This window comes from Condylostylus longicornis, unplaced genomic scaffold (genome assembly GCF_029603195.1).
Source record: "Condylostylus longicornis isolate FDR11 unplaced genomic scaffold, ASM2960319v2 ptg000038l, whole genome shotgun sequence".
Classification (NCBI taxonomy): Eukaryota; Metazoa; Arthropoda; class Insecta; order Diptera; family Dolichopodidae; genus Condylostylus; species Condylostylus longicornis.
The window spans coordinates 577,630-1,082,104 of record NW_026578007.1 but is presented as its reverse complement, the minus strand read 5'-3'; the positions used below and the strand labels follow the sequence as shown (position 1 = coordinate 1,082,104).

General features: G+C 26.5%; 20 protein-coding genes across 30 annotated transcripts; 7 read left to right on the top strand and 13 right to left on the bottom strand.

The window, feature by feature from the left end:
- Window positions 1-163,565: 163,565 nt before the first annotated feature.
- LOC129608997 (protein kinase 4-like) lies at window positions 163,566-276,689 on the bottom strand. 2 transcript variants are annotated; one of them, XM_055520818.1, is made up of 6 exons: window positions 276,081-276,689; window positions 275,620-276,014; window positions 211,230-212,889; window positions 208,584-208,826; window positions 206,999-207,157; window positions 163,566-163,590 (listed from the first exon to the last, which is right to left on the bottom strand). In XM_055520818.1, the coding sequence occupies exons 3-6, from the start codon at window positions 212,100-212,102 to the stop codon at window positions 163,588-163,590; spliced, it is 1,278 nt and encodes a 425-aa protein (XP_055376793.1). In that variant the 5' UTR covers window positions 212,103-212,889; window positions 275,620-276,014; window positions 276,081-276,689; the 3' UTR covers window positions 163,566-163,587. The 2 variants fall into 2 exon arrangements, with proteins under 2 accessions (XP_055376793.1, XP_055376794.1); XM_055520819.1 differs by having other exon boundaries at window positions 276,446-276,689.
- A 3,756-nt stretch (window positions 276,690-280,445) lies between these two features.
- On the bottom strand, window positions 280,446-283,847 carry LOC129609144 (uncharacterized). Of its 2 annotated transcripts, XR_008696931.1 has the most exons (8): window positions 283,711-283,847; window positions 283,369-283,643; window positions 283,107-283,289; window positions 281,798-281,930; window positions 281,410-281,738; window positions 281,157-281,357; window positions 280,821-281,057; window positions 280,446-280,738 (listed from the first exon to the last, which is right to left on the bottom strand). XR_008696931.1 is itself a non-coding variant. In XM_055521039.1 (7 exons), the coding sequence occupies exons 1-7, from the start codon at window positions 283,781-283,783 to the stop codon at window positions 280,911-280,913; spliced, it is 1,341 nt and encodes a 446-aa protein (XP_055377014.1). In that variant the 5' UTR covers window positions 283,784-283,847; the 3' UTR covers window positions 280,446-280,910. The 2 variants fall into 2 exon arrangements, 1 of the variants encoding a protein (XP_055377014.1); XM_055521039.1 differs by having other exon boundaries at window positions 280,446-281,057.
- Window positions 283,848-285,260: 1,413 nt separating this feature from the next.
- LOC129609145 (uncharacterized) lies at window positions 285,261-288,348 on the bottom strand. The gene is made up of 7 exons (XM_055521040.1): window positions 288,192-288,348; window positions 287,850-288,121; window positions 287,604-287,789; window positions 286,853-286,985; window positions 285,804-286,132; window positions 285,517-285,717; window positions 285,261-285,451 (listed from the first exon to the last, which is right to left on the bottom strand). Exons 1-7 carry the CDS (start codon window positions 288,256-288,258, stop codon window positions 285,305-285,307), a joined length of 1,335 nt encoding a protein of 444 aa, XP_055377015.1. The 5' UTR covers window positions 288,259-288,348; the 3' UTR covers window positions 285,261-285,304.
- A 2,292-nt stretch (window positions 288,349-290,640) lies between these two features.
- Window positions 290,641-305,021, bottom strand: LOC129609219 (spectrin alpha chain). Of its 5 annotated transcripts, none has more exons than XM_055521146.1 (9): window positions 304,897-305,021; window positions 302,107-302,177; window positions 298,011-302,048; window positions 297,650-297,703; window positions 293,588-295,511; window positions 292,926-293,529; window positions 292,821-292,850; window positions 291,351-291,951; window positions 290,641-291,261 (listed from the first exon to the last, which is right to left on the bottom strand). In XM_055521146.1, exons 3-9 carry the CDS (start codon window positions 301,995-301,997, stop codon window positions 291,133-291,135), a joined length of 7,329 nt encoding a protein of 2,442 aa, XP_055377121.1. In that variant the 5' UTR covers window positions 301,998-302,048; window positions 302,107-302,177; window positions 304,897-305,021; the 3' UTR covers window positions 290,641-291,132. The 5 variants fall into 5 exon arrangements, with proteins under 5 accessions (XP_055377121.1, XP_055377122.1, XP_055377123.1 ...); XM_055521147.1 differs by lacking the exon at window positions 304,897-305,021 and adding an exon at window positions 304,521-304,756; XM_055521148.1 differs by lacking the exon at window positions 292,821-292,850.
- A 4,790-nt stretch (window positions 305,022-309,811) lies between these two features.
- LOC129608920 (vacuolar fusion protein CCZ1 homolog) lies at window positions 309,812-312,378 on the top strand. The gene is made up of 7 exons (XM_055520722.1): window positions 309,812-310,365; window positions 310,425-310,519; window positions 310,578-310,665; window positions 310,940-311,158; window positions 311,220-311,395; window positions 311,457-311,731; window positions 311,810-312,378. Exons 1-7 carry the CDS (start codon window positions 310,288-310,290, stop codon window positions 312,277-312,279), a joined length of 1,401 nt encoding a protein of 466 aa, XP_055376697.1. The 5' UTR covers window positions 309,812-310,287; the 3' UTR covers window positions 312,280-312,378.
- On the bottom strand, window positions 312,342-314,933 carry LOC129608922 (ragulator complex protein LAMTOR4 homolog). Its single transcript, XM_055520724.1, has 2 exons — window positions 314,703-314,933; window positions 312,342-312,646 (listed from the first exon to the last, which is right to left on the bottom strand). The coding sequence occupies exons 1-2, from the start codon at window positions 314,846-314,848 to the stop codon at window positions 312,478-312,480; spliced, it is 315 nt and encodes a 104-aa protein (XP_055376699.1). The 5' UTR covers window positions 314,849-314,933; the 3' UTR covers window positions 312,342-312,477.
- On the bottom strand, window positions 312,728-314,696 carry LOC129608921 (heat shock protein 27-like). The gene has a single exon (XM_055520723.1). The coding sequence runs from the start codon at window positions 313,541-313,543 to the stop codon at window positions 313,031-313,033; it is 513 nt and encodes a 170-aa protein (XP_055376698.1). The 5' UTR covers window positions 313,544-314,696; the 3' UTR covers window positions 312,728-313,030.
- A 1,331-nt stretch (window positions 314,934-316,264) lies between the features above and the next one.
- LOC129609331 (spliceosome-associated protein CWC27 homolog) lies at window positions 316,265-318,479 on the top strand. Its single transcript, XM_055521300.1, has 8 exons — window positions 316,265-316,387; window positions 316,447-316,597; window positions 316,673-316,870; window positions 316,923-317,071; window positions 317,133-317,179; window positions 317,234-317,385; window positions 317,438-317,678; window positions 317,735-318,479. Exons 1-8 carry the CDS (start codon window positions 316,346-316,348, stop codon window positions 318,225-318,227), a joined length of 1,473 nt encoding a protein of 490 aa, XP_055377275.1. The 5' UTR covers window positions 316,265-316,345; the 3' UTR covers window positions 318,228-318,479.
- Window positions 318,247-319,671, bottom strand: LOC129609332 (peroxiredoxin). The gene is made up of 4 exons (XM_055521301.1): window positions 319,229-319,671; window positions 318,998-319,148; window positions 318,532-318,937; window positions 318,247-318,440 (listed from the first exon to the last, which is right to left on the bottom strand). Exons 1-4 carry the CDS (start codon window positions 319,365-319,367, stop codon window positions 318,390-318,392), a joined length of 747 nt encoding a protein of 248 aa, XP_055377276.1. The 5' UTR covers window positions 319,368-319,671; the 3' UTR covers window positions 318,247-318,389.
- A 1,751-nt stretch (window positions 319,672-321,422) lies between these two features.
- LOC129609000 (neurexin-4) lies at window positions 321,423-359,089 on the top strand. Of its 3 annotated transcripts, none has more exons than XM_055520824.1 (15): window positions 321,423-321,658; window positions 328,357-328,470; window positions 345,435-345,631; window positions 349,052-349,193; window positions 349,408-349,778; window positions 350,362-351,193; window positions 351,251-351,376; window positions 351,438-351,641; window positions 351,704-352,143; window positions 352,237-352,388; window positions 352,446-352,783; window positions 352,862-353,041; window positions 353,098-353,442; window positions 353,510-353,647; window positions 356,766-359,089. In XM_055520824.1, the coding sequence occupies exons 1-15, from the start codon at window positions 321,595-321,597 to the stop codon at window positions 356,954-356,956; spliced, it is 3,834 nt and encodes a 1,277-aa protein (XP_055376799.1). In that variant the 5' UTR covers window positions 321,423-321,594; the 3' UTR covers window positions 356,957-359,089. The 3 variants fall into 3 exon arrangements, with proteins under 3 accessions (XP_055376799.1, XP_055376798.1, XP_055376800.1); XM_055520823.1 differs by lacking the exon at window positions 345,435-345,631 and adding an exon at window positions 344,086-344,282; XM_055520825.1 differs by lacking the exons at window positions 321,423-321,658; window positions 328,357-328,470 and adding an exon at window positions 344,187-344,282.
- Window positions 331,741-332,731, top strand: LOC129609001 (L-aminoadipate-semialdehyde dehydrogenase-phosphopantetheinyl transferase). The gene has a single exon (XM_055520826.1). It carries the CDS (start codon window positions 331,816-331,818, stop codon window positions 332,707-332,709), a length of 894 nt encoding a protein of 297 aa, XP_055376801.1. The 5' UTR covers window positions 331,741-331,815; the 3' UTR covers window positions 332,710-332,731.
- A 1,749-nt stretch (window positions 359,090-360,838) lies between the features above and the next one.
- LOC129609323 (uncharacterized) lies at window positions 360,839-381,033 on the bottom strand. Its single transcript, XM_055521288.1, has 4 exons — window positions 380,614-381,033; window positions 372,746-373,194; window positions 365,169-365,467; window positions 360,839-364,639 (listed from the first exon to the last, which is right to left on the bottom strand). Exons 2-4 carry the CDS (start codon window positions 373,178-373,180, stop codon window positions 364,579-364,581), a joined length of 795 nt encoding a protein of 264 aa, XP_055377263.1. The 5' UTR covers window positions 373,181-373,194; window positions 380,614-381,033; the 3' UTR covers window positions 360,839-364,578.
- A 9,012-nt stretch (window positions 381,034-390,045) lies between these two features.
- On the bottom strand, window positions 390,046-405,617 carry LOC129609321 (opsin, ultraviolet-sensitive). Of its 2 annotated transcripts, none has more exons than XM_055521286.1 (6): window positions 405,504-405,617; window positions 395,671-396,150; window positions 394,055-394,240; window positions 392,600-392,730; window positions 391,707-392,068; window positions 390,046-391,610 (listed from the first exon to the last, which is right to left on the bottom strand). In XM_055521286.1, exons 2-6 carry the CDS (start codon window positions 395,868-395,870, stop codon window positions 391,044-391,046), a joined length of 1,446 nt encoding a protein of 481 aa, XP_055377261.1. In that variant the 5' UTR covers window positions 395,871-396,150; window positions 405,504-405,617; the 3' UTR covers window positions 390,046-391,043. The 2 variants fall into 2 exon arrangements, with proteins under 2 accessions (XP_055377261.1, XP_055377260.1); XM_055521285.1 differs by lacking the exon at window positions 405,504-405,617 and adding an exon at window positions 405,153-405,375.
- Window positions 405,618-422,470: 16,853 nt separating this feature from the next.
- On the top strand, window positions 422,471-438,714 carry LOC129609322 (carbonic anhydrase 2). Its single transcript, XM_055521287.1, has 7 exons — window positions 422,471-422,595; window positions 432,056-432,103; window positions 432,244-432,408; window positions 432,683-432,759; window positions 432,884-433,051; window positions 437,912-438,139; window positions 438,199-438,714. Exons 1-7 carry the CDS (start codon window positions 422,547-422,549, stop codon window positions 438,454-438,456), a joined length of 993 nt encoding a protein of 330 aa, XP_055377262.1. The 5' UTR covers window positions 422,471-422,546; the 3' UTR covers window positions 438,457-438,714.
- A 1,981-nt stretch (window positions 438,715-440,695) lies between these two features.
- LOC129609124 (SAC3 domain-containing protein 1) lies at window positions 440,696-443,364 on the bottom strand. 2 transcript variants are annotated; one of them, XM_055521004.1, is made up of 6 exons: window positions 443,192-443,364; window positions 442,962-443,126; window positions 442,721-442,894; window positions 441,303-441,533; window positions 441,059-441,199; window positions 440,696-441,004 (listed from the first exon to the last, which is right to left on the bottom strand). In XM_055521004.1, exons 1-6 carry the CDS (start codon window positions 443,248-443,250, stop codon window positions 440,716-440,718), a joined length of 1,059 nt encoding a protein of 352 aa, XP_055376979.1. In that variant the 5' UTR covers window positions 443,251-443,364; the 3' UTR covers window positions 440,696-440,715. The 2 variants fall into 2 exon arrangements, with proteins under 2 accessions (XP_055376979.1, XP_055376980.1); XM_055521005.1 differs by having other exon boundaries at window positions 442,721-442,882.
- Window positions 443,365-446,315: 2,951 nt separating this feature from the next.
- On the top strand, window positions 446,316-448,637 carry LOC129609011 (F-box only protein 28). The gene is made up of 5 exons (XM_055520843.1): window positions 446,316-446,646; window positions 446,706-446,833; window positions 446,888-446,968; window positions 447,595-448,045; window positions 448,105-448,637. The coding sequence occupies exons 1-5, from the start codon at window positions 446,563-446,565 to the stop codon at window positions 448,444-448,446; spliced, it is 1,086 nt and encodes a 361-aa protein (XP_055376818.1). The 5' UTR covers window positions 446,316-446,562; the 3' UTR covers window positions 448,447-448,637.
- Window positions 448,638-450,402: 1,765 nt separating this feature from the next.
- On the bottom strand, window positions 450,403-452,218 carry LOC129609010 (uncharacterized). The gene is made up of 2 exons (XM_055520842.1): window positions 451,910-452,218; window positions 450,403-451,855 (listed from the first exon to the last, which is right to left on the bottom strand). Exons 1-2 carry the CDS (start codon window positions 452,007-452,009, stop codon window positions 451,755-451,757), a joined length of 201 nt encoding a protein of 66 aa, XP_055376817.1. The 5' UTR covers window positions 452,010-452,218; the 3' UTR covers window positions 450,403-451,754.
- A 10,460-nt stretch (window positions 452,219-462,678) lies between these two features.
- On the top strand, window positions 462,679-465,545 carry LOC129609136 (type 2 phosphatidylinositol 4,5-bisphosphate 4-phosphatase). The gene is made up of 6 exons (XM_055521026.1): window positions 462,679-462,810; window positions 462,906-463,128; window positions 464,159-464,304; window positions 464,391-464,600; window positions 464,914-465,078; window positions 465,230-465,545. Exons 2-6 carry the CDS (start codon window positions 463,041-463,043, stop codon window positions 465,344-465,346), a joined length of 726 nt encoding a protein of 241 aa, XP_055377001.1. The 5' UTR covers window positions 462,679-462,810; window positions 462,906-463,040; the 3' UTR covers window positions 465,347-465,545.
- A 1,107-nt stretch (window positions 465,546-466,652) lies between these two features.
- On the bottom strand, window positions 466,653-471,412 carry LOC129608936 (transcription initiation factor TFIID subunit 2). Its single transcript, XM_055520744.1, has 10 exons — window positions 471,273-471,412; window positions 471,125-471,177; window positions 470,907-471,070; window positions 469,704-470,850; window positions 469,202-469,650; window positions 468,904-469,153; window positions 468,478-468,851; window positions 468,027-468,419; window positions 467,358-467,964; window positions 466,653-467,265 (listed from the first exon to the last, which is right to left on the bottom strand). Exons 1-10 carry the CDS (start codon window positions 471,316-471,318, stop codon window positions 467,014-467,016), a joined length of 3,735 nt encoding a protein of 1,244 aa, XP_055376719.1. The 5' UTR covers window positions 471,319-471,412; the 3' UTR covers window positions 466,653-467,013.
- Window positions 471,413-484,301: 12,889 nt separating this feature from the next.
- LOC129609070 (uncharacterized) lies at window positions 484,302-498,461 on the bottom strand. Its single transcript, XM_055520931.1, has 3 exons — window positions 498,030-498,461; window positions 487,106-487,491; window positions 484,302-486,621 (listed from the first exon to the last, which is right to left on the bottom strand). The coding sequence occupies exons 1-3, from the start codon at window positions 498,061-498,063 to the stop codon at window positions 484,879-484,881; spliced, it is 2,163 nt and encodes a 720-aa protein (XP_055376906.1). The 5' UTR covers window positions 498,064-498,461; the 3' UTR covers window positions 484,302-484,878.
- Window positions 498,462-504,475: the final 6,014 nt, after the last annotated feature.

Genomic DNA, 504,475 nt, shown 5'->3' with positions numbered 1-504,475 from the left:
CATTGAATGAAATTCAAAAAATGAATCTATAGTCTGTACACTAAATGTTAAATTAGCCAGAAAAGATATTATACAAAAAAAAAATGACATCTGAAACTTTGACAATCGTATCATTATTGTAGAATCGCTGATTTTACTGTTTTATGAACTAGATACAAATTTCAACTTCAATTTTAAGTATTCGTGGTTTTTTTCTATGCAGTAAGTTTTGAGTAGCACTTACATATTAAATCTACATAATAGGACTTTTTATTTTATCTGATTTGATGATGGTATAAGAATATTTTATTAAATAGAAATAATTTTTTACTTTTGTGTGCACGGCTTTAAGTTTTTGTTTTTCATATCTTAATGTTTTGATCAAAATAGCTGAAATATTTTTTTTCTTTTGCCTTCTGAAAACATGTATAAAAATTGTATAGAAGAACAAATAATAAGGATTTTTTTTTTTTGTTCAAATTTCTGAAATGTATTAAGTAACCATCATTATAAGTCGTTTACATTTAATATCGTACATAAAATGTAAAGCGTTATAACAGTGTTATTTACTTACTATTTATAATAAACGATGGAAAACAATAGATTCATTAATGTTTTTACCATTGTTTTCTTTGATTCAACAAAAAAAAACAAAAGTAAATCGAAAAATATTAAAGTAAAGTGAAATTCAATTTGGGGGAAAATGATTTTTTTTTATGTTTTTCGCAACAACCAACGGTGACAAGAAATGAAATGTTAAAAAACAATAAGTTATGCAAGAATCAAACTTAAAAAGTTTTACAATAATGGTCATAATGTGCACATATATACTTATATGCATATTAATATAGATTAGTATGTACGAGTATATAGAAGTGTGTTGAATATCTTTAAAGATTTTGGTTTATTATAAAACCACTAATATTATTCTCATTTTATGTTAACAGTTAATCAACAAATTCACATATACTTATACATATATTTGCTTATTATATACATATAATTTTAACATACATTTTCATAATTCAGATTTTGTAAGGACAGTAACGAAACCGCCGTGTAACTCCTCTGCGACTGACATTTTTAACTGCCCGGTGTCGCAATTGTTTTGAACGAGATTTTCTGAGTGTTCAAAAACTGCCGTCCGATTCCCTTGAGGGTATATTCAGCTTTATACATGAAACAGGGATATTAAAAACTGGGGCGTCGAGAAGCTCCAATAAGTCGCGAATAACTGCGGTGGTACAAGGGAGATGTCCTCTGCCCCAATTCGGTTTCCTTAATAATCTGAAATCTACATTCTTAAAAATATACTTTGTATGAACACATACATGTGTACTTAGGCATAAAATTCTGAGCCAATAAATGTCAAAACACTTTTTATGTCAAAACTAATTAACAAAATAAGATTTTAACCGAAAAAATTTTTAGAAATTCCAATTGAAATTCGAATAAGTATACAAAAACTAAGTTATCTTTAGGTACTTTTCTTGATACAATAATACATTGCCGAAAATTTTTCAAACTCTAACAGTGATTTTTTTATTAATGAAGATGTCAGGGTCAAATTTCGATAGTTTTTTATGTATTTTTCAAATCCGTGTGGTGTAATTTTGAAAATTTTTATAATAATAAAAAAAAAAACATTACCATATACTTAGATTTTGATATTTCTAGAAATATTCCAAACATTTGAAAATTAGATATTCGAGATAAAGTGATAACCATATTTTTCTTATTTGGAATTTTATAATGAAATAGCATTTTAATGTGATCAGACACTGAATGTATTTATGACACTATCATGTTTAACATGGTGACATAAATTTCAAATAAGGTATAGTAATTTTCAACATTAACATATGCACAAAATTTTGCATTGAAATTACAGGAATCTTCTTATATTTAATTGTAAATGTATCAGTTGATATAATCATATTCTCATAATAATCTCAATTGAGGTGATGAGAAATAATTGAAAATAGAACAATTAAACTTTCTTAAAATCATTAAAATATCCATAGTAATTATTTTTTATGCATGTTAAGCAAATTATAACATAAATTATTTATCTTTTTTTTGTTCTTGTTAAACCCGCCAACATCTTTTCTCTTCTCAGTGAACTAGTCATGATATTTTTTAAAAACAATGCAAAACATACGGGCCTATTATTTCTTTTTAAAGTATAGAGTGCACGCGCAATGTACACATATAATTTATGATAATTTTGAAATTTACAGATGTTCTTTATATGTACATATACACGGACACAATAAGTTTGTACCATAAGTAGTTCCATAACTCTCTACCTAAGTGTATATGGATTTGAAAAAAACAGAAACTCGAAATTTTTGAATTATAATTTTAAAACAGTAAAAAATATAATATTGAGTGTGGGTAGATCTTCAATTTTAATTTTTTTGTTTTTTGCTTATTGTATAGCGAAAAAAACATTGAGAATACTTTTTGTTTTTTATTGTTCTAAAAATTCAAAAGAATAAAAATTGAGAAGTTATTGAACTTTTAAAGTGAATTTAATTAATTTTTCCATATGCTACAATTTTCTTTATGAGAAAAGCACAAGTTCTAATACTCTGCATAATCGACATTATAGAGAAACTTGAATGTATGAATTATTTCTTGGACATCTCTTTCACTTTTATTATATTTCCAAAAAAAATTTTAGTAGGAATTATACTTATGACGTTAACTTTGTACATACACCAATATGTTCGTTTTATTTTCCTAAATAAATATTTGTGCCCGAGTTCTTGACTTTGTGTAATCTATAAGAATATCATACTTTCAATCAGTTATTTTTTCAAAATCAATTACTTAATCGAAATTCTAATTAAGTAAGAAGTTAAGAAACTATACCCATTATATCACACTGTTTACTGTTTTTGGAAACAAATGTACATTAAATCATCAGAAAACTCAAGAAAATTCTAAGTCTTTAACAATAAAGATGTTTCTCATTTTCCATTCGGAACACAGAATTATCGTAAAATTTTTATGATACCATCTTACAATACATATACCTCTAAAATATGTATATTCATAAACGAGTATTAATTGCTTAATATTTAATACCCCGAATTTAAAATTTTCACGAATTAAAATTATAAAATAACAATAATTATATCTAAGTGTCAAAAAATGAAAACGGTTTAATGTAAAACTAGTAAATTTTGAATAAATTAATTTAAAAAATTTGCAGCCATATTTTTGACACTGTTTGAAGGACTTTCTGGTTTAAGGGATTTAAATCAACATTGTTTTTAATTATTTTATTTTTTTTTAGCTTCTTTAACTCGGTTATCAGTCTGTATAAAATTTTTTTTTAAATTCAACTAGATTTTGTTAGAAATACAGTTAGAATTCTCAGAAATGGAAAAAAAAATTAGTATTGTTTTTATACCTTCGTGAAGGGTATATTAAGTTTGGCATGAATTTTGTAACTAATATGATACTCAGATTGTCAAGGTACAGGTCATTATTCAGTCGGTTTATAAAATGCAGGGTTCTTTTTTATTGCTCTCAAATATGATTTGGCCAGCTAAGAACGTTCCGAAATAAATAAAATTTCTTTGGTTATAAATTTGAACATTTCTTATTAAAAAATACGTATAATCCTTTTATAAATTTCCGAGTATGATACTCGTAATTTCCGAATATTAGATGCAACATTTTCAAATCTGAATTACTAAAATTCTATTCCGAATATTGGTAATAGATTTATCATAAGCACCGTTCGTAGTAAAACAAAACCTCAAAAGTCTACAAAAGAAAAAATCATACGTAACAAGCAATTTAAAGAGAAAGGCAGTTTTAAATTTTTCTTTTAAAAAATATCCTTTGGTATGAAAGTTGTTTACTTAAATAGCCACAAAAATAAACATTTAACAGTTTAAGTAAAATAATATACTGATTTTGACACTCCGAAAAATGGTTATGCCATTCATATATTCCCTACAAGTGCAATTAGTGATCGTTCAAAAGTTGATGTCGTAGGCAAGTTCGTAGTTCCTAGAATTATACGAGTGGAATTCCTTTTGCCAGAAAATTTTCATTTGAACAAATTATACTATACTAATAAGAAAAGATAAAATTTCAAAATTGATTTTTATTGGATAATTAATTATAACCAAACAAACTTTTATTAAAAAAAATTGGAAATATTTTTTTTTCTTGAATAAATTTTATTAATTCAATATTCTATTATAATCTTAAAACTATTTTCCCTGCCTCTTTTACAAAATTCCCTAATTTTTGCATCGTTTTTATTATCCAAAATATATTTATGCTTGTTAAGGCATCGAAAAAGGGTAATTATCTAAAATTACCAACCATAAATAACAGATAACGTAAAATAAAAATAAAATTTTTATTTATATAAATTTTTTCAAAAATATTTATTTACAAAAACAAAAAGGTGTTATTAAAAATAAAAATTTTCTACACAAAAAATACTTTATATGTAAATAAGAATGTATTTTCAATAAAAAAAATTTCTTATTTTGCCCGTTGGGCATCCTATTGTTAAATTTAATTATAAATTATTGTGAAAATTTGTATTATTTTGAATAATTTTCGAAAAAAAATATTTTTAAAGGCTTGGTGAATAATTTTTCACTTTTGCGCAAATCTAATACTTAAAAATAGTTGCAAAAAAAATAATTTAAATACGTAAGTAAATACGAATGAAAACCCCACACTGATGAAAAAAAATATTAAATATTGCAAGTTACCATCTTCAATTTAAAAAAAAAAGAAGTTGATCATACCAACTCTGTGATATGCGTTAGAACTTGTATATTCTATGGGTAAACAAATATACCACGCCTGACTATATGGAACAGGCTTTGACTTCAATTTCGCTGGTTTTGTTTCGTTAACTGTTAATGGTGTTAAATCTTTCAATCAAGATATTTCAATGATTTTTATTAACATAGCAAACTCAATAATATATTTGCTTGTGCAAGATTTCAGTATTATAGCTATAATTTTTAGATAACGCCAAATAACTTTTGAAATTGTAGGGCAGTTACTCGAATTACTTTTTTTATTATTAAGATTATTATTTTTAACGAATTAATCTGTCATATGCCCTTAAAAAAGGTAATGGGAAGAACTTCATATCAAATTTTGAACCCTTTCACCCACAAGAAACAGAGCTAGATCACAATAATTTTCGCTAGTGTTAGTTGGTTCAGCCTCATTTTATACATTTACATCAACATCAGATTTACTTGAGTTTTTACCGTTAGTAATTTTCCCTGTAAGCTGTTGAATCGAAATCACCTCTTGTATCTTGAAATACATTGTAGTCTTCTTAATCTTCACTAAATCCTCGCTTCCTTTTAAGACATGTTAATATTTAAAAGGTCAATAGACATTATATTTGATGATTCAATAACAAAATACAAATTTTATTTAGACATCAAATATTGTCATCATCATAAAACTTTCTCAAACTGTTCTTTTAAAAACTCTATACAATTCTTCGCGACCATAAAACCAACAAAATTTCTCACTTTTTACGTTAATAATACACAAAAGTATATTATTTTCTTATTTTTTTTATCTAGAAGGAAATATATTCTAACGAGCTATAATTAACTAATTTCCAAAATTGCATACGTAGTAGATTTTTCCTTGAAAAGAAAAAGTTTTTTGTCTTTTTTAAAGATGAAAGTTTTTTCAATACTTTACCCACAACGTTCATTTTGTTAGGGCAAACCTAAATAATTTACCAGTCATTTTTATCTTTCAAAGATGAATGTATATTTTTTTTTTGTAGTATTCGTTTCACTCTTTCTAACGACTTAATGAGTATTTATAATCTAAATGATTTCAAAGTCGAATTAATAATTTTAAATTCGAAAAAAAATTTCGAGAACTTTTTTAGATGCATTTTTTGAATTGAAATAAATGGCAAACATTATTACATTCGGACACAAACAAACATTCTACTAATTAGTGCCTAAAAGAGCGTTAGAGGTATTGAAATATGGAAATTATATATTATGTATGTAGGTACTTATTCATTATAATATCAGTACATTATCGTAAATTTAATTCTAGTTCGATGTCTTCATTTTCATAAAAACTTCTTTTTATCTGTACTCAAAATAAACGCTTAAAATTGAAAAAAAAAATTTTTAACCATATAAGAATAAACTTTTGAGCTTTTCCTCTCGTAACGAGCATGTTACAACTAAAAGTATGGCGGTATCAAATTAAGTATATTAAATAAAGAAATTTTCCTTCAATTTTTCGATCACATTTTTATTTTTAGATATAGAGCCTCTTACTTAAAGTATAATACAGAAATAAAATTCATAACAATAACATAAAAAAGTGAAATTTCTGAATTTCCTTTCTATATACTATATGCACTTTGTATCTACTTATTGTTACAATGTTGGAACATTAGGAATTTATTTTTAGAAATATGAACTTATACTAAAATGTACATAATATACAAGTATGTTTAGTAAAATAGTTTGTTGAAATTATTTCCTGATTTCCTTAGTTGACATATTAAAAATAGTGTATACATACTTATACACATATATATACAGATGTAAGCTTATTGTACTGTGTACAAGTAAAAGTACTTCACGAAGGTTTTAATATGAACTCAAATATAAATTTTTATTTCCCAAAATAATGATATGCTATAGGTAATAGGGTTTAATTAAGGAGCAATAAAATACAAAAAAACATAATCAACGTTTTGGGGAAAAAAAAACAAAAGCCAATAAATTACAAGCGATTTGTAACTGTTTGTTTTCCCCCATTTTGAGAAAAGAAAAACTTTTAATAATTATTTTTCTGCAAATGGTAGAGAGTATACAAGTACTGTTAAAAAATGGTAATCATAAATAGTCAAATTGGTATACCACAAATGTGGTGAAATGTAATATCAAATATTTTTATTAACTATACAGATTTAAATTCGGCTTCTGCATAAATTTGAAAAAATTCGCTTTTTAGTTTTATTGTAACTGTTCATTAATTTAAAACAGTAAGCGAATATATAAAATACAAAAATTATTCTTTAAAAGAAACTCATTTCTTCATATAAAGAATATTTTTACCTACCTTCCTCCCCTTTTAAAGTTTACATTTCATTTTTCGACTATTTATTGAATGAAAACTATTTCATACATTTTGTATTCAAATTTTTTATAGTTTCTCTTACTGTAAGCGACAAGCTGTAAAGGTTTGAAAGTTTAGCAAGTTCTATAGACATTAACAAATACACCTGCCTTCGAAATTTAAAAAAACGATAAACTTTTTGGATTTCTATACTTAATTGGAATTATCTAACCTAAAAACCTAATTAGTCGCTGAATTCAACCGTCATCAACTTAAAGCCTCTTTTAATTTTTGTTCAAATCCGTACGGTATGCAAAGTGTTTTTTTTTTATTGTATACATAATATAATATTGATCGAAGGAAATGTGCTACTTTTCAAACCATTGACATAATCCGAAGTTTTTAAATGACTATTTTGTCTGTAGTCCTATAAGGTCGCTCCATAATGAAGGTCATAAAATCTATATTGCCGTATAAAATTGCATAAATTTTAAAGTTGTATGGAATTCATAAGACGATAACATGGCACAAAATTAAAACTCTTTATGTAATATTAAACCTTATTTTTAACAATTTCAATTCATACTCTTTTCACTTTACAATTAACTACGACGATGATTTATTTTTGCAACATAGAAAATTTGAATATCGTTTTCCTTTCAAAAAATTTATTTATGCATTTATAACTTTTATTTTTCTCCTTTTTTTTTCCTTGTTAATTTAATAGTTTGGGTGGATCATTTTGAAAGTACAAGTACTACTATCAAATTATTATTGTTATTATTATACTAGCATAATTTATAAAAGATTTGTTTATAACGATCTATAATTTATTATAAACTTTACAACTTGTTTTTTTTTTTTCAATTTTTCTATTTGACTCTACAACTTAAATTTATACTTAATAACATCTTTCTATAATAATACTAGACATTTCTGTTTTTTTTTTTGTCTTAGCATTTTGCAAAAGTATAATTTTTAAAATATTTTTTATTAATATACATAAAATATGTACAAATAATATTGCAACAGGAAGAAAGAGTTATGATCGATCTTAGGTTGATATATTAAATATTAAAATGGGCAAGAAAATGAAAAAATTTTTTTATATACGGAAATTTAGATTGAAAATTCAAACAAAAAATGTTAGTATTTAAAAATATTTTGGGTATTTTAATTCATAAATTAAATATGATATAATTAAATATTATGTTAAAAGAACTCACTCTTACTTGAAAAATCTAAAACCTCAATAATATATAATTGATATATGAGACGTAAAAATTAATACAACAAATAAAACTTTTCTTAGGCTATGTTTTAATTAGTGTAAATAAATACATGATTACTGTAATCTCAAATACATTAATATTTATGCCAAATTTACTGTAAGGGTGATTATGTTAACGTAATTAGAAACATCAAATTCATAATCATTAGGAGGCATTCTCATTAAGTTCATAAACATTGTAATTGCTATAGGCATTCACAAATCCGGATTTTCACCAGCAGTGAACCATTTTAAATGAATTAAAACCATATAAAATGTGAAGCACAAAACGGGGCACTGTAAAATTATAATAAAATTGTAAATCAAAATGGATAACGTAGGCACATTTGAGAATGTGAAAATCAATTAATAAGTATGAACATAATAATAATGAACACATCAGTTCAGTTAAAAAATTCATTTAAAAAAGATACTGATATAGTTGAATACTAAAGAATAAATGAGCAAAATACTTTTACACTAATAGATATTATAGAAGAATTTCACAAAAAAAATCACTTTAAAATCTTCATATTGATAACTACTGATATCTAACTATTTTATTACTATCCTTGACTTAAAATCGCAGCAATACAGCATTAATACAAAATTAAAATTAATAGTTGAAATTGTTGAATTGTGTAGCAATACAGTACATATTGTTGAAACTCTTTATTGTTGAAGTCATACTTTTGTTATTTCTTTGTAAAAGTTTTGATATTACGAAAAATTGAGAAATCAAAACAACTCTTATTGGCACGAGGCTGTTCTTTTGTGTCAAAAAAAACTTAAAGAGATCAAAATTAAAATTACTAAGAAAAGCTGGTAAACATTATTAACATAGCTTCAATTGTTTATAAAAAACAGTGTTTATACCTGCTAATTTACACTAGAATGTGATAAATTGGTTATTATTGTGCTAAGTATTTTTGATTTCGTATAATTAAATAGTTACAAAAGAAATTTAACAAAACAACAAAATACAACAAAAGAAATACAACAAAAGAAATTTAATCTGTAAAAAAAGGGTAATTGCCGAAATGGAAACTTTAATTTTAATTATATAGAATTTTGCAAATTTTTCCCAAAAAAATTTTAAATCTTGCATTTGTAATTTGCACGCAACCAATATTTCTGATTCAAGCAGTTTTGCCTGATTGTATAGATATACATTTAACCATTTTATTTATAATCAGAACTTTCATTTGTAATTTGAAACGAACAGAAAAAAGAAAAAGAAAATTTCAAACAATGTGAAAGAGAAAAACTATCGTACTCCAAAATTACAAGAATGGTAAACCCAAATCACGTTCATTTTTTTTTTTTTGGTTTTTGTACATTTTTAATAACTGTATAGAATTTTCCAAAATATTTCAATCAAAAAGAAAATAAACACAAAACCACAAATCATTGACCACCGTCGTCAAGGTAAAAAGAAAAATTTTATGATTTTTCTCTCTTAAAAATTTTTAATATCAGATTACAAAGGCATATCTATGTATGTATGCAAATACAGTGTCGTATGTACTTATAAGTAGCAACATTTCATGTCAAAATTGAAGAAATTTCAGTTTCACTCTTTTGTTTACATTCTTTTTTACTTTGCATCTGAAAGCACGTACATACGAGTATGCTTCTTAAATGAATACACTTATGCAATATAATTCGATCTTGACAATTATTTTGTGAAAGCTTCACAACTTTGACAGAAAAATTCCTATAAAATAATGCCCATATGCATACACGAAATAATATTTATACAAAATCTAATCAAGTGTAGGTATGTTTACAGTTGGTGCAACAAAGTATTTACACAGACAGAAATACATAGATATATAAACTTAAGCCAATAAAATATCGTATATAATACGTGACGATTTTATCTTTTTATTTCAATTTATTTCAAACTTCCATAGCTCTGGTTGTGGTTAGGTTTTAAAAATTAATTTCTTGTTTTTTTCTCTTTTTATCTCTTTTTTACAGATATGGAGGAGAGAAAAGAATGTGCAGTATAGAGATTGGATGAAGGGAGTTTTAGTTTTTTTTTTTTTTGGAAAATTATCTGAGCTTAATGATTATTGAAGCGTTAAATTATTAATTTGTTGATTACATTTTTTGTTGTTTTCTTTTTATAAACAACAAGCCGTAACAAAATCACAAATTATACTGGTAGATGAAAGAATTAAATAAAATCAGGTAAGTATTAAAAAAATTTACACAAGTCCTTGGTTCACTGTGTAGAGTTTTTAAGCTCAATTTTGTATGTTTTATTTTAATAAAATTTTTAAGGTTTTTCTTGGTCTTTTTTCTTTCATGTTCAACTTTTAACATGATATTTAACTTTATAAAATCTTTTTTTTTTTAAAAACTTGAATCAAAATATAAAAAAAAAGCTAAAATAAAATAATATAAAAGACGATGCCTGCTACTGATGAAACGCAATACTCACACCTCAAAATTATTTCATGTAAAAATTATTTACTTGCATATTTACATCAAAAAAATAAAAAAAAAATATTCGTTCAAACCAGTGTTGTAAAATTGCACATTTCATTCTCAGAGATTATATTTATGTATAAGCTTTAGATCCAAGTAATGAAAGCAATCTATTGAAATAATTCCCATAATAATTAAAATCTTAAGAGAAATAATCTTTAAAAAATTTTATTAATACAAAGCTTCCTGCTTTCATAGAAGTTCGACAGAGCTTATATAAAATATAATTTACCGATAAAGTGTCATTTCAAAATCAGTTGCCGTGTTGCTTCGAAAATTATCGAAAAATCACTTTCAAATAATTATTAAATTGAGGGGTCAATTTCACAAATTTACATTTAAATGTACAGTAAAACTATTACAGTAATCTATTATTGTCGGAAAATCTTCAAAAGCAAAAGCCGAAAAAATTTGTAAATATTTAAATCAGTTCAAACATTTCTAAACATTTTGGAGCTTGGCTATGCTCTAACAGATTTTGTTTTTTTTTTTGGTTTAAAATGTTGTAGTTTCGTTTGGGAAAATGGAAAAAAACTTGTTTCCAAAATATTTTAAAATTGGCAAGAAATTGTCATTATTCTCTTATTAACTGAAAGAGATAGTTATGAATACTGTGGAGGTCGGAAAATTTAGGAAATTTTTGTTTTAGTTGTTGAATTTTTAGTTTACTTAAGTAATTAGTTCAGCTTAAGTGTTTTTAGTGATACTTCGGTTCTTTGAGATTCCACCTCTGAAAGGTTTTACCGTAATTATAATATAGTATATAAAAACTTGTCAAAAACTTACATTTTTACGACTTTTAAGAGATATACATAAGTATGTAATTAACGCAAAGTAATGGTTATCATAACATTTATTTGCGTACACAATTTCATTTTTTTCAATTTTGAACGTATCAAAATTTCGTAAACAGATGAACGTAGAGAGTGAAGTAAATAAGCGCATATATTTTTTTAATTTTTTTGAATTTTACAAAAAAAAAAAAATCTCAGTTATTGTTTTTGAGTACCTGTTGTATTTTTGTACTCTATGTCGAAAAGTAATCAGTTATGAAAATTATTTTTTTGATTATGCTACTACGTAATGAAGGTGAATCTGTTGGAAAAATAAAACACAATAAACAGCTAACCATGCAGCAAGATTGTAAACAAAAAGAAAAACAAGAAAACAGAAACGAAACTAAAAGAAAAAAAAACGCAATGATTTTCTCTTGTATAGCAAGACTTTAAGAGCATATTCGCTAAAAGCATTTTCAAAAGGAGCTGTTTCGGTTTTTTTTTCATGGGAAAAAGGTTAATAGAAATTGACTTCTGGGCTGGAAATTTTGTTTTTGTTTTTGTTTTCGTTTTTCAATTTTCATTTTACTTTTGATTTCTAATTGGTTTCTTTTCTATTTTTTCTCCTTTACATATTATTGAAAACGGTTAAACACATTAGCTGTTAAGTGTTTTAATAGAAACTCTTAATTAAAAGTATAGAAAGAAATTTTTTTTTTAATTAAGTTACCATAGTAATTTTTCGTTGCACTTTAAAAACTTCTTGATTTTTTATAATTATTATAAATAGTTACTTTCCAACTAATTCCAGATTTATTGAATTTGATTAAAATAAAATTGCAATTTATTTTTATATTATATTTCCATTGAAAATTTTGTTTGTAATCAAAGTATAATGGCGATCATTAAAACTGAATAGGAAAATTTTTCATCTTTCCCGATTTTTTTTTTAGTTTTCTTTGATAATCATGATTTAATTTATATAGGGTAGCGCTACACTCATTCACGCGTACCTTTCTGGTGAAATGGCCGAAAAAAAAACAAAATATGAAAGCGTAGATTTTTCGCCTATCAAATTAAGTGCAAGAATGTTTGTTTTACTCTTTTGTATATGTTTGCGTTAACATTTTTTAGGTTTTCAACTGTAAAACAGTTTTTAATTGTGAGCTCTTATATAAATTGGAATGTTTAGCCCCAAGTTGCAAAATTTAAAACATAAATTAGGATTGAAAGAATCTTAAGTAAGTGAATTAAGGTAAATATTTTTTTTTGGTGGAATCAAATTTATATTTACCTTTAAATTTAGAGAAGCTTGAAAAAGTTAAAAAAAGGTTTCTTTTCACAAAATAAATTATTCATTAATGTGTCAAAGTTATAAAATTCAAAGTTCTACGACTTATCGTTAATTAGAAATTTATATCAATGACCATTTTTTCATTTTACAGCATCACCACTTTTTCGCAAAAGCAGGACAATAAATTTTTACTTTATTAAAGAATTTAAGGGTCTGTCACTATTGTAAAGGATGGGAACGTTTTCCAAAGAGTTATATATTTAAAAGCTCATATATCTGAAGTCTTATTACATTCATGTTACTGAAAATCAGAGTTATCTACTCTCGAGGTGAATTCAAATAATGGTTTTCCATAAGCTAAATCGTATAATCTATACGAGTATTGTAATCCGAACTAAACTTACAGCACATAGTTATAAAATTTTTATTATAATTTTAATTTTGGCTCTCAATTTTTCTATTTAAGTAATTTGAATTCGTTCAAAGCGAAAAAACAAAAAAAAAATTCCACATATAATTTCGTCATAATTCAGAAAGTACAATAGTCAAATTCTTATATAACAATGAGTTTGGTGACAGTATAACAGAGTTCTAATAAATCATTCGTTCGTATTATTCTGAAAAACAGTGCAGTAAAATTTCCTTTCTTTTCTATTTTATGCATATATTTTGTTGTAGTGAAATATCAATTTACATTTTAGTAAATTCCACTTTAAATTAGCCCTTTTTTAATCAGAAAAAACTGCTATACTTACTACTTAAGAAATTTGAACCTTAAATAAAGTAAAGAAAACTCATTCCGCTTATATTCTCTTATATAAATTTACATAAAAACTGACCCCTTTTTCTATACAAGTTGCAAGTAATTAGTTTTTAAACATTATTATAATATTTTTATGAATGATAGGTTGTTTATTATCAAACAAATATGAGTAAATAATAAATGTACTTTCCCTTTCGCCAAGGAAGCCATTTCAAAGCATAAGATTAGCAAAACATGCAACAACTATTTCTGTTTGTTTTTTCTTTATTCCGCTTGTATTTTATAAACACATATTATTATGTACACACTACTTATACATTTTAATCATTTTATGTATTTATTAAACAGGTACTTGGTACTTGTAGGTCTAAAATACAATAATCTACTTTTCCAAAATCAAGTAATTTTACGGGTCGTTTACCTCATAAATAAATCGTTAACGTTTTTTTATAATTCTTTAATTACCTATGTTTTGTTTTATTTTAAAAAATAATGCCGGAGTAATGTTTCAATTTTGAAATTCAACAAAATCATCAATTTTATGAAATAAAAATCAAATATATATATATGTAAATCGCGTTGAATCGGAAGCTTGCGCCTATACCATAATAATAATTATATTTGTAGTTTAACTGTAATTTAATGTTTGATAAAATTACCCATAAGTATATTGAAGCGAAAATAAATAACATTTCTGATACTAAATCTTAAAAGTCGAATAAAAATATGTCAATTAAATTGAGGTACAACATTTAGCTTCATGGTATTCAGGCAAATTAATTGTTGTCAAAAAATTTTTGAGGTCTGGTCATATAAAAGTTATGTAATTTATTTTTGTAAAATTGCAGTTTTCCCTTATATTTTCAAAAGATGGCAATTAATTGAAATATGAAAAATATTTAATTTTTTGGTCAAAATAAATGATCAGAACCTAAATTACATAATTACAAATAATATAATTTACGATAATGAAATATAATTTGTCATACAGTGGAATCCGCTTATAGTCACTACTGTTTATAGTCATAATTCGGTTACAGTCAACAATTTCTTTGTCAACATCTTTTTTATTATATTTTCATGTATTTTCATTTGTTTATAGTCACAAACGTTTAAAGTCACATACGGTTATTGGATCGTATTTTTTGTGAACCATATTGCTTAATTCATATATTTGACGTCGCTTATAGTCACATACTCTGAACGGCTTTTTTTTTTAAAGCGGTAAGTAGTTTTACTACCTACTTTACGGCAAATAGTTTAATTACAATATTTGTTGTCGAATTTGTAGCGGCAAATTTTGTAACTTAAATATTTTTTTCTGTCACATTTGTGTACTTAATTTAAAATTAAATAAAAAAAAAATAAAGTTTTGAGTTTTATTTATAATTTTTTTTTCTACTGACGCTTATAGGCATATGATGCTTATAGTCACACATTTTTATGAAATTTTTTGTGTGACTATAAGCGGACTCCACTGTATTTATAACGATTTTATAGTCAATTCTTATGTTACATTCTAAGTCATTTTTAAATTGCAATACTCGTAATTTCATTCGCTTAAAATGAAATTTTAATTTTCGTCACCTTCAAAAACAAAATTACTGTACGGTGATTAAATTTCGTCTGGTCATGAGCAAAACTTTTCTCACTTGAAAATTATATTACACGAAAAAATAAACGCACGTAATTAGGCCCTTAGCTCTATCAATTTTTCGTATAACAGTTCGAAAATAAATAAAATTCTAGTTCTACATAGTTGATTCGTTTCATTTAAGTAATTTAAACTTAAAAAATTGTAAATTAAACTTTAATTGAATTTTTGGAAGCAATTTAAATGAAAAACTTTCAAATAAGTATACATCATAACCTAGTTATATAATTTATGTTAACAATACATCCATGGCAAAGTGCGCGTACATATGATAAGTAACAATATAATAATTCTTAAATACCCTTTGTATAGCAATACTAATTTCAAACGGGACCCTTTGTGTGGTATAGATTTCAGTGTCGGTGTGATTGAAATAGGTTAAATGCAAGATCGAAGTAGCAAAAAAAGGATTAGCGCTTTGTTAGAATGTTTCTATTACAAAAACCGATATAGTGATATGCTAAGTACACATATGTAAGTGCAAAAGCTCAAATTTTATTAAAAAAAATTATTTTAACTCAAAAACTAATTTGAGTTTTTTAATTAGAAATAAACGAAAAATAAATTACCTATATTCAGATATTTTAATTAACTGGATTCGAAAATTTTCAAAAAATACAATATATAAACTTTCAAAACGCTGCCCTATAATTTAGAATTTCTTTTACTGAGAATATTTTTGCACTTCACTATCTGCATCTTCTACAAATTCATAAATTTTAATTTAATATTATAAACGAGCTTCTGGAGAACGTTAATTTTAATTTTCACATAATAATTTTGAAACATTTTATTTATTAAAAATTTTTGTTATTGACATCTGGTAAGCTATAGAAATGTTAACATTAAAAGTAATATGTACAATGTACGTTTCACAAGTCAAAGAAGAAAAAAAGAAATAAAAACCGTTATGGAACAAAAAAGAAACCGAGAATAATAGGCATAGATTAGCTAAGATGTCAGTTGTAATGCCGTCTTTTTCATCATATAGAAATTGACATTTCGCGTGACATAAAACTTACAAATTTTTTCTCAAGCTGATTTTATGTTGTTTCCATTTAACAGTTTTAAGTATGCAGTTGATTTAACTTTTTTTTTTCTTTTAAAACAGCGAATAGTAAGAAACGTATGTACCTACATATATTACTTGTGGTTGGGCTTAAAATTTCTCATTCACTTCCCAATTGTTTTATGTTTGTATGTATGTAATTAGAGTGTATGGTTTCATTCCTTTTACATATGTATATAAAAATTTTTGTTTGATTTTTTTTCCTTTTGTTTTTATATAGTAAAAACCACGTAAATTCAATGAGGGTGGTAATAAATTACAGTTATTTAAAGGTAATTTAAGAATGATTTTTTTGAGTTTTTATATAATTTTAACAAGAATATGAAAACGTTGTTTGTTGCATACAAATCACATGCGTCTTTTTCCGGCGACGTAAATATGTTACTTTTTTATTTTTTGTGTTTTTTTTTTAAACTGCAGGATATTTTCTTATTTAATTGTATATGTATGTACTTATAAGTATATATATTTATCATAACACGTAATTAATCATTCTTTTTCTCTTTAACCTGGTTTGTGATTTGCAGGAGGACGTCATACATAGTAGTTTTTCACGGCATATAAAATGAACTATTATGTGATATGAGTACAAGGAAATTAAGAATTTTGGGTAATTTATTACTTGTAATGGCGTTAATTATAAAAAAAATTACCGCCAATAACTCGCAGCATGCAAATATATAATATAAAAAAAATTGATTGAATAACATTAAAAATTTGAAACAATTTGAAATAATTTTAGAAATGGAAAAACAAAACCTACATAGGTGTCATACTCGTATAATGAAAGTTATAACATTTGTTAAAAATTAACCAATTATATGTGTTTATAGAACTTTATTAGACATAATTCAAATTTTTTTTTCGAAACTTTGATTTCAAACTTTTTATGCCTATTTATCATAACTTCTAAATTAAAATATATTGTCTTCAAGAATTTATCAACAGTTCTATTCAAAAATTCTGATTGTTAAAATATTATAAATATGCAAGTTTCAGTCAAATTTCAGCAATAATGTAGAATTTTGCATAAAAATTGAATATTGATTTTAAATTTAAATTTTTTATAATTTTTAAATAAGCCTAAAACTAAATTTTAAATTTAAAAAATTACATAAATAAAAATTTGTTCTCACAATTTACTAGAAAATCCCGTGTCGCGTATCTTATTTTTTCTAAACTGTGTACAAAATTCATTTTTTATTCACTTATTTTATAAGGTGACAGGAGCCTATCACCTTAAGGAGTCGATAATTTGAGAAAAAATCCGAATGAAAAAATTTATAATCTAATTGGAAAAACGAAATATCCATTTAGAAAAGAGGAGAATTTTAGTAATTTATTGAAAGTAAATAAAAAGTGAGATGAAAAATCGTGATAAATGATTAGGCTGTCAATTTCGTTACTGTACAGGTTTCCTTAAACTAATATGGAACTTATTAAAATATTCTCACTTCGCACACTTTCAGTAGTTTTTCAATTTTGTAAATTAGTCACAATGAAAAATATTGACTCAATAATTTTAACTATCGTTCTTGTAAAATATACCAAAAAGTTAAGCTCCAAAAAAGTTTTTCTTTTTTCAATAGGACATAATCATTAAAATTGTCGATTAAACTTGACAAAGAATTCAAAAATAAATCCAATTAATGAGGAGGAAAAAACAATATAATAATAAATTTCTTTCGGAAAATAAATATCAATAAATCTATTTAAGTAAAAAAAATAAATTAAATAAATGAAATACTAATATAAATACGATCACATCCGATGGATTACAACCAAGTTGTTTTGAAATAATATTGAAAAAATCCAGTTATTTTACTCTAATTTAAATGTAGTTATTTTTTTTTTTGTTTCTTCTTCTTTTTGTTATAATACGTCCGTTACTAATAATATAAAACTGTTAAAGCATGAACAAAAGTTACTGATATTACAAGAAAATTAATAGGCCTTTGAACTAAGATGAGATTCAAACTTGAAACCATGAATGTTGTTGATATTATGAGACAAATTATATTTTTGGTTTATTGTAACTTTAAAAGATGCCAAATGTTCACTTTTATTTAAAAATTTAATGAATTTTCTGTTTAAAATATAATTTTTGAATTAGAAATTTTTTTTCAATATACTTAGGTAGTGACATACACAAAAATGTTAAAAAATTATTTTAAATACATTTATAATTATTTCTCAAAAAAAATATATATAAGATTAAAATTAAGTATCCCTTCCTTTCATATTGCAAAACAGCACAAAGTTTAATAATATAATATTCAACATTGTCTCGTTGTTTTAATTTCAAAATGTGAACAATTTTCTTTTATCAAGTGAACTTCAGTGAACTTTCTGAGTGTGAATTAGATGTTAAATGAGACCTTGTAAATGTAAAACGCGCACGAACACTGTGAAAATCGTGTACACTAAATTTTCAGTTTGTCTGTAATAAGTAAAAAATGTAATAAATTAAGTAATTATTTGATATTTTATGGTATATTTGGTATATTTTAAAAATCCACAAAAAAAAGTGTTGACGAAATCTGACATTTACGAATAGATATTCAAGTAAACGTACTACTTAGCAGTTCAAGTTTACTTCCGTAAATGCATATTCGTCAAATTTTCAGCACATTTTGAATGTATGGAACGGGTTTAAAAAAATAACTATGCAAAGCTTTTTTTTGTTTAAAAACTACTTTAAATGTGATGGAAAAAGCAGAAAGCGTAAATGTTTTTTATAAACTTACAGGATTCAGTGTTGTGCAACTTGCTTATTCATTTGACTTATATTTTTATCTGTAAATTCTTTCTTTTTGAATTTTTTTATTACTTTTTGCCTATGAATTGTATAATAAATTTGGTATATTTTCATATTTAAATGTGTTAAATTGTCAATTGATGTGCGAATATCAAAACATATAATTTTGACAACTTGAATTTAATACCCATTTCATAATGTTAGCAGTATATTTTGCAAACTTTTTATATTGCAACATTTAAGTAAAAAATTTATAAAATTTAAAAATACATTTTTCAAGGGTTTTCAAAAACTCGTCTTTCGAAGGTTTTTAAAAACTAAGATTTAAGAATCTACAGTCAGGGAATATTTAAAAAATTTTATAAAATTTGCAATCAAAAATTTTGATAATTCAATTCTAATTTAATTTAATTTGCAATTTTTGTTTTGAATATATCTAACATTTTATTCGTTAGATTATGTGATACTTTTTTTCAAAATTCCCAAAATCCGGTAACTCTAACAATGATTGTAATCTTTATAGTTAAATCAATACCGGCATTAACAATTATATATTGCCGTGCAATGCAGCCACAAGACAAGTTTGAGCAAATTTCTTTTTTTTTATTTTTTGATTACTTTTTTCTATTATCTTAAAATTTATAAATATAAAAGAGAATTATTACTCTTAAAATGTCATGTTTGAGTGATTAAATATCACTCATCAGATCATGAAAATAAATTGAATGAAAAGAAAAATAAAAATTTATTATATTTAGAGAGAAAAAAAAAAGGAAAAATTTCCGCCACCTGGTTGCGTTTTATTTAACATTTCTTTTAAAATTTCATCTATGTACGTACGAGTGAGTACATTGTAGCATTTTTATACTAGTAAGTATTTTTAAATTTCATTATTTTTTTTTCTAATGTACTCATATGAATAATGTAAAGCTTAATTAAGAAAAATGTAAATATGTTAGACTGAAATAGAACTAAAATAGTATAAAAATGATTTCCTGAAATGTTATTATTTATAGATTAAGAAAAAAAATTATTATAATAAAATTGATTTTTTATTACAGTTACAGATACAATACACAACGGTAAACATACATACATATAAACATGTTATTCATATGCCACTATGAATAATATTTTAAACAGTATTGTTTTATAGCTTGAAATTGCTTTCTTGCATAATGAAATTCATAAAAAAAAATATTTTTTTGTTATTTCTATCAATAGTTTTTTTGCTTGCACACAGGGTTTCTATGTCGCGAATAATAAAAATTATTAATTTAATTTACAGGGTGATTGCATTAAATAAAAGTTGATTTTTAGAGTACTTTAAAAAGGAGCCTATAAAGCAATTGAGAACACTTGATTAAATTGTGAAAAAAGAAATCTTCGCTAAACAACCATCATTATTTTTAATTCAACACTGCAATGTCAAATGTTTGAAAATTGTTGTGTTTGTGTTACGAACGTATTTAAAATTTAGTTTGTCTGATTAAAAATTATATTTTTTTGACACCTGCTTTAAATTTATTCTTCTGCAATAAATTAACGATTTTTCAATTTACAACAACGAGATTCGGAAAATCAAAAATATTAGAAATGTTTAACATAAATTGAATTAAACATTTAACTTATTTATTATACATTTTTTATAATTATAATATCTGTAAATGTGTGACACTGACTGTACATATAACTATAACTTGTTTCTTTGCCTTGTACCTCATGGGATTGTATGAGTTGTGATTGTTCTTGCGGATTATTGTAGCCGGTATTAAGGTATGTAGCCCGAATTGGTATCCCTTGTAAAAAGATTTGCAGAAACTGCAAGTAGGAAGCAGACCAACTGTGTAAAAATCAATCATCTAACCAACTACATAAACATGAAAATCACCCAAAAAAGAAAATTAAAGTTAAACTGAAATTAAAGTATGAAACTAAACTGTATCTAAGAGTAAGCATATGTACGGATACCTAATTCCTAGCAGATATGTAACAGTTGCTTTTAAGCAATAAATATGATGTTTTTCAACTTAAATTTTAAAATCAATTTTCTCTATACGCACTCTGTATTTAAAGCCCATTTAAAGGAAAATTTTTTATAAAATATTCAATTAATGTCCAAGTTGTAGTTTTATATATTTTTGTCCATTGACTTACTAATATTTTAATCGATATTATTTTCTATATCAAGTAAGAAAGTTAAATTTCAAAATAAAAGAAAAATTAAATATAAAATTTACAGAGCGCAGTTAAGAAACAAATTACAAAAGTAGACATTTTTGCTATTTTATTATGAATTTTTTTATTTTCATTGTAACTAAAACTGGATTTATTGCAACATAAATACATTATATATATACAGATTATGTATATATGTATATATATGTATGTACGTATGTCTAACTATGAGTATTACAATTTAAATTCGAGTTTCGAATTAAAATTTAACTTTTTTTTTATTGTTATATTAGAATTATTTTTTATTTTATTTTAAAAAACGGTAGCAAAACGACAAGACAAAAATTTCTATTTCCTAGTTTTTTTTGTTTTATTTTTCTATAGTTACTCGTAATAAATGTAATTTTGCTATGCTCCTTGTATAGAAAATTAAGAAAATAAAACAAAAAACAAAATAAATAAATTAAGGAAAAATGTAAAACTTTTTTTTTTACTTTTTGTTTTTCTGTTTTGAGATAAAAAGGAACAGGGAATAAATTGTTTTTATAAATTTTAGAAAGGTGGGTAGAAAAATTTTATAAAACATTATTTTGTGCTGAAGATGCAGGAATTTCTTTTCCTTTTTTTTTTTAAATTAATTTTGTAGTTTCTATATGCAATCTATCCATTTTATTATCAAAATGTAGTTCTTGTTACATTGTCCAAGCATTTTAATGTATAAATTACAAGAACACTTAAAGTTGTTCTTAATCTTAAAATAAACATCGCATCATATGCTTTGAATTTTCCTATATAACCTACGTAACAAGACGAAGCCATAAATATCGTATAATCAGAAATTATAGTAATAGGTGGACCTTTATCGTTCTTTCTTTTTATTTGTTTTTTTTTCTTAAAAAAATATTGATAAAAAAAAAAATGGTTTACCATGATGGATTTAACAATCTTTCAATTGAAATTGCAAATTAAATTACTTTTTTACAGAATTAATTATTTTTGTTTTATTTTTTGCATATTCTTAGCCTTCGTAATATCAAATTACCTCTGTTCATCCACTGTGTTTAAATTTTCGATACTATTTTAAATTTAAAAATTTTAAAGCTGTGATTTTTTAAAGGACAAATAATGGGATGAGATCAAAATTTGCCTAAACTAATTGATCTAAGGAAAATTAATTTAAATATGGCAGTAAGTATTCATTATTTATAATTAATTCTCCAAAATACATATACGTTTATACAAAATAATCTGACGGAACAAATGAGTGCAATTACCAGGCAAGATCAACGATATGATTTCGATTCAAAAATTTGCATTCACAAATGTGATATACCATATGATATACAAAATGTGTTGGATAATGTTTTTAAGGAAAACTAAATATTTGTTTGGAAAGCTTTCAGAACGTGAATTCTATTTTCCGTTCAGAATTTTATGAACGCTTCTCTTTATAAACAAATTTTCTAAACTAGTATGATTTTATGTATTAATCATTAAGTTCAGTAACTATATATATAAATATATATTTAATAAACTCGCATAAAACGAACGCAACTCTTATTGCATTCTTTAAGGGTCACATTTCTTATTTTGAACTTCATTTCATCATTTGTTACAAAGAATGCCTTACAAATATGCAGCTACATATGTATGTAAAAAGTAAACAGAATTGTTTTTATTATTCAATTTTTAAAATGAATATTATACCTTTATGACTGCGAAAACGAAAAATATCTTCTTTATTAAATCTTTTATATAAATATTCGGAAATTACACAGAAGTTACCAATCAAGTGAAGCTATAATATTGTCAACCAATTTCTTTAATTGAATGTGCCCAACCTTTAAAGATCAAAACGACAAAAACTACTATGTATTTTCTTCCACTATGTATTTTGAACAAATGTGACTATCTAGAGTATAGGGCTCTCAAAACAACAAATACTTTTTAATATACACATATCAATACGAAATACCGAAAATCATATTTTTATATCAAAAGTTCAATCTAGTAAATTTTGTCAGTAAAGTTCTTTTTCGCCGCACGTCTTTAATTACTCGTATAAGAAAATATGAAAACAAAGACAAATAAATAAAGGCAATTCTTTTTTATATTTAATTATAGTTGTGTTTGTGTGTCAATGTGTGTAAATAAATAGTAAAATGTAATTGTATATACACAAATTCTTTTGTTTATTACTGTTATTACATAACACACGATTCAAGAATTAAGTTTTTTTTATAAAGTATAAGGGATGACCACTCAATCAAGGTTACAATCCTTATTTATTTCGTTTCTATTTTTATTTCTAATTACACTTTTCTCTCGCTTTACGGAACTAATATGGTACGAAAATGTTGTCCGTAAATTTTACAACCACATAATTTACAACCACATAATTTTTTACTTGAATTTATACATATATGTAGGTACATATACATATTTCTTGTTAATTTGCAAAAAATATAGTAAGATTTTATTATTATTACAACATTAGGCAACAAGAATCAACAAGAAATTTTAATTCTTGAAAAAAAAAGGCAATTACTTACACAAATTCTTTACATTATTTTGCTCTGATCTCTGTTTCATATAAAACCTTAGAGTACATATACATACATACATAATCACAATGGTTTTTATGTATCTACATAATTTTTAACATATTATGTACATGTATGTTTAAACTATTCTAATGTTTTACCCTACTTTTTATTTTTTTTGGATTTTAAAAATTTTCCGTAAATCGAATTTTTTTTTCTATAAAAAGAGACTTTGGTTTAATTTTTCAATTCCATAGAACTGAAATTCTGTATAACTAGCCTTCCGTTAAGCGAGCGCCGAGTGTATTACTATTTTATAGGGTTACCCTTATGAAAATTACATATTGCAATTACAATTAACATACATAAGACAATTTAAATTTTTATAATGTCTTATTTAATTTACCATTATACCAGTCTTTTAATTTTTAACTACATTTTATTCATATTATGAAATTATTGCATCAGTCCTAATATTTCAAAATGAAAAAACAAAAAAAGACTTATCGCGCTTTCCAAATGAATAAATTTTGGTTTAATTGGCTCTATTTATGTTGACCATAACGACATGCACAAATACTCGTACACATGTGTGTCATGCAGTACAACACCTCGATAAAAGACATAAAATACTTATTTACTTGTTTTAACATTAAATTTTATAAAAAGTTAAAATATTCATATTGTTTTCTTGGAAAAAAAAAAAATTTAAAAAACAAATGAAGTAAAACAAAAAAAGTTTTAAATTCTAGTTTTCTGGAACATCTTTTGACTCTTATGAAATACTTTAACATTTACCATTGCTTATAAAAGAAACATTAAAATAAAAACTCAATTCATACATCGGAATCAAATAGGTAATTGTGCAAAACAGAGTAAAAAATTTTTTAAATTTACAACATAACAATTTAAAATATACGACTTTTTTTATTTCGGTTTAAGCTATATGACATAGCTTTTGACAACTGCTTCATATTTTTTTAAAATGCTATCACTATTAAAAGTAAAGGCACTTAGAATTGTAATGCGTCCGTATTAATTTCGTTTCATATTGTTGTTTTTTTTTTTTTTGCAATGTTAAAGTAAAATATTACATTAAAATAAATATTAATAGTAGCATTCCTAATAAAGCAGGTACAAATCACTGAAGCTGAAAGCAGCAGCAACAGCTGTCATCGTTGTAATATTTTCTTTTTTAATTGAAAAACAAACGAATCAAAGAATAATAGCTGGGGAAAGTCTATATGATAAAGAGAGTAAAAGAAAAATGTACATATGCCTTTATTATTTCTGTTTTGTATTTACATAAAAAGTGTACACACATATGAGTTGGTCAATAAAGTGTTTCAATATTTTGAAGGCTTATTGATAAGCTTAAATCAGAGAATGAAATGGATATGTTTTTTTAAAATATAACGTTTCAACAACATTTAGTTATAAACCGCTACTCTAAATATAATTTTGAGTATACGAATCTCAATCATACGACGGCATCAATGAGTGGTTTCATAAAAACCTCATATTTCTCCTCTATAAGTGAAAAGTTTCCAGTATTTTAAGAAAATATTAAAAATAATAATACGAATATTCCTGAACTGTCACCAAAATTAATAAAATTTATAAAAGTAGTACCTATTTCATAAAAATCGTCTATTTATGAAAGAATCGTCAAAAGTGCTATAGAGAACTTTTAACTTTTAAACTATAGAGAATTTTTGACTTATAATAACAATATAGTTATCTATTAATTGCGGTCTAAAAATCTACAAAATTAGTGAAAACTCAACATATTTTGCAGTACCATTTGGGAAGAACACATTTTAGTTGATTTAAACAGCTTGACATAATTAATGAAATTTGAATATCGGTAAAAACCGCACCTTCACAAACGATTTTCTTTGTATATGTAACTTTTAACCGAATATAGCCAAATATAGTCGAATTTCAGTAAAAAAAATCATTTTGAATGCCTTGAATAATATCAATATTTGTTTTTAATTTGTTTAGGATCTTTTTAAGAGAATACAACACATTGAAAACTAACAGCTATAGCAGCCTTGACAAAGAGATAGTTGGCGGATTGCTACATTAGAAAGTTCTCTTTGTTGGCATGAAATATTTTTATGAAAAATCAACTTCAATCCCCTATATTTAAATTAATAAGTAAAATTTTTCTCCTAAACAGAACGATTTTTAAAAAACAATGCCCGTTTGACTAATTACTCCCAACTATACTACAGTAAATTTAGAGTGTTAAACGAGTGTGAAATTAGTAATGTGTTCGTATATAAAAATGTAAGGAAATATTTGATAGTTAAAATTGAAAGTATTAAACTGGAATACTCTTTATAAAAATATGCATACCATTCATTTGTGTACATTCACATATGAATACAGGAGGAATAGTATATGAAAAAGAGGTAAATTGTACAAAAAAACATATTGCGGTGTAGATGTTTCTGCGATTGATGATATCATTTTTTTTCCATTATGAAAACCCGGAAAACAATCGTTCCTATACTAAAAGAGTATTTTCTTATTATTATAATTTTAAATAGAATTTCAAGTTGAGGAAAAATTGTAAGAAGTCGAATGCATGTATATGAATGTATGGATGCGACTGGAAACATTGAAGTTTTCATTTTATAGAAAATATAAGAAAGCTAATAATTTTTTTAAGTGATTAATTTTATTTAAAATTTGGAAAAAATTCTTGAAAATTTTAGATACAATATGATGCTATTGTGGTATTAATATTGACAATACCATGTTTTATTTAAATTTTATAAGAAATATTATATTAAACATTAAGCAAAAAAATAAGAAAATAATCTAGAATATAGTCGGTAAAACATTGAATAAATATGGAATAATAACCAAATAAAAACAACCGAAGTGAACCTTATTAATTCTAGGAATAGTAGCACGACCAGCAAGAATAATTCTTAAATTGTAATTTTCATACATTCTGAATCAAAAGATCCAGGATCCCTAGAGAACTGTTTTAAAGCTTTATAAAAATATAAGAAAAGTAGGCCAATATACTGTTTCGCAGTATATTGGTCTAATTTTCGGAATATTGGGAGATGGTACAATACACAATCACCAAAAGGAAAATATTGAATTATTCAATATAAAAAAAAAATTTAATAAATTGTTAATTGTTCTTCACGTTCCTAAGCACACACATTTTTGAGGGCACATAGATTGAGGATAATTGAGAAAATTTTTTTAAATTTAAACTCTACATATTCAGAAACATAAATACAAAATAGGAACACTTATACAAACAACGATCCACTAAATAAAACTAATTCTACAATACGTAAATAAAGATTTTAACCTAAAAATAAAACAGCATGCAAATTCATTAAATTAAGTAAAACAAACTTAATTTTCTCTGTACAGAAAAGAGCAAAAAAACTAAAGAAAACACGCAATCTAAAAAAGTTTTAAAGAAAATTCCTAATAATTCAGTGGTTATTTATGGAAGAATTTTCATTCTTCGGTGAATCATAAATAGCATTTTGTCTTTTTTAAATATTCAAAACAATTTTCGATTTGGATTTGGTCTAGTATACGCTCAATATCTACACAATTTTTTAAATTTTCTTTTATTTAAATACATTTATAGATCGTCGTATAAGAAATAAAAAAATTTGGTGATTTAAAATTAAAACTTATTCCATATCAAAAAAACTGATGTGATCAGCACATAACCGACCGCAATGTGTATTGTCTAGTTAAGTGAAAGCGTTACAGAATATTATAAAAATGTCTGTTAAATACTTCTTTCAAATTTTTAGGACATTAGTAAGCTTATAGTTAACATACCTAGAAAAATGTAAATTGGGCCCTTAGTAGAGTAGAGTTCCAAAAAATATACATGTTCATTATTTTAATACGGAGAATTTAAATATAAATTTCAATTAAATCGGTTAATTATTTCTCTTTATATACGCAAAAATGTATATTTGGCCCGTAGTAAACGTCCAGTTGCCAATGCCTGATTTCTTCCAAAAGTGAGGAGGTTCAACGGACGGTCGAGCGAAGCTTACATATGAAATTTCAAGTAAATCGGTTGAATATTTTTTTCATAATGATCAAAAATGTAAAACAGGCCCACTAAAAAATGAAGTTAGCGGGACCTAATATATCCCAAAAGTTGATCAATTCGTGCCATAGACGAAATAAACTTACATATAAAATTTCATCAAAATCGATTGAGCCGAACTTGAGATACCTACGTGTACAACCATACCGACAGACCGATAGATTGCTAGAATTAGTTTATTTACACTTCCCTACCATGGAGAAGTGCATTCCCACCGAAAACTCGATTTGCAAAATTTGTTGCCATCACATAACTTACCTATTGTTTACACAATACGGTCGCTAACAAATTCAAAAGCAATTATCTCGATGACTTGAAATAAATTTTTCTTCCGTGGAATCTTATGAATTTTTCTATAGTAATGATGTAAAACTATGCTTTCAATGTCAAAATTAATGATATCGAATAAATCAAGTTTAAAGACTTGAAATCAATAATTCCGGAAAAGGACACTAGAATAAAAACTGAGTTAATTCATTTTTTATTTTTAACTCTTCTATGTTTTATTTGACTAAATTTTTGATCGATGCTCTTTAATTTATTTTAATTAGTATGTCATGGAGCCGGCACGAGATATTAAAATTTCAATCCGGATATTTAGATATACTCCATAAAAGTAGCGGTACAAGAAGTTATGCGACAAATAGTTTCCCTTTCAAATTTTCTATTCAACTAAAACATTCTTGTAAACCACATAATTATATTCAAATTCTTGATATAACTTTTAAAAAATTATTCACTGTCATGCTTAATTGAATTTAACTTGTTTAAAAAAAGAGAATTCCTTCCCAACCAAAATTATCTTCACATAATTAAAAAAATTTTTACGTTGTTATTATTCATAAAAAATATTTAAAGCACTCGAAGAAAACTCAACTTATTTACACATTTTATTTGTAAATTTAAATAAAATTTATTTTTGATTAAAGTGAACGGAAAGATTGATTGTAAACTTCTCATTTTGTAATATTTAAAACTTATACTTGAAATAAATTAGAAAAAATAAGTATACAAAATATAGTGAAGCTAAATGAATAAGGAATATTCTGATCTTTTTATACCCTACATATAGTTTATAAACGTCATTGGCAACAAAATTTTTGAGATCGCAATGCAAACTATAACCAGAAGTAATATAAAAACATTGGCATGAGAACTCGCACACAAACTGTTTTTCAAGAAATTTTAAAAAATCTTTTTAAAAAATTTTAATATGGACCTAAAATTACAATGGATTTTCGATAATTTAATATTTCCGAAACCACCTACATCGAAGATTCTCAACATTTCTCGTATAGAAATGAACATATACACAGTTGTTTAATTACAAATTTTATGTTTAGTCTGAGCAAATATAATATGCTGTGACAAAAAAAATAAATGTCATAAAAATTTTGAAGTTCTAATGTGTCAATTAATCATAAGCACAATCTTTTTGTTTTATATTAAATTCTATTTCAATTAAACCAGTTAATGTAAAATGATTGTTCGCGTCTATGTTAAAAAATTGGTAATTAAAATTATCCATTACCCAGACAACTTTATATAAGATATATAAAAATTAAATGAAAGCTTGGAAACGTTATCTAGATTACGAGGCATAAAACTTATAATTAAATAAATTCCAAATTATTGTCAAATTTAGCTTTGCTTTTTTAAAAATATTTTTGTTTACGTCAAAACTTAACTTTAAAATCATTGCACATTGCGCGTCTTATTTATTTGTAGGGTGTTGAATATACAAAGATTATATCATGCAATTGATCATGATGGATGATTATTATTATTATTATATTGCTATCGTGATGCTAATAATGAACATCTAATCATCATAAAAGATATATAAATGAATAATAGCAACGAAGACACATCTATAATATTTATTACAAATGCCTTTAGGAAATTGGGTCAATAATTATCTCGATCGTATACGTATACCTACATACATATATTACAATATAATACATTTTTATGTCTTTAGCTTTCGGTTATAGATAGATGTACTCCTATATTATACACTATGTTTATTGTTATACATATTTCTTACACGCTTGTTATATGTTATGCGGTTATTATGTTATTATGCTACCATAATATGTCTAAACATTAGATTTTTTCTATGAGGTTCAAATACAAAAAATCCACCTATTGAAAATTTGAACAATTCTAGTCAGCAATTCGCCTTTCGTTCAATTTTCGTTTCCAAGGAACAACTAAGTTAGAGGTAGCAAATCGAATAATATGGGAAAAATAATTATAAGTAAATAACTTTTGATTAATGGTAAATTATTTTTTTCTAACTTATTTTATTTGAAATCGAAAGTATCGGACCGCTGTTTATTTACATTTTAAAAATACTTCGCAAACAATTATCACACGGATTGCCCATTATGGAATTTAACACATAAATTATCATTCTAAATAAAAATTTCACGATTTGGTTAGGATCATCATATGCTCGCGTTATATCATGCAAAATCCAAAAAATTGGTTGCCCATTAAAATGACCCAAGGAAAGTTATGAAGCAATAAATTTTCTAAACAAAAAAACTAGCAACCAAACAGTGAACACAGAAAAAAAAAATAATTACAAAAATTTATAGCTAAAATGTAAGTATAAAATACGTACATAAATACAAACTTATATGTATGTTGGTGTATGATGTGAGTATAGGTACAGTAAATTTTATTCCCTATAATAATAACTATTAAAATATGCCAATCTTGAGGAGAGCATAAAATATAAAATAGGTAAATAATATATATTTTAATAAAATTAGGTTAATCATGATAGATGATTGAAATTAATTTTAAATTATGAAAAATGGAAAGCAAATATAAGTGAAATTTAAACAAATAAATCAAAAATTTTATGGCAGTACAGTGATATTATTGAGCGAAACGAAAATTTATCGTAAAAATATTTTGTGCGATGAAAGTCAATAGAAAATCTATGAATGTACACGTTACTATAAAGGGTAATGCACGATATTTAAATTAAAGGAAATTATAATTTAAATATTTATGAGACATTAATAGTTTCATAAAATTTAAGGATGTTATGAAAATTATAAAAAAAATTTTTAAAGAAAATATTTTGTTTGTTAATGGTAAATCTTAATTTTAGGTGCAAAAGCCAAAATTATGTCGATGTATTTTAAGCATATATTATAAACTAATATACGAAATGGTCGCTAAATTATCTAATTCCGTTTAAAATTTCCCATATGTACTCGTACTATATGGCACATTTTATGGATTTCGTAAAAGAAACGGTTGAGCTTTAAAGTTATTCAAACTGCATAATACTGATTAGTTAAACTAAACTCGTATACTGGGGTATATATACGCTAGAATATTTTGATTCATTTAAATAAATTGAATAAGATTTTTTTCAATTTTCTGATCTTAAATTTTCGATCTGTTTATTATAGGGGAATAATTAAATTTAAAGCAACAAACTTCCAAGTGACTACAGAACCAGTTCAAATTGTATGTATATTATACATACATACACACATTGTATGTATGTATATTGTAATATTAAAATTTATAGTAAGGTAGTTAAAATTTATAGTATAAAAAAGATTTTTTTTTATTGTTCAAGGAAATTTTTTCCTGTTAAAAAAAAAACTTCTTATATAATTGTTAACAAGTAAATTATGTTTTCTAAAGCAAATATGTGATTATGTATGTATATAAGGAAAAGCGTAAAAATGTAACACATTAAATTAACTCCCTTTTTTAAATAATATCACGTTTCATAAACTTTATATTTAAGCCACAAATACCACACAGTATTAAATTAACTTTAAAGTTAATATAAATTTTAACTTAATAATAAGGGTCAGCGTCCTTCATGGTATTCTCCACTTATGATGACTTATACTGCATAATATTTAAAAAGAAAATATACATATGTATATGCCTGTATGAATTACGTATATAAAATTTGATATGCCTATACTCATTAAGTGATTACTTGACTTTACATATTTTTACTTACAACAAATAATATGCATAGTAGTGACACGCACATACATACCTACAGATAATATTTTTTTTTAATGAATACATTAACAAAGGAAAGTGTAGTTTTAACAAAAAAAAATTTACTGACCGCTCAAAATTTAAAAAGAGAAAAAATTAAAGACTTTCTTTAATATTCTTAATAAATTTTAGTAATAATTTTTATATATAAAAACCATGTTTATTTTATTTTCCATAAGATCCAAACTGCATATAAAATAATTTTATGCATCAATTTTATGACATGGATGCTTCATTATACATGAAGCCATATATAAAAAAAAACAAACTTGAAAAATAAAATTTTGTCTTTTTTTTATTTTTACATTTTTTAACTTAAAACCAGTCTTTTATAAATAAAAATTTATAAAAGATTGACATACCAATGCACATAATGACAAGATGAGAATGTTTTCATAGTATAAAAACAACGGTATTATTAAATCAACACATGTACATATGTGAATACATTTTTAATTGTGACGTAACATGGAACCAGTAATATTAACATAGAAATGAGGTAATATTTAAAATTACATATTAATTTTCTTAGAATAAAATGGAGATGTAGGTAATAGAGAAAACGTAACGAAAATAAAAATATTGCTAGAATAAAACTAGAATTAGAATAATTACATAAATAATATGTATACATATAGGTATACATATTTGTTTAATAATGACATAGTCACCTGGATATATACTTAACACGATAATAATAAGATTTGTGAGTTGTATACGTCAAATTATTTGTAATAAATTATGGTACGATGTGCTGATTAACTATATAAGTATTATTAAATAGTATATTGCAATTAAATGCTTATAATATCACTATAATAACATTACGAGTATTAATTTAAATTTGAATTTTATTAGTTAACATTATCCTGTCATCTGAACTATACATAATTATATCATCACTGCTCCTAATCATACATCTAAATCATACAAAGAAATATTCAAATTTTTTCGCATGATTGCATATTTTTGTTTACAATTTTTTGTTTACAATATTTTTTAATCTGTATTGTTGTTAAAATACGATATATTTGAATCCAAGAATAAGACTCAAAGCTTAATTACCGACCGTATTGTGTAAACAATAGGTAGGTTATGTGATGGCAACCAATTTTGCATATCGAGTTTTCGGTGGGAACGTACTTCTCCATAGTAGGGAAGTGCAAATAAACAATTTTTAGCAACCTGTCGGTCTGTCGGTTTGTGTGTGCATGCGTGTATCTCAAGTTCTGCTGAACCGATTTTGATGAAATTTTATATGTAAGTTTATTTCCAGCATGGCACGGATTGATCAACTTTTGGGATATATCAGGCCTCGGGAGCTGCACTTTTTAGCGGGCCTGTTTTACATTTTTGAACATTTCGAAGAAAGTATTCAACCGATTTACTTGAAATTTCATATATAAGCTTTGCTCGATCGTCCGAGAAAATTCCTATGTTTTGGAAGAAATCAGGCATCGGCAACTAGGCGTTTACTACGGGCCAAATATACATTTTTGCGTATATAAAGAGAAATAATTGACCGATTTCATTAAAATTTAATATATGAATTCCTCATATTAAAGCAATGAACATATAACTTTTTTGGAAAGATCAGGGCTTGAGAACTGATTTGCGGGCCGATTTTACATTTTTCACCATATCCACAGAACAAATTGATGGAATTTCTTGAAATTTGATATTTGAGATTTGGTTGTTACCGAAACTAACTGGCGAGCATTTCAGGGAATTCGGGTAGCACAAAGCGAAACTCTACTAAGAGCCAAATTTACATTTTTCTAAGTATGTTAACTATAAGCTTACTAATGTCCTAAAAATTGGAAAGAAGTATTTAACAGACATTTTCATAATATTCTGTAATACTTTCATTTAACTAGACAATACACAGATCAGATCAGATTTTTTTGTTTAAAATTGGAAAAAACGAAATTGAAATAAAATTTAAAGATAATACTCGTATCATAAAAACTCAATTAAAAATCTTTAAACATTTCAGTTTTTTTATAATTTTTAAAGAAGTTGCTCTTAAAATCTTTCACTTTTAAATTTATCAGTACGAAATTTCCTTTTATTATTTAAATTATTACGTGTATAAAATTTTTATAATTTTATACACGTAATAATTTAAATAGACTGAACATTTCGGCCGATCACAATAATGTTAAAATATTCTCAAAATTTTACACTTCCATTGATCGCTCCTACATGAATATTGTTACTAATTTTAAATTTATTAATTGGAAATTCTCTTTCCAGTTCAATTTACAATCAAAATTACCAAAATGCATTCTTAATGTTTTGATTTTATATATTACATTTTATTTAAATGTGCTTCAAGATCGAAGTGAAGTAAATGTTTGTACGTTTTTATATAATAAGTGCCAATTAAGTTTTATTCATCTATATTATAGCTACATACATATGTATATATATAAAAATGTTTATTGTAATTTATGTATAAAATGTTTTTTATAAATAATTGAATTACGCTATTAATTTTTTAAACCGAAAACGAACTTATAGCTGCTAAAAAAAAATTTTCATTAGAATTTTAAATAAATTTTAATTTTACGTTAAAACAAAATATACAATATTGCATACGGAATCACTAATATGAACCATAGAAAAATAAAAACAGCAGGAAATCAATTTATTGAGGAAGTTTTCGACTTTGCATTTGAGTTCGTTTTCTTATTTGCCTTCGATAATATTTTAAAAAAAAATATTTCCTTATATATACGTTAATATTAAAATAAAATTTAAAAGTAAATAAAAAAAACATTGTTTTATTTTTAGAACATTGAGTCAGACTCCCATACTGAAGTTGAGTGTTTCGATTTTTTATTGTATAAAAATCAAACAAAATAATAAAAATGAAAAAGTTCTTAAAACAAAATTCATTTAATTTTCATTTCCAACTACCCAATCATAAATCACAACAGTGTAGAACCAAAAAAAAAAAAAATAATAATTGTTTCGAAAATTTTAATAAAAAAACTTATAAACAAAATTTCCATATTATGAAGAACTTTCTACTAAAGGATACTGCCCAAACGAAGAACCATAGTGTTTTGATAATTAAAGGAGTTAAAGAATGCACATATTACGTCTCAGGTTAGAACTGGATTACGATTCTAGGTAAGGAAGGTATCTTCTGCATTCTTAAAATTCAAAATTTTTTGATGCTCAATTTATGTTTTTGACACTTCAGCAAAAATTACTTACTAAATATTCATGAAAACTCTTAAATCTTGATATAAAAATCTTATGATTCTTATTTTTACCTTTTGAAAACCACTATTTAAGCAACAAAAAACTCACTTTACCTCATTATTAAACTTCTTCATATTGTACAACAATACAAAATTGGCAAGTATAACTCTTTAAAAAAAAATATTACCATTTGGACAAAAAAAGCACATTATACACTCACTTTCAATTCTCTAATATACTAATAGCCCAAATAAAGTTAAAAAATTGAAATTTTTTCCTTGATAAGTACTATTTTTTAAACAGAAAAGCGGGCATACTCTTTCATCTTTCTTTATTAATAGTTTTGGCAGCCAAAATTATGAGAAAAAATCAGTGTGCGTACAATTGAACATTTTTATATTTTCTATATGTATATTTTATTATATCGGCTGTAATACCTGAAACGTGTTACTAATTTACAATATTCTTGAAAAATGATTTTTTTTGAAGAAATTGTAATATGAATAAAATTTAAAATAATTCTCACTTCAAAATATTCAAAACGAGAGAAAGAATATTTCAATGACCAAAAATATATTATTTTGTGCGTTTAAATTACGATCTGATCTTATTGATATGTGATCTTTGTTATACACATAAAATGATATTATGGGATATGATGTCGAAGCTAAACACTATGATGTAATGTTATATGAAAAACATAACGTGTATGGCAGAAATTAAAAAATATAAGGAAATCTATAAACAGTAACATTTGGTATTATGATTTGTAGTTTTTAAGATCTAAATATTTTTCCTGTTTTGCCTCTAATTGAACCTATATAACTATATTGACATTGAAAGAATTAAAACCGTTATTGTAAATTAAAAAACTACAAATCAAAATTTATTGAGAAAAAAAATTGCAAAATATACAATTTTAGATTAAGTTCGTTCATTTCGTTGTAAGATAATGAAAACAAAATATAAAAAATTTGATAACAAAAAATTTTTCTTTTTTCAAAAATGATTCTGATTGAACTGATTAGTTGTCCTCATTTATATTGGAAAAATAGCAATATGTTGTTAATTTTTTTGTTATTTGTGACGATCTGCAACGACTTTGCAAAAAATAAAGTTTATATTTTTATTTTAAGCTGAAATAAAATAGATAACAAATGCATGTGAATATGCATATGCGCTTCAAATCCCTACACTTAAAGAAAAACAAAGAATGTGTTTTGAATTTTAAAATAATTAGATTTTTTTTGTTCTTTAATTTTTGTTATTGTTATGGCATTCTTGCTTGAGAAGCAAAATTTCTATATTATTGTTTTAGCGCACTATATATTAAAAAAGAATCGTAATGCACATGAACCCTAATCTCAAGATTATTTTGTTTCGACGTTGTTATGTACGTTTTGTTAATGAAGGGCCAAAAAAAAAACAAACAAAATAATTTCCTCTTTCTTTTTTTTTTATATTTCTAATCAAGAGATAAATTTAATTAAACTTGAAATATGTATATACACAATATGTAGATAAACAAGTAAAAACGTTTCAGTTGGTATAAACCGATTGAATAATACCCTGCACCTTTCGTTATTGTGTAGCAATTACTCGAACCTGTGAAGTCATTCTATAGAAACTTCACGGATATGTCTGACCTATAATTGGACATCCGACTGCCAAGTTTCATAAATCTGACTTTATAATTTTTCCAAATATTTAAAATTAGCTTTTGGATTTGTATGGCAAGTACCTGAACCTGTCAAACAATTCCATCAAAACTTCACAAATATATCCGATCTACAATCGGACACACAACTGCCAAGTATCATGAATCTGACTTTATTATTTTTCCAAATATTTAAAATATGCTTTTGGAGTTGTTTGGCAAGTCCCCGAACCTGTCAAGCAATTCCACTAAAACTTCACAAATATATATGATCTATAATCGGACACACAACTGCCAAGTTTCATGGATCTGACTTTATTATTTTTCCAAATATTAAGAATAAGCTTTAAGACTTGTATGGGAGCTACTCGAACCTGTCAAGCAATCCCATTAAAACTTTAGAAATATGTCTGACCTATAATTGGACACACAACTGCCAAGTTTCATCAATCTGACTTTATTATTTCTCCAAATATTTAAAATTAGCTTCTGGAGTTGTATGGCAGGTACCCGAACCTGTCAAGCAATTCCTCTAAAACTTCACAAATATATCTGATCTATAATCGGACATCCAACTGCCAAGTTTCATGAATCTGACTTTATTATTTTTCCAAATATTTAAAATTAGCTTCTGGAGTTGTATGGCAGGTACCCGAACCTGTAAAGCAATTCCTCTAAAACTTCAGAAGTATATTTGACCTATAATTGGACACATGACTGCCAAGTTTCATGAATCTGACTTTATTATTTTGCCGAATATAAAAAATTTGCTGTTGGAGTTGTATGGCAGCCACCCGAACCGGTGCAGCTATCCCATTATAATTTTTAGAGCATGTGTAGAATATAATTGGACACATGTGTACAAAGTTTTATATTTACAGCTTTATTAGTTTTTGAAATATTCAAAATAAACTCTTTGAGTTGTATGGCAGCTACCCGAACCCGTTGTCCGAATTAGTCCAATAACAATAGGGCTCGTCCTTGGCACAAAAGAAAAAACTTGTGAAAGTTTGGTGTCGATTGCATTATTCGTTTTTGAGTTATCGTGCGAACGGACGGACGGACGGACGGACGGACGGACGGACGGACAGACGGACATGTCTAAATCGACGCAGAATTTTACGCTGAGCAAGAATATATATATATGTCCATACCGCAGATGACTCCTTCAAGTAGTTACAAACTCCATACCAAAGTTAATATACCCTTCACGAAGTGCAGGGTATAAAAAAAGAGCAAAATTTAAATAAACTTAAGAAAATATCAAATTTATTTAAAGAAAGCATAGAAAAACACCAGTACATGCCATGAAATTCATATAAGTAGATCTAAACGATGGGGATCAAAATATTTTATAGAAGAACAGAAAGAAATTGGGATCACGTTACGGTGTGATTAATGTTGTGGACCATTTCCATCGGTCATATTAGAAAAATCTTTTTTCTTATTTTTTATTCTCAAATATTTTTGAAAAACAAAAAAAGTTGTAAATTAAAAAAAAAAACAAGAAAAGCTTGTGGAACCAAAATAAAAAATGTTTTCCTTTTGTTTTTGTCATGTTCATGGCATTTAAATACTTTTTTTCTTTTATAAAGAGTTCTAAATAATTTTAGAAAAAAAAATTTTTTTTTTATATTTTCACTAATAAACACATTTCTTTTTTATATTTTTGGAAGTATATTTTTAGGACTTTTCCAAAATAAATTTGAAAAAAGTGTTTATTACTTTCACTCTGTTTGTCTGTCAATCCCTTTGTTGTTTTGTTTCTAGTCGGTCTGTCTGTTTGTTGAGTTGTTTATAAGACTTCATACCCTTTGAAATAGAAAGCTCAAATTTTCTACACAAATAAATCTTTGTTCTAGACTTTATACACAACAAATGGATTTAGATCTAAAAAGTTATTTCTGTGGAAGAAAATTTTTACCTTTCTTTCTCTAAAATTTCGATGAAATTTAAAAGTCTGAAAATGCCATTTTTTGTCTATTAATTGTAACGAAAACAAATATTTTTTTTAAATTCAGCAAACATAGAATTTTAGAAAGACAAAATGGCCGTTAAAATTAACATATACCCGTTTTTGTTTTCAAATTTCTAATATAAGTAGTTTTTCTTCTAGACGGCAACTTGTAGGAGCCTAAAATTTTAGCAAATTTTAACAAATAATTTATTTCTTTACCCGCTACCAAGTTATCGCCCCACGAATTTCGTAAAATTTGAATTTTCGGTGACTAATTTTTCTGAAACTGGAATATTTTCCAAATATTTATAAAAGCGAAAAGCCAGTAAATGCCATGCCATCAAAAAATATAATTATGATTCTTAATTCACTAGCTTTAAGATCAAATTTAACTATTTAGTGAACACTATAAAGTTTTTTCTTCTACTTATTCTAAATGTATGCAATAAATTGATACATTTTTGTATATAAATGAAAGTAATTTAAATAATGTAGTTTCCTTTTTTTTAAAACAGTTTATCAATTGTTCACTGTAAAAGTGCTACTTTAGAAACCATTGGTTTAATTCAACTTTATTTAAAACGATATTAAATTTATTAAAGAAATATAAAAAACATTTTTATTTTACTACATATGTTTTAGTAGATCTTCAAAGATCTTCTTTCAAAATACTGATTAATCAAAACTTATAAACTTGCCCATAACTACATATATGAAAATTGGCCTCAATTTTATGATTGGGATTTCTTTGAAAGTTCTATGCTGTAAATTATAGAATATCTTTATTTTGATTTATTGATATAATAAACGTATGTGTAACATTTGCCATGATCATTGCTGGTTTTTTATATAAAACAATACAAACTCCAAAAAAAAAATATTAAAAAAATATCAAAGAATATCCAAGTATTCTAAACCATTTATGATACAAAAAAGAAGCATAATAAATTTTACATATTAAAAATTGTGATATATTTAGCTAAAATTTTTATTCTTTTACTTTAATTACCAATTAGTCCCTCACTCTTAATTTAATAATCAAAATTTTTTGATTTACAATGATTAACAAATTAATTTTTTGAAAATCAAGCTGAGTAGCAATTTCAGAGTAGAAATTTAAAAGCAATTTCAAGCCAAAAAAATTTCTTTCATTTTAAAAATTTAAGTAAATACTTAGAGTTCATTAATCAAATTCATTAGTATCGGGAAACTATTCTCTTCTTTGTTCTTAAAAAAAATATATACTTATACTTATATGATGTGATCAATTTTTTTTCTTGTTCTTTTAAAATTTATGATATATGTATATGTATATACGATGAGAAGTTCCAACAATTATTTATAACAATTGATTTTTCACTTTTTAAACTAATTCCTAACCAATTCTAATTTATAATGGACAACATCTATAGAATCTTTTTATTATTAATAAAATGATCTTATCTTGAAAGCTCCTGTGGTTAATTACTACTTGAATTCCAAATAAGTTCAAAAAACTTTGTAAGCTTCGTATTTTAAAATCTTTTATTGATATTTTAGCAATCTCATCTATGATCTCATTAATCAAAAATTGTATTTTTGTTTCAAACACAAAAGAAAAAGAAAAACACTAAAAATAAGTGAATCAAATTTTAATAACCTTGAATAGGAAGTTTTTGAAATATAAAGTAACAAAATTTTGTTAAAATTGTAAGAAAAACAAAATTTTTTTTAATAAAAGTTAAAAAAAAAAGAGTTACCATATAAAAAATGTTCTTGTGTTTTGCTTTGTTCAGAATATCAACAAATAATAATAAAAAACTTATCAAGTATGACTTTACTCTGATGTGATCAACATATAACCGACCATAAGGAGTATTGTCCAGTTCCGTGATAAAAATATTGCACAAGTTTATGAAAACATGTCTTAAATACCCAACTTAAAAAACTAAGTTACCCTTAGTTCTTACGCAAGTGCATTATAAACATATTCCAACCATAGCGAATTCGCATTTTAAGTTAAACTTCAGTAAAAATTCTATTATATGATACTTTCACAAATTTCAAATTTCGCCAAAAGTAATTAAGAAGTGTTCTGTATATATTTCTTAAACTGAACATGGCACCAAACAAGTAAACAGGATCTTGGTATAAAATTACATTTCTCCAATAATTCAATCGTAATCGAGAATATAGGCTTTAAGATTTCAAAGAATTTTTTAAATTAAAGATTCCTTGTGTAAAATTAGTATTCAATTAAATATAAAATTTGTCGAAAAAAAACTATGGTGTTCAGTTTTCTGAAGTTGGTTCTGGTAACCTTAGTTTATTAGCAAAATATTTAAGCAAAACAAAGAAAAAAAAACAACATTTACAAAATTTGTAAAAATATAATTTTCTTATGAGGTTTTGTAAGTTTTCATAATAATTCAAATAATCTGCCTAAGTATACACATTAAAAGTCAAGCAAAAAACAAAAATAATTCTCTTAATTTCATGTAATACCACCAGAGGCGTTCAAGGTTAAAAGTTTCATTTTATCTATTTTTTCTAATATTTTTTTTTTCTCATTTTAAGAACTGACAAACCGTAACACTATTAAAAAAATATTTTTATTTTATTTTATTTTTTTTTCATTTTTCATTATTCGCTGTAACTTTTAAGTTCGACTGAAGTAATTTTGCTAAAAAAAACAAAGAAATACCCAGAACAATAAAAACAATTTTTTTAACAATTTTTAACCATTTTTTTTTCCTATCGCTTTTTTCACTTTTCTTCTACTAGTATTTCAGTCAAATTTTTTTTTTATATTGTTTTTTAAGGTTTGTCCTTCTAAAATTAATTATACAAAAAACGAATTTAAAATTTTGTGTTTTATTTTATTTTTTTTTGGTGTTTATCAAATTGCAACAACAAAACTTCATTTTTATACCCTGCACTTCGTGAAGGGTATATGCACTTTGGTATGGATTTTGTAACCAATTGAAGGAGTCGCTTCCAGTGTGGACATGTATATATATTTTTGCTCAGCGTAAAATTCTTCGTTTTTTCGTCCGTCCGTCCATCCGATCGCACGATAGCTCAAAAACGAATAATGAAATCGACACAAAATTTCACAAGCATTTTCTTTTGTGTTAACGACGGCTGCTATTGTAATTGAACCAATTCGGACAACGGATTCGGGTAGCTGCCATAAACCTTAAAGAGGTTTTTTTTAAATATTTCAAAAAACTAATAAAGATATTACTATTAAATTTTGGAAAGATGTATTGTGGTTTGACAGGTTCAAGTAACTGCCATTTAGCAATCAAGGTTATTTCTAAATATTTCAAAAACAAATTTTTAAACTCATATTCTCAAAGCGCAGGGTATTATACCGACTGAAACGTTTTTACTTGTTTTTTTTATTAATTCGGCGAAAATTCACAACGAAAAAAATAGAAAACCAATAATAATAAGCGAAGTAAATGTATTCTACGTCTTATATACTATAGTACTATACAATAAAAATAAAAGTTTTTTGATTTCGCGAGAAAATTATAATCACGATTGAAAACCAACAGCGAAAAATGTTTATGAGCAAAAAAATAAATAAAAAACGAAACGTCACGATTTCTAAATACTATGATAAATCTAATAAAAATTGAGTTCTCAAACTTAATATTGTGAAAAAAAGTAAAAATAATATGGAGAAAATGTTTATTGGTTTCCATTATAAGAGAAAAATATCTGATGTGGTCAGCACATAACTAGTTTTACAGAAAATTATGAAAATGCATTTTGAACACTTCCTTTCAATTTTAAGAAAGTTAGCAAGCTTTAAGCTAATATACCTAGAAAAGTGCAAATTTGGCTTTTAGTAAAATTTCATTTTATGCCACCTGAATCGCCTAAAAAACTCACCAGTTAATTTTGTTAATAACCAGAACTCAAGTATCAAATTTCAAGAAATTCCATCAAACCGTTCCGTAAATATAGTAAAAAATGTAAAATAGACTCTCATTTAGTTTTCCGTGCCCTGGAATTTCTTAAAAATTTATAGATTCCTTGTTTTAACACCCCGAATTTAAATATTAAATTTCAAGGAAATTATGATTAATATTTCTTTTTATATACGCAAAAAATTAAAAACGGTTTAGTCGAGCTTGAGATACACGCTTGCACACACAGACCGACAGACCGACATTTCTCTAAAAGTAATTTGTTTACGCTTCTCCACTACGGAAAACCGCGTACCCACCGAAAACACGACATCACAGTCGGCAAATATAAAAATTTATTTAAAATTTATAATTAAGATTGAACAATTGCTATAGGTAAAAATTCAAATATATTACAGTAAATTTATACATATTACAAAAATTTTTTTCAAATACATATGCATACAACAATATATATGTACATATTTAGTAGTTTCTATATACATATGTATACATTGTAGCGGAAATAAAAACATTTTTAAAGGGTTTTTGGATAAAATATTGTGTCCCAAAGCTTTTTGTTCTATGTAAGCATTGCACTTTTTCTTTTAAAGTAAATAGAACGAATTCACACTTTTTTTTGATCTCATCCACGTTGCAAATTAAAATTACTGCAAAACTACTAATTTAAACAAAAGAAAACAATATCCAGTTACTTTCTACCTCAATTCTTCTCCGTTTTCCTTTCTTTTTGCGTAACATTGTTATATTATTATATTATGTACCATATTTATTTTTGCAAAATTAAAGAACCTGCTGTACCTTCAACAGTTTCTAAGTTATCACCAAGTAGCTTTTGAAGTTGTATGACATAAATTTTATACTTACATTCTGTTTATAGTTTAAGAAATATACACTTAATTTAAATTAGATATTTTAGATAATTTTGCATTATTCATTTTACTTGAAAATGCAATTTTAACTTTTTTTACCAAACCTTTTGTTTGCGAGAAATTTCAAGATTTTGACATTATATTAAACCATATGTGAATATTTAGTGAACTTTACTTAGTTAGTTCTTGACTTATCGCTGGGACGGACGGGCAGACATACGGACAGTCATAGTTAAATTAACTCACAATTTGATGATTATAACAAAATGCATACTTCGGTTGATATGTTAGACCGTAATTTTTAAGCATTACAAACAGAGCTGCAAATTTCTTCGAACATACGTTCGTACGGGTACAAAAAAAAACGCAAACTTAAGACTGAGTTTATACTCAAAATTATAAATTTGAAAGAAATGTTGTGTTATTTTTCTAATGCTACTGTACATATATAAAATTTAAGTACTTACATATGTATCTCCATATATTGGTTAGCCAGGGCTCAATTCACATTCTGAAACTTTGGGCGACGCACTTATTATCAAATATGCCCGTTGCATATTGCTATTACTTGAATTACTGTAATTGTATTCGTTTTCTAAAACAATCAGTTCTATTAGTTTGTACAGTCACCAGAACAATATTTTTCGTTTAATTTTATTTTTTTTTATATTTTTTCAATATCATGTTCAATGTTATGTCATAACATACTATAGAAATAATATACTGAGGCGAGTATATTAATTATATAATACTGGCAGTACAATAAAATATATTTTGTTCTTTTCGTTCGCTTAAAATATGAAGTCCGTTAAATGAACACAAATTTTAAAAAAAACTTCACAATTGTTGCTTTTAATTGAATTTTCACTTTATTCAGTTGAATACTAAAATATTTTTTAACAAAATCATAAATATTTCAACTGCTTGAATATAATTTTATTACATCATTCCTTTTCAAACCTACTTAAGGTTTACGTACATAAGTACATGTAATTAAACATAATATTTTATTTGAAAGTTATTAAGTATAAAGCTTATTTAAATACATTGTAATTTTTATCAAGGTCAAAACGTGATTAGTGATTGCAAGCTGTAATATGGTTAATATTACTTCACGTGTAAAACATTTTCTTTCAACAAACTTAAAAATTAATTTATAATTATTTTATGAATCAAAGGAATAATGGTTGTTTTTTAAAAAATTAAAAAAACTAAATATGTATATACCAATTATGTAATTTTACTATTTCAATTAAATGTTTCATTATTTTTAAATCTTTGTACATGTTTGCTTATAAGAAACGTTACAGAAAATTTATTATTTACAAAATTTTAAACAAAAACACATTGTTTAAACATTCGGTAACTTTATAAGTCATAAATGGAATTAGTCAACGTGCTCTTTTTATCTGAGTTTAAAAAACACGAGATGTAAGTTTTTGACTAAAAAAATCTTATGAAGTAAAATGAGATAATTTTAAAAAATTTTATTTTTAATTTTAATAAAATTTGGTGTGACAGCACATAATCGGCCATAAAATGTTCTGGGCAACTTTAAACATTTAGTTAACATACCTAGAAAAATAGAATTTTGGTTCTTAGAAGATACTCATTTTATGCTACTCCAATTCTCCAAAAAAAATCACTTAGTTACTTCAGATAACAAACAGAACACAAGTATTAAATTTCAACTACCGTTTATTTCTAGATATGGTAAACAATGTGAAATTTGCCTCTGCGGAAACACCAGTTTCCGAGTTCTAACATTTCCAAAAATTTTACTAGTTCATTATTTGTAATATTTAATTTCAACATCCTTATTTGTAATATTTAATTTCAAGGGAATTGGCTGATTATTTCTAGCTATATGTGCAAAATGAAAATTCAGTCCCTTGTAAAAGTCCATTGCCTGACACCTAATTTCCCAAAAGCAAGTCAAATGTATCTTGCGTAAAATCTGTTAGAAATTATTCTAATCTAATTAAATACTCTTCTTTCTTATTTTCTTCAATATTTTCTTAAAAATAATAAATTTCAATATAAAATTCACTTGTTCATTCGAAATTAAGATACGGATCTGCACAGACAAACATAAAGGGAGAATTGTATTTCCTTCAAAATCTCAACATGCGAAATTTTTTGCCATCACAGAACCTCTCTTATTGTATGCAATGTGGTCGGCAAAAAAATATGCCGATTTCTAGAAAAGGCATAACACCCAAATATTGATAATATTTTGGCGATCATTCTCTTTTTCTTAAAAATATCCATTCAATTTATTCGATAAAAAAAAGAGATTTATTCCTTTGTCAAATTTCATGAACAATAATTATTGAAACACTGGGATAAATAAAATAGACCTTGCCAATAAACGAAAGAGAAACACTTTTGCTCCACTTCAATTTATATGGAAAAAAATGTTTTTCTTTTGCAATTGGTTTCTTTTTGCGTTTCTATCTGCCATAATCGCAGATTGATCAAAAAAATATTAAATGACACATGCTAATACGTAATTTACAAGACACACCTTCGCACAGGTTATTTTATATCAATCAATATTTTAATATACGTGATAACGATTTTAATTAAATTATGGAAAACTCCCAATAATCGGTTTCTTAATATACCTTGAGTAACTCTCATTGAGATTGAAAGTTACATTACAACCCACACGTAACCATTTTCCTTTTCTCTTGTTGTTATCTACCAACCAATACAAATAATCAAACAAAATTTGTGATAACAATGGCGCTCTTATCAAATTTTAATAAAGATAATAATGATTTACAATTTAACATTTGAATTTAATTTACTTTTTTTATTTTGAAGTTATACATTAGCACATTTTTAGATTGCTATTTTATCTGCTTGTGCAAATATTAATATAATGTGCATCTAGAAATGATAATGCCCCTTTTACGGAATATTTAATTTTCTAATACGTAATAATGTAATATAAAAATTTATAGTCAGTCGAATTGTTATAAAATTAAAGTATTTAGCCAATAATATGCTTTTAGACTTTTCATGTTGTATTTTAAACCATATTCAAATAGAAAGCGAAAACATTCGTTAGCCCTTACCAAAATTGATATATCCGCCTGTTATAAATTAATTCCTTGAGGAACGGAAGTTACAAGCAAAAAACTTAAATATGTTAAAATTTTACCAAATTTTCCTAAGATCCGTACTTAAACCGTCTTGTACTTCGTATAAAACGGTTCCGATGTGACATTATGCTCCGAACAAAACTTTTGTTTTTGTTTTGAGTATATGACGGCTACCCTAAATATGCACAGCCGGTCTATTAAATATCTTTACTAGTTTTTAAAATATTTAAAAAACCTCTCGTTCCATAACAGCTACCCAAATCCGTTGTCCGAATTCATCTACTTACAACCGGAGCCGTTTTTGGCAAAAAAGAAGCAAATTATTTAAGTTTGATGATAAATTAAAGCAGAATTTAACGCGGAGCTAAAAAAATACATATATAAATGGGCCATACCGCGGAAAACTCGTTCAAGTGATTACAAACTCCATATCAAAATTAATATACCCATCACAAAGGCGGTTCAAGAAAATGATATTTCAATTCGTAAAATTTTTTGAGTGACTCGGCAGCTTTTATTTCAGCTTCATGCGACACATGAAGCCTTAATTTTGTTTACTTTTTGGACCAAAAGAATACAACCTTGTTCTTTCAAAATAAATTTCTTTATTGCAATAAATATCATTTTTGAAAAACGCAATAGATTATGCGATGAAACATTGTCGTACAAATTTTTCATTAAAAATGTTTGATATTTCAAATTCAAAATCTTATAATAGTCTTTTTTTTGTTATACTTAAAACAAAAAAATCAATTTTAATGTCAAGCAAAATAATTGAATGTTAAAATGTAAGAATGTTAAGGCAAAGAACTCGAATTTTATTTAAAATGCATAGGAATATGAATTCTTAATTTTATTGTTTGCACTTTCGCAGATATTATTGTTTTTAAAAAGCGATCACAATTCAAGTTACGAATTTTGTGTCAAAATTCGTTTAAAAAAAATAATTTTATTTCGATTTTAAAATTACTTTTATAATACGTTTTATTTCTTTAAGATTACTTTTACAATACGTTTTATTTCACAACACTAGGTTAAAATTTAATATAACTTTACAATTAAATTTTAAGACTTTAATGCTTAGTTCAATTAATGTCTAAGACTATCTAAGACTAAATTCTTAATCTAAATGTTACCTAATTTATAGTATAAAATTTGCTTATTTAGCAAATTTAATTTTATGTTATTTTCCTAACTAAAAATTTCTCACAGTACAGCGTAGACATGTCGTCAGCACTTTTTGTGGGAACATATTTTTGCGTTAAGAAATTCTCATGCTGAAATATGATGTTTGCTGGAAACGTATTTGAACATGTTTTAATATTAATATTCAGCGTAGAAGAATTCTCACGATGAAATATGTCTGATGAAACATGTTTGAACTTGTTTTAACATGCCCGCTATTTGATCCCTCGTTAACTCTTCCCCCTCTAAAGATCTACGTCCCGTAGATCAACGTTGAGTTTGGTAAGATTAGTAGCTAAGTCCTTAGGGGTGATCTCTGCTACGAATGTCCTTTCTGTTTGTGTCTTTTTCTTCTTGAAAATTATTATCGCTATTATAATTAGAACTACCGCAATGGTGATAACTGAGTTGATTGATGTTGTGATATTGTTTGACGTGGCTAGTTGCTGCACCTTTCTTATATTGTTCTGTTGTAAATCATGAAGATACTCCAAATTGAGTTTCCTATTTGCCTGGGTTAGATTTGTTTGAAGGAACGCTGGTAGTACCTCTGGAGATCTTACTTCGTTGTTGGTGAACGTAAGTCCCTTAATGCGTATAGTATCGTTGGAATATTGTAGGAGAAAACTTCCTGAGAGCTTCCTTGCAGTAGAGGTGGTTATAACATCTCCATGGAAATTGGATAAGAAGATCATATTCTTGGTAATTTCCTCTATTATTTCTTTCCCATTGTATTGAAAATCACATCTTGCATTAAATCCCCTGATGAGTTGCGTTACGCAATGTCCGGGTTGCAACGCTGTCAGTCTGTTTTTCTTGCAAATGGTAACATCATTAAAGTTTTCACACTTGCCTATTACGCCATAGATTTCCTCGTTAACGAGCAGTTCTTCGTACTCTAGATATACCTGACTCTCGTTTCTAATAGTTGGTTTGATCAAAATATGGTCGTATAAACGCTCGTCTGCTTTTGGTAGTGAAATTACGTAAAGGATTGTAAGACCATTAGTTATTACTTTTGGTTCAGCGTATTCGATTGCTTCAATGTCGTTAGAATATGGTAGAGTGTTAACCTCCTTCAGTATGTTAAGAATTTCATCACTACTCAGCAAGTTTGTATTGACGATTTTTTGCTTCGCGAGTTCAATTGCAAGGATGATTTCGTTAATAGCTTCCTTGATGATTACAAGCTTGTTAAATACCATCTGTTCGAATCTATGATCATTGGTATTGCCCAGTTGTTTTAGTATCTTATTGTACCGTTCCATGAGTTTGTTTGTCACTGACATTATTTCACTGTTTATTCTGTACTGTTGGTTGCTATTATAGGTCAGCTGATTCTGGTTTTGGAGTATAGTTTCCCAGTCAGTGGCGTCTGGTGTGCCTGCTAACCATTTCCAGGCTGTTCCAATCCAATTGATGGATCTCCGAGATCTTTTAGTTCCTCGAATTCTGGCTATAGATTCCATTATCTGGTCAACTTGATATTGCAGCTGTGGCTTGATGGTGCTAGAATCATTGACGTTATTCACCAATGGTATTAATTCTCGCAATATTTCATCGTAATTTTTGAGGTTTATTGTGTGGATCAGGTTAAAACTTCCATTTAGTATGCGGGCTTCTCCCAATTTAAGTGTGGCTATTGTGTCTGTAACCTCGAAAATTTTGAGTGAGGCTGCCGTCATATAACATCTGAAATAAAAAAGGTTTTAGTTAGGGGTGTTTTTGATGTGGGATTTATGAATCCGTTTTCCCGATATTGTAGTGATGGTAGCTTTGTTGTTTTTCAACACTGTTTCTTTTCTGTATATAGGTTTATGCTTAGATTTTATCTGTTTATCTTTTACATAGATCATTTGACCCTTTTTGTAGTCAGTGGGTTCATTTCTTTTTTTGTTCTCCCGATTGAGCTTTATTTGCTGCGAGCGTTGGATTTGCTGCGTAAGATCGCTATGTATTTTTTCTCTGATATTGAGTAAATTCTGATAGTTGACGCGAGAAGTTCTTCCGTAGAATATATCGGCAGGTTTCTTCTTTGTTACTGAGTGGTATGTGTTGTTGTATCGATCTACTGCAATTGTAATTAGCTCCTTATGTGACAGTTGGGGATGCTCTTTTCGTAGACACCTAATGATTTCCAAAATCGTTGAGTGAGCTCTTTCAATAGTTCCATTTACTTCACTCTTCTGAGATGGAGTATTGTACATTTTTATTCCTAGTGCCTTGATGTAAGTTGACACAATAGGACTGATTATTCCGCCTTCATTATCTGTGACAATTATTTCCGGTACGGTGAAATAATGAAGTACCTTTGTGAGTTTGTCTCTGAGATGTAATGCTGATTTATCTTTAATTCCAAAGAATTTGACAAACTTGGAGAATTTGTCTATACAAGTGATATACTTTTCACCCTGTATTTCCATTATGTCTAAATGAAGTATCTGCGTAGGATACTCAGGAATGGGCGTGGGTTGAAGCTGTGGGCGGAGTGGATGTCTATCATATTTATTACAGTTGCATATTTCACACACCTTGATATACTCCCTGATGAGTCTGTTCATGGAAGGGAAGTAATATTTTTCCATTATCTGTTCCCGGTTTTCTACAGAACTCCTATGTGCTCTTTTGTGTTCTTTTTCAATTATGTTGAGCTGTCTTTCTTCGTTCGCGACATCTTCTACCATTCTTTGTGTAATTCTAATCTTAAAATTACTGAAGCATTCCTTGTAAATTTCATTAAGCATACTTAGATATTCTTCGGGTATCTTGATCCCATTAATAATGGTAGGATTGAGCCTTTGTTTCAGCGCAGTTATGAGTTCCTGGCGTGTTATGTTTGGCATTCCAATGGTGAATCTTCGATATCCTGGATGAGGTTCCTCATAGGCTGTGATATCTTTGCTGCGTTTGATGATTATTTGAGTTTTAAAGACGTTAATCGGAGCTTCGCAATGTGGAATAAGATCACTACTGTCTTCGTCACAACTATGGGCTGTCTCTGTGGAGCTAGTTGATAGTGAATTGATTTCAGTCGGCAGCCTTGATAGAGCGTCGGCCACTACATTGGTCTTACCAGGCCGGTAGACTAGCTCGTGATTATATTCTTCAATTCGAGCTTTCCATCTTTTGAGCTTCGCATTGTAATTGCGGTTGCCTAGAGCAAATGTGAGAGGCTGATGGTCTGTCAGTATTTTGATTTTTCTTGCCCCATACAGATAGTTGCGCAGGTTATCAAGTGCCCATACGATGGCTAGCATCTCCTTCTCATTAGTAGCGTAGCCTTCTTCTGTCTTGTTTAACGATCTAGAGATGTACGTAATAGGCCTATCCTTTCCTATCTCGCCTTGAGATAAGACAGCACCAATCGCTTGATTCGACGCATCTGTGGTCAGTATAAATGTGCTCTCGAAATCCGGAAAGATGAGAACTTCAGATGACATTAGTAGCTTTTTCAAATTATCAAATGCTTTTAGTTCTGCTTGGTTTAGTTTTACTATCACCCGTTTGGACTGATTGGCTTTTATTTGCGCATTGTTACCTCTTGTCAAGTTCGTTAGAGGTTTTGCAATTTTGGCAAAATCTTTGATGAATCGCCTGTAGTAAGATGTTAGTCCTAGGAATGACTTGAGTTCTTTAAGATTTGTTGGTGGTTTAATTTGTCTGATGGCTTCGACCTTTTTGGGATCCGGTTTTATTCCTTCGTGAGTAATCAGGTGTCCCAAAAATTCCACTTCTGTCTTGAAAAAATGGGTTTTTTCCAGGTTAACCCTTAGATTTGCCTTTTCCAATGTAGAGAACACTTCCTCGATATTTGTTAGATGTTGTTCTTCGGTTTCTCCAAAAATGATGACATCGTCTATATAGACGTAGCAGCGCTTTCCTATGTGTTGCTTTAGCACGTCGTCTATCATTCGCTGGAATATGGCCGGTGCATTCCTCAAGCCAAAGGGTAGTCGAGTAAACTCGTACTTCCCATTCATAGTGGAGAATGCTGTTTTGGGTATATCTTTTTCCGACATTTTGATTTGGTGGAACCCGGATGTGAGGTCAATAGTTGTAAAAAACCTAGCTTTTCCCAAACTTGAAAGCGTGTTGGTGATGTCGGGAATCGGGTACGTGTCTGGAATGGTTACAGCATTTAATCTTTTGAAGTCGATCACCATTCGGTATTTCTTAGTTCCTGAGGCATCTGGTTTCTTGGAAACTATCCAAATTGGAGAGTTGTAAGGACTCTTTGATGGTCGGATGATACCATCTTTTAGTAAATTCCCTATTTGCTCTTCGACCTCTCCTCTCATGTTGCTGGGATACGGGTATTGTTTGGTGTAAATTGGTTCTTCATTCGATGTTTTGATCTCTGCCCTTACTTCCGTGTCTATAATTTCGCTATCATTAATTGGCCCAAAAATCTTGCTATACTTGCTGATAATTTCTGAGATTCGTCCCTTTAGTTCTTCAGACAAATGGTCTGCCTTGATTTCAATGTTATTGACTTGAACTGATGTTTTTTCCTTAAGAGGTATAGTAATACCAGGTTTTATCGTAATTAGGTTGTTCTTTCTGTCTATGACGGCTTCCAAGGCTTTCAATGTATCGTCGCCCAAAATACCGTCGAACGATTTTAATCCTGGCAGGACGAAAAATTCCAAGGTACTATTATTACCGATGCATTTGAAGAATTTGGCGTTCATTTTTTCTGTAATTTGAACATCACCACCCGCAGAACGAATTTTAAATGGTTTGTTGGTTGGTTTTGTGTCGACAGCAAGCTCGGGTCTGATGAAGTTTTTATTGGCTCCCGTATCAACTAGGAACTTTAGGATATCATTGTTCCTGGTATGGTACTCTAGGTAAGGAACGCTAGAGAGGCTCCGCTCGTAAAATTTATCTCTTGCGGATCATCTTCTTTTTCTTCATCAAATTCATATTCCTGATATTCATCTACTTCTGGTGTTTCTTGATTAGAATCGTCATTTTCTTCCTGCTCCAGGTTGAATAGCCGTTGCTTGGATTCAGGCTCGTTGTTTCTTGGCCGGTTTATATAGTTGACTCTCTTGCTATGTAGCGATGGATCAACATCCATCGGTGTAGGTGGTTTCGGATATGTTGGTCTTGGAGGTGCGTAGCGATTATTTTGTTGGTAATTTTGTTGTTGGGGTTGGTTACCACCTATTGGGTGACGTTGTGGGAAACTTTGCTGATACGGATTACGTAAACCATCTTGGTATGGTCTGAACGGCATAGGGATTCTTGGTTTGCTGCTTATGTTATTGATAGGTACCGAAACTCGATTATTGTTATTTTTTTGGTGCACTGTTATGTTCCTAAGATTTAAATTCTGCATCTCCAGGCAAAACGCATACGCCTCTGGCAGTGTTTGAGGCCTCTGAATCATTAACATTTTTGCTAATTCACCATTTAAACCTCGTATAAAGACGTCCAATGTTTTATTTCTGTATGTCTCGACAAGCACAGCAATTGTTTCAGCATTGTAGGTTTCCGTTTTTAATTTATTCACGATGAGTGAAAATTGATGATTGACGGTAGCGTAAAATGAATCTATGCTAGAGTTGCCTTGTTTAAGCATGAACAGTTGGTGCTCGAGGGTACGCACATCTCTTTTATCGGCGTAATGCATCGACAAGCATTCCTTGATTGTTAACCAGTCTTCGTCATAGATGTTATACGATATCAAGGCCAGATCAGCCTTGCCTCTGATTTTCTGCCTGATGCTTTGTAAAATAGTCCGGTATATGGGTCTTTCTTTAACGATTTCATAATCTTTTAGTATGCTTTCTACGGCGTGCACCCAAGAGATATATTGTACTGGATCACCATCGAAATATTGGAGCTCCTTCACTCTGTCTGGGAGTCTGCTTATTTCTTTGAGTTCGTCAACGGTTTTTGGCGTTGCTAGAATTTGTTGGCTTTGTGTTTGATTACCACTAGATCCAGAAAATTCTAAATGTTGAATCCGTTGCTCCAGCCTTTTCATAAAACCTTCTTGCTCTTGTGTTAAGTCACTACCCGTTGCAGAATGTTCCAGATTTACGATACGTTGTTCTAAACTTTTGATTTGTTCTATTTGCCGGTTCACTATTCCCGTTAAATTATTGATTGCTGTGGTTAGAGCTTCCATTTTATACTCTTATATTTTTTATTTTTAAGCCTTTGAATTTGTAAAAAATTTTTTTATTGAACAATAGTTCGATTTTGATTATTCGTATCAACTCTCGTTCTCCAGTAATAGGGTTTCTATGTTTTACGTGTATTGGTGGTATTGCTACCTTTACTTTTTTCGTTTATTAGTTTTCGTTTTAAATTTTAGTAGTCAAATTAATTTTGATTTCTTAATTTATTTAATTCACCGTTATTTATATTAATTTAATTTTAGTTTAATTTTTGGTTAAGTTTTTTTTAATTTAATTTAAATTTTTTTTTTTTACTTTTATTTAAGTTTTTAATTTTTAATTATTAAGTTTATTTCAATTTTTTATTGGTTTTTATATTTAATTAATTTTTATTTAAATTAGAATTGTTAATCGTTTTTCTTTTAAATTGTTTAATTTTCCTTTTTTTAAAAAAATTTTCTTACTTTAGTATTATGAGGACTATTAAAGCGCGGGTTCGCATGTCCTATTGTTCCCGTGTTACTGAAGGTTACTTCAGGAGTCTCAGATGATTGTGTTGTGCTTTGTTCGCAGGTCGCAGATTTCTACTGGAGGCACCGTATTGTTCCTTTTTGGCTGTTAGTGTTCGAGATTTACTATCGGCCTACTGCGGTACGAGTTACGCTCACTTATGACGGGTTATTTAACCTTGTCTTCACTTGTAGAACCTTATTGTTACGACCTGTCCCTGCTGCTCGGGCGCCAGTTACGAATTTTGTGTCAAAATTCGTTTAAAAAAAATAATTTTATTTCGATTTTAAAATTACTTTTATAATACGTTTTATTTCTTTAAGATTACTTTTACAATACGTTTTATTTCACAACACTAGGTTAAAATTTAATATAACTTTACAATTAAATTTTAAGACTTTAATGCTTAGTTCAATTAATGTCTAAGACTATCTAAGACTAAATTCTTAATCTAAATGTTACCTAATTTATAGTATAAAATTTGCTTATTTAGCAAATTTAATTTTATGTTATTTTCCTAACTAAAAATTTCTCACAGTACAGCGTAGACATGTCGTCAGCACTTTTTGTGGGAACATATTTTTGCGTTAAGAAATTCTCATGCTGAAATATGATGTTTGCTGGAAACGTATTTGAACATGTTTTAATATTAATATTCAGCGTAGAAGAATTCTCACGATGAAATATGTCTGATGAAACATGTTTGAACTTGTTTTAACATGCCCGCTATTTGATCCCTCGTTAACTTTCATATGGGCGTAACAATAATATTTAGATGTATACATATGTTCCTACACACACTTAAATTAAACTAAAATTTAGGGAAAAACGAGATAAAATAGAGTTGACCGTGTCAACTCCTTGATACATGTACGAATTTGTTATCCTATGTGCGAGTTATGAATACCTCATAACTAACACTATGGGACAGACTATGACTATAAGTTGAAAAAATTGCCATATTAATTTATGCAAAATTTCGGTACTGTGTACTTTTTGTGTACAAAATTTCAGTACCAATATTTCCAAAGATATGGACAAACTACTATTAAAGTTATACCACAAGGGGTCAAGAAATTTTAATGATTTTTACCACACATAACAGCCCTAAAATACACTTGTTTTCACGAGATTTCTATATTATAATTCCAAAAATTTCTGAGATAATGCCAAATAACTTTTGGGGTTGTATGGCAGCTACCAGAAGGAGCCAAGCAATTTCAACGACTTCTATCAAACACATTAGTCCTACTAATATGTTCGTTTGTGTGAAATTTCAATACAAAAGCTTTTATAGTTTCTGAGATATAGCCAAATAAATTTATAAGTTGTATGGCACGTACCAAAACCAGTACCGCGATCATAACCAATTTAAATAGGGTTCTGAAATTTACTATAATAAATCATTTGTGAAAATTTGATGAACGATAACTCAATTAGTTTTTGAGTTAAAGTTGGAATGGACGGAAGGGCAGACAAAGCTGAATCGAGTCAGAATTTGACGCTGATCAAAAACATATACTTGAGTCTAGCATTATTTCTTAGCGTTACAAACGGTAAGGCAAATTTTCTATACCCTTCGAACAAATACATATACGTTCGTGCGAGAATAAAAATTGATATTATTACAATACCTTATTTATACACTGAGAGAAAAACCACAATGTAAAATTTACATTGTTCAATGTAAATTTTTTGCATAGTAAAATTAGTCGTTTTTTTTGAAATTTTTTTGAAAAAATTCAAAATCATTGAAAAATCAAATATGTTAGTTATGAATTTATATCGTTTTGCTAACACTTCAATTATTTACATTTTTCACTGTGCATTTATATATATTCGCTATAATTTTACAATGCAAAAATGTAAGACTTTGAGAACCCCAAAATAAATGCCATGTAAATTGATACACAATCTATATAATTTTTCTACTACTTTTGTTTTAAATTCAGCTGTATAAATTTATAGAAACCAACTATTATTTTACAATCCACAAAGTAAAAACCCAGTGCTTCCATTGTGAAATTACAATGAACGCATATATATTGACATCGCACACATGTAAAATCATATGGCATAATGACGTTTTTATCAGTAAGTACCTTTAAATTTACAATGTTTTGTTAAAAAATTTAAAATTTTCTAAACGCGTTTAAGCACGTTCATTTGTAAAGTGAAGTTTGTAAAACGAAAGTGTCGTTGAGTAAAAAAAAATAGTTTGAAAAAAAAAAAATCATAAAAGCTATAAATTATAATTTACAAACGGTTTATTATTTATCATATTTTAGACAAATACAAAATAAAATTTAATATATATAAAAGTGTATATGTATATTTAATACCATACAAAAAATTTTTAAAACGTCATAAAAAAGTGCACAGTTAAATCAAGTAAAAACCTATTAATAAATTTTTAAATCGAAGTGTACTTATAAAATTTCAGTCCTAAAATTAAATGGATAATAATGTAATATTAAAATAACATATGTACAAGTGATATATGTACATTACATATAGAATATTACAAGTTTATTTTTATTATTTAATAAATTAGGTATAAGAAGTAAGAATGGAGAACGAAAATGTTGAAGAAAATGGGAACGCGACTCAAGAAATTTTCATTCTGCAATCGGACGAAACAAATGACTTTGACCAAGAACTCTATAGTTTACTACTGGAATGGAACTTAACAGAATTATACTGTATTTTAAAAGGTGAGTTCAAACTACATGTTTACTACATTATGTTTATACATCATTATCTTATTTAATTATGTTTATAAATTGTAAAATATTCATTCGATATAGTACAAATTTTAATTATAGAACCATTAGCTAGTACACATTTAACAACTTTGCAAAACCGACATTCCATTTTCCTTTAACTGCTATATCGTTCAATTCTTTTTGTTATGTTTTTCCAAAGTAAAAATATATAACGGCTTCTATAAATAAAGTTTTAGCTACATTGGATAAATATTTTGTATATACATATATTGCAGTTTTAGTATAAAAAAGTTTATTGTTTGACATCTGATTATGTAGTATTTACATATTTACAATTTTTTTCAGAAAATGACATTACATTTGAGAATTTAAAATATTTGTCGTCAGAAGACATCAGGGATGCTGTTAAAAGTATTGGACTGAGAGCAAAATTTCGTTAAAATTTATTTTTGTGGCGGAAGGAAAATGTAGTATATATATATATATATATATGATTTATGAAAAGAAATCATTTTATAATAATATTTAGTACGGTATTGAAGATGAAACTCTAAACCTTCATACAAAAGTTATTTCTTGGCTAACATCGACTTCCAATAAAGAATCAGGAGCATCTCAACCAACTGACAGTTCGTCTACAATAATGGTAAATTCAAATAAATTATTTTAGCTGAATTTATTCTTTTTTAATTTGCATCTTCTTTGCAGGATTTAGCAACGATTTTAAAAAAGTCAAATAGGGGGCAAGCGATTCTTACATTCTACCAGAAAAATTCATTTATGTTAGACCATCACAGAAAAGATCTGGTTTCAATTATTCTAGAGGAAAATATAAATGCTAATTTAACACCGAATAATTTGGAGCAAATAGCTGGAAATATTCTAAACATATTCCCAAATGAATGTAAGGTAAGTAAAAATATATTTTTTACTTCATTAAAACTTTTGAAACTATTAATATTGTATTTCCAGGATTACTACTTCACTCCGCGACAGGGAAAGAAAAACCCAGGAGGTAAATTGTATGACAAATACATTTACGCAAGGAGAAAACGAAAAATTTATGAACCACTTACCCAAACAAATCAAAGCGATTTATTAAGCGAAGACAGTCATGATTGCGATCTAGATGATACCACACTGCAGTCGTGGAAAACATCACTGAGCAGAGATTCTTCTGATTGGAATGACGTGAAAATCAAATGGGAAAAAACTTTTTACTTGAGGCAAAAGGAAATTAAACATGCAAAAAACAATCTTAATTTTTTTAACGAGTGGCCGAAATATAAAGATGCAAGAGGCCCAGATCTGGTAAGAAAATGCAAGAAACATTATTTTAATAATTTTTGAATAGTTTCTAACTTTATACAAACACGTAAAAATTTTTAATAGATTCGAAGCGATTTTAAAAGGCTTTATCCAGGAAAAGAGCATAGTTTTTTAGGGAATTGGGAAGACTTTAAAAAAAAGATAGCACCGTACTATGAAAGGCAAATACATGACAAAGGAAGCAAAGAACTTTTTCAAGCAACAAAAAAAATTACTAATATCAGTAAGTATTTTAACAAAAATTTTCTACTATGAATTTACAATGAAATTTGCTGTTCTGACTTGTAGATTCTATTGACTACATATATACAATTTTACTAAATGCTGTCATACAACCTTCAGCAAGATTCAAGGATGAATCGAGGCCATCCGGAAGGCGCAAAACTTCAATTTCGGATGCTCAACAAGCTCTTGTGTTGCATTTAACAACCATAAGCGACTACCATTTAAAAGTTAATGAGCTTGTAAAAAAATATTATGAGAATGGAATAACCATTCAACCAATGATCATTGTTGTAGGATCCGACATTTTTGAGTTAAGCAATTTTTATGTTTATTTAGATAAGATATTGTATAAATTTGATTCATTTGTTGAAAGTGTTGATATTTGCTTCAACTGCTTTCAAGCTTTGTCTTTAGAATACCCTCGTTCTTGTATAGGTTCTTGGTTATTCATACAAAAATACTTTTATAATATTAATACTAAGTTTGACATAAATATTTCATCTGTTTCAACATTAATTAATTTTTTAAAAACAAATTTGCCTAAATAGTTTATAATTTACTTTAAATTATGTATAATTGTTTTGTATGTGAAAAGGAGTTTTCTTTAACCTCCGACTTAATTTATCATTTAAAGTATCTTCATTTTATACGTGCAACTCAAACTATTAAATGTGCACAGCAAAAGTGCAATCAATTATTTCCTAATATAAGATCATTTCATTCACATCTTGAGTGTGTTCATAGCAATGTGCATAATAAGCAATATCAAAAGTATAATATTTCGCCTCAGCCAAACGATATGATTAAGTCTCACAATATCACCGAAAATAGTTCTAACTTCTCCAAGAAGCCTAAAGAAATAAATAATTTAGATACTCTGAAGTTTAATGAAAATGTTAATTCAGCGGAAGCTATTGAAATTCTTAAAAAGAAATTTATTAGTTTTTCTCTGAAATTGTACTCCCAACGCTTTATGCCACGGCAAGAAGTAATTAAAATTCAAGATGATATTACTGAGCTATTTTCTTCATTGGAAATGGCTCTAAGGCCTGTTTTTAATTTGAGTGATAGAGGAAATTATGTTAAAGAAATACTAGATTTTTGTAACAATCCTTTCCAAGAAATCAAGTCTGAGTATAAGTTTTTCAAAGCATTGCAGACAAATAATCTTTATGAGCCAGTACAAAAATTTTTAATTGATAGTAATATTGCTCAAAAAACGATTAAAAGTAATCCTGTTTTAGCTCCACTTACATCTCATTTACATTTAATGCCATTGAAATTTCAATTTCAAAAATTTTTTGAACTCCCCGGAATTTTAAAATTATCAATTGAAAATATGAAAAATTTTAAAAAATGTAATGTAATTTCAAATTTTACAACTGGCGAAATATTCAAGAAAAAAATTAAAAATATTGATAAAGCATTAGTAATACCATACTTTTTATATAGTGATGAATTTGAAATTAATAATCCTTTAGGAAGCCATACAGAAACGATATTGGGTTGTTATTATACTTTTCCTATTATACCTCAACATATTTTATCTAAATTAGATTTTCACTTTTCGGCTGCATATGTATGTGGAAAAGATTTAAAAACTTTTGGAAATGAGGTTGTTTTCTTCCATTTAGTACAACAATTAAAAGCTTTAGAAGAAGTAGGAATAGAAGTAAATACACTTGAGGGAACATTTAGAGTTTACTTCGTTTTAGGTTTAGTTCTTGGAGATAATTTAGGACTTAATAGTTTATTAGGTTTTACAAAGTCGTTTAATTGTAAAAGATTTTGTCGTTGTTGCACAAAAGCAAAATTTGATATCAAAGGAGAGCATTGCGAAGACAGACATCTATTCAGAAATATTGAAAATTACAACAAAGATCTTAAATTGTACGATTCGAAAGAAACGGGAATTAAAGAAAATTGTTTTCTACATGAATTACCAAGTTTCCACGTTACAGATAATTTCGCTTTCGATATCATGCATGATATATTCGAAGGCGTTTGTGTTTATGATCTTTGTAGGATTTTAATGTCGCTAATTAATGATAATATTATATCTCTTGAAATTCTCAACAACAGAAAAAAACTTTTTCAGTATGGTGAAACTGAAATAGGAAATGTTTCACCAGATATAGATATAAAGCGATTAAAAAACAATAATCTCAAAATGACAGCGAGAGAAATTTGGACTTTCACACACTTGTTATGCTTAATGATTGGTGATTTAGTTCCAAAAGATTATCGTCCTTGGAAACTTTTATGTATTTTGGTTGAGATAGTTGATATTATTTTAAAAAGTCCTCTTGAACCTCAAGATATAGATAGACTCGAAGGATTAATAACATCTCACCATATACTTTTTATTTCGTTATATGGACAAACATTAAAACCAAAGCATCATTTTTTAACCCATTATCCAACCGCAATTAAAAAATGTGGTTGTTTAAAATACATATGGTCGATGAGATTAGAAGCGAAACATAAAGATTCTAAAATGTATTGTCGCAGTATATCTTCAAGAATGAACATACCATATTCATTATGTTTAAAAGAGGGAATAAGATTTGCTAACTTTTTGCAAAAATATTCTAATGGATTTGGTAATGATTTTAGCTACGAAAAATATGAAACATGCGAATTTTCAGTGATCACTAAAACTCTTAAAATTGATAATAATGGACTTTTTTTCAACTTAGTTAAGCTTGTGTCTTGTATAACTTATAAAGGGAACTTATATAAACCAAATTTCTACCTAACTATTTATGTAAAATATAGAACTATAGATATATTTAAAATTAAACATATTTTTATTGACAAAAATGATATATTTGTAATATGTAACACAGTAAATGTTACAACGTTTGACGAGCATTTTCAGTCATACGAAATTGTTGAAAACTCCGACATTTATCAAACAAAAAAACTTAAGGACTTTACAAGTCCTCCTTTAAATTCATATTTAATTAATAATGGTAAAAAATATATAAGAAATAAAATAATTTGAAATTACTTAGTAATATTTATGATTAATAATTGTTAAAAAAAAGTCTAATTTTTAACTTACTTTTACCACATACTTAATATGATTTAAGATATAAAAGAAAAAAAAAACTTATTTTGTTATTTATTGTTAAGAGATAAGATTTCAATACATACTTATATAATATATTATATAGGTATACATATATTTTTGTGTTATATAAAAATGAATTTGTTTTTCTTTAAAATTATGTTAATGAAAAAAAAGAAACTTGTGAAATAATAAAAGTTTTAAATAAAAATGGTATGTTAATTTAAAAAATTATGTTTTCTTATTTGTCTACATTACAGGTACAAGAATCATATACATACATATATATTTCTAGTAAATATATTCATATACATACATATATATTTCTAGTAAATATATACGTATGTATAGGTAAAAAAAGCATGCATCAATGTAGTTTTCACTATTTTGGGCATGTAAATTCATATTTGTTACAGGGTAAATTCACATCGCAATGATGTAATATTTGCATGTTTTCAATGTAAAAGTGTACAGCACAAATTCATTATTTACAATTTTTATGTATGATTTTATATTTATCATGGGGTAAATGTATATAGAAGAAGAGTAAAATTTACATGTTATATATTTGAATTCATACATTTGAGCTTGTAAATTTATATATACATCATAGAAAAAAACGCAATATGTCATTGCAATTTTTACTATTTTATCATGTAAAATCACAGCGAAAAGTTATAACTTTACAGCTTTATCAATTTTTACAATTTTCCATTGTAAAAATTACCAAAAACGCGAATGGCGCATTTTTATAGTGAAAATTTATGAAATGATATATGTTTTTGATCATTTCGCAATGGTTTTTTGCTCAGTGTAATGAACATTTTGGTTTAGAAGAATTTTTTTTTTAATTTTATTTCAAAATCATTACAACAAGAAAAATGTAATCTTGCAACATGCCTTCACAAGCATGAGCATAAACCAAATTATACACATGTTTAATTACATGTACGATAACATTTTTGAAAAACAATATTCAATCCCTGTATACTATGAGATATCAAGAATAAAGTACCAAATTGACATAAAATTTTTGAACCTATATATTAATAAATGTATAATTAGTTATTCATATTCGTTTTTGTTCTGTTGTTAAAGATACTTGCATGTCACACTTATGTGGATTGTTTAAAATATTAGTACTACAATAATGTAATTTTAAATTTTATAAAATGGCAAATAAATTTTATCAATATTAAAAAATGCATAACATTTCAACATTCAACGTTAAACTTTTTTATGCCTTTAATCTGAGAAACAAATGAGTAATACCTAAAAAATTTAAGCATATAATTTGTACTAGCATAAATAAATTTTTAATAGAATAATTCTGATATTTTTTCACCTTTTCAAATATGTTGTGCTTATTAATCTCACCCTGTTTGTTTGTCTGTTTATACTTTTCAATAAAAAAAGACGAAATTTTTGTACTCAAGTATGTGTAGTATATTAGTGAATTTCTTTGAAATTAGAAATGAACTGTGATTTCACAACCTATAATTTTTGTACAGTGTAAAAAGGGCAATCGTAGGTTGTTCATAAAAAATGGAAAGAGCAGTGATTGCCCTTTTGCCAGAAAAAACAATTAAATTTCTGTCATCGAAGAACAGCACTATAATTTTTTTTTTCTTTCTCGTGTGAAATCATTAAAAGTAAAAAAGAACAATCTGTTTTTTTCTGTGAATCGTATTTTCATTAGGTATTCCAAAAAAAAAGAGCCTACCACTGTACGTTTTTCAAATTAAGTCAATATGAGTTTTTATTTGTTTTATCATAATTATAACAATACAAATAGAGCATGCACAGCCAAAGCATAAACCGGATTTTTTCCCATCCCTGTTTGGGATGAAATTGTATCGTATCCTTTTTTTTTCTACAACTATTTCTCAAAATGCAAATTCTTATCTAAATATCCAATTTTGATTCGACCAAATCAAAAGTAATACATAATTATGTAAATTCTGTAAACGTAGAAAGTGCGCGAATTATTTCTTTTATCATAAAAAACTATATCGAAACTTTGGGTTTATCCTTCAAATTAACCGTTAGCGTAAACCAGTTTTTCAACAATTTTCGCAAAAAATTTTTTAGCGCCAAACGACTTAAATTAAAGCTTAAGCAGTTGGGCAAAATTCTGTAAAGAGAATTTTGGAAGTTTAAAAAAAATTCGTGGAAAATTGTCGGGACAAAAAAAGTAAAAAAATAAAAGATGAGTAAAATTTGGCTTTTCCTAAAGTTGTGAATGCTTGTATTTCCGCAAAAACATGCAGAACCAATTAACCCTTTGTTCTTTATTTATAAAGTCTTCGTAAAGCTCTTTCAAAAACTTTTTGTTGGAAACTTCTATCTTTTTTGGAACGGAAGTTATAACCAAAAAAACTTAAATATGCTAAAATTTCGTCAAATTTTTTTAAAATCCCTATAACTCGGAAACCGTACCGATTTAACACTATGTTCCGAACAAAAATTTGACGCATTTTCGACCCTCTATTTCTGTATATTTACTAATTATTCTGTATATTTACTGTATAATTATACTATTAATTGTAAAATTTAGATAAATACAAGTTTAAATTGTTAAAGGGAAACGTGCTATTTTAAAAAACATGATTTGATCGACTACATTTTTATTGTTAAAATAACTTCGTAGTCATTGAGTTAATTATGTAAATTATGCAAAAAAAAAGATCAAAATTAAATTAAATTTCAATTATCATTAAATATGAATTTTTTAAAATTTTTATGATGGGAAATTTCATTAAAAAAAACGCTATAACACAAAGACTCTTTTATAATTTATTATTGTTTTCAAAAAGAAAGATTAAAATGATCTGAGCAAGTCATTAAAAATTATTTTCTTCTATTGAACTCTCATAAATGTTAATATTCGCATTCATAATAATGTTTCGGAACTAAAATAAAAAAAAATTGGAATAGATGATAACTTCAAGATCATACGAAATTTTATTAGAACATGATTATTATTATTGAAAAGGGCTTGAAAATAAGAAAACCAAGCAACAACATATTTTAAGGTTTGGCAAATTTAAATTATAAAAAATAAAAAGCGTAATAGCACAAGAATAGAAAATTTGACATATAAATAAATAGGAAATATATGTACATACATATGGATGTATGTGTTATATTTGTATGTAAAAGAAATGAGTTAAAGAAGATGATATTAAAGAAGGCGGATTCATTTCTTTAATAATAGTTATTATGTATTTGATTTACAGAAAAACTTACACGTTTTTAAGGATTGGTGTTTTTTTTCCAAGTGTTCTGCTCCTAAATAAATTTCAAAATGATGTGATAGTTTTATTGATTTTTTCTTTTCAACTTTTTGTACAATAACATTGTTTAATTTAAATTTTGATTTAAACTTTGAGTACATATATTATAATATTGTTTTGTATATATATATATATAGGAAGCAAGTATAAGCTCCTCCGGTTCTTTGTGCTTATAATGTACTAAATTTTAGTATTTTATGTATTCGAATTTAGATAAATGTCAGAAACTTATTTAACGTTTAATAAGTAAAAAAGAATTAATTAAAAAAAATTTAAAAAGCTATCAAAGATCAATTAATTTATTTCTTAATAAAATTATCTTCTATATTATCCAGTATAGAAGAAACTTCGAAGAAAAACTGAATTCGAATAGTGAAATAATCAAATCAAGAAACTCAAAAATCACAATTATGCTATAGAATTTTATATTTGTAAATTTTCAATTTTAAGAAAAATTAATACGCTTCAAATGTATAGCCTAAAACTTAATCATTACGAGAAATTATATTAAATTATTCGTACTTAGTAACTGAATGGCAATGATTGATTAATCGATTCAAACAAAAATAATAACAAATTTTATTATTTTAAATTAAAAATTAAATGCTTAAAAAATCATCCTGTAGTTAATAAAATGATTTATTTCGTGTAACCAACAATTGAATAACAAAGCAATTAAAAAATTCCTATCTTAAAATTAATCTTTCTTTTATTCCCAAAAACAAATGTTGTATTTTCTTTTTTGGAATGAATATTATTATATGCTTTTTTAAACTTTTTCCGCTCAATCAAAATTTCATTAGCATTCTTCGAATTTATTATCCATATACTACCATCACAATCTTATTCCAAATTGCAGAATATTTAAATTTTTGCCCTATCACCTTCTCTATAACAAAAATACCACAAATCAAACTTACATTTTAATACTTTGAAAAACACTACAAAAATATTTGTTAAACCACATTTTTAATATATCGCAAATTTTAAATCTCACGATTATTGCTGTAAAAAACATAATTTAATAAAATTAACATTATAAAAGAAAAATAAGAAAAAAAAAAATTTCAACAAGTAAAACTCCATGTCATATAAGAAAATAAAAAAAATAATGAACATGTTGACACAGTTGACAAACTAAAAACAAAATGGAAGCTACTAATCAAGTTAAATTTAAATTGACATGACAAAACTTATCTTTCTATTTATTTCACATATTTTTTATATACATACATATATACATATGCACATACTAATGTAAATTTAATACCTAAATATGCTTCAGATTTACTTTAAATTTAAACGCATAGAAGCACATGCTTGTATGTATGTATGCACATGTACATGTGCTGTAAAATTCTAAACATACTGCTTTTTTTCCCTCATGTGGTAGCTATTCATGTTCTAAATATTTTCGTCATTTGATCGAACTATACAAATAAAAGCATAAATAAAGGGGGAATCATAAACGAATTGTTTTGCATTTTAACATAGCAACCATTTTTTTATTCACTCTACTATATGTACTCGTATGTACATATAAATATTTTGAAGAAAAAAATTGAACAAGCTCATATACTCGTACATGTGGTGTAGGTACATATATACAAAACTAAGTGCAGTATATAATTTTATTATTATTTTACTGGCAATTTCCGAATCATAACATTTCATATTCTATTTTTAATTCAAAAATATTATACGTATGGTTGATTGCCGCCTTATTCGCCGAACAACAATCTTTTAATTTCAAAAATGAAAGTTAAATAAAATTAGTTACGCTTACGTATTTATGATTGTCTATTGTGAATATGCAAAATCTTTTAAGGATTTTCAGTTCATTTGGATAGGAAAGAAAACTAATGAAACAACACAGAGTAAAGTAGAAAGTGTTCTAAAGTGCTAACTAAAATTAATATACATATATACATTTATGTTAAGAAAAGAAAACGTTCAAATTTATCGAAGACGTAAGTGTTGACATTATATATGCAATTTTGCGATACTGACTAAAATACACGCATAGAATGAAATCGTTTGACGTCTCTCTTGACATTTAGTATAAAATTACAATTCAGCACTAAACGAACTTATATCTAATATCCTGACGCATCATTTTGGTCCCGACTTATTTATTTTGCTTCATTTAAGTGAAAGGAGCAAATGAAATTCAAAGTACTACTAGATTTTTTTTTCGTTTTATAGGGAAAGCGGAACCAATTATAAAGTCAATACTACGTGTAATACCATAAATATATGGAGACCACACTTTGCTGCCATCAATACCATATAGCAAAGAAAATTCTTCGAAAATGTTTTAACATACTACTTAAGCATATTTTCTAAATTAAATTTATATTAGAAGAAAAAAACAGCAAATTTTTTTATTGAATCGATCGTTGTTTTCACATTTTGTTTTCATTTGAAATTTTTCAAAAGAATAATAAAATAAGAAACTGACGGTTCTCTTTGTACCAGAAATTAAATTGAATTTTATTAGTATTTTTATCTAATTGACTGATTAACAATGGTATGTTTACAACAACAAAAATGTGTATGAATTTATTCTCGAGTGCTTTAAATTAATTTTTTTTTCATATATGTACATATAAATTGATGAGCATTTGATTAAAATCGCAGTCTAATAGTCGGCGTTGAATTTAGAGATAGAGAAACAAAAAAAGTTAAAAATATATTAACGTATGCACTTAGTGTTAAGCAAGTTTTTCAGCATTAATTTCTATTAAACTACAAACTATTTTGTTACAAGTGCGATATTCACAACAAGTGTATAAAAAGGCAATTTTTTGAAACTAAAAAAAAAACTCATTAAGTGCTTTCATTCTATTGAAATTGCAAAATTTCCATTGAATGACATCCTGCGCAGCTTAATATTTTTTACTTCATTTATAAAAAACCAATGGGATCAATGTTTATAAAACCCAAAGAAATTGTAAAAGTTTGTATATTTGGAATGTTTCGCATTAAAAATTTAAAAAAAAAAAAAAACTAGTCTGAAACAATAATTTTGAAAACCCTGATGATTGTAATTTTAAATTAATTTCGATATTATCTTACAACTTTCAATTTTACAATTTTCAATAAATTTATATAAATAATTAAATTCTCAAACAAATTTTCTAAATAGCTAAAGTGTTCATTTAGATATAGGCGTATTTTGTATACAGAGATAGCTAAAAAAAAAGCCGAAAATGTCATATTCAAGTTGGAACAGTGGCTTCGTGTGATAGTAAACAATAGTATAGTGTCAGTACACTTACAGAAATGAGCACTCTGTAATATATATAACTCATTTAATAAATGTGATTCAAATGCAATAAATTTGTACTCACATGCTAATTGTTTTGTCTCAATATTGCAAAATTTTCGTATATCTTACCTGAAAGAAAAAAAAAAATAAATTAATTAACATACGAGTATCATCAAAATAATTACACATTTTATAATAAAAATTTATTTTTAATTACTTCAGACTCAAGTATTTGAGTTACTTACACAACTCTGTCAAAAACTTGACATTGGCTTTTTATATAGATTCATAGATAGAAAAACAAATGAAATTTTTCAAATATTTTTGAAACTTTAACCATTTCTCCAACACAATAAATATCTTTAAATTTCTTAGATTTTCATTGTTAAAAAATTAATAGTTTAATATTATTGATTTAATAATTTTTTAAAATAGTAACCTTATAGATCGTGACACAAATGACAAGGAAAATTTATAGAGAAAAAATAATTTTTAGCCTATTACTGGCAACATTCTTTACAAAAATTTTCTGCACGTTTTCAAAACCAATAAGTAAAATAAAAGCTCAATTATGATTTTATCATTTCCTTTATCTATACGAAATCAATTGTTTTTACGATAGCATAGTTGATTTCTCAAGGTCGTGATGAAAATAAGTGATTTTCTTGCTTTTTAAATATTTGTTAAGCAAATAATAAAGCATGTAAGATTCAAACACATCTATCAAACAAAAAAATATCCTAACTTTTTAAATTGAAACAAAATTTTAATTTTTTGAAATAAATTTAAACTTCAAATTGTCAAACAAAGCAAAAATTATTCTTCAATGAAATAAAAATTTTATTAATATTTTATATTTCAATCTGTTCCGATCAACGATTAGATACATCCAATTAAAAATTGGACTCTATAATTCAGTATCTGTCCATATTAGAAATAACAGGAAATTAAGCTTCTAAATGTCCTTTTCAAACTTATTCCCTAAATACGAGTAATACATATGTATGTATGTACGTATTTTACAATTTCAGTCAAACAAATAATTTCTTTTCCATTAAACTTATGCATATGTATGCATTATATAGAAATTTGTAAATTATTTTTAAGTTTCCCTCCAAATATTGTTGCCTAAGTGAAAATCCTCGTAGTTTGTCATTATTAGAATTTTTAATATACATATGTATGTATGTAACATATTAGTCACAAAAATTGTCAGTTACTTTAGAGCGCTATTTGCATTTTAAGTTTAAAAATTTTCTGTTCTATTTGAGTAATAATACGCAAGAAAGTATTATTAACTGTCTGGAGCCACAAGTAGTTATTTGATTTATTCAACCATATTCTCCTCAACAAAATTAATTTTTTTTGTGTGTACATACATACTGTATATTTTCTATAAATATGTATGGTTGCATTTATCATTTAGAAATTATCAATTTATTACGAGTATAAGAAAAATGATGTGATGTGGTGGTATAAAAATTCTCTTTGGGTGATCATACCAGCAAGAGAATAAGAGAAGTTTTACTTTTATGCTCTACAACTTTTAAGTTCAATCTTTTTGTGTAATTGTTTTTTTTTTTTTGTAATTTAATACTTCTGAGAAGTACATAGGGTTTCTTTATGCATGCCATAAGTATAAGTATGTATGTACGTAAATATTATTAAAATATTAACATATCTAGGCTGTTTGTAAATTTTATTTAAAATAATATGCAATGTACGTATATGTATGTACCTAATTATTTCCTTCTATTGTTTATGAAAATAATTTTTGCTTTTTTAATCAAAGAAAGTTTTCAGGTGAATATAATACAATGTACATATATTATAATCATTCATACATATTTTTTATAAGTATGTACATATGTATGTATAAAAAATTCTACATTAAAATTCCTTTACACTTCAATTGAATTTCAATTGCAAAACATAATGTGGAGTTCTAGGGTAATTTTTTTTTTTAATATTTATGAAATTGAATATTATACATAAATGTATACATAAGTATGTTTGTACAAGTATTATTACATATAAATTTATCTGCTTATAATGTTCATATTTTAGAATTGGTATCATGGATTGCTTTAAGAAAAAAAGTTTTACAAAATATTTTAAATTCTCCCTTATGTAGCGAAACGAGTTTTTTATATGTATGTAATGAGTAATTACTATAAAACTTAATCTTTTTTGTTTTCATTCTAGAAAAAATACCAATTATTATAAAATACCACAATCGTTATCTTACACAAATTGTTCAAGGATTGTATTATTAACCCGGTTTTAGCTTTTGAAGACTTTTACTAAAAAAGTTATGTGTTATTTTTTTATTTAATCAATGATCTTATTAATAATATTTTGGATTCCTGAATATTAATATAATGTCGTTCCTTTAGTTAAAAAAATAAATATAACTGAAAATATTTAATTTAAAATTTGAGAAGTTTTAGAGTTCTCTATAGTTTAATTGTTGATATTTAGCCATCAAGGTAGAAATAATTATTACATAATTATTTTTCCTAATTTCTTCCAGTTTTGGAACTATCTTTCACTACTTTTATGAGTTTAGCTCAAAAAAGTATAGGATTTTATTAATGAATATTTTTCATTCTATTTGCGGCTCTTTTGAACTCATAACTAGTAATTTGTATATTATATAAATATATACACACATACGTTGAATATTACAAATATTAAGCAATACTAATATAGTCAAAAATGAATAAACGCCAAAAACAAATTATTATTTTATTGGTTAGGATCAACATGTATACATCAATTCACCAGATAGCTAACATCGAACACACCTGTTGTATCTACTACAGTATAATTTTCAAATTTACAATATTGGGTTGAACGACTGCCATCACGTTAAATAGCTATGAATATTCTAAAAGTAAAAATAAAATCAATATAAGAGAATAAATTTATTAATTTTTAAAAGTATTTAATCATAAAATTTTTACAAGATTTTAAAGTGCATGAACTTCACATGTAAACATAATATACACATACAAACATATTGTTTATGTACTTCTGCCTTAAAAATTCAAAATCGGTAAAAATAGAAAAAGAAAACTATTTTTTTTTTTTAAATTTTCTTTTCCCGAAAAATTTCAATTTTAACCTTTATCACCTTAAATACATCAATTTATTATTTTACCTTTTCGAACGAAACTTCCAATTTTTCATTAAAATTCACTTTCTATGTTGATAGAAAAGGCCAAAATAAGAAAATATTTTTGCAACATTTTTTTTTTTATAAAAAACATAAAACAATGTTTTTTTTTTCTATTTTTTTTATTTTTTAAGCATCAATGCATCTTCATCGTGATATTGTTGAATTATACGGGAGCTACTAAAAGTCACAAAGTTAAAATTTGTACTTTTTTAATTTTTTTTTTTCTGCTTATATTTTTTAATGTTTTTTTGGCCATTTACACTAATAACTATCAATTAGATACATTGATCATATATGAAGTGCAAATTAAGAAATCGTATTGAATACAAAAATGTCTAAATAAATACTACAGGATGGTAGAAAAACAATTAATGCTTATATAAATTTCATTTGACTCTTATTTGACACCTGCAAATATAATTTTTTATTTATGTAAGTGTAATAATTATAATCATAATTTTCTGATAAAAATCGCGACCTCACATGTGATTTTGTCATTAAATATGAGCACATACATATTAAAAACTCGATGTATTAACACATTTGAATTCTTATTAGTTAAATTTATAATTCTGAAAAAAATTGATTCAATCCGCCTTATTCTAAGTTGCTCTAACCCAATAAAGGAAACGAGTACTCAAAAATTTAAATACAAGATCAGAAAATGTCAATACAGATAACACGAATTTCATAGAATGAAATTATTAATTACTTATCCCCACAAAACTTCATCAAATATAACTTCTGAATAATATTCTATTACTTCAAATGATACGGCTAATAAAATAGAAGTATGAATATTTTAATCTAAGAAACCTTGAACCAATTTGAATATTTTCTTTTTCAATTCTATAACATGGTGATGATGAAAATTTATCTAACGAAATAAGTTCCTATTCTCATTCACTTATTGCTTTTAGTCAATTTTTTAATTTTACACTCTGTATTTTCTTATAAGTATGCATTTGTATATCAAAATCGAATAAAGTTTTTAATGATTTTATGAAGATTTTCTTTAAAAATAATGTAGTTTGTCAAAACAAGCTTAATAGTATTGTAGAACCAACCCTCAACATAACTAATATATTTTTAATAGCATGCCGTAACTAACATTTACTTGATAAATTTTTAAGCTTTTTTGTGAAAAATAGTATATGAAGAAACGTGACAACTATATACAGAGTGATTCAGCAACAAGTTAGGAACCATACACCATCAAGTAAACAGTTGATAATGAGTAAAATTTTTTGTTGCGAACATAGTGTCAAATCGGAACCGTTTCCGAGGTACAGAGGTTTTAAGAAACTTTGGCCAAATTTTAACACACACCTACATTTTTTTGAATATGACTTCCGTTCCAAAAAATATATAAGCTTAAAACACACAGTTTTTCAAAGGGCTACTAAAGGAAGGACCTTTAGTCAATAAAAGCAAATAGTGGCCTTTTATGAGAAACTTCCGGGATAAAACAAAGTAAAAAATTTAAAAAAACGAGAAAAATTGGAAGTTCAAACTCTTGTATTTTCACAAAAAAACACGTAAAACCAAATAATGCTCTTTTCATTATTTGAAGCCGTCTAAAAACTGTTTCGAAAAATTTTTGAAACTTTTGCCTCTTTCGGCAGAACAAAACGGAAATTATAAGCAAGATAATTTGTGTATATTAAAATTTCGTTAAATTTTCCTAAAACCCCTATAATCGGAAACGGTTTTGATTGGACATGATGTTCCAAACAGAAATTTTACTAATTTTCGACCCTATGCTATATGGCTCCTAACTTGTTGCTTAATCACTCTGTATACGTGTATAGAAAATTTTATAAATTATTCATTTGAAAAACAAGAAACCGTGAAATTTTATTGACATTTTTAGCGAATTTTTTAGTGAATCGCCGGGTCGCCATTTTCATACTGAAATTTTTTCTTATTAGATTTGCTTCTTCTTTTCTTTTTTGGTTTTTCTTACTTCAATTTATTGCTATTTTGTTGAAGGTGTTGTAAATTGTAAATAATTTGCACTTTTTAGGAAAACAAATTTGAATTGTTTTCTCTTTATTTATACAATTTGAATTAAATATTCGCGGTATAAAAAACTCTTAAAGATAATTTCTGAATTGATGATGCATAAAAATAAAATAAGTAGTGAAGTATTTTCAATGCATAAGCTTAGATTTTGTGTATTTAAATGTATTGATTTCACATTGAAAAGAAAAATTATTTTTCTTATTTTTTTTGTAAGGTTTACATCATTCGAATACAATCGATATTTTCTTTTTTTTTTTGAAATTAATTTCTTGAAATTTCCTAAAATCGCTCTAATCTTAACTCTTCCGTCATGATTTTCTGGTACGAAAAATGTTTTTCATTTCTCATTCGAAGATAAATTTTTTGAAAATTTCATTTTATTAATTTTTTCTTCTTTTCATATTGGAAAATGTTAATTCAATGTTTGACAAATAGAAAAAATTAGCTTTTAAAGGACCTTTAAACGTTCAAAAACTTAACTTTTGTAATTTTCTTCTTCTTCTTCTTCTTTGCTAGGCCCTACAGACCATGAAGGTCCTGCGCCTGACTCAGCATTTTCTTCCACTCGCCTCGGTCCTGGGCGACTCTCCTCCAGTTGGAGACACGAAGCCTTTTTAAATCCGCCGATGTTTCGTCTCCCCAGCGAAGATGCGGTCTACCTCGACCTCTTGTTCCCTCGGGTCTAGAGTCGAATACTCTCCTTACTGGTGCGCTTTCAGACATTCGCGCCACATGACCTAGCCAGTGTAGCCGTTTGATTTTAATTTTGCTAACCACGTCTATGTCGTTGTACAGCTCGTAGAGTTCGGCGTTATATCTTCTCCTCCAGACCCCCCCCTCATTCACAGGACCAAGAATGCGACGAAGAATCTTTCGCTCAAAAACACTAAGGCATTGCTCACTTGTCCCAGACAATGTCCAAGCTTCCGAGCCATAGAGCAGAACCGGAAGAATAAGCGTTTTGTACTGCTGCAACTTAGTGTTTCTGGACAGGAGTTTTGAACCCAGCTGTTTTTGCAAACCGAAGTAGCAGCGGTTTGCCAGGGTAATCCTGCGTCTCACTTCCACACTGATGTCGTTCGTGGAATTTACGTTTGTGCCCAGGTAGATGAACTCCTTAACTACCTCAAAGTTATATGAGCCAATGGTGATGTTTTGGCCAATATGATGGGCCGCCGCCGGCCTGTTTGTCGACAGCATATATTTTGTTTTGTCCTCGTTCACATTTAGACCCACCTTTTTTGCTTCTTGATCAATCTGTGTAAAGGCTTCGATGACCGCTCGCCGCGAACGAGCGATAATGTCGATGTCGTCAGCGAAACCCAACAGCTGAACGGATTTAAAGAAAATAGTGCCTTCTGTGTTAACACCCGCGCGGCGCACTACTTGCTCCAGAACAAGATTGAAAAAGTCGCATGACAGCGCGTCCCCCTGCCGAAACCCGGTACGCGTTCGAAAAACCTCAGACGCATTTTTTCCAACTACCACCGCACATCTGGTGTCTTCTAGCGTCATCCGTGATAATCGAATAAGTTTGCTCGGGAACCCATAATCTATCATCGCCTCATATAATGCGGTGCGATGTATGCTGTCATAGGCAGATTTAAAATCGATGAATAAATGGTGTGTGTCGATTTGAAATTCGTGGGTCTTCTCCAGGATCTGGCGGAGTGCGAAAATCTGGTCCGTGGTAGATTTCCCTGGTCTAAAACCACACTGGTAGTTTCCTATGATGTTATTGCAGAGTGGTTTCAGCCGTTCGCACAATATGCTGGATAGGATCTTATAAGCAACATTTATTAAGGATATTCCACGATAATTGTTGCAGGACGTGGTATCACCTTTCTTATGGATGGGCTGTATGATGCTAACACTCCATTCATCGGGCATACATTCCTCCATCCAAATGCGGCCGATGATCTGGTGCATGCTCCCTACCAATATCTCACCTCCAGCCTTGAACAACTCCGCTGGCAGACCATCAGAGCCAGCCGCCTTGTTGTTCTTCAGCTTTTGAATGGCGTTGTTAACTTCTTCGAGGCTAGGTGGTAATACCTCTTCGTTGTTAACCGGAGTGTTCGATGTTGTTGCATCGTCTTCGGTGATATCCCTATTTAACAGCTGCTCGAAGTGCTGTTTCCACGTCTGTAATATCCCTTCTGCATCGGTCACCATATTTCCGTCACCATCGTTCAGCGCATATGTGTAAGGCTTAAATCCAGCCGAAAGCTGCTTAACTTTTCTGTAAAAGCTTCTTACTTCGCCTCTGTCTCGATGTTTCTCGATATCCAAGAGCTGGGATTTAGCATGGTCACGTTTTTTCCTCCTCAGGACCTTTTTCTCTTCCCTCCTCTTTGCCTTGTACTCCTCTTGCGCTGCCCTAGTTTTCCGTTGCAGCGCTTTCCTGTATGCCTCATTTTTTTCATCCGTCCTCCTCGAACATTCAGCATCATACCAAGGGTTCCTTAGAGGCGGCGGTTTATAACCCAAGATGGTCTCTGCCACATCTCTAATGATGCTTGCGCAATGTTTCCATTGTTCGTCCACGGACCTAAAAGCAGGAGGTGCGGAAAGAAGTTTCTGGCAAAGTTGCTCCCTGAAGGCGTCGGCTAGCTCGCTGGATTGCAAATTTCCAATGTTGACTTTCCTTTTTGAATTGCCGCGCAGCTTTCTAACATTGGATATTCGTGCTCTGAATCTTGCCGCAACTAAAAAGTGGTCAGAGTCGATATTTGCTCCCCTATACGTACGCACATCCAAAACGCTTGAACAATGTCGAGCGTCCGTCAAAAAATGGTCTATTTGGTTGGTAGTGCGACCATCCGGGGCTAGCCAAGTTGCCTTGTGGATATCTCGATGCGGGAAATATGTGCTACTTATAACCATATTGCACGACGCTGCCAAATCGATCAAACGGAACCCATTGTCGTTGGTCGTGTGGTGAAGACTATGGGCGCCAATAGTTTTTCCAAAAATTTCTTCCTGACCGATCTTCGCGTTAAAGTCTCCTAACAAAATTTTAGCATCATATCGTGGGCAGTCTCCATATGTTTTGTAAAGAAGGTCGTGGAAATCCTCCTTGACGGAGTCGTCTGCCTCATTGGTAGGAGAATGAGCGCATATTAGGCTGATGTTGTAAAATTTAGCTCTAATGCGGATAACGGCCAGACGCTCATTAATTGGGCTAAATCCAATCACGTTCCGTCTAAGCCCGTCACCAACCACGAATCCGCATCCCAATATGTGATGCTTTTTATGGCAGCTATAGTAAATGTCGCATTTCTTTTTCCTTACAACTCCAGATCCTATCCAACGTATTTCCTGAATTGCAGTAATGTCTGCCTTATACTGCACGAGAACATTTTCCAATTTGTTAGATGCACCTGGGCTGTAGAGTGTTCTTACATTCCAGGTACAAATCCGTAAATCATAGTCCTTAAAACATTTCTTACGTCTGTTACCAATTTTGTAATTTTCTAATTTTTTTAATTATGTATTTTTTTTATATATGTATGCATTTATTATTTGTTTAGCTTTTAGTTATCATCAGACCTTTTGTTTTCAATTTTTTTGTAAGTAGTAAAAATATTTTAATATTTGTATAAAGAGCTTTCATTATTACATATCATATTTCTATATCTCAGACCATAATTTTTAAGCGGTTAAATTTCTAAAAAAATTTCTAAGTTTTTTATAATTACTTCAAAAATATTATAAATAAGAACTTGAGTAATTGAAGAACTACTTGAGTATGCTAGAAATCTGCAAAAGTAAAATTTTACTGTTACATAATATGTATGTGTGATAAGAATTTTAAAATTTAATTTAGAACTTTCAGTACTGTTCGAATTATTAAAAATCCATATCCATTTCATGAAATTTTTTAATTTGGGTTAACATGAGACATTTATAATTATAAAGTAGTATATAGCACATTATATAATGAGCATTGCAGTAGATCTAATCCATCCATTACGTAACCATGACGTAATTAAACAATAAAACCATAACTATAACCCACTTGATTTCAAACTGTATATCAGAATATTCTTACTAAAAAATTGATACTAAAAAAAAAGAAAGGAAAAGAACTCTGGATGGATTTACAACTATGTAAAGTTTTTATGTTTTAAAAAGTAATTTATACGAGTAAACATAATGTCTTGTCAAGGAAGAAATTGTATTATTTAATACAAAGTAAATTTTCTGTGGAAGAGCAAGACATAATCTTTAATTTTTCAAGTTCTCTGCACAATCCTTAAATGGAATATTGACAAATTACAAGCATTCTCAAAAACATTTCATTAATTTTTACGACCTTCTTGTTTATTATCCATACTAAAATGAGAGATTTTAATTCAAACACATTAGACATAAGCAGACCTGCATTGGACCGGATTTCTAAAGTAGTTCACTCTGCTTTGGCCCGATACTTTTGACGCAAAACAGAAGTATAGGTGCTAACGCTGCCAATATTACATTATTTACTTAAAAATGTAAAAAAAAAAAATCACAATAGTGTTTATACAATGCCCATATATCTATAAATCTATAAATACCTAAATAAATTAAAATATTTTTAAAATTTCCTCTAATGCTTATAACAATATGGGGTTTTGACATGCAGAAAATAATATTGATTTTATGTTTTTAAAAGTATTTTAATAACAACTTACTATATACACATAAATAATTTGTATATGTATTGTTAATTAAAAGTAAACTTTACCGCTGTTTAATTATAATGAAATAAGAGAAAAAAATTTAACTGACCTAAAAAAAAAAAACTAAAGTTAGATAGATAATTAAGGCTAGAATAATTTTTAATTTTTCTTTTATACATACTTTACATTAATATTGAATATATTGTACATAAACTAAGTATGTTTATGTGTAAACCAGTTAAAATATAGAAAAGTAATTTATTTTTTAATAAAACATTTCTATTAAACTTCATTTTTACACGATTAACCCACTTTAAAATCAAATTAGGATGTAGTTATGACAACAACAACAACTACAACAACAACATTTTTAATAATATGAATGTTATTAACAAAAACGATAACAGTAAACTATAAAAAAAAATAGTAAAATAGTAAAATAGTAATCATATATTGCAGGTAAGAATAACAATATCAAAACCATTTATGATTTTGTTATTTTGCGGTCCCACAATATTAAAAATACTAGGTTATAGAGATATCTACATAATTTTTTTTTCGCTTTTAACAAAATTTATTGCAACATTATCCATTCCAACTAATCAATCATTTCTTTTTTCTTCATATAGAAGAAAAACATTTTAAAACTAAATCAACCTATATGTGTTTTTAATATCATTAAGCTCTAAACGCGCTATCATCAAATCTTATTTACCCAATTAGGTAGAAGAAAATTACTTGTATGCTTATACTAGTTGTATCTTTATTGTATGGTAAATTGGTCATCTTTTCATAGCAATGTTATTAGTGTAACATACATCCATATGTACATAATGTATGTGATATTTGTATTTATATTCTCGATTATTGTATCAAAACTTTATTTTCAAAATATCGTATAATCATCGTCGATATAACAACAGAAAATTTCAATCATTTCTAAATAGATGAAGAAAAATTGAAATTTGTACCCACTCAATTTTTGACATATACTTAGAAAAGTTAAATAATAACTAAAATGCAGGTTTAATTTATTTTAAATATGCCTAAAAATCAATTTGCCTGCTACTTATACTTATACAAGTTTCTTTTGCTAAACTTTCAAATATGTATGTAATGAGTAATGACTATTATATATAATATATTTCGCGTTATAAACTCAACTGATTGAAATTACACTTATCTTATGTTTTAAATATTAATTATTATCTAAAAAAAAATATTAAATTAACTCAATAGTACGATAATAACAATTCAACACATAGCTCTGCACACAATTAATCTAAAACGCTTATTTCTTCGCAGAATTGAAAAATTATTTCTCTATACTAAAAGCTGACAATAAATTTTATTCAAAAACAAAATTGTTGTTAAAAAACTCCAAAATCTCTAGCCTAGAAAAAAGTTCTTAAAGAAATTCTGAAAGCCTTAGACTCTATATTCGACTTAGAATTTATGAACAGGTCGATTATAATGCCAGTTAAGTAGTTAATTAAAACTGAAACACCTGCTTCTGCACAAAATATAAAGATTTTGCCATAGTCATCGTATTTTCCTGATTTTAATATTTTGAGAAATCTCCAGATCGAGGCATCCCGAAAAGTATGCATAAAAATTTTTGACAATTTAATGTTAAACGAAATTTAATTCTTGCAAATAGTGTAAGTTTTTCAGGCGATTTCATTTAATTACTTATCATTTCTACATAAGTATGTCTGGAAATTATTCACTACGATGAAAAAAGTAAAATTGGTTCCGAGTAAAAAACTAGTTTCCGAGACTTGACATCCTTTCGAAAATTAATCAATTTTTTACTTAAAGAATCAGAAAGGAAATACAGAATTTTTGTTACATAAACAGAAATTTATTGCATTTTGGAAGAATTAGGTATTATAAGAAATGAAAGCCAAGATGGTGGAATCTTATATGCTCTAAAAGTTTATCAATTTATTGCAACTCAAATATACAATTTAATAGTCAGATACGACATATACGTTTGTCAGTCCAAAAAATAATTTATTTACGTTATTGTATCACAAAAAAAATTGCATTTTATTCAAAATGAATCTACGATTTTCAAAACACTTTGTTTAAAAATGGGAATATCTGCATTTTCAAACAAATACAAAATATTCGATACTGCTTTCAATAATACGAAATTTAATTGAATTAGTTGAGTAGCAATTAAAACACCGTTTTTTAATAATGAAAGAAATTAATTTCAATTTATTAGCACATTTTATTTTTTCTTTATTAATTTCTTTTTTTAATTTTCCAATAACATTATATTATTATAGTTTATTTATCTAAAAAATAAATTAACTAAGTACTAACTACTGGTTTGTGGTTACAAAATTTTAGGATGTTTTTTTTTTAAATGAGTCCCACTTACAAAATCATTTAATTTAATTTGATTTCCATTTTAAAACTTCAATAAACTCACAACATCATACATCAAGAACATGTAATAAATTTTTAGTAAAGATTAGCTGTGATATCCATCAATTCAAACGATTATAAAATGTTAGATCTTATAAGAACGTACATATATATATCACGTACATTGTATTCATATACTAGTATGTAAGCCAAATTAATTGTGATTGCAATCATTACCAATCATCTTTTGTATTAGATATTTGTAATGTATTAATCCTACGTAAAAAGATATGGAAAAAAAAAATTATGGAGAAATTAATTTTTGAAGAATTTAACAAGCGACTTATAGTATATATGTACATAATGTATGTGAATGAGTAAATGAATACTATACGAAAAAGAAGAAAAGAAAAAGTAAAGCTTTCATAGTTTGAAGATTGTTGTAAAGGAACAAGAAGATAATATTGAAAAAAAAAAAACAGAATTGAAAAATGATTACAAAGCGTCCCACTAGTTGTGGTTATTGAATGCATTCATCTATGATCGTATTAAATTTTATTTTTCTTTACGTCAATTAGAATTGAAAGATATTTTTTGATTTTTCTAACAATATACGTACATATTTACCTCCTAATGTGTACATACATATTATGTATACATATATTTTGAATATATTTTATATGTACCTACGTGTTATTATCATAATGATATAATTTTATTATTTAAAATAAATAAATGGGTCTAAAATATACATATGTATGAAACAATTGACTTTTACTTGCAAATTACTTTATATTTAAACGGTTGATGAACGGTTAAGAAAGAAAATTTAGCTGATTATTTTATTTAGTGCCGGCCATTATGGCGCCGTTAAGTTTTCACAGTTTTTTCTTTTTATTTTTTTTCGCTTTTCCTTATATATACAGGTTGTATGTTAATAGAGAGGTATGCTTATCTAACCGCTTTCCTATATCTATGCACAATAATATGTACATACATACTTTCATTTTCCATAATTTAGCAAGTATAATCACATAATCGTAAGTATCTACTGCTACTACATAGAAAAATAACAGCTACTAATTTTTTTATGATTCAAAAATGATTTTAAACTAGATTATAAAATAAGCCTATATCTACCTATATACCCATTGTTTATATGGTATCCGCATAGTAAAATATCAATGAATAACTAATAAATGTGTACGTACATCGATATTTCTACAAAACGATGATCGATTATTGTCTTTATCTCTATGATATATGACTTTTGTGTTAAAACATACTGGTATTACAAATTTTATGCTTTTTCTTTCTGTTTTTTTTTTTCTTTTTGTTTTTCATTTAATGATGATGAACTTAATTTGTAATCATTGTATTCACCACACTATAATAATAATTCATATAGTGCAAAAGAGAAAGAAAGGGTTGATTATTTATGAAATTTATAACTATAAGAATAACAAGAGTTTCACATGAATATATGCATATACATACTGTACGTACATAAACATTGATTGATTCATAAATATTATGTGTATATGTTCATGACAGGGTTATCGATCCATATGGACGATAATATTAGACGGTATCTATACTTTAAATTTAATTTGATAAATATACTAAATATAGTGAAAACTCATTATTCTTTCTACCAGTTTAACCAAGTGATTTGTACAATATTGAAAAACATTTTGATTATTAGTAATTTTCATTAAAAAAATTTTAAAGTAGAAAATTTCGCTATACATGTATACATATGTATATACAGGTGTACGTAAAATATTAAAAAAACATAATTTTATATTACGAGTATTTAAATAATATGAGTTTCCGGTAAGAGAAGAAATTCGAACGAAAAATAAAAAAAATTAAATCATTAATAAATTATGTTTTATGCATATATACAAATATACTTTTTATACATACATATACAAATGTATATATGCACACAATTTTGAAAATTTTAAAAATAGAAGGTTGGATAGTTCTAAGGATTATTCAAAATTGCCATTTAATTTCATTCGGCAATACTTATGAGAATTTATGAATGCGTCAGATATTAGAACTAAGATATTTTACTATATTAAATAAAAAATGAAAATTTGTTAAAATTATATTTCAATTTTTAGCACTTTTTCCAAAAAAAAAATTTGAAAAAAAGTGCTCATTAGTTTTATTCTGTCCATCTATCATTGTGTCTACTTACAAAACTTCTACACCATTCAAGACAGGAAGGTGAAATTTATATACGAGTAGATCTTTACTAGAAACTTATAAAATTTTTTTCCACCTTGATCCCCTCTCATGTTATTACCCCTCGAAATCTGTAATATTTAAATTTTTAGCACCTTATATTTCCAAAAATGCAAGCGTCTTCAAATTTCTGAGTGCACAAACCTAACGGTAAATACCATTTTACCAAAAACTATTACAATTAAATAAACTGAAACACTCTATACATAAAATATTTTTAAAAGAACATACATATTATATATGTATATACGCTTCTTATATACCGACATATTTCCAATAAATTAAATAATTGAAAACCGCAACCTAAAAATAAAGAATAAAAAAATGTGAACAAGTAAAAAAAAAAACTGATTAGATGTGAAAATAATCGATTTAAAAAAAAATAATCTATTGTTGGATATTTTCTCCAGAAGAGAGATATGAGAATTAAGAAATTTCTAAAAGTGAATATTGCATATGCACACGTATACTAGCCATATATTTAGAACGCTTAAAAAGTATTTACTTGATTTAGTTTTTTTTTTCTTTCTTCTATTTTTGTGGGCAGTATTGATAACTTTCTATTATGGTAGCTATTGGTTAATAATTTCCAAATCTAGGTTATAAATTTCAAATTAAATGATTTAGATTTTTTCATGTAAGTATAGGAGGGTATACTTACATATGCCCTGGTATTCAATTTTATGGTGATCATTAATTATATTGATGTTTAAAGAAATAAAAAGATTAATGATTAAAGATTTGAAATATTAATTTTATAAATAATTAAAAAATGATTTTTTTATAATATGCAATATGAAATACTTTTATGCAATATGAAAGTATAGACAATTTTAACAATTTTTAATTTATTTTTATATTTTGAGAAGTAGCCATTTGTCTGGAAAGCCTGTCCGTCCAAAGAGATAAGATATTTTTTATTTTTATCGAAATTTTTGTTTACCTATAGCTCGACTAATTTTATTGCTCGTTTGTTATTCGTGTTAAAAATAAGACTAATATACAAATTAATTTTACAAGATTTTAGTATTGGTTTATGCAGGTCTTAGACGTAATCACAATCGCTCTTTTTTTTTGTTCGAAAACGTTGATAGTGTCTAATTCGATAAGAAAAATTAAAAATTACATTTTAGGTTACATTTTTATATTTTAAAATCTGAGATTTTTCATTTCTTTATTTCCCAATTTACAATTTTTTGAATTATAACAAATTAAAAATTTTGATAACATGTAGATTTTGGAATACTTAAGTGTTTCCTTTAGTTTTTTAAAGAGGAAATTTTTAATAACAAGTTAAGAAATAAGAATTTAATAGTTTTCATTTGATTTTCTATTATTAACTTCAACTTTCGACAAGAACATTTTGAGGAGACCATCAGAGATATGAATCTCAGTATAATAAGTATAATAAAATTAAAAGGATAATTTGAGAAAAATAAATTTTACAATTTTAAAAAATATTTAATAATCCATATTTAACAATTCCTTTTTACAGTCACCAAAACAAAATTGCCATTACCAATTATTATCACTTGGTATTAAATTTAGCTTGAATAGTATATATGAATAATGTAATATAACATACTAGTATATTTATAGTTCTACCTTTCATGTATATATGCGTACTCTTTATATTAAAAAATCCAATGTAGAAATGATTTCAATTTGAAATATAAAAATTATTTTCGATAACAAATTACAAAATATCATTAGTAAAGCTTATGAAACAAAATATTATTACAATAATTGGCAGCACAAAAAATATCTCTATTGTATATTATTGCATAATTAAATTTAAATCTAAGTATATACCATAAATATTCAGGAATTATCAATAATTTTAAATAAATTTCAATAAATTTATCGAAAAAAAAATAAGTACAAAATAATATAATTGTTTTATTTGCATGTATGGAGAAATTTTTAAAAAATGGATTTATTATACCATCATTATCTTTACATTTGAATAATAAAAGTCATAAGTTTGTCATAAATTTTACTAATATTTTTGCAAAACAAAAAAAAAAAGGAGTTATCATTGCATACAAGTTATAGGAATCATTCAAATTTATACATTAGTAGAGCTGTACAAGGAAATAAAGAAAATTTTATACGTAAATAATTTAGTTATCCATTTTCCATTCATTTAGAAAAATTGTTATTCGCCTTCTCTTTTTTTTTTTTTTAAATTTTCATATTGAAATTTTCATCAAAAATAATATTTTTATTTTCGCTTTTCTTTTACTATTTTATTTTTGCTTTTTTGATTTGGTGATAAAATTTCCCGCAGACTTATTATTATAATGCTAATAATATTACTTTTTATTTTTGTCTTTTATTTTTTCCCCGAAATGATTTAATCAGCAAGCGTTATATGAAAACCTGAATATATTAATAATGAGAATATAATATTATATGAGTAGTCGGATATGTGCCGATTTAACCAGCATTATTATTATTACATATACATAGGAATATAAAATGTACACATTATAGTCAAGTCCACATATAACTAATTTGTGGACTTAGAAAAAAATTTTATTTAAAGAAATAGTCTTCTTATTTCTAAATCTTTATTTTATAAGATGTTTTAAAAGAATTTAATAAACTGGATCTGAAAAGTAAAAATACTTGCAGATTCTGTGTGTGGAAGAAGAGATAATCTCAGTACATCTTCTGGGTGAATGTGATGCTGTCGTTCGCAGAAATAAGGGCGAATATGCAAGTCGTTCAGGGAGTCAACAGAAAATTATTGCTCTATGTGCTTTTCAAGTCACACATACATATATGACAAGACAACAAGAGTTCAAATTAGAGTAGCATTAGTTTCTTAAATTAAAATAAAAAATATTCTAAAATGCAAAAATTTATATGTTTAAGCTATAACTCGAATTTGCAACTCATTCTAACAATTCCACTAATTTTCTTTTTTTTGCTTTTCATTTCATAATAATTTTCATAAAAAAAGTCACAAAGTGGAGGAATAAGTACAAAAATTTTGTGAACATGGCGATTCCAGTTTTTTTTAAACTTCAATTTTGAAAATTAAATATTTGAGTTGTTGCATAAGAAATTCAAATTGTGTAGCTTGCAGATTTTTTGTTTTAGTTGTGTTTTAATTTCATAAGTGTTTTGGTTATAATCACATTTAATTGTAACTATTGCACTTAAGATGACGTTTTAACGTCAGCCGAAGTCATTTACTAATTGACCAGTGAACAGTAAAAACATACATAGATAAAACAAAAAGTTTTCTTTTATACATGGATTTGTTTATATTTTTAGTACCTCTAAATTTTACATTACTTGCGGCAGAACTTGTATGGCGATTGTCATCATAGATCAGAAGAGCGTACTCTTTAAGGGTCCTAGTGCGTTAACCACTACCTTTTTTTTCCTTAAGTTTTTTAGTCTTTTGATTTTTACTGCAATAGAAATTTTTACTGCAAATTTTTTGTTAGGCAAAGGGCACCTGGTTTTCCTATTTTAGCTAGGGGAAAAAAAAATTTTGCTTCTCACATGTTTACACCAGGTTGCTTCTTACATGTTTATTGCCTAAAAATATTTGCCATATTAAAATTTTATTTCTTACGATAATTTCGGCATTTATCTATCTTTTCTCATAAGCAAAGACCCGACTGTAACGAAAATAATGATGTTATACAAAAAAAAATAAAAAAAAACTTAATATGTCATGTCACAGATTTTAGCAATTTTTCTTCATTGTAACTTCCCAAAAGTCGTTGCAAATCAGATGAGGTTATCATTTGATTACTTCGTTTCGTAGTCAGAGTAAAAAATATTTCTGTTTACGCAAAATAACTTCAAAAATGAAATTTCAATTATCTTTTTTTTTTTAATAAATTTACTATACAATATTTTTCTTCTTTTCATGCATGTTTATGGTTAAGTTCGCATACACAGTGCTCATACTGTAATATTTCAAAAATAATATTATGAACTCTTAATATGCGACGCTACTATTGTCTTAAATATTAAAAAGAAAAAAACATTATTCCCGCATTTTCATATTAATTTCCTTTTTTTTTCGTTTTTTTCATTTGCTTTATTTCAAAATAATTTTTATTTTATATATTTTAAAAAATTATAAACTTTTTTAATTTAAGAGAAGAAATGAAGAAGTGAAAAAAGTGCGATCAAAATGTCAAATAGGTAAATTTGCGCTTAGCACGAAATTTATTCCAAAAAAAAATTTGAAGAGCATAAATACATAACAATATATGTATATTTGTTTCTGGAAACGAAATTGAGAAGTAATAAGAAGGGCGATCCGTTTATTAGATCTTTGAGTATACAATGTGTTTAGAATTATTGTACGTTAGATTGCAGGATTTGAATATCACCTTTTAACATTTGACAATATATATATTTCTTTTTATAATTTGGGGGAATGAATATGTTTCCTGTTGGACAATTAAAAATAGTTCTCCAATATTTTCTAGTTTCAAATTATATGCAGTTATACATTTCAAATTTATCAATATTTTAGAGAAAAATGAATATTGAAAGCTCAATTCATTTTAAAACAATACTTTAAAAGTTTTACTATCTATTAATAATTTTTTTAATTAAATTGTTCGAAGAATCAATTTAAGGAATTATATGAGGCGAAATGTAAAAAATGATTGAAATTATACTTTAACAAACAAAACTTTAATTCAAGTATTCAAAAATTATTTTATTGAACAAAAAATTTGAATAATTGGTTTTTATTTAAAGAAAAGAGAACAAATCAAGACAAGAAGCTCACAGCCCTATAAAAAAAATTGTAATAAATTAAAAACTGATAAATACATAAAAAAGCAATCTGTATGCAAGCCAAATTCAATATAACCAAACTATGAAATTTCTGATTTCTAACAATGATTATAGGAATTCATTCCAGATTCTGATCTTTAGACTGAAATCAATTATTTTAAAAGAAAAGCAAGCAAATTTAAAAATGATGTTCACATTGACACATAAATAAATTTTTTAAATATCGAAAATGGAACACAAACAATAAAAAATTTAATTGGATTGTTCTTGTATTACAAAATTAAAAATATAATATACATACTGTAATGTATGTACATATGTACATACTTGAACATTATGGGCAACAATGAAAATTGCAACTGAATTTCGCAAAGCATTTTCATTACTTTCACTGGAAATTCATTTGTTCCGTTATAACAATTTTTTTTTTTTTAATTTTAAAAATTTTGTTTTTCCTTTGCTTACGATTCGTTAAGAAAAATTTTTTTTAGATTGAAATCTTTAATGGATTAAAAAAAATAATAATTTCGTTATGAAAAATTTTTTTTAATTTAAGAAATAGTGAAATATAATTATTTAAAGGAGAAAAAGAAAAATACTCAAAACAAAATTTATGATCTATGAAAATTGATTGAAATTGAAAGCAAAAATAAAAAAATAAAACAGGTAAAAACGTTTCAGTCGGTATGAAACGTCCAAATAATACCCTGTAATTTCACAATCTGAGTTAAAAAATTTGTTTTTGAAATATCTAATTTCTACTTTCATTGAAAAATTGCAATTAAGTACCCGAACCTCTCTATAAAAACTTCACGGATATATTTAATCTATTATTTGGTCACACAACTGCCAAGTTTCTTGAATCTCACTTTAATTTTAAACTAAATATTTTCCAAATATTTAAAATTAACTTTTGAAATAATGTGGCAGCTACTTGAATCAATGCAGTCATTCTTCTAAAATTGGACGCAGAACGTTATTGGACAACCCTTTACAAAATTGGTTATTAATATCTCTGTGCAGTTAAAACATACTAACACTCTTTGAATTGAATGCAGCTACCCAAAACTCGTTGTTCAAACTTGTGACAGTTTGGTATCGATTGCATTATTCGTTTTTGAGTTATCGTGCGATTAGACGGGCAAGAGTATACATATATACACGTCCATACCATAGACGATTCCTTCAAGTGGCTAAAAACTCCATAACAAAATTAATATTTCCTTCACGAAGGTGCAGGGTATAAATAATATTATTTTTGTTTTGTATATTGCGACATTTACTTAGGTTTGTATAAGCTATAAACACATACTTACCTACATATGCAAGTGAATTTACAAAAAAAAAATTATTATGTTGATAAGAGTGTATTTGTTATCACGATTTTTTTTTTCTTATTTTTTTTACTTTTATTTATAATTATAACAATTTTCTTTCAATTTGTTATTTTGATTAATTTTTAATATTAATGCTATTAAGAAATAATCTGATTTTTAATAAAAATATTTTAAATTAAAATAATTAATTTTTAACAACAAAATATCAATTACAAGTGAAAAATATTTTATTAAAAAAAAAATAATATTAAAAATGATTTGACATTATAGCCACGATTTTAAAGGAACTGCGACAGCATTGCTGTTCTCTTTATAAAACTCTATTTTTTTTATAACTATATCCTTACTAAAAAATAACTTAATATTTCGGAAAGTTGTACTTTTTCGCTCTTTGTTAATCATGTTTTGAATAAGCGTTTTTATATCAATTTTTTAAATTGCAACATTGTAAAAAACATTTTTACTTCATATGTATTTGGTCTGTAAAATTAGTGGCAACTACTTTGTCTCTATCTCTATACTTTCTACAAAATTAGATACTTATATCCTTCATTTCACTTTCAAGATATTGACTCACTCTTAAAATATGTTAAAAATAATAAGCGCAAATATGTATATATTTATTTATTTATTCTTGCTGACTTTTAAACGATAAACAAAAATTCTTTAAACTGTGTCATTAGAAAAATTGTTATACATACATAATTATAGAATGAATGATTAGCACTATTAAAATTCAGAGCTCGACATTACTAATATAAAATATTAACCACTTTAGAATAATCAAATAATTTGCAGCAACAGCTCCTAGATATAAGAGAAGTTCTAATGAATCAATTATTAATTTTAAAGCTTAAAATTAAAATAAAGATCTCCCCTAAACATTATACCATATATGTATGTATATGTAAGTTCAAATTGAGTTTGTGAATTGAATTCAACTTTAATATTTAATTTTTAAAAATAAATATGATGTACATATATTGCAAAAGTCATATTTTTTACGATTACTTAAACATAAGTACATATGTGATTTTTAAAAAATTGCGTATAAACTCTTCAACCCTAACAACTATAGAAATATTTAAACATTCTCGATCACCCATAAATTGCGATAATAAACTGATTTCTTCTATCCAAACTGCTAAAGTAAAACTATTATTTTTTTTTATATTTCGCTAGCTCAATAAACAAATTTATTTCTCCAATCCAAGATTTTATATTAGATATCTCTATTTAAAATTAAAGTTTGGCTGTACAACGCTCCACAATGATTTACTATTACAATACAGTTTGATAGAAACGCGTTATAGAAGACAATAAATTTATTTTTAGAAAATAAATTCTAACAATAAAAATCACATCTTTTTTTAAAGAAAAAAATTATAGGCAAGTATGTACAGTTTTAATATTGTATTTTTAAATTTTCCTCAAAATAAACAAAACTAATATGCGGGTATTCACATCAATTTATATAACTTGCAACACCAACTAAATATACACGTACCAGCGCATGGCAACCAGTCGTTCATTGCATAATTTGCGCATCACGGAATAATTTTAACATATTGATTTGTAAAATTTAACAATTTAATGTTGACCCAAGTATATCACCATTTCTATTTTGCAAATTCAATTAATTCATTTCTGTTGGATGTTAAAGTACGATGATTGGATGTTTTATTGCAATTGAAAATGCAAAATAATCAAATTAAAGTAGTTTACTAAATTGTACTCTTCAAATCTTTTCCTCAAAACTGATGTTACCAAAAACTAGTATCGTGCTCTCCAAGAAAATGTAGAAAAAAAATTTCTCATGGATTTTAAAAAAATTTTAATTAATTACAAATAATAATACAATATTAATGGGTTATGTACATAGAAAAATTGTAAAGTATATATAGATTCTTTTGCGGATCACGGAATTTCTGACTTTTAGCTCATTATTTAATTTCGCTTGACTAGACCTGATATATGTATACAGTAAACATATAACAAGCAACTTTATCCATATACATATATATTAATGCTATTGTTTATTTGTACTGTTTTTTCAAATCCAGGAAATTGATATAAAAAAAAATCTTAAATAAGTAAATTGAAATTGAATTTAAATTTTACAGAAATTTGTATTTTGAAATTGTTAATAATAACAAAACAATTTGAAATATATAAATCAGTACAAGTGGTATTTTATGAATATTGGGGCAGCAATTCAAATACAAAATTCATTTAAATTTTATCAGACAACCCTCATTATTTGACTGTTTATTCGTCAAACACAAATTACATTTAAAATAAAAATAAGAAAGAAAAAAATCAAAAAAATTTTTACTTAAGGTTGATATGAAATTTTTAAATACATACATATAGATTTTATATTCTTAGTTGAAACTATAAACAAATACCTACAAATACAATGGTGGCCATATAATTTGTCGACTTAGGTACATTTAATTTTCTATATTGCAAAGAGAATGAATCCATTTGTCTTAAAATCCATTTGTAACAGATGTTACAAATGGATTTTAAGACACTCATTCGATGTGTTAATGTGTTTGCGTTTTTTTGCTGATTTTTTTTATCCTTGTTTGGAAAAATTCTCAAAAGGACAGTGATTTTAATAATGTTTCAGTGCATTGTACGTCTTTTTAATCAGAACATGTAGAAAATTTTGCTATTTATCACACATTCTGACATTTTTCGTAAATTTAAACTTTCAATTTTTTTTTGGAAAATTATTTCTTTTTTTTTTTGCCAATTTCCGCTTTTAAATAAATATATTAATTGCAGAAACCACTAAAATTCAAATAATTTTGAAATTACGTTCAAGAGTTACAATTTTGAGCCTTAAAATATTAATAATCGAACAAAACTTCAAATCAACTAATAATATGGCCACCAGTGTAGAGTGAAACACATTCACAATTAATAGGAAACATTTTTTCGAATAATTCAATTGTGTATTGACAAAATTTGAATGTTTTCTCTATCAAAAGCTAATTTAAAAAAATTAATAGATAAATTTTATTTGTGTAAAAGGATTTTTAAATTGAAATTTAAAGCTTAGCATTATGAATTTCTCATGGGAATGGAAATTTATTTTATGAAACAAATATTAGTGAATAACTTTGTTCAAAAGTTTATTTGCGTTGAAAATTATAGATTTTTCTGCTGTGCCTATATTTAAAAGAAACTTAACTATGTTCTCTATTTTAGTAGTTCTTTATTTTATTTCAAAAGTAAGAAAGAGGTTTAAATACAAACTCATATATGAAAGAAAAATAATTTAAATAAAAATTATTATAATTATATTCAAAAGGAAAGGAAAAGGTTTTCTAAAGAAAAAATTCTAATTAAGTAACTAAATAAAAATTGTATAACTGTTTGCTAACTTAAAATTTTGTAAATCAAAAATTGGGGCGATGATACACCGCGACCTAAAAAATTTATTGTTCCCCCTTAACATAAAGTCTTAGTTTTAAGAATTTGATATTCCATGAAGTCTTCTTCAAAAATCAATAAGTTTTAACTAATTCAGGACGGAACAGGACGGAAATGACAATTTCAGTCATTTTCGGATAACAATATTTTTAAAACAATAGCAATTCCTAAGGGATTTTTTCACTAATATTTGTTAATTATTTCTCTTTATGAATTACCGACAATGAATTTTTCTACATTTTCTTTTTATTTGCAAGAGCATAATATTACAAAGTTTTACAAAAGGCAAATACAACAATTTATTTGGAGATATCTTTATTTTTCATTCATTTTGCAATGAATAAGAACTGCACGTTATAATTTAAATAATATGCCTTTGATGTATTATTATAGATTTGAAATATATTTCTGTGAAAAAAAAATTTGCACAAATTTATACAAATGTTATGTATTTTCAAATTCCTATATAATTAAGACACACCACAGTAAAATAACCTTCAATTTATTGTAATTTTATATAAAACTAAAACTATAGATATGTTTTATATTAATAGCTCAAATGCACTACGCTACAAAATATGTGTACTAATGTAATATTTAAATATACTTAATAATTAAGTTAATTGCGGCGGTACTATTTCTTTAAAAATATTTTAAAAAATTACATATTAATAGCTCTAAATTATACTTGTAGAGTGAAACTACCGATAGTATAAAATATTCCAGGGTTTTCAAATTAAGGGCCCGCTGGTTAAGTACCAACCGAATTTTCATTTTTATTCCGTTCGATATTATATTACCCAAAAAAGGGAGAAAAACAGTAGGTAACGAAAAACCAGATATGAAATCCGTTTGAATTATTTTTCAGAAAGGAAGTGCATTTATCTCGCTAAAATTGAATAGTTTTAAAATTTACTTAACTCTGTTTAAATTCCTCTACATCTCACAGTATTTACCGATCATTATAGGGAAGCGTATATAAACTATTTCTGGAGAGACGTCGATCTGCACCCATATATCCCAAGTTGTGCTGACCGGGTTTTGATGAAATTTTGTATGTGAGTTTATTTTGATTTCGAGATGGGAACTGATAAATCGTTGAAAAATATCAGACTTCCAAAACTGAGCCTTTTTGCAGGTTAATTTTACTTTTTCACAAATATAAAGAGAAATCAGCCCAATTTCTTGAAATTTAATAGTTAAATTCACGGTGTTAAAAAAATGAACCTAAAATTTTTTGGAAAGATATATACGGAACTAATTGATGGAAATTTAATATTTAAGTTTTGGTTGTTAGTGAAACTACTTTGCGAACTTTTCAGGGGATTCGTACGGCAAAAAGCGAAACTCTACTAACAGCTAAATTTAAATTTTTTTTCTAGTTAGGTTGAATAAAAGCTTATAAACGCCATTAAAATTTGAAAAACTTTCGTAAGAAGCGAGTACTTTCATTTTTTTTTTGTAAAGCTTTCGCAAAACTAGACAATACACAATGCGGACGGTCATAATATTTGATGCTAATCACATAAAATTTTGTATTATATAATCACATAAGTGCGAATATACTTTTCTTAGGATTTAAATTTTACATATTGTTTTGACCACCCAGAATAATTTTTATAAATGTTTGATCCTAATCGCCAAAATATTTGAACAGAGATTTGTGTCAAATCAAGGACAAAAGTTAAGAAATTAAAAATTTTGTATGTGCGGACTTAGTTTTTTACGTATGTGATATTTAGTTTTACGTATGTGGTGAATATATTTCACAAATCAGCGTTCATCGCAGTATTGATGAAAATATTAGAATAAATAATGCTATTTTATACACATGTACTTGGCACTTATCACATACATCCATAAAATCTCAACGATTTATACAGAAAATCATGGCCATATAAGCGAATTCGTTTCGGCAAAATTTCAGTACTGTAGTTTCAATAGTTCCTATAATATATGACAAAATAACTTTTAAAGTCGTATGGCAGATAAGCAGATATGGTAAATTCATTTCTTTTAGTTTTTGAATTATCACTGCGACAGAAAAACAGACAGACAGCTAAATTGACTCAAAATTCGATGTTAACTAAAATCATATAATAATGTACATTAGTGTTACAAACGCAACGACAAATTTTGTAAATAATCTTCGAACATTCGCTCATTTGGCTATAAAAAATATGTATAAAAAATTAAATTCTTTTCATTTTTCTGAAAAATGAAAATGTAAGGCAAATATTCTAATTAAAAATTAAAAATACAATAAATGGAACGCTCATTCATAAATCAAAATATCTGTTGAAAATTTTAAATGGTAACTAACGTCGAGAACGTTTTTTTATGTTCGTTTTACTTCAAAAGCTTTTTTAAGAGTCTTTAGTGTTTTAATTATTAAAGTTTTAAATAACCAAAAAAACAGATTTTCTTATACGACCAATAAAAATTCTATAATAAAGTGTTTTGTTTCTTAAAGTATTAACAAACATTGATTTTTAAATAAATTCTCAAATTGTTCTAAAAAAGTTATAATAAAAAACAAATAAATTTTATGTAATAAACCCACACTTGACTTGTTAGATGACTTTTTAAAATAAGTTGCAAGAATAAAATGTAAATGCAGAGGGCGAAACTAGTATTCTTTTTATAAATAAGGGCTGTGTAACTGAATTTAACTTGAACTAATACAAAAATTTTAAAGCTCAAATCGTAACAGCTTCAATTGTGTGAAATTTGAATGCTAAAATTGAGCATTCTAGCTAAAAATATTTTACGAGCAAAACGAATATTATAGCAAATACATATGTACTATATGTATATCATACGGTTTACTTTACTTATAGTAAGCAATATAACGCGAGTATTATTGAAAATAAAGTGATAAACTTTTTTTTATCTACAAACTTATTTTATCTAATATTATTTATGATCAAATAAAATTTCAATAAATTAAATAGGGGCATTGTTTTTCTAAGTGTTAAAATAAAACGTTTCAATTTTTTTATTGAGTAACACAACTAAAATAATTTTTTTTTACAAGAGATTGAAATTTTTGTGCTTGAAAAAATGTCGCAATTTTTTCAACATCTCCAGCATGCTGTGTTTATTGTACCTCTGAAAATATAAAACTTTATTTTGTACACACAGTTATTCTGTCAAAAAATTAAATATAATTCAATCATTCCCAGCTGGAAGAAGTCATTTCATAAAATGAAATAAATTTAATTTTGTATTTAAATTTGTTCTTCTTCTTTCTCAGCCTTCTCGTTTGTGATATTTTAAATCTAATTATGCATACATACCCTTACATACGATATAGGTATAAAATTATGAGGATAAACGCTATTTGCTGGTCATTCTCGAGCTACAAAAAAAAATAGAATCCAGACTTTTCCTTTGTATAAATACCGTAATAATAAATTTAAAGCCATTGAACTTAAAATAATCATTGGGCACATTTAATAGATGTTTTCTTATAATTAATTAGATTCAACATTCATAAGAAAATTGAATTTTCTTATTTATTACTATCATCCAATATTGAGTACAAATAAGCATAAAAGAAAAAATGGGATTTGGTTGCTAGCACTCCAATTGAAATGAATTATAATATAATTTTCATATTTTACCTCCTACCTTAATCATCTTTTACAAATGTCTGGTTGTGTCGTCGGTTTTTCTTAATCAATTTAAGAATAAACTCCAAGTAAACATTCTTGAAGTCTTTCTTCTTCCGGTGCACTATACAGCTTTGGCAAAAATGTAAATGTTAGGAATTTTAGTCAATTTTTGAGGAGTTCGGGCTGGTTCAAATAAGCGGCGGAAAGGAAAAAAACTGCGTACCCTTCAGGGAGCTGCATCAACCCAATCTAACTATTCGTATTATAAATCTAGCTCAGTTGACGCTGCAGCCTCTTGTAACACGTTTTTATTTTAATGTATATAAAAACTTCAAAATAACTTCAGTTAACATATCAATCACATTCTTTCAGCATAGTAAATCTAACTTTGTTTGATGTTATTATAACATTGACGCTGCAATTGCTATACGTTTAAAATATTTTAATTAAATTTATAAACATTTTCCATTTTTTTATTGTTGTCACCTCATCAACTACCACTACAAACATATTTTTTCCCATAATATCACGGAAAAGTATAACGGCAACAGGAAATAAATACAATAAATCGATTTTCACTTTCATTTTTACGATAGTAAAATAGAATAGGAAAAAAAATGTCCTGAATACTATTTGGAAAACAAAAATCAACCTGTTATTTTTTAAAAACAAAAAAAATTTACCATAACGTTTAATACAACTATGCTTCAAATTATTATGATTTTATTAACAAATATGACTATAATAAACCCTCATTTTAATATAACCTTAATGTATTCAACGTCAACCTCATCAAAACACAAAAAATGTAAACGGCAGTTCTTTGAACTTTACCGCATTATATATTATGGTGCTTTAACATTTTAGTAACAAATATTTTTATTCGTTCATAAAATATATTTGTAGCAAGATTAGTATTATATCGCAGGGACACTGTTGTTATTTTTTGTATAAAATAAACATTTTCTAAATTTTTTTAATAAATGCACTTTATTTATAACATGTCACGCTTACATACATACACATGAACATAAATAGCTTCCTACGTTCTGAAAATATATATTATGTCGCATGTTATTTAATTTATTCATTTATTTATCTAGCAATTTTAACGTACTGTGAAACAATATAATAGTACAGCGATAGTGTTACCAAATTTTTTATTAATTTGCTTAAAAACTTGACTATCAATCACAATTATTACTTCCTTAATTGCATTACTGGAGTGTAATGAAATAATATTCAAAAGTAGGTTTTCAGTTTAAAATTTTGAGATTTATTTTGTTCAGAAAAAAAGGAAAATTTTTCAATACGAGTAATACAATTCGCACCTCAAAAAGCGCGTTAAATAGGATATGGGTTTATAAATTTCTTTTAATATTTTATTTTTATATGTGTATAAGTAAATTATAATGTGTGTAATCTAGAAATTTTAAGTGAAATTATTTATTAATTGCCGTTGAAATAATTTTTGAGAACACCTTGACTGATTGGATAATGAAAATAGCTTAGAAATCTTTCTTTTACCTAAAATTATTCAATTATCAAAAAGTCAGTAAATTTCACATTGTGAAAGTTGAACATTCAGAAAGTAATGAATTATAAGTTTGCTAATTGAACAAGAAGATGCCATTTTCTTTATGTATTTTCAAAAATAAAGTTATAAATATAAAAATATTTCTAAAATTTTTGCAACATGTTAACGCTGTATATGCACCACCCTCTTAATATTTTAAACAAACATTAAGGATAACACTTTTCCGAAACTTTAAAAGTTGATTTTCCCTTCTATAATGAAAATAATCAAACTATAAAAACATTAAAACTTAACAAAAAAAAAATTACTTTTAAAAAGAAAACGTAAATAATTTTTTAGAATTATTTCTTATGGATGATTGAACAAAGAAATATTAAGAGAAAAAAACTGAAAAGCATACGTGACAAGAAGAACTCAGTCAAAGTATATACAACAACGGATTCGACCTAATTTCAGTTCCGTTTTCTATACTTTATTTCTTTTTTTTTATGGAAAGAACGGAATAACAGAAAATATTTCACCTGGAATGTATTCGATTAGTAAAGTAATCAAAACGTTTATAGATAAGAAAATAAAAAAGAAATATATTTGTATGTATGTATATGATTCCACTTATATATAGTTTACTGTAATAAAAGTAAAATAAAATTTTTATCTATTTTCCATCAGGAAGGAATCTATAGCAATCTATAAAATACCTGTGTATATAAATTGATTTATAAAATATAGACGCTGTGAAATTTAATAAATATAAGGGGAAAAAAGAAAAGTAAGAAGAAGAAGAACAAAAAAATTGAATAAAGGGGGCTTATAAACAACACCAAAGAAATTAATCAAATGAGAAAAGTATTAAAATACAGGAGATAGGCATATATTGAATTAGAATAATTAGAATACAGTAAAGTTAAGATAAATTCGACAATATGGAAATTAAAAATCAATTTAAATTTAATTTAATCTTTTAATATATAAATTCCTAGTTCAGATGCTGAAGTTGTAAATTATAAATGTAAGAAACGATTAAAAATTTTTAAAAAGCAATAATCTATACAAGTATTAGAATTTCGATATACTCGTATTACAGTCATCTTTTCTTTCAAAATAGATAATTCAAAATGGGCAAAAATTTTTTGATTAATCACATTGAAAATATGATTCTTATTCTAATTCACATTACTCTATTGATAAATTGAACGTCATTATTCCAATTTAATGTGTCAGCATTGCTAAAACGCGTACTTCATATAAATAACGAAAAGTACTTCAATCGCTTTTTATTCATTTACAAAACTGCTCGTTCAGAGTTTTATTTTGTATTTTAAAAAATTAAAAAACAAAATGAAAAAATTCAGCACTTTTTTGGTGATTCTTAAATTGAGGTAATATAGACCAACAGGCAAGCAAAAAAGTTCGAAGGCAATAGAAATTTTTTAATATGTTTGAATTTTTATATTAAATGGGTTTAATTTTTTAGTTTTTTGAGAGATTTTTGTTTTTCACTCTCTTTTGATTTTTAAAATGAAAAAAATGAAGTCTTCTCTATACGTAGTTTAATGAAAACGTAACAAATGCCAATATTTGTTTTTACTAAAGATATTTATTTTTCTTTATATTATGATTTGATTGTAAAATCTTCATAATGCATTTTTGGAGCGAAATAAAAGAAGGGCGATAGCGAAATTTCAAATAATGGTTTTTTGTTTGTTACAACGGTTAACAGAAAAAATAAAAACTATTATTTCGACTGAGCTTCTGATAGAGCTGCAAGGAAATTCCACTTTAATCAGCACACTTTCTTTACCACTTAAAATGTAATTATTTTTCCTTCAAATTGCTGATGTAACTCCACTTAGAACCAGATTTTCATAAACAGGAATCGACAGTATTGTAGCCAATTTTTTACAAGAATCCGAGTATTTTCCATATTCTTCTTTATTTTGAAATTTAATATTTTATTTTCAATAAAATATATAGCGTTTACGAAATGATTAAGACTAAACTAGGCACAACTTTTATAAACTTTAAGTTCTTATTCTTAATATTAATTAAAAAAAAATGATTATAATGAATTCGAGCGCTAAATTATAGTCTTTTTCAATATTCTACTGTAATTTTGATGTTTTAATGAAAGGTAAATTCTTTTTAATAATTTTAGAAGATTTATCGTGATATAGCATGTGGCGTTATTCATTAAAAAAAAAAGTAAAAAAAAAACTTATTCCATTCTTCTGCACTCTGACATGATAGAGCGCGCAAATGTAATGAAAAGAAAATCTTCTAATCATCATTACCATTCATTTTTTTATATTTTGTGCTTTTGTTTGGTTAATTTCTACTCATTTTTTTATGTAACTGCAATTATCTCTACTTGAAAATTATCTGTTCAATTTAATCGTAAATGTTAAAATAACGGTTCTGAAAAAACTTTTTAGTTATAACAAAAAAAAAAACAAATTTACAATGTAGGGCAGCATATAAAAGAATTTTCTTCTTTTTTCTTATTATAATTATCGTTACATTTTCTTTTTTAACTGGTGTTGCGCTAACTAAATACGGTGAGTAAAGAGTGGGAGAAAAAATTTAATTGAATTGCATTTTCCTATGTATATGAATGAAAAAGTTACTGATTTTTGTTATTTCTACTTTATTTTACAATTTTACTTTAGTGTTTGTTTCTGTTAATGTGTTAGGTAAATGAAAATTTCTACAGCCAGAATGAAAAGCCAATTATAATTGAATGGTATTAAAACTCTTTTGAATTCGTAATCGAATTCATAAATTATATACATTTAAACATATTAGAAAAGTAAATTTAAATGAGTTATATAATTGAGTGTAATTTTTTAAAACGAAAGAAATATGTTAAAAATAATAGAATTTACGTTACGGCCCGGTTTTTTAATATAAAATGTTGTCGTTCACATATTACAATAAAATGGGACAAAATTTGCATTTTTTAAGTTATGTTACATATTTTTTTTTTGTTACTTTTATAACTGACAAAAGCCAAGACTTCAAAGCAACAAAATCAAAAACACTTTTATGAATCTTTCACATTTTAAAAATTTACCATTCTGGAAAAGAGAAAAGAAAGTTTCTTAAAATTCATTGATCACAGGAAACTTACAAAAATTATTTTTATTCTCCAAAATTTACAATAAAAAAAAATGTGTGATGGACTCCATAAATTTTCATAAAAATTTGGTATAATTCGACGTTGATGGTTAGTCAAAGTCTCTAATTTTAGGTCATATACGTACCTACTTAAAGAATACTGCTTGTCAACATTAGGAGTGAGGAGAATATAACAATGATTTTAATAAATGAACTTAAACAGAGCTTCTGAGAAACTTTTTAATAATGTAGCGCAAGATCGTACTTGGTTATTTTTGAGGCACTTTTCAAGACCTTTTTTAAAATCTGGGACTCCGCGAGATATTCAATATTCCAACCTATGTTAAAAAGAAATAGCAAAAAAAATTGCAGAAACTAACGAAATCTTTATGACAGTATGCTGTTTAACCATATTGGTTGGAATCCTGCAACACCAATTTTCAAGAAGTTATTGAATAATTATTAAAGATAATTTTCACCAATAGAGCAAATAAACATATCTTTGACTTTATGTTCATGTGCGATCTTTTATGCCAACCTTCAATTATGCAACTCGCTATGAAAATTAAATCAATTATAATTAAAAAAGTTAAATAAGTAGTTGTAGATTTGTAGATTTGTATAACGGGGGCAACAGTGCACCGCGACCACGTATAAGAATCTATTGTACGCCCCCATCCGAGTGCGGGCATGCCCTACAACACACGCTCAAGACCAACCCTCCTGATAAACTCAAGCAACTTGTGAGGACCAGAAGATCGTAACTCCCCCTCCTACCACCTTAAATAAGTAGTTAATTTCGTTATTTATTCTGAATAATTAAAAATACTTAATTCTGAATTTTATTACTTAAAATATTTTGCTAAAATATTTCAAAATCAAATATTTGCACACAACTGGGGAAGACATGGGTTATATAAAATTTTCAATAAGAGAAACTAAAAAAAAGATGATTTATCACTAGTTCATCAAATTATTTATTAAGTATACACTTTGTTTCACTAAATTTACAAATTAACATTTAACAAAGGAAAGCTTCTTCTTTAACTTTCTTTGACAGTTCTTGTTGTTTATTTAACGTTTATTGTTGGCAAAGTTTAATAAAAAATTTCTCTAATTTTCATTTCAAATCGAAACAGAAATTCTTAGATCCTCAAAGTCACGTTTAAAAATATATTACATTGAATTGAAAAATAAATATACAAAAAAAATTATTTTTAATGTTAAAACGTGAGCTTTTCTTTTTCTCGCTTAAAATTTTCTATTGTAGACGTAGCGATACATAGAGACACTTTAAAACCAGACCCATTTTCTTTTCATCCACCGGTTATTTTCTATCACTCATAATATGAATATGAATTTCCTTTAGAAAAGCGATTATAAAAACTAAAAATTTAAATTCAAAAATCCATCACAAGTCTTCTTCATTTTCAAAACTTACAAAAAAAAAAAACAATGTCGTATATCAAATCTATGGTTTGTAAAATAACACATTTCCTCTAATTGAAATGTGGAAAAATTACATAAAATTTTCTAAAACGTTGGAGCATATTTGCAATATAGTTGCAATATAATAAACTTAGAATTTCACGATTTTGAAAATCTATTGCTTAGAAAGTAGGGAGATACGAAAAAGTTTTAATTTAGAGAAAATATCTAATGCCTTCAACTAAGATTTATTTGTCTAAAAAAATTTCATCTAGCAAACGGACAAACAAAGTAAACTTAATATGCACATTTTTCTAAAATTTTTTGTTTTGATTTCGAAATGTGCCAAAATACAGTTTTAATTATTTCAATTCAAAAAGAAAGGAAACAAAATCACGAAATATTAGTTAACCTAAAATGAAACCTTTCTAAATTAATATTAAAAATTTGGATCCCTATTTTCATATTCAATCATATTTCATAGTCAGCCATTGAAAAATTAAACCAAGATATTAAGATAAGAGAAAATGATAAAAAATACCTAAGGTGTTCCATTTTTTATTAATGGAAAATTTTCAAAAAAATTAAAACAAGAATGAACAAAAAAAAAAATTAATTTTCATTTTTTGCAAGAAATGCCGACAATACAATATAATCAAGGAAATTTGAACAGTATTTTTGCTAAGAACGTTTTTGAGTTAAAACGTTCTCATGAATTCCTGTGAAATGCTGAATTGAATTCAGAAATTTTGATTTCCACAGACACTTAAACTTTTTTTGTCCGGAACAAAGCTGTGGAATCATATGGAACCTATGTTATCATAGGACTTGTCATTTAAAATTCATGCAATAAAAATAATCAATAGGTACATACTTCTTTAAAATTCAGATAAAAGTAGGATTTGATTCAATTGAAGTAGAAAAATGTCTTTCGAAAAATTTTGTGCAATAATTCGAAATAATCACTGAATACGATTTAAATTAAAAATTTATGACATAAAACTTTAATACGAAAAATAAATTACATATAATATGATAAAAAAATTTACCTCCACTGCTACTAAAATTATGGTTTCAAATATTAAGTGCTATGAAATATAATTTTAATTTTATGTAAAGGCAAGCGACTTTCACAAAACTTGAGGTTCAGGAAAAAAACACTATATCGAACCTTGTAAAATTCTTGATTCGGAACTTAACATATTTTATTTTGATTCTTTCGGCTTAACTTTGCTAAAACAATCTGATTCGGAAATTTAGATGTTTTGTCAAAATTTTATGAATACTAGATGTAAGAGAAAATCTTGAAATTTACTCACACATTTATATATTACTGGGAAACGTGCCGACAGCTGACAGCTGATTTGCGTGATTTCAGAAAAAACAAGCGGATTTATCTCATAATTACTCATAATTACTTAAAAGATTTTCGTCATTGTCAAAAGATTTACTTCAAATTAAAACGTATCCAAAAATGTTATTAAAAGATTGAAAAGCCGTGATATATTCTAGATATATTTATTATTTCATTATTTAAATTTCAGGAGCTTATACTAACATAAAAAATTCTTAATAACTAACTTTAAAATTACTTAATGATTTATTGGTTGCAGTGTATTTTTTCGAAATATAAAAACGCTAATACGATCTGATTCAAGTCAAAAACTAATTTTAATTTCATTTGAAAATGTCGAATTTATATTAAAATATATTTTACCTTAACACTATCACTCTCAACTAATATTGCTATCTCCAACAAAAAAAAATCTGATGTGGTCAGCACATAACCGACCGCATTGTGTATTGTCTAGTTAAATGAAAGTGTTACAGAATATTATAAAAATGTCTCGAGCCCTGATCTTTCCAAAAAAGTTATATGTTCATTGCTTTAATATGAGGAATTCATATATTAAATTTCAATGAAATCGGTTGATTATTTCTCTTTATATACACAAAAGTGTATGTTTGGCCCGTAGTAAACGTCTAGTTGCCGATGCCTGATCTTTCCAAAAAATTTACATGTTCATTGTTTTAATACGGGGAATTCATGTATTAAATTTCAATGAAATCGGTTGATTATTTCTCTTTATATACACAAAAGTGTATGTTTGGCCCGTAGTAAACGCCCAGTTGCTGATGCCTGATTTCTTCCAAAAGTTAGGAATTTTTGCGTATGATCGAGCAAAGCTTACATATGAAATTTCAAGTAAATCGGTTGAATACTTTCTTCAAAATGATGAAAAATGTAAAATCGGCCCGCAAATCCGTTTTCGAGCCCTGATCTTTCCAAAAAATTTATATGTTCATTGTTTTAATACGAGGAGTTCATATATTGAATTTCAATGAAATCGGTTAATTATTTCTCTTTATATACACAAAAATGTATATTTGGCCCGTAGTAAACGTCTAGTTGCCGATGCCTGATTTCTTCCAAAACATACGAATTTTTGCGGATGGTCGAGCTGAACTTATATATAAAATTTCAAGTAAATCGTTTGAATACTTTCTTCAATATGCTCAAAAATGTAAAACAGGCCCGCTAAAAAGTGCAGTTCCCGAGGCCTGATATATACCAAAAGTTGATCGATCCGTGCCATGGTGAAAATAAACTTACATATAAAATTTCATCAAAATCGGTTCAGCCGAACTTGAGATACACGCGTGCACACACAGACCGACAGACCGACAGACCGACAGACCGACAGACCGACAGACCGACAGGTTGCTAAAAATAGTTTATTTACACTTCCCTACTATGGAGAAGTACGTTCCCACCGAAAACTCGATATGCAAAATTTGTTGCCATCACATAACCTACCTATTGTTTACACAATACGGTCGGTAAAAAAGAAATATTGAAATCAAAACACTGTCAATTTGAACCAAATTAGAAAATTCCTTAAAATAAATGCAACTTTTAAAGTTTTTCCTTGTTTTTTTTATTTTAATTATTCTTCTCTCTTATTCTCACAATAAATCCCTCCAATAATCTTCTTTATTCTGTTTTCTCTTTGAAATATTTTTAATCTTTTAATTATGTCTTAATAATAATCTGCTCAGTATTTTTAAATAGCTTGTTTTCAAAAATGACATTTATTACTTTCGCATTATTACTTTTGTATTTTTATTTTGTTTATGTGAATGTATTTGTTAAATTTTAAATGCAAAAAAGGTTAAATGAGTGTTAAAAATTAATTTGAGCTTTCACTTTGAACTCACCTATATTTGTATGTTTTTGTCTAAATATTTTAATATAAAATGCACTTGCACAATTGTACTTAAAAAAAAAATAAATACAAATAAAGAAAACAAAATATTAAATGACGAAAATTCACCTGAGAAACCTTTTTTAATCTGCTTAATAATATCATATTACTTTAATTTCACATTAATTTTAATGAAAACGACACAAAACATAACAATTGTCCCGTATATGTACAGGAAATTTAAATTTTACAAATATTTTTATTTGCAAAATCGTGAGATTTTCGCGATTAAAATTTAAAAAATTGCTATTTAGAATTTATACTTAAGTATGTGCATATGTACATACTAAATACTTAAATAAAAATTCTAATTTTCAATAGAATTAACAAATACGAGTATGTGATTATTAGTTTTATTGCTAACGTCTGTCCGTATACGTTTACTCACAAAATTTCTAAGGTAGAAATATAAATTGTCATAATATATTTGCAAATGAATGTTTCAAAGAAAATTTTTATCTACCTCTCTCCTAATGATTTTTGTTTTGCCGAAAACAAAATTTTTTCCACCTTCTTTTCTTCCTAATCAATCCCCTCATAAAATTAGCAGAATTTTTAACATCTTATTTTTCCGAAACTGTCCGAACTTTTCCGAATTTGTATAGAAACAAGAGATCAATGGTAGAGTATTTTTCCATCAAAAAAAATATAATTATTTCTTTTAAATACCGCCATTAGTCTCGAATTCAATCATTATATAAAAACTATATTAACAGTTTTTTAACTTTTGCTCTCATCCCCAATTTATGCAATAGTTATTTAGTGTAATATAATTCTGGTGATAATGAAAGCCATCAATAAGTAGAATATTTAAAAAAAAAAACACGCGCAAGTGCAAAAGGTGCTCCTTTACAAACCATTGATTTGATTCAAATTAATTTCAATTTTTGCGATTATTGAAAATTAGATGTGATTTTTTTTGTGAAAAGAGGTAAGAAAAGGTAAATTAAAATTACCTATTTGGAAAAAATGTAGAACATATAAAAATATTTTTGTAATAACATTCTTTTACTGTTAAAATTTAAAATTTTCTTTTTTTCTTGTGATTAAATTTTGATGAAAAGTTGAATGTAAAGTCTTTCTTTTGTGTTTGTAAAAAATTGTGAATTCATCGAACTAATAAATTAAGTAATATTAGTAAATTATTTAAATTATTACAATTATATAAGACACCTAAGAGAGTAAATTCCTAAATATAATATATGTATAATTTTAATATAGTGATCCACGTTAAAGGGATAAAATATTGAAGAGTTTTAATAATCAAATTAAAAAAGTTCAAATAGTCGATCTTTAAGTTTTTATATAGTCTAGTATTAATATGCGATGCAGTTTTGGACAAATCACTGAGTATACACTAAATTTTTTACTCTTATGGTATAGGTCAGGTTAGATTATTTATTAGGTTGAGCAAGTTGCTTGTAAATTATTTTCTTCACTGCACTACGAAATAGGAAATTACTTAGTACCTTGTTTTTTCGATAATTTTTTAATATTTTCTAATTATTTTAAAATGTTGCATAGATGGTATTCGCATTAAACCTCATGGTATAAAATGAGGTTTAATGTCAAATATTCGATGTTATGTTTTTTTTCATTTTGATTTTTTATTGAAATCAAACACCAAGTTTACATTATTTTCACATTCGTGATCAATTAAAAAAAAACAAAAACCAAAAATAATTGGGATATTTAACCTCAATTTATTTTATATTTTTTAACACAAGAATTTAACTTCCAATTGCTTTTTTTTTTTTGCTTTACTTTCTATTAAGAGTAAAATGTCAACAATTTTAAAAATCATACCGTTATGCAAATTACAGTGGCATTGAAAAATAAACTCCAAGTATTTTTATGATTTTTGTAACTTTTACGCTTCAAGAAAAATAATTGATCAACATCAAATTAATGAATTTTTTAAGCAATTTGACATAGAAGTTGAAAAATAAATTACGTAAAAATAAATTAAAAATCATTAAATAATATGAGAAAATTCACTTTGCTAATAAAGAAACAAATTATGAACAGTAATTATATTGAAATAAATTTTTTATTAACATTTTATTTTTCAAGTAACTTTTTCTAATACAATTGAACACTTATAATTAAGCTTGTTTTACTCGAAAATCCTTCTGCTTGTAACTTTCTACATAAACTTCTATATATTATAACTTTCTAAATTTGTATGTAATTTCATCATTTTGTTGCTTTCTATATCAATCCGAGAACTAAGTCATCTGTATTTTGTATATACAAAAAATAATATTTATGGCATTAATCGAATTGACTGATTGACAAATAGAACTATAAAACAAATCCATATAAACTGAAAGAATTATCCCACACAAAATTAAAAAAAAAACTTTTGAAAATATTAAAATATTCTGGTAAAACAATATAATATAACAATAAAAATTACAATTCTTTATCGCCGAAAAATGCAAGGATTTTTTGAATAACAATGATATTTCAAAAATTTCTTATTATTCGATTATGAAATTAACACAAATCATTTAAATCAAATAAATTTAAACAACCAAAAAGTAATAGCTGAATTGTAGAATGTACATCTACAGTTTTTATCTCTAACTTCTTCGCTTTGCTACTCATTTTCAATTGTATATCTACATTCTACTTGTATTTAAGTGGTAACTAAAAAGAACACGTGGAACAACCAAAATGAAAAAGTCAGAAGAACAGATAAGTTCGTTTAGTTTTGAATTGTTCTAAAATATGTTCTAAAACAATAATTTAAATCATATGGACGCATCTCTTTTGGTCAGTATATAATATGACAAAGTTACACACACAAATTTATGTCTTCGACAAGTTTGGATGTGCTTCTGAAGTGTTTATTTTGGTTAAAACCTAGATAATTTTGGTATTGGGGAAAAGATTTTACTGTCATGTGTATGAATGACACATGACTTTTAAAATAACTTGCACATATTCTGAAAAATTTTCTTAAATTTCTTGAAAAATATCCCAACATTTATGTAACGTATAAGAGAAATTAAACATTTTCTACAAAATTAATAACGTAAGTGTTTGATTTAAACAGAAATAAATAAAGTTGTTGTATAAATTTGCTAGAAATAAAAAAAAAAACTTTGAAATAATATTTTACTAAATGTATTTCTTCTTTGTATTTATAGGTAAAATTGAAATAAAATATTTTAAATATTTCAAAATAGCAAAGCGTTTTTATAAATTTTTTCTAAAACTTCAAGTCGTTCTGCAATTATTTTTTCTCTATTATACATTCTTTTTCTATATTAGTTCTAAAGATAATTATCAAGTTGCCTTAAACATTATTTAATTGTATATTTCTGCAAATGGAAGAACACACATATGTACGAGTACATAAAAACATTAAAAAGGAAGAAATATTTATTTTATACTGAAAAGAAAAATTTTTCTTTATTTTTTTTCTATTTTAACCTAAATTCTTTTTAAACAAAAGCAGTTAAGGTCAACTTTATAATAGAACATTTTAAGAAAAAAATAGTATTTAATATCCTATTTAATTTAAAAGTATATTTTAAAATTATTTTAATGTAACATTGATGTAAGCATGATTTCTTCCATTTTTAGAAATGTTTACCTCCAGAAGAACAAAAATTCTTAACATAAATATAAAATTTATTTAGTACTCGTATGTTATAAAATTATGCTATGAACTTGCCTTTATTTTATTTTTTTTTTATATTTCATTAAATATTTTAAGTTAATGAATAAGTAAGTATAGTGAACATCTTTTAAATAAATCAGAGTCAACTACTCATTTTTTTTTTATCTTTAACTTTCAATAATAAATAGTAATGTGGTCAAATAAAGTGAAAAATAAAATTTTCTAAATTTTACGTATTTCTTATAACAATCAGTTATACTTTAATTAGTATTATACTAATAATAATAATTAACTGGCCACGTTGGGTCGTTTACATGAAGTTATTCGTGGGTGTACTTGACACTGTCACTCGATGGACCACTTGACGAGAACGGGCAAAACGGAGAGTAAGATCTACCGTTTTTGCCTAGAAGAGAACGATGGAGTACCTATTGTGTGAGTGCGATGGTAATGATATCTTGCTTGCGGATAAGGTACTTGAGAAGGAACTTAGCTGTATAGGTCTGATGTAGAGGAGGACAAAATATCATTTAGAACCCTATGTAAAAAATATATAAGATTTAAATTTAATTTTTAAAAAAAGAAACAATGAAATAATTTTTGATATATAACTCTTCCTTTATCCGTACATTCCAAATACTGTACTTTTTTGGACAACACCTCATGAATTGAAAATTTATATAATGATTGCAAAAATTTCATTGTACTTTGTTCGCCTGGCAACATTTTAATTTTCTACAACAATAAACTAAAATAATGATTAGTGTTTATACTTCATCTAATAGTAAAAAATAAATTACATGCAATTGGGGTGTTTTTAATTGTAAATAAATTTAATTACTTTGGCAATTAATAGAACAACTGAATTTTAGGATATTTAAATATAATTATATTTAAATACAAAAAGAAATTGCTTAAAAACTTTTCATTTAAACCGGTTAACAACACATGAATAACGATAGCCCCAAAAAATATCTAATAAGGAAACGAAACAGTTAAACAATACATTCAAGGACACTTTTATATTTATTTGTCTGCACTATACTCATAGTCTAATATTCTACTTATATGTTCGTACTAATACGAAAAGCGACATCTGAGGAAATCTTTAATTGAAATTATATAAGTTAATCGAAAACAAACTATACTCCTCTTTATTATATCAAATTGGGTCGTTAAAATGGAAATGTATGCAAAATAAATTAAAAAAACTACAACAAGAAGCACAAATAAAATATTTAAGTCGTGATCAAAATCTTGTACAATGACCTTAATCAAATGACGAATGTTTCATTCTTATATGCTTCTTTTACTTATTAATTTCTTAGATCATCTTATATTCTGGTATATTGAAAATATTCTTCCTTTTGCGATTTAAAAAATTATATAGAAAAAAATGATCTTTACATATGGGCATGTGCATATACTCCACTATCCACTCAAATAGTATCGTCATTTTTAATTCATTTCAAATAATAAATAAACAAAAACTATGAAAGATAAAAAACTCTTTAAATGTACAATAAATCTGTATTGGAGATTGTTGGCTACACTAAACACACTTTTCGTTTAAATCTATATTTAAACGAGATGTTTGTATAGTTCTGTTTTTAAACTACAATAAAATTATTTTATAGTTTTCTTTAATTAGAGCTCCGTTAAATTCATTGGAAAAAAAATTATGTTAAAGAGAATTAAAATACACAAGTACGTTATAACACTGGTACACTGAATATCACCAGAATTGTATTAAACGTTAGAAGCATAGAACAAAATTTATCAGAAAAAGTGCAGAATATTTAAAAAAAAGACCAAGTGCAATACGATCTTACAAAGATAATATTAAAGTCATATACGTTTCAACAGCTCCTGTAGTTAATTTTTTTGTTTTGTTGAAAATGAAAATTTTATTAAATACCTATGATGCACATATTTCTTTTACTTTTCTTGTTTTAAGGGTCAGATTTATTTTTCATATACTAAACACATACTGTATAGTATTTTTTGAAAAAATTGTGCAATAATATATTAAAAATTTATAGTTAACAATCATCTATATAACAAAAATACTAAAAATGTCAAAAATGTTTTTTAACAAAAGAAATAACGCAATAAAACGAGGTAACGTAAGAGTTACCATCTTTCTTTTATCTTAAAAGTTCAAAATGTCATCATAATCATATTAAATAATTTAAAAGGAAACCATAGAAGCCAAAATCTGTGGTAATGTGTGACATCACAAGAAGCTTTATGTTGTTTCTTACTATTACATATGTCATATATATATATTTGAATGTGCATTTTGCAACAATTGCAACCAAAGTATTAACCTGAATTTTGTTATTTTCTTTCTTTATAAGTTTGAGTTTAATAGAATTATGTTTAGTCAATAGATCAAGACTCTTTTATTACGAAGCACATAGAAAGAATTCAATCGAAATATTTTTCTATATAATATGTATGTACATATGTATACAAACATGCAAAGATGAAAGATACAAGTTCTATTTAATTTTTTTCAAAATACAAATCAAATAATATGGTCATAATATAATTTTATTTGTACTCGTACATATTTCTAAAATAATATAAAGTTTTATTTTTTATTAAAATTGTAATTTAAGATTCTATATATTGTTTTGCAGATCTACTATATACTTCGACATGTTCTTTATGCGATACACAAGTATACTTATGTATATATACATTTACAACTTCGATGTATATGATCCTTGTAATAGTAACACTATCTTTATACATAAAAATTTTATACATATTTTAAATTTTCAATTAGTATTATGAAAATTTCATTAATGATTTAACCATTAGAATTTTAATAAAATAATCTAGCTACCATAAAAGAAACATCTTACAAAATCCTGTGTCTCGAAGAAGAATTGCCGGGGTACCTAGCGAAAGGAGCACTAAATTCATGTTAATTGTGATGTATTGATACCACAATCCATTAATTTCGAAACATCTCAGTTTCTCTTTATTTGTAACTAATATTTTATCTTTAAAATTTATATCAGCATTGTCTAATCAAATCGACCTCCCGTTCTTTTTAATTTTGATGTTTTAAAAATGTTATAACAGCAAATACTATTGTTCTTTTTTCAAAAATATTTTACCATTCATTTTTACCGATCGCATTGAATAAAATCAGGGAGATTATATGATGGTATCAAATTTTGCATTTCGAGCTTTCGGTAGAAATTCACTTCTTCCATCTGTCTGTCGCTCTATTGGTCTGTGTGACCACACGTGTTTCTCAATTTCGGCGAAACCGATTTTGGTGAACATTTATAAATCAGTTCATTTTGGTTATGTTACAGATATATTAGTTTTTTTTATCTGTCAAACATGGTTAACTGGTCCTATTTACAAAACCTGTTATACATTTTTGATCATTTTTAAGAAAATTCATTTGACAATCCGAGTAAACATGTGCTGACCATATCAGATTTTTCAGTATAAACGTATAAAAATTAAAACAAAATAGAATACTCCCCTTAACCTAACATTTATTTAATTGTTGTCCTTTTATATTTAAGATCCTTAGAAGCTTTAAAATTTACGAAGTACAAGTTTTGAAAAATTATTCAAAATCATATCTCTTATCCTTATTATTGACCTAACTTATCGCTCATACTCTTAAATAAAATTTTTTTTGTTGTCCCATCAATCAGCTTTTGCCGTAAAAAGTGTCCGTTTTTTTTGTATTTAAAAATTAATTTCTTATTTCACATTCACTTGTTTCGAAATTTCAGTTATATTCTTTATTTACATGAGTTAAACAATGTTTTTAGTGTACCTAATGTAATATTGTTTTTGGTTATGGTGCCTCAACATAAAAAATAAAATAATTATTAATCTTATATTGCAAAATATAAAAATTTTAAAGTAATAATTAAAATTTTTTTTAATAAAATAATAGATTAGTAAAATTTTAAGAAAAAAAATATAATGCAAAATAAAAAAAATGTCCGCCTATTCATTATCTATACACATAGGAAGAAAAAAAAAATCTTATAATAAACATCAAATAAAAGTTTACGATTTAAAATTGATTTTTCAAAAACGAAAAGAAAAAATGACCAATTTATCTGATTGCAATTTTTATTTTAAAATTTAAAGTGTTAAAAATTCATCCATATTCACTCTCTATATGAAAATTAAAAACATAATTTTCATTTATATTTCCCGAATTTTTTATACACATATTATGATTCTCTCTTTAATGTTGTTATATTGATAAAGTGTATGATAAAAAATTGCATGCCATGAAGTTATTACATATGGTATTAAGATACTGTAGACATACATACATATATCTACACTAACTGTTAATGGCCATACATTTATTTTATCTTTTTTAACATTTTATTGACTAGAAAATAAAAATTTTTATATAGGCACTGATAGATCTTACTGTGAATCAGGATATAACAAATTTTTAATAGTACTTTTTGTTTTTTATCTCTTCTTGATTTTTTTTCTATTTTATACATTTTTCTATTTAACTTTGAAATTATATCTACTTCTAGTCTTTGAAAAATTGTAATTTATGTTGAATTTATTAAATTTATTTTTGAGTTTAATTTAACAAAAAAAGAAAAATCTGATGTGATCAGCAAATAACTGACCGCAAGAATTATTGTGTAGTTTGAGTAAAATGCCTCACATGATTATTAAAATGTATTTTAAAAATTTGCTTCAATGTTTAAAAACGTTAGCGAGCTTTTAGGTAACATACTTAGAAAAATGTAAATGTGTCTCTTAGTACAGTTTCGGGTTTTCTGAAAAGTTTGGCAGTTAATTTTGGTAGCAATCAAATATTAAATTTCAAGAAATTTCATCAATTTGCTCCTTAGATATGGTACGAAATGTAAAATCGACCCCAAAGTTCCCACACCTGATATTGCCATAAAAAATTTATATATAAATAAAATTTATTTATATTAAATGTGAGGAAAATTTATCCATTATTTCATCTTATATGCCCAAAAACATAAAACCGGCCCCTAAAAAACTAAAGTTCCTGAAGTCTTACATATCTCAAAAGTTGATTAATCAAAATAAACTCATACATAAAATTTCATTAAAATTAGTTCAACGAAACTTGAAATACATCGCAAACACTAAGATCGACAATCTTTCTTTATTTACACTTTTCTATGATGAGGATGTGCGTTTCTATCAAAATCTCGATATGTGAAATTTAGTTGATAACATATCCTACCTTATTGTATGCCATGCGGTCACTAAAAAAACAGATTTTATAGTTCATGTTGGAGTTCGAAATTGTTTACGGTCTCAAAAGATTTCCAAATATTTTGCAAATTATTTGCTTTTAGTTGCTACATATATTTATTTTTTTTGGTAATAAAGATAAATATTTATTAATCTATATTTAAAATACGGTAAATTTTATTCCTATATTTTTTTAATATTTTTCAATATGATTAAATGACAAGCGTGAAATAATTAAAATCAACAATAATTTTGTTGTATAAAAAAATTCGAACTTTTAAAACTTTGAAAATATATTTGTAAATCAGAAACAAGTAATTAGTTTCGGGCAAATTAAAAATATGGAAATCGAGTTTTTCTTTTCCGATTTTTTAAATTTTTTTTATATTTTGTAATTTAATAAGACTACCTTAATATAAAATTATAGAATATTTATTGAAAACAGAAGATTGTCAAATTTCATAGGAAAAGATTTGAACTGAACCAAAATTGTTAAAATTAACGCATATATTTGAATATATGGGGAATTCAAATATAGCTACGGAGAATTGAAAATTTGTTAAATTGTAACGTATTAAACGCAAATCGAAAAAATAATATTCTCTTATTGTGAATTTTACGCAAGATTTAATTCTTCAAATGAGTGCATCTATAGAAAAATACGCAATCACTTACCGATTAATACGAGATCAAAACCAAGTTTGGAAATACAAGAACTTACCTGCAATAAAGAAAAAAAAAATTTGTTTTGTTAAAAATAATTATTTTATACTTGTTAATATTGTCAATTTTTTTTTTTTAAATCTTATATTTTACTAAAAATTTGGAAAGTATTTAAAATTCTTTCCAGGGTTAATATTAAATTTACAGTGTTTCACTAGAAAATAATGTACTATTAAGTAACTACATCTATTAAATATTTCAAAATTAGTATTACTACATCTATATGGTAAATACTAATATATGAAAGAAAAAAATTCGAAAACGATTTAGTAATAGATCACTTCGATTTTTATTTCTATTAAAATCTCAACCTTATCATAATCTTATAAATATTAGTAAATCTCATCACATCAAATTTTACAGTAGATGCACAGGATTTTTTGCTGAGGCCGTACATGTATGCATATAACATATTAAGCTATCCGTTCCCGATGATACATTAAAAGTAGCCTCAAATATACCAAAGTGCAGGTATACAAAACTAAAAATAGTGTACTAATTAAAAATTAAAAAATAGTGTGATGCAACAATAATTATTGAATAAAATTTTAATTTATGTTTAAAATCAATATTAAAACATAAATTGTAAGAAAGAGGTATGATTTGTAAATAAGTGGCAATCAATAGTCCACTTTACTTAAATTTTTTTCTATACCTCTTCAGCCTTCAAAAGTTAATATAAAATATCGCACTCATAAGCTTTCCTCGATAAAATTTGAACTGAATGAAGTTTTTTCATACCATTTTATAAAGTTATGACCGATTTTTCCCATATTTCGTATTTTGAACATCCTTGCGAAACATGCAAAATATGAATCCTCGGAAGGGTAATTTATTAAAATGATCCCTTAAATTATACTAATCTCTTAATATCTCTTACATTTAACGGCTTGTTATGAGTGAAGTATTAAAAGTATTCTCTAAAATTTTAAATAAATAAAGTTGGGTCAAACCAATGGTTTGTATTGTAGCACTTTTCCCTTCAACAAGTGAAAATACTGCTGTTAAATACAGTCTATATATACCAACCAGACTATTAAAATTATTTTCATTCATATAAGAAACTATTTCTAGAATTGCATATATTTAGGATGGACTATTTGAGCAGTGTTTGCAATAAAGCAAAAATTAATTAAAAGACAGGTTAGCATAATACTCGATTTTAAGGGTTAATTGCATGAGTTAAGAAAAATAATTATATCTTTTAATGTCATGGTATTTACTGTTAGCTTTCTATGTTTATAGAAATTTGAAAAAGCTTGCGGTTTCGGAAATATGAGGCGCCAAAAATTCAAATTTTACAAATTTCAAGAGGCGATAATTTGAGAGGGGGTGGAGATGGAAAAAAATTTTCTTGTAACGAAATGAACTATTTGTTTATGTCTAAAAGGTGCTAAAATTTCAGGCGTCCACAACCTGTTATCTAGAAGAAAAACGACATCAAAAATTTGGCAAAAACGGATTTTAGATAACGGTAAATTTCAACGGCCATTTTGTTTTTTTTAAAGTTTGACTATAGTATGCCACGATAGGAGAAGCTAGCCATGCAATATGGCAATGCTTATGATTCCACTGCAATAAATAGTTAAAAAATGGCATTTTTAGGATTTTAGAGTGGCATAACTTGTAAAGGGGAGGGAGATACGTAAAAGTTTTGTTCTACGGAAATAAGTTTTTAGTAAAGATCTATGTACAAATAAAATTTCAGCTTTCTATCTTCAAGGGTGTAGAATTTTGTAAACATGTCCACGGACGGACGGACAGACAGAGTGAAACTAATAAGCACTTTTTTTCAAAAAATTTTTGAAAAAGTTTTAAAAAGAAAGCAATATGTTAAACTACAATGTTTGTTGCTTTTTTGTGATGAAAAGAAAATATTTGTATGCATACTTTGTACTTTGAGGCTGCCTGTGAAATGGAGTCCAAAAGACTGCTTGATCCTGGTTTATTGTAGTAATAAATTGGTAAAAAAGTTTTTTGCTCAAATTGAATATTCAGTTTTTTATTTTTTGTAACTCCCTCTTTTTTATTCTTGCGTTATTTTTCATAACTCATGCAGATTTTAATTTTAGATATTCTCTTTCAGACAAACTCCTTAAAACCTAACATATGTACATGTACAATATTCTAATAGGAACAAGTTCATAACAAAATTCAAACTATAAAAAGTGTAACAAAATTTTCAAAACAAGTAAAAAAAATTTTGTTTTTAATAACAAAAATTATGTTTCATCACAACTGTATTAAGAAAATAACTGATAATTATACGTTAGTAAGTACGACTGTACGTACACATATAGGAAAAAAAATTCCTATCTTTAATTTTACTTTTTAAATCTATAACTGCTGCGAAAGTTTTCTCCGTTTTCCATAAAGTTTTACAATTTGATCTAAAATACACATTTGAAATTAAAATGTTTATTTCTCTCAAAAAAAAAATCAACTCAATTTAACACAAAAACAAATGTAGTTCTCGATTAAACTCATAGTTTGTAAAATATAGCACATTTCCTTTTAACAATTTCATTCTAAAATTTGTACTTATACGAGTATTTCTATAGCTTTATTTCTCATATGCTATATAGTTTGCAATGAATTTAGAAGAAATGCTAAAGTAATGATTTTTAAAAGTTTCACACTAACAAGCTTGGGTTTATTTAGTAATTAACTTAGTTAAAGCATGAATGTACTTGCATACAATAACTCTAACATTTTTGCAACCGAAAACTGACATTTTATAAACTTTGATGAACTATGATTCGAGAAGGGGGAGTTACAAAAACACTTAATTTAAGGGAAACAAAGTATTTATCGATACATACAAACTATTTGAATGTGGGACTCGGTTTACCGCATAAAAGAAGAACCGTAAAGATTTCTTCAAAACTAAAGGAGAATTCGTTTGAGGTCACGGTTATTTTGAAGAAACCAAACGGAAATAGACGTTTATTTGAATTTTTATTGAGACATAAAAGTAATTCCTGATCTTTCAGCGTTAAGGTCTTTCAATTCAATTTTCAAAAATTTATGAAATATGCTAAAAATAATAACGTTTTCCTGAAAGATATAAATTAAACACAAGTTTAATGAATTGTTAAATTAGAAAATTTGTAATTTTCTCATATTTTCGAAAGTTTTACTTAAAATGTTAAAAAAAGTTTCTTATCAAATTTTTTATACAATTGCAAAATTATTGGAAACGTTTATTACAGTTGTACATTTTACACCTTACACATTATATCTTTTACAGTTAAAATGAAAAGCATTTTTAAATAGCTAAAAAATTTTTTGGGGGAGTTTCCTTAAATTGCTTTTCTTATAGATGATAACATTGTAAATGAGTATTAATTTTTATTATTTTATGAAATTGTACAAAAAAAAAACTCAATTTTCAAATTGTGAATGTTTCTCATAACAAAAAAAATTATGCTATGTTACTCACTAAATATAGATATTCAGAAATAAACCATTAACTTGTAGATTTGTAAAATTCATTTTTGCAAAACTTTAACATTTTAGGTTATTGTATGTTATTATAGGTTTAAATTTGTAAGAAGGTTGGAAAAATTCAATGAAATTAGACTCAATTCAGCTTTTGAGTCCTGATGAGTATCAAAAATAGTTAAATCTATAAAAATCTGGTACCTCGATGATAATAAGTTTTTAATATTTTTAGAAATCATACAAAAATACTCCAGCTTTTTCAGACTTTAGTAAATTTTTTTATCCTGAATTAAAAAAAAATTTTCAAAAATCATATTAGAAATTAAAATTTTCCGTCAATTTTATTTTTTCAAGACGAACAAATATCAAACCGATAATTAGAAATCATTTGTTTTATAGTTTCTCCAATTTTCCTGAAAATGTTTTTAATTTTTTAAGATTTCAATGATATTTTGGAAAATAATTTTATTTCCTCAGTCACAGGTGTAAAGAAAATAAAATAATCAAAATTTAAATGTTACAATGAACATACATATAATATTGGATTAAAAAATCTTATTTTTAAGATTGTTGAATAAAAATTAATTTGATTTTGTTAAAATTTTAATAAAGATTTTTATTTTCAATAAAATTAATATGGAAAAATACACAAATCAAATATAATATTAAAAGTTATTTATAAAAAATAAAATTAAGGAAATATATTCAAATTGTGCTTTTTAATTTTATTCTCTAAAACTATAGGGTGCTTGAAACTAAGTTTGTATATATACATACATATGACACAGAATAACAGGAAATTGAAAAACAAATTGTTGAATCACAGTTTTTTTTTAAATTGTTAAACTATTATACCACATTCACTGCGATTTATCCAGATTCGACTACTCTTCCCTGCTACGAAAATTTCTTTCTAAAAGCATTTTAGACTTAATCTAAGGATTGAAAATTTTCAATACTAATTATCATCACTAATCTTTATTTTACTTACTAATCTTTAAAACAAATATAATATTCAAAAATGAAAGTGTAAATAAGAATGATAATTTTACTAAACAATTTTTAAAAAAGAAATAGTTTTTAATTCTCTTTTAAAACCATTTTTTTATATCCGTGCGAATGTATGTTTGAAGGTATACTAAATTTCCCTTACAGTTATTAATAACGGTCTGAGATAAAGACTCAAGTGTATATTTTTGATCAGCGTCGAATTCTGAGTCGATTTAGCTTTGTTTGTTCGTCCGCCCGTCCGTCCGTCCAAACGATAGTTAATTGAGCTAAGTTCACCAAATTTTCACAAATGATTTATTATAGTAAGTTCTAGAACCCTATTTAAATTGAGTATGATCAGACAACTTTAAAAGTTATTTGGCTATATATCAGAAATTGTAAAAGCTTTGGTATTGAAATTTCACACAAGTAATTTAATAAAACCTGTGACGTAACAACTTAATAAAAGACTTAAACAAAAAATTGAACAGAAAAAATTAAAGAAATGCATAATTTATAATAATAATGTCACAATTTTTCAGACATTCAAAAAAAACTTCAATAATTTTCTTTTAAGATAAAAAATAACCTAGACAATTTAAAAAATTGGAATAATTGATTCAACAATTAATCGTTTAAATGTTTAATATCACTTGCGATAGCAACCACTTACAATAATTTGAAACATAGTTTTCAACAACATTTTGTCAAAAATCAAAACTCTTTGCAAGCAATAATTTGTTCACCTTCATTCCCTCTTAAGTTATAGCTTTTCGCAATTTGTAAAATTTGAATTTTTGGTACCTCATATGTCCGAAACTGTAAGTTTCTCCAAATTTCTATAAATACAGGACTGAATACATGAAAGAAATTTTAATAACGCAGTAGTTCATCTTTAGATTGTTTTTAAAAGCAATATTTTCACTTGTTGAAAGGAAAAATACTACATGACAAATTATTGCTTTGACCCAACCTTATTTATCATAATGTGACATTTTGAAGCAGTTGAATTTAAAAATTTCACGATTATTTTGCATTATCATTTGTTCTTTATAAATATTTAAATATTTGTATATAATATTATATATTTATTAAATTACATATGTACATATAAGCCTAATATTTTTGCACCATTGTTGGTTTATTTTTTATTAAAGAAAAATGAAAAATTTACATAGTTTTATTACAACGCTGTTGGTCTTCTTTTCTTGTTTGAAGAACAGGGTTCATAGCTCGTCTGTTGAAGAAAATTTCAGAAAATTTTTGTTTCCCACGAATGAATTTTATAACGTTTTTAATCATGTTCTAACAAAGCATGTTAATCACATAAGATACTAATAATAAATAATATGCTATTATACATCCATCTATTATACATCCATCCAAATAAATAAAGCATTCTGAATATTGCTAATAGATACATATATTCCAAAATTACTAGTTTTTTTTACCTAAAATATTATAAAAATTATTTTTATAATAGAATCTTAAACAAAAATATATTTACAAATAAAAATGTAAGAATAAAATAATATGCTGATAATTTATTAAATCATGATGCATTTAAGCAAGAAATTCGTTAAAGTATGGAAGCATTGACGAAGCTCATAGATTTGAATAAGTAAATAATTTCGGTTAACAGATTTGTGATACATGCAAACTTCATTCTTAATATTGTTTTCGAAAGCAAAAATTAAATTTTGATTTTCCTAAAATTAATTTAACAAATTTAATTGCTAACAGTTCTAGCAGAATGCATCACTCAACTAATATAAAGAAAACATAATTACGAGTACTAAAGTTGAATAAAAATTGACTTTCTTTTGCAGAATTACGCAAGAATTTAAAAAAAAAGGTAAATTTACAGTGCCCGATATTTTCTCTTCATTTTTCATTTATGATTTTATCCCAGAACTTAATTGTTTCATTTCAATTAAAAAAATTTTTTATAATTGATTATAAAAAAATTTATTAAAATTGGGTATAAACTGAGATTTTAATTTTTCTCTCAGGATAGTAGAAAATATTCCAATGAATGTTTTATTCGTCTAACGCGCCAATTTAATAAACTGGCAATTTGAGTTGAAATTATCCTGATTTTTTATATTCAAAAATTTATTATATTTAATAGAAACTATAAATTTAAAACATTATGAATTTAAACTGTATAAAAGTTGGTATTGTTACTGGTAAATAGCACTGATTTATTTAGTAAGCATTTAAAATTTTGCATACTATATGAGCAAGAAGCAATAATTTTTTCAAGCAAGTAACCATTAATTATTGAAAAATTCACATTTAAAATATTTTTATTTAATACTTTTTTTTTATGCAGAATTTGGAACTCACTTTTCTTTTATTCAAACATAATACAATCAATTAAAACTTTTTTTTCCACCATTCAATTCATAAATTTTATTCTTGCAATAAAAAACAAAATTTCGACTAAAAAACGATTAAAGTTGGAAACAACTTAGTTACCAAAATCAGTTAGTTTTACTATTTGTGTAAAAGATTCAATTACCAAAAACCATTATAAAAGAGTAATAAATTTTTCAATCAGTCTAATGCTTTAAATTAATGTTTTAAATCAAACTCATAAATACTTAATAATCCGCATTTAAAAAATTCAAATGCAAGTTTAATGGCGCATTAAAAAAACTTTTTATTAAATTTTTAAGTTTCTAAGTAAAATAAAAGAGCAATAAACGCAGAATTAAAATTGCATAAATAATATAATATTAAGACTGAGTTATTCAAGAAAATTTTAAAGAAATTTCAACGTAATTGAAATTGAAAAAACCAACAATGTTACCAAAAAGAAAGTAGTTTTGAATTCACTATAGTTAATAAAATATTGGATTTAATTGAAAAAGTTAACTATTATGTGAGATAAATATATTTTTCAAAACTTTTCACTTATACTGGAAATCGGTATAAGCATATAAAAACATAAACGCCAAGCATTTTATTTTGACTTTACCAGTGTCAACCATAATATTGCATATACTCTAGCTTCACAATCCTACCAAGGCACACAAAATCTTTAGTTTGATACAAAAATATTTCTTTCTAAAAAATAAATTCCTCTGCTTTAAGGGTTTCCTATCTATCTATTACATTAACAAAATTTTAATCAGAGTAACTGGAAAATCTAAAGGAGAATACATTCAAGTCGTAAACAAGAAAAGTCCTGTTTCTTACGGGAAAATTAGGCCATTACATTTTTAAGTCGAATTAAAATAGAAATTATTTTTCAATAAATTCTAATCCTTTCTTTATTTTTCAAAATTTTTTAAAATTTCTTTATTTTAATGCGCTCTAAGAGTTAGAATATAAATTAAAAATTTTTAATATCCGATACTTCAGTCCTGGAACAGTATGAATATAAGTATACGAGTTATCAAAGAAATTCGGTATTATTTTGCTTACGAAAACTACAAATTTTGAGTTTTTCAGGGCAACGAGCAAAAATTTTTAAGTCCCGAGTTTCTCAGCGGCACTTAGTAGAATGTTTAGTTTATTATGTATTATTTTAGCTTAATGGATTTTAAATTAAAAAAAATTACATTACATTTGTTATGTTAATTATAATTACAAAATTTATTTTTTGAAGGACAATAATAAAAACGATATTTTTTAATTTTTTGAACTATAATTCTGAATCTTACTAAATTTAATCTTAAAATGACCTTAACATTTGGTTTTGCCACCTATATATATATATATATATATATATATATACATATATATATATTTATTTATTCTTCTTAAAATTAATATGGAGTAAAACCGTTATTTGGTAGTTATCAAAACATAACTGCGATACACAATTTTTCTTTAACAGAAAAAGAAAACATTAATTACCAAATATATAAGGCCGAACAGACAAAGAAAATATAATAAAACTTCTTTACACAAACTTTAATAATAAAAACGTTTGGAAAATTTTGCTTTTATAAACTGATAAAAAAAAAAAAAAAAACTTAAATTAATATAAAAATTTTTCATTCCATTTATGGGAAAAATACAGTAAAAATATTAACACTGAAAAGAATAATGAAAAACTAAAAAAAAATCAGAAGCTAAATAAAAGCTATGGAACATAAATTTTGAATTCACCTGCATTTTTCTGTGATTTATTTGCCACCTTTATTTTATTTACAAAAACAAAAACGAAAATACATACAATTTTTTGAATTCAAAGAAGAGACCTCCGAAATACCAAATAAATTGTAAACATATTTTTTAATTGTAATTTCCTCTAAATTATGTTGTAGATTGAGCACCGATAGCAAATACAGTTGAACCTAGACAAGAAGTTCCCTCCTGGACAAGACAAAGAATCTTTCCCCTTCTTATTTTCTTAAACGCTCTCTCAGTATTACCACCTAGAAGCACGTTTTTCTTAGTCCTTTTTGGTTCACCCTCTTATTTAGGGCCTTTGAATCTATAGAATTTAATTTTTTTATTTGGACAAACTTTTTCTGTTTTATTAAAAGTAAAAATATCTAACTATAAGTTTAATTTCAGTTGGAAATAAACAATTAAGTAAATTAAAATAAGACCAAAACCCAACCAATGTTATACTCGACGATGAAAGTGGAATAAAAATTTTGCTCTTTCAACACTCTTTTTTATCCAGGTTCAACTGTACTATAAGCACAACAATCAGGCTATCGATCAAAATTGATGATGATGGATAATGATGATTGTGATTACAATGAATGATTGTTAGTTATAAAAAATTATTGTAATAAGCAAATCTTTACATATTTTTTAATTCAGTAATCGGAATTTTAATGTTGTAACTACCGATGATCATGTGAATGCGTGATATTCGATGTGCATCACGATTTTTTTCTTCGTTTGTTTTTTTAAAGCGATAACCGATTAAATAAATAACTTCTAAAACACATTATTTCTTGCAAAATATGCCGGTATTGAATTGAAAAGTTGCCAAAAATAAAATTGCTCGACAGTAATTAATTGCTTAAAAATGACAAAGTGGTTTATTATTTAAGGATGGCTAATCGTATGTTTTTTAGATTATTTTGCATCGATGGAAAGTAAAAAAAAAAGATTGTTCAAAATTTGTTAGTCAAAATTAAAATAGTTCATCCTTATAAAAGTTGACCAATAATAAAAAATTCCAATAATAATTAATTTAAAAACTATAAAAAATTTTTTTGTTTTTAAGTAATTTTGTAAATTCATAAAAACTATTCACTTGAATTATGTTCTTACAAACTATCACCCATATTCTGTCACTCATATCACTTGAGGTAGTAGAATGTTATTGAAAAAAATTTTGTTTTTCAGCATAGAATTCCGAATTTACAACTGATTTTATTCAGAAATTTATAAGATTTTTTTAAATAACAACCCATGCCATATGCTGTCAAATGATACGAGTTACAGAATATGGGCGGATGTATATTAATTTGAAATATTTTAGTGGCATCTACTGCACACCATCCTTATGTGTTATTACATACCTTAAAGCGTATAATATATCAAACGTTAATATAAAAGGGATATTTTTAAATACAAAAGAAATGCGAAATTAATTTGGAGTAACTTTTGAAAGTGATGGAACAATCACAATATCTAGATAAAATATTACCCCAGAAATGGAATACTTGTAAAGAAAATATTATGTAGCAAACTGGAAAACAAAATAAAATTTATCTTGAAATTTCCCAAAAACTCAGCTCTTTCGTTGCATTACTATTCTACATTTTTTGTTCGAAAATGTATTGCCTTTAAATTAATTACTGTAGATTAAAGGAATTTTTTAGAAGTCAATGAATTAAATATTTTCATATTTTCAAATTAATTTTAAATTAAATGTCATACACGTAGAAAATTTTAATGTCGAATACAGTTTAAAAATTTTTAAATGTACCTTATTTAGAGAAATTTAGAAATAATTAGCAAATAATTAAACGCTTCCAATTTTACATGAGTGACATATTCTGACCATTTTTGAAACTAATAACGGGGATAGAACCATTCAATGTAGCCTTTTTTTGATAATAATAACTATCAAATCTATCTCTACAAAAAATATGTTATATTGATAGCGAATCAACTACATTTGAAATGAAATTAGGGACGGTATATATCACAAACTGAATTCAAGTATATTATCTCCCAAGTTTTTAAAAATTATACAAGACAATGAAAACGACATTAACGCGATTATTTTGTCTACTCATTGCGTATAAAATTATCAAATTGTCAATTATTTTTATTTAAGTACAATATAGAACTTTTTTAGTTGGAAGAGTTGTAGGACTTTAATTAAAATCTCATTTCCTTCCGAATTTTTTTTTTTGTTTTTATAATAGAAATTTAACGTTATTTGATTCATTTCCCTATTAAATATACATAACGACCGGAAAAAATATTATACATACATACATATACAAAAATACATGCATATAAACGAAGTACATACACAAAAACCAAGCAAATTAACTATGAGATAAATATGTTAAGAAGCTCAAAAAATTGTATTCTGAAAATTTTACGAAAAAACAAAATTTTATTTAATTTTTATAGTATAATTTCAACCATGTGTTAAAATTGCGTGAATTTTGCCTTTGTATTTTTATTCAACAATCAAAATCGTAAATTTTGAATACAAAATTATTCAGCAAAATTTTAAGTTTTTTTCCCCCTGTAATTACCATCATCATTGCTTTTGATTGCTAAAGAAAGGGAGTTGAAATGTGAGGTTGTAAATTTGAAAAGAACTAAACAATATATTAGAATAAAATATTTAAATTTAATAAATTGTAAATTTTTCATAAACGTAATAATCAGGTTTATGAACTTTCTTATAATGTTCCCCTTGAATATCAAATAAAAAAATACACTAAAAAATTTCACTTGCTTGAAATTGATAAAACATTAAATAATAATAAGTCACTAATACATGTACAATTATTATTTTACATTATAATCACTTCATAATGTAAAGTAAGAGCAACGACAATAGAATTACGCCCTAAAATAAAAAAAAAATTCTCTTCATTGACAACATGATATCAAGCGATCAAAAGCATATCACCTCATGAATTTACCGTTATAACAATTCATATTTTTATTATAAGCGCAAAAAATGTAAAGCACTATTATGCTATACCTTCAAATATATACGAAAACAAAAAATTATGGTAATAATATGTAAGTGTTCCACTAGAAAAATTACACGACAGAAAAAACAAAAAAACACGATCAACAATTATTTCAACTTTTTTGTATATAGAAAAATAATCACCACTATTTATAATAAAAATACCATACGATACGGTTGAGTTAAAAATTATGATATATGAAAGTATGCGTGTATAATATTTTCAACATAGATTTTTTGATTAAAATTTACAAATAAATTTAAAAAAAAATTCTTAAGCAAATTGTTTTATGATTTTCTAACTTTCTAATAAGTAAGTATAGCAGATTTTTGAATTGTTCAGTTTGTATGTACATATGTTATGAGTTGATAAATGTGGTATATAGCCTATAAATTAACTATTATTGTAACGTAGAAGTACTTATAAGTATCTTTTAATTCAAAGTTTGTGATGAAAAAATTAAGAAAAAATTTATACGTACTACTTAAGCATGAGTTTTATGAAAATAAGCAATGATAATTCCTTCATACGATCGCAGAACAAATTGATGACGTAAATTATCAGCAAATTTTTCCCTGCATTGCGCGTTTTTAGTCATCTTCACGATTTTGTATACTTCACTTATATTATTTCGATGCGATCAATTCGATCGTCTTTAAAAAAAACAATCACGAGAACATCATACTAACAGGATACTTGTGTTATTATTTTAGTTGTACCTATGTATTATGTAATGAAAAAAAATATACCCACTAAATGAAAAAAAAAGTAAAATAGATTTAAATGTGTCAACGAATTTTTGCAAATGTTTTTTGAAAAAGTTGTGTGAAAGTTGACAAATCACTCCTAAAACTTCAATATTCTTTGTAAGTTTTGCATTTGTCATTTATATCAGTTTATATGACAAATCATTTTTGAATATGTATGGCAGCTATTGCAAGAACTTATAAAACCACACCCAAATTTTAATGGAGTAACGGTCCTGTTACTTTAATTCAATATTAAATTAACTTTATAGATTTCGAAATACAAACAAATCATTATTAGAGCTGTTGTGTAGCTGTTACTCAAACCGCTGTTTCCCAAATTAGATAAGGCTCTTGCAGAAGTTTTTGAGTTATGACTGGCACGGAAATCAGAATAATGAGACATAGCTGAATTGAATTAAAATTTGACACTGATTAAGAACATATACATGCTTATGTCTATATCTCAGACTTTAATTTATAACAAACGATTAGCGGAGTGATAAAGTTATAATTACCGATCAAAATTCATTCGTACGAGTATGAAAAAAAATCTCAAGTATTAAAATTCCATTTACATTAACATGTTGACATGTAAAATACGGATTTAGAAATTCCAAGTATTGATTGATTTCAATTTAAAAGCTATATACATATATACATATACATATACAATGTAACAAAATATTAGGTGGATTAAAACGAAAGTGGAATGTAGATACGCGAAAGTGAATAAATTTAATTATTAAAAATAATTAAAATTATTAATGTTTCCAAAATTTCCGTTTTTCTTTTTAATTACCATGAGGATCTTTTTAATCTCTCTTAGAAACAAGCTGACAAAAGCTTTATGATAATAACGAATGCACATTCGTAATAAAATAATCATTATGAGGAAATATGAAACTTCGTAATAAGGAATTTATTACCACTCAGTGTTGCGGTATTGAGACATTTTTTCCATATCACTTGGATACAATTGTATAGATTTCCATATCACTTGGATACAATTGTATAGATACATTTTTTCTTTAAATTTAGCTTGAATACGAAGATACTCAAATCTGCTAAAATGCTGAAATTGACAAAAAGAATTTAACAAAGATATACGGGAATTTTTATTCACCGCTCATACTAGTAACTGGTCACATATCGAATTACTAGAATCACACAAACTACAAAACAAAATTTATGAGATCTCCACATTATCTATTTTATTTGCAAATGTTTATGGAAAATTTCTACAGTAATAACATTGTATGGAAATAAGTTTCATCGCTCATAATTATCAACTGTATGTCAAATCATAGGTGTCAATTTATATTGACAGACAAATTTCGATGGGTGTTATTGACGTTATTGGAAAATTTGTAGGAATTTTTGAATTGTTTCGTGGAAAAAACTTAATTGAGGTTTTTGTCACATTGTATTTTGTGGTAAATTTTGAAATCCTAATGCAGCAACACTGGTATCACTTTTGATATTTGGAATTTGCATTACTGAACAAATTCACATTTTTGTAAATCAGCAAACATTTGATCATAATCAGTAATTCAGCAACTTCATTTAATAAATTTGAAGGAATATATAAATTAAATTTGTTTTATATAACAATGTGAAAGTAAATTTAATGAATTTACATTTTTTATTTTATTAAATTTCAAAATTGGATAACATAAAACGCAGGACAACTATATTACCTAAGCGAAGAAAATCAAATTCTACTTTAATGTTATAAAATGAAGAGTTTCGAGCGACAAAGCTAACTTGTGAATTCTATGTCGTTAGTTACGTATAAATATACAGGAACATATGTTAATATGGATCTGCTGTAATACAAATGAAAAAATTTTCAAAATATTTATGTTAAGTTCAATAATGCGTGCGCTTATCTGTTTACGCTGTGTGAATTTGTTATTACGTACGTACATTTATGTAACAACATTAATTATTTTTTTTAGTGCAGATTTTTTTATTTCACAATTTCTATATATATATATATATATATATATGTAAGATTTTCATAATAATTACGTTTGTTAGTTTTACATTTTTCTATATTATTAATTTTTTTTTTTTAAGTTTCTCGTCGAAGTCTTTTGTTTTTATACAATTTAATGTTAAACTTTATTTTTTCATTTTTAATAAACGCATGAACAAATTTAACCTATTTTTTTTTAAATAAAATAACATAGAAATAAATTTTTTATTTTAGTAAAAAAAATTTAATAATCGTTTACGGTTTTCATTTTGTTGCATAAAAGAAAATTTTATTTAGAGTTTTAAATTTATTTTGTATCTTATGCCGTTAATTTATGTGTGAACAGTTAATTTTCATTTAAAAAATTAATTAAATTATGATCAACACAATATACACATGTGTACATGTTAATATTACACTTAGTTATATATATATATATATATATAGGAAACATAGAAGCAAAATATTTTTATTTGAAATTATTTCTTATTACAATTATTTTGAAATAATGATCGCTTTTTGAGCAAAATTTATCATCAATTTATAGGCATACAAATATTTAGTGTTCCCCTACATTTCTTAACTTTGAATTTATAATTCCAAATATTAACCAGTGTGGGAAAGAAAGTTGACTATAGTTTTGTAGAATTTTTTTAAAAATTATGAAAGAGTTAAGATTTTCTCCGTTGTTATATTAATTTTTAATAGGAATTAAAAATTAATATAACAACTTAAATTAGAGGAAATTTTATTTAAATAACATATGAAATGTTAGGACCTTTCAATATCAACCTATAATTTATTAAGATAATAAAGTGAAAGGGGATTATGATGACGCTAGTATCGTTTATTACAGAAGATTAAATGGGTTTAAAAAACAACAAACATATTAAATTAATTTTTTAAAGTGTAACTATCTTTTATTTCTTACGTCGAATAGTGTTTTGACTCATTTCCTTCTCGTCTTGCATAGTGTTTCATAGCAATCAATTTTAATTTATAATTTATTTATCTATTATAAATTAATTTAAGAACTATAGTAGATGAAAAATAATTTGACATCTTACCAAATACATTCTAATTCTCCTAAGCCTTTTTTTGTTATGGAAATTACCAATAAAAAAAAATAAAAATACTTCAATTTAGAACAAAATGTATTTTTTCAAATTAAATTTTTTATCTTATAAATTCACACACTAAAAAATTTCTACTTTCTCAATAATTATTAATTATAGGAAGTAAAAAAATTTTTGAAAATGCTTAATAAAGACGTTTGTTATCTTAAGAATAATTACATTTCTTTTTGTGTAAAATCATGTAAATCACATTTATAATTCGATCACGTTTAAACATCTCTTAATGAATTTTTATATTTCAAGTGATTCGAATTTAAAGTTCGATTATATACTTCTTACTATTCTTGGCACTTCATTTTTCAAATTAAAAATTTGTCCATATACAAATAATTAATGAAAAAAAAAATCAATAATTTAAAAACTTGTTCCTAAGTTAACTTAGAAAAGTGATATGGAACGAAAACATAACAATTATTAGCACAAAAACAAGAGTTCCGATACTATTTAATTATTAGTATAATTTGTTATTGTTATATAAAACATTTCAACATAGTTTGAAAAATAAATTCGTATTTTTTTTATATATGCAATTATTAATTTAATCTTAATGTTTGAAAATAATATTTTAAGGTGATTTTGTAGAAAGTGAAACACAATAATTCGGATTATTGATTACATCTTAATTTTGTGTATCATAAAAAAAGAACAAAAATAAAAATCAATAATACGGCTTATAATTTTCAAGTAACGATTTTCTACTTATCGTTCAAATTGGAAACATTTGAATTTTTGTGTAAATTGAATTATTGTACATAATACTAATAAAGGTTATACCCTCTTAAGTCCAATTTTAAAAGCATAATTTTGAATCATGAATACCATGCATCAAACCAATGATTTTACCATTCCGAGAAACCAAAAGCTATTGAAATATTTTGTTCCGTTTTGGAACAAAAACGTATTCTGCATGTATTTTGGGAAACGAAGTTGCTATATTACTCAAATATAAGTGAACAAACTGGAATAAATTTCGGTTTGTAATTTTTAATTTAACGCTAAATCGATCTTGATTTTTACAAAAATATTGTAATTATAATTGATAATACATAATTTTTGTTTAGTTAATAAAATGATTTTATTAAGAATGTAATTACTTAATTCTTCTTTTTCATTATATTTCGTAGAATTTTATTTCAAACTCTTTTAAAAAATTTAGAAAAACATAAACGCAGTTCCTAAACCAAATCGCAAACGTGGAAATTTTGATTTCTTGGATTTCGTGGGGCATGAAACTGTGAATAAAATAATCGTAAAATAACAAATCATTTCGATTAGTTTAAGTAAATCCGATTTTAAGAGCCTATTGATTTGGTGATTTTTAATTTAGATTCAATTGAGAACAAATAATTCTTAGTCAGCTATTAAACAAGATTTAAGGGGTTAAATATGAGAATGATATTTTTTTTTACACACTAATGGTGCATGTATATGTCAGGAAAATAAGGAATTATCATTTACAGTTTAAATATAATTATAATATAAATGTACAGATTGTAAACAAAACTTAAAATGCAGTGTATTTGCATTAATAACAGAAAATGATACAAAAAAAATACGAATTTATTTATTTATGTAAATTATTTGTTTATACATGACTATGTATTTATATTTGATTGCACAGCATTAAAAACAAAAAAAAAGTAATTGAATTTTTCGTGTAAGTCATTGTTGTTTTGTGCAAACAATTTCTATTTCAATTTCGATAGATTTTTATTGATGAAAATAAGACAAATACAATGCCATAATAATAAAAATTAAATTTTATTGAGGCGTAAATCGAATTACTGAAAGCTGAAACTATAAAACTTGAAATTAACTTGAATCAATTTAAGGTGGTTAAAATTTATATCTAGACTTTTAAATTGGATCAATTTTACATTATTGATATTATTATTGAATAAAATATTTTAGTGACCGAGTATTTTTTACTAAAACTATAAATTTTAGTGAAAAATTCACAATTCATATGCCGAATACCATAATGAATTTCATTGTAAAAAGAGTGTAATTATATATATATATATATAAATATATTGAAATTAAAATCGAAATTTAAAGCGCTTTCGAAGAATGACAATGATTTTGAATTTTTTTATAGTTACTTGTATAATTTCTTAGTGGCTATTCTCATAAGTTGATGAAAATTGAATGGAAACGAAAATTAGTTTCTAAATGAAAAAGGAATTTTGTACATTGTAGATTATTAAGTCCCCCTACTAGGTGATGGACACGCCCCTAAAACGTCTTCTCTTGCCCAACCTCGCTGATAAATTCGAGTAACTGAAAAATTCGCAGACCTAAGTGCATACACGCACCTTTAATTAATACGAGTAATAAAAAGAAATAGCTAAAACGGAATAAAAAAATTTCAAACACTCTATATCTAGATGAAGATCTTTGAACACTCTATGTTCCAAATAAGATCAAATATGAATAAGTTGATATTTATATCAACTTAACTTATACCATTAAGTTTTAACGCCATGTTGTAATATCTCCTGTTATAATTTAGGAGATATCCTGTTATTCATTTATTTTTCAACTTTGACCTTTAGTGTTGTTGCCGCCATATAATAAGATCAATGAAAATTCACACTTCTTTCATCAAATCAAATAGTTGAATATAATTTGAATCTAGATTAAAATTTTAATTATCAATCCTAAAAATTGTTTTTTTGCAATGAGTGTAAGTTAATGGTCTCTCAAAAATTTTTTTTGCATCAAAGAGAATCCGAGCATCTATATTTATATACACGTTATTGTAAAATAATAATAGCTTACTGTATATAGAATTTAAGTTACAAATATGTTAATATTAATAATTCCACAAAATTAATTCTGCAGTTTTATTTTCTCTACATACTGTTCAAGAGCTAACAATTAGTAAACGCTTTGAAATTACATATAAGTATATATTTTCTATAAATATATCAGACAATAAAATTGTTCATAAACAGGCTTTCGCAACACCAAAAAAAAAAATTTTTCTCCATTAAAAAATTACGTAATCCCTTTAAGGAGTGCCTTAATTTTATTTCATATAGCCTTCCGAATTTTATATGAACTAATTAAAATATGCATTTAAAATTTATAGCAACAAAAAATTAAATTAAATATAAATAAAAAATTTTAAACTTATTTATTTTATATTTAATTAACTACCCTCTGGATTTGTTTTTTTTTTTTTAAAGACAATAATTAATGTTACATTTTATCAATTGTTTAGTAATTTAATTTTATATGGTAAAGAAGACAAATTAACAATAATTACAAGTTTTAATCATATAGGGCATTTGTTAAGCGTCATACTTTACATTAAACACATTGCAACGAAACAAGCTTAAGAAAACTTTGGAAAGTGATATGTTATATAAAACCAAAATTATAAGAGAACGTATAAACAAAAAAATTTTAAATGTCACAAATAAGTGCATACATACATATGCAAACATATGAACTTATATAGTTATGGATATACATACATGTAAATGAAAATAATAATGTTTTGCATAAGGTTCTGCATACATGTTGTACTTGCCACAGGGGCCAAAACTAACGAATACAAAAACTTATTCAATTGGGCGAACAGGTAAATTGCTCACAAAAATAAAGTTGAGTTAAACCAATGGTTTGTAAAGTAGCACTTTTTCTTTCAACAGATGAAAATAATGCTTTTAAAAACAATCAATTACATTATTTAAATTACTTTCATTTATATACCAAAATACTCGTATTTTAAAGACTGCATACATTTAGGATGAGCAACCTTTGGAAAAAAAAAGAAAATGAAAATTTTAAAGAGGCATTAGCATAACACTCGAATTTAAGCGTTAATTGCGTCTTTGAAAATTTTGGAATTAGATATTTGAAAAAGCTTGAAATTTCGAAAGTGTATGGTGCCGAAAATTTATATCTTACAAATTTTGAAAGGCGATAATTTGGAAGCGGATGAAGATTAAACAACAATTTCCATCTAGCGAAATGAACTATTTATTAATGTCCAAAAGCTTCTATAATATTATACTTCTACAACTTGCAGTCCAGAAGAAAAATGACATATGAAATTTAAAAAAAAAACACAATAAATTTCAAAGGCCATTTTGTTTTTTTTAAGGTTCATGTGTGGTATGCTGCGGTAGGAGAAGCTAGTCAATTCATTTTTGCATTTATAGAATTTAAAAAATATTTGTGGTTTGGTTACAATAAATAGTTACATTTTAAGTTAAGATCTTTATTAGTTTTCGAAATATTTAAAATAACCGCTTTGAGTTGTATTGCAGCTACCCAAATACGTTTTACGAATTGATTTAATTACAATTGCAACCGTCCTAGGCCGAAGAGAAACAACTTGAGAAAAGTTTGGTGTCGATTGCACTCTGCGTTTTTCAGTTATCGTGTGATCGGATGGACTGACATGTCTAAATCAACACAGAATTTTACGCTTAACAAAAATGTATATATAAATGTTCATATCGCAGATGATTCCTTCAACTGGTTACAAACTACACACCAAAGTAAATATACAATCCACGAAGGTGCAGGGTATAAAAAATTGTATTTTTAGGGTTTTAGGTGGCTTTAATTTTTAAAGGAGGGAGGATAGGTAAAAAATTTAGTTTCCAGTAAAGATTTATGTTCATCTGAAATTTCAGTTTTTTTTTTGCAAGGGTGTTTGTTAAAGTTTTGTAAACGGGTACACAGACAAACGGACGAATAAGCACTTTTTTCAATTTTTTTTGTAAAAATGCTAAAAAAGCTTAATAACTTGTTTTTGTTATTTTTTATTATTTTATTTTATTATTGCATTGTACAACAAATATACACGAATACATAAATATGTTATAAATCGTGCTACGATCTATTGTCACGAATCCTTTAGGTTTTTTTTTTTTATATTTGCTTTATCTTTAAAAAAAACTGTTGTTTTTGTTTTTTACTCCAAAACTTTCAATGAGGAATTTTACAAATTTGCTTAAAAATTTTTTATAATATTCGCTTTTCCGCCATATGGGCATTTAATAATCATTATTCATTCATTTTTTTATATTTTATTGAGATAAAAATAAAAATCATATCTACTTGTTTTATTTAATGTTTAACATAACTTTTAAATTATGATGAATAAATTATATTTAAACAAATTCATTACTTGCCTGTATGATTTTTGGGTATGTATTAATAAACTTAAGAGATTTTGAAATTTAAGCAAAGTTTAAAAAAAATATTATATCTTTTTTATAAAAAGAGCTACTTAAAGTTAAAAATCCTGCAATAAGGAAAAACAATCTAAGTGGATTTAATACGAAATTGAGATATTTCAAAGTTAAATTAGCTTCATTTTGCAAATTCGTACATTACAACAAAATTTTATTCGGAAAACCAATTAATAAAATCGAATTTAGAAAAAAACCACCATTCAAAAACTTTCCTCAAACATTTTTCCTTAAAGAACATGGTTAAAAAAATATTAATGCAGACTGTTAGCACACTTTGAAAATTAAACAAAACATTGAAATCTTTAAATGAAAATGGTCAAACTTAAACCCTAGAAATTCCAATTTATAATTTAAACTAGATGCTGAATCTCTTTTTTATCTCATATTAATACCTTAACTCTGAAATCGTTTGAAATAATTATATCTTCAATTTTCCATTAACATCTTGCGCAAAATTTTATAGAAAGCACATTTTATTTTCAGCTTAAGGAAGAATTTTCAAAAAATTTTCTTCGTAGTTGTCTTTTATGCACGTGCACCGGCAATCTTAAACTTTCTTAGCAATAAAAAAAAAATTTAAATCTTGTACAAGATTTGGTTTTTCTTTTTTCCATTCAACTTTTTAATTTTTTTTTTGTTTTTTATTTTATGGCAAATAACATCGTGACAATTTATGAAATATTTGAATTTATTGTAAAATATCATTTAGTTTTTATTTTAATTGAAAAATTAAGCTTACGATTTTTACTTCAAGGTGGTTAATAGTTAAATTTATGAACGAATAACGAATATGTGTTTTAAATCAAAAAATTGAAATATTTTATTGTTTTATAGCATAACATAAATGTCATTTTCAAAAAATATGGACAATAAAAATTTGTAATACATAAAATAACTAAACATTGGCTGTAATCTCTTTTTATAAATTGAAATTTTGTATGACAAACTCTAAATAGAAAGCTTCATTACACAAATGAACTAGAAATTAAACTCCCCTTAAAAAAATTATTGTACAATTATTGAACTTAAAAACAATCTATTATAATCTTAATAATATTTATCTTATCATAACGAAAACAAGAATCTAAAACGAACGATTATTGAAATTAGAAAACGTATTAAGAAAACGAGTGTTTCTGCGGGAAGCTTATTAAGAGTATGTTGAAAAAATGCCAAATCAAAAGAGTGCAAAGATAAGGTTAATGGTTATTTAGTATTTTAAGACTGCATCTGTTTATTATAAGAACAACATAAGAGCTGCGTTGACAGGCAAAAATGGCTCGCTATTTCAAATCTTTTTGTGAATTATTTATAGCTTAAATATTTGCAAACATTACATGATGTGAAATTAGTATTTTACTTTTAACTAAGCATTTCGATAAACAAAACTTTGAATATTTATTTCGTTAACATACTGAGAAAAGTGGAAATTTAACTCTTGGCAGAGCTTATCATTTAACCTAACATTTGCTGAAAAGTTCGTCAGTTAATTCTGATGAGATGAAATATTAGATTTCAAAAAATTCCCTCAATTATTTTCTGCGATATTTGTAATAAATGTAAAATTTAATTAATGAAAGTTCGGATTCCAAACACTCTTAGTTGAATTATTATAAATTTCAAGAAAACTATAGAGATTATTTCTCTATATAGTAGATGTAAATTCGCCCCGTAGCGAGATTTCCGTTTCTGAATAAGTTGATCAATTCGTGAAATTCGTGACAAAGTAAACTCCGATATAATTTTCATTAAAATTGATTCTGCAAAAATTGAACTACACGAATGCAAACGCTGGCCAAAATCTCTCTAAAAATAGTTTATCTAAAAATAGTTTATATTATACGCGTCTCTGCCATAAAAATCGAATTTCCACCTAAAATTCGACTTAAGAAATTTGATGCTATCATGTAACCTACTATTGCACACCGTGCGGTTGATAAAAATAAAAGTTGTTACTGTTTGTACATCATGGAGAAAAGAAAACAAAAACGATACATTTAATACATTTTTGTTCGTTAGTTAAAGACTGAACAATAAAAATTCAAGAGGAAATATATCAACACTGAAATGAAAATCAAAATACGTTTAGATCACATCGTTCTAAAATAATGCAAAAATAGTTCTTGATGAGCTAGATTAATTTAAAACCCAATTAAACTGGTTGCTTTCTGAACTAAAAATAGTTGAAATTCTATTTCTATAATTCCCTCTCTTAATTCATTATCAAACATAAAACAATGAAAAATCAGACTGGGATCTTTAGAGACCTTATATATTAGCAGTTGATCACTTCAGGAGACTATTTAATAATTTTATGATAAAGAAAGAAAAAAAGAAAGCTCTTTAAATTAGAGCAAAATCAAATTTAAAATTTAGAAAAGTAGTTTAATTCAAAAAAAAAAGAAATAGAATATGAAACCTAATGTCGCTCGAATGACTAAAATTTTCATATTGTCATATAGTTGCAGTCCAATTATTAAAAATAAAATGCAGATTTTGTGTCAAAAAAAAACTTTTTTTTAATTTTAAACAAAATTTTTTTTCTTCCTGGTTATTGTTTGCTTAAAAAAAATTAAATTATGAAAAACAAAATTAAATTATAAAATGACGAAAATCGAAATCAAATCAAAAAATAAAATAAAAAAGTCCTTTCATAAATTAAGCTGTGTACCTTAAATATTATACTGTTACTAACTTATTAACTTTCTCAGCACCTGTTCAAATTTTTTATATAGCCAATATATACTTAAATTTAAGCATAAATAGTATTTTTTCATTATTTTATACCAAAAAAAATGTATCAACAAAATTTTCTTATATTTTTCACTCATTCTTCACCTTTATAACATTATTACCCCATATTTTAAGTGCCTTTAAGACAAAAGTGTACAGAAACTACGAAGAATTTGAAAATTTCAAATATTCATATACAAAGGAAATACGAAGTACAAAAATAAAATCAGTAAACAATCTAAATCACCATTTTTACCTAACAAACCGTTAACTGTACAAGATTTCGTTTTACTTTTTATTAAGAAACTTAAAATATATATTCGAGTATTGTAACTTTTACTAGAATACAAATGTTTCCCGGTTTAAGATGTCAAAGTATCTTGTATGAAAGCTCTAAAAATAAAAATCAAGCAAACAAACCCAAAATGTTACACTTTGTTTCCCCATCCCTCTCCCCAAAAATCTTGGTTAAATCAAATCAAAAATAAGAAAAAAGGCATAACTAAAAAAGCAGAATGAATGTAAAAAAAATAATAAATTTGCACAAAGAAAACAAAAAAAAGATTTTTTTCTAACAATTGAACTAAAAAAAACCCATTCACTTACTGTTCCTCCAAAAACTGCAAAGTTCACAATAAAATAAGTAAAAACATGGAAAAAAAGAATTTAAAAGTTAAAAGAAACCTAACTGTGTAATTGCAGTTGCAAAATTTGTTATAATTTTTCATATTCTTAAACAACTTTACCAAATATACGGTTTTCGAACGGTTATTATCACCATTTTTTAACATACTAAAAAAATTTTTACTGACCCCTTAGCGTATAACAACACAGGCAGGTGATGTGATGGCATCAAATTTCATATGTATGTCGTGTTAAATTTAAATAAATTTTTTTTTATAAATACGTCTGTCAATCTGCCCGTCTGTGTGTATGTTTGTCTGTTAGTCAGTCAGTTTCTCTGTGCAAATCAGTATTTCAAGTTCGGTTGAAACTATTTTCACGAAATATCTGTATTTACTTTAAAGATGATACTGTTCTAGGGTATGCCAGATTTCTTGAACTTAATCTTTACTACTTATCGGCCAATTTTCCGTTTTTGACTATTTCAAAGAAAATATTAAGTAGATTTTCCTAAAATTTTATTTATTTGCTCCGCCAATACAAGAAGTTACCTAACTTTTTGAAGAAATCAAGAGTCAACTAGTGCACTTTTATATAAGGCGAATTCATATATTTGCGTATATAGAGAAAAATAATTTTTGAAATTTTATAAGAATTTAAAATATATGGTTATATTTTGGTTTGGTTAAATAATGAACCAGTATTTTTTTTCGCAAAAATCAGAGCTTGGAAGCAGACCAATATCTCAGAAACTGATTTTCGGAATTTTTAGTGATATTTTCTACTAAGAACACAAAAGAAAAAATGCTTTCGATAAAGTGTTTTTCACATCAGATTTTTTTTTGTTTTAGCGAAAACGATAAAAACTTTTGCTCATTTTCATTTATTTCATTCATTTCAATCGATTTGTGTATTAAGGTTGAATATGCACTACAACATGTACTCTATTATACCCACATACATTGTTTCTGTTTTCTTTATTGCTTTATATGAAATCATTTTGGAAATATTTAAAAAAAGTATACAATTACATTATAGAGAAATATTTAAAAAAAAAATACGCCCCAAATATTTGCGCTAATGATAAATTTACTTTATGCAGATTTCATGCCTTCATAACAATTGTAAATATCATTTTTAAAAAACCGGAATCATGTTAATATTTTTGATTTAGCTTCACTTAATTAAGAAAAAAATTAAAAGTTGTTTATTTTCTTTTATATTTTCATTCATCACATTTTCCCGACCTTGAATTATTTCTTCAAATATCATATAAAATTCCCAGTCGAATAAAAAGTGTAATAAACTTGAATTAGACAACAAGAACATTTTTGAGTGACCAAGAAATTTGAGTGAAAATTGCATATTATTCAGTTTGAGTTTTTCAAATTAAAAAATTTTATCTATTATAAATTATGCAAGAATTAAATTATAAATTATGCAAAAAATAAAGCTGAAATAAAACAGAAAGCCGTGGTTTAATTAGTTTCGCTAATTTATACTGCTCAATTATCTTATTAATTAAAACGCCAAAAATTTTTCATGATTTTTGTAAAAATTTCCACTGACGACCTAAATATAATTTACTATAATAAATTTTTAAATAAAAATTTTAAGAAAAATTTGAAAATGTACTAAGAAGGTCTATACCACTATTAATATGATTCAAAAAAAAAATTTGTTCGACTTTAACTCAATTTATCGATTATTGAAACTCTTTATCTACCACTTTGATTTTCAACATGTAAAAAAATTCCACTCGGTATAAAATAAACCAACTGAATTCTACCCTACACTTTGACAATCTATGTATAAAGAATTGGTTTTGAAATATTTTTGAATTAGCCTCTAGGGTTATGTCTGACTTATAACTGAGCCCAAGGCTGCTAAGTGTCATGAATCTAATCCTGACTGTTACTTTTTTGAATTAAGAGGTTGTATGGCAGCTATCTGAATTTCTCAAGCCATTCTAAAAAAAGCTTCATGGATTTGTGTAACCTATAATTAGATACATGACTGCCGAATCTCATGAACCTAATTTATATTATATACATACAAACTCCGTAACAGAGTTATTTCCTGTATATTTCACAAAGGTACAGGGCAAAAAAACCTATGCAAAAGTCTGATTTAAAAAAAAGTTCCTATTATGTTGTTTAAAAGTCTGATTTAAAAAAAAGTTCCTATTATGTCATTTTGTAAATTATTAATTAACCATGTTAAAAAAAGACATTAAATTTTAAAGCATCGGCTTTTGAATGGAACTATTGTTTTATAATATATACATATACATATATGATTAAATATATACTCAAACAACATTAAATTAATTTTTATAATTTACTCTTTTTTTAAATAAAGTCAAATTTTAATGTTTTTTATTTAATTATACCTTAATTTACCTTAACAAATTAATAATATCAAGTAATGCAGAGACTTACCTGAAAATAAAAAAAAATTAAAAAAATTAATTATTTAATTCATCAAGAAATTTACTACATTTGATTTATAAAATAGCAAAGAATTGAATAACAATAATTGTACACGGTATTCAATGTTCAGCACCGAAATGTTGTTGAACATAACAAAAATTCTATTAATTTTCATTGCATTTACTTGCATCGTACATATGCAAAGTATAAGAAACCACAAACATACATTTGAATTGAATTTTAATAACACCTGTGAAAAAACACAATATCAACAACAATTATTTGAAATTAATTTTTAAATTTTCTATATTAACTGTAGACCATGCGTGTAATAAGCCTCGTAATATCTTTGTTATATCTTTCTAATTAATGTATGAATATATTCTCTAGCTTCCTTCCATAAATCATTCCATAAAAAAATCATAAAATTGTGTTTACGTTATAGGGTGACATTAAAATTTAAATGGTCAAACCTTATTACAGTTTAAGCAAAAATTAGCAAAAAAAAGACAACAATACGTAGTTTATGAAAAAATATAAAGTGAGTCAAATGGCTACCAACTTATAACACTAAATTCAAAAAGTGAAAAAAAAGTGAGTCGAGACAAAATAACATTTTTTTAGCACGTTCAAAACGGTTTTTTAACAATATGAAATAGAATGGTTCGTCAAAACTTTAACCATTATGTAAATTGAAGCCTTAAATGAGTCAATTTTTATAATAAGGAATAAAAGAAAATACATTTCATAAGAATTGATTGATTTTCAATCAAATAACTTATGAAGTTGTAGGGCAGCTACCATAACTACCTCAATCAGATCCAATTTAAATAGAGTTTCAGCAACTTTTGCGAAACTTTGGTGTACTTAGCTCAATTAGTCTTGCAATTATTGCTGAAATGGACAAGCGAATAGATGGATAGGCGCGGTTAAATATAGTTAGAATTCGGCGCTGATCAGAAACATATATTTATCTCTGATTAATATTTCCTAATGTTACAAACGGTAAAGCAAAGTTAGTATACCTTCGAACATACCTTTGTACAACCGTAAGAACCAAATTATAAAAAAAACCAAATCTATAATTTTAAATTAATTTATCCGAAAAAGAACCGATTCACAAAGGGAATGTTTAATAAATTTATTAAAATAATTATTAAATTTTCAAACCCAATTTTGGATATTCTAAATAAAAAACTAAAGTAGTTAGTTTAAAAAATTGTTTAAAAAATTTTAAAAAATTAAAAAAAAATCTTTTAAAATCTTTTGTTTTATATTTAGAAAAAAAAAATTATACAATATGGTTGTCACTTTTTTTTTTATTAAATGCGATGGCGGAATCAATAGGAACTATGTATTAAAAAATAAAGTTGGGTCAAACCAATGGTTTGTAAAGTAGCACTTTTCCCTTAACCAAGTGAAAATACAATCTCGCATGGGTTAATTGCATGAATGAAGAAAAATAATTATATTTATTGATAGTATGACATTTACCGTTAGCTTTCTGCATTTATAAAAATTTGGAAAAGATTGCAGTTTCGGAAACTTCAGGAATCAAATTTTTCAAACAAACAACAAGCAACAACGTGAGAAGGAATGGATAGGGAAAAAATTTTCTTCTAACGAAACTATTTACTAGTATCAAAAAGCTGCTAAAATTTCTAACTCCTACAACCCATGATGTAAAAGAAAAATAATATCAAAATTCGAAAAATACGTGTTTTATGTAATGGTTAACTTTTGCAGCCATTTTGCTTTTTAAATATTTAATTATGCTGTGCCGCGGCGGAAAAAGCCCGACACTACTTTTCTGCGTTAAGAAAATTTGAAAAATGCTTATGATTTCGCTTGGATAAATAGTTTTAAAAAAAGAGTACTTTTAGCGTTTTGAGATGGATAAAAAATTTTTTCTACGGAAATAGGTTTCTAGTAAAGGTTAACTCATATATAAAATTGCAGTTTTATATCTTCAGGAGAGCAAAAGTTTTGTAAACAGACACAAGGACAAACGAACGGACAACAAAAAACATGAAACTAAAAAGCATTTTTTTCAAAATGTTTTTGGAAAAGTGCTAAAAACAAAATGATACTTCATATATTCGCACTATACTCATTTTGTATTTATGACTACACATATGTACATGTATGTATGTAAAAAAGTTCATATTAAATGTTAAATTTGTAAGCGAGATTTTCAATAAAACTTTATTCAAAATGGGTTTCTTAAAATAATTTCAGATTCAATAGCTAAGTAGGAAAAAATCTAAACAATTTAACAAAACTTTATCTACTATAAGTCTTACATTTTTTTAGTCTACACAAGAGCCTATATTTTCTTTTGTTTCTAAAAACAAAGAAATACTAAAATCTAATTAATTTTAAGTAATAATTAATCGCTTTATTTGTTATTTCCTTAAAATGTTTCAATAGAATTTTTTATAATAATAGGATAAAGTAGCAAAAAATAATTGTATAACAAAAATATTTTAATAAAAGATGTTTGACACCTGAACTTTTGCCGCGATAATTTTTTATGACTTAGAATAAGTTTTTTTTTATCTAGGCATATTTTTTGTTCAATTGTTATTTATAAAATTATCCAAATTAATATTGTTAAAGTTAGAACAATAAATAAGTACATGTACTTCAAACATTCAACCATTTCAAAATTTGTATAAAAATTCAAACGCTCTATGAAAATTTAATCAATATATTATTTGAGTTCGTTTTCAAGAAATTACAATTTGGAATATTTTGGAATAAATTTTAACAAACTGTACAACAACATACATGAAAACATAACCATGTACCATAAATTTCACAATGTTATACAGATATGGCAATCAAAATTCATAATCCAATTCAAACATGTACTATGTAATTCCACACACAAAATAATATGTTCAAGAAGCAATCACAATCAATAACTTTGAATATTTATGCACAAATATAAAAACAAACTTTTGATTTGCGTAATACGAACGAATGCAATGCGTAAATTATAAAACAACACAAACATTCTCTTCTCGAGAAGTTCCAATTTTGTTTTTAAAAAGTTTTATAAGCTTTTGTTTTAAAAAAAAGGCGTATATTAATGAAAACTGTGCAATGCAAATAATTTTTTTTTTCATCGAAGAATTCATAAACACTCAATATCATCACTAAAATGTCTACACTTTAAATTTAAATACATAAATAATACATTAAATTTTAATAACAAAATTATCTTTGTACTCTACTCATTAAAAAAAATGACAAACATTATTTAACTAATATAATTAAAAAGCTTATTTTGTATATATACGAGTACTCATTTATTGGCTATATAATTTCCCCATTAGCCAATTCTAATTTAAGTTTAGACTAAAAAAAAAAGAAGTTGTAATTAAGAATAAAAATCATTAGCAAAATATTAATTGAACATCTATTATAGATCGCCGATAGTATTTTTTTCCAACACTTTTTTTACTCATAAAATAAACTCTGATATTGGCCTTGAGTTAGCATGGGTCACAAACCAATTATGTCTTAAACATAAGCACGTTTTACTTCTTTTATGTTTTTATTTAATAATTTGAGGGCTTTTTGAAAACAATTTTCCATAGACAGTAAAATTTAAAAAAAAACAAAGAAATAACAATTTTAAAACAATCAATCACGCAAAATGAGTTACCAAATGATTTGGAAAAAAAATATGTTCGGTTTGGTGCACATTCTTGTATTAATTTTATTTGATTTTACTCGTACTTATTTTTTTTCAGTGATATTGTTTTTAAATTTCATTTAGAGAGATTTCTCTTTGACACAATCTTAAAATACGAGTATAATATGTTTGTATCAGTACACTGAGAAAAATGTTTAATTGTAAAACCGTGTCTAACTGTAATTCGATCTGCTATCAAGCGAGGTACAATTAAGAGAAGCTGCTCTCTGCTCTAGGCGAAAATAATTCGAGAGTTAAAGATTATATTTGTATATCATTAGAATTATATTATAATTTTTAAATTTGATGAAATGAAAATTCTCATAAAAAAACACATCAAAGAACCAATTTTTAATCTAAACCGGTTCTTTTTTTACTTAATAACAAAAATTTTTTGAAAAACTCCTGTTAAATTGTCAAAAATGTCATAGAAATGATGTAATCATTTTAAAATTGATGCAATCCAATAAAAACAAATTTTAAAATCTAATGAAAATAATAATAGCAAGAAATATTTAAAAACGAGAAAAAATAAAGTTGACCGTGTCAACTTTATGATACCCGTACGAATTTGCTATCCTATTTGCGAATAAATATGTCATAGCTGACTATACGACAGATTATAACTTTAAGTTACCATATTAATTTATGCAACATTTCAGTACTGTCATGATTTTCAATATTTTCTTAGATATGGTCAAACTACTATCGGACGGACGGACGGACAGACAAAGTCAAATCGACACAAAATTCTACGCTGATCAAAAACATACACTTGAGTCTATATCTAATATTTCATAGCGTTACAAACGGTAAGGCAAATTTAGTATACCCTTCGAACATACGTTCGTACGGGTATAAAAACAATTATTTATTATGAGCAGGTGATTCAAACGAAGCACTGACTTTTCTAAGATTATTATAATAAATTATATAAAATTATGTATTTTATCTCCTCCACCAAATTGTCTGTTTATTGTCAGATTGAATGAATGAATTAAACAATATTTAGCGTATACAATATTTCCATCTCAACTAGCAAGTACGACTATTTGTATCTTACAAAATGGATTCGTATATGTGGTTGAACATGCGTTTAATTGAAAACAAGTGATTAAATTTTTGACACCATAAAATATGGAATGTTTTCGAAAGAAAGAAACAAAAATTTTATAATTTAAAGTGACATTTTCAATCAATTTTTTTTTTAGTTGAGGTCACTTATCTGTTAAACCAAACATAGCCATCGTACACCAAATAAACATCAGTCCATTAAATTATATTTACTGTGTGTAAACGTAAAACATAACGTGCCCTTGTTTAACATGAATTTTTATTTTTTAAAATTAAGTGTACTTCATTGAAACTCAATGTCAAAACTAAAGCAATTTTTTACTTTTGATATTTTAACATTTCATTTTTCAATAAAGCACCCACAAATTTAATATCTGCTGTACAGATGAGTTAAGTATTGACAAATAAGTTTGACTACTTCAGAAAAATCAGAAATAAAAAGATTTCTTGATTTCGTAGTTTTCAAATAAATTTTGAAAACTCTTTGTTATTTATGATTTGTTTTTGAAACCATGATTTTGAATTCAAAATTTTTAAACTCAATTACTTTGAGTTAAAAACTAAATATGTATATGTATAAGAATATAAAAAATTTGGATACTTCTTGTTATTTTAAAACAAACATAAACTTAAGTTATATGAGATAAACTATATTTTTATATATTCTATGTCACATTTATTTTTATGTATGGTTAAATAAGGTGACACAAAATTAAAACATGATTCGTAAGTTTTTTTAAGATACTCTTCAATCCTAAATAAAAGGAAGCGCTTAGATAGCAATTGTTGAATTATTAAGAGTAATTTACAAAAGAGATGTCGGCAACTAAACTTTTACTAAGAACCTTTCTGCGCATATAAAAAATAAAGTTGGGTCAAACCAATTGTTTGCATTGTAGCACTTTTCCCTTCAACAAGTGAAAATTCTGCTTTTAAATACAGTCTATGTATACCTATCACACTATTAAAATTATTTTCATTCATATACAAAACTATTTCTAGGATTGCATATATTTAGGATGAACGATTTATGCAGTATTTCAAATAAAGCAAAAATTAATATAAAGTGGGGTTAACATAATGCTCGATTTTAAAGGTTAATTGTGTGACTTAAGAAAAATAATTATATTTTTTAATGTTATGGAATTTTTAAGTTAGCTTTTATGTGTTTATATAAATTTGAAAACCCTTGCGGTTTCGGAAATATAAGGTGTCAAAAATTCAAATTTTACAAATTTCAAGAAGCGATAATTTGAGAGGGGGTTGAGATGAAAAAAAAAAATTCTTCTAACGAAATGAATTATTTGTTAATGTCTAGAAGCTCCTAAAATTTTAAGCTTCTACAGGTTGGGGTCTAGAAGAAAAACGACATCAAAAATTTGGAAAAAAAGGACTTTAGATAACGGTAAATTTAAACGGCCATTTTGTTTTCCTAAAGTTTAACTATAGTATACCGCGCTAGGGGAAGCAAGCCGCTGCCTTTCTGCGTTTGCAAAATTTCCAAAATGCTTATGGTTATGGTGGGTGATAGATAAAAATTTTGTTCTACGAAAATAAGTTTCTAGTAAAGATTTATGTACATATAAAATTTCAGCTTTTTATCTTCAAAGGTGTAGAAGTTTTGTAAACAGACACACGGACAGACGGACGGACGGACGGACGGACGGCACGGACAGAGTGAAACTAATAAGCACTTTTTTTCAAAAATTGGAAAAGTGCTAAAAATAATCAACCAATTTCCTTGAAATTTAATATTTAAATTTAGAGTGTTAAAACAAAAAAAAAATCTATAATTTTTTTTGATTTTACATTTTTGGCCATATCTATGGAACTAATTGATGAAATTTCTTGAAATTTAATATTTGAGTTTTGCTATCCGAAGTAACTGACGAACTTTTTAAGTAATTTGGATAGCCTAAACTGAACCTTTGCTAAGAGCCAGAATTACATTTTTCTGGGTATATTAGTTAAAAGCTTCCTAGCGTTCTTAAAATTGGAGGGAAGTTTTTAGAAGATATTTTCATAATCTTTTGACAAACTTTCGCTAAACTAGACAATACACCTTGCCGTCGGTTATATGTTGATCACATCTGATTTTTTTTTCATGCAATGCTGTAACAGTTTTTAAAATTTATTTTAGAATTAAATTTTTTATATTTATCTTTTTTAAATCACTTTTTTTCTCAATATTAAGACTATTTAATTTTTTCGTTGATATTTTGAATTAAAAATTCCGTCAACATAAAATGTGTATGAAAAAAGCAAATTGAAATCCCATTTATCTTAATACATATTGCTTATTAGAGCAAAGACACAACCATATACCTAGAAAATTTTTTCATAGTTACAATTTTGATTTAATTTCAATAGAAATCTAGCCAATCAAGTTTTCAATTTCTACAAGCATCTAGCAACTTACCTTAGAAAAAAATGTTCCAATCATAGACCTCAAATATTAAATATTATTTTTCATAAAATACCTTAGTTATGTTTTTCTTATATTATATATAAGAAATATTAATATAATAAAAGTGTTAATCATTCCTTCTTTCCTAATGACTGATTATTACCGTAACCATCAATTCTCGTAACATTTAAAAATTTATTTTTTTTAAACACCATAGCAAACATGCTAAACTTTCGATAAAATTTTTCAAAATAGGAAAACGTACAATTTGCGTATAAAAAAGTTATATGAAAAATTTTTGTATTATCATTTTGCGTGCGTTTAAAATCAAATGTAAAAGCGTTTTATTGATTTTTAAGCATTAATGTAATCAATAAATGCTTATATTAAAAAAAAGATCTAAGTTAATTTAAGGTTTTAAAATTTAAGGCGCTTCTTAAATTTAACTTTCGGTTTCGCAAATATAAGGCGCCAAATATTCATATTTAACAAATTAGAGATGTGATAACTAGAGAGAGGTTGGAGATGGAAAAAAATTTTCTTCTAGCGAGATAAACCATTTGTTAGTGTCTAACAGCAGCTGTTAAAATTTCAGACTCCTACCACGTAAGTGTTAAAGAAAAACTGTATCCAAAATTTGAAAAAAATGAACTTTAGATAACGGTAAATTTTAACAGCCATTTTGTTTTCTTAAAGTTCAGATATGGTATGCCTTGGTAGAAGAAGCTAACTGTTATATTTCTGCATTTGCAAAATGCGAAAAATAATCATGGTTGAAAAATGGTATTTTTAGGGTTTATTCTTTAATATTTCTTTCACATTTTGTTGGAAATGTTCTAAGATGCAAATCAGACTCTACTCTATAAAAGTGAATTACTAATAGAAATTTGGAAAATCAACGTTAAATTTTTTTCAAAAATATTGCGGTAATATAAAACGACAATCTCATTTTACGCCAAATCCAAATTATTGAAAATTCAGTTTGAACATAAGAAAAAATAAAAAAAAAACGAAAGTTTCTCTTATTTCTTTTTATCAATCCGACATTATAGTACAACCATCTTTTCATAATATTAATAAAGATAAGCACAAAATTTCAAATTAAAAATACTTTTGAACTAAAAACAATGAGGGAAGAACTCATTAAGTTTATATGAATTATTTTTAAACTATATGCAATAACCTAAAGAAACTAAAAGTTTCTTAATCATGCGAGACAAATTTAATGCAAAAATTCCAATTATTTAGTTATAATCTTTCTTTTTTTTTAATTTGAACTGTGTTTAAATGTATAGGTCTCCACATTTTCAAGGGCTTTCATATTTGTTCGTATATTATATTCATACGTAAATGTACAATCATATGTGAATGTACTCCTATCTCAGTTTTTATATTATATACTAAAAACTTTCTCGTGAAAATCGTGATCTTAGTGGGTGGTTATGGCTGATTAATAATGATTTATAGTTATTTTTATGATGAACAAAATAATTTTCTTCTTCTCATTGTAAGTTCGTTGCAAACTTGTGAAATATTTTTGACAATGAAAAAAATTACAAATTTAAATTGTGGGAGAGATTTAAAATATTTATCAATTTATGTCAAATTATTTCACAGCTCAACAAATTTTTTTTTTCTTTGAAAGTTTTAATTAAATCAAAATATCAGAAGAGGTTACTTATCTACATTTAGGTAAAAAATTAGACAATATAAATTATTTACATTAAAATTTTAGATTGAAATAAAAAAACATAATTTTTTAAAAAAAAATATTTGGTTCAAAAAAATGTTCACTAAAAATAATTTGAAGATTTTATGATGGTTCTGCATCAAACAAAAATCATGAATTTTTAAACATGAAAGATAAGTTATACAAAAACAATCAAACAAAATTCGTGAACAATGTTATATTGTGTAGGCTAAATGTCTAAAACATAAATGAACGACTTTGCTCCTTTAGGACTCTGAAAGACATACAATTTTTAATTTTGCAATTACAGTTGAATTGCAGTTTGTAGAAAGTTATAACCTGTTAGCTTGCTTAATTGTGAGCGATTATACCTATGACGAAAAGTAATCAAACAGTTGCAAAACCAAAAAAATGCAGGTTTGCCAGAGCAGAGCCCTTAAAAAACTAAAGAAGGTTTCATAGTTTTTAATCAAAATTAAATTTAAACTAAAAAATAAGACTGTCTCCACTGCAAAGTAAGACTCCAAATAAATGTGACGTTCTTTATGTCAGCTGATAAAATTAATTTAAATTTAAACATGCAAAAATTTTATTAATTTCGTTTTACAATTTTCAATACATATAATTTGTTATTAATTTGTTCTTTTAAAATTCAGAGAGCAGTTACAAATTTTTTACAGTGTAAAACTTTTTTTTTTATTTTATTTTTTTCGAATGACCTCAAAAACTATGTAACACAATGTCTTTAATTTCAATCAAATATAACTATTATTTGATTAATACTACTATTTTTTATACATATGAAACCTTGGATTAAAAAAAAAATTAAAATATAAGCACTTGTATGTACAACGGAAAGAAAAAAATCATATTATACAGTAAAATCTTTTTTTATGCGGATAATTATTATGCGATTTTAAAGTTGTGCTGTTTAAATGTACTTGTTACGTGAAACAGTTGTATATGTTTATAGAACAGCAAGGTTTATCTTAATTCTTCATAACCACATGTGAGTAATTTTTTTTTTAAAGGAGTTTTTTGCGATTCGAGGACCCATTCGTATTACTTCATGAAACAGCTATTACTTACATCTCCTATTAACTATTACTACATCATTCTTGAGCTTCACATTCAAAGGTATAAATCAGAATTATTTTAAAATTAAGTTTTGTTTGAGTCAGGTTTTTTTATTTTTATAAGTGGTGAATTCAAATTTTACTGATTTCAAACTGCAGTAATAAGAAGCACATTTTGATTTCCTTTTAATAAAATAAAATGAATCAAATTTGAATACAAGTTTATTTTAAACTTTTACATATAAATTTCTTTCTGTGTCCGAAATAATTTATTTTAATGACTTAATAATAAATTAAGTTAAATTTTGAGTTGACCTTGTTGTTTCGGTTTTATAAGATTTTAGACAAATATAGATCGTATAGCTGCTTTTTCAAAGCAAATAAAGTCTTTTTTAATGCGAACTTTTTATATTCGCTTTCCTGTAGAACGTATCTGCCGTATAAAATGAGACCTTGCTGTATATATATATATATAGTATATACATATATCTTTATAGGGCATAACAAGTGTATAAATGTAATTTATGTAAAAATGAAAAATTTCTCACAGTAAAGTTTTTTTGATAACACTACTAGTATTTATATATTTTAATCTCTAAAATAAAAAAAAAGCTCGAAAATGTTTGTTTTTCGGTCCATAAAATTAGTTATAAATTACTGATAAAAAATAAAAAGAAATTCATTTTAAATTTTTTTTGTTGTAAGTCTGTGAAAAATTTTTATTATTGTTTATTCACTATTGTAATACAAAATAAAAAAAAAATGTTTTATGAATTGAAAATTTGCTTGATTTGCTTCAATAGTTATTAATATATGTATGTACACTCACATATACATATGTAAATTGGTACGATTTAATGACAACAATAGCGATAGGTCTAAAAAAAAAGGTTATTCCACTAAGTGATTTTTTATTATGGTATTTTATATACTGTGCTCATGGTCACTTCTTTTAATTGTCTAATAATTTTTATATTATAAAACTTGTAACATAACAACAATGAATTTTATGTTTGCTACTGCAATAAAAAAAATTTAAATAATAATAGCTACCAAGTTTTTTTGAGAAATTGGTTTGAGTTAAATTTAATTGTTGGAAAAGACTATAGATCTTAAAATACAACTATTTAATTGTAAACTTTAAATATACAAGTGTATACCAAATTGTTCGAAAATTGGCTTTTAATTTTTACTTACTTAAGATATAATTAAAAAATTGGAAAAGTAGGATAAAAAGAATTTTCCCCATCTAATTAACAGTTAGGATTAAAAAAATTTTGAACCGAACCAAAACTAAATTGTGGAAAGCAAAATAAATGTATGTTTTTTTTTGAAGTATTTCCAGAAGTGGAACTTAAGCGACATAAAACCGAATTAAATTTTAGTGTTTAGCCACCACTAAATTTTAGTGTATCAGCCAAAATCCGGCCTGATTTCGCACCAAAAACTTTCAAAATTTAAAATATTGTATTATATTTATTTTAATTATAAGAATTGATTCTACCCATATCAGGAGGTGGCGTATTAATTGCTAGATATCATAAAGCAAGCTTGAAAATTAATTAAATAGTTGTAATTGATAATGTAAAATACGCGTTAAATTCATTCAAATCTTAATCGATATTACAGTTAACGTTTTTTAATGTTGGCCGACAGGATATCTGCAATTGTAGTGTAACCAATTAATTTTCTGTCATTTGTAAAATTTTTGAATTTTAAATTGACGAATATCAATTTTTAAATATGTATAGCCACATTAAAAAAAAAAATTCAATGGTGAAAGTAAGTAAAATGGCAAATTCAAACTATTAAAAATTATTTGTTGTTAAAGCGGTTGTCTATCGGTTGCATACAAGAATTGTATATGAAATTTGATTTACAAAAGTTTTTTTTTGCATAAATTGTGGATTGTTGGTCAGTGACTATACGATGCAAATGTTGCTGATTGGCATTTGACATTATGAATTATACCTAATGTGAAAACTAAGACGATTTGTAACAAAACGTATTTTACATTCTAAGAATTATTTACATAAAAACCAGCAAAAATAATAGAAATATTTAAGATAGAATTGGAATCAGCAATAATTTAATAACTTGACATTTCCGTTTTACTCCAAATATAACACTCTTTTTGATTTAAGTATTGTAATTTGCTTACTATCGAAAATTATATTTTAAAATTATTAAGAGCTACTCAAAACCAAAACTTTCATAACATCAAAAAAAAAATTCCATACTTAATATAAATTTAGCAAAACAGTTGGCAGTTTTATTAATTCATTTTTATTTTCTAAAAAATTAATTGAAGCAATTATAAATTTTGATGATTATACTATGATATTTTTTATCCTTCTAATTTTTTTTACCTATAGAATATTTTTTTAATCTCAATTAAAGTTTCCAAATAATATTAAAACAAAAAAAAATTTTATTCATGTCATTTTTTAATTGGCATATACACATGAGAAAGATGGCGTGCAACACGAAATTATTTTTAATTTTTTTTTATTACTTATTTGTTAATTTAAGTTTAGTTTCTTTTATTTTTTTACATTTTCTTATTAAAATATAATTAATTTTCCTGAGAAGTTGAAAACTCCATTTGGGTATACAATTTAGGAGTTTTCATTATGCATTTTGGAGTTGTTATTATTACATCACAGTAAAATATTCAACTGGAGGTATACACATACCGAAAATTAACTGAAAGCAGTAAACGGAGCAGAAAAAAAAAATAAAATTAAAATTACAATTAAAATGGAAATGCGGAAAAAAATATTCCAAATATGAACGAAATGATCGAGAAAATTTCTTTATATTTATATTTTGTACTAACTAAATTTTATACAGTATGTAAGTACATAATATGTATGTACATTCATTAAACTTAGAAAAGCAAAAATATATTATTAAACAATGTAATCGGGAATGCTTTGACAATTTTCCGTTTAAACTGATATTTAATTAAAAAGGCATATACATACATCTTTATTTATTATAAACTTATTATAAAATATAAATTTGCATATTCTATGGGAATTAAAGGAAGATTTTATTTGGCCATTTTTCTCAAAATTCATTGTAGAACAATATAGATTCTAATAATACTAATAGAGTTATTAGCGATCAGAAGTAAAAAATTGCTCGTATACGAGCATATATGCATATAAATTCATTTTCTCTTATAACACTTTCAAGTAACTATTACTTATACAAAAATAATTTTTGTTAGCACTTTTCGAAAAAAAATTTTTGAAAAAAGTTATTATTAGTTTCACTCTGTCCATTAGTCCGTCTTTCCGTTTGTCTGCTTACAAAACTTTCACGCCCTTGAAGATGGAAAGCTGAAAATTCAATTTGAAAACATTTTTCAAATTTTATTAATGCAGGAAAGTAATGTAGGGCTTATTCTACCGCGGCATAGCATAATTGAATATTATAAAAACAAAATGGCTGATAAAACTAACTGTTATGTTAAACCCATTTTTTTTTGTGAATTTTTGATATTGTTTTTCTTCTAAACCGGACGTTTTAGGAATCTGAAATTTAAGAAGCTTTTAAATATTGATTCTAGTGATTATTTCACTAGAATAATTTTTTTGCGACCTTTCTCAAATTATCTATTGTTGAAATTTTGAAAATTTGAATTTTTGGCAACTTATATTTCAGAAACTGCAAGCTTTATGTTAACGCCTTTTTCGGTTTTTTTTATTTTGTTTTATTTCAAAGATTGCTTACATGTACATCCTAAAGGTAAGAAATTTTTGAAAATTTTTCGTATAAAAGTAATTTTGATAATGTAGTGCATAGCTAGATTGTTTTAAAAGTAGTATTTTCGCTTGTTCAAGGGAAAAGTTTTACATTACAAACCATTACTCCTCTAAACCTAGATCTTAAATTTTATACGCTCAATGAATTGAAATAATGTCATTTATGAGTTATAAATTTGAAATAAAAAAGGAAATTGTGTCCAAAAACCTCAATGTTTTTCCAACAATATTTAACATACTAGTTAGAGAAAAATTTAAAACAATAAGTATAGTAAAAAAAATTTAATTGAATAAAAAAAGGCATAAAACTTACAGTTCAAAGTTGTCTTACATTTTGTCATTGTGTAAAGTGATCCGGTAAAAATACATGCTTACAGATCGCATTTTTCATTAAAAACGTGAATTAATAGTGCATACGCAGCACATTACTTGTGAATATGGCAAACTGCTATAATAATTATAACTACGGCTTTCAACTGTATTATTTTAAATATTTTTACAACTCCTTTTTCTTCTTTTTTATAGTGCTTTATTGTTATTATTTGTCATTTCTTCATTTTAATTATAAAAATGTTTTTAAGACAAGAAATAAATTAACGCGCTTTTTATTATTTTTCTTATACATACTTATATAAAATTACTTTTGATAGTTTCCGCCTAATTGGTTTATTATAAGTTTATAAAAAAAATTTACCAAGTGGAAACAAGATTTTTTTCTTTGTTTTAATCAAATAGTTAATAAAATTAATAAGTATATTTGAAATGTCATTTTAAAATTTATTCAAAAATGGAAAATTTTTCAATATTTTGTCCCATATTTTGAACAACATAAACGAATGTAACACGATCGCAACTGAAGGAACCTGTTAACTGAGTAATTTAATTGTCGATTATTAAATGGTTCAATACGCTCTGCCCTTCAGCTTATTGAATGTGTGAATAATCCAGCAGACCAACCTCGGGTCGGAGTTATAAAGTTTATTGAATCAATAGCTGAAAAATATGGTAAATAACCAAATAAACAGCACTTATTTTTCCTTTCTTGAAATTCATCCGGTTTTTATCACAGTTAAAGCTTTTAAAATTTTTCAGAATTATTATTAACTACCATTACTGTCGTTCAGTAATAAAAAAGTTCAATAATTTTACAAACTTTTGAAGAAATAAAATTTCTAAAAATAATCAAAAAATTATTGTTAAATGAAAATTTTAATATCCTCAATATTCAAACTACATAAAAACAAGTGTATAATTTTTGCAGTTTCCAGCGGTTGTTCCGTCACACTACTACGAGCAACTCAAAAAACAGAGTACATTAAATATCCAACATTATCATAACCGTATTGGCATGGTTTCATATTTCCCATATCCCTAAACTGTGGTGATTCAAATATAAAATTTAAAACAAACTCATAAACAACAAGTAATCAAATTTCTTTCCACTTGGTAAACAGAATGTAACCCCATTCTTTGTTTTTATTTTAAATAAAATATTCAAGTTTTTTTCCTAGAAGTTTTTGTTATGAACTTTAACATTTGTATAACCCTTCCCAAGTTAATTGTTTTAAATTATTTCAGAAGACTTGTTGATTTTTCGCCCTTTTTTTCATTGCTCAACAGTAAATTTAATGCATATGCCAAAACTCAATTTACAATTAATCATCAGAAAAATTTTTCTATTTTGAATTAATTTTTCTTAATATTTTATTAAAATGACAATAATATTTGGGAATTTATTAACTGAGGGTTTATTAACCGCAGCAGTTTTTTTATTTTAGCGGACAAAAAATTATAATTGAGATGGCAAAAAAGGCGGTATGAGTGTGAAAAACCATAAAAATTTCTTTAATTAAAAAAAAATGTAAACCTCTAAAAATCTATCGGGCTACTCAATATACAAAATCGTTACTGAAAGTATACAAGAACTAAAAGCGTACGTAAACACTCTTTATTAAAAGCAAGCAATACTAAGTTTTCTCAATAAGTACGATAATTATGATTTGATATGCATCAATTTACTCGAATGGAAGAAGGTGATACTCGTACGTTCCATATTAAAAGAATTATACGTTTTTTATTATAATATAAATCGACATATTGGAATTCACCATTTTCAATGCAAAAAACGCGATTTATAATCAGCGAAACCTAAAATTTACGTGCATAACACTCTGAGAAATGGATTTGAAACATCAGAAGTATTTTAAACACTTTAATTTGATTTAAACTGAAAAAATTTTCTTAAACTAAATGAAATTTGTAACTAAAGCAGCTTGACAAACTACAAAATTATTGCCTAGAAATGGTAGAAATTTCACATAATTAAAATAGAAATTATAAAACCATTATTTATTAAAAGTTTAAAAATTTTAAGTTTTTTATTAAAGTTAACCAAAATTAAAAATAATAATGAATGATTTTGTAAAGTAGCACAATTCCTTTTAGAATTCTCAATTCTGATTTTTTACTATAAATAATGGAATCATACATAAATAATGAAAATTTTAGATGTACCAATTAAGTACCAAGTTAAAACAATTTTTAAGTTAGCGCTGTATTTATGGTTCTACTTAATTAAATCTAAAATTGCTTATTTATATTACTATTATTCTTAGTACTCCGAATTTATTTTTCTATTCTAATACTGGGCAACTACGTGTTTACTACGCGAATTACGGCAGAGCTTTTGTTAGTCAAATCGTTCAAGTTACTCGGATTCTGCAGGGAGGTGTTGAAGCGGCGTGTTCCAGATCTAATGGTGCGAAAAATATATCTTCATATGCTGGTCGCGATGCACTGTTACCTAATCTGTACAATCTACTAATTCTCTTAATTCATCGCAATAATACGAGTAAAAAAAAAAATCCAAACTTTATAAAATACATTGAGATCAGGCGATTAAAAGGACTGTGATTCGTTATTCAACTAAAATTAAATACTAAGAATAATTTTTAATACAAATAATATAAAGAGTATGAAAAAATGTTCCAAGTCGAAAAGAAACATTTTTCAATAGTTTGAAATTTTATTTTCTTAATTTGTATATATTGACAAAAATTCAAAATTTTTACAAACAGACAACTAATGTAAAGCTATCAAGCTAAAATTTTCTCCCAGTCTTTTTCAAAATATACTAAAAATGAACAAAAACTACAATTACAACTACTGATCTTATAAAATATAATAACATTATTTCGATTTAAATAAAACTTAAATTAAATGTATAATAAAAAAAAGCATGATAACAGTTTCCTCCTTAGAGACCAAATGAAATTAATATAAATATTGGTAATTAAAATAGAATTGGTAATTCGAACAAAATGTTAGTAATAACAAAAATGTTGGTAATTTCGAACGTATTTGTACTTCAAAAAAACATACAATCAAAAACATTCAAAAGAAACCGAAAACGATTAAAAGAAAGTTGGATTCCATAAAGTAACATTTTTATTACAAAAAAAAGTGAAAAAAATAGAGTTGATAATGTCAACTCTGTGATACCCGTAATTTCTTATCCTGCTGCGAGGAAATATGCCATAACTGAATATGGGACAGAATATGACCTTAATTTTTCGTATTACCATATTAATTCATGCAAGATTTCAATATTTTCTGTCACGTGGTCAAACTTCTATTGAAGCTGTATGGCAGCTAGTCAAGGAATTCCAACGATTTCACCACACATAACAGCCCTAATAACACACTTGTTTCAATGAAATTTCTATATAATAGCTCCAATAATTTTCAAGATAAAGCCAAATAACTTTTGCAGTTGTATGGCAGCTATCACAAGTGCTCATGAAATTTCAACAACTTTCAATGAACATAGCTACCATTTTACCACATTTAGTTTTGCATAATTTCAGTACTGTAGGTTACACGGTTTGTAAGATATAGCCATATAACTTTTCAAGTTGTATGACAGCTACCAAATGGAGCTAAGCAATTTTAATCACAATTGGCCTAATAATATATCAAACACAATGGGCCTAATAATATATTTGCTTGCGCGAAAATTCAATACTATAAGCTTCTGAAATTTCTTACTTCAATAATATAGCTTCTGAAGTTGTGTGACAGGTAGCCAAACCAGTACCTTGATCATACCCAATTTAGATAGCGTTCTGGCATCTACTATTATAAAACATATGTGAAAATTTGGTGAGCTTAGATCAATTAATTTTTGAGTTATCATTGGAATGAACGGACGAACGGGTGAACAGACGTTGGCATACTTAAATCGACTGAGAATTCAACGCTGATTAAAAACATAACATTAATCTGTATCTCAGAACTCAGGTCATTATTTCTTAGTGTTACAAACGGTAAGGCAAATTTAGTATGCCCTTCGAACATACGTACCGGTATAAAAACAGATAAAGTATAAGTGAACAAAAACAAGTAAAAACGTTTCAGTCGGTTTTAACCATGGCAATCTGAGTTTAAGGATTTGTTTTTGAAGCATTTAAAATTAGCTTTTATGGTTGTATGGCAGTTACCCGAACCTGTCAAGCCATTCCATAAAAAGTTTGAAAATATATGAGGGTTGTAATTGGACACGTGACTGTCAAATTTCATGCAGCTAACTTTATTATTTTACGAATGTTTAAAATAAACTATTTGAGTCGTAAAGCAGTTACCCGAACCCGTTGGCTGAATTGGCCCAATAAAAATAGGAAAGTTTGGCCGTATTTGATTTGTTCATTTTTGAGTTATCATGATCGTACGGACGGACATGTCTAAATCAACGCGAATTTTACGCTGAACAAGAATGTACATGTCCATACCGCAGGTGATTGTTAATTTTTATTGTTGCACACAACAATAAAAATTAACAATCAGCAAAATATCGCTGTAAAAATAGTAAAGAAAACGGAAATATCGCGCAATTTTAAAATTTAACAGTTATAACATTTTCATATGAAAACATGTATGTATTAAATATCCACGCACTTGAAGAATAAGTACGCATAAGAAACTTCGAAAAATATTACCAATTTGCCAAAAAAATTTATAGCAGCAAATAGAAACGAGATTTATATTTAAGTTCTTGCGAAAACAAATTTCTCTAAAAAACAATAAAATGCAAAATTATAGCAAAAGCGGCCTTGCGTATGGAATCAATTATAGCTTCCTCCGAAAGAAAAAACAAACTTATTATTATCAATAAATAAAGTCAATACAGTTTATGTAAATAATTTAAAGCAGTTATTTAAAATCATATAATACATGGATATTAAGTATGTTCTTGGAAAATCGTTTAATAAATAACAATTTTTCAAAACATTTTACAAATGACATTTGTTTAAAAAATTTTCTGGCTTTGCATACTTACAAGAAACTCTGAGATTTTTTGCTTTGCAAATCTGCAAATTTCTGAATTCTCAGGCATTTTGTAAAAATGCGTTATTGTAGACTAAATACCAAGTCCCATATAGTAGAATAGATAAGCACTTTTTTTAAAAATTTTTTTTGGAAAAGTGCTAAAAGTTTTCAAAAGTGAGTTCTTAAAAGACTTTAATTATAATAATCTTGTGCAACTTTTTAATTAATTTAAGGAAAATAGATTTATAAAAATTTTGAAAATAACACCGCCTTATCGGTAAGGTGTTGAACATAGGAGATTTTTTTTTATGATATCCAATGCTACTGATCATATAACATAATAAACTAAATTAATCTAAATATGCTACAGTTCATGTGATATACGTACATAAATACGCATACACATACTTATTAGAAACTTGTAAAGTTAATTTACAGTTATATAAATTTTGAATGCAATTAAAATTCAACCAAAAATTAATTTGAATATTTTGTATTAAAATTTAAATATAATTTTAATACAATTATTTACATTTTAAATTGGCAGGTCATTTTCAAATATTTTATATAATATGTAAGTTCATTAGCATATCTTGTAAACTCAAGATATTATGCTAATGAACTTACTCATAATATCTTGTAATTTTTTTTTTGTATATTTCGCGGAAAGTAAAGTAGCAACAACACTTAATTTCCCATTGAATAAGACTTTGGACATTACCTCTCATTAAAATATGGTACATGTTAGTATGGCATCATTAGATTGATATAAACATAGTAACTTCCAAAAGTTTTATACTACGAAAAACTGAACAAAAAAACTGGTTCGAATTTAAACTTTAATGAATGAGATAAGTTGAAGTAGAAATGTGTAGGAAGAAGATGTAAACAAATGACGAAGCTAAGCGACGTTTTGGAAATTTTTTCTAAAAATACTAATTCTAATTTCCATTCAAAAAATTTAAAACCGAATATTGTTTAAAACATTAAAAATTTGGCAAAATATTTTCTTAAAAATATATATTCTTAAAATAAAAATTATTTATACAGAATACAGAACAAATGTTACGGTATAAAAATATAATAAAGAAAATATAGCTGAATTTCCAAACACAAACAATAATGTAGCTAATGGAGTTTGTTTATAAACAATGCTAAATTTTAGCAACATAACAAAATTAGTACGTGTAGTGCATACTTAAATCATATGAACTGCTTTTATTTTATAGAATAATTAAAATTACGTGTAGTTTTAACTATTCTAGTTGGTATAGTTTGCAGTGTTACGTTTCGCATGTTGAAAACCCTTGAAAATACTTAATTGATATTTTATTAGGATTTCATTTACCTTTTCAGAATTTTTTGATGTTATAATTTTATTTAATTTACATAAAGTAATTCTTTTTAATTATTTCATACGACATCTACTTTTCTAAAATTTTGAAAACGGAATATATTGCGAAAAAAACAAACTGCTTATAGATTTTTTTATGATTAGCATAATTCAAGCGATTCGAATTGAATTCTTATTTCAGTAATTCATTTTATAAAGACATGCTCTGTTTCAAATTCAATTTCAAATATGATTTTTTTTTAAGTTAGATATGTATGTATATACTGATGTTTTTAATGTATTTGTAGGAAACAAAGGTACAAACGAATATAATACCAAAAAAAAAATGTTATAATTATAAAAAAAACTATGCAGCTCTAATTTTAATGTTAAAAAATTAATTTTGAACGCAAGCATAAAAAATATTATGTCACAATTATTATTGGTAAACTTTCAAGCGCTTAGAGATAGGAATTTTAACATTTTAGCTTTACTTCTAATTAAACTTCACTATAAAATAAATGTATTATGTACATACATACAAATATGTATAAATGAGATATAAATGTCGATATATACATAGTTCAGTTGTACATTCAAAAGGGCTTGCATATTTGTAATTTAGTTGTTTTTTTTTCTCTTTTTAAGTGAGTTTGGAATAAATTAAATGATTTTTTCTTTTAATTGAATATTTTGCAAATATAACTATTAAATTATATAAAACGGAAATATAACATTTTTTATTCGAATTGCGGTAAAGAAACTTTCAAAAAGTATTTTTTTTAAATAAATTTTCTTTTTGTTTTTATTTTTTGTTAAAATATACATATAAGTTTTAGCACGATATTTTGCAATTACCTAATTAATATTTTGAAAAAGGGAGGACTTTTTTACAAAGTACACATGCAAACCCGGATTTATATTGGCGAAAATTTTTACTTACAAAACTTTATAGAAAAATTGCTTTATACATGACTGTTTTCTTTAGGGTATTACGCCAGAATTAGACAAAGAAAATTCCAAATGCAAAATTATTTTATCATTTGCATGCAAAAATTTTAGTTAAAATATTGTCTCAATATTTTTGTCTCAATATATGTATGCTTAAGGTAATTTATATAGGTATTAATTTCTTTTCTTTTATTTGTAATTTATATAGGTTTCATTAATTAAAGGCAGATAAATAAGTTATTTTCAGTGAAAATAATTTAAAAGGTGTTTTACCTGTTTTTTAAGAATAGAATTTTCGCTTTTTCAAGGATTTCAATAGTTTATCAAAAGTAAGAAATGTTCTTTTTGATAAACTATTGGTTTGACCCTATCCTTTGTTGCTTAATATACTGTACCGCCAATGCTGTGATAATACGAAAAATATTTTGTGAACATGAAATAAGTTTTATATCTCTATTCACGGAATTTCTATATATTTATTCACTTCTATTTATCATTTTAAATAACGGAACCACATTAATTCAATAGTGATCTTTTATGATGATGTATATTCATTAAAATATAAAAGTATTAATATAAGTCGCAAAATAAATTATGACTTTAGATCCTTAAGTATAGCTATCTTTTTTGCATTTGCTTCCAAAGTGCTCACTAAAAAACAAAAACCTCACTTTATCGATCACTTTATTTTTATAATAATGACGATTGAATTTGAAAGTTTATATTTTAAACATAAAACTAATAACGATTTTAAATAAATGTATGTATATATATCATAAGTAAAATATTTAAATATACAAAAGCAAAATATAAAAAAAAACATTGTTTACTAAAATAAAGCTAAGGTAGCAACATAGAATTATATATTATGTTTTCAATTTAAATAATAAAGAATGAAATCATAGATTTTATGAAAAAACTTAACCACTCCCAAAAAGCAACTTTTTCTATATATTTTTTTTAAATCCATTTTAATTTAAAACCATGAACTATTGCACTAAACTGATAATATTTGCAAATATGATTGTATTTATTAGCAGTTATGATTTAATGTTAACATCGTGAATAGCATACAATTATTTGTTAAAACAAAAACAATTATTCCGTTATATTTATGTATGAATATGCCATTTAGATTTGAATGCATTTTAATGTACATTAATCTCTGATAAGTTCAATGTCTAAAGTTCAATTAATGCCAAACATTTTTGTTACTTCTATGTATAAATTTCCAAAAATAAAATGATAAAAAAGTTCACATTGAATTCTGTATTCAATTCATATTGACACTTCTGTCACAGTGATTTTTTTAATAAGTTCGTAACGGGTAGTTGTATATAATGGGTGATTAAGTTTTATTTGAATCGGGCCCATTTTACTTTTTTAGTTGGATGTAAGTTAATCATATATATTACGTAGTAATCTGTTGCAAGCGGTTAAATTTGAGTAAGTCCTTTTTTCTTACATTTCGACTAGATTTTAAGGAAAGGCAATGGGCAATATAACATTTAATACTTACTAACCTATCCAAGAAGAAATTATTTTTGTTTTTGAACAAAAATTTTCAGTAAAACAGTGAACTTTTCGTAAGGCACACTGCACTAAAGCCCACTCACCCAAACTTTGATTTAATGGTAAATCTATCGAATTGAGTTCTTGTATTTATAACGCCATGGAGTTAAAACCCTGGTGTAAATTCTGCACACAACGAAGTAGCCGAACCGAAATTTCGTAAATACGAGCAGCCACGTATGAACAAATCGTAATCTTTATTGAAACTGGCAAGTATAACTGCAATATTTTATTTGTCTTCGCAATAGCAATAATTGGCCATTGTTCGTCCGTGAAAAACTGCGTAGTAATATCAGAATAGTAAAACATTAAAATAAAAAAAAAGATAAACCAAGCAGCACGATCTTCATAAAATAATTCAATAGTTTATTTTTACATTTGAATCACTTCAACTGTGCTGTACACAGGTTAATTTACCATCAACAAATTTTTTGAATATCTATTGATATCAAATTTATATCTAATTGAATTCAACACACCATTTATCTTTTTTTTTTGTACTTTTCAAAAAAATTTTTGAAAAAAGTGCTTATTAGTTTAACTCTGTCCGTTCGTCCGTCCGCCGACATGTTTACAAAACTTCTACACCCTTTAAGATAGAAAGCTGAAATTTAATATGTACATAGATCTTTATTAGAAATTTACTTCCGTAGAAGAAAATTTTTACGCATTTTTCCCCGTTTGCAAATTATACCCACCCAAAACCCAAAAAAATTACATTTTTTAACTATTTGTTGCATTGAACCCCGAACTTTTTTGCAAATTTTCCAAACGACGAAAGACAGTGACTTGCTTCTGCTATCGCGGCATATTACAGTTACACTTTAAAAAAGCAAAAGGGCCGTTCAAATTTACCGTTATCTACAATTCGTTCTTTCCAAATTTTGGATGTCGTTTTTTTTCTGGACCCTCGATTGTAGGAGCCTAAAATTAGCAGCTGTTAGACACTAATAAATAGTTTATTTTGTTAAAAAAAAGTTTTTTTCCATCTTCACCCCCTCTCAAGTTATCGCCTCTTGAAATTTGTAAAATTTGAATTTGCGACACCTTATATTTCCGAAACGGCAACCTTTTTTAAATTTTTATAAGAGCAAGAAGCTAACGGTAAATTCCATGACATTAGAAAGTTGAATTTTAAAGATCCCCTCTTTATATTAATTTTCTTTATTTCAAAGACTGCATAAATCGTTGATCCTAAATATATGCAATCCTAGAAATAGTTTTGTATATGAATGAAAATAATTTTAATAGTGTGGTAGGTATACATAAACTGTATTTAAAAGCAGTACTTTCACTTGTTGAAGGGAAAATTTTGTATATGAAAAACAATACAAACCATCGGTTTGACCCAACTTTATTTAATTTAACATTTGAAACAAAAAGTATTATGAATTGACCACTCAATTTGTAATGCCTAAAAATAGAAATTTGTTATATAAATTTGCTACACATATGTAAGCATGTTTTTTTGATTATTATTGGTATAATTGTGCTTTGATGTCAACTGTTCTTGTAATAAATACTAAATATCTCTCTGTAGACGATGCAATACAACAGACGATTCAAAACACTCCAAACTGCAATCACATAACTACCAATATAACATGTGAGTAGTTATGTGATTGCAGTTTTTTTTTTTATTTTAAGATCAAAACATTATTCACTATCACTCTTACATTTTTCACCAACTATAATAATTGTAGATTAAGTATAAATCAGCTTAAATGTCATAAAAAATCGTCTCTGATTTCAGAGTTGCAGTAGAACAGTATTGATACACAATTCAGCATACCATTGTTTTATTTACTGAATTGTGTGGCAATGTAGTATTGATGCAATTTAGAAGCCACATTTTATATATAATATTTAAACATAACGATTTTGATTAAATATTTTTGAGACTAATGGGAAATTTTCTAAAGAAAAATTATAAATATCTATGGATAAACCATGTTAAATTAAGAATATTATTCTTTTTTGTAAGGATATGTTTTTGTTTAGACAAAAACTTTAGGAATATTATAAACTGAAAAATCTTATACAAAATGTTTGTTCAATGTCGTGGACAGAACTTAGCAGTCACAGAATTTAATAATTCATGTATGTATATTATGTTTAACAAACCAGATCATGTATCAAGAAAATATTGTAAAACGCTTGTTGTAGAACGTAAAATAATAAAATTTTAAAAGAGCATATAAAATTTATTACTTAATGTGCAAATAATAAACTTTAATGGTTCAATTTTTTTCTCAATGCAAAAATCTTACAAAAATACCCATATTTTTTTTGTATTATTTCTTTAAAAATTAAAAATTATTTAGCAGTTATTAAATATGTATCTGTATTATATTTACATATATATTTTAAGTAATTTAATTTTACTATAATTAAAATGCAACATTTTAAAAATATTTAAAAAAACATTCGATCAAGAGCCATAAAGTGAGAAACAAACAATAATGACAATGTTATTGTAAAAAAAAAAGTTTCAATTAAAAAAAGAACATAATAAATATAAGCCAAACACCAAATACGTTAGATTTTTTATACTTTTTAAAATAAAGCATTTCTGAGCATTTTTAAGCTTGATATAATTAAGTTTTATGTTCCTTTTAATTCAGTCCCTTTCACTTCTTATAAATATAAAAACTCTAAGCAAATAAAATTTAAGCATAACATAAAAAATAATAATACAAGTATCATGCTGGTTTAAATAAAAAAAAAAATGAAGTTGGGTCTAACCAATGGTTTGTAATGTAGCACTTTTCCTTTCAACAAGTGAAAATACTGCTTTTAAAAACAATCTTGCTATGTACTACATTATTAAAATTACTTTCATTCATATACGAATATATATATGTATTTCGAAGATTGCATACATTTGGAAAAGCCAATAGTTTCGAAAATATAAAATGCCAAAAAGGATAGGTAAACATGTTTTTTCAAGTTGTATTTCTAAAAATCTATGTACGTTTTAACATTTCAATTTTCTATCTTCAAAAGTGTGAAAATTTTGTAAACATGTCCACGAACGGACGGACAGAGTGAAACTAATAAGCACATTTTTTCACGTTTTTTCTTCGAAAAGTGCTAAAAATAATAGTCAGGAGTTAAGCGGCAAGTAAAAAAAAATAAAGATATATAAAAAATTCAAAAATACTGTCAAATTTTTACATTAAACCCCAATGTCTGTTATACTGTATAATAGTTTTCATACTATGGAAATTACTTAGTTTTTTTTTAAATTGTTAACTAATATTATACTACATAACATTATTGTAAAAAAAATATAAAAGACATCTATTACATATACTTATTCATATATAACGTTACTGTTAACATAATTCAAAGAGTTGACAATTTCTAAAATACATATAGAAAACCAGGAAGTCAACAAAAAAAAAAAATACAAAAAACAAAATGGATATTGTTATGGTTAACAATATTTAAGTACAATATCTAGTCTAACTAAATCATTAGTAATTGAAAAACACAACAAAAACAAATAAAGAAAATACAAGGAAATTTCAATTGTAATTTAAAGAAAATTAAAATGAAAATTATATAGTGGAAACGCTCACTTTTTAAAACCAAAAAAAAAAAAACAATAATAAAATCATAATTTAATTATAATAATTTAAAATTTTGCAATGGCAAAATAATTGTACTTAATAACACAAAAACATATAACACAGTCATCTCACTCAATTATTATAATTAAGTATGGTTAAGATTAAACTTAATATTACTGAGTTACTAGTAATATTAAGTTTAATCTTAAAATTTGCCTTACAATTCAAACATAGTTTCAAATTACAATTGTGTTAACTGTGTTTAATTTATGCAGGTTTTTGCATTTTCGGACTTAATTCTTCAAAAAGTAAGTATACATTATTATGTAAAATCACTCGAAAAACTGTAAAATTTCAATATCTCAGAGTTTGATAATTTTCACAAGTCCATTTCAATGTATTTTGTTTTATAAAAAAAAGGATATATCAAAACTCTGAAAGAATAATCCCAAAAAAATATCAAAGGTAGTTGCGCATAAGTTCATAAATGCGTTTACATGTATGTATACAAATGAGGAGAATATATAGGAGGGAAATCGCACGGAACCAATAGAAGAACCCATACATTGCATTATTAAGAAAGAAGAATAAAATATTCAATAAGGTCCAATAAACCTAATAGAGAGACAGTCAATATAAGGCATATTTAATTTAATATAAAAAAAATATAAATAAATGAATATAAAACAAGTAAAAACGTTTCAGTCGGTATAAACCGATTGAATTATACCCTGCACCTTTCGTTATTGTGTAGCAATTACTTGAACCTCTAAAATCATTCTATAGAAACTTCACGGACATGTCTGACCTATAATTGGACATCCGACTGCCAAGTTTCGTGAATCTGACCTTATAATTTTTCCAAATATTTAAAATTAGCTTTTGGAGTTGTATGGTAAGTACCTGAACCTGCTAAGCAATTCCACCAAAACTTCACAAATATATCTGATCTATAATCGGACATACAACTGCAAAGTTTCATGAATCTAACTTTATTATTTTGCCAAATATTAAGAATAAGCTTTTAGACTTGTATGGGATCTACTCGAACCTGATAAGCAATTCCACCAAAACTTCAGAAATATATTTGACCTATAATTGGACACATGACTGCCAAGTTTCATGAATCTGACTTTATTATTTTTCCAAATATTACGAATAAGCTTTTAGACTTGCATGGGAGCTACTCGAACCTGTCAAGCAATCGTACCAAAACTTTAGAAATATGTCGGACCTATAAGTGGACACATGATTGCCAAGTTTCATCAATCTGACTTTATTATTTTTCCAAATATTTAAAATTAGCTTCTGGAGTTGTATGGCAGGTACCCGAACCTGTCAAGCGATTCCTCTAAAACTTCAGAAATACATTTGACCTATAATTGGACACATGACTGCCAAGTTTCATGAATCTGACTTTATTATTTTTCCAAATATTAAGAATAAGCTTTTAGACTTGCATGGGAGCTACTCGAACCTGTCAAGCAATCGCACCAACACTTTAGAAATATGTCGGACCTATAATTGGACACATGACTGCCAAGTTTCATCAATCTGACTTTATTATTTTTCCAAATATTTAAAATTAGCTTCTGGAGTTGTATGGCAGGTACCCGAACCTGTCAAGCGATTCCTCTAAAACTTCAGAAATATATTTGACCTATAATTGGACACATGACTGCCAAGTTTCATGAATCTGGCTTTATTATTTTGCCGAATATAAAAAATTTGCTGTTGAAGTTGTATGGCAGCCACCCGAACCGGTGCAGCTATCCCATTAAAATTTTTAGAGCATGTGTAGAATATAATTGGACACATGTATACAAAATTTTATATTTATACGTTTATTAGTTTTTGAAATATTTAAAATAAACTCTTTGAGTTGTATGGCAGCTACCCGAACCCGTTGTCCGAATTGGTCCAATAACAATAGGGCTCGTCCTTGGCACAAAAGAAAAAACTTGTGAAAGTTTGGTGTCGATTGCATTATTCGTTTTTGAGTTATCGTGCGATCGGACGGACGGACGGACATGTCTAAATCGACTCAGAATTTTACGCTGAGCAAGAATATATATATATGTCCATACCGCAGATGACTCCTTCAAGTAGTTACAAACTCCATACCAAAGTTAATATACCCTTCACGAAGTGCAGGGTATAAAAAAAGGTAAAAAAAAATGTAGTTTATAGCTGAAAAATATAAAATTAGTTAAAGGCACTACCAGCTTGTAACAACTGCATTCTGAAAGTTTACATAAAAAATGGTATCGTTTTTTTTCATAGAGCTCTGTCTTTTCCTGCACATTCAAAAATATTCAACCGAATATTCAAATTTTAATTATATTATAAACAAACACATAACATTACACAATTTATTACTTGAAACCAAACGTTGTAAATAACTAAATATGTAAAATTTTAAAATTTGTTTGTACCAATAATTGCAGCGACTATTGAGTACATTTGTAAATTTAAATAAATTATTTAGCAAATAAAAACCAAAAATAGTAAACAAAACATTATAAACATTCGGGTAATTATTTTCATGTCGAACAAATATGAAACCTTACAGGTATATTATTTTTTGGGTGGCATTAAAAAAGTTTTACGTTTATTATATTTCACTTTTAAAGGAAAAGTGCTTTCCAATTTTCGAATATTACGCGTTTCTCCAAAAAAAAAAAAAAACGATAAATTGTATGCATATTATATAAAATAGTTTTCTGTTTCATTTAAACATTCTTACGCATTATACTTAGTTCTTATTATAGCCTTCTATTAGATAGAAGATTTGGTGATTTGCAGCATGGAAGTATTTTCACAAGAACAATATTAAAGTATGAGTTCAAATAAAAACATGAAATGATTCTAAATATAAATGGAACTGCCCTCGCAAAAAAGTGAACCCTTATGCGCGGTAAGTATTTTATAACTCAATTGCAAATTAAATTTTATCTAAGCAATCAAAACTCAATTGCTACAAGCATATGTAAGTTGTTTAATTTTCGTTTAACTTTTTACAATGAGCCAATACTTTTACAGATTTTAAGTCCGAAATTAATGGCGAGTTTTTTTGAAAAAGGAACTTGTTCCAATAAACGGACTCTGTAAAACAATAAATCAAATCGTTTACGCAAGTCTGGATTTTTGTTAAATACGAAATAGTTTAGCATTCAATAAAATTAATAATAAAACATTTTTCTTAAATCTGTAAATTAATATCCCATCTCCAATCACGTAAAATTTTTCAGGGATTTTCAAAACAAAAAGTTTTTTTAAGCATTATAAAAATATTTGTTTTTATTTTTAACTTTAAAAGTGCGATACGCTCTTTGCTTTTGCTTTTGCTTTTTTGCAAACTAAATATAAAACCAACATTACATCGCCATTTTGTTTGTTTTTAATTTTTACCTAGAAATGTCAATCAATTTTACAACTAAGTAATCTCTTTATACAAAAAGGCATAACTTTTTTGTATACAGTTTTAAACTGAGACAGCCAAAGAGTTTTTTTTTCAATGATTTCGATTTTATTTTGGATTATTAAACCAATAAAAAATAGTATTAAAACTAAAAACAATAAAACGTCAATCAAAAATTACACTTCTCTTGATTTTTTATTTTTTCATAGAAAATTTATAATTTTTCATTTTTTTCAAAGCAATTGATTGCAAAAAAAGAAAACAAAAGTCAGATTAAAAGATTTATGCATATTTAGTGTAGAAACTTACGTCTTTTTGATTATAATGAAGTAAACGTAGAATTGGGATCAGTTATTTAACATACCATTTGATTTTTTATATAATGTGATATTTAACACTTTATTGTAAATGACATTTTCATTAATTTTGTAATTGAACGTTCGTGCAGTGTTATACAACTATGAATACCTTTAAACTTTGATAGCTTTCAGGGTAAAATTTTTATAATGGTCATTTGATTGTAAGAACAATATAATGTACATAGGTATGTATATACATGTATACATTTATTCTGTCTTGAAAATCACAAACATATATACATACATTTGTAAGCTGAAGACGTATTATTGTTTAGAATTTGCTTAGTGCCTTAGTATTACGTCAATTTTCTTAATAGCTATAGCATTACCGCACTTCAAACCGATTGCGTTAATTAAAAATTGAAGTCAGTTTACAAAAAAATTACAAACTTTTTGATCGCTTAACTGAATGCAAAAAAAATTATTTATTATTTGGAATTTATAATCTTTAACTCCCAAATTGCAGTATAGAGCATAGTAATAATACACAATTCAGTTTATAATTGAAACCCAACGATGTTGTCATTTTGGCAATGTTCTTTTTCCTCTTTTTTTTTTAAATACATACGAATGTAATCTTAATAATCTTTAATCTCAATAATAAAATTATTTCTAGATTATATTTTTAAACTCTATATTATAACACATTCTGGTGTCGATATTCGAAAATAATTATGAATGCTTTTTATTCAATTTAAAACAAGCAAATTTAAATCACAAGCCCCAAAACTTTAGAAAGCTTTTGCATGGTTCCCACATATTAACTTTTTTAAAAACTATATCTTTACATATGTACATATATTCTGCTTAAAAAAATTTCAGATGCTTGATTAAAAGAGGTAAATTTTAAATGGCGGAAATGGATAGGAAGATTTTACTTAAAAATTTAAAGAAGAATTTTTAAAATTTTGGTTTTAAAAAAACTTTATTCTTTACAAAATCAATTTATGCAACAAATTCAGATGCAGAATTTCTTAGAAAACAAACGAAACCAACAAAACTAAAGCACTAACAAAGTTTACGAAAATTAACTAAAAAAAAAAAATTAATAAACCATTTTGATTATAAATTTTTCCCTCTTTATATTGGTGGAAACGTTTAACACATATATCATGTACATAACACACATATGATGTACAAATATGAGTTCATTTCAAAAGTTGCGCGGAAACATAAACAATATTTCAGCATGATAGATGATACAGAAATTGGTACGTTTTCAATCTACTAAGAAAACAAAACACTTATACAGACCTATACATATACAAATATGGGAATGAGTTCATCAATACGTTACTCAATATAAAATATTAAATATGCTATATAAAGTTAAAATATTAATTTTAAATAGTAACACACACTTTGAACACAATGTATTATTGAGTACTCCTATATTTGAATTTTTATTATATATAAGAGTGTTGTACCTCTCCCCAGGGAAAATTAAATAAACTCCAGTACAAATTTGCCCTTATACATACGAGTACTTTTTTTACAGAATTTTTTTAGAAATTTTATTATTGTACAAATTTTAAATTTTGTTTCCCTGCTTGTGAAACTGAAATATTGAATTTTTCTTTCTTATATAATTTTCTTAAGAATATAATTCTATTTTTTAATTGAATTCCATTGTTTCCTTTGTTTCTCTCTCAATGTCCAGACCTTGATATTAAATATTTTGCTTCTTTTAGCATTAAACAACATAACAAATTAAATTGAAAGATTACATCAGCAATTTTTTATCTCCTGTCATCCTAGTATTTTTAATTTGCACAAGCATAGATACATCAATTTATAATATAATAAATACATAAGTACATGTAATACATGAGAACATTATACATATTAAAATACTTATACGAGTACACTTACATTTCTCAATTGAAATTCACATATGAAAACATTCAATTTATACGAATTAATAATTTGAAGTGATTACGCTTATTTTATAGAAGTCAATAAACTCCCCAAAATGTTTATTATATTTTATTCCGAAAATACAAGTAAATTAAGTATATGTTTGTTCTTATATTATGCGAGTTGTATAGTTACAAGTGTGTTAAAAAAGATATATAACATATATATGTATGTAACTATGAGTACATAGGTTTATATATAAATATGAGCAAGCGGGTGCTGCCTAATACAAAGATTCGTTTATATAAATGTAGTTCAATAATTGAGAGAGAAATTAAGATAGAGGTCTTATCCTTTATGTTATCGTTAATAAAATATTCTATAGAAAATTTTAAAAATTCTACAATATTCTGTTATTTGTATACACGTAAACACATGTTTTATTACAAATTTAACTTTTTATGGCGGATATAAATGCGAATATGTGAGCCTAATGCTGTCATAAAATTTAATAATAAGAGGCAGTTTGTTTTACAAGTTAACATTTTGAGATACTGAATCGCGATCTACATTAGTAAATTTTTAGAACAATCAGATTGTTCAACAATTTGCATTTAAAATTTTTCGGGATTGTTTTCAGTATATATTTTAATAATTTATTTCCCTCTTATATTAATGTCATGTCTCTGAAAAAACCTGGTCATTTGTCCGTTGACTTTTTGAAATCTTCATAAATTTTTTAAAAACTTACGTTTATGTAAAGTATTTTTAGGAAAAATGTGTCAAAATATTACACGGTTTTATTTTTCGAATAACGTTATGTGGTCTTTAGTTCTTTAATATTTAATCCTCTTTAAGAAAGTGGAATAGTTCACGGAACTAATCTACTTGTTATACACTTTATTAGTTCTTTTATATTTTTATACTTATTTTATCTGCACGTTGGAAAAATATATATGATTTATTTCTGTAATCATGATCAAATTTAATTAAATTACAACAGCAATAAAGGTATTACCGCGATCACAATCTGTTATGCTTTCAACGTACTGGTCGCTAGTACGTTTTTATTGCTTAGAATATTATTCATAGCATTTTTTAGTTTAATGAAACCAGTATTCCGAGTATAATTCTTCAGCTGAAATGAAATTAAATTTTATTGGATGGGAACTATACATTTTACCCGATTGAAACGAATTTTTTTTTTAAATGAAACTTTTTTTTTTCAGATGAAACCTCTGTTTTTTCCCCAAATATTTTATTGACAAATATTTCTAATTTTAGTGAACTAATGAGACAACTACTAAAATATTTCCTAAAAGCTTTTGACATTTTTTTTCGTACATCATGCGTAATTTTTTTTTTCTTCCTTGTTATATCGAGTTTAATGAAATCATAAAAATTTATTATCACCTCATTTTAAACTTCGACTTTTCAATGAATTTCTTACTATTTTTCCAAAAAAAAAAATTTATATCAATTTTAATTTAAAAGTAGTGGTTGTTGAAAAAAGTGGTTGCCTTTCAAATTTATAAGTAAGGCCAATTAATAAAATCAATAATCTTGCAAAAAAATTATTTGTACCCTCATTTGGTTAGACGTATCTAAAATTTTAAACAATATGGACGCGTTTATTCTGGTCAGTATGACAAAATTAAAACTTACGTGTTGGCTAATCTTGAACGTGTTCTTGCTATATTCATTTTTGATAGCACGTAATACCTCTCTATCTGTTAGTCGAAGACGTGATTGGAACTTTGTAGAAAATGTCAAATTCACTACGTGCCCTAAAAAGAATTGCAAATATAAGAAAGTCAATACTCTATTTTAATATATCTTGCGAACCATCTTAAATTCATCGCTGTATATACTTATATTACTACCTAATCTAATTCTAAATGTTCAAAGCATCATTTTATAAATTTATTTAAAAATAACCAATTATGAATCATATTTTTTATGAGTACGCACGCATATAATTAGAGCATTTATATGGGTTGAAGAAAAAAAAATAAAAAATTTTTCTTATACCACTTGGATCAAATTTTTATGATTTCCTGGAATATTATTAAAAAACAAAAACGAGAATGAGTAGAGTTGGCCGTGTGAACTCTGTGATAATCACACGAATAAATGATTTAAACATTTGTATGACAATTCCCGGACCTCATAATACCTCTTGTTTATTTAAATGTATGTCGCTATTTTATATATATATATATATATATATATATATATATATAGGGCGTCCGAGACTCAATGGTATTTCTGAAGCAGGGTAAATGAATGCTTTCAGACGAACAAAATACACCCAGTCACATAAGAATTTCTATGGGATGTGTAAATACATCGAAATAGATTTGAAGTTGTATGACAACAACCTGAACTACTGCTTCTATCACATCCAATTTAAATAAAGTTTTGGAGTTTGATATAATAATTTATTATACTTAATAATATTATTTATTTAAATTATTAATAAAACGTAACTTATTTAGTTATCGCTATGACCGACGTACAAATGGACAGATATGGTTAAATCGACACAGAATTCGACGCTGATCAAAAAAAAACATATAATTGGGTCTATACCTCAGACTGTCGTTTCTTCTCGTAACAAACTGAGTGCAAATTTATGATATACAATTAGAGTATCATGGGCGTACAATATACGCATATATGTATATACATATACACATAATTGTATAATTCAAAGACATTTTTAAAAAATCACAAAATTGGTACTTAAAAAACATTTTCAATTTAAAGTTTAATTTTTGCAATTTTATTGCTGATGAATTTTTGTTTAACATAATGTTTATAAAACAACGAAGCCTATTATTTTATAATAAAAACGCTTTATTGTAAGATTAAATGAAATATTTTACTTAAATACACATCCACTCATCTGGTAAAATGCATCTGCAGTTCAAAGACATCAACCAGCTGCCGAACACCGTCTGTTTGTCTTATTTATTTATATTATATAAGATGAATTAATTGAAAACAACATGAAATTCATACATACATATGTATATATATATCAATATATGCTTGTAAAAACTTAAGTAATGCAAAATTTCATTGCACATCCAAAATTTCATAAAATACTGACATTAAATTTTTATTCAATTTTCTCATCTCATTCAAATAAATCTATAGTATTTTTATGTATGTGTATATACAATTCTATATTTTATATATGTATATTTTATATTGACAATACAATTTTGTGAACACTTATTTTTTCAAAAATTTTTTATTTATTCCGTAATTACTAGGGTTGCAATTTTTAGGTCCTAAAAAATAAGGTTTGGGCACCTAAAATATTCCCCAAAAAACTCATTTTCGGCAATAAAAATAGGTTCTACAAATATTTATTAAATGACTTTATTTTATTATTCCAAAAAAAAAAAAAATACAAAAATAAAAAAAAATAAAACAAAACAAAAATCAAAATAAATGCAGGAACTGAGTTAGACTTATTCCAAAAACTTTGTAAGTTTCTGCAATAAAAACTACAAAATTTTTTGAAGAATAACTTGTCACTTTATATGTCTAGTGGCGCATCTAGTGGCCGAATAATTCATACTTTATTTGGACGCCCTGCCTCGTTGCTAAAATTGAAAAAGTGTGATCTAATAAAATTTTTTAAATGAAGTCAAACGTTCGTTTAAACTCAACTGTAACTAATGGTAGAAAAATTTGCAGTCTGGAGTTTATCCCCTTGGCGCTGGTGTTGCCAAATATCGATTTGAGATCGGAAATTATTTTCACGAATTGAATATTTATTTGTTACATATCGTGTTACAAATATGTTAAAAGAGGTCGAAATATGTTGAAGAGGTAAAATAAGTTCATATACCTAAAAGAAGGCTAAAAAAGCAAAATGAAATCAATGCCTAATAAACAGAATTTTAATGAAATAAATTTGTATTACTATAAATACTCCAAGCTAAATATGAAGGACAACAAATAGGTATTTACCTAAAAGTCCCATCGCTGGTAATTACACACATAATGTATCTATATATTTGTTCAAGCGTATACCATAAATTGTGTATATATACAACATATGTATGTACGCAGGTATATTTAAAAACACGAATATTTAGTGCAAAGTAAAGATACGGCGAGAAAAATTTTACATTTTTTGTTTTAAAAATTTAGTTCGTGCCATTTTCAGCAATAATGTGGTGCACAACAACTAAAAAAATCTGTAAAGCCAGAATGTTCACAATGTCTTTTTTGTTCAAATCCTTTAAAAGCATCTTCTATATAACGAAAATAAAGAACGGCTATGCTTACATAATGGGATAACCAAAAAGCAAACAATTCAACCACATAAAACAGAAAGAGGACTGGTGTATTTAACCACATATATATATGAATGTATGTACATATATGTGCACATTTATTATTATGTTCAAGTACGTATGTATGTACAATATATGTACATACATACATAAACATACCAATTTTTTTGAGGTTTTTTTTTACTACTTTTATGAGGAGAAATGTAAGTGTATATAAAATAAGTACAATAAAGTTAATTTTCAAGGTACCTACACTTGCCAAATCAACAATTCTTAAAGTCCATTGAACTAAAAACTTTTTTCCAGTTTTCCTCTTTTTTTAGCAATTCTTCAAAAAAGAAATTTGAAAAAAGTGGTTATTTGTTTCACTTTGTCCGCACGTCCGTTCGTCTGTCCGTGCGTGTTCTTACAAAACGTCTACACCTTTGAAGATTTAAGCTGAAATTTTAAATATAAATTGATCTTTACTAGAAACTTATTTCCATAGAAGAAAATTATTACATATATCCCCCTTAAAAAGTTAAAGTCATAGGAATGACATTTTTTGATTACTTATTGTAACGAAACCACAAACATCTTTAAAGTTCTGCAAACGCAAAAAGGCTGTGGTAAACTTATTTAAACATAAATTTATTGACCCTTAAAAAAACAAAATGATCATTAAAAATAACTGTTATCAAAAATCGGTGTTTTCAAATTTTTGATACCGCTTTTCTTCTAGATGATAAGTTGGAGGAATCTGAAATTCAGGAATCTGAATGACAGCTTTTAGGTACTAATAAACGGTTCATTTTGCTAGAAGAAAAAAAATTTTTCTAACTCGATCCCCTCTCAAGTTATTGCTTCTCTAAATTTGTAAAATTTGAATATTTCCCACCTTATAATTTCGAAACTGTATGCTTTCCCAAATTTAAGAAAATGCAGAATGTTAACGACCATGAAAAAATGAGTATAATTATTTTTCTTAACTTACTTGTTTAATCGTTCATTATGTTAATGCTTATAATCGTTAATTATAATAATGCTTATGTTAATGTAAATTTTCTTTTTGTTCGTTCAAAATATATGCAACCGTAAATCATTAAAAGTAATTTAAATAATGTAGTAGATTGCTTTTAAAAGCAGTATTTTTATCTGTATTTTTAGCAGCTGTTTTATCTGTATTTTTATCTGGGAAAATTGCTTCCTTACTAACCACGGGCTTGACCCAACTTTATTACCGACCGTATTGTGTAAACAATAGGTAGGTTATGTTATGGCAACAAATTTTGCATATCAAGTTTTCGGTGGGAACGTGCTTCTCCATAGTATAGGGAAGTGTAAATAAACTATTTTTAGCAACCTGTCGGTCTGTGTGTGGACGCGTGTATCTCAAGTTCGGCTGAACCGATTTTGATGAAATTTTATATGTAAGTTTTTTTCGACCATGGCACGGATTGATCAACTTTTGGTATATATCAGGCCTCGGGAACTGCATTTTTTAGCGGGCCTGTTTTACATTTTTGAACATTTTGAAGATATATTCAACCGATTTACTTGAAATTTTATATATAAGTTCAGCTCGACCGTCCGCGAAAATTCCTATGTTTTGGAAGAAATCAGGCATCGGCAACTAGACGTTCACTACGGGCCAAATATACATTTTTGTGTATATAAAGAGAAATAATCAACCGATTTCATTGAAATTTAATATATGAATTCCTCATATTAAAGCAATGAACATATAACTTTTTTGGAAAGATCAGGGCTCGAGAACTGATTTGCGGGCCGATTTTACATTTTTCACCATATCCACAGAACAAATTGATGGAATTTCTTGAAATTTGATATTTGAGTTCTGGTTGTTACCGAAACTAACTGGCGAGCATTTGAGGGAATTCGGGTAGCACAAAGCGAAACTCTACTAAGAGCCAAATTTACATTTTTCTAGGTATGTTAACTATAAGCTTACTAATGTCCTAAAAATTGGAAAAAAGTATTTAACAGACATTTTTATAATATTCTGTAACACTTTCATTTAACTAGACAATACACAATGCGGTCGGTTATGTGCTGACCATATCAGATTTTTTTTTTTAGTTTCATATCTTTCGTATGCAAAATCGAAACTACTTTACTTTTAAAGTATTGTTTCCCTCTTTATTGCTTTTCCTTTTTCGTCTTTAAAACATGACACACAGTGATGCCAAATTAACTAACCCAATTTTATTAATATCATTATAATTTAATGTAATAAATAAAATTTTGCGCTTTTTAGAGAAAATGTTTGAAGCATGAATAACATTCAATAGTTTCCTAACTTAAACCAATCTAAACTTAGAAAAAATTTAAAGTAAAGAAAATTCAAATATAAGAAATACAGGAACACTAGTTTAATTAAAATAAGCTTAATTTGAAGTTTGTGTTACATGGAGTAAAATTGAAAATTAGAATATATTATATCTGCAAGACCAATAATGCTGATAAGTTTAAGAAATCTTCACAAGCATGTTTTACGTTAATTTAAGAAGAATAAATTTTTTTTTAACTTTTAGAGATAGAAAAAAATTTATAACGTTTTGGAGCTCATCAGAATATCTACTACCAGCGATAACTACTTAATAATTATTTGGTAACCCTATAACACAAAGTCACTTCATTTAATTCTTCTTTTTTTTTTTGTTAACCTTGGAGCAGCAAAACTAAAAAGTAGAAATAAACAAGAAACATAGTGAATTGATTGTTAATTGATCTAAAAGAAGAAACGAAACGAATTTCTTTAAAAAAAATTAAGTTCTATTAAGTAAGAAAAGCAAATTCAAAAAGAAGAGATGGAAAATTTTTGAAGATTTCGTGGAGAAGATAATTTTTATTTTTTAGCATATAAATTTCACTCTGTCCATCCGTACTTCCGTGGAACTTCTACACCATTAAAGATAAAAAGCCGCAATTTTATTGCACAGCCGCCTTGAAGTCCTAGAAATACCCTTTTTTGGTTGTTTATTGTAATGAAACCACAAACTTTTTTTGAATTTTGCAAACGCAAAAGAGTATTGATAAGTTTTTTCTATCTGCGCATAGCTTTGTTCGCGCTCCCTCGAAATCTGTAAATTTTGAATATTCGGTATCTTATGAGTATTTCTGAAACTGCAAGCTTTTCCAAATTTGTATAAATGCAGAACGCTCACGGTAAATATCGTGCTAAAAATATAATTACTTTTCATAACTCATTTGCTTAAACGTCCAATTCGACTAGTATGTTAACGCTTCCTTTAATTTTTTTTTTTACTCATCCTAGATATATGCAATAGTTTTATATACAATTTGGTATATAAAAAAACTAATTTAAATAGTGCAGTAGGTTGCCTTTAAAGGCAGTATGTTCACTTTTTGAAGGGAATAGTGCTTTTTTATAAACCATTGGTTTGACTCAGTTTTATACGTCTCAGTTTTTTATTTTGCAAAACTCAATTTTTCTTCTTTCTTTGATTTTTAAAACAAAATTAATGAGTCATTTTCATATTAAATTTTGCTTGCTTTGCCTTTACTTTCCGAACATAAAATTAAGCAATTTACATACATATGTACATATGTAGTTCCAAATATTTCTTTAAGTATTCACACTGCAATATGTGTAAGTATGTACATACATAAATATATGGTTCACGAAAAAAAGCCTTGACCATAATTCATTTTTCTTTTTGTACTCTGGTGTTAATTCTTGTGGAAGGTTATTCTACAGTAATTAATATTTATTGCGATATAAAAATGTTTCATTACTGCAGTAACACTTAATAATCGTTCTACATACATATACATACATATATGTAATACATATTTATATGAGTGATTTTTGTGAATTGATTCTTTACTGTTATTTACATTCATACTTATAATTTTGTTCATTTAATTTGTTTAATTAAACGACAATAATATGAAAAATATGAACAATTTTAAATTATGCACTTGTTAATGAAATCAATTCTTAGAAAAAATTTAAATATGGCTTAACTATAAAATTTACTTTTAGTACAATGCTCATAATGGTATAGCTCTTGTAACTTTTGTCTCGTCTCACAGCTAAAATGCGGTTCAGTATTCGCGATAGTATTTTTTTAGTTCACTCATTTGTAATTTAGTGCAAAGGCTGAACGCTGTAGTAAACTTTTTGAGAATAGTTTCAGAATTAACGTATCTGACTCAAGTTTTGAAGCTTTGGCGAAAAAATGACAAAGAGCATCGTATGTATGTGCCAGTTGCAAGAAACCAGTTTGATGTTCTAATACTGTTTTCAAAAATTGCTGTAAATTTTATCTTGTCAATTTTTACGTATTTTGTAAAACTTGTTATACCCGTAAGACCAAATGATTGAAGGGTATCCTACATTAGCCTTACCGTTTTTAACGCTAAGAAATAATGATCTCATATATTGACTCAAGTATATGTTTTGATCAACGTCGTCGAATTATGAGTTGATCTAACTTTGCCTGTCCGTCCGTTCGTCTCAGCGATAACTCAAAAACTAATTGAGCTAAGTTCACCAAAATTCAGAAGTGATTTATTATGGTAAAACCCAGAACCCTATTTAAATTGAATATGATTGAGTATTGGTTTGGGTTGCTGCCATACAGCATCAAAATTTATTTGCCTATATCTCAGAAATTATAGAAACTACAATATTGAAATTTCGCTTAAGTCAATATATTATTAAGGTCAATGTGTTTGATGAAAATCATTGAAATTGCTTGACTCCTTCTGGTAGCTGCCATACAACTTGAAAAGTTATTTGCCCATATTTAAAGAACTGTTCAACCCATAATACTGAAATTTTGCCAATTAACATAATGTAAATGGCAGCTAACTCTAAAAGGTATTTGGCATTATCTCAGAAATTATTGGAACTATATAATATAGAGATTTCGTGGAAACAATTGTATTATCAGGGCTGTCCAATAGTCAGATATGGTATATTCACTCGCATATAGGATAACAAATTCGTACGTGTATCACGGAGTTGACATGATCAACTCAATTTTTTCTGGTTTTTTTTTATTTTATTTTGATTTTCTATTTGAATTTCATTAAGTTAATAAAAATACTGATGAATTACAAAAAAACAATTTTATTTAAAAATAGCCTAAATAGTATTTAATTTATAATAGTATAAATGTGAATACTCGTATTTTACTTAAAAATTTGTTTGACATTAGTTTGATTGAAGTTAAAAAAATATAGTCGTGATCGACGACTATAAATAGAACTATTCTAAGTAAACTTAAAATAAAAATTTTTCCTGCTTCAGTGAATGTTTTATAACCATGCGCATGTACCTACAAATTTTTGTACACCTAACTTAGATAAAAATTCCACAAATATGAAGAAAACTTTTATTATAAGTTGCTTTCAACTTTGAAACTTTTTAACTTTTATTGTTTGAAACTTGAAAACTTTTATTATAAGAGGCTTTCAAATATTGTATTTTTACTTGCAAAAGTTGAATTTTCGGAACATTATTTTAAAGTGAGTTACAATATTTTGGTATTTGTTAACTGACATCATTATGATGCGTGGGAAAATATAAGTTTTAACTAAAGTTGCAATAATAATCTCAAAACCCTGAGTTTTTGTAAAAAGAGTTTTACAATACTTTCATGAAAAATGCATTTGTTCTATCCCTTCTTATATTTGAAAACTCTGCATTTCATAGTATGGTATTTTTTCATAAAATATAAAGCATACTGTAATATTTTACAATAAATTTTGCACATCGACATAAACTAATATCGCACACAGTTTGTGAAATGTTTTGTATTTTAATTATAAATAAACTAAAAATGTTATATAGTTCACGGTTGCATGTCCACTTACAGTGTATATTGCCATTTTTTTAGTTATTAAAACGAGAAAAAATACATTTTTAGCAGGACATACATATTTAGAAAATTATTTCTAATATTTACGTTTTAAATAATTATTTCTAATATTTTCTAATAATCATTACGAAAATTTTATAACAAAATGAGAAGTTTTTTTGCTTTGCTGAAAATCTATGTTTTTGAGATACAATAGTTCTATCTGGAACCGTCGACATATGGAAATACATGGATATATTTTGACTTTAATAAAATATGAAAATAAATTTATAAGGCAAACACTTTTAATGAAAGAATTTTGCTTAACAGTAAAGCGGACCATAACTTGTTGAAACATAGAGGTCTTGAACTTTTTGATATGCTACAGATTTTTTAAACATTTCTGATGATTTTGAATTGTAATTCGCATATTTGATTTAAATAATAAAGAAACTTCAGTTTATAAAAAAACAGTTTATATTATGAATAATAATCTACAAATAAAAATGTGATAAGAATGACTTGTAGAAATATTTTTTCTTTAAAATACTCTTTTTCTCTCCAATTTTTGTTATTCAATTTGCTTACATATACAATATTATTTTTTTATAAAAAAAAAATTTTATGGTGTGTAATTCAACACAACGCAATGATAATAATCTTTTATTGAAATTATTTTTATTATATCAGGAATTCTTTTGTCTGCATATCCTTTTTAAAGTGTTGTACAAAAAGAAGTACTAAGTATTGAACATGGTACACACACAAACGCACACATTCGCAAGTTTGTGTATTTTTTAATCAACTTCATAAAATATAGAAAGAACGTAAGTATATGCACTAGATTTGAACTTGTTGTAAATACATACTTTATTTGCCAAGAGCAATATTAACAGAAAATTTAAATTAGATTTTTTCAAGTAAAATCAAGTATGATCTCAAAATTATTTTTGAAGATATTTTTTTTTGAATTTTTTTTCTTTTTATAAGCTAATTTATCTACATAACGCATATTGTAAATTGCTCACATTTTGTGAAAGAATAAAAAAAAAATATGTATTTGAAAATGATAAAATAGATGACACAAAGACGGCTCTAACCAGGATGCTACGGAAACCACGAAAGAAAAATTTACCTGAACTAATATGGCGAATTTCACAAACACATAATCAAAACCCTCTTTCAAAATTATTTTACATAATATATTAGCATTTAAATAGCATTTTTTTCTTGTAAGAACAAACTCATACATATACGAAAATATCATAATGTACATAAAAAAGCTTGGGTATTTAGGTACATCCTTTTATATATATATATATATATAAAATCGTTCAAATATCAAAAGTGAAAATACTTGTGCACGGAACTACACATATGTATGTGTGTTACATATTAATTATGATATTGCTATAGTAACTATACTAAACCGAAATTTTAAATGTTTTCATCTCTATATAAAAAATAATTTCATTTTATCCTTAAATGTTCAACGTATTTTCTCAAGTATAGATGATGTGAAATACTGCTTTCGCAGTAGTAGTAGCAATTTGCAATTAACCTGATACAAAAATACCATAAAATATAAGTGCGGCGAATTTCATTTAGTAAAGATGAAATAAATTACTAGTTAGAATTGTTAGTTAAAAATAATTTTTAATATAACAGTATTATTTTATAAATGTCTTACGATTTACGAAAAGCGGAAACAAATATTTATGGAATTGGACTAATTCTTATACTGATTCTTATTCTTCAGATATTATTTATGGATTATAGATTAGATATTATAGCATTTTATGATAAAAATAATCCAAAATTTTTGAAGTATAAAGAGATTCTTAGCAAAATAGTGCCAATTTTTCAGTAGAGTAGCTAAGAATAAAATATTCTTCTGCGAATCTTCTGATTTTGAAAAAACAAACAAAATGATAATTGCAGTTTAAATAAGTAAATCAATTGAGCAACTGGATTCTCGTCAAATCTAATACGATCTTTTAGTATACATAATATAATACTTTATAAAATGAAAACCAAATTGGATGATATTGGTGTCGTGTAATACGTTTATATCCAAAAAAAAAAAACTTATTATTAAAAACTGCAGAACTTATTGCCTCTGTCCGAGAAGGTTACAAAATTAAGACTTTATTCAAAAATTTGCCTATTACTATATTTGCCAAATGTAAAAAAACAAGAAACCGAATTAACAAAATGGGAAATCCAATTGGAGAAATTACAAATCTAATTGAAAATTCTATATTTTTTTTCTATTGACTTGAAAAATCAATGTACGAATTTATGCTGTCAAATTAATCAGTTAAAAATTTATGAGATTTTTTCTATGAAATAATAAATTTAAAAGAAAGTATAGATTTGTTGACCTTGTTATTTAGCCCTTTATAAATTATTTGAGTTAAATATGAAATACTAACTAGGAATACTTTTAGTACTTCAAACAAAAAAAATTCTTGCAAAACCCATATTTTTTTATAATTTTAACTTAAAATGACCAAAATAACTTTTTTCAACCAAAATTAAATTCCAAATATTTTTAGACCTTATAAAACAAATCACATGTTTTAGATTTGTCTTTTGTAAATTTGTAATTAAAGTTGACTTACATAAATACATACATATACACATACATAAATAATATCTTCATACAAAAATTCATATTTTAGAATTATACATCTTCAAATTATTTATAAATACAAACAAAAATATTATTTACACATGCACGCTATTCACATTTTATGAATTCAGTAATTTTTTTTTCTTTTTTATTCTTTATTTTGAAAACCATTAATGCTGACAAACAGGATTCACATTTCAAAAGTGAAAACATCTGCTTGAAAAAATGTAAACAACAAGATGTTTAACCGAGAAACTAACAAAAGATAGTAAAAAACAAACAAACAAAATGGCTTTAAATGCTAAAATATTGTAGGAACGCACGTGAAAAAGAATACAAACCCTTAGTAAAATTGAAAAAGAACGCATATTGGTATTTGTAAATTTGTAAATGTGTTGGATAAAATTATAGCATGCGTCTATGGTATCTAAACTATACAAACATATATTATAAAAATACACTCACTCATAATTTATAAATATTTTATCATGCTGATGCAAATAAATTTTTACGAATCGCATTGTGAAGCGAAAAAGGTATCAGCAAAAAAAGGTATCGAAACAGAAACTTAGTTTTATATGTCGTCGAGATTTCGACAAAAAAGTCGCTTGTTATAGTAGTGAAGAATTACCAAAAAAACAATATTTTTTACAAAATAACCGTTTGTCAACCTTTATCTGTACTCGAGTATCTTGATTTTGGCTCAACCGTTTTGGATGAATATTTATGTATATATGAGTTTATTTAATTGATGTTAAATGAGTTTATTTAAAGATTTTATGCTTTTAAACCTTTAGAAAACATATTTAACATTTAAGATTGTATTTTAAAGAAATTTTATATAGATATGTCTTTTGTCGGACAATATGGCCGAACCAGTAAAATTTTCAGAAGAATCACATTCAATATTTCACCTTTTATTTAGGGTTAAATTTACATTTTTGCTCACACCTGTGTTATCTATAAGGAATGTTAAGTTCTATTTAACAACTAAAATAACAACGAAAATTTTTGGGAAAATAAGAAATAGAGTCTGCGTAATGAACTAAATTTACTTTTCGTGATACATTATTACCTTAACAGTTATTAATATTCTCAAAATTTGAAATAAGTGTACAATTGATATTTTCAAAATTTTGTGAAATCCTTGCTCAAAAAATTTTATTAATATAGCTTTAGTTAGATTTAGTTTTGAATAGTCAGTCAAAGCATTATTCAGAAAGTACGCAACGGGGTATAAGTACTATAAGGGCTGATTGCATGAAAGTTTTTAACATTTTATCAGTTCTTTTATTATACATAGATCTCCATAAGGACATTATCAACAGTATTCTATAAGTTGCATTACTTGAGGTGAGGAAATATTATTGAAAACTCCAAACTTTTGAATAACATCCCAACAAGCGACAAACGTAATGTGGGTGTAAACTTAAGCACTCTTTCACTAAAACAATTTTACTAATAGAACCATAACTTTACAAAAATACAACAACCTGAAAATTCAGGCATAAATCTTAAATATATAATATGTATGTATTTAAATAAAAACAATGCTATATATTTATGTGAACACTTACTTTACCTCTTATTTGTAATTAATAAATGTAATTTTATTCCAAAATCATTTAGGGTGTTTGATTAATTATTGCACAACTGAGAATTTTCAAGAGACGTTATAAGAAAGTTATTGCTTTTAACGCTTATAATATATAGGAAACACACAGTTATAATTTTATATTATAGAAAATATTTAATACGAAATAAGGTTTATTTTCATTGAACGTTAATGGTAGGCAATTAATTCGTTTTTAGCATTTTATTTTTATCTTTTATTTTAATCAATTCTGGTACATTTAATAAAATTTATTAAAACCTTGAAAAGAAAAACTTTATTAACTTTAAAAAATTTTTATAAATTAAAATTATTAATTATCACCATTTTTAAAAATTTTAAAATAAACATTTAAGCAGAAGTTGTACATATATATATAAATATTTTAAAAGAAAAAATAAAAGAGGGCGAAACTTTTTATTTTAATAATAACAGTGCCATATTATTAATGAATGCATATGTATGTGTGTATGTATGCACATATAACTTGATTGATTCTTGTTTTTAATAAAATTTAATCAAAAGTAATAGAAGAGAAGATTTTTATTAACATTTTATCTTAAATTTTTTTATTTCGCTATGTTTAGTTTTTTTCAAAGCTAAATCAAGTTCTGTTTTTGGTGTGCATTTATAATAAACTTGCTTATGGTGTATTTATAATGTTTATTGTTGTAGATGTTTATATATTTGCACATAAATCGGACAAGAATTAAATGAAACAACAAAAAAGTTAAAAAAAAATAAAAACAAAATATTTGGCGCCCATATTTAGCTTTCACAAACAATAATTAAAAAGTTTTTTGAGTGAAAATATATGTATGTGTAAATGTTTAAAATATTTGAGTTAAATTCTGAAATGCATAGCTGCACAGATTTTACTATTCTGCTTGAAAATGTTGATTATACCTAAATGTTTTTAAATTTATTTATTTATTTTGTTTTTCTTGCAATAAAATTAGTTTGATTTTTAACTTTTGATATAAGTGAGTATATTTAATTTAATTGTATACAAAGATAAAGTTTCATTAAATGTTAAATTGGGCACCCTTGTTCACAAATACGATCATACATATATTTAGTAAGTACCTATACTGTAATTTATATTTTTTCAAATTTTAAATTTTACAACGGCAAAACTGTTGTTTATAGATAAAATGAATAGAACGTTTTTAATTCAAATTTTCAATGAAATTTCAGAAACAGTTCACCTTATATACGTTAAATTTAATCTAATTTTTTATTCATATTATCAACATCAGAAAAAAAAACCAAATTCGCGAAATCATTAATAACTCGAACATTTCAAACATGCCGATTCATTAACAACTCAAACATTTCAATCTATAATGATTAACATAATATGTAACAATATTTTATTCGTATCCTATAGGTACATTTAAATTCATAAAATTTGAAATAAAATAAAAAATAATATAAAACGATTCCCATATATCTTAAAAATTCATAAAGGCTTAAATACGAATATTTCATATAGCAAAATAAAAATACATAAATTTTAGAAAGGCATAGTTAAGTATACAAGAAAAAAATAGGATAAACAATACTGTCAAAAAGAGGATAAATAATTTTAAGTTAAAAATACATTTAAGAAATTGAATTAAATAAAAAAAAATGTTTGATTGAATGACTCTGTCCAATTATTTAAGGTATAATAAATATGATTGGAGATTTATTCGAAATACGTATAATGTCTCAACTATAGGTATACATTAAATAGCAACTTAACAGCAAACTTTATGTGATAGCAAGCTCAAATTTTTATTAAAACCAAAATGAAATATAAGGAAGACAAAATTTTGTTTATAAGCTCTTTTTTTTCTTTTTTTTTTTTTTAATTGCGTTCAACTTCTGCAGCTGCAATGTTTATTCAATTTATTTAATTCAAGTAAATTTTTTTATTATAATATTACACTGAATTTTTTCTTCAAACACAGAAATCGTATATGTATGTGCATTAATTTTCATAAATCTATACCTATATTTTAATAAATATTTAAAATTAATTCTTTTTTCTTTAAATTGGAAAAGATTTTTAAATTGATTTAATTTTTTTTTAATATTTCATTAATTTAATTTATTTTTTTAATAATTTTCTTGTTAGGTACATTCACAATAACTAATTTTTTTTCATGTTATTTTAAAATTTTCCAAAAAAAAATTTATTTTAATTTAAGTACACAAAAAAGAGAAACGAATCACTTTGAAAATTTTTACAAGAAAACGCACTAAAATCTCAAAATATTTATATACTTACATATTATATATATATATATTTATATTTGAGTGTATAATAAATGTTGAAAATTAAAAAGAAAATTCAAATTTTTTTTACTTTTTTTTTTTGTTTATTTTTAGATCCAAAACGAAAAGCGGAAATTTCTTTTCGAGGTTAAAAATAATTTTTTTTTTATTATTGTACTTTATTTCTCTTTAAAATTTTAAAATTTCTTATAATATTTCTTCTGGATAATTTACATACATATATATAAAGTTTCAGGATGATTATTATTATTATTTCACAAAATTTTTATTTTTCAAATAAAAAAAATTATTAATTTTGTTTTTAAATTTTAAAAATATTCAATACATATAGTGAGTAAAATTTTTGGAACACATACTATGTGGAAGAGTTGAATGAAACTTCTCATATGCTGCACGATATATAAAGTGAGAATATTTTTACTTTACATATATTACAAAATAATAATATTGCCGTTATTATGGATGTATATATACCTATATACACATACAAATATACATAAGTATAAATCGAATACAATATTAAAAATTCAGACTTATATTTTGTTGCAAAATATTTTTTATATACTTTATTTAAAATGCAATTAATTTTTTAATAAAACTTTTTGTTTTTTCTTTTTTTTTTTTGTACACATTCAATTTTTAAATTTACACACTTCTTTTGTAATTATAATTTTGTTATAAATTTTTTTCTTATTTATTGTATTTTTATGACTACTATTGCACTTATTAGGATTTTTTGTATAATATGTATTAAAAAGTGTTATTCAAATAAGGACACTTATTCTTATATCCAATAAATTTTATATACCTATGATTTTGAAATGTTTTTATAAATTGAATTTTATTACTTTTAATGTAGGTAAGCATTCCCTTTAAATAATAATTCACAAAAGTTTTTTTTTAAACCGATATTTTAAACTATGCGGTTCCAAATATTTTTGTGATACCGGTAGTGATTAATTTTTGTACAACTTTGTTCACAAAAGGAGGGAAATTTTTTAAATTTTTTCTTATTTTTTTCTAGTTGAAAATTTTTATATATTGTTTGACACAAAATACTTCTTATAGTTTATTTTTTATATCAAAACTACACATTCAAATTCTAAAATTTTTATACTTAATCTTTTTTTAACTAATTTGTTTGATTTTATAAATTAAAATTGTGCGAATTTCAAGTATTATTTAATTTCAAATATTTTTTTTCAAATGGAATTAAGCAAAAAAAATAAATTTGTCAATTAAACAATAAATAATTAAAATTTTAAAACGGGAACGTAAGAAAACACGGTATTTTTTTTTTTTTAAAGAAAAAATAAAAAAAAAACAATACAATCCGAGTAAACCTTCACTCGTTTAAGAAGTTCACGAGTAACTAAACTACGGTCTACGGATAAAATCTAAAAAAAAATATCTTAAAGTATAAAAGTAAAAAAACAACAACAATAAAAAAATTAAATAAACCAAATTTATCTCAAATATTTTTTTAATGATATTTTCACTCAAAATTTAAAGAGCATTGCATTGTTTGTTGAATTGTTTTTATGTATAAGCATTTTATTCAGATAAGCTTGTTTGAAATTGTTTGAATCTGAAAAATAAACTATACAACATGGATTCAAGAAGAGAGAGTATTAATTTTGGTTGAATATACATAATTGGAAATTGAAATTTGAAATATGAAAATTTGGGTTACTTTTTGAAGGCAATGTATTTAACATTAAAAGTAAATGATTTAATAATAATATAATTTATTTATTTATTGCATTATTAAATAAATAAACATTATTAAATTTTCCACAATTTCGTTTTTAATTGCAATGGCATTGTTTGGAATTTACAGAACACTATTCGCAATAATTCACAATATAATTCAACTAATGCAAAAATTCCGATAAGAAAATTGTAAAAGCAAGAAACAAGAGGAGAAGTTTCGATCTTCTTGATTCTTAAATGAGAAATAAAGAGAATTTTTTATTTTCGAAAAAGTACAATTTTCTCTTCGAAATTACTATTTTTCCTTTTTGTTGTTTGATTTGAGTGACTATAATATTCGTAATTAATGGTAATATCTGCATACTTTTACTTTATAAAACCATCATTTTTTTTAGAGCAAAAATAATCATTTTATTTTAAAAATTTAATAACTAAATATAAAAAATTTTTTCATTTAAAAAATTTTTCTCCATTTAAAAAACAAAATGTAATTTATATTAGCCGAGCTAACAAAAAATTCTTTGATAAATATTGAGTGAAATTTTCCACTTGCGCAAATTTAAAATGGAATCACAAGCACATCACAATCATTGATTAAAACGAGTCAGATTTATATAATCAGTCAGAAATTTTGCACAACTGTACATAAAAATATAATTCCTCTCTACATAGCTATTTTAATCATAATATGTATAGTTCATACTACATCCATAAACGATATTATTATCTATTAGGTATATAAGTATAAGTATGAGTAGTATTTAAAAAAAATAGCTCACTTCAATGTGGAATATAAATTCAGCGTGAGTGAATTTTATAACAGGAATAAAGTACATGATATGAGTGTAGTTATATTATATATACTCATTTACATAATGTAAACCATTCGACTATAAGAAGTTTACATTGAAATTCCACAATAATGTTAAAATAAAATTTATATAATTACATGTATTGCTGTTATATGTTATGAAAATTTTTCTTGTTAATAATAAAGTGTTCGAAAATTAAAAATAACTTAAAAATAAAACTTAAGATTTTATACTAATGCCATAAAAATATGTTGCAAGTGTAACAGAAGTTTATAAAAAAAGTTGATTTTTTTCAAATTTGTATGTACATTTCAACGACTTTAACATTTTGTTACCTATAGTAATATTTTCTTTTAAAAATAATGCTGCAGTAAACACAAGCTTGACACTTATACAATTTCTACAAGAATTCTACAAAAATGTCTACTGTCTGCAATAATGTATTTGTGTGATTTTGCCAAAATAACTCAATACTGGTATGTTTCTTTCGTACTTTTTATACCCTGCACTTCGTGAAGGGTATATTCACTTTGGTATGGAGTTTGTAACAACTTGAAGGAGTCATCTCCGGTATGGACACATATATAATCTTGCTATGCGTAAAATTGTGCGTCGATTTAGAAATTTCCGCCCGTCCGTAAGTCCGCGTGCATCCGTCCGATCCCACGATAACTCAAAAAAGAATAATGCAATCGACACCAAACTTTTACAAGTTTTTTCTTTTGTGCCAACGACGGCTGCTATTGTAATTGGACCAATTCAGACAACGGGTTCTAGTAGCTGCCATACAACTCAAAGAGGTTTATTTAAATATTTCAAAAACTAATAGAGATATTAATATCACATAGGTTCTGAAAATTTTAATGGAATGGCTACACTGGCTCGGATAGCTGCCATACAACTCCGAAAGTTAATATGTAAAATATTTGGAAAAATATTAAAGCTAGGTTTTTGAAACTCCGCAGTCATGTGACCACTTACATGTCAGACATAATATCATAAATATTTCAAAAACAAATTTTTTGACTCAGATTGTCAAAGTGCAGAGTATTATTCAGTCGGTTTATACCGACCGGAACGTTTTTACTTGTTATTGTTTATTTGGGCCCATTCTATCACCTTTTGTGAAAATATCGTTCAAATATATAATGTTCAAGTAAACAAAACACGATCATATAAAGTTTGATCTCTACTATAGGAAACAAGTTTTTTATAATATTAGTGACAACAAAATTGATTAACAATTCGTTTGGATTTTTTAGGTTGAGCAAATAGTTTTGAAAAATTATAAAATGGGCGAATGTATACCGAAACGAAATTTGAAAGTGAAATTTGAAGCAAAAAAATTTAAGAATCAACTTAACTTCAAAATATTAACTTTACACATAGAAGAACCCTATGCAAAAATTAAAATATTGTAGTAATTTTTTCCAACTTTTTAGAATTTTTTACTTCAAAATTCATAATTTATCATATTTAATATTATCATTTTTTTGTTGCCTATAATCAGAAAATTAGTTTCTTGGATATTTTCCATGATAATGTCAAAACAACCTCGCAGAAACTATTTTTGAGAAATTTTCTCCTAGTTTATTATTTCAATTTGATGACACATTTTGTCATCATCATTTTGAACCTATAAATTTCGAGGATGTTATAAAAATAATTTTCATTCCTTTCCATTTCACACAATGTCTATAATTTTATTTACCTTATAAAATTCTTAAGTTTAATAGAAAAACACAAATTTTGTAAATAAACTGACGTGATTCCGTGAATATGGACAATATTAAAATAACAAATGAAAAATATTTGAAAACTCCATCAATCGAGATTTCAAAAAAATCCAAGAATATTTTAATCATTGTTGATGCTTCAAAATACAAAAGAAAAATATTAAACGAGCAGGTTTTTATTTATTCTCTTTCATTTATTTTTTTGTTGTAATGCAATAGAATGCTGTTTATGACCATAAATTTAAAAGTATTGAAGAGAAAAGAAGAAAAAGTGATTTAGGCAAAGAACGGATTGAATGAATATACAATAATACCTTGACAAAGTTGAGAATAACAAGCAAATTGAAGTTAAAAAGAAATTATGGTAAGTGAAATTCTAATTCCAATTTCCTTTGCATATCTCTATCCTTCTCTTTCTATTTTTATCTCTTTCTTTACTTTTGTTTTAAAAAAAAAAAAACTTTCTTTACCTTTGTTTGCGTTCGAAGTAAAAAAAAGTTTGCAGCATAACTTAAAGTAATTTGAAAGGATTTTTTTTCAAGTTTGGCAGTCAAGTTGCAATTGAAATAAAATAAAATCTTTTTATAATAAATTTCATAAAACAGTTTGTCATTTCACAAGATAACGTTTATACACTTTCAGTTTTCAATCAAATTCTTCCGTTCATATTTTTTGCATTAAAATTTTTAATTTTAGACAAAAATTAACCTACGATTATAGCATTAGAAAAATTAAGTTAAAGCTCGTTTCCTTGGAAATGCTTTTATATCATTCAAAAATAAACGAAAATTTTTTCGATCATTTCATTCAATTTTAATGTATGTATATGTTCAGACTTCGGGTTGCATAACGCCTAAAGTATCTGTTACATCTAAATCTACAATTAAATCTGAAACTGATTAAAATTTGTACTCAAAGTCTGACGTTAGATAAAATCATCAGATCTTCGGTCAAATTTTTAAAAATCACATATTATGTAGCAGAAAATAAATTTTTTAAAAGGTTTTGCCACAATCAACTCATTTTTTCATTAATTTAGTTTGATACGTAATTGCCACCTAAAGTAGAAATTTTATTGTTACAATAACAGAACGTCTGTGCAAAATAGTGCAGATATTTCCTTGACTTTATTTTTCCTTGTATTTATAATGACAACTTTTATATTAGCTGCTGTTGGTACAATTGTTTATGCAGATAAATTATGATCATACATTAAGATTTAAAAAAATCTGCTATTAAGATTGTTACCAAAACAAACCAGGCTAGAGAATTTTTTTATTTTGTGTTTTCATAATAATACCTATGTAGATTGTAGATGGTACTGATGGGCATCGCAACCAGTATTTAAGGATCTTTTATTCTTATGAAAATACTGTTAACCGCCCATACTTGATCAAATACCAAATATAGTGCTATAATTGCAAAGGTTATAATAATTAGTATTCTGTTTTAGATTCTGTTTCATTCTGTTCTGATTTAGGGTCAGTTAATAAATATATTACCATATGATCGGCGAAGCGTCTGACGTTGTTGGCGAGTATGAAATTTTTAGTATTGAAGACACGAATAAATGAACGTCTCAACGGCAGTTTTACTACAGTTGAAGTTTCAAGCAAATTAACCTTCTTTGAAAGCAAAATAATTCATAAGTGTGACATAACACCTTATCTATATCTTAAACTAAGTCGTTTTTTGAAAAACAAGTTTTTGCATATGAAAAACAAACATACAAAGCTTCTATTTATACATTAAACTCAATTTCGTAAAAATTGTAGCTAACACCTTTTAGTTTTAAGCGAATGAACTTGCAAAACTCTTGAATGAAAATTCTTTTGAAAACAAACTTGGCGACTGAAATTAAAAATCAAAATAAACAATTTTTTTTATCTATTTTTCTGGGTCTATGATAATTTCATTTTGACTTGAACTAGCAATGTTTTGGGCCTAGAGAACGCAACCATTCGCAAATTATTATTTGAAATGCCACCCAATTCGCCTAGTTCATTGGATTCGTCAAGCTTCGTTTACCATAATAAGGGTATATGTCTTAATTGCTTCTATTTGAAATTTTAAAATGTGCTTATAAAACTGTCAGAATATAACTATTAACCACAGTTTGTAAAATTATTTTTCTTTATTCTATTGAAAAAAAAATTCAGACATACTGAACAAAAAATTTTCTTTATAAAATAAAGAATTTCAATTTTCATTTTATTCATTTTAGTTTTTAATTTATTTTCTTTCTCCATAATTCATCATAACACGCTCTGTGATATATATATATAGAAAATAGAACTGTTGGGATACTTATTGCATTGCATCAATAGATTTACAATAATTAAAAAAACAATTCTTGTCACAAACATGTTATAATTTTATTTTCAAAAAAAAAATTTGTAATGAAAAGTGACAACTATAAATGATATTTCGAAATTATTTAAATAGATATTTTGGTTATACTTGAAAAAATTCAAACCTAATTTTATTAGTTAGCTCTTATTGAAAACGTGCCATTAAAGAGTGGTAATATTTCAACATAAAAAAATAATAAAATAATTTTTAAAGTACTAGATGTTAAAAAAAATTATATAAGTTTTTTCATTATATTATAGGAAAATTTTAACTAGTATCAAATTCCATACAATAAAAAAAACAGTGTTATAGAACTATCGATACATTTTACCATTGATATTTCCAATATATTATCACAAAACAATCGCAAAATATCGACTGTTCTCTAATACGCAAAATGCATAACATAATGCATATTATATGCCTTGTATAAGTGTAAATTTTTAAGCGCAATATCACTATAACTGTACTAAATCATAAATTTAATTACTTTAACATTTAAACTTAAACCAAAGATTTTATAATTACAAAAAAATTTTTTCCAATTTTTATAATTAGGGACCAAACATTGGCAGAACATAAAGTATTACATGTAAAAACACTAACAAAAATAATTTACTCTCTGTGAGTAATGGAGTTATAATACATAAAATCTTTATTTTTTTTTTGCTTTGTACTAAGATTTTTATACTCAAAATTTAATGTTTCAGAACTCGTATAATAAATTCAGAATTCATTTTATACCTTGAATACAGTTTTCATATTATCAAATTTCAAGGCTGTAAAATATAACAAAAACATTTTACACACATAATATATAATTTAATTCGTCCCTACAAACATACATATTAGACTATACCGCACATAATGTGCACATGCATAATAGAGTAAAATTGAAACAATTAATAAACTATTATAAAATTTAACATAATTAAATGCTTTATTTAGATAAAATAAAAAATAATAATTTTTTTGAAAAAACAAAATGAAAATTAATTGTATAACAATAAATTTGAACACTATGGTAAATAATTATAGAAAACAAATGGTATTCAAAAATTAAATATGCAATTCTTATAAATAAAAACTAAAAATTTGTGATAAAGACGGAAAATCGTGATTTTTAAATATTTTATCATGATTTCTTCCTGAAGAATTTTTGTTTTCCATTTTTCTTTCATTTTCCTTATATACATATATTTATGGAAAAGTATGGAAAATTTGAAAACGAAAATATTAAAAAGTTCACGATTTTTAAATTGAAAATTTTAACCAAAAAAAAAAAAGGAAACCATATTTTATATGATAAAAAAAAGTAAAGGTAATTTTATAATCAGTAGCTTTCATAGTTCAAGCAATATTATCTTATAGAGCCACTTAAAAATTAAAAAATATTGTATTTATATTTTTAAAAGCTTTACAGTGAATTTTCCATATTGTAATTGTATGAACATTATAGTCTCGAAAAAAGCTATAATTATTTAATCATTCACAAAGTAATAAATTTAATAATATCAAAATTATTAGGCTAAAAAATTAATAACGATTATGATGAGATTTAAAAAACAAAATCAAGTAAATAAAATTTCTAATAGAGAAAATCAATTTATAACGATTTTTTAAAATTTATAAATTTTTACAAAAAATAATAACGATCCCATTTACACTTTTTGAAATTAAAATTTTTGAAATTAATTTGAATTCACATTTGTTATTTTATTATGCATAAATATTGTAATATTGGAGCTGTATAGCTTATTATAAATTTGTAAAAATCTTACAATTTATCATAATATTGCTTATTCTGACAAACTAGTAACTAACTGGTATTGATTTTGTCATAAAAATTTTAGAATCTTTAATTTTGTAAATAATCTTTAATTTATTTATCGTAGAATTTTAGAAAGTAGAATTTAGAAAAGTTAATATAACTAATAATAATATATCTAACATTTTAAGATAAATATACTGATATCAATATTGGTGATTCTTCTTCCAGAGTAACTCGTATATACTACTTCATTTTAAACATATTTATAGAAATTGGGAAAAAAAATTTTAATAATTATCTGTTCGTTTGTTAATAAAATGTTTATATACCCTTTAACTTATAGTTTTTATTTATTGTTAGCACTTTTCCAAAAATTTTTTGAAAAAAAGTGCTTATTAGTTTCACTCTGTCTGTCCGTCCCGTCCGCCCGTCCGTCCATCCGTCCGTCCGTCCGTGGACACTTTTTTGTTTACAAAACTTCTACACCCTTGAAGATAGAAAGCTGAAATTTTGTACGTACATAGGTCTTTACTAGAAACTTACTTCCGTAGAACAAAATTTTTACCTACCTCCCCCCTCTAGAAGTTATACCCCCCCAAAACCTTCAATGGCCTTTTTTAACTATTTGTTGCAATGAAACCATAAGTTCATAACCCCAGTCTGTAGAAGCTTGAAATTTTAGGAGCCTTTAGACATTAAACAAATAGTTCATTTTGTTAGAAGAAAATTTTTTTCCAACTCCACCCCCTCTCAAGTTATAGCCTCTTGAAGTTTGTAAAATTTGAATTTTTGACACCTTATATTTCCGAAACCGCAAGTTTTTTCAAATTTCTATAAACGCAAAAAGCTAACGGTAAATTCCATGACATATAATTATTTTTCTTAACTCGCACAATTAAACCTTAAAATCGAGCATTATGTTAACCCCTCTTTATATTAATTTTTGCTTTATTACAAAGACTACATACATGCATCATCCTAAATATATGCAATCCTAGAAATAGTTTTGTATATGAATGAAAATAATTTTAATAGTGTGATAGGTATACATAGACTGTATTTAAAACCAGAATTTTCATCTGTTGAAGGGAAAACTGCTAAAATACAAACCATTTGTTTGACCCAACTTTATTTATCAATATTTTTGATCATATTATTTTAATAATTTAAAATTTTTTATGTCCCATATCTTAAATATCTGCAGTTTGATAACTGGAAAGGATACTATAGAGATGGGACCGTAGGGGATATGACAAGTCACGAATGACTGCGGTGACCAAGGAGAGAATGCCCCTATTCAATTCCCTTAATCTCATGAGTATACACATCTCATGAACAGTAAAGTATATTAGTTATAAGTACATTTCACATTTTCCGCTTATTTCTACAAAAAATTGCAACAAAACTTTTTTACCCTTTGTTTTCGCAAACTACAAATCGCCTTGGGAAAATAAGCCTTCTAACACAAAACTTGAAAGAAACATCTCTTTTAACAACAAGAAAAAAAATAACTTTTTTAATAACATAACAGTCCTTTTTGTTAAATCTGTTCATTGAGGAAAAACTTTTAAAGTCTTTTGTGAATTTTACAGGAAAAAGTTAATTTAAATTCAAGCTACAAAATTACACGATAAAACTTATTGAATTTATAATAAGCGCATTATCCATATTATGAACGCACTAACGTGTCGAACATCTATATTAAAACATAAAAACTATTGAATATGACCTTTTAAATCAGAAATTGATCAAATTGTCGCTTTATAACTAAGTATTAGGGTTAAAACCATATATGTCCAACATTTTTATAAATTAATTGATTGCTACACAAATATAACGCATTGCTAAACAAAACTAAATTAAACGTTAATTATCTATTAATTATACGTGCGATTAAAAGGATAAAAATAATGTAATCAGCACATAATCGAACGCAATGTGTGTTGTCTAGTTAAGTGAAAGTGTTACAGAATATTATACAAATGCTTGTTAAATACTCCTTTTCAATATTTAGGGCGTTAGTAAGCTTTTGGTTAATATGCAATGTAGAAAAATGTAAATTTGGCTCTTAGTAGAGTTTCGCTTTGTGCCATCCGAATTCCCTGAAATGTTCGTCAGGCTTGCAAGAGTCCAATTTCCGTTGTTCTAGGTATGTTAACTAAAAGTTCAGTAGTGTTCTTAAAATCTGAAATGAGATGTTCAAAGAACATTTTCATAATCTTGTTCAGAAGTTTCACCTAACTAGAAAATACACTTTGCGATCGCTCATGTGCTGATCACATCAGATTTCTTTTTAGTTTCACTTTCAATTCAACTTGTTTGAATTTTATACTGTGGAACTCTCTTTTAGTTGAGTCGAATAGTTTTGGCATTAGTTTCATTTATATTCGATTTAAAACGATAATTTTATTAAGTTTAATTATGGTAATTATTTTTATGTATTGCATTTATTTTTTATATAGTTTCATTATAATTTGACTAAAATAAAAACATTAAATGTAAAAGAAAATGCTTTACATATTTTTTTAAAGAGTTGGAGTGAAATTATAATAAAAAAAAGTGTAGAAATTGCATAGTATTAATTTTGCTTGCGCTTATATATGGTACGATTAGGAATAAAATATTTTTATATATGGAGTCAATTTCAATTTTATATAAAAGAAAAAATTACAACGATATTGACAGCTTTAAAAATGGAAACCATTTATACAAATTTGGTTAGAGGAGGTGATACAAGATCACGAATATGTGTGAACTATGAATTAAACTACCATTTTTTTTTTTAAGTTTGTATATGGATTCAATTTGTTCCGGAATCTGATTTGTTAATGTTATTTGACATATACAGTTTTTCTTTCGAAAATGAATTTCTTTTAGAAAAATGAAAAAATTACACGAACAAAATACTTGTAAGTCATTATTTTCCAATAAAAATAAATCAAAAATGCTAGAGTAATAAATGAAGTCATCACGCAATGAAAATCAGTTTTCCAATTTATAAATTAAATTTTTATTGAAAAATATAACGTTTCGTTGCAATTTTATATAAAAACTTTATTTTATTTACCGTCCTTAAAAAATTTTTATCTTTAAAAATACGAGTAACAGGAAAGTTAGATAGAGCGATTAAAGATAAAAAGTATAAATTTTCGGTAGAATTACTTAGCTACTTACTTAGCTTGTCACATGTTTTTTTAGCACATTTAACACATTTTACTTTCAAAACTATGATAGAGAGAGGAAAATGTTATATGGGTTAACTTTTAGATGTCATTGAAAAAAAAAAAATAATTAACATAAATTCTCGAGAAATTTCGAGTATTTTAAAAATCATTGAAAAAAAAATTGTAACTTTGACGAGCTTTATCTCGAAAACTATGGCTCAAATCTGTATTTGATTGTAATTGATTGTAAGACCGAAAATAAGGAGTAATCAGTCCCCTGTGAAACTAGCTTCGATGGTTACTTTACATGGTTCCGAAGTTTAATCGCCTGTTTAAGCATTTAATTATATGCAGGAAAAATTTGGTACCATTTTTTTTAACAACCTGTAGCTCAAAAACGGGTATAAATGCACCCCCAAACAATTTTTTGCTGGAATTCGATCAAAGAATCATCTATGAAATTATTTAGTACCATATTTACTAAAATAAAAAATATACCATACTGCGGAATTCATGAAAAAAAAACAAAGCGTTTCTAAAACAAATATTCAAACACTGGAAAAAAGTAAAATGCTAATGTTAAACGAGCGGTTCAAACATGCAACACAAAATACAATTGCTCACTTACGTAATCGTCGAATTTACCAATTGTTTAAGGTTTCTTTCAATTTTCGCATAAAATAATTTTTTTTTCTTCTTTACTCCTAGGAGGAGCATATAGCTAGTGCATGATATCATACCTTAGTTTCATAGCGTCATAGAGTTAAGTAGGTAGATGACTAGCCTGCCGCAGTTTTTTTTATTCTATAATATTTAAGTTTATTAATATTCACTGTTTATTTTTCTTAGTTTTTAATATCGAATGTTATGAATATTTGAAAATTACTTGTGTAATATTTATTAATGTTGTATATTAAGTTATATAATATTGAATATAATTTTTATAGTGACCTGACCTGGGTTTGAATTCGAAACCCTTCGGTTAAAGGACCGAAATATAATAAATAAGGTACAAATAATATAAAATAATAATTTGTACATATATTAATGTGTCTTTTGCATATTAATTTAAGCAGAATGATTCAATGTTTTTTCAAAAAATCGGATTTTTAACATTAGTCTAATCCAAATTTATTTAAAAAGTGTTCACTGGTTCAAGGGAAATATATTACTATAATAATCAATTATAGGGAAATATATTACTATAATAATCTCACATTAACTATAATGCTCTTTGCTTTAAAGTTATAGACATTTAAACAATAACTGAAAAGCAGTGTATTTTCAATTTTTTACCGATCGCATTATATAATGTACAATAAGGTAGCTTATGTGATAGCAGCAAATTTTGCATATCGAGTTTTCGATGGAAACGCACTTCTCTATGGTAGGAAAGTGTAAATCAACTATTTTAGCAGCCTGTCGGTCTGTCTGTTTGTGTGTCCACGCGTGTAACTCAAGTTCGGCTGAACTTATTTTCATGAAATTTTATATATGAGTTTGTTTTGGCTATGTCACGAATTGACCACCATATCAGGGCTTGGGAACTGGACTTTTTGCGGGCCAATTTTAGATTTTGGTTCATATATAAAGAGAAATAATCAACCAATTTCCTTGAAATTAATTATTTAAATTTAAAGTGTTAAAGCAATGCACATATAAATTTTTTTGGAACGATCAGGGGGTCGAAAACCGAACTAGGGGCCGAATTTACATTTTTTATCATATCTATCGAGTAATTGATGGAATTTATTTAAATTTGATATTTGAGTTTTGGTTGTTACCAAAACTAACTGACGAACATTTATGGGAATACGGATGGCAAAACACGAAACTGTACTAAGAGCCAAATATACATTTTTCTAGATATGTTAACAAAAAACTTACTGACGCGCTAAAAATTGGAAAAAGTGTTTAAAAGGCATTTTTATAATATTCTGCAACACTTTCACTTGACTAGAAAATACACATTGCAGTCGGTTATGTGATGATCACATCAGATTTTTTTATATTACAGCAAATTATTTGTTATTTACAGCAAATAATTTTTTATTTACTGTTTAAATCATAATTCCCACTGTTTTTCTCTGTAATGATAAAAAATCATTATAAATTTTATTTGTAATAAAAAATCATGTAATGTATTACCCCATCTATGTAATATATTAAGAAAACTCACGACCTGCATGTACATGGGTAAACAGATTCATATTTTGCTTTTAACATGTGATCAATTGTCATATACATATGTATTGTAATTTTTCTAATTTGTTATGGCAGACATTTTTTGCCAACTTACGCAAGATGCGTAAACGTGCATGTTGAACTCGTTAACAGCTATTTTTTCATAAATAAACAGCTTGGGCGGTGTGCCAGCGCAACACTCTCATATACAAAGATATAGAAGTATATTTTACTAAAATATTATCAATCTTAGTAAAGTTTAAATTTCTTAACAATTAATTAATCCAATTGCAAGTAAAAAATTTAAGTGCCTAATCTACAGTTTAACCAGCAAATAAAGCAATTGATCAACGCCAATTAATTGCAATTCAAATATAATTAATTGCAAATAAACTGTAATTTGAACATTGAAATTTATTTTTTAAGATTTATTTATAAAACGAATCTTATTTGGATATGCTAGTCAGATTTTATCTTAGATTAAACCATAGATTTAGTCTAATGTGTAAGTGGAAAACTTATAAAGGGAAAAAATTGTATTGATTACGACAAAATACCGGAATATATTTTCGAACGGGCCATAATGAAAAATTTAAATCGTATAAAAAAACAAGCGTTTCATTTCGTAACATTTTCAAGGTAGCATTTTGTGCATGAAAACTTTACGTTCTTGAAATAAAATTAAAAATTTCTAGTTTATATTTTTCGAAAACTATTTATTTGAAATTTCTACCTTTTAACAAAAAGGGAAAATAATATTAGTAGTATTAGTTTAATAAAAAAATGTGATATGTTATAAATTTAAAACTAAAACAACCAAAACCAAAGGTATACAACTACTGCACGGCGGGTTAATAGTATGAATAAAGCGTCAAGTAAACTAAAAAGATAATTAAACAAAATCAATGATACCGTAGATTTTGGTAAAAGCACCCTTTTGGACAAAAAACTGACAAATACAAGTTATTAGCAAATGCATTTCCTGGTCCGTATTATGACGCGAAATATTAAAAAACTCCACCGACCTTAAGTTACTGTGATTCTCACTGAGAGAAAGTCAGCCCAATAAAACTGGGTCAAGCACGTTACCTGCAACAAGCTGATGAATGAACACTATTTCAGAAACAACCCTAGGATGACAAAGCAACATTAGTTCCAAAAGATACTTCTTAAAGCTATAAAGCGAGCTTCAAGCCTTCGCACAGTTCGATCTATTCCCTAACCCGCTTTATGAAAAAATTCAGAGATCTAGATAGTAGAACTCACCCTATTATTTATCAAATTAAGGTGGTCCCTAAAATCGAGTAAAACCTGTCCCCTAAGTCTATAATCAAAATTTACAAGCGAAGAATTACGCCTGCAAAAAGGACTCCAAAAAGCGAACCTATCAAAATCATTTTTCAAGATCATTTTGCAGACCAAACTTTGTCTTTTAAAGCACCCTATAAATATTTTTTTGGTCGATAGGATCCCTTTTGTGTATTGTTAATAGTAACGTTAATAACATAGTAAAACTCATAAACACATATGCGTTTTATGTTTATGTGCAATTATAAATGTACATATATCTATACCTTGAGTAGATCAATAAATATGTTGTATGTACGTAATACAATAATATTTTTGTTACACTGTTATGCGAATTACATTATAATTTGTTGAATGCGGTTAATACTCTTTATATAATCGATTATTAATTTCATTAATAAATTTAAAGCTGAAATTTAAATTATACTACGAATTCGATCATTAATTTAATTGACATTTAAATAATGATGAATTATTTATACCTCATACCTTTTTGTTTCCATTTTTTTATACTTTGGAACAAAATTGAGCAATAAAAGAAAAAAAAATACATATTTTTTTAACAAATTTAATTGAAATAAATTATTACGTACCTTGAAGGTAAAAAGTCTAATATTAAATTTCACTTTCAATTTAAAAATAATTTACAATGAGTATATCATGATTAAATTTTTGGGAATTATAAATCAAAAGTATAAAGCAAATTGACAAAAAAGATAATTTTTATAATTTTCATAGTACATTAGAAAAACTTGTTAAAAATTTCCAATTTCTAAAGGTGATCTCAAAATTTTTCTTAATACATTGAAAACAATATATTGAAATTTAAAAGAAGTTATATAAAATCTTTTAAGATAAAAGAGTCAAGTGGAGTCTACTAAAATGCAGATCTAACATCAAGTTGACTTATTCAGTGATTTCAACAGTATTACTGAATAACTTAACTTGACGTTAGATCTGCATTTTGGGAGACGCCTAATTGCTTTTTAAAGGAAGACATACATTTCTCTTTTGCTATATTGTCCATGAAAATTATACACACTCATTTAACAAATTATTTTAAAAACCAGAGAAGATAAATTTCACTGTGTCAACTCTACTTTACCCGTTTAAGAGTTTTTCAAAAGTTATACGACAATTGATAAAGAAGATTCATACTGTCGTTACTCACATTATTTTGCAGAATAATTTCGCATTAAAGCAATGACGATATTAATTTTGTAGTTGTAAGACGCTAACAAAACCATATATTTTATCGAAATAATTGCTTTTATCATACTGGTTTGTAGAAAATTTTAAAACTGTATAGCCATTCCTGTTTTATAGGTATGATCAAATTAATTTAAAAGTTTCATATTTATTGCATTAGAACTTGTCAAAACCTTGATTGCATTTTTATTGGTATAAAAGTCGAGGAAAACGAAAAATGAAAATTAAATTTTAAAAAATTTCTAATGAAGGACTAATCAAAATCTTATAATATAAATATGCATAGTTTATAATATTAAATTACTAGAAAAAAGTAAATTAATTCAAAAGACATAAATAAATCACTTACCGAATGATCATTCAAACGCCTCTGTAATTCATCAATACTCAACTGTGTTGCTTCAAGTAATGAAGGAGCTGTTGAAAGTTTATTTTCCATATCGCGTAACCATTTTCGTAACTCTCGTGGATCCTCCGATATTGCTTCAGTTTTTTGCGATTGCAACATCTGAAAAACAATTATTTATTTGTTAAACTTATGTATGTGCAGCTATATGTATAAAGATATTATTGTTATTATTTTAAAATTAAAATGTGGAATAAATCGAATATCACGCATCTAAGGGTAGTTGAAAAAATTTTTTGCTTCTAAGTAAGTATTGAATGTTACGGAAGAAATCTTGAATAGAAAAAATCTGAGTAGTAACGAAGTGAATCACTAAGTCATATTTAACTCATTTTTCATCATAAACTCAATTTCATTGACAAAAATTATTTATTTCTATAAAAAATTATTATATTACAAAAATTTTTATCTCTTACTGATTCACTTTTAGGAATAAGTCTCATCATATACATTGTAGTTGCGAAATTGTATAAAAATACAATTCGTAAAAATATTTGCCAAAACGTTTAGTTAAGAAAATGGTCTAATTTTAAAAGCACTGCATTTGTACACCCCCCATATGTAAGTAAATCCAATGAATAATTTTTATTAAAGAAATTAGTTTTAAATTTGTAATTTATACGCATTTTCAATTAACTTCTTTATGAATAATGTTTCCAATTAGTTAAAAAAGCATCGTCTAGGATACCATAAATAAGTAAAATTTCAGTTCAGAACTGGGTGTTAAATCTTAACGGTTTCCGAAATACAGAGATTATAACGAAATTTTTATTTACCTAATTTTTTTTCCTAATCTTTTTCCGTTCCGAAAAAGATAAAAATTTCAGTATTTCTGAAGATTTGTTTTACTGAAGTATTAAACTCTGACGGCGGCTAATGTAAAATTGTTAAAATTTCAAGTTTAGAATTTTGCATGAAAATGTGGAATGAAAATTTCGAAATTTTAGTAAAAATAACAGTTTCTCATTAGCATTTCCATCCATTGGCGGAAAAAGATAACGACTATCATTTAACTTTATTCCGGCTGTGCATTTTCAACGAGTATGTTGATAACAATTTGGTCAAATATTTAGCATATCAAATAATAATATGTACGCTAAATTCTACAATGTAAGCTTTTATTCCATCGTTAAGAAAAAGCTTCAAAGCAAATTTCGTATTTTCAATTCGACTACAAATGCTTCTTGCTGCTTATTCAAAATATTTTTTTTTCATTCAAACCATTTCTAGTGCAACGATAACTAGTTATAACAATGTTTTGTGGTTTACTGTTCCATTTTAATAACAAACTACATGACCACAAAACTTGAAATTTGAAAAAGAAAATGGGTTTGTGTATTAAATAAGAAGTTTTATTTTATTTTTCTTTCAATAAGTAAATTTTTATACGTATATCAATCATTCCTACCAAATATTCCTACCAAATAATTAGAATTTATATTAATAGTAGTAGACTTTGCTAAATAGAAAATTAGGAATAGGAAATTTTTTAATATTGGGAAATTTAAAAAATCAAATCAAAACTCACCTTTCCACAACAATCAATGGGATTTATATGTAGTGCTGCTGTACCTTCAATTTCACATCTTGCTTCTCTACATGTATCCAATAAGTTCGTGTCCATAATATAATTATAATTTGTTTGTAATGCTGCCCAAAATTCATCTTTACCGATTATACCAGTTGCATTGCTGTGTAAACTACATGAACTTTGACTGTGTCCACTACCCCATGAATGGCGCCACACATCACGTTCTGAGTTGCGCTTTTTCTGTATAAAATTAAAAAGAAAATAAAAAAAATAAAGTATATGAATTGAATAGCTTATAAATAAGTTAAAATTTTATAAGAAATTTACAGTTTTTGTATATACATATGTGTACATGTACAATTAAAATAGCGCAAAGTATATCGTATTACCGTAATTTTCAAATTTAAATTAACTCTGAAAATTGTTCACTGAATCATTTTTATTTAATTTTTTTCTGTTTTTGTTTTATTATTTGATTTTTAGCATTTTTGCGCAAATTTTTTTAAGAGAATAAAGTGTGGATAAAAATCCGATTTTTTTATGGAAATTAACGAAATTTTTTTGCAGAACAAATCAGTAAAATCAAATTTAAGTTAAAACTCCAAAAGGTGTATTAAGTCGCGAAGTTAAGGCGAAGTTAATACTCCAAACACATCAATTTTTTTGAACGTATAAGTGAACTTTGTTTTCAGACCAATGACTCAAACTGCTTATAACTGTTAAAGGAAAGCGAACGGACGAAACAAAATTTTCCAATAGCATATTCTTTTTGCCAAGTATTAAAGATATCATTACAAAAAAATTAGATTTTAACTTAAGAATGTGGTTTTGTTTAAATGTCAGAAAAATAACCTTGTCTCTAATTTATCGCGTTTTTTAACATGATTTTTTACTTTTGATATTTCATTTTAAATTAAGTTTTCTTATTTTTATTTTTAAGAACTCATAAGCGAAAACTTTCAATTAAGATATATTTATACAAATTTATTTATATATAGGGTGTTTCGAATAAGGTTGCAAATAATAACAGCAATGGATTCTTTGATCAAGTTAACTGGTTTTTGTTAAAAAAAAAGGTTCCTAATTTTTTTCAGATAAATAAATGCTGATAACTTCCGAGTCGTGCAACATAAGGTACCAATTTGACACTTGTTTAAAAGATAATTGATAGATTTTTATTTTAACAATCAACTTTAACAATAAATCTGATTTTTAGTTTTCGAATAAAAGCTACCCGTAGTGAAAATTTTAAATATTTTTTAAAAAAACACGAAATATCTCGGCAATTTTTGTCATTATTTTTTTTTTTTTTTTTTTTGAAAAAAAAATTTTACGATGTGTTGTGTCTGCGACGTTGTTAATACCGAAATATTTGCCAAATTGTGTATTTAAAATTTTTTCGATGCTTACCTATATGTTTTTTATGTCTTTTAATTAAAATGAATTGAAACAAAAAAATTTCTTATTAAAGTAAGCAATGGAATGAAATAATACAAAGCGTCAGATTTATAATACAATGTGTTTGAAAAAAAATGGTTCATTGTACCAAAAATTAAATTGAACCTAATTTTCTTTCGATTTTGACAAAATTGTACAACATTTGCTTGATGATTTCGAAGAAACTCTACGTATTTTTGAAAACGAGTACTTTTATCTGTAGCTCGAAAACAAGTACATATGTATATCGATATAATGTTAGAAATTGCTTAAAGAAATATCCCTGAAATTATTATTTTGCAACCTTATGCAAAACACCCTGTATATACATACACACATAGCATATTTTTGTTATAACATATGTATATAAACACAATTTGCACAAAAGTGTCAAATAAAACAAGCGCATATTTATATTTTAAAATAACTATTATCATAGCATGTATGTATTTCAAATAATCACATGTAACGTTGTATGTGCATATTTATAGGCATACATATGTATATACGGCTAATAAATATTAGATAAGTAATAAACAAGTAAAAACGTTTCAGTCGTTATAAACCGATTGAATTATACCCTGCACCTTTCATTGTTGTATAGCAATTACTCGAATCTGTGAAACCATTCTTTAAAAACTTCACAAATATGTCTGGCCTAATTGAACATACTTGTCTCAACACTTTCCGAAAATATTTGCATCTAAAGTAATTTTCATTTTATATTTTGACTGAGAACATTAAATAAAATTGCAAAAAACCGATAGGTTGGCTTGGTGTGTTAGCTTTATTTCTAAAGGCATTTTTCTTTATATTAGCGATATTAAAAAGCAGAATGACCCAACTACGTAAATAATTTGGTAAAATATATAGGATTAAAATGCTAAAATTGGTTGAAGTTCGAACAAAAGAGTTCGAACTTCAAATTTAGAAAATAGATTATTAGAATGATGGTTAACTTTTTATGGTTTATTTAGACTTTAGGTAATCATTCAGTTGTATTTATTTTACTTATTCTTAAACTTTATGCAACAATAATACAAATAATCATTTTCAATCGCCAGAACAATTCACAAATATTTATTTAACACAACAAATAAAAGTAATGTTAGAAACATAACTTTGTCAAAACTTTGTTACAACGTTACTTGTGCGATATCTTTCAAAACAGGACAAAAAGAAACAAAACTAAGGAAATTTGCTTACCTTTAAACTATTGTATGGTCTTTCAAGATGTAATTTTGCTTTTATTGTCTCCTTACTATTTTGTTGTAAGTCATTATCTGGTGGTGGTAACGAAGTCATCGATAACGAAGATTTAATATATGAGCATTGATTATGGTCACTTTTATTACCATTACTATTTTTATTATCATTACTTTTGTGACATTCATTTGCATTAGCGCTAGAATCACTTGTAACACTGGTTGTCATACGTGAATTACTAAAAACATTCGTTGAACTATTATTGCCTTTGACTGGTGTATTAAAACCACTATGATTACTTCTATAATTATTGCCATTACTAAATCCATATGTAGAATTTAGAAAAGAATTACCGCAATTATTACTTTTAATATTTTTTCTATCATTATTACTATTAATTCGGTTGTTTTGATTTTTTTGTTGTTGTTTTTGCTGCTGATGATAATGTTTAGAATTAAGTGAATCAGACGTACATGGTGAAGAACTTCCGCAATCATCAAGAGCTATTGCAGCGCCACCTACAGACCAATTTTTACAAGACTTATTCATATTACGACAAATCGGTGTTGATGTCGAATTGTAAGCACAAGAACAAGGTATTGCAAACTTTGTAACAGAATTTGGTAAAGTGTTACCATTCATTGTAGATGTTGAACATGTAGAAATTGTTTGTGAATTGGATTGATGAAATTCTTCCATATTGTCCCTCGTAGCAATATTTTCAATTTTTTCATTTATTTTTGATGCAGTTGCAGCTATTGAATGAGCTGGTGATCTGGTGTCAAATGATTTAGAATCAATTTCAGAATTTGTATCCATATTTTTTTGCAATGTTTCATTACTGGTAGATGGTGTTTTATTTTTAATCGTCATTTTTTCACTTTGCTCTTTTGATTTTCTTTCCTTGCGAATATTTTTTTAATTTTTATATATTATATAAGGAGTGCAGCAATATTTTTAATTATGCCGGAAAAAATTTTTTTAATTAGAATTTTCATTTTCGTTAGTTTTCTTTGCTCTTTTCAAATTGTTGATTTTTCCATTCATAAATCACAATCTCAAAATCAATCAGAAATTTAATGGCAAATTTATAAAAAATGACTTAGACTGAAATTTCTATTCCTTTATTTAGTCTTTAATATGCAGTTTAGATTAGCTTTTTTTTTACTTGCAAATAAATATTTTCATCTTAGTTCTAGTCTCTTCGATTACTTTATTAAGTCTTTTTATTAAATATTTTTTCCTAATTCCTTCTTCTTTTGTTTTTAATTCTTATTTATAAATATAAATTAATGTTGTATGTAGAATAATTGTAAAAATAAATTGTAGAATTATCTAAAAAATATTATAGTGTTACCATGAATTTTTATATAATCTTCATATACATATAAAAATTATAAGTAATTATAATTAAGTATTAGTTTTTTCCTTTAAAAAATTAAATTTTATTGCTTTTTTTTTGTGTCCCACTAGATCATTCAAATGGAAGTACATGCATATATTGGAAGTTCGCCTTACGAATAAGCTATTGAAAATATTTTTAAAATTTAAGGTATTCTCTGCTAATTTAATGTGCTCCTTTTTCAATTTGGCATTTATTTCGGCAAATTTGTTCGAATATTAAAATAATGAAACAATGAATTGTTGAATATCATTTCATCTGCAAAGAACAAAAAAAACAAGAATTTTTTTTTAATTTATTGTAAATGACAACAAAAAAATTTTTTATTTTAGAGAAAAAAATAAAAGACAACTAGAAAAATTATAATTTCAATATATTACCAGTAAAATATAGCTATGTATGTATTTTAAAAATTCTTAATACTTAAATACTTAACTGAGAAGGTTACATAAAAAGAACATTAAAATTCTAATCATATTAAAAATCTAGTTAAAGCTTACATAAACTTTTTTTTATACCCTGCACTTTTGTGAATCTAAAAATTAAGTGTACCTTAGGTATGGAATTCATAGCCATTTGAAGAAGTTGTGAGCGGTATGAACAGTTATAAATATTCTTGCTCGGTGTAACGAATAAAGCAAACCCCACTAAACTTTTACGAATTGCTTTTTTTCAGCCAATTGACAAGTCTATTGTAATCATCAATTCGAATTCGAATAACGGGTTCGGGTAATAGTTCAAAAGTAATAAAGATATTAATGAAACTTTGTGAACGTGTAATCACTTGCATTTTATATATGTATGTTCTGAAAATTTTAATAAAACAGAGTTTCTTTCAGTCGTTTTAGATCGACTGAAACGTTTTTACTTGTCATTACTATTATTGTCTAAACTTTTCGTAAACCTTGAGGAATTTCCGATATTCTATTATAACAATAAATAAAAGTTTTATTCTTGTTTGTGCTACATCTTAACATTTTTTTCGTTTATTAATATTCAAGACTTTAATCTATAATATTAACATTATTAGATTGAGCGTTCTTGAACTTTGAGTCATTAATCATTAGTAATGCAAAGGAGCTTTTTTAAAAATTATAAATTAATAATTTAATAAACTTTAAAAAACAAAGATAAATTAGCCGATATACTTACATACATAAACAAAAACGAATTTTAAACAGTAATGCATTCTCAGAATACTGGAAATTGTATTTTTCTAACTAATTCATAGCAACATTCTTGCAGAGATAAAATTATTTTGTAATTGAATAACTCTCAGTTTTTTCCGTTATAGAAATAATTTCTGTTAAGTAATACATTACATTGTTTATATTTGCAATACGACAACGGCGTTAGACATTAAAAAATCAATAGAAGAATGGTTAATAGAACTTTGATTACTATCATCGCAAAAGATTCTGTCATAACTGTAAAGGCTTCAATTTGACCCGGTATTCCATTAAAAGTATCCAGATCAAGTACATATTTTATTAAACTCCATTAATACAAATGCGATAAAACATTATTCTCAAGTAGGAGATTTTCTATAATTTCTATAATTGAGACACAAACTGAAAGTTTACGAATATCTACAAACTTGCAGAAACTGAATATTTTATTTTGCAAATTTGTAACATACTTGAACAATTTTTTAACATCTAACCTTTTTCTATTATGCTTTTCAAATTTATAATATCTGTGCAGTGGTTATAAAAAAACTTAAAAATTCCTTTAGAACTTTAGCAAATTTTATGACATTTGCTTGATTATACTGTCAAGTGACACATAAAACTTAATTCTTTAAAATTAATATTCAAAATTTAACAATTGGCAATGTGCGTAACATAAGGTAATTTGTCACAAGAAAATGAAATAAAACGTGTGCTTAAATTAACTACAATCTAATAAGTCAACAATAACTTCATTATCAATTCTGACTTTATTCGGTGCATTAACACCTCTCTACATTTTCGTCACCTAGTTTAATTGGTTAAAAAAAAACACTTTTAAAATAATAAATGAAGTTTATTTACTGAAATATCAAAATCCAATTAGAATAATCAATTCTTGCAACTTATTTCTTTAGCCTTTTATAGAAAAGAAAAAAGTTTTATTAGATATTTTTACAAAGACCTGAAGGGTCCAGAATTGACCAGGGAAACCTAAATTAAGACGGAGCGGTGGATAACGATGCCAGGCGAATAGGCGCACGAAACTGGCGAACTCTGGCACAAGAACGAGACCGTTTAAGGATTACCACTCAGTTTTTGAAAATGGATTACCTAAATTAACAAAACTATTGTAATTTATAATTGAAAGAGTGTGAATTCAAAGTTAAAACACTTACGGATAATGTGTTAACCTCACGTTATTTCCCTTTTATCAAGTTCCATTTTATTTTGGCTACGGATAATGTGATATTTTAATCTTCGATTGAAACATTTATTTCATTATTGGAAACAAAATTCAGGTCAATTTGATAAACATCAGAAAAATAAAGGTGACAATAATACAAAAAAATTAAGAAAAAAATAAAGTAAATAAAGGAACTAGTTGAAAAGGAAATAATATTATACATATTGTAAGATAAAATTAAAGCAATCGAAAGACTCAAATCATAAGTGTCAACATTTTTTTCTTCATTTTTACAAATTAATGAATCACCATTTTCATTTTCACTTCTTTACTTTAACAAAAAAAAAATTCATCTATTTCTAAAAACGCTTCACTATTGTCACTAAAGCAGAAAAACGAGTAAGTAATAAATACGTTTATAAATTTGAAAATTTTGTGTATTTATTTGCAAGTACGCGCATACCTTGTGTGTGAATGAATCAAAGAAAAATGTATAATATATGTATGTCACAACAAACATTGATTTTTAATCCCAAAAAATAAAAATAATACGCCCACAAAAGGTTTTTTTTTCAATGAAAAATGATAAGTAGTTCTTATTTTAATGAGACAGAATTCAAGTTCAAGCTCATTACCCAAATTTAATGTAGGCACCACTTAGTAAAACACCCTTTCTTTTCAGATTTTTAGTTTTCTACATTTCTTATTAATAACTAAATAATTAATAACTAAAATCCAAAGTGAATCAAAATCAATCAGAATTTGACTCACTTTGGATTTTAGAATCAGAGAAATGAGAAAAAATCGAAAACTTGCACATACTATACTTGATTATAATGATTTAATCTTCCTAATATTCACTTAAAATGATGTGAGTAAAACAAAGTTAATACTAAATTACTAGTAAAATCTCAAAAATTTTGAAGTTAGATATATTACTCGTAACATGACTGCCTTCATGAAAATGCATAAATATGTAATACCGAAAATAGTCTTTCTTCAACTACTTATTTTATTATTCACGATTTCCTAATCTCTAGACATGTACTTAATTTCCAAAAAAAATCAAATTCCGTTGTTATACATGCACTTTAAATGCAAAATCATTTTTTTTAAGTAAATGCTTCTTATTTTTCAAATAAAGTAAATACTTAGAAACAGTTTTTGTATAAGACGCGTAATGTTTTGAAAAGACTAAAAGTGCCAAAAAACGATTTTTGAGAAAAATGTCAGTTAATTCCTTCTTCTCCTAACCCCTTCAATTATAAGTTTATTTTCGAGCCCAGATCTCTCTTCCTAAATGGTTTTAAATTAATGTTTAGTTTTTGGGGGACATGAATTGTTCGATTTTTGAGACAATGTTGTAATTAAAATTTAAGAGAAATTTGCTTACGCTTGAGTGTTACTTTAAGTTTCAGAGCATAAATTTAAACTAACTTAATTAAATGTTTATTTTTTGTAATTTTATACTTTTTTGTCAATGTTTTATACTAGTTAATTTAAAAAATTAAAAAGTTTTTGGACCGAATTAGGGTAAGTCATTTTACAACATACACTTTAAACGGTACTATGGGTCAGAACTAAGTTCATTCTTAAATTTTTAAATCAATTCTTTTTTTTATCCTATTTCGCTCCTGGTAAGAGCATAGGGCTGGTACTTGATATTGTTGATAACCATGAACCAATTCTTACATCATTGAATTTACTAGGTAGGTGACGAGCCTACTGTAGTTTTCTCTTTATACGTATTAAATTTAAGGTTATTGATTTTTATTGTTTTATTTTGCTGGTATTTTTTAATAAATCCAATATTATTAGATATATATTATTAGATATATAAAAAATAGAGAGGACCTTGTCAACTCTGTGATACCCTTACGAATTTGTTAACCCATGTGTGAATAAATATGCCATAACTGACTATGGGACAGACTGACTTTAATTTGCCGTATTACCATATTAATTTGTGCAAAATTTCAGTACTGTGTTTTTCAAAATACTGTGTGTACCAAACTACTATTGAAGTTGTATGGCAGCTACCAGAAAGAGCCCAGCACTTTTAACGAAGTTTGTCAAACACATCGCCCCTACTAATATATTCGCTTGTGTGAAATATCAATAATACAGCTTTTATAGTTTCTGAAATATAGCCAAATAACTTTTGAAGTTATACGGCAGGTACCAGAAGGAGCTAAGCAATTTCAACGACTTTTATCAAACACATCGGCCCTACTAAAATTTCAATACCACAGCTTTTATAGTTTCTGAGATATAGCTAAATAAATTTTGAAGTTGTGTGGCAGCTACCCGAACCAGTACTCCGATCATGGGTACAATTTAAATAGGGTTCTGGCACTTATTACAATAAATCATTTGTGAAAATTTGTTGAACTCAAGTTTTTGAGTTATCGCTGGGACAGACGGACGGACGGACAGACAAAGCTAAATCGACTCAGAATTCGACGCTGATGAAAAACATACACTTGAGTCTATATCTCAGGGCATTATTTCTTAGTGTTACAAACGGTAAGGCAAATTTAATATACCCTTCGAACATACGTTCGTACGGGTAAAAAAATGGCAATTAGTTTTATAAAATGACATTATTATTGGGTATATTATTGAAAAATGGCAATTAGTTAATATGAATTTTTTATTTTATATGTAATGTGTATAAAGCTATAATTATATAATAATGTATATAATTTTTATAGTGATCTGACTGGACTTTAAACTTTAGATCCTTCAGTTAAAAGTCAAAATAATGTCGTACAATTATTTAAGTAGTTATTTTTTATTTTGAATTTTAAAAAATATTTTTTAAAAATTTTTATTGTAGCACATAAAAACCATTTTCGGTCCTGATTTTTCTCTTCAGGGTTAAAAATTAAATTACAAATATTTAGGGCCACTATAGGTACAATCATTTAAGACCATATTAGGAACATCGGTAATGAAACGAGTTATTTTACTTATTTTTTTAGTAATTTTTTGTTTTAAAGGAAATAATTATACACTTATAGGGAGAAAAAAAGTATATTATTAAATTGTTAGAAAATATAAATATCATAAATAAATTAAAAACAATAAAAAGTAACATTGCATATATGGGCTTCTTAATCACAACTAACAATCATAACATTATTATTATACACATGAACTGTTCAAAAAAAATTGTTACTAGAACTATCAATCATTACATACAAATGATTCGTGTCTATAATAATTTTGCACAAAATTAATATAGCTTGTTTACGGACTAATAGGACCGAAAATGTACAACAGGTAAATTTTTAACAGACCGAATTAGATACATACTTCATACAAAAATTTAAAAGTTAATAATTTCACTAAAAATTTGTTTAAAACCGTTTATATTATAAAATATTACAAAGTTCTTAATTTAATCTATAAAACGATAAAATAAATAATTTTATTTTGGCGAAATATTCAAATATTTATTTATTTCTTTATAAACAATAACTACATATATAAATATGAAAATTATAATCAATACAATAAAGCTCTAGGTACCAAGGCTATCGACTCAACATTCAAATAAATTATAGGCTTTGCTCTCTAAAACTAACCCACATAAATTAAAATATAAGTTTAAAATACAAATATCAAAAATAATTAATTCGAAAAAAAAAATCGATAAAAAATTTTTTATATAAAATTCATAACATTAACATATTTTTTATTTCTTTCTACATTAAGAAAAATTTACTTTAATTTTAAATATTCGTAACCCGGAACATTGTTTTTCTCTGAAAATATAATTTATACACACGGATTTAATGCGGACATAACTGTGGAACACACTTAGGAACTAAATTAGTTTCTATCAAATATAAGTTCTCTTCAAAAAAAAGCCTGATTTTCAAGCTCTAAGTAGTTCAATTATTTCGTTCGAAATAATTCGAAATAAAAGAGCTTCTTTCGAAAAAATTTTGTAACCACTACACTTCGAAAATACCGTCTAGTGTCAGACACCTTGTATTTACATAAATATATGTACATATATTAATAAAATAACTTTTTCAAAGATAAAAATTTAAAAACAAAAACCCACATAATATTTAAAAAGTACGAAAATATTTACTTTTTTCTATCAATTTTTTAAATTTTATTGCCACTGGTAGTACGTAATACGTTCCGTATCTAATCTGATTAGAGTTCAAACATTATTATTCCAATGTCAAGCAAAACATACACACTAATTTTCATTACTATGAAATTTTCTTACGTAAATTTAAGATATACTTTTAACGTATGTACAATTTTTTTTTATTTTATGTCAGAAGTAGGATACCTTTGAGTGAGACAAATTTTATTATAAAAAATTTCACTCAATTCAAGAATGACAACAAAATTTATTATTCTCTTTTACCTGTTAGCTTTAAATCTCTAACTCTCCGTGACATTCATTTTGTAAACGAGATTGCAAAATTTGCACAAATAAAGCACTTATTTACAAGCTATGCTTATAAAATAGTCTTGTTACTCTGCAAAAATAATGTATTACTTACAATTTGCATTTTGGATCATAGTTTTGCACTTTTATTAGACGTCATCAATTATTGTCACATTATTTGTTTTTGACAAATTTATTCCTTAAAATTTTTAAATAATCTATTTTAATAGAAGAGCTATTTTTGTCCCAACAAATCTAGTAAGTTCAAAGTAATTTTCTAAAACTTAAAAAAACGATACAAAATAAGAATTACTATGTCGAAAAAAGGTTCGAAAAATTTCAAATAGTTCAAATTTTAGAGATGCAATAAGAAAACTGACGTAATGCAAACGAAATGCAAACATAAAAACTTTATTTTCGCTATGAAATAAATCAAATAACTCAAAAAATAAGACAAGGTATGTAATTAAGTGGTAGATTTATGAGTAGATTTAAGTGGAAACCCATATTTTAGGTTGAAATTTTTCGCAGACAAGTTTTTAGGTTACGAAAATCGCAAAATGAAAAAATAATAAAATCACAAAATATTCTAAATTTTATTATATACTTGTTTAGTTTAGAACATTGCAAAACTATCTAACATTTTATAAAATAAATTTACAGGCATTCTTTTGACGATTTTACATTTTGACGATTTACAGGTTTTCGACCCCTGTTCTACAAAACATCTTACTATTATTTACCTGTAGCTTTCAAAAACAAAAATTCAAACTCAATACTTCGTTCATTCATTTTTAAATACAACTCAATTTGGTAAAAGCTTTTTTTAAATGAATCATTAAAAACTTATTCCGATAATATGTAATAATATTGAATTTGAATAAAATCGAATTATTGAGTTATGTAAATATGATCTTCAATACATAAAATATCTAAATTATCGTCAACCAAATTATTGTGGTCGATGTGTAGATTTTTTGATTTAAGTTAAGTGTAAGTCTTATAAAGTAAGATCAGAATGATATTTTGAGTTATGAAAATACAAACATATTTCATATACTATATGGGAATGATGGCCCAGATTAAGTAAAAGGTCATATCTAACCAAATTAATATTGTTGAATTTTTGGTATTTTTCATTAATAGGTACTGCCGATGTTTTGGTAAATTTGCTTAACTCTAATTCATTTGGAAACTTTATTGATGTATTAGATTTATAAAAATGTCATGACTACAATTGTGTTTCACACAATATTTTCCATTACTTGTCATTGCCCACCATCCTCAATGAAATGAGGATGAAATCGAATTTTATCAAAAAAACTTCATTCGACAAATCTAAGATGAAAACTACGATAAAGTTTAAGATTAGAAAAGATTAAAATTATCTGATGGCAGTCAAGCTTTAACATCAAAATTCAATAATTTTGTTCCGAACTTTCACATAAGATTAATTGTCGCCATTTTACTTTTGAAAAACCTGGCAGTCTATCGAGAATACAGTAATTTCTATTACGTACTTAACGCCAGACAAAATCCAATGTCAAACAGGTTTTTGACGTACGGCTTTCGTCAGGCCGATCGTAGATTTTGTTGTATATGTAAACAGTAACTAGCTTCTATAAAAAAAAGTAAAAAAAATAAATTAATTTAAAATGTTCTGCTTTTTGCTACCACATATATAAACATGTATACAACCGCGCTCTTTTTAAATTAATTGATTTTTATTTTATTTAAAAAAAATATATATTTGTGAAAGTAAAATATGATTTCAATAATAAAATAACATAAACAAATGTGTCTACATTAATTTGAAAAAACAAAAAAACACAAAATTAAATATACGGCGAAATAATAGCAGTGCATTCTTAATTTCATAATAAAATGAGATTTTTTTAGAAATTCAACAAAATATTTAACATAATATGTATTTAGCAATATGCATCTTGCTTGGTCCTTAGAAAAATAACAGAATATTTTGTGACCAGTTGAAGCGAAGATTATTCTTTTCGATTCTAAAGGAGGGCGAGGTAATTATGTTAGAAGACCGTCACATACTGTACACAAATTCAAGTTCACAGAGAAAACTATTTTTCATGACGGTACCAAAATTATAATTTAGATGGCACTAGACCGAAATACAGAATTCTCTATACAAAAAATCAATAAACGAGTATCTAAAATCCTTGAAGATGTTATACTTCAATTGCTTGCGACCCACAACATAAAGGAAAACTTGAACTTTCACTCGAAACATAAAAAAACAAATATTTTTGATATGAAATGTACCAGAACACTGCTACTTTTTTGCCTGTAGTAATTTTGTTTTCCTAAAAATTTATAGAAATTATATGTGACTAGATGAAGACTTAAGTGGAAATGAATAAATCAATGGGTAATATTAAGTTTAATTACTTTTTGTGAAAAATTTGTTTATTTTTTTCAATACTGCTCTTCTTTATACTTTACTGTACACCTATTGGTTTTGGACATGTTTTGACAGAACGTATAATTAGTTCTTGCAAACAATATCTGTAAATTTATTTGAAACTAAGAAGCAGAAAAACTGCCTTGGAGAATTTTTAAACAATTTATAAAATAATAATTGTTTTTAAAAATTCTAATAAATAATTTGATAAGTAACCCATTTCCTTACAAATGAGACGTAAGGTATAAAGAAAAATTTTGTAGTTTTTTTTTTGCATATTTTTCTTTTTTTCATGTTTTTTTTTTTTTTACCACTTTAATTCACCTATTTATGGTTATTGAAATGAATAGAAAAGAGTAACAACACACCTTTGATGATATATGGGTAAAGTTATTTGATTTTTTTACCTAAGTTTTTTATAATTCATTCATGGGTTCTTTTTTATTTATCAATTCTGTATACAAAAATATTTATTGCATTCGTACATTAGATCTCGTTTATCGTTGTTTTTTTTTCTACTATACGAAAATGTATTTGTTAAATGTCTGCCGTTCTAAAATAATATATGAATTTTGATTTATTTATTACGATTACTCTATCCTCCATATTTGCTACCAAAGCTTACTACTCGTACATAATTAGTCAATTAAGGTAATAAAATGGAGATAATAGATAAATAGAGGTTCCAATTTCTTATTGCTTGTGTTTTTGGTTTTTTTAAAATTTAAATATATTTTTCGCATGGTTTGTAAATGAATAAGGGTTTATTTTACGACAAACTTAAATAATCCAATAAATATATTCACTAAATAAACTTCACTAAATCAAAAGTTTATACCGTAAACTAATAATAAAATGGCGTTTACGGTATAAATTCGAAGCAATCCGCTCTCTGAATCAACCCATTTAGGGCGTGTAGGTGCTTTTCCGACACAGCTACCACCAAGTCGTCAACACAAACCACCTTGTATGTCTCCTCTTCCAGGCGTAGCAAAAGTTGATTCACTACAAGATTCCAAAGAAGACAAGATCGTCTAGCAGTTTTTCCAGGATTGTTAATAGAAATGATGTTAGACTGATTGGTCTAAGGGCCTTTGGGTAGCTATTAGTGTTTCCCTCAGCCTTAGGAATGAAGACCACTTTAGCTAAATTCCAAGTTTTGGAATGTAAATTAAGTCAATGCAGCGCTCATAGATTACTTTCAGCCAGAGAAAGCTAACCTCCGTTGCGTTTTGCAGCTTTGCCGGCACTATATTGAATGGCTGGAAGCTGCGAATGGCCCAGATATTTCCTCTTTCAGAGACAACTGCCCTCGAACTTGTCTGGGCAACAGTTCCTGTCCATGTTACCTCGGTGTCCCGGCCCAGAGTTGGTCCATTAGTTCCCAGAAGCCAACAAGTAGCTTGGTATAACTGTATCGTTTGCCAGAACCCTTCTTAGTTTTAATGCCTCCATGATCTTGTCCGATTTCTCCGCAGAATGCCTTCCAGGAGTGTCTTTGCGTCCCCCTCAGTTCGCTTTTGAACACCTTGAGGTAATCCTTATATGCGCCGCAGTCGCTCGATTCTCTGCAACCATTTAGCTAAACTAATTAGAATTGATTTATTAGAATTTGTGGATATAATCCTAGAAATTAGATAATGCGGTCAATTATACGTTTACCGTATAACGCTTTTTCTAATGAATTTTTCCTATAACGCTAAAAAAATTTACCATTTGCACGTTATAATAATTATAAAATTAACATTTGCACATTATAATAATTATAAAATATTAATAGATTTTAGTTAAACAAAAATACTTTGTTATCCGGTCTGTTTATAAACTCTGTCTAAATGCGAGGAAAATCTGAGTGTTGTAGCCAAATGTTGTTGGAAAAATTTCAGTTTGCAGAAAAGTTTTTCCAAAATTATTTTTCTAATAAGATTTTTCGACTCAAAAATTCGTTAAAGTAAAGTGTATTCTGTCACTTTTCAACGTACAAATAAAGGATAGTGCTTTCAGTAACAGGGTAAAGTTTTTAGCGAGATAGTGGAATTTTCTAGTGGAAGAGATAGTGGAAAGTAACGGAATAGAATATTAAGAAACAGTAATAGCAACATGACTTACAAATAATTTTTAATTATAAGGTACAAAAAGAATGACTTAATAAATAGAGAATAATACATTGAAAAGAGAGAAATGATATGATTCAGAGTAATCATAGTAAATGATGGTTTAAAAAGCTTGTACTTTACATAAAGTATAATAACATGTAACTGCAATTTTGTTTTTATTTAATTTGAATTTAGCCCTGGATGAGCTGTTTACATTTAAAATCAAGTTTTGGTGTTCAAGCTGTTTGATTTAAAATCAACATTAAGTTGATTTAATATAATAGAAGAGATTTATTATTAAATTATCTATTAAATTTAAATAAAAACTTTCAATTTTTGCGACATTGAAATAATTTTTGTTATTTTTAGAGAACATTATGAATGATAAATTAGTCTGCGTAATATATTTAAAGTTCTCTAGTTACATTTCATTCATATTTAGTTATTTTAAATTAAGTTTGCCTATTTAAAAAAAGAAACAAGCTTAAAAACCTAAAAGAAACAAGCGTTGAAGTGGGGTTTGTTTTTTTCATTTCAAAACTCGATCCGTACATTTTGAAAATCTTAAATGTGATATGAAGTATTGCCAAATTAGATGAGTTTTCAATATTTTCGTCAAAAAACTCGTTAAAAGTAGAACGACCCAGGTAACTTTAACAAAAAACTCGACATACTAGATATACATATAATATAAATATCAGTTAATACATATAAAATTTCCCTGTATTAAAAATATGTAGTATAAAACTTTATATCAAAATATAACTGTATTTTTCAAATAATCGCTTATTAAGTTGCAGGAGTTTTTAATTTTTGTAAAATAAAAGAGTCACGTAAAACAAAAAACCTTTCATACAAATGACCGACCATATACCATGTGAATAGTATTGGCTCATACCGCAACGATAGTATAGTAAACAAAACACAGCAGTAATTTATTTAAAATCTAATCTTAATCGAATGAAATAAACATTAACGAAATTGTTGTGTAAAATTAATGGTAACTTATGACAAAAAAAACATAAAACAATTTTAAATGCTCTTTCGCAGCTTTTAACGTTGATTTTTAATTTTTCCCCATAATTATTTTGATTTTCTAACGTATACACATAAGCAAATATGTATAATACTTCACTATACATAAATATTCTCCTTACATAAAATAAGGGAAAGGTCCCTAATATTGACAGTGGCTGTAATACTGACATGTACGTGTTTTTTTTTTTTAATTATTAATAGATGTATTGGTACATTTAAATATATGTACATACATACATATCTATTTTTTTTATTGTCATATAAATTCAAATTATAGCAGTACTCTCTTTTATTCAATTTTAAAATAACTGCGAAAAAAATCGAGCATAGATCAATTTTGTTTCTTATTTTGTGTTTTTATTGTTTTTTAATTTATGTGAGCGTTAAAAACATACATGTATTTAGATAAAATTAAATATTTTGATTATTTTTTTGGTTATTTTATAAGCAATTCGGGCTGAAAACATTAAATGAATTAGAATTTTTAAAAATTATTTCTGTAAGTTTTAGGCACACTCAAATTTCAACCCCACTCTTATTACTAACTTATTTATCAGTAATATGTTAAATATCTGTACTTTTATAAATGTGGTCACATTTGAAAGATTTAAATTTTTATTTTATTAATCAAATTCTAATTTGAATTTTCTCTCTATAATGTCAGATTTCTAACAGTAAGAATTCATTAAAGTTTCATTCATACCATATATATCTATCAGGCCATCAAGGTCGCAGAAAAAAGTCAAAAATAATTTCCAAATTTATATGGAGTTAAATGGAAGGGGTGTCGGAATTTATTTGTGTGAAGGGAATTGATCATTATTCTTGGCTCTACTGATTCTATATATTTTTTTAAATTTAAATTTCATAAAAATCGGTTGCTAAATTCCATCTGAAAAATGAATTTAAAAAAAATATTTAGGATTTTTAGAGTAGACAACCTTTCTTGTCTTCCAAATGGAAGGGTACTGAATTACAGAGTAAAATTTTTGAATAACAAACAAAATTTAAAAAGAAATTGAAAAAAAAACAAAAAAAAACACTTATTATAATCTAGGTGGCTTTAAAAAGTATACTAAATAAAATGAAAATTATAAAGAATACTCAAAAATATCAAAAGTAAATAAAAAATTATTTCAATCGGCATACTTCGAAGAAATAAAATATTAAAAATTGTTTTTGTATTTTTTTCCGATTCAAAATTTCAGAAAATAATTTCTGCTTGGAGACCGGATAGATATATGTATATGGCATTAGTTTAAGAATTTAATCTAGTACTTTAATTTACGTTAGTGATAGGTTCTAGAACAGGTCACTATTATGTACAACGTTATGTCATTATCAAGTTATAATTTTTACGGTCATTTTTATTCATTTACTTTTATTTTAAATTGGTTCAAACTATTTCTATGGAACGAAAATCGATTATATTTGAGAAAACTTAAATTTGTGACCATTACATTTTTTAAATTTTTAATAAATATTATTAAAAAAAAATAGCTGCTAAAATTAACATTTATCCGTTTTCTTCGAATTTTTGATGTCGTTTTTCTTCTAGACTGTAAGTTGTGCGAGAAATTAAGCATCCAAATCTGAAATTTAGCAGATTTTAGGTATTGGTAAATAGTTTATTTCATTTGAATAAATTTTTGTTCCACCTCCACTCCTTGTCAAATTATCGCCACCTAAAATTCAAGAATTTGAATTTCTGGCAAGTTATATTTCCGAAACTACAAGCTTTTCCAAATTTCTATAAATGCAGAAAGGTAGTGGTAAATATGATGTCATCGATTCTTTGTAACGAAAAGATGGTTCCAAACTTCGTGATGTTATAGCCTATGTTGAGGCAAGAAATTTTGGTTTTACTAAAGGACGGAAAGGAAACATAATATTTGCGAAATAATCAAATTGGAAAGTTATCTTCCATGTTTCTGAAGAGAACTTTCCAATGAAATATTTGTATGGTTTAAGTATCTAATATTTAAGTCTGATTCAAACTAGGACAAAAAAATTATTTTCTTCCTTATAGTCTGCCAAAAAAACGTAGTTTTTCATAAAAGTTTTTTTTATTTTTGTATTTTATTTTTAATCAGGGTCGAAGCATGGATCGATGAAGCCATGTCTTTCTGTATATCCGTCGTTCTGTCCGTAACAGCGATAGCTTAAAAAGTAATTTAGTGAAAAGTAAAAATTGGATGTGATCCTTCAAATATTATTTAACTGTATCAGAGAAATTAAATGATAAAATAATATTCAATATAAAAGAATATTAAATTTCAATACCACATTTTATATATAAATTTAATTTAAAATTATTATCAACAATACAGAATTTTTTTGACGGACATAATCTGTCTAAAATATTACAAATTCTATGAAAACGAAAAAATAAGCTTTTCCTAGAAAAATGTAAATTTGGTTCTCAATAGAGATTCATTTTGATTGTGATCGAATCTCCCTGCAAGGCTTCCAAGTTACTCAAATATTGAATTTCAAGGTCAAAAATTTAAGATCGGCTTCAAGGTTTTTGGATGATTCAATTTCACAAACTTGGCATATTCATAATGATCGAACCATCTCATCCTTAAAGTAAACTTTCTTTAAAATCAAGTCAACCGAACTTGAGGTACTGATCTTAGACCGATAGAAACCTCTCAAAAAATAGTTTATTTACGCTTCCCTAGCATGGAGAAATAGATTTTTGCCGAAAATTCGCCATTTAAAATTTGACGCCATGATCATAACATAATCTCCTTAATTATATGCAACACTGGTAAAAACACAAAACAAAAACACAACACAAACAAAAAAATTTTTGGAGACGAATTTATTGTAAAAACTTCCAAACAAAGAGATAAATTTACTTTAAAAATAACATAAGAAAAAAAATAAACTTATCACAATTCACAACAATACTTTAAAAATTAATTTTTTTTTCACTTTTCATTATAGTTGTCTAATATTTTTATGATACGAGTACAAATATGAATGTATGTGTTGTGTAAGTGTTAAATTTTGGGTTTCGTAATAATTTCTAACAAATTGGGTTGATATTATACAAAGTACAAAATTGCATAATAATCAAGATAAAATAACTTTAAACAAATTGTGTATAGCACAGCCTTTCTTCTATATGAAAAGTATTTTGTATTGGAACTGAGGACATAGTATAAAATTTTTAGATTAAGTTTTAATTTGAAATGAATTGTAGTAGTAGTCTGTGCGATATTAAACAAGTTATGTTTTACTTGCGTTACACATATTTTGAACTAAATGTATACATTCAGATCGGGGGAGACTTGGGCGGAGTTTTTATTACCTTACAACAATTGAATAAAACGCATTATCATTTATTTTAAACAGTACTTATACTTGCGATTCTTGTCTTATAATATTATAGATAACAGCTACGAATTCTGAATTACTCCAAAAATTAACTGTTTAAAATAGACGTGCAACTCCAGAAAAACTTTAATGGCAAATTTCCGAAATAACATTATATATATGTTGCTAGTTCTCAGGTGTCAAAAAGTACGGGTACTTCTAGAAGGGCTAGGTAGGGCATTAGGTAGAGTTTTGCCTCTAGGGTCCCAGAAAAATTTGACATTGAAACCTTTTAGCCCCGAAATAGTTCTGTTTTAAGATATTGTGAGAAAATTTTTGTATAACAAAAGCACGTTTTTCTTTTATACTTTTATTACTAGAAACACAAACCAAGAAATAAATAACACTTTATATTTTTAGAAACACAAACCGAGAACGAGAAATAAATAATATTCGAAAATATAACGCAATCATCTCACATACTTTTAGTTCGAAAAATTGAAATAAACTTAAATAAATGTCAGCTTTTATCAAAGACATCAGATATTTTGTGGCAACTGAATATTAATGCTTCATTTGTTGTCAAAATATATAGATACACAATTTATAAAAGTATATGTACTTAAAATTTCATTTTTATTGTTCGAGCGAAAAACTCTAAAATGCTTAATTCTAATACATTCATATATAAATACATATATTTGAATTAAATTATTATTTTATTTTTGCCTAAACCTTTTCTTTATTTGAATAATTTAATTCTATATGTTCACCCGTTTTAAAAAAATGGATATACATTCATAATAATTATGTATGTTTGTACTTAATTTTTTTTCTAATTGTTCGAACGAAAAATTTTAAAATGTTCAATTCTAATACATTAATATCTACACATATATACTTATTTGAATAAAAATATTATTTTGTTTATGCCTAAAACTTTTTTTATTCGAAAAATTTATTTTCATTTATTTTTTTTCATATCAAAGACATCAGATATTTTGTGGCAACTGAATATTAATGCTTCATTTGTTGTCAAAATATATAGATACACAATTTATAAAAGTATATGTACTTAAAATTTCATTTTTATTGTTCGAGCGAAAAACTCTAAAATGCTTAATTCTAATACATTCATATATAAATACATATATTTGAATTAAATTATTATTTTATTTTTGCCTAAACCTTTTCTTTATTTGAATAATTTAATTCTATATGTTCACCCGTTTTAAAAAAATGGATATACATTCATAATAATTATGTATGTTTGTACTTAATTTTTTTTCTAATTGTTCGAACGAAAAATTTTAAAATGTTCAATTCTAATACATTAATATCTACACATATATACTTATTTGAATAAAAATATTATTTTGTTTATGCCTAAAACTTTTTTTATTCGAAAAATTTATTTCTGTATGTTTACCCCCATGATTTAATAATTTTGTGTGTAAAATTTATAACTATATGCCAAACCACAGTTTTGAATGTTATTCTATTCATATAGAAAGCTTAAAAATTAGTTAAGAAGCTTTAAAAAAATAAACATACATGCTTATGTACATAAAATTTTTGCGAATTTTTCCAAACTATTATAACAATATTTTTTTTGGAAATTATTCTTAAACTTTCATAATAATATTTATCTGTTAAAATTTAAAAAACAAAATTAAAACAAAAATTTAAACAAAATAAAAAACTTCCTCAAGAAAATTGTTGAAGTTAATACAATCTACATTGTTTTATAATAAGTATGAAATATATTTTTAGGACAAAATTTAATAATGTTATTTTATTGTATTTCCTTTTGCTTAGGGACGGAAATTGATTATATTTTCACACGTTTTATTCACATGTATTATAAAATCCAAATACATATGTGCATGGATGGTAGTAGCGAATTATTTTATGCGTGAGCAGTAATTGATCGCTTAAAGTGTTTATTGTCAAAGGTATTTGATGATTTCATGCGACATAACTCAAAGCGAGGTTCTAAAATAAATTACTCAAAAGATATTAGATCTCAAAGAAATTAATTATTTGTTTAACTATTTACTTTTTCGTAATTATTTTTAAGATCTTTTCTTATTTTAAGTTTTATCTTATTATTTATTAGGAAAAAAACATATCTATATGTATATTTCGGGTGTGTTTTTGAAGAATAGAACGCAATTTCAAAACTACAGACATAATATTTCCAAGGTTTGCAATGCGAGCACACACGATTAGTTTTTTATAATGCAGTTTAGTCTGAAAATACTTTTTTCTTTTTATTTATAAGGCATTAATGAACTTATAATAAGAAATATGACTACAAGTAATAATACAATTGGACACATGCCTCTCAAATTTTATGAATCTAGCTTTATAATTTTTCCGAATATATAGAATTAACATTTGGAGTTATATGACAGTCAAAACTCAAAATTTTACGCTTAGCAAGAATATATATACATGTCCATAACAGAGATGACTCCTTCAAGTGGTTACAAACTTCATATCAAAGTAAATATACCCTTCACGAAGGTGCAAGATATAAAAATTCCTACAAAATTTAATTTTAACTTGCTGAAGAATTTCAAAGTTTCTTCAAACAAGTTTATTTTTTTTCCTGCACATAATAATATAAGTATTAGAAAAGACATTCCAAATATACCCTCTATTGATCAATGCTTAAATTAAACTACGAAACTAAATTTTTATGGTGAGAATAATATAAAAAATAAATAACATTTAATCACGTAAATTCACCGTCTACTTTAAATAGTTTTTGTATTTGACTTAAGCTTAGCTGAGACAGAGAGAGAGAGTGAGATTAAAAACATGAAATGGTTCAAATTTACAAAAACAAAAAAACAAGCATTAAAAATATGAACGATCTACCATTTTTATGACAAACATAAAAATTTTTACTTTTTTTTCTTACTTTCAGTTTAGACTGAAAAACATTTTAAGCATGTGTTACAACTATGTGCACACGTCGTATCGCAAGATAATTAAAAAAGCTTTTCCATCAATTGGTGAACAAAAACTTATTTCTTGAGCTAGTTAATGTAATCGAGATTGACATAGAATATTTAGAATGTTTAATTTCTTAATCCGTATATTATAATGCCCCATTTCTTAAGTACCTATAAATTTTCATATAGTACAACTTTTTTAAGATAATACACTTAAATTAAAATAATTTTAGTAGCTTTTTGATTTAACATTCTGGCAATAAAATTTTTTTTAAAATTTATTTTTTGAAATTTTTGGCGCCATAACTTTAATTTTCACGATTACTTTTTTTTCGATTACTTTTCAAGTTGCACTGCAAAATAATTACACATAGTGTGGTCATGGCTAAAAATCACTCATCAAAATTTTGATTATAAATAGTTAAAACAAATTATTAATTTCATTTTGTTTAATTTTTTTTTTATTTTTTGATGGTTGTTCTTTATTATTTTTTTGTTGTTGTTTTTTTGCTGTTATTTTTGTTAGTTCTGCTCACAACACACAAACATTTCGCCAAAACATTTCCGGCCGGTTATTCTAAAAATAATAACTTTAAAATACAAACCGAAAGACCAAATAATTTTGACTCCAATTAAATCACGCCAGTGCATGTAGATCAGAGACAACCCAATTAAGAGCTACAGGTCCGCCAAGTCAAACTAATTTTAGTTAGCCTAATCTTAATCAGTGCAACCATAATCAACCAAACTTAATATAATTACCCCACAAACACTAAACGTCCGTGCGATCATTTTAATTCAAACAAATCTCCATTACACAAATTTCGAAAACTAAACTTTGACCACATATGGTAATTGACTTCAGGAAATTCAATGAGAAAACCATACTTGTCCGGTAATATCGGATACTTCGGTTATTTTAGCTAATTTAGAAAAATCTAAGTTCTTTACTACCTTGGATTTAAAATCTCGTTAACACCAGATTATTTTATCTGAGAAGGAGGGATAAAAAAAAGTAGCATTAAATAACGGCAAATTCGAGTTCTTCAGGTTGCCATATGGCTTGATAAATGCTTCTAGCGAGCCATATACGACTTTTTGAGAAATTATATATACTTAATATTTTTTAAATTGAAGTAGAGTTTTTAGGATTTTTGGCTTTACAAAATGGAATAAAAGCCTGCCCGAGTAAAGTATAAGATGATATTAATTACAAAATTGCCAAAACTTTGAGATGCTTTCGATCCTTCCTACGATTATCTTGCTATTATCGAAGATTTTTTAAGGATAATGCATATATTGTAAAACCTTTGACAAAGTACCTTAGGAAAATGGATATGTAGGGCCAAAACATTAAAAAAATTTGGCTCTTAGTAGAGTTTCGCTTTCTGCTACCCGAATTCCCTGTTTTCGTCAGTTAATTTTGTTAACAACCGGAACTCAAATATAAAATTTAAAGAAATGCCATCAATTTCCAAGCCCTGATCTTTCAGAAAATTTATATGTTCATCGTTTTGATGGTTGATTATTTCTCTTTACATTTCCCGTAGTAAACGTCCAGTTGCTGACACCTGATTGCTTCTAAAAGATAGGATGTTTCGCGGACGGTCGAGCGAAGCTTATATATCAAATTTTAAGTTAATCTGTTAAATATTTTCTTCATAATGATCAAAAGTGTGAAACAGGCCCGCTAAAAAGTGCAGTTCCTGGGGCGTGATACATCCCGAAAGTTTATCAATCCAAGCTGAAATCAATAGCCCGAGTTGATCAATATAAGAAATAAATTTACATATAAAATTTCATCAACATCGGTTCTGCCGAACTTGAGATACACGCGTGCACACACATACAGACAAACAGAATGACAGGTTGCTAAAAATAGTTTATTTACACTTCCGTACCAGGGAGAAGTGCGTTCCCACCGAAAACTCGATATGCAAAATTTGTTGCCATCACATAATCTGCATATTGTACACACAATACGGTCGGTCAATCTTGATCATTTTCCCGTTAACGTTAGTAGCTTATTTACTGCATCAAAAATTAAAATTTAGTTATTATGTCTTGAAAATACCACAAATTAAAATTTTTGTAATTACATATTTAATGAAACCCCAAATGGTCCGACAAATAACTCAGTTAAAACCAAATATCAATCTAAAACCTCTTACACCCACGTTGTGAATGAACAGATTGTGAGAGAAAACCTTAATCGATCTGAAAAGGAAAACACAAGTGAGAAATCTCTTTTAGAACTTTTTTTTAAAAAGGTTAGATAAGCACAAGGAGGCAGAAAAAAGTTTGTTTAAAAAATAAAGCAGCTGGAGAATAGTATTAACCAAATACGTGATAAAATAAGATAACGCCAGAATTAAGAACTTTAATATGGAATGTAAATGGCATTCTGAAACGCAAAAATGAACTAGAATTAGTATTAACAGGCCACGATATTGACATCTGTTTAATATCTGAAACACACTTACCTAGAAATTCATTTATTAGCATAAGGGGCTACAGTTTCTACCATGTATGTCATCCCAATGGTAAAGCTGAAGGTGGCTCTGCAATATTGATCAAGAGTCTTATACAACATAACGAAGAAGACAAAATAGAGTTGGAAATTATGCAAGTTACTACCATAAAAGTTCATTCGCTTAAAAGCAAAAACTTCAATATGTCGGCATATTACAGTCCACCCAGGCACAATCTTAAGAAAGAGCATTACAATCGTCCCATATATAGCCTTGGTCACAGCTTTATCATGGGAGGTGATTTTAATGCGAAGCACGTTAACTGGGGATCCAGATTAATATCACTAAAAGGGTAGAGCTTTGTACGAAGCAGGAAAATATCATAATTGCATATTTGTCTCTACAGAAAAACCAACACAGATATTGGCCGAAAGATATTAATAAAGTTCCTGATCTGCTCGATTTTTTCATTATAAGAGGATTTTGGAAAGATTTTTGCTTATTGAGGAATGTGAAGATCTAAACTCTGACCATACAGCAATAACTCTCACAGTCGGCAAATCTATAATAATTAGAGACGGTCCATTAGCCCTAACAAATCACAAAACAAATTGGAATGACTTTAAAAATCATCTAGATCTAGAAGAAGTTGACTTAAGAGTTTCGTTGAGAACAAGAAACGAAATTAAGGAACAACTTGATGACCTAGTCAAAAAATTCAAGAAACATCTAGGAGTAGTACTCCTATGATGTTCGAAAATCCCAAGAGTAAACGTAGCAAAACTTACCCTCAAGAAATCCGACTTTTACTTGCAGAAAAACGAAAGGCTCGCAAAACATGGCAAACAACCAGAACACTATCCGAGAAAACCAAACTTCATAAAATCAGCAATAATTCAAAAAGAGCATAACAGGAGAACAAAGACAAAATCATGCAACTTTTTCTAAACTCGCTATCTGCTGGCAAGGAAAATGATTATTCCCTGTGGAAGGTGGCAAATCTATCAACAATCCAAAATCAAAAGACCAACAATCCAAAAACCACCAATCAAGGAAGGCGACACTTGGATCAAACACAGCAAAGAAAAAGTGAAAATTTTTGCAGATCACTTAGGAGAAACTTTTATCCCTCTCCCAAGACTGACGTCGGAGGACCAGTCTAACAAATACCCGTCCTAACAAATATCGACTAGCTTAAAGTTCCAAAGGTGACACTCAAAGAATTAAAAAGGTCGCTGAGGTAATTATGATTTTAGAACCAAGAAAGTCCCCCAATGATAAGAGTTCATATAAACCAATATCACTGCTACCACTGATTTCAAAAATTTTTGAAAAACAGTTCCTGTTAAGGTTAGCTCCGATAATAAAAGGAAGACAACTAATACCACAGCATCAATTTGGCTTCAGGTCGCAACACTCAACTATAGACCAAGTTCGTTGAATTTTAAATGTAATTGAAGACGCCTTAGAAAACAAAGAAAATATTGCCAAAGTTTTCCTTGATGTAGCCCAGGCTTTTGATAGGGTCTGTCATAAAGGACTAATGTTTAAACTAATTAATAGTCTATCCATAGATTTTTGTGACACATTGGAATCATACTTAACGAAAAGAGCTTTTCGTGCTAAATAAGATAGGGAATTTTCAAGTTTGAAATCTATTCAGGCTGGAGTCCCACAAGGTAGTGTGCTGGGGCCAGTTCTATATATTCTCTTCACTAAGGAACTGAAAGATGACACCGCGATCCTTGCTACAGGAATGTAACAGTTGATGAAACTACTTCGGGGCTCCAAGATGAGGTCAACCAAATTTAATGGTTGATGAGGTCATCATAAATTTAACATACAGAATTTGATTGCAAAACCGCGGGGCAAGACCTTCTCATAAGAGATATGAAAAAGTAAATTCGTGAAACATACTGGTCGTATGATTCACGGTCAGTAAAAACAAGAATACGAACGAAATTTTGTATTTTTAGCAACTACATTGCATTCAATAACATACAATATGCATACAATAAGGTATTGCGAAATTTGGAAGGCGATTATCATAAAGGCTTCAACGGAGAAACTATTTTTTTATGTTATAAAAGAAAATATATATATGTACGTCAGTCTGTTTACGCACTTTTTTATCTTAATTAAACCAATAAGAATGAAAAATTATATTAAGTTTATTTATGGATGCGATTTTTGAAATTTTTTGACAATATCTAAAATGAAAAGTATTGACCCTTTTTTTTAATTTTTGTATTGAGAAAACATTTTTTGAATTTGCTTTACTTGTGGGATGCATCTACATATGTTGTGTTCAAAATACTGTAAACAAAGTTACTTTTTTTATAAGATTTTTCTTTTTCAAGCACACTTATTTATCAAATGAAGAAGTGAAAATCTTTAATTTCTTTTATTTATTTATTCATTCAATATGAAAGACCTGCATTTCTATATAATACTTGTCCTACCACACATATTAATGTTCGTAATTTTAGAAAACTACTCACATCAATACAACATTTAGATGGCGGTAAAATGAATCATTAATAAAATGTTCAATAAAGAATTGCATTAAGATTTAATATGACACGCGGAAATGTTAATACATCATAGATTTTTTCTATATTCAATTAAGTATGTGTGGTATTTTCTCTTTGTAACCAAATTGCTCTTCCAATAGCTAATACTCAAAACAAAAAAAAAGGTATTGGTATAATACCAAAAACCAAAATCTGAAATGACAATATATCGAAAAATATTTATTAAATATCAATTACAGTAACGAACTTAATAATTTTTTTTATTGGAAGAGGACATGTAGGATGCATGTACATATACTTTTAACTTCATTTAGGAAAGTCAAGCGTTTGTGTGTACCGAAACTTTTATCAAAGAAGTATCAATCATAATGACGTTATATGAATAAAAAACCGCAAATAACAAATTTAATATCGGATATAAAACCTTCTTTCAATAGTACATTAGTTCTGCAATGATCACTGGCAAAAATCAATTTCCCATTATTAATATTAATTATTAAATCAATTCATCAAAATGTGACGTGTTGGAGTTTTACTGATTAGAATTTTGTGTGTAATTTTAAAGTAATATTTAAGTAGTTGTAACTTCAAACTTTTAATAATTAACAATTTAAAACTTTTGTTTTAAATTCTTATATTATTCAAATTAAAATATGTACTTGTTAGCTTCTATAAGTGATCTAAATTTTAAAGAACATTCAATAAAATTTGACTGACTCCATAAGTACAAGTCTAGCATTTTCCATTTCCACATTTTCGATCCAAAAAGATTTAAATTTAGCTACATCATTTATTTGGATCAAATTAGTAAACATTTTCTTAATCGCTAAAGTTTGAAATGAAATAATGAGCTAGTGTATTGAATAATTGTTAGTTTATCGTAAATTATTTACAACAAATAACTAAAAATAGCTTTAAGGTTTTAACTCAAAATTAAATTTCATTCTCTTTTTACACATTTAAGAATAATGAACCAAAATTTCTTTGCTCTAACGTAAAACACAGATTTTAGCAAATATACTGTAAATAAACTTTAGTGTTTCAAACTTCTTCAAAAGAATAAACATAAAAAATAAATTGAAGTAATGGGCATGAATATAGTCTTTTAAGTGCATAAAATGGATAAAAATTAAAAAATAAAGTGTAGGGTCAAACCAGTGGTTTCTAATTTAATACTTTTACCTTCAACAAATGAAAATACTGCTTTTAAAAACAATCTATTATTAAATACTTTTAGAATGAACAATGTTGAATACATTGCAATAAACAAAAAAAAAATTGAAAGAGACGTTTTAAATATTGCTCGAATTTAAGGGTTAATTGCGTGAGTTAAGAAAAATATTTATTTTTTTTTAATGGCACTGCATTTACTCTTAGCTTTCTGAATTTATAGAAATTCGGAAAACTTTACATTTTCGGAAATATAAGCTGCCAAAACTTCAAATTTTGGAAATTTTGAAATGCGATAACTTGAGAGGGGATTAAGATAGGAAAAAAATTTTCTTCTAACGAAAAGAAATAATTATTAGTTTCTAAAAGCTGCTAAAATTTTAGACTTCTAAACGTTTCGGTCTAGGAGGAAAACGATATCAAAAATTTGACAAAAAAGGGTTTTTGGTAACGATAAATTTTAACGTTTTTTTAAAGTTTAAGTATATTATGGCGCGGTAGAAGAGGTAGAAAGTTTAAGTATATTATGGCGAGGTAGAAGATGACAAGCCACTATTTTTCGAAAAATCCTTATGGTTTCCCTGTAATAAATAGTTGAAAAATGACATTTTTAGGGGTTTCAGGGGCCTTATCTGTTTAAATAAAAATTTTCTTCGACGGAAATAAGTTTCTAGTAAAGGTATTAAATTTCAATATTCTATCTTGAAGGATGTAAAAATTTTGTAAACATGTCCACAGATGGACGGCAAACAGAGTGAAATTAATAAGCACTTTGTTTTAAAATTTTTGGGAAAGTGCTAAAAATTAATAATGAGTAGAAGTAAACAAGTGAAGTGAACAAACCGATTTTGAACCTTAGTGTGGCAATTAATCAATATAAAATATGAGGATAAATAAAATTGTGCAAATTTTAATTTTTTCTCTTATGAACATTAGCAATAATAAATTTTACCATATTCGTAATCAAATCATTCCTAGTCAAAATAATAAAAAACACTTTTAAGGTAAACGGCTATGATTCGGTTGGATGGATAGGATGGATAGGTCCTAAAGTGGTTTTTTTTTATTTGCGTTCCTTTAACATGTTCATTCTATTTATGAGTGTTATGTGAAAATTAAAGGGTTTTGTTGGTATATAATTAAAACATAATCCTAATTTTTTGCTATAGTTTCTTCTTAATTATTCAAATGTCAATTACAAATATTATAATTAAATGCCAATAACTCTCCTAAAACACAAAATCCATCTAAGGTAAGTGTCCCTATTACTGACATACTTCGCAACAAATTCAACTTTGGCGTGAGATATTTTATATGTGGGATACAATAAATGATCGAGTTTCCGATTTTTTGAATAATTTGGATAATTGAGAATAATGTTTTTTATAAAATTATTTAATCAAAATATTTTTTAATTCATAATTTTTCGATTAAAAATGAAAAGCAAAAATGTTCCTAATATTGACATAACCGCAAATGTTTGTGTCTATTACTGACAGTTTGTGTTCCTAATACTGACAATGTAATTTCATATGCTGTAATCTATATTCTATATATGAATAATGGTTAAAATGGTTAAAATGATAATATTAAATAAAAATGGAATAATATTTTAGATTTCTACGGATATTTCATCTTATTTCAAAAAAAATTAAAAATGAATAAAAATATAATTCAAACAAAAATAAAAAACATATTTTTTATTGAATTAAAGGTAAAAATATGTGAAATTCAGCTGATTTGAATTTATTATTACTGTAGAATGTACTTTTGCTAGTAGTCTTAATATGCAACAATGAATAAATAAAAATTTTTAAAAGATATTTATGAAAATCTAATTCGAAATTATATAATGTTTTATAAAGTATTATAAGTAATATTTGCTACAAATGTATTCTTATAAATAATACCTAAAATATGATGTACCATATCACACGAAATTATAAGAAATCAGATCAATGTATTCTAAAGCTGCTAATAAGCCTATTCTAAAGCTGCTTTTTGCTTTAACAAAGACTATTTATGTATTAAGTACGTAACGAAAGCAACCCATTCTCAATTTTTAGAACAACATTTTGGGTTATTAAAAAGGACTACTTTTCTTATTTAAAGAGAACCATTTCCGTTGTGATATTTGTTATGACGTTAACGTTTACAGTAATTTTAAAGCATTTTTTTAGAAACCGAATTGTACTGTTTTATTGACAGTATTGTATACAATATTGATACACAATTTATTAGACGAATATCACTATTAAAAAGGTAAAAAGGTCGTTGTCAGATATAGGTTTTCACAAATGTAATAGATTTTCATTTGACTGAAATAGTTTAAACAATTTTAAAGTATAAAGAATTTATTTTAATTAATTAAAATGAATATCAAAATTAAAACTTTATACTGACATAATTTTGTACATAATATTGACCCTCTTTAGATCGTATTACTGACACCAGTTTTTAAAGGTAAAATACTCCGAACCTGTAGTAAATTCTTAGTGTCAGAATTCGGACATTAGAAAGAAAATTCAAATTCGATTTTAATTAAATAAATACGAAAATAAAAATTTAAATATTTTAAAAATGACGTAATTTATAAAAATACGGATTTTTGACGTATTACTGACACATATGTCAGTAATAGAAGCAGGGTCGAATTTTAGATGTTTCTAATACTGACAGAAATTATTTGTTAAAATTCTTATTTATTTAATGTTTTTACTCCGAATTACTTATAAAATAAGATAAAAAATAATCAAAATATTTAATTTAATATAAATACATATATTTTTAACCCTCAAATAAGTCAAAAAACAATAAAAACAAAATCGGAAAAATTAAGCAAAAAGTATAAGAAATTCTCAAATTCAACCCACCATTGCTATGTCTATTTAAACAAAACTGATTTATGTTCAATATTTTGGAGTTATTTCAAAACTAAGTAAAAGGAAGTATTGCGATAATTTGAATTAATCTAGAAATAAATATATATATATATATTGTATAGAGCAAATCTCTTAATAATTATAAAAAACCTCATATACGTCAGTATTACCGCCACTGTCAGTATTAGCTACACTTACCTTATTGGAAATCAAAAATATTATTTCCAAAAACCGGAAAAATCAAGTATTTGTTCGATCATCTACGCTTTTATTCCAGGTAATGTAGTTGCGCTTATAAGTAGTTTGAACGCAGGTTAATGGAACGCAAATATTGTGTTTTTATTCTCTTTTAATTTTTTTACATTCTACATAAATATACTCTTTTATTACTTTATTACTTAAACTCTTTCGTATTTTATAATTATATGCTTCGTAACTTTGTATGAAATCCTAATTTTTTTCAAATTATGCTATTTCTTGAAAGGTATTGGTACCAACATAAGCAAAATGCGAGAATACAAGTACGTATGTGTATGTTCAAGTTATTTATTTATTTTAGTATGAATGCTGCACTTAATTTAACCTCGATGTGAAAAACAAAATAACTACTATGTCTTTGAAAAAAAAATCAAATCCATTCAAAATGTTCACGTTTAAAATTAACTTTGTTCGTATGTAATAAGCAAACGATCTATTTTTTATCATTATTATAAAAGCAAAAATAAGATGGATTCGAAGAAGGAATGAAAAAAAGTTAAGGTGAACACAAAGCTTAAAATCGTGTCACTTCATTTTTCTTTTTGTTTTTTTTTTGTGTATTTTATATTAGAAGTTTAATATAATAAATAGCATTAATATATGTATAAGAAAAAAATAACCAACTCGTAAAATTAAATAATATGATTTAAAAGACTAGGCGCTATTATTCAGCTTTTTTTTATTTAAATTTCGCTTTTTATTTATCTTTAAAGTCCAATTTAACTTTCAATTTCACATATATCACATTTTAACGATACAAAAGTACAAACGCGTTTTATTTAATTCGTCGATTTATTATATAGATGCATATTGAGTTACTTTGTTTTTAGCACTTTTCCAAAAATTTTTTGAAAAAAGTGCTTATTAGTCCGTCCGTCCGTGGCCACTTTTTTTGTTTACAAAACTTCTACACCCTTGAAGATAGAACTTATTTCCGTAGAACAAAATTTTTACCAATCATCCCCCTCTAGAAGTTATACCCCCCCAGAACCCTAAAAATGGTCTTTTTTAACTATTTGTTGCAATGAAACCATAAGCTAAAGGCAGTGGCTTGCTTCCCCTAGCGCGGTATACTATAGTTAAACTTTAGAAAAACAAAATGGCCGTTCAAATTTACCGAATTTAAATTTTTGACACCTTATGTTTCCGAAACCGCAAGCTTTTTCAAATTTCTATAAACGCAAAAAGCTAACGGTAAATTCTATGACATTAAAAAATATAATTATTTTTCTTAACTCATACAATTAACCCTTAAAATCGAGCATTATGTTAACCTCACTTTATATTATTTTTGCTTTATTTCAAAGACTGCAGAAATCATTAATCCTAAATATATGCAATCCTAGAAATAGTTTTGTATATGAATGAAAATAATTTTAATAGTGTGATAGGTATACATAGACTGTATTTAAAAGCAGAATTTTCACTTGCTGAAGGGAAAAGTGCTACAATACAAACCATTGGTTTGACCCAACTTTATTTAAAAAAAAAATAAAAAACCCGAAAAAACAAACATAGTATAGAAAATTATTTGATCGAATCAGCCCCTAAAGTTGTTGCACTGATAAATAACAAAATATTTTAAATGTGTTTTCACTTATTTTTGTTTAAAGTTGTATCAAAAAGCTTTGTTTGTTAAACACTGCAGAGCATATTTATTGTGTAAATTCATAAAATCCCTAATATTGTGGGTATGATTTAAAACAGGCATGTCAAATAGGTGGCCCGCGGATAAAACAAGCGGCCTGTCAAGGTTTTGCGGGGATTTGCCACCCATCCAAAAATCAAACTTATGCATATGCGAAAAATACGCAGTTTCGAGAAGTGGAAAGCGACTGTTTTATAAATCAAATACTTATTTATTTGGACCAGTTTAATTTTCTTAAAACGTATTGTACTGCTGCTAAGTAAATTAGAAATTTTCCGAATATTATAATTAGAATAAATTATTAAAAACCGAATTTGAAAGAAAATTTTTATATTTTAATAGATGTCAAAATGAATTTAACCTATTTACTTTCGAATTTTTTTGTTGATATTGAAACACTTGATTTTACACTGCATTACTTGACGCGATGAATTGTTATTCCAACATTTTTAGTTTTTTAGCATAAAATCATTTCTAAAAGTTGAAATTTTATACTGAAAACCAAAATATTTTTCAACAATACCCCATCACTTCGAGTGATGCGACTAACAAAATAAGAGCGAAAATTTGAGTATAAGTAGTAGTTTAAGCTTTTTTATTGTGCGGTCCAAAGCAATGTTTGGAAACCCGAAAATGACCCGTGAAGACAAATATGTTTGACATGCCTGATTTAAAATATAAAAATATGTTACTCTATATATAAAAACTCTTGATGGTAACTTTTCTGTTATATTATAATTTTAATTTAATAATTAAAAAAACTAGTTTCTTAAATTTTAATAAATTTATCAAAATCAGAAAATTCTAAAATAAAATTTTAAATTAATATGAAAATTTTAAAATCATAGTCAAATTTTATCTTTGGGCACAGTGTATTTTAAATGGCGGCACCGAAAGAAAACAAAGAAATTTAAAAGCAAAGGAAATTTTTTAGATGGCCACTTTGGTACTGATTTTAAATACATTTAAATAAAAAAAAAAGAGTTTTCACAATAACTTGTATTTGTAAATAGCGACAGATTACGGCGCGACATCGCTTACACAAATGAAACAAAATTATAGCTATAGTGTTAAAGAGCAAGTATGCAAACCTTTGCCCTAACCTGCCCGCGTATTATGTGTATTTATTTTTATATAAATCATATAAGTATGTGGTGCTATATATTCATTGATTCTACGTGTAAATGTACGTGGTCGGAGATTTTTTTGATTGTAAGCAATATCTGGATGCTTTATAATTTTAATAGAATAAAAATATAACAAAATTAATGAAACCTACGTGTTAATATCTTGCAAAATTTTGCTTTTTGCTATGGAACCACGTTATTAGAAAATTGACTTACTTACATAAAAAAAAAATCTCACCAAATAAAACTTCTCGCAATGAGATTCTTAAAAAATTTTTCATACAGAAATTTTTCTTTCCATAATTATAAGCCATTAAAAAAAAAATTTGTCCCTGTTTTTTAAAAGTGAAAGGGGCCCACGAAAACATACCTATTCATTTTTTTGAAGGACTGCGAGTAAAAAATGTTGAGAACCGCAAGTAACCAATGCTAAACCATAACAATATCTTAACAATACCTTAAATAATGAAACAAATATGTTACAATGTAATGGATTCAACGAACCACAGAGATAATTGTGCTACTTATATGTTAAATTTTCTAATAAAAAAAAACGTTGCATTTTTTTTGATAAAAATAATATTTCAAATATAGTTAAAGTATTAGTTAAGAACTAATGCATTTAGATTTAAACATATAAAGATGGGAATAATGAATAATTAAAATAACTTAAGTTTAAAATTTTTTAAGAAAATAATACCTTCAAAAATAGTCAGTTATTATAAAAGATGCTATACTCGTATAAAGAAATGTCCGGTTATTGTATAAGTATAAAAAAATCGTTTATTTTAACCCTCGAATGTTACTGGTATACATTATTGATAAAATATGTATAAACCAAATTCGATTGTTTTTAGCAACACAAAGCATTTTATGTTAAAAGAAAATACCGCCACATTTCTGGCTCAATTAATAAGTATATACTCGTATAATACTGACTATTGCGTATATAATACCAAATTTTCAATATTATTTCAAATTTTATGTATTATCATTGTGTTGTGTATCTATAAACTATCTTACCATTCTGTATATATACTTATATATATAAACTATATACATAATGATAATACATAAAATTTACAATTGTGTATATAGTTTATATACTTATACATAATAGTAACGTAAATAAATTAATGGCGAAAAATTAAAAAATTATTAATATTCAAGCTTATGAGAAAACAAAATTCTAATTCAAACAATGTCTGTAGTAAAGAGTTTCTCACTATAACTTAAAGGTTAAAATTTACAATCTTTCATTCATACTTCAATTCTAAAGTTAAAAATATTGTCAAATTATAAGCGAAATATTGAATCTTCAGGCTTTGGTCTTTTTTTCATGAAAAATATTTTGATTTAATTCGTTTTTGTTTATATACTTACGCAGAAGCTGTAACTTGAATCCATTTTACAAATTTTGAATTTCTAAATTTAATTTAATAATACACATATGTATACCAAATAAATTATTTTGTTTGTAATTTATTTCAATATAATGATTAATTTTTTTCGTATAATATTTATTGTTTATTACTACTTATATTAAAAGATATCATAAAGCATCTACTTAAGTATATTCAATTTACGAATTACACGATTTCCAAATAGTGTTTGTATCAATATTGCTTCTATATTTCACTTATTTTTCGTTTTTCTTTAAATTTTTTAATTGCATTTTATTAAACGCATAATAAAATTTTCCATTCGCGCTCATTTCTCAAAAAAAAAAATGAAAGAAAAAGATGCTTTCATTTCACCCCTAATGCTTAAAGAGGTTAGGAAGCTTTTAGTTAACATAACTCGAGAAGTGCAATTTTAACTCTTTAAGGAGAACGTCCGACGATTAGTTCCTCGGATAAAAATCAGCCACCAGATCAGTCTGCGACCCTGATATTCCCGAAAGATTTTTAAGCTCATTATTTTCACATCCTGGTTTTAAATGTTAAATTTCAAAAATATTAGTAAGTTATTATTTCTCTTTATATGCGCAAAAATATAAACTTGACGCATAGCAACAGACAAAGCTTATATATAATTTTGAATTAATCTGTTGAATATTTTCGAAGTTGATCAATCCGTGGCATAGCCAAAATAAACTCGGATATACGGATTTATCAAAATTGTTTCAGTCGAACTCGAGATACACACGCGCACAATTACACGACAAATCGACATCTTTCTAAAAATACTTCATTTTCGTTATCATGGAAATGTGCGATTTCATGAAAAACTCGATCTTCGAAATTTCATGTTGATGTAAGAAATTTGGTAAAAATCTAAAGTACATTCCGTAAAAAATATCAACAGAAAATAACAACTTAGTGCTACCGTACTGGCAACAATAAAAAATTTATACGTATAGAATTGTTACTGGAAAATTTTTTGAAGGAAATTTATTTGATATTTTTACTTAAATCTGCATCAATATTTAAACTAATGAATCAACATTGCAAAAAAGTCACATTTGAATTCTATTGTTCTTTAAGTCTACTTTGTCAGGGTAATGTATATCTTCTGAAATAAATATCCATTATTGATAGTTATTTCAGAAGATATGCTTTAATTCATTGTAGCTTTCAGAAATTATCATAAAATTTTAAGTTTACATATTCTGTAAAATTAGTGAGTAAAATTGTGAAATGAAATTTTTCATGCCATGAGAAATTTTTTAAACAAATAAATATATCAGTTATTTTTTAAACAAATAACCATATAGCAGTTAAGATACATCATCACCAATCAGATAAGATTTGGTTATGATGTAGTGAATAATACAAAGAATTTTTTTAAATTTTTATGTATGAAAAAAGTCTCATCTTTTGACGTTTGCATATGATCGTAATATTTAGCAACTTATCTTGGAACCCTTTTAACCTTATTACAGTTTATGCAGAAAGTAAAAAGTCCAAACACGTTTAATTTATGGCTGAAAAGTATGAAATGAGTCAAATGCGCTTTCACTTCGTAACACTGCATCAAGTAAAAGTTTATAGGAAGCATCGAAAGTTTATCCAAATCTGCTTTTCCTGCGCTTTCAAAACGGGTTTTAAACGATATAGAATAGAGGATAAAATTTATGCATAAATTATATGCAACGTGATACTTCGCCTAAGTTAATGCACTTTTTACAAAAGATATAGAAGCCAGGGATATTCAGCATTCAACTACATATATGTACACGGCAGTTGACAAAGTTTTTTACTACTCCCGAAATAAAAAACTCAAAATAAGCTTTTCAAAAATTTTGCCCTAAACTCTAATAATTTGTAATACGACTTTTATGTGTATTACAATTTTTTATAACACAAAAATAATATGAAAACGAGTATTAAAATCGAAAATAATTTTACGAGTATTAAAAATAATTTTAAGAGTATTAAAATCAAAATAGCCTTTTTGAACACAATTGAACATCGTTAAGTAGCCGTATTATTTTCCTAAATGAATTTTTGATATTACATAATATTTATATCAAATGATTTCAGAATGTAAAGCAATTACATAAAAGTAAAATTTTACAAAAGAGTAAGTATATAACAAGTTTTTATATTGTTTTATTTTAAAACAACAAGCATCCTCTCACATACAGGTATATCTTCTCTATACCAATGAATTTAACAAATATTTTTATTCTATTATCGTATACTCACAATAAAATTAGTTGAAACAAATGGTATGTATTGTAGCACTTTTCCTTTCAACAAGTTAAAATACTGCTTTGAAAAACATTCTATGTATACCTACCACACTAATAAAATTACTTTCATTTATATACGAAACTATTTCTAGGGGTTAATTGCGTGAGTTTAGAAAAAGAATTATATTTTTTAATGACATGGAATTTACCATAAGTTTTCTGTGAAAAATGTAAGGTCCCAAATATTCAAAATTTCACAAATTTCGAGGGGCGATATGTTGAGAGGGGATATAGGTGGAAAAAAATTTTCTTCTGACGAAATGAAGTATCTATTAGTTAAAAGCTGCTAAAATTTTAGACTTTCATAACCTGGGGTTTAGAAAAAAAAAACGACATCAAAAATTTGGAAAAAACTGATTTTATATAACGGTAAATTTTAACGGCCATTTTGTTTTTTTTTTTGAAGTCTAAATATAGTATGCTGCGGTAGAAAAAGCCACCTACTATATTTTTGCGCTTGCAAACTTAAAAAATGCCACTTTTAGGGGGGGGGAGAGATAGATTAAAGTTTCTTCTAAGTGGAAATAAGTTTCGAGTAAAGATCTATCTACATATAAAATTACAGCTTTCTATCTTCAAGGGTGTAGAAGTTTTGTAAACATGTCCACGGACGGGCGGACGGACAGAGTGAAACTAATAAGCACTTTCTTTCAAAAAATTTTGGGAAAAATGCCAAAAATACATTGCAATGTAGGTTGAGCTCGATATGCGTATGTATACAATTAATAATTAATATAAGACTAAACGAAAACAAAATGAATAATTTACTCCAATTTATAAACTTTAAGATATTAGTAAGTAATTAAAAATGAAATTCTTTTTAAATAGCAATTTGTTTTGCTTTTAGGTTAATGCTCCCAACTAAATATGCTTCAATGTTATTTAGATTTGTATAAAACCCTCCCGCCCCTAACAACAGATATATTTGCTTGAAGTTTCAATATTTATCCAAAAAAAACGAAAAAAAATACATAAAGACAAGCTCAAAAACGAAAGTGCAACATTTAATAAATAAAATGTGGGAGGATTGAAAATTTACAAAAAAAATTATCAGTTTCGATAAAATAACTGAACAACCAGAGAAATTTTTCATGTTAATTAGTTTCTTCTTAATTTTCCTTTTTGCAATTTTGTAATTTAATATTTTTTTTTGAGTTTTTTTTTATTTAGCTTTGTATTGCTGTTATGGAAAAAATGTCTTGAAAAGATTTGACAAACGCAAAGAATTAAAGGCATGTTAAAAATTCCAGCCTTTTACACCCGCCTATATAATACAATATATGGGGGTATAGTTTATCACGACGTATTTAACACCAAGAAGAAAACATTTGCGACCCCACAAAATACATGTATATATTTATTCTCGTCTTAACCAAATTCTAAGTCGGTCTAGCCACTCCTTCGTCTGTTGTTGGAGCGCTCATTTGAGAACACAAAGAGCTAGAAACTTGAAATTGAATATTAAAGAAAGTCGTCAAATATGGTTATTGCGGCACATTGTTGAAAAATCTCTGAATCCAAGTTCTGAGGAATGGCTTTTCATAAATCTTTGGAAGAAAAACGTATGGAGACACTTGGTTTAGAAATGATATGAAATTAAAATGATACTGGAATTAACTACCGGTAAGAGTTTGAAAAAAAATTCACGAAATATGATCACGCGGCATATATTTGTGCGTAATTGATTTTGAAATGAGCATGACTTAATCACTGAAACTAGAGCGTATCAGGAGATTGGAAGTGTAAAAAACTCTTGAAAAACCCTAAAATCACAAAAAATGTAGTTTTAAAGGTGGACGAAGTGTGCAAATAACTCTTACCAGTTAGGACTTGAAAATAAAAAGATTTATTTTCCTTTTTATTTTTAATTTAGAAAAATTTAGAAAATTAAAAATAAGCACTATTAGAAAACTAACTTGAAAAGCTTCGAAGTTGTTTTTGGATATTATCACATCAAACACAATTGTTTCATTATGGGTTTCTTCAGCCTTCCAAATCTCCAGACGTCCGATGCATCTAACCCGTTTTTTTTCTTCAACATAAGAGGAATATAGAGCAGGTACATGGTATTATAGATACCCAGGCCAGTGACTAGTCTGCCGTAGTTTTTCTTTATTTAAATCTTTAAGGTTTGACATTTACCGTTTTATTTTCGGTGATATTTGTCAGTTTCATATTAATTTTAATTAAACGTATATTAAAATAAAAAATATTAAATATATTTCTATATTGATCGGGCGTTTCAGTAGTTATGGCTCCACTTCTTTAACTGAAAGAATTTGTCAACTGCATTCAAACCATATGTCTTAATTGCTCGTAAAATTAGTTTTTATAAAATGTTCCAAAACCAGGGAATTTTCAAATTCTTGAACTAAGAACTTCGAACATATTTTAATTAAGTAGTACGAAAATATTGAGATAAATAAAGAAATTTGTAATTTATTTAACATGTGGAATTTCACTTTGCGAATTTTATGAAAAGCCAGATACCCTGCAATGTTATAGTTAATTAATATAGATCACTGTTTCCGAAATTAAACTTGGAAGAGGAGAACTACTCATTGTGATAAGTTTTTCTGATTTCGCTCCGCATTCTTGTATCAATTAGCAAGCAAAAACAATTATATTTCGACCAAGCTTTCATTTGCAATCAATAAATTTAGCCTTGTACTGTTAATATATGTTAACATGTAAAAAATCGAAATTTTATAAAACTTAGTATAAAAAAACGTTTTTTTAATAAATGAAAATATTTCGCTTCACTTTTAAACACTGTTATAAAAAAAAATTGTGTGAAAATTTTTTTAATTTACTAAACACAAAAAAAAACTTTAAACTAGAAATTGCAAATTTCAGAAAAAAAAAGAAAAACAACTTGAAAAATTTAGATTCGCCAATCGTCAGATCAAATTTGCTCAACCGAATTGATATTACAAACACCTTGGGCAGAATCAAGTGAAATTTTCAATAAAATATTATTGGCTTTTAATTCAATTTATTTATGAAAATATATACAGAAAGTTGTAAAAAAGACAATATTAATAAAATTTAGGATTTTGCAATTCATTCATAAAATTAAATCTACAAAATTCAACCGATTAATCATGATAAAAAAAAAGAACTAAAAAAAATTTTTAACAACATTATTATATTTTTCAGTTTTCAACAACTAACCAATATTTTTAAGCACAAAATAAATTCTTATAATTAGGCCAGTTTTTTTTTTTTTTTGTTAAGATGGAAAAAATTTCTTTTAGTTATTAAAATTGATATTATATTAAAGACAAGGTTCATATAGTTATCCCATTCAATTATAAACTATAAAGACAAAAGGCAAAGTTCAATCCAATTTTCAATTTTTGTTTAAAAATTTATTTCATATACACGATTGCATATACTCGATTACATTTAGAATTTCAAAGCTTCGAGCAAAACCCAATTGTATAGATCAAAACTATAAATAAATGTAGAAATTAAAACTAATTTATTTTCGTTTAAATTCCGAGCTGTTGCTCTGTAAGTGTAGTTAGTATCTTTGTTAGCCCTTTCTGAGAATGCGTATTTCTATTCATTAAAAATTAATATTAGTTGTGTATATAAAATTTTAAATAGAATTTTTATTTTACTTTCATCTAGAAAATACCTAATAAATAATAATTCTTAATGATAGGAAATGGAAAGACAACTTTACAATACCCAACAAAGTGTACTCGTATAAAGATCATTAAAATTATAAGTTTGTTTGGTTTTAAATGTGTGATGTTTACAATACTTTAACTAAATCTGTAAAATAAAGTTGGGTCAAACCAATGGTTCGTAATTTAGCACTTTTCCCTTCAACAAGTGAAAATAATGCACTTAAAAACAATCTATGTATACCTACAACACTATTAAAAATCTCGAAACTATAAATCTCTAGAATGAGCAATGTATTCCATCTTTGAAATAAACCAAAAAAAAATTGAAAGAAGCGTTAATATAATGCTCGAATTTAAGGGTTATTTGCGTAAGTTACGAAAATTAATTACATTTATTGGTGGCATGGAATCGTTATTTTTCTGCGTTTATAGAAATTTGGAAAAGCTTACAGTTTCGGAAATATAACTTGGAAGAAGGTGGAGGTGGAAAAAAATTTTCTTCTAACAAAATGAACTATAGTTATTAGTGTTTAAAATTTTGTTCAACGGAAATAAGTTTCCGAAAATAGGTTAGTAAATATCTATGTACGTATGAAATTTCAGCTTTCTATCTTCAAGGGTATAGAAGTTTTATAAACATATCTACGGACGGACAGAGTAAAACTATGAAGCACTTTTTTTTTTAAAAAATTTTTGGAAAAGTGCTAAAAATTACACGGCTCTGTTGGAATATTATTGTCTTTTTTGCGTTTTTACAATTTTAATCAGATTACATTTGAAGTAATTTTTTATTATCTTATAATCAAAAACAAAAACAAAATTTATTAAATTTCTTATAAATGTGTTATTCTTTTTTCCAACAATAGAATTCGAAATTAAAACAATATTTAATTTTTAAAACGTGTTTTCCGTCTACTAGCTTAATAGTTTTACATATTGTTAAGTGTATAAATGCATAATAACAACAATTCATAAGAGCATAAGAACATAGAAAAAATGACTAATAATCTAAAATTATTCTTTTTAGTTAGCACAAGAAAAGTAGGAAAATCAACTAGACATCGATAGAATACCCTTAACTACATTAACATTTGCATTAATACACTTTCCAAAAATGGATGTACCGGATGTTCACACATTATTTACACACAAATATCATTTCCTTGTTCAAAATTTATTATTTCATTTCTCATAATGCATACAAGTGCAAAAAATATATTCACTTACATCCGGAACATCAAAAGAACAAAAACTTTAATTATTAATAAATTAAACGTTGCGATTAAACTCTTAAGCTAATATTTCATTGCAGAAACTTATCCGAAAACATTTGATTGCCCCGTGACTAAAATTAATTCCAAATTAAAATTAACATTGAACTTTTCAACGAAACTCTACTATTGTCACATTTATTTGCAACACAACTAAACTGCACTAATCGAAAAGCAACTTTGCTTGGTAGTTATCATAAACTTGGATTGTAAAGTTAATATCGTTTTGTCGTTTGAATTAATCAAATCTATATAATCAATATAATCAATATAGTATATAAGTAATATAATCAATATAGTAATATATACATATTATTTCTTTACACTTGAATATTTGTGTTGAATACATACATAGATTGTGCTATATGTACATTGTTTTATGTTTAAATCTAATAATTCAAAATTGAATTCAAAGTTAAATTCTATTAAAGTTTATTAATTAAAATTCAAAATTACGAGTATATTGTCGAAACTATAATTGTAAAAATTTAAAAGAAAAATAATAAAAATAAAAAGAATTTTTAAAATAAAAAATTATTTTTTTTGTGTTTTATGATAACTAATAATTTAATAATGTTAAGTTATAAGTGTTTATTATATCAAAAAATTGATTTAAGGGTCAATTGCGTGAGTTAAGAATAATAATTATATTTTTAAAGTTTAATTGCGATAAAATGAGACTTTTAGAAGGTGGGAGATAGGTAAAAATTTTCTTCTACGGAAATAAGTTTCTAGTAAGGATCTATGTACATATGAAATTTTAAATTTCTGTCTTCAAGCGTGTAGAAATTTTGAATTATGGATGGAAAATAATAACACTTTTTTCCACAAATTTTTTGGAAAAGTTCTAAGAATTTATATCCATATACCGACCCAACAAAAGTCATCATATACCTAAATAACAGTATACCGATGATAAGTGAAAGACTTACGCTTTCAAGTAATAGCTGCTCAAAAACAAAATTTTGAATTGAAAAAGTGAACTTCGACGCGCTACAACATTGCTATATATAAATTTGATCCACGGGTGCTGTTTTGCAGCCAATATAAAAAATTTATTTAATTCACAAAAGTTTCCGAACACAACTTTGCTCTAGGTTCAACAGAGTCCAATGTGCCCTTCCCTCTCCGCACCCATACACACTTTATACGATACCATTTTACGAATACAATCTAAACATATCATTAAATGTATGAGCATTGAGATAGTACTGGTTTTTCGTTTTCTTTTTCATCATGTTTTTTTGGTTCTACGTTGTTCTTTTTTTCATCGTAATTCTGGTCACAATTTGTGTATTATAAGATGTGGCAGTTACCACAAGAACCATCTCAAAGATTTTAACTGGAAATAATAACACCATTAAAATATCGTTTATGCAATATTTCAGTACTGCAATTTGTCAGTATAATACGACTAAACAACTTTCAAAATTTGTATAACAAGTAAAGAAATTTAAACTAGATTTATCTTATATAACAGCCTCAATAAAATTCTTGTTTGCACGAAAATTCTACTTTGTAGCTTCAATAATTCCTGATATAATGCCAAATAACTTTCAAATTCGTAGGGCAGCAATCCAAATCATAGCCTCGATCATATCCAATTTAACTAGAACTCCGGCATTCACTGTTATAAATGATTTTGAAAATGTGGTGAGCTTATCTCAATTAGTTTTTGAGTTATCGTTGGGACAAGCGAACAGACATATGGGCAGAATTCGACACTGATCAAAAGCATACCCTTATGTTTTATATTAGAAACGGTATTTGTAATATAAGACATAAGTGAAAAAAATGTATTTCTCTTTCAAGTCTCACTCTGTGAATCCGTACGGCTTTTTAGAAACTTTAAGATTAAAAGTTAAAATATTTTACACAAATGTTAACTCCTAACTTAAGAAATAATGACTCATCATAACAAAAAATGTCTTTTTTGACAATTCATCGCATGCAAACAAAACATGTTTTTAAATTTCGAGAAAACGCAGGAAGTAACGACTTGCTTTTTTAATTAAGAAACAGCATAAGTAAACGAAATAATCGAACAATGCCCGTTGCAATTAATTTTTATCTTAAGTCATTTCTTTCTTCAAGTTTTTACCGATTTAATATTAAATTTCAAGAAATTTCATCAATTAGTTCTGTAGATATGATAAAAAATGTAAAATCGACCTCCAGATTAGTTTCCGAGTCCTGATCATTAAAAAAAACTTATAGATTCATTGTTTTAACACCTCGAATTTAAATATTAAATTTCAATGAAATCGGTTGATTATTTTTCTTTATATACGCAAAAATGTATATTTCGCCCGTAGAAAACATCCCGAACCCTGATTTCTTTCAAAAGTTAGGATTTTCACGGACATTCGAGCGAATCTTATATATGTAAATTCATCGTAAATCCGTTGAATATTATCTTCAAAATGGTCAAAAACGTGAAACAGGCCTGCTAAAAAGTACAGTTCCCGAGGCGTGATACATCCCAAAAGTTGATCAATCCGTGCCATAGTCGAAATAAACTTACATAGAAAATTTCATGAAAATTGGTTCAGACAAACTTGAGCTACACGCGCACACACACAGACTAAATAGCTTAGCATTATAAATCCGCAATAATTTTTAATCATTCTGAATTTCAAATCCCCGCAATAAAGAATGTATTAGGTATATTCACCTATGATCATTTTAGGAAAATCGGCATTGAAACGTTAACGCAAATAAATATTTAACAGTCATGTCCCGGTTGTAAACTGATTGACGGTTGTAAAATGAACGGTTTTCAGGCAAAATCGTTATCACTCTAGATAAAAATTACATAAGCTAAACAAAGTAAATCAAAGAAGTTATTAATTAAGTGTCGTGTTAACCTGTTGAAACAGCATATAAAAGTAAAAAAATTGTGCAAGTAATTAACGGTTATTGCTTACATTTGAAAGCGTTAAGATAATTTTTAGATTATGAATACTAATACATGTTAGGAGCTATCAGATATGCACTTCACTTATGGATAGGATCGTCGACTAGGTGAAAGGGGATGTTCTTATACTTACAGTCAAGAATCAACTGGCAATGTGAGGTATAGTCAATTAATCAATGTTGAAATTTTTCGTTTAGCTTGCCAAAACCCCAATAATAGCACAAGACGTATTGCATACCAAGTAGGCGGGCATAAAGCTTGGGTAGTACAAAATCAAGATCATCTGCATCTATTCCATTACAGTCCCGTTCTAGAATTACTAGCAACAGATTTCTTTTCAGAAACTAGCAGAATTTTCATGGCAACCACAAATATCAAATAAAAATCTTAGACTTCGGTTGCAGTTTGCTTAAGATCATGTGAATAAGCCAAGTGAGTTTTTGACCACTATTGTGGACAGATGAAACAGTGGTTTCACCAAATGGGAATTATGGCAAACTTTTTTATCGGTCTTACTCAAAAGAAAAAGATATTCGGCAAATTGTGCAACACACACGTCACTTTCAAATGAAAGTAATATTATGGCAGGGGGTGTATGTCATACAACGGTGTTGGACCTATAGTTAAGTGTCTAGAGAAAAGGAGGTCACCACACTACTTTGAAATACTTAACGAACTCGCTTTACCTGTAGAGGATTATTTAATAGGCAACCATTTTGTATTGTAACATTTGTAGTGATAATGCACTTATTCATACCAGCACAATGATTAAAAAATTTCTTGGGTGGCATCGAACTTGAAGTTTTAAAATGGCCCCCACAAAGCCTAATGTTAACCCTAGTGAGAATATATGGCACAAATTAACAAATTAAAATCTATGGTTCCTCAAGAAATTGGAAAATCAGAAGACATAATGTAGAGATATACTTACAAAGCGAATGGGAAGAAATTCCTCTCCAAATAATACAGAATTTCATTGACTCTGCACATATGAGACTTCAAGCTGTAATAAATACGAAGGAGGAGACACAAAATGCTAGGTGCATCCATTGTTTTTTAATTTTCTTATTAAAAAAAAACCATATCACACGTTCAATTGTTGCAGGTTAGAGCTTGATATCATGGCAAGAGTGCAAACAATTGTAGCGCCTATTTTTATGTTTTTTTTCCAATTTACATTTGTTTATTTTTTATTCTGTTTCTTCAAAATTTTGAAGAACTGTTTGAATTATATGAAAACAAAATTTGAACTCAATAAATAAATTTTTTAAAAAGTTATAATAATTTAAGTTTTGAGTTTCATATAAAATATATTATATAGATTGTAAATTGTGGTGATCATAGTATATCTTCCAAAGTTAAATTCTTTTTAAATCTACAAATGTTATATATACTTACTTAAAGACAACAATTTTTAATTTTATTCACGTATCTTACCTGGAAAAGAAATATAAACTTAATTATTATAAAAAAAATCTAAATATATACAAATATATGTGCACACTATATATAGTGATATATATACACAAACATAATGAATCATACCCTATTTAAGAACCTAAGTTAATAAAAATATTATAACAATTACATGATTTACCAACGCGTAAGCCCTTTTCAAATTATGTATGTAATAGTATTATTTTTGTAACAGTGTACTATTTAATTTTATAAAAATAAATTAATATGCAAAATATGTATATATATGTATATGTACATATACGTTTTAATATAGAAAACTAGGTACTTATTCGAAATTCTAAAAATTAGATTTAGGTACACTTTGTAAGTGTAATTAAAAATTTTTATTCAACAATTCGCCACAAAAGCAAGGTCATTTTGCTGGTTAATTTCAACAATAGAATAAGAATTTTCAAATAACATTTTCAAATAATATAATAAAAATTTAAAATTTGAATATCTTTTCAGTAAGAAGCAAAATTAATTATTCATAAAAGTGTTGAACCTTGGTTTTATTGCATAAATTTAATTTTAATTGCGTACTACACAAAATATTAAGTGAAAACAACATGGTATTATCAGTATTTAAAATTTTTGTACCTACAATTTTAAATAAATGCAGATTTATTCAGCAGATACGTTTAAAGAATATTAGCTGATGAAAACTTTAATAAAATCTCCGAAATTATTATCCCGAAGTCAACTCAGCATTAAATCGTGATTAAACTATACCTACGTATTAAGATTTTTTTCATTCATATTCATAATTTTCTGATCATTTTTCTAATCCCGACTCATACTTTTACAAAAATGAAATTGTTAAATTAAAATGTAATACGAAATTCTCCAAACTTTTAGTTAAAAATATTTATTGCCCTACATACACACATTCAAATCTTTAAATTTAACTTACTGAAAACTAAAAATATAGTAGTTTTCTAAATTAGCAGTGCAAATTGACAATTAGTAGTTATGTTTGATTGCCACAGATTCGTATAAAATGCGCATATAAATATATACGGTTAAAAATTTTGGTACACTTAAATTTATTTAAACTATTTTATTTTTAAATTTCAGATACAACATATCAATAATAATAAATTTCGTAAAGACTTTAGACAAATTTTGTAGAGTAAATATTTCCTTATTGTATAATAGGTACTGGATAGAGTCTGTTAACTAAGATCATACAACCAACCTTGCTTACCAATCTGTAATTATTTATAATTGGTATTCATATATCAGTTATATAAAGTTTTTTGTGAAACTAGTAACTCAAGTTTTTCAATTGCAGTTGTATTAAACTGGGCAAATTAAAATTTTTTTTAAATTCTGTAAAAATAAATGTTAAAATTGCATAAATTTAGGTACATCAAACAGTACTAAAATCAATAAGTACTACAATACTACTATGAAAATAAAAGTCAATTTTTATTAGAATAAGAGCTTTATCACTAAATCTATTTCTGTAAAATTTGACAACTGAACTTAAAAAAATTTTTCTCATTTTTAAGATTTATTTATTTTTTTTATGATCGAGGAGTTTTTTTACAATAGGGAGATATGATATATAACCGTGTGTGAACAAGAAAAAAAATAAGAATTTCAAATCACTGTTAAAAAATTGGAAAACATCGATTATCATAAGAAATATTTTAAAAACTTTAATATTGCTAAGAACAAAAAGTTGTGTAAGGTAAACGGCTATAATTCGAACCTATTTTATACACCGCTAAAATACACAATTTACAAAACGCTTTCTAAATTGGGGAATTGGTAAAAATTTTCTTCTACGGAAATAAGGGTCATGTAAAGATCTACGTACTTGTGCAATTACAGCTTTTCTATCTTCAAGGGTATAGAGGTTTTGTAAACGTATCCGCGGAGCAACGCACGAACAGTGTAAAACTAATAAGCACTTTTTTTTTTAATTTTTTTGGAAAAGTACTAAAAACGAAAATATTTCGTTATAACTTTCGTTAACAAATCAACTAGGTCCGAATTGTATACTTAATTAAAAAAAAATATCCACCAAATTCATTCGGAATTAAATTTCAATTAATGCATATTATACATGTATACAGGGTCTCTGAAAAGTTCACGTACTTTTTCCAGTACTGGTCAGAGACGTTTATTAGAGTAGTAAGAACAATATTCAATAAAAAATTTACAACAAATGTTCAAAATTAGCACCATTTGCAGTTGCATACATGCACGAAGGCGCTTTGGAAAATTGTTGGCAATGGTCGAGCACTGTTTTTTAGTAATTTCATTATGTAGTTCGATCATATAGTGACAGAACGGCCACTACGAGGGCGCTCCGACGTGCTCCCCAGCTCCTGGTAACGCTTTATAGCATCATAGACAGTCATTTTTTTTAACAAATCGTCCTTAAAATTTCAGCTGTCTTCATATCTGATCTGTGTAATTCTATAATATTAATGCGCTTGTTATCGTGATTCATTTCTAGGCTAACAAAAAATAAATACACAGTTAACAGTAATAAATGCTACTTGGGGTTAAAATTGCACGACAAATGCAAATAATGAAGCCAAATTGAAAAAAAAAACAGAATTATAACGAGAAAAATTAGTATTTCCAAAAGTACGGGAACTTTTCAAACCTATACGGACCCTATACATATACGCATCCCTAAAGCACCAAATTTAAACTTTACATAATTTTCCAGTTGAATGACATGTTAGCTGTTTACGTCGCCGAGCAAGAAACTATTTTTAGAAATCTGTGCATGTAATTACATTTGGTTGTATATTTGCATAGTTTTTCATCTTTTAAAGTATTTTTATATTGTAGAAGTTTGTTTTTCTTCCGTTGCATGCCTTCCGTCACATTACATTGAACTCAAAAAATTATTTTTCTCTTAAATTTTGATTTTTTTTCTTTGGAATACAGATATCTCATGAGTAATGCAGTATATTAAAGAAAATTTATTAAAAAGAATTGAAAATCTTCATTCTATTCTGGAAAATATATAAAAATACATACAAATACAACACTTTTAACATTCACATTTGATATTCAAATACTAGCGTATTCTCATTTGTAAAAGTTCCACTTAAATAGAAAATTGTTAAGAGAGAAAATCTGAACAGTTTTAATTTTTAGAATTTTTTTAAATCACTTATTAAAATCGAACATTTTTTTGAAATTTGTTTTTTTAATTATAAAAATTCATTTTTTTTAACTATCAATTATCAGAGTTGCAATAACCACAATTATCAGAGTTGTAAACCAATATTTTTTAGCAATTTTATGTGAACCATACTACTTATTTTATTCGTTGGCAACGTAAAAGAAGCGGCGCTCATAGCGCAAATTAAATTTTCATTTTTGGTTTCTATTTATTCAAATATCAAAGTAGATAACGGGACAAATAGATGATGACGTAAAACGGAAACTCAAAACCATAATCCATATTGCGATTTATAAACGTTTTCTATTTGTAAACTAAAAATTTTGTTTGTCAACATTTTTTTGTAAGCGTTTTACACATATTTTATTATTTTTTTTGTAATTTGAATATCGCGTTAGATGTAACTACATTCTCTCTACATAGTTATATGCATAAAACTAAATGCATTCCATATGTAACTATAAATAAGAATTTTACCTTACTCCAATCCAAAAATTAATCTATTACTCTGAATAAAATCACAGAATAATACTAATTTTTAATTATTAAAAAAAATTTAACACAATGGGTTAGATTTAATATCCTCATTTAAAACCAATTTGCAAATAATATCGACCCGCAGAAAAATTCTGCCCCCCTTTTAAAAAACCTCTATTATAAGACATTTAAGTTTAGAGCCAACGAAATATTATATTTTTTTATTTACAATAATTTGTTAGAAAATTTTAGAATACATACTTAATTTTACAAAATCTAATTTGTTGATTTATTACTTTTCCTTCCTTTTTTGTAAATAGACGACTCTGACTAACTCATGATAAATCTAATGAAAATACACTTTCGCTTTCTACCATTGTTGAATTCTCGTCATGCGATATGTGCGCATTTACTCATATATTTTTTAGGCTAGTACACTGTAGCATCATGTTTTTTACACCCACCCAAATGTTATTTTTTGCAATACATTTCACACTTGTTTAAAAAAGGAAAACGACTATTTAGATTACGCTTAGCGTCCTTAGGTTCTATGAAAGCAAAGTTTAGGTTCAATGAAAAAAAAATCCTAGATAAATGCTATAAATACGTAAAAATTCTTATTATTCCTAGTTACATATACTCGTAAACTTCATAATTTCCTGAAAGTACCTGTTATCATTTTAACATTTGATTTAGTTTTAAAATAACAAACTTACTACACACGTCTAAATATTACTACAGAAAATTAAAAATTTACATTTCAATCCAAATTTTACAACTATTACATATTAAGTATGTAACTCGTATTTAAATAGAAATCGGCTCTGTAAACAGTATTCTTCTCTTAAAATTATGAAAAAAGTTTAATTTCAATAAGTTGACCATGTCGTAACAAATAATCTGTAAAAACCATTATTTAATATTTATCTAAGAATGATTTTATTTGTTTGAATGTATTCAAAGATTTCTTTATAGTTAAAATGACAAGTTAATTAAGAAAAAAATATAATTTCTACTTGTAAATAAAAACTAAAAAAAAATAAAATTAAAAATAAAAAATATTTTGTGGAAAATTCACAATGTGAACTGTTGGACATAAAACAAAAGTAACTAAGTATATATTGGAATGTGTTAATTCCCATGAGAAATTCTAAATTTACTCCAATTTTGTCATTAAAAACCTATATAAAAAACAAATAAGAACAAATTGAAAACTAAAAAAACAACAATCATTAAAAGTAAAAAACCTTGAATATGGAAACCATACTAAAATTGAATTGAAAACAAAAAAGAAAAATCAAAATTAAAAAAAGAACTATTAAGAGGAAGTTCAACAAACTTTTGTAAGTAAATAGCAAAAATTACGGCGGCGGCAATAAACTAAGCTAAGGTATTAATATTGAAACAAAAAGTTTTTTGATTTTACAATTTATTATAACATACACATATGTCCACATACTTATATATATATATATAAATGTACGTATATAGTAAATACACAAGTATATATATTATGTATTTAGTTAAAAATTTAACAACATTCAACTATGCAAAAAAGAAGCCATTAAAATGAGCCTTATATACACATATGTAAGCATTTTGTACACCACAATTTAATTATTTAGAACATGTCACTGCAATTACAATTCTTTATTTACTTTCAATTACTATACTTATTGAAATTAGAAAACGTCCTTAACTAAAGAAATCGATCTCTTTCTTTTTGGAAAAATAAGAATATATCAAATTTTTTAGTTTTTTTTTTTCTTAAATACAACAAAATAGGACGAAATTGATACGTTTAATAATTAGGTCTCCTAAATAATTAAGTATGTTACGCATCCTTAAATAAAATATCGAATTTAATTCATTTTTCTTATATTATACCAAATTAAGGTATAATTAAAAGTTTAGAATTAAAAATTATTGAGAATATTTCCTTGCGGCTTTTTTATCGAGTTTTTTTTTCGTATGATAATTGTACATTTTTTGACGCACTTTCTCTATAAGCATAACAAGTACATTACAATTATATTAGTAAGAGTTTTATAAAAAAGTTTATCCTTTTTAAAAGTGATATAAATAAATAAATAAATCCTTACTGCTAAAATAAATACATTGAATTTAGAACATCATTTACATCTAGTTGCAATAAATGAAAAAAACGTTTAGGTATTAAAAATGGAAAACCAATTATAATTTACCCTACCGTTTGTAACGCTAAGAAATAATATTCTGAGATAAATTGAAAAAAACTGCTTAATACTTTCACTCTATCCGTCTGTTCGTCCTTCCGTGGACATGTTTACACAACTTTTACACCCTCTACAATAGAAATCTGAAATTTCATACGTACATAATACTAGAAACTTGTTTCCGTGGAAGAAAAATTTTACCTACCTCCCCCATCTAAAATTATAGCTCCATAAACTCCTAAAAATGTCATTTTGCAACTATCTTTTAAAGCGAAAAATTTTAAATTTTGCAAACGCAGAAAAATAGTGCCTTGCTTCTACTGCGGCATAAAAAGAAAACAAAGTGGTCGTTAAAATTTAGCATTACCTAAAACCCATTTTTTCCAAATTTTTACAATAAACCGAAAAGTTTAGGAGTATGAAATTATAGTAGTTTTTAGACACTAATCACTAGTTGATTTCGTTAGAAGAAAATTTTTTTCCACCTCCATCCCCTCTCAAGTTATAGTCTCTTGAAATTTGCAAAATTCGAGTCTTATATTTCCGAAACTGTAAGCTTTTCCGAATTTCTATAATTGCAGAAAGATAGCGGTAAATTCCATGCGATTAGAAAATATAACTAGTTTTCTTAACTCACACAATTAACCATTAAATTCGACCATTATTTTAACATCTCGTTCAATTTTTTTTTGGTTAATTGCAATGTCAACATTGCTCACCCTAAAGGTATGCAATTTTTGATATAAGTACATTCTGAATAAAAGTAATTTTGATAATCACTTCTTAAGTGACTTAAAGTCACTTATTGAAAGGAAAAGTGCTGAATTACAAACCATTGGTTTGATTCAACTTTATTTTTTTAAAGCCGTTTTTATTTTCGATAGCACAAAAAAGTGGACTTTCCAAAATACATTTTTCATTATCTACAGAAGTCAGGAACATTCATTTATATGAAAACGATCAATAATTAATAGGTCCTTTCTTAATACATAAAATTTATTAACTACTTCACGTCATTTTTTCTTAATGAATAGAAATTACTTATAATTCATTGTTTGTTAAATGACTACCAGAATTTGAAAATTTTAATAACTAGTTGTAAGCATGATTTTTGATAACATAAATGAGTATTAAGACTTTCTCTAATTTTTAATGAAAATAATTTGCCTTCCAATGAGATAAAAGCCATCGAATTCTCTTGTGTACATTAAAAGAAACAAATAATTTTAATGTGACTTTTAAACAACAAAGCTGAAAATAAAACATTTATTCTTCTTGTTATGAGATATTATACTTGATTTTATTGCCTGATTATGATTTAATTTTAGCTATAGCTTATATTATTTCGCGCTTATATTGGAGGCCTCGCGCCCTACTCGGTTGGGTTGACGCAGGGAGGCTGTTGGGCACTATGCGATATGTGCAGGGTGACTGTGTACTGGGTTCCCGATCACAGCGGGATAAAAGGTTATGAGATGACAGATCTCAGCATACTGGTAGGGGTGCTGACAGGGAATTGCCTTTTGGAAAAAATGGTTAGGAGACTTGGGGTCGCTACAGCGGATGTATGTCGTGGATGTCAGGATGTAGCGGAGCTGGAAGATGTGAATCGTGTTCTCTGTGCCTGCCCATCTTTAATGTGGAAGAGAAAGCGTGTCTTGGAAGCTTACTGATGATGGCCTGGTGGACCTGTCCGGAATTTCTCTCGAGCGGCTTTTGGGCTTCGCCAGGGAGGTTGTCTGGTTTAGATAGGAGGTCTGAGGGGTTGGGTTGCATGCATTTTAAGTGTATTTTTTACTCTAACTGCAATTTTTCGTAAGCATTAACTATAACCAAAGCAAAATCAGATTCAAAAAACTATAAATTTTTAATAAAAATCGTATTAAATTTTTACACGTGTGTAGTGTTAGTTGATGAATTTTCTTTGTATTACCCAAAGTTGAAAAAAAAACAACGCGGTTATTTAAAAATTGCTTACATCATAAGATTGTATTTTCTTTGTTTACACTCTTTGTATGAGAACATAATATTAAGTATTCAAATTACTATGTATTTAGTACTAAAAATATTTATAAAAATCTTATCGTTAAAATATTATTACTTAATTTTTATGTTAAAGCCAGTGTCCCTTATGATTTTATAATGGGTCGCAGTTGTTTATATACCGTGAAGTTCACGGTTTGAATTGCAAAAATTTATCTTCACTGTTACTACGTACATATTTAATATCATGAATAAAAATATTGTTATGATAATAAACAACAGTCATGTAAACATTTATAATTTTTTCAAGAGTACATTTCATACTCGAACATAAAAATGCATACGCATGTATGGGTTGTTCTCCTTTTGAAAGGCAACTTCAAAATAAACTTAAATTTAATATTTTTTGTGCAATTTAGTACATAGTGTTTTATACCAACACCAGCAGTCAATATAGGTCGATTACATGGACTTCGGAAAAATTCAAAAACGAAAAGTCTTGTGAGTTATCGTCTTTATGGCGGACGGTTCAATTTAATGAGCTACCCTAAGACAATTTAGTACGAAATGAATTATTCCTCAAACTACAAAAACGACAGTAAAAATCCTGTTTAGCGCTGAGGCCACGGAACCTGGAAAATCTTTGTATAAAGTAAATGTTTCAGAGCTATCGTTCAGAATGGGTTTGTTTTATATACGTGGCTTAAAAAAATTAAATTACTGTTAAATTTAATTTATTTTTTGATACATCAACCATTATTAAGCATGTATAAACATTTTTCATTTATATTTCAAATATTTTCTAATATTCAAAAGCTACTTCAACATATTGTACTTATAAGTTGTTTTTAAAAAAATTTAATTTATAACTATCTACATTAGATATATATTGTTCAAAATTTTATTTATTAATTTGTTGACAAAATATTCAAAGATTAATGTATATTAAAATATACAAAGATTTTGTGCGTTAAAAATAAACTTATTAGAAAGCAGAATAACCTACCTTTATAATATAAACATAGGAAATTAATTCAGAGTCTAATATGTAGAACACTATTATTTAAATAAAATTCAATCTAAGTTGCTTTAGATTTATTCAATGTTATTTTTTAACAACAAAAAAAATTTAAGTTAATATATGAAATTCGATATTGGCGTTCCATCTTTTAAATGCTATTAGAAAACCATTTGTTGTAATAATTCTGTCGAATTTATTAGAGCATGATCTGCAAATCTAAGTTCGAAATAATTGTTCAACGTCAACTTTACTAAAATCAGGAGTGCTTATTTTTTTTTTTTTGTAAAAGAAATTGTAAACTTCAAGCAAAAATATTCTAAATATTTGAAAATATAATAAAATATTTAGAAAAGAATTAAGCTTAAGAAATTTTCGTTTTTTCTGTTAAGATAAGACAAAGCTGGTGGTACAAAGCTATTTGAATTAAATCAAGTTAACATTAATCGGAGGTAAACAAATTCATGCCGCCTCAATGTAAAGTTGAATAAATTAAATTTTAGAGCGTGTGTTCCGATAAATATGATCAAAACGAAAATTTTCTTACAAGCTATCCAAAAACGAAGTAGTTTTTAAAAAGTACATGTTCACCAATCAGTGAAGAAATTCGAAATAACAATATTACGAAAGATGGGTTAAGATCAAAATAATAAAATAATTATTTAGTGTTAATATAAAAACAAAAATAATGACATTTTTATCAAAAAACAAGATTAATGATGAATACTTATAAATACAAAATGATAAATATTTAAAATGAACTCTGACTTCAGTTCAAATTTCGGTGATACGAATTTAGTATACACAACTCAACTTATGAGTTGTAATTGCCAAATTCAGTATCAACATACAGTATTTCTGCAATTCTGAGGTCTCGAAAATTTGTCACAATTTAATCACATTTATGTTTAGTTTTTTAAATCGAGAAAAATTTCTTAAATTTTACAACATTCTTTATGACAAGGCTGTATATCTTAGTGATGTATCCTGAAGCTAGGAAATAATTAATTGAAGATCAAACTGTGAAGTGCAAAGAACGGGCAATCAATTCCCTAAGATACCATGAGTTTCAATAGAAAATTTGTTACCCATAGCATGCGTTGCAATAGAAAATTCTCATGAATCATGAGGATGAATTCTATTAAACCTTTTAGGAACAATCTGCTATATTAATAGGATACAAAGAAAAGATAGTAGTGAATGCATGCGTAAATGTACACATTTATAAAATCTATAAAAGAACTCCATTTTTGTAGAACTTGTTAAGAATTTTAAGTAAGTAATTTCCACTTGTTACATTTGAAATCTTAAAGCTATTGTCAAAAGACATTATATAAATTTACAATTTTATTAAATTAGGTAAGTGTAATAGAAAGTTCTATATTATTTAAACGTATGCGTACATATGTGCTTTCTATACGTACATTTTCTATAGGTACTATGATTTTAACACTCATTTTGTTCTACCTACATAGCTTTCGTATGCACAGTTTATATTTAAATTCTTAAGAATCTTTAAAAAATTAATCCCATATTTTGCTCTTATGTAAAAAAGTAAATTATAAGAACAACATGATTATTCTTTACAAACAATAGTTAATACAAATGACTAAGACTTATTATCTCAATCAACTCTTTGATTATAAAAACAGTGAAAACAACGTGGCACTATTCACAAGAGATACTGCTCAAACAATAAAGATGTAAGCTTGTGCATTTACGTATTCATGCTGTTTTAACCACTTATGTTACTTATAAACAGGCGGGAAGAAAATAATTAAATATAAGTACATATGCATGTACACATGAGATGACCTTATATAGTTACTTACACAGGTAGCTTACACTGATAAATAACATAAGTAAGTATACTTAATTTGAATTTCAATTTCAAGCAGTAAAATGGAGCCACTTAGTGTAAAATGCATTTAAAATTTTCTTCATGTATAAAGTGTAGTGACACTAGTAAGTAAAATACGTAGCATTTATTAGATTATTAATTAGATCATAACAATATTTTATCTTCATAATTTCGAAAAGTCGTACATTGCAAATCCCTTATAATACCAATCAAAACGACAAGACAAATTACTAACTAAAATAGAGTTTTCTCATTTAAGCATTAGTCAGTTCTCCTTACCACTATATTTAAAGATTGTGATAAAATACCAATATCAAAAGCACGCACCCAAGCGAATAAAAAATATAAATATGTTTAAAATTCTGTATACTTATTTAAAGATATTAATATGTACCTGCGTATTAAGTACTTATTTTAATAATCAACACACTTTTAAATATGTTTTTGACATAAAGAAGACTAAAACTAAACCGTTACTCTTCAGTAAAATTGTAATATTTAATACGTGGATGAAAACAGAATAAAAGTTTTTAAGGAAAATTAATCAAAACGAGAAAAAATAGAGTTGACCATGTCAACTCTGTAATACTCCCCGTATGAATTTGGTATCTTATTTGCGAATAAATCTTATTTGGGGGGTGAGAGGAGGGGGGGCTTTGCCACACCGTGTGCTATCTCGCAGCTTGATGTGGCTGCCTTACTGCAGTTTGTCAGGGACCTAGGTATAGGACTAATGTGAATGAGGTTAGGAATCTGATTGGCCAAACTACTATTGGAGTTGTATTGAGCTACAACAAGGAGTCAAGAAATTTCAACGATTTTGATTACACATAACAGCCGTGATAATACACTTGTTTTCGCGAAATTTCTACATTATAGCTTCACTAATTTCTGTGATAATGACAAAAAAACTTTTGAAGTTGTATGGCAGCTATCACAAGCACTCATGAGATCTCAGCAACTTTTATTGAATATAGCTACCATTTTACCATATTTTATTTTACAAAATTTCGTGATTATAGGTTGAACAGTTTTTCAGATGTAGCCAAATAAATTTTCAAACACTTTTATCAAAAAAACAGCCCTAATAATACGGCTCTAAATTTAGTGAACTTAGCTCAATTAGTTTTTGAGTTATCGGACAAACAGAGAAAGCTAAACCGACTCAGAATTCGACGATGACCAAAAACATATACTTAAGTCTATAGCTCAGAACATTATTTCTTAGCGTTACAAATGGCAAGGCAAATTTAGTATACCCTTCGAACATACGTTCGCACGGGTATAAAAGTAAAAGCATGTAATGCCGGATTGACGAATATAAACTTTTATTAAAATCATTGATCAGCCGAAATTGAAATTTATGACTATAACAAATTTGTATTCGAAATGTTGTTACAGCGATCGCCCAAAATAAAAAAGAAAAGTACTAAAATGCGATAAAAATGATTAAATTTTACCACATTATCACTACATAGTTAAGCACTTTCACACCGTTGGAGATATAAAAGCTGCAATTTTATGCGTACGTAGATCTTTGCAAGAAATTTATTTGTGTAGGACAAAATTTTGCTTTCTCTCCCCTTCTAAAAGATATACCCCCCTAAAACCCTAAAAATGCCGTTTTTTAACTATGTATTGCATTCTATGTTTATATCTATGTAAACTTTAAGCATTTTTTAAATTTTGCAAACGCGGAAAAACAGTAATTTGCTTCCACTAACGCGGCATTATATTATAAGTAAACTTTTAAAAAACAAAATGGTCATTGAAATTAACCACTAATTAAAAAACAATTTAAAAAAAAATAAGTAAGAATACTTGATTAGTATTAAAATTACTTAAGTTCATATTTACAGATCATTCTGTAATAAAGCATAAGATTTTTTAATTAGTGGTTAATTTCAATGAAATTTTCTCGTCTTGTACCGATTTTGAGATTTGGTAGTTTAATTTTTAAATTTCCGAATTTAAAATTTAAAGTTTGAAGTTTAAAATTTAAAATTGAAGTTAAATATAAAACTGTAAATTTCAAATTTAAATTCTGAAACTCATATTTTAAAATGAAACTTTTTTAGTTTTAAAGTTCTTTATTTCATAATTTTTAAATTTCTTTATTTGAATTCTCATTTTCAATCGCAGAATTTTTGAATTCGCAATTGTAAAATCTCGAGACGCAGGGATTTTAACGAATTTCCAAGAAATATCTACTTGTTTGATTTCATTTTTTATAGCTCCTCTCCAAAAAAGGTAGAATCTTCAAACAAACAGCTTTTAAAAGTGGTAGTAAAGAACCTGAAATCAACATGTTACTTCATTTTGTTTCTTATGTACTTTCGGAATACCTTTAATTTGAAAAAAATAACTTATTATTTTTTCTAATAAATTCTTTATATCAAAGCTGTTTTGCTTCCATTTTGTTCTTTTCTTTTAATCAGTGAATAGAAGAAATCTGCTTTGGTAAAATTGCGTACGTTACTTTCGAAATATACACACTTATGTAAGCAAAATAAATGTGCTCTTTTGAATTAAAGAGATGCTATTTTCTAAATGCTATCAATTGATCTTGTAAAATTTTTTATATTTTTTAAACCTGACTTCAATATTTGAAAGCCTGAACACAATTTTGACCTACTGAACAATCTAAATTCTTAAGTCAATTTCGTTCAATTGGTTACACTGCTTTCTTCCTAAAATTTTTCAATTAAGCATTTTAAATAACGGTATAACCTAAAAGTCATGTACGAAGATTTATCACTACGGTAACACTTTTAAAGTTTGGTGCCAATAAATGTTAAAAATACGCATCGTACGCGTATCATCTTAAAGCAGCTGTGCATCAATTTTTTTGCGATTTCGTATTGATGCAAAGTTTTTTAAATGTAAGTTCAGAAATAAATAATTTATTATTTCAAATCAATAATTAATAAAGTTAATAATTTTTTGATAATATTATTTTCTAATGATGAATTAAAATTTTAAATGTTCCATTATATTAAAATTTCAAAAACTTAATCGAAAGTAATAATTTTAATACTTTTTCTTAAACTTTTTTAATAACAAAACCTTTTCAAAATGAACGGCAAAAAACATATGATTATCGCAGAAATTATTTTGATATTTTTGGAAGGTTTCCAAAAATATCAAAATAATTTTGCATCAGCGAAGTAAACACATCGCATCGGCATGCCATCAGTAGCTTTTGATTACTTTCATTCACATTTTGCATTCACATTTTGCATTCACATTTTGCATTCACATTTTTGATTACTTTCCGATTATATTCCGATTATAAATTACTGAAATAATTTGCAAAAAGGACACAAAATCTGAAAAATCAAACTTATTTTATGTTCTGAAACAAAAATTTGTACAAAAAAACACAGTAAAAAGGAATTATATCCATAGAACGGAATTTTAGCCGCTGAACTTGCACGATACAAGTTTAAAAATGCATATATGTATATTCCAAGACATATATTCTATATCAATTTAATTACATGTGTATTGTTAGTACGAACTACATTTGCAGTCAATATTTTTTTTAATTACAGATATTCCTCATCTTTGACAAATTTTAATATTTTCTTATTTATATCACTCGTAAACTAGCATTGTAAAGAACAATACTTCGAATAATGTGTTATGCAAGCAAGTTTGATTCTTTATTATATTAAGTAGGTTTAACTGCAATATAAAATTAATGCAATTTGATTAAATTGGTATATTAATTAAATCTAAATAACCGATGCAAAGTACAAACACTAATATACACACATGCTAATAAAATTTATAATATTTAAGGGGCTAAACCATTTCAGTTTAAAACTATTACAGAATACGCATAAAAAGAAGAAACAACAATATTATGCTGTTGCCTCCAATATTTACCGACCGTATTGTGTAAAAAAATAGGTAGGTTATGTGATGGCAACAAATTTTGTATAACGAGTTTTCGGTAAGAAAGCACTTCTCCATGGCAGGGAAGTGTAAATAAACGATTTTTAGCAACCTATCAGTGTGTCGGTCTGTGATGAAATTTTGTATGTAAGTTTATTTCGACTGTGGCAGGGAATGATGAACTTTTGGGTCTCGGGAACTGCACTTTTTGGCGGGACTGTTTTACATTTTTGATCATTATGAAGATATTACAGATTTACTTGAAATTTCATATATAAGATTCGCTCGAACGTCCGCGAAATACCTAACTTTTGGAAGCAATCAGGTGTCAGCAACTGGATGTTTACTAGGGCCAAATATATATTTTTGCGTACATAAAGAGAAATAATCAACCCATTTCATTGAAATTTAATATTTAAATTCTTCGTATTAAAACAATGAATCTATAAAACTTTTAGAAAGACCAGGGCTCGGAAACTGATCTGGGGCCGATTATACAATTTTTACCATATCTACGAAAGGAATTGATGGAATTTTTTGAAATTTGATATTTGAATTCTGATTGTTACCGAAACTAACTGACGAGGAAATTGGGGTAGCACAAAGCGAAACTCTGCTAAGAATCAAATTTACATTTTTCTAGGTATGTTAACTATAAGTTTACTAATGCCCTAAAAATTAGGAAGAAGTATTTAGCAGGCGTTTTTATAATAATTTGTAACACTTTAACTTAACTAGACAATACACATTGCGGTCGGTTACGTGCTGACCACAACAAATTTTTTTATTTAAAATGGAGGCAGGGATGAATCACAAAAAATTTGATATGAGAAGGGCTGCACAATCTAAATGAAAAACATTAAAATTAATTATAATATTTATTGTTTGATTTAAGATGAAGACATAGCCAAATATTAAACGCAATTTACTTATTTTGCTACGTAAAATGATTGAATTTTTTGAATTCATTAAGGGTTTAAGTATATTTTAAAAACAACAGGTAAGTATATACATATTTTGTTTAACACGGGGAACTTAAATATTAAATTTCAATGAAATCGGTTGATTAGTTCTTTTTATATACGGAAAAATGTATATTTGGCCCGTAGTAAACATCCAGTTTCTGACACCTGATTTCTTCCAGAAGTCAGGAGGTTTCGCGGACTGCCGAATGAAACTTATATTTGAAATTTCAAGTAAATCTGTTGAATATTTTCTTTTTAATGATCAAAAATGTAAAACAGGCCCGATAAAAAGTGCTTTTCATTTCCCTACCATGGAGAAATGCGTTCCCACCGAAAACTCGATGTGCAAAACTTGTTGCCATTACATAACTTACCTATGTATACACAATACGGTCGGTAATAGTTTCTGTCAGCTGTAGAAAATATACTAACATAATTTTTAATCCATAATTATTTTATAAAAACCCTGTAGGAAAATTTGTTATCTAGTCTTCAAGAAATTCATTTGGCATGTTATTGGGACCAATACATAAGCACCTACCTACACAAAATATTCCACTGCTTTATTGTTTTTAAGTTTGCGCTAATTATTTCTGTTTTTATATAGATTTTCAAAATTAAAGACTTTTTATCAAGTAAAAATTTAAACGCGAATTGAATGTGTTAATTAAATTATCACTGATAAACTGTTCAAACCTTGTAATATTATTAAACTGAAAATAGGTACAGTACAAGTTATTCAATATAAGGAATGCAGCAGAAAAAAAAGAAATGAACGGGCGCATGAGCTGGCTAGGTGTGGTTCATCACGGTGAATACATATCGGCATTATTTATAGGGCGACGACGCATGTGGACAGGGTCCACAGGGACGGCAAAAAAGATGTAGCCAAAATGCTGGGACACAACACAACGTGTTGCAGCTACCAGGAGGTGGGCAAGGAAGAGACCATTTTTCAATATCTCTACGAGTATCCGGCTCTGAGGGGAGCGTGATTATGTGTGGCGGAAACATATTTTATATTGAATTAAAGGAAAATACACGTCAAATTCATCTCACTTAAGTTTATTATTAGCATAGCCGGAAGTGAATGAAATTTCATATACTTAAATGCATATTTTTTCATATTTAGGCGTTAATTTTATAATTTCGCCTAAATATTAAATAATTTTTTGATTATTTTGCATATTTTGTGCAAAATGACATTAAACATCATATTTCGATAAAAAAAATGTTATAGATCTTATTAAATTCATAGCAATTTAATATTTGTGTCAACGAATAATATTGCAAAAACAAAATTTAGACATAAGCAAATCGTTTGATTTGCTAATTAAAACAAAAAACAGTTTTCTCAAGTTTAAAGCAAGAAGGGGAAACAAATTGCAAAAAATAATGGGAAAGTAATAAACGAAAGAATGAGAGAAAAATATCAGATGTATGTACGTCTATTGTCCAAAACCCCAAAAATTCTTATAGCAGGTATGCCAGATGTGTTGTGTCAAAGTGAAATCATTGAAGCTCTATGAAAATAAAAAGCATAAAATGCTGAAAGTGTATAAGTCATTTAAAAATAAATTAAGCTACAACGTAGTTGTTGAAGTTGATGGTGATTCATTCAAAAAAATTATGTCTACTGGATATTTGAATGTGAAATGGAATAGATGTAAGATGTAGGAATCAGTTAATGTTGCAAGATGTTTTAAATGTTGGGCATTGCAAAATTGGAAACTGTTGTTATAAATGTGACGATTTACCCCATAATGTGGCTGAATGTAAAGCAGAAAACAAAAATTGTAGCAGAGCAAAATTGTAGGTGGGTCTTGAAAATCTTCAGATAAATCATAATACAAGAAGTTTTCATTGTACAATATTCCACGTATCTACAGAGAGCCAAGTTGATTAATTATGGCGCCGGATTAAAAAAATTAATGAGAAGAAGCTTAATTGTGAGAGACTTCCATGATAATTGCTTGACATCATACACGCAGAAAAGAATACTATGTGAAGTCATAGCTGATAATGAATTCAAACAAATTGTTAGTGAACATACGAGAATTCCCACTGAAACAAGAACTTTGGTCGATTACGTAATTGTAAGTAACTCATACACATTTAATGCAAATTATCCAGAATTGAAACTTAGTGACAATGAGATGATTTAGATCATACGAATCGTCAACAAGACGAGAATAAAATCGCTGTGATAAAAATTACGTTTAAGTATAATAAACATAGATTTAGTAAGCCGTAGTAGCTTAGAAATTACTTACTTTGGAAATTGTTATTTAAAAGCAGGTATGTTCAGTGCAAATTTAAAGCAAAATTTAGGAAATTTTATAAGTTAGCGCAGTTTTAAGAATATAGTAAAGTTAATACTGGTCACCATCGAATTAAAGAAATTGAGATTGGACAGAGACGAGCAATATAAAAAGGGAATTTTATTAAATAACGATTTAGGATTTGTGAAGTATAAGGAAATTACGAATTTAAAAGAGAAAAGAAATAAATATGGCAAATATTATTAGCCTTATCAATTTTAAACAATCAATATTTTTTACAATTATTTGTAGAATTTTATGAACCTACTTTGCAGATAGTTTAGATTTTTCCAATATATCACTATAAATGCTATAATGGAATGAAAATCAATGGAAGCATTAGAAAAGTGCAACAGTAACGTTAAATTAATTAAAAAAATAATCTCACCATTGCAGAGGTTATGATATTTTAACTTTAATAATAATGTAATGTTTATTGAAATCTTAATGTTAGAATTCGGACATTAGAAAAAACTTCAAATTTGACTATAATTAAAAAATACGGAAAAATAATTCAAATATTTTAAATATGATGACATTTAAAAATACAAATTTTTGAAGTATTACTGACACATATGTTAGTAATAGAAGCAGGATGGAATTAATACTGACAGAAGTCATTTTTCAAAATTCTTATTATTTAATGTTTTTACTGCGAATAACTTATGAAATACGTAAAAAAATAATCAAAATATTTAATTTTATGCAAATACATATATTTTTTACATTCGCACAAACCAAAAAACAATAAAAACAAAATCGAAAACACACTTATTTGAAGTTTTGTTGCCTTCAATTTGCCTACTCCTTGTTTTTGTGGTAAAAATTGCAAATGCCTATTTAATCCAATTAATTCCTTAATAGCTAATTTAATATTTGTCTGTTTAAGTAGACAATTTGTTAATTATTTTTTTTTAGGATTATTTCTAATAAAGAATGGTATTCATATTAAAGCAGGTAGAACAAGTTTTCGGAATCCAGTCAAACACAACATTGATTTAAAGGCAACTTACTTATTATTTTCAACGATTCGGGCCCAATATTGGAGATATTTTTTGATTTCGATTAAATTTCAGTAATTTAAAGGATGAAATGGAAAATAGTTAATTAATATTTATGAAACGAAGCCTACCTACCTACCTTTCGAAAATTATATTCGATTTCAAAGTTTCTTAAAAAGATAAGTAGTATTTTTGTTATACGTAACATATTTGTAATTTTTTTATAAGTATGGGTACCTACACTAGTAGATGCCTATCAACCTGCTTAGATTTTTATTTACAAATTTTAAAAAATTCAATTGAGATAAATTTCAAAAGTTACTAAATTAAGTATTAACATATTCATTATAATGTATTCCTATTTATAAGGGCCAACATCTATAATTATGATACAATTGGAAAAACTTGCAAAAATGCTCACCTTTTTATTTGCCTTAATCTATATGTACGAATATCCTGTAGCGTCTTATTTTTCTTATAATCCTTTGAATTATAAATATTTATTTTTTTTCCCAAGAGAAAAAATCCAAAAAATTACTTGGTATATGCAACGTATTGAAAGTGTGAATGGCTAGCTACATTTATTATATGTTACCCAAAAACTAACTAGGCAGGCAAGCATATAAACATGAAATATTTTATTTAATTATTCCTTTTTCTTATCAAATTAAAAAAAATATTTATCTTTTCGGAAAACAAATATTTATAACTTAGAAATATTATAAAACCATTAAAAATTATAGATGCTCAAAATTTCATCTCAACACAATATTTTTACTTGTTTGGTATATTTTTTATCAAAAAATTACATTTTATCTGAAATAAAATAATATTCAAGCACACAAGCATACATATATATGTATTTAGGTGTATATTACATACATTTATATACACCTATGACACTGTTGTTGCACTAAACAAAATGGCACAAACCGGCCAAGGTAAAGAATTAATATAACATAAAAAATCACTATTTCAAATTGAAATATGTATGTATGTATGCTGTGGGTATATATTACTTATAACACATTAAATGTGTTGTACTTCTTATATATTTGTATATTTTTGTAATATTTATTAAATTTTTATCTTTTGCACTTTTAAAAAAAAACTTATTTTCCAAATTTGTAATTTTTACTAATTTATTTTTGGAAATTCATATAAATTTTTTATTAAAAAAAATTAGATTTTCACTTTACAACTGCATTCATTTTTTTCATGCTTTACAAAAGGCCTTCTTTTATTACCAATTTTTCTTTTTTACATTCATCTTTTTAATCGTGTACTCCCCATACATACGTACGAAAAAATTTAAATATTATTTATAAAAAAAATAAATATCAATAAGGGTTTCCGACACCGAAATATTATTGAATAACGCAAATATTAATAATTATTTTTTTATTATTTTCCTTAAGTTGTTATAAAAACTTTAAAACTGAAAAACAACAATTTTTATTTTAACTGCAGCACTACTGTTTTGCCTTTTTTTAAACATTAAACGAATTCCTCGAATGAAAAAAGACAACTATTATTATTATATGGGATCTACGACAACAACATATAGAAATAGAAACAAGAAAGAAAAAGAAACTACACTAAATATGTCAGACAGAGAAAATTAATAATTGACAATTTCTGAAGATTAATTCACAATGAGAAAAAATTGTTGACAATTTAAGTGTCAGTTGTCAATTAAAAATAACGAATTAGATATATTCATAATGCAAACGAATTAGAAATATTAAACGAAACAGTAGGTCGAAAAATAAAACCTTCTGACACAACCAAGAAAACATATGTTTACAAAACTTAAAAAATTTTTAAAATCGAGAAAATGAGAATGTCATCATTTTCTCTCATTTTTTTTTGCTTTGCATGCAAAAGCTTTCTCATATCAGACAGACCTATAATAAGCCCATAAATTGAGTTTTGTGCTTATTTTTAAGTATGAAGTCATTATTATTGTTGTTTTGTAGTTTTATATTTTTGAAGCATTCTAGCAGGTTTTCTGTTCTAAAAATTTACATGTATATAGAGAATTTTGAGATACATTTTAGCGGCTTTCTATTTCTAGTTAGTAATGCTTGCACTTTCTAAAAATCATTTATAAATATATTAGTGATTAGTGAAGCCAAGAACTTAAGGCAACACTTTTCTTCATGCCCGAGATTTGTCAATTTAAAATTATTAGTTCAATCAACGAATTAGAAATACTAAAGGAAGGAGTATCTCTGTTTCTACCTCGCTTACATTGTCTAAAAAATCGTTTATTGAAAACAAACATAGTGAACAAAAACTTCAGGTAAATCTTTTTTTTTGCTCCGAAAATTGTCATACTGAAGTTAACCTTAATTGCCAAATGTTGTTGTTTCTTTAATAGAAGATTACGCGTGTTACCAAGAATATTTTTTATTTTATTTATAAAATTAGTGCAGTTTGTAAACAAAAAATCATAAAATATTTAATAATAAGTGTTGAAAAAAGAATATTATTTTATAAAAACTTATATTGAAAACTTATATTAATTGTTGAAAAAGAAAAAGGTGTGTAGTTCTAAATTGTTCAACCCGTTTGCAAAAACAAATAGTTTTTTTACACCACATGCATGTAAATATTATTCATTTCAATAATTAAAAGAAATATTTACTCAATTACTGAATAAGGTAGAATACATTATATTAATTAAAATCATATTAAATACCATCATATTAATTAAAATTTGTTAAAATTTATACTGTTTTAAAGTCATTAAAATTTATATGTATTTATATTTATTGTTATTGTCTAGAGTTGTTCAATAAAATTGTCAAACGAAAATATGTTCATTTTCGAGGTTCATAAAATATTGTGATATTAATATTTTTTTAATTTTTACTTTAAATAAAAGTTTTAACTTATCCTTCTTAAAAATTACACATATTTTATAGTAGAAGCCAGACAAAAAAATAAAATAAATACGCCACTTTTACGACTTTGACAATGCTCGGAGCAAGGAAAGAAACAACTAAAAAAAAATTGGCTTCATGTTTTTTCAATATGCTCCTTTCTTTAGTTTTTCTAATTCCTTGAATCTGGATGGCTTTTAAAGCTATACCAAATAAAATGAGAATCATATAAAATACTCAAAAATTTCGCAAGAAAAATAAGAAAATATTTCAATCGGCATAATTCGAAACACATTGAGAATTGTTTTGTAATTTTTTTCTGAATCAAAATTTCGGAAAATAATTTCAGCTTGAACTAATCAATGTTTCCCAGTTCCCACTATTCGATGGTGTAAAGTAAAACACATTAAGTAACATTTTCGATTTATTGAGAAAAACGCGTTCTACTGATTTTGAAGCTTAAAAACTCGGAAAATATATATGTACATTTAGCTATCCATATATGAATATAAGATGAATAAAATGAAATTAAAGTATTTTTACTTGAATTAGCTTGTAAATAACTAATAATTATACTGAAAGATGAAACAAACTTTTGAGAAATTAATTTTTGTACTTAGTAAATTCTAGTTTCAAATTCCTTAATTTATGTGGGACTTTTTTTCATTTAATTAAATGAAGAATAATTAAATATATGTATATTATGTATTAAATATTATTATTACATATTACATTCATATATATTTGGATAATATTTATTTTAATAATAAAACAAATTATTTGTGCCTATATAATAGTTATAATTATATATAAGCACATACATACATATGTGTATATGTTTAAATTTTAATTCATCATCTGCAATTTTATCAAGTTTTTAATTTATGAAAGGAAATATTTTTGCACCGTTTCAAAGAATTGTTAACAATTGCAAATAAATGACATACATAATAACCACCAGAACCGGCTTTTTTAAGAAAAATTATATACAAAAAAATAAAAAAAATATATACAGAGTGATTCAGCATAAAAAATGTAAAATTTTTGAATGGAGAAGAAACCAACATATGCCGCTTTATCGTGGTGCAAGTTGATTTGCATTAGTCCCTTTCGCTAACCGCCTGCAAAGTCTTTTCTGCATCATCATAAAGGTTTAGCTTCAATAGGATTAACTTCAGATATATAACGTCGTGTGTCAGATCCACTCCTTTCGGTTTTTTTTGGTTCTAATAAAAGTCTGAGAATACGAATCTACCGATACTGCCTTGCTTGTGTTTACATCTGACGATTCTCTTTTTCTAACTCACTCGTTATCGTTCTCTTACTTCTAGTTTCCCTACATCTTTGGGCCCATTTTATACACCTTCAGGATTATAGAGGAGGCCCCACAAAGGCTCTATTCTAGCACGTTATTTGTTTGAAATTAGCAGGGCCTGTTTTTAGTCGACCCTTTTGTTTTCTGTTTTTGCATACTCTATCTGGCGATTGTCAAGTTTTACTTAGCTGAATTTTATTTATCATATAAGATGGCTCAGATGAAATCAAAGTACAAGCTCGCTGTTTGGTTGGGGTCTTAACCTTCCTTGCTTTCGCATTTCTAAATAGGTTCAGTTACCTATTATCCGCTTAGACCACAAGTTTACCGAATCCTTGGTTGTATTAGTGGTATAGATCTGGCTTTTTCTTCATAAATTGGGAAAAATTAGCCTTTCTACTTTCTACCGAATCTGTGCTGGAATGCTGGCATCATCTTGAGTCTGCGGACTTCATTTAATGACTTCGTAAAATGCAGGTTTAAAGGCAAGTTCATTTTTCGCCCAAGTTGGTTCCCCTTCTCACTTAGACGCTTGTTCACAATACTCTTTCTTCAGCTGTATGTGGACCTTTTCATTCGACTTGGGTCTTACATTTGCGTATTCGGAAAAATGATAAGGTAGTACATACTAAACAATGTGTATGGTGCTAACTTTTCATTTCTACGAATACAAAAATCGAATTACATAGTAAAGTCCCAATTCATTTTTGGAATCCGGCACATCCCTTCTGATTTTCTTAGATATAAATTAGTTTCTAGTAAAGATCTGTTTGTGCATAAAATTTCAGCTTTGTATCTCAAGGGTGTAGAAGTTTTGTAAACAGACAGAGTGAAACCAATAAGCACTTTTGGTGAATTAATTTTGAAAAAATTTTAATAAGCTTATTTATTGTTATTATCATTTTATTGCGTCAAAATTTTTCTTTTTTGGAACTAATTTTTTTTTTAATTTTATTTTTAAAAAAAAATGCTATATTTGATTTATTATTTTTTTAAAATGTTTATACATAGTTTTATAAAATTGAAATTTGTTCTTCCTCTTGTTTTAGTTCTATCGTTGAGTTTGAAATAAAGGTAACTTAACATTGTGCTTAAAAAGAGTTTTAAAATTTATCACGATAATTTATTATAAAATTGTAAAAACATTTAATGAAAGAGGAGTTCCAATACAAAATAATAAATTGTTTTCGATGTTGTTGCAATATAGAATGTAAAAAGTGCTTATAATATGCCCACTTTTCCCTCCTTTTCTTTCCTCATTTGTTAGTTTAAAAACATTCTATTTCATAAATATATAATTTTAGTTCAGAACTCGGAATTGCTTATACAGATAATTTCTGAGATGTAAATATATGCAATTAATATTCCTATAATGCGTTCCACATTGTTTGGAATTAAGAATTTTTGAGGAATACTTACATACATATGTACATATGTACATACATTACAAAAAAGTTATATGTAACTAATATGAACACAAACAAGTCTTTATTTTCACATCCTTATAATTTAAAGTGCAACCGAAGTCCGACTTATCACTCTAAAAAGTGAATTAAAATAACCACTAACTTCTGGTTCCTCTGATTCTAAAGAAATTTCTGTGTTGTTAGTTGTAATAGCATTTCCAAAATATTTCATATGCCTGATGTCCAAAACCTTCAATTAATATATTTCAAATTTATATTATGTAGTACTTATATTTATATTATCTATAATTACATTTATGTATGCATATAACATTTATTTTTAACTCACCGGTTCCTTATAAAATCCAGATCCTGGTTGCAAAATTGTTAGAGAAGTATCAAACCACATAAATTGCTTGTCATAACCTTTATATCTTAAGTCAATGTGCTTAAAACCAAGAAAATCTTCCATTATCTCATCATCGATATACAAAGTGAAAATTCCATCATTCAGTATATATTTAATTGTATGCCAATCGTTATTAAAAATCTAAAGTTTAAATTTTTGACTAAATAAATATGTACAATTCCTATTAAATTACCTGATCTGCCCAAAATTCAGTATAGGAGCGAATAAATTCACCATTGTTATTTATTCCACTTTGCAATTTCAACATTTTATTTTTACCATTTACAGTTAAAGAAAGGAAAGATTCGGCACCAGATGTTAAAGTTATCAAATAGTATGAGAAATTTGAATGTGGAAATTCCTTTATACGATATGTCATTTCAAATAAATGATCTTTATCAAGACCATCTTCAAAGAATTCTGATACATCACGTGACGCACTTTCACTTATTTCATAATACACCCCCGGAGTATCATATTTCGTTAGATTGTCTTCAAAAAAGCTAAGAGGATAAAATGTTCCTAGTAAAAATTTTAAATTAAAAAAGGCTTTCATAACCCTTTACTTCGAAGAAATATACCTGATGTGTAATCATCATTAATCCTTATCTGAGGATACGTTAAATTAAAAATATTTTTACAAAGCGATCTGTCATCAAAAGAGGATCCTAAATGCGGTAAAGCGAGAAATTTCAACGGTTGATTATATTCGATCTGAAACAATTATGCAAAATATTTATTTACCATGTTATTGATGAAAAGCCATTTTATTTCAAAATTTAAACTTAAGTTACTTAATTTAAAGTCTATAAGTTGCAAAGTTAAAACTTAACACCAGGTATTGATCGAATGAAGTTAATCAACCTTCACGAGCTTGTCCATTAGTTAATGTTTTAATGTTTTTCAAGGATTTGTTAACTAAGAAATATCTAAAATAACGGAATATTGTATAAATGCGTTAAAACTGCAGAATACAATATTATAAATTAGCAATTTAGGTATCAACACTTTCGCCAGTCTCGCAACATTTACATACAATATACATACATACAAATTATGTACATATGTTTTAACAGCTTTTTCAGTCTCCACGCACGATATTTTCAAATTAAAACGAGAAAAAAATAGAGTTGACTTTGTCAACTCTGTGATACCCGTACGAATTTGTTATCCCGTGTGCGAATAAAAATGCCATAACTGACTATGGGACAGACTATGACTTTAAGTTGGACAGACTTTCAGTACTGTGTTCTTCAAAATACTGTGTGAGCCAAACTACTATTGAAGTTGTATGGCAGCTACCAGAAAGAGCCAAGAAATTTTAACGAATTTTATCAAACACAGCGGCCCTAATATTATATTCGCTTATGTGAAATTTCAATACCATAGCTTTTATAGTTTCTGAGATATAGCCAAATAACTTTTGAAGTTGTATGGCAGGAACTAGAAGAAACCGAGCAATTTCAACGACTTTTATCAAACACATCGGCCCTACTTATATATTTTTTGTGTGAAATTTCAATACCACAGCTTTTACAGTTTCTGAGATATAGCCAAATAAATTTTGAAGTTGTATGGCAGCTACCCGAACCAGTACCCCGATCATGTCCAATTTAAATAGGGTTCTGGCACTTACTACAATAAATCATTTGTGAAAATTTGGTGAAGTTAGCTCAATTAGTTTTTGAGTTATCGCTGGGACGGACGGATGGACGGGCAGACAAAGCTAAATCAACTCAGAATTCGCCGCTGATCAAAAACATACACTTGAGTCTATATCCAACACCGTTATTTCTTAGCGTTACAAACGGTAAGGCAAATTTAGTTATACCCTTCGAACTAAAGAACAATTCAAAAAAAAATTATAAGAATTTACTATAACACACTTACATCATCATTATCACCAGTTCTTAAAGAATTTAATTTTCCGAAAGAACGGATTACATCTTCATCTAAATCAATAGAAGTTTTTAAATATCCATTTATATTTCGTCTAAGTTCGCAATCAATCCAAATCTTAAAAAACTGTTTCCCGAAACGGTAAACCATAAAATGCCAATTTTCAACTTCGAGCTTTTTAAAAGAAAAAATTCCGTTGTTTAGAAAATCATACAATTATTTTATAAAAAAAATAAAATTTCATATTCCTTACATTCACATCATGATACTTTGCTTCCCACAAAGTTGTTATGTTTTTAACAAGAACATTTACGCGAACAATCACTTTATGTTCATTTTTCTGATATATCACAGACAATTTATTTTCATTATAAGACATCAAAGCAAATAATTCTACTTCATTGTGTTGGGAGTTTTTAAGACGAAAACCGACCCTGCCGGAATGGGGGACAAATCCGTTTTTGAAGTACTTTTTAACATTGTGCTGGTTTTTATGGAGCTCGTCCTGCGATAGTACGTAATCATAACCTAAGAAAGAAAAACATAATTTCTCAAATTTAATAGAGAATTAAAAAATAAAATAGTAATTCTATACCCCAGGCTCTAATGTTTACTATTAAACAAAAAATCAAAACTAAAAATAACCTAATTAAAATACGAAACAACATCTTTATATTAACTTTATTTATATTACACTAAACAGCAAAATGAAATTTTTTGAATAATAATTTCTGCCGTCCTATTAAATACATATAGGGCTTCAAAAATTATTCCTAAAAATAGTAAATGCACATATATACGTACATAAATAATACAATTAACTATATTGATAATGAGCTTGAACTCTGTATAAATCTCTTATCGCCAATTTTAAAAAGTTCTATTTCAAAGTAAAATATTCTTCTAAATATGAGATAATTCTAATTAATTAAGCAATACAAAATCGTTTGAAATTATTTAATTTACAAAAAAAGTATAATATGTATGTATGTACGTACATGTAATAGTTATAGCTTTGGTTATTGATATTTATGCATATTTGTGCAATTCAAGTTGAGTAAGTCTGTTACGCAGTCTCGCAACTGTATATTATGCTATGCATATTATGACTATGATATACAGTCTATGACTAAGATATACAGTTAAATAACTATTGAACTTAGGTTCCTAATATTTAAGATACCTAACCCCGAATCACCTTCAAACCATGAATCAACTTAAAAAAAACACGGGGTTAGGTATCTTAAATATTAGGTCTTGAAAAACTCCACAAAAAGAGTTTCAAACAACTCTACAACTTTTTCACTAATATATCTGGTCTTCAATTTTTGCACGGACAAAAGTGAACTTTTTTACTTGTGTATTTTGAAATAAATATTAATTAAAGGTTTCAACTTTTTAAAAACCTATATTCTACGTGTATTGAATCAAAAAATCACATTCTAAAAATTTAAGTTTCAAAATTTTCCAGGTAAAGATTTACTAGTATTTGAAGAATTAAGGATCGCAATTTTGTGTGATTTCAGTATTATTTTAACAAGTTCAAAATTCAGTTTTTTAAAAATTTGAGGTTATCGTTACAAAAACCTCAGTTATTTTGAAGCATTCCTAAATTCTTATTTATATTTATTTTTTGTTTGCTTTTTATAATATTGCTGTCTTTCGAGATTCTTGTGTTATAATATCGCCTATTATGTATTCAATAGAATTTTAAACATTTAGATTAAGTAATTGATAAACTACTACTATACTGAATTGATCTCACATATGTATAGACTAAAAAACTCAGCATGTTCATTTTTCATAATATGTTCATAATATGTTCATTTTTTGCAATTTTGTCGTTTTCATTCATTTTACAAAAATATATTTCGTTAAAATTTTTTAATGAGAATCAACTTACCAAATCAGTTGATGTGAATTTGAGTAGCGAACCGTTTACAGTAGCCAACACTAAAAGTAGTTAATAAACGGGTTGTTGAATTCTCCAGGCAGCGGATAACTGAGTAGAATCGATATCAAACTGCTAATAAAACATCGATGTCAATTTCTGAAATTTGGTTTAAAGGGGTAAAAATTTAGATCTCCATACTCTTGCAAGTTAATGAAAAAAAACAATTTTTTAACTATATTTTCTTATCATATTATAGCATTAGTTTATTAGTATTTACATTGTATTTACAGAAATATCAAATGGAAGAGAATGTCCGACTTAATACTTTAAAAAATGATTCGAAGTATCCTGTTTTTTCGCTTTCTACAGCATTTAAAGATATCTCAGTGTTATTTGTTGTTATAGCATTTCCAGAATATTTCATATTCCTAATATGTAAAATCTTAATAAAGAGGTCATTTTTATATATTAATCAAGTCAAGTAATTTAAAAATATTTAAAATATACCGGTTCTTCGTGCAGTCCTGATCTGGGTTCTAAAATCATTAAAGCGGTATCATACCAAAGATATTGATTATCATATTTTTGACGCTTTAAATCAACTTCCTTGTAACCAAGAAAATCTTCCATTATTTCATTATCTATCCATAAAGTAAATATTCCACTTTTTATAGTATATTTTATTTTATGCCAATCATTATTGTAAATCTGTACATAAAAAATTTTTTTTTTAAATATGGAAATATATAACATTTACATATACATATGTATATTATAAATAAACATGTTTATACTTTATCCGCCCAATATTCTGTGGAGTAATTAATTAGTTCATCATTGGAATTAATGTTGCCATTTATTCTCAATATTTTACGTTTGCCGTGTAATGCAATAGAAAGTTCAGATTCAGCTCCAGATCTCAACAAAATAAAGTAATATGAATAATTTGACTGAGGAAATTGTTTTATTCGATATGTCATTTCGAATGAATGATCTTTATCAAGACCATCTTCAAAAAATTCTGAAACGTCACGTATTGTGCTTTTACTTAATTCATAATATACATCGGGGTAGTTGAACTTTTTAAGAGCATCTTGAAATTCGTTCAGTGGATAAAATGATCCTGCGTTTTAAAAAAAGTGCAATTATAAATTAAACATTTTAATTGTAGATATACGTACATATACGTATAATAATAGGTCTATCTGGGATAAAACTTGCAAAAACTTTAAAAACAGAAACAATGATGAAATTTCTCTCAAAAAGAAAAAAAATTCTCATTTAAAGGAAAAATAAACCAGACGGAAAACTTGTAAAAACTTTTAAAAACTCTATAAATATGCGATAAACGTCAAATTTCAAAGTATTTATCAAACGTAAACAAATTTTTTTTTGTTATACCAAAAACCAAAAACTTTGATTTTGGACTATTAAGAGTGTGAAACTCAAAAAAAAACATTTGCGAACCTGTTTTGGTTATTTTATTTTTAATTGAAAAGTTTTGAAAAAAAAGTTATTGTTAATGAAAAAATTTTTTTTCAAAAATAACACCTTCTGATATAACTAAAAATTCATATGTTTCGACAGTTGTAAGATTTAAAAAGTTTTTAAAACACTAAATTTTACTTTACAAAACTTGAAAAAATTTTAAACATTGAGAAAATGAGAATGTCATCATTTTCTCTAATTTTTGTTCAAAAAGTTGTCACCCCAGGCAGTTTGCATGCAAAAGCTTTATAAAAATTTTAAATGTTTTTAAAAACTTTCCTATCCCAAACAGACCTAATGTATACTTATATGAACATATGTATATACATATATATTCTATTATTATAATATATACCGTCAGTTTTATTATCATTAATCTTAATTTGAGAATACTTTTTATTAGTAATGTATTCACAAGCACTTCTATCTTCAAAAGAATAACCCAGATTTGGTTGTTTTACAAATTTTATTTGTTGATTATATTCAATCTAAAAAAGTTAAAAGATATAAAACAAAATATTTAAATAATTTAAAATGTTCATAAAGATTTAACTATATTATTAATTAACAGTTAGATGTAAGTACATCAAATGTATCGTTTTGATTTATGTACATACATACATATATATTTAATAATATTATAAATTGCCTATTTATTTACTATACATACATAAGTATTTATGTAGGTTAATGAATCTACGCTCTTCTTTAAAAATTGAGATACGCATTTTTAAAAATTAAGTGTAATTAAATTTTCAAAGAAGATCAACAAAATTCTAGATTCAACTATCGGTCTCAGAAAGTTAAAAATCTGTACTATGTGAATCAACAAAATTTTTAAGTACAATTGAAATGTCATTACTTATTCAAATTTTACTTATTTAATAACCTTACAATTATTACTTATTTAAAACTTTTTAAAATATAGGTACGAAGGAAACATATTTAAGGTATGTATGTATGTATTTTCGAAAATCTAATCATATATAGACTTAACTATCTACGGATTTTAGGAAAATCCTAATTTGTTATTTAATTATTATACCTACTAAATCAAATTTTCTCGTTTTAAATGTATATAAAAAAAAGTAATTCTTGAAACTTACATCACTAACATCACCATGTTTTAGTAATATATTTTTTCCAAAATTTGAATATACTTCTTCTTCGTAAAAATTCATAAATGTTTTCAAATCGCTATTGGTACTTCTCTTCAATTCACAATTGACCCAAAGTTTAAAATATTCTTTACCCAAACGATAAACCAAATAATGAAAAACTCCAATTTCAAACTAGTAAAAGTATTAAAGTATAATAAATTAAGAAACTGTATAGAAGGTAAAACTTATTACATATATTTCAGGATACTGTATTTGCCATACTCTTGTTTTATGCTCGATATCCATATTCATGTGAAATATTAATTTATGTTCGCTCTTTTTATATTTAATAGAAAGTTTACTATTTTTTGTTGTTAAAAAAAATATATTAACTTCATTGTTTTCAGAGTTTCTAAGTCGAAATCCTACTTTCGCGGTATGTGGTTCCAGTCCTTTTTCAAAAAACACTTGAGTTGAATTTTGATTACTTTCGAGCTCATCTGGTGTTATAACTTTGTTGTAACCTACAATTTATTTAAAATTAAAATTTGGAAAATTTTGTTGAACACATAATATATCATAAAATTTTTGTACCCCAAGCTTTAACAAATAAAGCGAAATGTAATATTAATAATGATATTCTTAAAATATGAAAATTCATTTTATAACGTTATAATTAATATTGTAATTAATACATTAACTTAAAAAAACATAATTTTATAAAATTCGGTTTTGTGCTACAAAATATATGTATGTATAACCAATCCTTTAAAGAACATTAGCATTTGAAATTCATAAAAAGACTAAACTAACATAAAATTGATAACAGTGCTTTAGTTCCCTGTTATGATGAACTATGACTAAATTTATCAAAATCACTAATAGTATTCCAACAAACTTTGTACATAGAGTGTGTATACATATGTATATGTATTTGTAATAAATATGATTTATATTACTTGCTTATTTTATACATTACCAGTATAGACTCTAGGAAAATCTGGATGTATAACAATGTAGGCGTTCAAATATAGGAGTCGGTCAAATATATCAGGCGGTGAAATCTGTATATCAAAATGCTAGATCCAAAACTGATACAATGAAGGATTTTTAAAATTTCTTAAAAAATGCAAAATTTTGGGGATCCCCAGTATTTTTTAGGTGAGTGATCTATATTTTATGACAATATATGTACATAGTTAGTTCTTGTACCGGGCTTTGCTTTTACTAGAATTGGTCCTGTTGCTATATGTTTATATACCAAAAAAAAAACATATTTGTGGTGAGAATTTATGGGTACGAGTATATGTAGTTGCATATGTATGTAATGTATTAAAAGTATTCCTAAAATCCTAATCAGTGGTTATTATAATCATAATTATATTGTTAAAATGTAAAGTATACGAGTACATATTGTGAGTACAAGTAATATATGTACATATTGTAATAACAATATTATGGTGGACATGCAATGTGAAATTATACTTATTATAAGATTATGTTGTTTATTATTTACTTACACATAATTGACTAATTTTAAAATTAATGTGACTTTGTTGATTTTAAGAAGTTTGAAATACAGGAAGTAAATTTCGAATAAGAATAATTTTATTTCAGTTTTTATAGGTAATAAATTGTGTAGAAAAAGTAAAATATTTTAGTGTGATTTTGATCCATATCCAATTTTTTAAATTTTAAATATTCAATTTATATGACGTGGATCCAAAATTTAATGCATGTATGTAGATCAAAATAACACAAATTTAGAAAAAATATTTATTCTCTTTGCCTCATTACATCTCATACACTTGCATCACAAAAACGATTCTATGATTAAAATATGGCATTTTTCAGGCGATAAAAAAGACTATTTTAAGGAAAACTAAACAGAAGAATTGCTTGGGTAAGCATCAACTATTATTGAAACTAACATCGCGCGAAAGAGCAAAAATAATTATCATTTATACGCACAAAATGAGGCCAATATAATAGAAAAATAAACACTGTAACTTGTCAACATAATTGCTCCAGATTGAAAACGAAATATTGGAAATATAGGTAATTTAAATTAAACGAGAAAATAAAAAAAGATAAAATTAAAAAAAAATTTTGAAAATTATTTTTTTTTTTCAAATTATAAGTGTTAGTCGAAAAAGTAGAAAAATTTTTTAGCACTTAAACAATAAATCTAATTAACAGGTTTGAAGAGTTTCATATAGAAAAAGTCTGATGTGAACAGCATATGACCGCATTGTTGCAGCATATGTATTTTAAATTCTATTAAAAATGAAAATAGGCTTTAGTTAATGTACCTGTAGAAAAAAATGTAAATTTTTGCTGTTAGCTGACTCATTTTCCATGATCAGATTTTCCTGCAAGGTTTTCCAGTTAATTACCAGAAAATAACTACCAGAACTGTCAGGACTCAAATATAAAATTTCAAGAAATTGCGTCAATTAGCTCCTTAATATATAAAATATGATTAAACATATAAAATCGACCCTTGCTGAAGGTTCTGTTTCCGAACCCAGAAAAATTCCTAAAAAAAAAACCGGTTCATTGTTTTAATAACCAGGTTTTAAATATGAAATTTTCAATAAATTTGCTGCTAACATTTTATTCCTTCAATAAGCAAGCTGACTTGTCGTATTGTCAGGAGAATACGCTGATTATTTTAATTATAGTCAAAATCGTAAAATCGTCCCGGAATAAAGATCCAGTTCCAGGGAACTGATATACCACAAAAGTTTATCAAGCCCTTCCATCCTTAAAGTAAACTCATATATAAATTTCCGTTAAAATTGGTTCAGTTGCACTTAAGAAACTGGTCTACACATAAAGTTACAGACAACTTTCAAAAAACAGTTTATTTACGTTTCCCTACTACAAAGAGGTGCATTTCCGCCGCAAACCCCTTGTGTGAAATTTGATGTCAGAACATTACCTCCCATATTTTATGCAATGCGGTAGTTAGTAAAAAAATAAATAAAAAAAATTAATAAAATAATAAATAAAAAAAATAATTAATAAATAAACACTTTCATATATTTTATAATGCATTTAAACATTTTTTATTTAAATAACTTGGGTTTATATACTTTACAATCAAACAATCAATTTGTATTTCGCCTTTCTCAAGTGGTATCTCAGAAGCTCTATTAAAACATTATTTGTATATTAAAAGACGGGAAAAAGTTCCTTATACAACCAAATTTCAGCCACGATAAGTCTCTAAGACAAACCTATGTTAGCAGATGTCTTAAAAGCGAAATTTTCTTGGTTATTGGAAGCAGCCATATATGTTTTAAAACCAACCACTTTAAAATACCTTTTAAAATATTTAAATTAGCAAAGTACATTAAATGCAAATATATATAAATAAATATAGAAAAAAGCTTCTTTTATGTAAATATTATTTCTTTGATTTAAATATGAATTTTTATAGTTATTCTTATAATTAAAAGTTAAATATAAAATTTAAAATGTGATCTTATAAAACGCAACAAATTTCTTCATTCGACTTTTTCTGCAAAGCTTAATTTTGGAAAAGCGTTCTTGTAAAATCAATATAATCCAGTGCGTCTCTTATTGGATGACCCGTTTTAGGGTCGTTATATGGTTTCATTCGTTGAACACAGTAATCTGCCATTTCTCTTGTAAGATTCTGAAATAAAGAAATAGTATTGCATTTGTTAATTAAAAAATTATTACAAAAGTTCAATGAAACTCTTTCGTTGTTTTTTAAATACTTACACTATAGAGCTCTTCTTTAGTTACGTATGGCCTATCTGAAGCCGTAATAGCTCGGAAGGCATTTTCGATTTCTTCATAACTTTGAACATTTTCGGTTTCTTTCGATATCATGAATGCGATATATTCTTGTAGTGATACGTATCCATCTCGCGTATTGTCAACTATATCTAATATAGCCTCAAACTCAGGGTCTGGTTGTCCTTCTTCTACCATAGGTAAGTCGTAACCAAGAGCTCGTAAGCACGATTTGAATTCTTGGTGATTTAATTTGCCACTCTTGTCTTTGTCAAAGTGTTTAAACATCATCGAGAATTCTTTTAGGGAATCTTCTGATACACCGGAATGATTTCTAGCTTGGATCTGTTGTTCTAAGTTGTGTTGCATTCTCATTGATAATTGATCTAATTGATCCCATTGTTGAGCTAAACCCACTGTTGAATGTTCCGTGTACCGATTATCCAAAATGAGATGCTCTTCAAGAAGAGCACCCAATTCTTCAATTTTCTTTAAATCCCCACGACGTGCGCGAACTTCTGTTGCTTTGATTCGAAGTGCTTCAAGTTGTTGTTCTAATGAACCTGAACCTTCCATCATTGAAGTTCTTTGGTAAAAATACAAGGAAAAAGAAAGTTTAGTAAAGGTTCAACATAAAGGTTTATTAGTACAAGTTTGCATTGCAACATTATTGGCATGGTTCGTTAGTATTAATAATTGTATTTGTGTCATTTTGAGTTTAAAAATAATCTGTCTTTTAATTTTACACAGCTTTTTTAAAACTAGAGTTTAACATACTTTTCAAATCTTGCAGAATGTAATATTAAACGATTTAATTTACATCATACATTTGCAGTTTGTAGTAAAATGTTACATTTTTATTTTTCTAAACTAAAGAGATTTAAAAAAAACAAGTTTGAAGAATAATTTTTCTAAAGTAAATAATTTTTAGCAGTTTAGTAATTGCACATTTTTTTTTCTTTGCACACATTTTCAACAAGAACGTAAAAGCAGTTACAGAATGAAATATTAGGCACTTAATCAATTTAAAATCGCATTTTTTGTTATGAAACCAATAACTGGTTCTGTTAACACTTAAATTTACAAAGTCAAGTTATTAAAATTTGGTATTTCACATAGTCTTATACATATTAAGTAAAAGCATTGCTCTAAGACTTTAATTATTTTTATTATTAAAGCATTTATTCGGAAATTCGGAAAGTGTACAAAATATTTTAAAGAAAATTGCAGGATTGTATATCTTAGAACTTAGAAAGCGTAAAGTAGTAAGAAATTTCCGTTTTTGGCAAAGCGATATTGTTTTTGTTTGAAATTTAAATTTATGATCGAACGTTGTGGAAAACTCAAAGTTTTTAACAACACGCGTCAAACATAAATGTTAATTTTTGAAAAAAAAAATTGAAACTAATAAAATTTAACTATTTATTATTTAAGCGAGCATTTATTTATTTTTACCCATATTTATTATAACCGAGCATGTAAAACCTAATGAAATAAGACATTTAAAAATTAGATTTGAAAAATTTTCAATATTTAACATTTTAAAAGAATTTAAATTACCTTGTTTCTGTCAACCATTGATGGAATAGATTAGCATGTTTAGCGAATTCTTTACGTAATTTATCATTTTCTTCCTGTCGTTGAGCTTCTTTTGCCAGCTCACCGTCGCGTTCTTCAATAATTTTCTGCAAATTTCTCCAAGTTTCCTCTAAAGCCTCCATTGTAAACCAAGTGTATGGGTTTGGACCAACATTAAAACTTTTAATTTTCTGATCAAGGGCCGCTAAAGCCTTAAAATCGGCTTCCGCCGATGATAGAGAAGCTTGAAACTGGGCATGTGCCTCACGTAGTGCACGTATTTCTTCAATAGAATTGCATCGTACTGGATCAGTTAAATCTTCTTCAGCATTTTCAAACCATGAATTGAAAGCAGAAGCCTTTTTAGCAAATGTTAAATATAATTCTTCAATTTGCCGGAATTGATCTTGCATTGCTAATAAACGATTTTTACGTGCATCGGAAGCAGCACGTAACTTTTGCCATCGGGTTAAAACATCTTCATGCCGTTTCAATATTGCGGGTGATTGTGCATGATTAGCGTTTATTAATTGATCTTTAAGTGCTGTTATATTATGAATACCCTCTTGTTCAAAACCAGCAAGACCTGTAAAATCCAAAGTTAAGGTATAAATAGATTTTTAATTAATAAAAGTTTCCCTTACTGGCATCAAATGTCTCTTGTTTTGTTAACAACGTTTGAACAGTTGACAAGTCCCTGCCATATTCTTCAGATCTTACATAATTTTCTTTTTCAGCAATCCAACTTTCGACCACATCAGCTTTCCACATGAATTGCAAATAAGCTGAATTGTCTAATAATGCACCCTTTCTTCGTGCTGCTAAAGCATTAAGATTTTCTAATTTATTTCTCAATTGCTGACACCGTTGTGCAATCGAATCACCATGATGGTTCTTTGCTTCAACTAATTGAGAACCTTGATCACATATTAATGAACAACGATCACGATGGGCTGCAAAATCGGTTTCAAATGCGTCATGTTTTTTAAGCAAGCCTTGGACTGCAGCCATAGAATCACCATAATCATCGACAGACAATAATTGTTGTTTTTCAGTTATCCAAGCTTCTTCTTCCTCAACTTGAGCCAAAAATTGTTGGTATGTCAAAGATTCATCCAGCTTCTGTCCACGAGTAGCTGCTAAATTCTTCAATTCAGCCCAGGATTGATTAAGCGCCTTAAGTCGCTGCTCAATTTCTGGCACACCTAAATTAGAAACATCCATTAATTTCTCTCCAGCTTCTTGAACTGCTTGTATAGCTGGTTCATGAGAACCTAACTCAGCTTCTAAACGCTTATGCTTTTTCTTCAAATTTTGGACACCAGTCAAGTCTCTTCCGTAATCATCGGATCCAACTAAAAGTTTCTTTTCTTTAATCCAACTTTCTTCATCAGCAATATCGCGGAAGAATTGATGCAAGGTTAATGCTTCATTCAAACGAGCTTGACGATGTGCAGCCAAATTGCAAACACGTTGATAACGTTCATTTATTGACTGTCTCTTCTCCTGAATACCAGCGCTGTCAAACTGACCACTATCTACTAAAGAATCAGCTTGATTATTCATATCTTTAATACGATCTTCATGAGCTTGAATATCTGCTTCAACCAACTGATGTTTTTTCATTAAATTTTGGACTGAAGCTAAATCTTTTCCTGAATCTTCTGTGGTTAAAAGGCTTTCAACTTCACCCAACCAAAAATCTAAATCTTTAACAGCAGCGATATATGTCCTTTGTTTATTAGCTTCTTTTAATTTCAAAGATTTTTCGGTAGTTTTTTGAGTTAAGTATTCCCACTGGTCAGCAATTTGTGTTAACCGTTTTTGCACTGCATCTTCAGAGCCACTACACTGCTTTTTATCAATTAAGTTACCACCCATAGCTAAAACACTTTGAATTCTATCAGCATTTGCTGCCAACTCAGCTTCGAATGCCTGATGTTTTTGATGTTTAGATTGAATATTGGCCGGATCCTTATAGCTTTCTTCCGTAGCCAGCTGTAATTTTTCAGCTATCCAATTTTCGATTTCGTCGGCATCCCTCGAAAATTGTTGTAAGGTTTGTTCATCTCCCAACCGTGATCGTTTTTCAATTAAACCTTCTTTCAAATGACGCCATCTATCAAGTACTTCTTTACGTTTGTCATCAATTAAGTTACTTGCATAGTGATTTTGCACAATCAGTGTATCAGCTAATACTTGCAAAGCAGCAATTTTTTCTTCATGACCATTAATGGCTTTATCAAAATCTTCATGTTTTTTAATAAGAGCTTCAACGTTATCGCCTTTTGAATCAACTTCATCGGCAGTAACGAATGCTTCTCTAGCCGACATCCAATTTTCAGCTTGTTCGCAATCACGCATGTAAAGCTGTAGGTCTAGATTTTGTTCTAATTGCAATCGCCGCTCGGTCCAAGCTTTTTCAAGTTCTTCACGTGCTTTGGCCAAATCATCAATTTTGTTTTTGATGTCATTTGACGCATAGTGGTTTGCCTGAAGTAACTCATTACCAAACTGTTCAAAAGCAGCAAAGGTACTAGCTCGAGCATCAATTTCAGTACGATGCTCCTACATTTATATAAATAAAATAAGAATTATTATTTTGGAAATTCAAATACATAATAAAGCGTTAATTTTTGCATCATTATGAAAATTATAACATTAAAAATAGTAAATATACAATGCTAAAAATGTTTAATATAATGCCGTTTTTTTTTTTTCTTTACTCTTTTAAATTATGACGGTGATGTAGCCCAATATGTATATGTTAAAATAGTCAATTTAATCTGTACGTTAATGGATGATGAATTGAAATGATGATTGTAGTAATTATAATTAATACGACATATAAGACAACAAAATAAATTTATATTTAAAGTAAATGAGGCAAAAAAAATGCAAAATTATAGCAACGAAAACTAAGTACTCGACAATATTTACTAAAAGTATTAACACATGGAATAACCATTTGCATTCGAGAAGTAACAATTTATGTATGTAAATCACTTCTGTTTCGAAATTACATATTTAAATAATAACTACAAAATTATAAGATATAAAAATTACAAAAAGTTGGTTCAGATGTAATTTAACATATTTTCGAAAAAGAAACTCATGTAAATACACTTACATAATGTATATAACATATATGTATGTGGATACATTAACATACATTATGTTTGTATACGAAAATGTTCATAAAACTGTTTTAAAATGAACTGTTCGACTTAAAAATTTCCTGAAACTCTCAGTAAAACTATTAATATTTATTAAAAATAAATTCATATCATGTTAATAATACTTTGACAACAAAAAGTGCTAATTGCAATAGTGCAAAATAATATAAATTATTTTTAAATGTTCGAATTTTTTTATTTATTTGATCAATATTATCGGGTAAGATCACTTATCAGGACGATCGCTTTTTTAAATTTAATTTTCCTCGATAAAATTTATTTCAATATCTGTAAGCGTATTGGATTAGACCAGTTATGCTTTATAATGTTATGATAAAATTTTTTTGAGGTATTAACATAGTGCTGTATAATGTGAAAACATAAATTTAGAAATTTTGAAAATGATGAAGAAAAGAAAAAGCAAATTGAAAAAAAAATTGCAAATAACATTAATCAAAAATCAATTAAAGCATTTTATTTTTTTACTTAGGTTTGTACTTATTATATTTGCACAATATTTCTCTTATATAGCTTTTAATATATTATACAGGTATGTAATATAAAAAAAATACATATAAAAATTATATTTTAGAAAATTAAATATCGAGATGACAAATTTTTTGTAGACTGCTAATCAAAATAACAATGTTACTGTTACTGAAAACAAATTATATTCATGACCGGTTTCTATGCGTTTTAATTTATAAGCAAACTATTAGGTAATTGTGTCTGAGTTGGCTATAACATGTATAACCTGATCACATCAAATTTAAATATACGTTACATACATAAAATTATAATATACGAAATATATGAATTTTTACTCAGATATAAAAATAAATATCATAAATACACAAATATAAAAACATTGCCTTTAAATTTAATACGTTTGCATGCAATATAATTAATTAGTTAAAATACCTAATTAAAATATTTTAATTGATGTTAAATAATTGTCATCTCTAAATTACTGTGTTTTATTAAAATTAAACATAGGGATTTTCGATAATTAAGGTATGCACTTAAAGTTCTAGCTTAAATCTTAAAAACCTTTTATTGCGTAATTACAGATGTTTAAGCACTAAATACGTGCATAATGTACTTTTTTAGATTTTTAATATCTTACATTTTTCTTTTTGATGTTTTCCAAACTATAAATGTCTTAGCATTTAAGAGAAATCTTTGAAAGTGCTTTAGAACATTAAGCATGCTACAATTTTCGAATGTGATTTATTTTGCATACTACATTTGAAGATTCTGTAGTTTTGATTTATCAAACATTTTTTATATTCGGATCTAAGTTAGAACTAAATTTTCGAAAACGTCCCATGTTTAATCTTAGATTATGAAAAAAATATGTAGATTTTGATCTGCATAATATACATAAAAGCTTAAATAAGGAAAAATATGGAAGAAATACACAACGACGACATAGTGGCATTTTAAAGGGTAAAAATCACACATACACAAACTTTTAAATTGCAAAAGTTATTTTCTTTTTTTTTATTATCTTTCATGTTTTATGTGTACCTCTGGTAAACTATTATTTTGCCCGCAAATGAATTCAATTTCAGCACGTTGAGTCTACAAAAATGAATTTAAAACGAAAACAAAAAAGATAAAAAACAAATGGGTAAAAGTCGTTTATGAAAATTTAACGTATTTAAACAAAACAACAAAAAATCATGTAAACTTTAAAAAATTATCAAAATGTCCCTTTTTTGAAAATATATTTTTGTGGCTTTAAATGAAGATTTATGATTTCTAGAAGCCTGTATGAATGGTAACAATTATTTAAAATATAAATTATTAAAAACAATCTAAAAAAAATATATAAATGTTATATACGTTTTTTTATTTCACTTCTAGTATTTATAAGAAGTTTACATACCTGATGACGTTCAATAAGCGCTTCTGCGCCAGTAACATCATTGGCCAATTCTTCGGAAGTGACAAGGCCCATCATAGAATTAATCCATGCCAAAAGATCTCGATAATCGCTCAAAAATCTTTGAAGATCATACGAATCTAATAATTTTTCCTTGCGTGCCGTTGCTTTTGTGATAATTTGATCCCACATTTCATTGATCTCCTTTTGTTTGGTGTAAGTTTGTTCAGCAGTATCAGGATGGGATTGCATTAGGCGATTAGCAGTATCATCAAGTTGTTTTATTTTATCTCTTAAAGCAGCTAAGTCTCTCTCAATCCCTTCATGTTTTCTTTGGAGTGTTTGGACGGATCTTAGGTCTTTACCTAAATCATCATTATTCAAAGCGTTTTCCTTTTCAGCTATCCAATCTTTTGTTTCATCAATGTCTCGATGAAAACGCTGAACTTCATGTGCAGAACCTAACTGAGCTGCTTTTTCAGTTGTTAATTGTTTCAAATTGGTCCATTTCTCATTTAAATCATGCATTTGTGTTTGAATTTTCAATGCAGCTTCTGTTTGACCTAAAGAAGTTAATTGAACTGCAATTTCATTCATATTGGCCAAACGAACTTCATTTGCTTTCAAATCTCCATTGAAATCGTCGAATTTTTTCTGCAGAACTTCAACTTCTTCCAAATCTTCACCGACATCAACAACTTGAGCGTGCGTTTCTTTATCTTTTATCCACGCAGCCAAATCAGCTGCCTCGCGCACCAAAACGTATGCTTTGACCGTCTCATTCAGTTTATTTTGACGTTCACGGGCTAAAGCTAACAAATTGTCATATTGGGAATTTATTTGACTTTGACGTTTTGAAATAGAATGCCCATCAACCAAATTTTGCTGGCTAGCGCTAAGCCCAGCCTCAATTTTTTTGATGTACGCAGCTGGAACAAAGCCTTGCCGATCATTAACTTCAACTTTCCACCAATCCTTGTTATTTGAGTTCAAAAGAGTTAAAACATCACCTTTTTTCATAGAAACCTCTCGAGGAGATTTTTCAGTATAATCATACAAAGCAACCACGCATTCTTTGCCGGTAATGTCAACCACTGGTGTTTCTTGTTGCCGACAATTTTTCGCCTGTTCTTGCAGTGCTTGTATTGTATTTCCAAAAGCTTCTAAATCAGAAACTAATGCTTCATGTTTTTTCAATAAAGCTTCGGAAGAATCTTCATCTTTTCCATAATCAACGCTCGAAACTATCGGTTCCTTTTCGCGCATCCATGACTCAGCCTCATTAGCGTCTGCAAAATATTGATGAGCTTGTAATGAATCGTCAAGATCTTGTTTTCTTTGAAGAGTTTTTTCTTTTAATGCATTCCATTGATCCCTAAGGGCATCAACTCTCTGTTTTATTTCTTCACTCGCATATGGTTGATCTTTAATCATCTGTTCTCCGGCTTGAATTACATTGATAAGACGGGGTTCGTGATTATTAATTTCGGCCAAAACAGCTTGATGTTTTTTAATTAAATTTTGAACCCCAATTAAATCTCGACCTCTATTAGTTGAAGTAGCGATTGGTTCCTTTTCACGAATCCATGCGGCTTCGTCTTCCAGATCACGGAAAAGTTGTTGCACATGTAATGAATCTGACAAACGTTGTTTACGTGCAGCCATAGGCGTTGCTAAGGCGGCATACCTAGTAGATAAGTTGTGTTCCTTATTGCGAATGTTATCTGCGTCAAAATGGCCGGATTCAATAAATTTGTTCGCAGCCACATTTATACCTTCAATTCTATCTTGATGTGCCATAACATCGGCTTCCAATAGGGCATGTTTTTTCTGCAAATTTTGAACAGATGTCAAGTCCTTTCCATGATCTTCTGAAAGCAATTGTCCTTCGATTTCACTTAACCATAATTCAATATCTTCAATTGTCCGATTAAATTGTTGCTGTTGAGATGCTTCTTGAAGTTTGCAACCTTTTTTATCTGATGCTTGAACTAAGGTTTCCCATAAAACTACTATTTCCTGCATGCGAGTATTAATTTGATCCGAAGCATAATGTTGTTTATTAATTAATTCAGTTCCAACTGTAGTAATGTCCTCTATTCTTGATTTGTTAGCATTAAGTTCGTGTTCAAAGTTTTGATGTTTTTGCATTTTTCCGTTTAAATTTGTTGGATCTAAATAACTATCGTCAGTAGCAAATTTGAGTTTTTCACTGATCCACCCTTTGGTTTCATCACAATCCCGTTCAAATTGTTGATATCGGTTTGAATCTTCCAGAAGCTGGCGGCGAGCGGCAGATTTTTCCTGCAACGCAGAACGACGTGCCAATAACATTTGACGGCGCTGGGCGACATCATCAGCAGCATAATGTTGCCCATCAATCAATTTCGTGGCAAATATATCAAGAGCTTTGATCTTTTCTTCTTGGGCTGCCAAACTTTTTTCAAAATCCTCATGTTTTTTTATTAAAGCCTCTACAGAGTCAAGTGAATCACCCAAATCTTCATTAGCCAAAAAGGCTTCTTGTTTTGCCATCCAGGTATCAGCTTGTTCGGTATCACGGTAAAATAATTGCAAATCCATACATTGCTCATATAAGATCCTACGGTCCTCCCACAATGATAATAATGAGCTTTTATCATTTTCTAAAGCCGCAAGTTTTTCTTGAATTTCCGCAGCAGCGTAATGCTCACGATCCAAAAGCTTGCGTCCAGCTTCAGTAGTTAATTTAAAACTGTCCTCTCTAGCGTCAATTTCCCCTTTATGTTCTTGATGTCTTTCAAGCAAGGCTTCTGCTCCAGCAACATCTTTAGCTAGCTCATCAGCGGATATAATGGCTTTCATACCATTTATCCATGATACCAAATCACGAAAATCGGCGAGGAATCTGTGTAGAAAATAGGACTCATCAAGTTTTTGTTTGCGTTCTTTTGCTTTAGTTGTTAGAGATTGCCAATAATTTGCTATCTCAGCTTGTTTATCTCGAATTTGATCACTATGATCAGCATGAATGGAGCATAGACGTTGAGCTTCAGCGCCCAATGTTGAAACTTTATCTTCTAAAGCTGCAAGATCCCGCTCAACACCTTCATGCTTGCGTTGCAAAGCTTGAACACTTGCTAAATCCCGACCATAATCATCTGAAGATAAAACCACATCTTTTTCTGATATCCACGCAACGGTCTCATCTGCATCTCTATTAAATCGTTGAATTTCATGTGCACCAAACAACTTTTCTTGGCGAACGATTGCAAGCTGCTTCAATCTTTGCCATGCTTCATTCAACTCGTCCTTTTTTTTGGTTATTGTATCGCGCTCGGGGTGGCCATCTTGTAATAATTTATCAGCCAACTGATTTACTTCTGTAACACGATATTCTTGGGAAGCCATATCCTTTTGAAATTCGTCGAATTTCCGTTGTAAAACTTCTACATGCTCAAGATCCTGACCGAATTCATCAGCAGTTACAAAAGCTTCTTTGTCTTTAATCCAAAACATAACCTCTTCGCAGTGACGAAGAAATTGGACTAAAACAAGAGCTTGTTGAAGCTTTTGACCTTTTTCAGCCAAACGACGTAATAACAACTCCCATAAACGATGTAATTCATCTAAACGACGTTGGATAGTTTCAGAAGCAAAGTGACCTTGATTTATCATTTCTTGTCCAGTATTATCTAAAGCAACTATTGCATTACTGTGAGCTGACACCTCTGCTTCAAATGCTTGATGCTTTTGAATTTTAGCTTGCAAATTTGTTGGGTCGCGATAACTTTCTTCACTAGCCGCTTGCAATTTTTCATTAATCCAATTTTCAAGTTCATCTGCATCCCTTTTAAAATATTGGAAACGTCGGGAATCTTCAAGTTTTTCACGTTTTTGTCGTGTTTCAATTTTGAATTCATTGTAGCGTGACAAAACTTGTTCACGTCTTTCTTGGATATCTTCAACTGTTTCAAGTATTTTCACTTCTTTTGGTGTGAACTGTTCCATTTTGTATGTTTTTTCACTTTTACTTTTGATCAAATTTATACCCTTCCCTGTCTAAAAGAAATTATGTATTTTGAAATATTTTTTGATAAAAAAGTTAAAATATTCTCACCTTCCTGGTTCGATTTATAATTTCTTAAAATAAATTTGAGTTGCCGTGTTGTTTCCTTTGAGTTGAATTTTCTGAAAGTTGGTTTTAAATATATATTTTAATTTTATGTAGAGCAATATACTTATATAAAAAGTACACATTAAGATAGAATAATAGCATATTGCTGAAATTATTATATGTTATAAATATTTTCTAATTAATTTATGTAGTTGATCAAGAATTCATTTTTGAATTAATTTTTTTTTGGCATCAAAGTAGGTCTTCCTTCTAAAGATCTAAAGAACCACAAATTCTACTCCTGTTTTACTATATTTACCAATGTTGAAGTATACAAACCCTTTTAAAGCAATTTAATTACACAAACATTATGTCAATTGAATAACTATGTTTTCAAAGGTAAAATTACATGACGCGATACATGCAATTCTGTCAAGAAAAAATATAATTAATTTGCAAAATATTTTGTCAATACTGAAACCTATTTTGTTAATTTACTTAACTTTTTAAAAGAGATAAGATTTATCAGCAAATATAATTTACTTAGCTGTAGTATAAAATACAGAGTTGAATAGTAACAAACAACAAAAAATAATTTATATGAAAATTGAGTCATCACTGAGCGATTTTAATGATTTCAACCAAGTCTCGTTTGCCTTTTATCTGTTGCATAATATATCAATTAAGTTTTTGAAAAGTTCAATTACAATATAATTGATTAATTAAAATACTTGCATGACGTAAACTAACAAAAATTTTTTACATTTAAATAACTATATAAATATGATAAACCTGAAAAAAAAATTTGCAAAATATTTTTAAGAGTGGATAGATTGATCCAAACATTAGAAAAAAAGAGTTTATAATGATTTAACATGATAAAGTTTAATTGAAGTGGTTCAAGTGATTGAAACAGAAAAGTTTAAAGTTACCAATAATCACTTGAATTAATAAAACTTTTGGGGCGAAAAAGGGGTAACACAGATTTCAAAGTAGGTTCTAATTTGTTAACAAATAAATTGCTAACTAATCCTAGTTAATAAATTCGTTAATTTGTTTTTTTCGCAAATCAATTTCAAACAATTCCTTTTCAATGATTTAATATGAAATTTCATTTATAACCATAATCATACAATTTAAGAATTGAAGCAAAAGAAAAAACCATATTAAGTAATTTAAATCTCGCTAATAGAAACGCAATTGAAAATATAACGAATGGATTTGGAATGTCCATGTGTTTATTTTTTCTGTATTCAAAGGTGAATTAATTACAACTTATTTTGTTAGTCTACCCATCCTAGATATATACTTGGTACTTATACCTATAATATAATGATTTTAACTTATAAATACCGCCGTAAAATAATCTCATTTTTCGCGCAATTAAAAATTGTTTCGTATTTTTAAACCAACAAAACTCATAAGTACCATCTATTTCTTCTTCTGATAGACTGGTTTATTGAAAAAAATAAAAGCAAATTAAAAATATTGATATTTTTCAGTAGGTTCTATTGTAAAAACTTCTTTTCTATTTCATAATTTTGAATGTAATAAAAATACATAGGTGTATAATAAACATACGTAGTATGCTTTAAATTAACAGGTTGGTTGGTAAGCAGATAAAGTCATAAAAAGTTGAAACACCATTTCAAATTCCAAAAGGGAAAGAAAAGCTTAAATACAAATTAAATTCTAACTATTTTCTAATATTTCAATAGGATTTTATTTTCTAAAAAAAATTAATTAATGGTTGATAAACTTACCTCCCTACATGTATTAGGAGGGTATCGTTTTTGCGAAGGAATGAGAGGAAGATCAAATTAGATACTTAGCCCTATCCTTATATTATATTAATATTAGCAAATAACTTTAAAAAACCAAATAAAATTTCTAGTTAATACTCACATAAACTCCTTAACCGGCCTACTATAATAGCAAAATTATTATTTTATTTAAATATTCAAGTATGGTAGCAATGAGATAAGCAATTACTAAATTGCTGTGAAAAATAGCGTCGATGACGCAATTTTTATAATTAAATGGAATACAGGAAAATCTAATTTATCGTTTTTGTGTACACACAACATTAAGATGATTATTACAGGAAATATGTACATACTCGTATAATATGTAACTATTATATCCACTGTTTTAAATCAAATATTTCAATATAATATAATATGTAAGAATGAACATAACTGTTTATTTATCTGTGCATATAAGAACTACAATATTGCCTTATATACTTAATTAAAAAATATTAAATTAATAAATGGTAGGTGATAAATGAATAATTTTAGTCTTCAATTTTTCGAAAAGTTTTAAGTAGGTAACATATGTAAATAATTTCAAAAATTTTAATTCCAATAAGAATTATGTATAAATTTAGCATATTAATACAATTAAATTTAACGTACTTATGTATTACTATTAAAGTATTGATTTTTTTTTTTTTTGAAAATTTTAAAATGGCTGCCTAAGGTCGAGAAATATTTTTACGATGACGTAGTCCTATGATCTTTATTTTCTTACAAATAGGAAAATTGAAATTTTTACAAATTCTTGTTTTTTTTTTTAAAGCACTTCTAATTTTATTTATTAGCCACAAGTTATTTAAATTTTTTAAATATTTATTTCTAATAAAAGATTAATTATGTATATTTATTTTTGGGTGTGGTTAAATTATTTAAATTTTCACAATTTACATTGGTATTTGATCAAAATATTTTATTAAACTTTCGAAATATATATTTTACATTAATCACTTTTAGGTATGTTGTAATTTAAACTTACACTTTATTAACCAAAATTTGGCAATTTAGTTTTAATATTTTTTATTTTTTTTATGTAGGTATATTAATCCGTCCAAAGTTTCCCTCATAAATATAAATACTTTAGCACTTTCCCTAATGAACACGTTCACATAACTAAATTGTAAAATACAAAAAACAATTATGTCATGAATTGTCATTTCCAATAGAACCAATATTAGTATACTACCATCAACAATTAAAGGTTGCCTTCTTGCCAAAATATGGAACATTTTTCTATTTTAAAATTATTAAAGTGCTTCAAGCAATTTTCTGCTGAAAGGTTGACTTAAGAAACTCAAAAACTTTGAAGAAAAAAAAGTATAAGCTTTCCTTATGCAGCGGTTTAACTTTAACATTTAGATATAATATATTCTCCATTCTGTTTATCTTCTTAAAAATTTAAAAACAAAGAAATATAAAACTGACAGCTCGTTTTCTTACAAAATTCATATTTTTTTAAAGGAAAAATAAGATGGCGCAAAACCTTTCAGTGGAACTCTGCAGCGATAGGCAACTAAGCCCTGCAATTCATCAAAGTGCTTAAGTTGGGTGAACGTTGCCACTATTCTTGAATTCACCTAAATGGTATTATGATTAAATAAAATTCTTTCGGGAGAAATGTCAAAACCAGGCGAATAAAAATTGTACATCAGTCAGTGTTTCCACTCGGTAAAAATAAAATGTATCCAATTCCGAGAACAAAAATGGATTCCAAAATGTATGTATTGATATTTCTGGTACGATCTTGCCTTAATGTTCTAGTATCTTTCTTACTTTCTTCTAACAAATTTTTAAATCTGCTCAGTAAAGCCAGCAAAAAACGGTTTTACGTTTTTTTGAAGATAAAGCAATTTTGCGATTTAATATTAATTTAATATTTAACAGTTTTGTAATATTTATTTAGTGTTTGAGAAGGAAATGTATCCAATTTTCAGCAAAATTTTCAAATGTAGCCAATTTCGGCATTTTAGAAGATTTGAGTATCTTTGTATGTAGAAAATATTTTCAAAATTTTGTTGATTTTCAGTTGATAGTTGAAAAGGTAAAACATTAGTATGTATTTAGTAGCAAAATAAATTTTAATTTTTAATTAAAAGTAATTAAAAAACACTTTTTTTAATAGATAATAAATCTGTGTATGAAGCATATAATGAAAATTTTTTTTTATGGTAAAATAAAAGTAGTATAATATACAAATTCATAAATTTTTAATTTAAAACAAAGTAGGAACAATTCGCAAAATTAGTTCGAACTTTGCAGTTAATTTAAACGCTCTGGAATCGCTAATAAAAAATCAATTAAGCTGACTCCGTTTCTGGTAAATCCAAAGGATTTGATTCATCCCCTATACATGTTCGTATCCTTCCAATGTTTGAATTTTTCTAGTCTTCGCCACTATTACTAGGGTACCCATCACAATAGAATAAATCGACACTCAATGGAAAGACATTTTCATTTACTTCATAAAGTAAAAATGTTAAGATATCAATTAAACATAAATTTTTTTTTAAATTTTCTTACTTTTTTAAACTACATATATTATTCGGTTTTACTTTTTTAATAAGTTCATGTAATTTTTGGATCTCGATAGCAACGACTTTTTCCTAACGAATTCAGGTTGTTCGTGAATCATAATATCATTTCGGCGAATATTCGAATAAAATACTCCTGATTTTGAAAAAATTCAGGAACGAAGCAGTGTTGCTAATTTTACTACAATTATAGTTTCTTACTATACTATCATACCACTGCAAAACCATTCTTACTACTGTTTTGCATTTATACTGGAAAATATTATTTGTGGTGTTGTATAGATGCTCTGATAGCCTTGTTGATCCTCTTACTTCTTTATTTAACCGTTTATCGTTGGTGTCTTCTGCTTTTCCTTCAGCTTGGAAGTCGTACGTTGTTCCGGTTCATAAGAAAGGCTTACGTTCTTCGGTTAGTAATTATAGGCCTATTGTTAAGATGTCGGCTATTCGGAAGTTTTTTGAAAGTATTTTGGTTGATTACTTCTACTCTTTTTGTAGCCCTTTTATTCACTCCGGCCAGCATGGTTTTTAGAGGGGCAGGTCTGTTGTCACCAATTTGGTTGGGCTTGTCTCGGATACTATTAATGTTATGGAGGGGAATGGTCAGGTCAATGTTATTTTTACGGATATTAGTAAGGCCTTCGATACTATTCCGCATCAGGTTATACTGAGAAAGTTGGATGGCGTGGGTTTTTCTCTTCGTAGCTTGATGTGGATCTACTCCTTTTTGTTTTGCAGATTTTATCGGGTTTCTTTCCGTTCTGCTCTGTCTGATGTCTATTGTGCCGAGTCGGGTGTTCCGGAAGGTAGCCATTTGGGTCCCACACTTTTTTTAGTTGCGACTAACGATTCTTTCGTTCTGTTGCGGGTTCCGTGGTTTATAGTTTTGCAGATTGCTCCAAAGTTGTGAGGACGGTTCGGTCAGAGGTTGATTGTCTAGAGTTACAGAGGGATTTGGATAGTTTTTGGGACTGGTGTAGGGTCAATGGCTTGGAACTTAACATTGGTAAGTGTCGGGTCATGAGCTTCCCGCGTAGGCCAATTCTCGAGTATGCTTGTCAGGTTTGGGCGCCCTTTCGGATGTTTCTCGTATTGAATCTGTTCAGAAGAAATTATTGTGTTTTGCATTGAGGGGTTTGGGTTGGTCTGATCCTTTTAGGCTTCCGAGGTATTAGGCTAGGTTGATGTTGATTGATTTGCAGTCCTTGGGGGCACGTAGGGTTGTTGCTGACATAGTGTTTATCCTTCAGCTTGTGTCGGGGGCCATTGTGGCTCCCTATTTGTTGAGGCAGGTTTCTATTAGGGATAACGTAAGGAATCTTAGGTCTGTGGATTTGTACAATGTTCTCATCTTGTTTCTCTCTCGTCTTTATTTATCTATATTATCTATATTATCTATGTATTTATTGCCTGGTTGTTGGTTTTTTTTATCTTTTTTTTTTGTTAATCGTTATGGTTTTTTGTTGTTATTATTATTAATAAGTTGTGCTCGTCATTGATTTTACTTGCCCTTTTGTCCTTCCCTCTTTTTTTTCCTACATATTCCCTTTTTTTCCCTTTCTCTCCTGTAAATGACGACGCTGTTGCTTAATAACTGATAGTTGCATAATTGCGACTAAATGATGTTTTTATTTTGCGCCTGTTTGCGATATGCTTAATGCTTGATCGAAATAATGGATGTTTGGTATTTATCCTATCTACGAAACAGATTGATGAAATATCTTGAAATTTGATATTGGAGTTCTCGTTGTTACCGAAACTAGTTGGTTTTTTTCAGAGAATTCGGATGGCACAAAGCGAAATTCAATTAAGGACGAAATTTACTCTTTTCTAGGTATGTTTACTAAAAGCTTGCTAACTTCCTTAAAATTGGAAGAAGCGTTCAAAATGCATGTTCGTAATATGCTGTAACACTTTCACTAAACTAGGCCATATACAATGCGGTCGGTTATGTGCTGACCACATCAGATAATTTTTTGTTTTTGTTAATGATAACCTCAAATTACTACGCTAAAGCTCTCAGTACTACTTTTTTTTGAGAAAAAATGCTACTGAAAAGCAAGTTGAAAATAATAAAACTGGAACGAAGGCAACCAATCGGAATACTTCGCGAAAAAATTTAGCATTTTTAATTATATCCTTTAGTATTTTTAATTCATTGAAGAAGGAACATCTCTGTTTCTATTTCGCTTACACTCCCTAAAAAATCATATCTTAAGTAAGTCTCTTCCTTTGCTCCGAGCATTTTCAAACTGAAATTAATATTAAATGCTAAATGTTGTTTTTTTTCTTAGAAAATTACGTGCGCTATATAAACAATAAACAAGGAATATTTTGTTATTTTATTTATGAAATTAGTGCAGTTTTAAATAAAGAGTCGTAAAATATTTTATAATAAGTGCTGAGAAAAGAATATTATTTTATAAAAACTTATAAAAAAATTATAAAAAGCGAAAAAAAAAAATTGTTGTTCCCATTTGCATAAACAAATAGTTTTTTACACCATATACATGTGATTATTTTTCATTTCAATAATTAAAAGAAATATTTATTCAATATTGCTTTGATTATTTCAAAATTTGTAGTTTTATTAGGTTTTTAATTTTTTAAAGAAAACATTTGTTTTTGTTTTAAAATAAAATTACTTCGGACATGATATCATTTTCCCAGAACCGGATTTTTTTTAAGCAAAATGAGTTTGTGTTTAATAAAATGTAGCATACAAACAAATATTTTAAATTGATCTTTTTTTTTGTATAATTACAGTTTCTAGAAATGATGAAATGAAATATATTTTCTTTTATAGAATTAATATTTGGCTCCGATGCCGTTGAATTAAGTAAGTAAAATATTGTTTTAGAATTAATTAGTATGTGACGCTCAATTAATGAATTAGGTAGAATATGACAACATACCACCTACTTCAGTGAGTAATAACCATCATATTAATTCAAATTTGTTAAAATTTATACTGCTTTAAAGTAATTAAAATTTATATGCATTTATATTTATTGTTATTAGTTAATATTGTCTAAAGTTGTTCAGTAAAATTGTTAAACAAAACTGATAATATATGAATTTATAAAATTTTTTAACACAATATGTTCATTGTCGAGGGACATGAAATATTGTGATAAAATAAATTTATTCAAAGAGAAAAAAAATAACGAGTTTTGTTTAAATTTTTTTTCACAGATATCTAAATTACTCTTATTTTATAGACAAGAAAATAAAATAAATACGGTTCTATTATGATTTTGACAAAGCTCGGCGCAAAGAAATAGGCAACTAGAAAAAATTTGCTTCATTGTTTTTTCAAGATTTATCCTTCCTTTAGTATTTCTAATTCGTTGAGTCGTACGCATGGCTAAATAGTAGAGCAATATTACTATAGTAGTCAATCTACAATATACAATCTACTATATAAATACAAGCAATATGTAATGCTTACCAAATTTGCCTGTTTGTCATTTAGCAATACGGGGAACAATATGATTCTATGCGTGATGTTTGTACATATATATTATATTAACTGACTTAAAAGTAGAAATTATTTGTTGAACGCTGGAGAGGAATTTGTTTTCTGAAAATTTTCAATTTAAAGCAGAGATTAATTATAGATAATTATTAATTTGTATTATTTAAAGTTATAGCTAGTATATATTTTTCCACTGATCTTTAGTTTTTAAATTTATTAAAAGTTAATAAACTGATAATAATATCAATTATTAGTCGAGTTATTTCTAATTCAATAATAAAATTGAATATAAATTCAGAGTTATGTTTGATTACCCATTGACAAAAAATTAGATGCAATTTAAATACATTTTTATTTAAAAATGGCTACAAGAAAATGCGATTTATCTTTGAAAAATTTTTATATCTTCAATTCATTAATTTCGCATAAGGAGGGTGAAGTAAATAGCTCTTGAAATTGAATTTAAAACATATCAAATCTTAATTATGTACGTTACAGGAAAACAAAAAAGTATTGTTTTATTACCCAGCAACAGATGATGAAATTAAGATTAGAGATATTGGCTTAACTGAAGCCATTATCAAATTTACTGGGTATGTAAATTTGCGATTTTTGTTTTGGTAATCAATATCTTTATCTTTACTTCTTTAGAACATTCAATGCGGAAAGCAAAGCTTTGCACACACAGAAGACAACTCAACTCTTTTTTCAACCTGAAAATGACTTTTGGATGGTTTTGGTAAGTATCTTTATGTAACACGAATCTTTTTTTACGTAGATAAAGCAATAATACTTACATTAGTTTCATGAGAAATATTTTTACTCTTATATATTCAAATTTCATTAATTAAATAAGATCGTCGAAAAATTCATTCATACATGAATGATTTTATAAAAATAAGAATTTTTATAATCATAACAATTTTTTTTTGCTTTTGAATCTGTAATTTTTTTTCCATATTAGCCCATACTATGTTAAAAAACTAAAGCCATTTAATTTTTAATGCTTTTAGACTTTAAATGTTCCATACGAAGTCAGAACTAAAGAAGGTGCAGAAATAACGGATCACAGGGGTAAAGATGTCACAGACAAAGTTTTTAGAGCAGTATTACGTCAGAGTTATTTGATGTTTAAATTATTTGCTGGAACTTTTGCAATGAATTTTGTTGGAGAAACGGAAGACGAAAAGGCTGATACTTTAAGAAAGAAGTTGGATTTATTCTATTCAAAAGTATTTATCCATATTAAATATGTATAAAAAAAGTACAATCGGTAAATAATATATATTTTAGTATTTATTAACCCTAAAGCTTCCATCTTGTGATATAATTGATGTAGTAAGAAGCATACAGTATTTACCAGTAAAAAAAAATTTATTTCTTAGAATACATAATTTTATAAATATGATGCAAGCTACTTTCCCCACAATTGAACATTGTGTGTTTTTATATAACGATCAACTAATTTGGTTAGTTTTACTCTTTTACAGTTAATCTAAATATTTTAGTATTAATTGTATTAAAATTTAGGAGTGGTATAAATTCATCAGATCTGTATTCAGTTCATGAATATTTAGTTGGGAGCTTATTTCCAAAAGCATTTGAATCCGAAATACAGGGTGGTCCAATTAGAAGAAGTTACTCAATAGATTGTGGTCATTATGGCACTTTCTTAACAGGTCCGGAAAATTTTGATGATTCCATCAAAGCGCCAAAAATATACATAACTCAAAATGAAGAGTTGAAGTGCTTTTATTTGATAGTTTACAGAGCTCTAAATGGAACGCTATGCATTTTGATTGACGGTAATTGATATTAATAAACTTTACCTCGCGGGTTTGTTCCTAACAGTTGAATTTAATTAAACACAGAATTTATTTAAGGCAAGTCTTTAATTAATGATGAATTTTATTTGGAATTGCACTCTTATATGGGACCTCAACTATCGAGTATAGCATCAGAAATCGGCGAAACTTTTTCAAAAGGATCAAATTCAATATCGAACAAAGATTTAAATGAAGAAGATGCAGGTCCAAAGTATCTTTTTATAAATGAGTTGAATTTGCGTCATAAAGGTTCATTCAATTTTAATCAAAAAAATAGAGGAATGACAACGATTCCGAGAAACGTAATGAGTTTAATCGCTGATTTATATAACGAAAATGAGTTTGAGTCAAACGGCAAATTTGAAGAAATATGTTTCAAATCTATAAGCGACTATTGGATTGTAAAAAAAACATCTAATTGGAGACAATTCTATGTAATTATTCATAACAATAAGGCTACATTACTAGACATTACCAATGAAGCAAAAAAACTTTTCGAGCAACATACAAGCGATTTTTTCTTCTGAAAAGTATATGATTTAATATGATTTGTAAAAAGTTGCAAACCCTATTTTAAAAAATAACTTCATTTTTATTTTAAATAAAATTAAATATTTATTTATGTATGTACATTTTCTTTTATTTTTAGAATTAAAGCAATATTGTATGCATAATTATAATAATTTTAAGTAATTAAAAGTTAGTGCAGAAAAAAAATTATATATTTAAACAAGCAGATTATTTACTTCATTATCGGCTGATGGTATATAATTTGTATGTTTGCGTTTTACAACAATAATTTTGCGATTTGACATACATATTGTGTAGCTGTGATCATCATAAACTATCGAAATACGTTCACATCCATTTTCTGGCATAAACTCTTCATCGACGCTAAAAATAGAAAAAGATGATTAATTAATTTCCTTATACAGATATAAATAAATTTTTTGACGTTCGTTTATTATATTCACCTGCAAGTTATATTTAAAAAAAAAGGTTTGCTTTTTGCAAAGCAAAAAGATTAAACGTCAAGGTCACGGACATGTATATAAATAGTATGGCAAAAGTGCATGCATAATTATTAAGTAAGCATGCTAAATAAAGAAAAGTGCCACTGAATTCCAATTTTATGCTTATTTCGAATGTGTAACTTAAAAAAAATATTAATTCCTATCTTAAATATATATATACATATGTCTTTCTATCCCAACACAATATGTACTTCCTTAAATCACCATGTTAATTAAAAAAAAGAACGTAAAATCCACTTGAAATCTATTTATAAGTAAGTTGTTTGTAATTAGATGGGCCTGTATAAGTGATAGGTAAATATCTTTCTTTATTTTCCAAAAAATTTCTTTTTGGTGGAAGTGGAGGGGCTTTAATTGTTAGTATTCCGTCTGAAGATAATGAGCTTGTAATATTGCCGCTGTCTATATAATCTGGTAAAATATATTTGCGAACAAACGCTCTAGAAATATAGCCGTGGTTATCCGGACGTTCTTCATGCTTCCCTTCTATTATAATTTCATTGTCAAATGTTTTGACAGTTATTTCACTTGGACGAAATTGAATGCAGTCAATCGCTACGTGAAATCCATCTTTACCATAAACAGGATGAGATTCTTGATCTGAATATAATAATGATCTTGGTGCGTAGCGATCAAATTCTAAACCGTAGCGATCCCAATACCAAAAACGATCGAGAAAGTTATCAAATACTTTTAGTTCCTTATCAAAACGATCCAGATAGTTATCATAACGAAATTTAAACGGAACAAGAGACATTTTTAGCTTGAAATTTACAAAACTAAATAAAAGATTTTTCAATCGTTTTTGACGAAAGACGGGTACATACTGTTTTTCTTAAAATTTAATTTCAATTATTTAAAGGAAATAAAATATTATTTCGCTGCCAAAAATTATGCGCATTTATTTAATTTGAGCTAATCTTTTTTTCAATATTTTATTCATTACTTTCACTTATTCTTATTAATTCTGTAAATTATTTTTATCCTATATAGACATATATGACGTAATTTACTTCTTGGATGTGTTCCCAAAATTTTAAAAAACATAGCAAGAAGTCTTATATCTGCAGCATAAATTTTCTTGAACACAAAAATTTAAATTGAACTTAAATTTAATTGAACGTAATCAAAACGATTCTACATAAAACTAAAAATTTTAACAGCCTAACACTAATATGATAGATAGCTACTTGCCAAAATAACAACAAGCTTAGGGAGTAAAACCTTCCAATGTAATGGCTTTACAAGAAATCCACAAGCATTGAAATGCATTTGCTCTCAACATTTTTCCTCCGCTTCGCTAGAAGATGATAAGAATGAGTCAACATTGGAATTTTTACTTAATTTAATGTGTCCAAATGACTTCAGATTCCACAAGAACTAAGTGTGTAATTCTTTCTAACAATGTATTACTTAAGAAATGCACTTTCTAGGTTTCAAAGTTAGTTTCAGAAACACTTTCTGGATCATTGCCTTATTTGTATATTTTTAAATTATTTCTTCTAAACTTTTGCTTTTTAAAAATAAAAGGTTAAGTTAAGATAGATAATTTTTGCTTAAAAGGCTTTGATATTTTTTTTCTCATGCCCGATTTTATTATCTATTTGTTCAATCGAATTCTGTTGCAATTGGGCGATATCTTTTTCGCTTCACTGTATATATTCATATTCACGGAGATACAGTCCTATGTACATAATATGTTATACATATATGAGCTAATTGAAATTACACTTTATGTCAATTTTGTAATGTATTTTTGTTATTTTGGATTTAAAAATATATTTTATTATGTAGTTTCATAGCACAAATTTTACCACAGGAACCAAATTCGTTTTAGAAAGAAAATAATATTAAACTATTTTTCTTAGTTTTCCTTAAATAAAAAAAATTGTATTAAGTAGCTATTTTTCATGTACCTTTCCGCTATTTGTATCATTCCCATAATTATGTTTGCACTTCTTTCATCATTTTCCAATTCTCCACCAGATTCCAATACAGCTCCATCGCTATTTAAAACTAAATATCCTATTTGATAAGCTATTCTTTCTAACGGAGGTAACATTTTTATTTTTTAAATATATGTATTTCGATGCGAGCATTACAATAAAACATCCATAACGTACATATGTTTCTACGCATAATAGACGTACTAGATTAGGTTTTTTAAATCTATTGTGACGACAGTGATACTCCATATTATGACAATCATACATTTATATTCCTCCCATTATAGTGTTGGTAAAGGTTTTCAAAACTGGTTCGGCAAAAATAATGGATATTATTGAGTTTTGATGAATTTTTTAAAATTTCCTAGCACAAAAAAGGGTAAAAAATAGAAGAAAAATATTAACATAAGCTCCCTTTACGAGACAACGTTAAATTTTAACTCAAATATCTTATTGTCTCGTTAAAGTTTACTGCTGTTGAACTTTTATCTTTCAACAACACGATTCATATTAATATAAAATATGTAAAGACAATTCTCAAAAAGTAAATATATGGTATAATAAATTAATAGTTAGATACTAAAAAAGCTAGTATTTTTACAAACTTATGAAATACATTCCTATAGTTTATTATTATTTTGCTCTTAAGTAGTTAAATATTTTTTTTCCAACTTAAGGGTTTGATAAATTAAATATCTTATAAAATAATTTCATAATTTTTTTGAGTATAGGTATATTTGAATATAGGTATTTATTGAAATTATGTGTATTATTCTTATAAAATTTAAATATATTATAAGTATAATACACATAATTTCAATATACAATATCCAAAATATTAAATTTAAATCCTTAAAAAAGTAACTACAAACATTAGAGTATTTTCAAATATTTTTTTCGCACTTTCACCGCAGAAGTTGATGAATGTAAGTCGGCTTATACCCTTATTATAATCGGCCAAGTGGATGTCTAGAAGAGTCGAATGGACTAGTGTGATCGGTAAATGCTTTCATTCAAAAATAATAAGGTTAACAATACACATATGTTCATTGTTTTTGCTCTTTTGCAACGATTGAATTTGCTTATCCCTCAAGCAATGTCGGGGTTGTTCTCTATTAATTTATATAGAATGCTCGAATTGCTTTTGGTTCGTTTTTTTCACGCTTAAGTTAATATTAAACAATCAATTATTTTTACAATAGTTTGTAGAATTTTATGAACTTACTTTACAGATAGTTTATATTTTTCCCTTATATTTAACACTTATGTATTAATTTTATTTTTGTTTTTATTCGCCGCGCTTGCAATACAGAATTTTCATTCGACAGAATTGAGAGCTCATTCGCCTAAAATTTAGAATTTGCCAAAAATTATAATATCAAAACTTCATAATCGCCAAAAATTCCATTCGCCGACTATTGAAGGGCCTTAGAATGTTTTCTTTACTACGTTGTAAAAGTTATTGTGAATAATGAATTGTATCTTGTTTACACAAGTTAGAGTTCAAGAATTATTGTGAATTTGCTTAGTCTGTTATGTTTATTGTTCTGTAAGCATTAAATTAATTTGTCTATAATTTTTTATATTTTGGTGAAAACAATTAAATTTGAAATATGAGTAACATATATATTCAAGAACCTCCAACACTTGGAAAGGTAAAATCTAATAAATAGGATATAAAGAAATACAATGACAATATACTTATGTCTTTCAGGTTCTTCTAAAAACTACTGTTGGTGATATAGACGTAGAACTTTGGTCTAGGGAATGTCCAAAAGCTTGTCGTAATTTTATACAACTATGCATGGAGAATTATTACAATGGGACAATTTTCCACAGAGTTGTCAAAGGATTTATTGTTCAAGGTTAACTTACTAAAATGAATTAAGTATGGAGGTATCTACCTATCTACATTTTAATTTTTATTTTATTTAAATTAGGTGGAGACCCAAATGGTGATGGCACTGGTGGTGAGTCAGTTTATGGTGTTCCTTTTAAAGATGAATTTCATTCCCGACTTCGATTTATCCGTAGAGGATTGGTTGGTATGGCAAATTCTGATAAAGATGATAACGGTTCTCAATTCTTTTTTACTATGGGTCCTGCACCTGAGTTGACTAACAAGCACACTCTTTTTGGTAAATGAACGTTTGCTTATTTTGTGTAATGTTAATTGATCTGCATTTAAAGGAAAAGTTACTGGAGATACGGTATTCAATATGCTAAAACTTGAAGATGGAATGGTGGATCATAACGAAAGGCCGATGTATCCTAACAAAATCCTTAAAACAGAAATCCTGAATAATCCTTTCAACGACATTGAACCCAGAGAAAATATGGTAAAATTCATGTAACAAAGATACATTAAAATTATTGCAAACTATGTAAATCTTTTTATAGGTGAGGAAGGAGGAAAAAAAAAAGAAATCCAAAGACAAGGGCGTAAAGTAGGTAACTAAGAATATTCTGAAAGATTTAAAAAAAGTGTATTTTAAATTTAGAAATTTCGGACTGCTTTCTTTTGGTGAAGAAGCAGATCAAGATGAGCAAGAGACTGCTTCTTTTGTACAAAAATTATCAGGTAAGGGGAAATCTACACACGATGTTCTTAACGATCCAACACTCAGTAAAAAATCAGTTCAAGTTGTAGAAGGTAGGCTTATTATGCCGAAAAATTTGATATATTTATTGAATTAACTATTTAGATCATGAAAATGATCAAGGAGAACTATCTGATATTGAAGAATTTGAAGACCGAGATAATCTTGACAGTAAAGAAAGAACAGAGAGGGTTAAAAATAGGCTTAATATGCTTGTAACAGCTAACAAAGAAAAACAACATAAAAAAGTTAATATTGAAAAACAAATGATTAAAGATTCTGATTCAGATGATGATGTATTAATGCCGCTAGAGGAAGAAATGAAAAACAAAATGAAGAAAAAAAAGTTAGTGTAACTATTCTTACATTAAAGATTCATTTAAATTTTTAATACATTTTTAGACAAGAAATCATGGATGAAATTCTCTTATTAAAAAAAAATTATCAGAAGGAAAAAGATCAAAGAAAGTTTTTGCGTGAAAAGGAATTGGAAAATGATTCTAAAAGAAAAAAAGTGGATGAAATATTTCGGGAATACAATTCGGAAAGAGAAAAGTATTCTAATCTTAAAGAAAAGTTACCGAAAAAAGGAGCTACAAGAGAAAATTTTACTTTAGAATTACTTTCAAAGTTCAAAAATAAATTACAAAATCATAAAAACAGTTCAATAAATTCTGTTCCAACAAAGGAATTAAGTGAGGATATCATAGAAAAGGAGATTGAAAGTGATGATTGGCTTGGACATACATTAAAGTTTGAAGATAATATTCCTGTTTTGGCAAAAGATGCCTCAACAAAATCAGACGATTGGTATGATGTCTACGACCCAAGAAACCCATTAAATAAGCGAAAAAGAGGTGAAGATAAAAGAGATACAAAAAAAAATAAACGCTAGTAAAAATATAGAACCTTGGGGTTTTACCAATAAAACAGGGAAGTAATATTTTTTTTTGGTAATAGTTACAAAATTAGTTTTATTTCAAAAAAACAAGAGAGGTAAAAAGAAACTTAATGAAACCCTAAAAATAAGACTTAATTTCAAATTGTACTTGATAACTTAGTTGTTTTTTTGAAAATACTTTTTCTTTTCTTCTGGATTTGGAATGATCTAAAAATAAATAAAAAATTAGTATATGCCAAAATCAAATTAAGTGATCTATATTTTTTATTAAGGAAAAAAGAAAAATGCAATGACTTACAGTATCGCTTCCTGGCTTCCATCCAGCAGGACATACTTCGCCATGTGTATCTGTAAACTGAAAAGCTTGAACTAGACGTATAGTTTCATCAACAGATCGTCCAACAGGCAAATCATTCATTGTTATTTGCCTTAAAATTCCTTTCTGATCAATTATAAATAAACCCCGGAGAGTATGACCCAAATCATCAAGATAAACGCCATAGTCCTTGGAAATTTTATGATTTAAATCACTTAACAATGGGATTTTTATTTTTCCTAACCCTCCCTCTTTTCGTGGAGTATTAATCCAAGCCAAATGTGTAAAATGAGAATCAACACTACACGCAATCACTTCTGTATTTATATCTTTGAAATCCAAAATTCTCTCTGAAAAGGCTAAAATCTCTGTTGGACAAACGAAAGTGCTAAAATTTTAGTATGTATTTTAGTAGGCATATTTAAGAACTAAGTTAAATTTTAATTACAAATCTAGAGGATAGAAGAAAAATACAACATATTTTCCTTTATAGTCCGAAAGGGAAATATGTTTAAATTCACCATTGATTACAGCAGTTCCTTCAAAATAAGGGGCAGGACGTGAAATCACAGCTTTAGTATATTGTAAATTATGTTCGCCTATTTTTCAGTATATAAAGTTTATAACCATTTAATTTTTTTTCGATATTAATGTTAATTACATATGTATGTACACAAACCTTTTGGATCTCCATGAGGAAACACATCTTTCCCTGAACCTCCAAAGGAATAACACTGATTATCTTCAACCAGTGCTCTAGAATAGTTTAATGTTTGAACAAAAAAAACAAACAGAAGGTTTATTCTTTTGGAAAACATTATAATTTCATGAGATCTTTTTAAATAATGAAAATCGGAAATTCGAACTTTTACCACGTCACTTGTTTTCCAAAACAAAACATACAGAAAACTGGAGGAGAATCTGCTAGTCAATACAGTATTTCTACTTTTATCACAAAGGGTTTTTGTTATCAAACAAAGTTAATAGATAATAACTAAATTTAACTTCGCAATGTATTTCAGGCCTCGCGGAAAAGCTTCCCGGTGATATTTTTCCCCTTTCTTTTCTAAAATGCTCGAATAAATAAAAAACCAAACAAATACACAAACGTAAATATCTGACAGTAAGAATGTCAACCAAAACTTATTCATTTAGGAAAAAAGTTGCCATATTATATATTGCAACATGTTTACCTAATATCGGAGCAACAGCGATACAAAATTTTCTGCTAAACAAACAAATTTTTAGCTTCTATGAGAATTTTCATTCTCAAAAGCAAAATATACATAACCCATAAATTTCAATAAAATTAGAAACTCGTTAAGAGGAAAAGGTACAAGTCTATTTTGTATATTTTTCTAAAAGAATTATAGCATTATAGGTACTTTCAAATATTCACCTATGACTACAAATTTATTATTTTAATTAATAGTTTTCCCAATAATTTCGATAAAATTTTGATCTATTGAGCATAAAAATGTCAAACCGTATAGTTTAATGTTCATTCATTTTACAAAATTCCAAATTAATACCGGGGAGGGGATGACATTTTGCCTATCGCATGCGGCGTTCACTTTTGAGTTCATGTTTGCAGTTTTATTTCTAAGTTAGAAATAAATTTAGAAAATTTTGAAATTTAACTAAAACTTCTTGTCAATTAAGTTTATCGTCAAACTAGTTATAACAAACATAAAAATTCCACCGGAATTTTATACAATTTCTCTAAATAACATTATGTATGTAATTGTAATATCATAATTTTCATTATTGTTTAATAAAAAACACATATTTTACACTTTTTAGCTGGTTCACAAGTCCAAAGACTGAGGGTCTTTTGGTTAATACAACTACAATTATCTAATGTATTATGGAAATAAATGAGTTTTGAGAAACTTAAAATTTTTTTTTTTTAAATTTTGGTTTCATTTTGTATTTTTTTCAGCTATTTGGAAAAGATATTTTGATTTGGAAAAAAATATTTAAGCGTGTTTTGTGGCAAAAAATATAGTAGTAAAACACTTAATTTAAAAGAAAACTAATAATTTAATGTTTCATATATTAACCTGGCACATAAATTTTCACCACAATATAAAAATTGATAAGATTTTGTAATACTCCTATTGTCATAAAAAGTTTCATGTTCAAATATTCCGCAAATTTTTTACGCTCTCAATATATTAACTACACTACAGTACAATGTTGCCAACTCTTTCTTGCTCAATTTACAAGTTCGAAAATTCCTATTTTTTTCCTTTCCAAACCTTATTTTTCCCACATAATTTCCCATAGATTTATTATCTATACGCATTGCACTTTAATACATACTATTTATATTAATACATACATATTTATTCATTTAAAAATCCAAAAATATTCCATTAATTCAATTGCATAACTTAATTAATAATGATTATTTAAACAGTATTACACACATATATATATATATATATACTATTCAGTTTAAGAGCTTCAAAATAAATAATAGAACTTTTTATTTTTGATCAAGTGTCAAAATAGCATTTAATCACAAATAAAAAAAATTAAAATGAGTAAATTAGGGAAAATAAAATTTCAATGGAATTTCCAACGATTTTGGCCTTTTTGCCCTTTTTTCCTTTAAGTTTTAAAATTCCCTAAAAATTTATATATTTATAAATTTTTTTATATTTTTATATATATATTTTATTTATTTCACAAGACGAGCGTAACTGCTCATATAGAATATATAATACGATTCCATTTGTATAAATTCAAAATATCAAAATGGGAAACTTTCCACAATTTGGCAACACTGGTAGATTATAGCTACACGCAAATTTTGGTTTTATTTCAAGTTTCAGTTGCAAAACGAAATTGAAACGCGACGTGTTTATTAATTTAATTTAAGTAAATCATTTTGTCCGTGTGTTGTTAATTAGTTAAAAAATATTATGTACAATTATCTTTAAAATTTAGTTTGAAATTAAAAGTGTGAAATAAATTAAAATAAATATCTTACTTATACTAAGCGTGTATTTATCACGCTCAATAAACAAAAAAGAAAAAATGGAAACGTTCATTAAATCTTTATTTGTGTATTTTATTATTTATACTATCCCAGTTGTAGCAGGTAAAATAAAACTTCAATACACAATCATTAAAATGTACTTAAAACTCACTAAATCAAATGGTTAAAAATAAGTTTGAGAGATGAAGAATTAAAATAAAAATATGAAAATTAAAATAATAAATTTTTTGTAATATCAAAATAACTTGCCTATTTTAAAAATTTGGGCGTGTTCTGTTTGGAATTTTTTCTTAGTTATTTCGATAAAAGAATAGTTCAATAGAGATCTTGTCAACAGAATGAATCATCACCTATAGTAAAAATGTCATGAATGATCTTATGTTGCTTAATGCTTTATATTAAATATAAAAATATATTTGTACTTATAGGAGTATATTATTATTTCAAAATAATTTGATTTGGTTGAGCTTTGTTGATATTATGGCAAAGCTTCATATTTCCGATTAACTAATTTTATTCTTTTGTACATTAAACCGAGGCAGCATATATGTATGTATATTATTCTTGTATGAATGAAGTTGTTAATTAAATACCAAAATTTTGAAAAATTTCTAAAACATTACAAACAACTAAAAATCTGTTTTTTTTTTCAAGAAAAGCCAGTGCAATATTTGTAAAGCTTATATAAATGTTATTTTACCAAATTGCTAACTTTGACTGTTTTAAAAACGAACACATTACTTTTGAGTTTTTGAAATGCTTTGAGATACAAAAGTATAAAGAAAGCAAAATACAATTATTAACTAAAAATATTGAAATTAAATCAAAAATAGAAATCGCAATCAGAACTTTATTTATTAACTACCTTACTAGTTTATTATAAATTGGACTAAGTAAACTAAACTGAAATTTGTAATAAATGGGTCGATGATAATGAGTCATTTTCCAAACCGGAATTCTCAATTTTTTAAATTAGGCATTCCATTTTTCCAATAGACTTATTCGATTTTTCTATTCGATCTAGTAATTATGTATATATACGCACATAATTATAGTTATATACATACATATATACTTAATTATCAGTATAAAAATTATATTATGTAGCTTAGTTTAGAATAACTATAAAACAAAATATTGTTTATAGAAATCCTCGTAATTTTATTGTGAAACATTTGTATTTATTATTATAAAAAACGATTTTTTTTGTGTCGTTTATAAAAGTTATTTCCTTAGTTTCACAAATTTTTAGAATATTTATTATTTCTTACTAATTTCGAGATTTACGTCATCCTCAGGAGGTAATCTCCCTAGTCATCCTAAGGAGATTACCGCCTGAAGATGAGTAGGGAGATTACCTCCTGAGGATGTACGTCATATCCTTAAAAATTTAGTTTTCCTAGTAAACTTAATAATAGTAATTAGTACAATACTTAATCTCCCTGATCTCAAATCGTTATTAACATTTCAAATCAAGTAAGCAAAATTTTTGGTTGGCTTTAGTAAAGCCGGCTTTAATTCAAGTAACGTTTATATAGACATAAAATAGACTTCAAGTATGTACTCTTGAAGCAGCTATACAGAACATTATACAAATTTTTAATCTTTAAATGAAATTTTAAGCAATGGATATAGCTCTCATAAATTCGAATGTTTTTACACCAACTTTTATGAAATGAAAAATAAAATATAATGAAAAATAAATTTTGTTTTTATCAAAATAAAAATAAAATTCTTACCTAAACTTATTTAAATTTCATTTCAATTCGATGTTTTTGATGCGATCCTTTGTTTACAATATTTTGTTTCTTGCCTACAAAACTTTTATAATCATCTATTTCTTAATAAAAATAAGCAGGCGAAAATTAACGGCTTGGAACGAGTTGAATTACTTATAAAGTAGATATGTATATTTTGATTGAAATCTAAAATTTGTAGTATTGCAATACATCTATAAAATTTTACTAGAACAGTGCGCTGATAAAGAGTAAGAATTCATAATCTTCAAGTATATAAGTACTTGTTTTTTTTTACGGAAACTGGAAAGTGGAATTCAGTACATAGAAAATTCGATTGAAGAGCGTTGCAGTCTTTTATTCAATAGTTCTATAAGACATTATTACTTGAAATTTAATCACATTCCGAAATATAAGTAATTTGAAGTACTTTCACTTATTCGGTACTCACAATATTATTTACATAAATTCATGCTATAGATATTGCGTGATGCCCTCTGTAAGTTGTAATGAAGTCATACTGGCACAGATTATCGTAAATATAAAATATATTTTCGAGTAAAAGTAATTTTTATATAAATAATACAATATAAATAATAATATTTTCTCATCAATATTAAGCCATAATTAAAAAAAATCAACTGAATTTGTGTTTTATCAGTAATCTTTTTATTATTAGAATGAAAAATTAATGTTTTAGTTATTTTAATAATTTTTTCTTTTGGTGTTAGTGTTTGGTCAGAGGATTTTATTAACAGTTACATTTATTGATTTTATTTTCATGCCGTTATTTGTGCGTGAAAAAAGGCAGTATATACATACATATATGTATTTCTTGTATACATATGTTTGAAAATAGGTATAGGAAAATAGAATAGGAAAATCTAGGAATGTATTCACTCTTGCAATTAACTTTTTCAAGTTATGGACCTTCAATAAATACTTTTTTATGTTATTAGATCATGTAATCCTATTTTTAATAAAAATGAGTTTAAAGATTTTGACAAATTAAAATAGAAATAAATGTAAAGTTCATATAAAATTTTAATTATTTTTAGCTCAAAAGTTTATGTAAATAGTTATATTTTTCACAAAGTGATAAAATGAAGTGTAAATGCTGAGAAATTATTTTATTATAAGCATAAGAAATTGTTTTAGTTTTAATAAAATAGTTTTTTTAGTTAAGAAAAAATTCTTTACTATACTTATCATATTACAAAAACCATGATAGATAAATACGTACTCGTATATGTATACAAAATATGGAAACCAAAGTTGAAAAGGTTAAATGGGGTGGTTTAAGTAAAATTAGAAATGAGAAAGATAATTTTCGAAAAGACAGTGTTATTTAAAAAATAAATATAAATTTTTAAAGATCCCCCCCTGTAATTAAAAAAATTATACTTAAGTGTAAATAATGCATGCGGTTCTTTTAAGATGCTTTCACATGTACATACATAACATTGTTAAAATGCTCACTACGGCGCACTACAAAATATAGACCAATTGTCTATTGATACTAAATAATTTTAGTGTTACCACAGAGATGGATATTTTGTGAATGTGAAAAACGAAATGTTTACGAACAAAGAAAGGCATAAAATCCCTTGTGCCTAGTCCAATGAAAAAGTAGGGGTAGTATAAGAATATTCGTTCGTTTTGTTTTTAGATTCACTGAGATATTTTGTTTGTAGATTAAGGTTAATTTTTATTATAACAGTTATAAAAGAACGTACCATTAATAAAAAAAGGCGAAATTGATTTAGAAAAGTAAAAATTAGGAAAAAGCCATGAAAAAATAATTATTATGTTTTTTTTAAAACCAACAATTCCCAAATATTCCATATTTTTTATATGAGTTTAAAAAAATCTTTAAGTGTTTAAGTAGATTTAGCAAACATGCCGGATTTCTGAATTTCTTGAAAAGTTTGTCAGTTAGTTCGGTTTCCGAGACCAGATCTTTGCAAAAAATTTATAGGTTCATTATTTTAACATTCCGAATAAAATAATAATATGATTATTTCTCTTTATATGCGCAAAATTGTAAATTTGATCCACCAAAAGTCCAATTCAATCAAATCGTGACATAGTTGAAATAAACTCACATATAAAATTTCATCAAAATCGGTTCAGTCGAAATGAGATGCAGGCGTGCCGTTAGGCAGACATACCGACATCTCTCTACAACTAGTTTATTTGCGCTTCCTTCCGACATCCGAAATTTGGTGCGATCACATAACCTCCTTTATTGTATGAAATGCGGTTGGTAAAAAAGAATGATACAGCTGTTTATTGTTTGCCATCTTATAACATCCCTTATTGTATGCAATGCGGTAGGGAAAAAGAATGATACAGCGAGGACCTTCGTTCATGCAGGCTGCGCTAAAAGTTCCACATTAGAACTAAATTCAAAATCGCTCCAAAACAAGGAAATTTTAATAAGATTTAAAATTTTTAAAAAAACTTACTTTAATAACCACTCAATATCTAAATCTGTCATTTGTAATTAAAAAAGAAATTTCATGAGGCAGCGACAAAATTTAAGCTAGAGATATGCGGTACATTTCTAACATTTCTTAATTACAAATTGAATTTCCGAACGCACTTTATTATAGCCGGTAATTGCCGAACGATTTATATATTCAGTGTATGTAGCGTGAATTTTCGAACGTACTACAACTTAGAACTATTCTAGAACTGAATAAACGAAAATTCCAAGCTGTTTATCGTCCACTAATTTTTTCTTTGGCAGAGGGTAATTTTTGTTTTTTGCTCGTTTTTCCTTCCATATTTCCAATAAAGTTTTATTGTGACAATAATGACAGGATCCATTCATAATTTTTAATGCTTTTATTTGCTATAGAGTATAGAAGAAAATACAAATAGAGTTTAATCCATTTTCTTATTATTTCATTCTATTTTGGTGGAAATTTTTATAACATAAACTACATTACATAATATGTAATAAGAAACATGCAATAAAATATATTCATATCTGAAGTTTAATTAAAATTTTTACTTAAAAAGTTTTCACAAACGAATTTTTATTTATTTAAGAAAATCATGAATAATAATTTGAAATAAAGCATGTTTGTTTCAATTTATTTTATACGCAAACTCAATGTGCGTTTCTCTGTAAACGAATTTTCTTACTTAAAACACTATATATGTACTACATATATATATGTACATACAAATATTGAGAACTTTGAACTGATTTAAAAAAACAAAACATTAAAAAATTAATAAAAAAAAGTATATGTATATAGCGTGTTAAGTAACATTATGAACAAAAATAAGAAATAAATTTTTTTCCAAGTTGGATTTATGCCAAAAAACCATTTTCATTTAAAATGCCAGGCTCGAGGAATATGATATTTATAGATGAGAAAGCACTTGATAGGAATATATTACTTTTTTTCCTTAAAAATCTGCTATGAATGCAGGGAACTTAATATGTAAGTAGCGTAGTAGATGTGAAGAAAAAAATCAGATAAAACAAAAACAATTCATAAACACATAACTTAACAAAATGATGAATGAAGAACAAAAAATCGATAATTCATGAGTTATGTGTTATATTTGTCATATAAAACGTACATACATATATGAAATTCCATACATATGGGCAGCATAAAACAAATTAAAGCAAATGTGTATGACTAATTTATCAAGCAGTCAAAATGTTAAAATTATTTTTTGTATTGTTTGATCCAAAGTGTCTATTTAGTATTAACTAATAAAATCTATTATATACATACATATTAAAATGTTGTTTAAGACAGAAAATTCGTAGTTTCTGAAACAACTAGAATAAAATCTTTTGTATGGATGTAAATTCAACATTAAATTTTCAATTTTTTTAATTTTGCTTTTCTTAATTTCGGTGTTTTTCAACATATGGGGTAATATAAAAGTTATCTTTGCCTTTTGTTTATAAATGTATATATACACAATGTATATTGTTCATTTATATACATACATATATGTATGTAAATATAGATTTTTCCCTTTTAACTTAGAACTAAATATGAATTTATTTTTCTTTCCGAAAAATTGATTTTGAATAGTTTTAATTCAGAGTGTAGTAAATAATAAATAATCAATTTTTAGAAAATATACGATTTTTATATATTTTGATATAATTAGAATTTTTAAACAATAATTCAACATTAAACAATTTACAACAAATATGTAAAGTAACTAGATTTTCATTGATATAATATTCGTAAGAAGAAATAATTTAACTATTAATATTATTCGAAGAAATAATTTAATTTAGGCTCATCAAGTACCTAAGTATAACTATTCAACATCGAATTCATCGTATTTTAATGTTTTGTTATTAACACCTAACAAAACAAGTATTTAATGATTGTTCGTTAAAACACAACCTTGACATTATAGGAATTCTGATATCGATTTACAATAGCATGTTCCAATTTTTTACCAAAATATAGACCTAACTTCAGTTTTACCTATTCTACAATGCAGTTTAAATTTTAAAATAAATCGCTGAATTTATGAAAGCATAAGGAACTATTGAAGAGTAGAAGTTATAGAAATTGGGTTCTGAAAAGACATTCCAAACACTTATGATGAACAAGAGGTGATGTCTGAAAGCTTGGCGAAATTAAGACACGATAGAACACTATAAATACTTATTATTGATATTTTCTATTCTGAAATTACTTTACTTTTTAAATATTTTTAAAGAATTGTTAATTAGTTATTTGTCAAAATTTCAATTAGAAAATTTCGATAGAAGAAAGAAGCACCATTTTTTTAACTACCGTCAGATAAGTACAAAATGAATCCATTTATTCATTGTTTTCAACAATATATAATTATGATCAAACTGAGTTTATAGTTGAATGTACGACAATTTATGATTTGTTGCCTTAAGATTTTATTTCCTATGCTGTTGCATAGAACTTAATGCTGTTGCATAGGACTCCTATGCTGCTAACTTTTTTACATGATACGTACATTCTTTTTCCCCTTTATATATTTTCATAAAAGTTTTTTTTACAAAATATTTAAGTATATATATTAAACTTTCAGATTATAATGATTATTTTTCGGATTATGATTGCAATTTGCCGCTCATGGATAATGCAGATCTATCAGCAACTTCTGCGTTAGCTGATCGAGGAGCCGATAAAGCCAGATTGAATAGTAAGTCATAATTAAATATATGTTGTAAATATTTTATTATATTATTATTAAAATAGTGTATGCTTTTAGTATATTTTTTATTAAATAATCGTAATATATATTTGGTTTTATATTTTAAATTAATTTTAATTTTTTTTGTTGTTATAATGTAGGAAACCCGTTTAATGGAATCAGAGATGAAATTTTCAATAAATTTTCGTTATTGAAAATAGTTTAAAATTTTATTATTTTATTTTCTTGTTCGTATCAGAATTTATTTTAGCTTTTTGTCAAGGCGGCTTTTGTTTTGATGTAGTTAAATTTACTTGAAAAAAGTAAAAATGAAAATTTTTATGTCTTTTCTTTATAATGGATACAAGAATTTGTTTTATAATTAAAAGTAACTAAGCCTAAAAATGCCTAATCAAAATATTTTGCATAACATAAAAGATACAAAATCTCAGAAAATCGTATCTCTGACTCCAATAAACTTTGGTGTCTCAATAAATTTAGAAAATAAAATTAAAGAATAACACAATTTGCTTTATTTTAACACTTTTTGAATAATCGATACTCTAGCCTTTTTATTGAATATTTTTTAATTAAATATAGTATGTACACGTAGTTAAAAATTTGTGCTCGTCTTTAGTTTAAAAATTTCGTAATAAACAATCTAATAAGAGAAAAAAAAGAATGTAAGTATAGAAATCGTGATTTACAATTTTGTACTAAATTTTTTATTAGAGTTAAAGAAAACCTAAAGACAAAAGAAATTTAAAGTGGTTCTCGATTGCTTTTATGCTTTTTATTATAGTAATATGCATTATGCATTGCGATAAATCTTTTCAATACCGTATTTGTGTTTGTGCATGCCTATATTGCACAAGGATTTCTCGAAAGTTCTTTTACCTTTTCGTTATAGGATCGAAATAATTTATGTTTATAGAAAAAGAACAAATCAATAAATTTTCTTTTATTTTACATATCAAATATGTAAGTATGAACATAGGTGCGTTTTTAAGAACACACTTCGTAGTATGTACCTACTTACATATGTACAATGTCCTAGATATTTATTACTCGTATCATATGGTTTCCTTTTTGCAAAATTCATGCTTTCTACTTCAGTTTTTAAAAACAGAAAATTAATTCCAATATCAAGCTATGTATGTGATTATATTTGATTTTTAAGATTTAATTTTTGTCAACAGATGTTGTTGTTTAAAGTGCAGTATCTACTCAGGATATTTTATGTTAAAAAAGGCAAAAAAATAAGAAGCAAAATAAATTTTTAATCTTGTTTACGTTGTGTGCCTTTAAATACATATGTAATTACCATAAACATCTTGATATAACAGTTTGGTTTCCTGTTTCGTACATACATAGGTATACTTGCCTATACTTACTATGTATATGCAAATACATGCATTTGTTTAAATTAATAATTGATTTTATATATGATTTTTTAATAATTGATTATACTGTTCATTAGTCATTTATTGATATTATGATATTAGACATTGCACAAAATTTTGTAATATGAAAAATCAAACACATGTACAATAATGGTGTATCAATATAAATATATCATGTGCGTATACAAGTTTGTTGATTAGATCCATCGCATAACAGATGTTATTGAAAGATAGAAAGGCAGATATGCTCTGCTCTATTTTTAGATGTAGCTCAGCATTCGACAAGGTGTGGCATGAAGACCTCGCAAGCAAACTGTACAGATACCTACCAAAACATTTTGTAGATCTTATATCTTCCTATCTGGCCAAAAAAGTATTCAGAGTCAAAGTTGATGATGAGGGAGGTGTGCCGCAGCGAAGTATACTGGGTCCTATTTTCTATCTCCTCTTCACAAGTGATATTCCGGTACCCGAAAACGTTATTGTGGCTACATTTGCTGATGACACTGCGTTGTTGACGCTGATCTAGTTCAATGGGGCTAGCGATGTCGTACTCGACTGGACCAAAAAATGGAACATTAATTTAAATGTATCTTAGTCAGTTCACATTAATTTTTCAAACAAACATGTAAATCAACACTTATCCATCTGCATAAATGGCGCACTCATTCCATTTCAAACCACTGCCAAATTCTTGGGAATGCACTAGACACAAAATTGAATCTTTCGCTGCACAATAAAATCCTAATATAAGCAGATATTAAAGCCCGTCTGGTTATACGGCATTCAGTTATGGGGTCGCGCAAAGCAGACTCACATACAAAAGATTCGACGCTTCCAAAATAAAGTATTAAGAAATATGGTCAATGCGCCTTGGCATGTCCGCAACGACGATTTGCACAGGGATCTCAGTATAAACTGCGTCAAAGAAGACATTGAACTTGCAGCCAACAAACACAGCATCAGATTGCAACAGCATATAAATATCGAAGCACATCGACTCCAGGACGTTAATCCGTCACTAGAAAATTAAGAAGAGCCAAATCTGTTGACCTATAGTCAGGTGCTAGCATATGTAATATCATTCATGATATTACGGCATATTCGCCAGTTTCGACTTTGGGGAGCCGCTTGGTGGTCTGAAGTTAAACTTAACCTAGTTTTAAGATCAACAGAAAAATGCTGATGATTGGTCCTTTGGGACCAGTTTTAGTACAAATTTCAAAAAAGAAATTTCGAGAAAGGATTTTATTTTATTTAAAATTTCAGAAACGAACGAAATTACAAACAAGCTTTATTAATAATTCTTCGGAATAATAATATAAAGTTGTGTTACTATTTTTTAATAAATATATGAAGTTTTTATAAATGAAAGCCCTTTTAAAATCTAATTTGAATGCTTTCAAGTAACATAATCAATTATAGTAAATATAAAGCAAAATTATTTATAATTTTCGTTAAGTGAATAAATTTGTAGATTTTAGATTTCGTTAACTTTTATATACATATTATAATTTATTATTATTTCATATGTTATTACTTTTCCTCATTTATGTGTGTGTTTTATTTTTTACACACGTTTTATATGTACGTTTGTTAAAAAAGTACGTACATATAAAACGTGTAAAATTTAAAAAAAAAATGAATTTATTTTCAAGTTGATAAAAATTTTTAGTTTTAGAGTGTATTAAATAGCACGTGTCGAACGTTCATATGTCATTTTTATTACACTGTGTCGTTATTTTGAAACATACCGTAGCTATGAAAATGAAACATTTGATAGGCAAGTGTGGTGAAATAAAAAATGAAATGTTGAAAAGCGAAACGAACATATGCTATGTGACATTTGTATTGCTTTATATCTAACATCATTTGTTAAGATATTCTGTTTATTTTATAAAAGTACGATTAAATATTGCAGTAGACATGCAAATTTAATGTTTAAAACAGAATGAGCTCAAATTTTCGATGCATTAGATGGGCTGTAGATTTATATCAGTGGAAACCATCAATACAAGAACTAAGTTTGGCCATATCATGTATACAATTAGAAGAAAAAGAGAGATTAATGAAATTTGTTTTTCAAGAGGATTTTTATTCGTCGTTAGTTGGAAGACTGTTAATGCGTAAATTTGTTAAATCGGTAACGAATATAAGTTATGAAAAAATCCATTTCGAACGCGATGAAAATGGTAAACCATTTCTAACAAACAATCTCGATGAAACTCAGCATTTGAGTTTTAATGTTTCACATCAAGGCCGTTATAGTATTCTTGCTGGAATTTTCCATAATAAAGTTGGGTCTTCTGCAACACCTTTAAACTGTGAAGATGTTCATGTTGGTGTTGATGTTATGAAAATTGAATACAGTGGAGGAAAATCTATTTCTGAATTTTTTCGCATTATGAATAGAAATTTTTCCGAAGATGAGTGGAAATTGATAAAAAAAAGTTCAAATGAATTAAATCAGTTGAGATTATTTATGAGACATTGGTGTTTGAAAGAAAGTTATGTTAAGAATATTGGAATAGGTATAAAAATTGATTTGAAAAAAATTTCTTTTAATATTAAATCTGAAGAAGCAGATCCAAATAAAATCCATACTAATACCGAATTAAGTGTTAATGGAAGTCTTTTAGACAATTGGAAATTTGAGGAACATACGTTAGATGAATATTACTGTGCAGCTATTGCATTTAAAAACTGGAATAAAGAAATAAAATCTGAACCATTTGTTATTTTAAGCTGCGCAGAGCTTTTAGAAAATTGTGTTCCATTAGTTGAGGCAGATGAAACGTATTGCCAAGAAATTTTAAACAAGGAATGTAAAGTTAAAAGAAAATAAAAATTTTTTATGTAAAATTAAATTTCCAATTTCACTCCTATAACAAAATTTATAGATATTCGCTATTTTCCTCTAAAAAGCTTTTCGAATGATTAAATGTTGAATCCTTCAAACAAAAATTATTGAATTCGTATGCATGTGTGACAAGCTTGCAAAAAAGCAGTTTTTGAAATTTTCATATATAAAACCATATACGACAAACCTAGAAATAGTCTTTCTGCATTATGTTTTTAATTATTTTTGATTAAAAAATGATTAAAAACCATAACGTATTCCATACTTTCCACAATCTCTTTATATTTTTCAAATAAATTTAAAATGTATTATATAATTTGTTGTGACTGATTAATACTTAGTTTTCGCATATTGCATAACAATTAATAATTGTTATGTTTTTTAGACATTTGTTTTATATTTATATTTCTTAATCCACGGTTAAAATATTTAAAAATACATAAGTATGAAATGTATGAACTATGTATTTTTCGCACCTCGAAAATTAGGGCTTAAATGAAATCGATTATAATAAGATAACCGAAAATAAGAGCAATCAATTAAGTGTAAAACAAGTCCTGTTGATTGCTCTATGTCGTAAGGTTTTGAAGTTATAATAATTTATTTATATACAAGAAAAATCTGATATCTTTTTTTCAGCAGGCTGTAGCTGGAAACCGAGTATATTTGCACCCCTCCAGCCATAGAATTATTGCTGAAAGAATCATCCCTGAAATTATTTGCTTATGCGAAACACCCTGTATAGTATTGTAAAATGTAAAGTGTATTCATCACGTTTTGTTTTTCTTTGTAGTAATTAGTAATTGCTTTGCAGAATTGCTTTTATGAAAAATCAATATAGGAACATAATAAAACCAATATAGGAACATATACATATATGTTTAGTGATAGGATGGATTTTTATTTTTTGTAAATTAATTTAGAAAATTAAAACTTTTAAATCAGTAGTTTTCACATAATTATTTAAAAAAAAACATAATTAATATGTTTATAGTAATTTATCATAATTAATTTTCGAGTACTAAAGTTTGTTGCACAAGGTAATACATGTAAATAAGTACATACATATGTAGTACAGTAATGTAAAAAACATGTATGGTGTTCATACAATTGAAGTAGCATTTCTTACCACTTGCAATGAGTAAAATTATGCGACAATATCCAATCAATTAAATTTTGTTTGATCAATATCACAATTATTTCATTTTTGCTTGATTTTATATACGCTTTATAAAATTTTATAATTTGTGTATGGATATTGTCATGTTAATTTTGTACACGCGTTTCAAATTCGATATATGAATATTGCAAAATATCCCTTCAACATTCTTTTCCGGTTTTCAAGTAGTTAAAGTTTATGTACATTCAACAATGTTGTTATTTTTATTGATTTTTCTCAAAAGGAGGAGTATAAGTGTTCTGATTGAAAGTATAAATACAACAATACTTCATGATTTATGTGAATATTTTTTGTTTTTTTTTTTTCTTGTAAAACTAAGTAGAACTTTTTAACAGTGAAAACGTTTTATATCTTGTTTTTTACTATGACATTGAATTTTTTACTATGAATTGAATAGTACCTATATATACATACGTTTTCACTTTTGCACTAAATATTTTGTGCACTATATATATATATATATATATATATATATATATATATATATATATATATATATATATATATGTAAAGTTCAGAGAGCGTGAGTCATGTATAAGCATAATGTAGATGCTTATACATGACTCGTGTGTTTATCAATTTAACCCCCAACATAACTACGTATTGATATGACATTTTAAAATTGTTAAATATTTGTACAAAAATTGTATTTCCTCTTATATTTATAGCTTGATGTGAAACCGGAAACTTAAATAATTAAATAAATTTCAATCAAATACTCTTTCAAATTTTCTTTAAAAATTGTAAATTTAGTGCATAATACATATTTCGTTTTATTTATAAACGTGTAATGTACTTTATCGAATTTGATACCGTGATTTTAATTTTCCTATAAAAATTGAAAACTTTGTTTTCCTATGCTGTTAATTTTTTTGTCTATTGGAGAAAGTCTTTAATTTTTAATATTTTTTTTTTTAATTTTTTGTTAAGTAACAAAAAATTTCAATTGATTGAAGTATTGCTAGAAGCGTAAATAAACTATTTTTAGAGAGATGTCTGTCGGTCTGTCTGTGCTGATCAGTATCTCAAGTTCGGCTGAGCTTTTCAAGTTATTTGCTCATATACAGAGAAATAATCCATTTTTACCGACCGTATTGTGTATACAATAGATAGGTTATGTGATCGCAACAAATTTAGCATATCGAGTTCTCGGTGGGAATGCACTTCTCCACAGTAGGGAAGTGTAAATAAACTATTTTTAGCAACCTGTCGGTCTGTCGGTCTGTCGGTCTGTCGGTCTGTGTGTGCACGCGTGTATCTCAAGTTCTGCTGAACCGATTTTGATGAAATTTTATATGTAAGTTTATTTCCACCGTGACACGGGTTGATTAACTTTTGGGATATATCAGGCCAAGGGAACTGCACTTTTTAGCGGGCCTGTTTTACATTTTTGGTCATTTTGAAGAAAATATTCAGCCGATTTACTTGAAATTTCATGTATAAGCTTTGCTCGACCGTCCGCGAAAATTCCTATGTTTTGGAAGAAATCAGGCATCGGCAAATTGACGTTTACTACGGGCCAAATATACATTTTTGTGTATATAAACAGAAATAATCAACCGATTTCATTGAAATTTAATATATGAATTCTTCGTATTAAAAAAATGAATATATAAATTTTTTGGAAAGAACAGGACTTACATTTTGATGGAATTTCTTGAAATTTCATATTTGAGTTCTGATGGGCATTTCAGAGAATTCGGGTAGCACAAAGCGAAACTTTACTAAGAGCCAAATTTACATTTTTTTATGTATGTTAATTATAAGCGTACTAATGCCCTAAAAATTGGAAAGAACTATTTAACAGATATTTTTGTAATACTCCGTAACACGTTCACTTAACCAGACAATACACAATGCGGTCGGTTATGTGCTGACCACATCAGATTTTTTTCTTGAAATTTCATAATTAAAATCTGGTTATTGAAACAACGAACCAAAAATTTTTCGGTAATAGGACTTGGAAACAAAACCTTTATAACGGGCCACTTATACATATTTGATCATATCTCAAGAACTAATTGACGGGCTTATATTTAATGTTCTTTTTACCTAATAAAACTTTTGATGTTCTATTCAAAGCTGGAATAAGATATCGTTTAAGAATAAGGAACCTTTTTCATTAGATGAAAAGGAGAAGAAGGTTCCTTATTCTATATACATAAAATGTTCTTCGCATCAAACTATGCACAAATAATGTTTTTTTTTAGGGAAGATTTTCAGGAGAGATTTTGGTAAATTTTTTTGAAAATATATTTTCCTCTTGTAAATTTCCTGTGTAAATGTCTGTTACAAAGTTAGCTATTTCGTGATTATGTTAGAATTGAAAATTTGATATTCATTAAACAATTTAAATAAATAAATTTAATTCGACATTCAATAAAGTTTTATAACAATATTAGAGTAAGTGATATTCATTTAATAAATACATAATAGGATCATTTTTTTTAAAAGCGGAAATTTTAAATAATTTTAATAAATAATGTAATTAGAAATTGCTTCTCTTTTCGGCTTATTTCGTTGTATGAAATATTTATACAAAAAATTATTTGTTTTAAAAGTTTGACAATGTTGTTTTTTGTAGATATTATATTACTCAAAATGTGGCGGTGATATTACAATTTTGCTTATTATAACATTAATGTAATGCTAATTCGAAAATTTAATAGTCTGGGTCTCTGGGATATAATTTACTGTTCTTATAATGTTCTCATTAATATTTTTTCACATTTGAAACAATATAGTAAGTTTTCAACTTTTTTCCGGTAATATAAAGTGTGATAACATGCAACGAATAACTCTATTTTTAAATTTTTTAGAACTTGTATTGCAATTTTTTTTATATTTTCAAATCTATGTACATATGTATTTTTCTAATATATGTTTAATATATTTATTTATAAATTTTCATTTTTATACTTGAATATATTTAGCCTACCGTGGGAAATCAGCACTTGATGAATACATAATTGAATCTTAATTTAGTTCTTTATTTTTAGCACTTTTCCAAAAAAATTTTGAAAAAGGTGCTTATTAGTTTAACTCTGTCTGTCCGTCCGTGGAAATGCTTACAAAACTTCTACACCCTTGAATATAGAAAGCTGGGATTTAATATGTACATAGATCTTTACTAGAAGCTTATTTCCGTAGAAGAAAATTTGTAGCTATCTCCCCTCCTCTAGAAGTTACACTCCCCTATTTTTTCTATCTCCCCCCTCCTCAGGTTATCGGCTCTTGAAATTTGTAAATTTGAATTTTTGACGCGTTATATTTCCGAAACCGCATGGTTTTTGAAATTTTTATAACAGCAAAAAGTTAACGGTAAATTTCATGACATTAAAATGTATAATTATTTTTCGTAACTCACACAATTAACCCTCAAAATCGAGCATTATATTAACCCCTCTTTATATTAATTTTTGCTTTGTTTCAAAGACTGCATAAAACGTTCATCCAAAATAAGTATACATATGTAATACTAGAAATAGTTTCATTTATGAATGAGAATAATTTTAAGAGTGTGGTCTGTATACATAGACTGTATTTAAAAGCAGTACTTTCACTTGTTAAAGGGAGAAGTGCTACAATAGAAACCATTGGTTTGACCCAACTTTATTTTTTCACCCTTCATTCTTTTGTTTTAAGCAAACTCAAGAATATCATATAAAAGATTTATAAAACTTCATAAATTCATAATATTCATAATATTCAATTTCATAATATTCAAAAAGAAAAATTCATAATATTCAATTCAATATTCAATTCAAATATGTAAATAAAAACGGTCTTTTCATAATCGTAGCATATCGCGATGTATTGCGACAACTGCGTTATTTTTGTATTCATAAACAAATGTTGGTAATGAAGTGTGTTTTTGCAGTCGTTTTTTCTGCTGCTAAAGGTAATTAAGTTCTAGGTCAGAAATACAAACGCAAACTGCATTTTCAAAAATACCCATAAGAATACCGTAGCAGTTAAATCGTACGATTTTGATTTTCTAGAATATTAAAAATATATTTTATACATATCATCAATATATTGAATTTCGCAGTATTGCTTTGCAGTATTGCGTTTGAAAATTTATTTTTGATTTTTTAGTAATTTACATTGAATTTAACAATCAAAAATATGTTGTTTAATCATTTTTAATAAAGATGATTTTTTGGTTGGCAAAATATAGTGTAATTACAAAAAAAAATATTTCTTGTAATTACACTGAATTTTTTCTAAAAAAAAAAAATGTTTTATGAAATGTACGTACATATACTTAAAACGTATATGTATGTATGTTTGCTTGATGTCAACATAACAACAATCTTTTTATAAAAGATTGTGTGAAATGTTTTACTTATATTCACATTTAAATATTTTTAAGTTAAAATAAACTTATATAAATAATACATTGAGGACAAGGTATCACGAATTAAGTACCTCCTGGTACGATAATAATTTAACAAAATAATAATAATAGCAATGAAATAAATAATAAACAGCAAAAACAAAAAAACATATTTGTTGTCGGTTTCCGATAACGTTGGGATATTGTCGAAATCCTTTATATTTACTTAAAATTTTGTTTTCCTATATTTTTTGTTATGCTGATGAATATTAGTTGAGCAATAATATCTATGGTAATTATTTGGTTTTAGTTTAACTATTGAGATATCATTTTGTTTTTAATTTTTATTCTTTGCTTTTGTGTAAATCCTTAAATGTGCTCGTCTGTACACATTGTGTACGAATGTATATATGGTCTACAACTTCAAAAGTTTTTTGGCTGTATCTTAGAAATTATTGAAGCTATAATATAGAAATTTTGCGAAAACAAGTATATTAATTTGAGTTAAAAACAAGTATAGAAATTTTGCGAAAACAAGTATTGGGGTTGTTATATGTGCTAAAAATCGTTGTAATTTCTTGACTTTTTGTTGAAGCTGCCATACAAATTCAATAGTTCTTTGGTAATATCTTAGAAACTATTGAAATTGTAGTACAGAAATTTTGCTGAAATTATTATGGTATTGCGGCAATTTATTATGGAAAATGGCAGTATGGTGATTTTCTTGCGAAAGTATGTTCGAAGATAATAAATTCATCACTCCGTGTTAACCGTTTATCCTTAGAACAAAACCAACATAATTAAAGTTATAGTCTGAATCAGAATCTGGTATGACAAACTTGTTCGTTCGCAGGATAACAAATCCGTACAAAAACGAGAAATAAAAGAGTGTTGACATGATCAATTCTCTTTTTTCTCATTTTAAATTATAGTGTAAACGAAGTAATACTATATAAAAATAAGTATATGAATATCTTTTTGATTAAGGAAAGCAACCTAACTGTTTTATAGAAATATGAACATTTTATAATTCATTTGATTGCTTATACTTCACTGTAAAATGAGAGTCGTTAATTTTAAAATAAAGAGCTGTTTATTTTAACATAAACCTTAAATAAGTCCTAGTTAAAATATTCAATTGAATCTTAAAGTATTTAATGATTTTTCTGTTATATACCATTGTGTTATAGTTTATAGTGAAATACAGAAGACAATTTTTGGAATTACACAAACGAACTACTTTTTTTTAAGTGGCGCTATTCTAAATTAAAACTTATTACCCAGTAGCGCCACTCAAAAAAACAATAGCTCGTCGCGTAATTTAAAAAATTCTCTTCTGTATATCACTATAAACTATGTACACAATGGTTGTATTTGAATTTTATAATGTGAGCAAAACAAAAAAATAAAATAAAACGAGATTGAAAATCTTTTTCGAGTTTTTTTAAATTTGTATCGTGTGAAGAAAAATTAAAAAATTATCTATGAAAGTATTAAAAGCGAAAAAATTAAAAAAATAGGTGCCGCTGTTGCTATATTATGAAATGTTCACTTACACATGCCATTACGATTTACCTCTCTTATCAATATTATTGTCTTGTTATATGTATAACAACTATATAACTTCTTTGCCTAACGCAATTATTATTAGAATTTATTAAAGGGCAAATACCTCTTTAATAAACTTTTGATTTGTAATTTTATTAGCATAATTAATTTATAAGTCCTTGTTTTATTAGATTACATACATATAAGTATAGGTATACATAATAATTTAAATAATTTGTGAATTTTTTAATTCGTTTAAATGTCTAGTTTTCGATTCATTTTCACATTTATTTTCATAAAGATATTATTGGTTTGTATTATAAAGTTGACCAATTAATGTCAAATAGCTTCATGCCAAACTAATTACTGCTGAACTTGATAATCGTTTTATTCATTTTATGGCATAGCAAAAATTTTTTTGGTATACTTCTTAAAACTTGTTATTCTATACATTCTAAAACAATTTTATCCAATAGTTGCATGTACATACTTATATATTATGTAGATATGTTGACTAAATAAAACATTTCCTTATTGACATTAATGTTTGGAATTTTATGCTTAAACTCGCAAAGAATTAGTAAAGGGACGAAAAAGTAAAGCAGGAATATTGAAAAGTTATTGAACTATTTTTAATGTTTTCGCTTTAGGGGGAAACTTTACTTTTTTTTCTTTCTTCTTAATTTTTATTTGGTTTACTTTTAAAATTTCATTTGAAAAACAACCAGCAAAAAACGTAATTCATGTGTATAATTGAAGAACATTAACTTGAAAAAAATTTCAGTTAATTGCTTTTCTTTTTTAAACAGTTTAATAAATAAGGAAAGTAGCTATAACAAAAGATTATTTATAAACACAAGTTAGATTTAAAAAAAAGGATGGGTGTCTTTATTAAAGGTTTATAGTTTTAATCTATTTAATTAAATTGGAATAATTATTATACCCGTACGAACGTATGTTCGAAGGGTATACTAAATTTGCCTTACCGTTTGTAACGCTAAGAAATAACGGTGTTAGATATAGACTCAAGTGTATGTTTTTGATCAGCGTCAAATTCTGAGTTGATTTAGCTTTGTCTGTCCGTCCGTCCGTCCGTCCGTCCGTCCGTCCGTCCGTCCGAACGATAACTCAAAAACTAATTGAGCTAAGTTCACCAAATTTTCACAAATGATTTATTGTAGTAAGTGCCAGAACCCTATTTAAATTGAACATGATCGGGGTACCGGTTCGGGTAGCTGCCATACAACTTCAAAATTTATTTGGCTATATCTCAGAAACTATAAAAGTTATGGTATTGAAATTTCACACAAACGAATATATTAGTAGGGCCAATATGCCCCATAAAAGTCGTTGAAATTACTTGGCTCCTTCTGGTACCTGCCATACAACTTCAAAAGTTATTTGGCTATATCTCAGAAACTATAAAAGCTGTGATATTGAGATTTCACACAAGTGACTATATTAGTAGGGCCGATGTGTCTGGTAAAAGTCGTTGAAATTACTTGGCTCCTTCTGGTACCTGCCATACAACTTCAAAAGTTATTTGACTATATTTCAGAAACTATTAAAGCTATGGTATTGAAATTTCACACAAACGAATATATTAGTAGGGCCAATTTGGCTCATAAAAGTCGTTGAAATTACTTGGCTCCTTCTGGTACCTGCCATACAATTTCAAAAGTTATTTGACCATATCTCAGAAACTATAAAAGCTGTGATATTGAGATTTCACACAAGTGAGTATATTAGTAGGGCCGATGTGCTTGATAAAATTCGCTAAAATTTCTTGGCTCTTTCTGGTAGCTGCCATACAACATCAATAGTAGTTTGGCACAACCAGTATTTTGAATAACACAGTACTGAAATTTTGCATAAATTAATATGATAATACGGCAACTTAAAGTCATGGTCTGCCCCATAGTTAGTTATGGCACATTAGTTATACGCACATAGGATAACAAATTCGTACGGGTATCACAGAGTTGACAAGGTCAACTCTATTTTTTTTCTCGTTTTTTGGAATAAAGTTTGAGGATTTTCTGTGATACATACACCACACTATGATATAAAAATATTTATACAAAAATTAAAATTTTAATCCATACATACTTAAAAAAATTATGTTGTGAGAAAGTTTTGCAGCGAGATTATTATTTAGATTAGCTTATTTTGGCTTTTATGCCTATCGAATTCTAATATTATTTCCGTAAGCGAATAAAGTTGTCATTTGAATTTAAGCTGCTGGATAAAGGGACAAATTTAATTATATGTATTTCAAAATATTTTACAAGAAAATTTTTTGTACAAATCAGACAAAATTTGAAATTTTCAATTGAGTTTTTTGTCATTTTTAATTTTTAAACATAAACAATTTCCATTTTTATTTCAAAAACATTATACATATTGTGGTTGCGTTGTTTTTCAAACAATTATTTCACTCTTACTTTTTGTTTGGTTGTACTTTCGTGCTCAGTAAATGAAACAAGTATTTTCTGTTTTGAATTGGAAATTATTTAATTAGTTTTAAAAATTTAAATATAATTGTTTATCATTTTGTTTAATTCAATTTTTTTTCATTGCTAATGGTAATGATTATTTTTTTTAATCTTATGAAAAAACTATTAATTTTTTCAAACGATGGGGCATCAATACAGTTTTTGATTTTGTTATTATAATAAAAATGCTGTTTAAAAGAGATCATGCCGCGTTAATCAATTGAACCGTATGGTGTTGCTGCAATTTTTGGAGAATAAAACTGTTTGCCTAGATCCTTCCATTCTAACGTTACATTACTTATTAATTGCTGCTCCCGATACAAATCGTAACTGTTTTTGAACTGTTTCTGTTTTCAGTTGTAAAAAATCATAATGCAATCTGCTGAGCTAGTCTCATTAAGCATTGACCTGGCCTTTAAATAAATATCACAGCTTTTGGCAAATATCTAAAACTCATGTGACATTGAGCATTAAGAATATTGAACATTTTCAATACATAAATACGGCACATATCGAGAAATCCATATAAAGAAATATGATACAAAGGTATACATTTCTTTATTTAATAACAAATATGAATATTGCCGAAAATATACCGTCATGTAGCCTGTAATACTATTGTAACTAGTAAGACCTTTCTATACTTCTTAACAAATTCTTTATTAAAAGATATTTGTTTTGTTAGCTTCAAACCAATTTAAACGCGCAAAGTTATTTTGCAACGATTATATAGACATACTTTTATTTTTGGTTATTATATTAAAGTTTGTTAAATATGTTCAGTATTACTGATGACAGGAAGATTCAATCAAAGTTACTTCATTAACAACGTTTGTTTAGCATTAATTGCATGGAAATCTTTTAAACGATAGTACACCTAATTCTCTTTTTACACGATAGAATGGTTCCCTAAAAATTCTCGTAAAAAAATCGTGTAAAAAAAGATACTGGCTAAGTACAAAAATAATAGATTGATTCTAGACCTCAAAAAACAAGTTAAAACTATTACGGATAACAGGATCTTTGCTATTCACGCATTCTGACCAATTCCGCTGTCCCCTAAAACAGAAATTACGCATACATAGACACAACTCATTATAAACAGCAGGCTTATTTTAAGTAGAAAAACATTTTTTTTGGATTCGTGTTATTTCAAACTATGTCGTGTAAAAATAAAAATATTTTTGGTGTTTACACGTGTTATTTCAAATTCGTGTAAAAACAGAATTGGGTGTAATTTATAAATAAAAGTTAACTTATAATTTTAAAATTATTTAATATTTATATATATTACGTATTTTTAATATAACATAGTTGAATCTCTTTTAATCGAACTCTCTAAAATGTGAATATCAATCTTAAATCGAAGTTGTTTCTATTTATTTAAAAATTTTTAAATCTTTGTTTATGTTTTTATCGTTGTTTTTCTCGTTTTCGAAATTTAGATTAGAAATTTAGAGAGTTTGAATTATAGAAGTTCAACTGATTATACAAAAACTAATGTTGGTTGTGGCCTTATAATAATAAAAAAAATATTATGTAGTTTATAAGGTTTATAATTAATTTTATTTATTTGTTATATTTTTTGTATTTATTTTTTAATTTATTAATTTTTTATTTGTTATATTTTTGTATTTATTATTTAAATTTCTTTTCAAATTACGAAAAATATAAAAAAAATATATATACATATATATAATAACGCAATTACTTGTGTGTCATTCAAATTCAAACTAAAAAAAACGTATATAAAATAAAAATTTAATGAAAACTCTTCAACAAAATTGAAAACTAAATAGTGGGAACTTCTTGGTCTGCAAGACAATCTGATTTTGATCAACGTTTAATAATTGATTTAAGAAGCGTCAAAAATATTACATTAATTGCTTTACAAGGCCGTCCGCATAGTAATGAATATGTTACTGAATTTACTATTAGTTATGGTATAACTGATTTAGAATTCGCTGACTATAAAGAGCCTGGAGGAAATATTAAGGTAAGTTAGATTATTTTTTCAAAATCAAAATTATAACATAAATAGCTTCAAGTAAAAGAAAAAGAAAAAATTCTAAATATTCAGATTGATCGTATATCGGGGAAATCCAAAATATACTTTATTTTTATGTTATGTACACCTATATATGTACATACATAGTTTTATATGTACCATTTTTATAATAAGGGCAGAATTTATAGGTTATATAAGCATAAAAATTAAATAGTGCGTCCTTTAATTTAAATAATTTTATAAGATTATGTTTGAATATCTTTTCAAAATAGTATTATGTACTTATTAACATTATTTTTATTTTTTTAATTCTTTACTGATTTCTGCAATTATTTGTAAATCTTTTTGCTTTAGTTGTATTTTTATAGCGCATTTGGATTTTTTAACTTCAAATACGCAATATTGGGAAAATATTCACATAACATGTAAGAGTAGTAACAAAAAACTGTAAATAATTATAATTATATATGCATGATTTAAAAGTAGAAAGTAAATAATTACTGTAAATATAAGTTAATGATAGTTTAACTTTTGTAATTGAAATTTTGAATTAAAAATTAAATTTGCAAAAGAAATACAAAAAAATGTCGTGATCACAAAATAATTTTTTCTATATCTACGTAATGTATACTCGTATCAACTTTTTTAATAAGCACTTACACTTACTAATATTTTTTGAGCTTTATTTGATAACCAAATATTAAAATTAACTCTTTCTTATATTTAGAAAAATCTTATATCATTAATTCTTTATGCATGTAAAATAATTTGTTAAAATTGTATATGTATTACGATCATATTATCAAATTATACGAAACTAAACAATTTTATTTTATTTTTTATTCTATAATTACTTTAGTTTTGTGTTCAATTTAATTGTGCAGAATGTAATATTTTACTTGTAGATGTTATAATTTGCTTTAGTTACATTCTATTCAAACTCAATTTACTAATAAAATTCATTTATTTTATATTAATTTATAAATAAGAAAATCTGTAATTAATTAAACTTTTTATTTTCTTAACTTTTCCTAATCTATAATTTTCCAAAAAACAAAAAAAAAAATCAACATATCTGTAATTAACAAAATTAAAAACTAACAACTATACAACAAAAAAAAATCTTGTAAATTGGTAAAGGTGCAAGTGCATGGACACCTGTAGAAAATACTTACAATCATTTCTTAATTATTGAATTGGGTGCTAAGAAAATGGTAAGAAAAATAGCAACACGTGGTCGTTCAAGTGCACAAGAATATGTTACGGAATATATTATACAATATTCCGATGATGGTGAATTTTGGCGATCTTACGTTAATCAAAATAGTGAATCAGAGGTAATTACGTATTCAAATTATTTTATCAAAATAATAAATTATGAATATGATGTATTCGATATAATAATTAAGTATTCGATATAATAATTGTTGTGACTTATTGTTATTCAAATATTTTTCGGAAGATAGAAAGATATTTGCTAATTTGTTTTTTAGCGCTTTTCCAAAAAAAAATTTGAAAAAAAAAATACTTATTAGTTTCACTCTGTCCGTCCGTCTGTCTGTCCATGGACATGTTTACAAAACTTCTACAAATCTACACCCTTAAAGATAGAAAGCTGATATGTACATAGATCTTTACTAGAAACTTATTTCCGCATAAGATCTCCCTCTACCCCTCAAAAAATTGTAGCCCGCCAAAATGTCATTTTTTAATTACTTATTGCAGTGAAACTTTCGTTGTTCACATTTTTAATATCGTTTTTCTTCAACGCCTCAAGTTATACGAGTCTGAAATTTTGAACATTAATAAATAGTTCATTTCGTTAGAAGAATATTTTTTACTGCAAGCTTTTTCACATTTCTATAAATGCAAAAAACTAACGGTAAACGCCATGTCATTAAAAAATGTAATTATTTGTCTTAACTCTTGCAATTAATCCTAAAATTAAAACATTCATTTAACATTTCTTTAAACGTGTTTTTTTGTTTTCTTTCGAAGATTGCATACATTACTCATATTAAATGTATGCAATCTTTGAAATATGTTCATAAATGAATGAAAATAATTATAATAATGTAATAGCTACATAGATTGTTTTTAAAATAGCTACAACGATTTGTTTTCAGTATTTTTACTTGTTTAAGGGAAAAGTTCTACATTATAAACTATTGGCTAGGCGAAACTTTATTTATTGAGCTTTGGTGTATTATCGAATCGAAATTCATATACCCTGTAACCGCTAGGAATTGAGCAGTTTACTTTTTACGTATTAATAAAAAAGTTCACTCTTGAAAAATATTTACAAAAAAGCCAAATGTATTTAAAAATGTCATTATAGAATCGAATTTTATTTACTTTATTATTATAGATTCCGTAGACATGCAATTTTTAGTTTTGCAACAACTGCTTGATTGTAAATTCATTAGATGCGTTTGTAAGTTAAATTACTGCATTAATGCAAAAATTTCACTCAGTTTGCAAAAAATTAAATAATATTGAATAAACTATAAAAATAAATTAAAGATATAGGCAATCAAATAATTGCAAAACTAAAAATAGCATGTTTGTGAGACCTTAAGCAACAATTTAAAACTCTAAATTTAATTTCAATTAAAAAGTGATTTGCTATAATTTATTTTAAATTTAAAATTTAATTTAAATTCATAATTTAGTAAGGTCAAAATAAGGTTTGAAAATATCTGTGCCTAAATGTTGTATTCAAAACTCACGCTTTAAATATGAGTATAAACCTTATATTGTTGCCGTATCTTGTTTTATATTGATGCACACTATTATTGAAAATTACTTGGATGTCGTTCTTAACGGTAGTACCGTGATAAGTGTATTACGGTATTAGTAATTCAGTTTTGCTTGCAACGAAAATAAAGATTCAATATTAAACTCGTGTTTTAGAATTAGTCATTTAACAAAATTTTTCAGTACCTATACTCTATGTTTTAATGATACTTTCTTATCATTCTTATCGTGATTATGATACTTTATGATCTTTTATGTGTATTATTAACGCGTACATATACTTTTAGTTTGTATTTTAGTTTATACAGTCATTCATTATTCTTTATTTTTGTAACATATTTTACTATAACTCATAAAAGTAATCATATAATCTTAAAAGTAATTATATAGAATGGTTTTTGGTGCTTTTATAAAAAAACGATATACAATGCATTTCTATTATTGCGTTCAAATAATCAAATTAATAATTAATGCAATACACATAATGGTAAAGTTAATTGTAAATAATAACATTATTTTTAAGAGAGTTGTGAAATATAAATAAAATTTATAACATAAAATTTGTTCTTCCTTCAAAATTAATGTTATATTAACATGAATAACGAGTTTGTTATTTATTTTATAGTTTATTTGAGATAATGTTTATTGAAGCCCTTAAGTATAAGTAGCAAAAGGTATTTGGATATTACAATAATATGTTCCAAATACGAAGTTAGGGAAATACATATTAAATTTTTATCTAACAATAGGTTCTTCTGAAAACGCAGTTCTAACTTAGTACTAGATTGCAGTGTGTATGTTTAATAAGAACTGCTTAAACTTTAAAGCAGGACATTTCAGAAATTTCACGCAACTTCGGCTTTTTAATTCTTTAATTGCGATAGCTTAATTATCAAGCAAGATGGGGAATGATTTTTTAAAAATTTTATCTCCATTTCGTCCAACCAGGTTCAAATTTATTATTTTTAAGAAATTTTTTCCGAAAATTCATTATTTTTATTTTAACATTTGGGACAAATAGAATAATGACAATTGCAGAACTGCATTTTTAGAAGATAACTTGCTTAAAGATCTGCAAAAACTTTTTACTCCTAAACGATAAGTGTTAGCAGTTGTCAATCAATGCAAAAAAGTATTTGAATTTGAAATACATATTTGACTTGAAAAAAAAAGCCGAATAAAATTTAAATTGCAAATAAGAGCTGTAATTTTCTAATAATGATGATAATTTTATATATAACAATTCTAATTTCTTATAAGTATAACAATTTTGTGTTTTTGAGATCTTATCTTTAGAATTTTTGAAATATTATTACAATAGTTTAAAGTAACATAACGAAGGGCATACGTAACGCAGCACTAGTAATCGCTGCAATAATATGTACATAAATAAAACTGTAATATTTTGAAAATTTTGTTCATCGATTTCGATCGAGTATAAACGCAGCCGACGAGATCATCTGGTATTCAACATATTAGTGTATTGAATATATTTCAAAGAAAAATAAAATTTTTCCTCTACTCCATTCGTTCTATGTATAACTTCAATAACAAAATCGGGTGCTTTGCATATTATGTAAATTTAAATTAGTGATTGAAAAAAAATGGTGCGGTAGAAAGCAAAAAAATACTAAAAAGAATTCAATATATGTACACTGTTTGAAAAGGTTAAATACATAGTTACTATGTATGTAAGTTGATTAGGATCGAATCTCGAAACATAGGTTTTTTTTTCATTCTTTAATTAAAAAATTGATTGTTTTATAAGAAATTCAATTTACTTCTTCGAAACAAATTGCATAAGCAAAATAAAAACTAATACCTTTGATAGAACGTTTGAAAATTTTTAAAAATTTTATTTCAAACAGTGCTATTAATTAGGATTTTTGATTTTGTTTTTTTTTCATTAATTTACATAAATATTTCTATGTATTATTAACTTAAAGTCTTTATTTTTATGAAAAACAAAAAAAAACAACTGTTTACAATTGGAAATAAAGATGTTCAAAGGCAACTCTGATGGTGATTCAATATATTACAATAATTTTGATGTGCCGATTATTGCTCAATGGATCAGAGTAAACCCTACCAGATGGCATGACCGGATATCAATGCGCGTCGAATTGTATGGTTGTGACTACGGTGAGTGTGTTTTATTTTTACCCCTTGTTAAAACTGTGCCTGTATATATAAAAATGAAAAGGAACAGTTTTAATAAATTAATTAAAAAAGAGAAAAGATGTAAAAAACTGTTTGATAATTTGATATACAACATTCTAGTCGTTTAGAAATCAACAATAAATCGTTAACATTTATATGTATTTAAAACACCTTTCATTTTTTTATTTTGTTTCAGTTGCTGACAATTTTTATTTTAATGGAACTGGCTTAGTTCGTTATGATTTATTACGAGAACCAATTGCATCATCTAGAGAAGCAATAAAATTTCGATTTAAAACATCAATTGCTAATGGAATTATATTATATTCACGTGGTACTCAAGGGGACTATTTTGCTTTACAACTAAAGGAAAATCGTATGATATTAAATATAGATTTGGGTTCAGCTTTAATAACATCGTTATCAGTTGGTAGTCTTTTAGATGACAATGTATGGCATGATGTTGTAGTATCAAGAAATCGGCGTGATATTTTATTCTCAGTTGACCGTGTTGTAGTACAAGGTCGTATCAAAGGGGAGTTTAGCAGACTTAATTTAAATAGAGAGGTAAAATATAGTTTTGTTCATTTATGTCTTGACATTTTGTTCATCTTTTTCTATTGCAATTATTGTTCCATTAAACTTGTGAAAGTTTACGCAATCAGTTTTTAAAAATTAATTAACGAACGTTTAATTCTCCACGTTTTAGATTTAATTCCGTATTTTCTAAGCAGTATCACATGGTATGATAGAATAATATTGAATAATATTGAGATTTGAGTACAGACTCATATTTCAACGATTTTATTTTGAAAACTGCAATGGTTTTGTATACTTAAATACGAGTTAATTCTTAAATACGAGTTAGTTTCTTATTTCAATCAGGAAAAATAAAAATCTATGTCCAAAATTTTATTTTACTTTCCATGTTTTCTATGACTACATTTTTGTATTTTATTCTACGAGTATGTATTTTTTTGTTCAAAATTATTGAAACGCAGTAAATGAAAAATAGTACGTACTGATTGTAAATAACCGCAGTTATTTGATTTGTTGTTGTTAAAAATTAAAAATGGAACATAAAACATACTAATGTGTAATGTTAAATTAAATTTTTGTAAAGTTTATTTAAATACATTTTCTATTTTAGATTTATATTGGCGGGGTTCCAAATATTCAAGAGGGCATTGTTGTTAATCAAAATTTCACGGGTTGTATTGAAAATTTATTCTTCAATTCAACAAATTTTATACGAGAAATGAAAGAAGCTTTAGAAAATGATGTATATGATACGGCTTACAAATACACCAAACATAATGTAATTTATGCTTGTCCATCTCCACAAGTATATCCTGTGACTTTCACTACAAGAACCTCCTATGCCAAACTAAAAGGTTATGAAGCACAAAAAACTATGAATGTTTCTTTTCATTTTCGTACCTATGAAGACAAAGGAATAATGATGTTCCATGAATTTGCCTCTGGCGGTTATATAAAATTATTTTTAGACGAAGGGAAAGTCAAAATTGATATGCAAATTGGTGATCAACCACGTATTATATTAGATAACTATGATGAAGAATTTAATGATGGAAAATGGCACACTCTAGTATTAACATTACAAAGAAATCAATTAATTTTGGATATCGATCGTCGCCCAATGACTACTACAAAAAATATTAAGTTTTCAACTAGCAGAATTTATTATATTGCTGGAAGTGTTGTAAATGACATTCCAGATAAAAATGGTTTTGTGGGGTGCATGCAAATGATACAAGTTGATGGAAGTTACAAATTACCAAAAGATTGGAAAAATGGTGAAGATGTATGTTGTGGAGATGAAGTAGTAGTGGACGCTTGTCAAATGATTGATCGTTGCAATCCAAATCCATGCCAACACAATGGAATTTGTCATCAAAATTCAATGGAATTTATTTGCGATTGCAAGAATACAGGCTATGCGGGAGCAGTTTGCCACACTTGTAATAATTTTTATTATGATTAAATAACATTTTTATTTAAAACTTAAAATTTTTCAGCTAAAAATCCATTATCGTGCCAGGCATACAAAAATGTACAAGCAGTTCAACAGAGGGTCAATATTGATATTGATGTTGACGGAAGCGGCCCATTAAAACCATTCCCTGTGACATGTGAATTTTATAGTACGTTTTAAAAATAAATTTTGTTCATTTTTTTAAATAAATAATTAATTTTGACTTTTAGCTGATGGTCGCGTGATTACAACAGTCGGTCACAGTCAAGACCATACAACTACAGTAGATGGTTTTCAAGAACCAGGTTTATTCGAGCAAAGTATTATATATGATGCTGATTTAAATCAAATTGAAGCATTATTAAATCGATCGTATAACTGTTGGCAACGATTAACTTACGCATGTCGCTCTTCAAGATTATTTAATTCACCATGTATTTTTAACTGTTAATTTATATATAAAATATATAATTCCTAATATTTTTATTTTTTTTAGCCGACGCACAAACTTTTCGTCCTTTCTCTTGGTGGGTCTCAAGGCAAAATCAGCCAATGGATTATTGGGCGGGCGCTTTACCAGGCTCTAGAAAATGCGAATGCGGTGTTGTTGGAAAATGTAGGGATCCTACAAAATGGTGCAATTGTGACGCGAATATTTTGGATTGGCTTGAAGATGGCGGTGATATAAAAGAAAAAGAATATTTGCCGGTAAAAGCTGTAAGATTTGGTGATACTGGAACACCACTTGATGAAAAAGAAGGCAGATATACTTTGGGTCCTTTGCGCTGTGAAGGAGACGATTTGTTTAGTAACGTTGTTACTTTCCGAATTGCTGATGCTACCATAGACTTACCAAGATTTGATATGGGACATTCAGGAGATATTTATCTAGAATTCAAAACAACAACCGAAAATGCCGTTATTTTTCACGCAACGGTGAGTTAAATTTTTATACTATTTTAGTATAAAAAATTTTAAAATTTTAGTAAAAATAAATGCTAATTTGTTTTTATCAAATGTTATTCGCAGGGTCCAACTGATAACATTAAATTAAGTATTATTGGTGGTACTAAACTTCAATTTCAGTACCAAGCTGGAAGTGGTCCTTTAGGTGTCAACGTTGAAACTAGTTATAAACTAAATGATAATAACTGGCATACTGTCAGTGTGGAAAGGAATAGGTGGAATGAGAATTCTTTGAAAAAACAAATTTTAATTTGATTTCTTTGTGTAAACAGAAAAGAAGCTAGACTGGTTGTAGATGGTTCGTTGAAAGCAGAAGTTCGAGAGCCCCCAGGTCCAGTGCGAGCTTTGTATTTGACATCAAAACTTATTGTCGGTGCGTCCACAGACTATCGCGATGGGTATGTGGGATGTATTAGAGCCTTATTACTTAACGGAAAAATGGTGGACTTAAAATCGTATGCCAGTTCTGGACTTTATGGAGTTAATACTGGATGTGTTGGTCGATGTGAATCCAGTCCTTGCCTTAATAATGGCACATGCTATGAAAAGTATGACGGATATTCATGTGATTGTCGTTGGAGTGCTTTTAAAGGACCGATATGTGCTGATGGTAATATTATTTACATTTAATTTTTTATCTTTGTTTTCCAGAAATTGTATTTATCTATTACTTTGTATCTATTTCCAGAAATTGGTGTAAATTTAAGGTCAAATTCAATAATTAGATACGATTTTGAAGGTTCATTCCGTTCAACAATAACAGAAAATATTCGTGTTGGTTTTACAACAACAAATCAAAAAGGATTTTTGTTAGGTTTTTCGTCAAATATTACTGGAGAATATTTAACAATTTTAGTGTCAAATTCTGGTAAAAAAACAATATTATGAATGTTTTTAAAATTTTAAATAATTTTAATAATTCAGGTCATTTGAGAGTAGTATTTGATTTTGGATTTGAACGTCAAGAATTAATTTATCCAAAAAAACATTTTGGGTTAGGTCAATTCCATGACGTAAGGTTTTCGAGAAAAAATAGTGGATCCACAGTAGTTTTACAAGTTGATAATTATGAACCGTTTGAGTACCATTTCGATATTAAAGCGTCTGCGGATGCTCAGTTTAATAATATTCAATATATGTATATTGGTAAAAATGAGAGCATGACTGATGGATTCGTTGGATGTGTTTCTAGGGTTCAATTTGATGATATATATCCTTTAAAACTTTTATTCCAGCAAAATCCACCATCCAATGTTAGATCACTTGGAGGTAAGTTTTTGCTATAATTTTTTATAAATGATTAATACATTATTTTTAAATACTAAATATTATTCAGGAACTTTAACTGAAGACTTTTGCGGTGTTGAACCCGTGACTCATCCTCCAATAGAGATTGAAACTAGACCGCCACCTTTAGTAGATGAAGAGAAACTTAGAAAAGCATATAGTGAAGTTGATTCAGCTTTGTTAGGAGGTTTGTGTAATATTTTGAACCATATTTAAAATTTATTTATTTTTACTCAATTCTCGATTTATTGAATTTTAAGTGTGCAGTATTTATCTAATTTAAGTAATAGTCAGGTTATGTATCTAATGTAAATGTATATTCGATACTTACATACATATGTATGTGCGTAATTAAATTGAAAAATTTAAACTTACGTATATCTAAACAAAAATTTAATTCGATTCATAAATATAAATATGAAAGTAATTTAAATTTAATAATTTAAATGACCATACAAAGATTATGAAAGAAAAAAACAAAAGAAGATTACAACAGAAAAGAACAAGAGTTCCCCACTTAGAGCAACTCAATAGGATTTGTTAATTCATCAGCATTAAATTAGCTATATTCTATTTATTAGCTTGTTTCTTTGATTTGTTCTGCGAAGCTGTGTTAAAATTATTTTTTTAACTTAAATTTATTATTTTAATTATTCTGTTGTTATTTGTAATTGACTATTTTTATTTCAAGAAAATTTATTTCTTTATTTAAAATTCAAGAAAATAGATTAATAATAATTAAGTATATTTTAGTATATAGAAATATTATGTAACTTTTTCAAAAAAAAAAAAAACAATTTGCAGTTATAAATACCAATGTTGACAAGGCATTTACAAATCCAGAATACTGCCACTTTTTGAAAAATTTAAAAAAAATACGATAATATTTATAGATTTTTTTGAATGAAATATTAGTTTCTAGGTCTTATCTATCAGACTACCATGGTGAAATTATTTTCCGAAGTATTCCGAAGCAACAATATTCACAAAAACGCTTAATGTTTTATTTTCCTAAGTTTAAATATTCAAAAATATTTTCATAAAAAGTATTCTTATTTTTAGTTATATAAAAATATTTCAATTATTTTTTTTACTTCTCCTAATTTCTCCTAATGTTTTTCCTCACTATATTTTCTACTGAAATTATTTTTTAGTTTGAAAAAGACTATTAAAGATGTAGGTCCTTTTCGTTTGCTTAATATTTTGTTTTTATTTTCGTGTATTATAGTAGAAATGAATACTTAAAGACATTTATTGCTCCTTTTTAGGCTTTTCTATCTAAAATCTTAAAAAAATTTTTTTGTATAATTATAGCTGATCTTTAATAGTTAAAAATTTTATTTATTGGTTAAATGATATTAGTTATATGTATATACACAAATGTGACCAATAGCAGCACATTATTATTTCTATACTATGATTTTCTTTAAACTTGGAGTAATTTTTCAGCACATAAATAAAATTTTAACATTGTTTTAGAAATTTAGACATACTATGATTTTCGAACGTACTTTTTTTTTTATTAAACATCCAATTTGAGCGTAATTTTTTTTTATTAAACATCTGATTAATTCAATTACACAATATTTTCTTGGATATAAAATAAACATGTTTTGAGTAAAGTTTTGTAATAAAAGGAAAATCTGCTTGGAGTTTGGTGAATTTACCCTATGAAATTTTTTGATTTTTCTTTCATAATTTAACTTGTTACCCTTTTAAATGCCAATGAGAGAGGTCTGTATCGATTGTACTTCTATAAATTTTAGAAAAACTCTAAAATTTATTTATACAAAAATATTTTTTAGGTGTTTTTAGATGTAAATGATTTAAAACGTAATTTTTTTAAAATCATAAAAGGAATATGATGGTTGCCTTCTACTTCAGTAGACTTTTACTCTTCCTAATTAAAAAAATTTATTGAATATTTATGTACATATTTTTTAATTTTTAAATTAGAAATTTTTCTTTGAAATTCAGTACACATAGATTAAATATGTATGTATGTATATGACATTACAGATAATTTAACAGAATATCAAAAGAATTGCAGTTATATAATAATTGTAATTTAATATAAAAAATTATATAATAAAAAATTGCATAATAATGCTATTATTAAGACAAGTAAATCACAATTTAACAAATTTTAGTTTTAATTACGTGTAAATCAGACTTTCTCAAAAGAATGTTAACACATACATATTTTCTCTCATTAATATTCAAGTGTTTTCGAAATACACATTTAAATTTGCGAACAATTTTTGTCAATTTTTATATTTATTAGCAATGTTGAATTAAAAATTTTATAATATGAACAATTTAATATACTTTAAATTGTCATATATATACGTTACAACATATATTAGACATACATTAAATTGTTATGTATATGTACATACATGTGCTACATATTTATGTTAAGTTTGAACAAAAAATTTGTTTATGCTTAAGTAATTACCAACAAAAAAAACATATACTTTCTTCAAAAAAAAAAACAATAATAATATGTTCTTTATATATGGTCAATGATGTGTGCTCTATTGCTTTTAATTTCATCTGTTTTCACTTTTTACCTATTTAAATTAGTACTTTTTGTGTTAATAAAGTTCATTACTGTTCATTAGTGCAATATACACTTCGGAATTATTTTGTTGGATTAATTAAAAATTAGTAAAAAAATGATTGCTGCAATAGAGTCCTGCTCGTATTAAAATTTTTTAAAATTTTCATATTTTTGGTATTGTATATGACCTTGTATTTTTTGTATTTTGTATAAGTGCTTTTTTATCATTCCTTACCAGAGTAAAATTGGCTTTTATTTTGTGTAAATAAATAATGCAAACTAATTAAGTAAATAAATTACTCGTACGCATAAGATATACATTTTGTGTTCTTATTGTTAGGGTAACCGAATTTTCATTAACTTGTCAAAATTTTTATAATAAAATTGAATAATTTTCTTCCAAGTTTAAAATACATATGTATGTATGCTATCGTATGTTATTCAAATAATATTTTCCATCTTTCCTCACCTATCGTCCTAAAACTGAAATAACAAAATGCAGTGGGTTTTGTAAGCATTGGTTTCATGAAATCTACTTGGGTTAATAGAGCTTTTGGCATTCCTCAAAAGTATATAAATTTTAATGTCCATCATATATCTTACCCAATCGCCTTGATGATAATAAAGCTAAAAATTCAGAACTATGTATGGCTACTAGACTTAATTTTAATAACTTTATTTTAATTTATATTTTTTTTAATTTCCATTTGGAAATTGATTTATTTTTCCTTTTCTATTTCAGGACTTTTGGCTTTACTTTTCCTACTATTGATCATAATGGCAGTTTTAATAAGTCAATATATAGCTAGACATAAAGGTGAATATTTAACGCAAGAAGATAAAGGAGCTGATGGTGCGGATGACCCAGATGAAGCTGTTGTACATTCTACAAGGGGGCATCAAGTAAATAAAAAGCGTGAATGGTTTATATAAATATTTAGTTTTCCAAAAATTTTAGTCTTATTTTTTTTTAATACAAAAAAAAAGAAAATTGAATTTTAAAACTGTTTTGAAAGTTTAATAGAATTAAGTGTTGTGAACGAATACATCTAATATTTTCATCTCATAATTTTGGTTTTAAGATGACATTGAGTATCAAATTAATTATCGAATAATTAAAAAAAAATTTTGCGATATAACAACTTTTAGCCCTTTGACAATTATTAGTTTTTAATATTAAATTATTTATGAAAACGGTCAATATGTAGCAACATATATCCTGAAGAAATTAACGAATGAAATTCGTTACAAATATACAACTTAAACATCTCTTTATACATAGAAATTTTTATTTTCGGAGAATATGTTTTTTTTATTTCGCTTAATTTATTTGTACAATTTTGAAATTAATTAGCCGTCCATTTTAGTTATTAGTTTTATTTAGTTTTAAGTTAGTTTTTTTGTTTTTTTTTTTTTTATTTTTAATTTTTAATTTTTTATATTACTTATGTCCATTTTCTTTAATATTTTTAAATTTTTGTTTTTGCTTGAATTTTTCAAATTTTCTTTTACATATGTATTACATTTCTATGTAACGTACATCTGTACATTTGAATACCCATTTTTATTGACCTTATATTAATTATAGTTTTGTGAATAAGATAATTAATATGTAAAATATTATTGCGTCTCAATTTTACCAAAATTTAGAATAGGAATGTTTAAATGAATAGAAGAGAGGATATACAAAATAATGTAAGTATATTTCCACAAAATGCATACTTAAATACAACGATATTTTTTTAATTCGTTCTTTAATAATTTTGCGATATTAAACGTTCAAGACTGATCATCTGTTTTTTCTTTGCAATCATAAACTTCTTGTCTTAAGTTAATGCAAAATTATATAAAGAATGTAAATATTATTATGAAATATTTTCAAAATTAAAAATAGTAGCAATTTTGTGTAGAAATATCTATTATGCTTTAGAGTATTGTTTTTATTTTTACATTCCATTACTTATAATGATTTATGAGTTCATAAGTTAAGAATTAGATATTTAGTCCAATAAATCTTAATTTTGTTGTTTATATTAATAGGTTTTTTCATATAGAATAAGGAACGTTAAATTTAACAAATACATATAAAGATATATGCGAAAAATAATTTTTTTTTTTAAAGTTTTGACAATTTTGATAATTTTAGTCTCAGAAAAATCAATAAGTTTGTGTTTGAGTTTTAATTGTGTGGGCGCTGTTCAAGTATATATAATTTTATGTGTAACTTGTAAAAATATTTCATGGTCTTCCGATATTGAAAAGTTAAGTTAAATGATTTAAAAAACGATTTTATTTAATTAAAACAAAAACCCTATTGATGGAAGATTTTATTTATTTTTTCTTAATAATCGTACTTGAAAATATTATAAAAATTATAACAAAAAAAATATTAGAAACTAATTTCAAGAGGCCTTGTACAATTAAAGAATGTTTTTAAAATTGATTAAAAGTTTAACATAATCATAATTAACATAATTAGGTCAATTGAATAAAGTATTAATTATGACCATAAATGTTGTTGATGAACTGATTTCTGGAGATTAAAAATGATAATGGATTCAAAATTGTCTGACCTGACCATATAAGGAAGAAAATTTTTTAAACAATGCTTTACTAAAAAAAAATCTTAATTTTTTAAGTATGAATATAAACGAAATAGCAGTTTTAATTTTTAAAAAATATAAAAACATTATAATTTTTCGTTTTTGTACAAAAATATTGTGAATTAAAATAAATTTTTATGAAAAAAATTCGAGTTTTTCATTTTTTGATAATAATTTTAACTTTTAATGTAACTTTTTTAAATTGTACTTTTAAAAAAGTGTTTGCTATTGGAAACTTATTTATATAATTGTAAAACTTAGACAATTTAATTAACCCTTCACCATACTTTTTTAAAGATAGCGAATTAACACAAATTGGGACAATTTTAAACTCGTTTAAATTTGAGATTTAGTAAACATATGCGCATTAAGTTTGAAAAACTGGTAATTTTTCATAAGGAATTTTCGGTGAAACAAAAGATAATTAATTTCTGATTGATTTGTCATTTTTTCCAATCACTTTAAATAAATTATGGAATTGCATTATTAGCAAAATTTATATCAGTGATTTTATTTTTGCGCAAATATACATATATACATATATAATTTATACAATAAACGTCTATCAAAATGCAAGGTTTTTAAAACACCAAAGAAGGTATTTTTAAAGCAAAGCAACATAAAACTTTCATTTTTTTGGTAAAACACAATTTTAGTTCTTTACACTGAGCGCATCAAAACTTTATCGAGTTGACTTGGTTTTGATTTTGATTTGACTTTAAAATTTTGGTAAATAGTCCTAAAAAATTGTATATTCGGCAAATTTTACCGAAATTAGAAGAAGTCAAGTTGACATAAAGTCTTACTTTTGGTAGACGCCCATTGTTATTGGTTTTTTAATGTTTTTTAGCAATATTATAAAAAACAAAAGATTTTTAAGTACATGTTTAAGCAGAACTCTCTTGAAAATAGGATTGTATGTACATATGTTGTAAATATAATATAATATAATCATATAATAAAAATATAATTTAAATATAAATATAAATATACATACATATGTAAATATTCTATTTTCTATATTCTAAAATTTCTATTTTCTATATTCTAGTTGCTTTGGTAAGAAAACATTATTACTTGGAAATTTATTATTATCTATTTGATGGCCATACAACGCACGTTCCTAAATTTGTTATAATGGTGTTATGCATTTAAAAAAAAAATTCTTATTTTTCAATTAATTTTCTTAATAGTTTTAATACATTATACAAGCAATTTTGAAATAGTTACTAAACTATTAAACTTGTAACCAAAAACAAATTGATTGAATTACGAAATTTCGTATTATTTTCAGGAAAACCTTACTATATGATATACGAAAGTTTTCTCACTGAGTGAGCAAAAAAAAGACATCGAATAATACCCTACAGAATTTGTGTATTTTGTATGGAATATGAATGTTTAACATTTTAAAATGCCACGTACAACGTATTAATGTACATATATGGAATGTGTATAAAACATTTTAACTGCATTCAACAAATAACTCTATGTGACAATCATCAGCAAATGAATCATTTTGTTTTTATATTATCACTATTTCAGCCACTTTGAGCTTTGTTGGTAAATGAATATGAAGTTTATCAATAAACCTCAATGTAGCTGAAGTAGTAGCAAGTATAGATAAAGTATCAAATTTTCCAAAAGAAGAAATGCTTTAAGGGAGTTAAAGCAGGAAAAAGTAGTTCCCACTGATGTTAAATTTATACATTAAAATTAAATATGGCAAATTAAAAAAAAAACAGTTTTTCAAAATTCTTATATACATACGTAAATTTATTTGATTCGCTGATTATAAAATTATTTTTTACATATTATATACATACGTAATATGTTTTATCATAAAGACATCTGTATGTACATAAATGTATGTATGAGTGTATATTTATTATACTAAATAAATATGTATAATATTTAACAATTTAACTATTAAAACTATTATTATTATCATGCTATAATTATTTCGATTTTGTAAATTTTATTAAGAATAAATAAAAAATGTTTGTTTTATATTTTCGAATAAAAATTGTTAATGAAACATATTATTAATACGATTTTTGACAACAATTTCGCTGAAAAAGAAAACAAAATCGTAAAGGATTCATATAAATTATCTTTTCCCACTTTTTTGCAATGCCAATGTTCAAAAACTGATAATTTTTAGTTAATCATAAAGTATTATACGAAAATAAATATTATTTTTAGAGTTCTTTTAATTAATGAATTATTTATTAATTGTTAATTTATTAATGTTTCCAGTTTTCTTTTCTAGGAAGGTTTATACGTAGATACTATTTAATATACGGTAATCAAATTAATTTTTCGGTTAATTCAATTAAAATTTTTCTCGAGGATGTAAAAAAAAATGAAAATTACTGCACTATGGAAACCCTGAATAAGAAAAGTATAAATTTTCGTAAATAAAAAGTATATTGCAATTAGCTGTTTATAGAAACAAAGGTTTGATGTGCAATCGACATCAGTCACTGAATTGGAGTACCAACCAGCATTAAACTAGAAAACAAATCTTGTAAGAGCAAAATAAAATTTTGAATTGAAGAAGCAAATATGTCGAATTGGAATCTAAAAATTTCAAGGCGTGGTTATGCCATCCGAATTTCTTCAAAAGCTTCCGGGAGCAAGCAGAAGTCAAATATTAGAAATTGGTCAGAATTTCTTGCTTGGTTAGAAATATTGATAATTACTACTTTATGCTACACAAGTCTACAGAAATTCTCGCTTAAACTCGTTTTTTTTAGTGAAAGTTTATTAATTTAAGAGAAAATATAATAATGAGAAAAACCAGTAATCCGATTTTCGTAAAGTAATTTTTGTATTTGCAGGAATGCAAAAGTCTATGTATACTAAAGTACTTTAAAAATCGATTGGCACTACCTTATCATTTTTCCAAATACTAAAATTGTTTCACAAAAATCGAATTACATAGTAAAACACACACATACCCATGGTGAACATCTAGTTTTCATATACGTATAAGAAAAATTAAAGGAAAAATAGGAAGAAAATTTCTGCAAAATTTAAGTTTTTCAAGATTTAAAACAGATTTAAGTTTTTGCTATATTAATATTCAAAACTTAGATTTTTGTTATGTAAAGTATAGAGAATTGTTAATAAAAAAATAATTAACAATAGTTCTTATTTGTACATGAAAGCAATATTAGCATATATGTATGTATCTAAAATTTCAAGTACGTATGTACATATGTATATGTATACATATGTATATTACATCTATGTTTAAACAAATATAATATGTTTTTTATATTTTTAAGCTATGCATACTATGTATTTGGACATCAGTATGGATTACATGACAATGATAATTATCTATGTATGTGTATATGTATCTGTATAATATTAAATATTTTCAAATGGTATGGAAGATTTAAATTTCTCAGTTCTTGTTCATTATATTTCTTACTATGAACCCGTTTATTTATATAATATGTATATTGTTTAATTATTTATTATAGTTTTAAATTAGAAAAAGAATTCTTACATAAAATTTATCTAAAGTACATATTATAAATAAACAAAAAATGTATTTTCCTTTTTAAATTCGGGTGGATATGTTTGTAAGTACGTTGGGATTTTCAATTTATATTTTTTTCTATGAATTATTTCATTGTTATTTTTTTAATTTTTACTTACATATATGTACATATGTATATATTTTACAAGATATGTATCTTAACCTTATTATTAATTCATTTTATTCTGTAACAAGAAATAACATTTATAATAATGATTATCTAGTTGTTTACAATATTTATAGTATTAACATATTTATTGTTCAATTTTTGTAACATTTAAGTTTTGCTAAGTGTAATCGATAATGTCGAATTCCGGTCGACAACAATTGCATCTGAAAACGATCACCAACCGGCAACCAACAAAATATGCTTAAAAGATTTTTGTATATCAATTTTTGTATTCAAACCGATTGCCAAGTGCTTTAGCAAAAAATTATTTTTTATAATTTAGATTGGATATCTTTTTTTTATTGAATGCCATTTTATTAAATAAAATTAATTTATCCTCTTCGAAAATTTCCATTTCTCACAAAAAACAAAATCGGCAGCTGAAATTTTTTTATTCCAAAATTGCGAAAAAATTTTAGCTACGATAGGCAATTGACATTATTAATTACACATTTGTTTTTTGTGTTATTGATTGCTATATACGTTGTACTATAAATATAAGTTATATACAAACTGCAAATGCATTGTAATTTTTAATTTTGTCAATTACAAAAGCATTGTTATTCTAAATGTTGTCAGGCATCTGTTGACAACATTAAAAATTACAATCCTTTTGTTAACTGCAATATCGATTAAGATGCAAAAGAATTCAAAGCGCATTTTACGTTATCGATTACACATTTTACATTTTCAGAATTTAAATTTTTTCCCTTTTTTTTATAATTTTAATAATACTTTTTTTGCTTTTTTAACTTTTGTGTTGTTGATTTTATAGAAATTTTTTAATGCTCATTTCTTTGTTTAATATTATTAATATTAAGATAATATTAAAATTTCATATAATAACAAATATATTATATGGAAACATAAAAACTCTTATTTATTGTGACTTATGAGTACTGTATACATATAACAAATAGAACAAGTGTCAATTATCTCGAGTTCCATTTATGTATGTACATATGTATATACGCTCAGCTCACAATTGAAAACGAGTGGAGGAAAATATTAATTACAATTTTTTTGAAAATGGGTTTTATTTTATTAAAAACCATTCGCTTTAAAAGATAACTTGTCTATCAAAAGCATTATGTCATGCTTTTGAATTATTTTATTATATCTTCCAGAAATTCTGCATATAATTATCCAAGAAAGTGGTTATAATCAGCAAGTAATGAAAAATTTGATTCAACGCACCGTCGTTGCAAAGTTGCTGATGCTATACTGATGTGATGTGTTTACCTTGCTGATGCAACATATTTTGACATTTTTGAACACTTTCCGCCTCATGTTTTTGGCGCTTATTTTAAAATTTTTTTTTTTTTAAGTATTAAAATTATCAACAATTAAAAACCTACAATGTATTTAAATTTTAAATAATAAATTATTTACATCTTAGCTTTCACTTTAAAAACTTTGAATCAATAGAAAATCACAAAAAAAAAGTTGATTCACAGCTGATTTAATACGATACGCATCGCATTTAGATATTGTTCGACATCATGTGACATTCAAATATTCTTCTCAGTAAAAAAAATTTTCTAAAAAGAAAACAAAAATTTTGACATTGATAAGCTGTATCTCGAAAACTATGGCTCAAATTAAAATAGTTAGTAAGGCCAAAACTAAAAAACATTTAATCGTATGTGAAACAAGCACATAATGAAAACTCTATGTTGTATGGTCCATCCTAATGATAACTCTATGTTTTACGGTTCCGAATTACAAAAATTTATTTATATGCAGGAAAAGTCTGGTACGTTTTTTTTCAACAGGCAGTAGCTCGAAAATGAGTACATGTGCACCCATACAATTTTTTGCTGGAAATTGATCAAAGAATCATCCCTGAAATTATTTGCTACCTTATGCGAAACACCCTGTATAAAGCGATGTATTTGTATATAAAATTAAATAGAATTTTTATATTATGAAAATTATGAGCTATGCATATATAATATATATATGTACATACATTTGTGCATTGGAAAATGCTCATGAGTGTATTTCTATGTATGATTCTCACTTTATGTCATTACATAATCTAACTATTGTATATTTTTATGTGTTATAGCCTATTATTATACTTAATTTATTGAGTAAATATGTCACGTTAATTTAAATAATAGTCTTATAATATAATAGTGCTCAATTCTCAGCATTATATGTTAAATTTGTTTTGCAAAATTAATTAAATTCATCGATGATTCAAAATTTATAAATGTTTTTGACTTTATAAAAATGACAGCACCGTAAGTAAAATTAATACACAAAATATCATTATTGCAATTTCCCTAAAAATACATATTAATTAAAATATATATGTTTAATATTGTAAGAAAATTTATAAAAATGGTGTAAAATTGATTTTTAATTTCCAATCTAAAATAAGTTTAAAGGTGATTTCTTTAACCTTATAATTAGCCTGCAATGTAGAATACTCGTATATACGAAAAGAAATAAAAAAATTAATAAAATTTTAAATTAAAAGAAAACGTTTTTACTAACTAAAAATATCTAAAACATAAGCATTTTTTAACATTTTCCACATTTGAATAGCACAATTTAGTTGTTTGTGTCAAAAATGTAGAACTAACAAACTAGAAATGAATACCGAATTCGATCGGTAAGTTATAGTTACTGTTTAAGGTAGCAATCTTCAATTGTAAATATTAGATTGTCTAGTAAGATAACATTCAGATTTTATAAATAATTTGAACGAAAATTTTTTTTTCATATGAAATCACTTTTAAAAATACCTCAGATTGGAAGTTGCTTTATAAAAATTTGTACGTAGTTTAATTTTATTTTTATCATATTTACCTTTGCAATTTTCGATCTCTATAAAATGGTCTTACTGTGAATGCCTCCTTTCTTGTTTGTCTAAATAACCAAACAGGAATACATAAATGCATGACGTCTGGTGTCATTAAGGAGACATCACGAATTACTTGATGGCTATAACCTTCACCTAATATCACATTATGAATAAACTGATCAACGCTGCCAGCAGCTATATGCAAAATAGATATTCCAACAATACATAGTATTGCTCTCGGAGATAATGGGGTGTCTTTGTTAACTAAATATATTACTGTTGCCGTACTTATTAATTCAGTTATCTGAAATAATTATATTTATCTATTTATTTTATATATTTATACCATAAAATATATGCAAGAAATAATTGGTAACTTTTTAAAATATAAGATGTTCATGCAAAATTTCTACTGTTACAGCATTTTTCTATTATTCTGCAATATTTTTGTGTGCTAATTCAGGTTGCTAAAACAATGAACTAGCATTGTTTTTAAATATCATGATAGGTTTAAGGTATATCAGGACTAAGAAATTAAATTTTCACAATAGGGGTCGGTTTGAAAGTTGCGACCATATACAAATTTAGTTCCATTTAGTTCTGTCGCCAAATTAAAATTAACAGATAATACACAGTGAGTAACACCAAAGACCCATATATTTATGTATATAATTATTTAAGTATATATTTAAGTATAAATATATGGGTCTTTCGCAGCACACAATGCGGTTAGTTATGTGCAGTCTGTATTAAATTTTTTAATTTAAAACATTTGCAACAAATTTAGAAAAAAATATGCTTTAGAGATCTTGCTGAGAAATATTGAGCATTTTACTTGAAAGAAAATTTTTCCTACCTCCCCAAATTAAAGAGTCCTCCAAAATGCTATATGTATATAGTGATCGTATTTCGTATCGAAACCACAAATATTTCACGAAACTTGTATGGAAACATCAAATTGCACAAAATATAGCGAAAATAATCGTCTTGTTTTTTTTCCCCACATTTTGCTTTTAAAAGTGAACTCCTAGAATTGTAAAGTTTTATTTTTTTTTTCATTTCTGGTGAGAAATAGACTATTGCATATAATATTATAGAGAGCCATGCCTTATTTTTGTACGTCATTGATACTTTTTAACTAGGTAGGTGACTAGTTTGTCGTAATAGATATTATAGATATTATATTTATAGATACTTTATTTTGTTTGAATCACAATTTTTTAAAAGCAAAAATCTAATTAGCCGCCAAAATTTTTATGGGTTTCCGAAAGTTAGGCATAATGAGTTATTGCATAGTGTAGTTTTGATATTATATTATGCAATAACTCATTATGGTTAAATTATAAGAATAATTTAAGAATATAAAAGTTTTTTCCAAAAAGAATTTTCATTCTGCCAGTCATCGGTTTGATTCGAATTCTTGATTTATGTTTTAATGATGGTAACTAAATTTTTAAGAGTTTTTAAATGAATATTTTTTCACAGAAATAAATTTATTTTTCTCAAAATGTACAAGTTAGAAAGTTATTTGTTATTTGTCATTTTTATATGAAATCAATATTCTTAAATCGATTTGCATAATTATTATCACGAAATTCATAAAATTGTTTCTGTGCAGTAAAAATTATCTATAAATCTAATTTTACAAATTCATTTTTAGCACTTTTAAAAATATTTTTTGAAAAAAAGTGCTTATTAGTTTCACTCTGTCCGTCCGCCCGTCTGTGGATACCTTTTTTGTTTACAAAACTTCTACACCCTTGAAGATAAAAAGCTGAAATTTAATACGTACATAGATCATCACTAGAAACTTATTTCCGTAGAACAAAATTTTCACTTATCTCCCCCCCCTCTAGAAGTTATACTCCCCCAAAATCCTAAAATTGGCCTTTTTTAACTATTTGTTGCAATGAAACCATAAGCGTTTTTGAAATTTTGCAAACGCAGAAAGGCAGTGGTTTGCTTCTCCTAGCCCTAAATATACCGTTATCTAAAGTCCTTTTTTCCCAAATTTTTGATGTTGTTTTTCTTCTAGACTCCAGCCTGTAGAAGGTTGAAATTGTAGAGGCTTTTAGAAATTAACAAACAGTTCATTTCGTTAGAAGAAAATTTTTTTCCATTTCCACCCCCTCTCAAGTTATCGCCTCTTGAAATTTGTAAAATTTGAATTTTTGACACCTTATATTTCCGAAACTGCAAGCTTTTTCAAATTTCTATAAACGCAAAAAGCTAACGGTAAATTCCATGACATTAAAAAATATAATTATTTTTCTCAACTCACGCAATTAACCCTTAAAATTGAGCATTATGTTAACCCCACTTTATATTAATTTTTGCTTTATTTGAAATACTGCATAAATCGTTCATCCTAAATATATGCAATCCTAGAAATAGTTTTGTATATGAATGAAAATAATTTTAATAGTGTGATAGGTATACTAGACTGTGTTGAAAAGCAGTATTTTCACGAATTGTTGAAGGGAAAAGTGCTACAATACAAACCATTGGTTTGACCCAACTTTATTATATATTTTATTAAGTACTATTTTTTTCATTGTGTATTTATTGAAAAATTGTTTTCTCGGGAGATATTACATACATAATACATATTACATAAATACATATATTAGTAACACATGCCGCTAGTTTGCTGCAACAATGGCATAACTTAAAATTTGCGTATTTGAGAAAAAACGCAATCCTAAACTTTTAAAAATTGGATATTTTATCATTCTAATATTGTTTTATATTTTATTGTAAGAAAAGATTTTAAAGATAGAAATTTGCCTTCGTACAAAAATGATATATTTAAAATGCTTATTTGTGCATATAATTAACTCAGAAATCGTATTTTTTGAGTTATAGTATTTACAAATCAATATAAAAATAAAAATATGTTGTTAAGTTATTTTTTATTATTACTTTTATATCTAATAATTTGGCATAATAGTTCAACTTAAACAAAATAAAATTTTGAAGAATTTCTTATTTTATTTCATATTAGCACGAAATCCTAGCAGTATTTTCTATAAGAACGTTATCTAACTGCATTGCATTTTACTATATTTGTTGTAAAAAAATGTACGGGTTCAATATTTCTCCAATGTAAAATTTTCCTTTTTGTGAGGGTTCAATATTTGACATTTGAAATCAATTTCTTGTTATAAATTTTTTTTCATATTCTGCATTATAAAAAATTTTTTTAATATATCGTGCGACTTATAGTGACTAAGAATTTTTTTGAGAATTTCCTAATATATAATTGTTATTTTTCAAATTGTAATGTTAAAAAAGTATCAAACAAAAATTTAATAGAAATTTAATTTTAAAAGTCGATTTTTTCATTTTAGAAAGATGAAAATAGAAAGAAAAATTCTTTCCTAATATATACATATATATGTATATAAATATAAAACAATCATAATTATGATAAAAGTAAATAGAGTCTCAGTTTTTTTCGAATATTATATAGAAAAGTTTTACGAATAAACTTCACACTCTTATAATATGAATAATAAATATAATATGAATTCAAAGAAAATTACTAATCCTTTTTTACTGGAAACTATGAGAGACAGAGAAAAATGTAATATGAGTTAACTTTTAGATCTCATCGTTGCGCATCGAAAGAAAACAAAAAAAAAATGATTACAAACATTCTCGAGAATTTTCGAGTTTTGTAAAAAAATTTCAAAAAATAAAACAACAATTCTGACTTTGACGACTTCTATCTCGAAAACTGTGGCTCAAATCAAAGTAATTGCGATTCTAAATATAAAGGACAATCAATCACCTGTAAAACAAGCTTCTAATGATAGCTCTTTGTTGTATGGTTTCGAAGTTATAAACATTTAAATGCAGGAAAAGAATGATAACTTTTTTTAACAGGCTGTAGCTCGCCACCTATACAATTTTTTGCTGGAAATTGATCAAAGAATCATCCCGGAAATTATTTGGAACCTTATGCGAAACACCCTGTGTAACTGCATATATGTATAGTACGTACGTATTTTCTAAATGGGTTTTTTAAAATAAGTTTAACTAAAACATTAGTGGATGCACGCGATTGATGAATTTTTGTTTAATTGGTTTTTTTGTAACTATAAGAACAATTTCCCGATTGAAGAAGTTTAAAAATTAATCTTCCGTTTTTAAAAATAAAATCTTCCCATTAAATTATTTTCATTAGCTTTTTCTAATTACATTTTGCAATAAAAATATTGGCATAATTTACGGATTGGACGAAAATCTAAAAGAAGCAATCATAATTTTTGATGGCCATACATTTACTGCTATGCGCTTTTTTGTTGAAATTAAAAACTAAATTACAGTTTTGAAATAATAAGGAGCCGAAAATTAAAATTTTGCTTATTTTAAATGGTGAAGTGAAGACGGAAATGGTCATTTCCAGCGGGATGTACAAGGTGTCGAGTGTGATTCCGCCAACACTTAGTGGGGCGAGGCTTAGCTTTTCTCCGGAGGCTAAATTCTTGGGTCTTATTTTGGATCCTAAGCTAAGCTGGAAGTCAAACATTGCAGCAAGAGTCAGGAAGGCAATCACTGCGCTTTGCTCGTGTAGAACCGCCATCGGCAAGAGATGGGGTCTTGATGCACGCATGGTTGACTGGCTCTACACTGCGGTGGTCTGGCCACTGCGGCAGTTTTGGTGTGGTGGCGTGCACTGAATACGTCTGTCAATTTAAAACTGATTACGAAAGTCCAAAGTATGGAAATGATGTGCGCCCTACTCCCACACAGGCTCTCGAAATGCTTTTCCGCCTTATTCCGTAGTATGGAGGCTGAATCGGCCGTATGTTGGAGAGCTGTATTACGCTGATTCAATGGTCCTATAGATAACTCGGCTATACTTCGAGCTGTGGGACATGTTACTGGGCGGATAGATTATACCTTCCCTACCCTCTTGTTTACAAAAAGATTTTGCACTTCGATCCCGCCTATAGGTAAGCCTTGTGGGAAGTAGGCTTTATGTGGCGTGGATTTATTCATTTCTACACTGATGGATGCAAAGTGAATGGTAGAGTTGGGTGGGGGTCCGCTCCGAGCAGCTGAGTGCGGACATCTCCTTTCGTCTGCCGGACCGCTGCAGTACTTTTAGGCGGAAGTGGTTGCAATAGAGCGAAGTTATGCGCTGGCATTATGGTCGGCAATTTATGCTGCAGAGGAATCAATATTTTCACAAGCAGCCAGACAGCGATAGGGGTGTTTTTAATCATAATGGTTTGGGTTCCAGTGGAATAAAAAAAAATGCACGGCACAACGGGCCTTACTAGTCTATGTGTACCTCAAATTAGCCGCGCCGATCTAACCTAACCTAAATGGTGAAGTGAAGGTAAATGGAAAAAATATGTTCCGAAAAATTAGATTATTTTTTAATTTCTGTAGACTTTAAAATCGCTAACGGTATTAGTTTTGTCAACGTTAACGGTTTAACTTCCTCATTACCGGCTAAAGGATGTCGAAAATTAAAAAAAAAGATAAAGGTAATGCTAATGGCAATTTGGTCACATTAATGTTCGCTTATATGATAGTTCGGAGCAAAAAAACGAGATGATATTGTTTTACATTTGTGGATTGCTTTTGCTTTTAATTTGTTTCAATAAATTGTCAGAAATCGCATTTTTAGAATGCTACGACATAACTTTTTTCTCTAAAAACATAGGTATATACATTTTTTAAACATATTTTCTCACTATAGGATACATATAAAATTTCAGTTCTTGTAAGATATTAAAGTTTGTAAAGGCAAACAAATAGATAAATAAAAAAACTGATTAGAACATTTGTTTCTTTTTTGGAAATTGCGTGTAAAAATTCTTATAATTTGATCTCTTATAATCTGCGTTTCCTTTCGTTTACTTTATTTAAAATTTGCTTAGTGGAAATTATAATTGGTTTTCCGTTCAAATATTTGATAAAATTTATGTTATGCGAATGCACTCTAAATGTAATGCAATTTAGGTATGTACATGTGTATAATTACATAATTTTCGTTCATGTACATAAAAACGAAATATAATAATGGTATTTCGAAGATTAAAAATAATTTTATTATTCAAAAATATTTTAGCATGGAAACTAGGTGAATAAAAAGTTTTTTAATTCTTTTTTATTGTCGTCACAGGGAGTCTTTATGTACATACTTTTTATTTAAGACAGGAAAATAACAAAAAAATAAAAAAAAAGGAAAATATAAAGACTTAGATGTGAAAATTGGAATTGGAATAAGTGGAAAATTGTACACAGAAAGTAATGGGTGTGCTCTGCTTTTTAATGTTTATTTTTTATGAACTTATCTATTATACAAATGTTTGTAAGTAGGGTACCACATGCATAAGGTATATGTAATATTTTTTATATGTATATATGTATGCATGCACTTATGATTTGCCAGAAGTTTTTCTTTGTATTTAATAAAATTATAAAAGCTAAATAAATAAAAATAAAAGTAGAAAAAAAGCAAACATTTCTGAAGAACACTTAGTGAAGTGGAAAATTCTTTAACAAGCTTATTAATTTTGTTTATTTCATACATTCGAATTTATAAAATATGTATTGTATGTGTATGTATAAACATACGCGAGTTCGATATATTTGCATAACTATGTAAAAATGTATAAATATTGCAGCTTGTTATAGTGTTACGAGTTTATTTTTTTTTAATTTTTGTAAATATTTTTAATACAATTATGTTTTCATGAACTTGAAAACACATATTATGTAGAAAAACATTATTTTGAAGAGTATTATTAATTTCTTATTCGAGACATACATACATATACTAGATATATAGAACTTGATATTAGAGCTTGTTTAGTTTTAGCTTTATTTTGGATTCTAAATCACATAATAAAATAAATAATTGCGTTGCATAATTAAACAATAAATAACTTAACTCTTATTAATTCTATTCACACAGCTGACACAGTTTTTACATATTTGAACTTCTATAAAGGTAATAAACAATATACTTTAGATTTTTTCTTATAAAAATTTGTGCACTTTTCCAAAAAATTGCAGAAGATTTTTGAAATAATATTTCTTTTCTCTTTGCTATATAAATATCTATATGAGAACTGTTATGTTACAGTATTTTTCTTTAGTACATTTTGATTTCTTACTATATAATATTTTAAAATTTCTATATTCTGAATATGGCAAAACGCATTATTTCTATTCATTTGTTATATTAATTTCATACGTATGTGTATGTATATAGTTATCCTAATAAACTTTTCAATTTCGGATTAGTTTAGTCAAAAAATCTAGGACTTTTGAGCTTTTTTTTGAAACATGAAGAAGAGGGTTCCCGAAAAAGAGGATCGATGACAATTGGCTAGGTTATGTGTATTTAAAATATTGTGAGATACATTATTGTTATAAATTTTAAACAATTTTTAAAAATTAATTACTTTTTTCATAAGCCGAATATTTTTCAAATTTTAGGGTTATATCCGTCATTATTTTTATATTCCCAAAAAGAACTTGCATAATTAATGTAACAAAGAATGTAGATTTATGATATATAGAGTAATAAATAATTCGCTAAATTCTTACAACTTACCGTGAAAACCATTTGATGATTCCATTGATTAAAAAAATCATCATTATAGTAATTTACAAAACTCCACCAAGAATAATAATGTGAATATAATGATAATGTAAATAGAAAAATCATAGAATGTCTGGCACGACGTTGTAATAATAATTTTGTCAATTTTTTAACACTTTCGTATAAAACAATTATACAAAAGACACTTAAAATCCATATTTTTAAAGTATTTTGTGTTGCATTAAAATACATGTGTTTGTATGATGCGATACCAGATTCATAAGGTCCTTTAAAAACTGTATCCCAACATGAGCACGAACAAAAGCGTTTATCAACATAACGTGAATAATTTTGCCAAAAATACCATAAAACAACAATATGTGCTGGTGGTATAAGAGCTGGCGCAAGGCTACCTATAATTGGTGGTACCCATTTTAAATTTACCATTTCTTTCGTATTATCTGTAAAAAGAAAATAACATTATTTTAATAGAAATAATTGTGACTGTATATGTACGCATGTATAATTAAATTTTAGTGTTTTATACGTATAAAATTTAAAGTTAGCTATAGGCGGCTATGGTAGCCAGAATAATAAATTTAACTTAAAAAAGTACTTATTTAATTATACATTTTAATTTAATTTATTTTTCGGTAACCTACTTTGAAATATAAATTTAAATACATTTTAGATTTTAAATGAAAATTATGAATGGAAATTAATGGCGATTTTCAAAAATTTTCAAAAAATTTCGTAGCATTTAAACGTAGAATCCTAGCTGGAATATAAGCAAAAACATGAAAAATTATCTTATGTTTTGAGTTTTTATGGTTATTGTGTATTGTTAACAAGCGCATTTTAATTTCTTTTTCTGACTTAGTCTTTAATCTTTTTGGTTTAATTTAATTAAAATATGCTTCTGGTTTTCTAAAATTGCATTTAAGATTTAGAAAACCTAAAGACCTGTCATCATTGTTGTTATCACTAATATTTTTGTAAACCTATTATTCTCTTTTTGTTATGATCATTAAAAACTGAGCTGCGAAAAATATTTGATTCAGCTTTTTGTCTTTCACACATTTTTCCTTTATTCATTTGTTTTGGACAATGATGACAGGGGCCCTAATTTGAGTATTAAATATATTTTGCAAATAAGACAAATTTTAAAAGACATATGAAAATTGCGCATATTTTACTGCATATTTACGCATATTTTTTCTTGACAAAAATAGTATTAAAATAATTTTAAAAAAATCTCTGATTATATTCGCATGAAAGCGTCATTTACTGTTTTCTTTTTTACATGGTAGGTTATCTTCAACTTTTTCAATAAAATCTGAATTGCGGTTGTACTAGATAGAAGCTCAAACGAAAATGAATTAATATAAAAATCTGTTGTTTCTAGAAAATACTCTTTGATTAATTAATTAAAATATTTGCTAGAAAATAAACATCAAAATTTTAGTCCAACCAATTGCACTTTTATCATTGAAATTGCATTAAATTAAAATAAATTTTAAACTCACGAAGATTATTCGGATTTTAAAAAGACAATTTCGATTCTTTAAATTTAAAATATACGTACATTTTTATATAAAAAAATTCAATAATAAGAAGCATATTTTAATTAAGAGTACGTATGCGTACGTATTCATGGATATATTTAAATAAAATTTTATGTTTTTTTTTACCTTTAGCCTATTAATTTGCCAAAATTCATGGGAGCATAGAATGTCGACAAGAAGGGTGAATGAAATCAACAATTTTTCAGTTTGCAAGCATATTTTTAGAATTTGAATTAAATTTTATAAGACTACGCAAACCGCGTAATTAGCATGATCATATATAAATAATTTGCTTTTTATACATACATATGTGCACCATAATATCATTTTATTAATTAAAAGGAAAATTTTTGTTTTTGTACTTTATATATATTTAGAAAATAAGAACAATAAGAACGTTTGCAGTTTGTCGAAATTTCGATATAACTTATGTAGTAAATAAACAAATAACAACATGTACTTGATTGAATTATTAATTACAATGTTAGATCATAATTTTTGCAGGTTACGTGAGTTTATATAAGAACCGTACGTCATATTTACTATGTACGTATATATATATTTACCCGTACAGCAGTTATTTATTTTTCAAAGCAAACTTGCGTTTCCTATTTTAATTCTTCCATATACTGCATATATGAATAATTTAAAAAAAATTATTATCCAAGTACTTTAACCCTTATCTATGTTCTATGTATAAATAAATATATCCTTCCATAACTGTTATGGTTGTGTAAGAACATTTCGTGACAAGTAAACATGAAAATATCAATACAAAGATTGCATTAATTTTATATTATTTTTCTAAATTAAAAAAATAAAACAGAAAATTTTGTTTATGTATGTTGAAAAACAAATAAAAGATGATACGTGAAAAATTATCATTAGATCTGGAATTGCCACATTAAATTAAATTGAAAAATGTGTGACCTTATAGTTTTCAAATAATTTTCCCAATTTAAAATTATTGAAATTAAAAATAAAAAAGAGGTACCGACATAATTTACCAGTTGTCTATATGAACTTTCTTGTAGTATTTTAATGAAAAATTCAAATCAAACATGAAAATATGGCTTTAATCGATAATGTAAAATATGCGTCAAATTCTTTTGCATCTTAAACGATATTGTAGTTAACAAAGTGCTTTTGTTTGTTAACTTCTAAGTTCTAATCCGTATGTCCGATTCACATCTAACTAGAATTTAATACTAAACGGAAAAACAACACAAAAATATTGTTTTTTTATGACAATACCAAGAAAAATTTAAATAGAAACTGTCTTTTTAGAATACAAAATTTGATTTTAAAAACAGGTAAAAATTTTTAAAATCAGTATACCAGTTGAACTCTTCACCTATCTGAACTAATTTACCTAAAATATGTATCTAAAATTAAGAAAAACATGATGCATACCATTCTATAATGGAAGAAATATGTATTTTTTTTATTTCTAAATAATCGCCTACTTTTTAGATTATTCGCTTTCCACTTTTTAATGACCAATGTGAAAATAAAGTTAATTCACAAATAAAAATTGTGGTGAAGAAAGAAAAAAAAATGTGGGCAGAGAAAATACGTTTAATATCAAATGTCGCGTAATTACTAATGTCAATTGCCTGTCGTATTATTAAATTTTTTTCTAATAAAAAAAATTTCAAATGCTAAATTTTTTTTTGCGCAAAATTGATAATTTTGAAAAGAATTACTTGATTTAAATAAAATTTAAAATATTAAGTAAAATATTTTGTTGTTAAAGCAATATTGTTAATCGGTTGCATGCAAAAATTATACAAAAGTTGATATGCTTAAGTTTTTTTTTTGCATAAATTGTTGATTGCCGATTGGTAACCATTTGATGCCATTGCTACCGACATGCATTAAACGCTATCGATTACATCTTTTTAAGAGGAAAGAATTAAAAAATGAGAATATATATATATGTATATATTCAAGAGCTTTTAGAGAAAATGGGGCAACTGATATTTAGAGGCCATGATATTTTTCAAATTATAGAATGCATAAACAACAGAATAAAATTAATATTTTAATGCTTAAATTATTTAATACTATTTTCAATTATTGCACAAAGGCTTTACACATTTTCATATAAGCAAATATAATAATTACCTCCGAACGATCTCTTTCATAATTAATAAGTTGCTAGTCAATCTAGTCGGTCCCTATACATTGTTATTGGCGGATATTTTTTAATTTTTTTAAAAACACTAAATGAGCCCTCGCATTTTACAAAACTCATTGTCATGGTTAAAGAAATTTGGAGCTAAATTGCTGCATTAGGAAATATGTTAACAAATTCTAAATCGTTCATTTCTTTAAGTAAGTGCACTGGCTTTGTCCTTAGTTTAAAGTTGGATTTCTAAATACGCTTTAACATTATTAACTCTTCTAAAATTTCATCATTTATTTCATTTTTATATTTCTGTAGTAATGTTTTCCCCTTTAAAATTATACATTCCTCATCTATTTTGTTGAATTTCCATAAAACTTCAAATTAACTGGAAATAAAAGTAATTGCTTGAAATCGATGCGAAATTATAATTTTATTAAAAACAAATAGAAATATTCTTCTGGAAAATTATTTGTCTTTTTGATTGCCGATTTATTTCAAATTAAGGAGTGATTTCGTTATAAAAATTTTTAAAATTGAGTTAAAAGGACTTTGATTGAGTTAACTTTTTTGAGCAAAAAATAAATCACAAAACTTTTTGAGGCTTTCTCAACATTACGATAAAAGGTTCTAGTATTTTATTGCCACTACGCACAAATAAAAATATTTAACGCTCTCTTCATTGAAGACATAATATTCTCCCGTTGAAATATTTTGTTTAAAATATTGAGTTATTAATTTGAGACCTCGCAAACAATGAGCCTCAAAATTTAATTTAAACTTAAATAATTCTTATAACGTAGGATGTGTGCACACATAGATGTCTAACAAAAAGTGTGACTTAATAATTTTTTTCTTTACATGTTACATTTTAAAGTGTTAAAAAAGAAAAACAAAGCAGATAATAAAAGCAATTGAAAAAATGTAGTTGTCCAAATTTCTTATAATGTTATTTTAGTTTTAGATCTGAATAATATAATAAATTCGAATCAAACCAAAGGTCTGTGAAGAAACACTTTTACCTTGAACGAGCGAAAATGAAAGAAAAAACCACTCAAAAATATTTAAAATAATTTCGAATTCACCAGTTAATATGGGGTTGCTTCGCCCTTTCAGCAAGATTGGTGTCATCAATAGACGAACCAGTTGGATACACCTAAACAACCTGGCAAATTTTAAAAATTCCCGAAAATTGTTTTGAAATGTGTATACAAGTGAAATATAATTTCACTTGTATGTACGTATATACTACAAATCTAGGGTTTTCTGTCAGAACATGGTATTTACATTTTTGAAAAAAAAAAATTATGAAAACAGTATTACTTAAAAGTTTAAGCCTTTTCTAATACAAGAAAAAAATAATATTTCTAGTAGTTTAAAAAAATACTTGAAGAGCATTATAACTAATCAATTAATCCAAAAATTTTTCTGACGAAATTATAGATATGAGCTGGTTTTTTTGAAAGTGGTATAAGTCCTTGGATAAGGCAAAAAAAATTTCAATGGTGTTTTACTCGAAATGACAAAAATGTAAATACCATGCTCTGACAGAAAACCCTAGAAATATATACTTCAAATAACAATTTTAATAAGGTTGTGCAATAACTAAAAAAGCTTGAGTGTATGACAAGTGCGATTTGGTTCTATATAAATTTAGTTTATTATATATGTAAATGTAATATATATACATATACAGTTAGTTTTTAGCTTTTTTTTCAGCCTATATATAGTTGAACAGTGGTATCAATTTATCTAAAAAATTAACAGAGTTATCAAATGAATTTAAATATAATTAATTATAATGATTTTTACACAAAATAGTTTAAAAAAAATAGATTTATTAAATAAATCAATTTAAAATTAAAACTGCATTATAAATGCAATTTAGCATGATGTAGTTACACACTTTCATTGGAATAAAGTGCTGCCGCATGCAAATACATTGTGCATGTACATCATTTGAACTGCCTTGTCTCTTTAATATTAATATCCTTGCGAACGCGTGTTCGAAGGGCGTCTACGACTAGTTAGAAATAACTCAGATGGCAGAACTCTTTTGGAATTGGATGCGATCGAAGTAGTAGTTCAAGTAGCTGCCATAGAACTTCAAAAGTTATTTGGGTATATCCCACAAATTTTTGAAATTATAAAAACAAGTATGATAAAATTACGATTATTTTCGATGGAAACTTTTGATCTTTAAATATCATGAGTACAATGATAGCTGCCATAATACTTTAAAAGTTACCTTACAAATTCTCAGAAATTATTGATGTACAGTATTGAAGTATTGTACAATATTGAAGATTTGTAGAAGCAAATGTATTATTAAGGTTCGTATGTATGGTGAAGGTCGTCGAAATTACATTATTCGTTGCGGTAGTTACCATGCAACTTCGGAATCATATATTAATTCTTTAGCGAGATATTAACAGAAACTATTGAGACTACAGCTCTGAAATTTTGAACAGACGAATGTTGTTCTTATTTTCAATAAAAATATTTGAGAAAGTTTAGCTTTATATGATAACTAGAATGCCATAGCTTGTGTTAAATTTAAACATTGTGACATTTACATATGTAAATATTTTTAGTAAGACAAACAAAGTCATCGATTCTAGTTTCCGTGTTAAGTAGGAATATATTCATATGCTTCACACAATATTTCGAATCATCGAAAAATCACAATATTTCGAATCATTATTTTCCTACACGGGTGGAGGAATAAATTTTATATTTCATATGCGAATATGATTCGTATGAGCATAAACATAAAAATAAAAATATCGCAAGATTATTTGAATAATTTCCGAATTGCACACAATAAGGGAGGATATGTGATGGCACCGTATTTCGCATAGAAGAGTAAATAAACTATTTTTAGCGAGATGTCGGTCTGCCGGTCTGTCTTCCGAGTGTGCACGAATGTATCGGATTGATCAACTCTCGGGATATGCCTCGGAAATTTTTCTTTTTTTCAAAAAAATTTCGACAGATTAACTTGGAATTTTATATATAAGCTTTGTTTGACAATATGAGAAATCAGCAAACTTTCCAAGTCAGGTGGCAACAATTGAACTTTAATTGCGGCTCAAATTTAAATTTTCGCGCATGAAAGTAGAAATAACCAAACAATTTGCTTGAAATTTAATATTAAAATTCAGGGAGTAAAAACAATGAACTTATAAATCTTTTAGGATATCAGAGCCCGGAAATCGAAATTTAAAGGTGAATTTTACATTTTTTGTCATATTATATAAGGAAATAATTAACGGAATTTTTTGAAATTCATTATTTGAAATCAGAAAATATATTTAACAGTTTCTATCTGAAGTAACTGAAGAACTCTTAAGGAATTCAGTTGACATTAAGTCAACCTCCTCTAAGATCCAAATTTACTTTTTTCTAGGTATATGTTATACTAAAAGGTTATACTATAACTTCCAAAATATTTAAAAGAATTATTTAAAGGCCATTCTCATAAAGTTGTACAACATTTTCATTAAACTTGACAATATACTTTGAGGTCGGTTATGCAATGATCGCATCAGATTTTTTTTTTATAAAAGGAAGCTATAAAAATGCAACAAAGAAGAAGAACATAATTACATTTTTAAGTATATAAATAATTGTGATACATAATTTTGTATACAATTGTATTTCAAAAAAAAAGTCCAGAATTTGTTTGAATAAAATGTAGGAACTACGAATTATGTATACATATATACATATGTATGTACGTCTTGTTTTGAATAAATAAGGACAACGGCGAATATTCTGAAAGAATTTTAATAAGAATCCATCTATGTTGTAAATTTATGAATCATATACGGCGTATAAATCAAAATATTTACTTTATTTTTTTGATGTATGTATGTGTACATACACTAACACAATGAAATGAAAATTTTATATAAAGGAAAAAGAGACAAAAATAAAATATAACATAAAAAAAGGCGAAGCTCTATATTTTGATAAGATGTGCTTGACTTAAAGTTTTTATCACTTATGAGATAATTTTATCTTATATAAATTTTTCAAATAAAAATATTTACATATGCACGTACTCGCATTGACTTACTATATGTATAATCATATGTAAATATGTAATATGAATATAATTATGAACGGAATGATAAACAAATATTAGAGATTGTTAAGAAAAGAATAATAATTTGAATACTTACATAATAATTATTTTGAATTTTGTATCCTTTTTTTGTTTTTTTTTTATTTCAAAATATAATGACAGAGAATTTGGTGTTTGTTTGGTTTAATTTTTTGTGTAAATTCTTTTTCTTTAGGAAATTGTTATCCATTTGATATGCAGAAATGATATTGAGTTCTTTCCAAGTAGAAAGATTTCTTCGAGACATTTTCTTCTTTTTTTTCTCGTTTAAATTACAAATAAATTATAATTATTAAATTTTTTAAATTGAATTAATTAATTTTTTAAACAACTATTTTTATTGTTTAATAAATATTTTTTTGTTGAAAATAATTTCAAAAATAATTCGTTTAAATACATACGATTTCTGATTTTGGACTTTTTTCAAATCTTTAATACTGAAAACAAATTTTCAATAATTTACAGAAAATTATTAGAAATTTTTCTTCTTAACAATTTTATTTTAAATTTTTTTCAATTATTTTTTTATATATGTAACTATTTTAATTTATTTATAATTTTATTCAATATAAATTTGTATCAAAAATACTATTTAAATTTTGATTATTATTATAAATTGTTTTCTCTCAAAAACATTCCTTTTTTCTTTAATATTTTGTATAAAAAATCTTAGAACTAAATTTTCATTGTCTAACATTTTTGATATTTAACATCTTTCTATAGAAGATGAGAGATAACTACCGATAATTTGAAAAAGAAATAAAAAAAATGAGTTGAAAATTTGTGATTTGTGCAAAAGAAAAAAATAAACAATTATCTAAAAACTTTTTTCTTCTCTTTTTCGTTTGTTGTTTTAAAAAAAAAAGGAACAACAATTTTGAGCAAATTACATGTATTTTCAATCTAAAAGGAGACCGGAAAATGTTTTTCATTCAATTTTTTCATTATTTCTTATTTGTTTGGTACCTACTAATGTGTGAGTATGTAAGTGAAAACATAGAGAAAGCTTTTATTATTTTTGTATAATTTGTTGAATTTCTCACAAATATTAATGCATATAACAATCCATACAAAATGAAAAAAGTTCTTACAGGGTAATTTATGATTCGAATTGATGTTCAAATTTATCATTCTCATAGATTCATTATATGCATACAAATTTACATATGGTGTGAAGGACCACTATTACACCAAAATATTATCAGGAACTATGGTTTCCCCGATGGTTTATGGCTTCTACTTTGTTACTGAATCATCGTATATGATGGTGTCTTATTTCAATTGCTAGGAAGGGAAATATTTTCCTCAAAAAAGAAATACTAGTATTTTCCCAAAAGTTTTGGAGAAACAATAAAGATACAAAAATAATTCTAATTTCCTTACAGTTTCCAATTACTATGTAATTAATTGTTATATTTTAGTATTTACTCTGTGTGAAAATATTTTTAAATATAGTATACTACATGATCTGACTTCAAAACATTTTTATTATGATTATATCAGTTGTATATGCAGTTCTGTTGTTTCAAAAATACATTTGGGTAGTACATTTCTAAATTTTTGGGGAGTATTTTCATTCTGAGTGTAGTACAATTTTAAAACAATTTTTACAGTACTACGCTTGGCGAAACTGCAGTACAATATTACTATAGTAGTACGTTCTACAGCGCTGTTTGTATGTAGATTTCCATTTGTTTATGCGCGTCATTATAAAAAGCTATGCGCTTAAAGAGCATATGGTTCTATGTAAAATATCAAAAAAAGAAAAATTAAAATTAAAAAAAGCTTTTGTATTTTTATTTCCCTGTTTTATTTTATAACTAGACGATATAACTACATTATATGTATGTAAATAAAGATTATAGAGTGATTCCAAGTAAACATATAAAAACCTAAGTTTAAATGTAATTAAATTATTATAAAAATAATTTTCGTATAATTAAGAATATTTTGAGTTAACGAAAGAATCAGTTTACGTTTTCTTGTTTTTTTAGATCAATTTCTATTTAATTTAATTTAATTTAATAAAAGGGGAAACAAAATTAGATCAAAACAATAATTTCTGAGATGGTATTTTTCTTTTGAATAATCTTTTTTGGTTCTCATTTTAATAAATTATTTAAATTACTTTCATTTATACATCAAAGTATATCAAATTATTGCGTATATTTCGGATAAGAAAAAAAAATTGAAAGAAGGATACATAACGACTATTTGTCATTAAAAAGTTTGACTATACTAGGGATGGCAAACCTTTACCGGACTCCGTGCCAAAAATAATTATTTTAGAAAAATGAAAATACTCGCGTGCCTTAAAATAAATAAAATATATTTGTCATTTACACAAATATGTCGATTTATTTATAACTGACATAATCTTATATATACATACATTATAAATATAGAATTAATGAGATTTTTGTTGTTGAATTGCTGCCGCTAAGTCATCAATATCAGGATGATAATTAGTTTTTTTTAAAGAAATACAGGCTTCACAGGCTTCACTTAAAAAATGTTTGGAAACAATTTTTAGCAAATATAATTTCCATATTTTAAGCAAATATAATATCGGAAATATAAAAAATTTTGCACTAAAGTATTTATTAGCGAGTGCCAGGGAAAGTAGAGACGAGTGTCACCTTGGGCACGCGTGCCTTAGGTTCGCCATTCCTGGACTATACTCTTACGTAGAAGAAGCTCTTAGTAGAAGAAGCCAGTCGTTACTCTTTTTTGTGTTTAATGAATTTAAAAATGTTTAGGGTTTCGATAGAATAAATAGTCAAATGAAGTTGAGTCAAACCAACAGCTTGTAAAGTAACACTCTTTCCTTCAACATGTGAAAATAATGCTTTTATCAACAGTATACTACATTATTAAAATTACTTTCGTTCATATGTTAAGTAAAATATTGCATATATTTAAGATGAAAAAAAATAAAATAAACAGGCGTTAGCATAATTATGAATTCAAGTGTTCATTGCGTAAGTCTATATTTTTATGGCATATTTTTTTATGGCATAATATTTACCGTTAGCTTTCGGCATTTATAGAAATTTATAAAAGCTTGCAGTTTCGGAAACATAAAGCGCCAAAAGATTTAGTAATTCGAATGCTGATAATTTGATTAACAAGGGGATTGAGGTGGATAAAAATTGTCTTCTAACGAAATATGTAAACAGTATCTACACTAAGCTGTTGAAATTTCAGGTTTTTGTATGTTGTCGTCTACAAAAAAAAAGCAATATCAAAAATTTGAAAAAAAACGGAATCTAAATAACCTTCAATTTTAACCGTCAGTTTGTTTTTTTAAGGATTAACTACTCCATGCTACTGTAAAAGAAGCCCACTATTAATTATCTGCGTTTGCAGAATTTCTAAACGATTTATTGGTACAAAAAATTTTATTTTATTTTTAAAAAGGCTCGGGATTTTATGATTACTTGTTTAAACCATAAATTTTTGTCAACATTGGATTTTTATTCGAATTCCCCGTTGTTTTTAATCAAAAAGCATAATTTTTTTTACTGCTTTCTTTAACGATACTATTTTCTTACAACCTATTCATAGTTTATCATAGTTATAAATCTCGTTTTTGCCTCAAATAACTGGCACTTGTTTAAAATTCCTGAGTTTATTTCGCATTGATATTACATATACGTTCTCACAATTTCTTACTGTTAACTCTATGTTTATATATCTTGCTCAACCATTTTCAATTCATTTCCAACCATTAATATAAAATATGTCCTAGTTAAGAAAATGAATTCTATTCATCCTATCACGTTCAAATAAATTTGGTTAAGATTGATCTTAATTGAGTTTTCGAAAAATAAATTGTTTCTGCCAGAATTAAAATTATCCCGCTAAGTGTAGTCATATGCTAAGTGTAGTTTCATTCGAGAAACTTTAAACATAAAAAGTTCTCTAAGTTTTGTTGCGAATCTTTTTTTAGAAAAATGGGCCTGTGAAAGCTCTGAAAAAGTTCACTAAATACCATCTTAACATTCCTTTTTAAACTAACTTAAAACTGAATTTTCAAAGCGCAGTAACTAAGATAAAACCTTGTCTATCGAACTATAGCAGGAATTAACTTTTACAACCTAACCGTGTATCTCGTTTTTATCTCCGTTTTTATTCACTTTTTACTCATTTTCAAATCAGAATTTTCCGTTTTTCTAATGAATGTTTCTTTTTTCCAATAAGATTACTCAGTTTTTCAATTGGACTTTACCTTTTTTTCTCAAATTAGCGGCTGAACCTCTCACTTTCAAAAACAAAGTGAATTAATTTTATATATATAAAATATATATTTTAGAAAGAAACGAGATACACAATACCGAATAATTCTTCTCACTCGAAAAGTACAAATGTAAGATAGTTACTCACCTTGTTCTCATTTGCCGAATAATGTAACGAGAAACACCATCAGGTCCTAAGTTATGTTTTTTTTGTCTCTTATTAGCTTTTGTGTTCGATTCATTGCAAAGGAAAATCCCATGATAGAGGTAAGTATTAATGCATTGGGCTAAAATAAAATTAGTCTTTAACATAAAAAGTTTCGGTAGTTTGCTGAGAATGAAACCAAAAACGCCTATAACGTACAAAATATCTTTGTATTCTAAATTTGCCTTACCGTTTGTAACGCTAAGTGTATGTTTTTAATCAGCGTCAAATTCTGAGTTAATTTAGCTTTGTCTGTCCGTCCGTCCGACCGTCCCAACAATAACTCAAAAACTAATTGAGCTAAATTCACAAAATTTTCATGAATGATTTATTGTAGTAAGTGTTGGAACCCTATTTAAATTGGACATGATCGGGGTACCAGTGCGAGTAGCTGGCCCTGGCATACAACTTCAAAATATATTTGGCTATACCTCAGAAACTATAAAAGCTGTGGTATTGAAATTTCACACAAAAGAATATGCTTAAAAGTAGGGCCAATATGCTTGATAAAATTTGTTAAAATTTCTTGGCTCTTTCTGCCAGAGCTGCCATTCAACTTCAATAGTAGTTTGGCACCCACAGTATTTTGAAAAACACATAGTACTGAAATTTTGCATAAATTAATATGGTAATATGGTAACTTAAAGTCACAGTTTATTCCATAGTCAGTTATGGCATATTTATTCGCACATAGGATAACAAATTCGTACGGGTATCACAGAGTTGACAAGGTCAACTCTATTTTTTCTCGTTGTATATGTGTTCAAAATTTTTTCAAAAATGAGAACTATTCAATTCATTTAGTACACAAATTTTGTTTGTTTTTTAAAATTTAATTTTAATTCAAATTTAGGAATTGGACTAACCAATAAAAATGATTAATGAATTGCTTTTTATGTTAAGATTTTAATAATGTAAATAAACTCCAAAGTCTTCAATAAAAAAAAAATTTTAAAATTTGTGTAATTTAGATGAATACATACATATGTGACAAAATATGTTTTGTTATAAAATATTACTAGCTTTAAGAAAAGTGGATTGAAAATTTTATTTTTTTATGAAAATATATTATGAAATTAATAAAAATAAATAAAGTTGGGTCAAACCAATGGTTTGTATTGTAGCACTTTTCCCTTCAACAAGTGAAAATTCTGCTTTTAAATACAGTCTTCGAGTATGGATACCTATCACACTATTAAAATTATTTTCATTCATATACAAAACTATTTCTAGGATTGCATATATTTCGAATGATGCATACATGCAGTCTCTGAAATAAAGCAAAAATTAATATAAAGAGGGGTTAACATAATGCTCGATTTTAAGGGTTATTTGTGCGAGTTAAGAAAAATAATTATATTTTTAATGTCATGGAAATTACCGTTAACTTTTTGCGTTTATAGAAATTTGAAATATAAGGTATCAAAAATTCAAATTTTACAAATTTCAAGAGGCGATAGCTTGAGAGGGGGTGGAGATGGAAAAAAATTTTCTTCTAACAAAATAAACTATTTGTTAATGTCTAAAAGGCCCTAAAATTTCAAGCTTCTACAGGCTGGGGTCTAGAAGAAAAACGAAATCAAAAATTTGCAAAAAAAGGACTTTAGATAACGGTAAATTTGAACGGCCATTTTGTTTTTCTAAAGTTTAGCTGTAGTATACCGTGCTAGAGGAAGCAAGCCACTGTCTTTCTGCTTTTGCAAAATTTCAAAAATGCTTATGTTTTCATTGGAACAAATAGTTAAAAAGGCCATTTTTAGGGTTTTGGGGGTATATAACTTCTAGAGGGGGGGGGGAGATAGGTAAAAATTTTGTTCTACGGAAATAAGTTTCTAGTAAAGATCTATGTACGTACAAAATTTCAGCTTTCTATCTTCAAGGGTGTAGAAGTTTTGTAAACAGACACACGGACAGACGGACGGACGGACGGATAGAGTGAAACTAATAAGCACTTTTTTTCAAAATTTTTTTGGAAAAGTGCTAAAAATGAATTCAAAAATTTTTTTTCAAAAGAAATTTTTTTGATGTTTTTACTATTTTGTTTTACCTGGAACATGTTTTGTTACCTGTAATTTATTATTCTAGTTTGTCTATTATTCAAGTCATTTTACTAATTGTGTATTTAAACGAAATAAAATAATTTCTGTACATATATTTTATATTTAATAGCTTTCTATTTTTAAAACACCTCATATCACCATGAACATTTCTAATTTATTCTTACATAAGAATATATTTCTATATGATGATCAATTTTCAATACACCATAGGTCTTATATAAAGATATTTGTGGTGAGACCCATTGAAAGTAACGGTTTACGCAAAAAAAAATTAATTTAAGTTTAAGTAATTAAATTAAAATTTGTTGAAACCCTTTTATTATCACATAAATTTTTATACATTGTAAAATATGTAGACCTTTAGAAAAAAAAGAAAACAATCAAATGTATTTCAATAACATTTTAATTACCAACAATTAAATTTACAAACATATATACTAAGCCATATATACATACATATACATAAGTAACATATAGTTTATACAACATATTAACAGCTAATTACACAGAATATATCTGAAATAATCATTAAATTATTCCCGTATAAATTATTCCGTTAATATATACGTAACTATTACAATAAAATTTTAAAATCAAACAATAAAAAAAATATTTTAAAAAATTAAATAAATAAGTTATCCTTAATTTTTTTTAAAATGGTTATAAAATTACATCAAATTAAATGAAAAACTGTATACCTTACACAGTAAAAATGTAACTGTGTACATACATGTATCATAAAGTGTAAGTAAATATCTCGTTATGTTAAAGAAGAACTATAGGTTAACGTTTTTATATTAACTTTAAATTTGGACGAAATTCACTTAGTCAAAGTGATCTGCAAAAGAATTATTATTGATATGCTTTTTGCAGGAAGATTCAAATTAATACATTTAAATTCTTCATTATGGTTTTTTATGCACACAGCTGATTTGGAATACAATAATCAGTCTTTTTCTACTAGACACATCACATTTTTTTTGTCACTTTGCATTTTGTAGTAGACGCGACCAAAAAGTTAGAAAATTGTTTTTAAATAAACTAGTGGCAGACAAAAGGATAAATAAAAAATAGTTAATTTAAAAAAAGGGGTTAGTTTTTGGATGTAAGGGATGAAGAATATGAAGAAAATAAATTTTCCTTTAAGTTCGATCGGTAATTATACATACTGCCAAAATTGCTTGTATAACAGTTTCGTGCTTTATTCCTCATTCAATTATGAAATTTAAATATTTCTATTTTCTACTAAATTTCTCACAAATAAATTTCTATACATAATATGTATGGGTAATTTTGTTCCGCCACTGATTTCGGAAAAAAAAAACAAATTGTCAAAAAAATTTCAAAAAAATCATAATTTGGATAACGGAAAAAATCTTAAAAATGTGTATTACTCGTATAACAAGAGAATTCGAATGTAAACTTTATTTTGAGGAAATAGATTAAATGTGCATATATCTGTGGAAAATGAATTTCTAAATGTATGATATGTCTATTTGCATGTGTACCAGTTTTGTCTTTACTCTTTTACGAGATTTTACAGATCATATATTGTATTATGTTAATAAGATACATGGATATTCCATATTAATGAATGTACAGATTGCTTTAAAAAATTAGCGTACCTTCTATAGATGCGTAATATGTGTAATGCATATAAAATTTTGTAATAAATAACATAAAAAATTAAAAATTTTATATATTAAATAAATTTCAACTTACGAAATTCTAAAATTAAGATTTAAATTGTCATTTAAAATTGTTGAGGTTGTGATTTATAAAAATTTACGATATTTTAAATATTCAAGACTTTTCTAAATTTCAACCGGAATCGAGTTGCAAAGGAATTTGAATTTAAATTAATTTCAAAATTGGTGTTACAAATTTTATTTTAACTCACAAAAATATTTGTACATATGTATAGAAATTATTTTCTAAATGTTAAAAGTATTTTCATCCTGTTTAAAATTAAATTAGTCCTTTTTAAAATGATAATAAAAGATAATGCACCAAAATTATCAGGTAATATTTATCAGGTATCACGATTACAAATATAGAAAACTGAATACAATGAATTGACATTAGGCTTTCGAAATTAAATATCGCGAATCTCGAATCGATTGAAATTTAGAATACTTATTTTCACATATGTACATATGTTTTTCATTTTAACTATTTAATTTGGCAAAACGTAGGTTCACTTGAGCTTAGAAACTATATATCAAGACAATTAACATAAAATACAAATTTCTGTAAGAATTTTACTATCTTGCAAGTGAAAACCCGATAAAACATACATAAAAATTTTTTATAACATCTTTCTTATTTAGAAATCTTGCAAACGTGCTTGATGTTTAATTTAACGTACAGTTGTGCAGTTTGTGAATAAAAATTTATAGATATTTTTTTTTTCATAATTTTTCGCCAATTTATAAGAATTTAGAAACATACTTCAATTACAAATAACTTCTTTCCTTATTTAAGATAGCATTTCGAAACACTAATCCTTGTATTAGAAAAATTCTGACGTGTGCAAAATGTGGCCGAAAGCTCTGCGTATTTCCCAAATGACGTTTAAAAATAATAATATATTTTCCCGTTTTAATTTGGCAAATGCGTAACATACAAAATTGAAGTACCAGTGTTGGGTAAGCTTATTTTAAAATTTAAGATTAGTAATCTGAAATGAATCTATAAATCTCAAAATGTAATCGACCAAATTCATGATTCGTAAAATTTATTTTCTTTAGATTTGTATTTAAATAGCCTTACATGTAGATAATGAAAACGATCTATTGAAATAGATTTTTTATTACTACGTATATAATTTTGTATAAATTTAGATATAACATTTATCTAAGCATAATGAACTGTATAGCTAATTAAGTTTTTTTAGGGTATAATAATTTCATAATGGTATAATTTTAAGAGAATCTAAAATATTTTTTATTCTGTTATAGAAGTTATAGGGAAATGAAATGTTAACTTTGGCGAAGAATTATTTGAAAAAAAAGTTATTTGAAATGTCAATTGGCCAACCTGACATATTGTATACATTGTATTCTGCTATGACAATCAATTTTTCATATTTCTAAGAGTGAGGTGATACGAAAAATTTGGTTTTAGGGAGATAGTGGCTTAATAATTAAGGTTTGCCTGCGTTAACATTTTGCTTTTTATCTTGAAAAGTGAAGAAACACCATAAACGAGTGAGCAGACTGAGTTAAACAAATAGGAAAATATGCTAAAAATTGCAAAAAATTCACATTTCATTCTTAATTTCTATGTCCTATTTCTAATGCCAATTAATAATTGTCTTAGATATAGTCAAAAATGTAGCATGCAGAGTCAGCAGAAATGCAGTTTTCTCGTAAGTTAAATGCAAGTTATTTCGATTTGTTTTTCTACACTTTTTAATTTCAATTGAGAGATTTATCTTAATTTCATTTTTGATTAACTTCCAAAGCTTAATATGCTTTGCTGCTATATTTTCAACAATATTTTGCCGAATAGATAACAGGTTTGTTTTAAATTTAAAAATTATCTTTACAAGGGATTTATTTTATATCGCAAAGTGTTTATTCCATCTTGCATTTTCAAATAATGGCTCGCCATTTTCAACTTTTTGTGTTAGTTCATCGGTATTTTAATATATGAGCACATATGAACATCATTTGGGAAGTAAAATATTTTCGGTCGTATACTGGTCACACTACAAACTTATGCGCTCATAACTATAAGTGAAAGATTTTGCTGAAGTTTTCAATATTAAAATATACAGTTAGGTGCACTGATAATTATGGGCTCAGTTTCAGATTTCAATTAAAAGTTCAATTCCTACAAACATTCTTTTCATTAAACTATTTGGCAAAAGTAAAATTTTAAAAAAGTCATTCTTCAGTGCACAATTTTCTTTTTATATAGTGCAAATTGAAATATCATTACAAATAATATGTTTTAATATGCTAATAATGCAGTTTGTTTGTTAAAATGTGGTATTTGACAATTTAACTGTTTTGGATAATTCAACATTTTGAAGGTGCGTTAAATTATGATCTAATTCAGTAGCTGGACATGCTGATGAATGAGATAATTCTTCTTGAGTTATTTTGATCGGATCAGTATTGTTTAGAATTGCAATTTGATTGCCTTGTGCATTTTGCATGTTTTGGTCTTGTGTAGCTGATACTGCTGCTTTAACACTATGGTGACGTATTGATGATAACGTTGACGAACGAAATGTCGATGTACGTTTGACTGACATATCTTCTCCCAAAAACATTTTACGAAACTCTAAACGAAATCTTGGATGAGTAACAGCATATACATATGGATTAATGCAAGCAGAAATTTTACAGAATATTGCTGGTACCATAGAACAAAGTGGTGTTAAATAGTATTCGTTGCCAGAAATTCCTATTAGAGCTACTACAGCATATGGCGTCCACGCTAAAAACCATAATGATATTATACCACTCACTATTGCAGTTAACTTAAATTCAGTCTTATTTTTATCTTTGCTTGACTGTATGCTATTCGCAGATATAACCACCTAAAAATATAAATAAAACAAAATAGTACGATTGAAAAAAAAAGATCGTAATTATTCAAATATTAGGTATATTTTTCAATATATTATAATATTCACCTTTAGTATGTAAAAGTAACAGTAAGATATTATTAAAAATGGGAGTATATAAGCTCCAATAAAAAAAGTGAACATAAAAATTTTCGCATCGTCTTTTTTTGAAAGATAATCAAAACTGCAGGTTGTTAAAAATCCTTCTGGTACATATTGGCTTAATCCTATATCTAGTGCTGGAATACTCGCAAAAATAAGACTGTAAGTCCACAAAAATAAAAGTATTAGTCTTGTACGTATTTTTGTTGTGCCTCGTAATGGTTCTAGTGGATAAACGATAACATGATATCTATCAATCGAAATAGCAGTTAAAGTTGTTATCGAAACACATCCTGTTAGTCCGCCAAGAAAGCCATAAATACGACATCCTTAATTTTACAAATTAATTAAAATTCAAATATAAAAAAACTTAAATTTTTAATTTGTAATAAGAAGACTAACATTTAGATATAAATATGTTAAAACTAAAGAATGCTTCGCTAGCGTCTTCGATTAGAAACATGATCAACTAATATGAAAAATGCCAATGTATAATTCAAATCTTAATAAGTTAATTTAATCACCAAGATTATCTGAGAGGCATTACTTAAAGTGATGGGATGTTATTCAAAAATTTTGTAGTTTTCAAAATTAAATCAATTTTGAAATTTTAGATCGATATATATTTCAATTCTTTTAAATAGTATAATACGTGATGGATCCTAGAGAACATTGATGAATAACTTTACTTTACAACATATTTTTGTGTTTAAGCTATGTTTAAAGTTTTAATCATTAAGTTTTGTTGCATTCCACGAAAAATGAACTGTGATACTTTCTAGTGTAATAAAAAATATTAAGCTCTTAAATAAAATAAAATAAATTGTTTGTTTTTGGTTCTGATAAATTTTTAAGTTTACCTAGATCTCCAAGTGCCGGTCCTAAATTATAGCTGTTGTAAGCTGCAATCGGAGATTTTCCTATCATCAGAAAATCGCTTATAGCCAAGTTTATTACCAGAGTATTAGCAGGTGTTCGTAATGACTTACACCTGTTTATTAATAAAAAACATACTGCTTAAAATAATATTCATACATAGATTTACATAAAATTACAATTAATGAAACAAAACATATAATATTTGACAGAAAAGTAAAAAATCTTAGGCGATATTTTAATAATTTGCATATTGGTATACCCATAAAAAAGTCAACTACTCGTATCCCCAAAAAAATTTATTTTTAATTGTTAGTCACATATACATGTCGCCGGCTGGGAATTATGTTATCGCACGCGTCATTTAGTTAGTTTCGAGAAAAATGTATTAGAAAGTTTGATTAAATTTATTGAGAAAACTATCCGATTTTATCTTTTTTTATTACTTAATAAAGATTTTGCCACATTTTTTCGTACAAAGATTTTTTAAGCACACTATAGAAATTAGTTTAAAAGTTGTAAGCATTTTTGGAAACGAAGGTCACAGAATTGGTTTAGTCCATCTCATATGTTTGTTAATTTTTTTTTCACATTGTGGGAGGCGGCGTAAAATATAATGGATATGGAATACTATAAACTAAACTCAAATTTTATCAGTTTCTTTGAGACTTCTGCGTTGGGGCTTTAATTATTTTAAAAATTAATAATGTGACATAAAAATATGTCAAACAGAAGAGTTTTTTTTATACCATTTGTTTCATTGTAAACTTTAAACCATTTTATCAATTAAAATCTTAATATTCTGTAAATAAATACCTGTAGAGCTAAAATTCGATGGCTAAGTTCGTTCTTGGCTGTCCTGATTTATTGCACTATCAGCTACAGTAAAATCGGGTTCGATTTCGTCAATGGCTAAATATTTAGATTTTGTTGATGATAAGTGATATGATAAATTATGTATTTCTAAGTTTTTCAAAAGAGTTTTTAAGTTTTAAACTCTCCCATATGAAAATTTTAGTAATATTTAGTTTTTTCATTTAAAATTACATTTTTGAATAAAATTCATATTATGTACTTATTTTTCCATACACTTCGATATATCGTTGATGACATTATGTTCCGACAAACATGTCAGTTTACTAAGAAAGCAAAAATTATACTGAAATTTTATGAGTATTATTTTGATAAAAATAATACTGAAAGCTTGGAGTTGATTTAATATGGATATGGAAAATAAGTAAGAAATTTAGTTTTATATTATTACATTTGAATATAAACTCATATTAGCTTGAAACGTGGAAAAAACTCTGTAATTTGAGAACGGGTACAAATAGGGAAAAACAATAAAATAATTTCCAACCGACGATATGTGTACAACACCATGCTTATAGTTTCCAAAAAAATTATTATTCATACATCTATAATTATTGTAAACTTACCTTATAAACATAAAAATTACCAAAGCATTACCACAGCATCCGAAAATTGTTAAAAGTACATATATAACTGCAATTATCATATGAGTTTTTTCTGCTGGAGGTGAGAACTGTAGCCAAAACTCATTTATACGTTCAACATATTTTTTATCCAAATTACCAGTAAATAACGTGAGTGCTGGATGTGTTCTGGGAAGAAACTTTGTTTTAGTAACCCTGTCTGTTTTTTATTAGAAAAAAAAATTAATTTTAAATAAAAAATGTTTGCATATTTAGAACGTTCATTCAGACATATCGCACATATAGAAAGAATTAAGGTTAACTTTGGTGTTAAAGAAATCTGGCAAGATAGGATAATGGTATGGAAGGAAACTCCCATTCCGCCTTTTTTATTTTGATCTAGTCAGAAAGATTTTATTATATTTGAGAATTTAATGACAGAATGGTTAAAATTACCTTTGGTAATTTCTTACTGTTATGGAAGCTATAATTTTTTACGAGGATATTACCTTATTTTGAATTGTTAAACGTCAATTCGACAGCCATTTATTCTGTTTTTCTATTGTACAGGGCGTTTTTCATAATGTGGCAAATAATTTCAGGGATTATTCTTTGATCAATTTCCAGAAAAAAATTGTGTGGGTAGGGTGGGATGCGGATGTACTCGTTTTCCAACTATAGCCTGTTGAAAATTTTTTTTCGCATATTTTTTGAACACATTTAACAGGTTTTACTGGAAATACTATGAGAGATGAGCAAAATATAATATGTGTAAATTTTTATCAGCGCATCAAAAGAAAAACAAAAAAAAAATTAAAATTTTTGAGAAATTTTGAGTTTTGTAAAAAAAATTTCAAAAGAAAAAAAAATTCTGATTTTGACGAGCTGTATATCGGAAACTGTGACCCATATCAAATTTTAACGCCAAAAATAAAGAGGAATCAATCGCCTGTAAAACAAGCTCTTAATGATAGCTCTATGTTGTATGGTCCTGAAATTATAAGCATTTATTTTTATGCAGGAAAAGTTGGTTTTTTTTCAACAGAATTTTTTTGGAAATTGATTAAAGAATCATCCATGAAATTATTTGCCATCTTATGCGAAACACCTTGTATATATTCTTATTAGTTTCTTATTATGTTTCTTATTGACAATTATTTCTTCTTATAAATTTTAATTTTTGACTTTTCGGCTTTTACAGAGCTTTAAAAATTGCTTTTGGTTTGGGGACAGTAGTTTAACTAAAACTTGCACTTTGATTGCTTGGAAAGGTTAAAAACTGAAGAGCGGGCCAGGATACGAAAATAATAGTGTTAAACAGTGTAAAATTATATTGTGCAAACAGATAAACACACGGATAGGTTGTGTAAAACTAATAGTTATATAATTTTTTTAATATTTCTAGAAATGTCCCAAGGAGCAACAACACTTACAACATATTTGTAAGCTTTCTTAGCTTACAATATTGAGCGATTGACAAATTGAACTTTATAAGTGCAGCAATGGAAATTTGGAAACCTATATGTGTCAAATATTTATTCTTTGAATATTTTAGAATTTTGAACGTTATTTTGCCAAATGTAGTTTGGCAAGAAACTTGTAACGGTAATTATACTTACCTTAAAGTTTTATTTAATTCATCTGGCTGTATTATAAATGGAATATCTGTTATTAGAGCATATGTTGTATTATCATAATATGTAGCAGTTGTTGAATTGTATGATATTCCACCCAATAAATCGAAAGATTCCGTAAATATATCTGGTGTTCTACTTTTTGCAATTTGTGTAAAATTTGTTGAATTATTTTCCCAATCCATTTTATTCCGATATTTGGTCCATTTGTATTGAAATAAAGCGAGAACTTAATGCAGCTTTGAACTATTAAATGCAAGCTTTGAATGCCTTGTCACTATTTGAGTACTCATGTTTTAAAGCTTATAGTTTAACCTCTTTCCGCACGTCGGTTTAAAAACTTATTCGTTATATAAAACTACGTACGTACAACCGGGTACATGTGAGTATAAGGGCTTACTTTCATAAAGCAATATTACAAGAATTGTTGTAATATTGTATGTCAACATCAAAAGTCGTGGAAATCTGAAATTAAAAAGAAATTGGTAAGGCTTTTTGATATTTTGCTCTATAAATAATTTGTAGTACAGCTATTTCACTTATTCATTGTACTTATATATTTTAAAAATTTTAAATGGAGATTCACAATGTAAGTTTCAATTCTGAATTTGAGTAAATATTTTTTATCAATTTTTTCTTCTAAATGTTTTTAATGTTTTTAATGTTTCTTAAAAAAAGTATGTACATAATTTTTTTATTGGAACTTTGTGATATAGTGAATCCTTATAATATTTTCACTATAATTTTATATACACATTACAAGAATACTCGTAGACGTAGAAATAGAAACCCAGCTACATGTATATCCAGGTGCATTCCTTATTGCCGACCGTATTGCGAATACAATGGATAGGTTATGTGATGGCAACAAATTTTGCATATCGACTTTTCGGTGGGAATGCACTTCCCATGGTAGGGAAGTGTAAATAAACTACTTTTAGGAACCTTTCAGTCTGTCTGGCTATGTGTGAACGCGTGTATCTCAAGTTCGGCTGAACCGATTTTGTTGAAATTTTATATGTAAGTTTATTTCGAACATTGCGCAGATTTATCAACTTTTGGGATATATCAGGCCTCGTGAACTGCATTTTTTAGCCGGTCTGTTTTACATTTTTGACCATTTTGAAGAAAGCATTCAACAAATTTACTTGAAATTTCATATATTAGCTTCGTTGGACCATCTGCGAAGCCTCTTAACTTTCGGAAGAAATCAGGCGTCAGCAACTGGACGTTTACTTCGGAACAAATATACATTTTTAAGTGTATAAACAGAAATAATCAACCGATTTCATTGATATTTTGTATTTAAATTCTTCATATTAAAACAATGAACAATAAATTTTTTAGAAAGATCAAGGCTCGAAAACTGATTTGCGGGCCAATTTTACATTTTTCACCATATCTACGGAACGAATTGATGGAATTTCTTCAAATTTGATGTTGGAGTTCTGGTTGTTACCCAAACTAACTGGCGAGCATTTCAGGGAATTCGGGTAGCACAAAAACGAAACTCTACTAAGAGCCAAATTTACATTTTTCTAGGTATTTTAACAATAAGCTTATACTCTAATGTCCTAAAAACTGGAAAGAAGTATTTAACAGACATTTTTATAATATTCTGTGCAAATTTTCAAAACAATGCAGAGCAAATTTATTTTATAACCGAGGTCATTTCATCCTTATTTTACTACCATAGTTTCTAAAAAGAAATTATAAAAGAAGTGTAGCAAATTTCGCGGTGTAAAATGTATACCATGGATAGCATGTTTTGTTTTCGTTAACATTAAATTAACCGAATCTTGTAGATTAATTTTATACTAAAGTTCTGGCGTAATGGCACCAAATTTCACATGCCGGGCTTATGGAAACTCATAAACTACTATTAAAAATACATATGACTGTCCATTTGTGTGTCTTTCTGTGTACTCTTTCAGCACAACCCATTTAAATGAAAATTTATTTTTAAATTCTGTTGAAAATGAATATTTGAAAGATTGCTTATGTCATATGACCGGGTTGATAAAATTTTGTGATATGTCAGGTATCAATCATGGATTTTTTCTACAGTAAATTTTGCGTTATTGGGTGCTCTTGAGAAAATAATTGATTGACTTTTTTTAGATTTTATATAACCTTGATATGATAATACGACGATTAATCTAGCTTGAAATTCTAATGCCAGAAACTGGACTTTGCAGACAAAATTTACATTTTAATTGGTTTTTGGAAATTTAATAGAACAATGAACCCGCGAACATTTTACAAACATCAGGTTTAATTTCTCCATTTTGTCTTTCTATTTTTTAATTCTTTTTACATGGTGGTATAAAATAAATCAATTGCATGTAATTGTATTTTTTACTGTATACGTTTTGTAACAATGACTTTACCACATATTACTGTAAGCATTCGTAAAATAGTCACAAATTAATAAACCTACTTGAATACATACATAATCCCTAATGCATCTCCTGTAAGTTAACTTAACTATAAATTTACTAAACAAAAATAATATCAAGTAAAAGCTGTTATAAATCATTAAACAAAGTTTTTGTAAGTTTCACACAGTTTTATTAATAATTGTCTCTGACCTTGTTATTTTAAGTGTTCTATTGTCGACTGCATTATAAAATAATGAAGTTTTTGTGTTGGCACCATATTTCAAATGTCAAGCTTTCGAAGTAAATGCATTTTCTCGTGATGTTGTAAAGTAAATAAACTATTTTTAAAAAGTTGCCTGTCTGCCTGTTTGTTTATATCTACTTTAGTATACCAATTTTGATGAAAACTAATTTTTGGGCTCTCTTTGGGCGCGTCGCAAATTGTTCATCTTTTGGGTTAGTCTAGCCACTAGGTCTTCATTATATGCCTATTTTATTAAATTAATAAGAATTTCTCAATATTATTCCCAAGATAGCGGTCATTGTTGAATTTACACATATTGTGGTGGACATAATTGCCCTTGAAATTAAATTAACCCGTTCCCTTCAGAATTTGTAAGTTCTCAGACCACGGTCTGATATATCCAAAAATTTATGAATCTGTGCCATAGCCAAAATAAAAACGTATATAAAATTTAATCAAAATGGGCTCAGCCGAACTCTAGATAGACACGTGCACACATAGACCAGCAGACCGACGCCTATCTAACAGTAGTTTATTTACGCTTTCCCATAATGGAGAAGTGCGCTCGCTCTGAAAGCTCGACATCCAATATTTGGTGCCATCACTTAAACTACCTCATTTCATACAATGCGGTCGGTATTACTGTATAATTTAATAAATCGTTCATTTTTTTCGAATAGCGAATTCGACTACGCTTATTGTTTTCTAACCCTAAAAATACACAAAAAACAGCACAAAATAATTTTGGTACATTAATGAGAACAGTTTAAGAAGTGTATTGAAAAAGTGTTATTTTCTTATTAAAGAAAAAGAAGATAATCCATTCATTTGTATTTACTGAATTGAATTCATACTACTTAAGAAAAACATATTACTTATTCTATAATATTTTTTATATAATATTTTACGTAATATATACATACATACACATATCTTATTTTTAAATTTTGAAATAGCATTTTCACATGTAGTGTCAATTATTTGTCCACGTGCAGAAACTACGACTTATAGACTTTCATATCAAAGGAAGAAAAATAAAATAAATATGTAATATAAAAGTTAATTGGTATCATTGCCATTACCAACTAGAAATTATGTACATATAAAATATATATTATTTTAATGTTTTAAATCAAATCATAACTAACAGTTATATTAGTTATCATACAGATATGCAAAGGATTGAACTTTGTTACATTAATATGAAATATTCGTACTTGACATTTATATATACATATGCAGGATGTCTTACATCAAAGTGCACTTCTATACACCATTGTATAAGCCCTCATGAGTAGACAAAACTTTTGTATGGAGACTATGTCCATAGCTTGACAGGTTCAAAATTACAGGGGCTTAAAGCCCAACTGTCATTTTTACTTATTGAAATTTTAAGTATAAGTTCGCGCCTGTGTAAGACAGACCATAATTATTGACTTTAAGCTCCTGTTACTCCGAACCTGCTGAGCTGTGAATATAGTCTCCATACAAAAGTTTTGTCTAAACATGAGGGTCTATGCAATCGTATATATATAGCATTGTACTTCGATACGAAACACCCTGTATATATTATATACTTACATATGTACTTAATAATATTTCTTAAAAAAGAATGCTTAAAAAAGCATTGTTATTTCATATTTTTCAAAAATCTATTCAACTGATTCGTTTGAAAAATAGACACGTAAATAATATTTGCTATGAATTATACAATTTGTGTATTACATACATACAAATTATTAGTATAACGTGTAAAATGAGATAATTTCCATAATGATATTTGAGCTTAATTTCCGGCGTAACTATTCTTAAAATATGCTTAAAGAACATTTAATAGAATTACTTTATATGCATTGTTTAAGAATATGATACGCGGAAATCAAAGCTAAAGAAAGAACTTTAAGCTTGGATTACTAACGCCGCAACCTAATTAATATTGTAATAGACTTTTTTAATAGGTGGCTCCAGATAATGACTTCATACTTTGCGATTTCATAGCCTGATGTGACAAAAACCATTTCTTCTACTATTTTTGGTTAAAAGACAATAAGGGTCTTCAAAGATTAAAATTTAACAATTTTTAACGACTTATATCTCTTAAACCAATTTAAACAAGTTATCAAGATCAACAAAATGTTAAATAAAGCTTGCGTGGTCTTTTTAAAGAACATACTAACATCCGTTAGAAGGTTTCGAAGATATAACAGTTTTTTGCACAAAGTTAATGTCGAATTTGTGAAGTTATGGTATTTTTTTGTAACTTCAGAAACCACCCTAATTAACATAGTTTTATTAGTTTGGCCTTCAAAATGTTCGCAGTATTAAATTCCAAATCCGTTTCCCTCTTTTTTTGCTCTTTAAGAAAATTTTAGGCAGCGCAAACTATAAGTATTTCTAGATCGAAATTAAAAAAAAAAAATTAAAATGATATTTTTTTTCAAAATTAAATTTTAATAAAGAAGTAATATAATAAGAAATAGGAAATGATAATTTCTGGTGATTTTGTATTCACAAAATTCAAAAAGCTCTATAGCAGTCCCCCTTTCTCACATATAAACATTCTTAAAGAAACTAACTATAACCGCAACATTTTCATTTTGTACAAAATTTATTCAATATAATAATTGAAATTATGAAAAAGTGAAATTAATTATATTAGAAACGAGAAAAAATAGAGTTGACCATGTCAACTCTGTGATACCCGTACGAATTTGTTATCCTATGTGCGCGAATAAAGATGCCGTAACTAACTGTGGGACAGACTATGACTTTAAGTTGCCGCATTAGCATATCAATTTATGCAAAATTTCAGTGCTATGTGTTTTTCAAAATACTGTGTGTGCCAAACCAGTAGTAGAAGTTGTATGGCAGCTACCAGAAGGAGCCAAGCAATTTTAACGACTTTTATGACACACATTGGCTCTACTAATACATTCGTTTGTGTAAAATTTGAATACCATAGCTTTTATAGTTTCTGAGATATAAACAAATAACTTTTGAAGTTGTATGGCAGGTGCCAGAAGGAACCAAGTAATTTCAACGACTTTTATCAAATACATCGGCCCAACTAACATATTCGTTCTTGTGAAATTTCAATACCATAGCTTTTATAGTTTCTGAGATATAGACAAATAACTTTTGAAGTTGTATGGCAGGTACCAGAAGGAGCCAAGTGGTTTCAACAAATTTTATGAAACACATTGGCCCTACTAATATATTCGTTTGTGTGAAATTTCAATACCACACCTTTTATAGTTTCTGAGATATAGCCAAATAAATTTTTAAGTTGTAAGGCAGCTACCCGAACCGGTACCCCGATCATATCCAACTTAAATAGGGTTCTGGCACTTATTACAATAAATCATTTGTGAAAATTTGGTGAACTTAGCTCAATTAGTTTTTGAGTTATCGTTGGGACGAACGGACGGACGCACGGACGGACGGACAGACGGACAGACGGACGGACGGACGGACAGACAGACGGACGGACGGGCGGACAAAGGTAAATCAACTCAGAATTTGACTCTGATCAAAAACATATGCTTGAGTCTATATATAAGACCGTTATTTCTTAGCGTTACAAACGGTAAGGCAAATTTAGTATACCCTTCGAACATACGTTCGTACGGGTATAAAAATGAAATTAAAACTAGGGAGATTTTTTCGAATTGATACCATATACTTTTTATTGAAAGAAAAGTTCATATATGTATACATATTATATAGATAGACAATTATTGTCGAATTGACAATATCAAGAAACTCTTGTAACAATAAATTTATCTTAATTTTGGATATCATTGAAAATACTTAAATGAAAACATATAATTGATTCATTTAAAAGTAAAAGTAGCTTTTGATTGCACTCGATTTTAAAATTGATTTTTTTTACATGTAACCTATAAATATTGCGAAAGCGAAATTTGCTATGGTTGTAGTTTTCTTTTTCTTTTTTGTTTCTAATTGAATAAAATTATGATTATCGATTTAAATTTGTTGTAAATTTTTTTAATAAATGTTAAGGGCTTCTATAGGTAAAATAACCATACTGTAGAAAAAGTGAATGAAAATGCTTTATATACGAATACACGCAAATCACAAATTACAAACGAATAATTTTATTAAAATTTTTGAAAAAAATTTTTGAATAGCATAAAATAATATAAATTTAATTTTAAGTCTTGCGTTTTTTAGGTCAATGGGAGTAGGGTTTAATAGCAAATTACTGTTATCACGTGCAACTGACAATTCGTTTTGTATATCGTCCATCAAGTGAACCGTTAACTTATTCCAGTTAACGGTTGATTCAAATGAACCGTTAACAACTTGATTCAAATGAACCGTTAACTTATTCCAGTTTTTTTTAAATCGCACCTCTCTATAGTCTTATACGGTAAATTGAAATAATCTGATTTTTTTTGTATTGTGACAAAGTCCTGTGCTATATCTCTTTCTTTTGAATTCGTTGTCACTAAAATGTATAGTGTGTTATAATTAAACTGTGCAGCATTTGCATTTGTTGACAGCTTATTTCTTTAATTTATGCATACGCAAAAATGTAGAATTGGCCAAGAAAAGATTCAGTTTCCGAGGTGTGATATATCCAAAAAGTTGATAGCCAAAATAAACTCATACATAAAATTTCAATCAAAACCGGTTCAGCCGCACTTGTGATACACGCGTGCACACACTCACCGACTGACCGACAGGTTGCCGAAAATAGTTTATTTACACTTCGCTACCATGGAGAAGTACGCTCCCACCGAAAATTTGGTATGCAAAATTTGTTGCCATAACATATCCTCCCTTATTATATGCAATGTGGTCGCTAATACTGTATAAGTTAATAAATCGTTTTTAGCACTTTTCCAAAAAATTTTTGAAAAAAAGTGCTTATTAGTTTCACTCTGTCCATCTGTCCGTGTGTCTGTTTACAAAACTTCTACACCTTTGAAGATAGAAAGCTGAAATTTTACACGTACGTAGATCTTTCCAAAAAACCATTTTCTGATTTTATTTTATTTTATTTACCAGTTATTTTAAAACCCTAAAAACGGCATTTTTTAACTATTAATTGCAATAAAGCCATAAACATTTTTCAAATCTTGCAAAAGCAGAAAAATAGTAGTTGGCTTCTTCTTGATAGAATAGATCACGGCAAATGGTATGCCGTGATCGGCATACCATTTCTAAACGTTAAAAAAAGCAAAATGGCGGTTAAAATTTACCGTTATCTAAAATCCGTTTTTTCTAAATTTTTGATGCCGTTTTTCTTTTACACCGTAAGTTACAGGAGTCTGCAATTTTAGAAACTCTTAGATATTGGTAAATAATTTATTTCGTTAGAAGAAAATTTTTTCCCATCTCCACCCCCCCTCAAGTTATCACTTCTCAAAATTTGTAAAATTTGAATATTTGGCACCTTATATTTGCGAAACCACAAGCTTTTTCAAATTTCTATTAACGCAAAAAGCTAACGGTAAATTCCGTATCATTAAAAAATATAATTATTTTTCTTAACTCACACAATTAACCCTTAAAATCGAGCATCATGTGAACCCTTCTTTAAATTTATTTTTGCCACTCAGAAAAGTGCTACAGTACAAACCATTGGTTTGACCAAATTTTATTCGAATAGCGAATTCAACTACGTTTCTTTACTGTTTTCTAATCCGAAACATATACAAAAAGCAGCACCACATAATTTTGGTACATTTAAGAAGTGTATTGAAAAAGTGTATTTCTCTTATTAAAGGAAAAAAGAAATATTTTATAAATCATTTATTTGTATTTACTGAACTGAATTCATACTACTTACGGTAAACATATGCTTAAGCTATAATACTTAACATAACTACTAAGCTATAATATTTTACGTAATAGATACATATATCTTATTTAGGAATTTTTGCTCTTTAAGATAAAATTTTAAGCAGAAAACTAGAGGGAAATGATAATTACTAATAATTTTATAGCACAAAATTAAAAAAGTTTTAGAGCAAATCCCCCTTTCTCACATATAAACATTTTTATAGAAACTAACTATAACCGAAACACTTTCTTTTTGCACAAAATTCATTCAATGTGTAGGGGTGGTTGAAATATACTCGTTCTCGAGCTACAACCTATTAAAAAAAAGATACCGAACCTTTCCTACATTTAAATAAATAATCATAAGTTCGGAATCATACAACATAGAGTTATCATTGGGTGCTTGTTTTACAAGCGATTGATTGTTCTTTATTTTTTGTTTTTCAATTAATTTTATTTCGGCTATAATTTTGGAGATACAGCTCATCAAAGTCAGAATTTTTGTATTTTTTTATTAATAAAATTTTGTTATTTTATTTTTTAAAAACATGCGAAAAATGCATTTCTCACACAATTTTTTGCTGAAAATTGATCAAAGAATCATCCCTGAAATTATTTGCCACTTTATGCGAAACAAGCTGTATATATGTACATAATCTAACCCCGTTTACACTTTTTAACTTAAGAAGAATTCTATTCCTGTTGTAATAATCTGAACAGAAAACGTTGAATACTCACATTATTAACAATAATATTCTTTTCTACATTATTTTATTCAAACTTCTTTCTTACAATTGCAGCAATGATTGACAGCATGAAAATTGAAACAATAATATTAAATAACAAAAATGCATGCATATGTAAACAAATTTTATACACATACATACATACAATATGTACATCAATTCAGTAAGGTATAACCATACTTTTGTTCGGGTACTAAGGCGAGTATTTTGAAAATTGCTTCGAACATTTCATATTCTTAATTATTTTAAAAGTATTTACATTTTACAAGAATAATACCCATTTACCTATGTTTGTGCTGATATCTATTTTCTTATATTATTTAAATAAAAAGATGATAAATTATTTTCTCGTACAAGTCACTTCATTTACAAATGTTTGTTTTTTTTTTTTAACCTCAAAGAATAAGATTTAATTATTTTTATTTTAAGGTCCATTTAAAATATATTCAACTTATAAACGTGAACATTGTAATATTTTAAATTTAAATCATTTTTTACTAGACACCTTTAATTAGGTTCTTTGCTATGAAGGAGAAATATAAATATCTTTATATTTCTCCAATAAAAGGAATTTATTAAATACTTTTGTTTGTGAACTTAACTATTTTTTGAAATATTTTGAAAATACATACATACATCAAAAACTTTATTTCTTTTTATATTTTCTTGCATTAACAAATTATTAATATATTCTTATTTTAATAGTTTTCTTCATTATATAATTTTCAATTAGATAATAACAATTGAAATAATTAACTATGTTTATATAAATATTCAATTATTCCAAAGTAAAAAACTAATAACGGTACATGGAATTTTTTTACAAACAATTATTTTACTTTATATACCGCATATTTCTGAATGTGTAGAATGGTATAGAATTTAAGAACACTTTCTGAAAAAATTAAAAGATTTTTTCAATTCGGATCTCGAGAATACATTATAACAATATGAAGAACCAAAGAATACTGAAGACATTTGTGAAAAATAAAGAAATTTAATATATCGTCAGATTTTTTAAAAAATCTGAAGCTATAATAATAATTATCGTGTTGTTTTTTGTTTTTTTTTTCCTAAATTTCAAGAAACGAAACTTTGCAGACATACTACACATACATATATGTAAGTATTTTTTATTATTATTTTTATGCACATTTTATTGGTATATAAAAATTGTAAGCATATTGCATATAATACATACATAAGAAATTGTACATATTTGTAGGTATATTTTTACATTATAGCATAATCAATGTCAATTGTTTTTATGTGTAACCATCTTCCCCAAAGAAAGTTGTTTATGAAAAATTTTAAGTGATCTGTTTGCTTATATCTTTAGTTTATACCTTTAGAGAAGAAGTATAACACAAAAAATAAGAACGTTTTATATATTGTTTTCGTTTATTCTTTTTTATACAAAACACGTACATACATATAAATATATATTATTTAATAAGTACGCCACTATAGTGTTAAACCTTCTTTAATTTTTAAGTATTAAATATTTGATGTTAAAATTTTTCAATATATAAAAAAATTTTAATTATATTTAATGCATAGTTTTCTTTCGACGGAAAATCAATCGAACTTTAGAACGATGTATTAACATTAGGGCAAAATCTTAGGTAAATTTGCTATAGAGCTATTTAACAACATTGGATCAAACCAATATCAATTGAAACGTAACGCTTTTCTTTTAAACATAGATTATTACAGATCCTTTATTTTAAAAATTATATATTTTATTTTTGTATGATTAACTTTAGCACGACACATTCACTTAATATAATAACTTTAGGATTTGAGCAAAAAGTAAAAAAAAGTGAACGTGAAACACAATTAAGTTAGTTGCGGTGTTTAAGGTAGCCAGAACCAGTGTTAAAGCAAGTTAGATTGATAAAATTATGTTTGAGATATATCCATATTCCATTACTACTTTGAAGCGATTGCAGCTTTAAATTTTTCATGAATTATACCGCAGCATGCTGCTATCAACTTGTTTACTCAGTTAAAAGGCTTATATAACGGTATGTCAATAAATGATGTCAAACTTGCCGTTTTCACATAATAGCTGCTCAAAAAATCTTAGAATAGAACAATGAAAGTTTTTCATTTTTACAACCTTTGTATTAACTCACACCTAATGTTTGGGTTTTTCTTACCTATTTTAAAGCATTTCTACAAGTCTGATTGGCTTAAAATTTTACATTGAGTGGTAAGTCTGATGAAAATGCAATATTTTAGTGTTTTTTTAAGGGTGGATCGGTTCAATGAGCTTCCACATAACTCCTCCTTAGCGAAACCTGATATCTTTGAATCTCTTCAAGCTACATATTTCAAAATTAAGGAAAACTTGTTGAACCTTGTGCTTACAAATATTTTAAAACAAGGGGATTGAGGACGGCTCAAAAAAGGAGTTGAAGACGATCAACCTCCAAAAACTCTTTTTCTGCTCACCCTTTTTCTTAACAATAAAGTTATACATACTCCAAATTAGAGGAAAAGTCGTCGAGTGTTGCATTTAGAAGTTTATATACAATATAAAGGTTGAGGAAAGCTCGATTCGATGAGCTGCCAAACAACTCCTTTTTTGTCTACGCTAATCTATTACAGTTACGTTCTTGAAATTAGAAGGCTCGGTTCGTTGACCGAACAACCCCTATTTTATCTGCGATCAAAACCATAAACTTAAAATTTCGTATGTTATTACCGAATGTTGTGCCAAGAAATTTTACAATGTGGAGGTTGAAAAAAAATGCTTTAATAAAAAATTCCATTTAAATTACATACATATGCACATTCATATCTAGGGTTTTTTGTCAGAACATGATATCTGCATTTTTGATATTTTTATTAAAATATTAACTAATGAAAGTTTAGTGAAGATGGTTTAGAAAGTTAGCATTTTAAAATGTTGCAACTAAATATTGCATAGTATTAAAATTTTAACATATTTTTCTATATCAAATAAAATATACACTTTTTATACCCTGCACTTCGTGAAGGAACAAAAAACTTATGACTTTCCAAAAATTAATTTTTTTTTGTATTGTACCTAAAATTTAAAATTTTTTTTATAATAAAAAAATTTTCTTCCTTCTTAACAATAAAATTTTGACGCTAAAATATTAAAGCAAATTCAACACTTTTATAAAATCTTTAACTTGGCACTTAGCACTTATTTTCGAAATAACAAAAAATAAACAGAAAACTTTATAGTTTAATATTAAAATCATTCCTGTTCAAAATTTTTAACTTTAAAACCCATAAACGTCAATTAAAAAAAAAAATTTTTTGGAGCCTCATATGATTCTTAAGATTCTTACAAAAATGGGGTGGTGCGTGTTTTATAAAATTTGCCATTTGTTATTAGTTTTGTTTTCATTTTACTAGCAGCTTTTGTTAATTTATTGCGTATAAATAAATAGTATACTGTGTATTTGATAGTCAAGAGAACAGTTTATATTTTAGATCGAAAAAGAATTTTTCATCGAGAGGGCATTACATACTTGTTGAATTGTTAAACTCATTATTTTAATATAATCATACTAATGCCACATATGTATATCTATCAGGACAAGTTGAAACTATTTTCCGAAATTTTGAATCGGATTAAATTAAGAAAAACAATTTTTAATGTTTTATATTTTCGAAGTATGCCAATTGAAAAATTTTTTTATTTTTTTTGTGAAATTTTTGAGTATTCTTTGTGAATCTCATTTTATTTGGTATAGTTATCTAGATTCTTTGCTTTTTTTCAATTTGTTTTAAAAAATTTTTTGAATTTAAATTCAATTTTTTAATAAAAAATTTTTCTCTGTAATTCAGTTTGAAAGACAAGAAAGGATGTCTGCGCTAAAAATTGCAATTTTTTTTTAAATGCATTTTTCAGATGGAATTTACTAACCGATATCTTTTTATTGAATTTAATTGAAATTTAAATTTTAAATTTAAAAAAATATGTAGAATCAGTAGAGTTAAAAATGTTCATTAATTTCCTTCACACAAATAAATTCCGACACCTCTTCCATTTAAATTCCATATAAACTTGGAATTTATTTTTGATTTGCTTTATTAGCTTGATAAATATATATGGCATTAATCATACTATATGTAATAATATATTAATAAAAGATTATTATAGGCTCGCATGATCATTTATTATTATAAAGCAACATGTAATACGCCCCACCCCCACGAGAAAACAATAATATCAACATATATTTCCGAGCAAATTTTATTTTCTTTGCAGCTTTGAATTTTGTTTGATCAGAATTAGATGGCATTCGACTTTTTCCTACACACAAACTCTTCCACGGATGTTTACACACCAAATAATTTTATAATATTTATTGAAATTGTTGTGAAATGTAAGAAATTGTAAAATCAAAGTTATTAAAAACCGTTCACGTATGTAATTATGCAAAATTTTATATTTGCATGTATGTGTAAACGTCAATTAAAAGTTATAAAATTAAGAAATTTTGGTCTTAGATACAAAATCGCAATAAACGTTAATCAAATTTCAAATAAAAAATTTTTTGACTTTTCATGGAATTGTTGCAAATACATTTTTTTAATTTTCCTATAACATTCCTAATCATTCGATAAAAGAACAATTTTTTTATTGAGTTATAAAAAATATTCCATTACTTGTAATTTGCTAAAAGCATTAAGAGTAATTTCAGATTTAAATCAATTTCCCAAAAAATAAAATTTTAAATAAATGGTAATAACCTTATCTACTATTTATACGTATGTGAATGTGTGTTTAGTTAAGTAACATTTACTGGTCTACATAATCAATTTTATAAGAGTCTATATAATTTATTTTATAATAACCAAAAAACATAAATTTTATAAACGAGTTCTTTTATTGCAGCAAATGTAAGTAATAAGAATTTTACTTTTATACAATTCATTTTTGAACATTATATATCAATAATTGTGTTAAATTACCCAATACAAAAAGTTTTGAAAAAAAACAGTGCACCTAAATAAAATGGTTAAATAAAACAAACGAAACTTAATTTAATTTTGGATAGAATTATTATGAATTCAAAGAAAAATTTAGCCATTTTATGCTACCTCAGCTAATATTAATCGTAAACACTAGAAAAAAGTTGTTGCTTGAGTTGTTTATGTTGTTGATCTCAAGATTCATAATGCTTAAATTTTTTTAATGGCGCGCGAAACATATACATAGAGAACATTGATAAGGATAATTCAACTGATGTTTTTTTGCCGCCCGATAAATTTTTATTTGCGACTTAAAAAAAAATTAAGTTTGTTTCACTTATTCATTTATTTACTTATTGATTGTTTAAAAAAAAGATTTGCCAAAGACAATATTTTTTTTTGGTTAAATGTTGGCTTTTCGCAGTATGTTCAATGCGTACTCAGATCTTTTGTACACCATTTTGTTTTAACACAGTCTAAAAAATTTAATTTAATATACATACATAACTATTTCTTATACGAATTTTTAACTTTAGCATGGTTTGAATCGATTAATTTTCATCAATACAAAAAAACTATAAAATAAGTTTGATAAAATTTTAAAAAATTAATAAACCACGCTTATATAATGCTCAGCAAGTCGAGCCGCCCTCAACCTCCATATTATAGCTTTTACTTATTACTGAAACTTATTACTTAAACTTACTTATTACTGAAACTAAAAAATAAATCTGCTATAACTGCGGCCCGGCAAACGATTGCTTTTTCTCATTTAGCCCAATTTAAAAAAAGGTTGCTCATCCCTGCTATACAGGGTGATTTTAACGGTTCTCAGTAACGGTGACTTTTTTCTCAGTAATCTTAAAACTGTCAACTGGTATTTAGAATGACTATTTTGAAAAAAATAAAAATAATGACCATTGTTTGAGTTTGTTATTGTTTATTTAAGCTTTTAAAATCCTGAAATTCAAATGAATTTCTTAAAACCGCTGCATCTTTGGTCAGATTGTAGTATTAAGGATAGGCAAATTTTTTATATCCAAATTTTATTTAAGTTACGAAATTGCCACGTTACAGCTAAATACTAAAATGGCGTTGACACGCCAAACTTTTATTCCCAGAAAAATATCTTATAAAAAACTGCGCATGTATAACAGGCATCAAATTACACAGAAATAAACAATATAGCATCATGTTACAATTATTTTATCAAAACAGATTGCTGACACATGACGTAACATTTTGAATTAATATTAAGAATTTTAAAATAAAAATAGCTTATAATAAATTTTAGTTTTTAGTCTCGATATTTAATAAAATTGGTTTTTAGCACTTTTCAAAAGTATCATTCGGGCCGTCTGTTCGTCCGTGGGCATGTTTACGAAACTTCTACACCTTTGAATACAGAGAGCTGAAATTTCATACGTAAATATTTCTTTACATTGACATCTACAAATATTGATATATAATCTTTACCAGAAACTTATTTCCGTGGAAGAAAATTTTCACCTAACTCCCCCCTCTATAAAAGTTGTAGCCCTACAAAACCCTCAAAAAGATATATCTCGAAATTCGAGAATATTTTTCTCGACCCTCGAATAATTTTTTTTTTTGACTTTTATGTTCGTTTTGTTGAATTATGTATCTCGAAATTCGAATCAAAAACTGCTCGATTTTAGAAAATATGGCTTCGATAACAAAATTTCAAATGGTGAAATATGCAAATACTATAAAAATTAAAAATGCAAGTGCTTTTTGATTTTCGAATCAATTCGAATTCGAATAAGAGATACATAATATTCCACCTGTAAACATAGAAAAGTAGTGGCTGCCTTCTTGTGCGGTTACATAACTTAGTTGAACTTTAAAAAAACAAAATGGCCGTTAAAATTTACTATTATCTAAAACTGTTTTTCTTCCAAATTTTTGATATTGTTTTTCTTCTAGACCGCAAGTTGTGGAAGTTTTAAATATTAGCTTTAATATATTAATAAATAGTTTAATTCGGAAGAAAATTTTTTTCTATCTCCACCTCCTCTAAAATTCGCATAAAAACCTTGTATAAAAACTAACGGTAAATGCTATGCTATCAAAAAATATAATTATTATCCACGCAATATTAATCTCTTAATCCACGCAATTAACTCTTGAATTCAAGCATTATCTCGATTTTTAAATCTTAGCTCGTTCTAAATGCATGAAATTTTTGAAATAATTTTGTATATGAATGAAAGTAGTTTTAATAATGTTTTTAAAAGCAGTGCTGCTTTACAAATCATAATTTTTCTAACAATATTTTAATAAATCTCGGCAACGGATTTGTTAATTTTTATGATAATATGTGTTTACAATTTCTTCAATACTAAATACTATACAATTATTTTAATTAACTGTATTTCCATTTTAACAATAATTACTATTCCAATAATTGATGCTTACTTATGTATATATTATATGCAAAATATATTCCACAAAATTCATTTCTAAATAATGAAAACAGTTTATTTAAATAATTACGATAAAATTTTGCATAAATTTAGGATTATATTAACCTTAAAGTGAATACCGGCATAAAGATTGAATTTTATCGCTGATTAATTTTACCCCTTGGGTGGAGTGGCCTCGCCCATCTAGGTTTTATGTACTAAATTTGAATTTAACGGGCGTCGCCCGCGGCACATTTTAATGTTGAAAATCATATGATTTTCTTTAAACTTGTAAAAACTAAAAATATTATCATTCTTGCACATGATCTTTTTTATATTCTAGCTAAATTGACCTTAATATAGATAATGGTTTTAGATTAAATAAAAACAAAAATACTCAAGTTTTATTTTTTGACAATTCCTCTCATAGAATTGCGCCAAATTTAATTGTCTGCACGCGTACTATTTTTCGAGATTTAATCGTAAGGCAAGGGGTTAATAAAGAATTAATGCTACACTTTTTCATAAAAGAATGACTACTGTAATTCATTTTTGTACCAGACGAAATAACTGTGGCAATTCTGCATTTATAGAATTTAGGTGAAATATGTAAAATTTTGTTTCCCAGAAGCAATGTTTTTTTAAGACCTATTTGAAACGGACGGGCTGATAAAGTGAAACTAAATAGCATCTAGTTTAATTACTTGTAAAACAAGTCCTTGATAGTTACACTATGTCGCATGGTTCCGAAATTAAACAATTTATTTATATGCAGGAAAGATCTCGCACCTTTTTTTCAAAAAACTGTAGCTCGAAAGCGAGTAAATCTGTTCCCCCTCACCCATATGAATTTTGTACTGGAAATTAATCAAAAAATCATTCTAAACTTATTTGCAACCTCATGCGAAACACCTATTTATGTAGAACATCATTTTCACCTGAAGATGCGGTACTTTACAAACTTTCGATTGGAATTTTTTTAGTTTACAATCGGTTTTTTGTTTAAAAAGAGAAAATAACGAATGTATACAATTTTTTTTTTTAACAGCATTGTTATTAACTTAAGAAAGATCAAACTGTTCTGTTTCTGAATTGAAACATTTTTTGGTTAATTTTAAAAAAATATTTAAATAATTTAAAAAATTATGTTGGTGAACTTGATCATTTAAAGATGTTAATCATTTTATCTTTCATTTATTTCCATTTAATTTTTTTAGTACTGTTCAAAAATTTTAAAAATAAGCGCTTATAGTTTCCTTCTGTCCGTGTTGCTGTTTGCAAAACTTCTACATCCTTGAAGAAAGAAAGCTGAAATTTTATAATATATATAAATGCAAATCAAAAAACCTTTTTTCCATACAAGAGTTTTAGCTTTCTCCCCTTTTCTTCTAAAAGTTATAACCTTTCAAATACCCAATTTAAAGAAACCATAAAAATTCAAAAGCAATAAAATTGCGACTGGCATTTTTTACAGCGGTGTAGAATAATCGAATATTAAAAAGAAATGTCTGCTAAAATTAACCGTTACCTAAAGGCAATTCCTTTTTAAGCTTTTGATATCTGATGTCTTCTCTAAAATAGGCTGTAGAAGTCTGAAACTTTTCTATTCTTTAAATAAAAAATTTTTTCCAATTTCAACCTCTTGCAAGTTTTGGCCTCCAAATTTGTAAAGCTCGCTTTTTTGGTAGCATATATTTCCGAAACTACAAGTTTTCTTAAATTTCTATGAATGAAAGCTAACATTTATATACCATTTAAAGTTTGAACCAACTTTCTTAATTTTGTTAGCTACTTTTAGTAAGAAATCTTTTTGATTTGTAAATAATTTATTTTGTTCATAAAAACAAATATCTATGATGTGAGTATTGAAAATTGATCATCGTACCTTTTGTTAAGAAACATATGTATTTTATATTAGGTATTTTCGATAAGTTAGAAATGTTCATGATGATTTGGAATGTTTCAAAAATAAAAAACGATTAAATACAAAAAATATGCAGAAATTATTTTATTTCGTTTAAATATTAACAAAATTAAATTTTTTGTTGTTATCAACTAATTACTTATTACAGGTAATAAATTGCATTATAATGAATTACATGTAATAAAATATTTTTCAGTTAAAACCAAAATTGTAAATATAAACATAAAAAAATTGTTCCTAAAAAAACTACATAACATGTTTAAATAAAAGAATAAAATTTTTAATCCATTTTTCTTAAAACTAGTAATATTTGACGAGAAAACCTATAAATTTTATCTCACAAATGTACCTATGTATTCACCTAAATTACACAAAATTTTTTAATTTTCTTTTATTAGAGATTAAATTATTAACTTATTTAAATTGTTAAAATCTTAACAATAGTAGGTAATTGATTAAATTATATTTGCCACAGGCAACAGAATAAAATTTAAAGCTGTTCCAAATTAAAAATACTTCGTTAGTGTCCCTGATGCCCTCCTTCTTTGGCAAAGTAAATGTAGGTATAGCATTTACGTTCTTCTTTTCTCGTAGACTATTGCTTCTGAATCATTCGACGCAACACTTATGGGGCATTTCTATTTACATATAGCTAATCAAATAGACTATTATATTTTATTTAAAAATGATTACAATTAAAACTTTAGAAAGTACACCAAATCTTACTAATTTATTAAGTGATTATTTTAATTTAAGTGATTTAATTTATTCTTTTAATATAAATTTTAGTATTATTTTTTTCAAATTTCACCTTTGTTTCATACCAAATATTACGAACAAAAGAAAAAATTTATTTATATAAATTATAAATCTTTACTTTATTTAATACTCGTAACACAGAAAATTAATATAATTATCCAGTAAATTTAAATTAAAATTAAATTTTGTACAGCAAATAAATTATTTTACCGCTCAGCGACACAGCCTTCCCATACAAAATTTATATATGGACTAAGGAATGCTATAGTCTCATTTTTTGTAAAACCTTATTTAATAAACACAAATACAAAAATATTAACATGTCTTGTACATTATAGGAGTTTATGTATTAACGTACTCAGTATTTTTAATAAAAGAAAAAAAAAACATAGTGTTCTTTCGAAAAAAAATGTTGAAAATCAGATCATGTGAACTGAATATGATTTCAAGATGTTAAAATTTTTAAATTTTTGAAAAATTTTTGAATTGGATATTCATTATAAGTGTATTTCTGGGGGATGTGTATTTCTAACAAAAATATTTGTGTTTGTGTTGTATTTTTCATGAATATACGCGCGCATAAAAACACTTTTTATTCAATTTTTTTAAGGGAAATTTCTATTTTTCAGTTTTTAAAAAAGAATATTGGTTCTACCTACTTCCTATTTACTAGTACCTACTTCAATATTTTCATATATTTTGTAATTTTCAGTATATTTTTCTTAAAAACTGAAAAGTAAATATGTATTTCCCATCCAAATAACTGAAAAGTAGAATTTAAAAACTAGAAAAATAAAATGTTCATTTATTAATACATTAATAAAATTGACATTTTCATTCTAAATTTGGGTTAGATTCCTTATATTATCCTTACAATATTTTTCAAAACAATTATATTTGCACGAATTTATAAAATTGCTAACTGTAAATTTATTATTATGTTTGTCAGTTTAGTTTTAAATTTTATATAAATGCTTAACTATAGCATAATTGGCAAAGAAATATTGTTTGCAATATTTTTCTTTTGTGTGAATAAAAAGAATCCCATGGAAACTAAATTAATATTCCCTTGTTAATTAGTCAGCAATTTCTTTTGAACACTAATCATTTTCATAGAATAATAAAGACATTGTTCTTTAAAACTACTTCAAATTAGAAATGTGAAAGTAAAATGAGAAGTAGAAAAGCAAAATGTAATTATTAGACAAAAAAAACTTCATATTTATTTAATTGTTTTCTATCAAAAGTTTAATTTTTAGTTTCTGATTTATTTGACTATTTAATAACGAAACTTTACATCTACCTTTGTCATGTTCAAGGAAAAAGAAAAAACGGAGGATATAATCGGAAAATTGGCGATTAGAATTATTGATTTCTGTTTTTATAATTTATTTTAAATTTTTTACTTTAGAATAGCAGGAAAGATATTAAATTTATTGAATTGCAAAACAAAAATTTCCTGAGGGGCAATATTAAATAAGACTTAAACACAATAATTGTTGTGTTTTTTTTTTAATTTTAAGTAATTTATCTACTTATTTAAATGAAATCTACAAAGTTTAAATGAAAAAAGAAAATTTTATAAAAATTTTTTAAAATTATAAACAGAAATTGTATTTTGTCAAATTTTTAAAAATTACATACATATATATGTATTTTGTTACGAGTATGAAAACGTGCCGAGAAGTTTTTATAAGGGAATTAAACTGAAAAATAACTTTTTATAACAATTCCAAAAAATTAACTATATAATGTACATACTTACACATGTACGAGTATGTACATATGTAAGTATCAAATAATTTTTATTTCAATAAAAAAATTATATCAGTTCAATTTTACAGAATGTAAGTAATAAACAAATAAAAACGTTTCAATCGATATAAATTGGCAGAATAATTTCACTTTGATAACCTGAGTTTAAAGACTTGTTTTAGAAATATCTAGAATTAGCTTTCATTGTAAAATGGCAAATATCTAGAATTATCTTTCATTGTAAATACTCGAATCTGTTGAACCACTCATTAGCAACTTCCCAGATATTATGTCTGACCTATAAGTGGATGCAAGACAAATATTTGAAATTTTTTTTTGGAGTTGCATGGCAACTACCCGAACCTATCAAGTTTTTCCACCAAAACTTTAAGGATATAATATGTGACCTACAATTGGATGACTGCCAAATTTCATGAATCTAGCTTTAATATATTTCCAAATATTTAAAATTTTCTTTTGGAATTGTATGGCAACTACCCGAACCTATCAAGTTTTTCCACCAAAACTTTAAGGATATAATATGTGACCTACAATTGGATGACTGCCAAATTTCATGAATCTAGCTTTAATATATTTCCAAATATTTAAAATTTTCTTTTGGAATTGTATGGCAGCTACCCGAACCTGCCAAGTCATTCCACCAAAACTTCAGGGTAATATCTGACCTGAAATTGGACCCACGATTGCCGAGTTTCATCAATCTAGCTTTATTATTTTACCAAATATTTAAAATTAACTTTCGGAGTTGTATGGCAGCTACCTGAACCAGTGCAGCTATTCCATTAAAATTTAGAATATATGTAGAACGTAATTCGGCACACCTTCACAAAATTTGATATTAATATCTTTATTAATTTTTAAAATATTTAAAAAAACCAGTTTGAGTTGTATGGCATCTACCCGAACCCGTTGTCCGAATTGGTCCAATTACAATAGCAGCCATCGTGGCACAAAAGCAACATCTTCTGAAAGTTTTGTGTCGATTGCATTATTTGTTTTGAGTTCGGACGAGACAATTATTTCCAGAGAAATAATACAGGGAAATTAAACAGAAGAAAGAGGAAGAAAATAGCAAATGTTGTATGTTAATTTATAAATCTAGAGTTTTCTATCAGAACAAGATATCTACATTTTTGACAAAAAAAAAATTGTGAATGCAGTATTACTTAAAATTTTAAGCGCTTTTTAATGCAAGAAAAAAAATTTAATTTTTCCAGTAGTTTTAAAAAAAATTATAAAAAACCAATTGTTCCAAAAATTTTTCTGCAAAATTCTCTAATAAGACGTTGAAATATACATAATATGTCATGCTAAGACATTTGAAATGAAAATATATTCAAGTTTCATTGCTATGTTTCATATATAAATGTCCATGTTGGTTATTTTCATATAAGTGAAACGCATGTTTAAAAACATTTAAAACTATAGATAAGTAAACTTATTCAGTTCTGATTGATACTAATTGCAATTGGAAAAAAGTATATTTTACTATATTTGATATAGAAAAAAATGGTATAATTTTAATGTTATGTAAGTTACGAGTAGTTAATGTTTTAGAAAAAAATAATAAGGCAAAAAAAATTTCAATGGTATTTCACTCGAAATGGCAAACATATAGAACCATTTTCTAACAGACAGCCCTAGAAATGTTTTATTTGATTTTTTTTTTGATGTTACGTTAAGATATTAACATATATATTGTCGGATTTATTCACACTTGTCTATAGTTTGAAATAATATGAAAAAACAACTTATTGGTTATAGATAAAAAGTAGGGGAAATCAAAAATAAGATCTACAAATTTTTGGAACTAATTGAGCTGAGGCTTTAAGCTTTTAAAGTCGTTCAAACCCAAACTTTCTGGAATTCTCTTTGTCGATCCTTGTAGAGAAGTTCTCGTTTCACAATTGCGCTTCATCTGGAAGAAACTGCAGACATCCGGTTCAAATTTACTCTAAATTCAGTCAGATCTAAAGAGGTTTAATAACAATAAATTACATATTTAAATTATAACAGAAAAATTTTTTGAAATGTAAGAATCTATTAGAAAAGTTTTGAAAAAAATCGAAAAATATATTAAAGAATTGGAAATTTTAGAGTTTGATATTGTTTTGTAAGTGTAGCAAACCAATTTAAGCATCAGTTTCTGTTGTGCTGGGCGAAAAAAACTTCTTGTGTGAATGAATAATCATAAAACGATAAAGATTTACATTAACATAATATTTAGTATAATTCTCTTAAATGTACCTTGGCGGGCATGTATAAGTATTCCCAAGGAACCAAAACCGTTCTTAAACACACAAAATTCAAAAATCGTATACACATGTGAAATAATTTCACATACAAATAAAGTAAATGGTTCATTTAGTGACACATAAAATATTGATTGCTACAATTTACTATTACTTTGGTTGCTTTTATAATTTAAAACTTTAGCGCATATGATTGTACTGTAAGCAAATTTAGTGCACAAGTCCGTTTAAAAGGCAATTGTCAAATTGGCATTTGAAATATCAATAATATGCAGTAAAATCGCTCGACATTAAACTGAAAACAAAACAATATGCAATAAAATATTTTATCTGATTTAAAATATGTACGTATGCACATATATAATATATTTTAAAAATGCACATGTGTTATAATAGGTAATAAATGTCAAATTTCAAAGTATTTAATTTATCAAACAAATATTTTTTGGTTATACCAAAAACCGAAAATTTTGATTTTGGATTATAAAAGTGTGAAACTTAGAAAAAACCATTTGCGAACAACTCTATATCAATTATTGGAATAATTTTCTTTTTTATTAATTCCAGCTCCAACTTATTCTTTAGTGTTCCAATTGATAGTATTTTCACCTTTATCTTGAAGATGTTGTGTTTTTTTACATTTTTACTTGCTATGTTCTGACGATCAATACGCAAATTAATATATATGAAATAGCATTGTATATAACAAAAAAAATTTTTGTTCTTAACTTCAAAAAATATTTGTATAAGGTTGCCATATTTTATAAAATGCACTTTTGTAACTTCATTGCTTTCTTTTCCCGTAAATTAAAATTCTTTTAACAGTTCTTGATCAGATATATAGCTGATGATAAAAATGCATAAAAAAATACTTTTTATTTAGAAACCTAACTTAAGCGGTATATAAACCTTTCTTCACAATCAGTATCCGTAAATTTATTTCCATAGAGTTTTCCCAATTAGCTTCATATGAGGGGATATTTGACGGTTTTACGTTAATTAGGGTAAGATAAAAAATTATATATTATACCCATATAAAAATTATAAATTATACCCAAGTAAAATATTTGGAACCAATTTCAATGGTTCCCATTAATGTAAATGGCATATTTATTAATTTTGTTTTTGTAAACTTACACAATTTATTTATTATATTTAACACAATTTGTTGGTTTTTTCTTTTAAAAATACAAATAACACACGGTAAAAGCAAAAGCGCAAAACTGAACCTGACAGATGATTGCTGGTCTACATTACGCACACATTTTTGAATTTAGTAACCAAATTGCAACTTAAATGTGTATTGCTTCCCTCAAATTTTGACATTTTGAGCAAAACTTATCATATGTTGGTGGAATCATGTTTTTTTTTAGAAAATTCTACTAGAAGGTCACATTACGAACTTAAAAACAAATCTTAAGTGTTCTAATACCCAAATGCATGCATAATAGACATATTAAGATATTAAAGAAACCCCTTTATTTTTTGGAAACAATACCCTTATATTTGTCACGAATATGAAATTCCATGAACTTTTTGCAGTAAGAAACAAAATTTTTAAGCAAAAATACAAGTGGAATATGAAAATTGTAAATTATTATTTAGTATTTCCACTTTCATATTTTTTCTTAATATTTTTATTATATTAAACACTTTGTTTTACTATCGAGACAATTTTTATTACAAAAAAGTTTACAAAATATTCTTTCGCATATACATGAGTAGCAAAGCGGTAGTCAAATAAAACCTTTTTGCAACCTTAATATTTGCATCATTATACCAACCAATTCGTAACTAATTCTTGTGCACATTATACACGAAAAGTGAGTTTAAGTTCGGTTCATTGGGTTACGTACTTGACATATTAAAGCAAAAGGGTCCCAAAATTTTTAATTTTTGTTACGTTTGCTTAAAAAAAAATTGTTGACTATTTTTTTCAAAAGTTTTCAACATTCTGTGGTATTGTAGGTATAGCACAAATTTAAAACATTTATTACATGTTTTGAAAATATCATATATACACATTGCATTCAACTAATACTTAATTATCACATTTTATCTTCCTACAAATAATCATAAGTATTTCCTATCACATTAACAACTAATTAATTAAATTGAAGTTCAATTCACGACATTATTGAAATTTCTATATTAACCTATCTATGTTCTCAACACAGTTATTTTACTGTAAATTTAAATAATATGTTCTCAGTTCATGGAAAAATACTACACTATTCATTAATTTTTTAACTGTTGTTTTGTTCTTATTATTATATAAAAATATATTTACAATATTTACTAGCGTTAACTTAAATTATTTAAAAAATTTCAAGCACATACAATTATTCTATTCAAAATAAATTATAAGTCTAATTTTAAACAATACAGTTATAGGTACGATATATTATAGGTGAGAAAATAACCACATCATGTCATTATAGAATAGTTGAATAAATAATTTAAAGGTATATAATGTAAATGCGGGTTAAATTAATAGTTTTTAATGTAGCACAATTCTCTTGAACAAATAAAAATATATTTTCTTTTAACAATCTTCTACTAAAATTATTCGCATTGTGTATTGTACCAAAAAGAATACAAAAAATTTTACATACTTTTAGGGAACCCTATAAAATTAAGAGAAAAATCTATATAATGATTTTTTTCCGTGTCCAATTAGTTAAGGTATGAAAATTAGGGGTTTATTGCTGTTATAGACATTTTCAAAAAAAAGGGAAGTAATAATGTTCTTCTGGAAAACTGAGTTTCTCCACAAAATTTATTTATGCATAAAATTTTATTTGTCTTATTCAAAGAATGAAGAAGTTTCATAAGCAAACGCTTAGACGGACGTACGAACGGTGAGAATGAAACTAATAACTTTTTTCATGATTCTTCTAGAAACATGCTCAAAACAGCAAATATATTGTATAATTTGTATTAGTAATACACGAAATAATAGAAATTAAAATATCTCGCGCCAAATGATTTTTCGCCAGTTTTACTTTTAGCGGCGAACAGTGAGAATATCAAAAAATCTAATCAATATTATTTTAATAATCCGACTAAGATGTTTCGTATTCAATTCAGTTTTTTTATAATATCGTTATAATTCTTCTAGAAATATGCTCAAAAAAACAAATATATTGTATAATTTGTATTAGTAACACACGAAGTAGTAAAAATTAAAATATCTTGCGCCAAATGATTTTTTCTCAAGTTTTACTTTTAGCGTCGAACAGTGAAAATATAAAAAATTCAAATAATTCGTCTTAAATGATTCTTCAATATTGCAGTTAATATTTGATGAAATTAGATCATTTTTAATTAATTAAAAATTAAATTACAAACTAGAAAATATAGCTTACCAAACATATTTATTATTAAAAATATTTTTTAACGTTATTCAATTATACGATTTTAAATTTTGAAAACGAATAATATTACATTTACATTGTTACAAAGCAAAATAACAAAAAGTGTTTTTAAAAAAAAATACCAAAAAAAGACATATTGTAGGTTTAAAAGGAATAGTTAAAACAATATTCACACAGATATTAATAATATTTATTTATTAAAAAAAATGTTGCTGATTAGATGTTGGTTTAAAATTATTTTTATTGTTACAATAGGTGAGTTTAATAAATTACTTCGCCTTACAAATAAAAAAGGTCGAATTTAATACAGATAACTGGATAAAAATGTAAAGAAAGTGATTTACAAATGAACAGTGTTTATATATTCTTTAAACGTAGCAGTCTTAATATTTGTATAAACGAATAAAAATTTCTTACATGGCTCTGTCACTTAAATATTTTTTAAGATTTCTTTTATATGGTTCGACAAGAAAATAGAAATGTTTCTAAAGTAAATAAGAGTGAAGCTTCATTAATTTAAACATATGTTAAACATATACATATTTCAAATCCATTCGCGGAGTTAGATTGTTACAAAGTCATTGTCGAAATTGTAACATATCGTCTTTTTTTGGAACTACATTTTTACTCAAATTATGAGATATATTTTTTTATTAAATTTCATGATATTAAACATAGTATGTAATTTTTCCAAAAATATTTATAAGTAATGGTCCGATTTTCAAAGCAAATTCCTCGAGCTGGAAAAATTTAGGAACAAAAGGACGACCTGCATACATAAAAGAAAACCTACAACAATTTTTACGATTTTTTATTTAAATTATGTACATGTATGTATATGTACATCGATATAGAAATTAACTGTTTCAATTTTTCAAATATAATTTTGAAAACTAGTTTTTTGACAAAAAATAAAATGGAAAAAAAATTTGCCCTGAAATGATAGTGTGTAAACTTTGCACTTTTCCATTGTTGTAAAAAAAATATGTCTCAATTGTAAAAATAAAATCAAAGCGATTTATAACAAAACATCCCCTTAGCTAAAAGAGTTAAGCAGCATACATTTCAATCCACTTTTTTTACATCTCATTCTGCAATTCACTTTCTTTCCATTTCGTCATTTCTAGAAAAACTGTAAATACATATATAAAAAAAGTCCATTTTAAATTTCGTATAACACAAACTAATTTTACTTAGAAAAAAAAACAGCTCTCGATAAAATTATGCCAACCGAAGTAATCTTAGTTTGAAACTAAACAAAAATAAATATTTTTTGATTATGTTTATTTGTATAATGTAATTTTCGAGTAAGAAGAGTTATTTCGTATTGCGCAAATTTATTCACTTTGTTTTTAAAGATGAGACAAGTCAGTTTCAGTCGATTATTTGAGAAAAAACGCAAAAATCCAATTGAAAAACTGAGTAATCTTATTGGAAAAAATGAAATATTCATTAGAAAAACGGAAAATTCTGATTTGAAGGTGAGTTAAAAGTGAGATGAAAAAGCAAGATACACGATTAGGGTGTTAATAGATTTACGAATTATAAGTTAAACTTAACACTATTGAATAAATATTTCATTTAATTATCAAAATAATAAAAAATATTCACATGCATATGATAGAAAACATTCATTCGTTTTTTCAAATGAGAATGAAAACATGGAACTGTGCACCTTTTTATTTCCCTAAAAATTTAGTTTCTGTGCTATTTTATGTTTTACATATTTGTAAAACATAACATAAACAAAATGTATAAAAATATGTATAAAAGATAGTTGTTATAATAACAAAACTACTTGATATATGACATATGTATATACACGTAGCGAATTTTACTCTTAGAAGAATTTCACTTTGTGCCACCCGGTAACAACCAGGGCTCAAATATAAAATTTCAAAAAGTTTTACCATTCCGTAGAAATGGTAAAAAATGTAATTTCAGTCCCCAGTCCGGTTTCCGAGCCCTGATCATCCCAAAAAATTTATATGTTCATTATTTTAGTAGCCTGAATTTAAAAATAAGATTTAAACTGGTTGATTATTTCTTTTTATATACAAAACAATGTAAATGTAATCGACACGCAAAAAGATTCAGTTCCCGAGACCTGATATATACCAAAAGGTTATCAATCCGTGCCATAGAACTTGACATACACGACCATACATACAAAACAAAATTTAAATTTAAATGACAATGCTTGGAAAAAAGAAAAACACTTACCTGAATATTTGGCTTCATTATATTTTTTTTTCAAGATACAGTTTTTTAAGTGAGATGCTTCCTCCTTTAGTATTTCTAATTTGTTAGTACCACACTTATAGTGCTCAACACTAGTTTTAACCCGAAGTGACATATAAAATCCTGTGTTGTTTCTTTGAATGACTTTTTAACGGATTTATTTATATTTGGATAAATGTTTGAGCCTTCATACAGGCCTATATTTGGGAAAAACAATGCCAAAAATTTTATTATGAAACTTGGCAGTCGTGTGTCCAATTTTAGGTCAGATATATTTCTGAAGTTTTATTGGAATTGCTTGACAGGTTCAAGTACCTGCCGCGCAACCCCAAAAGCTAATATTAAATATTTGGAAAAATAATGAAGTCAGATTCATGAAAATTGGCAATCGAGTGTCTAATTATAGGTCAGGTACGAGTATATTCTTGAACTTTTGGTTGAATTGCTTGACGGGTTCGGGTACCTGCAATACAAATCTAAAAACCCATTTTAAATATTTGGTAAAATAATAAAGTGAGATTAATGAAACTTAGCAGTCGTATGTCCAATTATAAGTCAGACATATCCGTGAAGTTTCTATAGAATGGTTTCACAGGTTCGAGTAATTCCTACACAACAATGAGATGTGCAGCGTATAATTCAATCGGTTTATATCGACTGAAACGTTTTTGCTTGTTTTAATTTTATAAATAAGTAAAATTGAAGTTGTCTTAATTAATCATCTAATCTTTTTTAAATGAATAGAAATCGAAGTAATTCAATTAAAAACAGTCGATCTTTAGTACAAAAAGATTAAATACATATTATATGTTATTTTGAGTTATTTGGCACTTTGCTTTGCTTTCATCAAACTAATCGAAAACAATTATTTGTATTACACATAGCATTTTTTTAAAGTTTCGCATTGGGTTATTGAATACATAGAGTTAGAATAAAATTAAAACAAGTAAAAACGTTTCAGTCGGTATAAACCGATTGAATTATACCCTGCACCTTTCGTTGTTGTACAGCAATTACTCCAACCTGTGAAATCATTCTATAGAAATTTCACGGATATGTCTGATTTATAACTGGGCACACTGAGCTACTCGTAGCTGAAGAGCAATTCAAACAAAACTTCAGAAATATATCTGACCTATAACTCGACACACAACCGCCAAAGTTTCATGAATCTGACTTTATTATTTTTGAAAATATTTAAAATTAGCTTCTGGAGTTGTATGGCAGGTACCCGAACCTGTCAATCAATTCCTCTAAAACTTCAGAAATATATTTGACCTATAATTGGACACATGACTGCCAAGTTTCATGAATCTGACTTTATTATTTTTCCGAATATAAAAAATTTGCTGTTGGAGTTGTATGGCAGCCACCCGAACCGGTGCAGATATCCCATTATAATTTTTAGAGCATGTGTAGAATATAATTGGACACATGTATACAAAATTTTATATTTATAGCTTTATTAGTTTTTGAAATATTTAAAATAAACTCTTTGAGTTGTATGGCAGCTACCCGAACCCGTTGTCCGAATTAGTCCAATAACAATAGGGCTCGTCCTTGGCACAAAAGAAAAAACTTGTGAAAGTTTGGTGTCGATTGCATTATTCGTTTTTGAGTTATCGTGCGATCGGACGGACGGACGGACGGACAGACGGACATGTCTAAATCGACGCAGAATTTTACGCTGAGCAAGAATATATATATATGTCCATACCGCAGATGACTCCTTCAAGTAGTTACAAACTCCATACCAAAGTTAATATACCCTTCACGAAGTGCAGGGTATATAATGACCTTTTCCTTATTTGAAAAATTTACTTCTATATGTTTACTTTTAATAATATTCAAAACTGTGGAAGGGGGCAGTGCTGTGGGTGTAGGAAGCTTTAAAAAAATTCGTCAGAAAGCTTTAAAAATAATGTGTAAATACATGCTTAGGTATATACGTACATACATACGTACTTAAAATTTTTGCAAAATTTTTCCTTTCTATATAACAATATTTTTATTAGGAATTTTTTTAAACTCTTATAACAATATTTAACTGTTGTATGTATGTATATTAAAAAAAATAAAACAAAAAAAATTTAAACAAAATAAAATAAAAAAAAATTAAAAATAATCCAAAAAAAGAAAAATATGACTTCTGGTTATCAGACTACCATGCTACTCACTAGGCTGTACACAGTACTTTGAATTTGCCTTTCTAATTCTTTTATTTATTCATATTTCGTATAACTCTTCAAAAGTCATCCTAACCATTATATATGTATATGCTAATAGGTGTTATAAAGTAGAGACTCGGGAGAAAAGCCATTTAATAGAGCCCCAGAAAAAGCAAGACATATAGCATTTGAATTTCCAATATCAAATATAGCATTTTTAGCGATTTTATACGTGCATGCATACCTATAATGTACTATTATAGTATTTGATTTTCTAAAGCCCTGACAAGTCTGGATGGCAAATCTAACTAAGTATAAGAAAAGAAAATATCAATTATAAAACTGGAAATACTGCTCAACTATTTTAAATTTTAAATTAAAATTTTAATTCTTAATTAAAATGTAAATTAAGTGACTAATTATAATAACATAAGATTTTTATGTAAATGAATTATTTTTGTTTGTTCTGACGTAAATGTATAATGCATACTATATAATTGATTATATACTAATTATCAACTCTTAATTTTTTATATAAGCCTTTAAATCGTAAACTATATATAAATTTAGATTTAGAAAACACTTCAGGTAAGTACTACTATTATTAGATTTTAAATTTGCTTTGAAAAATTAGCACTTCGTCCGACAAAAACATTCACTGTTATTTGTATTCATATATACATATATTACATGCATATATATTACACGTTTTATATTAGTACATAGGTATGTGCGTACATACGAACCGCGTTTAACATGTGTACAATCAATACAGTTAACATAATTTAGAATCTATTATATAAAAGTGATAACCGAAAAGTAAATCAAAATTATTAATTCTCCCATGTTTTGAAATCAAAAGTTGCTTTTATTTTAGAATTTATTTTGAGCATATTTTCAATAAAAAAAAATTATACAGTTAATTTAACTTATGTTCTTCTTTTGTTTTCACTTGTTTTCATTGTTTGTCATTTATTTTTTAAACCTTTAAGATAAAACTTTGAAACTTGAAATATTGATCGAAATTTCACCCTTTTGCACTGTAACCTTATGCTATATTTCTAAATAACTGCTCGTATTAAGAATTCAGCACCGTGCATAAAAGCATAAAAACAAGCATGATTGAAACATCAATTATTCACATCAAGCAACAATTATTTAGTGGAAAAGGATATGGTTATAGTGGAAAGTGTTAGTGTATTAAGGGTTACTGGGTGACAACGAAAAACACATTAATATTAATATAGGGAATCATACATGGAAAATACAATTTATATCAAGTGCTAAAATCTAAGAAAGTCAAATATTTAAAGTTCTCAATACTAAATTTGTTTGTTTCAAATTATTTTTAAAGTTCTACAACAACTACCCGAAAAAGTAGTTAGAAAATTGTTGTGACAGTTATTCTTAGCAATTTCAAGAAGTTTAGTTAGCCTATATACTTTAATGGGTTTTCAAGTTATCGATGGAATAGTCAGGCCAGCTAACGAATGTTGATAGATCGGACGAAGATTTCGATTTTGAACAAATATTCTACATACATATATGTACATATGTATGTATGTACATAAGGCGTCTACCAAAAATTGATTTCACGTCAACTTAAATTTGGTACAATCTGCAGAAAGTAAAATTAATTTTAAATGTAAATTTTTAATATTTGCTCAGTCTGAAGAAACAAAATTATCTTAAGAATTTTTACAAAATAAAAATTTAAATGTATGTACATATATATATACCTATATAGTATAAGTAAGTTTTATGTTGCTTTGCTTTATTTTTTAAAAATATTAACATTTGTAGGAATACCTTTTTCATTTCTTGCCAAAATGCAAAACAAATGTAGATTCTAAAGTATTTTAAAGTTTTACCCTCTTCTCCAAAGGAATGCAAAAGTAAAAGCTTTAGGAAGTATGAAGAATAAAAATAAGTAAAATATAAAAGACGAGGAATATGTGAAATGAATATATATATATATATATATATATATATATATACATATACATATATGTAAAACTGTAATTGGGTTTCTGTACTCGGAATGTGATTTGGTTTCTATTACTTTTCATTTCTTGATCTAGTTCAATCAAAAGATAATAAATTGTAATTATTTTTTATTAATATTCATTATTGAAAATATATACAAAACAAGCTCCCAAGCAAATATTCATTTTTAGCAGTTTTCCAAAAATTTTTTGAAAAAAAAGGCTTATTAGTTTCACTCTTTCCGTCCGTCCGTGGACACTTTTTTTCTTTTCAAAACTTCTACACCCTTGAAGATAGAAAGTTGCAATTTATTGCGTACATAGATCTTTACTAGAAACTTATTTCCGTAGAACAAAATTTTTACCTATCGCTATATACTATAGTTAAACTTTAGAAAAACAAAATGGCCTTTCAAATTTACCGTTATCTAAAGTCCTTTTTTTCCAAACTTTTGATGTTGTTTTTCTTCTAGACCCCAGCCTGTAGAAGCTTGAAATTTTAGGAGCTTTAAGACATTAACAAATAGTTCATTTCGTTACAAGAAAATTTTTTTCCATCTCCACCCCCTCTCAAGTTATCGCCTCTTGAAATTTGTAAAATTTGAATTTTTGACCCTTATATTTCCGAAACCGCAAACTTTTTCACATTTCTATAAACGCTAAAAGCTAACGGTAAGTCCCGTGACATTAAAAAATATAATTATTTTTCTTAACTCACACAATTAACCCTTAAAATGAAGCATTATGTTAACCCATAATTTTATCAAGCATTATTTGAAATACTGCATAAATCGTTCATCCTAAATATAGGCAATCCTAGAAATAGTTTTGTATATGAATAAAAATAATTTTAATAGTGTGATAGGTATACATAGACTGTATTTAAAAGCGAAATTTTCACTTGTTTACTTGAAGGGAAAAGTGCTACAATACAAATTATTGGTTTGACCCAACTTTATTTTATTTACTGACGCTAGAATTATAGTTTCTTTAAACTATAATAACTTTTTATTTTAATAGAAATTAAAATAACTTTTTATTTTAATAGAAATTAAAAGCAAATATTTTGATTGATCTGTTAATTGCTTGAATAATTAAAATTAATTTTCTTTATTGACATGTTTTTTTTTCATTACGATTGAATAGATGCAAGAATTTGAGTAGATGCTTGTTATGTGACTCAAACACGAAAGTTTTTTTTCACTTGGAATGTTATATGGAGTAGAAAATCGTTTTAATGTTATAATATTATTGCAAAGTAAAAATGATGGTTATTGTTGGGAGCTCCAGTTCAACGCATGCAGGTTTTTATGAACAATTTTCGTACATATAATTATAATACAAGCAGAATTTATTATGTAAATTTATGTGTAAGTATTAATTTACTGTGTCATACACAATTCCAAATTTTGATAATATTGGAGTATTACCAGAAAGATCAATGGACCGGGTCTCATTATGAAAAAACTCATTGTATACTATACACGATATTTAGCTTTTATACAAAGTTACTATTGTTATTATGAAATTTATTTTTAAACATTCTATTGAGAAAGTTATCAAAATATTTTTTTTTATCATAAACTCACATAAAAATATTATTTGCAATCATTTCATATTATGTATCTAATTTCAATTTTACTTATCGAATGACACTATTATTTTACTGTTTTATAAACTAGAATTAAGATCCTATAATTGCGTCTTGTGTGTGAGCTTCTTCTATGACTTACTAAAAACACCTAAAATATTTGGTTTACATATTTTAAACACCAATTTTCGTGATGTTATTTAAAAATTTTACGAACTATTTTCAATTCTCCAATAAGGAGCTCCACTTCTTGGAATAACCTTAAAAAGAGAAACAATCACGAAATTTTTCGCAAAAAGAAAAAAAAATCTCATTTAAAAAAAACTAAACCAGACGGAAAACATGAAAAAAATTTTAAAAACTTTATAAATATGTGATAAACGTCAAATTTCAAAGTATTTATCAAATATAAACAAATACATATATTTTGGTTATACTAAAAACCGAAAATTTTGATTTTATATTATAAAAGTGTGAAACTTAGAAAAAACCATTTGTGAACCCATTACAATTATTTTAATTCATTTTTAATTGTAATGTTTTAAAATAAAATTATTGTTGATGAAAAATATTTTTTTTTTCAAAAATAACACCTTCTGACATAACTAAAAAAATCATATGTTTCGAAAGCTGTAAGATTTTAAAAGTTTTTAAAACACTAAATTTTACTTTACAAAACTTGAAAAAACTTTAAACATTGAGAAAATAAGAATGTCATAATTTTCTCTCGTTTTTATTCAAAAAGTATTATCCCAGATACTTTGCATGCAAAAACTTTATAAGGTTTTTAAAAAATTTCTTATACCAGACAGACTTATTATTTAGTTTATCATAAGAATTATAAACTTTAACTGAATTAAAATAAAACTGATTAATGTTTTAAAGCTTAGAATTTGATTTATGATGCCTCTTTTCAAATCTCGATGAATTTTTAGGAAAAAGGTGTGAAAGGAAAATCTAATGTGATGATCAACTTATTCACATTGCCTAAGTTCCGATGTTTTTCAAATATTTTAAATATTTTCACGTTAAATAAGGAAACTGCAAAATCACTGGAAAGAAATTAATAATTTTGGAGAAATGTTTTCTAAATAATTTCGCTGAAATAAAAAAAATACTTATAAGAAAAAAGTAAATCATATATGTACATATACAATCTATCGATTTGCCAACACCACTCAATTTAATGCAGACTAACCGGTTTTATTTTTTGCTTTTACAAGCCCCGTCTTATGCTTGAGTTTTCAAAAAGCTTGAAAAAAGTGTTACCAATAACAGGAAATTTTCCAATAACGTAGTATAAGGTCATATTTCTATTCTTTTGACTGAAACCTGGCTGCCGATCTCCAATATTTATGGAGAAAAGGTTAAGCTAAATATTTAAAGCAAAAAATGTTTTCATAATTCAATATAATTTTCACAAATTTATTTATCGCAAAATTTCCATTCACGCAATAAAATATTGCTGGGCAAATTTTAATCCCATATTAACTATTACTACTTTATATAAGCCGTTTCAACCATAATAAAGCAACAGGGAATGTAAAATTTTATGCAATAGAAAACTTAACTTTAAGATTAAATAAATATATAGAATATAATAGTAATAACAATAATAATAACAACAATAATAACAATAATAATAAAAATAATAATAATTATAATAAATATAATAAATATTAAAATGTATATCGCATAAATTTAAAAATAAAAGAACTTTTAATTTTCAGCGCTACATGAAGCACATGGACAGGATTTTTCCTATTTAGGCTCATACGGTAAGAGTTAATTGAGTTTATTAAAAAACAGCACTTCAGTAAGGTGTAAAAAGTATAAAAGAAATATATTTGACAGTATTCATAATTTAAAAAAATTATACTCGTATGTATGTTAGTAATGTAATTTGTTACAAATGCAGGACCTGAACACTGGGGAGAGCAATACACTTCATGTAGCGGAAAACAGCAAAGTCCAATTAATATCGATTTAGTTAGAACAAGAAATTTTTCATTTCCACCATTAATAATAAAAGGTTTTGATGAAGTGCCAAAATCTGCTGTCCTTAAAAATAATGGCCATACCGGTATAATGAAAAATCAATATGAATATTATTTTATATTTGTTATATAATAACACAGGGTGTACGAGACTTGATGGCAGAATGCAGGGAGAATAGAGTGCGTCCAGTGCAAGCAAAAAACACTTAGTAACAATTTGGTTTTGGAGCCCCCTTCTTGAGTTATATGAAAATGCATTCTATTACCCTGTTTGGAAAGTGCCATCGAGTCCAGACACACTGTATATAAATGCAATTAATAAAACTTTTGATAATTAAATTTAAAATTGTATTTTTTTAGTTGTAGTAACAATGGATTTTGAAGAAGATCCAACCATAAGTGGTGGACCACTAAATGATACTTATAAATTAGCTCAGGTAAAAATAAATGAATGCCTTACAAACTTCAACACAAAGTTTGTTTATAAAAGGCGGTTGATTTGTTATACATACATATTTTTAAATATATATTTTATTATTAATTAAAATATATAACATCTAGTTTCACTTTCATTGGGGTGATGACGATGATCGAGGAAGTGAAGATTTGATAAATAATCATAGCTTTCCAGTGGAGTTGCATATGGTATTATTTAATCAAAAATATGAAGAATTCAATAATGCAGCGCATAACGTTGATGGTTTAGTAGTTTTGGCATATTTTTTCACGGTATAAATTATTAATTTTAAATAAATATTATTACTTAATGATTTTCAACCTTCAAACAGCAATAATCATATAATTGATATTTATACTATATATATGCACATGAATTTTACACGTATTTAGTTACTTGGCCACCAAAATAATTAATCACATACTTTTTGAAAGGACGTAGAAATTTTAATTTTGAGCTTACAACATTTCACAACATACATACTCATACATATGTATGTATGTATACATTGTAATCAATTTTTCTATACGCATTTGCATATATATACTTACATATATAGAAAGTAACCTAATACATTGAACAAGTTCTAACTTTATTTGATAAATGTTCCAAATATTTAACAAACTTTATGGTAAATCAATTTCTTGTAAAGAAAGAAGAATGCATGCAAATCATATACCACGTCTAAACACATAATATAATTTTTACAACCGCATTGTGTATACAATAGGTAGGTCATGTGACGACAACAAATTTCGCATATCGAGTTTTCGGTGGAAATGCGCTCTTCCATGGAAAGGAAGTGAAAATAAACTATTTTTAGCAACCTTTCGGTCTGTCAGTCTGTGTTTGCACGCGTGTATCTTAAGTTCGGCTGAACAGATTTTCATGAAATTTCATATGTAAATTTATTTCGACTATGCCGATGATTGATTTACTTTTCGGATATATCAGGGCTCGGGAACTGCACTTTTTAACGGGTCTGTTTTACATTTTTGATCATTATGAAGAAAATATTCATTAGATTTATTTGAAATTTCACAAATTTTGATTTGACCGTATGCGAAGTTTTCTAACTTTTGAACGAAATCAGGGATCAGCAACTGGACGTCTACTACAGTAAAATATACACTTTGGCGTATATAAAGAGAAATAATCCGATTTAATTGAAATTTATTATTTAAATTCTTCATATTAAAATAATGAACATATAAATTTTTTGGAAAGATCAAGGCTCGAAAAATAATCTGAGAGCCGATTTTACATTTTTTATCATAAATACGCAATGAAATTATGGGATTTCTTGAAATTCGATATTTGAGTTCTGATTGCTACCGAAACTAACTGGCGAGCATTTCAGGGAAATCCAGTAGCACACACTGAAACTCTACTAAGAGTAAAATTTACGTTTTTATAGGTATGTTAACTAAGATCTTAATAATAAAAATTTGAAAGAATATTTAACAGGCATTTTTATAATATTTTGTAACACTTTCACTTCACTAGACAATACAAATATTGCGGTCGGTTATGTGCTAATCGCATCAGATTTTTTTCTTTTAGTTTTTAAACATTTCTAATGAAACAAAATTATCTAAGATTCTCCAATTACATAAAAATATTTTTTTTTGTTTCAATTCCTCAAATTGCTTTTTAAATAAAATTCCATTCTACAACAAAAGTATTTAATAACGTTTTGTTTACGAAAATACTGATTCTTGCATTTTCGCGTTTTTCGTTTATTGTTGCAATGCAACTAAAAAATAAGTTTCAGTCTTGTCAGTTCCTTAGTTTGATTAAAAACGTCTAAATAAATAAAATATTAAAAAAATTAGTTTTGTTTCTAAATAATTGAAACATGAATTAGCTTGTAATTATTTGTGAATAAAAAAATAAAATAAAACATTTTTAATTTTATTGGTAAACAACGAACTTTATTTTTGTTTTATTCTTTTTGTTTTGTTTTTCCATTTTCTTTTTAAAATTAAAAAGAAAAAAAATATAAAACTGGCGCACACAAATTTTATTCTTTATTTATTTTATTTATTTAATTAGTACTTTATTCTCTATATCATTACAAAGTTTGCTTAAAATAAGAGAATAAGAAATATGGCATTGTTATTTTATGAAAGAAAATAGTGTAAATGTCACAAATTATTTACCCAAAAATCATCGTCCCATAGCGTGGCTTATCTCGTTTAAGGAGACTAACTCAAAACTCGAGAGGTGGAATATTAAACTAAATTAGTAGGATTTTGAAGAAAAATATCTCAAAGGAAAAGAAAATAAAGTTGCTGGCTTTTTAAGCTGTATTAGCATTAAAAACTTTCGAAATAAATGCTATAAATAAGAATGATTCTGAAATGGGAGCAATTCACAGTGGCATCGAAGATTTGGGTGACCATTTTAATATCACAGAAAATATAGTAAATAAATTCATATCAGTCAAATCAACTTGGTTAAAGAAAAACAACGAGATTTAAATATTAAAAATAAAACTTTTCGTATAATTTATATAACAGAAAATGAATTAAATAACGGCAACCATCTTAATGATATATTATGAAGATATGTCAAAAAAGGTACCACGGGAAAATATTCAAAACTGGCGGATTCTCAATATAACGTGCTACAAAATAAACTGATCGAGCTGTTTTCAAACACTAAGAAAATTCATTTTTAAAATGCTCTAATAAAGCGATCGACATAAAAAATGAAGACGGGGCATTAAAAACAATTAAACATCTTCATATAGAAACAAACTATAGATCGAAAACTATAACGAAATAAAAGATCAGTATTTTTTCGCCAAACTTAGAGAACTAATACAGATATATGTATATGTATTAACAATTTCGATATTTGCAATGCGCAAAATATGACAAAAGCCCAACAAATACAAATTTTTCGAAATTTAAATATAGAATCCCGAAGCAGCTCTTTATAAACATAAACACTAATATATCAAAATAAAAACTAAATTTTACACAGAATAAATTAAAAGATCTCAAGAACAGAAGCATTCATCCCACTCGAATAAAACGAAGATTTAAATTTTTGGAGGAAATAAAAATGCTATTAATAAAGAAAAAGCCAACTCCTAATATTTAAAACTATACTACAAATAACCACATTTATATTTTTGATTCAATTTGCAACATTTAATAATCGATATAAGTAACTTTAATCCTATAAGCAGTGGTCGAAGTTAACTATAATCCTATAAGTGGTGGGATGGTAAAAAAAAAAAAAACAAAAAAAAAAAAAAAAAAATATTATTTACCAAACTTTCCAAGTAAACTAACGAGAATATTTATATTCAAAATTAAATCTACTAAAAATTGAATCAAAAACTGTGCAAATTGTTACCAAAGAAATGCATAGACTACTATGTAGTAACGAAAATTTCATTAATAGAAAAAAATTATACGTTACTATTTGAAATTGGTCTTATTTGAAATTACATATATTTAATTTTTTGTTAAACAAATTTTTAAAATTCATTAGAAAATATTCTTAAATTTTAAAAAACATGTTCCGGAACGCATTTTTCTCTCCTATTAAATAGTGGGATGGATTTCCAATTATTTAAAAGTACTAGGATGGCATCCCACTTCATTTTGCCTCACTTCGAGCACTGCATATAAGTAAATTCTAAAGGAAATTGATGAATATTAAATACTATGTTTAAATACAAAGAAATCAAAAGTTATATTTTAAAGTTTGATAATAATTTAAGTTTTGCTATTTTTATACCTGATCTCACGAAGAAAGAATCTGGTACAAAAAATTTAATACACGGTATTCCTAATAGTAAATTTAAAGAAATACTTAAAGTAAACATATTACCGAATATAATAACAAATTTTATATTCATAACGATGAAAAATATATTGAAAATTTAAAATTAGTAGAAAATTGTATCATTAACTTATTTTATGAAAATCAACAAAATCGTCAAAAAAACAATAAAAAAAAATCTGATGTGGTCAGCACATAACCATAAATAGGTGTATTGTCTAGTTAAGTGAAAGTGTTACAGAATATTATAAAAATGTATGTTAAATACTTCTTTCCAATTTTTAGGACATTAGTAAGGTTATAGTTAACATACCTAGAAAAATGTAAATTTGGCTCTTACAAGAGTTTCACGGTAACAACCAGAACTCAAATATCAAATTTCAAGAAATTCCATCAATTCGTTCCGTAGATACGGTGAAAAATGTAAAATCGGCCCGCAGATCAGTTTTCGAGCCCTGATCTTTCCAAAAAATTTATATGTTCATTGTTTCAATCCGAAGAATTTAAATATTAAATTTCAATGAAATCGGTCAATTAATTCTCTTTATATACGCAAAAATGTAAACATCCAGTTGCTGATGCTTGATGTCTTCCAAACGTCGAGCAAAGCTTATATATGAAATTTCAAGTAAATCGGTTGAATATTTTCTTCAAAATGTTCAAAAATGTAAAACAGTGCCATGGTGGAAATAAACTTACATATCAAATTTCATCAAAATTGGTTCAGCAGAACTTGAGTATAATAATAATATAGTAGTTTATTTACACTTCCTTACTATGCAGAAGTGCATTCCCAACGAAAACTCGATATGCAAAATTTGTTGCCATCCCATAATCTACCTATTGTATACACAATACGGTCGGTAATAATATCACAATTATTGAACTATTTGTACTAAAGAATAATTGCGATTATTCAAAATATATATTAAGTCAAAATAATATTGTGGAATTTCATAATTAACATTTTAATAATAATTCATAATGTTTAATTTATAAGTAACATTTTCAAATTACAAAGTGAAACGCACTAAATGCTTATTTCGAATTATGTACAAAAGTTTATAAGAAATGAAATGACTAATTTTATAAAGTTCTCACAACCCCATTTGTAAGAATCTTTCAACCAAACTTTTAAATCAAATTTTTTAACTTTTTGTTTTTATTGAACGTATATTTGAAGTTTATTTTTTACTTTTTAGTACATTTGATACAAGGGTTAATTTTTTAAATTTTTTTAATTTTATATTATTCACTTCACTTAACAAATCGTAATCATAATAACACAAAAATATTTTAGGATTGTTTAAATTATACCTTCGTTTTTACAGATCGCAAATGAGACGAATTTGGCGTACGTTGGATTGTCATTCTTATTGGAAAAAATCGTCGTGCCCGACCATCCAGTAAAATATTCTTACGTACCAAAATTGCAATATTTAATTAGTGACAACTTTGAAAACTATTTTACATATACTGGATCTTTAACAACACCTCCTTGCTCAGAAGTCGTAACGTGGATTGATTTTGAGACACCTATTCCAATAACGTCTGAACAAGTTAGTAACAAATCAAATTACTAATGGCTTAAAAAAGTTGAATTCATTATGTTGTTTAGATTAAAAATTTTCGTGCTTTGCGAACTAAACAAGATCAACCTTTAACTCATAATTACCGACCTACTCAGCCACTTAACGGTAGGGTTGTTTATCGTAATATGAACTACACGGGAGCGTTCAAAAATCCAAAAATTTCTCAGGATGACAGTGATAGAAAAATTTATATTAAAAAAAGTATAAGTAACAAATTAAACTTGAATATAAAATTATATATGATGTTATATATGATTATTGTTAGCAGGGTAAATGCAATTTAAAACGAAAATTTTTATTATTTTTATGATTTTGAGATGTAATTTTTTTACATTAAAAAATATTTCCAATATCATATTCTATAAAAACTAAAAAAAAGTAAATTAAGTCATAAGTAATTATTTGGCTTTTTCAATTTCAGTTATCAACTTTTATACGTCAACTTGAAGTTTGGGTAACCAGAGTTATTATAGTGTATTATGTATTAATGGTTTATTTTGAAAATGACCTAATCCATTTCCCAAAATAAGTTGAACTACCTACTGTAGCATACTCAATGTTGTATGATCTTCCATTCGGCTTAAAAATTAACTTTACTTAATTCGAAAACTTTCATGATTTTACAAGCGAAAAAGAAAGTTTTCTTCTGCCATTTTTGGGTATTTAATTTAAACCAATGAATGTATCAACGTAAATCAAAAGCCAAATAAAAGATTGAAAAGGCATCTTTCTTGCTTCCTTAAAACATAACAATATTGGTTGGGCGGTTTCGAAGACAACGTTTTTTTCGATAAAATTAATATTAAATCTGGATTTTTTTCCTTTAGAAAGTACCGTTATTAATATCCTTTTTTTTAATTTTTTGAACATTTTTATTTAACATTTGATATGGCATATTATATACTTATTCTCACATCGAAAAACTGATTTTTGCGAAATATAAACGTGTGTACTGGGTGATATGTACACGTTTATGTCTCGCAAAAAATCAGCTTCATTTTCTGACAAATGAATTCGTCATAAGGAAAATTTTTTTTGTAAGCTATGAAGAACATGTGTGTGATAAAATATACGGAGTGGTTCAGTAAAGAGTACAATATTATATATCATTGTTTAGATCGAGATACAGGGATTTTAACTAATTTTAACGAAATTTTTGCTTGGCCAAGCTTCATTGCTTTTAATTTCCCTTCTGAAAGGATAAAGACTACAAATGAATAGTTTCTGGAAGGGCTAGTAAAGAGCTTGAAAGCAACATATTACTTGAATTCATTTGATTTTCAATAAAAATCTTAAAATTTTATTAAAATAGTTCTTAAAACCTTAATATAGTTCTTAAAAACTCAAACTGCTTTTCAATGTAACTAATGTGATCAAAAATTAAAATAAAAAGTAGGGAAAATTTTTCGATTTCATACATTTTATTAGAGCCTTTAAAATCTTGACATAGGAATGGTTTTTATCCTGTCTCCTGTTCAGTAATAGATTTTTTAACGTTTGGTAACTTCAATTAAAGCTTAAGGAAGTGGTCAAAACTCAGTAACAAAAAAAAGTTTCTGAAACTTTCACACAAAATTTTAGGGAAGAGAAAAATTAAAAAAATACAAAATGGAAAAATTTGTGTTTTTCCAAAGTTTGAACGCATCGTATTCCGGTAGAACATAAAATACAATATCTGTAATACTTCAGGAAAATGCAAATTTTCCTCTTTTTTCATTTTTTTACTTTTTCTGTTTCCACAATTTCTCATGCATTTTTTGGAAACTTCCAAAATTCTCTTTACAGAATTTAATAATTTGATTAAATTTTTTTTGTTTTGTGTATGCTACAGTTAAAAATGTAGTATCATTTTTTTTTTTCATTGTATTATCACTTTTTGCCCTTCAATTCTCTCAAATATGTATGTTCCCTGGCATGGCGGCTCAAAAAGTGGGAAAAAAATCGAAATTGTTGATAAAATTTGAAAAGGAAGCAGACAAAAATCAACATTTAAAAAAAAAATTAATTTTTTCTGTGATGAAGAAAAAAAAATGGTCCAGGCCGTGACATTTTTGTTATGCATATATTTCTGTTTCCATTCGAAAGTCCACACTTTGTTGATTTGTCTAAAAAAATTAGAAATGATTACAGACGAGTCAATAAATCCGATTCTTGGCTCACCGATGTGAACCTCCTAAAAAATTTTTAAGAATGTGATAGCCTGGGATAATCTCTTACCCTCGGCCCCTCGGATTCGTAAGTGCTTCCCATTACAATCTATGACGCGATTTACAACAATATAAACGTCAGGCTAGGACTCCGAAAATGTACATAAATGAATTCTTTTGTAGAAGACCATTGTTTCAGAGCAGAACTGGGCCATCCAGCACTCAGTAAAGGAAGTGGTAAATGTATATGATCGTTTACATTATTGTATCGTTAAATATCTGCATTCTTTTCGTTTAAAATATTTATTTTCGGCGATATTGAAATACACAATTTTAGAACATCTGAAAGAAAAACTACATATTATATATGTATGTATGTATATATGTGTATATTAATCAAATTTTTGTCATTTTTATATTACATATAACTTCTGGTAAATTGATTTTTTTTAATTTTTTTTCTACGAATCTTTCTTTCTTAGATTGAATAACATCTTTATTAATATTAAAATTAGATTTCAAAAATTTTATTGAAGATTTGTCTGATGATATTTCAATGTTGTAATAATGCAAGTCTTGAATGAGTTCTTCTGAAGAATCATAGTACAAAACGTTTTGAATAAAAAATATTGGGACTGTAAGACATTTGCTATTGTACGCGTGGGAAAATCGTAATAAAATTTCTCTAAAATTAAAATTTTTCTTATATAGCGGTAAATAATCGAAAATTACAACAAACCTTCTAATATTCGCTAGTTTCAAAGATGCTATTGCACATAATATATGCTCAAAATTAATAACTTTTTGGAGGCAACTAAAATAGTTTTGTCTAAAATATTCTAGGGAAGCTCTCATTGCCAAATTAAATGTTGGATTTTTCCTAAACAATAAAAATATAGTTATTTTTACATAAATGAAATGTATGTAAAATAAAAATAAAAGTAATATTTGGTAAAAAAAATATGGTTATAGGTCAGACCAACCTTATATTTGACTTTAAAATTAAAGTTCGGCTAAGAGCTTCAGTTTGTCCTAAATTAAATAGTTGGTACAAAGCTTCCACGAGTATTCTATTTCTTGTTTCTATAGCTGGCGGTTCATTATTTTTTTCCACATCCAATTCATCGTAGTATCCGAGAACCTTTTTCATGCACTCTTGCAAATGTTGATCACAAATTTTCGAGTCGAAGTTTTGAATTGGTTCAGCGTTTAATCTAATAACGCAAAGAATATTTATGTTCACAAATTTGTTTTATTTTACCTATTAATGATTGTGCAATACATAACTAAGAATATATGTTCGTATTGCCATTTCCTGCTGCAAGTTTAAAAAAGCTCGCAATATTTATTAGCTTAATTAGCCTGTGTACGCAATCAAAGAAAAAGCACTTCGAAAGTATGTACATATAGGTACCCAGGATGACTCAGTAATATAATTCGTATAATTCAGTGATATAACATGTACCATCATTCAGAGCATTAAAAATGAGTAAAATTTTTGTTCAAAATTAGGCAAAACATCTCAACGGTTTCCGAGGAACAGAGATTTTAAAGAATTTTCACGAAATGTCTACTTGATCAAGATTTTTGCTTATAATTTCCCTTTCGAAAAAGATAGAAGCTTCAATAAGGAGTTTTTGAAAAGGCTTGAATGTACTTTCGGAATACCAAGCATTTGAATTTTGGAAAAAATCGAATTTCTTCCTTCATTTGTCTTTTTATTTTTCTCCAACTCGATGATTTCGAACAAAATTTTGTGAGACTTCGAAATTTTTTTTACAAAATTTTAGCTACTTTCTCAAGCTTTAATTTAAATCACTAAATGCTACAATGTAGGAGCATAGGAGATGTATGGAATAGGATATAGAAGAAAATCATTGGTAGATCAAGATTCTACAATATGTCTTAATAAAATGTGTTAGCTCAAAAAATTGTAGCTATTTTTGATTTTTATTCATTTTAATTACTATAATTTTTAATTATTGTTAACTTCTGATCAGATAAAATATTCTTAAAAGCAGTTGACATTTTTAAGAACCGTTATTTACTAAAAAAACTGAATTGTAAGAATTTAATTGAAATCTAAAACATTTTAGAGCAAACTTCAGATGCTGTTACTTTTTTCCGACGTTTGTTACAAATGCTCAATTATTCAAGAGTGTATGGGAACAATAGTTGGTCCTTTGAGTAGACCGGCAATATCCCTTTACTTATATTCTTCGCAGCAACACAGAAAAAGTTTTTTTGTAGAGTAAGTTGTAGAGGAAAGTAATATATCTTATTCATAATATATGTGTATATGTAAGCTCGACAATCTTCAATAGCAATAGCAAATACTTCAAAATCAATATCACGTTGCTTTATAAAAATAATTTTTAATAAAATTTAATCCCTAAAATACCTATACCGACTGTAGGCCAAAAACAAAATGGTGGGTTCCAAAAGCTTTATAGACTTTTCTTTATCCATATTTTGTATCACAATTTCCTGCCGAACGCTCCGTAGTCTATCGAAAATAAAGTCGTAGACGTAAAAAAAGGGTTTCCTTTCGTCCATAAGGATGCTAAAATTATATCTTTTTAAACTTTTCCGATAGCGATTATAAAACAATTTAAAATAAACATAGATATTTATATTCTTACTCCGTTAATAAATAAGTAACAGTCTTTTCTAAAGCTAAGGGTGTCCTTAAATCTACTTCCTTCGGGGTTTTCATACCAGCCGCAGATCTTGAGAAACATTTTACAGGTTTGTATGGTGCTCCATCCAACAATTCAAAAAAGTGTAAAAGATGTTCTTTAGTTCTCCTAAAATCGATAACCACATTATACACGCAGCATATATAAATATTTTGTCATAATAAATTAAATACATTTTCACTTCTGATGCAGGACACATTTCTCTGCAAGAACCCCGAACAAAATTATTCATAGCAAAACTTGTTTAACTTCACTTCAAAGTTTAGATTTACAAGTTGTTTAAAATATTGAAAATATTTTTTTTTTATTTTTGTTTACATTTGGATAATGAAAGTACAACGAGCAAAAGTTTAATGTAAAACACAATTATAACGAAAGCGACTGCGGGACTAATTATTACTTTTAGCGACGGTTTAAAAAATTTCAATAAAAGATTATATCCGCATTCCTATACAGTGTTCCCACTCAGTAAAAACGAAATGTATCTAATTTTGAGAAAAAAAAGTATCCTTTCTAAAATAGAATTATGCTGTAAAGACGATTCACCATGAAAACGCACATATTTTTAAAAGTATGTACACCCAATACATTTCCTATAACACGTTGATTACGCTTTTTCTGGTATGTTCTTGTCTAAATCTTCTAGATATAATTACGGAAAGGGACAGTACTCATTTAATAAAGTATCTTTCTTAGTTTATTCTAATAAATTCCGAAATCTGCTTAGAAAAGCCAGGAAATAACATTTTTTGAAGATAATGCCATTTCGGCATTTTAACAGTTTTGTAATATTTATTTAGTGTTTGAGAAACAAATGTATCCATAGTTTAGCAAAATTTTCAAATGTAGACAATTTCGCATTTTAGCAGATTTGAGTGCCTTTGTATCCAAACTTAATTTAAATATTACAAAATTAGAACGCTAATTCTATATGAACTTTGACATTTTCTCACAAAAAAGCACTTGTTCTGTTTTTAACACGGCCGACAAAAATACAGGTCCGGAGGTTAAGATAGAGTGATAGTTCACTCTCTCCTAGGATCCGGGCTTGACTTTGGGATCAGATTGGCCTGGTACTTGAGTCGGGTTCAAGCCTGAGGTAGGCGGTTTAAGACTAAATCGGGTGTGGGTTCGGGTGTATATGATGTCCGTCCGAACACGTCTATATATGCGGGCCTTGACCTATATTGCACAGTGTTTTAGGCCAAAATACTTGCAATAGAGATCTGCCTGAGATTCAATTTAGAAAGAAGGTATAAAATCCGTACAATTTATATGTTCTCGAACAGTAAGGCGGTGTTGTGAAGCTTCAGTCGGTTAGCTCAGGTTACATCTATGCCAGTTCGAAGCTGCCTTACTCCACTTGTGGAATTGGCATCGGTAAACAGGTTCACGCTTATTTGGATGATAGACCGCAGTGGACATGAGGCCAACAGATTGACAATGAGCTGCCACGGGCTGTCTTTCTATGGCTGCCTTCTTCCGCCGTGTGGGGCCAAGCTCGCGGCATATCGGACTTCTCGCTGTGCAGACTTACAACAAAATTATATATATTCGCAAAAAAATCTAAATGTAAATATTTGTCACTTTTACGAAAATGAAAATTTAAATAATAACTTAAAATTGCCTGCAATCTGGTTGCATTGAAAACAATATACTACGGTAATGCTAAAATTGGCTAAACATAAAATTTGACGTTGTCAATTTGACATAAAGCTAAACTCCGTTATATGGAAGTGTACTTTATGTTGGTTTAATTTTTTTTTATTAAGAAATATATGAGCGCTAGCTACCCATGATTATTAGATCAATGGATCAAATGCATTTGTTGCATAACTTTAAAGTATTTAGATATTATTCACATGTCCTTTAACTTCAATCTTATGCGGAAACCTCGATAATGTAACTATTTATTACGTGCGACAGTGATCTATTAATCCAAAGTGTCAATTGCGCCTGTTGCGAAATTTAGCGCCTGATCGTCTATGCAAATTTAGCGGTAAGTATACCAAATTTATACACCTTGTTTTTAAAAGTGAGACGTTCAGTCGATAAATTGTGAAAAAATACAAAAGTCCCATTGAAAAAATGAGAATTTTGATTTGAAAGTGAATAAAAATGAAATACACGATTAGGCTTTTAATACATTTGCGAATTATGAATTAAACTTAACACCATTGAATAAATATTTTTTCTAATTATTAAATTATATAATATTCGAATGCATCTGATGGATAAAATCCATTTGTTTTTTGAAATGAGAATAAAATTTTGGAACTATGCACCTTTTTTCTTGAATACAAATATAGCGATATGCTTCATATTATATTTTTTTAATCATGTTTTACACACGATTAGGTTGTTAGTTATAAATATTTTGCTTGCAGAGTTTAATTGTTTTGTTCTTAAAAAATAAAAATGAGTTCACATAAACATAAGGCTGCCGGGTAAATGCAAAAAAATAATTTTGAAGTTGGGATTAATAAATAACAATTTATGAATTGTTTTTATTTTTTACAGCGAATCGGATCAGTGGAACAAAAAATACAAAGCTATTACTTATTTTTTTCTTGTTTGCGTCGCTTTTTAATAGCTCTTCAATTAATTATATTTTAATGCCCATTTTTAAGTATGGCAAAAGTATTTTTTGTATACACGGTGCACTTACATCAACAAATAATCAAATACTTTTAATAATTTAAATAATTAAATACTTTTTGATTTTAAGTTAAAAACAGAACAAGAGCGGCGTAATGTCAGAATTTATATAGAATACACATATTTTAATGGGACTGGCCAGAATTAATCAAAATCACCACCGCGAATTTAACCGCCGACGGTCAGAAAATCTAAATCCTTTTTTGCCGCCGGCGATTTTTTTTTTGACGTTATCTATTTCCATGCGTGGTGTACCTTTATATACAAAATACTGCACAGTCGTTTGCCGTTCCGCTGTTGGTCTGTGGTTTCGCCGTTGCCGTTCACTGCTTTGAACACATTTTTACAATAAATAATTGTTGGCGCGAGAATAAATTCGACGAATATCAAGAATGTGGATTCAAAAACGTATCGGGTATTTTCTAGAAATACAATTGATTTTGTGAAATTATTCTTAATCAATGTTTCTATGTTGTACATTGGTTTTCCATTTGCTAAAAGTTAGTTCCTAACAGGCAATAAATTTATTTAGCAGTTCCCATTCCGTTAAAATTTTTATTTTTCAATTCGTCAATTTTGTAAGAAAATTTGTACATAGGTAGGAACATCCCTTATGTCATAAAAAAGCAAATACAAAATTCTATTAGTAGATGTTTCAGTAATATTTGTTTTTTTTTTTCAAATTTTTGTAAAAAATTTTGGGAAGGAACTTGAACAATAAAAAAAGGGCAATGTATTTCCAAAATATGTGTAATTTCAATTTATTAATTTTGTTATAAAGGCGTTCGTTTTGTTTTGAGTGCATTATCAGAATTTTCTGAGATAAAACACAGCATTTGAAATATTACAAATATTATCTAATATTTTCGAGAACAACAAGGGGAAAATGAATATTTTGGACTTACCTGATGGTATGCTGGAGCAAGTAATAGAGTTTCTAAGTTACGATGATATTGCTCGGAATAGATTGGTAATTTCTGTTTATATAAACTTTTGTTTTCCAAGTACAGATTTTAAATTATATTTCAGATATGTAAAACATTTGATAGAGTTGGAAAAATTGTATTAAATCGCGGATTTAGTAAAATGGTTAGGCGTCATAGTGTTAGTTTAAAAAGAATCAAATCACTATTACCACGACGGGAATCTGAGAGGAGGTATTTTAAATTTGAAAGATTAAGCCAATTTAATAAAATATTTATCTACTTTAGAAATCACCCCATGGCACGGCATGCGGATATACTTACTTGTATAGAAACAAGAATTTCTATGTTATCAATGACCTATACAAAGTAAGTGCAGAGTACTATATGAAAGAAGTGATAAAAATATTAAATTTAGTAATCGTTAATGCGGTTAAAAAAGAAAAATAAAAATTGAAATTTTTACCTGATGTAATTTTAAAAAATTCATTTTTTTTTAATTAGACCACTCATTGAATTCAATTGAACATTAAAAAATACAAGTAAAGAGAATTTTTGTGATTTATTTGATCCGCTTATAAAAAATACAGCGTGAAAGTTACAGGTTTTCTCTGATCATATGCATTACTTTATACAATTAATTTTCTAAGGTGCATTTGTTAAACGTAGGTTATACTTTAAGTGCATGTTAATATTTAAGAGTATCTAGGAGATAAGCATACATATTACGCATATGTGTGCATATCTTAAAATGACATTTAAAAATATACATACGATAATAGGCGAAACGAAACACCCAAGCACCTGTGGGTTAGTTATCATGAAAAATGGTAAATAAAATTTTTTACCAAAAATAAACTATTATTTATTATAAGAACCTTAATACATATTTTGACTCATGTTTTACGAGAAAAATATTTATATAAGTTAAGACAATATTATTTTTGCTCAATCAATTTTATCAAAAAATATCAATTTTATAATTCTCTTTTTAGGTATATGGAATTGAATTTGTGTTGTTTTATACCAGGTAAGGTTATCGATGAAGTAAATCGCATTTTAAAATTAATAGAAACAACAAATAGACCATTGAGAGCCCATGAAGTTCTGCAAGAGCTTCGAGATATTTCTTCTATGGCAATTGAGCATTTTGATGAAAAAATTGCTCATTTACTGAAAAAAGGCTTCGTTGAATTGACCTTTCAAAAGTATTCTTCTGGATCTAATCCCCCCACGCCAAAAACAAATTCTCAGACAAACAGAAACAGCCCGCAATTTATTTTTGGAGTATCATGTATTGAAGATCATTTTAAACCGAGGGATCATGTAATAGTTACCCCACCTACAAATGTTATGCAAAGGACTTGTGGGACTACTTTTAGATGTGTGGAAAACTCAAATAAATTGCAAAAATTAGCTCAAAAATATAAAATTGCTATCAAAAAGGTATAAATTATGTTGTTCGATTAATTATATAAATTTCTAAACAAATTTTGATTTTTTAGTTTAATCGCATGATTCATATACAAAATAAGCAAGCAAGACAATTACGTGAAAATGCAGTGACAATGTCTGAAATGAACACCCAAATAATTGAGCTTAAAAGAAGGTTTGAATTGATAAAATCAAGCCGAACAGTCGATAGTTCGGACATGACTTCAGATACCAATATTACTGAGCCATGTGCCAATAATTTGAATATTATTAGCATTGGAAATGCAGATAATATGAAAGCACAAAAAGGAAGGACTGCAACTATTATTTTGAAAAGGAGAATCGATGAGGACCTCAATAAGGCAGAAGTAGACTTGGTAGAGCCACCTGCAAAAGCGACAAAACTAGATTAAACTATCATCCAATCGAATATTATAAAAGCTTAAATTTCATTAATATAGTTTGTGCTTAGACTTTAAGAATTTACAAAATATATATAATAATGTTATATATTTTTATACATGTATGTATTATAATATAATGTTTAAATAATATTATATATATATGTATTAAAACGGAAGATAACTAAACAAAACTCCATAAACTATAAAAGTAAAAAAAACTATTGAAATAGTAGGATTTTTATTTTTTTAACGATAGCTATACATATTTCATTTTTTAATGACAATAGGTTTTTCCTTTTTTTTTGGAAATTTATAATTATCAATGTCAGTTCGATACTGTTTCCTTGTAATTCACTTCGCGGCTCTAATGAAAATAAGTTAAATAAAAATATGTTTTAAATTTTTTTGAGCGAAAAATGTTTGCCTAATAAATTTACATAAAAACTAGGCACTGAAAATAAGTTAAATAAAAATATGTTTTAAATTTTTTTGAGCGAAAAATGTTTGCCTAATAAATTTACATAAAAACTAGGCACTAAATTTAAATACATATATTTTTATTTCGCACGAATAAACATAATTCTTTTCTTTCAAAGTTCTTAAAGTAATATTGTATACCTATCCATCTACATAACAAAATTAGTAGTCTTACTCACAAACTAATACTTTTGTGTTTAAAATAAAAGCTGTTGAACTGTTAAGTACTAGTACTAATTTGAATGCATTTATTTGAATAGTTTTTATTTGCTTGAAAAAACCATTTCTAAAGAGTATGAAACAAAAATTTTTAAGATCACTAATTGGTCAACAATAATTAATCAAAAATTAATTACTGTAGTAATGTATTTATATCTAACAAGTCCCAATGCTAAGAGAGAAACTTATTTTATATGGGTTTTTTTAAATCGAAGTGGCTATTTTTTGGGAAGAAGTATTAAAGCAAATTCACACTTATTATAAAGTACGTAAAATTCTAAAAATATATTTAAAAAATCAATTAAGTATATTAATATTTTCATTCACAATTACATATTTTAAAATTCTTAAGCGGAAAAACCACAAGCACAACCTTTGCCTTCACCATTTTAAATGATTCTGAAAGCATTTCATTATTTTTAAGTGACAGCTTTCTTTTCTCACAGGGCAAGTTAACTCAAGATATGGGAAGTAACTGTAGTGTCAAGTTGAAAATATAATTAATGAAGGGATAATTATTAAATATTGAAATGAATACAAAGTAAAGAAAAAATTTTAAGAGGGAATTAGAAAATAATATCTAAAATACAATTAAATATTATTTTACCAATACAAATTTTATATACACTTCACAATTTTACCTCTATTTTTATTTAAGAAAAATTTTTAAAATTTAAAATATTACCTAAGTAAAAAAATATTTAAAAGGTTTTGGAAAAGACAATCATATATTTTTATGACCGGATTTAAATATTTTTTTTATTTTTGAAATAAGTAGTATCTCAGCAAATAACTCAAAAATTCCGTTTGAACATGTTTGAACTAGTTTTAAAATAATTATGTACAAAAAAAAATTTATTGGAAGTAGGTACATATATATTTATTTTTGATAACTCTAAAACTAATTGAAATTATTTGAAACAATTTTACAAGTGTAAATAACCGAAACGAGATAACTCAAATTGTTGAAATGTATCAACCTACTTATATTTCTTTTACTAACATTTTTGTTAACCGGCATTACTCAACTTACCTTATAGGGAAATACGAAATTTACATGAAAATTCATATATCCTTCCTCATTAACATTTAAAACCATATTGGAATATGAATTTGAAATATTTTTTCATTTTTCCTTTCCTCCTACTTTTCCTTCTTTTTCGTTCAATAGAATTTAAATGGGAAACTTTTAAAAAAAAATGTGTACATATAATATCCTGAGATTTTCTGAAATATTAAACTCTTTTTTACGTAAAAAGAAAAAAATAATACGAAATATGCCACGATCAGAAAAATAAGAAAAATTGAATATTGGGATCTGGGTTTGATATAAAGACATTAACTGTAGATAGAAGTCAGTTAATTTACATCCGACGATAAACATATAATAGTATAAAATGTATGCACATATATAGATAGTACCCAAGATGCTACGGCACCTCCGAAGCAAGGTGATAGAATGCGTTGATAAACAAAAAAACACCTAGCGATATTTTGCACACCTAGAGATAACCAAATTAGTCTTTGTACTCTTTTCAATTGATGTGAAATATTCTTAGTTTCAGAGATATTTAAAAACAAACTCAAAATATAAAAAGAATTATTTTCCTGAAGTTTTTCACTAAACACCATTTGTTCTAATCAGACGTTACTAACCTATCGTTTTTTTACGTAGAATGTATGGTATTCTGACCTGCATTTTGGTATTACATGTTATGGCGAAAATTGCAGCAATATGTTTATCTATACACATAATTAATCACTAACATATCATATGAAGAAATTAAAATTTATCGTGAAATAGTTGGAGATTACAATTCTGAAAACTATTAATGCAATTTAAAAACAGTTAAATTTTTCTTATGCTATTTGAAAAAACTCTAATTCCCACAACCGTAATTTTTTTTAATATAGGCCGGTATAGAAGCTTTCAAATTTTGTCAAAACTTCCAGTTCTTAAGAAATATGTATAAAATATGAAATTCTTTCTTAACATTTAAGTGTACGCTCACAAGATTCTGTCTTGTGTACAGAATATAATATGTATATACCTAAATTCCTATGTTACGTACTCTTACAAGAAAATGTTTTGACTTAAGTGTAAAACCTTAAAAAGCTTAAAATATTTTAACTTAGAAAAAAAACAAAATAATTTATTAATATATAAGACACTAAAATTTTGCTAAAAGAGTAGAAACAACTAGCAAATAAATACATAAATCTAAATTTTGTATTAACAAGAAAATATAGTTTTTAGTACCAACACACATGTGTATGTTTACAGAATGGATAGTACATAAACACATACGTAATACTGATTTTCAATTTAATTTTGAAAAAAATTTTTTGTAATCTTAATTTAATATCAAAAAGCTATACAAATATTTGTTAATTTTTAACTAAAATTTATTTGAATAGATGTTTTTTTAATTTGTTATCATCGCTTTACTAAAATGGAACCATCTTACAGAATAGAAATAAGTATTTAGCTTATTTGCGTTAAAGAAATGATTTAAAGATAACAGAACGATCCTAATTAAAGATAACATTAACATTATAGATCTTTCAATAATGTTAATATTATTGATCTTCAGATGCAACATTATTGATCCTTCAATTATTTAATTTTGTGATTTGAATCCAAAAATCCTTTCAGTTAGAGGCAGCAACAATGTGTAATTAAATATCCAGAATAATAAAAATATTGCAAAAAATATCACATCTGAAAATTTTTATACATAACTTATTAATGCTTTCTAAATTAAATTCAAATTACGAATGGTTATCCTTTCCCACTTTTCGACCATGTACAATTCAGTTACTAATTGATAACGAAAACACCAATAATTAATAAAGTCAACAATTTTTTTCATCATTATGATTTTTTGATTTAATGTAATTAATTGAAAACTACGTTCTGATTTTAGTATGCATACACGGATTGGGCACGTGTGTTAAGTAACTTCTTTTATTAATCTAGGTATTAAAGATTTAATTCGCAAAAATATCCACTAATATTTTTCTGAATATGTATTAAAATTACAGGTATGTAATTGCAAAGGACATAAACAAGGCAATGTAAAGATTGTCGTTGTTAAACTGACAGCTAAAGGCAGTTGCGTCATTGCTATCTTTTTTGTCAACAAAAAATTATTGCTATAGAACTTGACATTACAAAAAATCAAGGCCTAGACCTTGCTTTCTAGTGAATGGATCTGTAAAATCGCATGGGTTTTTGGCGAAATGACATTTCTGAAGAATCATTTTTTTTTGTTTTTTTAGAAAAATTATGATTTTTGCCTATTTTCATTTCGAGTATTCTTTACGAAAAGTTGAATGAAACCTAAAATTTTTATTAAGTTTTTATACTAACATAAAATTTGGAGTTTTCTGAACAACATATCAAAAATTTAAATTTCAACTTAAAATTTTAACTATAATTTTGATTAAATATATTTTCTAGTTTCTTCCGCATATCTGAGAGAATTGAGAGTAAAAAATGAGAATACAGTGAATAAAAAAAATTGGTGCTATATTTTTTACTTTAGAATACACGACTTAAAATAAAGTTAATAAAAATTATATTAGATTTAAATTTAGAATTTAAGTTTGTAATTATTTGATTTTAAGTTTTATAATTATGACAGTGCTTCTAAAGTTTTATAATCGTTATAAAAAATGCTTTGTTTCAAGTTGTCCCATATAAAAAAAACAAACATAATAAAAATTTAAAAAAGAAACTTGTACAAGTTTTAAAGTTACTGATGTGGAGGTTTATGTAATGTATTATATAGATATACATATCTATATGTGATTATATAAGAAGTATGCTTTTTGGGAGTATGCATCATACAAAATTAGCAAGTTTATTTCAAATGTACATTTTCTCAAATTTGAAAAAATACACCAAAATACAACTAATAAAATACTTCGAAAAAAAAATTGAACTATTTTTTTTTCTTGTAGCGTAGCATTTATTGAAATCTTCAAAAAATTAACAGCACCTAAAACATTTTTTTTAGATCAATTTTTTGACACAAAACTTTAATAGTAGAAAGTAGAAAGAAGAACCCTCTGTCTATAGATTCCGTAAGAATACGTGTAAATTCATCAGCTATGAACTGTATTTCTGCCAGCCGCGCTATAGAAATTATTCTAATAGTAAAATACTGAAGTGTACTGTACCAAATCACGAAGGAAAAAAACTTGATAAAAAAATTAAATATTTTACATATCCTAAAGATGGAATTTTAAAATCTAAATAGTTCAATGTTTGTGGAGTAAACAATAAATCAAAATTTAAAAATGGCGGAATATGTTTCGAACGTTATGTCGACAATGAATATAGATTGAAAGGTTTTTTATTAAATACAACTAGTGGTAAAAAGCTTCTGAAGCATGAAGTCGTACCAACTCAAAATCTAGTGTGCTTGAAAAATTCACTAAAACGAAAGAACGAAAGATAAAATCAGAGAAAACAAAAACGTTTAATTAAAGAAGGCCCTGAAATTTATGAGAGGTTTGTGTAAATTTTCAGTTGCCTGGAAGAAAATCATAATGTAGAAGATATAAATAATAATATTACAAATTTAACTACTCATACGCAAACTACGTAAAAAAAATTTTTGCAAAATGATATTCCGTTATTGATTCGAAAAAAAATTTAGGTGGAATTTGGAAGTTATCAAGGATTGTGAAATAGTTATTTTAAAAGGAAAACTAAAATATGAGCAAGTAAAAAACACAAATTTAGCTCAACAGTTGAAAAATAAGAGTTCTATTTGTAAATCTATAAATAAAATTTTTGGAAAAGACAAGTTAGAAGAATGCAGCAAAACGGAAAAAAGCTAAATTGGTCCACAGAAGATATTGCCGCAGCTTTCTAAGAAAAAGAGGCGGCTCAATTTTCACTATGACCAAGTAAACTGGAAAATGTTTTAAATTTTCGAGCAATGGTACAAAAGAAAAACTTTGCGTATAACCTTACGATGAAATGAAAGTAAATTCTTCATATGAATATGATATTTGATGAATTTTTTTATCAATGCAGCAGTGGGAAACCTATTTGTTCTTATTATGAAAAAAATATATTGTACGATACACGATATTTCTGATAGTTATTGTAGTACTAGTATTACGAAATTTATTTATCGGCGTTGTATCGGACAATTAATGTCTTTATATCTAACAAGTCCCAATACTCAATTTTTTTTACGAAATATTACGAATTTTTGGCTTCGTTGCTGGTTTTTTCCAAAGTATATCTACTAACAAGTAATTCGACTCGTTCCATTCCGTTAGTTTTCATTTGCATCTTGCTTCCAAATTCATAAAAGATTCCATTTTTTTTTAGAAATAGATGGTAATAAGAGTTGTGTAGGAAAGAAAGAAACAAAATATTGTAAACAAACGAGTGTATCAAAAACATTGAACCGAAATAAAATTAAATTAAGTTAGGTAAAAATTTATTTTTCATTTTTTAAAGTTAGGTAAAAAATTCGAATGTATGAAAGCAAAAGAGTTTGAAATTTCATGTATGATTATGAATGTACACATGCATCAACCTGGTACAGTAGATACACAGTATCAGGTAGTGACATAGAAATAAAGTAATTTATAAAAAAAAAAGGTGTATGCATACTGATTACTTTATGAAATATAGTTATTACCGATTCATGGGGAATATGTTATAAATTTATTAAGATTGAAATAAAAATAAAAAAGTTAAAGATAATTTATTTATTTTATTTATTAATTACAAATGCCTAACGCTAAATATTTAAAATATTTTCAAAAGTACATATCTCTTCACATCTTTTGGCAACAAATGAAATTTTCGTGTCGGGTTTTTTTTCATCCCAAACACTTCAAATAATGTTTACCCATTTTTATAAAAAAAAATATTTTTTTCACAACTATTTAAATTTTTTTCACTATTGTACGTCTTTTCAAAATATATTTTTATTATTTTTAAAAATTATATATAAATTATAATAATTTTTTTAAACACTTTTTTTCTTCTTCGCTTTTATAATATAATACACATTTTTTGCCTCCTTGTACTGGAATGAATTACAGAAATTATTGTGTCGCTTTTAAAATTCTTAATATTTTTCCCTATACTTTATATAGGAACAAATAATAAAGTGTCGCCTTTCAAAATTACATTATAAAAAAACAGGTTGAGATCTATTGCGTACTCTTTCCCTCTCCCAAAAATTCTTATGTGTATAAAAATGAAAATAAGAAGGTATACTGCTTAACTCTTTTAGCTAAGGGAATTTTTTGTATACAAATATTGGTGAGTGTTGCATTAGTGTGATGTAAACGGAGAGTCGAACTACTTGTTAGTAGATATACTTTGGTTTTTTCTTTAAATGTCACTGATCGTGCCATATTTTTTATTATTTTTTTCTTTTTTTTTAAGTAAAAAAGAGTTTAATATTTTAAAGAATCTCAGGATATTATACAAATTTTTTAAAAAGCTTCCCATTTAAATTCTATTGCACGAAAAAGAAAGAAAGGTAGGAGGAAAGAAAAAATGAAAAAAAATTTCAAATTCACATTTCAGTATGGTTTCAAATGTTAATGAGGAAGGATGTATGATTTTTTATGCACATTTTGTATTTCCGAATAAGGTAAGTTGAGTAGTGTCGGCTAACAAAAATGTTATTAAAAGTAATATAGGTTGACACATTTCAACAATTTGAATTATCTCTTTTCGGTTATTTATACGTTACTTATAAAATTGTTTCAAATAATTTCAGTTAGTTATTAAAAATAAATATGTATGTACCTTTTTCCAATAAATTTTTTTTTAAATAATTATTTTAAAACTATTTCAAACATGTTATATTGAGTGTTTCAAAAATTTTGCTGTGCTCTTTTTTCATATTTTATTAGCAGGTAAACAAGAGCAATCTATTTATAAAATGTCCCTGCATGTGTATGTATGACCTATCTTAATTCTAAACGGAAAGAATATTACATAAAGAACAAAAATTTTAAAATACCTGTTATTTTACAGTCGGAATTTTTGAGTCATTTGGTAAAATATCATTTATTTCAAAAATAAAAAAATATTCAAATCCGGTCATAAAAATATATGATTGTTTTTTCCAAACATTTTAAATATTTTTTTTTCTTAGGTAATTGATATAAATGATAGTAAGTTTTTAATATTTTTTCAAATAAAAATAGAGGTAAAATTTAGAAGTGTATATAAAATTTGTATTTAAAAAATAATATTTGATTGTATTTTAGATATCATTTCCTAATTCCCCCTTCTTATCAATGAAAATATTAATATATTTTTTTGATTTTTCAAATATTTTCTAAATTTTACCTGCTTTATAATAAGTGTGAATTTATTTTAATATTTCTTCTCAAAAAATAGCCACTTCGATTTGAAAAAACCCATATAAAATAAGGTCGTGCTTTCAAGTTTCTCTCTAAGCATTGGGACTTGTTAGATATAAAGACATTAACAATATACATACATATTATTTTATTTTATTAAAACTTGTCTATGGCAGACTTTTTCTTTGTTTTTAAATTTTTCATATGTCTGCATGAGTTCGTATGAATTTAAAATCTTATAATCTGTCAAACAAAATAGTATATACCAATAAAACCTTTTTATTTTACCATTTTGCTTTAATTTACCGGTTTTATGGGTTATCGGTTCATAATACTACGATAAAACGATAATGATACGACATTTCTATCGCATATTGTATATCGGATTTTTTTATAAAAGGGCTATTACTGAAGGGGTTAAGGTTGAAAACACTTTTAGCGAATTAGAGGAGGACGCAATAGAATAAATTGTTGGGTACTTGATTAAAAAACTTTAAATAATAATATTTCAAATGATTTCTCTTTTATCTGGGTATATTTTTGTCTGAAGCAGGTTTTAAAAAACAAAGTACATATTAATTTTGTAAGTAACATTGAAGCATATGAAACAACATTTTGTAATTTCAATGGTCAAACTCTATACTCGTCAAAAATTTTTAGAAAATTTCACTTTATTAAATGTTAAAGTAAAATTTTTTTAAAATTTGTTTAAAACAGTAACTTAAAAATTCAAGTTAATTTTTATTGAGCAAAATTTTCTTAATTTATACTAAAAATTATTTTTTCTTAATTTATACTAAAACTGGGCTGAAGAGACCAACGATCAGCATTTTTCGGTTGATCATAGAACTAAGTTGCGTAGACTTTGGATCACCCTTGAAATTGAAAATAATTTTTTTCTAATTAGTAATAGATTGTAATAATGTCTCAATAATATATCAAATATTCTTTACATTGCTTGTTTATGTATGCCGTGAGTATGGTTATTGATTGTATGAATTGTGTCACTTTTTACCTTTTTTGATATCTCGTGAATTGTAACTGCGAATTGTAAATTATTAGAATACAATTGTGAATTTCGTCTCATCCATAAAAAAAAAAATTTCTGGAAGTAATACTCGACGAAATGGATAACAACTGATACCACTTTCTAGTAAGCCGAAAAAAATAGTATTTGTCATAATAAGAAAATAGTGTTATATTTGTCATAATAAGAAAATAGTGTTATATTTTCTTATTATGACAAATACTATAGTTATATAAACTGTGAAAACAGAACTAAAGCCGGGAACGGCAACGACGGATGATTTTCGTTGTTAACCAAGCAATAGCGGAATGGCAACATCAGTTGGACAGTATTTTACATACAATGTCATTTGCATATGGAAACAAAATGTCAGCGCTAATGTGGTAATTTAAGCTACTTAAGGTCTGGCGGTGATTAAATTTGTGACGGTAATTCCCGTGTTTCTGTTCAGCCCCATTTAAATATGTGTATTCAATATGATTTTTCATATTTCATCGAGGAAAATCGCTCTTGTTCAGTTTTTAACTTATTGTTTAACTGTAATTGAAAGGGTTTACATGAAATGAAAATATTCATTGCACATGAATTACAGAGAATCTTTCCTAGGTTTTTGAAAATACTTACTTGTATAAATACTAAATTGTCTTCGTTTCGAAAGTGTCTGATTGTTTCTTGATGAACCATTGAAAAACCACAAATAGCTTAAGAAATACTATAATTTAACTTGCTGCGATTCAAAAAAAAACATTCAATGTATAGGAAAATAAAATCAAATTAAACAAAATGCCCGTTACAGATAAAGATGTCTAAAATTAATTTAAAAGAGGTGTACAGACTACAGATTGGCCAAGTTGATTTTTGATCAATATTTTGATTTGCTTATTAGTATAGATGTGTTTTTTGTGACTGAAAATAATTAAAAAAATAAACGAATACGAGAAATATTTTGCGACCACAATTGAGCAACAGTTAAATTTTGATTTTCAGATTCTACTTTACGCGAAAAAAAATTTTTTCTGTGGTAAAATGTATTACCTATTTATTTAAAATTCAAAATTAAAACACTTAAAGGGGGTCCCGAAGTAACTTGTTTTAAAGAAAAAGTTAACTTAAAATATTAACTAATAGAAATAGTTTACTACAGGAAAATATTTCAGTCGGTACAAATCGTTTTAGAATTGAAGTTGCAATGTACGTATGTCGTCGGCTGAGGTCTAATTTGCTCCATTCGCCACCAACACGAATTCAAGAAATTTGAAAAAGAAAGTTTCAACCTTAATTAAAAAAATGTTTTCGAACGATTTTATTTAAATTTTGCAGTTTAGTTTATTAATTATTTATGTACAACAAAGTAAAATTTCATCCATACAAGTCTAGATTTTTCGGAGAAGTTCAATTTTTTTTTAAATTTTTTTTTTTTGCCAATGCTCTATATCCAATGAGCTTGTTAATACTTACTGACCATGGAGCAAATAATTTTGCAAATGGAGCACAGCTGAATTTTAAAACGGTAAACACGATGATCAGACAAAAAAAATATCTTAAAATTTTTCAATCATACTCTTTAATACATTTTGAATGCATTTGAAACAAATAATTTTCATAAAGATATACTTATATGCAAAATACAATTTTAAGCAATTTTACTATATCTATGGAGCACACTAAAATTTACATAAAAACATCATGCTTTTTTAAGTAAAATGTGCTCCTTCATTTAAAAAATGGTTTATGCAGCAAGTAAACTAAGGAAAAAAAGAAAAAAATGGTTTTTCCAAACCCTTTAAAACCAATAAAATCACTCTTAAATCAAAATGGTCATAAATGACGTATGGAGCAAATTAGAACTCAGCCGACGATGTACTATTATTTGACTAAATATTTCTTAATACTTACGTTTGTAGATTTCTTATTATGCATGTACATATATTAATCTTAGAAAATTGATTTTTTGCTTGATTTTTTATTTAAACCTTTGAATTCTCGAATATTATATGATGATTAAAACGAAGAAAGCTTCTATTTTGGACGAAGTTTCTTCTAGTTTTAATGAAAATGTTTAGAATTTTATACAAGCCAGTAATAGTACTGCTAATCTACTGGAGTATTGTAGAAAAAAGGATTGGAAAAAAATCTAAAAAAACTAAAATTTTAAATGCTTGCTTTTTAACTTTCATTAAATTTGTTTCAAATATCTTCCATCTATTATTAAATTGTTTTGAAGAATCTGCTTTACTAGTCTCATGTCACATTTTCTCCTATTTTACTAAAATAATAGATTGTCAAAACCAACTAATTAGAAATACTAAAGAAAGGAGCATTTTTGTTTCTATCTCGCTTACACTCCCTAAAATCGTACTTGAAAAAAAAAACATAGTGAAGCCAAAACTTTCTGGTAAGGTTTCTTTACTATCATCATTGTCAAATTGAAATTGATATAATATGTAAATGCAAAATATTGTTGCTTTTTTAACAATGATTTTTCAACAAAAAAAAAAAAAATTGTTGAAAAAGAAAGAGGTGTATAGTTCTAAATTGTTATACCAATTTGTAAAAACAAATAGTTTTATTACACCATATATATGTGAATATTTTTCATTTCAATAATTAAAAGAAATATTTATTCAATAGTTGTTTGTTTAATTCACAATTTGTAATTTTATTAAGCTTTTAATTTTGCAAAGAAAACATTTGTTTTAGTTTTTTTTTAATTAAAATTACATCGGATGACGTAATTTGAAGAACCGGATTTTTTTTAAACAAAATTATTTTGTGTTTGTCAAAATGAAGCATACAAACAAATATTTTGAATTGATCCTTTTTTTTTGATAATTACAGTTTTCCTACAAATGATGAAATGAAATATATGTATTTCCTTTAATAGAGTGAAGATTTGGCTAACAAAAAAATATAAGAAGACGCCCCAATATCGTTGAGTTCAGTAAGTAGATTAAAATATAAGCGTGAATTATTTATAAAATATATTGTTTTAGAATGAATTAGTATGTGAAGCTTAACTAATGAATATTGAAGAATACGACAACATACCATCTACTTCAGTGAGTAATAACCATCATATTAATTCAAATTTGTTAAAAACTATACTGTTTTAGAGTCATTAAAATATATATGTATTCATATTTATATTTATTGTTATTAATATTGTTTAGAGTTGTTCAGTAAAATTGTCAAACAAAACTGATAATATAAGAATTTTTTCACAAAATATGTTCACTTTCGAAGGTAGGAAAATATTGTAACATTAAAATACTTATAGTTATTTGCAATTTATAAAATAAATTTATTCAAAGAGAAAAAAAAATAATGAGTTTTGTTTAAATTTGATTTTTTTTACAGATATTTTAACTGAAAATAGATTTTTAAATATATTTTTTAGTTTTTACTTTTAAAAAAATTTTTATCTTGTCGTTATTATGAATTACCCAGCATTTACACATACAAGTTACTTGCATGCAAGTTTGTATAATATTAATTGTCAATTAGTTTTTCGAAATGTCAAATTACTTGCTATTATGACGTAGGCGTTTAGCAAGTTAATTTTTGAAAATGTCTTTGAGAAGAAAACAACTAGCAATATATATAATTGTTTATAAATTTTAGAAACCATAAGTTTGCTAAGTTTAATTTTTTCAAAACAAAATTCAAAATTTTAAATTAAAAAAAAAAAAAATCAAAACAACAAATTTTTTTTTGTGAATTTCTCAATATGTCAAATTACTTGCTCAAATTACTGGCAGCAAAATTTTCTTGCAAGTTGAACTGCAAGTAAACAAGCAAGTAGAAATATTTCAATGTGTTAGTAAAATTTTTGTATGTATTGCAACTTTCTTGCAAGTAACTTGTACGTGTAAATGCTGGGTTACACATATTTTATAGTAGTTGCTAGATAACAAAATGAAATAAGTACGAGTACTCTATATGACGACTTTGACAATGCTCGGAGCAAAGAAAGACAACAGAAAAATTTAGCTTCATTGTTTTTTCAAAATCCTCTTTCCTTTAGTATTTCTGATTCGTTGGTCAAAACCATGAGTTCCCTAATTACAAATTTTTTTACGAAAAATAGATAGGAAATCATATTCGAAAGAAAAGGAAAAATAGACTCTACTGCAGTCTATTAATCTAGTACGTCTATGGCAGGGTTCAAATTTGGACAACTAAATCGCATGTTAAATCGATTTAGTATTTACAAACAAATTTTATTTGGTTAAATTTTATGCAACTTTAGTTGTTTTTTATGATGTAATTTACGTATTGCATTTATATATGTATATGGCAGCGTTTGCAAATCAAGCAAAATTGGACAACAAAATTGTACAATTAATTGACAGCATATTGAAAATTTTGGCACTGACCATTTTTAATTGTTTCAGCTATAAAAAAAATAGTATAACCCAGCATTTACACGTACAAGTTACTTGCAAGAAAGTTGCAATACATACAAAAATTTTACTAACACATTGAAATATTTCTACTTGCTTGTTTACTTGCAGTTCAACTTGCAAGAAAATTTTGCTGCCAGTAATTTGAGCAAGTAATTTGACATATTGAGAAATTCACAAAAAAAAATTTGTTGTTTTGATTTTTTTTTTTTTTAATTTAAAATTTTTGAATTTTGTTTTGAAAAAATTAAACTTAGCAAACTTATGGTTTCTAAAATTTATAAACAATTATATATATTGCTAGTTGTTTTCTTCTCAAAGACATTTTCAAAAATTAACTTGCTAAACGCCTACGTCATAATAGCAAGTAATTTGACATTTCGAACAACTAATTGACAATTAATATTATACAAACTTGCATGCAAGTAACTTGTATGTGTAAATGCTGGGTAAGATATTTTTCTAATATTACAAATAATATTTTTTATTACAAATAAAGGCAAACTAACCATTTTCAACTAAATTATACAAAATATTAAACTGACAATGTTGTAAAAAATTTTCGAAAATTTAAGTTATAAGTACGCTGCATTGAAATAATATGTTAAAATAATTTTTGTTATGTCAAGTGTTTTTTATCATCGAATGAATGATCATCCGATTTTGACTTTCGAAGTCTGGACACTTGAATTCTCTTACAAGAACAGCACATTTATGTTGTGCCAATAAAGTTTAACTAAAAAAACTAAGACACGCTCTACAGTTGATTAGCTGAATTTGTTTGTTGCGTTAAGGGTCATTTAAGTGAAATTTCAAGAGAACGAAGCAGATACACGACCAAACGCTAAAAGGGAGCATTTAATTATTTGGAAACAGAAAAAAATATATGTATGTGAAAAAAATATTTTATATTTTTTAAAAATTATTAATATATGTATATACATACATATTGAATACATATTCGAAAAAACCTAATTTTATAGAGCTATCGATTTATTCGTTGCTAAAACGTCAATTTGACAAACGCCATAATTCGTTGTCGGGGTTCTAAAGAAGGGGAATCAAGATTATTAGATTAAATTTAAAATATATTAAAATAAAAAGGTAAAATTTTTAAAATGAGAGACGCTGAAAAACAACCATTACTTCAAAATGAAGGAAATACATCAAACTATACTGCTAATAATGAAGAAGCTGAAAATCCAGGTAAGTAAAAATTAATTTAGATTTCCTTTGTTTAATATATCTTGCGGAATTTAAGTATGAAATGCGAAATATCGGCTTTTTTATATTGAACTTTTACTTACATTATATAAAAATGTACAAAGATTTTTAAGTACCAATATTTTCTTTTTGCATGTATGTATCAGGAAATATTTACCTAAAACTGTTTTTTAATTCTTTGCTAAACGAATGTTGTAAATAAAAATAATCCAAGTTTATTGCTCTTTCGAAGAAACCTTTCCAATGCGTAAAAATTAAAATTGCTCTTAATATCTACTAACTCTGATTTTTCATTGAAGTATTCAAATACTCGGTATAAAGAAGCAGTAAAGAAGTAAACTCTTGCAAATATTCATGGGATATATACATGATGATTGATAAAAAAAAATTCGGAAAAATTGCAAAATATTGATAAAGAAAATTAGTCACGAAGTTTCACTAAAATTATCAGGAAAGCAAATAAAATAATTTTGATTTTTTCATGATGCATTTTTGTAGTTTTCGTCCATACGCTTGACTTTTAACTTTGCATTTTTTTAAGATTATCAGCATGTATACAAATAAATTGATAAAATTGATTTTACAAATGAACCGATAAATAACATCTAGAAAATTAAAAAATTTTATTTTATAATTTTATATTATTGGTTAGTTATATTAACCGCCACTAAAAAGTTTAAATATGCACATGTTACATAGGAGAACCTAGAAAAATTAATCTCCAATTTATGTCATTACTTAAATGTAATGTTGTTTTAAAAAGGCGAAATTTTCTACCGACAATGAACATTTTTTTTCATAGCCTTTGCAATATAAATAGTATTTTTAAAATACATAATTTTTAAAACATTTTAAAATCAGTTTTATTTTCAATCTCATAAATAGAGTTATTAGGTAAGTTCGAATGTTTATGTCGAATAAAATAATTTGATTTTTTGTGTCTGTTTTGTTATTATAAATATATTTTTGAATATATATCATAAGCTTCAAAGAACAACTGTATCTCTTACAGGCCCGCATGAACTACCACCACCATATCCATCTGGGACTGAAGACAATATGCCCATGCTTCAATGTAGAGTTTGTCAAGCTATGATAGATATTACATACAAGAGGGAGCAACATGTTGTTAAATGTAATTTTTGTAACGAAGCCACGGTAAGGCCAAATTTAAACACAACATGAAAAATTATGCAAAAATACTATTTTTTAATTTAATTCATTTATTTGACTAAATATTTTAGCCTATTCGTAATGCTCCGCCAGGAAAAAAATATGTTCGCTGTCCGTGTAATTGTTTGCTCATATGTAAAAGCTCATCGCAAAGAATTGCATGCCCAAGACCAAATTGCAAAAGAATAATTAATTTGGCTCCTAGTCCAGTAACACCTCCGGTTCCTTCAATGCCGGGAATGTTTCGGGTTATTTGCGGTCATTGTTCTGACACATTTTTGGTAATTTTTATGTTTAATAAAATAATATTATAGCAGCTTGTAATTTCCACTTCAAACTTTGTCGATATTTTATTGGCGTGATACGATTGAGCGAAGGTATAATATAGCTCCGATTATGAATTTCTACTGTAAGTAAAGTTTAATTAAATATTTCATAATCGGATCTTATTTATTTAAGCTTATGTCAATAATTTTTTAACAATCATCATAATTTATTTTTTGTCTTTAAAATTAAATTGTATTGGCCGAGTTGCTTAGAAGTGGATGAAAAATTTTGAATGAAAAATGTTACGGTACTTTTTAAATATTTCAGTTTAATACTTTGCATAAAGCGTTAGCTAGATGCCCTCATTGCAGAAAAATATCTTCTGTAGGGTCAGAATTTGCAAAAACCCGTGCTTTGTTGTTTACAGTTTTTGGAATAATAGCATTCATTATTGGAATCAGTGTTACTGCTACTACTTATAATTATGCCAAAGTGAGTATTTTGTTGTATTTAAAAGAAAAATTAAATCCACACATACATATATGTGTTATATAACACATTATGTGTTTTCAAACAAAAACTAAATACATAAACTTAAATTTTGACATAATAAACTACGAGGTACTAAATAACTTTTTTTTAGGATCATGCTGGTATATTTATTGCTTATATTGCTGTGTTTTTGATCGCAACATTTTTATTTACTCGTACGTTTTATTATTGCCGGCTTAAAGTTAGTGCAATTGACGGACCGATGTAAATTTTATGTCATTCCTTTTTTTTATTCTTTTTGATATTATAAATATGTATAATTATCATTTTATGTTATAATTCTGCAAAGAAAAAATTAAAAGTTATGAAAATTTATTATATATTTACCAAATTTGTATAATTAATTTTAAGACTATGTAATTATAATTAAAATAGTAAAAATAACATAAATTATGTACACATAATAAGCAGCAAATTTTTATTGAAATTTATCTAAATTGATTTTCTCAAAACTCATTCTTTTGAATATAATCATTGAAAATATAAAAAATTAGACACGATTCATTTTAAAAGTTCTTTCATATTGTGTTCTTTTTGTAATTATAATATGTATTTATTTTCTTTGAAAACTTGCAATCTTATATTGAATTTTCTAGGTGGTCAGATTATATTGAATATTAAGAAATCAACATTTAAATTTAGCTTCATACTTATTTTAATTTTAAATTTATAAATATGTCTAAATAGTAATTTTGATATGGATAATTGAAAAAAATGATGCATGCAAATATCAAACAGAAAAAGATATACATACATATAAATTAAAATATAGCGCTATTAATTTTTTTAAAAAGTAATATGTTCTGGTACTTAAAAATAAATTAGAAGAATATTAAGCGGAATCATAAACTAAATTTTAAATTGTTTTGGTAAATCAAATATTGTTTTGCGGGATGCTAAGTTTTTGATTTGAGATGTTTTTATTCTTTAATATTTTTATAACTTTTGATTCAAATAAGTTTTTTCTTTAGAAAAAAAACTAAGGAATAAGTTATATAATATATATAACTGAAGTATAATATCTATATGTAAGTTAATAATACTGAGAAAAGTTTTGACAATATTGATTTACATTACAGCGTCGGCTACTTGAAATTTTTGGTACGCCGTACGTAATTACGGTGTGTATTAAAAGTATGTATTTATATTATATCCAGAAACAATATGGATTAGTTTCATTTTAGTCAAAACTCGCTAATAGAAATAATAATAGGGGCATGAAAAACAAGAAAATAATTTAGTACAAGTTTCAAAACTTGAAATAAGTATTAGGAATTTCCCGCTAAAAAAATGAAAATTATTTGAAGATTGTGAATAAAGGCTACAGGTAAATACATATGTATGTATATGATTGAAAATATGTTTGTATAAAAATATTATTGTAAGTTTCATATTTTGAGCAAAAATTTAATTTTGTTTAAATATATGTACATATATACTGAAATATGTAGTTAAACTGGCTTTATAAAAAATGGGATTGACAACTTTGATAACTATATGCAAATAATTTAAAATAATGATTTTAATATTTTAATGTTTATTTCTAAAATTATGCATACAACAAATGGTGCAAAATAATACAAAATTGTAAAACAGTTTTAGTCATTTTAAATTATAAAGCTGTTTCGCATATTTGTCTTAAGACTTTTAATTTACATTTGATTTTTTTTTGATAGTTTTCACATCTTTCAAAAATTTATGTATGTATGTTATATGTGTATACATACATATTTGCATGTATATTAACTCGAGCCTGATCGTTCTTACATTTTTTTTTAAATTTTAACATAGAAAATCTACGATAAAATTTATTTCATGATGAATTGAAAATATGAGAGTCGACCGGAGAAAATATGATCCTTTTTATTATTTTAATTACGCTAAATCTGTAGGTAGACTAACAACAGTAGGTAGACTCTCTCTACTAGAACTATCAGGAGAGCTTAAGGTTTCGGTAGTTTCCTCTCTTACTGTTTGCGTACGTAAAATATTAGAATCTTTTTCTTTTTCTTTTCGTTTATCACGATCCTTGTCTTTATCTTTTTCCTTATCCCTCTCTTTATCTTTATTATGCTTATGCTTATGTTTATGCTTGTGCTTCTTCTTGTCCTTCTTTTTCTTTTTGATCTAAAATTTATAAAATAATATTTCATTTTAAAGAATTTAATAAATTTCTAATCAGGTCTTGACAAACAAATTATAAGCGATTTTTAACTTACCTTTGAGGAATTATCAGATTTAGATTTGCTGTCTTCTTCCTGTTTAAACATACCAGGTTCAAATCCGGAGGGGCCGAGAGATGCATTGACCCCTGGAAGAGAAATAGAATTATCTGAAAAATACTCAGATTTCATTTTCTTTGGTTCTGATTGATTTAATCCTAAATCAATTTCAACTCTTTCTGGTTTGACAGTATCAATTTCAGCTGGCTCTACATCTATCGGTATTGATGTTGGTGTTGGGGTTACAGTTGCAGGTTTTTCAATAGCTTGAAGATCACTATTTATCATCACGTATTCTTCAACTTCTATTTTAATAAAATCATTGCAGCTTTCGTCAAGACCGGCACCTTCAGCGTTTCGTTTAACCGAAGATTTTTGTTCGCTTTCTACCACTTGAGATTCTATTACATCATTAAATGGAGTTTCTGGTCTCGACGATTTTTCATCAGTAACGTTATTGGTGTGTTCTGATTTTACTTTTTGTGGTTTAAACATAGCTGAAAACTCAGCTGATTGTAAACAATATGGTTTTTTACTACCATATAGCGCATAATACAAATCAACCATATCACATCTTAGTTTGTCATCGTGAGAAAGTTTAGAACTGTGTTTAAAAAAACAATATATATAAAACAATATAGTTGAATGTTAGTGAAACAAATTTACTTCATGTTACTCCAAATTCTTTCTACTAAATCTTCTTTGTCTAAACGACTTCTAATATTTTTGCTAAATGGAGGATTCTCTATAAGTAATCTAGCTAGGGCATGCCTTGCAGCTGGATCAGGATCTGTTTCAAGCAAAGAAAGTAAATGATCTAAGTCTTCCCATCTGCCATCAACTTTTACAAAATCAACCAAACACTCCATCGCTGCAACACGAACGTCGATGTACTGACCGTAAGCTGCATAACACCTATAAATTTGTGGTAAAGATGGTAAATGTCCGCATTTTTGCAGTTTGCGAATAACTTTAAGACATGATACAGAAACTGAATATTTGTAAGATGGTAAATATTTTTCTAAGTTTAATAATCTAGTAACTTCCTCTAGAACGAGTCTGTAAAATATTTTTATTGATAGAGTTTAAAATATATTGTTATGACAAAAATGTATACTTTGCATCAGCAGACAAATTTTCTGATGTTATTGGAGCTCCTTGTTGAACAACTGAAACAACTGGTGTTATTGAATTACCTAGTGCATCAACTAAGGATGCTCTATAATAGTTATCAGAATAATGATTTCGAGTGTTATCATTATATTTAAATAAATCCAGTAAGAAACGAATCACTTCTTGGGGGCAAATTCCATGTGAAGTTCTTAGTCCAGCCATAGCTACAGGAATGGTCTTTTGTAAGAAATAATGCTGAAAATTTGTGAAATTATTTTGTTTAATAATGTGTGGTGCACTAAAAGACCCAAAGAATTTCCGAAATATATTTAGCATAGCTGGAGGACCTTGCCAACTGGTGACCATTGCATTTGCTACCTTTAAAGCAGTGGTTAATTTAACTTTAAAAAATAATATAGTATATACTGACTTTTGTTAGACAAAATGTAGCTTCACATCTAACTTTGTAAAACACTTGTTCGTTTTCAATAGAATCCGTTAACGCTAGTCTAGTTTGTGGAGTTGGATATTTTTCTAAAGCATTAATCGCCTCTAATTGCGCTGTTACGTCACGTTCATGTCTCAATTGAAATTGCCATTGAAAGTCTGGTTGTTCAATATTCAAGTCCCGTAAGAGTATCATTTCTGGGTCCAAACGGATCCACAACACTGGTGATTCGCTGTAATTACATCACATAAAATTTTATTTTAAAGAACACCATACTCACTCCATTGGCGAAAGATCCATATCAACCTCTTCACCTGTACATAAAGGAATTTTTTTCTTTTTATTTCTTCGGCTTTTTGAATGACATGTTATGTCAGCTTTAACGACAGTGTTTTCTATTTGTAAAGTATGCTTAAAAGTTCCATCTAATTCCTGAAGTTGAACTAATAATGGACCATTATATTTTCTGACACCTTTTTGGTTTATAGAATCTTGCCTTATTTCAAGTTCTATAGTATTTCTCTTGCGATTAAATACGGATGTTAAAGAAAATTTTGCATGACCTCCAGTTCTAACCCACTGATCCATAAATACGGCCATATCTTTACCAGTTACAGTAAATATAGCGTTAATAAAATTATTCGTATTTAAAAGTAGATGATGCCATAATCCACCACCAATTTTTGTTGATGCGGCGTTAGTAGCTAGTGCCAATTGCTTGTTAAACACCTAAACGAAATTTTGTAATTTAAAGCATTTGAAAAGTAATAAGAATCTCATACTTGCAACAATAACTCCTGTCCAATTCGATGCTCAAGCATTCTAATTACTAAATGAGCTTTTCTTCTCATAGCTTCTATATACTTTGGAGACATCGTGTGTAAGCTTTTTATCGGAAAATAATGTTGTATTTCTTGTTGTTTTATGACATTAGCTTGATTATTACTCCCTGCTACTGGTAAAGGCGCAGGAGCTTGGCTACAATCTAATATTATGCCGCCATATTGTTCCTCATATTTTACAACCTCTGCTAATTCAGCTTGAATCCATTGTCTATATTCATTATTTCCAAAGCATTTTCTTGAGTATAATCCGCATATATACGCAGCAATACCCTTTGCTAGCCAAGTATCGGACCAATTTTGTGCTGCAATAAAACAGCCAAAAAATTGTTCTGCGACTGCTAATGACATTGCTTTTCTTGTAACATACGTTTGATCTATTATTGCTATTGAATGCAAAAGGTGTGTAGAAACAATACTCAAAGTTGAGTAGGCAGTAATATCATCATCTTTTTCATCAACAAATACTTGTTTATAGCATGAAAATGGATAACGAGTTGAAAGGGTTTCCTCAAAGTATTCAAAAGCCTCGTGTAAGTATCTAACCGAATTTTTTAACAGTGGCATTAGTTGAGGTAAACAAAAATGAGTGACTTCATGCATATGAGGATCTACATATATTTCAAATGGGCCTACTGCTAAAGCTATATTTGATGCCGATACCGGTACAGAAACAGCATAATGAAATGTTTTTTTCCTTAAATCGGGAGTCATAACTACTTCAACAAGTTCACCACAAGATATGGCCGTTAAATGTTTATCGACAGTAAATTCCAGCTTCCACGTACATGGTTCAGCGTTGCTATCAACACAAGGAAACCACAGTCGAGTTGAATTTTCATGACCATAGCTAAACATATGGGCACAATTTGGTACCTTAGTTCCATCTTGTTCTGGTATTACAAAATGTAACCCACCCTCTGGGGCTTCAAGAGAGAACTCAACCCCAACTCTTAATCCTCGCCCCTCCGCAATTAAATGATAGCCTTCGGGTGGAACTGTAATAATTAACTCTCCAGCATTTATATCTGGATCAGTTTTCTGAGCAGCATTCAAATGATGTTTTGAAAATATTTCTAAAGAGCGACTGAAATACATGTATTATAAAATTTAAAAATATTTTCACTTTTAAGAAATAATTACCTTTTGGGCTCGTCTTGACATATATCTAAAAAAGGATCAAAATAATGAAAAGGTGCCTCAATGTCATCATTCAACACTATTCTATAAATACGACATTGCTTGGCATTCATTCGTATTACACGCATATTATCTCTTGTTGGAACTATCGTCAGTTCTACAAAACCCTAAATTTTAAAGGTTTTTAATTTTTGTCAAAAGAAAATATTTAAAAAACTTACTATAATGCTTTTCATCTCAAAGCTGATTCCAGTCAAACTAACAATTTGGTGAGCTAAAAAAATATCAAGTTACTTATACCATTTAGATATTTCCTTTAGTTTACATGATAATTCAACCATGTTAACTAGAATTTTCATCATTGTTTACCCAACTTAAATGGCCTAACCGTGTCCAAATTTTTCTCTTTTTTCATTTTGCACGTTTATTTATTTAGCAGTACTTTATTTTGGAGAATATTTAGTATATGCTTAATAAATGTAAGTTCTAAACTAAAAAGTTGTTGCATATTTCAATACATATAGTTGAAAATTCTGACAAATTTCAAAAGCAATACCTGTGTCTACACAATGATTCTTGCATCAGTGTTGTCGTTTCAAAAATTTTTTGGTAATACATTTCTAAATTTTTGTATTTTCAGTCTGAGAGTAGAACAATTTTTTGGAAAAGTAGAACAAGAAAAGTTCTGATATCTTTTAGTTATAATTTTTGTTATGGATTTTTAAAACTAGTGTTCAGTATGCATATATTCAAGTTTCTTTTAGAGCTTCAACTATATTATTAGTTATTGATGCCCACTCTATAATATTACCAAGTCACGCAGTATCGTGCTAATGCTGGGTAACGCTGGAGTCATAAGACTTTATCTTTTATATATGTATATACCCTTTGCGAACCTTTTCATTTCCAAAAACAGCTGATGGTAACTAGTTGGCTTTAACTAGTTATCGGCATATCTGATAACTATTTGTTTAGTCGACTCTGCTGGTATTTAAGTTCAAATTTCAAAACTTTGGTTTTGGTTTGTTTAACCATTGTATTTCCATTAGATACGTTCCTCTCAACTAAAGGTCTGTCTGGCATAAGAAAGTTTTTAAAGGTTTATAAAGTTTTTGCATGCATAACGTCTGGGATAACAATTTTCCGAAAAAAATGAGAAAAAATGATGATGTGTTAATTTTCTCAATGTTTAAGGTTTTTCCAAGTTTTATAAAGTAAAATGTAATGTTTTAAAAACTTTTAAAATCACAGCTGTGGAAAGATGAGTCCGGGACCGGGTGCGGTTCAAGTAAGATGCACGAAAAATGTACAATTTGCATTGGAAAAATACCTCTCACGGCACTAATGTGCACATTCGAAGAGTAATGACCTTTTTGAAAAATAAGTCTTAATATGCTCTTTTTTATATCCTTTCCAACTTCCTTACTTTTTTCCCCTTTATTGTTATTAAATTAGAAAATGGATCGGTGTTCCCACTCGCTAAAAATTAAATGAATTCAATTTCTAGAACAAAATGTATCCAAAATGTATCCAGCCTCTTAAAGTAGAATTATTACACTAAGTCTTCTTAATTTGTACAAATAAACTCATAATTAATATTAATTTGCTTTTTTTAAAAACGCGAGTTTTGTTATCTATAGTAAATTCTTTAAGAAATCACACGTAACTTCTATTGCATTTTCAATGTAAAAGTTAAGGTCAGGATATATATGTACATATATGTTCCGCAGCTGTTGAACTATGCGGTAAAGACGATTCACCATGAAAACGGACAAATTTTAAAAAATATGTATGGCCAATGCATTTTCTGTTAAACTTAGTTTACATCAAAATATTTCTAGTACAGGAAGAGGAGATACTCATTTAATAAAGTATATTTCTTACTTCTTTTTAACAAATTTTTAAATCTGCTCAGTAAAGCCAGAAAATAACATTTTTTTTAAGATAAAGCAATTTCGCGATTTAATATTAGCAGTAATTTAACAGTTTTGTAATATTTACTTATTGTTTGGGAAAGAAATGTATCCATGTTTCAGCAAAATTTTCAAATGTAGCCAATTTCGGCGTTTTAGCAGATTTGAGTATCTTTGTATCTACGCTAAATTTAAAGCAAAAAATGTATACAAATGGATACAATTGTATCCATGTGGGAACGCTAAATGGAGTAAAAAAATAAATAATCCAAATAAAACACAAGAAAAAGTAAGAGAAAAAAATGCCATACTATGAAAAAGAATTAATGAGTAAATATCAAATGCTTGACATTACAAAAAATCAAGGCCTGGACCCTGCTTTTTTTGTGAATATTTTTGTAAAATTGCACATGTAGTTTTGGCGAAATGACATTTCTGAAGACTCATATTTTTTGTTGTTTTTTTTAAAAAAATTATGATTTTTGCCTATTTTCATTTCGAGTTTTCTATACGAAAACTTGACTAAATCCTCAAATTTTTTATACTAACATGAAATTTGGAGTTTTCTGAACTACATATTAAAAATTCAAATTTCAACTCCAAATTTTAACTATAAATTTGATTAAATATATTTTCGAGTTTTCCTCGCATTTTCTTGTACCGCCATGTCAGATAACATGTCTGAGAGAATTGAGAGTAAAAAATGATATTACTCCTACCTTTTTTTCTTTTTCGTGCAATAGAATTTAAATGGGAAGCTTTTTAAAAAATTTGTATAATATCCCGAGATTTTTTAAAATATTAAACTCTTTTTTACGTAAAAAAAAGAAAAAAATAATAAGAAATAAGACACGATCAGTGGCATTTAAAGAAAAAACCAGCAACTAATAAAAAGCTAATAAAAATTTTATTAGATTTTAATTTAAGTTTGCAATTATCAGATTTTAAGTTTTATAATTATGAAAGTGTTTTTAAAATTTTATAATCGTATGAGATGCGTCGTCTCAAGTTGTCCTCTACATAAAAACAAACATAATTAAAAAAATTATAAAGAAACTTGTATAAGTTCTAAAGTTTTTAGGTAAATTAGCGAATTAGCCTTACTAACAATGTGAAAATAATTCCTAATAAAACTATAATCACATACATACATACCTAAAAAAAATTATACGGACTTTTATTATAAAAAGAATTTACATACGCAGTAAGTTTTATGAATTATAAAGCATGTACGTAAGTTTAATTAATGTAGTATACACATGAAAAATATGAAGATATGTATATGTATATGTGATTACATAACAAGTATGCATTTTGGGAGACATATCATACAAAATTAGCAAACTCGTTAAAATCAAATGTAGATTTCTTCAAATTTGAAAAAATACACCGAAACCAACTGAATACTTCGAAAAAAAAATTGCACAATTTTTTTTTCTTGTTGTATAGAATTTATTGAAATCTTAAAAAAATGAACGGAACCTGAAAGGTTTTTTTTAAATGAAATTTTTAATGTTTTAATAACACAAAACTTTAAGATTGTAAGCACTAGTAAAGTAGAAAAATATTGAATTTTAACTTTTTCTAATAAAAAATTTGAAAAAAACTGATCTTGTCGGAGATTTATGATGTTAAAAAAGGCCCTTTATAGATCCGGTAAGAATACGTGTAAAAACATCAGCTGTTAACTGCCACTCTCTCTTGGGTTCCAGGCCCGCATTTGTGACAGCCGTGATCAAATGTAAGGCATGCATACAGTATTTGCTTTCATATTGAGTACTCATATAAAAGAATATATATATAAAAGTTGTTAATAAAATTATTTTAATTTCTTTTTTTTTTTCTTTAATAATATAAGATAGAAAAAGGATAAATATAAAAAAAAAAACGATAAAAAAATTCAAAATTACTTTTTTTCTTAATGTTAATTATAAATTACAGGTAACAGGTATGAATTGTAAGTCTGGTATATTACTTTTTGAATGAAAATTACTGAAAATGATTTCGTTATCATTTTCGCAATATTTAAAGTTTTTTCAAAATTTGTAAAGTAAAATTTAGTGTTTTAAAAACTTTGAGCTATAAGTTCTTCTTTTGTATGTACTGTCCATGTTTGATAAATATTTTAAAACTTGACGTAATTTATACAGGGTGTCCGGGACTCAATGGTATTCCCGAAGCAGAGTGATAGAATACATGCAGACGAACAAAAAACACCTAGTGACATTTTCCTTTTTGGGCCCTTGTTCTCGAGTTATGGGGCCTCAAAGTTGGAACATCCAAAAACCGGCTTATTTTCACATTTTTATTTATAACTCGGGAAATGTGACAGGTATATTCAATCTTGTACACTCGTTTTAAAGCTAATGAAATACTCATTCTAACGGTTTACCAGCGGTTGCAAATACTTTTTTAGTTTCAGAGATATTTAAGTGCAAAGTCAAAATTTGTTAAAAATTTTTTTTTTAAATTTTCGTTTAACCGTCATTTACTCATAATTCCTCGTTATCAACCTATCATTTTTTTTACAGGAAGACGAGCCCTATATTGTGACCTTCATTTTGATATGACATAATGTGAGAAAAATTTTAGAAATAACATGTCTATCAGGCGAAAACTGAGGCCAAAACCTTAGAAAATTAACTAAAACAACGTATTTTTCAAACAAAAACAAATTTTTTTAATCTTTATTACGCAGTATTATGCATTATTAACTTGTACTTTTTCTTTTCCAAAACGAAAGACATTTGCATTACCTTTTTTTCTCCACAAAATATTTCCAAAAGTTTCAGGAATATCGTGTCTACGAGGATCAAATTTATAAAAAACAACAAAAGCGAGATTTTTCACGATAAATTAGTTATAATTCAAGAAACGTTCACCCTTTAACCTTCTTTGTGTTTTATTATTATTCAAAAAATGTAATTAGTGATCTTCACCTGTAGGTAATATAGAAAATTTTAATTTTCTTGTTACTTACAAGAGTGTTTTTTATTAGGAAAGCCAAATTAAAGTGATCAAAATTAACTAAAATGCTATTTATACAAATTTTTCTATTTCATATCCTTTTAATAATAGTTTAAATAATATGAATCAAAATTAAAAGTACTTTTTTTAGGTGAAGTTCATTAGTGTTTTAAATCTTGATGAAACAGAAATTTTCCAATTTTTTTGATACTTAAGTTGATTTAAATAAAAGCGAAAAGTGGTTGGAGCAATAGGGTCCAATGTAGTTATGATAAAAAGTATTTAATTTTTTTTTCTGATTAAGAATACTAAAATACTTACTAACTCTACTTTCATGTGAATAAGAATATTAAAAGTACCAATTAAAAGTATTAGTAAAAGTATTATTATAAGGATATATGGATATAAAAAAAAGAAGTTTACTTACAAAAAAACGTTCTTGTAAATAATATGAAAATTAAAATTTTCCACATTAACTATACCTGAAGATCAACAATTGGATTTTTAGAATATGTAATATCAAAATACGCAGATGATCAGAGGGTGAACATTACTTGGATTATAACTAATTTATCGATTATAACTAATTTTTTTATAAATTTGATCCTCGTAGACACGATATTCCTGAAACTTTTGGAAATATTTTGTGGAGAAAAAAAGGTAATGCAAATGTCTTTCGTTTTGGAAAAGAAAAAGTACAAGTTAATAATGCATAATACTGCGTAATAAAGATTAAAAAAATTTGTTTTTGTTTGAAAAATACGTTGTTTTAGTTAATTTTCTAAGGTTTTGGCCTCAGTTTTCGCCTGATAGACATGTTATTTCTAAAATTTTTCTCACATTATGTCATATCAAAATGAAGGTCACAATATAGGGCTCGTCTTCCTGTAAAAAAAATGATAGGTTGATAACGAGGAATTATGAGTAAATGACGGTTAAACGAAAATTTAAAAAAAAAATTTTTAACAAATTTTGACTTTGCACTTAAATATCTCTGAAACTAAAAAAGTATTTGCAACCGCTGGTAAACCGTTAGAATGAGTATTTCATTAGCTTTAAAACGAGTGTACAAGATTGAATATACCTGTCACATTTCCCGAGTTATAAATAAAAATGTGAAAATAAGCCGGTTTTTGGATGTTTCAACTTTGAGGCCCCATAACTCGAGAACAAGGGCCCAAAAAGGAAAATGTCACTAGGTGTTTTTTGTTCGTCTGCATGTATTCTATCACCCTGCTTCGGGAATACCATTGAGTCCCGGACACCCTGTATATATAGTTTGTTAATTTGTTGAATACACAAAAAAAGTTTAACTTTAATTTCAAATAAAAATAAACCAGACGGAAAAGTTGAAAACTACAAAATTTATCTTTATTTTAATCTCAGCGTGATTCGTAATAAAATTTTCGACCAAGCTGATGTGGTATTACAATCATATAGGTAATACACCACTTATTTAGCCACGAATTTTGAAATGTCGGACACTACATTATGCCGAAAAGAGGGAATTTCCAGTACCAAATGTCCAAATTGATATAAAGATCGATCTCTGTCCCAGAGTTTTATCAGCTTGTTTATCAACTATTCTCTTTTGATTTTTAACAAGTTTTCATGTATGGCCATGAGTAAAGAATCATTAGATTATATGGTCAAGATATATAGGACAGTTAAAATCTAAAAGGATTTATCACACGGAATCTGTAGTTGAACAAGAAGTAGAATCCTGAACGGACAATTCTTACGATAACGAAGAAATCGATAGGTACGCATGCATTGATTAGGAAGCATATGAAGATGAAATAAACGACTTTATCGAACCGATGGATAACTTAATTTTTTTAGATTAAGATACTCTTCGTTACCATACATTGAGCATGTAACGAAAGGCGGGACAATATTAAAGCTACTCATAGATACAGGTTCAAACAATAATTATATTCACCCTCAATACATCAGAAATCCTATTAAAAGTAATAAAGCCCTTTGTGCAAATTCAGTAGCTGGTAGAATTAAAATAACACACCATGCCGTAGTTGACCTTTTTGGTACTTTTAAAAATTAGGTTAATAACGTTTGATGGGATAATCGGAAATGATACTCTTAAAAAATTAGGGACTGTCATTCATACAGATAAATATTTTATTACCACTAAATACAGTTCGAATCAAATAATTTGCTTCAATTTCATTTAGTAACATAAATACTTGGACTGAACATTTCAATCAAGAACAAAAATACATTAAACAATATCATAAGATTTCATAAAAACGTCTTTTCTGACCCCGACGAAAACTTGAGTTATACCACCAGGGTTCCAGCGACAAACCAGTTTATTCAAGGCGATATCCCTTCCCGAGGCGTCTAAAGGGTGAAATCGAGAAACAAGTGCACAATTTACTTCGTGATGGTGTAATCAGATCATCCAAATCTCCTTTCAATTACCCTGTATGGCTCGTGCCGAAAAAAGCCGGTGCCTTAGGAGAAAAAAGTTTCTTATGGTCATCATACTAAATGCAATTTCTATTGAAGACAGGTCTACCGGAGATCAATGCGGTCTTTGCAAGCCTTGGCTTTACAAGCTTTTCTCGGTGATAGACTTGAATAGCAGGTTTTACCAGATTCCGTTAAGAGAATGCGTTACGGAAAAACCAGCATTTTCTATCAATAACGGAAAACATGAGTTCACGAGACTTCCTTTCAAATTAAAAAACACCCCTTCCATTTTCCAACGTGCGCTTCACGACATATTACGACAACGTAGAGGAGAAAAGTATATATAGATGACATTATCGTTTTTGGTGGAACTGAATCTGAACACTTTCAAAATTTAAATTCTATTTTTTAAACGCTAGAAAACAAGACAAGTGTGAATTTTTAAAGTACGAAGTCGAATTTGGGTTTTAGTTAACTTTTAATCCTAAAAAGTTGAGTCAATATAAAATTTTCTAGTCCCAAAAACCTTGAAAGATCTGAGATCCTTTCTAGGTCTGTCAGGGTACTATTTTCGCTTTGTCAGGGATTACGTCGAACTTGCCTCTGAGAGAACTCTTAAGGGGGAAGGTGAACGCGTGTCCAAGACGGCATCCAAAATTATAAACAAACCGAAAAAAATTTAAGTTGTTATATAACTAAATAATAAAGCCTATAGGAACGTATGGTTTGCAGCTATGGGGTTTTGCCATTCCAACGAAGAAATATAAACTTCCCCGAACAAAATATTTCGTGATATGGTGGATAAACGCACAATAGTGACATTTTTTGGGGTCCTCCGTGTAAGTGAGGAAATCAGTGCCATGCGCCATGAAACATTGGTCACGTATGGAACAGCATGTAAATGACGACGCCTTTCGACTTGTAGGGAACAGAGTTTGGACAAAAAGGCTGAAGCGAACCAGACCTCTTGATTTAATCTACATCATGGAATGGAGACACAAAAACGCTATAGAGAAAAACTATTGGAAATCCAGTTTGATTAGTTTTGGGTGTTGATAACCATCCAGGTGCGTTTTACGTTGGATTAAACTCCCCCCTATGGATAGGTCTGACGATTTTGTGTCCGATCACTGCCCTGATTAATATAAGGTCACCCAGGGTTAATACCTTGCTACAATTGTATTAAATTCTACTATATTTTCGTAATTAAAAACTTAGTACTTACCATTTTTCATTTAGGACATTATAATAAATTTCGAAAAAAAATTACTTTCCTAAAATTTTTAATTCAAATTCCACTTTTAATTTTATTTAGGAATTACAAAACAAATTACATTTATTGCCCTAAACACAATAAGACAGCACTTCTGCCTTATAGCTTCTAGGTTAAATTCCATTAAATGGAATCGCACACAGAAGCTAACATTTTTGGAGTTTTGAAGTGCGGCCCTATTGTGTTTAGGTCATCCAGATAAATATTATTTTGTGTGTAATTTTAAATATGTTTTTTATGCATTTTTCAATTAAAAACGAAGATATGTTATAAATTTTTTTAATTTACTAAATTTTTTTTTTCAAATGAAACATTTTTTTACATTTCATGAACTGCTGCAATCAAGTCGAGTTGGATATAATTCGTAAGTTTCAATTACAAGTTTCAATTTATTTCTTATTGACTGAAACCACACGATTCTTCTTTCTTCACCAAAATTTTTATTTTTGAATCTGCTTTATTTTCACATTGTTCATCAAAAATTTGATTATTTTTGTATGTATGCATGTATGTTTGAAATAAAATTTTGATGAAAGAAGTACACCCAATTCTTTTTTTACACGGTAGATATGTTCCAACGAAAACCGTTTAAACAAAAAAATGTGTAAAAAAAGACATGCTAAATAATATAAAAATACGGGCAAAACCTGTGTAAGATCAAAAAAAGAGTTTTCGGTTGCCCTAAAAACCATGCAAAAAAGTATAATATTAAAAACCAACAACAATTATAATGAAAAAAAAAACATATACATATTTAATGTACAATATTAATATTAAAAACAAAATACAGTTCAGGTATGTTATGATTTACGCAATAATATTTCCTTTTTGTTGTAAGCAGTGGTCGAAGTGGGATACTCAAAGTGGTGGGATGGTAAAAAAAAAAATAAAAAACAAAAAAAAAAAGTATTATTTTAGTTATTTTACAAATACTAAAGCAAAATTTACCAAACTTTGGAAGTAAACTAACGAGAATATTTATATTCAAAATTAAATCAACTAAAAATTGAATCAAAAAGTGTGCAAATTGTAACCAAAGAAATGCATAGACTACTATGAAGTAACGAAAATTTCATTAATAGAAAAAAATTATACGTTACTATTTGAAATTGGTCTTATTTAAAATTACATATGTATGTATATTTAATTTTTTGTTAAAAAAATTTTTAAAATTCATTAGAAAAATTTCTTAAATTTTAAAAAACATGTTCCGGAACGCAATTTTCTCTCCTATTGAGTAGTAGGATGGATTTCCAATTATTTAAAAGTACTGGGATGGCATCTCACTCCATCCCGCCTCACTTCGAGCACTGGTTGTAAGTAAATCCAAACAGAAATTATATTGGTACTAAATCTTATAAAAAACAAATATTGTTTTCTTGAAAAACAGACAAATATAAAATGCGACTAAAAAAATTCTGGGAATTTCCTCAGTTAAATTTTTTTTTTGCAACTGGGTGTACAAAAAATTTTTTGAACATCGTGTTAGAATAAATAATTCGTGTAAAAAAACATATTTTTTGCTTTTTGTGAACCGTGTTATTTCAAAATCGTGTAAAAAAAGATAGTTGAGTGTATATAGAATAAGGGCTCCATTATTGAAATGTATGCATGGTTTTTTTTTCTTTTTTCTGTAATAATTAGTATCAGCGTGCTTTTTTCCAACTGTCAATTTTTTGATTTTTTCCTACATTAGTTTATATAGGTAAAGAATTTAACTTTTGTAATGTACAAAAATTGTATTATGAATGATACATTACTGATTTTTAAGTTTTTTACCTGATTTCAGAAATTTTACTTCTCTTTAGTACATATTCTAAAGAAATTTTTTCTATTTGATATATTGTGTTTTAAAAATATAATTTCTATTTTTAATCATTTCTTGTATTATCATAACAAAAAAACACTATTACAAAGTCATTACCAATAATTATTCATATAAACAATATTTTTGTGTTATTTAAATTATTTTTTGGTTTGAAAAAAGTTATTGCAAAAGCAAGTCTTTTTTGTTTGCTTAATATGTATTTTTTTTATTTTTATTTTCGTATATTATAAGAGAAATGAGCAATTAAAGGAATTTAATTGCAACGTTTTAAGTTTAATCAATTACCTACTAATGTTAAAATTTTCACAATTTAAATAAGTTAGTAATTTAATTTTAGGGGAAATTAAATAATTTTGTGAAATTAAATGAAAATAATGTGATAAAATTTATAGTTTTCTCATCAAAAATTACTAGTATTAAGAAAAATGGACAACGTTTTAAGCTCTTAACTGAAATTTCTAACTAAAATCTTAAAAACAATTTTTTGCATAATTATAGGTGATCTTTATTAATTAAAAATTTTGCTTTTGCAGACTTATTGGTTAAATGATATTAGTTATGTGTATATACAAAAAAGTAACCAATAATAGCAAATTATTATTACTATGCTTTGATTTTTTTCAAACTTGAAATGTTTTTGCTGCATATATAAACAAAATTTTTAGCAGTGCTTTAGAACTTAAGACACTTCAAAATGTACTTTTTTTATCAAACATTCTATTTTTGCTGATTTAAAATACTTTTACTTTTACTTTGGTTTTTTTTTTCGTAATTTAACTCAGTAAGTAGTCAGTATTCGCGTTGGGAGATTTTAAAAGCTGAAAAATAAGTGCAGTTTCTAAAAGAAAAGTGCATAATTTTACTTATGCAATAACTTTGTGAAATTAAGCCGAGCTAAATAAAATATTAATATTTTTTTTATTTTAATTGTTTGCAAGAAAAAATAATGCAATTATTTTTAGAAAAACTTTCATTTTCAAAAAATTATCAAATATTATCACCCACTTTTTGTAAGACGTATGACAGGACGGATAGGATATTCTTTAAAAGTTTTGTTGTGCTCAGTGTAGAATGTCAAATTTTTTTTTGAAAAAAATTTATTTTGATTTATTTAAAAAATCTGACTTTGCTCTGAAAACTTAAAAATGTTTGAAAAACATTCTATATCGTAAAATAACTTACAATTTACTTTGCGTTTTCATATTTATAAAAGGTACAAACTTTAGTTTTGGAAAGTCAGCGAGCCAGCGTCAGGTACATATTTAAATTAAATCAAAATTCAAATCAGAAATGTTAAATCAAAATTTGAGACTCGCTGTTTTTGTTCAAAACTCATAAGTCATAATCATAATATAAATGGTGTATGCAATGCAGTATTAAAGCGAAATATAATGCGTCGTTTATGTTGCTATATTCTTCTGAAAACTTATTTGTAAGAATCAGTTTTGCAATATTTTTAGGTGAATGTACTAGTATAAATTTTTTTTTGAAATTTAAAAAAAATTGCAAAATTAAAAAAAAAAAAGTACAAAAAAAAAGGTGCACAAAGTCTTAAAAAGTGCAAATTTTGCACAAAATTGTCAAAACGGAACATTGTAAGTAGTAAGTACCTTTTTAAATGGCAATGAGGAAGGTCTGTAACCATTGGACTTCTATAAATTTATGGAAATATATTTTTAATAAAATTTATTTTGAATGAAAACTTCCTATTTTCGGGATTTTTTTGCAAATATCAAAATAAAATTCCAAAATTTATTTATATAAATATCATTTGAGGTATGTTTAAACGTAAATGACTTAAAACGCAAAGGACGGAGAAAATTTTTCCCTTCGTATAAACTGGAAGTTAAATTCCATTAAAGGAAAACGAGAGTTGTTTTCTCTACGCGGTGGAGGTGAATAGATTCAAAAATAATAGAATTTCAAGGGAGTAGAAGTGAGAAAAATTTATTATAAGTTAATTTTGCTTAAAAATTGTAAAATTGGTAATTTAACCGTTTTTTTTTAATCAGATCATACAAGATCTATATGAACTTTTTCATATAGTCATCAAGTTTTTGTGTAACTAGAAACATTTGTATATACATGAGTGCATATTTTTAATATAATATAGTGATGCTAATTTTCGGATAATCTGTAATTTTTTAGTGTCATCAATCATGTTAATTGTTTGATTCATTATGTTGACCTTGACCTTAGATTATCTTTACAAAGGTAAAGAAAAACATCGAGGACTATATTTTTTGAACCTATTTTGTCAGTATTTTTGATTTTAATGGTTGTTTAAGAAACTTGTTTTGGAATGGTAGAATACCTAGTTTATTTTTTTTAATTATACATTTTTTTCTTGTCTTCTTATTTTCTGATACGCCTCGTATAATGTCATAATCAAAACCTTGACATTACAAAAACCCAATGAAAATATTTCCTAACAAAACTAAAATCAAACACATACCTAAAAATAATTCACATATGCAATAATTTTTATGAATTATGAAGCATATGAATTTAATTAATATGTGTATACTATCACATGAAAAATATATAGATATATATGTGTAGACATATCATACAAAATTAGCAAACTCGTTAATATCAAATGTATCTTTTCTCAAATTGGAAAAAAATACACCAAAACCAACTAAATACTTTGAAAAAAAAATCTTTTTTTCTCGTAGTAGTATAGCATTTATTGAAATCTTAAAAAAACGAACAGAGCCTGGAAAGTTTTTTTTAAATCAATTTTTTAATGTTTTAAAAACACAAAACTTTAAAAATGTAAGCACTAGTAAAGTAGAAAAAGAAGGAGCTTCTATAGATCCCATAAGAATATGTGTAAATTCGTCAGCATTTAACTGCCACTCTCTCCTAGGGTCTAAGCCTTTATTTTTGTCAGCCGTGATCAAAACATAAAAGAGTTAATTGTAATAATAACGCAATTTTGAAACCACTGTAATAGTTTTCTTTATTGTATTCCTTACATTATGAAAATTTTTTAGATTCTATATTATTATTTACATCATATACAAAATTATAAAAATTAAACTATACTCGCAAACAAAATTCTTTGATGTTTTTACAATATTACACATAAAAAGGTATGTATGTATGTATGTACATATGTATGTAAAAAGTTTGATCAATAAATACTACTAAAAATTTGCAATACTAAAAAAACTCGCATCATTCCTTAATTTTATAGTGTGTGAATTTAATTGGTATATTATATAAATACAAATGTAATTTTTTAACGATACCTCTTATTATTTGACATATTATGTAAGTCCTTTTCAAAATTTAATTCCTCTTTTTAGTTAAATATTGTACATATCTGCAATAATTATTTTCAATTTGAGGTTGTTGTCTTTTTGTTTTTTTTAGTATTTTAAAATATATTTGCACATCGCATAAATACAAGAAAGTTAAATAAACAACAGCACTAATTTTCCAGAAAATAAAAAACTCGTCGATATGAAAACCAAAATTAATTTAGATTTTCACACAAACTCTACAGAGTAAATTAAGCTAAAATTTAAATAAACCAATGCAACATAAGTTTTATCATTCTTTGTCGTTTGAAGGCAAATCGTGACGGCGATGAGGTTGTGGCAGTTGATGTAAATATGTCACACCACTCTCTTGAGTATTATAAATATTAGTTTCAGAAGTTTGTTGCTGGTGTCCCTGTTCTTGTGAAATTTTTTGATCAGGGGAATGTTTTCGCTCCTGCTCATATTTGTATTCTGGATGAGTTTTAATATACTCTTCATACGGTACGGGTACTGGAATGGGTACGGCTTGCACGGGATAGCCAGCATCTACAAGAGCTTGAAATTCTTCTTGTGTTATGGGCTTACCATCTGGGGGCGGTAGTTTCAATTGAGTTTTTTTTTCGAGTTTGTAATCTTTTTGTGAATTTAAGTGTGTTTGTTTTATTGGTCTTGTTGTTGGTTCTATTCCTGTTCCTTGTGAAACGTAAATAGTTGAAACTGATGTAGGTGATATTGGGGTGACTCCTTCTTCATTATGTTCTCTACTAGGATTTTTGTGCTGAGATTGTGGTTCGGGTTTCTGATATTGTAACGCAGGAGCGTCAATCAGTTTCATAACATTTTCTTTTTTGCTGCCTAATACTGGATTATGCACAACTGGGACAAATTGATTATGTGACTTTACTTTTAGAGGATTTGTTGTGAAATATTGTATATTAGTGGACTGTGGTTTTGCATTTAACAGCTGAGATCCACTATTTAATGAGGGACTAGCAGCTAAACCAGAATTGTGGTTTGTTGCTCTTCCTTTAGTTTGTTTAGGTGGTATCTGAGTTTCTATCAAATATTGTCCATGATTATAGTTTACTTTCGGTAGATACTGTCTTCCTGATTGTATTTTTTCTGCTTGTGGTTTTGGCAATTTTGCTTGGTGACCAAAGCCGCTAAATTGAGCTAAACTTGGAAGAAAAGAATATTCTTTTTCAGATCCGGCTTGTGTTTTCGTATGTTGCTTTGTTACTGTTTTATATGTATGTGGTGAAGGTTGTAATATGGCATATTGCATTTGACCGTCCGTTTGCGTGTTGTGTTTGTTAACAGTATAAAGTTTTTCTTTTTCGTATGTAAAACTCGGTTGCTGTGATATTTGCGCATTTTGAGGTTTTGTTTGATACGATATAGGAGCGGCTTGTTGTTGAATAAAATACTGTGGTGGTGGTGGAGTTTCAATTAATTGCTGTGGAATCGGAATCGTTTGCATTTGGTGATTTTGGACCAGCTGTTGTTCTTGACGTTGTGGGATATATACATACTGTACATTTTCTGGAGTTGGAACAGCTTGTTTGTAGTTGCCAAGACCAATACTTTTCATTTTTACATCAGGTTTTTGAGAAGTAACTTGATGCGTTGTATGTACTTGCGCTTGCTGTTGAATTTCCGAAGATTGAAGTTGTTGTGGTCGTTTTTGTGCTAATATAGGTTGCTGAGCATTTTGTATAGATTGAGATGTCGCTGTTATGCCTTTACTTGCCAATTCTTCTTCTAAAAATTTTAAAAGCTGATCTTCTTGAACTATAGGATATGGATGGGGAGAATATTGTGGAATTTCTTGTTGTGTTTGAGCAACATGTCCTTGCAAAAACTGCTGAGGTTGAATTAGCTGTTGTGCTTGTGGAATGTATTGAGCTAACCTTGGTTGATACGCTTTTTTTAATAATGGTTTGAATTGCTCTGATAAGGGACGATATTGCTGAAAACGATGGGTCGGTTGTTGAACTTCATGATAAAATCCATAATGTTGCGGTAATGCGTCCTATTGACAAAATTAAATGTTAATTGTAAAACTTCAAAGTGATATATACAATGATAAATATGCAAGAAAATGAATTGTTCTGTTTTGATATTGTTAATTATCAACAAATTTTCCATTTGTTAAGAATTTAATCTTTTTACTCTATTCATTCCATTACAATTTTAGAGAAACCTAAATAAACTATTTTTGATGAAATATTGATCTAGTCTTTTTGCCGAAAATTGTCACAGTTTCGGCAATTAGATTATTAAACCAGTTTGTAAAAAAATTATAACAGAGTTAAGTTTACAGATGTTATAAATTGATCAACTTATGCAGTTAATAAACATTACGAGTAATAATTAACATACTTTTTCAAATTGAAACTTTCTCGGCTTTGCATAGTTAGCTTTAAAATGGCAAAATAAAAATATATAACGCATATTTAAATATTTATAAAATATATTATATTATTATATATTTAAAAATTTATCTTATTTCTTACCTCTAATGAAAGTGAGTCTGCCTGATTTATATTTGCTTGTTGAATTTGTTGTTCTCTTGATTGCGTCTGTGGTTGTATATTATTAATAAATCCACTATTTGTATGAATCCTACGGCTCCCTATCCTGTTATTATAATCGATAGCACGAATTACAAATTGATTTGGTGATTTAAAAATTGAATCTATTTGATCTTGTGAATTAATCGATGTTTCATGATCAACTTGGCGTTTATCAACAGTTTCCTTTACTACCTTTTTATTTGATATTTCTGAATTACCTGATGGTTCTCGCGCCGATTCTGCAGTTTTATTTGATTTCAAGTCCTTTAATTTTTCAATTTTTGGTTTTTCGGCTGCCGTTGAGTTTTGTTCAAATATAAAAGCACCTGCAAGAGGAATATGATCGTAATTTAATATGATTGGAATTTGATATTTTTAAAAATAAATGAGTCTTGGCAAATTGCTCTCTTATAGACAGAGTTCAAAATTACAAAAGTTCGTTTGATTACAGCTGTAAGCTCTGACCGTCTTCACAAAATTGAATTTTTTAGTTTTGGCTAGTTTGATTCAAAAGTTTTGGCTTCATAGAAAAAATTTACAGTTTAATTGGTATATAATATACAGTTAATTGGTTTATAAATACCCTTTTGTCTTTGATTAGACTTATGCTTTTACGCTTATTTTTCTAAAAGAATTTCCTGCTATGTTCGTTTAATGTTTTAAGAAATTTTTAAAAAAAGAAATTTGATTTTAATGAATACAAAATTAAGTAAGCCTATATCTCACTATTCAAGAATTCATCTAAGGTAGTTCAATATTTTTATATCAGTTTTCTGTATTATACTTACATATCTATATGATGAATACAACGTACATATGTACTCGTATAAAAAAAACGCTAAATAAAAAAAATTAATTGTTGAAAATTAAAAGTGCAATTTTCATTTCATTCACTTTTTGATATTTTCCATTTTAATACTCTTTTGTTTTTTATCGTAATATTTAAAAAGAAAAGTGAAAACTTTGTGCCAGGTAATAGTGAAAATTAAAGCAGAAAGTTAATATATGTACATATATATGTAGTTTGAATTTATGAACGCAAACATGATTATAAACTTACAAGCATACGCTTTTCGAACGTGTATGGATAAAATAAGTATATTCATTTAAATTATAACAATATAAAAGTTAAGAAATGTGAAGGTTATCAAATCATATGCCAATCACCTTTTATTTTTAATGTTTTCTTTTATTACAATGTTAGTAATAATGTTTAGATGTAAGACTTTGATTTAATGAGTACTTTGATTTATTTATGTATTTTCTTTTTTTTTGAAACAGATAACGTACATATCCGAATTTATATGACAAAACAATATGTACATGTTTATAAATACTTTGACCATACCGTTGTAAATTTTTATTGAGCTCTTTTTCTTTTTTTACTGAAATATTTTTGCTCAAAAAAAGTGCATAAGCCATTACTTTAGTTGACGTTTGCTATCCAAGATTAACTTAGTTTATTGAAAATTAAAACAAAAAAAATATTTAAAATATTTTCAAAAGCTTGTTGTCCTTTATTTATACGGAACCTCTCTTTTGGTATATGCACTTAATAAAATTATTATATATAAATAAATTTATTGATTCTTCGATTTGAACGTAATATTCAATTCTTATGCTAATAATAAATGGCGTATTTAGGTAATATATATGTAAAGTAAATTCTTAATTTAAACGCAATTTGAGATTTTGATAAACGGAGTTTTATTTGGAGACTATTTTATAAAATATGAATGTGGTGCTAAAAAAATGCTTCTACCACTAGGTCTTACAAAAAAAATTTCTAAAAATTAAGTGTTCGAATTCCTGGAGTTTGAACTCAGTAATATAAGTTAATTATTCACATGTATAAAATAAATTCTATATATGTAGGTATAAAATAAAATAAAACGAAATATCTATGCATATTTTTTTAAATTTTGCAAACTTTTTCATTTAATGAAAAACTTAAATTTCAACAATGATTGAGTTAAAGAGCTTATTGACGATATGATAGTGGTATAAAAAATTTTAATATCAAAATTGACAGATGAGCATACGATTTACTTACATTATTTACGAATTCATTTCAATTGCGATTGATTTTAATTTTAATACTAAGTATAAATTTGTAATAAATATAAACTTTAATAAACGCAGTTGTACTTCCGGTTTAAGCAACTAATCTTTTATTAAAACAATAATCGAAATAACTACGGTTCTGATAACTTTTCATATTTGTTTTGAATTTTCTATAAGAGTACGTCTTATGAAGTACGCTTATTTTAACAATACTCAAAAAAATTCATATTCTTGTCAATATTTTTTTTTGGAAATGATTTTTTTGAACTCTATTTTTATCCCAATTTGGAAAAATGTTTTTATTCATTTCGTAATATTTCAATCATTAAGTTCATCAAGGATTAAATTAGCTGTTTAGCTTTTTTTCAAAGATCAAGAATCGTTCATCGCTTTTAACGATAAGCTTTACTGGTAAAGCCATTTTCATGATTTTATGTCAAAATAAAATTTTATTTTATCAGAAAATTTTTTTCAGAAAGAAGAAAAACGTAAATTTAAATATTTTTCACTTTGCGAAAATGAAAATTAAAATATTTAGTGAAAATAAATAACTTCAATCGATTTTTTTTTTTTTCAATTATTTCACAAGAGTCTTCAGATTAACCAAATTTTTCTGTTTACAATTTTTTCACTTTAATAATTTGTAAATTTTTTTAATTAATTTGTTCTTAATCAAAATTCTTTTGTTTTAACAAAATATTATTAAATTAAATCATCAATGTGTCTTTGAATTTCGTTATCATTAACACTGAGCTTGTTGACACATTTGCTTATCAAGAGCAAATAATTATATAAGAAAGTATTTTTGTTTACATAACCCTAACGCAAGCACTTACTAATATTTGTATACAAAAAATTTCCCTTAGCCAAAAGAGTTAAGCAGAATACCTTCTTATTTTCATTTCTATACACATAACAATTTTTGGAAGAAGAAAAGAGTACGCAATAGACGTTTACCTGTTTTATAATGTATTTTTAAAAGCGGGAGTAATTTATTTTTCCGTATAAAAAGTATAGAAAAAATTTTAAGAATTTTAAAAGCGGGAGTTTCATTTCTCTAAATTATTGCACTACAAGTTGGCAGAAATGGTGTATCCATTTTATAAAAGCGAAGCGATTTGAAAACAAAATTTGACTATTAAAATAAAAAAAAATTATAATTGCTTTGTATATAATTTGAAAAAGACAAATAATATTAAAAAAATGTAAAATTTGTAATAAGTAATTGTCATTACATTTATTGTTATAAATATAAACTATGTATGAATTTTTTATTTTTATTTCAATTTTGTCTTTAAAAAATTAAAACAAATATTTCTCATGAATATACATACATACACATGTGTCGGTAATACGCCATATAAACGGGATACATGCATATTACTTACATTATATTGTGTATCTACCTTGATAGGTATGTACTGTATAACAAAGTATGAAATTTTGAATTTATAACTATTGCTTTCATACATATAAATGTTTTTACCTAACTTTTTTTAAAAGAAAAATAAAATATAAAAAATAAATTTTGTTATTATCAAAATAAAAATAAAATTTTTACCTAAGTTAATTTAATTTTATTTCAGTTAGATGTTTTTGATACACTCGTTTGTTTACAATATTTTGTTTCTTTCTTACCTACACAATTCTTATTACCATCTATTTCTAAATAAAAATGGAATATTTTAAGATTTTCGAAGTGGCAAGCAAACGAAAAATAATGGAATGGACCGATTCGAACTATTTCTTGATAGATATACTTTGATTAGAATTTTCCGTTTTTCTGATGGATATTTTTCTAATACTCGTAGGATAACTCATATTAATGTCTTAATAATATCTTTATTTCAAACAAGCCCCAATCAGTATTGTTAATTTCATCTTTTTTTCAGTAGAATTTTGTCTCAAAAAAAGTAGTATGGAGCTTTAGCGTAGGAATTTCCGGTTATCATTAACACCAAATTAAAAGTTAGGTATCTGACGTCTAAAGGAGGCGTAGCAGGAAGCACTTATGCAAAAATTGTTTTATACCCGTACATTTTAAATCAGGTTACCTAAATCAGCTACGCGTCTGCAACGTATTGAAATTTTTGACTTTGACAACGGTAGGTTCATTTTTTTAATTTTTTTTTTGATTATCAAATTGAACTGATGCTGTCAATTTACATATTATTATGTAAATTGACATATAAAAATTAACAGTATAAAATTTTTTTTATAAAATAATTTTGAAATTTACAAAAACGAAAAATTTAATTTTGTTTGTTGTACAAATGGTTTTTGTAAAAAATACGAATGAACTTTTTATTAACAGAAACAAATAATCACATTTTCTAGTATAAAGGCAAAAAGTAGTAAAAATGGCTTGGCAGTAGTGTAGTAGTACGGGATGCCAAAACACTGATTGGGTTGTCAGATCCATAACAATATAAGTGCAAATATGTGTATATTTTTGTCTAAAAATCTTCTGCAGTTGTTTGGACTTATATTACTTATGTTTTTAGTTGTTTTATTTAACTAAAAATTACTGGATACGTTGTTTAAGCGTATTATACATATTATATGTGTGTAAAACTAAGCCTAATGCAGATAAAAATTGATTTACATATTACTGCAAAATAATTTATAATAATGTTTTGGAACAATTTAAATTTTTGAACTACATATTAACTACATATGTTAGATGTACACGTGTTTGATCACATTTTATTATGTTTCTCTCTCACGAAAGGAGTCGCAATGGAACAGACGATCTGTTTTTATAAAAAAACAAATTTAAACACGATGAAACTTTTACACAAAGAAAAACTTCTTCTATCTTTTAATTTTATTTTCACATTTTTTTATAATACGAGAATCACTTATTAATTTGTGCCATCTTTTATTGTAATAAAAGCAATAAAAAAATGTTTCGTAGATATAGTAAAAAATGTAAAATCGGCCCGCAAATCAGTTTTCGAGCCCTGACCTTTCCAAAAAATTTATATGTTCATTGTGTTAATACGAGGAATTCAATTATTAAATTTCAATGAAATCGGTTGATTATTTCTCTTTATATACGCAAAAGTGTATATTTGGCCCGTAGTACACGTGCACTTGCTGATGCTTGATTTCTTCCAAAAGTTAGGAGATTTCGCGGACGGTCGAGCGAAGCTTATATATGAAATTTGAAGTAAATCGGTCGAATATTTTCTTCAAAATGGTCAAAAATGCCCGCTAAAAAGTGCAGTTCCCGAGGCCTGATATATCCCAAAAGTTGATCAATCCGTGCCATGGTCGAAATAAACTTACATATATAATTTCATTGAATTTGGTTCAGCGTTCACACACAAACCGACAGACTGACAGACTGACAGGTTGCTAAAAATAGTTTATTTACACTTCCCTACATGGAGAAGTGCATTCCAACCGAAAACTCGATATACAAAATTTGTTGCCATCTCATAACCTACCTATTGTATACACAATATGGTCGGAAAAAAATTTAAAACATTTTGTGTACCATAATACAGCATATGTGCGAGTGTTCATGGTTTTTTAGAATTTTTTCAAAAAAAAGTTTTGATAGAAGGTATTTATTAGTTTTTTAGCCCTCCAAAGACCTAAAAATGCCATTCTTTAACTATTCATTGTAGCGATTTTTCAAATTTCAAATCACAAGTATTTTTCAAATTTTGTAAACGCACAGAAATATGGTGACTTCTTCTACCGAAACATACAATATTTGAACATTAAAAAACAAAATGATATTAACAAACATTTCATTCCGTTAGAAAATTTTTTCTTCTAACGGAATGAACTGAAATTTGTAACCCTCTCAAGTTATTACCAATCGAAATTTGTAAAATTCTGTACAAAATTTCTGCAATTACAGAAATTTTTTAAAATTTCTGTAAATGCAAAAAACGGTAAATGCCAACCATTAAAAAATACAATTATTTTTCTTAACTCACGCAATAAACCTTAAATTCGAGTTTTACGTTGACGATCCTTTCAATTTGTTTTTTGTCTCATCCTAAATATATGCAATCCTTAAAATATCTTCGTATATGAATGAAAGTAATTTTAATTATATTTTCATTTGTTAAAGGGAAAAGTGCTACTTTACAAACTATTGGTTTGACGCAACTTTATTTAAATTAAAAGTGAGTGGATAAGCAATAAAAAGGGAACCGAAAAAAGCCCAACAATATTACGAAACTGAAAAATAAAAAAGGTTTATTTTAAAAGTAAACATTACGCAATTTAATTTTCTACAACATTATGAAAATTGTAAACATTTTGGGACGGCTATGATTGTGTTCCGAATGATGCCTAACCACAAAAGCATCTTAATATTAATATTAAAATTTAAAAAATTATAGCCGGATTAGCAATAACATTTCTTTTTTTCTTCAAAATTTTTATCAATTTATTAAGCTAAATAAGCTTTTGCAAAATTTCTTATTTTTGACAATAAAAGCACATTTGTCATTGAAAAAATAAATTACTAATTTAACTGCGCTTTTAATTTTCATTCTGTATTTCCATGTTGCTTTATATGTAGTTTATCGAAATATTTTCAGTTTTATAGTGCATACATAACTATATGACTAATTAAAATATTGTTGATTTTATTAATTAAAATTAATTTTACTTAAATTGTAATACTAATTAAAGTACATATTTTGAATAGTTTCTTATATCGATATAACAAACACAACTTAAATTTAAAACGAGAAAAATATAAATTCTTGCCAATTTTTTTAACGTGTTAAGAATGAGTTTTTTAATATCAAAACACAATTTGTGATTTCGTATCTAAAACGGTATAACTCAAATTGTAGCTACTAAAATTGATTTAGTTCATAATCAATAAGGTTTGTGCGGTGACAAAACTAGGTAAACCATGATCAATGATACATATGTATATGTGCGTATGTTTATATTTCAATCCTCTACTTCTTAGCGTTAGTTCTTAGCCTTTTCTTTCTTTCGTATAATTAAGAGGCTTTAAGTCAAAATTGATGCTTAAAGGTAAGAGTGCTACTTAACAAATTATTCGTTTGACGCAACTTTATTTAACCGCATCATATGCAATAAGGGAGGTCATCTGATGGCAACAAATCTTGCATATCGAGTTTTCGGTGGGATCGCACTTCTTCACGGTAGGAGGATGTAAATAAACCATTTTTAGCAACCTTCGGTCTGTCGGTCTGTGTGTGTACGAAATTTAAATTTTCTTGAAACTAAATATTTAAATCTGGAGTGTTAAAATAATGAACACATAAATTTTTTGGAACGATCAGGGCTCGGAAATCGAACTAGGGGCCAAATTTGCATTTGCTATCATATCTATGGAACTAATTAATGGAATTTCTTAAAATATTGATCTTTGACTTCTGGTTGTTACTGAAACTAGCTGGAGAGCATTTCAGGGAATTCGGATGGCACAAAGAGAAACCCTACTAAGAACCAAAATTACATTTTTCTAGGTATATTAACTAAAAGCTTTCTAACGCCTTAAAAATTGGAAATAAGTATTTAAAAGGCATTTTTATAATATTCTGTAACACTTTCACTTAACTAAATAATACACATTGCGGTCGATTATGTGTTGATCACATCAGCTTTTTCATTTTATTCTTCTTAACTTGAATTTAAGTTTCATTCGAAAATTTTCGCAAAAAATGAGATAGCAATATATAACTGTTATTTTTTAAGAAAATATAGCGTGATGTCGAAACAATTATTTTATTTAGAAAATAAAATCTAAAAACATCTAAAAACAGTAATCTAAAAACATTTATAAATATGGAACTGAGTATAACAAAGAAGTATAATAGACTAAGACTACTCAAATAAGTATATGTACAACACAAAAGAGGGTTTACATAAAATAACACAATAAAAAATTTGAGAGTATCAAAGTAATTCATTAAAAAGAAAGCTCAACTTTTTTATCCGTGAGCTTTCTATCAAATACATTATGTAAGTATCTTATGCACTAACTTTGGTGTTGTATTTCAGCATTAGAGTGTTTTTCAATATTTTCGTTCGCTTGCCTTTTGGTTTTTGAATTAATTATTCTTCCATTTATGTTTTACTGTAAAATATTTAATACTTAATTTTCAAGCAGAGCAGAAATTTCATTGAAAGAAAACTAAATATCATTTAGACAATTAAAAATTAGCAAATATTTTAGTTGGTTATTTAAGAAAAAAGATGCCGTAAAGAGTTAAGATGTGGTGCAAATCTTAAAAAATCTTCAATTTAATAAAATCCTTCATTGACAGAACCCATTACAATTGTAAATCTATTATATACTAATTGCCTTTAGTGGTAAATAACGATTTGTCTGTCTAAAGATTTATACATGTATACTATAGTTTATTTGAAATTTTCGATTTAAATTCGTGATTTTTTTTCTGCAACGAAATTTTTATAAAATTAGAAATCATGTTAGAGATATCAAAAAAATTTTATTTCTCTTATTATTTTTTATAACAATGCAAAACGAGATACACTATAATATTATCTACACAAGATTTTTATGGAATTATATGAAAACAAGATATGAAGCGTTTTATGCTCTTTCGATGCATAACGAAAGTTTAATGATCGGGTTAAAAGCCGCACATTTTACATTAAACTCATATAGAGAGAATTTATTAGATTATATGTTATCTTAAGATTTAGGAGCTAATTCAGATTGTACATTACCAAAAAATACGTTCCTTCTACACATTGTAACTCTTGAAAACTCATATCAACGAAGCCACGGTAACTGCTGAATTTGTTGCTCAAGAAGTAATCGAAAGAAGTTTACAATTCAATGCAAGGAATGAAACTGAAATAAGTCCACCAATGAAGAAGGAAGAATGCAAAAAATTTAAAGAACAAGTCCTCTATTGTACAATTGTTCCTATATAGATATTTAAATTTTATTGCATAGTTAGTTATGGAATTGAACTTAGTGCGATATTTTCAATTATTGGAAAATAATCTTTCAATATATTTTTATTTTTCTGATTTCGACCCCTCAATTAATCATATTTTAATATTTTTCGAAATGAAAGTTTAAAATTATGAAATAAACCAGAATATGCCAAAAAAATTTATATAAACAAAATACGGCACTTGTTAACAATTTTTTTTTGCGCCCCGAAAAGTTGTTGATTTGCTGGTTACAATATTATTCGCACCGCACATTCAATTACTTATCTCCGCACCAAATTTTAATTAAGAAAATTATGAAATAAGGTCCAGCTTTGAGAATGTTTTTTTAAGTTTAATTTGAAATAAAGTTGAAAGTGAGGAGATCGTTAAAATGAAATTAAATTGTATTATATGTAGAAATTTTGAATGAATAAAAAGATTTCATTTAGTTTTTAAATAACAAATGGCCTAAAATGGAACATAGATAGAAAATGTTGCATTTTACTAAAAAATAATTTTGTTAATGCAACATCGAAAGTGAATTTTATCTTTTAAAATAACGGAGAGTTAGTATATACGAGGACATCCTATACGTATTTACTGAATATGAATTTTGTTATTCTGTCTAAATTAATATAATATTAGTCTGAACTGAACATTTTAATGACTTTTTTCTGGATCTCACTTTTTCAGTCAAATAATAATTTGCGTTGTTTTAATTAAATGTTTTATTTTTTTAAATTACTAAACATCGTTTAACGAATTGTGAAAAACGCTTGAATTTGCTTTCACCGGTTGGGGAAAAAAGTGAAGTGTAATCCAGAATGAGACCCCAGCAAATGAGACTTAAATAATTAAATTGAAAAACATGTAAAAGCAATTGCTTCCAGAGAAAATTAAAAAAGTTATTAATTATTAACCTTTTCCAATTTGGAATCGAGCAGGGAATCGACTTGGAATCGAGTAGTTACTTAATATTAAAACATACTTTGTTTCAATTAGAGCAGTGCTGTCCAACTTATTTTCAAGGGCCGTCCTGAAATTCTGTGAAGGTCACATAAAAAGCTTAAAAATGGTAAAAAACAATTAGAATGGTAAAAAACAAAATAAGAAGCCTATGTTATTTAAAAAAATGTTTCAGTCGTCTTCATTTGTTCACAATAAATAAAGTGATTTTTATTTTTAAGTAGTGTTCTGAGCTGTATTATACGAAATGCTTTGTAAGTAGATAAAAATTCTTTGTAAGTAGAAGAAGATGTATGTTAATGAATGCAGATTATCGAAGGTTTTTAAATACGTTTAGAAACGAATAATCTTCGTTTATTTCGTAAAACCAAAGTGCAACTAAATTTATGTAACTAAATGAAATAAAAAAAATCTGAAAGGAAAATTTTTAAAATTAAATATCGTAAAAATAAAGTGATTTAAACATAATTGAAATAACAATATAATAAGGCTGAAAACTTTATAGTTTCGTCATTTTAACTGAAAAATGTATCTTTTCCATTTTTTTCTTCATATATTATAAAATATTTCAATTTCCAGCACAATTTATTTTGAATTATTTTTCTAGATTGCAATTGTATAATCCTATTTTCATTTATATTATCTAAAAAAAAAACTCTCATAATTAAACAAATAATTATTTCAAATTCAATTTTTCCTTTAAGCAACAACACAGAATTTTTGGTTTTTTCTTTTTTTTGTTAGTGAATTCTCACAATGGAATCAAAATTCACACTTAAAAGTCAAAAAAAAAAAACTGCTTATGTGTTTTTAATAAAATTTTTTTTCTGTTGGTGCTATTATTTTTTTTCTCATAGCTAATTTTCTTTATTGTAATTTTGTAACTAAAGAAAATAATGAACTACAAAAATACTACCTATTATAAGGCACATAATAAATTTTCCTTTCATTTTTATTTTTGATTGACAGCCTATTGTCTTGTTATTATTATATTTTGATTAGCCTCGAGGTTATTTAATTTTCAGTTCTTTAGATTTGAATTTTAAATTTAAAAATTCAAAAACAATCTCCTTAAAATTTGGAAGTTTTAGATTTTATTTTTAGTATTTTTTATATTTTTGATCACATGAAAATAAACTTCGGTTTAAACAGTTTTCTCTTTAACAAAAATCATATTATTATAAAATAATTTTTTTTTATTAAATTTTTATTAATTAATGAAAAACGAAATGAATTTTCGTTTATTTTTTTTTAATTGATTATAATTATAAAATAAATGAATTATGTAATATAATTTTTTTTTAATTTTTTAATTTATTTTAAGCAGAACGCGAAACATGTCTTTACTGCATGCTGTACGAATCACGAATCAAACAAACCACCTAGTTGTACTATAATTTATAAAAGAAAAAAGCATTGAAGACAAAAAATTGACAAGATGATGGTGCTTTTCCATTTTTTCTTATTTCCATGCTATATAAAAGAGAAAGGCCATGAACGAAAAATTATTTCTTGTGTTAACTGTGTATGGAGTTGAAAATGTTTGTTTAGCACTATTGTAATGTGTATCTTAACTATTATGTAGCTTCAGCAGAGCTCATATTTATTATAAGCATGTAGGAACATACATATTTATATGATTTTATATCTATATAAATATTTATTTACATATTTTTTAATTTTTATTTTGTCATTTGATCTTACTCTATTGTTAGTATTTCTTTTAATTTTTTATTTGTTAGACTCTTGTGTTATTCTGCATTAGCTAAATATATACAAACATACTTATATTATAATTTTATATAGCTACTTATGTAATTGCAATTTATTTTGCACGAATTTTTTTGTAACAAAGCAAGTTTTTTGTTTGAATAATATAGTAACCTATAACTATAAAATTTAGTCTAAGCGCTAATCATCTATTTATTTTGAAAAACTGATATGAAACACAAGCTATTTTAATAAGCATAGTAACAGAATGATCGCAAAATTATCAATGTCGAATACAAACCTATAATACATATTCGGGCATACAATAAAATTATTCGGAGAAAAAGTCTTCGGAATATTTTTGCAACAATGATTAGTTCCTTAAGCGCTAAACACGTATTAGAGTCGTGCGATTATTTTCATTATCTTCGAGCAAATTATATAACTAAGTTTTTGTGTATGGAAACAGCATCACACGATATTTAAGTACATAATAATGAAAGTTAACTTAATTTAATTATCTGCTTAGACATGATAATGTTTTACCGACCACATTGCATATATGTACATACATATGTATGTAATAAGGGAGGTTATGTAATGGTTCTAAATGTCGCATGTCGAGTTTTCGGCGGAAATGCACCTTTCTAGGGAAGCGTAAATAAATTATTTTTAGAGCGATGCCTTTCTGTTAGTCTGTCTGTGCATTTCTGTATCTCAGGTTCAGCTGAGCCGATTTTCACCACAAATAAGATCTGAGCTTACTTCGAAATCGGATGGTTTATTTATAGTTTATTATAAAATTTAGTTTTTTAAAAATTTAGTTTTATTTGATTATTTTAATTTAAAGCAAAAAAAATCAAATAAGTAAAATAAAATTTTGTTTCATTTAAGCTAAAAAAAGTTTCATTATATATAGTCAAAAAGTATTTCGTAAAAATAAAATATTCTTTATTTTAAATAATAAAGGGTACTTTCCTTTCAAAGGGTACACTTGTAAATGTACAGCAGCAATGTAATGGTTTTTTTCTGTTGTCATTAATTTTTTTAAATATTTGGATTGTGATTTACAAATATAAATATGTAATTGATTTGATAGCTCAAAATGTTTAAGTTGACATAAGTCTAGATACTACATCTTTAACAAATGAATAACTAATGAATCTCAATATCTATTTATACTTTCATACATTTATTACTATAAATTTATAACATTTTTATATGCAAATGGGCGAATCAAATCTATCTAATTAGAACAATAATGCGTGGTTTCGAAAATCAACATTGAACTCTAGAATAAAATTTCCTGATATGTTTCATACAAAATGCAAGAATCTAGTTTTTTGACTGAAATTATTCCCGAATTATTTATTTTAGTTTTCATAAATATATTTATATATACATAACATATATGCATATAAGTAGCAAGCCATATGATATTATTTTTTTTATTGAAATTAGTTTTAATTAAATAAAAATATATCATTCTAATATATCATTCTAATATTTCTAAATACAGTTTATTTTAAATATTAAGTGTTTAACATTACTAAATACAGTTGAGGAAAAGAAATTTAGAATTTTTTTATGATTTAAAATAAACTGTATAAAGTTCTCGTTTAAGTTCCATATTATGTAAGCAAAAGAATTTGGTATTGCAAAATATCTAGAATAGAGAGCAATTATTAAGGATTATAGAAAACTTATGATAAAACAACAAATTTATCACACCTATAATTTGCATTTTGTTGAATTTTTAATAGTGTGTATCTCCTAAACCGTTTAAATTCATAAAAGTAAATAAAACTTCAAATGACACCGGTAAATAGTTTTCGGAAAAGGAAATTATTTGTATACTATCTAAACCGTAAGAAATTAAAAGTCAAACGAATAGGCTTATTTTTTCTAAATCAATGATGAAAAATAAACCTATTCAAAAAGTCACAGAAAAACTTGTGAATATTTATGGCGAAATCACATTGCGTCTACAGTATATTACAAGTATAGTTGATTAAATCACCCAAACAGTATAAAATTTCCAAAATTTGAAATAAGTGTTATTCATTAACACTTCTGGAAAGTACCATATAATTTATAAATTGGAGGGAAGTTAATAAAACTAAAAAGTGCAAATCTTGGAATACATATTAATAAATTTGTAGGCAGGATAAGTAGAATAAATTATGGAAAGCTTCTGTATAATAAAACTAAAATCAACTTTCGGAATATATAAATTAGCTTTTGGAGTTCTATGGCAGCTACCCAAACCAGTGTAGCCATCCCATTAAAATTGTTAGAGGATTTTTCTACCATTCTTTTGGCAGCCCGACTTACTGGGCTACTGGTAATTTTTTTTGTATTTTTAATTGGCAAATTTTTAAATAATTTGAATTTCGATTACTCTGCTGTCATATTAACGCATAGTGAGAAAATAGCTAAAAAACGGTGCCGACCTATTTTAGTCAAGAAAATGGGAAAATTTTGAATCAGTATCATTTTGCACGACGGTTTATGATTTAAATTTATGAAAATGATACCTTTGTAATTCATGGAATTGCTTGAATTATATTTATTTAGCAGGCAGGATGAATTTTATTTTGAAATTAATTTCAAATTAAGCAGGACGTTCAAATTTAGCAGTAATTAAGCTGGTGTACCTGTAGGCGGTATTCTGGGTTCTATATTATAAGTGCTCTATATAAGCGGTTTGCCAGATTTAGAGGGTGTTACTGTAGCTATATTTCCCGACGATGGAAATACCTACGTATGACTTTGAATGTCAAGCTCATATGGAAAGAAAATGTAAAGAAGAGAAAAATAGAATTAGAAAACAAATATAGAGAAAACTATTGGCAATATATAATAAGGGGTCCATATTGGAAATATATGTATAATAAGGTGTTGATATATAACCAAGTGATTAAGCCTATGCAATACAATAGGATTTAAAAGAAACAGAAGAAACATTGTGTGAAAGTTTAGTGCTATTGTCTTATTCGTTTCTGCGTTGTCGTGCGATCGAACGGGCGGACGGACATGTCTAAATAAACGAAGAACTACACATTTCCATGTAAACGACTTCTTCAAGTTATTACAACCTCCAAACCAAAGTTAATATGTCTTTTACGAAGATGCAGGGTGAAAAATTGTATGTTTATATACAAATTCAGTAAAAAAAAAAATAAAGTTGAGTCAAACCAATGGTTTGTAATGTAGAGATTTTCTCCAGCAGGTGAAAATACTGATAGTTAAACATTTTTTTCTACGGAAGTAATTTTCTGTAGTAAAGATCTATGTAATTATGAAACGGACAGAGGGACGGACAGAGTGGAACTAACAAGCACTTTTTTTCAAAGTTTTTTTGGAAAAGTACTAAAAAATAACCGAGTAATGTGGAAATTAATAGAAAAAACATCATAAAATTTGATAAAAATAAAAAAAAAAACACTATGTTATCGTTGAAAGAATGAAGTATGAAATGAAATGCTGACGATTATGGTATAAGTATTAATAATATAGTTAGTGATTTTTTCGACACATTATCCAACGAACTTGTTCTATTATTATCATGTCAATGTGTCAAAATATATTTCCTTTCACAGACACGATACCAATTTTAAAATTAGCGATTCCAAATCAAAGCATTAAAACAAACCAATTAATGTTACACCACACCACTGTAAGAAGAAATCTAAGAATAAATACAACAATAAAGAAAGTTTGCTGAAAAGCATTGTTTAAAGGTAACTGAAGAAAATAATTTTGTAATTGTGCAGCTTTTCGAGCATTCGAGGCAGTTGATCGTAACATTCCATTAATGAAATTAAAATAAAATGGTATTCTTAGGACTGAATTCGATTGAAAATTTTTCCAACACCAATAATAAAATTGTCAAAAAAAAAAAAATAAATTAAATTGCAATCACATGGGCTTCTATCTGAAGCCCATGGGCTTCTATCTAAACAGGACAAACATAATTAGTACGGTATAAAAACATGTAAGTTGAAATTAAGTGGAAAAAAAGTGGATGTCAAAAATTTTAGTTTTTATTTTTCATATTTGCAACCAGCTATATTTTTTCTTTAACTCACTTTAAAATGCCACCTGAACGTACAAACAATCGTTATCCAAATTGACATTTTACTTCTCCGCAAAATTTTAATTGATTGGAATTGTAACAAAAACATTATCAATTTACCTATCGTCGGGTACTGTACTATTTTTAAATGTTTCCTTAAAATTTTAGGTACATATTATGTTAAACATGAAAAATGAGTAACTTGTATTTAGTAATTTTCAATAGTGAGATTTTTTCGGACAAACATACATATACAAACCTAGAAAATATTGCGAATATGTACATGTACCAGGTATGGATAATATGCATACATACATATGCATAACATAATAATAACAATACGAGTATGCATAACATAATAAGCGCATAAATAGTAAAACCAAGAGTGGAAATCGCTACAAAGCAATATTATCCAAAGTAGATTTTATAAATGGTCATAAAAAATATAATTTTATCATGAATAGTATTTCTTTGATTTTAACAGTACACTAATTCCTCGAGATACGAGGTAACGATACTTTTAGTTAACTTCCAATATAATTTAAGTCATTTTTTTCGACTTGTGATATGAATCTTGAATTCTGATCACGAGCCAGATGATCACGACAAACAAAATTGTTTGGACACGTTTGAATTTTTAAAGTTAGCAGAAGGGTTAGAGCGTATAAGTAAAACTCTGGAAGCTTTTGAAAAATTTGATGAAAATTTTGAGATATCATACTTAAGATCTGAAAGTTTTGCAAACATTACAAAAATATGTACGAAGAATTGTTGAAAAATAATTTGAAACAAAAGAAAAACCAAAGACTCGTTGAACTCAACTCATTGAAGAAGTCATATTTAATGTATATTTGATTCAATTTCTTATTGGATTTGTACCTGGTAATGTACGCAATTGCAAATCAATTAATTAATTTATGTTTATTATTTATTTAATTTAATTAATTTATCAAATAATTATTAATTTCATTTTTGTTTAATTTATTTTTTGTTAAAATGTTATAGATTTTTGTTTCTTTATTACAGCTTTGTAAAAATTATCATTTTTATTTTTAGCTTTTTCATATTTTTATTTTATAAAGGATAAAAAACTGAATTCTTGTTGTCATATATTTTCTGTTTAAATTTTTGGTGCCACAATATCGTATCTCCAGGATTTAGTGTATATTTTTCTTTGATGCATTGTCAAGTGAAACATTATTTGCCTTTAATTATGCGAAGAAATTAAGAGCTATAGGCTATAAATCTGTATTTAAATATCATGGTAAGGTGCTTGCAATAAATGAATTCTCGAAACCAACATATTTGAAAGATAAGAACATGATTGATTCGCATTTATTAAAAGCCTCAGTTTCGATATTAAGAATTTCAACTGCTCCAATTAATTTCCACAACAATATTAATCGTCAAATTCTGTCAACATCAAACAGTATCAGCAGTACATAATATTATTAATCAATTAATAAAATTATTAATAAATCATTTACCTGCTTCTGATTCTTTCTTTTTTTTTAAATTTAAATTAATTTAAATGAATTTTGATAATGAAGATGATTATAACAATAATTTTGATA

What these genes read in the sequence shown, in the direction of transcription:
- LOC129608920 (XM_055520722.1), top strand. Translation starts at nt 310,288, where the DNA reads ATGGCTACAAGAAAATGCGATTTATCTTTGAAAAATTTTTATATCTTC. An exon ending in TATAACGATCAACTAATTTG is followed by an intron (nt 311,396 to 311,456) that starts GTTAGTTTTACT and finishes ATTAAAATTTAG; the next exon opens with GAGTGGTATAAATTCATCAG. An exon ending in GCTATGCATTTTGATTGACG is followed by an intron (nt 311,732 to 311,809) that starts GTAATTGATATT and finishes AATTTATTTAAG; the next exon opens with GCAAGTCTTTAATTAATGAT.
- LOC129609323 (XM_055521288.1), bottom strand. Translation starts at nt 373,180, where the DNA reads ATGGTAAATTTAAAATGGGTACCACCAATTATAGGTAGCCTTGCGCCA. An exon ending in ATCATCAAATGGTTTTCACG is followed by an intron (nt 365,468 to 372,745) that starts GTAAGTTGTAAG and finishes TAATTATTTCAG; the next exon opens with ATAACTGAATTAATAAGTAC. An exon ending in AGAGATCGAAAATTGCAAAG is followed by an intron (nt 364,640 to 365,168) that starts GTAAATATGATA and finishes ATGTATTTTTAG; the next exon opens with GGAAATTGCAATAATGATAT.
- LOC129609332 (XM_055521301.1), bottom strand. Translation starts at nt 319,367, where the DNA reads ATGTTTTCCAAAAGAATAAACCTTCTGTTTGTTTTTTTTGTTCAAACA. An exon ending in TCCTCATGGAGATCCAAAAG is followed by an intron (nt 319,149 to 319,228) that starts GTTTGTGTACAT and finishes ACTGAAAAATAG; the next exon opens with GCGAACATAATTTACAATAT. An exon ending in TTCTTCTATCCTCTAGATTT is followed by an intron (nt 318,938 to 318,997) that starts GTAATTAAAATT and finishes CTAAAATTTTAG; the next exon opens with CACTTTCGTTTGTCCAACAG.
- LOC129609010 (XM_055520842.1), bottom strand. Translation starts at nt 452,009, where the DNA reads ATGATGAAAAAAATTGTTGACTTTATTAATTATTGGTGTTTTCGTTAT. An exon ending in GTGGGAAAGGATAACCATTC is followed by an intron (nt 451,856 to 451,909) that starts GTAATTTGAATT and finishes AAAAATTTTCAG; the next exon opens with ATGTGATATTTTTTGCAATA.
- LOC129609331 (XM_055521300.1), top strand. Translation starts at nt 316,346, where the DNA reads ATGAGTAACATATATATTCAAGAACCTCCAACACTTGGAAAG. An exon ending in AACCTCCAACACTTGGAAAG is followed by an intron (nt 316,388 to 316,446) that starts GTAAAATCTAAT and finishes TATGTCTTTCAG; the next exon opens with GTTCTTCTAAAAACTACTGT. An exon ending in AACAAAATGAAGAAAAAAAA is followed by an intron (nt 317,679 to 317,734) that starts GTTAGTGTAACT and finishes ATACATTTTTAG; the next exon opens with ACAAGAAATCATGGATGAAA.
- LOC129608921 (XM_055520723.1), bottom strand. Translation starts at nt 313,543, where the DNA reads ATGTCTCTTGTTCCGTTTAAATTTCGTTATGATAACTATCTGGATCGT.
- LOC129609219 (XM_055521146.1), bottom strand. Translation starts at nt 301,997, where the DNA reads ATGGAACAGTTCACACCAAAAGAAGTGAAAATACTTGAAACAGTTGAA. An exon ending in AAAATAATAGTTTACCAGAG is followed by an intron (nt 295,512 to 297,649) that starts GTACACATAAAA and finishes ATATAAATGTAG; the next exon opens with GAGCATCGTACTGAAATTGA. An exon ending in CAATGGTTGACAGAAACAAG is followed by an intron (nt 292,851 to 292,925) that starts GTAATTTAAATT and finishes TTATTTCATTAG; the next exon opens with GTTTTACATGCTCGGTTATA.
- LOC129608922 (XM_055520724.1), bottom strand. Translation starts at nt 314,848, where the DNA reads ATGTTACCTCCGTTAGAAAGAATAGCTTATCAAATAGGATATTTAGTT. An exon ending in ATGATACAAATAGCGGAAAG is followed by an intron (nt 312,647 to 314,702) that starts GTACATGAAAAA and finishes TTCTATTTTTAG; the next exon opens with CGTCGATGAAGAGTTTATGC.
- LOC129609000 (XM_055520824.1), top strand. Translation starts at nt 321,595, where the DNA reads ATGGAAACGTTCATTAAATCTTTATTTGTGTATTTTATTATTTATACT. An exon ending in ATTGTATGGTTGTGACTACG is followed by an intron (nt 349,194 to 349,407) that starts GTGAGTGTGTTT and finishes ATTTTGTTTCAG; the next exon opens with TTGCTGACAATTTTTATTTT. An exon ending in AATTTTAGTGTCAAATTCTG is followed by an intron (nt 353,042 to 353,097) that starts GTAAAAAAACAA and finishes TTAATAATTCAG; the next exon opens with GTCATTTGAGAGTAGTATTT.
- LOC129608997 (XM_055520818.1), bottom strand. Translation starts at nt 212,102, where the DNA reads ATGACGATTAAAAATAAAACACCATCTACCAGTAATGAAACATTGCAA. An exon ending in GACCATACAATAGTTTAAAG is followed by an intron (nt 208,827 to 211,229) that starts GTAAGCAAATTT and finishes AATTTTATACAG; the next exon opens with AAAAAGCGCAACTCAGAACG. An exon ending in CCATTGATTGTTGTGGAAAG is followed by an intron (nt 207,158 to 208,583) that starts GTGAGTTTTGAT and finishes ATTGTTTTTCAG; the next exon opens with ATGTTGCAATCGCAAAAAAC.
- LOC129609136 (XM_055521026.1), top strand. Translation starts at nt 463,041, where the DNA reads ATGAGAGACGCTGAAAAACAACCATTACTTCAAAATGAAGGAAATACA. An exon ending in TGAAGAAGCTGAAAATCCAG is followed by an intron (nt 463,129 to 464,158) that starts GTAAGTAAAAAT and finishes TATCTCTTACAG; the next exon opens with GCCCGCATGAACTACCACCA. An exon ending in CTACTTATAATTATGCCAAA is followed by an intron (nt 465,079 to 465,229) that starts GTGAGTATTTTG and finishes ACTTTTTTTTAG; the next exon opens with GATCATGCTGGTATATTTAT.
- LOC129609145 (XM_055521040.1), bottom strand. Translation starts at nt 288,258, where the DNA reads ATGAATTTTCATATTTTAAGAATATCATTATTAATATTACATTTCGCT. An exon ending in AACATGGTGATGTTAGTGAT is followed by an intron (nt 286,986 to 287,603) that starts GTAAGTTTCAAG and finishes TAACTTTTTTAG; the next exon opens with ATTGAATATAATCAACAAAT. An exon ending in TAATGATAATAAAACTGACG is followed by an intron (nt 286,133 to 286,852) that starts GTATATATTATA and finishes TTTAAAACGCAG; the next exon opens with GATCATTTTATCCACTGAAC.
- LOC129609322 (XM_055521287.1), top strand. Translation starts at nt 422,547, where the DNA reads ATGTTGCTGATTAGATGTTGGTTTAAAATTATTTTTATTGTTACAATA. An exon ending in TTCCTATTTAGGCTCATACG is followed by an intron (nt 432,104 to 432,243) that starts GTAAGAGTTAAT and finishes TTACAAATGCAG; the next exon opens with GACCTGAACACTGGGGAGAG. An exon ending in TTCCAATAACGTCTGAACAA is followed by an intron (nt 438,140 to 438,198) that starts GTTAGTAACAAA and finishes TATGTTGTTTAG; the next exon opens with ATTAAAAATTTTCGTGCTTT.
- LOC129609070 (XM_055520931.1), bottom strand. Translation starts at nt 498,063, where the DNA reads ATGAAAGGAAAATTTATTATGTGCCTTATAATAG. An exon ending in TATTATGTGCCTTATAATAG is followed by an intron (nt 487,492 to 498,029) that starts GTAGTATTTTTG and finishes TTCCTCTTGCAG; the next exon opens with GTGCTTTTATATTTGAACAA. An exon ending in CAGACTCACTTTCATTAGAG is followed by an intron (nt 486,622 to 487,105) that starts GTAAGAAATAAG and finishes TTTTGTCAATAG; the next exon opens with GACGCATTACCGCAACATTA.
- LOC129609124 (XM_055521004.1), bottom strand. Translation starts at nt 443,250, where the DNA reads ATGAATAATTTTGTTCGGGGTTCTTGCAGAGAAATGTGTCCTGCATCA. An exon ending in CCTGCATCAGAAGTGAAAAT is followed by an intron (nt 443,127 to 443,191) that starts GTATTTAATTTA and finishes TATCGATTTTAG; the next exon opens with GAGAACTAAAGAACATCTTT. An exon ending in AAACTAGCGAATATTAGAAG is followed by an intron (nt 441,005 to 441,058) that starts GTTTGTTGTAAT and finishes TTTTAATTTTAG; the next exon opens with AGAAATTTTATTACGATTTT.
- LOC129609011 (XM_055520843.1), top strand. Translation starts at nt 446,563, where the DNA reads ATGAATATTTTGGACTTACCTGATGGTATGCTGGAGCAAGTAATAGAG. An exon ending in CGACGGGAATCTGAGAGGAG is followed by an intron (nt 446,834 to 446,887) that starts GTATTTTAAATT and finishes TATCTACTTTAG; the next exon opens with AAATCACCCCATGGCACGGC. An exon ending in TTATCAATGACCTATACAAA is followed by an intron (nt 446,969 to 447,594) that starts GTAAGTGCAGAG and finishes TTCTCTTTTTAG; the next exon opens with GTATATGGAATTGAATTTGT.
- LOC129609001 (XM_055520826.1), top strand. Translation starts at nt 331,816, where the DNA reads ATGAGCTCAAATTTTCGATGCATTAGATGGGCTGTAGATTTATATCAG.
- LOC129609321 (XM_055521286.1), bottom strand. Translation starts at nt 395,870, where the DNA reads ATGGATTGGGAAAATAATTCAACAAATTTTACACAAATTGCAAAAAGT. An exon ending in GAATTAAATAAAACTTTAAG is followed by an intron (nt 394,241 to 395,670) that starts GTAAGTATAATT and finishes GTTTCTTCCCAG; the next exon opens with AACACATCCAGCACTCACGT. An exon ending in ACCGGCACTTGGAGATCTAG is followed by an intron (nt 392,069 to 392,599) that starts GTAAACTTAAAA and finishes TGTAAAATTAAG; the next exon opens with GATGTCGTATTTATGGCTTT.
- LOC129608936 (XM_055520744.1), bottom strand. Translation starts at nt 471,318, where the DNA reads ATGAAAAAAGAGAAAAATTTGGACACGGTTAGGCCATTTAAGTTGG. An exon ending in CTACATTTTGTCTAACAAAA is followed by an intron (nt 468,852 to 468,903) that starts GTCAGTATATAC and finishes ACTGCTTTAAAG; the next exon opens with GTAGCAAATGCAATGGTCAC. An exon ending in AATCTGATAATTCCTCAAAG is followed by an intron (nt 467,266 to 467,357) that starts GTAAGTTAAAAA and finishes TATAAATTTTAG; the next exon opens with ATCAAAAAGAAAAAGAAGGA.
- LOC129609144 (XM_055521039.1), bottom strand. Translation starts at nt 283,783, where the DNA reads ATGTTGTTTCGTATTTTAATTAGGTTATTTTTAGTTTTGATTTTTTGT. An exon ending in AGTAAACATTAGAGCCTGGG is followed by an intron (nt 283,644 to 283,710) that starts GTATAGAATTAC and finishes TTTCTTTCTTAG; the next exon opens with GTTATGATTACGTACTATCG. An exon ending in GAACTGGTGATAATGATGAT is followed by an intron (nt 281,931 to 283,106) that starts GTAAGTGTGTTA and finishes TAATTGTTTCAG; the next exon opens with ATCGAATATAATCAACCGTT.